Genomic DNA, 423716 nt, shown 5'->3' with positions numbered 1-423716 from the left:
ACGAGGTGTCTAGTCGAAACCCTATGCAGAAGAATTTTCAAACATTTTAGATTTCTGGTTTTTTTTGGGTTTCTGGATTCCGTATTTTTGGTCCTCAACTGTACTATATCCTCCCTTGGTGTTAGCTCATTGTAGTTCTCTTCCTTATTCCCATTCTCTTGTTCCCTCTGAAGATATGGTTTAGCATGAGAAGTATTCCTTCTATGAGGTTTCCCTTGATTATCATAAATGAACTCCGAATTTCCATTAGATTCTATAATGGTCACAGGATCTTGTCTAAAGGGAGTGGATAGTTTGTTTTCCCAAGCTTAATTGTTTCATTAACACCACATCCCCTGGTTCCACAAGACTAGGCTTTGCAAGACAGTTTAAATGAGCATACAATTTACCATCATCTTTCAACATTAACTCCCTGTCTCTAATTATTACAGCTAATATCAGGTTCACCTGCATACATAACTGTAAATCAGGAATTTTTTTACCAAATCTTGCATCCTAAAAACAACGCTGCTGGTGGGCAACCTGTTACCAAGTGGGGAGTGACTCAATATGAGGATAGGTATATCAGAAGTTCCTCTATCCAACTTATCTTTTATGCGCCAGCAATCCTTAATCTTTTCATAATGTTCCTGTTTTGGCATCCTACCGCTCCATTTGCCCGGGGCCAATATGGTGTAGAAAAATGATGGATAATATTTAAATCTTTCAGAAACCTCTGAAATCCTGCATCTTTAAATGGTGGTCCATTATCTGATGAAATAGATTTTAGCAAACCATACCGTGCAAACAAGCCTTTAGACAAATAAGGACTGTGCAAATCTAACACTATCAACAAATTGCCACCTGATGGTTAGGGGCCAAGGAAATACAAACTTACAATGGTTGACATGGCAATTCAGATCGTACTATTGGTTCTAGTGGGTCACTACTAGCCACTAACTGACATTCATGGCAGGATCTACACCACTGTTCAACATCTTTTTGCATACTTTTCCTCCAAACCTTGGTTCTTAAAATTTTCTTCATACTAACAACCTCCATATGACCTTTGTGAACGACGACTTGACTTACACTCCTGGAGAACTTTTGGTAATATGTACTATTCTTGCCCCTCTCATGTATTAGCAATTAATTAATTTCACCCAATTCATGTTGGATAAGCTCATAAAATCTTAACTCTTTAGGCCAATTGTCACTATGAAGACAATTTTTTATCACTTTTTATTCACTGTCCTGCTCAGAAGCCTTTTGAATTTATTGTTAAGCCATTCGGAATTGATGCCTCTACCAAGCACATCACTATCCACAGTTCATAGTAAAGTAACCATCAAAGTTCATAAATGTGAGCGTATACACTCTGAATATACAGTAGGGCACCACAGTTATTTGAAGCCGATGTCCAAGGGTCAAATTTGTATCAAAATTTGATACAACTGACGTTCACCCTATCACACGGTCAAAATTTCATCCAACTGGCTTTTGGTCCATTGGTTTGTACAAAACACGGTTTTGTCCAAATGGGTAGGACAGGTTCTAAATTTTCATCCAATTGGATGAAACCAACCAATCACTGGACTGGACAAAAGAGAAGCGCCAAACGCTGACACACAGGCCACATAGGTTATTTATCGTCTGCATGAGCATATTAATTAATAAATATATATAATGGACACAAAAATAAAATTTGTTGCATTCCATACAGTATGCATCAAAAACCCAACCGGTTTCTACCTTTTCAGGTCATGTTCATTATCGTTCACCTCTTGATAAGACCTGAAAAGGTCGAAACCGGTGGAGTATTTTTCATAAATACTGTATGGAATACGCGATGGAAACTCTCAACTAGGAAATCTGTAATGTGTAAATGAGTTCATGTTTAATGAGAAGGAACCTTCCTTTTAGACTCACAATACAAGGAGGGGGTGTTTTGGAAAGAATAAAAGATTTACTTTAGGTATTAAAGCACTATTAATTCATAACATTTCAATGACCATGTCCATCACTTATTAATAACATTTTCCTTGCGGGAATAAACTGCCTCACGTTTGTATCCTGGCATTTTATTCTGCCCTCAACCTTGCTTATAAGGGACATGAAAATATCCTCACTTATCGTCAATTAATATCAGTAATATACAGGAACATCAGTGAGCAACTCCTTCTCCAATATGTTAAGCACGCTTACTCCAACGCTTTCCAGCCAACGCCAAGTTCAGCATTCCTTCTGTTTTCTTTCTCTTTAATGTTCAAGAGGCCTGTTCAGATGATTTCAACTGCTAAAAAGACAGAATACTTCACTTCCACAAGCTTCCAAATTTGTATGCATAAACATTGTCTTTCGTTTGTTTTTGGTCCATCGTGGGGAACCCCTGTCCCATTGCATGCAAATTTTTGCAACAAAATTTTTATTCCAAACATATTGAGGCAAATATTTGGATGCAAATTTGACTGTGGGACACCGGCTTGATTTATTTAACCGAGTTTTCTGCACATTTGCCCCAGAGGAGGGCTTACCTTAGCATTGAATTGAGATGGGGCAATGTCCTTATGGGCCATGTTCTCATCTCTAGCAAATTCCAGGTTTTTAAAATGATCACTGGCAAATCTATTATATATTGGATCATGAGATACATTTCACCTGCATCTATCCTGCTTCTCAATTCCATTCTCACAGTCTAGAGAAGGACTCATTATTGTTCATATTTCCACATGATAAACTGGTATATGAAACCAGTGAACCATGAACTTGTGAAAATAATTTGATGTGATGTAGTTTTGGGAAATGTGTTCTAATAAAACTTGCGCTTTCAGTGGGATAGTGTTTACTGCTGATGGCTCAATTTTTTTAGCTCATGCTATGAATTTTACATTTTGACTTTTAGGAATTCATGGATGACTATTTAATTATTTATAAAATCATTAAGAAATCATTACTTTAAATGCCAAATTTGTGAACTAATTTTGTTTATTGATCATTATCTAATTGTAAGCCTGAATATTTATTTTTTTCCTATTCTTATTCAGTTTATTCAATAATTTACTCTCACTCACATTACTAATATTTGTGTTATTTGTGACTTAATATGTTTTAAATGCCTTGGTCTAATTTCTTAAATTTTGGACATTTTTTATTTTAAATTTCTTATCATGGTTTTGTTATTAGCCCTTATACTTGTACTAATACTTTTTTATTATTTGTTCTATCAGCTAATATGATGTCTGTGAAACTCCTTGAAGGCTGTTCCTTAAGATGATTCATCAGTGGACTTCAATATTCAAGACCTATGGTGGCTGTTTCCTACTAGAATTCAAATGAAGAACTTACAGTCAGCTTTTATTTAATCCGTTTTCAGGAGAATAATTGATGCTTTTTATGGCTGTCTGTTTCATGACATTGTAGAAAGATGTTGTTTGACGAATTGATGTGGAAATTTACTTCCTTTTGATAGAAATGTTTGCTTATCAATTTTTCTCGGAAATAAATGTTGGTAAGCTTCAAAAGGTGTTTTTTTTTCCTGATAGAGGTAATCCTAGTGATTATTTCCAAAAGATAAGAGAGAACTTTTTACTCTCTCAGATTTTTCCCAACACTGGAGAGTAGTGCATTGAAATGGTCTTGTATATTTTACAGCCGCTCTATATTTCTAATTCAATAAATGTTATAGGGTGCACTTCTAAAGAGACATTAAATAGCATAGGTTAATAATTAACTATATTTCCATTGTGATCTGGATATTGTGTCATTAATTTAGAGTAATAAGAAATTGATTAAGTACTGTCTTTAGGCCTCTGCACATTTTTTCCAGCGACTGTGCTGTGACTGAGTACATGCCCAAGGAGGTTTCTTCGGAGGCTTCTCGTAAGGTCTTTTTCATGGCTGTTTGTATCTCTTCTATGGATGAATAATGGGTTCATTTCAGGGCTGCCTTAATCCTAACTTGCACAAAAATATCTGATGGGGTGACCTCCGGACTACAGGTGAGGCAGCATACGAATCTGGTGTTTGGCCGGGAACCAGGGTGTGGATTCGTAGCATGTTGTGGCAAGGAGCCCTTCAATAGGTGGAAGAGGGGACTTCATAGTCTCAACCTCGCCTGAATAAAGGCATATTATTATTATTGTAAAGGCTTTTAACTCCCTCAAAACTTGTGAGTAGGGCAGAACAGAGTCGCTAGAAGCCTCACAACTTATTTCGTTTCCTAAAGATATTTAGCATAAAACTTAAACTTTGCTCGACTGTTGATTCCATTTTTTTTCCTTGACAAGGTCGGCCAAGGGGGGGGTTTATAATAACTTACGTCCTTCCATAGCTTAGAAAGCGATCAGATTGGTCTTGCAACAATGATTAGAGTCCATTCCTCCTACTCCAAGTAGTTTGATCCCACTCCAACCAATTGGGGTGGCACGGGTTATTCAATTGCATCACTTTCAGAATTCACCCTGTATGTTATGTAACTGCTTGCATAACATAACCCTATATAAGCATGTGTAAGGTGAACTGATCAATCATATCCTCACCATACGTTGGCATCTGGGAGACCGGACCCTAGGCGACGAGAGAGTGATTCTTTGTTGTGTTTTGTTAAAATGACCATTGGAAGTGTTGACTCACTCTGTAAAGAAGACTAGCAGTGGCCATCATGAGATCTTATTCTATCCCCATCTGGCGTGCAATTGCACGGATATTTCAATGAAATTAGAATAGGGGCTATTTCACCATCTTGCATGTATTCGTTCTAGCACTTTATCGCTTTGCACGATGTTATTTTGACAGCGCCTTAGTAAATTCATCAGTTTGTGCAATTATGTGCACGGTGTAAAATGGCTGTTAACGGGAGAAATGCCTTTTAATGTACCTATATGTTTTTTTCCAACTGCCGCCGCCTTCGATCAGAAAATTCCGAGAGTTAGGTAAAACCCTAATGCAGATAAATTTATTGTTACTTTGGCTTCACTAGGTCCTATTTACCCGCCGAAACTAAGGAACTAGTGATTTACAGCCCATAGCGCATTTCCATGGTGAAATTATTCAATGAATCTAATCGTTCCTCCTATAATTCGTCCACATCCGACTCTTATCACTCCATCTCGTCCCGATTTGCTTTCGAACCGCCGCCGAGACCGCAGTTAGTTCCATATTTCCCCTAGTGGTAGCGCCACTGCGCGCCAGAGTTTCTCTGGAGGGGTTTGAGGGGTGGGAGCGTCAGTCAAGGCAACAACATTGAGCCAAAGATTAGTAACCAGTATATAAGGGCCTTGGTCATGCGGTCGCTACTCCCCTCCTCTCCGCTCTCGTCACTTTCACTCCCCTCACTCCCCTCCTCACTCGCCACTCCGGTAGAGATCGCGGCGTTAATAATGTCCTCATCCGTCATATGACGGAATCCCGGTTCACTTTCGTCTCTCTCCAACCACTCGTTTAAGTTTTCTACATCAACATTTTCGAACCCTTTCAATTTTTACTAGTTCCCCCAAGTTGGGATCACTCACATCTGATTCTGAAAATCCCTCGAAATCACCTTCGAGGTCTAGCAAAAGTTTCATCCACGAACGAACTAGTGTGATAGCTTTCACCGAAAGCAAAGCCTGAGATACACCGTGAATTGCATCTAATATTGTCATTTTCTTCCAGAAGTTCATCAAATTTTCATCTTCAATGGATAGGGTTCGCAGAAGACCAACGCGATAATTTCTTTTCATTGATGCAATGACGCCTTGATCCATTGGCTGTATAATTGATGTGACGCTTGGGGGCAAAAACTTAGTAATTATTAATCCGTCGTCTGACGTTAAAATTTTCTAATTCGGATGGGAAGGGGCATTGTCTAAGAGTAGCACTGCTTTCGGAGGCAATCCCTTGTCTTTTAAAAACAAACGAACTTGGGGAACAAATTTTGAGTGGAACCAATACTCAAATATCTCTCGGTCCATCCACGCTCCCTTTTGATTGTAATCAACGGGAAGCTGACTTCCTTCAGTGCCCTTAAAGGATCGAGGCCTTTTCGATTTTCCAATGACTAACAATCTAAGTTTATGGCTCCCGGAAGCATTCCCACAGCACATCACTGTCAATCGTTCTTTGGAGGATTTGTGGCCGGGTGCATGCTTCTCTTGCACGAACGCTAGCGTTTTAGACGGCAGACATTTCCAGTATAGCCCCGTCTCGTCAGCATTGTAAATTTGGCTGGAGTCATACCGTTCTTCAGTCACAAACTGCTGAAATTCTTCCCGAAACGCTACTGCAGCCTCATTGTTAGCACTCAGTCGTTCTCCTTGAATACTTATTTCACGTATGCCGTGTCTATTTTTAAATCTTGTTAGCCACCCAGATGATGCGTTGAACTCGCCTTCGAAGCCCAGTTGCTTGTAGAAAAACTTTGCTTTATCTGTGACAACTGGACCAGAAAGAGGTGTGCCTTCCGCTCTCCTCTGGGTAAACCATTGAAGCATTGCGGCGTCCAACTCCTCGTATGATGCACTATTCATTGTCTTGCGATTTGATGGTCCTGCGCCACTGTCACAGTTCCTAGCGTATTCCATTAGCTTGGTCTTATTTTTTTAAATATCACGCACTGTTTGACATCCAATGCCATAATCTCTGGAAATCTTTATCACCGATTCCCCCTTCTCTAGTTTATTAATCACTTCCAGTTTCTGTTTTACAGTCAACACAATTTTCTTGCGTTTATCAGCCATGCTACTTCCTCCAGGTGGATGAATTGTTCACCGGACAACCTAATTAACGATGGCACATGCAACAGAGAACCACGAAGCATAAGCCGCGACTGCGGGAGACCCACAAAACTCAAGCCTTAATCGATATGTTGCTGCCGGCAGTTACTCACACGTGTCAGCAAAAAGTAATCACTAAGTTACGAAGTTTAGGACGACTTCATCCCTCCATTCTTCATCAGGCCTCAACCTACCCCTTTTACCCCATCCACCTTTCTAAGACCATCCAACAGGCCCAAGTCACCCCAGATTATGTTTCGCGCAGGGATCATATGTTACGTAGGTGATACATTATTGGCCTCAAAATAAAATATCATATTACTTTAAGTTCCCAGAAAGGTTCACTAGCCTTGAGCAAAAGCTTCAAGTTACCTGAGGGCAATAGGAAATGTATCTTTTGAAGTCTTTCCCCTCCTCTCCAGTAGAATTCTATTCACGCAACCTGACTTCCTTGACCCCAATATATGAACCAAGCTGCCAGCATGAGTCACCCACTGTGTTCTTCGCTGACAGTAAGCAACTTTCCATAATTACGGTTTTGCCTCCATATGACTTCGATAATAGTAGCGTGCACCAAGTATAAGAAAGAATGAGTCCAAACACGACGCATTTCTGACTTTTTAAAAAATTGTCAAGCATGGCACCATAACTTTCATTTATCGATTTATCCAAGAATCACCAGTTCCTGTATTTGGCTGCACGAAAAAACCGCTAAGATGTTTTCGCTACAAATGCATCTTTATATTTTGCTTTCTTGATTTCTTATGAGCGTCATAATTATTTTCACTTCCTGCACGAGTCATTTATTCAAGGATCACCTTCCTCTCTTTAACTCGAAGGGAGGAGTCAAGAGACGAACGTTTGTATAACCTCGTAGCAGTCGTAAGAAAACGCGCTCCTTCCCCTCCAAGCCCCCTCTTCCTCCAAGCCCCCTCCTCCTCCCCCCTCTCCTCGTGCTTCCGCTGCACAGCCTAGCCCCTTCCCTGCGGCCGGTCGTATTCTACCCCCATGTCGTCGCTTGTGACGCGTTCCGACTGTGCGTGTTCTTGTTATTCTAATTGTTCATTATATTAGTAAATCCATCCATTTCTGATGATTTCAAAACTTGCATTTGACTTTTAACGTAAGCTAGAATTCTTTCGTTCAATTAATTTTCGCAAAAACTGTAGCGAGAAGAAATTAGAGTTAAGGCTAAATAGTCGTCCCGGAACTGGACATTTTTCTCTTTAGACGAATTTATATTCACTACTCCTTACCACGGATGACACAATGAGCACCCATTTAATGTGAAACGGCTTTAAGTTTATCCTACTAAATACGGAACTCCGGCGATTTTTTTTTAAAGATCGCGAAAAATTTCAACGAAGAGTGAAAAATCATGCACGGATAATCCGCAGCACGGATAATCCGCACCCGGATAATCGGGAGTCTGCTGTAGTTGCTAACGCTCAAAATATCAAGATGGTAAGCTCATTTTTTCGTAAGGTTAACAGTAAACCCGTTTTGGTTTGGGTGATGTTATCATAGACGTTAGTTGACACTATTAAAGCGATAGAAAGACTTGATTTGAGTTATTTAGATTAGGGTTTTTAGCAGAATTTCATGCATGCTGATTTATTTTACAGATAACCTTGATTAATGTCACTTTAATTGGTCGATCTTTTTCAGGGAGACGGAATTCCATAATCTTTCGTATATTGTTCCTTATTTTGAGTTCAATTGAATTTAATTTACAGGGATGAACTGCGTGTTTTCCTGGATCAGTCGTTTTTCCGCCAAATCCTTAACTGTGTATTGCGCCTGCAATTGCAATTCATAGTGGTGAGTATTAATTATCCAGGATTGTGAATGAGTCAGATGGCAGTAAGTTATATGCATTTTAAAGTTCATTCGGGATGTTCCGACTTGAAATAGTAAGGTAATCGCTAGATTACACATCGTTAGTTGGTTTTTTGTTCACTTGTCCATATCCCAACCTTCTTCTTTTACTAGCATCTCGACGTCACCTCACCCGCATTCAGTATTATGTCCTATGTTTAGACATAGTGAAAGTAGTCATCCCTAGACCACCAAGACTAGGGGCTACCCTGGATCACAACTAGGGGAGGGGACAAGCCGTAGTCGTGCATTTTCTAAATATTTTGCTTGAAAAAATTATTTCTTTAAGTACACGTTTTATGCTCAAACCATTTTTATTCAAAATAAATTTTGTTCCAAACTTTCCTTTTGAATTACATTAATTTTCGATTCTGGGGAGGGGGGCAGTTGGCCCCTCCTGACCCCCCCAACTGAGTACACCCATACTGTGCGATTAACACACTCCTTTTACATCGCGGAATGACTCAACTGAACCATGCCATCGAGGCGATTGCCGGTGAGTGCGGTCTCTCTTTCAGTGATAGTCTTAGTAGCCCAGAGGATTAATGGCAACTTATCCTTTTTGAGAGTCAAAGACTGCAATTCCAGTTAGAATTTAGATCGTATTGTGGACGTGAAATATCGCTAGGGAGTTTTTCTGTTGTTCTGTTAATAACAGCTCTCAGAATGCGATGATTTTCATTCGTAAATAAAATATAACACCCTCTCCCCCCAGTCATTGTTACCTGAAATAATTCACCTTGTCATGGTCAATACGAGTACTTTATTAATAGCTTTATCCGCTGCTCTCGAATCTATTACGGGTATCGACAAGCGCTCTCTAAAGAGGCATTATGATTGGAAAAAATCTGGGTTTTAGTAATAAAAAGGCGTGATAGTTATAAGCCAGCTGGCGATAGTAAAAAGAAGTTATCATATCGTTTTTCCATATGATCCAGTGGTCTAATACTTATATTTACTGCTAATTTGCAAGTATTGTTCTTGTACGTCAATTTATGGATGCGAACTTCTTTTTTTAAATCAAAAGTGTTTTCATGATCCGTAAAAGTATTTGTTGTTAAGATTAAAACAAGAATGGATTGGTAAAATTACATAGAAAAGAATTTATATACTTTTCTCACTCTTAGTTTAAATATGCTTGCAATGGTTTATTACAAATAAGCAAAATCTCTCAAAAATTAAATAATATATGTATGACAGTATCTTTTATTCATTTTAAAAACCTCTCCGGTTAGTTAGACCCACCGCGACTTTCCAGATGTTAATCCTGCCTCAATATATAAGCCTATTACTTCCTCCTCTTGTCTAACAAGGAAAGTGGCGAAGTGAGGGTCTCAGATTTCGATCTAACTTAGTAGTGTCGTAGTCCATCGGGAGCTGACCACGAATCATCCCCCATATGGGGTTATATAACCGATAGTTTTAACAAAAACGAGGTTAGATATTTACAGGTTGGTTTTATTCCCTCAGAAATACGGTCTCAACAACTGGGAGCGGTGGTTACTGTACTTGACTCCTACCCGGAGATCCTATGTTTGATTCTTGGCCGCGGCATAATTTTTTTCTACCTTCCATTTTACAAAAGGCTGCTGTTCATCATTATTTCCATGATTTTCAATGAAAATTTTATTTTTATGAGTTGAAATCTCTTTCTGCAATGTGGTAGCATCAGATGTCACAAAATATGATTTGGCACTGATAATGTAGGGAGGAATGCGATGATAATAAAATAGAGGCTCTTGTTGATCACTCTTTTCCAAAATCATAATGAGCTTATTATTCATACTGTGTAAAAAATAAAACCATGGTCTATTGCGCAATTATCTAAAATACTGTATTGAAGCGTAATTTCTTCTAAATTCAAATCAAACTAGAACGCGGATTAATTTGTCAAAAATATGCTTTGGGATACCGGTGAGGCATGCCTATTGCATGTATTGTTATTTTGTGGTCGATTCGCGCCAATCATCTCCGGGCTATATGCAGATGTTGTGTAATACGCAAGAAGCAAGAACAAACTGGGGTATTTCTGCAGTGTCAGTCATTTGCAGACAATGCAGCAAACTGCGGAAGCGACTTTTCAGGAGCCCAAGGCCCTCTCAATAGATATCCTAACTGACAATAAACAAAAATTAAAATGATTCTGACGTCGCATCAGGTGTCCATTATCTCGATAGGGGACAATGAGGTTTGAGTGCAGCTTGTAAGCAGCATCGCGTAATAAATGACTGTCACTTGGAAATTTTGTTGCATCGCCAAGAAAGTCTTGCACTTCCGACAGACGGAAAACTCGTTGATCATGAGGTGAGCCTACATGCCCACCGTAGCAGTTTAGGAAACGGGCTTTATGGTCACATATTCCCTGTGAGAAATAATGAATGTTATATTGGTATCTTTGCATCATTCGAATTGAAATTTGACCAGGGTCACATTACTCAGTTAGTAATTACCTGCAACTGAATGGAATGATATTTTTTTCCGATTAATATAGGCTTCCGGATTATGTTTTGGAGCAGGAATATGATTGTGTGTCCCATTGATAGCTTCCAAAACTTTAGGAAAGGCACTGATGGCCTCAAAACCTCCCCAAACGACCTGCGCTCCATGGCGCCTAGGCCATCGAATTACGACAGGTGCTAGCGATATCAACGCCTTTGTCACTATCCGCACAGTCAGCAAGGCAGTTGCATGGCTGACGTCAAATTTTTCACGAATTGACCTGGGGCCGTATTCTGTAACTCCAAACCGATCGGTGCGGCACCGATTCGTCGGGTGCGACGTCACACCGACTCCTGGTAAGAAGTCGTGCGATTCTGTACGAACCCGATCGGTGCTGCACCGACGAGAGGACGGGAGATCGTCGGTAGCCGTACCGACAGCAAAAAGGTGTCGGTACGGCCACCGACCAGTGGGTTTCATGAACTCCGGGTGGGTGCGCATTGTACGTTTTATTCTGTTTTTACCTCATCACCGAGTAAATAATGAGGTTTTCTGCAATGTTATCTTTTTCTGCCCCTTCGAATACGCCTCTATAATTCACTGTGTCATCATCTATATTAATTACCTTGACAGAAATATAAGATAATGGTTAATAAAAATGAGGTTTGCTAACATATAATGACTTTCTCTCATTTATGTTACCACTTTCACTCGCTTGTAATAGGCTTTATTTCTCTCTATCATCATTTATTTGCTCCTTTGACATAAAAAATATATTTTTGATTAAATATGAGTTATGCCGCAATGTTATCACTTTATCTCACTCTGAATAGGCAACTATTATTTCACTCAATTTCGGATATATTCGGATTTTCCCTGTTTTAAAAGGAGGGGGAACCGTACCGTCTGGTTTGATACCGACGACCATACTGAATCGCTGAATTTGCCGTCGTCGGTATGGAAACCGTCGTCGGTACGGAATGATCTGCTGTAGGTGGGCTGGGAAGGGAAACCGACCGGTGCGGTACTGACGAAATACAGAATACGGCCCCTGAAAAGAGTACAATAAAATAGAACAATGATGTTCAGACAATCCCCGAGTTAAGCAGTAGTTATTTTCCCATAAATCTTGGGTTGTAATGACTAACGATATTATCAATTTACTAATGTCAAATGATTAAGCACTTACTATTCAATTCACTTACATCGAGAATTTTAGACACTTACTTGAGACATCTGAGACACTTGAGATTGAACGTTAGATATAAGAATATTTAGCTCATACGTTAGTTTTCTCAATTCTCTGTTGGTTCTAGAACGTCGACTTAAAAATCATTGTTTGCATCGCATTTCCGCCAATTCGTTCCTAATTCCCAAGATAGTCGCGAGCCGCGCTCAGCAGGCCTTTCTGCCACCGGTGTCCTCTCCTTGGGGTACATGAGGAAACTGAGCCAAAGTAGTCCCTACTCGGTGACCAGCGACTTCTTTTCTGGTCCATGATAAGGGAGGAATAATGAAGTGTGAGGTGCTAACTGACTAAAGTGAATCATTCCGAGCATGGGAAATCCTGATTCCACAAGCTTTTATCGTGCATGTAACCCTAATTGGCTCAAATTTATCCTACATGATACCCTGTAAGCCACCACTAGGGTGTTTGGCAGGGGATGATCATTTTTCAGCATGCAGCATGCAATTGGACTCCAGCATGCACACCACACGGTTATAGAAATATTACGAATTATAGCAAAATATAGGTGATCACTCATGCAAAGACAAAACTTTCCAGTGGTTTTTAGTTCCTGTAGCAAATCCATTGCAAGGTTAGAACTATGGAGAAAACATGCAATAAGTTGTCATAGCGAATAACGCCATTAATTCTATTAATTCATAGACACCGTTGCTATACGTAATAGTACGAGTAAAATGGCATTTCAAGTCTCTCCGTTGCAGTCTGTTCCTTTACTCTCTCCTCGTGATCACGTCTACCATAGTACGACGGTAAACGTCATCCTAACTTGACTTCGTTTAACACCATAATGTTAAGCCGGTCGATACGAATACATTCGAATAGTGATACGCCCTGCGCCAAAAATTTAGTGCTGCGAATGTTCTGAGATTCAGTTCTCACCACCTCTCCGTTTACTCGCATCAACATTGTTATTTTTTTAGTATAAGTAACAATGAAAACTTGATTTTCCTTCGCAACGAACACCTGTTGCAATCTAAACGATACCTCCGTGCCGTAAAGCTAGCACTCCGTGCAAAAAAGGGAGATTCAATATCTATAAAGGTAACCAACCTTAGCATCGCGATCCCTAAACAACGCAAAGGAAAAATACGATATAATTTGTTTGAATTTAAAACGAGGGACATGAAATAATTTCAAGTTGTAAATTTACGTATGATTTTTTTGTCAGCTTGATCATAAAATTCGCCTAGAAATTTTAAAATAGCCAGAGTGCATGTAATAGAACACATGGCAGCAAATTAATGTAGCGATAGCTCACCGTTAAAATTTAATTAATGGTGTTAGTGCATAGAGGGTGGCGCCCTGAGACACTTCCCCTCCCCCCCCTCGTCTCGCCGTCGCTCTATTACTACCTCCCCTTAGCCACCGACTCCCTCCCTGCCTTGCTAGCCCAATGACGCGTAAACCGAAACTCACCCGTCTGACTTCGTGGTGCACTGTGACTCAAAATCAGTTCAGTGCATTTTACTCTGCATTGGACTATTCTTGCCGAGGAGAACCCCATACATTTCTTAGCAATTTCTCATCCCCCAAGAGGTGTAAGTAAGAAGCAGTGCAACCGCTTTCGGTGTTTCCACTTAGTCCTCATTCTGTTATCGTGAAGTCGGAGTCTCACAGCTGTTTTATTGGTGGTGAGAGGCGGATGGTCTGTTGCTGAAGAATAGAGGTAGGTCTTTACTTGTAACTATTATTCCATGCTTTTTCTGCTTATTAAATCAATATGTTTTGATCGTTAGGTGCAAAGTAAAGATATACTCTTTGGCAATAAGGTAAAGTAAAAATTATTGTCGTTTATGCAACTTGCGTTTTTGGGGCTTGACTCTCTAGATCCTACCGGAAGGACTGGTTACGCCATAAAAACACATTTTATTATTATTATATTATTTTAATTATGGGAACCCTGTGCGGAACGAGGTCAGCGATTTATAAGTGCCGAAGAATGTGCTCCGCAAGCGGCAACAACTATATCTAGTCCAGATTATTGTTGATGAACTTATGAGCAACACCAATCTGGACTAGCTGTAGTTTATTACCGCTTGCGGAGCACCTTTTTCACATTTTAAAATCGCTATCCCGTTCCACCCTCGGTTCCCACTATCTTATTTGATACAACGTGCAATTTTATATAAGAATTTGCCATTTTATTATAGTTTAATGAATGAGCCAAAAATGTACGTGAAAATTTACCTCTTAACGAAGCCATGTTTCACGAATGCATTATCAGAATACTTAATCTCTTCAAATTTGTTTCTCTAATTTGGAAAAGTTTCCTTTCATTTAATCTGTTCAGAGTTATACATCAGCTTATTATAGGTTATTTTTATTCTTATCATGAAAACAGGTTCTAAAGAATGGCTTAAATACGCATGCATCAAATTAATTTTCGAGGTAACCATACCTTCTTTTCATAAAATGGATATACTATGTCCTCATTTCAGATTCATATTTGGACTCAACGTTTAAATGTGAGATAGATGTGGCTCCGTAGCTGAGTAGGATAATTTCAAGCGGATTAGTAGCGCTTGAGTTTTTGGCGGGTTCGAATTCGAAGTAATTATATTTTCTTCATTTTGTAAAAGAATCATTCTTAAAATCAGCATATTAGACACAGTAAACTCAATGCGTAAATAATACCGAATTTTTTTAACGACCAAATTTATTAAAATAATGACTATCTCGGTTAAAATACATTTACTTCGAGGCAGATTAATTCACTGAGAATAAATAAGCAGAGGAAGTGGCAGAGGTTGCATCTTCGTGTCCTTTCGGCTAACTACTGTCCAATCTAAGTTGAGAATAATTCTTACTCATATTAACTACATTTCTTAGTAAATAACCAGAGACATTCATATGTAAAATCATTTTGAATTCCGTATCCTAAGAAAATTAATTGTAATTCAATCGATAATTATAGTTTTCAAATGTCTAGTACTTAATTACGAAAACAAAATGTGTGAATTTACGTGAATTAAAGAACAAACGCTTTCCTAACTGTGTGAGACCACATTTTACTTACTTATTACAAATAACTGCTATTAGGCTTTTCTCTGGTGGCAGCATTAGATTTAAACAAATGAATGAACGTTTACCTATGAAATAACGAATTAAATTGTCAGAAAATACACAAATATTATTTAAAAAGACATTAATTCTACTATCAAATAACTAAAATGTGAACATTGACCAAAAATAAACCTATTCCAAACTCGCCATAATAAACCGCAATGTCATCAAACAAGAATCGATGAGCACTTATTCTTAAAATTGTTGTATTTACGGGGAATATCTTTAAAATATCTTCAGGGACGTTAATCCACTCCTTTATTCCTCTTTTTAGGGTTTTTTTTTACAAAATATCTGTTTTCCGCTTCTTGAACTTAATTTTGAATTTATGATCGTTCCTTCCTATTTCCGGCCAACTCCGCTCTTTTATAAAGGCTTTGAAGACACCACATAACCTATTAATGGCTCTCACCATTGAGGTTTCTATCCCAAAAACCCTGGCATAACTGTGACTCTGTTCCCACTTCTATGCTTCCTTACGGGACCCCTGATATTATCGCTATCTCCAAGGAATGTTCAACAATTACTCCTACCCTCCGGTATCTATCTTTCAAAAATTCTCTTATCCATGGTTAATCTATCTGTCTATCTGTATGTGTATCTGTCGATCCAATTTATTTTATATATCAATTGACCATCTGACACCTTATCATAAGCTTTTTTGAAATCAATGATCACTGCATCAATTTCACTGTCTTGATACAGGACTTTAGCAATGTCTTGCGATAACCCCAGTAACTGGGTAACTTAAAAAAGCCCTTCCTGAAACAATAGTGATACAAAAATAGCCTGACATTTTAATCCTAGAATTCGCACTAGTACCTAGCGATAACCTTTTCAATTGAATTCCACACTACTGACATTAGTCTTGATTGGTTTATAACATTCTAATTTAGTTTTATCGCCCCCTTGAAAATGGGTGTGACGGTAGCCATTTTCCTATCGCAGGGCAAGTACCCATTATTAGGGCGACGAAAAAAAGTATTCTAATATATTACCTCATCCCCTAGTTTCAATGTATAGATGGACATATTATCAGGGCCCATTGATTAATTTCTCAACTTTTTCCGCATTAGTTTTAATATTTCACGATCTGTTACGCTAATAGCTATAAGAGCCTTCTACACCGAAAAAATATATCACAGTAAAATCACGGACTAGCTTGAATAAACGGTTGGGAGACAAAGGTGATCATTATTTCGGTAATTAATGAATTATTATGAATAGTCGTTGGATTAAGTAGAGTAAAGAGTTCATTTACCAATTTATTTCTCCTTATTTCCACTGCTTGAATGAATCTGTGTAGAAATGAATATGGTAACGTAGATAGATTCATCAGTTTAATAATTAAGCCTTTTAGAAAATTCGATATTATCTTTTCGTTTAGCCATCTGCATAGAGTATGTTGGTGTTAAGGTGTCTTCTATTTAAAAATGCATAAATTATGATTACTTTGGACTCGAACCCTCCCAGTACTTTACAACATCTACCGCGCACAGAATAGAACTAATCGGCTGCATTGCTTCGTATCAGTGAGACATAAATGGTGAGCCCAAATATGAATCTAAAGAGAGGAAAAACTTCGCCACGGAGCCCGAAAGTATACAAACCTACGGCCCAACGCGTGCGTGGAGGGGAGTCGCCTCAGTGCATTCCATCCGCTTATATGAAATCCGATAGGCCTTTAGCTCGTGGAGTTTGACTACGGCTTCGGTAGCTCAGTCGCGTCCGTCCTCGTCGGCTGTTGGTTTCGTGAAGGCAAAGGAAAAAGTTCTTCATATGCCAACCTTCCAAGTCTATTCCTACCCGTCCCCATCAGTTAAGTGGGGCTCGTGGTCGTCTACATATTTTTGGAAACACGGATGTTAGAGAAGAGGACTGACGGATGGCATAGGCGGATTTAGGAGGGGGCATAGGGGGACATGCCACCCCGCCCCCAAACTCTTAAAAAAATATATATACAAGATTTTTAATACGGTCATCATTACGTTCGTTTTCTTTTGTGTATTGCGGAGACTCAATCATTTAATTTAATGTTAATAACATTCATATCAAAATTAAGAGAATTAATACTCTCTGCAGTAATTGTAGTATTTTGTTTTTTAATCTCAAATATGAGGAGACCTATTAGATACCCTTGCTGTCCTCCAGAAAAAAAATCCTGGACTTTCCCCTGATCTGAACCTCTTTCATAAAGCCTCAATATTTAATATTTTACATGGTTCCTCCATAGATTGCAATGATGAAAAAATACAGATTCGATACATATTTACTTGTAATTCGATGATTAACAACTCTCAGTCCAAATTTAAATTAGTATCAATAGAAATATACGAAGGGGAGTAGAAAGAGTAATCCATTATGTCACAAATTATGATTTAGCACTGATAATGTAGGGAGAAATATGATAATAGTAAAAAAGAGGCTCATCTTGATCACTTCATTCCAGAATCATAATGAACTCTATTCTTAATACTTTAAAAAATAAAAGCATGGACTATTGCTCAATCATCTAAAATACTATGTTGAAACATAATATGCTCTAAATTCAAATCGAACTGGAACGCGGATAAATTTTTCCAAAAATATGTTTGGGATGCCGGTGTGGTATGCGCGTTGCATATACTGTTTTTTACATGTCAATCCGGTTCCTTTGGGAAACAAAAAAATGCCATTAAATTGGCAGTATGTTTCGCTTGAATAAAACCAAAAGTTAAATTCATCGTTGGCAATTGGCCGACATTATGGAATATATCTGTATACCGTAAGAAGGAGGATCAGAGGGCGGTTGCCTATGGACTAGTGGTGATATTACGGACGAGTAGATGCTAGATGAAAAGTTTCTCTAGCGGCTCCTCTCCTCTCTTGAGAAATATGGGTTACGTCTCATCGAATATTAGAGCAACCCCGTAAAATACATATTTTCATTCTATGTTTAGTTTTTTACTACCTCACTAAGTTTTTTTTGAGTGCCCATCCTAGGTCAAGAAGAAGTAAGTTATTTAGGGGCACAGTGCAACGGGTAAAGCTTCATGAGTAATCGCTAGCATTTGCGCGTGCGGAAACAACAGCTGGTGCCCTGCCTGACTTACTTTACTGCCTTACTTACTTACGCGTTGCGTTGACGCCGCGGTTAGCGAGTCAATCAGAGCCTGTCTTTGAGAATTGATGACGTCATGTCTCCAGTTCGCTGCGTCCTCGCGGAAAAACTGAACCTGCCGTATTTTGTCTGCGTGAAGGCGGCAGTACGCCGACGATTTCGAATTGGTGTTTGTTTATGGGAAGCTTAGGTAGACAAATATGCAAGATTAGATCTAATGCAGGACCCCCATCCTCTCAGACAATACAACCACTTCCAGATTTTTCCCGCGATGCCCTTCCCTCGTCTTTAAAAGACCACCAAATCTGGCCAGCATTTTAAAAACAACAAAACCGCTGCCCAAGCAACAGTTCCTTATTAGTTTTTTTTAATTATTTGCTTGAAAAAATATTATTTTCTTTAAAGAAATCGGGGATTTTTGCTTCTAGGGGGGGCCGCTGCCCCCTCCTGCCCCTCTTTTTGATTTATTGCGGTCACTGGTAGTGTAACAAGAATTGCACGTCACTCGTTAAGGGTTAAATCTATGTTACTTAATTGGATTAATATTGCTTACAGAATAGTGTGATGATTAACAAAATATCCCTCAGAGGGCAGAAAAACTCAAACTTTTGAACCATTTACCTTAATTTTTTTCTGGCGGAAGGCCCCCGCACCTACCACTTACCCTAGCGGGTATAGCACACACTCAGGCAACCCAGTATTAGCTACGCCTGAAACCCCCCCTATCCTTAATTCCTAGCTGCGTCCCTGATCCCAGCTATCCACGATCGTTGAGGGATTTGAAAATATTTGGCACGACGCATCTAATAGCTAGGCACAAATGGCTCTTGTATTCTGACGTATTCTGGGGAAAAATGACTTATGCGGACGAAAGGATGGCCACGGAAAATTCCGTGACTCAACTACTCAACTCAACAGATTCCCTGTGTCACGGAGGCCTATACGCATGATCACCTCATTATCGCGAGTCAAAACGTCTTACTCTCCTCCCCACTTCCAGAAGCCACTTCTTTTCCTTTGCAGCACACAGGGCCGGCCCTAGCAGGTGCGGGGCTAGGGGCGATCCTTCAGTGCGGGGTCCGTCACTTAAAATATTAAACTCTATACCCCATCTACAAACTCGAGCATTTTGAATCCCTACCACTCTCTGGCTAAGTATGCGTTCCCCTCCCAAATTCGGACTTCGTAATAACGCCGTTATGATACCATCACGCAGTTGAGTTCAAAATAGTATGAGATACAAATAGAATTTATAATTATATTTATTCATAAATTTATAACGTAAAATAAACAAAAAACGCGCTTTTTCAATAGGTACATATTTTTATAAGTTAGATTATGAGTTTTCATTTTCATTTATTTATTAATTTTTTTGTCAAGCACGGACTTAACAATACAGTAATAGTTGAAATTTCATTTTCAAAACTATCGTATATTTTAATTTTTTTTCACGAACGCGTGGCCCCCCAAAGCGCGGGGCCGGGGGCTCTCGCCCCGGTCGTCCCGCCCTGAGACCGGCCCTGGCAGCACAGGATGGAATAGTTGTCTTTCGACTGATAAGCGAAGGGGCCGGTCACAATCTCATCCTGGGGCACACAGTCATGAAAATCGCCGATCAAAACGTCTTCCGCCGCCGTGGGCTTCCAAGACTCTTTTTGACCGATAGGGAGTAGGCCCTCACTCAACGCACGGATTCAGGGGCGTAGCCAGGACGATTGTTAGGTAGGGGGGGCAGAAAGACGGGGGGACGCTCCTCCCACCATTCTCTTCGATAGCTATCGCATCGGTTGACATTGGCGATTGAAATGATTGTAACCGGGGGCGGTAAGGCCAGATCGGCTGGTGGGCGATCGCCGAAGGCCCCGAGCTTCAGGGGCCCCCACAACGCCCGCGTCTATCGTGAAGCTTATATGAAAGGTGTAATTAATAAAAAGTTATTTTGTAATTGTAAAATTCCAAGTATTCATTAATTTGCTTTATTTATGACTTATCCACCGAAAATAGGTCGTATAAAAATAAATAAAATAAAGGAGTCAGAAGAATAAAGGCAACCTGATTCTTTTTTGAAAGGGTCACTCGAAAAGCTTATTTTAGAGGTTTATTTTTAGATTCGTATTCCTGAATCATCTCGCGTAATTCGAGGTAAACATTTTTCTTCTCTATAATGACAGTCTCCCCCTAAATAGCCTTTTAGTTAAACCATCTGGAAAAAACCCTTCCGGAAACATTTAAACTGATCGGTTATTTTTTTAATGCATGGCGACCGTTAGAAATTATTATGTTTAGTAAACTTATGCATATCGTAAAATATCCAGCCATAAAAATTCAGTGATGAAAAATAATAGGATAAAAAGATTTGTAAAAATATAAACAATGTGCTCTATATCGAGGGTTGATCTCACAATATGTTAGAAAAAAGCCAATGCAGTAAAGGCAACACTAGGTTACTTTAAACTAAGGCACTCGTATCCACAGCCAAAGGTTCTCGAAGTCATCGCGATTATAGGGTATATTTGAAATCCCTCAAAATATTAATTCCTCCCCCAAAAGTCACCGTCGTATATCTCCTGCGGACAGCCATGACTAAAAGATTGCTTTGATATCATGCACCGCACGTAAATATCTTACCACCAAGAAGCCGAAGTTTTTCAAGTCTCGATCTGAAGTCGAATTTGAAATGCCTCTTAACCTCACCCCCGATGCAAAGACTAACGAACACTCTGAGCGTGGAAAGTGGGTGTACCCCCTACCGGTCGAAAAGAGTTCGCGGAAACCCTCGGAGGAAGGCGATATGACAAGCGATATTTATACGGAGGCGCTCATGTGTCAACGTGCAGGAAGGAATCGTGCATTCAGCAATGAAATTTTCGGAGGCAATCCTTTCTTCCGCATACGAGGATCACGTTTGATTGACCGACCAAGTTATTTAGCTGTCAGCATCTTCAGAATCATAACTTGAGTAATAATTGGTTTTCCTCTGCTACTCAAGAGATGATGATTTGAGTATTATCATGGACATTAAAGCTGTCATGAGATTTTTATGTATTTCCACACATTAAAAATTTAATTGGAGGTATTTCTGAAGTGTTATTATTCTCGATCATGATGACTAATCATGTGATAAAATTCGTCATAGTACACCATTCATGCCAAGGGTCTCACCTACCACGTTATTACAAAATGACATCAATAAAAGAACCTGCAAAAAGTTTTCTTTCGTATCTACACAAGATATAGCTATTCGGTACCTTCGTATACTATCATGTATTCACCTAAGACAGTGGCGGATACATACGGGGGGCGCGTAAACCCCCCCCCCCCTCTTTGCGGGACCGTATAACATAAGATGCCATTGTCTTGAGTGTGTATAATCAGTTTAAATATAACTTTCTTATCCCGATCAATGATAATCATTTGTCGGTAAAGGTCGATTACCAAAAGCGTATTACTTGATTATTTCGTTACAATGAAATGAAAGGTAGCTCGAGATACCTTATGCGCCCCATCCCTCGAATTTTTTCTGCATCCGGCACTGTCTTAAGCTTTCGAAAGGAAACTGCAGTCACACCTCCTTCATATTTCAAAACTTAGGTTGAGTGATAACAATAGAAATACACTGAAGCGTCTGTGCTTTTAGTTGTAACAGCAACCGATTGCAACGTTAACATTAAAAATCAACGTTCAATGCTTCCCGAAGATGTCTTTTTCTCTTCACTTTTTCGCCTTTATTTTGTGGAAGAGAAGAGATACGTAGGAGAAGAAATACGTAAGAGTGAGATACGCAAGAGAAGAAATACGTAGATGGAATGAAAAGATAAGCTGATAGGAGAACTGAGTGGAGAGCTGCGTCAAACCAATCCTGGGATTGTTGACCAGTGATGATGATGATTTTGTGGAAACTTACGTTAAACGCCTAACTTCGTGATTTTTCAATCAGCCCAAATTTTTTCGAGTGGAAAATCTGTCCAATATGCACTGTTCGTCGGTTTTACTATCCTTTTGAACTGGGTACTATTATAGAACTGCTGCGACCATTTTGATAGAATGAAAATCAAATTTATCAATTAGGTTTGGCCATTGTTACCGAAACAGTTAATGTTCCACATAGACCGAAATGTTCGCTGAATTTCATTAGAATGTAATATTTCTAACTGAACTTTTTTCGGTGTACTTTATTGAAATTAATACATATGGTGAATGACATTTGAATTGTGTGTAAGGTTTTATCGTAGGCCATTGATACGGCACTCAATCCATACCGTGGAAGATAGACATTTTATCAGAGGAATTAAACAATAACTTTAGTCGATCATGGGTTGGTATTGCAAAACTTCTAGTTATGTCAAACCAGTCGAAAATAGATTACTTTGGCTGGAGTATTAGAAGTAAAAAATGATCAGTTCCAACAAAACCTAGTTAAAACCTAGTTAAAAACATAGTTAAAAATTTCGGGGTAGTAATTAAAAAATCTATAAAGTTGATAAAATTATATTTGAATGCTGTCACGGTAATTCTCCCAGAAAATTTACTTCCAAATAATAAAGCGTATGGGATGAAACGCATTTTCGTAGTAAACTTAGCTAATCTTACCATTGGCGAAGCTTAAGGAATATTCGACGGTAGTATTTCCCTTTAGCTGTACACAATGTCTATTCACGATGACTATGCAATAATTGGCCCATCACTACACTGAAAATGTATTTCTCGGAGTCCACTAATGAGTAAGCACAATCAATCACATAGCAGTGTGAAGGCAGTCAGACTTTAAAGCCTCCACTTACTCGAAGCAAGATTGAAATTCTAGAAAAATATCACTTCTCCTTGCTCTCTCGGAAACATGAAATTGATGATTAAGATGATATGATACAAATATTTTTACAATGTATTCAGTTTATGTACTAAGTCTGTCCGATTACCCAAAGCATCGTCACTTATTCATACGGATAATATATACGTGAGCTAAAACCAATAAGCGAGCCTGGGTTAAGAGTGCATTTCTCTTGAACTATTGGGCCAATAAAGGGTTAAAATTGCAGTGGTCGTTTAGCATAACGATGGGAGTTTTGCAACCTTTTTGACGTAGCTGAGAATTTCGGGTGTCCATCCGAGAAAAATGTTCTCAATACCTAATAATTATCTTTAATGAGCGAATAACGTTGGTGACAGTGGACTAATGTTATAACAGCAAGCAGGAGAAGTGATTAACTTGACTTTACGTGGCATGACTACGAACTGAAAACTCTACTCGAGGGTGGTTTACAGCAACGAAAAAAATTACTCAACTCGATTTATGATAATCATTAGTCGGTACAGGTCGATTACCAAAAGCAGAGATCAGCATCGGATCTGAAACCTCATTATTACGATTTGAAATGGGAAAATTTTACTGGGGAAATACTCAAAAATAAAATTTAATTAAGGATAAATTCACTCTCTTAGATTAACCCTCAGCGAGTACTATCGTGCCAAAGTCCCATATAACCCCGTCCTTACTTCCGTTTGGCTGGGTGAGCTGTGGTCAGTGGTGGATGCGAGAAAACTCAAGGGGGGGCGCAAAAATCCATTTTGTGAGGTTCCATCCCAAACCTACAACCGCCACCGACATCATGTAATATTGCGTGGTGTTCTATATACATATATATATTTATACTTGGGATGGACGGATCCAGGATTTTTTTCGGATCCAATCCTAGATTTTCGGAGCTGGATCTCTCGGATCGGTTATTTTCGGATCCAAATGCATTTTCATATTTCTGCTATTAAACGAAGTAGTTATTCAAGTATTTTCCTTCATAAAAGGAAAGAAAAATATCGAAAAATCATGAATTTACAATAGAATTCATGGAAAAATGAAGTTTTTTTTAGATTATGAAGGGTGTTAAAATTAGTTTGAAACCCTCTACTTTGTACCCTGTTATTTAAAAATTCTCCCCCCTGGTTTTGCACCCACCCCCGTAACGAAGACAATGATTTATGGTCCGTGAGATTTCGAAAAAAAACAACAGAGGCACGGGCTGATGGACGGCCGAGGGTGGTTTTCCGAAATCTGCGACGTAGTTACTTTTGACGTAGTTATTATCCTACGACGCTGAGATTCCCCCGACGATTGTTCAATCTATTGGGAGAGTCAGTCTTTGTGCCAGTCGTATTTTGCCTTTTTTTCTTTCCTCGGCTGAAATTCTGCTACGTAACTTCGGATCCAGATCCGATGTCTTCCGCGACTTTGGATCCGATGTATCCGATGAAGGGCAATACCCGAGGGTATTTGGACCCGAGGTATCCGATCCAACCATCCCTAATTTATACCGACAAACCGAATACAATAGCGGCTTTTTTCCCATGCATGAGGTAATGCGTTAAAGTGTTTAATTCTTTAAGTCTAAAACGTTATGTACTATCATTTCCAATAATGTGTAGACACCCACGATCCCCACTTCACTGTTGCGGTCGGGTCGGTAAGAGTTTGGAAGGTTGGCACATGGGGTAACAACATGCCTCAACCGCACGCCACCAAGAGCCGACGAGGACGGACGCGGGGGCGATCGGGCTAGCGATACAGGAGTCAAACTCCAAGCGCAATAGCCCAAGCGGATGACAGGCACTGATGAAACTCACGCTCATGTTTTGGCGGTCGGAATGTTTTCATTCGGGCTCCTTGGCGAGGTCGTTCCTCTCTTCAAATTCCTATTTGGACTCAACATTTACATGTTGGGTAAATGTGGCTCCATTGTAGAGTAGGTTTATTTCACGCGGATTCAGTGGCGCCGACTCTACGGGGCATGAGGGTGCCCGAGCCCCCTCAAAAATTCCTAATGGATGTGAGGAAAAAATGAGTCAGGCTAGTCGATTTTCCCCGGAGTGTCCAGATATCGATATTAGAGTTATCAGGGTTCTAATATCGATCATGTGATTCCTCTAAAATGCGTAAAAAACGTAAAACTTACTACTAATAAAATTTCCCGGGGCAAGAGCCCCGGTTCGGCCCCCCCAATATTTTTTGTAAGTTGGCATCCCTGCGTGAATTAGTTGCGCTTAGCTTTTTGGGATGGTTCGAATCCGAAGTAATATTATATTTACTTCATTTTGTAAACTAATCATTCTTCACAACAACATAATAGACACAGTTAACTAAATAAACGGTTAATACTGATTTTTTTCAAACGTCTAATTTAAAAAAAATAATGACTATCTACGTTATTAACACATTTATTTTCAAGCAGATTTATTCATTGAGAGGAAATAAGCAGAGGAAGTGGCAGGGGTCCGTGTCCTTTCGGCTGAATAATGTCCAATCTCAGTTGAGAAAAATTCTTTCTCATATCAACTACATTTCTCACTAAATAACCAAAGACATTCGTGGTTAGAATCATTATATGAATACCCTAAGGTAAGAGAAATTATTTAAAATTCGACCAATAATTATAATTTTCAAATTTATAGGACGAAAAAATATCGGAATTTACGTGAATGAGAGGACAAACGCATTCCTAACGGTATGTGTGCGAACCACAATTTATTTATTACAAACTATTGCAAGTAGTCTATTTTTTGGTGGTATATAAAGCATTAGATTTAAGAAAATGAATGACTAGTCTACTCACGTAATAACTTAGTATATTAACAGAAAATACAATTATATTATAAAAATACATTAATTATAAAATATGGCGAATGACCAAAAATATTCCCATTTCAAACTCTCCTTAATAAACTGCAATGTTAACAGCCAAGAATTGATGATTACTGCTTCTTAAAATTGCAGTATTAAAGAGGAAGATCTTAAAAATATCTTCAGATTGGTCGATCCACTCCTTTATTCCTCTATGTAGGAAAGATGTTAACAACATTTCTGTTTTCTGCTTCTTGAACTTAATTTTGAATTTATGATCTTTCCTTTCTATTCCGTAGGGTGAGTCCAGTTTTACACCTATTATCTTCCAGCCCCACTCTTTTGTAAATGCTTTGAAGACCCCACATAATATATTATAGTTCTTCTCACCTTCAGAGGTTTCCATTCCATAAACCCTATCATAACTGTGACACTGTCCCCCCTTATATACTTTCCTAGAGTATACTTGGCTGCTTTTATTTGAACTTTTTTAAGCTTTAAAGTATCATTTTCTCAAAACGGATGCCACACCGAAGCAGCATATTCTAATACAGGTCGATCCGTAGTAATATAGGCAAATTATTTGGTTTCTTTTGTACTCTCTTTTATTTTTCTTATGACCCAATGCAGAGTTTTTAATGATTTTCCTACCACCTGATCAATATGCATTCCCCAACCAAGTTTGGATGTGAAATTAACCCCCAATTTTTTAAATACCTTAAAGTTGGAAATATTTCCCCCGAAAAAAATATGACCGATTATCCTCATTTCTCCTTCTCGTGAATGTATTTTTTGCACTCTGGTATTAAAATCCATTTTGAAGGGTATCATACATGAAGATATTTTATCTAAGTCATTTCGAAATGTAGGTCCTACACCGGTCTTCTCTGATTTTAATCCTTCGGTAGATTGTGCAACCATCCGTAAAAAAAGAGTATTTTGGAGTCAACTCCCACATGCATGTCATTAATGTATATGAAAAACAATATTGGACCCAATACGCTTCCTTGGGCGACCCCTATTGTTACCGCTATCTCCTAGACATATCCTTCAACTACCTACTCTTATCCTCTGGGATCTATCTTTCAAAAATTCTCTTATCCATAGTTTAATCCTATCATTAGTCCCCAATATTAGTGTTACGAAAAAAGTATTCCGAAGTAAAGAAAAATAGCTTCATTCCCTAGTTTCGATTCATCCATGGACACATTATCAGGAGCCATTGATTGATTTATCTTCTGTTTGAGCGTTAGTTTTAATATTTCACAATCTGTTACGCTAATAGCCATAAGATCCAGGTGGTCATATTTCCATTCTACCCAGAAAAAATACATCACAGTTAAATCACGGATTAGTTTGAATAAAAGGTTGGAAGACAAAGGTGATAATTATTTCGGTATTAAATGAATTAGTATTAATAGTCATTGGATATAGTAGTGTAAAGAGGTCATTTACCAATTTATTTCTGCTCATTTCCACTCCCTAAATGAATCTGTATAGAAATGAATCTGGTAACATAGAGAGAATTATCATTTTTATAACTAAGCCGTTTAGAAAATTCGGAATTAAATATTTCTTTAGTCATCTGCAAGGAGTGTGTAGATGTTAAGAATTATTGTTTGAAAAAATGGATAAGTGATGATTACTTCCGACTTGAACTCTCCCAGAACTTCACCGCATCTATCGCGCACAGAATAGAACTAATCGGCTGCCACGCATCGTGTCAGTGAGACATAACTGGTGAGCCCAAATATGAATCTAAAGAGAGGAAAAACCTCGCCACGGAGCCAGAAAGTAAACAAACCTACGGCCCAACGCTTGCGTGGAGGGGAGTCGCCTCAGTGCATTCCATCCGCTAACATGAAATCCGATAGGCCTCTAGCTCGTGGAGTTTGACTACAGCTTCGGTAGCTCAGTCGCGTCCGCCCTCGTCAGCTGTTGGTGTCGTGAAGGCAATGGATGCAGGTTGCTTCATGTGCCAACCTTGCAAGTTATCACCGACCCGGCCCCGTGAGTAAAGTGGGGCTCGTGCGTGTCTACATATTACTGGAAAGATGGGTGTTATAGAAGACTGACGGATGGCATACGCGAATTCAGGAGGAATTTGAGGGAAATGTTTTTCGATATCTTCTCCAGTAATTTGAATGCTTTCATTGTTCCTGCCAAAGATTCGTGGATAGTGGGCTATTCGTTATTCTCTTTCACGATCGATTGCTATTGTGATACGGGATACATCTGAATTATTATTCATTGAGTACGATGCCTAGTAATCAAGTTTCAGTAATGTTGTCTACATTTCTTACGTATGAGACAATTTGAAATTGTCCATTGCAGCGATCCAGTGGCCATATTGTGATAATTTAGTCCCTAAGGTGTACTCTGTTTAATTTTATCTGTTTTGAGTGTTTGTGTGACGTTAACGAAGTGCTTGAAGGTAACCCGTACGTGGTTCTCGAGTGATTTCTTAAGGCTTCTGGGAACAGCTATAATATAGTGATTTGTCTCCCATCGTGGTTTAGAGGGTATTATAATAGTATTTTCATGACGTCTTGCCGCAAGGTATTTGTACTCGAATTTTCGGGACTTTGTCACCAAGATATTTGAATATTTGTAAGGCTGTGCCATTTCACCGCTGATTGCATAACCTTGCAGTTTATCAGTGGCATGATATTGTTCGGGGATCCTTCAAGATATATTCCTAAATATTTCGTTTTTAGAGTTGAAAAAGGACGCCTCTCCTTTGTTGAAGTCGTCAGGAGGTTGTAATTGCTTAAATTTATCGCAAATATATCGGAATTTCCTCGGAATTTAACCAGCTAATGCATAAGTTTTTTTCTTCTTTTTTCTCTTCGCGGCCGTTAACTTGCATGGCCTCAGCATTCACAAAAGGAAGGATTATCAAATAAATTAGTGTATTAACTATCATTATCATCAACTTCGTTTCTTACCTGAAATTTCCCGTCAACGTAATAGTCGGTTGGTGCATGATAAAAATTATATGTTAATGTGTGTCTCTTTTTCATTATTTTCAGTGTATCGATTCCATGTGAAAGTTGTGGTGTTTCTGTTATACGAGTGATATGTCTCGGAATTCTTTAACACTGGAGAGTGATCCTGAGGAATGAATGGTAAGTAAATTTCAATTTTCAATATTACACGACATTTTATTATGTTATATGCCAAATTGTTTCCATTTCTAATCCTTAGTCTTCACTTGGATTATAAGAATTTTTTCACGGGGTCATATACTTAAATCTGGGAATAAACAATTTTTATATTTGGCTTGTTCCGCCTTGAATGGAGTTTTTTTTTACTTTAAAAGTTCCATGGAAAATACCGGAAATGATTCGCAGTAATTTCTGCGTTTAGGTTTTCTGATGCAATTTTTAAGATACAGGCGACGGTTTTTCCTTTGCATAGTTAACTTGTTTCAAAAGTGGCTCCTATAATTTAACTGTTTTTTACTTACAGTAAAGCCACTAAATCCTCACTTCTCCGAAGACCACGCCAGCCATTTACAAACAGAGCATTGAGAGGGAGGTTGAGTAGCCCTCCGTCAAGAGCAATAGCTCAAGTCAAGTGGGGCAGCTTACAGGGATACCTTCTTTAATGTTATTCTCGCCGTGCAGGTACAATCCTAATATCTCTCAGATATTTGTCTCGTGGACGTCAGATTTGCTCTAAAAAGGATTTTTTTCGAACCAAGGTATTAGTGCCGTAAGTCATCCCAGGAGGTGTTCTTGTAATCGGTATCATTTGATTTTTTATCTTTTTCTAGCCTTCTATTGCTTTTGGGCGTCTTCACTGTCCATTGAAACACTCAGCTACCTTCTTATATGCCATTCTCGAAGTGGAGACACAACACTTAAAACTCGCAGATTTTGCATCTAGTACGTCAGATATGCTTTCAAAATTACTTTTTCGTCGCCATCTTTACGTGGTGCTTGTTAAGGGATGTGGATTGCTCGAAAATGGTACCCTTAGAATTTTTTTGTATTTTCGTCACCTTCTGGGCCTATTGACTGTCCATTGAACGGCAGGTTTGTCGTCCTCGCCTAAACGGCTGGCTAGTCTAAATGCACTCCCTTCGCTCTCCCTATTTTCACTGAGGACCACGCCAGCTAATTACAAACATAGCATTGGGAATAGGATGCGTATTCCTCCGCAAAATAAATGCCTCAAGTTAAGTGGGGCAACTAACAAGATCACTTTCTTATAATGTATGCTCACCCTGGAGATAGGAGACTCAAATCTAGCAGATGTTTACGTCTGTGACGTCAAAGTTGCTCTAAAAAGGAATTTTCACAGTCGGCTATTAGTGTCGTACGGTATTTCATGACGTATTCTCGTAGATAGTATCATTAGACTTTGTTTACGTTTTTGCGTCGATTTCCGCAGCTTTCGGGATTGTTGGCTGTCGATTGCGGCTGGCTTATCGCGTCTCCCCTTAACGGTTGTTTAGTCCTAATGCACCCCTGCGCTTATCCTCTTTTCGCTGATTCCATGCCAGCTAATTATAAAGAGAGCATTGTGAGGAAGGGTGAGTAGTCCTCCGCCAACAGGAACAGCTCAAATTAAGTGGTGAAACTTACAGGGATACATTTTTACATATCATTGTTGCCGAGGAGATACAAGCCGCAAATATAGCAGATTTTTGCCTCTATGACGTTAAATTTGCTATGAAAGGAAATTTTCACAGTCGATTATCAGTGTCGTATGTTATAGAGAAGGTATTCTCGTAAATTGTTTCATTTGATTTTGTTTACATGTTTTTGTCGACTTCTGCAGTTTTCGGGCTCTTAGATTGTTGACGTTATCTCCTTGGCTTCTCGCAATGCAACTCCCACGGTTGGTCTCACTCTGCTGTATGCTACGCCACCCAAGGTGAACACAACGGCTTGATTACTATATTGAGGAGAATGCACAAAGAAAAAGGACATGTGTACCATTGGATGATAATTCTGCTATCTTGAAAAATTCGCGAGCATCCTCTGACACCACTCCAAATCTAAGCTCGGTAATATCTACATCTTATTTCTCCCAGCACCTGCTTACTTCATTTTCTGCCAACATATGAAACCGTGGGGCTTACACCTACCACCCTTATCATGCATTAATTATTTAATACTCTCCCTTTTTGCCATTTTGATGAAAAATGTCCCCATGATCGACAGTGGTTTTTCTGCAGAGCCGAGTAGATTTGTCTCTATACATACCGTGAAAAATAATAATCCTATGCTTGTTTAAAAAAAAAAAGTTCGAACCGTTGCGCCTGCCACAAACAGCATTGACTAAGCTATGCAACCCGTGCAACACAACCCCGGTTTCCACCGGCTATCTGAATGGCAAGTGCTACCACCTTTCCTCACTCTATTTTTGGCACATACGCTGCACTTCTTTCTTCCTTTTCTTTACATTTCTTAAGAAGTGAATATTTTTAAAGGAACTCATTGAAGGCTTCCCCTCAGGTAGGACATTTAGCAATGATTTTATCATTTCATTGCAGTGTTCTAACAAATGTATGGGTGTTCCTTTAAATCTTGGGTGTAATGTGAAATAATTGTTCATTATTATCTGAATAAAGTATATTCTCAATGTTAGGCACCAACTTCTTCTTCGTTTCGCAAATATAATAAGCAACAATTCATCAACCTTGTCTATGCCTCCCATATGTTTATTGTGAGTGTCCATCATAGCGGGTTTAGTGGACTTCCCTCCCCTCTTGCCTGAAAAGTCCATACTTGGACGAAATCATCTTTGCATTCGTTTATCCCTCCATTTTAAAACGCCCATTCCCTTTCTATCGAAGCAAGCCACAAGATCACCCTTCTCCAATTTTTATTTCAATATATCGGGGTTATTTTTCCTCTTCATTTGCAGTGCACCTATAACGTATGTATCCTCTCTAAGCAAACAATTGCATGTGTTCAGGCTGTTGTAATAGTTGCCCATGTGCACTGATTGCACCGTATTTTAAAAATTTTCCAACAATTCATGAGTCACTTTCTCGACGTGACCTGAACTCTCTACTCCTTCATCCTCGCCGCCACAATATATCAAGCAATCAAAAACTAAACCGCATGGTTCAGTGATCATGTACAATTTTATTCCATATTTGTGACGTTTCTTAGGAATGAATTTTAACCAGTAACCGATTTCTACAAAGAACTATGGACTTTCGTCTGGGAATCTCTTCGTTTCATGGAAATTCGTCTAGACTCACTGCCCTTACTGGGTATTACCCTTCACTCGTAGCTGCACGTATTTGGTGCAATGGATCACTGGGTTCGTGTTCGCCTTCTGTCACATTTCTACCATAGTGCATAGCGCGCAATATTTGCAAAAACCTATCGCGTGACATGTAATTGGAAAAAAACAGGGAAATTATACATTTCAGTTTTTTTCAATAATATTTGTAATCTTCTAAGAGATATATTTCCATTAGAAATAGACAGCCAAAAAATGTTTCCAATTCTCATCGACTAAAGATTTTCCACTACGCTATTCCGGCATTTGGAGGAGTATTATTTCGAACCATATAATCACTATTGGCATTCGTTTTTTTCACAAGTAACTAAACAAATCATCATTGGAAATGAGTATAGTATAGTCGTAAGGATTCTCGTCGGGAAGATTTACTTTTAGTCCTGAGGGGCCAGAAAAAGGCGTATCCGTTACTTCGAGTTTAGCTGCGTACCATAAATCGTAAGTCGTTTAAGTGCCTTCGGAAGAATTTAGGTGAGGTGCATTGGCGTTTTCTTCATCCACTTCCTGACTCTCTTCGGACGAGTTCTTGAATTCCTGCATTATCTTCCTCGCTTTCCATCTCTTTATCAGGCTGAATGGTGACATCCATCAAGTCATAATCCGTCATTATCTTCACATCTAAGTTATTGCGATCGTCTTGGAAATCCCGGTATTACATTTCCGTCAATGTCGGCATTGAATTCCACTGCCAAGGTCAATACTAAAGATCCTGTGTGCAATATTTCATCTCAAAATGGTGTTCGATATCAGACTCGAGATAAACTGCGGCATCGAACCTTGGTCAATTGCGTGAATTACATTTTCAGGGGACTTATCATCGCTAAACATAAAATCTATTATTTTTAAAATAAGCAACTATGAAAATTGTCCAAACTAATTTATTCACATTTTTTTTGCTTCCTTGAGATGCATCTGCACATTTACAGTGCTAATGTACGAATAAAAGAAATGTAAAACTTATGTGATAGAATTATTATTCAGAGGAGTTTTGAATGCATACGTGACACATTAATCTTCGATTTCGAGACAATTAAGTTCAGAAAAATGAAAGTACCATAAACATTACGAAAAAATACAAAAAAGAAGGAAAAGTGGTGAGATAAAAATGAAAGATGATTCCTAGAAACGACGGCCAGTGCTGAATGGTACGGAATGTAATAGAGAAGCGAGAGGTAACTTGGAGCGCCTAGGCCGTTATCGGTTGATTGTGGGCGCATTTGAAAACTGGTGGGAGCAGGACTCGCGAGTTTTTCTCCGCTCAGGGCAATAGTTTACGCAGGAAGCACTGCCGCCGACGCGGAAGTATGTAAGGGTACTAACCATATATATTATAACTAAGGGTATATATACTAACGTGATGCAATGAACACTGCATTTACCCGACTGGATTCGATGAAACCATATAGTCCCTTGGTGCCTTCATAGTTACGAGAAGCCTTGAACCATTGCAAAGTTTATATCCTCTAATCCATGGGCGAACCCAGCGGGGGACAGGAGGGTGCAACTGCCCCCCATTAGGGCGGAAGTAAATAAATCCAAAACGAAATGTTTGAACAAAGTTTCTGTAAAAGTACGTGACAGATAACAAAAATAAAAAATCACACCTCCAAGAATATGATAAGAAAAACAAATAATTTGCTTTCGTAATTTTCTTAAAATTTTGGTTTCATTAACCTTTACAATGCTACGATGCTACAACTTGCACGACCACGCCTTGCTCCCCCCAGTTTTGGTCCTGGATACATCTACACAATACCCTGCGAGCCACCTCTAGGGTGTTTGGCAGGGGGTGATCAATCATCGACATGCATCATGCAATTGGACTCCCACATGCACAGCACACGATCCAAAAAATGTCATGTATAGTAACAAATTATGCTACCATATGCCGCTAGAAATAACAATAAAATTAAGGACATGCACTAAGTTTTACATGGGTTGGTAGGCTACACTACAAGTCATGAAATCTATTTATGAGTTCTATGGCTGCCGTTATAATCTCTTATTGATCGTGGAAAAAAGACATTCTGAACCTGTCTTAGTTTAGTCTATTTTTCAATCTACGGTCCAATAGAGATTCCTCTTCGAGTTTATCTAAGAGGTCAGTTGCACTAACAAGACTATCGTAACGACCTTTCACATACCTGGCGGCTCTTCTTTACTCGCGTTCAATAAGTTTTGACCAATAAGTTTTGCGCGTCTAGGTATTTCATTACCGAGCTGACTACGATGTGTTCAAGGACCTTGCATGAGATGGACGTTAAGGATATCGGCCTGTAATTAGATGGCTGTTCCTTGTCTCCACTTTTAAATATTGGCGTTACATTAGCGATTTTCCAGTCATTAGGTACTTCGTGGATGATTATTTGATTTTGATGGGTTTATTGAATATTAACTGCAAGTAGGGGGCAATTTCTTAGGCTAGTTCTCTATATACGCGAAAAGGGATTTCGTCTGGACTAAGTGATTTATTTGGACTGAACGATTTCAATATATTTTCTATTCCGAGCGTACTAATGTCAATAGCTGGCATCTTATGTATACAGGGATTGTCAATGGTCTCGGGTGAGTTCTCGGAAGGCTCCGTGAACACGCTCTTGAAGTAGGAATTTAATAAATTGGCTTTATCGCAACTGTTTGTCAACACATCTCCATTGTCGTGTCTCAGCGAACGCACGGTAGATCGTTTACCTTGAACTTCCCTAACATATGACCAAAATGCTTTTGGGTTATCCTGTAACTGCTCTACTAGTGTTTTTCTTTTAAAATTCGTAAACGCATTCCTGAACGCTTCCTTCGTGGCGGCTTTAGTCATCCTATATTTTTTAGTTATTAACTCGCGTTCATTAACGGATAAATCCGTGCTGACTTTTTTTCATTTTAGCATGACACGCTCTCTGCGTCAATGATTTTCACACTTTTGCGTCATACCATCTCGGCTCCCTGCCTTCTTTTACTGTTTTACTATGGATGTAGCTATTTATTCCCGAAGTTACGAGTGAAAGAAAACCTTTCCAAGTACCCTGTACATTAGGCCGATCCTTATTTTGCAGAATCGAGAAAAGTTATGTTTTCCTAGTCTCACAATGATCCAAACGAGGTTTCTATTCACGTGTTAAAATTTGGTTACTTTAAAATAACGGCAACCAGTGGCCCAAGGGTCCAAAGTACTGCGGACCCTCAATTGAGATTTGTGGGGCCGAAAAAGTGCTATTTCTATGTACAATGTATTCTTAAAGAACTTTAGAGCCGATATTCTGTTTATTTTGACCAATCTCTAAGCGTTTACGAGATATCGTCCGTCGTAATGCAATCCACCCCCCAGGGCACTATCCCGCACCGCGGCGCCGCTGAGTTACGGCCCGCACCACTTACATAGAGACTTCCCCTCCACTCCTTCCCCTCCCTCGGCAATGACTTTGCTCCTAGTGGTAAGATTTACATGTTAGTGGTACAGAATTGAAAAGGCTGTTCCTCTTGTGTCATGATTAATGTTTTTAAGCGTACAATGTCAATTTTAACCCTACAACGCCGTCCTATGTACTGTGCGCCAGCCCCGTTAAATCTTAGTTTATTGCCACCATACGACCGTGCATCATCACCGCATGCTTTGTTCAAAACTGCTCTTTACATACAAAATGTTATTACTATTTATTACGTGATAAAATTTTGTTAGCAAATTATAAAGAAATGAAGGAAATGAGCAGGGCTTCGAGGGCCATAGCAGTTGATATAAATATTCATGGAAGAAGAAACGAGGCAGTCAGTTTACATTTTTAAATCAATGTGGAGAGATAGTTAGTTCTTATGTATAGTGCGCAAAGGATAGGAAGTGCTAAGTTTTTTTTTTAGGATTTAAGGAGAAAAGTGGTGAATAAACTAGTTTGTCATGAATACATGTGACGTTCATTTTAAGAATAGGCCAACAAGAAAAAGTATTAAATCAAGGCTTAATTCAGAAATTGAACTGGTTGGAAAAGAAAGTGAAGAAATACTTGGCTCAAAGTTACTTAAAGTGAGAGAAGTACTGTGTGTTTTTCCTATAACCTGATGGGTTTGAAATGTATCCGACTTAGTGCGTGAAAAACAGAAGGAAATGCGTTTCAGCCATGGAACTAAACGAGAATTCCTGTTATTACGGAAAATAAGGCGACTGAAAAGTTAGAAAAATTACTTAACGAATGGATGAACGAGCGACGACATTAAGAGAGAGTGGAATCTATCTTTGATGTGCCCACGCAATAATGGTATGAACATCCTGATTACAAGAACATTTTGCAAATTATTCAGAGTCTTTAAGAGGTATGTGATTGTGCAGAGAGAGGGGTGAAACTAATTCAAGATTTTAAGACAGTCATGTAGAAGGAAGCAAACTTCCAAAATTAATTACTAACAATAAGTGTGAATTTTCATCGTATCACTACCCCTAACGTCCGCAAATACACTTCAAATGCCAAATACGGGTTGCCAGTGAAAGATTAGAAATACGAAAATGCATTTTATTTTGGTTAATTTGCACTGAAATTCATGGACAAGTGAAAATACGAGTAAATTGATTACTTTGATTGGAAGTATTGTCATGACAATTAAATTCTTTCTAGCGTTAGCACATTTCTTTAAAGACTACTTCTTGCCAGCAGGATCAAAGTCTTTGCCGAGGGAGGGGAGGGGGTGGAGGGGAAATCTCTAGTAACTGGTGCGGGCCGTACCTCAGCGGCGCCGCGGTGCGGGGTAGCGCCCTGTGGGGTGGATTGCATTACGACGGACGATATCTCGTAAACGCTTAGAGATAGGTCAAAACAAACAGAAAATAGGCCCTAAATTTCATTACTATGTATTACGTTCTACATAGTACTGGCACTTTTTCGGCCCCAAAAATCTCAATTTAGGGTCCCCAGTACTTAGGGCCCTTGGGGCACGGGTTGCCGTAATTTTAAAGTAAACAAATTTTAACACGTGAATATAAACCTCATTTGAATCATTTTGAGACGAGGAAAACATAACTTTTCTCAATTCTGCAAAATGAGGGCCGGCCCACTGTACATGTAACTTTAATATTGATTCTTGAATCACGGGGAAAGCATTTTTCAGATGACACTTAAACCCATAAAAATCAGCTCTTTTAAAAATGAAAACTTTACGCCCTTTTTTAAAGTTTACAGCGGTATTTAGAGATAACTTTGCAGTTATTACGCTATGGTCACTTATTCCTTCGACGGCGCTAACGTTTATTACCTGATGAGGTATATTTGTCGCTAATAAATCAAGAATGCTTTATTCTCTGTTTGGTGCGGGTGCTATTTGAAGCAATGAGTTAGATGTAAAAGAGTGTAATAAATCCTAGCAAATCATTTTATCCCTCCCACCCGGAATGATGCTATAAGTCTCCCAATCTATGTATAGAAGGTACGTTGAAATCTCCACTTACAATCAAGTTTCTTTCAGGATACCCGGATACTATCCTCTTTATTTGAGTTTGAAAATCCAACATTGACGTTATATCTGTGTTAGGTGGTATGTAACACGAACATAATAAAATAGTTTTGAATTTGAACATTTAATTAAACACCACACTGATTCAACGCTGGTCTCACTTACAGTTATCGCTTGGCTTACGATTGAATTCTTTACAACTATAAAAACTCCGCCCCCATCCATTTAATTCTACCTTTCCAAGAAACAGTGAACGATTTTTGGAAGATCTCATTGTCTGAATCATCATCTGTCAGCCAACTTTTTGTTTCATACGCCCTTGCTCTTATCTCCTTCTCTAACTCAAGATAAGAACAGATAGATTCCGAATGTCATTTTTTCCACGATCAATAAGAGATTATAACGGCAGCGATAGAACTGATAAATAGTTTGCATGACTCGTGGTGTAGCCAACTAACCTCTGTAAAACTTGATGCATGTTTCTTAATTTTGTTATTATTTCTAACAGCATATACATAGTAGTATAATTTGCTAGTATGCGTGACGTTTTTTGTACTCTGTGGTGTGCATGTTGGAGTCCAATTGCATGCTGATGATTGATCACCCCCTGCCAAACACCCTAGAGGTGGCTCGCAGGGCATTATGTAGATGTAAATAACTTAGTGAGTTCGGACTGCGACCGGACATTTCAATGCATCTATTTTTGCTACATAAGCTAAAAGAAACTACTTTGTAATTTCCACACAGCTTCTCATTTATCCCGGTAGAATTCAACAACCAAGGGAGGTCTGGTGATGTCAACTGCGGTCGGCGATCGCCGATGCCCCGACCCCAGGACACCCTCGAATAACTCAACCCTACCGTAGTTTAACTTAAGGGAAGGTGAACGGAGACTTCGTCTTGAGGTGAACGCAAGTCCATCCGTCTTAACATTACACAACGTGAACAGCTGAGTGGCCGATCCACCGGACCCCAGGGGAAGTGCAGAGTAGGACGTAAAGCGCTGTCGCCAAATTGCATGTTCCGGCCTGTATTAAAGGTGGCCATGATCCGGGCGTTTACGATTCGAGGTTGTAGTGGATAGTGAATTCCCGGAAATGAATCACCCCTCTTATCCCGCACCCCCCTCTCATCCCTGCCCCCGTGTCATGTGCTCCTGAGGACGTCCACTCAACGCCCGACACGCCAGGGGCCATGCGTAAATATTTCTGTTATGTCCCCTGGGCATAGCGTAAATAGAGATTGCGGCGTTCGCGCGCGCCCAGGGCGAAAAATGGCCTAATTCATCGTGCGGTGTCGCCCCCTCGAAAGTTTTTAGTTCGCCCGCCGGCACAGGTGGCGCGCCGGCGGCGGCTTCGCTTCCAACGCTGGGGAGTTGTTCCCCTCCACTCCCCATCCCCCAGTGCTAGTGACGGAGGGGAGGGAACGGCCGAATGCCAGGGCAAATGAGTGCGGCGAAAATGGGTGTGTCTCTTGCCGCGACCTTGGTCGGAATGTGAGGAATGTTCCGCCCCACCCTCCAGTGGTCCCTCCCCTCTTTCCCCTCCCCCCGCCCTCCCCGGCACCCCAAGCATGTCGACGACGTCAGCAGCCGGCGGCGCAGGAGTGAGGATGCGTCAGTGTCCACGGCGAAGACATGATAGAGCGTCCGCTCACGGGGTATACATCTACATAATACCGTGCGAGCCGCCTCTAGGGTGTTTGGCAGGGGGTGATCAACCACCGGCATGCATTTGGATTCCCACATGCACACCACACGGTCCAAAAAGCGTCATATATACTAAAGAATTATACTACCATATGCTGTTAGAAATAATAATAAAATTAAGAAACATGCATTAGGTTTTACATAGGTTAGTAGGCTACTCTACAATATGCAATTTATTGATGAGTTCTATCGCTGCCGTTATAATCTCTCATTGATCTTGGAAAAAAAGACATTCTTAATCTGTCTGTTCTACAGTCTATCTCTCTTATTTTATTTATATTATCTGATCTTCCGTAGTATGTTGGCATCCGTAAGATATGCTTTACTTCGTTAGAAAAGACACTGTTCTTGAGTTTATTTAAAAGGTTTAGTCAACTTTTCAATTTACGGTCCGACAGAGATTCCTATCCGAGTTTATCTAAGAGGTCAGTTACACTAACAAGACTATCGTAACGACCTTTCATATACCTGGCAGCTCTTCTTTGCACGCGTTCTAACTCTGTTATTTAAGTGGTTATTTCTTACATAATGGAAATGAGCTCCCATCAATACTGTTAACTCATGAAACTGAAATGAAAGAATCTTACGAGAATATGCAGTTACTTTTAGAAAAAAATCACTACCAAAAATATGAATATAAATTTTGGGCCATTTGAAGTAATTGCAATGCTACTAGGACTACAGCTTGGCTATACGAAATGTTGTTGCTCTATCTGCGAATGGGATATCAGAGACAGAAAAAAATTTTACTTGAAAAAATTTGTCCCTGGATCCAAAAATGTCTTTTGTCAGCCCTTGGTCGATCCAAAAAAATATTCTTTTTTCACCTCTTCGTATTAATAAGGACTTTTTTTAAATCTGATGAAGCCAAGGAAAAAATGGTGCTGGTTTTACTTATTCGGAACAAAAAGTCCTTCCATTAAGTGAGGTAAATATCAAATAAGGAATATGTATTAGGTCACAGATTGGGGACTGAAGGATTCAGAATTTCAGCAGCAAGTGAGGTCAACGGAGAAAAGCGCGTGGAACGCATTTAGACATGTATCTGAACATTTTTTTAGGAAAAATCATGGCTGAAAATTATCATGATCTTGCGGCTACATTAATATAATCAAATCGCACCAAAATATGGGCTGCAACATGAATTTAAAAATCTATTTTCTCGACTCAAACCCTGCCTTTTTCCACCAAACCTCAGCGCTGTTGGAGATGAACACAGTGAGCGTTTCGACCAAGATATTTTACATTTGGAAAAATATAACCAAGGAAATTTCACCAACATACTCACAAATTACTGGTTGACACTGAATAGGGACCTGCCAGATGCTAAATATAGGAGAATATCCTATGAAAGTACCTCTTTTTTCTCATTTTTAAAATCACGATTTATTTGCTTAAATATCCTTGAACCCTTATTTAGTTCGGTTGTCCTAAAGAAAGTAGACGTGATAAATAATATCTGAGCCTAGATTTGGAACCAGGGCAAAAAGCACATCAAGGATCACCCAACAACATCTCTAGGATAGAAAAAAGTTTTTTTTGTTGACCTGTGTATTTACAGTAATTCCTGCTGCTCAAAATCGTTCCTCACCAATGCTGCCTTGATTATTACGTCTAGGGAATTTTTATCCCGGAGTTTGTCAGAGACGAGAAAATGAGGCAGTGGAGATGGGCTTTTATTGAATTTTATTACGATTGCCAGAGTTGGTGCGAAGAAGGAACGGAAAAGAGTGTAGGAAGGAGAGGGTATAAGGAAGGCACAATTCATAAGGATAACGAATGCGCCAACATTCTAGTGAGGAGTACGAAGTACGTTCGAGCTTCGATTCGAGGCCGGTAAATTCACCGTCACGACCTTGGTGGCTGACAAAAGTCCGTATTTGAATATCCCTCGTCTCATTCCATGGATTACATGCCGTTAGAAAGGGAATACATTCTCCTCCGAAGCGATGGTAGCGGAGATGGTAGCACAAACTCTGACGCTGCTATCATATCCGCTAGCTTTTTCATAATAATGTGTTTATTCTATTTTACATTTATTATATTCTCATTTATTATATTTGCATTTATAATGCATTACAACCTGTCCTAAGCAACACTCCTGGAGCCGTCGTCCCTCGCCCTGCTTCCATTCCATTTGCCCTTCTGCGATTGTTTTCATCACGCATCATTATAGATCCGACTTATTTTCCCCGCTCTTCCCTTGCGTTTTAGAAGACTTTTATTTTATCCTAATCTTCTTGGTACTTATTCTACTTTCTAGGTTGATCCGTTTATCTTCATCATTATTTCTAATCAAAGGAAAGAGTATAACGGTTGAGTTTGAGTTTCACAATGACCTCTTGTTATAAGTAAGTTGTGTGATACCACGAAATCATTACAATGGTATGTAGACCTTGACTAAATACAGAACATGCAGAATTATGAGGACAAAGTTGCAGCAATTGGTACTAACGCGGTAACTTGATAATTTTGATTAAAAAAAACAAGAATATGCATCTACATTACTAAGGGTCAGGCTTTAAGTTCGGCAGATGTTTTACACTATAGAGTGTTCCGTAAACACAACGCGAGATGAACAACCATTCCATGCATACGAAGGTGTCGTGATCGACACGATCACGGAGGGAGACTCGAGTGGCTGCGTCTCCCGGAATCGGGTTTAGGGCAACAAAGAATTGAAATCCACGCGAATCAGATCACAGAGAAGTTTAATGACTGAGTTTGGTGATGAGTTTACAAATGTCTGCGACGGGCAGCACACCCCGTCGCTCTCGTGTCTACCCACAGACTGCCCCGAATTCCCGCGCTCGTGTCGTCAGGGCACAGGTCAACACCTCCAAGACCAGGGGAAGGGTGGCTTCACTCGACCCACCCTAGGAAATGAGCAACTCATCTTCGTCAGCAAGACAATGACCGTATGTCCAGAAAAAGTTTAGACGTTAATGACTGGTCGAGGAGACGCTGGCCCCAAAGGCCTCGACGACCGATGATCCAAATTCATGAGCGGGAACCCTGGTCTTCGACAAAAATGGTGACGAGACGACTCAAAAGGATTGTCTCGCAACCTTGGGACAAAAACATACAATGCACATTGAAAATATCTGACCCTTCGTGATACCCATTACAAAAAATAAATACACAATATGACACACAGTCATTACAAAGGATATTTCCGAAAAATAGGGTTATTTTGACATTTAATGGTGTTCTTATAATGCGATCGAGTATTTTCATGAATGAATATTCTTTATGCGCCAATTTTTTTCGAACATTATTGATTATTCAAAAGTTTGTGGAAATAACAAGTCTCCGTGTCTTTTGTTTTTCATAGTTGCTATCTCAGTGAAGTTCTAAGATTATATTTCTGCTTAAGATATTTAGATCAAAAAGATTACGACAGGTTTTTCACCTTCCCTCCTTACATACCCCACCTTTGGCGCAAAACGACCTTAGTATATCTCTTATGCCTTCCTCACTAGATATGTCGTCATCGGTCTTTGAATATATGGAGCACAATATGGAGCGCAGCGAGCGGGTCGAGGATTTTCAAATGGAGATACATAAGTATTGCCCACGCGCGGAAGGCCTTTAGTGGTGGTGGTGATGTTCGATCCCCGGAACCACCACTGGTCGCTGCGCCTCTGAAGACCACAGACAGCTTGACTCAAACGCCACCACTCCCACCCGTGCTGATGAGTCGACCGAAAAGGAATGTAGATGCCAGCATTCACCACGTTGCGCTCATTCGTATTGGATTACTGCTCACGCACTGGTCAGCGTCACCTTCACGCGCGCGTACGAAGCAGAGGATCTTGGAGGTCTCCCAATTGTCGATTGCGATCGCTACTTTATATTACATTTGCCATTCCCGGTAAATTTCCATTGGCTCTGGAACAATAGTGTCGTAAGGTCAAAATCTTCGTTTTTGGTGTTTATGTGCTGGTGAAGAGTAAGGATGAACGTTCAATTTTCCAAAAAGTTTTATTCTTTTGTTTTAACGCTTTGTCTAACGATGCAAGCGTGTTAAAAGCGCCACCACAAATGTGATTATTGCTGCTCAGAATTACCCTATGACTTAGCCATTGACGACTAGTTTGATAACAGAAAAATTGTCTCTTTTTACGTCTAATTGTAATCAATTTTTTTAATTATTTAATGAAATTCCGTTTAAGTAAATTGTGTGGGCGCCAGAGAGATTAGAGGGAGTTTCATCTAAATATTTTCAGCAACTCCGGGAATTCGAAGTTGGTTCCTGTCGAGATTGAAAGCAGACCCGTTGGCCTATTTTGATCGGAAGTAGACAGAACTCTTGCTTAGCGAGTGTAATTGGTTCCCACTGTTGGAATTGCTGGGAATTCCTATTGTGATTCTTTCTCCAACAACAAACATTTTCTACAATCGTCTCCTGTATCCTCATTTGAATCTTTAATGGCACTTACCATCTTGGGTCGGTTCTCTGCGATGGAAGTGATAAGTGCTTGTGTTTTGTTTTATTCGTGGTCATTCCGTGTAGTGGAAGTGTTAGTGCAGTGGTGAAACGGAGTGCGACGTGGGATGGGAAGCAGAGCTACATCCACCGTTGGACATCCTGGTGTGCTGGTAGGGAATCAGTCATTTCATTTCTCCTTGTATGCTTCTAGGGTCGTCGGTGGGCACACTCGAATCTAGGTTTTCCCGTAATCCATTCTCGCAAGGCCCTTTATGAGCTTCAAAGTTTTCTTTTTGCTTGTTTCTCAAAGCTTTAATTTTTGCAAATTCTTATATTTTCTCACACCTAGCCCAGATATCTTATACCTCTACTCTTGGGGAGACATTTTTCTCCTGGTGTTTTCTTGAGGTCTACGCCTCTATGTGTGAATTTCTGCTTGCATGCAAGCACGAATTCGCAGATGCATATTTTGTTCAGTTAGGTTTGGCAGGGCGCTTGGAGCCAGCATATCTGTGCATTTTTTTCAGGTGGTTTTTCCCATCTTCGGTGTAGTGCCATATCACGTCTGAGTTATCTTTTCCAAGGATCTTGCCTTGCCCTTAGGAAACAGCCGCGCTGGTGGAAAACGAGTAGGCACTTCATCAAGGGTTTATTTGACTGGGAATAACTATTGCAGTCCCACCCCAACGGAGGGTGTTCATGCAGACCGTTTCCCAACTGGATCTGCCGTCTCGTCAGCTTCCGCCGCCGTCGGCGACCGTCCTTCATCCCCGTTGCGGTGTCTAGTCTCCCCGGGTTTCTTTTTCTCGCTGAACAAATGAATTTATTGGAGCTCGTTCTCTTTGCCCGATACAATTCCTATCTTCACCTTTATAACCTAATATTAAACAGCTTAAAAACGTAACTTGGCGTAAACGCACTGAGGTTGATTTTTAATCCACTTTAATGTCGACTTTTTCATGTAATGATTGGGGTAGCACTTTAGCACGACGCAGAGCAAGAGATAGTTATTAATAAATAAAGCTTGGAAACATAATTGAATGAAAAATTGAAGTCGTTGAATGGTAAATATGGTAACTTTATGCATATGAATCTAATTTTTAGTAGTGAATTTCGAGGTGGTATTAATGTTGGAAGTATTTACTATTTCATGAAAAATATTTACAAACATTTTATTTTCAGATAATTTGAAGGTAGGGTTTCAAACATACCCAGTATGTAAATGGTATTAAAACCACTAAGGTACATGTATTTTTATTACCCCTGATGGATAATACTTCACGCAGAGACGGTCTTGGATAACACAACTGTAATTTAATGCTGAAATATCAAGTTTGGATGTACTATGGGGGAAAAAAGTATCCCGACAAAGTTTGCGCCGCCACTATCGCTCCGCGGGTTCGTGGGTTTCCTTTACAGTGGGTTGCTATTCTTTGGTCAGTGAGGGAAATTCAAACAAGGCAAACCATTTCCTATATTCGTCGTCCAAATACGCGACCGACTACTGAGTCTCCCGCAACCCAGAGCATGACTAGCGATGAACTCCTTAGAATAGAGACGCATTCGACGGCATTATGTGCGCACATTGGGAACGCTCCTCTGAATTTTCCTTCGCCTATCTCAACGAAACGACTTAAATCACTAAGGCCATAGCAAGCTTTCTCTTAACGTAAACAAGACAGTCAACGAGAATATTCAACGGGCCACGCATTTGAATGCAGTTGGTTTGAAAAGTTTAAGCTTTTCCGGAAGGACTACCGTGTACATTGCCAGAACGCGTTTTCCTTTCGATCGAGAAGGATATTTTCCTATCTTGATTGAAAATACCTTTGTCAGCAGGCGAAAGAGGGAAAATTAGTCAGCTTGTTGGGGGCAGGCTAAACAGTAGCGGAAACATAGCGAAGGGTGAATAAAAATTGAAGTACCGTACACTACTCGGAGAAACGCAACAGGGAGGGTAATGAGGCACTGTACAATCGGAGAAGTGACCGAATAGGACCTAAGTGTACAACCGGATATGTTGATGCTGACATATTATAATACATTGAAGTGCTGCTGAGATTTCGAATGTAATAAAAGGAGAGATATTGTCCCAAGTGAAGTGTGAATTCATTGGACTATATTTTTTTGTCTTTCATTTTTGCTACATTAATTTAGATATTTTATTTAACTCTTAAATATTTTCAAAAGTAGGTAATTTGGCAGCAAAATTTCATGCATTGTTTTAATTTAAAAAAATTGTTTTCAAATAAGTTGAAAAAAGTGAGGTATCAAACTGCAGAAAATATTTTTTTTGCCGCTGAATAGGAAAAAATAAAATGTTAGTTTTGTTTTACGATTTATGTAATTTGCCTCGAAAAAATATGTGTCGTCAATTAAATTTGTAGCAATCATGTGCATATCATTGAAGAAATTTTCAGTCGCAATTGACGCACTAAAACTTTTTAAAGTGATAATTGTTTAGGCATGACCGGTCAACATAGATTTTGTTCTAGAGACGCTGTTGAGTGATCTTAGACGTATTTTTCACGCTAATTCCGAATCTATGATTGGATTCTTTATATCACATCTACTTTCTTTAGGACAGCTTAGTGTTTGTTTATTTCATTTACGAAAGTAGTAAATTAATTCATTTATGTATCGTGATAGCATTAGAAAGTGAAAATAAAACTTTCCTGAAAAAACATGTTGTCCTACGATGTTATGCCTTCCTATTCTGTCAAAATGTGTTTAAAATCGTACTATCTTGCCGTTTTGTTCAAAGCAATACTGCCTTAGGTGCCACTTCACAACATCATTTGACCAGGTGTAGGAGCGTGAAGACGTTTGCTTTCTCTGAAGATAGTAGAAGATGGAGAATTTCGATGATCGCAGGAAATTACAGGGTATTACAATTTAATCGCTGACAAGTGGCTAGCTTTAATCAGGCTAGGCTATTTAGATAATGCGTGAACCATCCTGATGACTTTCGTTATGTATACGATGACTCAAAGGTGGAAAATTATTCCCTTTTCCAGACAGTGTTATAGGCTTTATTTTGACTGCCTGTAGGGTGGCCAAGATAAAGGATGGGCTCCCCATGTGTTGTGTGTCACCAGTGTAGGGCTTCTTACTGGTTGGACAAAAAAATGTCACAAGGAGTTTGCCGTCCCCATGATTTGGCAGATCATATTGCAATTTCAAAAATGAAAGGAATTACAACGAAGTCAAAACACTCAGTAAAATATCCAGACAAATTTGAATCAGCGATACTACCGTTCCCTCACTCCGAATATTTAAAAGTGCCGTAACCAATGGAGTATGTTAATCTTAGCAAAGATTCAGAAAGTAATCAAGAACGTGATAATGAAGGATTCGGAGACTCGAAGGACCCAAATTTTGGACCGAGTAAATCTGCTGGACCTCATTTCATAACGTAAGAGGATTTAAATTATCTAGTGCACGATTTATATGTTATCCAAAAAGCAGGGTGAAATCTTAGGAACACGATTAAAGGGTTGAAAATTGTTGCATCCAAACACGAAACTTTAGATGTCCCGCTCTCGCCATGACGAATTTAATTTGGTTTATTCTCCAAAAAACGATTTGCTATTTGCAATGGTGTTCTCTGTTTTATGGATACTCTTCATTTTGAATTAAATAAAGATAATTAGCGTTTGTTCATCCATTCCTCCTAGGTTATGTTAAAGGCTAATCTCATAAAGAATGGAAATGAGCTCCCATCAATACTATGTTTACTCGTGAAACTGAAATGAAAGAATCTTACGAGAATATGCAGTTACTTTTAGAAAATATCACTACCAAAAATATAAATGGAAACTTTTGACCACTTAAAGTAATTTCTATGTTACTTGGATTACAGCTTGGCTATACAGAAAAAATTGTTCGGAACATAAAGAACTCGTCCTTGGATCCAAAAACGTCCTTTGTCAGCCTTTGGTCGACCCAAAAAATATTCTATTTCCACCTCTGCATATTAAATAAGGACTTTTTAAAATTTTGATGAAGCTATGTGCAATAATGGTGCCGGTTTTACTAATTTGAAACAAAAGTCCTTTGATTAAGTGAGGATAAGATCAAATAAGGAATATGCAGATTAGGAATTGAAGGACTCGGAATTTCAACAGTGAGTTAGAATAACGGAGAAAAACGCGTGGAACGCATTTAGAAATGTATCTGAACATGTTTTATGAAATATCTTGGCTGAAAATTACCATGATCTGGTGGCTAGATTAATATAATTAAATCGTACCAAAATATGGGCTTCAATATGAATTTAAAAATTTATTATTTTGACTCAAACCCTGTCTTTTTCCACAAAACCTCTGCGCTGTTAGAGATGAACACAGTGAGCGTTTCGACCAACATATTTTACACTTGGAAAAATAGCACTTAGGAAATTTCAGCAACATGTTAGCAAATTACTGATTGACACTGAATAGGGACTTATCAGATGCTAAATATACGAGAAAATCCTATCAAAGTACTTTTTTCACATTTTTTTTAAATCACGATTTATTTGCTTAAATATCCTTGAACACTTATGTAGTACAGTCGTCCTAAAGAAAGTAGACTTGATAAAAAATATCTGAGCCCAGATTTGGAATCAGGACGAAAAGGATTACCCCAACAACATCTCTAGGATAGAAAAAAGTTTTTTGTTGACCATTGTATTTTGATTTATTCCTGATTCTCAAAATCGCTCATCACCATTGCTGCCTTGCAGATTACGTCTAGCGAATATTTATCCCGTAAATTTTCGAGAGAGAACTGGAGATCGGCTTTCAGTGAATAGTATTACGAGTGCCGCAGTAGGAGCGAAGAAGGAACGGGAAGGAGGGTTTGAGGGAGATAGCGGGTAAAAGAAAGGCACAATTCCTAAGGATATCGAATGCTCCAACTTTCTAGAGAGGAGTACGAAATGCATTTGAGCCTCGGTTCGAGGCAGGCAAATTCACCGTCACGACCTTGGTGGCTCAAATAAGACCGTATTTGAATTTCCCTCGTCTCATTCCAAGGATTATATACCGTTAGAAAGGGAATCTATTCTCCTGTGAAGCGATGGTGGCGGCACAAACTTTGTCGGGATACTTTTTTCCCCCATAGTACGTAAGATGACAAATTGATTGATGCAAGATAGACTAGATAGAAAGAGAAGAACGCACCACCTAACAACTCCCCCCCCCCCTAGCTCAACGGATAGACCTTCTCTTTGCACGGATTCGTCCTCCGGCCAAAACACGCCATCGCCTGGCAACTCGCCGGCGACAATTAGCCACGTGACGCTGTGCGTTGAACCGATGGCGGTAGTCGACATAAAAGGGCTTAACTCCTCTCCCCTTTCATCTCCTCCCGGCTTCCAATTTTGGAGAGAGCGCTCGCGATATTCGGTCACTGCGTCTTCGTGGCATAATTGATAGCCTTCCTCCCTTCTGAGGGAGATGTCCCTTGATATCTGCACCCTGCCGCTGCGGCAGAGAAATTTCTGGAGTTTGTCGAAGTGGATGATGGGGAGGATGGTGGGGTAGGAGGGGAAACGAGGGGTCGGAGTGAGGAGTATCACCACGGAGCATTCATTTGGCGTTTTGGGTTTGGAGTGGATTTTGGTGGGAATCCATAGCGGATATCAACTCGGCTTGAAACCATTTCCCGTCTTCCCAGTTTTACGCACTTTCTCGTGGCTCAATTTCTTTTATTACTTTTCGAAGCGTGCGGGGGTCTGAGAGGGAGCTTATTTTTTTCTTCAAGTTGCCTTATATTTCATAGGCAAAATACTATTGATCCAAGCATGCATTGCGATAGCATAATCAAGCATGATAGCATAATCGATGGCCATCCATAAACCGACAGAAAGAAGTCCAAATCAATTTCAATTCAGTTCACGCGAAAATTTTATTTCTCTTCTATCCCATTGCTCAATTTATATGTTTCGGGGAATTTTTTTTTGTAAATCAGAAACGGGTCGTACCGGTGGCTTCAATTGATAGCACAATTACCCACTTTTGCGTACATAACAATAGCAGTCGGCAAGGGACTATTTTTGTTACATTCCTTTTTTTCTCAATGCGTTTACGAATAATATGGTAAGCAGAATAATGAACGCACAAAATTGTTTACCATCGCTATTTTCTTGAGCTGAGGTGTGCGTGGCAGGTTGAATACTTACAGGAAAAGATTTGAAATAGTAATTACTGCCACTGTAACTTTTCGTAGAATATCCGATCAAACTTTGATTGGTTGTACTTGCAATTTGTTTCCATTTGTTAAGGAATTGAAATCCCCGTTTTCCACGTCTATTCACACTCCTCTCAATCTGGTGCGTTTGGCATGTTTGCTTGGGCGAGGTGTCCTTGTGCGCGTTTGGTAGATATCTTCTACTTCTTCGTCTTCATAATCTGACGTAGGCATGTAAACCTGTACCACTACAGTAACTACGGGTTTGGTATCTATCTTTACCATTACTATCCTTTCATTAAACTGCAGGTAGCTTTTAACAAGCATCCCGGCACTCTTTCTAAGCACTATGCCTACTCCAACATTACCATTTAGCGATCCCGTGTGTATTATTCCGTAGCTTCTACTCCAAAAGTCTCCTTCCTGGGGCCACTTCATTTCGCTGATGCCTAATACATCGAGGTTCATTCTTCGCATCTCCACCTTCAAGTTCTCTCGCTTACCGCAGGTACGAAGTGATCTGACGTTCCATGTTCCTATCCGTAACATTCTATCTCGTTTGACCGATGTACCCTCTCGAGTAGTCCCCGCCCGGAGATCCGAATGGGAGACTAGTTTATCTCCGGAATATTTTACCCGAGAGAATTCCATCATGTCATTATATAAATTGAGTGGAGTAGCTGTGACTGCTCGGGATTATAATGTGGTGGTTTCCCCTTGCCTTCCACATCGCAGTACTACAGCCGTTAAAGTAAATGTTACCACGCCCGTAGTGGAATGTGTGCCGCTGTACCGACCAGTATGGTCTCCACCTTCGCACATGTGAAGAAGAGCTGCTGCCCTCTCCTCCGGGTGATGAGAGGCATAATTGTTGTCTGCCCCCAGTCGCCAAGTCACGGTATCGTCACAGGTTTTGGTGTCTTTTAAATGGTCTACCTTACCCAAGGATAGCCCAATACCCCCTCAGAATACCGCCGCTTTTTGTCCACCACTGCTTATTCGACGAGAGAACTCGCTTATCTCGCAGCTAACCTCTATATCTAAAGGTCAACCCACCATCCGCAACCCGGTGGACGCACTCGGTGGCTTTAAGCTCAGCCGCGATGCACGTACAATTTTGAAATCTTTGGTTTTCAAAGATTGACGTATTTTATACGCCAGCGCGCCCAGTCCAGGATTATCAACTTTTATTTCATCCTATTTGTTAATTGAAATTATGTTTCGGAATGGTTCTTTTAGCACTGCTACTGAGGTAAACTGGTAGGTACTGAGTACGCTTTTTGCCTTACATTTGTTTTCGCAACGCAGAGCTGTGAAGGGCTCCAACTTGCTGCCAAGAGGTGCCAACTGTGTAATATATTTATGGCCTGGCCGATCTAGTACCTACTCCAAGGATAGATGGCGTTAGTTGTCACCGGGAAATTCAAACCGGGCTTCTTCCCAATTCTGTTTAAGTTTTCGATTTAATTTTTTTGCATGGATATTTCAGCCTATAACAATTCAAATTACCAACAATTAAATAAACTGGAGGCAATTTGAATTCTTATAGGCCAAAATATCCATAGCAAAACCACTTCATCATTATTAAGCAGCTAAAGATTACTTTCCATGAAGTATCTTCGGTGTTTGTTGAGAAGTACTTGTCACTTTACTAAGAACTTTAATTTAATGAGCATTAATTCATCAATCATAACAAAAGATGATGATAAATCATATTATCGATAAAAATACTGCTAAAGCAATGGAATAACTCTAAAGGCAATTATTGGCAAAGTTGAAAATAGCTTGCGCTGATTTAAAAAATTCAAATAATACAATATTGTCAACACAAAAATTTAATTAACTCAATAATGTGCAGCTACACAGTAACACAATTCATGATAAATAATGAAAAAAAGTACAAAAAAATGTAAAATATCAATTTTCCTCTTTACTCTTGCCAGAAATTATAGCTGTTCTTCACTTTTTCCACAATGATGATCCCTGATTGCTAATTCAACCAAATAACCTGAAAGAAATAAAGGACACTAATGAGACATGGCAATCACCACCATGCTCTCTAAGGTAAAAGTAATATTAAAATCCTAGGAGAAGGGAGAACCAAACTTTTTCTAAAATAACGCATTGGTCACCAACTTAGCAATGCCTTTACTCTATCATGTTTTTGGTTTAGGAACAATTGGAACAATTTAATTGGGCCTCACTTCATCATTAGGACCTAACATGATGTCTTGGGAGCCCTACTCCCACCTTTTTGGAATGATTTCGTAGGAATACAGAAAAATCAATTTAAGGTTGTCACGAAATTTATAGGTAGTTCGCCTAATACATTTGTGGTAAAAATGTAAAAAGCAGGTGATTTGGTAAAAATTAAAAAAAAATCAAAAGATACAGTAAATATGAACGTTTGCTAACACACACTCAGGAGTTAATACAAAGGAGCTGCAGATAACTCATCTGTCACCTTAAAGACTAGGCCGAATGTGACTGACTCTTAGTATGAGAAATTCAATCACTGTCATTCAAAGGAAAACTGAGTGTATAAATATTTTTTGTTGAGATAAATTATGTCACCATATGCTTAACAGATCCCTGATAAAAATAAACTCCTCCATTGTGGTGAGGTGTACCCTCCAATGAGGGTAAGGGAAGGATAGGTGTACCCTTCCTATACCCCTCAGCAAGGGCAGACGAAGGGTATTTTAGAAGATTGGTGGGTAGGCCCTCTCCTTCCTGGAGTGTACAGGAAGGGTAGAGGAAGGGTTGGGCCAGCCAGGGTAAAGGAAGGATAGGTGTACCCTTCCTATACCCTTAAGCAAGTGTAGACGAACGGTATTTAGAACATTGGTGGGTAGGCCCTCTCCTTCCTGGAGTGTACGGGAAGAATTGGGCCAACCTCAATAAAGGGTACAGGAAGGGTAGGACTAATATAAAAACTAAATTAAACGAATGGGGATGAGTTGTAACAGTGATTTCTAAAGTTATAAGACAGAAAAAAATTAGCCTTCACATGGTTTTGAACCCAGAACCTACATATTGGAGGATAATGAACTACGGCATTTACAACCTCAGCTATTGAGGTACTTGTCAGATGTCGCTTCTCAACGGAACTTATACTACAAAATCTTAAGATGAGATTCGCACCCAGGCCTATGTGGAAGAAAGCTTTGTCTTTTTTCTACCTATTTCGTTTCAGAAAATAAGATCGGCATTCAAGTACCGAACATTACTCTTGCGATGTCCCATTGTCAGCCACAGAAATATGTTACATCCGAGAAATGCGAATGAAAGAACTTCTAAATGAGCTTTTTTCACACAATTATAGAAACTATTGTGTACAGTGGCATAGCCAGGAATTTTTTTTGGGGGGGGGTTCAAAACCAGGTGGGGAAAGTTTTGAAAACAGGATACTAAGTAATGGGTTTTCAACTTATTCAAACACTATTCATAATCGAAAAAACTTCAATAGTTAAAGAAGTATTTTTTTAATTCATCATTTTTCAATATTTTGTTTTCTTTTATGAAGGAAAATGATTGTTTTTATATTTCGGGGGGTGGAGGGTCCAAACCCCCCGGGAACCCACCCCTCCCCTATGAAAAAATTGCATAAACCTGTTTCAAATTTTTATACATTCTTATACATTGCCATGGTAATGTATAAGAATGTATAAAATTTTGAAACAGGTTTATACAATTTTTTCATAGGGGCTGCAGCCATGGCTATACATATTCAGTGGCTTAGCCATGGCTAAGCCACTGAATATGTATATTATTGTTTTCCTCAAGGGAATTTTAAAGATTAGTTGTGTAGCCAGTCTATCTTTGCTTTCAAAGACTGCTTAAGTTCTTGTACAGAACTCAATACTCTTTAGCAGGTGAAAGTAGCTGAGGAGATACTTTCAGGATATGTTTTCCTCAGTTATAAATGCTAAGTCCCAAGGAAGGGTAAACAAAGGATTTTTCTACCCTTCCTTTACCCTTAATGGTTGGTAAAGGAAGGGTACACAGATGATAAGGGAAGGAGTTCCAAGGAAGGGTAGACGAAGGATTTTTCTATCCTTCCCTTACCCTTAATGGTGGGTAGGGCGTGGGTTGTGTAAGGGTAACTACCCACCATGAAGGCTACTACCCTTCCTTTACCCACCATGGTGGAGTTTATTTTTTTCAGGGATATTAGTCATTAGTATATCATAACCTAAAAGGCGTTAGCGTAAAGGCATTACTCATTTGGTGTCCACTTAATGAAAATGAAACAGGAAGCACTGAATGATAGAATGATTCATCAAAATTTAGGCACTCTCTTAGAGGAAATATCCTTATGAAATACTTCTGACTTCATGAAATTGTCATACTAAACTGAATCAAAAATTTAAACATATGAAACAGTTTGATCAGAAGATCTGAAGGCAGAGTGTCAGAATTAAAAATAACAGAGGACCAAATGTAGTTGTGAATTGATTTCTCAGCTGCTTACAACAATGAATATGTTACTGTATTCATGAAGTAACAAGTAATGGCAGAATACTTGAATTCATAGAATAGCTGAAGTCATCAATAAGTTTGGTTTAAAGCATCAAACTTGTCAAAAATTTATGAAAATTGCATGCAATATTACAAGAGAATGACAAAGAGTTTGAGAATCCACATTCATATAATAGTTGATAATCATTCTGGACAAAATTTTGTATGAAATGGAATATACATGCAAAAATACATGGTGACTTCATTTCAGGCCTTGGTCAATATACTTCCAAGACTTGATACTAAAAATCCATCAATGAATTCTTTAACTATTCGATACGTACTTTTTAAAATGTGAGCCTCAACATTCGATCAGAAAAGTGTGGAAGTAATGGAGGGATTTAGAAAATTATTACATTTCCTCTTGAATTACTTACCTTTAGCAAAACAGTAGATTCCTAGACCATATATACGGCATGCCATCAGAGGTAACTGGAATACATCAACCGGCTAGCTGCAAGTAATACAATGGATATATTTTAATTGGTGGCAATGATGACAATTGTTTCAGATCTAAAAGTTAATGTACATATATGGTTCAGTCCCTTTGTAATAACATACCTTTGTTTCAACAGCAACGGAATGATCATCCTCATATCTCTGTCATTCCATCTAGAGGTAGCCAGAATGCATCAAAGAGCTTGCTGAACATGAAAATGATTGAAGGCAATAATGAGAATATTTAAATGTCCAGCTGTTGAGTAGTCATTTATGAGCAATATAATTTCAATTCATACCATCATATCTTCATAAATGATGGTATGAATTGAAATTTATATATTTCATTCATACCATCCTATTGTATCATAAGAACCAATTAACTGCAACTACATTTGTCAAACAGCAACAACTCATTTGTTAAATTTTCAGTGGAAAACACTCTAATCCTATATCAAAGGATTATTTCACATCTGTTCAGTTATTTCTAAGCTAAAACTCAATTTACACTCCCAAAATTTACTGTACGAAGAATGACTGATGGAAAATAAGAATCACTTTATAAATGGACACTAATTCAATAACAACAGAAACCCTCCTTTTTCCGGGCTTGGGACCGGAAACACAGGCCCTGAGATATCAATACCTCCATTGCAAATAATAGGTCAACAATCATGACCCACTGAATCAAATCTTAATACAAAACAGGAGGTCCACAAATCACATGAACGAGTTCTTATAGTACAGCATATATTAATGGAAATACTTCCATGTATCTCCACCGATGGCTTAACAAGTTATCACTATGCCTCTCCTCCTTTTGTAGAGAAAATAATTGTGTTTGGTTGCTACATGCAATTGAAAAGGTACGTGGAAATTGCTGATGCAATGATCATGTTAACAAGTTACACTCTGAAACATTTCACCAATTTTGCAGAACGAATGTCGGACACATATAAATGACAATTTGTTAAAAATAACGAGGGTATCTTGAAAACGTTGCATCAACAACGTTCACCAACAGCATTTCCAACAACCCCATCAACTTAATAGACACATTGGAATGATTATCGAATGAAAATCAAAATTCCTTGAAGAAAGAATTACATTATTAGCTAATATGGCTTGAAAACTTAACAGATTATATCAAATAATTATATATATGACTGAATGAAGAAAACACTCACCTGGAAACAGTTCGCGGAAATCGAAAAAACTTGCAATCTTTCGATTGACAACCCCTAACTGCACATTTATCTTGCATTTGAGGCGTTATATGTCACTACACTTCCAGAAAATTGTCAATTAACAAACCTTTTCTGCGTTAAAAGCAAAAAAGAACACGGCCCACAACGAGTATGACGACAACAACAACACAGCTGATGGACGGAATGGAACGGTGCGCAATGTCCGTTGAAACGATTCAAAACATAAACACATGTGCGAATGAAAATATTACTTTGCGTTATGCAATAATGTCAAAAATATCAATAAAAATAAAAATACGAATATCTGAAAGTACTTCATCATTAAAATTGAAAAAATATATTTGAGTTATAGCTTACTCCAACTATAGGTGGAGTGGCGGTCGGTGGTACCTCTTCCCCCGGGCCTGATAAACGGCCTTGTTGCTGCGATGAGTCAGCTCCGCCCCTAGTACGCAACGCCGAGCGATGAAGGCACCATAAGGGGGGAGCGGAGGGTCCCCTCCTCCCCTCCGACCCCCCACCACACCTCCTACGATTGAACCTTGAGAGGGGAGGGTGCGGAGAGGAGTGAGAGGCGAGGAGTGGGGAGGGGAGAGAGGGGAGAATGGCGAAAGGGGGGGAGTAAGAGAAGAGAGGGGAGGGTCGGAGAGGAGAGAGTGGAGGGGGGGAGAGGAATCCCGCCCCCCTTTCGATGCGACGCGGCGCCCGAGTCCGCCAGGGTCCCCTATCCCCCCCCAAACCCCTTTCCAATGCCCCCTCTTTTTATCTCCCATCACACTCCGGGGCGCCGCATGGAGGGAGGGAAAGGAAAGGCCTTCTGTATCTGCCCCCCCTCTCTCTCCCTCCCCCGACTCCTCCTTAGGGTGGTCGATAGGGGGTGGGGGTGACAGGGTTCGTGGGTAGGGATGTGGGATGGGAGGGGGGGCCTAAGGAGTTTTGGAGGAAGAGAGGAGGGGGCCAAAAAAACCCGAGTGGCCGCTTTTAGTGGGTTGGAGAAATTTCTTGCTTTCTTAGAGTATCTCTTTTCTTGAGGGTGCGAGAGACAGAAAAGCAAAAATAAGATAGGAATGATTTATGAAAGGTCAGATTAAGGCGATTAAGGTATGAGCTCCACGGTACAAACCAGGAGTCATAACGTGCATAAAAATAAATACAATAAATATTATCATTAATAAAATGCGATATGTTTGCACACATAAAACTTTCCTTGCATAAAAAAGCTGCGTTGAAGTTGCTATAATGTATGCCTAGTTTGTGGATTTTGTGCATAAACGATGTGCTGAGTTATTAATAAATTTATCGAATAATATCTCTCAGAGGCAGTTAGAGATGACGAAAGCATCATAAAATATGATGGTTGGAAAAAAGGCCTAAATTGAAAAGAAATGTTGCATTTAGGTTCTAAGGAAAACTTTGCTGAAGGAGAAGGCAATGTTGAGGTGAAAAAAGGGAAACCATTTTATCTCTGAAAAATGTCTTCTATTTGCAGCATACACGAATTTACAGGTCGCCTCCTCCTCCTTCACTCCAACTGATCCTGAAATATTATTGTCCATGGATTACTGTCGTCGTGCAGCGATCTTAAGTACCATAATTTTCAACGCTGGGAATGATCTTCTGAGTGACTTTGATGCATGCAAATGTGTCGATGAGTGCCTTCAAAATTTCCGTGTTAGTAAAGTGAAATAAAAGGCGAAGAGCTTGAAGTGCAAGAGTGCAAGTGGCGAGGACGCGGAAATCTAAACAGACAGTTTCCCTCGTGGCCCCTCACGTTATGTATGCTGAAACATGCTTGCGCTTTTGGAGTAGCCAAGGGGTCACTAGGGAAATCCAGTCCCCCATAAGCCTCGCAGTCTCCTATAAAAATTCGGGGGATTGGAGGACTCCCTAACTATGACAATGCTTGAATGGAACGAAATCTGTGTCGAAAATATAGCGGAGGCCATACCACCACCGGATTTTTTGGGGGGCCGGGTCCGCTGCGACCCCCTATTTACTCGCAGACATAGTTACTTTAACATTACTAAATTTGTAACAGAGAGCTAAGGGGGTCCCGCCCCCCAGATTTTCTATCGCGACTACGAGCCTTCCGGGGGGAGTCAGGGCCCCCCAATAATGGCTGTACTTGAATATATCTAAGTCTAAAATAAAAACTTAGGGGGGACCGACCCTCCCCCAAAATTTTATTGGGCACTATGATCCTTTCGGGGGGGCCAGGATCCCTCCAGATACAGCCGTGCATGAAAATAACAAAATCTGCAACAAAATTAGGCCCCCCCGAATTTTTCTGGGGGGCTACGAGGTTATGGGGGCCGGGCCCCCCTAAACCTTACATCTACTCCAATGCCGTAGACATCCTTAATTCACATAACCTATATGTATTGTACAAATAGCCAAGGGTCCCGCCCCCCCCCCCCCCCCCCCGAATTTTTCAGGGAAGCAACGATCGTTCTGGGGACGCTGGGGCCCCTACCTGAGGAGGCCGGGACCCCTCTAGCTAGGGTCATGGAGAATACATGCTTTAAAATATCTAAATCCTTAAGAAAATGAAGTGTTTCAAGGATGCCCGGTCCCCCTTAGAAAACTCTTGAAGTGACAAATGTTTAAGACCCCTGTAAACTTGCAAAGTTGACCTTTATATTAACGAATTTGGTCACATGGTTTCACAAACTAATATAATATTTCCGGTACTTCATTTCCATTTCAATCCCGCGATAGCTAAACCAACGCCTTGGTTATTTTACTCAGGTTGTTTTGCAATAACAGGAGAATAACCGAGCACTCGTTACATTTTCCTAGTTGCGATGCATTGAAAAAAACCTATACCGCAGCGATGAGCTGCATGGTTTCCTCACGAGTGTTCTGGCGTGCGCTTTTTTCTGCTGGTTGTTTAGATATAACCCACATAACCAAAAATTAACCGAGTACTCGTTCCATTTCAACTTGAGACCCATTTTTAAATAAATCTTTCCGCAGCGATAACTTTCCCCCGCGAGTATTCACTCATCCGGTTATTTCTCTTCCGCTGGCCAAAGGTTATTTTTCGGTTATATCAGAAATAACCGGTTATAATGTGCTATGTGGCCGGTAGAGGCGCAGGAAAACCTCAGTGAGGGGGCAGCGGCAAATAGAGCTGGTAGTTCCGATGGTTCGCGAGAGAGTGCAGGAAGCGAGAGCCAGATAATTTTTCTTTGTCAGATTATTTTTCAGTTATGCCAAAAATAACCTAATACTCGGGTTAGTGGGCGCCGAAAAGAACCAGTTTTCAAACGGCTAATCTATTAAAATAACAAGCAAAACTCTAGGATCACCTTCTCATAACCACTCACAAAACTGATAAATACCTTTTTGTAAAGGTTTTTCCCCTCAACAGTGATAAGCGTCCTCCATTTTTTTTCAATGAAAACCTATGAATTACATACCCTCAGAGCAGAAATCTAATGAGTTCTCGCTTATATTCTGCAGATGAAATTAACTGGTGTACTCTTTCTGCACAGTCTGCAGGGCTTTCGATTATTTCGTTGGGCAACAGAAGAAAATCTTGCGAAATGACCGATTTAGGTTTTTCTCGTCGCTAGTGCTAGGTTATTTCATGGACGACAATGAAAAAACCGGGGGAAAAATAACAGGGTCAACAGGGCTCTCTGTCGGAGAATCTAGGTACTTCATGCTCCCGACCAGATTTTTGGATGAATGGTCTGCAAGAAGCAGGGCGAAGTTCAAAAATGAAATATATTTTTCTTAAGAACTGCTAAATAACTTCGAAGATATGAAATACGCAATGCTATAGGTTATATAACCTGAATGAAACCAGTTTTTTTCATCCTCTTTAAATACGCAAGAACTCCACTCACTCAGAATTATCGGTTAATCCAACACCGGTTTTTTTCTTATAACCGCCCATCTCTAGAAGAAACACATTATTACACGTTGGATATTCCGAGAAGTTTCAGGGGCTTTTCAGGCTTTTTTCTCAGTCTTATGAAAGTTTTTGCGCAGCTCTACCTCTGACACCCCTCACACATTATCCGCGATTTCTCGTTATGCGATGCATGGTGCCACTAAAGGTTTTATTCTCCTTGCCAAGACCTGTTGTCGGCGTTGGTGAGTGAAGCACATAACTCACGACTCTTCATAATGCCTTCGAATACGGAGAAAATATAAATTTTAAATTTAGAGTGATAGCATAGATGATAGAATTTCCCAGCAAGAGGATGCATATTTGAATTTAATTTAACTAAGGATATCGGCATTAAAAGAAAAAATATCGAAGGAATGGCTCTTTTAATGGACAGAGAGCATTAATTCTCTGAAATACACTCTGATTTTGAATGAATACTTTTTTCTAATATTTTTTGTTTCTTTGATATTTGTTGGAAAACGATGAAGAAGCAGCAGGCAGCATCTGTGGCAGCCTCCCATGACATGCATGTGCTTCCCTCCTCAATTCTCGATAAGGCCTATTCCTTTAATGGCATCTAAAAATACCATTCTCTACGTTACTATTACCTTCTGTTCTACTATCACCTTTCTCTCCCTCGTTTACCCGACACTCTACCCTCTAATTATGTTTCCTGCATCCCCTTCCCGCTCAGTACTCGTTCCATCCATAACTTCTGTCTCCTCCGAATCTCATCAAAAGGGGTGCCTCTCCTTGCCCACCATGTCCAGCACTTCTTCTTTCCTCTTTTCTTCTCCACACCTACATTTGCAGCGCCTTTTGTCTCCTCTCGTCCTCCTTCCTGAGTGGACATGTTTCCACACCGTTAAGCGCTTCAATCCAGATCCAAGCCTTCGCTAGTTTTCTTTTAATAACGCCTGCATAACGATCCCCTCATAAGCGCACGTAATAATCTACAAAAAGTACTACCTCATCACATGGCTGTGAGTTGGTGGCACTCTCGTGGTTTCACCGTCAAAGGATAAATTTGGTGCTTCCGAGGCGATCAGACGGTGAAAATTTAGTTTCAATGGTTTCACCCTTGGAGCTATTTCGTTATTCAACTGAAAGCATAAAAAGTATGGCTACCTTCAATCATCATTTTAATGTCAATTTAGTTTTGAAAACTGAATGGTGTTAAGTTAATAAATTTTGAGACTGCTTCTAAATCTTGCAGTATCAATTATTTTTTTGTAGGCGTTGAGCATGAATGGTTTTAATACTGACGCAGAATGCCTCGAGTTCTCGTTCACCATTTATCGATTTGGCGTTTAATTTTTTCTGTCATAGAAACGTGCTAACAAACATACCGTATTTGCACGAATCTAAGACGAGGTTTTTTTCCCTCCTAACTCATGCAGAAAAGAGGGTTCGTCTTACAATCGGATGCAAAATTCTCGACGTCAATCGGGTTGCATAATTCTCGACGTCAATCGGGTAGCATAATTCTTGACGTCAATCGGGTTGCATAATTTACGTCGGAAAAATCATGGTCACCTGAGTTTGCCACCTGATAGCTATACAACGAAAAATTAACGTCAAAATAGCTGAACAGTAATTTAGCATAATTAATTTTGCGTTCAAGTAAAAAAAATATTTCATTTTTGGGCAGCAGGCAAAGATTCGGTGTGTGCTTATCAGTCGCCGCGGCGCGCCGGGTTCACTTATGCCTTATTCGCGAGATTGCCTGCTTTACCTTTGGTTCGGCTCCATTCAAGTTATAGCTCGATCAACTCACAAAATGATCGCGTGATTGGTTACAATTTACCTAAATTGTAACGTTAAAGCCTCAATGTCGCGGAATAAACTGCTACAAAGTCGTTGCATTTTTCTTAGAGCAACGGTAAGAAGGCAACATTATTTGCCTTTGGTTAGAGAGATCGATTCAGCTTTTATTAACCGTGCCTTTCAGAGTATTACGATGGCAGAGAATATTCATTGCAATGCCGCTTTCAAAAGAAAAGTTATACCTCGGAATCCCGATCCATCGTTCCCGCATTGATCATTTCCCGTCGCGTACGCCGAACGCGATAGCATCAGTTCCGAACTTCACCTCGTACTAGTGGTTCCCTACTTTCCGGGGTGGCTTGACTTCAAACTACGAGGTGTTTTCCGTTTAATAAAGTCAGGTTTCATTTTCACCAGTTTAATTTTATTCGTCTTCGGACCATAGCCCCTGCGAAGAAATATTCCAGTAAGAAATATTACGCGCTAAAATCTAATCATAATTACGCGCCAAAAAGCCTTTGTTTCCTGGGACATAGGCAACCTAGCCAAACATTCCCGCACTCATAGCTTATTCGTATCGTTATTAGGGAAACTTTTTTTTCCCAAGCGTAGTACCAAAAAGGGGGGGTCGTCTTAGAATCGTGTTCGTCTTAGATTCGTGCAAATACGGTAAATACGAAAGTAAGAATCCATATGTTTTCCAGCTTCCGTCGCACGCAGTTTTTATTGGCGACGGTGCTGCCATTGATGCTACTGTCTTTGAGTTGGTTACCTTCTGCTTCAAGACGCAGATTGGATGACAAACAAAGCATTCGCCAATCAAATAATTTTTACTCCTTGGAAACCCAAATATATATCAATTACATCGCGAAATCCATTTAATATTTTTATTCTATTATCAACAGGTATGATGACCCCTTGGAGGACGGGAGATGTGGTAGCTAAGTAGTCCGAGATGTCTTGGGTTCCATGTCTGGTTGAAGCACTCATACTCCCTTAACCAATACCCTCAAATTGCGAGGGTTCGCAGGGAAATTAACTCCTTCCTCCCCTACCCACAACATGAAATTCACTCGCTTATAGCTCGCTTATTGTTAGTCTAGGATTGGCTTACCTACCTAAACCACCCTTCCGGTTGAATCACTGTGTGATTGACCCCTGGGACTTCTTTGACTCAATGGATTCCTTTTCGAATTAAACCCAGCTCTCATTACCCTCGTATACCTATCCTCTCAATGTTTCATACGCCATAATCCTCTTACTCTGAAATTTTTTTTATATAAATAACATCAGCAGTAAAATATTTTTCCGATCGAGGGTTAAAGGAAATAATTTTAGATAGGAATAGTTATCATGACTTTCATTTGGATTTTTTTCTTTTTTGATAAAATTTTGGGTGTTCCACTTCACAGTTCTTTTTCTCTATCATTCAACTAACTTTATTACATGCCTTTACATACTAAAACGAATTTTTTTAGGTTGATGAATGTATTTAGTATGTTCTTAATTTATATATCTTATGGTTATGTCTTATAGTCACTTTTAGGTCAACACTTAAAACTCCATGGCAATATCAAGCTATAAAAAATGATAAATAATCACAAAAATAAAACTATGCAAATATCAGACCTTTCTAAAATACTAAAATACTCTTTTCTGATTATGAAATGTTTCACACTGCAATTCGAATTTTTCAATTTGATTAGGCATCTTACAGTAATTACTAAATGATGGAATGCCTCGAATATCCACGAGGCATGGAATTGTAATGCCTCCAATGCGACGTTTCATTCGAACACTGTCCATGTCCCACCTCTGCCTCGCCACTTTAATTTGAATGATTTTGGTTGGAAATGTATTGAAACGGAGGAATATCGTCATATCCGCAAAGATGAATCATCATATCCTCATAGATAGAATAACTTTTGAGCTAGCATTAATTACGCATTTTGAAGGCGGTGCTTCAAAATGAACGACGGTCACGATTGATGGTGGGTTGTGTGTTAAAAAAAAATATGAACATATTTTATAGCTATGCCTGCGCAATATGGAGGAGATTGATGAATCTGATATTCTCCTATTATAGTGAATAATATTGATTTATCCAACAGTGCACGCTATTCGAGATCATATTTAAATTATCTTTGTGAATCTGTTGGATGTCTTATACAAATACTTTATCTCATTCCCGATTTAGCATGTTAACTTGTAAATATAAAATGATAGAATTTATAACTTTGGAAACTATATTAATCTGTCTTTCATTGTAGGCAAAGATATTTCTGCGGTTGAATAAGGATTTACAAGAATTTTCAAGTGTAATTGCGGACCATTAAAATATCCCAAAGCATCAACTTATATATTTTTTAATTAAGAGGATACGAATGAAAATTATTTTACAATCAAATTCTTTGAGAAAATGCCTTCGCCTCAATTTCCTCGTTATCTCATTATTGCGTCTAGAATCACGTAACTCGAGGACTCTGCACGCAGCTTTTCTCCGAGAGAGATAGGAAAGAGGCAGTTATCCCGTACCGTCCACAGGCGGGCGAATATTACACATCCATGGTATTTCCTTACCCAGGACCACCTCGTACTAGAAAATATCCTCAGGGTTGAAACATCCAAATGCTTTACCCGGGATATTTAACTCTGACCCTTTGGTAAGCAGTCAAGTGCTCTATCCACGAGGTTACCCCTTCTCCGAAATCACTCGTATATAATATATATTTTTTAATTTCAAATAAATACCCTTCTTTTCAATTTGTCGCCTCTTAAGCGCAGTGTATCTAATAAAGATAAGTCCGCTGGATCCGCGACCGAAGCTCCAAACCACTGTAACCAAATACTCGCGATTAGATGGATAGGTTACATGTGATTTTAAGGTAGGTATTGTACCCGACGCTCTTTTTCTTCTGCGAGCCACCTCTAGGGTTTTTGGCAGGGGGTGATCAATCAGCAGTATGTAGCAGAATTTCGGCATGCACACCACACGGTCATAAATAACCCCCATAGTATGAAAAACAATGTAAGCAGATTAATCCAGCACCCTGATTATGTAAATGTGACAGCGACGACGGCGAGCGATGGCGATGATGGTCTACTATCACGTTTTCAGTCAACGCCCGATCATGTAAGGGACCGTCATGAAGGCTATCACCGCTATCACTGTCGTGGTGTGACGTCACACGCATAGATGCGAATTCCCCTCTCATCGCTACTTTTTTGGATGTTGGTAGCAGTGGAAGATCTGAAGAGCCAATGAAAATCCTTGACACATTTCTACCCTTGTGTGGTAGCGGTATTTTGAACAGCACAATCACGAATAACATCGAAATGGATACACCGCAAGCGTAAGTACAATATTCATGTTTTTAATCTTATGAATTATATATTGTTTTCTCGGATGTGTTCACGTGCTTTTTATAATATTATCATGCCACCTGGGAGTTTCTGCGGGTGTGACATCCATTCGATCATTAAATAAAATTGTCTGATGTAACCTTTTACTACTGAGCGTCTCTAAAGAAATAGTACTATAAGTGGAATTTACATCGATCATGCATCGTTGATAGTATGTTAATTGGCGGTCAATGGTTGCTTGATATGTATGAAATAATTCAAAATAGAATATTACGGTGTAAATTTATCATTGAATCACTTGAACAGTTTTGAATAGAATCATGGAAGACTTCTTCCATGATTACACTTTTAAGGAGGAAGTTAATTACGTGTAAATCAGCTGCTACTAAATCAATAATTGCTTTAAACTTCTTTGGCGAAGATTAAGGTGCGATATATCTCGATGGTAACATGAGCTATGTTATTAAATGTGATTGATCCGATATGTAAATGATAGGTGAAATGTTCTTGGGATTTTTAGGATATTTAGCGTCTATTAACTAGTCAAAAATATTTATCGATAATATGTTAATTACTTAATTCAATGGGAAAGCACCAAGTCCTTCATATATGCTCGACCAGTAAACAATGCAGCAGCATATGATATTTAGATGCATTGGTTGTAGTTTTCTACCTTAATTTGCATTAAGAAAATGATCATGATTACTTTTTCTAGTTAATTTATTAACATTAGGTACCCTTTATTGCTATAATTAGGAAATCTTAAGGTAATTGTTTTCTTACTTAAGTTATAGTTTTGTCATGAGATGACATTTACGTTGTTATTATATTTGCAGGAAGAAAAATGTCCGAGTAGGGCGCGCTAACGAACGGCAATTGAAGCTGCTCGTTGATTATATGTCAACCCACAGCAGCTTTGCTGCTGGAAGGTTTACTGGACCTCTCGGGTTTGAAAAAACTCAGCGCCAGTGGCAGACCCTCTCAGCGATGCTGAATGCGCTGGGGGGTTTAAAGAAGTTGAGCAGTGGAAAAAGGTTAGTAATGCAAAGATATTAAAGATAACTTTTTTAAAAATAATTTACCTCTTAGACTAATTAGACAATGTCATAAGCAGACTTGGCGAGACCTAAAAAGAAATGTTAGAGCAAAAGCCGCAAGAGTCAATGCTGCCTGTCGAGAGACAGGCAACAAGCCTGTGGCAGAGATGCTAACAGAGATGGAGGAGAAGTGCCTCGCAGTCGTGGGCACAGAATCAGCAGTTGGCTTGCCAATTCCTGAGTTCTGTCAGAGTATTCCAGTGAGTATCAAATTATATATTATTAAGCTAAGTTACATGATGACAGCAGTAATATGTAAACATGCTATAGTCTTACTAATGCTCTCTTTCCTCCTGACCCTCCCCATTATTTCCTTTTTCACAGACTGCCTCTACATCTGCTGCTTCAACTTCAGCCCCATCCACCGCAGCCAATTTTTCTAGTTCATTTGCTGAGGAGTGGGAGACAACCAGGGTGGGTACGAAAGCAGTGTGAAACATTGCATATATATGTAAAATATTGCAGGCATGGAAATCAAGTAATGTATCGGTATTGCCTATTCTTAGAGGTGTTTTCTTCTCTCTTATTTCAGGAGCAAGATGATGAGGAGACTCCATCAAATCCCCCAGAAGCACTGCAGCATGTAACTATAATTTTTCATGTTCCCATAGATATCACATTAATACACTTTTTGTTCTCATATGCTTAGGCTTAGCTCTAATTTCTTTTTAATTAGATGGAAATAACAGTGGAAGATTTATTCCCGAAGGAGGATATGGGGAGTGGCAAACGTGAGTGCCATTTCATTTCTTATTTTATTATTTGCCTTTAAAAATTGGGACTGAATGTGACATATATTCAAGAATGTATACATTTAATCAATTCTTGCTTTTGTCAATTGAATGAGACAGCACTGCTTGGTAATTGTAAAATAAGAGGTCAAAAAATGGGGTAAAATAGTAAATTAAAATTTTATCTCCTCAGAAAAGAATGAAGGCGACTTTCACAGGGTTACAGCGATGATTTTGGACCACATGAAGGCATTTGAGGTAATGAGCCATTAACCTGTTCAATCAATCGAATTCTATTTCCTCAAATATGACACTCATAGATAATCATACTTTTTTTCCACTATACTTTGCCTCAGAAAAAGAAAGAGAGTCTAATGGTTCGGAAAGTTAATGCCCTGGAGCTCATTGCCCAATCCTTAGCACGCCAGGCAGTTGCTGCGGAGAGGAGGGCTGCAGCTGAAAGCAAGCAAGTGAGACAGCATGAATTTCCTTATTTAATAATATATATCATTTCTTTGTTTTTAGTTGTATTTATTTGTTTACTTCCATATCAAAGTTTGTATATGTGAAAGGGTTCTGATATATATGTATTTACATGTTAGCATTTTTTTAAATTGAAGATATATTTTTTTCTCTTGACTTCATGTCACTTCATTGGCAATTAAATTTTGCTGAAGATAATGTTTTTGTGGCCACCAAGGTGAGTATAAAATTTAGTTCATTTCTTTAATGCAAAGTCAAATTTTTCCAGCTGTAAATATTAATCACAGATTTATCCTAAGACATTGTTAGGAGATAAGAGGTCATATAAATTGTTTAACTGCTACTGTTAAAGTATCTTATGAGGTGGAGAACATCTAGCATGGGTTGCAGGCAATAAGTAGATATAAATAATTTAGTTTTTGGATTATGGAGCATTACATGTGGATTAACATGATCATAATTGTGGTGCAACATCCTTTGAGATATGTTCTTTAATATCAGCAATTTAAATAAGAAACTGCTGTCAGAGGTAAGGTAAAAAGCACATAAATAATGAAAGTTTCCTTGATGGCAAGAAAAAAACTAAAATCTAAGGCACGTTGACAAATTAAAAGGATTTCACATTATTGTAAGAACTAAACATTATGGTTGACTTTTTGTAGATGAGAAGCATTCATTTGTCAGCAATTCAAAATGTGAAGAATTGCTGGATCACCAATCTTCTGGCGTTTTCCCAAGCAAACTCATCCTCATTCACGATTGGTTGTCTTTCCTCTATGAATTCCATATCTTGATCCTCATGCGGAGGTAATTCTTGTCTGTGAGTTATCATAAGGTTATGAAGGACAGCACAAGAGATAATGATTCTCGCAGCCGCTTCTGGGGTGTAATGGAGCACTCTCTCCCTGTGTAAGCATCGCCACGTATTTTTTAATACCCCGAACAAACGCTCCACACAGTTCCGTTTTTGTCAGTGGCAGGTGGTGTACCGTTCTTCAGGGGAGTTAGGGGCAGCCTGCCTAATGGGCGTCAATAAATATGGCTGCAAGGCATAGGTACCCTGAATCACCTGAAATGAAAATTTATTTGTTTGTCCATTGTATTTTCAAGGTGATATTAATCTAGAGCTAAACATGAGTTAATGTAACTAATGCATTGGTAAGATTTAATATTCTCACCCAACAACCACGTATTTCTTATCCCTCCATCATACATCGCCTGCATTATTTCCCGGGTTGTGCTGGTATTCCATATGAATTGATCATGTACAGATCCCGGAAATCTTGCTGACAGGGACAAGATTCTCAGGTCATGGTCACATATCTGTTGATTACATATCACCATTATTAAAAACAGCAGTCATCATTGATCCATGGGTCAACAGGAAATATATTTTGCAGACAATTATGAAGGCATGGAACTTAATGCCTGTACATTAAGGGAATGGGAGCGATAGTGATGATTGTAATAGGCCTCTTCTCTTGCTGATGGTTTCACTATTCTAATGTGCGTACAATCTATGCACCCAATGACACCTGGAAATCCTCGAGCCTCCATGAATCTGAAATATATTTTGTTAAAATAATTAATTAACCTAAGTATTGAAGAGAACCATGTAATACAGTGAAGGATAGTGGTAATAGAGCCACCCTAGAGGATAAAGTCAATGCCTCCAAATGCAATTATTTCAATTAGTGTAATTATTTCGTGTTATACACACCACCAAGAGGAAAATCACTAACCTGTTCTTAATGGCCTGCCGCTCTTCAAATGTTCTGGGAAATATAAATGATGTAGGCGCGAGGATTTCAGTGATTGCTTCGCTTACTTTCCTGATGCAGTTACTCACGGATGCCTGTCCCATTGAAAGGTGGAAATCCTGAGCGGCACATCGTTGGTAAGAGCCAGTGGCAAAGAATCTCATTGCTGTCAGTACCTAACATATATTTTCCGAAAATTGTGATCAGTCAAATTCTATCAGAATTCAAATTTCCTCTGCTTGAAAGTGAAGCTTATAGGTTATTACCTGCACATGAACAGGTAAGCCACTGGACCGTCTTCTTAACAGCCGTGGACTGATTCCCACAATTAGCTCCTGTGCTATCTCCCGGGACACTCTGAAGAGGCGTTTAAAATGCCGCTCTTCCAACTCAAATGGATTATGGGCGACCCGAATCCTTCGTCGCTCTAAGCGTAATCTATTTCTCTCCCGTCTCCGTTGCCATTCGTGGAGCAGAAGAGGCAAAAAGTAAATCCCGTCCATTCTACTCTTTAAAATTAAACCATTAGTAGGCGAGACGGCGGAAGGGAACGAAATGCATTTATTCGCTTACGGAAATACTATCATTAGAGAATCCAAAAAGAAACTGAGAATTTGCTGAAGCGGTACTTACTGTCCAATTTGCTGCGTGAAAATAAAGCTGCACAATCGAATACACTGCCTCTTCGAATTCACCACCATGCGCATATAACAATTGAACAACGTGGATAACTAATTAAGTCAAGACAGCACTCCAGTAAAAATAATTATGAATTTTATTGGTTTTTGTTCGATTATAGGGCATTATTAAATTAAATAAACAATAATTTTTGGCAAATAATTGCATTTATTGTTCGATTTTATTTCGGCATATGCTTGTCACCATCGGTTTCGAGCGTGATAGGCCGATGACGCTCGCAGCGTGATAAAAAGTGCGACCACGGTTTCATAATCGCTGCTATCACCTTCCGTCGTGGGAATCGCGTTGCCCCTGGCAACGACTACGCTCTCACCCTTCTCACGGTTACATAATAAGGGCGCTGGTGGTTTGCTGGTCTTTTGCATCTCCACTACTGACGTGAATAACCAACCAATAGCTATATGCATATGATTTGGATGGGATGGCTGTCGCCAATTAAATCATCCGTGCCAATATATGCATTCTCCCCACTATCTCAGTGATTGCCATTACAGAGGACCAACTTCATCCCCTCCACGCCCCCTTCGGGACATCACCTCTCCGCTGCTCCCACCCTCCACATCCTCCTGTTACCATATCACCTCCGACTGACGCTTCCCTTCCTGGGGGGGTGTTTCAGAGTCTCGTAGGATTGGCGGCGTCGGAAACGGATTCATTCCGAGTCTATCGGGAACCTATCCTACGCTCGTCTTCCGTGCGTTTCACACATACTGTCGGGAAACGAGAATACGTCATAATTTTCAAGTAACAAGTGAGCAGCGAAAATAACTTCCCGCAAGATTTGATACTTGACAAGGGAGGCGAAAGGTTTGTACGGGCAAAAATAAGTGCTAATTGATACATTGTCACATAATTGACGTTGTTGCCGGGTAAAATTATCTTAGAATTGTTCGCCTGTAGTTTTTTTTAACGCAATACCCTGTCGTTTTGAGCAAATTACGGGAATGAAGGAAAATTTTGAACGAGTTTGTTCTTTCATTCTCGTGAGAGCATAGTTGATTGTTCTTGAGAACGAAACTACAGGTAGTTGCGAAATTAGGTAAACTACAGGTAGGCCTTTCCATCCCTCTCTCGCCGTGTGGCTTCACACCCTGAGGCTTATGGTTCGACCATTAGCATTGAAAGAGACAAACCACTTGGTTATCCGCAGGTATCCCCATTCAGATGCCCCAGTGTAAGTGACAAAATGAATTTCAAGAGATTTATTATCAGCACTTTATTCAAAATATCAAATACTATTGAGTGTGATGTATAAAAATGGGTTTTTGTTATCTAAATGTAGTCTGATAAATACGTCGTTTGCATTATGTTATGTCATGCCTCGCATTAAAAAAGATTCGCTTTACTCGATCCAACTGGTGAATACCGAAGTACCGAAACTATATCCTTCAAGGTCGTAAGCTAACGCACGAGCAATTATAATGCGGAATTCTGCATCAAAATATTACAAAAATCAGTAAGTACTTACCTCAATGGATCTGTTGATGTATTATATATATATATATTAATTACCCAACTACCCATCTCTAAGGTTTTGGGCTGAGGATAAGGTTTCAAGGTTAGAAGCGAGCGAAAGAATAATGATTTTAGGTTGTGCCCTGAATTTTCGCGCGTAGGTCAGCTCTCACGAAAGCACTAAAATCGAGTGTCACTTCCGCATATTTTGTGGCTTGATACATTTTTTAAATTAGTACACGTTTTCTCTATTCGTCCAAAAAAGTTACCCACTTTGCTAATTCATCAGTGCTATATGAATATATTTTGCCGACCAGCTGTTATAAGGTGGTTTCCTATTATTTTCTCATTGTCTATATTGAAAGATTATTACTCCTGGAGTCCACATTTCACGCTTTTAGATTTTCAAAAGACGATATCTATTTTTCGCGATAAAATGGAAAGTGATAATTTTTAAGCGAGAGAAAACGCAATGGCTAAGTGTGAATGCTGGGAAAAGCTCGTGAGACGTCAGTCTGGTTCCCGCTGCCGCATTGTGAGTGACCTTGGGGAAAGTATGTGTGCGCCGCGGCGATGCAGGCTGCTAGCAGGTAGCAGAGTACCCTGCTAGCAGGTAGCGCTTGGCTTAAATAAAGATTATCATTACCCTATCAAACGAAGGAAACTTTCCGAGCTTAGGTAATTTTAATGGGTGATTATTAAGAGATGTTTCCCTGAGCTCTGTGCCTCATGCATGCATTTGTAATCTCAGTCGGTGTAAAACTCCTATCTTCTCGTAAAAAAATAGGTCCCTGTGACGTCACGTGGAGTGGCATCGCGTTATCACCAATTTGGCCTTTTTTAAACGCAATCGCAATCAATGCATTTCGATTTCTTTGACAAAGGAAACTACCCTCTTGTATCTCTCTAGGCATCTCCTGTGCTCTCTCTTGCCAAGCCTCCTTTCTCTGTGACTTCTCACTCCGAGAATATTGGTTCGGTCTAGAGCGTTAGAAGTGACAAACCTCTGTCTTCCCATTGGGTTCGCCTAAAGTCAACGTTACATACAGTACACAGGCAGTGTGTTTCGAGTGATAGGGGCTAAAGTTGGCTGGCGAGCAGATGCGACGCAGGAATATTTCAAAATTTAGGTCATCTAACCCCGTTCTGCTCAGCGCCACCCTCTTTCGGCATTTACAACTCACTCTACTATCCATCCCTGCGATATTGGCAAAGTTTCCAGGCGACGAGCGCATTGACGTCATGGCGAAATTAGCAGTGCCCGAACGCAACTTCCTTAATTTTTTTAGGAGTAAAATATTACTCCGGGTGTTTTTTTTTATCACAAGTAATTATTGAAATTTTATCACATTTTTTTGTTAGCAATGCATGTATCAGATATTTTGTGGCAGCAAAATTGATGAAAATGTAATTTGCCTATTACGTATGTCTTTTGTTAAACAGTGCTGGGACGGAGTTCTTGCTCGTTTCGGCACCTTGACACCACTGCTGGTGAATGACGATACCAGATCAACAAGCGATTTTCCATGAAATGTTTTGCCTTGAATCAATTCTCTAGAGATCATATAAAGTGGATGGCATTGAATATCTTGCTCTCTTTTTCAGTGCTCTATTTTCTATTGCGAATTGATTTTTAAAAGTAGAGTATCCAAATGTGTTGCGATGAGTTGCTTACATGTTCATGTGCCAGTACCATGTTTCTTAAGTGCAGGACTAAAGGGAGGAAGGTGGAATTGATTTCCATTCGAAAATTATGCCGGTACCATATGGTGAAGGAAACTATTTGAGATCACATAGAAAATGTTGATATAATTTTAGGTGACTCAGTAACATTACTAGTGTGAACTGGGTTCTATCTAAAAATATGTAAAAAGTGTTTTCGTGAGACAGCTAACTGGATATTTATCATTTCCTCGCATTGATCCAACCTATATTACAAGTTTTGAGAAAACGAACGTTAGCTCTTGCTCTATTTTATTCAAAACAAGCTTAAAAAATGGGTTTTAACATTACCTTGTCTTTGATTTTTCTCCAAAATTCTAGTTTGAAACACTGAAACTCACTCACTCAAAACAACTGAAACTCACTCAAAAGTGTGGTATGAGGGTATGTTGCTAATTTAAGCAATCAGTGGACGTTAAAGAAAGTTTCATTTACCTTGATAACAGAGGGCAATAGTGCACATATTTTCGCTTGTTTTACCAAGTATATATTCAATCCCATCACATTGCTATCAGGAAAAAGCTAAATATTACGGGATTGTTTGTGTTTTAAGAATGCATTGCGTATTTTCTGCGAAATTATTTAAGTTGACGGCGAAATGTTAGCATATTTCTTTGGAAAATTTATTGTTCGTTTTTATTATCAACTATTAAATATTTTAATTGCATTCGTCTCTCGGTTTTCATTTTTGATGTTTTGTAAAGTCTGAAATATGAGTAGCTTTCGAAAGCTTTGAAAATGGTTTCTCGTCAAAAATGAAGTCGTTTGCGAAGTTATAAAACTTCCATTCATTCAGTATTAATGACTACCTTTTTGAGGAAATGATGATAGATATGTTATTTCATTTTAATAGCAATTTTACTTTTAGCTGCGGAGTCAAATGTCCTCTTTTTTTCAAGCCTGACAAAATGTGTGAAAACAAATTGAGTACGATGCATTTATGTTGCTCGTAAAACGAAACGACCGACAAGGGGATATTATAGAGAGAAGAATGGAGTCTTGGGTACACTTGGGGGGGTGGAAGCAGTCGCCAGGAGGGAGAGGGGGGGGGATAGTGCGCGTTTGGGAGACTTGAGGGTGGTGGGGAAGGAACGAGGGCGATTTCTGAAGAACCGGGGGTCGAAGAAATGCTGAAATATGGGGTTGATACGTTAGTGAATGGACCACAGGCTGCCGGCCTCGGTGGCGGCGGTGTAACGTCCTCGCCTGCCAAACAAGAGGTCGCGGGTTCGAGTCCCGCCTGGGTAGGTTTCCCCGGTCCAGGGCATGGTCGTTTGTGTACGTTTACTTGTTACACTTGTTGAACACCCCGGTGTAAAATGGCCAATAAGAGCTGTATCCGGTGGTTTGATGATAAAATAAAAAATAAAATAAATCTGTAAATCAACACAGGGAAGCGGAAGTCGATTTCTGTGTCTTCAGAAAATGTAATCCCTGCACGATTAATGAGGATCGAAGGAAAATGTCGCGCAGAATGCATATTGATGTTATTCTTAGACGTATTTCTCTCTTTGACGACACATCCGAATAAAGTCCACTTTCCCAGTAGGGAATGAATTCCGGGAAAGTGACTCCAGATTTACTGTGAATGGCTTTTTCCCCAAGCCATTCATTCCAATGGTAAATCAAATTGCCCCTTCCTGTCGAATTATCATAACGCGCGATTCTCGAAAATTGTGTACTATCACACGAACAGTAGCAAATAATGCGTTGTGTGTCTCAATTTCGGCCGCAGCGGGAAAGGAATTCGTGGATGTATTGCTAATCAGGTTACGGATTCGATAAATTGTTATCCATCGGTTGCGCTCTCCCTCTTCGTACTCCTTTCATCTTTCCCAATTGCGATTGTGTGATGGCATTACTGCCCCTGAGATGCGAACCGATTTCATACCATTTACTTTGAGGAAAGACGAACGATAGTGCGCAACTTGAAAGACATTCGTCCGTTGACAGGGAAGTCGACCTCGATTCGGATTTCCACTCTTTCCACCGCTGCATACGTCACCAGCTGCTGCTTCTTCCTCGGGGAGAGCAGACCTTCCCCTACCATCGTTCCGACCTTGGGAACTGCGTCACATTCCTATTCCCATGCGGAAGGGCGACCGGCAGTTGTTTTCGTGGAACGTATGTCGGAGGGATATATTCCCAACCCTGAAATATAACTTGCAACATCGAAAAACTTCATTGAACGTATTCACTGCACGTTATATGACAACTTCCTCGACGTAGTGATTGCGTGACAGTGTTGAAAGTGTACTGTTACCGAGGAAACAATATCAAATGAGCGTACCCTTCAAAGTATTACTCTTGCCACACCCTCCTTCAATTAGTGGCAGTCAATTAGGTATTCGCATTACTTAAGCCTGCTATCCTCTGAAAGTATGTGTTGTTGTCATTGAAGTCGTTATCCCCAAGTGCACGTCGTAATATGGGACAGGTATTGCGTTATGCTATGAATAGAAATTACTTATTCACTTTTTACGTCGACGGAAAACAAACGAAGGAGGCCAGTGCGTCTTTTGAAAAATTCGTCCGTTGGAACTCTTTTTTTTCTTCCCAGCGTCCCCTTCGCCACTCGCTGCGTTGTGGCTCGTGGTGGGGGAACCTTCCCCCACCACCCAGGTCCGACCGTGGGAAACTGCGCCACACACAGGTTCCCACGATGGTGGTCTACTTAGCAACCCCCCACCCCCTATTACTTTCGCCCAGGTGGGCCCTCGCAAGACAGTGTGTGTCTCAAGAAAATGTAGAAGGAAATGAACGTTAGCTATGTTTAATGTCTGCCGTTCGCATTTCCACTTAGTAGTGCATTCACTTTTCCTCCAAATTATCTCCTATGGTTAAACGGTACAGCATCATTAAGGTCTACAGAATGAAGATTACGTGAAAAATTAACCGTGATATTGCCCGGAAAGTAAATGTATTTATTGACAGCTTCTCCACACTCAACTTTCCGTTCATATGTGCACGAGTGAGGAATAGCCGTCCGTTTCAAGGATTTACAACCGTACATGGAATTTATCAAACACGAACTTTCAACGTAATCAATTTCGGGATACATTTCCCATTTCTTTACGAGTTCATGTCATTGGTCATCTGACGAATAAAACTTCAGTTTCAGTATGGAGGGAAATATTTGCATCGGACTGCATGATATACATTAGTCACACTGGATTTCCTGAAACTGTCTGCATTAATGAATGTGCGAATGAGGGATAGGAATATATCTTCCAGCAATTACGCAGAACGATCCGCCGGGAAGCTGAATAATCCGCTGGACCAAGCGTCACTTTCCAATGGCAACGAAAAGGAATGCTCGTGAATGCTCACACTTACCTTAGCCATTTGCGCTGCTTCTTCTTTTCTTTGTATCTATGCTCATTGATTGTATTTTTCGCTCCCTATCCTCGTTCCCACGGAATGAGTCGGTGACTTCAATGAACGAATAAACCGCTGATGTGGTCCACACAAATATTTTTATTTTGCACAAATATGATTTCACCGAAACGACGATCGGTGAGGAAATGATAGTATGTTTCGGAGGAGAAGTTCTTGATTGGAATAGACGTTGAAAGGAGACTCTAAGAAGATCCATTGACTGTTCTTTTTCCATGTAAAAATGCGATGACGTCTTCTGCTGACCTTCGGATTTGTTTGGAATATTATGGAATATTGTTACACGTATATCGTGACCGTTGGTTGTTTACGAAATATCGGACCATTTATTCAGCGCCACCTTTTCAACAAATCTTTTTTCCCTCGTAAAAAAATAATTTTCGTGGGATATATTTTTTTACAAATTTACAGGCTACCGCTGTTTATTAATCTATTTTATTGGATAAAATTTGAAATAATCTATCATATGCGATCTTCAGTGGTTTTAAAGGTTATCATTGGTTTCAAAGAAAACGGGTTTTGAATTTTCTTGACGTCACAGCTATTTGTCATTGGCTGAGTTTCAGAAGTGCCGCTCTCTGGACTTCACTTCGCGGCAAGCTGTCTTGGAGATAAGAGGTGAATACCTTACCTATTCTTTTGGTGATACGGTTCGTGCATCCACTATCCATTAATTTTCAATTCTCGCAAGCCGAGCATCAATCGCAAATACGATTTATTTATAATCACAAAGTAGTCGTTGTAAGAGTGACAATCGTTTTGAAAAACCAATTATTGTTACGGCTTTCGTCTTCATGTCCAACATATTATACCATGAAGGGAATACGCCCCTGTTAAAAATAGCCCAGTGTCTTCAAGAACACCTGTAATCGGGAAAAATTTTCTCGGTTTTAAATCCTCTTGTATTTTAATCAACACTGGAATTCGTGTCTAAATAATTTCTGCTCTCATGGCATTTCGGTGAAGGGCCAGGTTTCATTGCGTATTAGCTGCGTTAGATATTTAATGTGACCGTTAACTGGTTTGATACTCCTTTTTTATGTGCGTATGAGATAGATTTAATGAGCAAGAAGGGTTACTTTTGATTAGTTACATTTCCATCTAGTCTGTCTGCATTTGCAGATTATAGGTAAACTGTGATTAGCTTTATCACTTTTTTATCGTTTTTCAAACTACCAACTTTCGCACGATTGTGCATTGCGGGTGACTCCCGTAAAAGTTATCACCGCGGCTAGTCCCGGTATACTTTAAATTAGCATATGATGATTTTTTTATTCTCTCCTATGCTTCTATTCCTAGTGTGAAAAGATTATTGTTTTTGCAGTAAGCCTCCTTTTCCTCCACTATTTTCTGCTTATTTCTTCCTTGCTTCACCCATCGTTGTAATTCGGCTTTCTGGGTAGCAAAATTCTTTCACCGCTTCATGCTTTTCTTTCCTAGGTTAATCTTGGTCTTAGCCTCCTCTCTTTTGCTTCATACAAATATGTTGGTATCTTTTTATGACTTTCAGCTGACATTTGGCCATTGTCCATTCCAAATTTCTCAAAGTCTTCTTCATATCCTTGTCTTTCTCGGCTATGACTTCTATATTGTCAGCAAACGGCAGCATAACAGTTCCTTCTCATTGTATATTAACACACTTAAAAGCCCTCCGTTTTATTTCACTGATGGCTTTCTCTAAGTATGCATCAGAAATTACAGGGAACAGTTAAGCCCATGCCTCCTTTTCTTTTCCTATTCTTTTCTCTTTCCACCGATAGATCCAGAACTTATCACTGCTATTTGTTTTTTGTGCAATCTGTGCTGTATTCTGCGATAGTTGTTGAGCACTCCAACTTCCTTCTGAATTTTGAGCCTCGACTCCCATTCCACGTCATCAAAGGGCAAATGTCTCTAAGTCTGCAAATGATATGAAATTCGGATTTTTCTTCTCTACGAGCAGCTGAAGAGCCAAAATTGCTTCCTTTTGCCTTTGTTTTTCCTAAATCGGAATTTGTCCTCATCCAGGAGTTCTTCTTGTCTCCGTTGTATTCCCTTGTAGATGACTGTCGTCAGCATCTTTGACGTATGTGACCTCAGGCGTGTGGTCTAACATATTTACACTCCTCTGCACTCTCTTTTTTGGGAGTAGGATTGACGTTCTTCTCGAAGTCACCAGGTGAATCTCCTGTTGAGTACGTACCGCAGATAGTTTCATACAGTTAAGACCTTTTCTCCTGCAATTTTGTTTAGCTCTGCTGTAATGTCATCTATTCCTGGTGCCTTATCCTTTCGTAGGCTTCTAACTGCAGCGTCAAATTCCGATCTTAGGGTGCTCGCTCCCATGTCATCCTTTTCTACTTTACTTTCCTTTTCGATAAATTTAGGGTTGAGCTTGCATCCGTTGTAGAACTCTCCAAGTATTCCTTCAATCTCTTGGCTTTGTGTTTCTTTTTCAGTGAAAATATTTCCATACTTGTCTGTTATGGTATTACACATTTCACATCATTTCTTAAATGTTTTCTCACCATTCAATTGGCCGCTTCTACTTTCCTTGTAAGAGTTTATTGAGAGTATCCTCGCAAAAGTTGTGATGGCGATCGCATCTTACCAAAGATTTGATCGTTACAAGTGATTCCTTTACTTCTACTCCCTTGCATCAAATCACTGGTTTTACGCGGAGTGAAAATGAAGACAAGGATAAGTAAAAAATTCGACCGGTCGAAGGGAAGGGAGGGGGGGCTGCGTCTTCGTATCTACCCAGGATCTGGGATATCTGGGATCTATTGTCTTAGAGGGGTATCGGGTAGATGTGGACGCTGGAGTTTTGGCTTCCCACCTTTTAGGTCCGTGTTCAACTCCCGGTGGCGGAGAAATTCAGAGCCGGTTGGCCGATCCTAGAGAAGAGTGCTTTGTGGCGGGGGTTTCAAGTACAGCTTTGCGTCCGTCAGGTGGGGCGTAAAGCCTTTGGCACCTTTCCTAAAGAGCAGACTAATGCCAACGCTGGGTTTCTCTTTTTTTCTCTTCCTACCATTTATTTAAGTGTGGGGCAAATGACTTCTTTATCTTTCGTTCGCCTCCTCAACACCCCATACCATTCCTGCGGATGGTGAGCTATCGCCAGTTACGAGATTGCAGGGTGCATGTTGGGAGAGCCTTCGCCACCGCCAAGAGAACTTCCTCGCACTCGAGATATCCGTCAATGTCGTTTCATCGCGATAACATCGCCATTTGCTCTCTTCCACTTCGCTCTCTTGTCTGACGTGTTGAATGGAGGAGGAGTGCTGTGCTTCTTCTTCTTGCCTTCACTCTATTCCCCCCCCCCTCCACGCATGTCTCTCGGCTGCCAATATTAACGCCTCTTCCCTCCCACCCCCCACTTTCTTTCCTCCATCTATTGTGTTGGAAATCTTGTGTTGGTGCTATCGTGGAATATACATATTCGAGAAATAACCGGTCAAGCTAATCGTAAATTGGGTTTTGTTGAAAGAATATTAGGAAAGTGCGACGACAAAGTGAGAGAAATAAGCTACTTTTCCCTCGTTAGACCACACTTGGAATACGCTGCCAGTGTTTGGGACCCTCATGAAAAAGTCTTAATAACAGAGTTAGAACGCGTGCAAAGAAGAGCTGCCAGGTATGTGAAAGGTCGTTACGATAGTCTTGTTAGTGTAACTGGCCTCTTAGATAAACTCGGATGGGAATCTCTGTCGGACCGTAGATTGAAAAATAGACTAAACCTTTTAGATAAATTCAAGAGCAATATCTTTTCTGACGAAGTTTACCACCTCCGTAATTCTTCTCGCTCTGAAGTAATGTCTGCCCTATCATTGGTCCCACTATCCTCCCGTAGGGATTTCCGTAATATTTCCTTCATTTACAATGCCTTAAATGGCAAGTTCCGATCCTCAGATATGATGCCTTTCTTTTCACTCCACATTCCCTCCCGCTCCTTCCGTAATAACCACCTACTACACCAGCCTAAATTCCGTCTCTCTCTCTCTCTCTCTCAGAGATCACTTTTTTACAGACTCCCTACCTCTTTCAATGCCATTTCGAGTACTCACCCTTCCCTGGATCTTTCAATGCCCATCAGGTCATCCAAGAGGCAGCTTCGAAAAGCCATCTACTGAATCCATTTTTTCTTTTTGATATCCTTTGTATAGTTTTTTTTATAGTTTACATTTGTTAAAGCTGCAGATTTTATGTTTTGTATTCAATGTAAAGGCCATTTTGGCTGTGTTTGAATAATTTAATAAAAAAATAAAAAAATTAAAAATATCTTGCGGACGCCAACATACTACGGAAGATCAGATCATGCAGATAAAATAAGAGAGATAGATTGTAGAACGGTCAGATTCCGAGTGTCATTTTTTCCACGATCAATAAGAGATTATAACGGCAGCAATAGAACTCGTAAATAGATTGCATGACTTGTAGTGTAGCCTACTAACCTATGCAAAATTTAATGCATGTTTCTTAATTCAATTATTAATTCTAACAGCATAAGGTAGTATAATTTGTTATTATACGGGACGTTTTTTGGACGGTGTGATGTGCATGTGGGAGTCCAAATGCATGCTGGTGATTGATCACCCTCTGCCAAACACCCTAGAGGTGGCTCTCATTATGTAGATGTAGATGAAACGTCCAAGTATTGTTGTGAGGGAGTTTTGGCTCCCGCGCATGTTTAGTAAATACGATACACGTACTTATACGAAGCACAGAGCGCAGTAAAACAACATAAGTCTTCTGCATTTTGATGTGGAATGTAAGTAGCAAACTAGGGGCTTCCAAAACACTGGAGGTAGTTCAGTACATTTTTCTGAATTTAAGGGGTATTTTTGGCGTATTTTGCCCATTTCTCAGGAAACGTAACCGAATGTGGTAAGTTCACTGTATTTAAAGGCTACAAAGCTCATTTATGGGTGATCGATAAATAGATTCCTTCCGGATTTTAGAGCCTATTTGATACCGATAGTTTTCTTATACTCAACTGGAAAAAGAGTAATAATTGAGCCATTTGTCTTGTTATCATTCGTTATTTAACTAATGTCAGTTTAATATGTCCTGCATTTTTGCGGGGTGAGGGCCTTAAAACTTCCTCATACATCATAGGTTCATGGCCTTCGGAAATTGCATTTGAACCTCTATATATCTCTCAAAAATTAAAGTAAAATGTAATTGCTATTTTCCACAATAGTTCTTACGACGACTTTTGGCTCACAGAGTTGTCATTTGGTATGGGACATCACATTACATGAGCATATCACGTTTAATCATTCAGAGAAGAGGTGGAGCAGGATTTGACAAGTATTACGTAGGAGTAGAAAACAAGTAAGATAGTGAAAATAGGCAACCCAGGAGATATAGATAAACCATGGGTGAGAGCACGTCTCTAGCGGCAGGAGAACGGCACCCGGGAAAAAGACAGGTAGATGCGATGGCCAAGGGAGGGGGGAGGATATAGGAGGCAGAGGTGAAGAAAATATCTCCCATATTCTCCCTTGCAAGGGCGCAGCTAAGAATTAAGGCTAAGGGAGGTTTTATGCGCAAGTAATACTAAAAGAGTGTGGGGGTATTGTATACCCACCAGGGTAAGCAGGAGTTGCGGGGGGGGGGGGCCTCCTCCAGAAAAAATTGTAGAAAAATGGTTCAAAATGGCGAGTTTTACGGCTTTCTGAAGTTAGTCAATTCATATTCACCAGTCAACGAACCACGCAAGTTCCAAGTGGCTCCCAACCAATCCCTTTCCGTTCCATTTAAATTGCCTTTCTGCTTCGGATTCTCTGTATATTCCGAATTCGAAGTGCGGATAAGTAATTACGAAATAGCACCACGACTTAATCACTTACCTCCAAAACGCTCCATAAATTCTTAACTCTCGTGGCTTGCAGCGAATGACTCTTCTGTTCTATCATCAATGAATTCCAAGTGTTCAAGGATTTCCAAAACCTGACATTGGAAACAGATTCCTACATCTTTAAAGACTGTTATTTTTTCAAATATTGTTGGGCAATATTAAAAAGATTTTTTGTCATTATGCGTAAGTAATACATTTATGACTAAGTGGTGTGCATGTGGTGATTTTTTATCATGTTGGTGATTGGTCAACCACTGCCTATCCCTCCCTTGGGGTGGCTCGCAGGATATTATGTATATGTAATGTTACCCCTTCCCCCGAGTGAATTCAAAAGCCTGGTCACACGATACATTAAGACGAATAAGTGAATCTGTAATCACCTAATTAAAACAAATGTTAGAACAAAAGAAGCATCCTGTTCGCAGTTGCTTAAAATATTCTTACATGCCGCGTCATTCTGATTTCTAAGCCGTTTGTGCAATCGCATGTTATCCCTTTTGGGTTAATGTATTATTCATTGTCATCTATTCTCACCTTTGCCGGCTATCATCAGACGGCGTTGCCATTCACCTGAAATCCTGATCTACTGAATCAAGCGGTGTAGTTACCCTCATGTTCACATATGCTATCCTCAGAATGAACGCATTTTCTAATTGAGATTCTAATCTGGCTACATAAAAAATCGTAATTTAATGTGCATCAGCTGAAAGGCCGAAAATACTTTTATAAGGTATTTTGTATTTGCTGTGATAGAACACATCTCTCCTTAAGTAGGCGCTTACGCCAGTTATGTGAAAATCAATTCCTCGGAGGAGGGTGAAATTAATGTCAGAATATATTGTGTTAGCGTTTCTAGTATTGTAGTAAAAGCCGCGGATCGTTAGTACGAATGAAAGCAAGGACAAGGTTTGACCTAGAGAATTGAACCAAGAACTATTAATATTTAAACAAAGATATTAGGTTTTTCACGCTGCGACGCTTTATTATCTTATTTTATTGTGACCACTTAGCTAAATTGCACATAAATTGATAGATATGGGAATTCGTTTTTCCCCCGAACTATAAAGGACTTTAATAAATGGTGGTCGAAATTTTGTGTGAGAATTTTGCTTTTTATATTAAACGGCTTGTTTCCTGGCACCCTCTGCCACACGCCTATGTAGGTTAAAAAATGCTGTTTATTTTTCGATCAACGTGGTTATTATTTAAGAGTATAAATGTTAGTGAAGAGTTTGATCTGGAGTGTAGCTCTCTACGGTGCGGAAACGTGGAAACTGAGGGAAGAAGACGAGAGAAGATTGGAGGCATTCGAGAAGTGGGTATGGAGAAGAATGGAGAGGGTGAAATGGACGGAGAGGAAAAGGAACGACGAAGTGCTGGATATGGTTGGCGAGGAGAGGCAGCTTTTAGATGAGATACGGAGGAGACAGAAGGTATGGATGGAGTTAGTGTTTAGCGGTGAGGGGATGTTGAAAATGGGGTTAGAGGGTAGAATGTTAGGGAAACGAGGGAGGGGAAGGAAAAGAATAGGATTTTTAGACAGATTGAAAGAGAGTAGGCCTTACAGTGAATTAAAGAAGGTAGTGTTGGAAGGAAAGGGAGGCTCCCAGCTCACTTCTTGAATACTCCATGAAAACCTACCTTAATTGGTAGAATACTAATAATAATAATAAAGTCAGTCGGATGTGTCCCATTCTGTTTCGCTAGGTGACGTCAAAGAAGTGGAGAATCTCTCGACACGCAGCCGCTGTATTGGTGTAGGTAGTTTAAATGGTAGGGTGGAAGTGTCGGCTGGCTGGCCCATTCACCACCCCCTCGCTTTGCGGACTGTTTGTATTCGAGGGATTGGAAGAGGGGGCGGGGGAGTTGGAGGTGTGCCCACAGATATATTGCATATATCTGTGGGTGTGCCGACGGTGGCGTGCGAATGTTTCGTCGCAACGTTGTTTGGGGGGAAGGGAACGGAGAGGAGGGGAACGGAGGGATGGGGACGGAGGGGAGGGTGATGGAGGGGAAGGGGGGCTCGCTAAGGAAGTCCCTTTTTCAGTACCATTCAGTATGATTCAGTACGCCGGACAAACAGCTTCGAGTCGGGATCCGGTGCAGAGAGACCGAAGAACAGTTGACGGTGAACACGCGAAACACGCTCCTCGTCTTCGCTTGCGGTCGTCGTGGTTCGCACGCCCCCAGAGCCGATTCCTCTCCTTTATTGGGGGCGTAATCTCGCTCTATCCGGCTGACAGAAACACGGGTCCCCTCTGCAGCCTCCATGGAGTAGGAACGGCATGCCACCAGCGTTCTCCGATCGGGACATCGCATCCTCGCCGCTGGATACGGAGTTTGCGACACCGGCGTCCACCGCGGATCGCGGATATGCGTCCCGCGCCGATATTTGTCGACGCATCTGACCTGAAAAGTGGTGTTATTGCATCGTTTCGCTGTCATCGCAGAGACATCATTGTTCATCGAAGAAATGCTTTGGTTCCCCAGCGGCAAGGTGGAGAAATATCCTAGAATCACGAAGGAGTGGAGAAGGGATTGCATCGCTTCACTGTTATCAGGGAAAATGCACTGATTCGCGCTACCTCATGGGTAGCAATAAAGGAATAATTTGTTTCTCCGACATCGTGGGAGGTTATTCTGCATGTGCGAACTTCGGATGAACGTTTTTTTTTGTGTGTTCGGATTTTTTCGATAGTGATCAAAGAACCCGCATGAAAGAGTCCTTCGTGTCATTTTCATGCTTTAATCAAAAACCCCTTTTCAAACCCTCGAATTCACTTTGCCGTGGTAAATGAATCAAAGATTGAGGAAAGTGAGTCGCACTGTTCGGACTTCTCAGGAGTGCGTCCTTTTAAGATCGTTGGATCTCTGTTGCATTTCCGATTTTTTTGTCACTCACAGTCACTGTGTTCCAAAAGCTTTGAGGTAGAATTGATAAAAGAGTATGCGGAGTGGAGGGCCTGGACCGCAACCCTTTGACATCATCAATTTGCAGCGAGGCTTTCCACGGGAGGAGTGCGGAAGGATACGAGCGCCCCTCGAGGGATTTCTCCTGAAGAACAATCGGAAAACTCTCTCACGTTCGAGTGAAAGTGCTCCCCCTGAGGGTTACAGCAGTGAAAGGGTTAAAGAAGTACGAAGACGATCGCATATTCTTATCGGAGGTTGGAAAATAAAAATTGGTGGTAAATATCTTCCCCTAGGCAAGAAACAAATATTCATTGCAACCATCTTCCCACGTTGGAAATTCAATTCCGCGGTATATTATGAACATATTTTTTTTCAAAGCTCTTAGATGTATTTCATTCTCATCTTTGTCATCAAGCTTTGATTTTTTCTCGCCCCCTTAGTCAAAGTAAAGACTGGGAAACAAAGGTTATTTCAGAGACTTACATTTGCAAGTGTAAATCGTCCCTGCTCAAGTTAAATACTTCGTTATGTGCATATCTTTCCCCTCCGTAACCAGAAGTATGTCCAAAATTCTACATCGTTCACTGAACTTCGTATGAGTTTGTGGTGATATCCCGTTCATTTAGCGTTCTACATTTCATACTTAACGATGATGTTCTCCAGTGGATATGTGAGCAAGTGATCGTGAGCCATGCTCACGTGTGTCTTACTTTGAGTGCTTCGTTTTGTTCAAGAGGAATAACTGCTCCCCCGGACGGCGTCTTAGAAGCGTCGGATGGCGGCGGCCGTAGGCGTCTTATGCGGGGCGGTCGTCGAGACGGTGGGGCCCTTCTAGCGACGCTACACCTAATCTCGCTCCTCTGACAAAGGTGAGTGTCCCTTTTCCCAATTCGCATTTATGCTCCTCTGCTTTAGCTTTGGTTTTACGTATATGATCTTTGCCACCGTATATAAATGTGAGCTTAAGTGACGAAGGACAATGTGTGGAGAAGTCCGTGCTTTGAAACAGTTGAGGATTCGACAATGGTAGTTATTTATTATTTTTTGAGTGCCTAGGAAATCGGAATTACAGGAAGTTGTGCTACCTTAGCCCACAGTTTTTTCCCAAACATCTGAGTGCTGCCAACATTTAGCTTAAAACTAGTGTGACGGTATCAGTGTATAATATTTAACATTACTCACTTATGCGTCCATTAATATCGCTCGTTTTGAAAAAAAATGGTAGACAAGACATCGATACTTAGTACTATATACAGATATTCCGCGAATTGTCCCTTGTTTTCTAGATATAGAACCTACAATATTTAGTAATTTCTCGCCGCGAAGCTGTGATTCGCCTGAAGGTATGAGTATAATATCTAACATTACTCAGTTTTGCGTCCATTTATATCCCTGGTTTTTTTATTAATGGCATGTATGACATCAATACCTATTACCATATACAGATATTCCGCGAATTGTCCCTAATACTCAAGTTACAGGTCCTACAATACTTAGTATTTTCTCGCCGCGAAGCTGTGATTACCTGAAGGTATGAGTGTATGATATCTAACATTACTCAGTTATGCGTCCATTCATATGGCTGGTTTTTTATGGTAGACAAGACATCAATACCTAGTACTATATACAGATATTCCGCGTATTGTCCCTAATATTCAAGTTACATGGCCTGTAATACTTGGTAATTTCTCGCCGCGACGCTGTGGCTCGACTGACAGTATGAGTGTATAATATTTAACATTACTCAGTTATCCGTCCATTCATATCGCTGGTTTTTGAATATATGGACGTCAAGAGATTAATACTTATTACTGTATACAGATAATTCGCGAATTTTTCCTTATTTTCTACATATAGAACCTACAATGCTTAGTAATTTCTCGCCGCGAAACTGTGATTCGCCTGAAGGCATAAGTGTATATTATATATCATTACTCACTTATGTGTCCATTCATATCCGTGGTTTTTTTATATATGGCACACGAGACATCAATACTTATTACCATATACAGGTATTCCGCGAATTGTCCCTAATATTCAAGTTACATGACCTGTAATACTTGGTAATTTCTCGCCATAAATGAAGACAGAATACTTAGTACCATATACTAATATTCCGCGAATTGTTCCTTATTTTCTTGTTATAGGTCCTATATGGTATAGTGAAGTTCTACTTTTCTTGGGGATTGCCGTGATCGTTATGCTATCTTAGCCATGGGATTTTTTTCCTGAAAAGTGTATGTGATCTCAGGCATACATCGCCTTTCCCTAGTCTAGCCTTTCCAAAGCCTTTCCCTAGTCTTCCTTCCATGGGGGACAGTAAGCGTATTTATTTTCTAAACGCCCCGTGGTGACCCTACCGTGCTTCCGTGATGGGGCGTGTACGATGGGAATATGTTCCTTTAGTTCTTCTTGGTAAAGAAGTAGGCGGCGAATGACGCACAAAAAGCTCAGAGATGAAGCTTGGAAATTGACAATGACAGAAAATTCCTTGGGAATCCCCGCGTCGTTAGGCCGCTTCTCCCCCACCTATCCCATTCTTGAAGTGTCCTTGACCAGCATAGGAAGAAATACGTGAGGAACGGACGGGATAACGAGGGTGGGGTTCCATGAGGTGAAAGGGAGTATTGGCGAGTGCATGCGGGGCAACAGTTATTGGTTCTTCGTTCGTCCTGGCGTGGACGATTCGGGCGTGAGGTAATGAATTCCTGGAAATGAATCCCACTCTTTTAAAACCCCATAAGGGAGGATTTACGGTGATGTGTCTCAGTGACCATTAACCTGTGTGTGCATTAATATGTTCCTGGAATAGAGTGTTTGCAAGGGTTGCATTTTTTCAGATAAGAGAAATCGCGATCCATGGCAGTAATATTTTAACTTTAAACTTTTTTTACAAAGCTTTTCTTTACTTACTCTCATGTTGAATGCTCTGCAACATATAATCGCATTTCCTGGGAAAAGTTTATAAATATGATGTGTTACAAATTTTAGAGGAATGCTCGAAAAATTCATTCATAATGTAAAATATAAATCCATGCATTGATTCAAATAAAGCTTTGAAGTTGTATTATAGACAGGACTTGACTCATCTTTAACTTTGGCGAACCATTGCGTAGATTTTGTTCGAGGGTTGATATTATCTACAGAACTGCATTTACCTGCGTAAAACCTTCGCAGGTAAGGAATGGTGTAGGAGCAGTGTACGATCGCGTGCCGGAATGCAAGGAGAAATCGATTTCTGAAAAAAGGAAATGCCACTAATTGAAAGTAATTGGTTTGAAAAACCTCATTATTATTCTTCCGCAACACTTAAACAATATTCATCTACATCTACATAATTCGCGATTCCAGCCAAGGGAGACACCACCTGGCGGAGAACGCTCGAAACAGAGGAACGATGGTCATAACGCGGTAGTGCTATGAGGAATAGTGTATATGAGACCTCTACACTGTTTTATTGACTAGTTACGGGGTGATACCTACTTTTTGGTTTCAAAGCAATTATTACCGTTACTTGAGGTTAAATATTCTTTAATTCTACGACCCTGTAATGACTGCAGCAGAAGTGGAATTGTTTCAAAGCGAGGTGACGGCTGTTGTTCCCGCACATAGGTAAGAGCAGAAAGCTCTTGCTTAGGACTTAGGACGATTTTAATGGAGATACGTTGGTTTTACATGTTATAGCTATTAATATAGTGTTATTTCAATTGAAAATCGTTATGTATCTGGTTACGCAGAAAAAAGTAGAAAAATAGCTTATATCCAATGCATCAAAGTATCCGATATCCGTGATCGCGGTTTTCGAGATTTTCAGTATAACATACTCAATATTTACATTGCCATTATTATGAGCGGGATGGTATTTACCGGTGTTAGTCTGATAAATGTGTTTTTTTTTCTTCTGTGCGCGATGTGCTATTAAACAATTTACCTAAAGTTGCTGAGTATAGTAACTCAACATTGACGTTAAGTATCAATAGCAAGGAGGCTGAACCTACTGTACCATTGAAAGAACGATTTTTAACAGCGTCTCACGATGTAAATTAGTAATATGTGAACTATGGTAAACATTATTAGCTTATTTTGATTGATTCCAGATGTCAATTCAGTAGACAATTCGAAGTCATACATAGTCACAAAACATACTGCTTTCAGACAAGAAATGGACGACTTTCACCTATTCAAGGTAAGGCCAAGTTTCATTTCGACTTTGAAATGTAATAGTGGGCAAATAAACTTAGTCCCCAAATTCCTTTCCCCGTAGACAGTCACAATAACTCATTCAACGGATTATTATTTAACTGTGATACCCAATTTAAATTCAAAACCCAGCCAATTTCATGTGATGCTCTGTCGAATAAGCATAACCTGGTGTTAATAATATTGCTATAAATAGTATTGTTTCTACAGAATATTACAAAGATAATATTGCAATTCCTTTCTGAGGTAACTGAACGATTAAAACTAATAGTATTAAGACAAGTACAACTTATCATACTATGACATAATTCATGTAAAAATATCAGGCCATTCAGTTTCCTTCTAACCATCAGCGGTTGGATATCCAAAATATGCATTGTTTCTCTGTATGGGGTATGTTTAGTATTGAATCCACCGTAGTAGTTTAAAATTTTCTTTGTACCCTTTCAGTTGTAATCATTTACACTTTATAACAAGGATGCCATATAACACTGTTAAATTCGAGAATAGGGCATACCAGTTCTGAATGCAATACTTTGAGCAAATGAATGTGTTTTTGTAACTCAAAGCAGACGATTTTTAAAACCTAACATACATACGAGCCTTTTGCAAATTACCTATTAATTACACCAAATTGTATATTTTCATCTGAGGAAGTATTAATAAAATTGTTAAATGTAGCTAAATTAGTAGTAGTAGATATTATTTATCTGAAACCTTGCTGTTCAGTAACTAGTATGTACATGCTTCAACATGGGGATGAAGAACGAATAACTATCGTCTCCATGATTTTACCAAGAACAGGTAATCAACGAAGATGTGAATCAACAGTAAAGATCCTTAAGTCGTCCTTAAATTTCTAAATCATACCAAACAATTTCATTTCCCAATGGTAAATCACACTACATAACTATTTAGTTCATTTCTTATCCGGAAATATGATAATAATATAGGTGAACACAGCAATCCACATCAGTGAAGCAGACGGCTGTGGCGCCCAAATACAACGCGAAAACTGCCTGAAATGGATTATGGTCCCATGTATTGAAGCGGTAGATTGTGTATGAAATACTATTAAGTTCTTTTGTAGTGTATTCGATAGAAATGGCTAGGAAGAAACGCAATACGAGTCGGATGGATGCAAGTCGAGAATCAAACCTGACTGGTAATGATTAGGTACTTTTTAAACACCTTTAGTTACATCGTCAAGAAGTTTTCTTCAGTTCTAGATCTTCTTACGGACGAAAGAAGCCGAGAAATACACCATATTAAGGTTTTAAAAGAATATTTCTATCTTATTAGCTCTTGATATTATGGTTTATGTTCTCTCCGTACGCCAATGCTTTACGATTGTTTTGATTTTACCATCACTCTGGCGGCCATATTGGAAATTGACGTCACTGACAGCAGCGCCGCCATCGGTCATTTGAGTCTCGAATACCCTGCGAGCCACCTCTAGGGTGTTTGGCAGGGGGTGACCAATCACCAGCATGCAGCATGCATTTGGACTCCCACATGCACACCACACCGTCCAAAAAACGTCCCGTATAATTACAAACTATACTACTATATGCTGTTAGAAATAGAATATAGAATAGAAATTCAGAAACATGCTTTAAGTTTTACATAGGTTAGTAGGCTACACTACAAGTCATGCAATCTATTTACGAGGTCTATTGCTGCCGTTATAATCTCTTATTGATCGAGGAAAAAATGACATTCGGAATCTGTCTGTTCTGCAATCTATCTCTCTTATTTTATTTATATGATCTGATCTTCCGTAGTATGTTGGCGTCCGCAAGATATGGTTTACTTCGTCAGAAAAGACACTGCTCTTGAATTTATCTAAAAGGTTTAGTCTAATTTTCAATCTAAGGTCCGACAGAGATTCCCATCCGAGTTTATCTAAGAGGTCAGTTACACTAACAAGACTATCGTAACGACCTTTCACATACCTGGCAGCTCTCCTTTGCACGCGTTCTCACTCTGTTATTAAGCCTTTTTCATGAGGGTCCCAAACACTGGCAGCGTATTCCAAATGTGGTCTAACGAGGGAAAAGTAGCTAATTTCTGTCACTTTGTCGTCGCACTTTCCTAATATTCTTTAAACAAAACCCATTTTACGATTAGCTTGACCGGTTATTTCTCGAATATGTGTATTCCACGATAGATCATTATTGAGTCTAACTCTTAGATATTTCACGGATTCAACAGTCTCTAATTGGGTACCCCGAATTATATATATAGCCACGTTGTAGGGAGTTGTTCTTCTTCCAGAAATTCATTGCGACCCATGTTCTCAAATTTAATTCTAACTGCCAAGCACCGCACCAAGCTTGGATAGCAGCAAGGTCATTCCTTAGTTCATCCATATCTTTGCTGGAACGGATTTCTCGGTAAACTACAGCGTCGTCAGCAAATAATCGAAACTTACTGTGTACTACTTCCCCAATGTTGTTTATATAAAGAAGGAATAGAGTTTGGTGATTGATCACCCCCTGCCAAACACCCTAGAGGTGGCTCGCAGGAATAGGAGTTCATATAAAGAAGGAATAGGAGTGGGCCAATGACACTACCCTAAGGAACGCCAGAAGTCACTCTAACCTCATTGGAGAATGCACCGTCTAATACTACTCTTTGGACGCGGTCGCTCAAAAATTCTCTTATCCAGGAAATGACATCTTCGTCTAGTCCATAAGATTTCAGTTTTATTATTAACGTTTCGTGGGGTACTTCATCAAATGCCTTCTTGAAATCAAGAAAAATCGCGTCTACTGGAATGTTGTCTTCCCCGGAGACTAAAATATCGTGGGCAAAAAGCGCTGAGTTTCGCACGATCTGCTTTTCCTGAATCCATGTTGAGTTCCCATTAATAAGTTTTGCGCGTCTAGCTGTTTCATTACCGAGCTGACTACGATTTGTAAGATTGACCCTAATAAGAGTTCACTTTTAATTAATTAAAAGTACTATCAACGAATCAGCATCACTGGTCAACAATCCTAGGATTGGTTTGACGCAGCCCTCCACTCAGATCTCCTATTTCCTCAAAAATTCAAAATCATTAATTGCATTTAATTGCTTGGGGAACAAACATTGAATTTTTTCGTAAAAATTGCGCACTCTAGATTTCGTAAATTTTCATTGAGTTTTCGACACCTATTTAAATTTTTAAAAATTATTTTTAAATAATATTAACAACATTTTTACATGCCCTTTGACATTCTAAAATGAGCAACTCTCGGTGCGAGATAACAAAATAGATATTTTCATTTTTGGCCTGTTTTTTTTTAGATTTCAGCCCGATGCACTGTGCGCTGTCTGTAGGCCCCAAACAGTTTTTGACGAATCACACAGCCTTCCTTTTAGTCCAGGAAATGAAGCATTTTGGCTAGCAGTTTTTTCAAACTGAATCGATTTTCTTGAAATGTTTACAATAAGTAGGGAATATACCAAATATCAAAATCCTTATCATGCCGACGGGCGCTTTTACTCTGCGGGGTGGCTTCTACCCCATCTCGGAAGGGGAAAAATTTATTTATACGAGATTTTATTCTTATTACTCGTATTTCGACTACAGGAATCAATGGAAGAATGAATTGAACGACTAATGTTCATTTCATGTATTGCGTCCAATTAATATTTTTCTAGTTATTCACGGTTGAAGGTAACAGTTCTTTGACGATGAAATGTCGATTTTAATAGGTTATTGGCAAATAACTTGAAAAGTATTAGTGTTATCAGGAGATTTCCAATAGCATACCTGTAGCGGGTAAAAAAGTAAGTATAAAAATAAATAATAAAAGTGTATAACATGGATGTAGATGTAGGTACGCCAGGAAAGGCCAAGTTTGAAAGATAGTGACAAAAGAAACCGCAGCGCACCTTTGGCGCCGTTAAACCAGGCACGGGGGGTGGAGGAAAATGTTTACAACGTGATTGGTCGCAGCTTATACGTTCAGGCGAATCACAGTTTCGCGGCGAGAAATTACTAAGTATTGTAGGTCCTATATGTAGAAAATAAGGGAAAATTCGCGAAATATCTGTATACATTAATAAGTATTAATCTCTTGACGTCCATATATTAAAAAACCAGCGATATGAATGGACGGATAACTGAGTAATGTTAAATATTATACACTCATACCGTCAGTCGAGCCACAGCGTCGCGGCGAGAAATTACCAAGTATTACAGGCCATGTAACTTGAATATTAGGGACAATACGCGGAATATCTGTATATAGTACTAGGTATTGATGTCTTGTCTACCATAAAAAACCAGCCATATGAATGGACGCATAACTGAGTAATGTTAGATATCATACACTCATACCTTCAGGTAATCACAGCTTCGCGGCGGGAAAATACTAAGTATTGTAGGACCTGTAACTTGAGTATTAGGGACAATTCGCGGAATATCTGTATATGGTAATAGGTATTGATGTCATATATGCCATTAATAAAAAAAACCAGGGATATAAATGGACGCAAAACTGAGTAATGTTAGATATTATACACTCATACCTTCAGGCGAATCACAGCTTCGCGGCGAGAAAATACTACGTATTGTAGGTTTTGTAACTTGAGTATTAAGGACAATGCGTAGAATATCTGTATACAGTAATAAGTATTGATGTCTTGTGGGCCATTATAAAAAAACCAGCCATATGAATGGACGCATAACTGAGTAATGATAAATAATTAACACTTATACCTTCAGGCGAATCACAGTTTCGCGGCGAGAAAGTACTAAGTATTGTAGATCCTATATATAGAAAATAAGGGTTAATTCGCGAAATATCTGTATAAAGTAATAGATATTAATGTCTTTACTGCCTTATATTTAAAAACCAGCGATATGAATCGACGGATAACTGGGTAATGTTAAATATTATACACTATACCGTCAGTGTAGCCAAAACGTCGCGGCGAGAAATTACCAAGTTTTGCAGGTCATGTAACTTCCATATTAGGGACAATTCGCGGAATATATGTATATAGTATTAAGTGTTGATGTCTTGTCTACCATATATCAGAAAACCAGCGATATGAATGGACGCATAACTGAGTTATGTTAAATAGTATACACTCATACCTTCAGGCGAATCACAGTTTCGTGGCGAGAAAATACTACGTATTGTAGGTTCTGTAACTTGAGTATTAAGGACAATTCGGGGAATATCTGTATGTAGTACTAAGTATTGATGTTTGGTCTGCCATATAGTAAAAAATCAGCGATATGAATGGACGCATAACTGAGTAATGATAAATATTACATACACTCGAACCGTCAGTCAAGCCACAGCGCATACTTGAATGTCTGCGCCGTTTTGGGTTGGTGCGCTTGCTTGGATTGGGAAAACTGTTGGCCAAGGTAACACAACTATAACAGCATCATAATTGGTTCCTTGTCATCAGTACACGTAAGTTAACCTCACATAAATGTGAGGTTAAGTAACGAAGGAAAAAATGAGTGAAGAAAACAATCCCTGCTTTAAAACAGTTGAAGAGTCGCGTAATGTATTTAGTTATTATTTTTTGAGTGTATAGGTGATCGAAATTATGAGTTCGGAATTTTTTTTCTGGCACTTGGACACAAATATGCGATTATCGAGATATTTATTTCGACTCCACAGTGAATGCTAGGGTTTCAGGATTGAATGCCACAGTGAATGCTGCCATCACATACGAAGCTTGAAAATGCATTATCGGGAAAGTATATAACAGGTATGGTTAACGTGTTAGTTACGTCCATGTATTGTTTGGAGTAATCTTGCACTCAGGAATCCATTTGAGTAGCTACATACCGAGGGGATATTCATGCGTCTAAATATAAGATCTATCGTGCAAGCGACCACCAAGGTGTGTGGCACGGGTTGTTCTCTCACCAGGTAAATGGCTTTAATTAAAAACGCGCTCGCCTGCCGGAAAGGCAAAGCGCACAGGACAATGGCACGCGATTATACCAGAAAACAGGAGAGTTCTAAAAACACGAACTTGCTAACACCCAAAATAAAACTATCAGTTAGAAGTAGGAAACATAATGAAATACACTTTTGTATGTTCCACAAAAGTTTTTAATTCCGACCCAGGTTTCGGCAGTACACACTGTCATTATCAAGGTCACCCGAAACCTGGGTCGGAATTAAAAACTCTTGTGGAACATACAAAAGTGTATTTCATTATGTTTCCTGCGAACAAGTTCCACCAAATATCGCCATCCAATCTTAAGCTGATCAGTTAGAAGTATTCATGAAATATGGGGAAATTTATCACTCGTGTTGAATTCAAATTTATTGTGCAAATTGCCGTTTCTTTTTTGGTCATTTTGGTTGAAATTTAAAAGCCAAAGGTCCGGCAGTAAAATTTCCTCGCCCAGGGTAACTCGCGCGTGGGTGGATTGTTATGAAATAGGCGGGGGAGTTGTTGGGAGGCGGCTCACCCGTCGTGAGTCGAGGAAGGCAGTCCTTGTACCGCGGAGAATGGATTACCTCGGGGTCGTCGCAGTCTGCCTTCTAGGGAGCAGTGGATCCCATCGCCCGCTGCATGCTGTCAGCCGAGTCAGCGTATTTCGACGGCTCTTCCCTGCATGCACGCCCCAAAACAATACGTCCCTATGCGCCAGGCATGTCATTCCATGCGCTGCTTGCGCTCATGAATTCCCAGCGTCGCTATTACGCGGAATAATGGCATCATAGTACTCTACAAGGTTATTTTTTATTAACTGGTTCGCAGATTATGGGTGCTTTCTCACCGTAATTTCACCTATTTTTGAAGTTCTTTGTGATCCTAAACTAATGAATGCTCTGCTATCAAGGTAACCGAATTGCTTTGGCGATCTTCCAAAAAATATGTATTTTTACCGGGGGCAATTTGTTAATTGCAGGTTTTTAACCTTCTTAACAGTCTATATACTTGTCGGCTATATCTTGGATCTTTTTTTCAATACAATTCATGTAAGGCCGTCGTTTTTAACCTTAAGAGATTTTCAGTATGCTACGTTAGTAGATCTTCCTGGGTCGACCATCTCTAAATCTATTTTGTAGAAAACATTCATAATAAAAGCACTCTTTGTGAAGCTGATTTTTTTTACCTAAACTAGAAATTTATGATTGAATTGAAAGTCATCTTCCAAATATTAGCGTTCTTCCTAGCAAATTCGCACCTACCATGAATGTAACTCCTGGGTTAACATGGCTGTGGTGGCTACCTTCTCTACTTAACTACTGTCATCTTCTCCCGGGAGACTCAAATCTAACATTTTTTCCAAATAGTGCGGGTTTTATTAGCTTTTAAGAACCTCTTTATAACACAGAGTTCCCACTCAACCGTGAAAACCTTAAAACCGTGAATAAGCTGTGCATTTCGTCTACCGTGAGAAAACCTGGAAAAAGACGTGAATTTCGCCATGGCAACCTTAAAAATATCTCCATCTTGATTATGATACTACGATTTATGTCCTTCAATCGCTCCCTACGCTCCTCCGCTCTGTTCTGTCTACTCTCATGATTTTTTCCAGCACACGCACTGGATTAGACTACCTGGATATGCCTTCCGTTTCTGAAAAATAGTTTATATTTTTTGAGTCCTTTTTTTACATTAATGGAGTACTTTTTAATTTGTAAGATTTTTCACCATTACAAAAAAATTTAAGTGTGATATTTTCTTTTCTCTTCTGAATATTTGTACCAAATGTTGCCACATTTGATGGTTATTATTCTCGTTTTAGTCCTATTAAAATTTTGTAAACAATATTTAGTCATCTTACTTCCATGTCATCGACGAAATATATTTTCGTATTTCAAAATACGGCTACTATACACACGCTAAACACAGTTGAATAATCTGTTACTGTTTTCGTTAATGTTTAAACTAAATATTTACATAATGCCGTTATAACTCATAGCATTCTTCCATAATATATTTGCAACTCATTTTATGAACGATACTTTCAATAGGGATTTGATCATATTGGTTACGGAAAAAGAAATAGATTTTTTCGGCTTTTTCTCATTTATTTCATATGAGTTTGTTAAAGTTACTAGGTGGGATTAATTACGACCACCAATTCGTTATTCACGGGACATAATGAAGGTTCCAGGAAAAATTTTAAGTATATTTTTTTCATTTTGAATGGGAAATTAGAATTGGGGAAATTGTTGGGGAAAAATGATCGAATAAAAGTCTCAAAAGGGCTCAAATGAAAGAGTCGTTTTACGTCACCGTGGAATAGACTACAAGTCGCTGTGTCGCCTGTTATCTCTATTTTTAGAAGTATTTTTGCCATTCTTATTAGAAATGCATGCAAGTACATATTCTGTTGTGTGCATTTCGTGGAGAAGGTCAGCTCTTCCTTCTCAGTTTTTGCGACTCTCGCCATTAGTGCAGTCTCTACTTCGGACATCTTTCGATCGCGTGCATTTTCACTCCTCTATAGAGATTTTATTTTTTCTAATATTACCGCATGGCCTTTTTATTTTGGACATTTCAGTGTTTTACATATATTTAGCCACTTACGTGGAATATGGGAGAAACCTTTATTTTTAATTTTATTCTTATTTTCAAACCCCAAAGAACGGTTTATGCCTTTAGTGAACTAGGCTTAGAATATCTCCTCGCCATGAAACTACCTCTGGCACAATTTACTCAAGTGTACACATGGAACACTGCATTTGGTCTTCTCCGCTAAGGTTTTTTTTTAACTTTGATGCAATTTAAATATTTTACTTCGACCAAATAGAGCAATTATAATCAGAAAAGGAAGTCAGCAAAATTTCTATGCGCAAAGAAACAATTATTTTTGGATTATTATACGTTGTCGTTTTCCCTGGAACATACACGATTAGACATTTATTGTGCGTCGGTTCTAAATGTTAACACTTACATCTCTCTCCGACTGCAAAGGAGCAACCTCATCAGTCTTGTGTATTTTGTAGTTGTAATGTATTTTATTGTAGTATATTTTATAGGTGTTAACTGAGGTTTACATTGAGGATGCAAGTATGTGGGAGCTGGAGGAAATATTCTCGTCTGATTGCCAATGCGTCTCAACATTCAGTTCTTAAAGAATGACCGAGAATGGGAATCTTACTTCTGGGGAATGGGAGGCATTTTTGGTCAGATATACCAAATGTATTATTGTGTGAAGTATTGTAAGATGGCCATCCATTCCAGATTATTGGAAAAGGTAGGAAAATATGTTAGATTTTTCTTGCCTTCACAGCACTTTTTCCCGAGACCGATTTCAAATAATTTTCCGTTGCATGCATTTTGGCAGGAACCCTGGAATAGATGATGCGATACTAAGAGACCTCTTGCATAAAATTCGACCCCTTTTGAATTCATTCACTCAAAGAATGAAAGAAATTTACTATCCGGGTAAAGAACTCTGCTTCATGAGTCCATGTTGCTTAGGCGTCACAAACACGGCATAACATTATATGCGCTTTCTGAGCCTAATGGCCTCGTGCAAGATGCTATAATTTACACTGGGGCGAAGGATCCTGATGTTGGACGCAGGGGACACGCAAAAAAAATCGTGCGAAAATTAATCTATAGATTTCTCCTCTGTGGGCACAGTTAATACAGTCGCGTAGCTACGATTTTGAAATTGGGGGTTTTTGCCGGAGATTATGGGGCCCTTTCGGATGGTGCGGGGGCCATTTTACCCGTTTTTGGCGCCTCAACGAGGTTTTTAACCCATAACCCCCCCTCCCGTGGTTACCCTACTGAGTTTATACATGGAAAATTATAATTATCTTTTCAAATATCTATTGAGGTAATACTCAAAAAAAGACACACCACTGAAAATCTAAGGGCAAACAGATGAAATAATCCTCCTCACGTAAGAACGACTAAAAAGTAGCGAATCAGTATACCCCTGATGGTGTATGATGTGCAGAAGTTCCAGGGCTGTGTAGGAACCCTTTTTTCAAAGAATTTCACAATTATTAGTTAATTTTTGCAGCATTAACGCAAAAGAAAATGTCAAAAAGATAAAATAACTTTCATATGTTTGCATGCAAATCTAAGTTACTAGTAAATTTAGAAATGTGAAAATTCAAATTCGAAAACTTTTATTTACCCAAAATTTGATGTATGGATAGTGGATGACATCTGGAAAAATATTTATCTTATTTGAATTTTATAATGCAATTCCGGCATCATTTCAAAAATTATTTCAAGCTTCTTAGTTGCTACGTAAAAATATGTTATCCGTCGTTCCTAATTTTTGTGTAACGGGTTGCATAAAAATCCGGAGCACTTATCACATGGGTGCGGATGGCATTACTGTGATGCCATTAACAAATTGTTTAATAAATAGTCAAATGAATATAAAAATCCTTTTTTTATTGAAATTGTTTTCATATTTTCGAAAAACAAAGTGAATGCAGTGAAAAAAATTCTCCGCCAATGTGAAACAACTCTGAGAAAATGTTACGCAGTGAAAGGGATAATCATGTTCCATGGTCAGGCATGCGCAGACTCTTAGTCTACGCATTTCTCTACACACGAATATTCGAAGTGTAGTAATTGGTCCGTACTATATGACGACTCATTGGCCGATATTTTTCATTGTAATGGCGGAAGTTCGTTATTTTGTCTAAGCGTTTCAATTTCAGTGATAGATTGGGATGGACTTGTATTCTAAAAAGGACGAATGAAATAACTTGCATTTCTAATGGACCCAGAATGAACAATTTACGAAAATTATATGATTTGTAACTCGAAGTTCGGTTCCCACACGAAATTAGGGCACAGCCATGTCCTCAGAAATATGAGTTTGTCATTGGAATTTTCCTGAAGGAAAAATTTCCACGGCAAATAGGCTTTCAATTTATGGCAATAGCTCTCACTAGACTACGCTCACCTCGTTTGGATCGTTTGAAGATCGCGGTCCCGTCGTATAATTTTCCCGCATCCATCGTTTAACGAAAATGAGACGAATTGTTTACAAAATGTTGTTTGTGGCTAATAATGACAGACACCCCCAGGAGATTGAATTACAATGGAGGGGGAAGCTAAGTGCCGTGGGAGAGTACCATTAGCGCATTTCCCAAGATCCGCTATCCCCCTCCTCTCAGAACTCGCCCCCCACCTCTGAAGCTTTCCTCTTCTCCGAAATAAAAAAAAGCTCTCAGCTCGCGCGAGGATCGTATTACGAAGACCTCAGCTTCGAAAAAAATATCGAGTTACACGAGAACAATAGAAGCGCGTTTCGCGCTCCCCCCTTTTCTCACCCACTGACCTTTTTCAGCCTAACTGCTTTGAAGTTCCCAGTTTGTGGAAGTCAACTGCTGCATGAATCACGTATTAGCCCAAAAGATGTCTGACAATGAATTTCGGTAATTGGCATTACACTTTTATCAGATTGAAATATTTGTTAAGTGCACGTAATTCTAAAAAGAATGAGGCCAAACACGACGTCTTTTTAACGTTATTTAAGCATTTACGAGGCATTTTTGTGCGTATTAGGTAGAAACGCCAGAAAAAATATGAAAAAGTTTTTATGTTCCAATAAATTGCTATAAATTCTCTCACGATCGTGGTTCTTTCGGATGTATGACTTTTATGCTTCGTCATTCATAGAAGAGAGAATATGGGGAACAAAAGCAAATAGCCAATCCTGACATGCTGCATTTTACATCGGGCTTTTGTATTTCGGACATTCTTTAGTTGCTACTATCTCCTAAGAAGTATCACAAGTAATCCAACATTTTTCAGAATACTTTCATTGCGAAGAAGTTCAGGCCTGTTGTTGATACAAATTTAGGTTGGCTGGTTGCTGTTATTTAATTTTTCCTTACATGATTTCGTTAGAAATATCTATTAAACGCTTCTTAGAAGCAGCGTTTTTCCTAAAATTGTAGATACAAGATTTTTCGTGTCAGTTGTCAATGATACTCCGTGTATAGATTCATTGTTTGAATAAGCCTATGATCTGCAGTGACTTCAGCAATATAATTTGCTTTTCCACGTAGGAGCATGTTAGCAAACACGGTGTAGGTAATGCAAGGAGTGTGGCGAAGCACCCGTGGTTCACGGAAGCTTGGAGTACAGCGTCCGCTAAACAAGCCGTAGGGATCAACCACATTCTCCCAAATCCCACCTTCAGCCATTACATACTCCAACCATCATTAGGATCGTAATATACCTCCATTATAGTATATATTAAGGTACTTTTATCCTGAGTGAGATGTTATATAAACAAGTTACAAATAACTGTTTCACGAAAAGTTACAAATCAGTGTAACATGTAGCATTGCGTTATAGAATAAAAGTTCGTATCACGTAGCAAGTTTATGCATCGGTTTCCCGCTTCGATTGACCAAAAACTTGTTGCTTAAGACGAATTTTTGTTTTGTAACACAGTGTAACATGTAGCATATGTTACAGATATATTTACTTCTTCGTAAAACATGTTTCATGTAACTTGTTGATATAACACGTTAATTAGTGCAAACGCACCTTAAGCCTCCAACTGACCGAGGCCATCGCATCGAACGGTGTGAGTAATGAGGCGGTGGAAGGAAGGAGAAGAAGCGAATTACCTCCAAAGAAATAAATAGAGGTGGCCCCAGTTCATTCGGTAGAAGCTTCACTTTTTTGTTGGCTCTTCAGGCGCATTTTCTCAGTGCAACGGTGAGGTGAGAGGAATCCGTTCGTGCGCAATGTTAACAATGTAATGTTTGCAATCATGAGTAATAGCACTTGAAAGCTATGGATACAAAATATCACATCATATTAAGTCAACAAATATAAACAAGATACTTGAAAGAACGCAATTGGTAATTTTCACACTTTCAATTAAATTCTCATCAACCGACCATGGTTTCAACACATTGTGTTATTTTTATGGACAACATTTTTTTCCTTGAACATGACACAATTTGTTGAAACCATGGCCGGTTTTTTTAGCTATAAATTTATAGTGTAATCTTTGTTTTGAATTAAAACTGAAAGAACTTCCACAAAATCGAGCCTGAATCGGTTATATACATTAAACAATTCTAAGATTTATTACGGAGGCTTCCGCGGTTAGTTATTTGGTGATGGTTTTCCGGGTTTACACCGCGTTGATACATGTTTTGCGGACGACAGTTTCGGGCGCGTTCCAGCTCCCGTCTTCGGGTCCAAATGATTTGCAGATCTGTGATCCTTATTTATTTACAGCTAGTCAGACGGATGTTGATTTTTAATTCCATTGTTGGAAAAGCCGTTTGAAAGATGAGGATAAAGGATAGCCGTCTTCCCTATTGAAGTTCTTAGGGTGACTCGCTATTTCAATCGCCTCACTTATCAGCCTAGGGAAATATTTATTTTCCCTGGCGATGATTTTCGATTCCTTGAATAGTATGACGTGCCCAGGTTCCGACCATGCATGCTCTGCAACCGCAGAAAGACGAAAATTTTTCTTTTCGGTTGCCTTCAGATGTTCATTTATTCTGCATTTGAGGGATCTAGATGTTTGCCCGATGTATGATAAACCACAGGAACACGTTACTTCATACACTCCTTCATAGATATCTGATGGATGACGATCTTTTTCACTCCGGAGGAGGTCAGAGGTCTTCTTCAAACTTATAAATTGCGTCAGAACGTCATGTTTGGCGAGAACTCTAGCAATTCTTTCCGACGTTCCAGCCACGTATGGCAAGGGAGCATGTTCCTTTGCCTTTTGCTGGTCTTCCTTTGCAATGTCCAAGGCCACATCTCTTTTCTCTTCTTCCCTACGCGCGATTTTTTGAATCAGTACCCGATCGTAGCCGTTTTCTTGGAGCGTGGTAAGGAGGTGTTGTTTCTCTCCAGCGAGCGAATCTGTATCCGATATGGAATATGCCCTATGATATAGAGTTTTAATAACTGATGCTTTTTGCCTGGGATGATGGTGTGATTTGCCATTCAAATAGCGATCAGTATGCGTTTCCTTACGATAGACTGAATGTCCCAATGTGCCATCTGATTTCTTCTTGACGAGAACGTCCAAAAAGGGAAGTTGGTTATTTTCTTCCATTTCCATAGTGAACTGGATGGAATTATTTTGGCTATTAAGATGTTCAAGGAATCTTTTCAGTTTATCTGTCCCATGAGGCCATATGACGAAGGTGTCGTCAACATATCTCACGAAGAGTTTCCGCTTCATAGGGAAAGAATCCAGGGCTTTTCGTTCAAATTCTTCCATATAAAGATCTGCGACGACAGGTGATAAAGGAGAACCCATGGATGCCCCTTCCGTTTGTTCATATAATTTCCCTCCCCAAGAGAAATAGCAATTACGAAGGCAAAACTCCACCATTTTCGTAATGTCTTTCGGAAGGCCTTTTTCTGTCAGAGTCTTAATGACTTCGATGGCATCTTCTATAGGTATTTTGGTGAACAAAGATACCACGTCAAAACTAACAAGGAGATCCTCTTCCGTAATCTTATATTCCTTTATAATATTGATGAAATGGAAGGAGTTCTTTACATAGGTTGCAGTTAGGCCCGAGAATGTCCGAAGGCTATGGGCAAGATACGGGAAAAACTTAAAAACGAAACTTAAAAACGATACTTGTTAGTCAAAAATGGGATTTGCACTATACGGTGTCAGTCCTTGCGAAGCAAAAAATAACGCTTTGTCATCTTTTTGAAAATGACGCGACGATTACAGATTAATGAAAACCCAACAAGACGCGGGATAATAATGAAGGAATTAAATTTTTACGAATAATTAGTTAACAGAAATCTTCTTGAAAAGCACTCAAAATCGGTAAAAGCGAATGAATTTACTACAGTCTTAACGGTTCCTCTTGTTCTGACGTCATTTCCTGAGGCCTATGATTAGCGAAGGCTTTCGCTCTCAGTGATTGCGGTTCGATGTGGTGAGATAAATCCGAATGATAATCGAATGGAAGTCAATTCATTAAATTCATAACCCAAATGCATGTTATTGTGTATAAATGTAGAAACAGCAATGTTTTTTTATTCCTTCAACTCCTGCGGTAAAGGATTTCCGTCAGGCCCACTACTATTTGTCACTTTTTGTAAAAAACTTACCCTGGGAATAATCAAGCGTTATAAATATTTTTTACTAGAAAAAAACTTAATTCTTACAGTGCCAGATAAGGATCTTCGTTAAAGGGAATTTAACATTTGGAAAAAGATATGTTTTCTATGCAATTATTTTCATTAAGATAATGCAAATTCTTGTGATTATTTAAAAAATAAAACAAAATTAGTTTCAATCTTTATTCCGCATGAAATCCACTATTCCCTTACGTTCTTTTGGATGAAGGGATTTTGTCGCCGTTGCAAAAGTTTCGACCTGGAAGCACTTTCGCCCCAAGCTGATTTAGCAGGGGAAGGGTGGCTAGAGGTGGGAGTGTCGGTTCCGTCCGTTGCGGCGAAGAATATTCTTTATTCTGTCGTTGAAGCGGGCACCATTCCCCAAACCTCCTCCCGTCCATCCCATTAATAAAGACCTCCGAGTTTGTTTACCCGCGCACCCGTCCCGACCCCTTCAACTCCCTCCACCCACTTGTATCTCCACCGCTATTCCTCCCCTCCTTTCTCCCCCCCTCCTCTCTCCCCCCTCCCCTCTTCCCCCCTCCTCTCTTCCCCCCCTCCTCTATTCCTCCCCTCCTCTCTTCCCCCCCTCCTCTCTTCCCCCCCTCCTCTCTTCCCCCCCTCCCCTCTGCCCCCCCTCCTCCGCGCTATATCGCTTCATCTCCCAACGCTCCGTGCCAGGTTTAAGCCACCGATGCTGCTCTTTGCTGGAGATGGTCTTGGTCGGTGGGACACTTTTTTGTGCATTCAATCTGCTACGAAGTGGTAGGTGGCTCCGCGTAAACTCTTTGCATCTCATCGGTTTCAGCGTAACTAATGTAAGTATGGTTATAATAATAACATAAGTAGATAATAATTTACGCATGATGATGATGATTATTCTTCGAAACCCGAATCGCGTTATCAAAAAAATGGAGTGGTGTAATGAAAGTTTTTCATCCAAAAAAAACTTTGTATTGAAGTTGTTCTCCAAAATATTGCGAATTTCGTATAATTTTGAATTCTGTAAATCGATTGATTATTAGTAGTTCGTCGGAGACGCATCAAGGGAACGGGATGATGAATTAAGTAGGCAACAGTACATTCTACGACATGCTTTATTCACTATACCAAACCGACTGACGCCTCCTCCACGCGCGTCCCATCCGCGCAACCGTCGTCCGCCTCGTGTATGCTGACCCATCATCAGCACCTTTCCACCCCCCACCCCTTGAGGTGAGCATTCACTCCTACCGTGGGATTGCGAGTCAGCAACAGCGAGCGACGAACGGAAGTCGACGGGAGGCGGGGAAAATGCAGAGCAGTCATTACATTACTCCCCCCACAAAGAGAAAAATTGACACACTGGAAATTTTTCTACAAATCATAAATTGCATTGAAAAGTCCAGCCAGCAAAAGAATAAAATTTCTAAATGGTTAAAAGAGATACAGTGAGTACAATATCCACTGGCAGATAACGGAACTAAGGTTTGACACAAAATTAAAATATTGATGATCCTAATCACTAACTAATCAATAACTCGCCATTTCTTCAGGCGTATGTTTAATCAACCCACGAAATCCACAGACAAAATATTAAGAGACAAATCCCATAAACACCCATATCCAAAATTCACAAAATTACTCCCTCATCCTTCACCACAATTTCTCCTGCAATTAAAAACAAAAGAATACCCACAAAACACATATATGTTACTCAACCTACGAAATCCACAGACAAAATATTAAGAAACAAATCCCAGAAACACCCATATCCAAAATTCACAATATTACTCTCTCATCCTTCACCACAACTTCTTCTGCAACTAAAACAAAGAATACACACAAAAGGCATTTCAAATTAACACATTAGTTCAATGTTCTTCAAGAGCTGAAATAACCGTGACAATCAATTGCTTAACACCACTACCCCAACTCGATACCCCCGTCACATGCCCACCTTAAACCATAACGCCACAAGTATGCCGTGATGGCCCCCAGCCCGCAGGCTAATAGCACAAGTAACAGCGTAAAGCACACCATCTTCTTCTTCTCACACTACTTGCGGGGGCGTAAATTATAACCTTCTTCTATGGGGAAATCGCTCCTCTCTCCCTCCTCCTCTCCCTTTTCCTCGGTCGATTCGGAGGGAGAATTCGGCGGTCCTCGGGATCTCAATGCATACGGGGATCTGGGCGGGAGGGGCGGTGGCAAGGGGAAGGGTGTGCGCTCGCCGAGAGCGTCTTGTTCTTCAGGGGCGGTCACCACAAGGGGGTTTGGGAGGGCAGTGGGGCTAACTCTTCTCTCTTCTTCGCTATCAGCTGTACCGGCAGGCGACGTGCTGTCTGCGGAGCCCGGTGATGAGGGGGGGTCAGAGCGGGAACGGAAAGGGACGGCTGGGGTGGAGTCTCCGCCTTCGTCCGCTAAGAGTGAAGCGTTGGTGCGTCGGGGGCAAACTTCACTGTCGAAATCACTCCATTCCCCCGAGCTTTCCTCTTTATTTTCCGGCGCACTTTTCCGTGGCCTTCCCCTTTTTCTCTCCCCAGTGGGAGGGGGCGGAAGTGACAAGTGGGTGGGATGGGGCTTAACGCGATCACGGTGAACAACCACTGTGCGATGCTGCAGTTGCAATTTTAAATTAGCGGGTGGCAGAATTTCAATTACCTTATAAGGTCCTTTCCAAGGTTTGTGAAATTTCTTTACCCCCCCACTCCTCACCGTCGGGTCACTTAGGTACACGAGGTCATTCACCTGATAATGTTTTTGCTTGGTGACCTTCGCAGACCTCGCTTGTTTCCGATGAGCCTCCCCACTATTTTTATGACACTTTTCCCACATTGTAAGCAACCTTTCGTTTAAAGTGGCAACGTAAGTGTTGTCCAAAACAGGGTGATCCCGCACTGCACACTCAAACGGACCCCTCATTTTCCTCCCGAAAATTACCTCATATGGAGAGAACTTAATGCTAGAGTGCCAGCTACTATTATATGAACAGACAGCATAATCGACCCAGGAATCCCAATTGCTTGACTTGCAGTTCACGTAATGGGAAAGGATTTGGGCGATTGTTCGATGCACTCGTTCCACTCTCCCGTTGCATTGAGGGTGAAAAGGGGAAGTTCTCAACTTGGAAATTTTTAAAAGTTCGGCAACCCTTTTGAATAAGTCGGAAGTAAAATTACTTCCCTGATCAGTGAGGAGTCTACCTGGCACACCAAATTTAAGAATCCAATCCCTCACTAGAGCCACTGCCACCGTTTCAGCCATCTGATCCCGCAAGGGTATCATTACAAGGTATCGCGAAAAATGGTCGATTATCGATAAAACATACTTACTTCCTAAATCAGTCCGCGGCAAGGGCCCAACGATATCCAGCGCAATAAATTCAAATGGCCCATCAGCCATGGGCAGAGGGTGTAAAGGGGCTTTGCCTCTACCATACGGGCTCCTTTGCTGACACATCACGCAACCCTTAACGTACCCCTCGCAAGCCTTTTTCCAACCGGGCCACCAGTACTGATCTCCTACGCGTGCGCTCGTTGCCTTAAATCCCAAATGACCTGACATCGGATGGTCATGATTCTGTTTAAGAATTTGTACCCGCACCTCTCTCGGAACAACTATTTTGCACTCTCCTCGAACAATTTTACAAAGTAGGCCCTCACGCATCTCAAACCCTGGTTCACTCATCAGCCTAGAACACTCTTCATCTTTTGCCTGCGCAGCTCTCAAGTCAGGTTCTTCTAAAATCTCTACCCTTCTTACCTTCCTACTCAGAGCGTCTGCGTTCGAGTGCAACTTCCCTGGCTTGTATTCCACTGTATAGTCATACTCGGATAGCTTCAAGGTCCACCGCATAAGGCGTCCATTGGGGTCCTTTAGCCCAAACAACCATTTTAAGGCCGCGTGGTCCGTAATAATTTTGAATATTCGACCAAATATATAACACCGGAAGTGGGTCACAGCCCAGACCACAGATAGCAACTCCTTTTCGGTAGTGGAATAATTAATTTCGGCTGCGTGTAGCTGCCGGGATGCGTACGCGACAGGCCTCTCAACGCCTCCAATTGCCTGCGATAACACCGCCCCGATTGCAAAGTTAGAGGCGTCTGTCGAAATGATAAAAGGTTCATCAAAATTTGGATAAGCCAACACAGGGCTCGTGGTCAGGGCCTTCGTTAGCGCTCTCATCGCCTCGTCGCATTCCGGCGTCCACACGAAAGCAACCCCCTTTTTCATCATGCGCGTCAGCGGGCGCGCGATGACTGCATAATCGTTGACAAACCGCCGATAATAATTGGCCAAGCCAAGGAAGGATTGCACTTCCTTAACGCAAGTGGGAGTCGGGAAATTAATTACGGCTTCGATCTTGCTTGGATCAGGCTTCACACCCTCCTTACCAATAACGTGCCCCAGGTATTTGACTTCCTCTAAAGCGAAATTGCACTTTTCTAATTTCAAGGATAGTTTGGCCTTCCTCAATCTCGAAAATACCTCTCTTAACCGAGAAACGAGTTCCTCCATGTCCTTCCCAAAGATGATGACGTCATCTAAATACACAAGGCAGTGCGATGGCTTCAATCCACGCAACACACAGTCCATCAATCTTTGGAACGAACTAGGGGCATTCCTAAGCCCGAATGGCATCCTAGTGTATTCATAATGGCCGTTGTGTGTGTTAAATGCTGTCTTTTCTTGTGACTCCGGATGGATTGGAATCTGATAGTAGCCCGAAGTTAGATCTAATGTCGAAAAATATCTGCAATTGCCTAAATAGTCTAAGGTTTCCGTAATATTGGGGAGCGGGTAAACATCGGGCGTTGTTACCGCATTAAGGGCCCTGAAATCTACACAGAACCGAAATTTAGGGGCCCCGTCGGCAGATTTTTTTGGGACAATTACCACAGGAGAGGCCCATGGGCTTTCACTTGGTACTATCACTCCCGCCTTCAATTGATCCTCAATGAATTTCTCAACTAATGGCTTTTGATGATGTGGCAAACGATAGGGGCGCCGATAAATTGGGGTAGCGTTTCCCGTCGGTATTTGGTGGGAAATAATATCCGTCGCCGGCGGTAGGTCAGTTTCGCAAAAAATTCCCTCGAATTCTCGCAATAAAGCAAGTAATTCCTCCCTCTCCCGACCCTTCAAATGACTCAGCTTATTCTCGAAGTCTACCCTTTTGACGCCTTCTACGGTTCTCACTAGAACGGCCTCGTCATCAGCAACTTCCTGTATTTCTACTCTATCCACCCTACATAGTGTAGCCACCTTGGTCCCCTTTGTCAAAGTAAGCGCCCCTTCGCCGAAATTTGCCACTTGCAAAAATGTTTCCCCCTCCGCAGAAATCTTTCCAAGACTACGGGCGATGGCACAATTTTCTATCTCTAGGTCCCCGGTTTCTGTCATAAAGACATCGCCCTCCTTGACCCCTTCATCCTTCACTCTTATCCTCAACAACCTTTCGCACTTCGCGGGTATTACCTCGGATTGAGCTAACATCACTGGGATCTCTTCTACTGTGTCACGTGGCCTCTCGCTCGCTCGTGGAGCTCTCTCCCAAGACCTTTTTTGTCCCACATCACAACCCATCAAAGGAATTTGACGTTCACCTAAACTCAACGTCTTTCTTACAACATCTACAACACCGTGGAATTTACGTAAAAAGTCTAACCCTATTATACCCTGATATCCCCCAACCGAGTCCACCACCTGCATATTAGCAACATAGCAATCACCATTAAAATTAAAATTTATCGTCTTTTCCCCATAATTCCACACCTGTCTTCCCGTGATTCCCTTTATCCTACACGAGGGTTTCCTCAAGCCACTCAATCCGCACACATCGCGAGAAATAAGGGAAATTTGGGCCCCCGTGTCTATCAATATCCTCGAGGGAACCCCACACACCGTCACTTCCGCCACTAAGTCTTCCATTCCCGCCGCCGCCGAAGCGATTCGGGGAAGGGTCTTACTTACAGGGATCCACCGGGGACGGCGCCGCCGGATCCTCGGTCGTTTAAAGGCCCTCTGCGGCGCTGGCTCTCTCTTCCGCAGTCCCTGGCTAGATGGTTGGCGCCCCCGCACGAGTAGCAGCGGCGACCGCTCTCGCACTCGCGCGCGAAATGGCCGGGCCGCCCGCAGTTGAAGCAAGCGGCATCTCGCGGCGCCCGGAATACCCTCCTAGCCGGTGATGGCGGCCGCGGCGTCCTCTCCACCTCACGAATCCGGACAGCAGTCTCCACGGCGGCGTCCAAGGTCTCAGGCATGGCCAATCGACTTAGCCTCCCTAACTCCCCTGGAAGTCCCCTAAGGAACGCGTCCAGTCCTCTCTGGTAGGCCTCGTAGCGCATAGCTTCTCTCCGACTGGCGTCCCCCGTCGCATCGTACGTACGCGCATTAGCAACGCGTACCCGGTCGGCAAAGGCTTCTATGTCTTCATTATGCCCCATGCTGATCGTGGACAAGAGCTCCCGGTAGAAACGAGCGGTACGTTTCAATTTGTACCTCCCCACCAGGTGCTCCTTCAAGGCAGCAAACGTGTCTGCATCGCGGCACTCCTCCTTCGCCCGGCAGAACTCCGCTGCGTCTCCCGTCAGCCGAATCTTTGCCGCCTTGAGCGTCTCCTCCTCCGTCCACGCACTGAGATCGGCCACCTGCTCGAGGCGGTCGAAAAAGGCTTCCACGCATTCTCCAGGTCGCCCCGAGAAAGCGTCAACCGTGGAGAGGAGCGCGAAACTTCGTCTCGGAGACGACGCACCGTCATCCTCTGACAGTCTTTTCTTTAGCTTCGCGTTTTCCTCCGACAGGAGCCCCAGCCTTTCGCCAAACTCGTCGATCACCTGCTGCAGCTCTACCTCTCGGCCTCCCACACTCACGCGACCCGCCATGTCGTAACTTTTAATTCACCACCCGCGATATTGGTGCTCTCCGATCAATCGATATCATTCCACTTCTGACACCAATGTAAATCGATTGATTATTAGTAGTTCGTCGGAGACGCATCAAGGGAACGGGATGATGAATTAAGTAGGCAACAGTACATTCTACGACATGCTTTATTCACTATACCAAACCGACTGACGCCTCCTCCACGCGCGTCCCATCCGCGCAACCGTCGTCCGCCTCGTGTATGCTGACCCATCATCAGCACCTTTCCACCCCCCACCCCTTGAGGTGAGCATTCACTCCTACCGTGGGATTGCGAGTCAGCAACAGCGAGCGACGAACGGAAGTCGACGGGAGGCGGGGAAAATGCAGAGCAGTCATTACAATTCTTTCTTATTTGCCTTGTTAACTGCTCCATTAAAGGTACGTATTATTTCCTAAATGACCTTACTTTTCATCTATTATGTCACTGAAACAGGCTGCAACCTACCTTTTGCACTGGAATAGCTAACAAGGAATGTCAAGACATGAATGTAAAAGTAATGATATAATTTCAGACTTTTTTCGCTGTCCATTAGGTAGAAGTATATGACTTGAGGTACTACTTATTGGTTAGAGGGTTGAATTTGGAAGGTAATCTTTGAGACACTGGATTTTCTTTCAATATCCCCGCCTTTCAAGATCAAGCTGTCACATTCCAAACAACCGCTAAACTTTTTTCGATAATATATACGGATTTGCGTCATAATTTAGCCACGAAAGAGATATATTTCTCTCATTTTACCTCCTGCGATTGACACGTTATGATTTTATGAAATGTATACCGCATCGTGATAACCTTTTGGCCTGTCATCAATTTGAAACATTGGCGAGCAATTGCCGTAATTTTTCATGGATTTGGGAGGAAAATTCCTTACTTGTTTGATATTTTTTTGCCTTCTTTAGATATGTTTTAACACACGGTATGTTTTTAATTAAATTATTTAGGATATTTACGTTGCTATCCATTTACCACAAATAAGCATATCAGTGTTGTCCTTCTCTTCCAAATTTACTTCTCTCCTTGTGTAGATTCTTCAAAGTACGGATTTATGTCGGCTTGTATGCAACATTGACTTTGAACCAATTTTACATCAGTGCTTTACATCAGCTTCATTGTTTTTGGGGATGATGTTTGGGAATATCCAATTATTGACTGGTTATTTCGTTCAATATCTGCCTCTGAAATCGATGAGAACTGCTACACCGTTCGGAAAGCTGCTTCAAAGTTCAGATGAGCCATGGTTATGACCTCGTATGACGATGGGTCAGCAATGATGCAAAGGACATGCATATCTATAGACCCTCTATGAGCATGCATTACCTCATTTTGTTTACGGTTACAGCAAGCAAAATAATGCAGGTCGCACTGCTGATTTAAGAAACTAAGAACGCCGTTATTATTTCCGAAAAAGTTTTCCAATGCTTTCACTGAAATATCGAGAATTGACGTAAAAGAATAAAAATGTGAAACATCAATAATAATATCATTTGTGTGATGTTTCTACATAAGCAGTAATGAGACTTATCTCGTGTGCAAAAATAGTTATCCCTAGTAATTCTAAATCATTTAATTTTACTTTTGTGGCAGAATCAATGCCCACGGTCTTGTCTTGTTAGTCGCTTTAACAGATTTATTGAGGCGGGGTTCTTGTTTTTATGTATATTTTTATATTACTTTATTTCACTTCGAGGTAAAAGTTATGCCGATGTATATTAATTAGAATTCACGGAAAAAAACGCGTTGGACGAATCTTTGGGGAAATTACTTTTGCTTGAAAACAAATAAAGGGTTGCCATATTTGTCTTAAATTTATTTAAGGAGTATATAAATAATACTATTTAGGTTGGAATTTATACTTGATTCGAGAAGAATATTTTTTACATTAAAATTTATAATTTTGGAGTTTTAAATTTTGATGCCCATCTTATTGAAAGGCTATTCTTCCATAGGTGTCACTTTTACATAGTGGATAAAATAATCTTCATTTCGCAGGGTCACACTTCTCATGCTCATTGATACATTGGTACGATCCCATTCATACCATCATGGTAATACCCCTGTTTTTTTCCACTACCTAAGTCGTTTCTGTTTTACTATAAATCGTTCAAATTGTTTCACCGATCTGCTGCGTACAATCTGCGCTATTTTAAAAATCCAATTTTGTCTCTGGTTGGTATAATTAGTAGTACCGACACATGCGATAAAACATTCGTTGAATTGTAAAAATGTTCCTACCTTGAAGCTGGGAAAATCAAAGGGGAGCAGTCTGGGCAAATAGAAAATTTCATTATGTTTTCTAAAGGGTTGCTGAGAATTTCATCCGAATCCTCTTGAAAATTTAATGGCGCCTTCACCATCATCATTATTATTCAACAATCCTAATATTGGTTTCACGCAGCTCTCCATTCCTCTTTCCTATTCGCTTGCATTTTCGCTGTGGGATATTTCCTCTCTGAAGATATCTTAATGAAGGTATTTCATAACACTTGAATCACGTTGCAGTGCTCACATTAAAAACCTTTGTTGATGGCCATAGGAATTTCAGTAGTGATTTCGGAGACATTGAAATCCTTGGTGAATCGAATGAAAATTCTTCACGAATAATCTTCTAAGTATTTGCAAATCCTAGCTAATACGTTTCCATTAGGAACATCAGAAAACATCCACAGATTCTCTAGGTGATATCAAGAAAGCCCCTTCGTGTTGCAGTTAGTTCTTTGAAAGGGGCTTGAAGTCTTATAATTTTTGTTGGGATTTTATGGTTTTGACTGAGGATAAATGAAAACATCAAACCAAGAACATTTCGCCTTAAACCAGTTTCATTTTTACACGATTGTTTCTACTTCTTTCAGCCCATTATGTTTTGTCAGATGCACATTGTTGGGCTTGGAATAATTCCTTGCATCTTTTAAAGTCTATCATTTTTCTGTGCTTCCCAGTTATGGTGATATTTATTTCTCCGCAAATTCACGCATTCGCTCGAGTGAATATCGAGATAATCTGGCGTGATACAGCTCAGTATAAACGCTGAAATCTTTTCTTCCTGTCCCGCCTATTACGACGACTACAAGCTCCAGCCCCATCCATTTTTTTACGCCCGTATTCGGCGAATTGATCACTCATCGTAGCGTGGAAGGAGGCGAAATAGAAATAATTCACTCTCACATTATAAATCTGTTACAGTGAATGCGAGGCTGGTCGCTTATAATCTCGTTGTTGGTTATAATACTCTGGGCTGGTGCGGCCTAGTAGGTAGTCTTTTTTCGTGCCCCGTGAAATATGGCGTCCATTTTTCAGGAAGACAACGCTAGTCCGCTGGATTCTTTACTCGCGCCTAATCTTATCTGCTCATAGTGTTATGGAAGGGAAAACAGCGCTTTGGGCTATGAGTTGCTCATCCTCATTCTAGGGGCTGCTGCGTTTAATGCGGTGATGTATTGTGGGTATCCGTCCCCTTGGGTGGATACCAAATGCATCGTTCCTTTTATCTCCTCACAAGGAGGAAGACGGTTAGGGTTGAGGTGAGACTGAGGGACTTGTTCTGCAGTGCTCGAATGTGCAGCTCGCAAGGGATATGCTCTTCTACGTGTGAGGTGACTTCGGTGTGTCTGATGAAGATGCAGTCAGTCCCGTGAATGACGTTTTAATGTCGGACTGCAAATGAAGTAGAAAGCGTTCGACTCTGTTCACACATATCCGCGATCCGGAAGCATTCAACATTTGGGTCACAATGTGCATTGGGTCATCGCGTTCTCTCCTACATCGTAACAGTTATTTCGAATATATACGGTGTGGTTCATTTTGGCAATTAAATGTCTCAGTTTCTGGAATTGCAGTCAAATTCGTCCCTATGATTAATGCTGGGAGAAATAGGGCAATTCATTGCAAATACGTACGTGGATTCACTTTTGAGTTTATGACTTTTCGGTTATTACTGCAGTGGATTCTCATGCCACTCCTGGATTAAAAAAAACTTGTTGCACCACTCCTGCCTTAAACGTTAAAAGGGAGAGGAGGATATGCAATTACCACTTTCACGTTTTAGCCAAATTTGTGAATTCTTGAATTCATTGCATAGAATGTGCAACAAAAAATATTTATTGTGAATTGAACCGAATGCAATCGTCGGTGGTGGCGTGGATAAGTCCTCGCCTACCACACCGAAGGTCGCGGGATCGAGTCCCGCCTACCTGCCAGGATATGGGTTTGTGCGATAGTCTGTTGTTGATTGTTACAATACAACAACAACAATTAAATTCCTTATGTAAAGGCCTAATTGTGATGTTTTCGGGGGGTAATTGTGATAAATTAATGTAGCCCGCACATCTGGGCTTCAAATACTTTTAATCAAATTAATATCATTAGATGCTATTTTGAATCATTTATTGAATCGGAAAATGTCATTTTTATTTATCTTCCTACATTTGATCGCTGTGTAGTGATGCACATTTCATAAATCTGCGAGCAGTAATTGTATCCCGTGGCAGTATTTTGCGTCCCCTAACACTTAAATCGATAAACATCAGCTCTACTATGTTAAACCGTCTCCTTTAACGCTGGCGGCTCTTTTGTCAATCATTTGCGGTCGGTAGATTCAGCTCTCTATTGTACGGCGCCTTTCATCAGTTGTTCGTCGCTCTGTGAGAGTGTTTGGGAGTGTGTGAGGGAGCGTGATGTGTTCGAGTGAGGAAGGCTTCGGAGTGGAAAGCGAGGACGCGTAGAGAGGGAGGGAACAGAGAGTTGGGCTGTTAAGCGGAAGGTGTCGGTTCCGTGTGAAAACCGACCATGCGTGTGTCCACAAATATTACAAAAGAGAATCCTCAAAGAGTAGGCCGCGAAATTTTCGTCACCCATCGCGACTTTGAAGAAATAGTTTTACAGATGGAGGCACTCATGTCGCCGACGGAATTGCGGCTTGCGTTGGATTACCAAAAAAACAATTGGTTTTATTATTTTTATTTTCACCCCAGTTTTCTCGCAACTTTACTCAATATCTTGCAGAAAAATTACGTGATACTTTCCAGGACCTCTCCCCCGAGTGAGATTGGCTGAGAATGACCCACCCCAAAATGATTCAACTAGTTAATGGTTGCCCCCTTATCGATATTCTATTAATTTTCTTTTTATCGATTCGGTCGATATCTGGTCATGTGACGCGGGTTGGTCAGATGCTTGCTCGAGTTGCGTGTCCAGAATCAACGTCCGTGGTTCTCTCTATCAGCTTTCTTCTATCCTCGAACGTTACGGATGTGACACTCAACCACGAATATTTATATGGAGGACCCTCAAGTCGTCCTCTAAATGTGTTGTCAACCACCGCGTTGCATTTAAATGGGTTTTTACCAAATTCACCGCTCGCGTCGCAGACGGACAAATCGATCCAGTTTTCAGAGGGAAATGAGGTGTAATCTGCCGTTTTAACCGAAATTTATATAGATGATGATGATGTTATCTATCAAATTCATAAAAGCGCAATGACATTCCTCGCAATCACAAAAAGATACTGCAAATAATTGGGAAAAAATTGATACAGCTGCACTCATAACTGCATCGCGGACTATTTTGAAAACCAAATGAAATGCAACCGAAGTGGCAACAGAAATCACCATTTTACGGGTTGAAATGGGGCCTCCTCTATGCAGTCCTCTTGCAAGACACTTTTAAATGACGAAGGTGAACAAAATCTATCATAAAATGGATTGCTGTATTGAGAGATATACCAGAAATGTAGATTTTTTTATTGAAACAAAGAAAAGTTTTTATGTAAATGATGGCACTCTGTCGTTGAGATTTTTCGCTAGTATCCTTTGCTTTAGGGAAAGGTTACAAAATTTCTAGGGAGTGCTTATGCTTCCATAGCATAAGCACTCCCTAATTCCTCCTTGGCTACATGTTATCGTTCGGGTCTACATAATAGTGTCTAGTGGATCGGGCTGAGGAGGAGGAGGCTGGAGAGGTAGGGAGCAAGATCAGAAAAAGTATCCAAATTGAGGAATTTGTTTGGGGATGCCATCACTTCGAAGACGAATGATAGGTTACAAGCGTTTTCGGATACTAGAATAAGTGGTGCATGCAAAGAGAAATTAAAATTCGTAATATTCGGAGGTTTAACATCCGTTTATGTCATTTTCCCATTAAAATCATATTCCTGAGACCGAAGATCGCTGCGGTATTTCCACGGCCGGAAGTTGATCGGATAGTATAAATCACCTTATCTAGAAAGGTGAAAAATGAATTCGAGAAAGGGATTTAATAATGAAAAACACATTGTTACTTCCACAAAATTCACATTTTCTATTTTATTACCGGTTTCGGTTATTTCACCATTTTCAAATACATACAATATATAGTGGTTGTGTATGTGTAAGTGGGGGAAAAGGTTTGGATTCGAGCTGGGATTGGTAATTCGTGGCAAAAAATATGGGGGGGACACTGTTTGTCAGGTGGGTTGTTGGGGTGGAGGATTTGGGAGGGTGATGAGTAATAAGGGGGATGGGTTGGGAAAGGTTATGTCGTTAACAAGGTTTCCATTTATGACTATTTCTCGAATTTCCAAGGTATCCTTCTTCCATTACAAATAAATTGGAGTATATCGGGGTCGAAATTACTTCCGTGCCCCATTTCCAGGAGGTGCCGGGCGAAAGCTGACGTATCGTCCTAGTTTTTCCAACATGCCCTGTGTTCCTTTACCCTGGTGTTGAAGTCTCGTCCCGTTTGGCCGATGTAGCATGAATCACAATCATTACATTTTGATTTGTAAATGCGAGATTTTAATTTTGGTTCAATAACATCTTAAGCATTATTTAACAGTCTACCCAAGGTGTTATTATTATAAAAAAGCAACTTTGTATTTGTTTATGGGGATAGCTTGGGATACAGCAGTGTACAAAGGGCCTATAAAAGGTATTTTACACCATTTAGTTGAAGTTTTCGATTTTACGGGCAGCAAGGAACTTGACTTGGTGTGAGCAATATGTATTAATTTCCTATTTAAAATTCTTGTAATCAAAGATGGTTCATATCCGTTATTATGAGCAATTTGTCGTATGGTATTTTAAAATCAGTTTCCCGAAGGGGAATGTTAAGTGGGCGATGAGCCATGGCGTGAAAGGATGCGTGTTTATGGGAGTGAGGATGGCAGGAACTGTTGGGTATTATGGCATCGGTATGGGTGGGTTTTCTATGAATGGAAAACCTGTGCCTATTATTCTCAATGGAGATGGTCAAATCTAGAAAATTTAAAGTTTTGCTCACCAACTTCTGTGGTTAGTGTGATTTTCTGGTGGAGACCATTTATTAGGGATGAAAATCGGTCAAGTTGTCGCTTGCTGCCCGTCCACAAACAAATTATATCATCAACACATCTATACCAATGAAAAACAATCTTAAGTAAAACGTCCTTAGATTTAAAAAGTTTTCTTTCCCTGCTGTCCATAAATATGTCGGCAAGAAGAGGTGAAAGCGGACAGCCCATGGCAAATCCTTCATTCATACGATATAATTTATGGTTAAATGAAAAATAATTTTGGCTTGTGAAGAGTTGCATTAGGCTCAAGAGTTCGGTGGCGGCTTACGAATTATCTAGGAATTTTTTTCGCCTCTGTGAGAGCTTCGTTTACGGGAACACATGTAAAAAGGTTAGACACATCAAAAGAAACCATTATTGAATAGGGTGGTTTCCTATTTTTTTTTATTGCCTTAATCGAAAGATTATTACTCCTGGAGTACGTATTTCGCGCTTTTAGATTTAAAAGTGACGATATCTATTTTTCGCGATTAAATGAAAAGTGAAAATTTTCAAGCGCGCGAAAACGCGACGCTTAAGTATGAATGTCCGTAATTCTCTCCGCGTGACGGATTTCTGGTTCCCCCTCCCGCCCTGCGAGGTGACCTTGAGGCGAGGCTTAGCGCTGATACGACGCAGGCTGCTAGCGGCTAGCCTAGTACCCTGCTGGCTGGTAGCGCTTGGCTTAAATAAGGATTATTAATAACTTATCAAACGAGGAAAACTTTCCGACCTTAGCCAGTTTTAATAAGTGATTGTTAAGACATGTTTCCCTGAGCTCTGCGCCTCATGCATGCAATGGTAACCTCAGACGACGTATAACTCCTATCTTCTTGTATAGAAACTAGGTCCCTGTGACGTCACGTGGAGTGGCATCGCATGGGCGCCAATCTGGCCCTTTTCAAATGAGGATAAAAATGGACCATTGCCATTCGTCTAACCCGGTATTTCTAAAACAAAATAATTTGTATATTATGAATACACTAATGGTGGGTAACGAATCGCAATCAATGCCTTTCGTTTTCTTTGATGAAGGAAACCACCCTATTGCTCGGAAGAATCATGGAGTCTAAAGTTCGTGAAAGCTCAAATGAGTTTTTAATTCCGAATTTCGGGATGTATGATGACATGCTGCGGACAAGGGACTGTTCAACATGTATGCCAGTTTGTGCGTTGGCGATGAGACGTTATACCTGCCCCCACCATATATTGTACATATCTGAAAATGGCGTAATAGCCGAAACCGGTAATAGAATATAAACTGTGAATTTTGTGGAAGTAACAAAGTGTTTTTCATCATTAATATGGAGCCCTTTACCACGTAAATGCTTCAAGTTTCGATTTAATTTCGAGAAAGGGAATTTGATTTAAAAGCGGGAGTTCCAAACGGATGAAAGTTTGAGATTCTTAATTTTTGGACTGCGCTAATAGAAAATTTTATTCTCCATGAAAATCAAGCTCTATACAATGTCCTCATCAAGTCAGCTCAAGGGCTGAATTTTTAAAATAGTCCTACTTTATCTAATAATTATTTCCTAGAAAGAGAAATCGTCCTATAATTCTCCAAGCGGCTTGGCGATTTACCAGTCTTAACTGTGCAAATGACGCGTGCGCGCTTCCATTGAGATGGCAGGTATCCTATAGAGACGCACGCGTTCATTATGCCCAGCAGAATGAATGCCATTGAGCGCGGCATGGCTCGGATGGCGGCGCCGGTGATGCCGTCAGGTCCTGGTGCTTTCTTTGCCGTGGTGTTTTTCACTGCTTGGAGAAGATGAGGTGCCGAAATATCGGGCGCTTTCTCTCCTCCGTCTCGAAATCGCCTCTTCCTCTTCGTAGATGGGATGCTGGTCACCGGGTGTATGGCAGGTTGTGCATAGCGGCGAGAACAGTCGGTATTGTTCGCCGCGTTGGAAATTTTAGCTGCTTCGATGCTCTTGGCTTCCCACGCGTGCACGTGCGGGCCGTGATGTTGTCCTCTGCTTTGGGGGGCGGGTGGTGGGAGGCGGGATGAGTGAAACGGTGAGAACCAAGTGCATGGGTCGTCGCCGCTTCTCTGCCTGTGGTGGTCCCACGCATGCAGGTGCATGGGAGTCGCGTGGCCGTTTGTGTGAGTGGTTCGTAGCTGAGGGGGGAGAGGGAGGATTGTGGGAGGTGATCGGAGACCCGGCCGAGTACAGGCAAAGGCCCGGGCGCGCGTGGCGTTGTGCTGTTGTTGTCTGCTGTGGGTGAACGGCCGATTGGCCGCCAGCAGCCGTCTGGGAAGGGAAGAGGGAGCTTCTGTGGCTTGTATTCTCCCCTCCTCACCCTCCTATTCCTCACCCTCCTGCCTTTCATGAGCCTTTTGAATCTTACATTGCATTTCATAAGTACTAAATTGTGGTCTGAATCCGCATCTGCTGCTGGGAAGCTGCGCGAGTTTTTCACACTATTCCTAAACCTCTGTCTTACCATAATGTAGTCTATTTGATATCTGCCTACATCCCCTGGACTTTTCCACGTGTACCTTCGCCCTTTATGATGTTTTATTCACATGATTGTCTGAAAAATATTTCACGTCTTCTAGAAAAAATTTCCACAGCACTCATCTATCAATTCAAGAGATCCATCAAGTAAGGCAATGGACAGCCATTATCAGTTTGTTATTATACGGGACGTTTTTTGGACAGTGTGGTGTGCATGTGGGAGTCCAAATGCATGCTGCATGCTGGTGATTGATCACCCCCTACCAAACACCCTAGAGGTGGCTCGCAGGGTATTATGTAGATGTATCATTAGCCGATAGTTTTTAATATTAGTGCTTTCTGCCGCACATAGCGTCAAACATTTAAGGAGAGTACAGAATCGCCCCATATCTCCGCTTAAAGTATGGCGGGTAGCATATTTCATGCAAAATCTGTTTCCTGAATCAAAGGCATTACATTCCTTAATACCTTTTTTTATTTCATATCTATCATGTCTGAGCATTGGTCAGTTGCACTTTCATCATCGGTTACGATTCCAGTTCAATTCCTGTCTCCATATCTCGGACACAGTTCACTGGGGGGGAGGGGCGGTGGAGTAGGAGGACGAACAATGCATTGTGGAAGAGGAAGGCCAGAGAATTATATTATATTTTTTATGGAAGAAGTCACCCGAAGATGGTCAGAAATATATTGAAGCCGTGTCTGCAATGAATTTAAAGTATTTGTGGAAAATGGCCAAAAACTTTTGATTTACTAGTAGTTTTGTAACCTCCTGTAAATGCCGCCATTTCTTCAACACCGGAGGAGAGCAATTAAACCGTTAGAAAAATTAGTAGGTGTATTATTCCACGCAAAATCATGTAATGATGACACGAAGTAAGTTAGTGGGTGGCGATTTATTGGGTGCACAGACGGCGGTCGACTCGGCAGGACGGAGGGGAGGGACGTATCTCATGTGGGGGTGGGGGGAATTCCGATTCGGAGGGGGGTGGGGCGGTGAAGAGGGGGAGGGAGGGGGCGTGGTAATATCCGCTGCGCATGCCCACCTGCTCGTCCTCCCCGATTTGAATGTGGGAGAGTGGGGCGGGGAGCGAGTGAAAAGAGTGGGCCGAAAGAACACCCACCCGCACGCCCAACCGCCCCTATATCTCGATGGAGGGAAAGGGGTCGGGAGGCACGTGCACACAAGAATAAGAAGGAGAAAAGAGGGCCCACGCATTAATCACGCGCCACGCCCCCTGCACACGGCCAACCTCCCCAACAACAACGCTCGAACACCCAAATTGAACTTACATTGATAAAAAAGAACATAATATTTGAGTTTGGGTTCCGGTTGGTACAGAAAATTAGTGGTTATAATTGTGAACATGTTTGTAATAAGTTCAATAATTTAAATCAAAATGGTATTGTGCACCTAAATAATCAAAATCATTCATCCCATATATTTTTAAGTCATATTGTGTCCATCGAAATTGTGTTTATGTGTATCTATTGTGGATGAAATCAGGTCATTATCTATTGTAATTGTTTATCTTTGAAAGGTGAGGACTTATTATGCAAAGCAAGAGTTGTACGAAACGTACTTGATTTTGAAGAGTATTCTCTTGATCAATATATGGAGCATTTATGTCAATGTGACCTGCACGCGTTCAAGCGAAAATCGAACTTAGGTTCGCCTGCATGTATTGAGGTTTGGCCTCGTAATGCGATGTGTTGGAGGGACTGGGGTGTCGAGGGGGGGATGAGAAGTGAAAGGAGGGCCCCCTTAAGCCCTCCCCCCAAAGGGGGACTAAACTCCCCCCCTCGAAAATCCTCGCGTCCTCCGCTCCATTCCTCCGCCAAATCCTCGCTCCGCGACTTTCAATTCACGCTTCACGCTCCTCCAAATCTCCCTCGATGCACACAAGGAAGGAGGGAAGGCTGGAGCGGCTCATTTGAATGCGGGCCGCATTGCCGCGCCGGGTCCGCCGCCTCTCAGGGGAGGATTTGGGGAATACGCCCACCGCTCCCTCGGCCGTCTCTCACCCACTTCCACCCACCTGATCCACTGATATTCAGTAGAATAGCACAGACGAAGATGGCATTCCACCAAAATATAAATCTACATGCAGCGGGAATAGACGTGAGGAAACTATCTTTCGAAACTCACATTTACTTCTTTACGTAGGCGAGGCAAGGCTAATGACATCAGCGGAGAGATAGAGGATGGAGGCTTTCGAAATGTGAAGCTGCAGAACGATCATGAAGATGAAACGGATCGATCGAGTGGGTGACTAGAAAGTTCCAAGAACAATTGGAGAGAAGAGAAGCCTAGTTTAAACCCGGATATGAAGACGAAAAAACCTAATGGGCCATGTCTTGAGACATGATGGCCTGATGAAGACAATCGTGGAGGGACAAGGAGATGGCCAGACCGAAAAAGGAATGCAACACATAAAATATACGGAGCAGGTAAAGAGGGATTTGAAAGAGAAGGAATATGTGGGTGTGAAAAGATTAGATGGTGGGAAGTACAAGTGGAGATCTCGGCTGACGGGAGAATTGAGGGAGAGGTGGGTCAACGCAAGCCAAGGGCAGCATTCCACATCCTGACTCAATGTGAAGTCCTCACTCCGCCTCAGCGGTTCGCATCTCAAACTCAAGTGGAATTTGACTCCTGAAGAGTTCGTATTTTATAAACTAACCTCTTTCAACACTCTTGAGTTACCTTTATTTGTAATAAATTATAAAATAATGCATTTGCCTACCAATATTATTTCATTCATGGTATTCCGCACTTGAAACACTAGCATTATTAGAGTATAATATCACTTGCGGAAGTAGTGTTTGTGGAGATATTGAACATTTTGAAAACGTGAGTATATGACGGTGGATATCTTTGATCTGCGCGACTCAAATCGAGTTTTAGTCGGGATCAAGGCTTGAGTTGCGTCCTGAAATACGGCCCTCAGGATAGTCGACTAGAGATGACGATTACAACAGTGGTCCTTTATGGCGCGCATTGCAATGGATCGGACGGGCACACACCACCACCCCTCGCTGCTCGTCCCCCCCCCCCCCTCCCCTTGGAAGGGGCGCACGGGTGGCGAGAGCCCTCGAGCGGACGTGATTAAAGGCGACGCGAGTGAAGCCAGTGTCCCTTTGGGAGGAGGCGAGCGACGCTTGGTCCAATGTGAAGACCGAAAGGAGAATCATCTCAAGTCAGGACCACTCATTGGTACGGCTACCTACGGTTAAAGTCATTAGCACCACGCGCAATCAAAATGCGACATGAGTGTATCATCTTGAATCCTGATGGTCAATCATTAATCATAATTGGATTCAAGGATTGGATTCATATCAACGTGAATCCAGTTTTGGTTAATATTCTCAATTATTATGGTAGATTTCCCGGTAAAAAGAGTATCACGCCACCGTCAGCGCCACGAGGGACAATTTAAGTAAGCCCATTTGAATGCGCAGCGGAAGACAGCAAATCTAGAAGCTGGCACAAGGAGACTGCAACATAGAGGAAGCCCAATTCCATCCCATAAGAAGGCTGATCCCTGTTGCCACTTCGGTCGCATTTCAATCGGTTTTCAAAAATGTCCGCGGCGCGGTGATGTGTGCAATGCGATCCACTTTTGCCCAATATTTTGCAGAATAAGATTAGTCGTTGCGAGGAATACCTTTGAAAAGCATACTTATTCAGAGTCCGACTCGAGGATCCTCTTTTGAAATATTCGTGGGCCGACTGAAGATTCCTCTTTGCCAATATTCATGTTTTCGGGTGTGTGCTGGGCGTCTTCTGCGCATGCGTTCATAATTGAAACGGCGAATGTGCAATGAGAACTCGAGATGGTTGCGATGGATTCGCTTGGATTTCTACGACAGCAACTGCTGTATTAGCGAGGTTTATTTCGATTGGAAATTTTATATCCTTCAAATTCAATGTTCTCGACGTAGGAGTCGTGTCGGCATTTTGATAACTTCGATTGCTCAACCTTCAGCGTTGCGATTTGCGACTTTAGTGAACTAATTTAAAAGCGCGGCGGATGATACTACACCTGGAGGCAAAGTGTGGATGTAGAATCCCTTATTAGTTCAGTTCAAAATGCTTTTATTCACGAGCAAAACAGATACATAGAATTTGAAATAACAACAACAATAACAAAAGATCGTGAAGCTCGTCTAGGCTTGCGCCTCATCAGCGTTACTGTGAATGAATCACTGGTACGGGAGTTGCATTGGCCCGGCATTTGCTCTAAGGAGGTGGGAAACCCGTGAAACCATATTCGAGGTTATTATTCTCATGTATGCGGATAGAGCGAAGTTTTCGTGAGGACCGTACTCAAAAGAAAATAAGACGGGAAGATAGATCAAAAGAAATGGAATGAGAGAGCGTGGGATGGGACGGAGGTGGTTGCGTTGGTCAAGATCACGGCCCATGCAAGGAGAGAGAGAGGGAGAGAGAGCGCTGCTTGAATGGCGCAGTGCGTCGTAATGGAGCCGTAAAAACTCCCGTGGTTCGCACTGCGCGGCCCTTTGGGAGGATATGGGGAGGTGGATGGAGGCGGCGAGTGTCTGAGATTTGGGAGCGAGGGTAAACTCTCTCTTTCCCTCTCTCTCTCACCCACGAACGACATTCACACACACTCGCACTGTCAAGGAAGCTGCTTCTTTTTCTTCTTCACCCTCTTCTTCCTGCTTCATTTTTCTCTTGCTCCGTGTGGCCTTGAACGAGGGTGCGGGGAGAGCAATTGAGTGTTGGAGGGGGGAATTCCTGCTTCTGGTAAGTGAAGAGGCGTGCAGAGCGGCTTTCTGGCGCCCGACCGCACCGAGATGGGATGGACCAAGGGGGGGTAGGGGGGTGGGCGACACCCTTTGGCGGATTTAGTAACGGAAGGAAACCGTTTCGAAGACGAGGGGAGGAGGGGGGGTAAGGGGGGAAGGGTTTCTCAACCCCCGCGAGACATCACGGGAGGAGCGAATTCTCTAGTGGTGCCGAGACTAGGAAATGTATGTGGCTGTGTTAAAATAAACTCCTCAGGAACCAAAGCCACGCGAGATAATTCAAAAATGTTAACTAATCCTAAAATATTAGCCGATGGGGGATTTTAGAGCGAAACTTGTTGGAAGGAATGAAAATTCCACCGAGGGAGGCCAGGAGGGAAGTGAGTGCGAAAGACAATTAAAGGAAGTCATTAGGAAAAAGAGTATGAGACAAATTAAAGGATTCCATCGGGTAAAAAGAGAGAAATTAAATCAAATTCGAACCCGAAAATATTCCATGAGCTGAAAAACGTAACCCAATCGAACGCCACGCCCAAGTTCAAACAAACACAAATAATTATTTACTTGGCAACCATTCTTTCATGCTTATCTTCATACTTTTGCTTCTATGGTCAGTTTTTTCAAATCATTCGGTATTTTGTTTAATACTTTTGGGGAAATTACTTCATGAGCATCTATCGTTGCCTGATTTTGCGCATTAAATGAAAATACATTTAGATTAATTACATTTTAACGCTATTATTGTCCCTGGTATTAACTGTGTGGTAGCAACAGCCGAGCAGTAAGCAGGGCTCGTGTGAGATGGGGGATGTCTTCTCCTCCTTCTCTTCCCTCTCCCTCCCTTCTCCCCCCCCCCTAAAATAAGGCAAGGGGTCTTCCATTTCCTGCTCTCTCCCTTCCCCCCTCCAACTCATTTCATTTCGCCCCCCCCCCCCCCTTCCTCTTCCCCCCCTCCGATTTCTGCGCCTCATTAGCCGCCAGACCCCGTCTCTTTGTATGGTCTAATTTACGTTTTATACACGTATGAATGAAAGAGGATGAAACTGTCTCGAAATGAAGTGGCCTCATGTGTTTATGCTTGTGCTTGCATTGCTCTCGGATGAATGGGGAATGGGCACAGCGATTGTTTGTTTCAAACGTACCTTCGAGAGACTGCACAACACCACAATTCCACGGAGAGGAGGCCAAGTAGCCAATAGGGTGATTTGCACACACATACTCCCCTGAGAGCCGCTTCGAAAGGCGTGTGGGGTATTAGGACCGCAGCCGTCAACAAATAAAAAGAAAATGCGATTTTTCTAAATTTAGCATCGAAACAAATCCAAGCTTAGCGTTTAAGAAAGCCATTTATTGTTCGAGGGAAAAAGAAATAATTCCGTTCAACCTATCCGTTCGGCAAAATATCTCTCTTAATTTTATCGCTTCTCTCGGATCTGGAAATAAAGTTAGGCTCATCGACGGTCCTCTCCGTTTCGCTCTGAACTTTATCCATCCTTATATTAATAAGCAATCTAGTTGCAATCCAAGCACTTAGACTCCGATTCTGTAGCGCCTCCCAGCCTTAATTGTTCATTTTGTGAATAGCGGATGCACGAATGAATAATTATAGCACGTTAGGTAGCAGTCGTTATAATACTGGCTAAAACTTTTCAACTCCGTTAGAGCGTCATTTATGTCAAAATTTAGTAAATCAAGTGGTTCGTAACAATAAAACCATTTGGAGTATTTCGCCGAGTCCAAAATTAGTTGGTCTCAGCGTTTCCCGACCTGAGTCTTAGTCAACCCGACTTCTTAGTCATTTTACGTGAAAAAAAGACCACCGACGCGTGTGTCTGAAAATATTAAGATGAACTCAACGTGGACAGGGTAAAGCATAAAATTGTTCCTAACCATACTAAGCACACGCAAAAAAACGAGCAGTTAATATAATTAATAAAAATAGCCTCTTAAAATTTGAACTTTCGCATTGGTTTTTTACAACTAAAATCGAAACCCATTAATCGAAATCAAGTGTTTCCCCGAGAAATTATAATCAGGGTTGCGAATGACGAATCCATAACGGATAGCAATCTCAAACACTCACCCATTGATCTGAGACGCTGTTTCGGGGAGCAGATAGAGCAAGCATTGGTGAGCGATGGGTCGCAAAGAGGAGCGGAGCCCTTGAGAGTACACGAAAGATAGGACTGAAAGGAGGTCGCTGTTCGACCACCAGGCAGGGTCCATGCCCTCGGAAGGAACTCAAACTTCCTCAATGGGAAAAGCAATTGATCTACCGTGAGGAATATTATCATCATTATTATTTTTACAGTAAAACTGAAGAGGTGTACCTAACAAATATCACGAATTTTGGGTGTTGGTGATAAGAAACTATTGGATTGATTACGGAATTATTATTGTGATTACGTAATTTTCCTGGATACGTAGAAAAGATGGGGAGAAATGAGTAAAAAAGGAGCGAAAGAAAAAAGAGAGATCATAGCAAGCAGGATGACCAATATTACGGCGCCTAAGGGCAAAAAGGGAGTTCAAGGCATGCAGCAGATACTATCACCTCGCCACTCTCACGCCAGTTCCGTCAAGAAATATGTACCCTTAAAAACACACCGCTTCGGAAAGCTGGGAGCATTCAGATCCGTTGGAAGTACACGACAAAGTTTACTGTTGGAATCGAAATTCGTAATCAAGGCTGGCTCTATAATTCCACCATTGGCTCTATAATTCCACCCACGACAACCCGTTATTTTTGCAGAACATTTTTATACAATCTCAAAACAATCTAGTGCAAAACGCCGAACGCTGCAGCTAAGTCTGTTATTGTTAATGAAATCGCATTATTTAATAATAATATTAGCGGCAGAATCTCCTTAAAAAGCAGAATCACAACCAAGAGGACTAAATGGATGAGGGCTCAGTCTGTCCCATAGAAACTTGGTATATTTCTTAAGTATTGTATGCATTAGCTCTATGATTTATGAAATGGGGCATTTTCACCGATTTCCAAAAAAAAGTCCGCAATTAAGCAATAAGTGCAGTGCGAAAAATTTGTTCTCAATACTTACAATATCGATGGCTAAGTTCTAAGAGCACGTATCTCAAAAATAGCAACTTTTCAGGAGAGGAAAAAAACGATTAATTTCTTTTACTTGCACACTGAAATTAAAAGCCAAAAGTTCATAACACTGAAAAAAGGCATTCATTTGCAAATAAAGAATCGTTCTTTGCTTGTATTCTATTTTTTTTAAGTTATTGCACTTTGTTTCAGGTATCTGACTCAAACCGGCCGAATTTAAGATACGTGTACGTTGTTAGAAGTTAGCCATCGATATAGTGTTCGAAATTTCAGGGAATAGCATTTAAAAGTTATGAATTTGACGCATCACATAATCAAGAATAAAAATTTCGATAAATAGCCATATTTCTAAAAGGGATGGACGGATCCAGGATTTTTATCGGATCCGGATTCGGATGGGATCCTTGATTTTCGGAACCGGATCTTTCGGATCGGATATTTTCGGATCAAAATGCATTTTCAATTTCCTGACGCTGAGATTCCCCCGATGATTGTTTAATCTCTTGGGAAGAGTCACAATATGTGCCAGTCGTATTTTGCTATTTTTATTTTCCAAAGCTGAAATTTTGCTACGTAAACTATGTGAAAGCTTTCAAACAAAACAGTTCATGAGTTGGACTAGAATCGCCTGCGACGGCGCATTCGAAGAAAGAATCGGAACTCTTTCCACCATTATGGGGCGTTGCATTCACTCAAGCTATTATTTAAAATTTCGGATCCAGATCCAATGCCTTCCGCGACTTTGAATCCGATGTATCCGACGAGGGGCAATCACCGCGGATATTTGGATCCGAGGTATCCGATTCGACCATCCCTAATTTCTAGTTATTTCTAATAATAAATTCGGATAGGTCTGCAAATTAGCAACGCGAGTGACGATTTTCGCGAACCAAAATGCGCGGTGGCAGTGAACACATCAAGAGGGCGAGTAGAGATACCTCCGTCGTAATATTCGATGATATAAGATTCGCCTGACCCCTATCCCCCTGCCCTCCTCTTGCCCTCCACAAAAGCCTCGGCGTGGTCGGCAGCAGATGAGGAGCGGCAGATGAACAAATGGCGCCCTCGGACGGGAATGGATGGCATCCGGGTGGGGGGTGGAGGGGGTATAAGGGGGACACCCCCCTCCCCTACCACGCAACTCGATCGCACAATGGATGCCCCCTCCAAACGCAGTCCTCTGCTACCACGCAATGACTACCACCATTGTTACGCAAGGCGCTTTGTTGGCTGAGCTGCCATGTTTACGAGGGCGACCGCTTTGGCTCTGAGCGCAGGTGGATCAGAAAAAGGGGAAAGCTCTTCGAGCTTAGAACGAGAATGGAAGTCGAGCGGCTCTCGAATATAAAGAATGAAACCGAGGGCATTATATTGAGGTGACAATCGTGGAAGTGATACACATGTTGGTTGGAGACCAATCGATGGAGGCATAAGGAGTATACCAGACATTATCTGCAAGACATGCGAAAGTCCACGTTGGAGAAACGGAAGAACAATCAGAGTCAAGGAGCACAGCGCCGTCATCCGACTGTTTTTTTTATGGAAACAAGAACACACCGGCCGAGGACACGATGCGGACAAAAGGAACTTAAATATCATCGCAAGAGAAAAATGTTACAAAAACAAAAGTTTAAGAGAACCCCTTGAGATAAAGCAACATGCAATTTTAGTGAGGACAAAGGGACAGTGAAGGGCGGCTTCCAGAAGATACCAGAATAAGAAACACGGTCCAGAATATTCGAAATCCACTCCCAAAATCAGATATGATTCAATGTGCAACATAGGAAAAATTATTTACTATCCCTGACGAAGTTTTCGGCAGAGCAGAAGAAACGTGGGCTGTGCATAAAGGCCTGGTTACACGATACATTAACACGTACGGGTCAATGTCTAAATGTATGAACTCGAGAATGAACGCCAAAATGGAACGTGTAACCACCCAACTTGTGCGAATGCATGCACAGAATATAGAACCTGTTCTAATTTGGTTAATGCATTAGTACATGTTCCGTTCCGGTCAACCAAAATCATTCACGCAAAATTTTATTAACTTGTACGCGTTAATGTACTGTGTAACCAGGCCTTTACAACTGACGCGGGATCACCCAAAAAGCTTATTTACTTAAGAGCTTACTTCGTGGGATTTACTCATGGGTATATGTAATTCCTGTAGGAAATGACATAGAAGCGTCGAAAACGGTGGAGGTGTTCCAATTAATGAGCGGAAGAGACAAACTTTACAATAATTGTATTAAACCAGACAAACTTATGTTTTACAAGCAATGCATAATCGCGTGATTCTCCAAGCTAACCAGTTTGGACACTGGATTTTCGAAGTTGGACGATTAATGATTTCAAAGCCGTCTCCTAATAATGACATAACGTTGCATGCTGGAGGTGATTGGTCATCCCCTGCCAAGCACCTTAGAGATGGAATGCGAGGTAATATGTACATAGAGATTTACTTGCTATCACATGGAGATTTTTACGCTAACTCACTTAATCACTCACAATGTGTCTCAGCCTAAAGGCTGGTTGGAACAAGCAAAGGTACAGCTCATCCCAGACTAACAAGGAGATTTTGCCTAACTGATGTCAAGAAAGAAGATGAAACCCTTTTTATTTGAAAGTAGACACTTAGATGGGAATACATTTGAAGGGTTTTGTCCAAATACGCCCGGGTTTGAGAGAAAAAAGCATTTAAAAATTGAAAAATATGGTCGCGTTGAATTTAATTTAAAATATTTCGCCTATTGTTCAAATGAGATTTGGCCTAGTGGTAGCGTGCCGCGATTCTGATGAGACTCGGTGAGAGTAAATTTTTTCCAGTCTGCCACCTCCTCCATTTGTTTGTAATCCGTTCCATCCTCTTCTAATTTGTTCATTTAGGACGTTTTACATTTTTTTTACTTGACTGTTGTTTGAGAATAAGACCTTAACTGACATTTTTGTCACTAGCTAACCCTTACTTCGAATTATTCTTTCCGTGCCAAGATTCATCAAAGCAGGAGTGATAAAACTGTGGTGCTGGCTTCGAAGTGAAGGGAACTCATTTCCAAAGCAAAAGATTTTAAACATATTGTCTCCGGAGAGTCTCCCAGGTTCCTGCTGTAGTAGTATTTAGAATATACAACAATTTTCATTCGTCTATCTATATGATCAATTTGGAGTATTCCAAGAGCTAAACATCGCAATTGCTATTCTGCCTGTTGTTGCTCTCCTGTAGTCTATTTTTTACCTTGGTAATCGTCAGGAAATACACTTATAACTTAATTTATTTTGCTGAATAAATTTTGCCGCATGTGTTTTGCCCACAAACTTACTCTCCTCTCATTGTCAGAGTCCTTATTTCCGCGTATTTAGATGCCTAGAGATTTTAAACAAGCTGTATAAGCTGGGGAACTTTTAATTACCTGGAAATATACTACTCGGCCAACCCAACCTAAATTGGTTCATGGCCTGAACCTGTTGAGGTCGATGTCCATATGATAGTACTGTTTTTAGTTTGGCTTGTCGGTTCGTCCCTTCTCTTTTCTTTTTTCATGGCCTCGCCAGACTCCCATTTTCCTACACTTCTTTTGCTTTTTCCCGTAGCTCGATATTATTCGGTTTTCTCTTGCTTTCATTAGATCTTATGCCCACGAGAAATCTCTGTCGCGTAAAGGACCATGAATTGGAGGAAATACCTCCATAATATAAAGCACAAATATATAAAATTGAATAATCTGCCATTGCCACTGCCTTCTCCAATTTTTCATTATTTATTTATTACTTCGCCTCTTTACAGTAATTTGGATGATAATTGTAATAAAACAAGAAAAGCAATTAATTGAAAAGCACCATGCTCATTCTATAAAACTGCTACCCGAGCATTCGCCCTTGTGTTTCTTTATATCTTCAAGGAATCATATTTCCCTTAACTTTTTTAAACAATTCAATTCTATACTAACTTCGAGGCATATCATGCATACCTCAGCACATCATTGAACGCTGGTTAGGACAACTGATGATGCACGATTGAATGGATTTTTATTCCATCCTCACGTGAGGAAATCTCTCTTTTCCCCTGAAGGAAGAAGGTGCAGTTCTGGTTTCGAGCAATAAACTGCTTTACTTGCCTGTAAAAATGTACATCGCACAGTTGGCTTACGGATGTGCACTTCGGTGGTATAGTTTTTACGCTGCATATCGGTTCTCCTTCCTCGTCGATAAATAGTTCATCATAAATGTCACTATTTTTTTGTCCAACAAAAATCAATGAGCAATAAAAATGTATTTTTAACACATGGCCGGAGAACATTTATTAAAAATTTGAAATACAACCCAGTTGTAAGTTTTCCAGATTTAGAATCCACAACAGAAACATTTAAAAATTCACTCTCCAGTTTCTTCGCTCACTTGCGGACCAAAATCACCTCCAGGTTCTGATAAGCACAATAAAAACTTATGGAAGCAGCTTTCCTGCGCTGTATATGAGTGTATTACATTGATCACGCTCCCAAGAGCAACCTGAGCAATATTCTCCCTTTCTTGATCGCGTTCTCTTTATATCCACCTCTACGGACACCCGGTCTGATCTAAATTAATTACGAAATCTATTACATTTGGAGATTGGGCTTTTTGTTTGCTTCTGAACCGTCATTGCCGATTGCAATATTTCTTCAGCACACGTTTGCTCGCCCGCTGATACGTATTTTGTTAATTTACGTTGCACGGTTCGGTGTCTCTTCTTAAAAGATGCAACCCATGAAGCACTAGCAGGGAATTCAAATCCTGGAGATATGTGCTGAAATCACGCATAATTAGCATATTCTTGTAAAGTCCGAGTCATCACTGTCTCATTTCTGGGCCCGCCTTCGACAAAGTGATCGTATACCCATCTGTCGATCATTTCAAGCTTGTCGAGTTTCATTCCCCCTGATTTCATATCTTTCTCCCGTATGTAACCTGGGAGACTCTCCGGAGACAATATGTTTAAAATCTTTTGCTTTGGAAATGAGTTCCCTTCACTTCGAAGCCAGCACCACAGTTTTATCACTCCTGCTTTGATGAATCTTGGCACGGAAAGAATAATTCGAAGTAAGGGTTAGCTAGTGACAAAAATGTCAGTTAAGGTCTTATTCTCAAACAACAGTCAAGTAAAAAAAATGTAAAACGTCCTAAATGAACAAATTAGAAGAGGATGAAACGGATTACAAACAAATGGAGGAGGTGGCAGACTGGAAAAAATTTACTCTCACCGAGTCTCGAGCCGTGGACTTTCTCATCAGAATCGCGGCACGCTACCACTAGGCCAAATCTCATTTGAACAATAGGCGAAATATTTTAAATTAAATTCAACGCGACCATATTTTTCAATTTTTAAATGCTTTTTTTCTCAAACCCGGGCGTATTTGGACAAAACCCTTCAATTGTATTCCCATCTTAGTGTCTACTTTCAAATAAAAAGGGTTTCATCTTCTTTCTTGACATCCGTAAGGCAAATTCTCCCTGTAAGCCATAGGTGTCACTCTCATTTCCGAGGATTTTTGTTCGGGGCAGTCCGATGGCGAATCCCGCGAACTAAGGGTCAAAGGGAAGGGGCAGTTTCTTTCCCATTGCCACCTCGAATTACAAAGATCTTCCTAGAAATTGTCGATTAGTTTCCGGGTTAATACGGCGTCAAGTAATTTTTGGCGAACAAAATGAGTCAGCGCGGTATTAACCCGAAAATTAATCATCAATTTAATCACCGCGAAAGCCTCCATAATAATCTTCCTCGAAACTTCTGGCATGTATGGCAAACATGCGCATATGACATTAGCTGAGTTTTGTTTTTTAAGTAAAAGCTATCAAAGTTGGCGCTTTGTTGGACCACTCTAATAAAGGTAATTTATTCCTTGAAATAATGAAAAATATTAACGCAATTATTCATTTCCTAATAAAATTGATGAATGAAACCAGACGTCCTCATAATGGCGCCGAGAGATTCTTCACTCCCAACCCCCAATACTTTTCCTATTTTCTAATGGTTTTTCACGACTATTTTACATTTCTGGCTAAAGTTTATTTTCAAATTTCTTCACTTCACTATAATTTTTACTGGTACACTACTAGTGAAGTCTGGTATATATATTCTCGGAGCATTTTGCGAATGAACCAAGCATGTCATTCCCACCCTCCCATTCAATTGGCAATGAGGCCTAGTCTCCCTTTCATTCTGAAAAATGCGCGAATTCCGAGCAATAAATATGACGGCCAAGTGGTGACTTCTCTCTCTTCCGATGCGGTGATGGAGAGGACAGGGCCGAAATGGAGGGCGCTCGCTGGATACAACAGGTCCACCGGGATGCTGTGCGACCTCCCTCCCTCCCCACTTATCTCTCTCACTCTTTCCGTCACCATGAATACGAGGCCACCCCCCCCTCCCACCCACCCACCCGCTGGGGACCAACCCCCTCCCCACAGGGATATTGCGTGGGAGGGACAGCGCGCAACACCGCCTACCGCCAAACCCGACGACCTTCCTTCTCTGTTGCTGCCGCTGGTGGCCTACGACTAAAATCAGCCGTCTCCAAGCAACGGACCCCGCACCCGCCCCCTCTGCCCTCTCTCCGCGGGGAGCGGCACGGCACCTATAACTCCTTACCCCTCCCTCCGTACGACGAGAAACCCATAAAGAGAACGCGCTCTCGCGCCAAAGATCGTTCGCAACGATTTTCTTACGTGAATGCGAGGACATTAAACCTTAGGGACGCGGAAGCATGCACTGAATATGCATATTGCCTGCAGAATGTGATCAACAAGCGCAGTTAAAATAAAAAAATAGGAATGCACCATGGAGTGAACACAGAGTGCCACCCCGCTTCAACAACCAGGGTTCCCACTCAACCGTGAAAACCTTAAAACCGTGAATTAGCCGTGAATTTCGTCTACCGTGAAAAAACATGGAAAAAGCCGTGAATTTCGTCCTTAAACCTTAAAAATCTCTCAATCTTGATAATAATACCTTCCCAGAAATTTTCAACTTCGTTCGTTGCCAGCGCACGTCTATTCATTGTGGCGAGCATCGTCGCATGGGTCAGAAAAGCGTGGGAACGAATGTTGCCTGAAGAAAAAAAAACATCTTTCCCCAGGGCAGGCCTTTTCTCTCCCCCCCTCCTGAAATATGACACCACTTCTCATCAGCTTGTTTACTTTCCTCGACTGGCTTGGTTTCCCCTCCCTCGGTCACTCCTAAGTCCCCCTTCCATCCAATTAGGCTTCCCACTGGCTGCAGCGACCGCTTTCGAAACTAAATCTAGATGGCATTTGTGTCGAAAAATTTGAACGTATATTCAACACCCTCAATCCTCTGATTGGAAGACCGCTAACCTTGACAACCTGCTATTCGCTGTGGACATTAGTGATGGGCAAAGTCGATCATTTTGGTGATTCAATCATTTTGACTCGAGTCACATAAATGATTCAATCAATTGATTCAATCATTATGATCGAAAAGACTCAAATGAATCAAGATCGAAAAGACTCAAAAGAGTCATGATTGAAAAGACTCAAAGGAATCATGATCGAAAAGACTCAAAAGGAATCAAGATCGACAAGACTCAATCAATGGATGTAATAAATCACTTTGAATAATCGAATAAATACTGCCTCATCTGCGAAGATCATTGGTAACGCTGATTGCTATCCATATTATCATTTCATATACTATTTTGATTGTGATTTACTAGATCAGTAAATTACATTGCAAAAATGAAGGAAGTAGTGTCATGAAAATATTTGGGAAGGCAAAACTGCCACAGTTTCTTAACACTAATAGAAGAATTTCTAACTATATATCTCAAAATATAACACTAAGTACACCACACCCATGAATCTGATCTGCAGGATAATTTTATTAACGGCACAGTAAAATGTTAACAGCTTTAACTTCTACTTCTTAACGTTCTCCTACAATTTAAGAGTCATCTTAATATTTTCCTTTTACGTGTATTGGTTTTATTAATACTTATAACTGTTGGAAAACATATAAGAAAAAGATTACACAAGTATTCAGTTCTTTATAACATAGTATTTAATTTTCTCACAACTATTTCTGCCCTGTCGAAAAGAGATCAAGCACCGATCGTTCCAAATTTTGAAATAAACCGGAAACCGGGATGATTGATATGATACCGGAATTCGGAGTGATTGATGATTGATGATCGACTTGTTTAACGAAATGAATCATGAGTCATTTGATTCACCTAGTGATTCAATCTTTTTGATCGAATCGTTCATGATCGACCCATCACTAGTGGACATAACGCTCCCTGAGTTTGAACCGGGCGACAGCGAGCTTTCGGCGCGACGTAACTAATTCTCGCGCGTTGCGGCCTGAAAACGAGAGAAGATTTCCGCTTATGGCAACAGAGCATTACACGATTTTCGCATGCGTCGACCTGGGACTTGCCAGTTTTACGTCGCAACCGGAAAGTTTGTGTGGAAATATTTGACGAGTAATAAAGTAAAGTGAAAGTGAAAATAACATGTTTCAGCAGGTATTTTTTATGTCTTTATATATTTCAAACCAAGTGAATTATAATTTACCTAATTGCACCTATCTAAGACAAGGTATTTTTTCCTCCTAACTCCTGCAGAAAAGAGGGTTCGTCTTACAATCGAATGCAAAATTCTCGACGTCAATCGGGTTGCATAATTTTCGTCAGGAAAAATTATGAATACTAGAGTTTGTAACCTAATATATATAGCTATACAACGAAAAATCAACGTCAAAAATACCTAAACTGTAATTTAGCTTATTTAATTTTGTGTTTAAGTGAAAAACTATTGCCATTTTAGGCAGCAGGTAAAGCGTGCGTGCCAATCAATCGCCGGGTGCACTTCTGCCGTGTCCGCGAGATCGCCTGCTTTACCCTGGGTTCGGCTCCATTCAAGTTAGAGCTTGATCAACTTACAAAATGTTTGTGTGATTGATTACAATTTACCTAAATTTTAACCAGAGGCGGATCCAGGATTTCTTTCTGGGGAGTGGGGGAGCACAAGCAAAGCCGTATCCAGGATTTTGTTCCTGGGGGGGGGGGGCACAAGGATACCTCATGATACAAAACGAGCGCAATGATAATATGACCGTATTCAGAATAATGCATATTTGTTAAGTGTCTGGGGGGAATGTGCCCCCGTGCCCGCCGAGGATTGTAACGTTAAAGCCTCAATGCCGTCGCGATATAAACTGCTACAAAAGTCGTTCCATTTTTTCCAGAGCAAAAGTATGAAGGGAACATGAATTGCCTCTGATTAGAGAAATCGATTCAGTTTTGGTTTCAGAGTATTACGATAGCAGAGGAAAGAAGTCATTACACTGCCGCTTTCAAAAGAAAAGTTATACGGTGGAACCTCGATCTATCGTTCCCGCATTGATCGTTCGCCGTTTCTGGTCCCAAATAAAGTTCCTTATAGACAATGTAATTTTTTCCCGCATATATCGTTCCCCGAAGTATCGTTTCTCGCATTGATCGTTTGATAATTGCGGTTCCGACGCATAATTTTCCCGCATCCATCGTTTGACGAAAATGAGACGAAATAAATACAATGTGTCATTTATGCCTAATAACAACAAGCACATAGTTGTAATCTTCCCAAGGGATGGAACTACCATTGGGAGAAGCTCAGTGCCGTGGGAAAGTAACACAACACTACCTGAATTATATTTAAAATATATTCATTAGACAGGAACAATTCAAGTAATAGACTATTTTTGGCCTTCGTCATCTATCTCACAACCAGTCACTGCGCCGGCGAATGCGGTTGTTTTAGGCACATCATGCACATTGCTTTCGTGAATACATGTACTGGAAATGGTGTTTGATGGATATGAATTTTTATATCAGACTGAAATCCATAATAGCAGTGTAAATGCTGAGTGGAGAGCAAACTTTTTTTTAGTGAGGTGGCGTTTTCCTTCAGAATTTTGAAAGAGATATTGGTCGAATCCACAATATGACCTTTGTGTCTTGATAAAGTACTACTATTCCTGTTATTATCTAAAATATTGTTTGAAACCTTTGATGAATATCTTAATTACTCGCCAAAATCCTGCGTTTCCTGGGACATAGGCAACCTAGCAAAAAAATAAAGAATTGATCGTTTTTCCGCATTCATTTTATTATCGTTTCGTTATTAGGAAAAAAAAATTCCCCTAGTGGAGCTCCAAAAAAGGAGGGTAGTCTTAGAATCGTGTTCGTCTTAGAATTGAGCTAATACGGTGTATGAAATTGTTTTTCGATTTATTATGTTCTATAAACAATTTTCATAAAATATTTTCCGTTAAATAAGAAAGAATCAATTTATTATATTCTATAAACAATTTAAATAAAATATTTTCCGTTAAATCAGAAAGATTGGGGTGGGGGAAATTCGGCCACTGTGCAGTAATAACAACGTGCGCAAAAAACTATCTCTCGGCGAGGAATTAAAAAAGGACCTCGGGTGTCCGGACGGAAGAAGGTCCGAAGGGTATTCGGCGTCCAGGCAAGAGCGCGGTTGGGCTGGTCCTTTTGTCGGCCCTGAATTTTGCAAACGATAGATCACGTCATAACAGATATCACTTTTCATTGCGGCGTTAACGTTCACGGCGTTTGTCGCGTACGTTAATTTTCTGTTCATATACGGCCAGTGATTTTCTTATTGTTGGCTTATTAACGGACCGTGAAAACCTGAAAAAAACCGTGAAAAATCTGAAAAATAACCGTGAAAACCTGGAAAAAGCCGTGAATTTCATTATTCAAGTAGAGTGGGAACCCTGACAACTATAAATACAGAACTACTCCAGGGTTGTACTATTAAAGCAATATCAAAGAGACGAGTGAAACCAGAGGCCACTACAGTTCCAGGATATCCCGATATCAAATATAGAAGAAAGGAAATATCTTAAGGAACGGGTTGGAATAGGAATTTTTCTTTCCCACGCTCATTTATGGACTCATTAAGTCAACAAAGGAGAATACAATGTTGCTGCCATCCAATAAATCCAAAACGTCATTGTACGTTAAGAATATTCAATTTTTAGTTACACGCTTATTATTGTAAACACTACGCACCTCATGACTAATGAGGCTACTTGCGGAGCAGAAGTATGTAGGTGTTGATGTCGATTTAGAGAGCAATGGAGTACACTTTTGAGATGTTAGCGGTTGCCATATTTTATGAGCGCCTCATTTTACACAAATAATCCACTCTCTTTAGTAAAATGATTATTTTGAACTTAGATGCGACCCGCGATCTTTCTCGGCGTCAGCACTTTTCAGCCATTCCGTCAGTGAGTAAGCCTCTTCGCAATGAATTTCGCAGTTCGGGGTGAGTTTTGCACGCTGATCTGATTGTGAGACACGGTGGCGGCCAGCTTCAGATGCTAACACCCTCAAAACGCCAACGGACAGCGAAATAATCACTCGGGGTAAGCTTGTCGCGAAAGAGAGGGACTATCACGAGAAGAGCAAACGATTCCCAAATGCAATCTTCCTCAAACCAACGATAAAAACGTCTTCCGGGCAGCCTTCCACTCATCGCTCAGGATCAACACATCATCGGTATCTTCTAACAATCAGGTTCCAGAATCTAATATGGCGAATCAGCATTTTAGAACAAAAAGGAATTTTGACCTCTGCATTTCTTCCGGGTTTCCTTCCGCGTCAGCTTGTTAGTAGACAACAGTTTCGCTGGCTATCCTGCCAGCGTCTTCAGGTCGAAGGTATCGGCTGTCGGTTTCTGCCTCGCTTATATACCGTAGGCTGGATGGGAGCTGCACTGCGATTGGCTGTTTGACTGGTCGCTTCTATCTGATTGGCTCTCTCTTGGATTACTCTTTTCCACGCGCTGTGAAGGAAGTATCCATCTTCTCTATTGAAATTCAATGGTGTTTTTTGAATTTCTATTGCTTCCCTGATTTGCCTTGGGAAGTATCGGGACTCCTTAGCTAAAAGTTTCTTTTCTTCAAATTTTATGTCGTGGCCAGAAAAAAAATTTGAAGAAAAGAAACTTTTAGCTAAGGAGTCCCGATACTTCCCAAGGCAAATCAGGGAAGCAATAGAAATTCAAAAAACACCATTGAATTTCAATAGAGAAGATGGATACTTCCTTCACAGCGCGTGGAAAAGAGTAATCCAAGAGAGAGCCAATCAGATAGAAGCGACCAGTCAAACAGCCAATCGCAGTGCAGCTCCCATCCAGCCTACGGTATATAAGCGAGGCAGAAACCGACAGCCGATACCTTCGACCTGAAGACGCTGGCAGGATAGCCAGCGAAACTGTTGTCTACTAACAAGCTGACGCGGAAGGAAACCCGGAAGAAATGCAGAGGTCAAACCATCGCCGCGGAAACCTACGTTCTAACAAAAAGGAATTTTATTCAATTATATGCTTACCAAATAATAATTACTGACATACATTGACAAACTCAAACAACACGCCCAATTTGGGGACAAATCATGCTGTTTTTATATATTGCCAAAACGTTCGTTGCTATTTTTACTTCATAGAAATGAGTAATTTTTCAATTAATAATCGAAGCAGTAATTATTCGTGTTTAGAATTCAGGAAATTTGGGTACAATACGAATAAAAAATAATGAAGGGAGAGGCAAGTAACCTGAAGCATATTATTGGAGTCCATAGTTATACTTAATATTTGAAATACCCTACATTATTATCTACCTTTGAATCAATCATGCTGATATCTTTAAGTGATTAGTTGTTAAATATTTGATAAATTACTATCACTGATAATTTTTTCGTTGAAATTTAATTTAAATAAATACCACACAATAGAGAAAGCTGATAATAAGAACCATTCGAGGGCTCTTTAAATTCTACTGCCGGCAAATTCGAGGAGAGTAATGCAAAGTTAGTCGCTCTTCTGTAGAAACTGAGCTCTCTCTCTCTTTTCTGTAAATATTTCATTTCGGAATTAAAATCTTACGGGCTTTTATGAATGTCAAGGAGTGAACGTTCGTTGTGAGGTAGTGGCTACCAGAATTGCCGTGCATGCCCTATTTTCAGTAAGTTTAGTGCATTAAGATTTGCATTTGTTAATATTTTTTATGAATTCATGTAATGGATAAAATACACTATTTAAATCGATTTTTATCAATGTAAATTCAGGAAGAAGGCTTGAGCTATGGAAATAAAATGGCTCTTTGAATTCTTAAAAAAAATGCAAACCCATTGGCTCATCCGTATGAACAAAGCTGCTCTCTTCCTTCTTGTATTTAGACTCTCTCCTTTCGCAATCAATGGAGATGTACTGAGAGTTCTGGACTACCGCGGCGGCGGCAGCTGTGTTGGCTTCCACACGGACTGTGTCTTGTGTGCTGCTGCTCTTCAAGGCCCCTGGAGTGTTCGCTGCGTGCGTTGGAGGGGTCCTACAGTGAGCGTGCTGGACGCACCCGGAGGCGTCAACCGCCGATTGTTGGGCCTTTTCCTGAGAGGGCCTTCGGGGCCCCGACAAATATAACAGGATCTGCCTTTCGAATTTTCGCCTCTCCAGCGCGCCAATTCTTTGCCGATTCCATTTCGTTTCTTTTTTGTTTCGGCGATTGGGCGAGTGCCCCGTTGAAAGCGACTCTCGACGCCCCCCCCTCCCGATCGAGTGCGGAATAAATAGCAGCAGGTCCGCTTCGAATGATCGTTCGCCGTTCGGGAGGATTACATTGGAGCGGCGAAAATAAAAAAAAGACGCTTGAAGATCATTCTCTCGATGAAAAGGAAAGAGGAGAGTTTGTCCACGAAACACCGATGGTTGTTGTTTAGAATAACAACATCTATAGTTTCTGCAGAGTGTGGTTTTGTCTGCGATTGTACTGGGAAATGTGCGGAAGATAGATATAATTAACTGAACCAAATAACGATGAGATTTCTCGCTTGCTCGAGGTTGCGCTATGGATAGCCTCAATAGAATACAGAATAATATTCATAAGAATAAAAATTGAAAGTTATTACGAGTTGGAAATGCCTCCTATTTACAGTGAAGATAATTCTGCGATTACCAATGTTTATCAGAGTTGCATTTTTGATGGATCATTTAGTGAAGATTCAGGTCTTTCTTTCCATATGAATTTTACTATCGAGTCTCGTCGCCCCCCAAGTTATTTTCCACTTTATGTCAAAAATAGTCCAAAAACAATGCAATTTAAAATGTTTGATTATTGATTAAAAATTGATAAAAATAAATAAACTATCCCTTATTATTCTTAGGAAAGATTTATTCTTTTAGAAAATATGCGTTAAAATTTATGGAAAACCATATTAACGGCTCACTAGCGAAAGTAAATACTCGATTTTAGCAGAAATTCAGAATTGAAATTTTTTATATTTTTTTCTCGTCTTCAACAGCTTCTAATGATTTATTGGGTGAACCAAATATTTAAATAGCCATAGTTCCTTGATCCTTGGACGGATCTATCGGACTGTACTATTTTTGTTTGCCAAAATAAAAGTGAAAATTTAGGGTTTTGTCAAGCTTTTTTCGATTTCCGCCCACTATGCGTCGTTTTCAACACCCCCGCTAGATACTAGCCCCATCCATACCTTCTGTCTCCTCTTTTTTTGCCCTCGTCCGCTCTTCCCAAAATCTCAGCTCCGTCGCGAAAACCGATATCCCCGCAAGTAATAAATACCGTAATTAATTCTTCCAGAAAAATATCAGATAATATGTCTGGGTATGGTGACACATCTCACTCCTCTGGTTTTTTTAATAGGGGGTATCTATTACCGTGGGAATCAGCACAAAGTAGTTCTCCCAGGGCTGGAGGAAAGGAAGGAAGCGTTATGGGAGGGGGTAGGTTGCGCGCGCAGAGCAAAAAATATTCTTTTTTTTCCCGTCACGTAGATTGCGAAATCCGACTGAATCCTCAGTAGTTCAGTGAATGCCAACGGTGAAAGCTGGTTTGACAAGTGAGAAGGTTTCATGCTCAATTTAAGTGTTAATATGAAAAGTGTTCACAAAAGTGGTGCGCAGAAAAGAATTGAGAAGAAAAAAACTCTTTTATGTTAATTAGATTTCATAAACGTAAGTGCTTGAGCGAACAAGAACAGTGGTTCCTGCATCGGTTTACTGCACAATGAGAGTTTAAGTACAGATTCAGGTACGTTGGAAAATTCATATTTTCATTTTACTAGTTTAAAAAATACCGTCTTGTGACGCGTTTCGAGTGAACTTCCCGTGCGTTCTTTCTTCTCTTACTAATTGCGTTTATTATTTAGTTCGTTTTGGACGTGTATTTTAAGTATCTGTGCGCTTATTGTTAGTTTCTATTTTCAATAAGTATACGTAAGTCAAACAAGGTAAAGAAACGATCTACTACTGCAAAAAATCTGCCGTGATACACCTGTTACCAAAGGCGGATCTAAGTTTGGACCAAAGGTGGAGGGGGGGGGGGGAAATCGGGGGTCTTCCGAAGGGTTTTGTGGATATAGGATATTTGGGATTTTCAAGACTCAAAAACGACGGGTTTTTGCCTATTCTTTAATAAATAAAGACTGCTATGCACACGTAGTAAGCAGATTCATCAGTAAAAATTTTATGTTGGTCATCTACATCTACATACTACCCCGCAAGCTGCCTCAATAGGCGTGTGGCGGGGGATGTCAGGACACCCGCCGTATCCATTTATAAAGGAAATGTTCTGACGAAATTACGCCTTGCATTCATTAAAGTCCTTTGTCGCGCGTGGGAGATAACGAATTTCGCACCTATCCCTTCGCGTAAATATCTCTTATTTTATCGCTTTGGTCGTACCTGGAACTGTAGTGGGATTCTAATATGATGATATCCGTGTCGCTCTTACAATTAAAGATCTCCATTCTCAATATCTCATGCAATCTAAGCCTAGCGCGCACTCTCCGAGTCTCTAGCGGCTCGCAACTCAATTCGTTTAACAACCGTGTAACGCTTTCTGTACGACAGCCGCAGTTTTTAAAGTGTTCCGAATCTTGACTGTTTGGAGGGAATGAGGCATTCAAGAGGACGGACTCCACGGAAACCTCCGCCGTCTATTTCAAATCTATCTGTGAAATAAAATGATCAGAAAAAGTTAGGAAATTGATCTCCTGAACTATTCTTCTGGATTTTCGCGTTGCTTCCCGATTCTTTGACGCATGAATGTTCGCCGTGTTGATATTCCAAACCCTAACTCATCTGCCACTTGAAAGGAGTTCTCGGAAAGACTTATAAATTTAAGTTCGGTATCGAGTCAAATATCAGTCATATTTAAAGAATGTCAGTGGTGTTGAATTGACCTTAATTGATATTGTTTTATTTCTTACCTTATGTGTGTAGAATTGGTTGTATTACTACAGTAATTATTATCTATATTGTGAGTATATTTGCGAGTCTCTGGACACTTAGAAAGGAAAGCAGAAAAAATAATTAAATTATTGAATGGTTCCAATAATATTTGGCATTTACTGAGAAAATATATATTTAATAAATACAGCTTCTCTAATATAAAGATCAAAATAAATGAAAATTTCAAGAATGTATCCTAATGTTATTCCTGTTATTTTTTACTCCACCCAAGGTTTTAATTGGCTAGCTGATTTATATGGGCAAAACAAATTGTTACAAATTATTCTTAAAGAAAATAGTTTGAGATAGTTAATTCAGGCTGAAATTTTTGTGTTAAACGACGCAATTTTGATTGCGCCTTCACACGTACGTCAGACTGCGCAATTCCGTGTACCGTGTAAAACGGCCTTTACATTTACTTCTTCCGCAGGGCTTCCGGAGGGACCTCTTTGACTCTCGGAGACATTCTACCTCTGAGCATATTTCAAACACACCCCCCTCCCAACTGGTGATTCATTGCGTCTCGCCTTAAAACAGGTGTGTCCTTCCTTATCGAGTCGAGAGGGTGGTGCACTTCACACGCGTCATTCAGACCGTCGGCTTATGCCGGACGGCGAGTCCATCGCCTGAACGATCGCCGAGTGCTTTGTTCCTGTTATTATTATTATCGTTCGATAACTCGTGTCGGTGGTGAAATAAGTGAATCTTATTTTTTTATGATTAGTTAATGTAAACCCTTATCGAAGGAGCAACCAGAATTAACGCCCAGGATGTCTTCTACGCGTCGCGTGTATTCTATCCACTGTAAACGTCGTGTATGTGTCGTCTTCATGATAGTAGTGTTAGTGTCGCCCTTATTCTCAGTTGATCTGCATCCACGCCTTTAGTGTAATTCTTTATGTCGTGGTTGCGTGTTCCTAAGCGTGTTAACGTGTTCGCTGATTACTCTTTGAAGTGTCCCTCACGATGAAACCTTGTGTGACCCCTTCTGCCCCTGCCCGAGGATTATCTCCATCGGACATCTCCAGCCACCGGAGGAAGGAATGACCCTGATTAAGGCTTCAAGTTAATTAAGGTAGGACCTCAATATTATTCAGGGTATTTTTGTCATTTTGCTGCTATGAAGGATAGTTTATACCTAATATCACTAGCATCGTGTTCTTACCAACTTCTGCGCCCCGTTGAAACTTGAATTTATTCTTTCGCTTCGCTCGCATTTTAATTGGTTTATTATAACTTCCGTAGTGTTGCAATGCTTCTCAAAAACTTTTAGTGGCGCAACTCGACTTGGAATCGCGATTAGTTACAAGAAATGGAATGTCTCTTGGAAGTTTGCATTATTTAGGAAAATATAAATACATATAATCAGACATGCAAGGCTTTAAAATTTATGTTAAATCTATTTCTCGGTTGATGCACGGTCAGTAGTAATCACAGCCCAATTCCATTTCATTAAATAAGAATGCTTTCCTTTAGATTAACCAGTTTTATCAGAGAATGAAATGAATTAATTTGAATGTGAGGAAAAATTTCCTCAATCTCACTGAATAATGTCAAGTGAGCCTGCATTTTTGCCTTATTTCTACACAGAATTTTATTTTTTTCTATGCCTATTTCTGTAAGTCATTCTCAAGATGGCTGGATGCGTAATGTTATTGTAATGCGTGCGGGTTCTTGCCCTTGGTGTCGGGAAGCGAATAATCACACACAAGTATTTTAAGTTTTTACCCAAAGTTTATTTCCATTCAAAAACCCAGTTTCCAAATCAATTCAAGCAAAAGGCATGAGGTATTAATGAATTTGTGCGTCCAGAATAACCAACAGTTAAGATTTTACCAATGTCTCGGGAAGGAGAAGAGCTGCTGGTGATGACACGGGTAGATAGCGAGGCGCTTCGAAACATTTTTCAATATCTCTGCCGGTCTCTGGGACCCACACTAAGGAAACGCAGACATTCTGGACTAAGCGTGGAAAAACATAAATATCATTTAAGAATTTTCATTATATCACTATGGGCGTGTGTAATGTTGAATCTTCTTATTCTGCATCTGAGATATACTGCGTTTCCTTAGTGTGGGTCCCAGAGATCGGTAGAGATATTGAAAAATGTTTTTCGACACTCTGAAAAACATTCGAAAATAGTCTTCATCTAATTCGATCGGATTGTGGGAACCCCTTATTCGCCTCCTTTCTAATGCCAGATGCCTCCTTCTTCTTATATACTCCACAAACACCCTCATCATACTTCCCCAATATATGTTTATTGGTCCATCCATTGCCAAATCCTTCAGATTCCGACCTTCCGACGGCCGACATGGCAAATGACAGTTGAGAAGCGAAGGTAATCGGGCTGGAGTTGCCATAAGGCATTTTTATTTTCATTATTGGTATTAAATATATGTGTTGGTGTGTGTACAAATATCTTCGTACTGTGTAGGCATCTGTCAATCTCAGTAGCACATTTTTGTTAATTGTGGATAAAATATTAAGGTTTGTCACCCCACATTTTATTTATTGTTGCCTCCCCGTTTATCCCTTCCCTTATGAAAAAATTGTTTAAACCTGTTTCAAATTTTTATACATTGCCATGGCGATGTATAAGATTGTATAAAATTTTGAAACAGGTTTATACAATTTTTTCATAGGGGTTGGAATCTCAGAGTACTCTGAGGTTGGAATACGCCAGGGGCAAAGCTTCTGTGGTCACTCATAAAATTAGTGAGCACCGCGCACTGCTTCCTGCTCATTTTCTCTGACCTTTGCCGGTATCTAAAATTGTATTCACTGCCATAATAGCAACATGGGCAGAGAATAGGTTTGCATTCGACGATAAATGAATGACTGTATACAATGGATGACATATAACTGTATATGAATAAGCTTTATAGTATAAACATTCCAACAATGTAGTTTATATTAATTATTTCACGTTAACTTACGAAATACAAGTTTGGGACTCCATTCCGAAATTCACGTTAAATTCGTCGGCTCAGAAACATTTATTATCAGATACCTAGCTCCTATTGGTTGACTCATTTCTGGAGATTTGCTTTCCGAATTTTCCAGAGCCACTGTAGCTCCGCATTCTTTCCGAGACTTCCGTAACTCCTGCCGGTACGTAATAGAGTTGGAGCTACAAATCAAAACAAATCCGGGCGGAGTTACAGATAGCTCTAGCTCCGAGTCAAAGTTACGTAATAGGCCCCTATGACAGGTAGCACAAAATTGTTACATCAGTAAACATTTGTCGGGGGAAAATTGGTGATAGCAACTCGCGCAGTCATTTCAGTTTGAAAATACGCATGTCCTTACGCATGGAGGAATTGCCAACCCATGATCTGCATGGAAAAATGTCTAAGTTGAGCTCAGAGGAATGACCTGCAGAAGTGGATTTCGGAATCTCTCTGCGGTTTAGTTTGGTCGGGGGAAACATTTCGCTGGAACCTTTGAAGGCGGGATATGCTTCGGGGGTTGGAGTGGTCGTGTGTGCAGAGGGATGATGTTTTGAATGCTTCTCTCTTTATTTCTTTTCCCTCCGGTCCACTGTCTCTTCTCTCATCGGTCGGATTGCGGTGTGAGAAAGGGTCAGAGGTGCGAGAGTCCTTCGTCTCTTTGTTCGCGTGGGTTACATTGGGCTCAGACAAAACTACCCTCTTCCTTTCGAAAGGGAAAAGTTATGATAGCGGAAGGAAAAACATTCATGGAGAAGAAGAAAGATTTTTTCATGTGGAATTGTTTTGTGGTTGCGAAGGGATTTCGCTCTCAATAGTTCCCACGAACCAAACACACCTTTAAATGGATTGAGGTTTTTGGAGAGGGCGTAGGTGCATGAAAGGGGAGCCAAGTAAAAAAGCCTGTTTAATGATGCGGCCATCATAGTGGCCCAGCTTATTTATAGTGTGTGTCTCGTAATCGTGTGTTTGCAATAAATCTTCATTTTTTGTAATCCTGTAATTCTGAGGGTACGATGCATTAAAGCTTTCATCGATAAAGTGGGTGATTTATATCTTTGATCTAGGATTGATTAATAATATCTTGTTGATTAATAATATCTAGTTGTTTATACTACTCATCCAACTAAAGTTTTAGCAAATGTGGTGCAAAATGATTGTTTGAGTGCAATTATTTAAAATATTGAGTTTCCGAGGTCATATTTTTCGTCGTAGTCTCTGTAAATCAGATTCACTTGAGGTAAAAAAATATGGTAAATACATGCTATCGCCTGTTAAAGGCAAGAAGGTCAGTCACCTGACGATGTAACCAAGTTACGGGACCCAGGTCGTGCCCATTATTAATTAATAGTGAACCTAACACAGTTTTATTGATTTATTTCCAGTATGGAGAGGTTTCAAAAAGTAAAGCCCTAAGTTATCAGTTATACAATAAAATTATTTCAGGCGCCTTTAAATGCAGATCAAATTAAATAGCATGCAAGTCTAGTGAGTATTTTATTTTTATTTTGACTTAATTTCTGTTTTACTTTAATCGTTATCATGTACGTATTTGGTGAAGTAGTGTATTTTGTGATTTTTATAGTCATGTTACCTCAATTTGTTAAAACTGGCAAATAAAATAACGATAAGCATTGATTGTTTCACAATTTGATCACTTTTAGCTGAGGAATTACACATTTTAACCATACTATAACCGGTTAGCTTGTGGTGTGTTTTAAATCTGCAGGATAAATAATTGTGGTTATTTATGTGAGGCTAACTCTTTATTAGTGATATATACTTTTTAGTCTTGACAATCGAACCCGACTGAGTCTTTGAAACAGAAACATATCACCTCTTTCAACATATCTCCATTGAAAATTTGAGTTTCCATTCCATGAAAATTCCATTGCCCACCATTGTGTCCAAACTTTGCTATCGCCTTATGTAATTCTCTCCTTTTCAATTTATTTCCAGGTAAACGTCTGCACCTTGATGACAGGTAGACTCCTCCCTCGCAATGAAATATCTGCAGAGTGAGATAAGTAATGAAAAATAGTCCATTGTTTCCAACGCTTAATCGCAGTTTATTTTTGACACATGAAAGTTCTAACTAATGCATTGATAACAAATACCTTTCTTAATGGCTCAAAATCATCCTCCGAGTGATATATTCCGCTGGAATCGAACCGTGGGCGTTTGGATCTCCAAAAGATCAATGCGATTTTTTTCCGTGGCAGCTTATGTGTACTTCACTAATGTTTACGCGACAGAGTTATGCGTTCGTCCCTTATCGATCAAATCATCTCGACTCAAAGTCGGTCCCATTCCGATACGAGCAATTTTCCGCGCGGAACTGGTGACTGTGATTCCAACACTGGGGATGTTTTATATTCCAGGAACGGTCCCCGAATCTCACTGATTCCCTCCTGTTTATTTTTCTATCATTTGCCCTCAGGGTTTATTCCGGCCGCCGAACGGGCCGCTATTTTTTCATTCTTATTCAACGCGGAACGAATTCAAAGTGTTTTAGCTGTAGTAGGACTGAATCATCGCTGTGGAGAACACGAACTGGAATAACCATCGTGAAAGATTTGGATTCGACGTCGGTCAATATTAGCCTTGACCTCTAAAGATTTGTGGATTCTGCACGATTAGAGATCTGTGTATCACCTCATGTCTTTGAAATATGCAGATGCGGTGCTTATCAGTATATATACGGTATGCTCGTCCATAATGTTTTTTTCCGAAGGAGCGATTTGTACTGGTTATTATTAGTTCAATAATCCAGAGTATTCGATAATATTTTCATGAAAAGTGGTACTCACTTCGTCATTAGGAATGTGGTTACTACCCTACAACTATTTCCAGAAAGGCCACTGTGAAGTGAGTTCCTTTCCTCATCATTTTACCCTCCATTGTTTTCATGGAGGTAATACTACGTGATTCAGTAATTTCTATACTTATGCATTAGGAGTTTATTGGTTTACTCGCGTGGGGTAGGCTATTGCAAAGATATTCAGCAATTCGTTTATCTTCTTCAAAAGGCGGGCGTTACTTCGATAAATCTTCCTAAAAATGGTGATAAATATAGAGCATACGACTGCTTTTGTATTTTTATTTCCTCCAGAATTGTGAGGTCAAAGCTTTTCTCCAGCAAGGTTGTGGCGCTTTCCCCGATATAGAGGCTTAAACAAGCGGTGACCTTCCTGTCTAGGCAGCTATGATCTCAGCCGATCGATTCTCTCAGAATCAATGACACGTTAATCAGCCAAGTCTTTGTTAGCACAATCAGCACAATCTTTGCTGGGCGACACGAATCGGTGCCAATGTTGGGAGGTGGGGGTGGGAGGGCCAATATTTTCCGTGAGAGATTCAGGGGCGGGAGGGGGGTGTGGGGAGGGGGTGTTGGGGCGATAGGAAAATGGAGGGAATAATACATTTATCGATTCAATGCACACGGGGGGAGGAGGCGGGGAGGAGGTCGTGGGGGTGGGAGGGGTTGGAAGGAAAATAAAACAAGTCCTCCCGAAATGAATTGCGATCTCGAAGAATTTTAATTATTTCATGCCTCTCCACATTTCTTCGTCGACGCCGACGAGAATAAATTTCACCGACTAGGGTCGTGGAGTAAGCAAGGGAGCACATTGAATTATTCTATCCGTGCGTCACAATTACTCGTCAGAATATATCTCGGCGAATGTGAAAGATCTTGTGTTCGACGGCCACCCATGAAGAAAATCGGAATCGTGAAAGCTATCTCTTATTCCAGTGTGTGATTGTGTCTCTCCTCTCATTTCTTATATTGATGCGTCTACTCTAATCCATTTAATTAATGTTTCATCATCATTATCGTCACTCAGCAATTCAACGATTGGTTTGACCTAGCTCTTCAGGCATTTCTTCCATCAGCTTGACTTTCAGTACTTATCCATAAAATATTTATGCTATGAATCATTCGTCGCATGCTCTATGTTTCTTTCTCGAGGCCTTCTTCTGTCGTTCTTCCCTTTTACCGGATTTTTTTATTTTTTATTAATTTATAACGGACATAATTTTCATAAAAGCAGTATTCGGATCTGTAATTTGAGCCAGTAATCCTTTACATCGTAGCAGCTGAGGCAGAATACTTCTAGCGAGAAATTTCCCTCATAGTTCTTACCTATGCCTAAACTTCAGCTTTGGCTGAATTACAGAATCCTAAAGAATGTACTAAAAATGGGTACACTTCAATGCATTTCACTGCAATGTAAAAATTCTCTTGGGCTTCTATTGTAGCTCAATCATGTATCAAATATGTCATTTATATATGTAATTTTCGCACTTATCTGTTTTAATACCGCACTAAATATGGCAATGGAAGTGTTGGCAATTGATATTTAAGATACTGATTAACCTGAAGCGTTCTTTTTTGCCGGAATGAATAGCACTATGGAAGGATGTCAATTCGTTTTTTTTTTTTGGTTGCTGTGACCGTGGAGCACGTTGGCCATCAAATGTGGTGGATGTCAAAATATCTTAAATATTTCCATCCCTGCTCCGCAAGCAGATCGGTATTATTTCCATCCCTCTCGATGTATTTAGATTTCCTCCCCTTAGTTTATCTATACCGTCATTTCCTCTACGCCATATATGTTCCCATAATTGCCAGTTAAGTCTACACTTCCCTTCAAGTCTAAACCTATTGACACGCGGCTGAAAACGGTCCAGGTTCCTGGAAGGTGTTTTGGTGTTTTAACTTGAAGACAGCAGTAGCCATATTGATCAAACACGTTTGTTGAGTGCATGTAAATTAAGGAAATCGGTTATACTTGAATGCGAGTCTGCTGAAGTAATCTGAAGGCATTTTTAAGTTTTCTAGGGCATATTAATCATAAAAATATTCATCATAGGAATACAGACATAGAAGTAAGGTACACACATGCACATAAGAAGGTATACAACCCATCAGATACTACATATGGGGCATGATTTTTTTGTAAGAGCGAGCTAGGGCGTTGAAAGCAGCAGTGACGTCGAGAGTGGAATTCTCAAAATGCGGAGCAGCCGAATAATGATGAAGGTGGAATGGATCGATAAGTTAATAGTAATGATAAAGTGCGTGGAAGGGCAGGTGGACGGGAAGGAAGGCAAGGGACGATGAAAAGCACGGGACAGATTATAAAGGGAGGCACGAAATACGTCACCATTTAAGGTCTAGATAGCAGATTTTACAACGGAATGGAGAGTTTCGTCGAGCCAATCTCACGAGTGTTGACTTAGGATTATCTTAAGAGACTCAAGCCTGTGTTTCTTTGGCTTCGCCCGGGATACAGTCGCATGGTGGATGGGCTGAAATCCCACGACCCGTTGCTCCACCGTCCAACGGTAACAGGAACCTATTTGGTAAAAACATATTGGTCATACAGTTTAGGGTTCGATTTGACTCCCTGTGTTTTCAGTCTGAGCGAATCATGCTCGCAACCCCATAAGGTGTGCCTGTGACGAAGGGCATAGCCGGATAATGAGGGTGATAAGTCCCCCCTCCAGGATTTTCCCATACTTAAGTCATGCGATTTGGGATCAAATACAACAAACCTCCCCACATTTCCAGCCCGCTAGATGCATACCAGGGCCGGCTAGATAAAAAATACAAAATTCACTTTTTTTTATATCTCGGTCAAGAAGGCATATTTCTTAATGCGGTTTACCGCATTGGAAACCTTATTTAATGAAGCAGATTTCGAATTGTTTTCAAGAACTTTGAGCGAGACAAGAAGATATGGCGTCGATTTGATACTTTCTAAAGCATGTTTTTATAATATACGTTTGAGAGGGCCAAAAAGAAAAAAACGTTTTCTAAAGGTGTTATTTAATACCTTTCGGCTGGCGTGTTGAAGAAATAATGTTTAGCCGGTGGAACATCGCGAAAAATGCGATTAAAATATGCGATTTTGGCCATTTGGCTCTACGCTCTGGCCCTCCACAACACCCCTTTATATCTATTATAGTATTCTACCGACACAGGGACAGAAATGTATGGATACTAGTGCCGAAAATGGCTACTCTGCCCTTGAAAACGCCCGAGTATGCTTAAAAGAATTTCCCGGCCTCCAACCCCCTCCGTCACTCCTCTCAAACGTTAGAATTGGTTTGATTTTACAGTAATAAACGAACCATGAGAATTTATTGAACTTTTTCAATGTCCTTCTTATCAGATATAAATCAATTCAAATTACCTCACTTATGCTAAACCATTGGGATTTAATCATAAGTTATTGATAGCTGTTTGCTGAAATGAAAAAAATAATGAGTTTCAACTTTTTTTCCAGTTGGCATGCAAATAAAAAAAATCTGGTGATCAGTATCTAGCAAAACAGATACATTTTCGGTGAATTTTCACTATACAATTTTATTACGACTCCAGGATGTCAATGAAAATCGGTCTTGAAAGGTTATTCGTCTTCCGCTGAATATTCATTTATCCGTTAAAACAATTCTAGTTAAAATCACGGCCGGTCTTGTGATTTTATCTTGGTACTGTCCATTGGATAAATAATAAATTGTTGCTGCTATATGAGCGCAACACCGTATTCTTCTATTCCCATTACGACAATCACAGCGATATGTCAATATGCTGCCTCATGCACCATATGCCATTCGCTGTAAGTTAATTATAAATTAAAATTATAGTTTATTGTATTCCAATAATATTTTTCCTTGATATTACCATTCTCCTCTCTGCCATTAACTACCCGTCTTAATTTAGCCACGAATCAAAATTGATTCAATTCTTAAGTCGTTAACTGAGCTCGCTTGCCTCGTCGGCATCAGCACACTGAACTCTAAATTATCTTCTAAATATGACACAACATCCTGAAATTCTCCATCTAGAATCAAAATGTCACCCTTTTTCATGAAACTTTTCATTGGATATGCCGATTGGATATGCAAGATTGATTTCAGAGAATCGGCATCATTTTGATTGGCCAAAAAAGGTCCGGGCACATAAACCACAACCCATCAAGGGTAATAATAAGGAATGTTTACAAAGGGGAACTAGTACTCTTCATGTTTCCGGTTTGCAGCTTGATAAGAAAAACTATCAGCCCTTGAGTGACTCACCTAACATCCGAATTTCTCGTCGACGTTACTCAGTTACTTGGTCCCATGAAAAACCATTAAAGATTTGCGGACAATCAGTTCTCTGGAAAATGAAAGTCGGTAAGTTTCGCAGTCAAACTGCGGTTAGATAAATGTGCGACTTTGGAAATACATGTCATTATAATGCCACTGTGAAGTTAATAGGTTATTACAAGCTTGCCAAAGTTTGCAGATACAAACAAGTAATTTGATGTAATTTGGAGCCAAATATGTGTTTCCCACTACCATCAGTTGAGAACTCTTAATTAAGCGACGCAGGGTAAAATATAGATTAAACCAGTTAAAAGTAAATATCTGTACGACCAACCTAAGAAAAACATAAATAGTGGATACAATGTACACATTTTATATTGTCATCATATACTCTTTTTTAGTTATAGACTTAGTTTTTGGCGCCTACGATGAAATTTTTTAAGTGCGATGTGATGTGAAATGTGGATGCATCTCCAAAAATATTGTTTAAAACGCGATTCATGAACTTAAGAAACGATTAAACTCCTAGTTAGATGATGCACCTGAAAAAACTAAGTCCAAAGGCTTTAATTGTTTCTTAAGTTCATGAATCACGTTTTAAACAACATTTTTGGAGATGCATCCACATTGCACAATACAGCGCACTTAAAAAATTAAAATATCATCGTAGGCGCCAAAAACCAAGTCAAAAGATCATCTTGGTAAAGGGACCGAAAAAAATGTTCCACAATCATGAGTTCAATCGTTTCCTTAGTTCATGAATCGCGTTTTAAACAATATTTTTGGAGATGCATCCACAAATCCACAAATGTTCAAAATACGAAATCAAGATGAACGCGATATCCCAACTGAACGCCCCGAGGAAACTAATATTTGATATTATATTTAGAACGGTTCGAAAAAACTGATATTTTAAACATCAGTTAAAATATTAGTTATTTCGAACGGTTCGAAAGAACTAATATTTTAAATATCAGTTCAAATATTAGTTAGAACGAACCGTTCAGTGGCTATCCTGTTAGTTTTCGTCGACGGAGGGGAATAGTAGAGAAAGAAGGGGAGGGACTCGGTCGTCTACGACGCACTTCGGCGGCCTTGGATGGCCTCCCTCGTAACCGCCATCTGTTGTACCCACAACGCACTTGCTCGAGTAAGCTGCAGTTTAAAAATGCCTCTTGATGATCATACCTACTGTACCGAGTACGCCGCAATTGTGCAGTGCCGACATGAACAGTGAACAGGGTGTTTTAGAGAACGGTTCATTTTCGAACCGGTTCATTTCAGTGAACAGTTCGTTTTTGCAGTTCGGTTCTTTTTGACCCATCTCTAATCTATTAGCTTGCTGCGAAATGTCTCGTGCACTGCACGAATAGTAATGAAAATAAAGCCGTAAATTTTTTGGTCTTCAGAACACTGCCGGAGAACTTATTTTCCTTCAAGTTGCCTTACGTTAATTTTTGCTTGTGTTTTTACGTAATTCAATTTTAGCATAATATTATGGTTTAAAGTACGTATTAAGTTATTTTTTCATTAAATCAGTATCATATATGGTATGTTTAGGTCTACTACCGCATCTTGAACGAAACACCGCACGAACTGAACCGGATGCTATAATAGTCCTTATTTGTGAATAAGCTGCTTCCGAACGCATCGTTAAGGTGTAATCACGACGGATTGCAGGGTGATGAGGTTGTATACAAGTCTTTAGAATTGCCATGTTTAATAATCTGGGTCGATTTTTTGCTCAGCGCTGAATTACACTACAGTATCACTCAAGAGGTTCAATTTGAAATCCGCCTTTCTCAACACCTTGCTTTCCTTAATCACATTCATAATCGTATTTCTACTGCGCTTGTGCCATTTGCTGCATTCGCTCCATATTTCTGCAGGTATCAGCGCGAGCGTGTTATCGGGAAAGTGGACTTCGGGCAACTATACCTAGCTGCTAGTGGATCACAGTTGAGTAAACTGTATCTAGGTACAGTTTTAAAAACTTTGATTGAAATACGTAATCGAAGTTCGCTGCGTTGTGTATTTTTCCTAGTAGCTGCTTAATCGCCCTTCTGAATTCTCAAACAGATGTTCTCCAAGGAAATCGTCATGTTATTACTACCTTTGAAGAGGCTAAAAGTGGCTGCGAATATTTTAACCCATGATTTCAAACTGTTCGCTTTACTTCGGGACAGTAGAGAACGCTAATCTATAAAACCGCGTCTGACCTGAGAGGAAACTTTAATTTTTAGACGTAGCAATGAGGTTTACAGATTCTTTGATTAAAATTTCGCGGGTGGTACTAACTTCTTGTGTTTCACTGCGTCAGGGGTGAGACAGTCCTTACGATTCCCGGCCGATGCTGGTCGCTATGTTTTCAACAGCATCTCTTGGGAAAAGTTGGGACTAAACGGCAAAATAGCCGAAATTGTTTTCAGCGTCAGGTTTTAAGATTTCCCGCTGCCCTCAGCAACGATTATACCTTATACAACGGTAACATTTCCGCCTTAATTTTAATGACCTGACGCTCCATCTTCATTTCAGGATGTATATAGCTATGAGTGAAATTGGAAATGCTATTTCTCAATCTTTGCATTAACATGTTGTATCTGAGTATTGGTATTTACCGTGCAAGTGAAGGGAATAATTTTATATACCTCGCAGCTTTCAAGTACCTATTTCAAGTTAACATTTTATAATGCTGTTGAAATTTAATTGGCCGAATGGGTATCTGTTGCTAATTTTAAGGAATTTTAAGTCAAAAATTTTGTGCTTCTCTACGGTAAAAAATTAAGAATACCTACTTCCTTTCCTAGAGTCGAATCATTAGTTAGCAGTAAGATTTTAGGGCTCTATTTTCATTGGAAAACCACTCATAATTTTAATCTAGATGAGTTTAATTTCTAATTCGTGGCGATTCAAATTTTTAGTATGAATTAAGCCGTAAGAGGTCTTAAATGAACGTTCATCCATACTAAAAATCTAAAATTTACTTATTTAACTATTAATGAAAGGATTCTTGTAAAAGACGATTCCTGTAACTTGATTAGACTTTCTTCCTCTCATTTTTGAATGGCCAATATGATCTCATTACGCCCACTTGTGAAGTCAATGGCTTCCTTCTGGACATATTCAAGAATCCTGGAATTTGGATGCTAGAAGAAGCTTCTCGTTCCCATCAAAGGAATTTCGTGAGTGATTCAGAATGACGTCGTTATCATTGGAATCGTTTCGTTCACCTTCATGGCTGCATTCAGAAAATATGATATATATGTTTCTATAATATACCTGTTAATTATATTTCATGCCATTATTTTCTTGTGATTGACTTCACGAAATAGAGTTTTTCCTTCCTCTATGCATACGGATACAATTTACTCTACCACGCTTAGCTTTTCTTGTAATTTTCTCCCGGTCTACTTTACCTCCGTTTTTAGAGCTTTCGATGGGAAATATTGGGGCTTACTATTCGGAGTCCGTTGTTGAGCACGTTTCTTTGAGAACAGCACAAAATTTAAATATATTTCTTCATTTTTCTCATTCTTTAGTTTGCTTCCGAAATTCAATTATGATTTTTGAGAAAGGAGACGAAATATTGAGCAAGACCTATTTGTCATTCATTTGCGAGAATCGTTGTAGTTAAATCAATTTAAAGATAATGTAGGCGTGGGATATAAGATCTGTGGGATGCCCGTCAGTTCGACACCTTGAAAAGGATAAGTTATTTATTTCGCGGAGCCCGTGGTTGGCAGCGAGGGAAATCCATTTATCGGAGAATTCTGATAGCGACCGTTTGGACAAGATCAAGTATGTCTGTGTGCTATTTTAAGGAGGTTGGTGGGGGAACGAATTATATGCTATGATGATGAAATTTTCAAAATATGTCCTTATGATTCTCTCTCAGCGACTGACGGCCTTTATAAAAAAGGCATCAGCAGGAACATTTTCTGGCAATTGCGTTTAAATGCCCACTATTTGCCAGGACTCTTAGGACATTAGGTACTCGTCTAAGCACATGATAATTATTGATTGCATTACATATTCTGTAATATTACCATTTAATTTATGGCCTCACGACGCGTTGTGCAATTAAAGATGCTATTGTTACAACGAAACTCATCGTTTTTAACTAGTAGCACAGGAGTTAGTGCAAATATCGTACAATTTTTAGTGCAATCAAAGCTAAAATTTCCACCCACCGTACCTTAGGTTATGCATGAAATACGGACAATGTTGGCAACTGCCATATCTAAATACCATTTTAATAAATGCTTATATAATGTCATTTACACGATTAGACTCATGAAAAATTTATTATTCTACTCCGGCTAGTCTCTGGAAGAGTATTTAATATATTTTTAATAAATGCCACGGATTAAATGAAAGCATGTGAGTTTCATAAGTCGGTTCAGATAATTGGAATAAAATATAACCTAAAAATATAAGGATTGAAGTATCCTCATTACGTACGCCATCATTTTTCTTTCCGAATTCAATGAATTTCGTCTTTGATAACTAAACTTTTTCTAGCATATCGAATGCTAAAAGGGTTTCTTTCGAATCTCGCCGTCGCGAGCATTCAGTCTCCCGAAGTGCCCAGCTCTTCCTTCTCCAGGTCTCTTGGGGGTGAAAAAGTTCAGGTGGCGCAAAGTGCGTTGGCGCGCCACACTAAATGTTGTGTGGAGGCCTCAGAAAAGGAAGCGACTTGGGTCTTCCAATTTCCTCGCTCGTGCTCGTCTGGAGTGAACTTTAAATAATGCCCAATCCCTCTGCTCTGCGCGCGGAAAAAGCTTCTCCGCCTTCAATCAAACCATTCCACCCGTGATCGGCCCATTCGGAATTCGTGACATTTTCCGATCGGCGGAGCATCAGTGCCGCCGTCATGTCATCTGCTTCCGTCCCAACCCGTTAGCGCCGCCGCACAGTGGGCTAGAATAGAAAAAAGCTGGCCAAAAGTCGCTAGAGTCTAATTTATTAGTAAATTAACGAAAAATTTTACAAATTGTGTATTTTAAATGTGCAACTTAACTTATTTAGGATTATGCAGGCCAAAATGTTGTTTAAAAGGGCGATAACAATTAAAATAGGCGAATGTGATGCGGGAAGTAAACTCTACAGGGGCACGCCTATCTTCTGCTCAGGAAATATCAAGGGAAAAATTGAATTTTTTCTACTGCTAACAACGTTAAAGCTATCAAATAGTTTTGCATAAGTTAAATTTTGAGTCAAAAAGTCAACTTTTCCGGTATGTTTTACTCGATTTTTTCTAATCTTCTAATGTTCTAATCCTTGTGTCGGGCTTCCAATGCCTCTTCGGAATGCTGCCCAATAGGAAGAATTTCATATTTCACGATTCCCACTCCATGTATAAAAACTTTGTGAATAGTTCCCTCTCTATTTGCCAAGACGACACTATGTAAATCTTGACTAGTCACTGTCGTTGTATCCATAACTGAGCAACTACTCTGTGGACGTCCTTCGGCAATTCGACAAGGAATACTGAAAGGAAACTGACTCGGCTAGAAATGAACGAGCCAATCGCTTAGACGGCTTATTTTGGGAAAATTAAATTTCTAGATTGGAAAAATTTGCACGTGTTCAAAGTAAAAGAACAAATCTGGGGACACAAGTGGGCAGCCGCCGAGTGAAAAGGGCTAGGAAAGCGCGCGAACCGTTAGGTTTATTACCGTCCGCACGCGGCCTCCACGCGAAGACCCAAGGGTAAAACCGTCAGATAAGGGTACATACCATAAAGTCACCGCAAATAATAAGTAGTTGAGTGCAATGCAACATAAATGTAAACCAGTGGCAGAGACCATAATAATTAATAATTTTCATATTGAAGAAATATTAGCTAATAATTTCACTGTCAAAAACTTGAATCAAAAAGACATAAAAAAATATCAGGTAATCAGTTCCATCGAAAACCGAACTATCATCATTCTTACATGGGTATCAAAAAAAAAAAATTGCTGACTACAACTAGGAATCATTTAAAAAATTTTGCTTAACTTCGAACTGCTTCTCGCTACAATGGAAAGTAAAATCTTTTTCGATGGATGCGACGAACACTTATTGAAGTCACAACGAAACGGAGGCGGGCGCAAGGAGGCTTTGGTTCCCAGGAACAAGTAGGTAACTATATCCTCTTTTAAAGCGCTTCTGACGTTGAACAGATCAATCCAGTGTAATGGTGGATGTTCACTCGACACTCTCTAGGACAACTGATGGATGTGGTACGCAAAAACAACCGAAAAACCCTAACTAAGAATTCCATTTGTCGGAACAAGTGGCGGTAAGGGTCGGCAAAAAGAGACAAAAAAGTGTAAAAAGCATAACATGGGATAGCTACCGATGAATTAGGGGAAGTGGAAAAGAGTCATTACTGGTAAGGTTGTAAAACCAGCATTGTCGGGCCAGTAAGTACGGAGGGTCGCAAATCCTCAACCATTCGGCGTGGGCGCCTGTCGCTGCACGTGCATGACCTTCCTAAACCCCTCGAACGCAGCCTGCCCATGATGCTTTAGGGAAATCCGAAATTCTGAGAAAATCCTTTCAAATATATTTTAGCCATAACTCTGCCGAGGAACCTTCCAATGACCTAATAGTAGAATTGCCAGTCACCAATATAGCAAGTAATTGTTATTTACGACAAGATGTTCGTTGAATTTAGTCATTTATAGTATAATGTGCAAAAACAATATGACAATTATTCATAAAATATGTATTCAAGTGACAAATGTCATTGGACTTTTAGTATTCCGTAGTCTTTATGCACGGATATCATATCCTTTCTTCGCTTAGTCCCGCCGCCGTTTCGTGGCCGCCACAGTGGACCGTGCGGCCGGGGTGGATTCACAGAAATATGGTTGTTAAAATTAGGATCGCAAGTTATCGCAAAAACTGCATTCTGGACATTATTCTATATGCTTTTGTCTATCTCACAGTGCAAATAACTCCGTGTATTCTGATGTATAAACAAACGATAATTGCCGTTAAAAATGAAATTCAATGAAAAATCAACACAGTTTTTGAAAAATTATAAAAATATGAATTAACAAGTAAAATCAAACAAACACTGTCCATATTCATTTTATGAAGACCAATTTTATGGATAAAAACACATTGAAACCAATATTAGTAACAACGACACTGTAATGAAGCCACAAATTTAGCTATTTTCAACGGAAAAAATTTGGTCGCTAAAATCACTCCGACATGCTCTACTTTAAACAGCTGTAAAAATTATATTAACGTATTCCATACTCTGTATGGTATCCTATCTTATAGAGTACATGCTTAATAATGAATATCAACTGTTTTTGGTTGATTTGCGCTAACTTCATTTTTCGACTTTTGGCCAGCTTTTTTGGATTTTGGCCCACTGTGCGCCGTGACGCCACAATCGCACCTCCGGTCCCGCGAGCAGTAAAAAAACACTCCCGCATTTTCCTTGCGCCAAACACGCTTTACTACTAAGCACTCCCTCTCCAACCCCCCCCCCCCCCCCAAACTGCCAGAGCCGCTCTCTTTATTTACCGTCCTCAGACCTTTCCTTCCCTCGGTCGAGTCGTTGGGTTTACCGGAACATCTAGCGGAAAACCGAGATTCCTTCCTGAAGGGGGAGGGATACATTCGTGTGCTTCCGTCACGACCGTGTGCAAGGTCAGGTGTAAAAGACCTCGAGCCCTCCTGCCCTTGAGACCCCGGTCGCTCCTGACGGGTTTACATAGGAGAGTCATTCCCTCTCTTGCTTCTATTCGACCTACAGGCGCTGAAAAGTTGGCGAAAATGTAATAGTTCACCTATTCAGAATCAATGCTGTAAAAGTCGCTCATAACGATCACGAACGTTACCACGAGGTGAGTTCCCAGGCCCATAGATTTTTCGCCAATGTTAATTTCCCTGTGCGTCGTCAGCGTCGCCCGAGGCTGTGAAAAATATTTTTTACAAAAATGTTATAAATCTTAAAAATGATAATAAATTAACTAAACTCGCTGATTTATTAATCAAGTTAATAGTTTAATAAACTAATGTTGCATTATAAACATTCTTTAGCCTTCTTTCTACCATTTCAAAGTTTTTTATGCCCATGTACAAGAGAGTTCGCCTGATTGGGGCAGCCACTTAAGTGGGGCAAAGTGCACAAGTCCCGATATTTCCCAATTAACCGGAATCTACTGAAATTATTAATTTCTCATAGCGAGAAAATCGTGGCTATAGAAACGTCTGGCCTCGACGCGATGTGGGTCTTCAAAAACGCCTGCCACTCATACCGCCTCCGAATACGAAATGCCTTCCCGTGACACGTGACCGAAAACAATCGGGTTGCCATTGACTTGGTTGCGGAGAGGTAATGCCAGGGGTTGGGGTGTTGCACCGAAGGGGGAGGGGTGAATGTGGAGCAATGGAAAGCACGAAAGCTTTCAAAAGAGGGGAAAAAGGTCCCACTGACTGTGGGCGAACACACCCGATCTAGGGGTGGGAGGGACTTGGAAAACTCAAGGTCCATGCCTCGAAGCCTAGTCTGCTGAAAAGTAGATGGTGAATCTCTCAGAATATGAAAGTGATTATAGCGACAGATAGCTACTTGGAACGCCTTTATGTGACAACCGGAAACACTGTCAAAAACATAAAACACTGCCAACGCTAATCAATTTCCTGTGAGTCTTTTTTACGTATTTCCAGCCATAAAACCCCTCAGTTTTAATGCCATTGATTTCACAAATGAATAGAGTATGCTCGTCGGAGAAATAAATAATAAAAAAATAATAAAAGATTAAAAGAAAAGTAATTAAAACGCTCTTATTTTTCTCGTAATCGAAATGAGTTTTTAAACTCAATTAATCGATTGTGAAAATTGTATTTAGATGTTTTCTACCTCATATAAACACTTCACTGCACTGACAAAGGACCCGTATGCGCATTTTTTTATTCTTCATGTCAACTGGCACCTGGCATTACAAAAACTCAATTTGTCTCAATCCTGATAATACTGGAGTTCAGTGAAACATGCTAAATCAAAGAAAGTATAACTTTCCTGCTTTCCCTCTGTTGCGATGCATACCAGATATTTATTCTTAGTTTTGCAATTATTAATTCTTGAAATTAAATTTTTCAAAGTTAGCGATCAATTCACTCCGGAAAGAGCATTGGACGCCAGCGCGTTGTATGTATTCCGAAAGAACACTGGTCGGACGCCGCGGCACGCCGCTCATATCGAGTACATACTGACAGCGCGCGCACCTTTAAGCCCTTACTATTACAGCACGTTTTATCCCTGGGATGTTGAAAACCACGGACGTTTTAAGCATGGGGAACGGAAGAAAACGACTCTTGGCACACAACTCCTAGACAAGCGTATCCGACCAACAACTTTACACCCCCTCAATCTTTTACCATGGCCATTGGACGGTGCCTCCACAAAACAATTGCAATATCGGAGCTAGGAATGTTCGAATGGTGTGAATTTGTTTCGCTTTTCTGATTGGCGATTTCGGCTATCTTGTTTCAGCGCATGACATTGCTCACAATGACTATTTTCCACTGTTTGACCTCGATGGTCAACGAAATGATGGCTAATTGATTTCCAGACGTTTTCGTTGGCCAACAGTACATTATGTTTAATCTATAAGAGTTGATGATAATTCATTTTCACTGTCAAGGACAACATTAGTAGAAATCAGTGTTCTACATTACATAATAATAGGTATTTTTTTAACGTTGGACAAAATAGATAGAACATTAGTATTTTACTCGAGTCAACCGAAGAAAAAACTTTCAAAATAGAGATGTGATGGCTGTCAGCAAAATATTACGAAAATAAACAATAGGCATAGTACAATAGAGACACAATAGAGTAATAGGCGCGACGCGGGTTTATTTAGTTCATACGATTCGACCTAAGCTGGATACACATACGCGGGAGACAGAGCGAAACTACGTGACGTTAGGCGAGAGCTAATCAGACGCTTCCTTAAACGGTTGCGCGGATTCACGCGTCAGAGGCATGGCATCTGATTGGCTCTCGCGTTCCCGTCGCATAGTTGCGCTCAGTCTTGCATGCATTTGAATTTCTCAAAGCCATCTTAAGTGGCAACGATGGTTTGTTTTTGCGTTGTTGATTCGGAATGGATAAAACTTGCAAAGAAGGAGAGTTACGGCATGTCAGTTAAAATCTATATAAAAGACTAATTTTTCCACGTAAAAAAAACATAATTTAAAAACTTCATATGCATTTAGAAATACCCTCCGAGACGACTCTAGGATCTTTGGCAGGGGGTGATCAATTACCACAATTCAAGAGGAATCCCACATGAACTCAAATAAGGTCATGAAAATGTTTTGCAAAATAGCATGAAGTACGTGCAAAGGAAATACTTGTAAGCGGTTAGGAAAGCATAAAGCAAATCCCTGCAAGGTTAGAAAAATGGAAAACAAATTACAATGAGTTGTTCAATCGAGTCACGTTATTAATTTTATTAATCGAGTAAACTATCTTTAAAAGTACCTACGAGGAAGGAATAACATTTTGAACCTCTCTCTTTTGCAGTGCCTGCCCCTTATTTTCGTCGTCTGATATAAAATATTCTCCGAATTTACTTCTGTCTGGGTTTTAGTCTGGGTCATCACTGTTCTTAAGTCTGGGTTTCAACAAAAGTCTCAAGTTTCGGTTACCGCGTATCAACCTTGAGTGCTAACGCAAATATTTTATCTGAGGTGGTGAACTTTAAAATTTTCGTCCATTTTTTAGCGCCTATGGGTCAAATTCAAGCAAGATATGGACAAGAACATACACCCAACCTCTCAGTGACCTTCCCTACTATCCTATCATTCAATATCACGTGGAAGGAACGGTAAAAAAATGATGATGTTATTCAAGCTTTACCGCACACCTACCTTGAGCGCTATTCCATTTACAGTGAAACTCGCATGTAACGAATTTCAGGGGACCATCGTTGTATTTTGTTACAAACGGGATTTCTATTTTATTACATCATATAGATGGGATCAAGGAAGGATTGGGATAGAATTTACCGATAGAATGAAAGGGATTAGATTATCTTGCGAATTAAAGAGGGCGGTTGAACGGTCCGGCTTGATTCACATGATGTTCCAGGTGAACCCTCCCTCACTGGTAGAATAGTTGAATGACGGCCAAACAATAATAGACACACTGATATCTGCTGTATTTTATTCGTCATACTGAAGTGGAGATAATGGATGGTCCGGGGTTCAAATCTCTGATGACCCACTCTAAATGAAATTCTCTCCAAGTGCGAGGTGGCCCACGGAAAGAATACCCACCTCCTACGCCTTGAGCTTGAGAAATTAGCTCACCTGTGGGCTAGTCTGGGGTGATCTCTACCCTCAGCTGTCCAAACCAACCTTCGGGTTGTAATTGTAAGTGAGTAGCGGTTGTACCCAGCTTGAAACGACAGCGAATGACCCGGTAGAAAACCAGTATAGCCCTCGCAATAACATACAGCAGGGTGTCATAAGAACGTATTTTTCCTCGAGGTGATCAATTTACTGCTCACACATAGTAGACATGAATAAAAGATATAGCAACAAGTCACGGTAAGATGTATAAGCTTATTAAAAGAGGCCTACAACTTTATCACCAGTTCACTTGTGAGGTAGTACTGATGGGCCATCTTTGCATTTTGAATAGTGTTAGAGTGAGGGGGGAATATGCGCCAAGAGACAACAAAGCGTCTGAGCCTAGGGCGATGTTTGCATAATACACGGATGCATTTGATTTGCAAGGAGTGACAGCATGGTGCAACCTTGGAGCTCAAAAAGTCCACATGAACCTCCCTCCCAGTGAAAGGATTCATATCAGTATACACAAGGAAACTTAGAGACTGTATAGCTAGCAACCACCTTATCAAACACATTTTAAACAAAGGAAGAGACGAGATTTTTGTTGAAGTAATTATGTTAAAATCAAGTTGAATTCCTAAGTTTATTGTTTGATGCAGAGACGCTGCGACGCCGATTTTGTAGTTATGTACGTTACCAAGAGAGTTAACAAACAGAGAATCTAGAAAAAGAAAAAGATTAGTATCTGCAGCTAAAACAGGGTTATTGTAATGTTTCTTTAATAAGTTGACGTGTTCAAGTGTATTAAAAATACAACAATTTTCACGTAATGTGGATATAAATGAAGAAAATGACATTGATTGATAACGACTCGTTTGCCAAGGGGCGATGCGTGGCATTATAATAAATGCAATGTAACGCATTAGTATGCATGTTACACCTTGTTTGAAGTGCATTCGTTTCATTAAAAAAAATCGGAGGAAACATTTGGTTTTGAAATGATTGATTAAATTGAAAACGTTTCCAAACTGTAATTTGTTATTCATGAAATACAAATTATATTTCCATCCATCAAAAAAATTAAAAATATACAGGTAAAGTAATTTCTCGGGTTTCCAGCCGAGTAAGAAAATTCGTGGCTAAAGTTTCGATTAATTACATCCAACAAAGATTACTATATTGCAATGCAAATGGCCAATGATATGTTAAGCAGGGCTAGTGAATGGTTCTAATGCAATGAACTTTACTTAATTGAAAGTAAAACCTTAAAATTCACCCTCGCACTAAAAGAAACAAAAAATTTGCCGGCCTCGGTGGCGGCGGGGTAACGTTCTCGCCTGCCAAACAAGAGGTCGTGGGTTCGAGTCCCGCCTGGGTAGGTTTCCCCGATCCAGGGCATGGTCGTTTGTGTACGTTTAACTGTTACATTTGTTGAACACCCCGGTGTAAAATGGCCAATACGAGCTGTATCCGGTGGTTTGAGAATAAAATAAAATAAAAATAAAATAAACACACAATGAAATAGTCAGTCAATGTCCTGGAATTCGACCTAGACCAGAGGCTGTCTTGGGATACCCACATTGATAAATTATGTTATAAAATCAGTAGAGTTCTGTATCTTCTCATAAAACTAAAACCTATTGTATCAAAGGTGTTTGGTTGTGAATTTCCCAGAAAAAGTCGAGCCTCGCCACCTGTTGGCGATACCACGAATTGTCGGGTTTTCGTTTTGGTTTTGTTTTTGGTTTGTCACTCCGAGAATGGGAGTGAATAGGCAGTCGTCCAGTGAACTTCGCATGCATATGAGCAACCCCAGGAGAAGGAGCCATGTCGCGCCCCCGACGGGAACAGCAGCAGCGGTGAGTGGTATGCCATCGGCCCGGCTCGACTTTGATTTAAACAATATACAGTCCACTTTTATTATCACGATCGGAAGTGATCAAAAGGCAGTATTGATGAATGTGCATTATGCATTTTTTCAAAGTCACATCTGTTACGGTATTATACGGTATTGAAAGAATCAGTAATACAGTGTAAAATATTTTTTTGAAGTCTGAATTATCCGTGTGGTTGCACTCCTGATTTTCACGCATACAGTAACTTTCGGTGAAGAATGACGTTCGTTTCCAGCAGTGAAATTAATTCGTGATTAGTCAGTGAATCGTGAGCTGCATCACAAATATTCGGCTCACGAATCACGTCAACTAGTAAAAAAAAAGTCAACTTCATGAAAAAAATGATTCGAATCATGAATCACAAATCACAGTTTGTGATTCGCGAATCATGATTCGTGATTCATGAAGACGAATCATGCCCATCCCTGCTCCTGGAGTACGCATTTCACGCTTTTAAATTTTTAAATGACGATTTCTATTTTTCGCGATTAAATGAAGAGTGAACATTTTCAAGCACGCGAATACGCGACGGCTAAGTATGAATGATGGGAAAACGCCATGTGACGTCATTTTGGTTCCCGCTGTCGCCGTATGAAGTTACCTTGGGGTGAGGATATTGTGCGCCGCTGCGATGCTGGATGCTAGCAGGTAGCGCTTGGCTTAAATAAGTATTATCAAACGAAGTAAACTTTCCGACCGTAGGCAGTTTTAATAGGTGATTATTAAGAGATGTTTCCCTGAAGTCTGTGCCTGAGGCATGCATTGGTAACCTCAGACGATGTAAAACTCTATACTCGTATATAAACTAGATCCCTGTGACGTCACGTGGTGTGGCATCGCATGGGCGCCAATCTGGCCTTTTTCAAATGCGGTTAAAATTGACCATTGTCATTCGTCTTAACTGGGATTTCTACAACCAAATAATTTGTATGTTATAAATAAACTAATGGTGGGTAACGAATCGCAATGAATGCCTTTCGTTTTCTTTGATGAAGGAAATCACCCTATTATCCTATTAATTGTAGTATTCATTTTTTGTGAAATAATGTACACTTCCATCCAACACTATAGTCGCGTAATTAAAGAAAGAGGTGACGGAAAAAGACTGTCCGGAATTCAATGCACTTACTATGGCAGGAAAAAATGTCATAATAATGGATTGGAAAATGTGCTAAAAATTGATTGGAATTTGGTGTTTGTCGACGCCCTTTTCAGCTGTGCGTCCGTTTCCACTGTCTGCCCCTTGGAGGGTTCTCTTCCCCACACAGCAGCACCGCCTCTTCTCTTTGGGATGGGCTGGGAGGGCGACCTCCACTGCATGACTTACGGCCACCAAAGAGGGACTCTCCGAGGGCGACCCCCTTTTTCCTCCCTGACACTCGCAGCGGGGTGTTGAACACCGAGAATGGGGAGATGCCTGCAATCGGGAGGAGGGAGAGGTGAATCACTCGCTCGCTTCTTTTGCGTTTGGACGCCCACAGGGGGGGGGGGCATCGCTTGCACGTTCGACCGGTCGTGTTGTGAGGGGTTGCTTGGTCATCCAACCCTGCTGAAATGTGTACTTGAGCGAGTGAGCGTGGGGCATTTATTTATCTTTCTTTATCCCATCTTGTGTCGTGGGCTGATATATCGGCTTTCCCGGAATTAGTTATTGATCCAATTAATAATTATGCAGCGAATTAGCTTTTGATTAAATCGTAAACGTAAATAATCAAAAGATGACTGTTAATTTTATAATAATATAATAGAAAAAAGCGCATGTTTATTGTTGATGCTAAAAAATTAACATCACAGATTCTTTTTCAAAGGTGTTACATTTGATTTAAATAGTCTTGGCATATCTTGATAGTAGTACCACTCCAATTTGGTGCCTCTGAGACGGATAAATGCGTGCGTGATGCATACTACAATGGAGAAGAAAGAATATTCTAAAGAGCCAAAGATGTGGAGATTGGAAAAGGAACGGTGATCTGCCCCACCTCTCCACTTTCGCTCACTTCGACATTTAACGTGCCTCTGGTTTTATCATTATCATTAGACTTCTTCAGCAATGCGAAATTTTTGCTCACAATGTGCGCTTAAAGGTCGCTGCACACGGTGAATGATCATGCCGAATGATCACGTGATAATGCACAGGATCATGAGAGCAAATTAGAAAGTGTTCTAATTTTGGCTGAATGATCACGCGCATGGCGGTTCATTCGAGAATGTTTCCGCTATAAACGGCTTATGATTTCATTCGCATTCACCGTGTATAGCGGCCTTTAGAGATGAAATTGAAATCTTCCTAAATAAATCCCTCCATTCGTTACTTAATCTTTACAAATTATCCCGCATACCCTACGTCATTTCCGCCCATAAACTAACAAAGCTAGGTTGTCAATAATGTTAAGTTTAGGCTCGGGGAAACAAAAAAATACATTACTTACACAAATATGTAATCACTACGTCACAGTATCATCAGCACACTTACTTCCCGATCACGTTCTCTTATATGAGTCTCTTCTATGCCTTTCCACCTCTTCTAGTTTAAAAAATTTCCTTTTTAACCATTTTAATCGCATTTGACATAAAAAAGAAAATGATTAAATTTTCTAATTTTAACGAAAAATGAAATATTAAAAAAAGTTAATAAAGGAAGAATACTAAATGAGAATACATGTTGTCCCCACATTTTAAGTAAAGAATGTGTCTGTGAAAAATATAGTTTATGCGTAGCATAAAAAATGCATTCTGAATCATATTTTCAACGTTTAATTTTAAGTTTCTGCCAACGTAAGCAATCCAAGGTAAAAGCAACACATTTAAACGTGCCCAATTATAAATTTTTATGAATGAAATTTCAACTTAAATAGTAGAAAACTTGGCCACTCATAATTTTATAGCAGACTTTCCCTAAAATGTATTTACATTGTGGCAGCTGCGAAAGTATTTTTAGAGGAACACCGATTTTTGTCAATGCTTATGTCAAAGAAGTTTTGTTTATCAAACTCGTTTAATCCTTTTCTTTAAAATTCAAAATGTAATAAGCCCAGCTGGCTCTTTTATTGCCTTAAGGTCCTGTTTTTTTTATTTTGATAAGTAAATATTCTCACCAGAAATGCGCTTATAAATAAAACCCTGTCCAATTTATAGAAAAAAGAGTCGTAGGAAATTGCTTATATTATTCATTTAGTTTAATTTAAAGTGTATGGAAACCTAATGAAATAAAAGCCAACAGCTAAAAAGTGATCTACATAAATGCATAAATGCGAGAAGGATCTACGCGTTAGCCTCGAGAATCTGATAGGTCGAGTAAGAACTGGGAAATTGATTTTAAATCACTGACGACTTTTATGCCATGCCAACGTTGAGTGAAATATCTACCTAAAAAAACCATGAAATTCTACAATGTGGAATTCTTCCCGAAGAATCGTCCAAGGGATAAATGTCCATCCCTAATTTCAAGATACATACACCAGATTTGCATTTGTCCAAATCGGGTGCTCTGATATCTCTAATTTGTATTTTAAAATTGGTGGAACTTGAGAAGAATTTTTTATCGTATTTATAAGTCCCACGTGGCATTTTGAACTTCTTTCCATCCTTGGGAGACCCTCTATCCCCGTGACGTACTTTCACTTGGAAAGGGCCGCTGCTTTTTTATATCAATTTAATTTGCATTTTGTTTGGAAAATATATTCTTAGGATATTTTTTTTGTTGGAAGGGATATTTCAATGGAATCTATATGAGACCGTATATTGGACACGGTTACCAACAGCAATGTTGAAATTTTTAAAACGACACACAATCTTACCACGCACACTTGTGATCCTGAGGAATTAGCGTTCTAATGTAACCTTTTTGTAATATGCACTAGCGTCTTTCGAACATATTCCTTACCAAAGAGAAGAAGCTCAAAAGAGAAGGAAATTCACCACATTTTCACAAATACTTCAGTTAAGCTGAAGAGTCTTTTCTTAAATGAAATAGATTACTAAACGGATTTTTCTGAGAAATCAAATGAATAAGGATGCTTACTTTTGCTGTGAAATGCCTAAAGTCATGTGAACGGACTTCAATTGCCTATATTTGTACCCTCCACGTGTTTCAAGTATCGTTGATTTGCATGGAATTGCGAATTTTTTACCCAAATCTCCTCTCGGTAAAAATCGTATTAGCCTTGAGAGTACAATCAGTCTGAAGGCGTATTATAAGACTATCATTTTTAGCACCATTAAGAAAACTATTTGTTAATGTAGTAATAGTAAAATGAATTATGTTAGTTTAACCTTCAAATAGTTTTATGATTTTGCTCTTTGACTTTGTCTACTACACATTAATAGAAGAATAAAACCAGGAATTCAAATTGATTAATATTTTGGAAATACTGTCTCAGCACTTAGCAATACTGGCGCACCGTGCGGACCAACGAAACTAAAATTGGAATTTCCCATTTCTCTGTGCGATTTCTATTTTCATCCATCTTCTCAACTTTAATGGAGTTATTTGCTTATCAATCTCAGAATGACCAATACTTGAATGTATTATCTAAAATGACCTTGCCACACAATGGCAGCTAGTAATAATTTCAATTTCTCGAAATTTATAATTCTTCCATAAACCCATTATGCTAAGAATATTTTGTATAATTTATAAAATAAATGAATGTATTTTGGAGAAATATTCCTCCGGAAAGTGTTAAGATTTTTGTGTTTGACTGTAGGGTCTTCATTTCGTTGAATTTGCGTGCGATTTACGGTGCCCTCGGGCCACCAGTCCACATGTAGATCCGAAACATTTTTACGGGCATGGATATTAAAATTCCGCTTGGCGTATGTTTTGAAAATGAGATTGCTCAAGGCAGTTTATTTCCTCGGTTAATGCGTCTAGTAAGTCTTTGCTTTCATCCATGAATTCACTCTTTCACTTTCCCATATTTTTGAAGCGCCAAATCCCTCGAATTCCCATTTTGTTTTCCACAATCGTAACGACATGAGGCTCCTTTGGAGTACTTTTCTACGATTCATTGAATCAGAATAAACAAACCCTTCCTGCGCCAAACCACCCTGGCCGTCCACAAGGAAAAAACAGCAGTCATGTGAAATAACAAAGCAGAAGCAATCGATTTACTATTAGTGATTACATCCTGGGTGATGCTTGTTAGCGATAAATAAAAATGTAATTTTTACCGGTAGGGTCAACTTCAAAGCTCCTGTGAATAACCCTTTTGTTTCAGTAATCGTTACAATTTACTAGTCAAAAGTGAAATTTGGAATTCCACGCGCGCTGATCGAAAGGCAATTGCAGCTACATTGAACTGATGCACGTGCGTAAGTTGTTGATGGAGCGTATTTATTATTGCCTGAAGTGCCGAAATAAAACATTGCCATGAAATTACGTAAAATATTAATTGAATTCCATGTTAGAACTTCCGTTTGAGGAAATATTGGCAAATATTGCATCTCATGCAGGATAAAAATTAAAAGTAATCGTTGTTGCATATAACATTGCAATTAAAATGATACAGATTACGTTTTAAGATTAATTTTTCCTTGCAAATTTGACTGTCTACTTTGAAGTTGGCCCGATTACATTTTTTAAATGCTTTTTCCGTCAGTAGAAAAACTCTCTCAGCATACGAGGTGTGGACTTTTTGGGAATCAATGAAGAGGTGGATTGGGATTGACTGGGGAGAGCACCCACTTAGGGAAAGCGACGGCGTGTTTCCTAGCCCACCTCCCTCTGTTAGTTTCCTAGCGATGATTATTGCAAACAAGAAGAGAGAGAATGGGAAGAAGAATGAAGGATGGAGATGGCAGAGCAAGGTGCTTTTCGTGGGAGTGTATCGCGAATTCTGATGATATATGATTGCTATGATGCAGTGCATGTATATCTTTATTGCGGTACGAATACCCTTCTAATATACATTTAGCCACGGATTAAACAATATTTTGACTTATAAATCCTACTACCTACAATAGATGTGACTCCTATTTTATCCAAATTGACAATGGCGGGAAACAAAATTTATTTGCGTCAAATATTTGAAGCAGGTATTCTTCTGCCTATGTCTACCTTGCTGTGAGTAGCTAAGTAAAAATGTGACGGGAATCAATATTCATACATAATTAACTATTCAAGAGTTTCTTGGAAGGCCACTCAGTTATCCCACCGGGTAACTGTTGACATTGCTGCCGACGTTTCGGGAGCCGAATCGGACCCATCACGAGAGAATAATTGTTATCCAGATGTGAAGGCTCGATAAATATTTTTAATATGAAAGACCCCGACAGGCTAGAAGATCATTAGGGTCAGATTACAGTTGAAAAGACATGTGTTTTTATTTTATTTTTGGAAACGGGATGAGAGGATAACGTAGTGGACTTGCCCGCCTAGAAGGTGCGCCATCATCCAGTTTCCTGTACTGCCTCGTTGTTGTCCCTCCCCCGTTGGTCTCCTAGCGACACTAGAGGATAGAGAATAGAAGGGAAGGAAAGAAAGAGTTATGAGTAAGGTGGATTTGCCGCGGCAGTGTCTCTTGGCAAGCGAGGTCCCCGTCTCCATTCGCTTTCGCATTACGGATTCGGCGTGGTTCAATCGAATAGAAAAGTAGCTGGATGCGATTCAATAAAATGGAACAATCTTTGCTGGGCGACACGAATCGGTGCCAATGTTGGGAGGTGGGGGGGGAGGGCCAATATTTTCCGTGAGAGATTCAGGGGCGGGAGGGGGGGAAGTGGGGTGGGGGTGTTGGGGCGATAGGGAAATGGAGGGAATAATACATGTATCGATACAATGCGCGCGGGGGGAGTAGGGGGGGGGAGGGCGGGGGTGGGAGGGGTTGGACGGAAAATAAAACAAGACCTCCCGAAATGAATTGCAATCTCGAAGAATTTAATTATTTCATGTCTCTCCACATCTCTTCGTCGACGCCGACGAGAATAAATTTCACCGACTAGGGTCGTGGAGTAAGCAAGGGAGCACATTGAATTATTCTATCCGTGCGTCACAATTACTCGTCAGAATACATCTCGGCGAATGTGAAAGATCTTGTGTTCGACGGCCACCCATGAAGAAAATCGGAATCGTGAAAGCTATCTCTTATTCCAGTGTGTGATTGTGTCTCTCCTCTCATTTCTTATATTGATGCGTCAACTCTAATTCATTTAATTAATGTTTCATCATCATTATCGTCACTCAGCAATTCAACGATTGGTTTGACCTAGCTCTTCAGGCATTTCTTCCATCAGCTTGACTTTCAGTACTTATCCATAAAATATTTATGCTATGAATCATTCGTCGCATGCTCTATGTTTCTTTCTCGAGGCCTTCTTCTGTCGTTCTTCCCTTTTACCGGATTTTTTTATTTTTTATTAATTTATAACGGACATAATTTTCATAAAAGCAGTATTCGGATCTGTAATTTGAGCCAGTAATCCTTTACATCGTAGCAGCTGAGGCAGAATACTTCTAGCGAGAAATTTCCCTCATAGTTCTTACCTATGCCTAAACTTCAGCTTTGGCTGAATTACAGAATCCTAAAGAATGTACTAAAAATGGGGTACACTTCAATGCATTTCTCTGCAATGTAAAAATTCTCTTGGGCTTCTATTATTGCCCAATCATTTATCAAATATGTCATTTATATATGTAATTGTCGCACTTATCTGTTTTAATACCTCACCAAATTTGGCTATGGAAGTGTTGGCAATTGATATTTAAGATACTGATTAACCTGAAGCGTTCTTTTTTGCCGGAATGAATAGCACTATGGAAGGATGTCAATTCTTTTTTCTTCCGTCGCTGTGACCGTGGAGCGCGTTGGTCATCAAGTGTGGTGGATGTCAAAATATCTTAAATATTTCCATCCCTACTCCGCAAGTAGATCGGTATTATTTCCATCCCTCTCGATGTATTTAGATTCCCTCCCCTTAGTTTATCTATACCGTCATTTCCTCTACGCCATATATGTTCCCTTAATTGCCAGTTAAGTCTACACTTCCCTTCAAGTCTAAACCCATTGACACGCGGCTGAAAACGGTCCAGGTTCCTGGAAAGAGGTTTGGTGTTTTAACTTGAAGACAGCAGTAGCCATATTGACCAAACACGTTCGTTGAGTGCATATAAATTGAGCAAATCGGTTGTACTTGAATGCGAGTCTGCTGAAGTAATCTGAAGGCAATTTTGAGTTTTCTAGGGCATATTAATCATAAAAATATTCATCATAGGAATACAGACATAGAAGTAAGGTACACACATGCACATAAGAAGGTATACAACCCATCAGATACTACATATGGGGCATGATTGTTTTATGTAAGAGCGAGCTAGGGTGTTGAAAGCAGCAGTGACGTCGAGAGTGGAATTCTCAAAATGCGGAGCAGCCGAATAATGATGAAGGTGGAATGGATCGATAAGTTAATAGTAATGATAAAGTGCGTGGAAGGGCAGGTGGACGGGAAGGAAGGCAAGGGACGATGAATAGCACGGGACAGATTATAAAGGGAGGCACGAAATACGTCACCATTTAAGGTCTAGATAGCAGATTTTAGAATGGAATGGAGAGTTTCGTCGAGCCAATCTCACGAGTGTTGACTTAGGATTATCTTAAGAGACTCAAGCCTGTGTTTCTTTGGCTTCGCCCGGGATACTCTCGCATGGTGGATGGGCTGAAATCCCACGACCCGTTGCTCCACCGTCCAACGGTAACAGGAACCTATTTGGTAAAAACATATTGGTCATACAATTTAGGGTTCGATTTAACTCACTGTGCGTTCACTCTGAGCGAATCAGGCTCACATCGCCATGAGGTGTGCCCGTGCCAAATTTTCTATCAATCGTAGGGGTGAGCCCAGAGGAATAAATAGGAATGTGGAGTGTATCGTTGACTATGTCACTTTCTTCGTGGATATTGCCCGACTTATCACAGATCGTGCTATAGCAGTTCCCCGCGGCGGGAAAGACTCAGGAAAGGGATTTTGTTTGGCGTGACAAAAGTTGATGTTCACGTTGGTGTAATTTACATGAGAGAATTGGCGGGGTCATTCATTTATATTTGCATGAGCAAGTTCTCTCCGGCGAATGAAATTCATTCATCGAAATTTGACCTTGTATATCAAAATCAACTTTTGGGGCAAAATGCTTAAAAGTACCATTATAATAGATGGCCAAAATTTTCGGCGGAGAAGGTTATGATTCACACCTTTGACCGGTAGTATTAAATGTCGCCCATGAAAAATCATGTCACATTTGAACGTATCACCATATCCCGGTTTTTAAATATCTATATTCTATTTTAAATTTAAGAGGTATATTTAGTTCTTAAATCTTACGAGTCCTTCTGATTGTTTTTAATATTTCTCATCAGCTAATAGACCTGAAGTTATTTCGATACTCTTGGTGTCCATAATACAGACACCATATCTTAATACGAAGGCCACCAAGAGCAGGTATGCCCTCCTTTCATCTGAAAGAAAAGACAGTAGTCATATGTGTGGAGTTGATGTTCATATTTAATACTTAAATCACTCCTCGAAGCAGCCTGAAGTAAAGGCTTTGAGAAGGCGGATGAAAATCACTGTGTGGCTAATGCATCCTTCTGGCAAACTCTAAACAATTAATTAGGAAATACCGATACCGCATTCAGAATCTGACTAGATCTAACGTTCTTTATATAACTACATATTAAATTCGGTGAATTATCGTAGGTCACCATTTTTGAACTTTGGTTATTACTGAAATAGTTTATTTTGCAGTCTTTTCAATTTCAGCGGCAATTTTAACCAAGGGAAATGAGGTTATGAGAATGATATCATAAAAGTTCATAACATTCAATCGCAAAAAGGTTATCTATTTCTTCATTATTTTTTTACTTGTCTTAAAAAAATAACGAGTGAGACTCACCCCGCATTCGTTTGTCAGTTTTAGAAATGTGCTTCGTGAGGAAGTTGTTAATCCGGCAAAAACATCAATCCCACTTCATTTCGCCGTCCGAAATTTTGAAACCTCAAGAGGTTTATTGATTTGAAGGTAGTGTTTCATGGTTGAAATTTGTATCAATGTTTTCCAGAGGAGCGTTTTTCTTCTTTGATAAATAAACTTTTCTTCAAGCTCTTTGGAGGAATAATAATGAATTCTCTTGCATGAATGTTGAAGTGGTTTTTTGTGTGTTTTAATGCTGATCGGCCTTTATCGGTTTTAGAATTCACTTTGATAGAATAGAATAGAATAGATATTTATTATGCTCTGGGAAAAAACCCTTGGAGCAAAAAACACAATTTACAAAAATAATGGCTCATCAAAGCAAAAAGTTCATGAAAAATGTCAAGTAAAGTTGTTTGATACGCACCTATAAAAAAGAAATAACACGTAACAAGGATTGAAATTTGACACCATAGGCAGACGGAATATAGTACATAATACATAATAATGATACATAATAGGCTGTATTTTCGTGGGAGTTTATTTTAGCTCTCCACTGAGTAAATCCATGTACAATTTAATTTTAAAAGCATGGATGGAGCCCCTCTGTCTAAGATCCTCAGGGAGAGAATTCCAGAATTTTGATCCCGTTATCAGAAATGATTTCTGGTAGATATTAGTACGTGGAGTAGGATAACATAAATAGTCATTTTTGCGAGATGACATATGGGTGGTTACTGATCTGTTCATAAAGATTTCCCGGAGATAATTAGGGATTCTCTCTCTGAAAATCTTAAAAAGAAGAGCACCGAGTAGATATTTCCTTCGATTACAAAGATTTAGCCAACCAAGGCTGATTCTGTACTGTGATACATGAACATCCTTTCTTAAATTGAATACATATCTTACACATGAATTAAGTAGCCTTTGTAACTTTTTATCCAGCTCTTTAGGCATGTCATTATAAACAAGACTACAATAGTCAAAGGAAGGGAATACCAGGGTAGAAATTAACATTTTTCGGGTGGATATAGGAAGTAAGTGCTTGTGCAGTTTTAGTTGATACAGTGTGATATTGACTTTATTACAGATTTCGTTCACATGTTGGTTCCAAGACAAATTTTTTGTGAGGGTTAGTCCAAGAGTGCGAACAGAGTCGCTGAACGGTATTTGATGGTCACCAACTACAACTGGAGGAAGGTGATTATAATCTATTTTGTTTAGGATCCTTGAGCTACCGATGATTATTGCTTTCGTCTTCAAACAGTTCAGTATGAGGTGGTTTTTACCCACCCATTTTGTGATTTCTCTCACGTCATGATTCACTAGATTAATACTATCAGCTATGTTTTTAATCGAAGTATGGATGTATATTTGAAGGTCATCTGCATATATCATATATTTACAATTTTTAATCGCAATTGAAATGTCATTGACAAATATAGAAAATAGCAGAGGTCCCAGGACAGATCCTTGAGGAACTCCGAAAGATACTGGAGCCCATGCGGATAAGTTATTTTCAGGTCCTAAGACTGCTTGAAATCTATTGCCTAGGTAGGAGCAGAACCAGTTTAAAGCTGAACAAGAGAAACCAAGCTTCACCATCTTATGGATTAGTAGATTATGATCAACTCGATCGAATGCTTTACTGAAATCAAAAAGAACTAGTATTGTAACCATACGCTTATCAATATGAAGTCGAATGTCATCGGTTATCTTTAGTAGTGCCGTCTGCGTACTATATCCATGCCGAAAACCTGATTGCATAGCGTCAAGTTTGTTATTGTTATTTAGGTACTCTGTAACTTGCTTGAAAACAATTCTCTCCAACATTTTCGACAGGGCGCACAGAATAGAGATTGGCCGGAAGTCAGAAGGTAATTTTGCATTTTTTGTCTTCTTTATTGGACGAATAAGTGCTTTTTTCCACTCCGATGGAAATACTGAATTATCGAGAGAATGGTTGAAAATTTTAAGGATGTAAGGTAATAGGGCATATTTGGCAAGTTGAATAATCTTTACTGGAATGTCGTCAACTCCAGTGGCATTTGACTTGGAGAACTCCAATACTTCGATCAGAGTCTCAGGAGTTACGTGCTTAAAGTAAAAGTTGTTATCACTGAATGGTATAACTCGCTCAAGTCTGGAGTTAGCTGGGGCATCATTATGACTAATCGTAGTTGACAAAAAGTAGGAGTTTAGCTGATCGAGAGTTATATTTGGGGGTAGAGAAGAGTCCCGTCTTCGAACCAGCCCAAGATTTCGAAGCTCACGCCAAACCAATTTCGGGTCTCTCTGCGAGGAAAGCTTCGAGGAATAAAACTGGCGTTTACTGTCATTGATGGCTGATTTAACGCGATTTCTAAGTTCCTTGTATTTTTGTCGCAGAGTGGAACAACCAATACGTCGAAAGGCACATCGCGCTTGGTTGCATTCTTTAATCATGAGTTTTATCGTCTCATTCAGCCAAGGAGGTATTCGGCGTTTAGGCCGACATACCCGTAAGGGAAAAAAAGTGTCAGAGCAACTAGCTATGTTTGACGTGAAACAACCAAGTTTTGCATCGATAGAACTAGAGTTAAAAACACCATTCCAATCCATCGCTAGAAGCGCATCATGAAGGCACCGGGAATCAATGTTTTGAAAGTCACGGAATCTGAAAGAGGTGGGTGTGACAGACATAGATAAACTGAAGTTGTAGGTAATTTCAATCAAGTCATGAGACGACAGGAAGGGGACAGAAGTCTGAGAGTATTTTGAAACTTTTTCCAGATCGTCGACGATACAGAGATCTAACAGGGTAAGACTTTTTCCTGTGTGATGCGTTGCAGCATATGGTACAAGATGGAGATTGTTGCAATGCACAAAGTTATGCATGTATTTACCATCATAATTATTTCGTATGAGGTCAGCATTGAAATCACCAAATATAACCACCACCAAATATGATAGAGCATGATAATGGGGAATTCAACCTGGAGCATTGATATCCCGAGTGTTAACACGCAAAAAACACGAGTACTCGTCGATTTTGATCCTAAATTATAAGTTCGGTGATTAGGAATTTGCTGCACTAGAATCCATTGATTATTCAGAGCTTTAGAGCAGTGAAGGTAAAAATTCGTTTTCTTTGCTTTCTTTCCGTCTAAAGCACAGGGGGACTCAAAGACAAGAATCATATTTAATAGCAGAGTTAGAACGCGTGCAAAGAAGAGCTGCCAGTTATGTGAAAGGTCGTTACGATTGTCTTGTTAGTGTAACTGACCTCTTGGATAAACTCGGATGGGAATCTCTGTCGGACCTTACATCGAAAAATAGACTAAACCTTTTAGCTAAATTCAAAAGCAGTATCTTTTCTGATGAAGTTGACTATATCTTACGGACGCCAACATACTACGGAAGATCTCATCCTATAAATAAAATAAGAGAGATAGATTGTAGAACAGACAGATTCAGAATGTCAATTTTTCCCCGATCGATAAGAGATTATAACGGCAGCAATAGAACTCATAAATGGATTGCATGACTTGTGGTGTAGCCAACTAAGCTATGTAAAACTTAATGCATGTTTCTTAATTTCATTATTATTTCTAACAGCGTATAGTAGTATAATTTGTTAGTATGCGTGACGTTTTGTGGACCGTGTGGTGTGCATGTTGGAGTCCAATTGCATGCTGGTGATTGATCACCCCCTGCCAAACACCCTGGAAGTGGCTCGCAGGGTATTATGTACATGCAGATGCATGAATATACACTTTTCGCTATTCCATATGATCATATTTTTTCATGAGACCTAACATTTCCGTGACACTTGCGGTGTGCATGTGGCGAGGACGTGTGTGGTGGGACATATAATAATTTATAAACCGACAAGCCCTCCAAAATATGAGAATTGCATTTTTAAATTGTAGGCTATTGGGCCCCAGAGGTTCCCAAGGGTTGAAGAATGGAAAACTAGGAATTTCCCAGACGTCCAGTGGCGTGGGCTTCCCCGATCACGATCCCTTTCACTCAGTTCCCAACCCATCGCCCAACCGCACTGCGACCGTCAGAGACCTTCACCCGAACGAAGGAAGGGTCAACACCAGGGGCGCTTCTCTGCTTACAAAAAAGACCCGCCCCTATAGCCATGCACACCCCTTACCCCCCAAATGGGTACACTTTCCATTTATTTGCATTCTCGGAAAATGGTAGACGACGTCCCATGGGGGCAGTAAACAAAAACGCCCTCTCGTATTCTTCATTCTGCATTTCTTAGAAGATTAAAACGCCATCAGCGGTTTATCCCAAACTGTAACAACAGTATTGATGTGGAGGGGGGAGTCGCAAAAATATTTCCCAATACATGAAGGAATTCGCATTCCCACGTTCTGAGAATAAGAGTAAAGAGCGTTCATCAAAATCCGTTGCAATGAAAGTTCCCAACGCTCATTAAAAATAAAAAGCACTAAAGTACTCCATTCAATTCAATATAATAATATGTGTACAACAATTTCCATGGATATAGGAACAGCTCAAAATGTCCTATAAGCGAAGTGGTGTGATTAAAGTAATGGTATGTACCCTACCTTCATAACATGGTATGTTTTCACATTGATATTCCCCTTGTGATATTCGAACTTTCAACTTAATGATACATAACCGAAGATATCATAATCGTACTTATGTTCATATACAACTATATCATTCTTCTTATGCACTTACATTGTCGTTTTTTATTTTCATCCCTCGGTTGAACATGTTTTCTTCCTAAATAATGCGTTATCACAGCTGTAAGTCGGGCTCAGTCTTCGGGAAAAAATATTTTCAAATAGGGTGGTTTCCTATTATTTTTTATTGCCTGAATCGAAAGATTATTACTCCTGGGGTACGTATTTCACGCTTTTAGATTTTTAAATGACGATATCTATTTTTCGCGATTAAATGAAAAGTGAAAATTTTCAAGCGCGCGAAAACGCGACGCGTAAGTAAGACTGATGGGAAAAAGTCCGTGTGACGCATTTCTGGTTCCCCCTCCCGCCTTGTGAGGTGACCATGGGCGAGGCTCTGAGCGCAGATACGACGCAGAATGCTAGCGGGTATCTGAGTACCATGCTAGCTGGTAGCGCTTGGCTTAAAAAAGGATTATTAATACCTTATCAAACGAAGAAAACTTTCCAACCTTAGCCAGTTTTAATAAGTGATTATTAAGACTTGTTTCCCTGAGCTCTGTGCCTCATGCATGCATTGGTAACCTCAGACGATGTATAACTCTATCCTCTCGTGTAGAAACTAGGTCCTTGTGGCGTCACGTGGAGTGGCATCGTATGGGCGCCAATCTGGCCTTTTTCAAATGAGGATAAAATTTGACCCTTGCCAGTCGTCTAAACAGGTATTTGTAAAACCAAATAATTTGTATATTACGAATACACTAATGGTGGGTAACGAATCGCAATCAATGCCTTTCGTTTTCTCCGATGAAGGAAACTACCCTATTCATGTCACTTCCCTGCCGTGCGGGTGATTTGGGGAGGGCGACCTAGTATTTGACGGCTCGTGGTATCCCTATGTAATGTAAAGCGGTATGGGCTACGGGTGTTACATAATGTTTGATATCTTACCTCGTATTGTAAATGAGTTTCGATGTGAAATTCACAAAGAGTGCTTTGAACATGACAAATTTAAATATTCACTTCGATTTTTTTGAGGGTCAGTTATTTCCCGGTTGGTTCGTATATGTTTCAGTTAAATTTTAAAGTGTTTATTTCTTTTATGACTGTAGAAAATTTCTTTTAATCAATAGCGAAAATAAAGAATTTAAAAAAAATTCACTTTTCCGGAATGCAGTTGGTTTCCGCAGGTTGTGGGTCGGGCCATCCCAGGCCTTGGTTACAAATAGAAATAGTAAATAGATGACGTTTTTACTCTTTCATCCCTTGGTTGAACATGTTTTTCTACAATCAAGGTGTTATCCAGCTGAAGACCCGGCACAGTCTTCGGAAAAAATATTTTCCCATTCATGTCACTTACCTTCCGTCGGGGTGGTTTGGGGTGGGTGACCTAGTATTTGTCGACTCGTGGTATCCCTATGTAATGTAAATCGGTATGGGCTATGGGTGTACGTAATCTTTGATGTGTTACCTCGTAATGTAGATTAGTTTCGTTGTGAAATTCTAATAGAGTATTTTGATAATGACACATTTAAAACTTTACTTTGATTTTATTGTCTTTAAATTCTTTTTCTTCCGTGTCGCGCATGAGTTAAATCTAATTTAAAAAATTGCGGTCCTTTTCTTCATTATTAATAAGTTTGTGGAAAATTTTAAATGGAATTCTATACTCATTTTTAGATGTTTTGTTCTAATTGTGGTCTAATATGCGCTTACTTTGGTCACGTAATGATGATAGCGCCTTAGTTTTTGAATTACCGTCGTTTTTGTTATGTTTATTTCTGGGTTTTAGGAATGATACGTCACCATAATTTTGCTCTATCGTCTTTTATTTAAAAATTCTAGTTGTGGATATGTCGCATAGGTTAAACCGTAAATGACCCAGTGACATATACGCTGCAGTCCCCTATCACGATTCTCCTATATCTCGATTGCGCCTAAGTATTTCATCATGAAAGGTTCTTCAACGGATACATTTAAGTCCTTTATTAATGTCCTATTTAGTGATACAACGTTTATTATTAATTTAAGGATGGATTCAGTTGGCTCTGTGCTGTAAAGGCTCCCAGATCACTTCTTTAGTACTCCATGCAAACCTACATTAATCGGTAGAATACTCTAATAATAATAGTGTCGAGAGTTGCTTTTACTTGCGCTCTCCACGGGACTGATATCAGGATAGCGCCCTAGCATTGAACATGTTTTTTATGCATATTTATCCTTTTTGCAGGTTTAAATGTTCTGTTACATAAATTTTGTTTATTTATCTATACTTTAAGCTCATTTGTTAACCATGTTTGGTTTTTTTTGTCTTATTAAATGACCGAGTGAAAATTTGCCTGCATTTATATGTTAGAGGGTTTTTCCTGCCTATTTGTAAGAAAAATGAATAACTTTCTTACTTAAAAGAAGAAATTAACCGATTTTAAGGTGAAATACTAAGTTTCATTAACAAAGCCGTTTGTATACCAGTATAATAAAGCATTATGTATTAGCATAATTTTGTCGTTATTCCCTGGGGCGTGGGATGACCTTACATGGGTCAGGATAATGCACCTACTCCTTTCCACTTATCAATTCTTATATTTCGCTCCATCCTGCTTCTTCTGCTCAACTTTCTGATTCTCGTTCCACTTCACGTAAAGAGAAGGGATATCCAACACAATGGCAGGAAAGTTCGGATGTTTTTTCTTTCTTTCTGAGCGATTGGCACGTCTATATTTTAATCCACACGTGTGATCGGGAAATGATTGGCAAAGCTGAGGTGTTCATATGCATTAAGGTGCACTGTTTATTTTTCTCGACTTTTTTTCACTTTTCCAAATATTTCGCTCCGCTTATCTCCTTTATGTGTACTTACACTGGGGAATTATCAGTTTATATCCAGTTTTAAGAGTCTTTTCTTACCAACACTAGCTTTAAACCCGATATTTTATCTCTCACTCTCTTCAATTGTACAGACTAAAATCGCTGGTACAGCAATGGCTTTTTTCTGGTTTCGCTAGGATGTTAGGACCATAGAGGAGGAACCTCTATGGTTAGGACCCGCCCGCCATTGCGACGGTGCGGGATCCCATCTCTTCCTTCCCTATCCTTTCCCTGGAGGTGTCATCGGGTTCCTATCGCGGCGCCGCCTCCTTCCTTTCTCCTTCCTTGTCCTCCTCCCCCTTCTGCGGTGTAGAGGTGAAAAGCTAGCGCTTGCCCCAGGAGTGCATCCTTGTGAGCCCGCCTTGGAGTCTCGTTCCATTTGTGTACAGACTACCTCTTTCTCTTTCTGAGTAGTGGCGCTTTTCTACTTCCTATGCCGATGATCAACTGTTCTGTTTTCCCGAATACGTGGTCAATTCTAGCAAAATGAATATCTATATTCCCGAATGAGTGGTAGCCACCTATGGTAATTTGGTATATCAGTCGTGTATCTAGCTATATCAGGCAGTTCAAGTGCACTATGGCTTTCCGCAAGTGAGATATAAAATTAAATTTGAGATGTGAAGAAAGTTTTTGACGATGCCAAAATAAAATATTTTGCTAACAACCAAATCGATCAGAGATTCCGTCACTAAGCAGTTTTGTACTGCCTGTAATTTATGAAATATCATCAATTATTTGAATATCCTGCTTAAAAATCAGTGAGAGCCAGGGCAAGAAATCTTATGAATGGGCACATAACATTACGTGGCATAGCATAAATCTATCTTGAAAATTGAATTTAGGCGCGGTTTCAGACGAAAAATCAGTTATTTCAATTGAATTTTTGTGTATATCTGTGCAACATGCTCAAAAATTCAAAAAGAGCAAAATTATTTTTTATACATGTTAATATGTAGCCCCCTATGACTTTGATGAAACCCTGAAGGATTATCAAAGAAAGTCAAATAAACATTTAGCTATCTCCTTTTAAGTAATTTCAGGTAATATTCAAAATCGTCATCTATGTAATAATATAGCTGTAGCGGTCAATAACTTTCATCGGGGATGAATTTATTTTCACCGGCTAGCACTCCCAGCGTCTGCTAAGAGACTTGCAGTTTTTTTTATTTTTGAAGTTTTTTTATTTTTGAAGTTTTCATTATTAAAAAAAATATTTTATACTAAGTCATACTGAAAGCATATGTATCTTAAAAGTTCCAATTTATGCCCAGTATCAATACTAATAAATAGTAGATCTGTGGTACACCAATTTAGGCAGCGCTATGAGGGTAAAAGTAGTGATTCTCGTGAAAATTAGAAAATTGAAGCATTATTTCTTTGGTCCGATAGTTGCCGAAATTATTTATAACTTTCCATAAATTATGTATTTTTAATAGCATATTGTCGTGACCTCTCGTGGACGGCTCTACCAGGGGCGACTCAGACTCGGGATCTTGACTGACGCTGAGGGCTTCCGGACTGCGAAGGTAGTGGACCTCTCGGAGGGACAGTTAAAGGAGAGAAATGAAAGGTATGGAGTTTGCCGAACAAGAGTGATCTCCTGCCTCGAATACTCCCGGTCAATCGTAGAGCTTCAGGGAACCTCAAGAGGACCATAAAGAGCAATTCTTTGTGGTCCTCTTTTGAGGTTCCCGTTGGTCCTTTTTACCACCATCTCCACTTTTCTCAACGAATTAGGTCAGTTCAATTCTCTCATCAAAATATTTAGCTTAAATCACGGTATCACCATAAAAAGCATGCCTAAAAATCGATTTGTCTTTCTCACCTCACTTTATTTTTGCCAAAAATTGCAAAATGTGAAGTTTGTGTTCATATCCCTCGATAATGCTGAAGCCCCTAAATTGTAGACCCTTGAAGTGAATTGGAGACCCCTGCTCTGAACCATTCCTGAGAATATACTTGTTCGTTTTTCTTTATGTGAATAGCCGGGGGTTCCTTTTCACAACCACGGAAATTGCGTCAATGCGGGGAACATTGCGGATCAATGCTTTCCCATGTGATAATTGCTTGAAGTACTTCACCGGACCCTTTGCCGAATGGATTGTCAATAATATGTGTTGGCAGTCGCGATAAGAAATTTTCTACTAAAATTAAGGTATGAGGAGTCACGAGCAAGCCCCGAAGGCTTGAGAAGGCTGAAGGCAGGAGCTCCAAAGCGGCAGTAATAAGAGTGAGGGAAACTATAGGGAATCCGAAATGGGGTGGGGGAAAATATATTAATTCAACTATTATTTCTAACAGCATATAGTAGTATAGTTTGATAGTATACGGTACGATAGCCCCGTATACTATCAAACTATACTACTATTTAATACAGCTGTTACCCACGGTGCATGTTCGTCTGATTTTGGGGAAGGACAATATTTTCTGATTTGTCAGCAGTTGAAATTCACCAGACCCATCCTCAATTTCTTAAGATAGTGTTGTTTTCATGGCAGTTTACTCGGCATTGTATGCGAAATCTCTTTCGATCTTGTCTCCTAGCTGATATTTTACTTTCCTAAAGCTCAAATTTTTCCTTTGATGAGGAAGCCCTTTCGATTTAATGGCCATGAGGTTATTAGCAGTAGTTTCGGAAATGATTTACACTAAGTAACTTTTAGATATTGAAGTTACATATCCGTAAAAATGCCTGGTGATAAGAATCGAAGCTTGACTTCTACAATTTTCTACTACAATTTTCTCGTCAATACTTTTTTTTTGTAGAGCGTTGATAAGTAATGGTATGCATGGTTCCCGATGTTATTGTTGTTATTATGTCTTGCTAAACCATATCTCCTTGAATCACGATCATGTATATTTTTGACGGATAATTAGCCAAATAAAATCTGTGATGAACGCAATAGCAATTAAACGTAATTATTATCGTAGCATTCAGTATCCTCTAATTCTTCTCTAGTCCATTTATTCTTTTTTATTTACTTTCATAATTGAATTTGGTTTAACAAATTCTGCTGTGAATATCAAATTTTATATACTTTGTGTTTCACATGAACTCATTAGTTATTTTTCAGCCTACAGCCGATAATTAGTTGCAACTGTGGCAAAGTGACTTTTTGTGCGTCATATTTTTAATTTGCCGCACCGTGGTTGAATCGTATATTTCATCCAAAATATACATTTTTTTCCGGTTTTATATTCAACGAATAATCTTCGCTCATCGGTGGGAAGGGCTTTTTCCGGCTGTCAGTAGGGAAAATATTGAGTTTCCTTTGACGAATTTCCCCTAAGGAGCCTTGTATTTCTGCTACACAGGAATATGGCAGATGGGCTAAAGTGCCACGCCCCTTCGGCTTCACTTTTCTACCGTGGGATGGGTAGCTAACGCCCTCCCCAGAAGATCTATGGTATAAGCAAACGGCTTCAACAATAGGCATGGGCAAAAAATACCGGTATTCGGTAGTACCGAGTACTATTTTTTTTTCTACTTCGGTAGTACCGGCCAGTATTTTTTTAGCGGTACCTCCAGGGTACCGGTACTAGAAATAGCGGTACTTCGACGGCGCTGCCAACTTTTGTGTTATCAATCAACTACCTACCCAGCTACTTAAACAATTGAATGTTGATAATATATCAAGCTTGTATTTAAGCGTACTAAAAATAATACCATCTATTTATTTTAATTTTAACTGATAATGTAAGCAGTAATACAGTTGGTCAACGTAAGAAGAGACTGAAGAATAGCGATGTTCTAATGATATAGGCATTTCTGTCAAGCTTAAGCTTGTTTACACTGGTTATCAACTTTTTTAATATATTAGCAATGTACATCCGTTTCTCGTTTTTGTACATACAACCAGTCAAGTGAACCACCAAAAGAAGGGCAAATTAATTTTGCCTCTTAATTATTAACACTTCTTCCTTAGTTTATTTCTTGTTTTCTTATAATTTAACGGTACTTCTACAAAAACTGAGTTCGACACTAATATTATAATTATTGATATAGACGATATTTATTTACTCAAATAAGGCAAGAAAAGTCAAAGTTATGGAAGTCCACACATGTATTTCTTCCTTGACATAAATGGAACAGCGACCTGCACGTCAAATTTTATTCGATCGCAGTATTTTAGCCATAACTAACACCGATTCTTGTCGTGTAAAGTCATAAAATTAAATGTCTTAACATTAGAGGAGCTTTTTCTAGGTAATCTCAGGCTGCAAACGTAAGCTCTGTGAATGAGAAGACTTTTCAACATAAGTTCTCGGCAGAAGACGTTTCTAATGTTGGTCTCGAGTCCGAAAAAAACCGGTGGCTGTAGGAAAACAAGTCATCTGATAGAGTTCCCGAGAGAACGTCACACTTCATGTACGCAAGGAAAACACCAAATTTAATGGTATGCACCAAAATCATCACCATTAAAAACTTCATCGCTATCACCCTTCTCTCTATTAGAGATCTAGCCTCCATGTATTTTTCCGACAAATTTTCGTAAAAAACCCAGGTAAGGATTTTTTTCGGTGTATTCTTTCTCTACGTTACGCTAATTTACCGAAATCCCGAACAATTAGGGTAAATCAAACGTTAAATCTCAACTTATTTACATATTTTATCAATTATGAAAGTAACGGTATACCGGTATTTTTTCGCCGGTACTATCGGGACAGTACTATCACAGAGTATTCTGTGGTACTATTATTGTTTTTTAAAACTCATCACAAAAATACCGGTACTTTTTCTTGCCTATACAACAAGGGTAAAGGCCAGCGGTGGGGACCGGAGGGGATGAGGGTGCTTTCCTCCTCACGGGTGGTAGTGTGGTGGTATAGGGCGGGCAGCGCGGGGGGCGGGAACGAGTTGGGCCGTTGAGAGGACGGGGAAGCACGTGAGGGTTGGGGGGGGGGGGCTAAGGGCGGGGAGGGGTGGGTTTTTCGCCGCGTGGTTACGCAGGTGCAGATATAGGGAGGTAGGCGGAGCACTCGGAGGGAAGGGCGGTGGAGGGGGGTGGATAAGCGCGGGAGGGGAGGGCGGACGATAGGTTCTCGGAGGAGAAGGCTTTGACTGCGGAGGGAAGATGAGAATCTATCCCATGGGGACGGCTTCGCTGTCCCACTATAATCGCATCAGTCTGTGCCGGCGGCCGCGAGTAAGAACAAGCATGCGACGTCCGCGGAGGCTTCACGAACGTCACGTGCCGTGGTGTTGTTGATGTTTTTGTTCTCGCGGCGTGGTTCTTTTTTTTTCGTTCAGTCCCCGTGTCGGGCACGGAAGTGTTGCCGGCTACTGTGCCGATTGGGAGGAGAGCACCACTACGATGTGTTTCGAGTGCTGTTGTGTGATTCAGTGACAAGGACCCCCCACTAGCCTGAGCGGACGGAGTATCGGAGTGGTGTTCTCGTGCTGTCATTAGCCCCTTGGTTGCGGGCAGAAATTTTCTAATCTTTCACCTGGTGGGGAGCAAATCCACCGATTTTTGGAGATGCCGTTTTCGAAAAAAAATTTATAGAAAAGCTATCGCACAATAATGGCAATGTACTTAAAATATATTGGTATAGAGCCTCTGACAAAGCAAAAAATATGCAATGATGCAGAAAGAATGAATATTCACGACTTCTCCGCATAACATTGCGACGCGACGGCACGCGCGACTATAGTCGCGCTCCCCGCACGGGGAGCGCAGTCCGCTTGTGACTATAGTCGCTCTCCCCAGTTAAGGGGTTAACTGTGATTTTCCTCCTAGACCCACTGATGGAAGATTGCAGTCTAAACGACGGGAAGAGATAGGAAACTAGTGGTTTGCGAACTTCCTATCAGACATTTTTCTTCGTGGAAGTGAGATAAGAAAAAATAGATCTTTTGTCCCATTTCGATATCGTTGGGGTAAACACGGGCAGTTTTTGCTGTCAGCTTTGTTTGATGTCGGCGACGGATTAATAAGGTACTTGATGTCGGCCTTATCCTGTTGTGTCTGTCCCTCGCCTCTCTGAACCTAGGCGTGGCCGCTTTGTGATTCAGCCGTATTCCTGTGACACCTCTTTGTGTTTGGTGAAATTCAAGCTCTCGAAGACGTCAAGAACGGGATAAACCATATCTATGTGACCGCTGCGTATGAATCCTCCGTAAGATTGAAGACTTCCCTCCCGCCAGACAGTTCCCGATCGCCCGTTGCGCCTAGGGCAGCTCGTCAGGAGCGCCCATACTCCAGGGTTTAACTTCTAAATTCAGGTAAATTCATCATGTAGCCATTTCATCACCATCACAAGTTTAGCTAAAGTATTTCTAATTTTATGATTGAGCACATTGAATTCTTTAGAAATTTAACTATGTTTCTTTTTGCGTATATATGTTACCTTTGTCTTTTTCATAAATTTATCTTGGAATTAAATAATGCCGACAAGACTCGTACTCTGCAGTGTGCGCATACAGTCTGACAAATTTTCTACGGAACGAGTAATTTTATGACGTACTTTTTATCTAAATTTCCGCATTTTCATATTTTTAAATGTGGTAAGAGACAAAATCATTAGATGGCGTATTTTTACATTTGGTACTTAGGTCCTCTTTCATAAACCGTAACACAATGTTTTTTTAAATTCAATATTACCAAAGATTTTATAACAGCATGACTTGTCTTACTTTGTACCTATTTTATGCAAAGTAAATCAGATTGCACCAGTGTGATAGAAAGGTCGGTTATTATCGGAAGCCTTACAATAGATTTCTTCTCCAGCACAATGCTAGATAATCGTAGGTGGATATTTTCTAAACGCTTCCGGTCTAAATTCTTTCTGCTCGACTGTGTTTTTTTTCAATTCTCACTCTCCGTCACTCGCCAGAAACCCCTTCTGGTACACCCGGTTGTATTATCTTTCAAGTGATCATGCCTCGGAGACGATCTTGAGGGGAGACAAAACGTTCCCTTAATCGAAGCCGCTTTCGCGAGAGGGCGTTTTTTTGGTTTATTTGCCCCGCGAGAATTGCGTTATAAAGTGATCTTTTGTCAACCATTGACTCATGCTCAACATTTTTGAGAGGGGCAGTCCTCGTTAAGAGGGGAGAAGAGTTTTACTGAGGATTGTTATCGGAGTAGAGGGGGAATCGGGAGAGTGTCACGTCGCCCAAAGGAATATTATTTGTACCCATTTTTCCTTCTGGTTAGCAGGTAGCAAAGGGAACATGGAGAAATTCTTCCCACTAATCCGATGGAAATGTTTTGTCTCGCTTCCAAATTGAATACCATTCATTTTTAGCTTCTAATGCATTTAGTGAATAATATTGAACGTCTATATTCACTCGTTTTATTAATATATTCATGCGTTTTTTAAATTAATCCATTGCCAACCTTGACTTGACTTGTTTTTTATTTTACCCGGTCCTGGTGAAGCCACTATACGGCCTCTCTTCCCCTGACCCAGGGCTCTTGTACAGAGTTTTACAGAGTAATTTCATTCAAAAAATGTTTTCATGCAAAAAGTTTAGCACGCATGCCGCATATTTTCCTTTATGAGACAATTGCAGTCAAAAGCGAAGGGCTGAGGAAATTTTTCTTCGAAAGAATTTGTCTGTATGGCTGGTTGAAATTAGGCACTCAGATGTATAATGATCGCGATGAATCTAGATCAAATATATTAACAATGATCTAATTTTACTCTTAAAGAATTTGAAAAAGATTTAATGGTATTTGTTTGTAACTTTTCATATTCTTCTTTCCAGGTAAGGAAACACCTTTCTTCAGTCTATCATGGAGGACCACTTTTATTATGGTAACGTATGAATTACCCGGTATATCGCTAAGAAGTAACCGTTATAAAAGAAAGAATAACTGCTCTCATAAATTCCTCATTCGAATGTTTGTTCGCTGCTAACAATGTTCAGGATAGGTACTTATTTTTTGTCTGCATATCCTCAGAGCTTTCGAAGGTGGAGCGTTTATATTTTTCTCTGCAATGACGCTATAGCAGCAATAGAAATGATGAGGGTGATTTGGATGGCTAGCAATAAAATGTCTAATAGCACTCGAGAGGATAGTGTGTTCAATTGGACGCTAAATTGTAATCAGGAGCAATAATGCGTGGAGGATGAATTAGTATTTTTTCTTGCCTGAGTAAATGTGGGTGGCTTTCAGTATCTAAAGATTCGAGGGAGTGATATTAATGGATAATATAGCTTTGAACGGGTGCTTTGCATTTCAAACCAATTTTTTGCATGTAAATATAAATATACCGATTCTATCTAACACGAATCGTATACCACGACTCGATGTATATCTTGACATTTTTCCGGAAGGCAATGTATGAGCAATTTTTTATATCTTTTAAATGATCTCTTAACCCATGTAAATACGCCCAAAAAATTTATACGCCCTTTGTACGCCCAAAAAATTTATATCCTGTACTTCGCTACATTTTCATTGGGCACATCTTTCCAACTTGATAAATAATTTCTTCTGAGACTTTTCCTCGACACATTTGCAATCCATCTTACTGCATTCCTCTTATTCCTTGTGTCAAGGAATACATGTGGCTGATTCCAAGTAATTTTCAACACTGCATTGTCGTGATCTTGATCATTTTGTTAATCTGTCATAAAAATAATTTTGTACGTTCCCCTGCGCACAAGTTGAAGAAAGTTTTCCCGTAACTTTTCCTTCTAAGGTCCCGTCAGTCATACTTAATGGCAACCCCATAGAATCACTAATTTGCTTACTGTTAGGTTTCGTTGGTAAATTCCAAATATTACCATTTATTTCTCAATAATCCCTGAAGTATTTGCATATGTGTGACCATTTTTTCTTCAATTAATGAAAAACTAATCGCGTCAAACTTAAGGTTAGTATTAGCCCTTTCTTTCAATTCATAGTTTGTTAAGACCGTCTATAGAATCAAAATTCAGCTTAGGGGTAGTGCTGTTAGACGTAAAATATTCTTAACATTGATGACTCAACTATTTTTGTATCTTTGTATATCTGAGCTGTTTATTTGTAACTTTTCATATTCATGAAAATTTTTTCGTGTTTTCGTAAAAATACATTCGTTTGCCGAATTAACTATTTAATTTTTTGCAGTAAGGGACTTTAGGAAGTACCCTGTTCTCTTTGGTAAGAAAAGGTCATAAAGCAGTTTGATATCATCACTCTCGCATCTACTTGGTCGCTTCCTCAGATAGAGATGATGATACATTCAATGCAGAAGTACAACAGGGACGATGTTCACGTCTTTGATGAGGCTTACAACCAGCGCTCAGAACGTTTGGATTAAGGCTTTACGCAATTAATGTATCACTCACCTTAGTCACTCGCCTAGACTCGGCATCCGCTACACCACAGAACCCCTCCCCTCTCCCATCGACATTAAATCATCTCCGCGATCATGAAATTGGAGCGGCACAGATATCCGTTGACCGCGTTCACTGTTCCGAACTTTCAAGTTCAATTCTTCCCACTTGCCCCGGTTCTCTCTCTATTTTATCCCTCCCGCCCCTCTGTCTTTTGGTTAATGTCCACGACGTTCATTGCCCCACACGTGACGGGGGCTCGTTCTTGCCCTCTTGGCTGGCTCCGCTTTAGCGACTCGCGGGTCATCGCGGCTAGGGCCACTCTGGTTGACCGGACAGCGGGATTGCGTTCTCTTTCCAAAGGGAAACGTCGCACAATGGGCTAGAATCGAAAAAAGCTGGCCAAATCCTCAAAATCGATTTTTTTGAGCTAGGAAGGTGAAAATTCGCATACATATTCCCAAATAAAGTGTGCATAACTCTCCAGATTATTTCTCTCCTGTGCTTCACGTTAACGATATATGTGAGGTCAAAGTTGAACAAATTTAGCGAAAAACGACCACCCTCGATTTTTTCGGAAAATTGCCAGCTTTATCGTCCTTCACTGGTTTCATGAATAGTTTTATCGACAAAACTGTCATACCGTCTTAATTGACACTGCTTTTTATTTAATTGGAAGGGTTTTTAAAGAGTTTGTTTCATCAATGACCATAGACATATCTTGGACGGTGTGGTGTGCATGTGGGAGTCCAAATGCATGCTGCATGCTGGTGATTGATCACCCCCTGCCAAACACCCTAGAGATGGCTCGCAGGGTAATTTAGATGTAGATGAGACATATAACAAAATGATGGAGCCTGTTTTTAGCCCTTTTTACATAAACGTAGAGAAAAAGTATACATTACCCCGGACTTCCGCCAAGTGACTGATACTTTGAAGTTTCTATATTGTGCATCTAAAGTTAAACCTTGCACCAACTTGCAACCCCGAATTTTAAATCGTTTTTTCGACTCCGGATCTGGCCGGCGGCGGCGGAGAGTACGGCGACGCGGCAAGCGTGTGGACGCAATATGGTCTTATTCACTTTTATATGTGAAAAACAGATATAATGGCAATGGAAAATAATCACCAGAAACTAAAATTAATAAATATTGCTACGAATGACTCTTATTATGCAATCGCTGGGCACTGCAATAAGTGCACTGAAAGGTTTCTTTCTTTGAATGCATTCCATATACTACTGCGGAGAATGCACTTAAATCGTGCGCTTTAAGTAGGGAAACGGACACTATTATCAACAAACAAACTGTATAACAATAACAAATAATGCATTCATTAAAGGCGATGGAAAATGGCCCAAGACAGTACTTGATTTTGCCGAAAATTCAAGCACTGTCTTGGTGCTTGAGGAGTGCATTATTTTTATCCAGTAGGTTTATTTAGTTTATATCCGTGATTTAAAGCAATATATAATGTATACGCAGCACTCTTATGCAGCGCAATGTACGAGTTGCTTTAGTTTAGCCAGTTTCGTTCTATTCTAATATCTAGTTTGAATGCTATAATGTCATAAATGGATGCGGTTTTCTCTCGATTCCTTTTTTATTTTTATGTAAAGATCAGAGATGGATGGTTTAAAGCTAAACAAGACGGGCGTATAGCGTGCATCTTCGCCAGCAGGACACAGGCCAAGTACACCGGACAGCAATATGCGGTCAGGCCAGAAACTAGGAGAGTTCTGAGGACACGAACAAGCTGGCATGCAAATAAAACTATTAATTAGTAATAGAAGACGAAAAGTAAACGTGGTAACTGATTCGTGCATTTGTTATAAAATGCCAATAAATTCATGCAGATGGCTAGTATTGGAACTTAAAGTAACATATCAACTATACGTGTAGAGTCTATTCAGAGTCAAGCTTTCCTGGAGCTACATTATCGCAGGTGTTATGGTCCCTATTTGTACGCGGAAAAGATCAAAATCTTAAATCACATGATATCGTTTGCTTGCCGGAGGATTGGTGGGAGGGACGTTTCAAGGGTATGAACTTGGGGAGAAGAAATTTGGAGAGAGACCTGGTGTCAGCATTACGAATTTGAGTATAGGGAGTGAAAATTTTAAGGAGAGGAAGTAGCGAGGGATTTGGTATCAAGATAAGAGTCCAAAGCACGTTTTGAGGTGCCAGTGTTATATTTAGTTTCATCTTAACAATGTTTTGGTTCGGCCATCAAAATAATACAAGTATTTTTAATAAAGATAGCAAACTTTGAAGTCATTCCATCACTCATCTCGTGCAAGGTGAATATTAAAAATTATTCCGAGCCATAATCAGCCATTAACTATATCGGAATGGGTGCTCGATAGTGGAATTTTGCTATTCATTTTTATCGAAGCATAGCTCAATCCATTTCATCGCATTCAATTTTGCGTAGCATTATTTTCCGAAATAAGTTGGAGGCAGTTTTCTCTGGTGAAATTTTTATAGTGTTCTATCAATACGACTTCTTTACCAGCTGTTTTCTTTGGAAAACATAGGACAGGGCCCTCGGTTCTGATTACAAATTCTAGGGAAGATCGTTCGTATTTCCGCTTGAGTAATGGTGCAGAGTCGCTTGATAACAGTCATTTTTTGATGTTCATACAGTTCGGTGCGTTTCCGTAAGGGCTTCTGTGGGATGGCAATCACTTTCCGTTCGAAGGACATGCTTCTCTCCCGCGTGGCAGGACGCCATCCATTCTCCACTCCATTGTCTGGTTCCCACTTGTGCCCGCCCCATCCCCTTCCAACCCCATCCATCGCATTTCACAGCAACTCCCTTCCTATCGTACTCTCACCTTCTCCAGGTGCACATTACTTCGGCTGAAAGAGTAACGCTCGATGAGTAATCGCAGCAATCATTCCCCCCTGTCTTTTTGTGAAAATTCTATGCTTCTGTCATAATTTTACATCATGGAATATCAATGATTCAATCCGTAGGTTGGTATGGACAGACGAGGTTAGAAATCACCTCAGAATAAGCCACACAAGTAAGTGAAGGTCGCACATTCAATATGATAGAAAAAGCTGTAGTAATTTTCCATCATTTTTCATTAAATATTTAAATATTCATTAAATAAAATAATGAGTAAATTAATAAGTGCAGAAAATTACTACGGCTGTGACTACGTAGGTTTCCGCGGTGTCGAGGTTCCAATGTCTGTATTCTTCCGGTGCCACTGTGTCGGTTGTGGTTTAACCTCGACCGTAAGAATGGAGACATTACTACGGCTGTTTGTATCTTATCATAATGAATTTCCGTAAAGTAAACTCGTCGAAATCTAATCTGATTCACACATTCAAGGTTTGAGGCTAGTCTCTTTCCTGTGCCGGCTCATTCAGCTAGAATGTTTGTGTCGGGATGAGCAAAGGCTTCACTATGGATTTGAAATCGGGACCCCGCGTACGGCCGCATAATTCTCTACTCCCTAGTTTATCATTCTCCCGTATGAGCGCATATTTCAAGGCTATTACTAATGCCCTCGAAGTGTCAGCGAAAAAATCCACAAGCTGCATGATTCCATCCAATAGCTATTTTATTCATTATTGAAACAATGGATATTAAATGCGTACAAAAATAAAGAACAAAACTTCACAGCTATTTCGTGACATTTTTGGGGGGGTTGTATATTGTATTGAATCATGTAGGGTTACGAAAAGATTTTATTTTATTCTATTTATTTCTCAAAATAAATCTTGAAAAGAACGATGCCACTTTATCACGATTTTATCTTTTTCTCAGTAAATAGGGATACATTTAAATGTTTTTTGGTCAATATTAATGAGTTATGAAAAGGTAAATCGAGATGGACTACATCATCGCTTACTGGCGAGAGAGTGCGTATCCTGTCGATCCTCCAATTCTAGTTCCCACAGCTTCCTTTACGACCCCACCGGATTCCCTCCCCTTCTCTACCCCCCTCTCAGCCTTCATCGTCATCGCCATCAACATTGAAGCCGCCACCTCCGTCTCCGGTCAATTATTTTTTTGGTCCCCCGGTAGTTCATCTCTCTCCATCCCATTCCCCTTGCCAAGCTCTACTCTGCCCCCGGATGCCACTTCCCAGGAGGCCATCGGAATATCTCGATTGCGGGGGAAGTTTTGAGAGCCAGGTTAATGGGACATTGCTAAAAGTGGGGGAATGTCACCGACCTAGAGGCCGTTTGCCTTAGGATATTTTTGCTGGCGATACCTTTAGAATAAGTTTAATATAGGGTAGTTTTGGTCATGTAATACGTTAAGGGGAAGAAATATTTTCAGAATATTTATGAAATTATAGTTGGTTCGAATTTTAAATTTAACTGCACTCAAAATCCATACGAATGTGGAAATTAGCGATTTAAGTAAATTTTAGAAGAAATATTCGATAGTTTTCTCCTTATTTTGATTTTTACTATGAATTATTTAATAATTATATTGTAATATACTATAATTTTCATCTCCTTCAGAACTCGCTTCTCCCTTTCACCTATTCCAAACTCATCCAATTTTCCCTCGCATATTTCTCACTCACTCCATGATTCAATCCGAAGGTTGGTTTGGATAGGTAAGGGTAGAACTTATCATCAGGCGTGCGACTATCACACATTAAGGCTAGGAGGGACAGTTCCTTCCCTGGTTCACCTCGCACTTCCAGTATTTTTTTGGGGGTGGTCCGAAGGCTTCACCCTGGATTTGAACGTAGGACCCCTCTGTCAGCCTCCAAGCACTCTACTCACTAGGCCACCATGCTCCCCTTGAAATTTAGAAAAGTCTTCGAGGCCAGTTAAGAATTTAGTGACCTAACACCTCACATCACTCGCCTATTGAAGCGCTTTGCAGGTAAGTGCATGAATGTAATTGAAGCAATGGTAAAAATTTGGGGGCCAGCAAACTCGCGATATTATTATTCATGCGCTGAGTTCACCTTTTGCAATGACGGCTTCCTCTATCTCCCAATTTGTTCTTACGACGACGCATGGTCCATGAGGTAGCCGTCCTCCGCCCGCCCTCGACTTGTTCACCTTTTGACCTTTTGTTCATGCGCCGCAATCTTCCTCCCCATGCCGGCGAATTTCCCCTCCCGCTCATTCATTGATTGCGATTCATTCTTTTGCCGCTGCATTCCACGTCGCGTCCCGTTGCGCACGTGGAGGTCCATATTATGCTCCCGGCATCATATGATACGGCCACGTTTGTCACAACTTCCGACCGTCCCAAACGATCATCGGACGCTCCGAGGATTTTTATTATCGTTTGAAATTCCTTCGCTTAATTTCGCCAAAGGAACTCCAGTTCATTAATTTGATCGCTTTAATTTAGTTATTTATTTATTTCCATATGAGGCGAGTTGATGATTCCAGGTCCCACGCTTAGCGATTTCATGTTTATGCTTTTCTCTGCTGAGTAATCTTAATTAGAGGAAATCGCTGACCTAAATTGAGGTACGTGGATTTTCAATCCGTGCTAACAATGAGACTATTCATAATAATTACAAGTCAATGTTCTAAGCCTTAATATTCGTGGTCATGAAAACAGAAATTGCTGTTTACAAGATAGCAGGTAGCACTTCTTAAATATAATGCAAAAGATCCTTCCTCTGCTTTTAAAAAGTGACCAAAAGGAAGACAAATTTTATACACATCAGAAGACGTCATATCGCGGTGTTCTGTTTCTCTATTCAAGCAATAATATATTATATTGCCTGTTCTCTACCCTCAATTTTAATTTTTCTGAAAATTGGTTTGATGACTTCCTCTATCTCCTATCGTACCTTATATAAATTCCGACATTTTATTCAAAGCTCATAAGTATCGTTCCCTTTACTTCCATTATTGGCCTTTTTTATTTTATAAACATTCATTTTTATTCATTATTTCTTAAAATGCCACTATTTTGCGCGAAATATCTTGGCTCTTCCCATTACTTTCCGAGAACAAATTTATCGCGTAGAATTTTTCATAGAATTATTTAATAAAAACATAATTCAATAATCATGTTTCTTTAAAAAAAATATGGCAAGAGTGTGGTACATGTTTGACGTGTGCTGTACTGTTTGGTGGCGACCGACAGCTGATATCATTTGCGCCTTCGGAGTGGAGAAAATTGAAGGGTGGAGAAAAGCACGGGGTCAGGGTAAGGTTTCTGTAAAGGAAAGGCTAAAAGTTGGTCCGACACCAACGGCACCACAATTTAAGGTGACATCTGACCGACTGAGTGGTGTGCAAGAGTAACGCTCCACACCACACTCGAACAGGGATTATTTATTATTCTCAGAAAATCACCACCGGCTGGATTCAAATCTTTGCCCACGGGGTGGTAAGTCACACCAACCCGATTCCTCTTTCTAACTCTTTCTGGCCATGGCTATTTTGTAAAGCACTTGGCTTTTAACTAAACGATCTTCTTGAGTATCGTCAAGGTTTTTATCCGTGGACTCGGGCACTTGCGGTCGCAGGACGTTCCTCTCGGCCCGAAAACTCGATTCTAGCAGTGAAAGTTATTTGTCCGTGTCCTCGCTTAAATTACCGCACTGGTTAAAAAACTTTTTAAAGAAAAGAAAATAGATTTTAAGACAAAATATAAATTAACAAAAAACAACGGTACTCCTCCAAAATTGTATGGCTTAGTTAAAGACCATAAACCTAACATACCCCTAAGACCGGTGGTAAGTTTCATAAATAGTCCTACTTATGAATGTGCCAAATTCCTTGCATGCATTCTTAAGAATCTATCCTCAGATAAATATAACTTAAAAGATTCATTTCATTTTTATAATAAAATAAAACAACTAGCAATTCCCTTAAATCATAAACTGTGCTCTCTAGATGTTAAATCTCTTTTTACAAACATCCCACTAGACCTATTAAACAATATTATTATAGAAAATTGGCTTTTAATATCTGATCATACAGTATTAAACAAGGAAGAATTCTTTGAATTGTATGATATTACTGTCAATCAAGGATATTTACAATATAAGGACCGTCAATATCAAAGATGAACCATCTCTTAGACAATGTAATCACTAGTTTGCCTTTCAAAATTCCTTTCATTTACAAGTTTGTTGATGACTTATATTTAGCACTTCCCAATGACATCAAGGAAGACACCATTTTAAATTATTTTAATAGTTTCCACCCTAAATTGCAATTTACAATGGAATATGAAAAAAAATAATACCCAACCATTTCTTGATGTACTAACAATTAGAAATCACGATGGATCCATTCAAGTAGACTGGTGGAAGAAACCACACAAATCGGACAGATTTCTAAATTTCCAATCACATCACCCTCTTATACTTAAAGTAAATGTAGCACTTGCGCTAAAATTTAGAGCTCTGAATTTGAGCGATAATATATTTCACGGAAAAAACCTTAAAATAATTGAGGATATTCTAAAGAAAAACCATTTTCCAAAGAAACTTGTTCATTCTATACTTCACAAAAACAACACTAGTTTTTCTCGTACTCAAAATTCACTAAACAAAAATGATTCAGCGAATACAACATCCCCATACCGTGGAATCATCTATATTGGTAAATTATCTGAACAAATTACGAAGGTATTCAAAAAAATAAATTATGAAATTGCACACAAAAATCATAACACTCTAAACAAGCTCCTATACACAAAAATAAAATCTGAAACCCCTAAAAATCTAAACAGTAATATAATATATAAAATGTCTTGCCTCGATTGTGACACTTGTTATATAGGACAAACATCACAATATTTAAAAAATAGAATTTCACAACATAAATCAACAGTAAAAGGTGGTATAACTCTGTGTGCTCTTGCTAGCCATAGCATAAGCAATGGCCATAGTTTTGATTATGAGAACGCCGAAATTTTAGATCATGAAGTTATATTGAAAAAAAGACTTTTCAAGGAAATGGTTTATATTTCAAAAACGAAAAATTGTTGCAATAAAAAAACAGACATCGATAACCTCAGCAAAATTTATTTTTATTTAATACATCAAAATTAATGGTAACCTAGGTTGTGGCAATACCTTAGGAACAAAACATAAATAAATATGTTCAAAGTTAAGAGGTATGTCAAAATTTTTTGTATATTACATTCTGTTCTTATATATATGTTTATATATACATATTTCTTTAAATTATATTGTGTTATATATAAAAAACCCAATTGTTCCTTCTTTATGTATAAATATTGTGCATCGTCTTATTCTCTGTATTTTATATTGTTTCACGCTTTTTCTAACATAGCCCTGAAGATGATTTAAGAAAATAAATCGAAACGTTGGCTGCTAACTTTTGTTTAAATGACCTATACTCCAGGAAATACCATATTATATATAAAATAAGGTCAAGAGAAGAAAAAAAAATAATAATTAAATTACCGCTCCATTTCCTGGCTTGCCTTTCATCATTCACGAGGAGTTGCCGTGCTGCGCTTCAACTAAAACCATCTTCTCAACCAACCCGCTCCTTCCTGTCCCGTTTCCCTCGCTGCATGTTCACCTGCCTTATCTGCTTCCCGCTCCCTTTCGCCCTTCGCTCTTTAGCTTCATTATCCCTGCTTGGTTGCATTGCAAATAGGGAGTTCTAATCAGGTCTCAAGTATAATGCTCGCATTTCTGCCGTACTTTAGCATTGCTGCTGGCCCAGTGAAATTTCATTGGTGGCCGCAGTAACTCGGGTGTATCAATTTCATTTTGAAAAATGGGCTCTTTCTGGTTATACCAGGACTGATCATTCCGATTATAATTGAGGGATGTTTTTCCACGGGGTTTGAACAGCCTTGGAACTGCTCTCCTTAAGCTGGCCATTCTTCACATGTCTTACTTACATTCTTCACATGTCAGAAAGTGGAGTATTTTATTCCCATATTTTATATTATCCAATATATATCCTTGTCCATCAGTAAATTTCATCATTTTCCAATGAGGTTAGAGTCACTTCTGGCGTTTCTCAGGGTAGTGTCATTGGCCCACTCCTATTCCTTCTTTATATAAACGACATTGGCGAAGTAGTGCAGAGTAAGTTACGATTATTTGCAGACGACGCTGTGGTTTACAGAGAAATCCGTTCCAGCAAAGATATAGATGAACTAACGAATGACCTTGCTGCTATCCAAGCTTGGTGCGATGCTTGGTAGTTAGAATTAAATTTGAAAAAATGCGTCGTAATGCATTTCTGGAAGAAGAACAACACCCTACGACGTAGCTATATGATTCGGGGTACCCAATTAGAGACTGTTGAATCCGTGAAATAACTAGGAGTTAGACTCAATAATGATCTATCGTGGAATAAACATATTCGAGAAATAACCGGTCAAGCTAATCATAAAATGGGTTTTGTTAAAATAATATTAGGAAAGTGCGACGACAAGGTGAGAGAAATTAGCTACTTTTCCCTCGTTAGACCACATTTGGAATACGCTGCCAGTGTTTGGGTCTCTCATGAAAAAGGCTTAATAACAGAGTTAGAACGCGTTCAAAGAAGAGCTGCCAGGTATGTGAAAGGTCGTTACGATAGTCTTGTTAGTGTAACTGACCTCTTAGATAAACTCGGATGGGAATCTCTGTCGGACCGTAGATTGAAAAATAGACTAAACCTTTTAGATAAATTCAAGAGCAGTGTCTTTTCTGACGAAGTTAACCATATCTTGCGGACGCCAACGTACTACGGAAGATCAGATCATATAAATAAAATAAGAGAGATAGATTGCAGAACAGACAGATTCCGAATGTCATTTTTTCCACGATCAATAAGAGATTATAACGGCAGCAATAGAACGCGTAAATAGATTGCATGACTTGTAGTGTAGCCTACTAACCCATGTTAAACTTACTGCATGTTTCTGAATTTCTATTTTTTTTTTTTCTATTCTATATTCTATTTCTAACAGCATATAGTAGTATAGTTTGTTATTATACGGGACGTTTCTTGGACGGTGTGGTGTGCATGTGGGAGTCCAAATGCATGCTGCATGTTGGTGATTGATCACCCCCTGCCAAACACCCTAGAGGTGGCTCGCAGGGTAATTTGTAGATGTAGATGTAAAACCACCAGCTTGCTCTTACACCTTTTATAAAGCTTAGGTAGAGCGTGGATAGTTTTACTGATATGTATTTACACGTAAGCTACACGAGATATACAATTACACCTGCGTGTGTAGGCACGCATAAATTATAGCCGTGAAGCCCTCTAATGTGTTGTATTTTAGGCTATTTATGTCGAAAAGATGTCATTTTTCTCCTAAAAATTGCTTTAATTAAGAAATTTAAGTACATTATTACATATGCATAATTTAGTTGAAACCTATCAGGAGTTTATCACGGCTCGGTAATCGTATGATCATGTTACATATGCACTTATTGTGAAAGAGAATGACTATCATCTGATCTAATATATTTTTCTTGAGAGTAGTAAATCAATGCCGATATTGCGATTATGCCTCATCGTTATTTCCTCTTAGGAATTTTGATGTGTTGGCATACATCCCTCATTTGTCTTTTTCCTTAATATCATTCGCGCAGCATACACCCATAGGTATATGGCTTCATTTTCCTGGAAATTGAATATGAAATATTGCATCGCTTCGCCTAGAATTTTGTCTTAGAAAGCAATAGCATCCATTTTATGTTATAAATATTGGATATGAAGCTCCACGGAGTTCATTATTGCCGTCTCGTGTGCATGCACAATTAATTGTACTTGCCCTTGAAGTCCTCAGATATGATGTGTTTGGTAAAAAGATATAATTTCTCTCCAAAAAATTACTTTCATTACTAAATCTACGTACATAAAGCAGTAGCAGTTGAAACCATTGCGGAAATTTACAGTTTTCATCTCAGCAGATCATTCATGCTCATTGTATACGAAACTTTTTATCGCTTAGAATTATTTTCAGATTCAGTGTGTACGAAATATTGTATCACTCACGATTTTTCTTAGAAAGCAATAGCATTCTTAAGAATGGCACAGAGCTTGAATAGGCAAACAGGATTTTTCACTGCCTTTAATTTTTGAATGGAGCGCCTCTGTTCCTCGTGTCGTCTTCATCCGTCCCGCATACTTCATCATTCTGACTAATGTGCTCCGGCGAGAGAGCTATTCCAGCCTGTGTTCGTGGAGTCGTTCCGAATGGAGGGAGAGATAACCTCACAGGCATACCTACGTCACAGAAAATGGCGGCGGGCGCCAAATATATTCAAATGGAATTGCTGTACAGTATGAAGCCGTATAAGACAGAAAGGAATGATTAAAAGCTGTGGAACGTATATGTTTTTAATTTTGTAAAAGAAAATATGGATTTACCATACAAAGTTTTTTGGTTCTATTCATTGGGAGCCGAAAAATAGGAAGGATAACCTTCAAGGAACACCGCACCCTTTAATGCATACGGGTAATACAATCCTAAGAATGGACAATTTAAGTAAAATTATAATTATTGTAGTACGAATAACCTTCAGGCATACTTCAGTCTCTAGTCTGAACATGAAAATCATTTCATATATTGCAAAATGTATTACGATCTTTCATGCTGAAGACAGGATAACCCTCGGGCATACCTCTGTCTCTAATGTAAACATGACAAATTGTGGACAATTTATATAACAATTCTTGCTTATGACTGATAGATAACATTTTGGAATACCTTAGCCTTTAATAAAATATGCAAAACTATCATAAGAATGGACGATTCATGTAAAATTATAGTTATTCGAGTAGGGATAACCCTCAGGCATACCTCTGTCTCTAATGTAAACATGACAAATTATGGACGATTTATATCATAATTCTAGCTTATGGCTGATAGATAACTTTCTGGAATACCTTACCCTTTAATAAAATATGCAAAACTATCATAAGAATGGACAATTCATGTAAAATTATAGTTATTCGAGTAGGGATAACCCTCCGGCATACCTCTGTCTCTAATGTAAACATGACAAATTGTGGACAATTTATATAAAAATTCTTGCTTATGACTGATAGATAACATTTTGGAATACCTTAGCCTTTAATAAAATATGCAAAACTATCATAAGAATGGACAATTCATGTAAAATTATAGTTATTCGAGTAGGCATAACCCTCAGGCATACCTCTGTCTCTAATGTAAACATGACAACTGTGGACGATTTATATCATAATTCTAGCTTATGACTGATAGATAACTTTCTGGAATACCTTAGCCTTTAATAAAATATGCAAAACTATATTAAGAATGGACAATTCATGTAAAATTATAGTTATTCGAGTAGGGATAACCCTCCGGCATACCTCTGTCTCTAATGTAATCATGACAAATTGTGGACAATTTATATAAAATTTCTTGCTTATGACTGATAGATAACTTTTTGGAATACCTTAGCCTTTAATAAAATATGCAAAACTATCATAAGAATGGACAATTCATGTAAAATTATAGTTATTCGAGTAGGGATAACCCTCAGGCATACCTCTGTCTCTAATGTAAACATGAAAAATTATGGACGATTTATATCATAAATCTAGCTTATGGCTGATAGATAACTTTCTGGAATACCTTAGCCTTTAATAAAATATGCAAAACTATCATAAGAATCGACAATTCATGTAACATTATAGTTATTCGAGTAGGGATAACCCTCCGGCATACCTCTGTCTCTAATGTAAACATGACAAATTGTGGAAAATTTATATAAAAATTCTTGCTTATGACTGATAGATAACATTTTGGAATACCTTAGCCTTTAATAAAATATGCAAAACTATCATAAGAATGGACAATTCATGTAAAATTATAGTTATTCGAGTAGGGATAACCCTCAGGCATACCTCTGTCTCTAATGTAAACATGACAAATTATGGACGATTTATATCATAATTCTAGCTTATGGCTGATAGATAACTTTCTGGAATACCTTAGCCTTTAATAAAATATGCAAAACAATCATAAGAATGGACAATTCATGTAAAATTATAGTTATTCGAGTAGGGATAACCCTCCGGCATACCTCTGTCTCTAATGTAAACATGACAAATTGTGGACAATTTATATAAAAATTCTTGCTTATGACTGATAGATAACATTTTGGAATACCTTAGCCTTTAATAAAATATGCAAAACTGTCATAAGAATGGACAATTCATGTAAAATTATAGTTATTCGAGTAGGGATAACCCTCAGGCATACCTCTGTCTCTAATGTAAACATGAAAAATTATGGACGATTTATATCATAAATCTAGCTTATGGCTGATAGATAACTTTCTGGAATACCTTAGCCTTTAATAAAATATGCAAAACTATCATAAGAATGGACAATCCATGTAAAATTATGGTTATTCGAGTAGGGATAACCCTTAGACATACCTCTGTCTCTAATGTAAACATGACAAATTGTGGAAAATTTATATAAAAATTCTTGCTTATGACTGATAGATAACATTTTGGAATACCTTAGCCTTTAATAAAACATGCAAAACTATCATAAGAATGGACAATTCATGTAACATTATAGTTATTCGAGTAGGGATAACCCTCCGGCATACCTCTGTCTCTAATGTAAACATGACAAATTGTGGAAAATTTATATAAAAATTCTTGCTTATGACTGATAGATAACATTTTGGAATACCTTAGCCTTTAATAAAATATGCAAAACTATCATAAGAATGGACAATTCATGTACAATTATAGTTATTCGAGTAGGGATAACCCTCAGGCATACCTCTGTCTCTAATGTAAACATGACAAATTATGGACGATTTATATCATAATTCTAGCTTGTGGCTGATAGATAACTTTCTGGAATACCTTAGCCTTTAATAAAATATGCAAAACTATCATAAGAATGGACAATTCATGTAAAATTATAGTTATTCGAGTAGGGATAACCCTCAGGCATACCTCTGTCTCAAATGTAAACATGACAAATTATGGACAATTTATATCAAAATTCTAGCTTACGGCTGATAGATAACACTCTGGAATACCTTAGTCTTTAATAAAATGTGCAAAACTATCATAAGAATGGACAATTCATATTAAATTATAGTTATTCGAGTAGGGATAACCCTCAGGCATACCTCTGTCTCTAATGTAAACATGACAAATTATGAACAATTTATGTCAAAATTCTAGCTTATGGCTGATAAATAACACTCTGGAATACCTTAGCCTTTAATAAAATGTGCAAAACTATCATAAGAATGGACAATTCATGTAAAATTATAGTTATTCGAGTGGGGATAACCCTCAGGCATACCTCTGTCCCTAATGTAAACATGACAAATTATGGACAAGTTATATCAAAATTCTAGCTTATGGCTGATAGATAACACTCTGGAATACCTTAGCCTTTAATAAAATGTGCAAAACTATCATAGGAATGGACAATTCATGTAAAATTATAGTTATTCGAGTAGGGATAACCCTCAGGCATACCTCTGTCTCAAATGTAAACATGACAAATTATGGACAATTTATATCAAAATTCTAGCTTACGGCTGATAGATAACACTCTGGAATACCTTAGTCTTTAATAAAATGTGCAAAACTATCATAGGAATGGACAATTCATGTAAAATGATAGTTATTCGAGTAGGGATAACCCTCAGGCATACCTCTGTCTCAAATGTAAACATGACAAATTATGGACAATTTATACCAAAATTCTAGCTTACGGCTGATAGATAACACTCTGGAATACCTTAGCCTTTAATAAAATGTGCAAAACTATCATAAGAATGGACAATTCATGTAAAAATATAGTTATTGGAGTAGGGATAACCATCAGGCATATCCTGATAAAAATAAACTCCCCCATTATTGGTAAAGGAAAGGTAAAGGAATGGTAGTAGCCATCATATGGTGGGTAGTTACCCTTGTGAAACCACGCCCTTCCCTCCGAGGAGGGTAAGGGAAGGAAAGAACAAACCTTCTTCTACTCCTCCTGAAAACTCCTTCGCTTACCACCCGTCTACACTGCATTAAGGGTAAGGTAAGGGATAGGCTTATACTTCATCCTCCCTTCCTTGGCACTCCTTCGCTTTCCATTCCTTTATCCTTTGTCCAACATGTATTATGGGTTAGGGAAGGGTAGGACTATACTTCGTCTACCCTTCCTTGGAACTCCTTCCCTTACCATCCATCTACCCTTCCTCTTACATGCCATTAAGGGTAAGGGAAGTGTAGTGTTATCCTTTGTCTACCTTTCCTTGGGACTTGGCATTTATTGCTGAGGAAAATATATCCTGAAAATGTCTCCTCAGCTACGTTCACAAGCTAAAGAGTATTGAGTTCTGTACAAGAGCATAAGCAGTCTTTGAAAGCAAAGATAGATGGGCTGCACAACTTATATCTTTAAAAGTCTCCTAAGGAGAGCAATAATATATACACAACAATTTCTATAAGTGAGTGAAAAAAGCTCATTCAGAAGATCTTTCATTCACATTTTTAGGATGTAACCTATTTGTGTGGCTGACAATGTGACATCGTGAGAGTGATGTTCGGTATTTGAATGCCGATATTATTTTCTGAAAAGAAATAGGTATGGTGGAAAAAAGCCACTGATTTCTTCCACATAGGCCCAGGTGCAAAAGATATTCTCATCTAAAGATTTTGTACTATAAGTCCCGTTGAGAAACTCCAGCACACAAGTACCTCGAAAGCCAAGGTGTTAAGGCGCTACTTCACCATCCCCCAATATATGAGTCCTGGGTTTTAATACGCACATGAAGGCTAACTTTTTTCTGTCTTATAATTTTAGAAATCACTGTTACAACTCATCCCCATTCATTTAATTCAGTTGCTTAGCGATTTTTTAAAATTTCATATTAATATATGGATTTTTATTTTTTATATTAGTCCTACCCTTCCTCTACTCTCCAGGAAGGATAATACCTACCCACCAATGTTCTAAAATATGCTCTGTCTCCCCTTGCTGAAGGGTATAGGAAGGGTAGGCCTATCCTTCCTCTACCCTTCATTGAGACTGGCCCAACCCTTCCTCTACCTTTCTCCTACACTTCAGGAAGGATAATGCCTATCCGCTAATGTTCTAAAATACGCTCCGTCTACCCTTGCTGAAGGGTATAGGAAGGATAGTCCGACCCTTCCATTACTCTCATTAGATCTAAGGGTAGACCTACCCACAATGGAGGAGTTTATTATTATCAGGGTACCTCTGTCTTTAATGTAAACATGGGAATTATAGACAACTAGTAACAAAATTCTAGTCATTGGTTGATAGATAACTTTCTGGAATACCTGACGTCTTTAATGTAAACATTAAAATCATTTCAAAGATGGCAAAATTTATTCAGAACTTTGGTAAATGTAGACAGAATAACCTACAGGAATACCTTAGCCTTTCTTTAAAACCAAATATTACATTGTGTTGTAAATCAGGAAATCTGAGTTTCTGTAATGGAGACAACTCCTTATTAATTCCAACTGTGTATGAATATTAATTATGACACACAAATCAGCCTCCTTGGCATAACAATCCGGTATATAGCAACCACAAACAAAACAGTTGCCAATAAGCAAGTTACCTGAGATACCTAGCAATATACAGTGCAACCTAGATAAAACGAGACCCAAAGGTGCTCCAATAAATACTCGTTATAGCGAATTTTCGCTTTACCGGAAGTGGAGCAAATAATAGCCAATATACCTGTTGCGAACAGTTATACAGGAACAGGAGTGCTACGGCGACAGATAAATGATATCCGATAAACGTAAGCATAAATCCAGACGAAAGGCGATGTTTTTTGCATCACTAAATTCCCTTACTCAAATAACGACTAACTATTCAAACAATTTATAAGCGCCGCACTGAATAAAGATCATGCAAAGCATTGTTTGGTCAATCATTATGCCAATGCATGACCGACGAAGCCATTTTTCTATGTACTTAATTAGTGCATTTACGTAATCATTCCATTATTTTGGTATTTTCCACTGAAAATTCAAAAATTAACTTATAAAACTCTATCGCGGTAATTTAATGCCTCAAATGTTTCCATTGGTGTATGTTTATTGTTCCTGTACGTTAAGCGGCAGTTAAGTGAAATAACGTATTGCATTTATAGTTTCTGCAGTCGAAAACGGTGGAAGGTTATATAACGTCCCTGCCTTGGAAGACTTTTTCTATCATATATATCAATATTTTCACCGAAATGAACTACTTATTTATTAAACGACAGTTACTACAGGAATTTGAGACTGAGCACTCCATGTTAACTTCATTTCTAACAGATCGCAAGAAATTACAGAGATAAAGGACTCTTGGTGAAGGTTTTCCGGCAATCTCTCCTAGGAAACCCTCGATATAGCGAGTACCGACACAAAAAAGGGCCTCGTAAAAACGAATTTTTATATGCTTATTATAGGGTCCATTGACGGTGCATCGGCTCTCTCGTAATGGCGGGGGTCTCGAAATAGCCCGTACTCGCTTTAACGAGGTTCCACTGTAAATGAAAATAGATATATAACACTCCCACATCAAGTTCCAATTAAATTTCAATTTACACCTTTAAATCACAATTACATATGTATTACATGACAATACAGTTATGCGTTGCAAATTTAACCTATCAGGTGGTTTTATTATTCTTTTTGGTCTACTTGTTGCTGTTATCTCTTCATTATTTTTACACCCAATATTTTAATCAATCCTGCGATCCAAATCTTTACTTGGACGTCATTACCCTTACCATCAACAGGTTTCATTAATATTCTACCACTTTCACTCTCAATTAGGCTCATCACTTTTTCATTACTTTCACAATCAGTTGGACTTGAATAAGGTTCAACTCTACCATAAAAAGACTTATTGTACATTGGACATTTTTAGTGTCAAGCTCTTCGAAATCACTATTTATAACATGCCCTTGCTCCAAACCTTAATTGAACTCGCGCGTTTTAATCATCAGATCAGCATGTCTGCACCAAATTAAATCTTCATTTTCAAGTTTAACAAAATAAATTCTGCAGCTCAACACTTCTTCCACCCAACATTTTTGCCGAACTCTTCTGTTAGCATTCCGATAATCTCTAGCATAAACAATTTCTCCCACATCAAAGTATACCTCCCTACCACTTGGTTTCCGAGAAGGTTTGCAATCTAATGTAGTTTCTTTCAGATAATCAAATCTAATTCTAACTTTCCTATTGAACATCCTATTACAAGGACTTTCATCGGTTATCCAGTGTGGGTTATTTCTATAGCTAAACAAAAAAATCTATTTATCAGCATATTTAATGAACAAAATTTGTGTTTATCATCACTTAACAGTTTATATAAAGAATATTTGAAAGCCATTTGCATTGCAAGAAGTGCATTTTCAGCAGCACCATTGGTTGCTGGATGAAATGGAGCTGAAGTAACATATGTTTAACTTTATTCACAGCACAAAGGTTTACAAATTCTTGCGATACAAACTGCCTTCCATTGTCACTCACTAGCAATTCTGGAATTCCTAACCTGGCAAATATGTCTCACAACTTTTCAATAGTCGATCTGAATCTAGCTTTGCCATTTCATATACCTCAGGCCATTTTGAAAAGCTGTCTGTTAAAATGATATACTGCTTACCTTTAATTGGACCCAGGAAATCTGCATGAATTCGATTAAATACCTCTTTAGTTTATGGCCAATTGATAACTTCACATTTCTAAGGATTTATGCTATTTGTCGTACAAAAATTACTACTTTTACAAAATTTTTCAATTTCATCATCTAAATTTGGCCACCAAAAATAACCTCTGGCTAAATTTTTCATCTTTGACATTCCCATATGAGAAGAATGCAGCTCAGTAAATAATTGAATTTTAAACTTCTCTGGAATGACTATTCTATAACCCCACATGATTGCTCCATGTTCAATACACAATTCATTTTTCCTTACAAAATAAGGCTTCAATTCCAATGAATCGCAAGTATCTAACCATCCTGACTTAATGTAATACAAAACCTTACTAATGTAAGAACCTTGTCTTTTTTGTAGCAATTCTTATTAGATCATTATCAATAGGTACACAATTACTTACTAAGTTCATATTATCATTCACTAAATTCTCAGTTTCATCCTTAATGTCATTTTCATCAACTGGTAGTCGAGAAAATGCATCTGCCAAATTACTGCTGCCTTTAACGTATTTTATTGTATCGTCATATCCAGATAGAAACAATGCCCACCTCTGCAACCCATTAGCTCCCATTTGTAGAATACCTTTATGTTCACCAAATTTTGTTAACAAAGGCCTGTGATCCGTCTCCAAAATGAATTTTCTTCCCAACAAGTATTGAGAAAAATTTTTTATTGACCAATAAATTTCTAAGGCTTCTTTGTGAATTACAGAATAATTCATTTCAGCAGGCGATAGAACTCTTGACACAAAGCTCATAGGTTTTTCCTCACCATTCTCGAAAGTATGCACCAACACCCCAGTAATTCCCTTACTGCCTGGCATCGCAAATCATTTTACTGGTAAATCAAGATTATAATGCACTAATATCACATCTGATGACATAATTCTTTTAACTTGAATGAAAGCTCTCTCACAATCATCATTCCATTCATATTTTACTCCTTTTCACAACAATTTATACAAAGGACCTAATACTTTCAACATATTAGGAACAAATTTCCCATAGTGATTGCAGGTACCAACGAAAGATCTAACCTTAGACACATCAGTAGGCCTGGTGGCCTTAACTATAGCTTTCAATTTGCAAGGATCCTTCCTAATTCCTGCAGCATCAATAATATGACCTAAATATGAAATTTCTGTTTCAAAAAATTTACTTTGAAACTTTAAGAGGAAGAGATATATCCTCAGGTTATAGTGATTTATCCCCATATATAGGTATACATCCTCACATTGTAATCTTTAGGCATACCTCATTCAATAATTTAATCATGAATACTTCTCCTGATAATGCAAAAATAATTGACGGCTCTTGATATTGGAATTAGGGATAACTTTCCAGGCATACCTCACTCCTTCATGTAAACATGAAAAACTATTTCACGTACATAAGCTTACAATGAAAATTTATTAAAAACTCTTGATATAGGAGTCATTGAAATCCTTCCATTTGCAACTCTGTCATCCTTGTCCTGCGCCTATGGTGTGTAAATATTAACCATAAAATTTTATGGTTTATAGGAAATAACTCTAATGTACATCTAGGTAGGTACCCAATAGGTGTACTTATTTATATCTGTAGCACACTTTAAATAAGGGAATGAACTATTCAACCATAAATGCATATATTATTTGGAGAGATAACTTTCTAGGAACACATACACATAACAGGTCATATATTAATCTCTGTAGCAAGCTTAATACTATGGGTGTGAAAAATCAAACATAAAATATTTTTGGAGGAAGAAATAACTTTTTAGATAATCATCCAAATAATGGTTGCATATATTAATCTCTGAAGCATACCTGTATTAAGGGAGTGAACGAATTGACCATTAAAGGTTATAGTAGTATGAGATAACTTTTTAGGCATGCATCTACATAATGGGTGTATATCAATTTCTGTATGGCATACTTGTAGGTACTAAGGGAGTGATATTATCCACCATAAAAGTTATTTTCAAAAGAGAACTTATTAGGCATACTACATACACATAAAAGGTGTATACCTATATATTAATCTCTGTAGGATACATGTCCTAAGGGAGGGAACAAATGAACCATAAAACATATCTAGTAATATATTATCGGATGATAGAAATAATAATTATTAATGAAACTATAATATTAATGGAGGAAGAGAGAGAGAGTAAATTTGGCTTACGCCTACCTATAAAGGGTGTATATTTTACCTCTGAATCAAGAAGAATTAGGATATCATATAGGTTTCAATGTTTTTATCAAGGGCTCATGAGTAGCAAATCACTTCAGTGGTTTGCTGGTGGTTTTGCTTAGTGGTTTATCTTAGCCTCAATTAACGATAATGTGATTAAATTTTCCATTCTAAGATTATATAGTACTATAGGCAGGTTATCCTTTTTTACATGAAGTACTCATGTATACCTGAAGGTTATCCCTGTCTCCAGTATTAAGAGTGTTAGTTATATATTGAATTCTAGAATGAGGAATTTGAAAAAAGATTTTACATTTTCATAAAGGAATGAGGTATGCCTGGTAGGTTATCACCCAAGCCTTCAATAACAACAGTTTTTACTGAATCATTTCACTTTAAACTAAATTATTTTCATTCTAGAATAGATAATAATGACAATTATTATTTCATAGTTGCATGACAAACTGATATGCCTGAAGGTTTTCCCAACCTCTCAAAATCAAGACATTTCAATATTTTTGTATTCAATACATAGGTATGTAATTCTTTTCAAGTTTAAATGAAGGACTGAGGAAAGCCAGGATGATTATTCCAACCTAAAATATAAAGAGCATTAAAAAAACTTATGCATTCTATGGTTAAGTGTATGAAATAGGTTTTCATATTAACATGAGGGTCTGAGGTATGCCTATAAGGTTATCTCTACCATGAATATAAAGAAATTTCAATAAATTTTGCAAAAATGGGATAGGTCATCATATTTACATGAAAGACTGACGCATTGTACTGAAGTTAATCCTATCTCCAATACCAAAAGTTCCATATATTTTGCATTCTAAGGATAGATATTCATGTTTACATTGAGAACTGAGGTATGTTTGAAGGTTATCCTCTCTCCAATAGCAAAAGTTCCCACTATATTTTCATTTAAAGGATAGATTTTCATGTTTACATTGAGAAATGAGGTATGCCTATAAGTTATCCTCTCTCGTACAACTATAAAGTTCTCCGTATACTTTGCATGCGAGGAATAGATTTTCATGTTTATATTGAGAACTGAGGTATGCCTGAAGGTTATCTTATCTCCAATAACAAAAGTTCTCAGTATATTTTGCATTCTAAGGATATATTTTCATGTTTACAATGAAAAGTGAGGTATGCCTGAAGGTAATCCTCTTTCCAATATCTTAAGTTCTCAGTATATTTTGCATTCTAAGGATAGATTTTCATGTGTACATGACTTACTGAGGTATGCCTGAAGGTTATCCTTGATCCCATATCCATAATTCTTAATATGTTACGCATTCTATGGATAGATTTAAATGTTTACATGCCCGATCTTTGTGTCGCTTTTTTGCATTTATTGGAATTTATCGCTATAATTAGTATTAACTTGCACTTTATTTACCTGTAATAATTTATAAATATACAGTAAACCTATATTATGGCTTTTACTTCATTTATATCGCCTTTTACCGCTGGATTCCATTGAGTAAAAACAGTTGAGGGTGTATTTAGAATAGTAGTTTGACGTTGGCCGTATTCGTCACAGTGGCGCTGGTGTCAGGTATGCCAAAAAGGTTATCCCTCCCTCCGATCTCTAAAACTCGTGTTCGTGGCTAATGCACGTATGCTCTCGCGAGCGCGCGCGGGTACATTTCAGCTGTCCATCGCCGCTTCGCAGCCGCGACTCCGCCTCTCATCTTGCATCCCAATAACGGCGACACCCATCCTCAAATTCACGACGCGCGACTCGCTTTAAGGTCTTGAATAATGCTTCTTCTTCCGAATGCGGGGGAGCGGTCACGTCCTTTGTGTGTCTACACTCCCCTTGGGTGCGGCCGGGGAAACGAGCATCTGTCCGCACCCAATCTGAAGGTGGAGACATACCAAACAAAAATAGTCATTGGGAATTCTCATGCTAACACTAGAGCAAACAAAAGTCTTAAAGGCCATTCTCGTGATGTGGCGTTTAGGATAGTTAGCATTTTCGAGGATAAGGTTTTCTGTGCCAGCGAGGATAAGTTCACTGTCGTAGGAAGTGTTCTTATGTCATTTTTCCATCTAATGTAAGAACAGCATGTCTGTATGTAGCTCTGAGAATAATTTTCTCACTTCTAGTAAAAATGAAAATACGCTCTCAAAATGTCTTTGAGAAGAGAATTCCAGCCTCGGTGGTGGCGGAGTAATATCCTCACCTTCCAGACAAGAGGTCGCAGATTCGATTCCCGCCAGGATAGTTTTGTTCTTATCCAGGGTATGGTTTTTCATACACATGTAATTGTTAAATTTGTTGAAACCCTCTGTATAAAGTCAGTATGTGCTATTATTGGTGGTGTGGGAATAAATAAAAAGTTGATATCGTTGGCACTTAAAGTTTTCCCATTCTACGATATTTATAAAATGAATTTTCCTCATCTTATGCCTCATTCGATGTGTTTTTTTTTTCAAAATCGCTAAAGTTACTTATATCTTACTTTTCTTCTCGGTGTTATTTACATTTAATTTCACATTTACTTTTCGGTGTTAGTTATTGGATTTTCGAACATTTCCTTTGGCCTTACTCGTGCCTGAGATGATTTTTCATTATGGTGGTAAGAAATTGCTCTTGATACAACCCGCGGTACATTAAAAAACACATCGAATGAGAATAAGGTGAGGCCAAAGGAAAATTAATTTTATAAATATCGTAGAAGGAAAAATGTTACAATTATAGGTGAGTCATATGCATGATTTCTTAGCCTGAAGGTTTCACCCTGGCATTCACAATAACACTGCCTATTTATCTAAAAAATTCGCTTGTTATTGTTCACTAAAAATGCAAAATGCTAAACTGGATTTTTATCACGTAAAATCACTTCAGCAACGTGAATAAATGGCTGAAATACGAATTTTGTTCGGTCGGTATCGCCATTGTCTACTCTTAATTATTCTGTTCTGGTGACCCTCGCCTAATGTAGCAGTTTATTCCTAAAATGTTTCCCTTTACGTTAGGTGCCAATATTAAACTTTAATATGGAGCCCTACTTCTCTTGTAATTGAAGGAAGTCACACGAAAAAAAAAACAAATGCTTTTCTTTTCATCGTTGCTCCACGACTTCCTTTGCTCACGAAAGTCATTCTATGTTTGGGTAACCTTCATGTCCTTCTCGCCTCTTGCCCTAATTATAAATACGAGAACGTCGAGTAAATGCTACTTTTTATTAGTGAGCCGTGCGAAACGGATTATAAAAATATCCCTGCTGCATACCAATGTCGAGAAAGAACCCACGAATCCGTTTTCATGCCCACGTAATCGCATTTCAGTTTTCGGCCATGGGCTTTAGTTCCCCTTATTTCGCCAGGGGGTGCTCGGGGCGTGGCATCAGATTCGGGTTGCCAAGGAGCGACAGTAAAGGAGGGCATATCATAACAATGGGGTGCTTTCCTATCATTTTTTTATTGCCTAAATCGAAAATTATTACTACTGGAGTATTTATTTCACGCTTTTAGATTTTTTAATGACGATATCTATTTTTCACGATTAAATGAAGAGTGAAAATTTTCAAGCGCACGAAAACGCGACTGGCAAGTATGAATGCCGGGAAAAACTCCGTGTAACATCGTTCTGGTTCCCGCTGCCGCAAGTGAGGTGACCTTGGGGCGAGGCTCTGAGCGCTGATACGACGCAGGCTGCTAGCGGGTCGCGGTTGGCTTAAATAAGGGTTATTAATACCTTACGAAGAAAACTTTCCGACCTTAGCCAGTTTTAATAGGTGATTTTTAAGAGGTGATTCCCTGAGCCCTGTGCCTCATGCATGCATTGGTAATCTCAGACGATGTAAAACTCCTATCTACTCGTATAGAAACTAGGTCCCTGTGACGTCACGTGGAGTGGCATCGTATGGGCGCCAATCTGGCCTTTTTCAAATGAGGATAAAATTGACCCTAGCGATTCGTCTAAACCGGTATTTCTAAAACTAAATAATTTTTATAATAAGAATACACTAATTGTGGGTAACGAATCGCAATCAATGCCTTTCGTTTTCTTTGTTAAAGGAAGCTACCCTATTACAATGGGCAGGGAAAGCTATAAAAATCTACTTCAGTCCCATACGATTGTATCACCTGCCAGACATCCTTTGCTGCTACTTTTCCCTCCTTTGGTCTGTCCCTCACCTTCACCTCATCCACCCCCACCACGTTTCCACTAAAACCTCGTATCATTAATACCTCGTTCCCATCACCAGCATTTTACGATGGTAAACCAATTCTAAGTTTGGAAACTCTGGTGGAAACCGATTCTCTGATTCGATTGTTTTAGTAGGTATCTCCTAAACTGGCAGAGGTTCGTGAGTACTAGCCACTTTTGTATTCGGTACGTAGGGATGGCCGAATTCTGGTAAGATGGAGTTAATCTCATTTCATGTGTACATATTTCTCAGTTCTTTTATGCACTTTACGATTGATGTGGTAACTAGTTTCCATCACCACCCCGGTATACCGACGACATACCGTTTCTATTGTACTCGAAGAAGCTCATTCATGGCATGATTTTGAGCAAGTTTATTCGACTAATAAACACGTAAATTGAATCTATTTGTCCAGGGTGAGGTTGGATAGGTCTGGAGTGAGATACTAATGGTCCCTAGTAAGCTCCTCGTGAAAGAATTTCTCATGTTGAACCTAATATATTTAGCACTACAAACGCATCTACTGTTTACGTCTTTATAGGAATAGCGGGTACAGTTGTGTCATGATATGCGGTTACGGTAAAATGAATCGCGTTTACTGAAAGATGAGGGGACGGATCATAAAGACTATTTCGAAGTCTCAGGAAGGTAGCTATGCATTAATATTGATATTTGTTAAAATAGCTGAGTAATTTCCATAATATGTTATTGATTTAAGATAAAGAAGGATTTGGTTCTTTCCCGGCGAATGCTGTTGATGAAATCTTCTCGGGAAATCAGCCGGGTGATGATGGCCATTGCTGCCAACGTTTCGATGGCATTCTCTGCCATCGTCTTCAGGGCGAATGATGGACGACGACGACGATTTAAGATAGATTCATACAGTCTAAATGATCCCTTTTTATGGATGACACCATCTTGAATTGAGTCCGAATTTTTTAGCCGTCGATATGGTTGATACGGTTCAGTATACTCCCCTTAGCTAAAATATTCACCAATTTGCAATTTCTGCAGCGGATTTGAGTGTTTTCTTTTCTCAGATTATCTCTAGTAGCAACATGGTGAATATAATGAAACTTTTTGTACTCATTATATTCTTATTTTACGGAGGATTTTTTCCCTTTTTTTCTCCGCTCGTTACGGCCTTGTGCGCGTATGTAGGATTGGGATTGTCTTTGGGACGCATGGAATGACGGAATTATGGTAAGATGGAAATACTCCTAATAAGATGGAATTATACTCCTTTCATATGCGTAAAAAGATGAGTCCCTTTACACAAATTACCATTGAGGTAGAAGATCCTATACATGCAGTTTATATTTTGCATACATACCTACTGTTAATATTTAAAGTCAATTCATGACATGATTTTGAATGAGTTTCCCCGTGGCGTGAGATATTAGTGGTCCAGGTTTACGGCTTTGTGCGCGTAAATAGCATAGTGAATAGGATTTTTCCCCGTAATGAGAACTGTAGATGCGGAAGCTTTAATCTTAACTTCGTCTCAGTCAGATGCGAAACACGAGCCTCTGCCCAGATCAAACCCTTAATTTTCTACTTGTTACGGGAACGGAAATTATGCTGCTGGGCGCCTTGAATTGTGTGGAGGTCCACAGTGTTATATTATTTCTTTCATTTCTTCTTCATTTTCGCATCCATGAGTTGGGCTCAATCTTTATATCCAATGTAGCCGTCCTTGTTACCTAGGAGACTGTTAACAATTAATATTTTATCATCATGGTGTACATTTTATTTTTCAGCTGTAATTTAGAGTCACTTGTGTCCAATAATCTTTTGTAATGGTGTTCCCTCGTAAAATTCGAAATCACTCAAAGGGAAACTTACAAACATATTACATAGTGTATTGATCATCAATATACAAAAGTGGTAAATTGGTGTTTGGTTCATAAACACCGGGATAGCATAACATAAAAAAAACGGATTATCTAAAGTTGTGATTTTCTGAGAAATTTAAATCTCGGGTGTCCTAATATCCTTGAACGGCTCTTTGATGAATTGAATTATTTCTATGGTAACAAGATACTTTTTTCCTTCTTGTTTTGCCACGAAATCCTTTTTAAAACTTCACACCCTTTGATCATGCATTCCATATTCTCGGGGCTGCTCAGAGCATCCTAATATTTACCGTCACCTTCATAAATTAATGCAAATCAGTAATATTTGTGGGAAAATTTTGTCCTTGGTTGTACATTTTATTCTTTTTCCCACTCCAGCTATCTGATACCTAAGATAGGGAGTATTGAATATTTGCTATAAATCCCGAAATTCATTCCAATCCTGCTTCCCACATTGACTCACACCCCTAAAATAAAACCATCTCCAACGTTGGAATCCTTTGCCTTATAACGAAAAATATGTCCCTAGGAGCTTTTCTAAATCTCAATTCATGTATAAAAATACCACAACGAGCAATATTCATGCTCAGGCTAATTTTTTCTGAGCTTCCCCGTTTTTCCATCCGGCGGCGACAAAAACTGACATTAAGCGAGGACATTTTCGCGGGGAAAATAAACGTGCCAACTCGGAAATATGAGATGATGAGACGATTCGTTCATTTTTTTAGTCGGAGCATTCTTGGTGACCCTTGGAAGAAAGGGGAAATTGATTTATCTGCCTCTGAGTTAGTCACTTGATGCCTTTTCAAAAAGTGTTCAGACGACTTTTGTATCTATTTATATCGTGTAGAAATCCATCCTGGTACAAAAGCGTAGGTTTCCGCGGCGATGATCATGGTGCGTATGGGTTTCCGGGCGCTCCAGCCGCGTTCGTCGGTATTGGGTGACGACGGTTTCGAGAGCCATCCTGCTCCCGTCTTCAGGTCGAAGTGGAGAAGCTTAATTTTCCGCCGAGTTACATAGCGTGGCCCCTGGGCGCTGATTACGTATTTAAAACCGCATAAAACCGTTTCAGGGTTGACTTGGTGGACATTCGATATATCCAAGGTAAAAACTACAAATGGCAATTTCCACACTTAAATACAGAACTCAACTACTGATCATGGTATCTCACATCGTCACTTCGTCTTTCCAGCTGCTGACCATTACGAGCTATGCTTAAAAAACTTATTCATTCACCCCTACCCCTATCTTCCCCTTCACGCCCTTCTCTTTCGCAGCTCAACCGAGGCTCTTTGACTCCTAAAGTCCCGACTGTCCACATAAAATAGCTAGCAATAGCTATTGGTGTTTTATATTTTACTTGAAGGATTTTTGTTCGTGTTTCGTAATTAGATGTTTCCTTTGTCAAGTCAGAGAATTGCTTGGAGAAAAAGAAAGGTTTTTTCTTTGACTGATATCTTTACTCAGTTGGATTTACTGCTATTAGGCGAATTGGGGTTTACATATATTTTTCTTGGAAAGTTAGCTTCCGGTACATATTAATTTTATGTGAAGTGCTTTTCTGGCGTATCGATGACTTTCTAGTACTTGCATCTTTTCCAGCCAGGGTGGCATGAGTTGGCGTACACTTCCCTTATTTGTTAATGATCGGTCTGGAAAATTGCTCTTTTCACATCCCGACAAACACCAAGACCCTATTTTCATCACTCATTTCGTCAATTAGGTTATTTGCGAACAAAGATTTAGTATTTTTATGGAATATTTATACTTGTGGTAATAATGCTAATGTGTATTGATTACTTCATCTTTATACTGTCTTATCTGCCATCGTTTTTTAATACAGCAGAACAAATCATTTTTGTGCCATTTTTGTTTTTCATTCATTTGAATCTTATGCCAGGATTAAGACAGAACGTAGAATGCTATGGGAAGTATGAATGCAATATTTTCACCAATTCTATTTATCTAGGTGACGAATTCATGATCATTCGATGGCACAATCTATCGGAAACCATGATAGCATTAATGAAATAAAGAAATAAAAACTTTGTAAGGTTCGCTGTTATTTAATTATGGGCAAGACCCGGGTTTCGTAACTTGGTTACATCGTGAGGTGACTGGTAATGCATGCAACTTATATTAATACACAAAGTACACAAATAAGTCAGTGAGGACATTAATCAGAAAGGAAAAGGGCTGGTTGAGAGGGAGGGGGTGAGGGTAAAGCACGGAATGGGGGGGGAGGGGGAATTGGGGAAGGGGCAGCCTTGATTTGGGACAAGGGTTTTTCCTGTGAGGATAGGTATCTGAGCGGCGAGGGGAGAGCGGGGTTAAAGTGGGTGAGGAGACGAGAGCTAAGGAAGGTAGCGGTGTTGGGGAAGAAAAAGAGAATTAGCGGGGTACATTGGGTTTTTCTAAACCATAATAGTCTATGATAGGTCGTTGAGTCCGGCTGCGGATGGTGCTGGTATGGGTTAATGACTTCCTGGAAGGACATGGGTCACTGGGGGAATTTTGGTAGAAGCACTGCGTAGTATTCGTTCTTGAAAATTTTTAACGGCACACAGGTGGATAGGCACTTGAAAATTTAAAGGTTGTCACTGTAGGAGTTCACTGATGGGGATGGAAAAGGAACAGGAGTGGGAGGGGAGCACTTGTTCGTCGGCAAGGGGGGTGTTGTCCTTTAAATGTTGCATTGTCTCCAACGTTTCCAGGGCATCGAGTCTCCTCCTGTTTTCTTCTGAGTGGAGGATGTCCGGCTTGAAATCACTTTTGTGTTTGCCATCTAGTAAATGATTGGCGAAGTTGGATTGCTCTTTTTTCTTCTTGAAACAGTTATGATGCTCACTTACTCTGATCTTAACACTTTTCTCCGATCTGCTGATGTATTTCATACCACATTCGTCCCACTATAGGCAGTAAATTCCACTTCTTTTCTCTGGTGGGAAACGATCTTTGCAGTTGGGTAACAATGTTTTGAGAGTTGAGGGGGTGTTATATGCAATTCTGTATTTTTCTTTCGGGAAGCAGGAGGTAACAGAATGAGAAATATTTCCTATGAAGGGAATCCTGCACCAATTTTTTGGAGTGTTGATAAGGGAGAGCGAGGACACCATTGATAAGGCCTGTTTCTTCCGCACATTATTGAGGATGTTATCTATTATTGCACCTTCAATACCACGCCGCAGTCTGCATTTCCCGCCCTCCCCTGATTTATAAACCGCCTCCCGATTCAGGTCCCTTCGGAGCAGCGGGGTCGTGCGCTTGTCTCGCCCCGCTGCCGTGCGGGTGGCAGCACGCATCGCGAATGGACTGTTGATGCTTCCTACACCTCCTCGTAACTCCCTCTAAGCCATCTCGCGGCCTCTGCTTTGGTCTGGATGATGATGGGTAATCCGCCCAGCATTCTGAGTAATGCGAAGTAAACCCGCGTAACGGAAAGGTATTTTTCATTGAATCATTGCTGGAATGGACTGAAATGTCAAAATCTTTGAGAAATAAACAGGGTGCCTAAGGTGACAGTGTAGTTGAAGTGGCTGAATCCAAGTTTAACTGCAGGAAATTTCGACGTTATTATCAAAACAAGAAATAACAAATCTATATCTACAAGATGCCTCAATAGGCGTCCAGTGGGAGGTTCTGGGACACTGAAAGTCAACTAGTCAGAGAATTGCATATTTATATTATATTAATGTCTGAATTCTACCATGCATTTATTTAATCCCTTCGTTACTCGGGAGAAAAACAAAGTCCCTTGCTTGTCCTTCCGGATAAGTATTTTTTATTTATTTTATCGCTTTTTATAATCTGGAAATATGTAGTGCTAATTTTAATGAAGCCTATCAATGAAGAGTGTCAAGTCATAGCCTGACATTTCTACGTAAGCCCTAAATGAAGTGAAAATTTATTTATTCGACATTAACTTACCGCCACGAATAAAAAATCATAGATCCTTATTGTCGAAGAACGATTGAGGATAGATCAATAGTTTTTCTCGAGTATTTCAGATGTACCCCTTGCCAATAAGCCAATTATTAGTAATATCTGTAGCATTTGCTTGAAGTGCATGGTGAACCTTGTTAATTGTCTATGTATGTGCCACGTGCAGCAGGTGGACTCCTGTGCGGCAGTTTACAGGTTAATTGCTACTTAATACTTATCAGTGCTAAAATTATATTATTCTATGTTGGATTTTGTCATGAGCGATAATGCTTATCATAATGAAGTAAGAAATTTAAAAAAATATCTGTTCGTTTTTGGAACTCTTTTCATCTCTGCCTACCTTCGCTGGTGAACATTTTGGTGTATTGACATAATGGTAAAAAAGGTACCAATTCGCTGTGCAAGTTGTGAGATGTGAGTGAATACTGTGCATCATTGAACACTTAGTGTTCAGATATTAGGTCTATTTAGAGCGGAGATACGCATGGCACTCTAAGGCACCAAAATTCGACGTCTGTTAAAAACATAACATATGTTCAGGTGGTTCTCAACCAAGCATTGGCAAATTTATTTTGGTTTCCACAAATTGTGGAAATAAGATCTAAAATGCAAAATTAATAAGTTATTATACTGGCCTTACAATTGCGTCTCATGTTTTGATAGGAATGCCAGGCAATATTACAATTATCGACCGAAAAGTTATTATGATCATTAGCGATGACCAGTAGCATCACTTACTCAGCAGCAAAAGAGCATGAAATTCAGGCAGGTACTGGCCTTCCACATCCAAATCTCGGTAAAGAATTAAGGGGCATTCCTAAATTCAATCCCTGCGTGTAATGTGGATTACACTAGTTGTGCAGTACACCGTCCGTCGGATGGGACGTTAATCCGTGGTCCCCTTGGCTCCTTTCGTTAAGAGCAGGCTAATGCCGACGCCGGGTTTCTATCCACCCTTCATCCTCAGTTCCTGATCCCAAGCTGATCCATTCCTGATTTAAATATTAAAAAAAAAACTTTTAAAAATATATTCCATAGTAGTAACGAAGATAAGAAAACGAACCTTAAAAATTTAAACAATAAAATTCTTAAAAATTAACACAAAAAAAGTTCTCACCCTCACCTTCACAGTTGGACACCGTATCCACTGGGCTGTCACCCAATTGTTTAACAAAGGCGTTCAAAACAGTTTATATTGCGTACCTTCATTTTTTACGATTTTTAATTGCTTTTTTTTCGGAATTTTACGAGAAGTGCGTCGTCTCGCTTCGGCATATTACATTTGTACCCATAAACTACCGAATCGCAAAATTTGAGCTCGATCGGCGATGCGAAGGTCGTGTATTCCCCTTGTAAGCTGAATCATAATTACCTGGCTTTCATCTCCTTGAAGGGTGTCTGTAACTGGAGGCTGACCTAATGATATCTACATGAAGTCTAAAATGAACTGTATTCTGGATTCGAAACGACTTCTTTTTAATTGATGGCATTCTTTTCCTATCGGTAAGGTAATTTTTATTTACATAATATTCACAGCCATTTTTCGTGTTGTGTTCAAGAGTTACTTACTTTTCAGGAATGTTTTTGGAGTCCATTCTACTTGGTGTAATGCTATGTTGGATTTTGTACCTGAGGAATGTTTATGGCACGCTCCACACCGATGTGAAACATGAGATATAAACTCTATTCTGGATTTGAGATCACTTCTTAAGAAATGGGGGTGTCACTTCCTATTGGTAAGTTTTCCATTTGCTTTGATAATATTCACAGAAATTCCGAGTTCCAGTTTAAAAGTTACATACTTTTCAGAAATGTGATCGTCTTCAACGTGCTTGGAGTGATGCTGTGTTAAATTAAGTTCCTTAAGAATTTCTATGTTTACGAGAATATGTATGACATATTCCGCTTGGATGTTGAGTATGAAATATGAAATGATGGGGGTCACTAAGTGGGGGAATGACATTATGCTGTACTTGAACTGTAGTCTGGATTTGAAATCACGTCTAAAAAATTGATGGCATCTCTTTCTGGTGGTAAGTGTTTCATTTTGTTTAGATAATATTCACAGCCATTGTTAGAGTACTGTTCAAGAGTTACTTACTTTTCAGGAATGTTTTTGAGTCCATTCTACTTGGTGTAATGCTATGTTGGATTTTTTACCTGAGGAATGGTTATGGCACGTTCCACGCTGATGTGGAACATTAGATATAAACTGTATTCTGGATTTGAGATCACTTCTTAAGAAATGGGAGTGTCACTTCCTATTGGTAAGTTTTCCATTTGTTTTGATAATATTCTCAGCCATTTTTCAGCTGATATTCTTCTTCAAAATGTACTGCCTTTTCATAAATGGCTGGAAGTCATCCTGCTGCTTGTAATGCTGTGTTGGATATTGTACGTGAGGAACATTTATCATGTGTTCCATAACGGTCTTGTGTCAGATATATGAATGATTTGTCATCGTATTGAAAAATATGTAAAGGATAATAGCCAGATATCACCTGAAGATCAATAAAAACAAGACTAAGAAGCTAGTATGCAGTGGAGCAGAGGAGACTAAGACGAACATTAACCCATAAAAGCATAACCTAGAATGGGTGAAAGAGTTTCCTTACCTGGGAAACCCAATTATCAAGGATGGACAATGCAGGATGTAAATAGTCAGTAGATTAGCTCATTGAAAGAAGGCTTTCTGCAAAAAGGAAGGTCAGATGGGAGGGAAGAAGGGCAGAGGAAGGTCCCGAATTAATGAGGGAAATGTGACAGGTTATAAGGGATGTGAAAGAGAAGAAATCCATTGCTGTGAAAAGGTTAGCGGACAGGAGAGAGGAATGGAGAGCTGTGTTAAACCAATCTTAGCATTGGTGGCTAATGATGATGATGAATGAGTGATTAAGATTGACTTGAGGTCTTTGCTGAATTGCAATATTTGTTCGAAATATCCTATTCATGGTGAAAATGTTTTTTTTCCAATAGGTTAGGTTTTTTACCAGCATAAATTCACTGCCTATATTAAATGACTCTAAATTTTCTTTGTTTTCCAGAAATGTTACTGTTTTATGCTACCTTGAAAGTTAAGATTGTTTGATGAGTGATGGAAGTGCATCTACAAAACATTCCATGAAAGTACTTTGTATGTATGTTAGGTTTCCTTTTCCTAATGGTGAGAAGCATTAATATGGAGGACATGATTGGAAATGCCTATTTTATATGAAATTCAATCACCAATCCTGCTCTTTGGTAAGTGGTTAATTTTAAGACGTGAGTTAGCTTGAATAGTCAGAAAGCATACTATAGTGGTCATTAAACAATGGAATATTTTATTATTATTGTAGTTATTTAATGAAATTATAAATGCAGATATTTTGGTAAATGATGAAATGTATTTGTCAAGGAGTGATAGTGTTGTGGAATGGTGATTTCATATTGTTCTGTTTTATAGTTTCCCTGTGGACCTTTAACTTTTTAACGGAATTCTTGAATTACTGCATTTCAGCTCCTTAGCAGAGGAGGGGGGGGGGAAGTCCAGCAGAAAGACAGTGCTAGTAGGAAGATCACCCTCTCGACATAAGAATTATTTTGCAGAAAGTTGTATGCAAATTGTAATTGATCATTCATTGTTCTACTGATGAAATAGAAACTTAAGTGATAGCATTTTTCATAAACATCCAGAGGTTTACCTTATTGGTGATACTAAGAATTTGATATATCACACAGACTCTGTCCATAGAAATTGTCAAATATATCCTATTTAGGTGTAATACAGCTGAATTGTTTTTACATATTTTTCATTGCAGGTTCAGCTAATCCAGTAGCCAATGTAATTGAGGGTGTATGAACATACAGAAATTGGAAATAATCCTGGGTGTGTGGCAGCCTCATCGTGTATTCATAGTTCTCTTGTTAATCTGAATACATTATAATGGAATGTTACATCATGTCTGCCTAAGATTTATTGTTAATTTGGTTACTTTGTATGAATTGTATAAGTAATCAGTTTGAATAACATTGTTAAGTCATTCTGGAAATCTGAAAATGTAACATTTAATGGGTGTGTACATTATATAAGTTGGAAAATGGCAATAGTTTTCTTTTTTTAATACCTCCTTCAAAGATATCATTTAATACAGCTGTCATCCACGGTGCATGTTCGTCTGATTTTGGGGAAGGAAAATAATTTCTGATTTGTCAGCACTTGAAATTCACCAGACCCATCCTCAATTTCTTCAAATACTACTGTTTTGATAGCAGTTTACTCGGAATTGTAAGCAAAAACTCTTTCGATATTGTCTCTTAGCCGATATTTTACTTACCTAATGCGCAAATTTGTCCTTTGTTGAGGAAGCCCTTTCCATTTAATGGCCATGAGGTTTTTAACAGGAGTTTCGGAAATGATTTACACCGTGAAACACTTGGATATTGAAGTTACATATCCGAAAAAAAGTCCGGTGATAAGAATGGAAGGTTGACCTCTGTGTGTACAAAGTTTTTCCATCAATACTTTAGTACAGCATTGATAAGTAATTGTAGGCATGATTTCCGTTGTGATTATTGTTTGATGAAAATCAGATAGAGCCAAGCCCTCAATGCAGAAATTTTTAACCGACTATCTTTTCGATGCACTTGTTGAGAAAGATCATCGATTGACTCTCGTATCCTTCCCAGGCCAACAGCATCATGAACGCGTCTACTTCCCACGTCAAAGTTCCTAAGTCTTACTAAATCATTTCTTTCCTTGAATCACGATTTATGCACCTATATTTTTGACGGATTATAAGCCAAATAAAATCTTGTAGTGCACGCAATAGCAATTAAACGTCGTTATTATCGTAGCATTCAGTGTCCTCCCATTCCTCTCTCGTCCATTTATCCTTTTTTATTTACTTTCATAACTGAATTTTGTTTAAAAAGTTCTACTGTGATCATCTCAAGTTATAACGTAGTGGTTTCACATGAATTCATCAGTTATTTTTCACCTTACGGCTGAAAATTAGTTGCTAATGTCGCAAATGACTTGTCGTGCGTCATATTTTTAATTTGCTACACCGTGGTTGAATCGTTTATTTCATCCAAAAGATGCATTTTTTCCTGTTTTATATTCAACAGATAACCTTCCCTCATCGGTGGGAACGGCTTTTTCCGGCTGTCAATAGGTAAAATATTGAGTTTCCTTTGACGAATTCCCCATAAGGAACCATGTATTTCTGCTCCACCCGGGGTAATGGAATATGGCGGACCGGCTAAAGTGCCACGCCACCCTGGCTTCACTTTCCTACCGTAGGAGGGGTAGCTAACGCCCTCTCCAGATGCTCTATGGTTGTCACCTCCGTTCTCGCTTCAAAATATTACCGTCGTGGGGGCTTACCAGTCTATGATGAGCGTGTTGGGAGCGGGCCACATCTCCCCGCCCTGGCTGTCCGACCTCTATGTCCCATCGCTCTCTCGCGGTGGCATTCGGAAGAGTAATGTGCGCGAATGGAACACGAGGGGGGTCGTGCCTCTCGGTTGAGGTCAGGCGTAGTTTAGGGATGCAGATCGGAATGATGAGCTCCCGAGTTATTTAAAACGAGCTCTCTCCGACTGGATCCTTCGGCTGGGCCGCGCCAACTTTCTCCTGCTGTGAAGCGATAACGCCAAGGGCACGGTCCAGCGGCCTCCCAGCTGCGGTGGATACAGGGGACTTGGTCGTTCTCGCCCTTGTAGCATGGGAAGGTGAGATTCAGTAGCTTGCTTTCTGCTGATGTTCACGGAAAATTATATATGGAGTCCTAAAGCCTCCATTTATCGTAGACAAAATCATAGTCCATGTCCATGAAGTTGTAATAAATATTCCAATGAGGCTAAGTTACGAATCTATGTCTTCACGGCGTTAATCCAGTGTTTCTTCGGTCTGGAGTTTGCTGATTACGAAAATCAATGCAATGGACATAAATGAGTTGGAATAGGTTTGGGAGGGAAAGGCTAGAGATCCCTTGTAAAACAGAATTTGCGGTTAATGTCGCTCTCGCGTGGACTACCGACGGTCAGTCCCTCTAATGAGGGTTCGTCCTCGACTCCGAGCCTAATCCGACCCTTTCCCGGGGTCCGAGCTCGCGACGGATGGACCCAAAACACCGGGAGGGCCCCCACCCAAGTGGGCCACGTGTAGTACAATTTTGATTTTACAGTTCCTCTCGTGCTATCAACAATTTATTGCCTTTATCGTCTTCTTGATGACACCAGAAATACGGTCCTTTTTTGATCGTCTTTCTACGATGATTTTCAAGAATTTTATCCAATCTGCGCTAGAAGTCCCGTTTTGACTTGGCAACGCTGCAGCCATTAACTTTGGGGTGGGATAGGCTAGCCCTCTCACTCGACGCTCAACAATGGCAAACCCTGTTATGACCTGGGAATTGGAAAGTTGCAAAGAATTGAAAATTGCATACTAACAAATACGTCCACATTCATGCAAAGGAAAAACTTGCCAACTGCTCAAACAGACAAGATGAGAAGGCATAAAGGCCGCTTTATACGGCGAATTTTCATTCGAAAGATCATTCGAATTAAATTCATTCGTCTTTCGGTGGGGTATGACGTACTAAGTGGAGATTCGAACGGTACGAATTGATAGCGGAAAACCATTTTAGTAAATCGTGCGTTTTGTGATCTCGTAACGAAGTACATAATAAGTTGTTTTCGCTGCAGGGCAACGATGATTATGCTTCAAGATAGTGCGCTCTGATCACAAGGAAACTTACTCTTCAAATGACCATATCATTTATATTATTCACGGAATCATTCAAGCAAATTAGGCCATGCTTGAAATTTAATTCTTATGTGTTCCTTCAATGATGAGAGATAGGCAATACTGTGATTTCATAGGGGAGCCAAGATAACGTAACGGCTCATTTTCGTTCTACTGTGTTCATCGACTAAACAGAGATTTTGTCATTAATTGGGGCTCTCAACCCAAACTTAAGCGCTCATCTCATGTAATACATTTTAGTAATAGGAAATTATACAAAATATTGAAGCAATCGAGGAGAAAAAGGGCGTTTTTATTCATTGAATATCCCGAATGTCATTTCCGAATTACCCATTGTAGACAATTGATGTTTGTGAATTTATGTTCTCTCAAAGTACATATTATTATTCGAGCTTTGTATGGTTACTTTGCTTCTAAAATTTTAAATATGATCTTAAAATTCCGAGGTGCATGCCAATGGCAAGATGGACGCCGTGCGCTCATATCATTCACGGAAATCGTTGAATCGCGTTGAATTTGTGTGGTGTTTAATTAAATGTCCAAAATTCAAAACTATTTTATTATGTTCGTATTACAGACCACCTAACTCAGATATAACGTCAATGTTGGATTTTCAAAATCAAATAAACAGCGTAGCATCCAAGTATCCTGAAAGAAACTTGATTGTGGGTGGAGATTTCAACGTACCTTCTATAGATTGGGAGACTTATAGCTTCATTCCTGGTGGGAGGGATAAAGTGATCTGCGAGGCCTTATTACACACTTTTACATCTAATTCATTGCTTCAAATAGCATCCGCACCAAACAGAGGAGAAAGTATTCTTGATTTATTAGCGACAAATATACCACATCAGGTAATAAACATTGGCACTGTTGAAGAAATAAGTGACCATAGGGTAGTAACTGCAAAGCTTTCTCTAAATACCGCTGTAAACTTTAAAAAGAGCGTAAAATTTTCATTTTTAAAAGAGCTAATTTTGATGGGTTTAAGAGTCATCTGAAAATTGCTTTCCCAGCGTTTCAAGAATCAACAATAAAGTTAAATGTTGAGGGTACTTGGAAAGCTTTTCTTTCGCTCGTAATCTCGGTAATAAATAGCTGCATCCCTAGTAAAACAAAAAAGAAGGCAGCGAGCCGAGATGGTATGACGCGGAAGTGAGAAATTCATTTAGGCGAAAAAGAGCGTGTCATGCTAAAATGAAAAAAGTCAGCTCGGATTTATCCACAAATGAACGCGAGCTAATAATTAAAAAATATAGGATGACTAAAGCCACCACGCGGGAAGCGTTCAGCAATGCGTTCACGAATTTTAAAAGAAAAACACTAGTAGAGCAGTTACAGGATAACCCAAAAGCGTTTTGGTCATATGTTAGGGAAGTTCAAGGTAAACGATCTACCGTATGTTCGCTGAGAAACGACAATGGAGATGTGTTGACAAGCAGTTACGATAAAGCCAATTTATTAAATTCCTACTTCAAGAGCGTGTTCACCGAGCCTTCCGAGAACTCACCCGAGACCGATGACAATCCCTGTATACATAAGATGCCAGCTATTGACATTAGTACGCTCGGAATAGAAAATATATTGAAATCGCCCATTACTTGCAGTTAATATTCAGTAAATCCAGTAAAGCAACACGAAGTACCTAATGACTGGAAAATCGCTAATGTAACGCCAATATTTAAAAGTGGAGACAAGGAAGAGCCATCTAATTACAGGTCGATATCTTTAACGTCCATCTCATGCAAAGTCCTTGAACACATCGTAGTCAGCTCGGTAATGAAACATCTAGACGCGCAAAACTTATTAATGGGAACTCAACATGGATTCAGGAAAAGCAGATCGTGCGAAACTCAGTTAGCGCTTTTTTTTCTCCCACGATATTTTAGTCTCCGGGGAAGACAACATTCCAGTAGACGCGATTTTTCTTGATTTCAAAAAGACATTTGATAAAGTACCCCACGGAAAGTTAATAATAAAACTTAAATCTTATGGTCTAGACGAAGATGTCATTTCCTGGATTAGAGAAATTTTGAGCAACCGTGTCCAAAGAGTAGTATTAGACGGTGCAGTCTCCAATGAGGTTAGAGTCACTTCTGGCGTTCCTCAGGGTAGTGTCATTGGCCCACTCCTATTCCTTCTTTATATAAACGACACTGGCGAAGTAGGACACAGTAAGTTACGATTACTTGCAGACGAAGCTGTAGTTTACAGAGAAATCCGTTTCAGCAAAAATATAGATGAACTAACGAATGACCTTGCTGCTATCCAAGCTTGGTGCGATGCTTGGTAGTTAGAATTAAATTTGAAAAAATGCGTCGTAATGCATTTCTGGAAGAAGAACAACACCCTACGACGTAGCTATATGATTCGGGGTACCCAATTAGAGACTGTTGAATCCGTGAAATAACTAGGAGTTAGACTCAATAATGATTTATCGTGGAATAAACATATTCGAGAAATAACCGGTCAAGCTAATCTTAAAATGGGTTTTGTTAAAATAATATTAGGAAAGTGCGACGACAAGGTGAGAGAAATTAGCTAGTTTTCCCTCGTTAGACCACATTTGGAATACGCTGCCAGTGTTTGGGTCTCTCATGAAAAAGGCTTAATAACAGAGTTAGAACGCGTGCAAAGAAGAGCTGCCAGGTGTTTCATAGGTCGTTACGATAGTCTTGTTAGTGTAACTGACCTCTTAGATAAACTCGGATGGGAATCTCTGTCGGACCGTAGATTGATAAATAGACTAAACCTTTTAGATAAATTCAAGAGTCTTTTCTGACGAAGTTAACCATATCTTACGGACGCCAACATACTACGAAGATCAGATCATATAAATAAAATAAGAGAGATAGATTGTAGAACAGACAGATTCCGAATGTCATTTTATTCCACGATCAATAAGAGATTATAACGACAGCAAGAGAACTTGTAAATATATTGCATGACTTGTAGTGTAGCCTACTAACATATGTAAAAATTAATGCATGTTTCTTAATTCAATTATTATTTCTAACAGCATATAGTAGTATAGTATGTTAGTATACGGGACGTTTTTTGGACGGTGTGGTATGCATGTGGGAGTCCAAATGCATGCTGCATGCTGGTGATTGATCACCCCCTGCCAAACACCCTAGAGGTGGCACGCAGGGTATTATGTAGATGTAGATGAAATCATTCAAGCAAATTAGAACATGCCGTAAATTTTATTCAAATTATCATTCGAACGCAGGAAATTTCTGTTATACACGGTTAATGATGGTCATTCGAAAGATCATTAGAATGATCTTGCGAATGAAAATTCACTGTGTAAAGCGGCCTTAAAAAAGCAAAATTTCGGAAACATGAATTAAGGAAGACATAAGTTAGTAGGATACACAACAAGTCAACAAACCTATTGGTAAATTCTACATCTACACCTAACACCATGGTGTTTGGCAGGGGGCGACCAATCTTCAACATGCAGCATTGAAGACGAAACTCCATGCAAGTGTAGAACTAAAAAGAAATACAAAACATGCAGAGAGTCGTCCGAGGGAGTGACGCGAATAATTCTAGTAATTGAGACACCATTGCTATTGTTAATAATACGAGGGAAGAATAACGATTTAAATATCTCTGATTTGCAGTCTATTAATACAGAGTCTTCCGAAAATAATCGTAGCTTACTGTGTACTACTTCGCCAGAGTCGTTATATGTAAAGAAGCAATATGAGTGGGCCAATGACACCACCCTGGGGGACGCCAGAAATGACCTCAACCTTATTGGAGACTACACCATCTAATACCACTCTTTGGACGCGGTCGTTCAAAAGCTCTCTTACCCAGGAAATGACATCATCATCTAGGCCATAAGATTTCAGTTTTATTATTAACTTCCCGAGAATTATTATTCTGCGTATGACAGTGGTTTTTTGGACCTCCAATATGTCTAATTAATCATTTTTTCAATGCGTCCCGGATGAAAAGGATTCTTCCGTTCGTCCCACCCGTATCTGCTTCCGCTCTCCTCCGCTTCTCCACCCGTATAAGTTCACCCCCGCGCACACAACTTGCTGTTACCGCTCGCCCTCCTCCCCCAAAGTGCTTTATGCCCTCCATGCGTCTTCAATCCTCATTACGCTTCGTGTTTGTTTTTTCGCCGCCTCCCACACCCAGCCCCCCGTCCCTCTCCATCTCTTTCTCTAACCTTTTCGACTCCTTATCTCGGACTCGCTAACTTCACTGCCAACGTCCGTACACACCTCTTCTTCCCCTCCTTCACTTCTCCCACTAACCCATTCCACTCTCCGCAGCTAACTTCGCATACGAACAGCACTTTATCTGCTCGATACATTTCCCTCACTGCGAGGACCATCTCGATACGGTAACGAGGCCCGCAGAGCTCGTAAAGCTGTCGGCGGGAAAGGATTCCGACCCCCATCCGATCTCCGACTCTTTCAACTCCGCTCCGCAGCCTCTGTCCCCTCTGTCCCTTCTACTCGTGGTACAGCAAGTGTTGAGGAGAATTTTCGTACTTCTCAGCGGTGGAATATTTGATTTTTACCCTCACGCCTAGGAGTAATGATAATAGTAATGTCTGACCAATGATCACAGGTTCCCCCAATTACGATCAATACATGAAACTATCTATATAATAAATAAACGGATTCATCTCAAGTGATCGTAGAGCTCAATGAACTTTATTGAGATACGATAATTGTAATGAAGTCGGGCAACACATTCAATAAAATCATATGTAGGCGGGAGTCGAAATCGCGATCGTTGTTGTGGCAGGGGAGGACTTAATCTGCCGGCACCGAGACCGGCGAAGTCATTAACTCTTTTACTGACACAGAGTTTTCGTTCTATTTTTCCTGTGAATCGCATCGTTCGACGTCGACCAGTGATGTTCGTCGTGGATGACACAAATGCACAGCAGTCATTAGTATGTTACGATGTTGGTTGGTTCATCAAGTTATCGTTCGTTATTTTTCTTACGAAATTGTCACCTACCGCGAAATGAGTGAAGACCTTGACGTTGACATCGTCTGTTCAAGCAACGATCATGCGTGGAACCAGGCGTGAGGACAAGAACTGAGCCCTATCCATTGCAGCGGCATTCATTACGTAACTTCCGTAGGATGTCTGCCTATCGCCTAATATGGAAAGTCAACATGAAGGAGTCACATATCTTGGAGTTACGATAACTTCAAATCTATCGTGGGGATCTCCTATGAGTAATAAATAATTGTAGCATAGATCTGAAGGAGCAAGGATTCGTCAAGAGTTTTGGCTCTATGGGAAGGTTTTCGGACCAAAAAATGGAAGAGTTATTACTTCGCATGCGTCTAGTCTCTTCCCGAATGTACTGCACGCTTATGAGATACACCGCATAAATATTTAACCCACGAACCAAATTAACAGCAAAGAAAAAATGCGCGAGGCGTCAAAAACTGCTTTGGGTCAAACGGGGAGTGGGAGTCTCAAGAGACTCATTAGTCACGTATTTACGCATATTAAATTTTTGCAATGACCGTGGAGAACTGGATTCTAGGGAACAGTTAGAAATTTTAAAAATTATTGACAATCAAGATAGTACCCTTATAAATGAATACCTCTACCCATCCTTTTCACCTATTCTGGCGTCTGTTTTAAAATTCATCAAGTAACTAGGTAACAACAAGATTAACAACAAGATAAACAAATTATAATTAGCGCCTGATGATGATGATTACTCATTGAAACCCGGGTCGCGCTCTTATAAAATAAGTGGTGTAAGTAACTGTCTATATCCAGGAAATAATGGAATACCACATAGTTAACCAAGAGTTAGTGAATTTTGTTCGTGAAGCAAGTACGGCTACTCAAGTAAAGTTATACCGAAAGTTATCCATCAAGAAACGGATCGCCTCTCTCAATATTTATTTCAACAGCATGTGTCTCCGGCAGAATCTTACCCCATCTTACGTGAACATCACAACATCTTCACGGTCGCCAGCTGCTATCCATGCCGTTAGGAAGGCTTCAAGTGAATGGATTCGGAGAGAATTGAGAAAATGGTACGGAATCCGAGATAGCATCTCTTACTATCTATTCGTTTTGCATGTTGAACTTACGCATTCCTTGCACACTGTGGAATGGTCAGCTATAGATGATTATGTTCGTCAACTCAGCAGTGTTGCAGCTTTTAAGAAACGTGAGATACTAAATCGTAAAATACTGCGGTTGAAAGGACGGACGACGGCAGCGATCGACGACGTCAATGGAGCACCACAATGCCATAAATTCCACCAGAGAGTATTAAATCTATCTCATCACAAATTTGAAGTGGAAGAAATGGATGTCCTTTCTAAAGGGCTAAAGTACGCCCCTCCGATTCCTATAACCCGTAGTGACCTGGAAACGTTAGCGATTGAGTTCGATGTTGCCCTTAAACGAGCGGATACAAGCCTGAAACATGTTGTTGCCCACGAGATATGTAAGATTTATCCAGCTATTTGTGACTCACGACCTTCTAGAGATGCAGTGCAAGTGCTGAAAACAGTTCGATCAATTCAAAGACAGCTAGTGACTGAAGATTTGGTGATTCAGAAAGCTGATAAAGGAAATTGCCTGGTGATTTTGAAGCGGGAGGATTATATTAAGAAGTGCTATGAATTTATTCAAAAATCAAATTTGTCACTGTTGGAGAAAGACCCTACGCAGAAGTACCAAAAATCTATCAGAGATGTCATACGAAGCTCAAAAGAACTTTTCCAACCCAAAGATAGGCATTTTTTGTTATCTAAAAACCCTATTCCTCCTAGACTTTATGGGCTCATTAAAATTCACAAACCGGACGCACCAATCAGACCAGTGGTGTCGAGTATAAGCGCTCCAGCGCACAAACTTGCCCATACCTTGACTCAACTGATCTCGCAGCACTCTGCATTTATGTCTAAGCGTGGTATCAAAAATTCGATTGATCTTGTGGACAAAATTAAAGACATCATACCTCCGAAGAACTCAAGACTAGTATCTTTTGATATCGTCAACCTTTTCACTTGTGTGCCACCAGAGGAAGCAACCGGCCTAGCAATAGATCTCCTGGGGGCAGCCAATATTGCAAAGAAAATTTAGGACGAATTATCCACCCTTCTCAAAATATGTGTGGCACAAAATTATTTCAAGTTCGATGGTAAATTTTACAAACAAAGTCGTGGCCTCGCTATGGGCTCACCACTTTCTCCGTTGCTGGCAGATGTTTTTGTTGATAGTTTGGAAAGGAAAATTTTTAGCTCAGGGCATAGCCTACTAAATTCTGTGGTATACTGGTACCGGTACGTTGACGATATTATTGTGCTTTGGATTGGAACTGATCGGCAACTGGATGTGTTCTTGAGTTTTTTGAATGACATCCATCCCACAATTTCATTTACCTGTGAAAGATACTCCAACCATTGTTTAAATTATCTGGATCTTACAATCAAACTCGATAAATGCCGGCATTCCTTCTCCATTTTTCGGAAACCCTGTTATACCGATCATGTCATCCCAGCAAGTTCAAGACACCATTACTCTCACAAACTTATGGCTTTTCATTCCATGATTCATCGCCTGTTAAGCATACCACTTTCCAAAGAAGACTTTAAGAAAGAAATCATCACCATTAAACAAATTGCTTCTGCCAACGGTTATTCTCAAAATTTAATAGATAAACTGATTTTAAAAAAACAGAGAAGATTGGCTATCGACCAAATGTTTTCGGCGGACGAGGATAAAAAGAAGCAGTGGTGCACAGTGACGTACCTCGATGCACTTTCTCTGAAAATGGCTCATCATTTACCCAAGGACAAATTCCGCTTGGCTTTTAAACCTTATTCCACCTTAAGGAGACTGATCGTTAAATGCAAGGACCATATAGACCGATTGGATAGATGTGGAGTATATTCTTTGAAATGCAGCGATTGCAATGGTGTGTACGTGGGACAGACAGGAAGAAGTTTTGAAATTAGGAAAAAAGAACATTTAAGTGCTTACAAACATAATAAAGATGAAAAGAGTAATTTTGCTAAGCACTTAATATGTAACTGCCACAGAAGCGACTTTAAAATGAATATTTTAAATTTTTGCAATGACCGTGGAGAACTGGATTCTAGGGAACAGTTAGAAATTTTAAAAATTATTGACAATCAAGATAGTACCCTTATAAATGAATACCTCTACCCATCCTTTTCACCTATTCTGGCGTCTGTTTTAAAATTCATCAAGTAACTAGGTAACAACAAGATTAACAACAAGATTAAAATTACAAATTATAATTAGCGCCTGATGATGATGATTACTCATTGAAACCCGGGTCGCGCTCTTATAAAATAAGTGGTATAAGTAACTGTCTATATCCAGGAAATAATGGAATACCACATAGTTAACCAAGAGTTAGTGAATTTTGTAGTATATTGAACGTTCAGCCCCCAATTCAAGTCTTTAGACAGGTGGACACCTAAATATTTACAGTTGTCACACCTAGGAATAGGGTTACCTAAGAACTGATAGTCCCTTTTGGTAGACTTTATCTTGTTGCCGAAGGATATAAGCTTACATTTACTAACGTTTATATCCGTCCCGTTCTGAGTCACCCAATCTGCCATTTTATTAATGTCCACTTGCAGAGTTTCATGATCGCTCTCTCCTCCTATCTGTTTATAAATAATGCAATCGTCGGCAAAAAGTCTAAAATGCGAGTTAATTTTGTTTGGGTGGTCATTTATATAAATTAAAAACAAGATTGGCCCAAGAACACTACCTTGAGGCACCCCCGATGTAACCATTGTTTCATCGGAACTCGTATCCCCAACTTGTACTCTTTGAGTTCGACCTTTCAGAAAGTCCTCAACCCACAGGATCACCCGTTTGTCTATTTGCTGGGGTAATTGTCTCATCTTTAGTATGAGTCGATTGTGTTCGACTTTATCGAAGGCTTTAGACAGGTCTACTACAACGGCGTCCACTTCCAAACCCGCATCCATGGAGTCGGCCATTTCTTGACAGAGCCCTAAGAGTTGGGTTTGACATGAGTGTCCTTTTCTAAAACCGTGTTGTCGTTCGAATAGCCAATTTTCACTTTCCCACAAATCCCAGAGGTACTCAGCAATTATCTTTTCAACTAATTTACAAACCACTGCTTAAGCTTACTGGCCTATAATTCTCAACAAGTTTTTCGTCACCACCTTTATATATGGGCTTTATGTTAGCCTTCTTCCCGTCCTTGGGTAGGGTATTGTTGTTCATAGTTACATTGAATAAATGAAGAATATAACCTGTCACAGCACTCCCTCCCAGTTTCAATCGATTGAAATTCCATCTGGTCCTATTGATTTATTTGGCCTCATTTTTTTGATTTTGTTATATATTTCTGAGTTGGTAGTGGAAATATTTATAGGGTTCTGTGTGTTCGTCATCCCCGACCGTTCCCAAGAAACCAGTGAAATATCTGAATTATCTATTCTATTCATTGCTCTCGCAAAAAACATTAGAATACCAGTCGCTGAACTCATTAGCCTTCTCTTTATCATCTGTAACTAAGGCCCCTTTTTGTTTAATAAAACTGCGATGTTGTCCCTGCTCCCCTTCCTCCTTCTCAAATATTTATAAAATTTATTACCGTTGTCTTTAGAGATAACATTCCGCAAAAACGTTTCTTTGGCTAATTTCTTTTCATTATTTAATAAGCGGATTAACATTTTATACATGGTAGATAACTCTGGACTCCGATCCCGTTTTTTGTGAATCACTCTTATTTTTCTCTTCAGTGATCTAATTGTATGGTTGTAGTGTTCTGGGTCGGTATTTTCTTTGATTCTCTTATTCGGAACGAAGGTACTTAGGCCTTCATTCATTATCTGCTTAAATGTCTCCCAAATTTCCTCAACACTCTGTCCCTTGTTTATCCATTCAGAGAATCTCTCTTAAAAATAACTGGAATCCTTCTCAATCCCCTCTCCCAAAGTGCCATATTATCTTTTCCTTGTCTGGTTCTTTAAACTGAGCCTTGGCCCAGTTGAGTTGTATGCACACCGCCGAATGGTCGCTTATTCCCGGAGAGACAATTGCTTCACCCGCCAACCCTCCTGGTCTCACCAGCATGACGTCAAGTATGTTTGCCCCACGGGTGGGTTTTTCCACCACCTGCACAAAGCCCTCTTCATTTACAAGGCGACTAGCAAATTCCTGGGCCTTACCGCCCCCTACCGCGACAGCGTCGCCAGCCCAGTGAATTCCCGGAAGGTTTAAATCCCCTGCTATTATTGTATGACCCTCCGGACTTTCCGAGCATGCGTCCGCTAAAACCTCCACTGCACGCATCCCTTCGTTTGGGCTTCTATAGATAGCAATAATTTTTAGGGTTTTCTGACCTTTAAAACTTACAGACATCATCTCACAATCATCTCTTATCCATTCTAGAGTGCTCACTAGTTTGTTTATTACGCAGATAAATATTCCTCCCCCTCTCCCATCCCTATCTCTCCTTTGGGTTCAAAATTATGTGGGAAAACCTCATTGGAATCAACATGATCACTAAGCCACGATTCAGTACCAATCACAATATCGGGATTGCAGGCTTCAATCGATGACCCGAACTCTTCAACTGATACCGAATGATAAAATAATGATAAAATACCGAATGATAAAATAATCTTTTCTTCCTCAAAATTAAGTTTTATCCTTATGACGCTTGAATCTTCCTCCAACTCGACTGCGTTACGTGTAAATTAAAAAGTGGATGCTCGTATAACTGTAAAACCCTTTGGTTTCCACTTTGTACTTGTCAGGCAAGGAAAAATTAACATCCTATTAATACTAGAGGAAATATAACGTCAGTGATAAATTTTATCAATCGAGCTAAGAAGAATAAGGATAAATTGCTGCGTTTGACTGAGTGAGGTATGTAAGGAGTGCATGTACTATGCGGTAGATTGAAATGCATCGTCGGAAAGAGGTGCTTCAAGGTAGAGATTGCGAGAGGGTAGAAGTGTGCCCCATATGACCTGTATGCCCTGAGCTGTAGAACATCATTCACAATTGAGATTTGAGGCTGCTCCGACGTGAGCCTCTCACATGCCTTCATTACTTCGCTTCACCCTCTGGCCTCCTTCCATATGGCCTCTCTCCCATTTCACTCCCTGTCCACCCACCCACCCTCCCTTCTCTCCGCGTTTCTTACGCCCCCAAACGTCCGGCTTCCCAGCAACACACGGCCCTCCCCATTACTCCACCTTCCCACACCGTTGGCCTCCCTAAACCCCCACTCATCCCTCCCCCCTCAAACCCTCCCACCCGCCCCCCACCCCCTGGTACGCACGAACGGATGAACCCATTTGCACCGAGCACAAGCTTCCTGTGTATGCACTTTGTATCGTGTACTGTGCGATAATGCAGATGCAATTACGGCGTGCTTTGTGGGATTGGGTAGTTCCCTTTATTTGTACGCCGGAGTGGAGTCCAAGTTAGGCCGTTTGGTGCTCCTCCGCCTCCTCTTCCTCTTGGTGGAGCCCCACCCCCATCTCCTCCCAGGCATCGCTCTTTCTTCGGCCAACCTTCCGCGGTTCCCTCCCCCGCAGCACCTTCCCTCCCGGTAGACGTACGGTGGTCGGAAAGGTAGATCTGGCTGCACAAAAAAGTGTCTCAAGAGTAGTACATATATCGCTCGCCAGTGAACCAATATTTCGAAGAAAATAAAAATGACGTCTATTTGGTAACACTCATGCGATTAGGGAGGCGTTGACTGGGTAGCTTTTCGCGCCCTCTGAAGGTATACCTTTTCCTAACATGGATGATGTGGAGAAGAACTGATATTTTTATCGTATTCATCGAGGATGTATCTGAAAGTGTTTGCTCCTCCAGAGCTAGATATAGGTACCAACTCAGATTTTATTGATATTGCTGCCTACAGGAGTTATCAAGATCTTAATCCTATTTCTAATATTAGTGTTATGCCCAGTGGCTTAGTTGAAAGGGCAAAGTTACTATAGGGCTTGTACTATTTTGACCAATTTTTAATTAAAATATAATGTCACTTGATGTCAGACATTTAAGTTTTTTAACACTGGCGTTCGTCAAAATCTAGGAGTGTAATTTAATAATATGATTTCAAACTTCGGGAAATTGTAGTTTTATTCACTGCGACGCTCCGCGATGGTCCTTACCCAGGGTCCTTGTACTTTTCCTTCCTCCAAGCAAATCCTATCTACATCTACATAATACCCTGCGAGCCACCTCTAGGGTGTTTGGCGGGGGGTGATCAATCACCAGCATGCAGCATGCATTTGGACTCCCACATGCACACCACACCATCCAAAAACGTCCCGTATAATAACAAACTATACTACTATATGCTGTTAGAAATAGAATATAGAATAGAAATTCAGAAACATGCATTAAGTTTTACATAGGTTAGTAGGCTACACTACAAGTCATGCAATCTATTTACGAGTTCTATTGCTGCCGTTACAATCTCTTATCGATCGTGGAAAAAATGACATTCGGAATCTGTCCGTTCTGCAATCTATCTCTCTTATTTTATTTATATGATCTGATCTTCCGTAAGACGTTGGCGTCCGCAAGATATGGTTAACTTCGTCAGAAAAGACACTGCTCTTGAATTTATCTAAAAGGTTTAGTCTATTTTTCAATCTACGGTCCGACAGAGATTCCCATCCGAGTTTATCTAAGAGGTCAGTTACACTAACAAGACAATCGTAACGACCTTTCACATACCTGGCAGCTCTTCTTTGCACGCGTTCTAACTCTGTTATTAAGCCTTTTTCATGAGGGTCCCAAACACTGGCAGCGTATTCCAAATGTGGTCTAACGAGGGAAAAGTAGCTAATTTCTCTCACTTTGTCGTCGCACTTTCCTAATATTCTTTTAACAAAACCCATTGTACGATTAGCTTGACCGGTTATTACTCGAATATGTTTATTCCACGATAGATCATTATTGAGTCTAACCCCTAGATATTTCACGGATTCAACTCCCTTTAACTGGGTTCCCCGAATGATATAGTTACGCTGTAGGGAGTTATTCTTCTTCCAGAAATTCATTAAGACGCATTTTTCCAAATTTAATTCTAACTGCCAAGCATCGCACCAAGCTTGGATAGCAGCAAGGTCATTCGTTAGTTCGTCTATATCTTTGCTGGAACGGATTTCTCTGTAAACTACAGCGTCGTCTGCAAATAATCGTAACTTACTGTGTACTACTTCGCCAATGTCGTTTATATAAAGAAGGAATAGGAGTGGGCCTATGGCACTACCCTAGGAACGCCAGAAGTGACTCTAACCTCATTGGAGACTGCACCGTCTAATACTACTCTTTGGACGCGGTCGCTCAAAAATTCACTTATCCAGGAAATGACATCTTCGTCTAGTTCATAAGATTTCAGTTTTATTATTAACTTTCCGTGGGGTACTTTATCATATGCCTTTTTGAAATCAAGAAAAATCGCGTCTACTGGAATGTTGTCTTCTTCGGAGACTAAAATATCGTGGGCGAAAAGCGCTAACTGAGTTTCGCACGACCTGTTTTTCCTGAATCCATGTTGATTTCCCATTAATAAGTTTTGCGCGTCTAGATGTTTCATTACCGAGCTGACTACGATCTACGACCTATCGCCCCTCGAGACCCGCTCTTCCCTTGTTCTCCCGGAAAGGCGGTCGCCCGTCCTCCCGCGCTGCGATGGGCCCATTCCCCCATCCTTTTATCATTATAATCACTCTTTAATCCTTACCAGAGACGGCTTACAATTAGGTTTTCCCCTCCTTCTCCACCCCCTCCCTCCCTACACCCCCACCCAACTTTTACCCTCCCTCTCCGGCAAAACCCTGTCCATTGCGATCCTCGCACCGTTTCAACCCATCCCACCATTTTCCCCGCACTTAAACCTTATCGATCACTCGGTCGCTTCTATAGTTTTTCGCTCGTTATATGTGGAAGGAGGAGGGAGAGTTGGTTATGTGGTCGTCAGTGGTGGATGGGAAAAGTTTGAGGGATGTTACCTACGTACGTGGTAGGCATCTGTGTGTACTTTCCGTTCTTCTTTTTTTGTATTTTCCCTGTTCGAATCTCTGTACTCTCTTTCTCTTAATTTTTTTTTCGCCGTAATCCCATCCTTTCGCATGTGCCCGAGCTGTTTCATAAACGCGTATCTTTAGTTTTCATGTTTGACGATGTAAGGAAGGCAGAAAAAAATGGGAGGGTTTGTTGGGACCGAAGGTGGGGTGAGGTGGAAGGAAGATCGCGAACGCTTATCATGGTTTTCTGCTGCGGACTGCTTTGTTTTCCATATGTCATAGATATTTTTTTCTTCGAATATATATCCGATGATTGGCTGTAATTATGCCATATTTATTTGTTGTGATGCATTGGGGTAGGAACATGATTGTGGAATATGGTAGCAACTCGATATGGCACCTACCATTCTTTTATTATTTATGGTATTCATGTGGGAAAGGTTAGAAAAAAATTGGTGTAAGCTATGACCGGAGTCATGGGAAGTGTAACCGTGTGGTCACAGTGTGGCGTTACCATTGCTTTCACCTTGCCATGTCTTATTTGTTGGGATTTGGAGCAAGAACATGATTGTTGACTATATTAGCAACGCACCTACCATTGATATAATAATAATGGTAGTAATAAAGTCAAAACAGGAAAATATAATGTTGGTGTCTAAACAGAGACTGGGGTATTGGGCGGTGTACCCTCTTAGTCACTCTGTGACTTTACCTAACAGTGAGATAAAATATATCGGACCAGAAAAATGCTCTGGTGAAAGAGGAAGATGCCAGGATGAGAGTTACTTTGCAGGAAGTTTACTGTTTATTTCGGGTGCAATCCTAACCAGTAATAGCATAGATAAGTCAAAATCTTTGCATGGTGGGAAGGAGAAATCGTGTTCTTGTAAATATTCGCTGAATTATGCCTATTAAACATTTTTGCGTTGACATTTTCGGGGCATACACAACTGTTTGGTTTACAACTCGGAGATTTTTTTACCTCAGGAAGAGAGAATCAAATTTTCGTAGGTATCAATCTTTTGGTCCTTATTAGTCTTCAAAAGTAAACCAGAGAATTAGATCTAAAACTGTTTCAACTATGATGAAGCTTACATACTGCATTTTTCGTTATGTGGCCCATGCGCTCTCCTTCATGTTAGTTTCTGTTCCACATTTCGGTAGCGTTTACTCACTCTTTCTTCAGCTGCGCTGCCGCCTAAACTATTGCGGTGGGAATGCACACTTGGAAGGATGCGTGTATTTCGTTTTGTTTCCTGATGAGAATAGTTCTATTGGTTGAGGTGCGGTCAAGCTTGGATATATATTCCATCATTTCCATTGCATTCGTCTTTATTTGCTCGCTCGTAATGACCTTTTCTCGATATTTGACGTGCACGCGGCGCCCAAAAATTTCGGCCGTGAACCATCCTGTGCCGTAGGGATCGAACCCGCTGCATTTCTCTCTCTCTCGCCCTGTGAGCTCATCGGCGCGTGAGAAACGCCAATTATTTCGCGAGCTCCTTCTTCGCATAAATCCACACTCGCTCAGCAAAGGACCTTTCTTTGTTTTTCCGCCATAATAAAGCTTCGATTCCGTCCATCGCGTCACATATTTTTGCTTCGCCGCTCGATTAGCGCTTACACACGTTTACCTCCCCCACCCTCGGGGCAGGACGCGAATTTCCACGTCTAATTAAAACTCTTCTTTTCTCGCGTCCGATTTCGAGAGAGCGAAGTAAACTCGTGATGAGACGAATCGTCATTACCGCCGCCCTTCACCCCCCCATTTTTGCTCCGATACAATCAATCTGTTGGGGTGTTCGGGCAACGGGGGAGGTGGAATAGTTTTAGGGGGATTAGGAGGGGGGGGTGCAGCGATCGGGGAGGCGTTGAGCTCTGGTCACAGGCCGCGGGGTCCTTTTGTTTGGCATGAATCAACGTTTAAGTGGAGTGGTAATTCAAAGTCCTTAATTGGCATTTCAATTGTAGAGTCGTTATACATTCCATACGATAAACATTTTCTCAAGCCCGACGTGATCCCTGGGTTCGCGGACCCTGCCGACTTCACCTTTCGCATTTGGCGGACGCTTTTCGGGCGAAATGTTTTGAGCTGAGGGAAACGGAGGCTGGCTATAGGCTATCGCTCCGCGAGTCTGCAGGCCACGCACATGCGGGGAAAAAAAGTGCGGAACCGAACAAATCATTCTCCGACAGTATATGCATACATATTTGTGCCGGAAAAATGTACCGTTGTTTCCCCAAAGCAGGGCCTATTCTATAATGCATGGCGCATGTCGATTGTATTGGTGAGGCAGCAATCCCCTCCCATGCATACGGCGATGAGGAGAAACGCACGGGCCGGCATCTGTAAGTCATTTGTTTGAGTGTTGCTCCATTGTGTTACTATGAGGAAGGATACGGTTATTTTTTTTATTATTCCCGGCCTCCGAAAAAGAAAAGAATAACTCATTTGCGTGCGTATGTTATGTGCATTGCACCCTTTTCATCGACGCCGATGATGTCGCTGGGGCGAGAGGAAGCAGGCGGGGATCTGATGTGAAATGTATATCTTTTTATTTTTATCGCGCTCACCGTAGTCGCACGTTTTGCCCTCGCGTGTGTGTAGACATTACGAGGCTCGCGTATTGTGAGTAGAGAAAGAGAGGTGGAGGAAAGGAGAGAAAAAAGAGACAATCGCAAAGCGTGCAAATAAAGCAAACGCTGGAGCCGCACCGCACGCACACAGTGGTGCGGTCTGGGGACGCCCAGCGGCTGATTTTCCCGCGATATGCCGCTCCCGCTTGGGGGTTTGTCGTCATCGGATGCGGCGGCGGCGTCGGCCGGCGAACACCTCTGGGACGGCTCCCCGATGGCGGTCGGTCGCGGAACAAATACGCGCGGGCCCGCTTGGGGAAACGGAACTGATTCCAGCGGCGGAGGGAAACATTTCCCGTGCTGCTTGTTTGCCCCTCCCCCGTTCCCTCCGCGTGTGTTGGTGACCCTTTCTTTCTTTCGTCCGCGAGGTCTCCACTGTGTGTCTCATGCGCCAACGGACTCGACAAACCCAGGTGACCGGTGTCGCCCTCCCGTGTCTGATCTCAGGACTATCGCTCCACCCTCTCCTTCCCCCTCAGGTACCCCCAATCAGTCCATCATATAGCCAATGCCATCGTTCGGATTTTACTGGTTGGAATGAAGTTGCAGGGAATCTATTGCAACATACTCCATACGAGAGACAATATCTGGAATAATATACCTCATGCATACCTAAACCTAAGGTAATGCTTGCAATCCCGAGATTGATATAGTGCAGCCCTCCATTCCTCACTGGTTCTTGTAGCTAGGTTTTTTTTACCTCCCTGGAGCTTTTCTTTCCTATATCTATGGATAAGTTCTTACAACACGTATCTAAAAAATTGCAACTTTTCGGGATAGTAAAGGAACGGTTAATTTTTTCTACTTGCACCCTAAAATTAAAAACAAAAAATTCATAAAACGGAAAAAAGAAGCATATACTTGCCAACAAAGAGTTGTTTTTTGCGTGAATTTTATTTTTTATGTTATCGCACTTTGTTTAGGATACCTGTGTCAAACCGGCTAAAATTTTGAGATACATGTTGTTAGAACTTAGCCATCGATATCCTTCTTTATCTGGCTTTGGTGCTTGTCCCTTGGCCTTCCTCTGAGGACTTTTCAATTATTTTTCTCTTTTGTCACGTCTCCATCATTACATCTGTCTCATTATGTGGCCATCCACCTTGTTCCTCTTTGATGCACTGTGAACTATAACAATAATAATAAATTCGTGTATTTCGTGGGTCTTGTGGCCCATGAGAAAATTATTGTACAACTTTTACAAGTTCAGCATGACATTACATTCACAAAATAAAAGAAAAAATGAAAAGAAATATAAAAGATTCACTCGTTGCAAACCGAGTCGTTATGGTGTCCTTTCTTCTCCCATTCTTTAGCATCCTCCTCCTTCCACCCCTTCTCCCCTCCCATCTCTTATTCCCTCTTTGGTCCAGCGGACCACGCCAAATGCATCGCCAAAAAAGAGCCGGCCCTGCCTGCGCCTCCTCTCCACTCATCTCTCTCTCTCTCTGTCCGTCCGTCCGCCCCTGCTCATACCTTTTACCTCCTCTTTCTATCGCACCTTCTCTCTCTCCTCATTCTCTGTCCCGAATCACGCGATAGTTTTTCAAGCTCACATTTTCAAGAATAATATGAGCTGCCATTCAGTGTTTTGAGCATACTAGATTCATCATCTTCACAAGTCAACAATCCTATGATTGAATACGAAAGTGAGATGGTAATTTTCCACGAATTTATTTAATAATGTAGGGTGCGTCTCGACCATCTGGTTATTCTCAAGTACCGTACGAAAAAAAGTAAAAAATACAAAGTACAAGTACCAAATGTTTTTCACACTGTACTTAAGAATGACCTGTCGGTCGTAACGCGTCGTTCATTGTTACATAAATTTGTGAAATATTGCCATCTCTATTTTCCATAAAATCAGGAAGACATTCTACTTCATCTCGCCTGCCTCAGATAGTTTCAATCCTAAGATTATTTATACGCAGCCCTCCTTCCCGCTCTCCTATCTGCTAGCCTTTTCTTAGTCACGTATTTCCTCTCTTTTAGATCGTTTGTAAATTGTCCTATGTAGCTCGTTCGGGACCGTCCCCTGCCCGTCTTCAAGTCCACCTGTCCTTGTATGATTGTTTTCGTCGGGCCATCATACCTCGTAATGTAGCCCGTTAGGTTGTCCCATCTCCTGAGAGTTTTGAAAGACACTTGTTAGATTTAACCTTTTTTTGCATAATATTTTACCACACGGTTGGTTTTGTCCTGATTGAGTTCATCATTATCCGAAAGCTCTTCGTACGCACAAGAGTGGGTTTATTTGAGTTTTTCCTTTCAATAATTGAGTGAATGAAAGTTAAAATGACGATAGGATAGATGCATAAATGTTCTGTAGTTATGTTACATGTCTTGCGACTAAATGCGTAGGCTGTTATTAATTATTAATTAATTAAACTGGCATATTTTAAAAATCATCCAAATTTGTTATTATTATTGTATGTTATTTGTTGTATCAAATATTGCAAACATCGGGGAAATGCTGAATTGGAAAAAAAATAAAAAAATAGAAACAAGTTTACTCAAGAGTGAGGCGTCTCGGACACTGTTTATTGTGGTGTGTTTTTCATACTTTTTGGACATTGCGTTTGCACTAGTGAATTCTCTCTTCCTCCAACTTTTATACGTACACCCTCCCTCCATTTATCCACCCTCACCATTCGCTTTGACTGCACCAACGGATCTCTTCTCGCCCTACGCTTTTGTCCATATCTCTTTGCCCTCTCTCTCTCTCTCTCTCTCCCTTCTCATAAGCCACCTCTCTCATCTTTCTCCTCCCCATCCTCCCACCCCATCGGGCCCGGTCCGGCCGTAAGTGGAGAGAGGAAGGGAATTAAGGCGAGGGTAGGGCTCTGGAGCGGGCACTTCAAACCAAATAGTCTGGGTGGTGGGGGGCATCGGGAGTCTGGGATATTGAAAAAATCTGAATGCCTACTACCAGACGTGGAGGATCGAGAATAGAACAACTAAGTCGCGCATGATGATGGCATGGCGAGGAGGATGAGGGGGGAATGGGGCGAGGTTTTGTAATGTAGTGTGTACGTAGGGAGAAAGAGTACTGGGAGTGATGATACGGTTGGGCTGGGGGAATAGCCGGGGTCAAGAGGGCGGGGAAGAAAGGGTTTTGGGCCGGACGATGTGCACAACCGCGGGGAAGTGTGGCTCAGGTAGCGGTTAAGTTTGCAAATTGAGGTGCAGGGTCGGATCTTCTCCGTTGCGTGAGCATCTGCAATCCGAAATGCAAGCGTTATCTTTCTGTCATTCTTTCCCGTACTCATCGCACTGCCCGCTTGAACAATGTTCATTTCCATTGGTTTTATGCAGAAAAAATCTTCAGACCTCGTAAAAATGTTTCTGTAGTCTGTTTTACAATCACCGGCAGAAAAGTATGTGAACTGGGATAACGCTGCCAGTTGAAATAAAAAATATTAATTTCTATAGATATAATACCCACTGCTAACTATGTTTACAGGCTAATCAAAACATTTTCGTTTACTTAATTCTAAATGTATAAAATTTAATATTCCTCTAGAAGTATTCTCTCCTAGCAATATTTTTCCTACTCATATTATTGTACATATCTTCCTTTATGCTCCGATGTAATGGCTATCGAGATTATTAATTATTAAATAAATTGTGGGAGTACCTACGTGTAATCAATTATGAAGTATATTTTATTTTATTCGGTGAAATTTAATTTAAGGGAAATTAGATTTCAAATTGCAAGAAAGGTTGTTGTATTGGGCTCTTGAGAATTTACTGAATGCACGAAATTCACCTATGGTGCACATTGACGACCTAGATTTGTTGGTTGTTGCAACTTTTTCAGGTTTATTTTGTGGCAACTACTCTAGTTAAACTGCGAACTAAAAAATGCATTATCAAAGAACTACAAGAAAACCTCTGTTATGCGTTTGCCGGAACATTTCGCTACAAAATCACTTGCGGTGTATGATTTAGCTCGAAAATGCCCGAGATATTGAATTGTAATGTATAAGAGGCGTAAATTATGACTTTTTTTATGTCTGAAGCCTAGAGATCCTTTTTGTAACACTTAGTTTTCTTATACTACTTATAATACTACTATAAGAAAAGTAAGTGTTATTAAATTATATTTTTCTTGATGGGAAGCGTAGTGGCTTCAGGTCGAAGGTTTACGCAGTGGTTAGCAGTAGAATGGAGAGCGTTTTCCCGGGATGATGCGGTAATCTGCGTATCCATGGAGCGATGCCGCTCCGAGAAGCTCGTCTCCGCTAGGCGCGTTAAGTGCTTACCTTGCCAGCGTGAAGTCCGCGTCATCCCCGCTTGTATCTGCTATGAATCGGCGATTGGGTGCGATCAAGTGTGCCTCGCGGCAATAGCCGCTCGACCTGTGTGTGCATCGGTTGTCGCCTCTTCTGTCGCTGCTTGCTCCCTCTATCTCTCGCCAGGCATCCTCTTAGCGGCATTGATTCTCCTAGTTGCGTTTTCGAAATATTGCAATCCTTGCTCTCATTTTGTTCAATATTGTGTTCTCCTAAAACTACCCCTTTCGAGAAATCCCTTGGCTAGATTTCCTGAAATGATAGATGAAGATAATCTTGTTTATCTTCTTTTTGTTTAATTATGTATCATGTTAAATGTTATAAAAAGAGATACGCAAAACGTTAAGCGGATTTAAAACCAATAAATGAAGTTTGTTTATTACGCCAATGTGATGATGTCTTGATCGGTCTGTGAACTTCCATGAAAACTTTAGTAGTTTTTATACCCACCTGGGTGATTTTATGAATTGAATTGAATGTACATGTTGCTTTTATTTATCGTGTGGGAGCCAACATGTCATTGTTGCTTTGTTTGTCTCGCATAAATTAATACCACATTTTGCCTAGCTATATAACCTGTCTAACTCTAGTAAAAAGAAATCGATCTCACACTAGATAAATTTTATGCGATGACTCGGTATGCTGCTCGTCGAATGTGCTCAATGCATTGCCAATGTGCGCAAAATATTTTTCCATATGTGTGGGTGCTTTGCCGTTGTCCCTTTTTTTTGAGCCACGGCCCCATCATACCTTTCATCCGCCGAGCTGCATGGCGACTGCACATCGGTGCGGGGAATTCTCTCACTGTTGATGCAGCGAGCAGGACCACGGCGGTGTTTGAGGAGTGCTTTCACTCGCGATTGAGTCCGGCAGTGGCTGCGCGTCGTCTCTCAAGAATAAGGAGCCCCTTTGTGCTCTGTGATCCGTCGTGTCTGGCGCTCCGCCCGGACAGACTGGCCGAGTACTTTGCAATGCGGCTGAATGTGCGGGCTGGTCTGCACTGCGATGTGGAGATGCTTATTGCAGCCGTCCGGATGACCTTCCGTCCTCTATAATTTTTCCTCTTGCATTTCCTCCCCCGGCTTTGTGTCGCCCATTCGCTTCAGTATCCGTCTCCCACCAAACCACTCCGCTCTCCGATTAGTCCAGATCGCGATCCCGCTGCGTATTTTTTTTAATCTTTCCCATTCCAAGCGAACAGCAATCGGGCGGTCTTCCTTGCAATGCAATTGGAGAAAAATGCTTTCCTATCGTTTCCTCCTACCTCACCCCGCCCCAAGATTTCGTGAAGAGTGTGGCAGGATGTGATGGGGGGAAGGGGACCGACAGGACCCGGTGCAATCGCTTCCGTTATTCGTTTATTTCGCCTCTGCAATTTGGCTTGACTGCATTTGGGGTGCCACCAGTTGGCGATGTTGTTTTTTTTCCTGTTTTCCTTCCGCTCTGGACAGGGTGCCTACTTGTGCGTAGCTCTCACGATGAAGTCCTTAAGTCGTATACCACCAGCAGCAGCAACAGAGGGGGAAGGTCTTCGGGTTGGGCGGTAGGCGGTGTTGCGCGCTGTCCCTCCCACGCAATATCCCTGTGGGGAGGGGGTTGGTCCCCAGCGGGTGGGTGGGTGGGAGTGGCCTCGTATCCATGGTGACGGAGAGAGTGAGAGAGATAAGTGGGGAGGGAGGGAGGTCGCACAACATCCCGGGGTGTATCCAGCGAGCGCCCTCCATTTTGGCCCCCCGGAGCCTCAGAGAAAGAAAAAAATATTAAAACTATTGTCTATTTTTGACGCATAATAACTGCATCTGCTTCAAGTTAAATTTTAACAGCCAAAATTACGTAAAATGTATTTCCAAGCATTTCGTTTATCAAAAAATTTCCCGGAACACCCATTGCCAGGGGCGTCTCCCTGCGAAGGCCCTTTAATTTAATTATTTTTAAATTTATTGGTTTTTATTGTGTTCCCAACAACATAATTGCAGGAAAAATACAACTGATAGAAAGTATATAAACATAATACTAAAATACAATCCCAGTTTTTTTTTTAGAATATAACACATCAAATGTAGTCCCTCCCTTCATCCCCCCCAAAGAATATTCCTAGTTACGCCACTGATTGAAGATAACTTAGTAACCCCTACTATTTATTAAGGGTTAAGGAACAAATGGTTTTGGCTACCAAGCCTCCTTCATGAGTACTCGTACATTATACACATACCAAAAAATGGCTTAAAAACCGTTCGGTATTGCAACTCTAATAAACATTGGTAATTGCAGAGTTATCTTCACTGTAAATAGGAAGCATTTCCAACTCGTAATAACTTCCAATTATTATTCTTTTTAATATTCTTCTGTATTCTTTTGAGGCTATCCATTGCTCAACCTCGAGCAAGCGAGAAATCTCATCGTTATTCGACTCAGTTAATTATATTTATTTTCGGCACATTTCTCTGTGCAATCGCAGACAAAACAACACTCTGCCAAAACTCTCGATGTTTTTGTTCTAAACCAAGAACCATCGGTGTTTCGTGGACAAACTCTCCTCTTTCCTTTTCACCGAGTGAGTGCTATTCAAGCGTCTTTTTTTATTTCCGCCGCTCCAGTGTAATCCTCCCGAACGGCGAACGATCATTCCAAGCGGATGCTATTCATTTCCCACTCGATCGGGAGGGGGGGCGTCAAGAGTCGCTTTCAACGGGGCACTCGCCGAATCAAACCAGTGCAACTTCCTATGCCCGCCGTACAATTTTGGTGGCAGGTTTTTGAGGCTGCGGAATTTTAACGAACTACGAGCGCTACTTGTCGTGTACCCATGCTTTGTATGTAGCTCGGTAAGTTCACGTGTGTTTGAGCGAGTTATTTGCACTTGAAAAACTATTTAATTGAGTTCTTCAGCGTTTTTTTTGTAATTCTAAACGCTAAAGTAATTCACTGTGTGGATTTCACGGGTGAGGGAGGAGCTAGTTCGCTTTATTTTCGGCGATATTTGAAATGCCACAAAGCTGTGTCGCACCAGGGTGTACTGAGGGGTATGGCTCTAAAAAGTCTACCTTCTCATTTTTCTCTGCTCCCAAAGATCCTGTTAAGAGGAGTAAATGGCAAGCTGCAATACCAAGGGTAAACTTTGAGTTGAAGGCAGGGCAGAGACTGTGTGAAAGGCATTTCATGCCCCACGACAATCATCCAGTGAGTACCTTGTACCATAAGTATTGATTATCTATATTTATTCTCGACATTTCGATGGCTAATGTAATATTTTCTTTTCACAGTTATGATGATCTCGTAAGGATGAGATACGGTACTCAACTTAGAATTATTGCAATTCATCTTTTACTCTCATCACATTTGAATGTTAAATGTCAATGTAAGTGCTACCCATGTTAACAGATACTTTGTGAATTTTTGAAGTGAACTTTGCCTTCTCCATCAATGTGAATGCTAAGGTCCTGAGTTTATGCCAGGCTCTTCATTCAGTAAGTAAAGATTAAAATGAACATTCATGATTAGCTGCGTATGGAGCCCTGTTTACTTTGTTGTCTTTGTTTTTTTAGATGCCGAGATTGCCTGAGAATGCTCAATGTCTTTTCCATTTGTCTTTTCTATTTGGATTACAAATATACCATTGCCACGTGTGTTGAGTGACTTCAGGCTTCTGTGCCAATGCTTTTACTATATATCTCAGTTCAGATGGTAATCATTGTTGTTCATCAAGTAAGTTACAATTAATATGAATGGAGATTTCCTTAGCTACGTAGAATCTTTTAAATTTGTTAGTCCTGAGTGATTGGCTGTACTAAGTCTTCATTGCAAAATGGAGTGACACTTGCGGTGTGCCTAATGCTATGCTAATTCTTCACTTTACATTGTAATACTGGTTCTGAATGCAATAATGCAAGTGATGATGAGAATTTAGTATTTAATTATTGTACTTATTGTTACAGCCATCAGGATATTGATTTGTTATAATGTTGACTGATGACAATATTTTTTCCTAGTCTAGAATTAATTAATGTGTGATATTTGATGCCAGATGGTCAACAACTTTGATCATATAGATATGTGAATTCCCTACATTCACCAATGTCATTCATAGTTTAATTCTTAATGCCCATAATGCATAATGGCATGTATTCCCGTAGTAAGTATAATTGAATGATGGATTAGAAGAATTGGAAGGTAATTATTTTTATCATTGAATTTTTCGTCTTTTCAGTTAAATTGCTAAAGAAAACTGAAGATGTAAGTATTTCTGTAACATGTAATTTATTGCCTTGTGATTGACTGATGTTAGAATGTTTCCTATTTACAGATTCATCTGTTTATCAGCAATATCTGTTAAGAAAATGACTTCAGTATGTTTTTGGTGCCAAAGTGGTGTTACGTTAACACGGTTCTTATATGGAGAAAATTATTGGATATAATTTTTCGTGTGGCAGTGATGTTCTTTGATAGGTGCCACTAATGACTCGGATTGGAAGATTTTTGTGTCGTGAATTGGAAACTAAGCCACAATGAATGTGCAGATAAACTTTTAAGGGACGAGGTCATCGCAATACATACATAGTTAACCCTTTTATGGAGTTTACCACTTCCCAGTATTGAGAAGGTCACATTGTTCTTTTTATTTGTTCAATCCATATCAACACATGTTTCAAAGGTATCTCCAAACCTGAATAAATTACTTAAATGCAGAGGGTATTTACTTTTCATTTTGAACCAAACCTTTCATAAGATAGATATAATGAATTTATTTTTAGGATAACTCTCTTCCATTACCTAATTGAGAAATTTGTACTATTCCTCTGTTGTGACAAATATTTATCGCGTCATTTACGTAAACATCACCTTACCGTGATGAGAATCCGCTCGCTAATGTCGTAGATAATCTCCAGTATTTATTCCATTGCTTCAAGGCGTACTTTGCAGTTACAAGTTCGTAGCCGAAGGGAGAGACATACCGGCATATAATTCGCAATATTAATGTACAGGAGTGTTAGAATCCCTGCGTAAGCTCGTACAGTTTACAATAAAGAATGGCTATTTAATTTAAAATAATAAGATTTAGCCTTATATCTCCGGAATCCAACATATTCTCCACAAATTTTTCCTTAATTTACACGGGTTTCAATGCCCTAACGACGTCTGCCAGGGTCCAAGACAGGTGCTGCCATTAGTTCCGACTTTCACCGCGGCCTCAAAAACATGCCACTTTTTTTTCGTTTGAGTAACAGCGGGTTGCGCCGAATCAACCCGCTGTTACTCCCGAGAAAAAAGTGGCATGTTTTTGAGGCCGCGGTGAAAGTCGGAACTAATGGCAGCACCTGTCTTGGACCCTGGCAGACGTCGTTAGGGCATTGAAACCCGTGTAAATTAAGGAAAATTTTGTGGAGAATATGTTGGATTCCGGAGATATAAGACTAAATCTTATTATTTTGAATTAAATAACCATTCTTTATTGTAAACTGTACGAGCTTACGCAGGGATTCTAACACTCCTGTACATTAATATTGCGAATTATATGCCGGTATGTCTCTCCCTTCGGCTACGAACTTGTAACTGCTAAGTACGCCTTGAAGCGATGGAATAAATACAGGAGATTATCTACGACATTAGCGAACGGATTCTCATCACGGTAAGGTGATGTTTACGTAAATGACGCGATACATTACCTAAATATTTGTCACAACAGAGGAATAGTACAAATTTCTCAATTTGGTAATGGAAGAGAGTTATACCAAAAATAAATTCATTATATCTATCTTATGAAAGGTTTGGTTCAAAATGAAAAGAAGTAAATACCCTCTGCATTTAAGTAATTTATTCAGGTTTGGAGATACCTTTGAAACATGTGTAGATATGGATTGAACAAATAAAAAGAACAATGTGACCTTCTCAATACTGGGAAGTGGTAAACTCCATAAAAGGGTTAACTATGTACGTATTGCGATGACCTCGTCCCTTAAAAGTTTATCTGCACATTCATTGTGGCTTAGTTTCCAATTCACGACACAAAAATCTTCCAATCCGAGTCATTAGTGGCACCTATCAAAGAACATCACTGCCACACGAAAAATTATATCCAATAATTTTCTCCATATATGAACCGTGTTAACGTAATACCACTTTGGCACCAAAAACATACTGAAGTCATTTTCTTAACAGATATTGCTGATAAACAGATGAATCTGTAAATAGGAAACATTCTAACATCAGTCAATCACAAGGCAATAAATTACATGTTACAGAAATACTTACATCTTCACAGTTTTCTTTAGCAATTTAACTGAAAATACGAAAAATTCAATGATAAAAATAATTACCTTCCAATTCTTCTAATCCATCATTCAATTATACTTACTGCGGGAATACATGCCATTATGCATTATGGGCATTAAGAATTAAACTATGAATGACATTGGTGAATGTAGAGAATTCACATATCTATGATCAAAGTTGTTGACCATCTGGCGTCAAATATCACACATTAATTAATTCTAGACTAGGAAAAAATATTGTCATCAGTCAACATTATAACAAATCAATATCCTGATGGCTGTAACAATAAGTACAATAATTAAATACTAAATTCTCATCATCACTTGCATTCAGAACCAGTATTACAATGTAAAGTGAAGAATTAGCATCGCATTAGGCACACCGCAAGTCTCACTCCATTTTGCAATGAAGACTTAGTACAGCCCATCACTCAGGACTAACAAATTTAAAAGATTCTACGTAGCTAAGGAAATCTCCATTCATATTAATTCTAACTTACTTGATGAACAACAATGATTACCATCTGAACTGAGATATATAGTAAAAGCATTGGCACAGAAGCCTCAAGTCACTCAACACACGTGGCAATGGTATATTTGTAATCCAAATAGAAAAGACAAATGGAAAAGACATCGAGCATTCTCAGGCAATCTCGGCATCTAAAAAAACAAAGACAACAAAGTAAACAGGGCTCCATACACAGCTAATCATGAATGTTCATTTTAATCCTTACTTACTGGATGAAGAGCCTGGCATAAACTCAGGACCTTAGCATTCACATTGATGGAGAAGCCAAAGTTCACTTCAAAAATTCACAAAGTATCTGTTAACAAGGGTAGCACTTACATTGACATTTAACATTCAAATATGATGAGATTAAAAGATTAAATGCAATAATTCTAACTTGAGTAAGGTATCTCATCCTCACGAGATCATCATATCTGTGAAAATAAAATATTATATTAGCCATCAATATGTCGATAATAAATATATATAATCAATATTTATAGTACAAGGTACTCACTGGATGATTGTCCTGAGATATTCTCCAAAGGGTAACCTTTACATTCTCATATTAATTTTCAAAATGAATAGTTTCAAAAAGAAGGCATTGTTCAACTCAACGCATTGCTAAGATGATTTGCAATAATTCTATGTTGAGTACCGTATCTCATCCTTACAAGATCATCATAACTGTGAAAAGAAAATATTACATTAGCCATCGAAAAGTCGAGAATAAAAATAGATAATCAATACTTATGGTACAAGGTACTCATGGATGATTGTCCTGAGATATTCTCCAAAGGGTAACCTTTACATTCTCATATTAATTTTCAAAATGATTAGTTTCAAAAAGAAGGCATTGTTCAACTCAACGCATTGCTAAGATGATTTGCAATAATTCTATGTTGAGTACCGTATCTCATCCTTACAAGATCATCATAACTGTGAAAATAAAATATTACATTAGCCATCGAAAAGTCGAGAAAAAAAATAGATAATCAATACTACTAATGAAATTATTTTATTTAAGCTGGGCCTTTACTTACCTCCTGGATGACTTGGCCATTGCCATCTTTCAACTGCTTCTTCCTGACGATGTCGTGGGGCATGAAATGCCTCTCACACAGTTTCTGCCCTGCCTTCAACTCAAAGTTTACCCTTGGTATTGCAGCTTGCCATTTACTCCTCTTAACAGGATCTTTGGGAGCAGAGAAAAATGAGAAGGTAGACTTTTTAGAGCCATACCCCTCAGTACACCCTGGTGCGACACAGCTTCGTGGCATTTCAAACATCGCCGAAAATAAAGCGAACTAGCTCTTCCCTCACCCGTGAAATCCACACAGTGAATTACTTTAGCGTTTAGAATTACAAAAAAACGCTGAAGAACTCAATTAAATAGTTTTTCAAGTGCAAATAACTCGCTTAAACACACGTGAACTTACCGAGCTACATACAAAGCATGGGTACACGACAAGTAGCGCTCGTAGTTCGCTAAAATTCCGCAGCCTCAAAAACCTGCCACCAAAATTGTACGGCGGGCATAGGAAGTTGCACTGGTGTGCGCCGAATCGCCGAAACAAAAAAGAAACGAAATGTAATCGGCAAAGGATTGGCGCGCTAGGGGGTTGTGTTTGAATCGCTCGTAATAATTCCACTCACTCACCATCACGAGCGGTCCATTACGAGTGCTCACCAACACGAAGGGTAATTGGTGTGTTTGAAATTTTCGTCTCGAAGCCGTATTGGAGCCTTCGTAACAAAGATTATATACTCTAGAAAGATGTGTATCTACGTGTTAAAAATGACGTAGCAAGTTTTGGTCGCCTACTGTAGCGCCATCCTACTTTTGCAGCGGCCAAAAAAGTAACTTCGGCTATGCTAGAGCGCGAAATTCAAATTGAATAGCCTTTTTCCCCGCCCCCCTTTCCTAGGGATTACCAATATTACTACTTATTAACAACTCGGGCCAATGACCCGTTATCATAGTTGATATCCATTACGGTTCGCTAGGGTGAAAACACAAAAAAAAATTATTGAGTAATACAAAGCACATTTATTAAGATTTCTTGCATATTACATTGTGATCACACTGCAGTAGCCTTTGACACAGAACAATAAAATGATGCAAAACAATTATACAAAAAGATGGGATTATATCCACAAATGTGAAGTAACAATCAAATGTGCAAGAGAAAATTTTGAGACCTGCACCTCAACATTAATAATGAAATGAATCCCTAAGGGTGCTATTCGTAGATGGCACTTTAAGCTAAAGTATACATTAGGCTAAAGTCTGCTTTCTCTGTTTCATAAACACCACTTTAGAAGAAAAATGGCAGAATTGTCACTTTACCGTAAAGTGCCCAACCGAAGCTCACTTAGGGTAAAATATTCTTTACGGATGAATAAATATGGCTGCTTTTGAAGTTGAAATATGAATATATTTGGGTTACGGAAATTAATAGGAATTAATTCTTTGGTGAGACTCAGCAGAAGACAGGCATATTTCAAGAAATAACAAGACACGTAATGTGTCTCTCTTTCCGGAAAATATATCGAGTCAGTATTGCTGGAGATGACCCATTACTTCTGCAATTGAACTCTATTAGTCGTTATACTACGTAGGACATTTTTACCATTATGTGATAATTACAGCACAGTAAGTGGTTGAATAGGTTGGCATAATTTGTGTTGATTTTGAAAACAAGCTAATTATGTTCTTAGATTATGCATGTGTTTATATTCTAGAATTTCCCCCCTAGAAATGATAGCAAATTTCTGTTTATATTGGAGCCAATGGTCCTCGTAAGCAGACTTGATTTTCATATCGTTTGGCAAACCAAATGCTATTTTCTAAACGTTTCATTGTATTTTAAGCCTTTTCATTCCATAATTGCTTTATGTACTCTTTCCACATGCCTCCATATTATGTTTAACATTTTCCTGTCTGTCATTTTGAAACTAGAGAGTTTTTGTTTCGTTTTTCGATTAGTCATTTGAATGTTTACAATGATGAAATAGTATCTTGCCATGAAAGGCAGCAATAAATAAGTAAAACATACTTTCCTTCGTAGTCATATTATCTGCAGCTAAGCAATATTTTATCGAGGATGTACATACATACAGCCGCATACATCAACATCCCAAGAATTAAAATACTGGTAAGAACAAAAAAATTCAATAAACACCAATACCTACTTCAAAATATGCGTCCACTTGAGACAACCACTGATTGGAAAATCTTCAAATTGATTACTACAGTTTCAAGTTAACGTGAGAGAATTTCACTATTTCACCCACCTTCAATGAACTTATACCATCAAACTTCGACTAACATGTAGTCCAAACAACCGTGTGCAGTTAAACAGGCAAGATTATCATAAAATGATGTGAAAATATCAGCATTTGTATCTTTACTTTGTTGAAAACATCGAAGTGCATTTCCAATGCAGGAAGCTAATTAAAAGTGAGCTTTTATTCACCTAACTCAGTCATTATCATACAAAAAAGTTAGTGGGGAAAAGCTTCGGACAACGCAGTATTAATTTATATCTGCACACAAAATGAGAGAACGAGAAAATGTAGCTTAATAAAATCTTTGCACAATACAAAATGGAAACCTAGTCCCCAAAAACCTGTAAACAACTTAGCAATTCATATCCTGAGTCAACTTTTTGTTAACCTTTACGAAGCGTTCATTGCCAACACTCAAAATTTCAATGCCTGATCGAGACTTTAGCAGCTAAAGTTCCACTTTATAAAGTGAGATCTTGGGGATGCCTTTGAAGTGAACTTTAGCTAAACTCTCACTTTACCGTAAAGAGACTTTGTAAAGTGAGCAATTTTAGTGTCTCTATGAATCGCACCCTTAAATGCTTTTTTACCCCAAAAAAACTTTGTATGGCACTGCATAACATAATAAATAAAAATGTAAATGAAATACAAAGATTTCTTAAAAATCTAATGGCACAATTAAGTGGTCATAATCCCAATTGGTTATGCATCATTGTAATTCCAAATACATACAGCTACACCATTGATATAAAAACACTGACTATAAGATGGCCTGTAGGCAAAGATAAGGAATACCTTAGATGTACACCATGGCAATGTCAAAAATTTTACTTCTGCATATTTTCCTATCAAGGTTATTAATTTGGTTTAGAGCAAAGCTTCATTTCCATGTCCATTACCGCGGGAGAAATCCACAGGTTGAACCACTTCAGCAACTTCAGTTTCAAGATACTGTCAGAGCAAACAAAAAATATATAAAAATATGTCACCCAATAAAAAGCAGGTACTCATAAAGATGAATGCGAAAGTACATTAGCAATCCCATCAAGTTGATTACATACCTCTAAGCTCCATGCCTTGGAATGTTAGAAATCCGATGGAATTTTTCAATATTCAATCCCATTCATCAGTTTAACTGCTCCATTATCCTGATCTAAGGTTTCACATTGTACTTGGGTGATGAATGGCATCAATTCAGATACTGTCAAGGTAAAAAAAAAGATAAATGACAATATGTTACCTGGTAAAAGAGAGATGGCCATAGATATGAATATCAAAGTACATAGTCAATTCCATCAAGTTCAACACGAGCCATTCCATATCAATGCAACACACTTAAAATAAAGTGTTTACCTCACCATTTTAGATTTTGTGGAAATTTGTTACGATGATTGCAAGTGCTGGAGCATTAATTACCAAATTTTCAATTTTTTATCTGAAGCAGTTACAGAAATATGGCTAAGTAATATTTTCATAAACTGACAAAAAAGGGAGAACAAATATTTTTCATCACTCTTTGTGCTGTCTTAATTGAGCTGCAGAGATGGGAAAGGTGTCATATACCAACATTTTGTACGCTATTTCCAGTGAGATACAAGTATTAGATAGAAGGTTTTGCAGAAGGGTTATGCAACATTCTTTCAAGTTCTCTGCTGCATTTATCCATCTGAAGATGGCATGTATAGCAGGTGTTCCAGTCTGCTTCTTCAGGCTGGAAGTCAAGGTTCAAATGAAAAAAAATGTCAACTGAATTAAAAAATCAGCTTGAGTTGACATAAATAAAATAGACAAGTGCCTATTGAGAAACACCTAAAGTGGGGGAACTTGAAAATTTGGAGAGTGAGATGTTTCAAATTTGATGACTCTCGACATTTAAACAATATTCTTTTGACAGGTGGAACATCTAAATTAAGTCATAATTTAGGAGTTTGAGGCATAATGACATAGAACCTCTGATGATAAAATAGATGCACATGACTATGGGCCTATCTGAGGCTTTCTGAGTCGGTACTTCACAAGACTTAATCTAAAACCAGATAATGAACGACAATCTTGTTTCTCTGTTGGTGAGACTTTTTCCTTACATTTTTATTGAAGATAAAATTAAGTACCACATGGCTAAGCTATTACATTATGTCATGATGATGATCAAATCTGTTGAGTGATTCATTTATTAGCTTAATTATTAGCTGGACTGAGTGGCCACACCCCACTTGTGAATATTCAACTCAACAAATCATAAAATGAATGAGTGACAATGCCAAGCAAAATGTGGCATAGAAAATAACTTAAGTAATAACAAGCAATGCAGTGCAAAATAGCATTTCAACTGATCACCAATTGATTGAAACATACGTACATAATTCTGAATATTGCCCTTGAGAAACTGTTACACCTAAAACTTTGCAAGACTCCCTTGAAGTAAATTTAAATTTAACATGTTCCACTCTGACTGTAAAATTCAGTTCATTCCTGTAACCTTACTCAGACTAGATCATTTAATGTGATCTGTAAAACTGGAATTAGCATAAAATAACCTGCAACATGGCCTCCTTTAGGCCACCAGCTCTCTAGCTCCATTAGGACTGCCACAAGTATAGCTGAAACAACACCATTAATTTATGAGCCAGTTTTTCCAAACATAAGAATTCTTATTCCATAAAGAAACTTATATCAATTTTAAAATTTGGTAGATATTTAGTATCAGAACCAGCTATGGGTGTACCACTTTTGAACAATATTAAAATTACGATTTTTCAACAGTAAAGGGCACCCAACAGTTCAGAACCTCAATCATACAAATCCAATGTCTCACGATAGAAGAGGATAATGAATGAAACCATTGACTACACAGCGAAGAAAAAAAGTTCTACTAGAGAAAGACTCCAGTTCAGATCAAAGGGGATGTAATCGTAAAATTAAATTTCAAAGATCATTACCTATTCCATTGCGTTGAAATTTATCCAAAAATCACACCCCAACATGATAGAAATCCATGAGCATTTTACAACAGATCTTGCCAATATTCACTTAACCATGTCCAGCATACAAAGTCAATGTCTCATGCTATACGCGACTGATGAATTATAGCATAAATTTCACTGTGAAGAAAAAAATAAGATAGGTTCCCATTCGAAGAGGTCATATTCATAGAATGTAATTAGAGTTCTTACCTATTTCATTGAGTTGATCTTTATCCAACATTCACACCTCAACGTGATAGAAATTGAAGAGCTTTTTTTCAATAGAATACGCCAATTTTCGCTGAATACACCATACACATCCAATGTCTCATGCTATATGTGATTGATGAATAATAGCATATATGTATTACACTATGAAGAAAAAAGCAAATGGGATAAGGTGCACAATCAAAGAGGTTCTAGTCATAGAATTTAATTAAAATAATTACCTATTCCATTGAGTTGACCACGTCCAACATTCACACCTCAACATGATAGAAATTCAATTCAAGGGCACATCCTTCCTTACTCAAATATCGAACATCCCTAATTATTTCCACTTATTTTCATGTTTTAATTGTCCAGATAACGAGATAACTGAGTAATACTGGTAATACCTCGAGCAAAACGAATGTTTCTGTCAACAACAACACAGGCAGGTGAAGCAACTGCACAATGTTCGCATAGTACAGTGGCGTAGGTTACTTTTGCACAATATGCATTAATCCGTGTAAAATATCGTTCATATATATCCGCAGATAACATTTCACAATTTTAAAATATGTTTCTTCCGCTGCACTGCTCTTTATTTTGCCAATGAAAAGTAATTCACACTAAAAGGATTATGTTGGTAATAGCATGAAGGATATCGAATAGGATGCTGAACTTGATGAATTTTCACTAGCGCCCCAGGTCTTCACGCGGTGTCTTATCCACAACATTAGGTAAGCCGGCGGCCTATACTTCTTTCACGGCCTTGCTTCGTAATGAGATGGATCACGAGTGGTGGTTGTGGCAACGTTGTAATTTCCTTCATTTGTTTACGGATTCCTCAGTAGCATGGCGTAAATTAAAGTAAACAAGGGCGTAAATATGAAGTTATCGCTGAGCAGAAATATATGCTTCTGTAATTCATTGAAGGTACACTATATAAAATGAAACGTATTGCGACATGAATGATTTATTTTTTCTATTAATAAACCATTAAGCGTATTAGTTCTTTCTATTTACGTTACATTAGCCTCTTATTCTTCCATATCTGATCCATATTTTTCGGTAAATGATCGTTTTCTTATATATTAATTATTTTTACAGAGTGATTAGCTTAAATGAAACGTAAAAATAACTGCTTACTCAATAATGGAAAATTTTGTAGCATCGTATATGTTGCTGAGAAACTATGTTTCCATAAATTGCCATTTAAGAATCTCATAACATTTGTTGTGATTAATTAATTTTCCCTCGGCGTTGGCAAGATTTGAAATCTGCCTCTAAAGTAGCGTGCTACAATCGTGAGGGCACCCAGACTGGGAGTGGAGCCCTTAAATTTAGTGAGCTTAATCATATTAAAAAATGTATGATAGCACTGATACGGAAGAATGCGACACACGGGCATGAAGGCTTGCAGGAAATACTAATCATTTTTGATATTGAGGTAATACTAGCATTAGCGTAGCGGACCCCAAGTGTAGCTAAGTTGAGTATGTCACAAAATAGAATCATTGGTTATTTCAGCAACAGAATTCACCAGAAAGCCAGGTAGATAAAGAAAAAAATAGTGAATACGTAGACTCAAGTGATCTTTCTTCCTTTGACCCGACCCCGTAAACCTCAAAATCTCTTTCCACATCTACTAAGAGTGTTTCAACACTTATTTCCACTTCTAATCCACTTTCCATAATTATTCAGATCCTCTTAATTTCTAATCCCCACTCAAGCTCACTCACTTCCTCCTCAAATCAAACTACCACACCAAGCACCATTGTTTCAATTCTCAAGACGAGGCGGGCGACTCTAAAGCAAGTCTTGCATAATATCCCAAGAGGAATAGCTTATACACCTTGTATGTGCTACTACATAGTATGTGCAACAAAATGGCCCAACTTATGTGGCCATTTCCTCTTGGGGTTTTAGATTTTAGCCTGAAATTAGCTCTGAGCTCTAATTTAGTGTTTGTGTGAACTTTCCAGCCTATTGTTTTTCATTGAAAGTTATTCTGTGCCATAAGAATTACTACTTCTGTGCTGAATCCACTTTCCATAACCTAACACTCATACATGTTTCTAACCCCCTGCACATTTTAATCAACTTAAATTATGCCTAGGACAAAAATTAATGCTGGAAGATAGGAGCAATGAGAGAAATGCCCATTTTTTCAAAGTTCAAGATAAAAAAATTCCAGTAATGAAAAGAAAAGTAGAAGGTGAATAGGAATGGAGGGAGGTTTAAGATGTGAAAAAGATAAAATAGAGTTTGATCTACATAGGGGTTTAGTATGCAATTAGACCTGCAAGAATATTCTTAATGCAGTGCATATATAATTCATGCCCAATTCTAATTTCTTGTAATTAAATAGGGTAAGAAACACAATATATGTAATTGTTACAAAAAATTTACTCTCCTATTCAAAAATATTCTAATTAGCCTCTCACTTAATCCTATTGGCTCAATCTACGACTCATCTTGGTTTCTAAAAGATACTGTTATAAAATTAATGCTATTCTAATCCATTAGGTTTGTCACTATTATAGGTGAACATTTAAATTTATCTTTTACAAGGTCAAGGTTATATAAAAAATAGCATCATTAACATACATCTTGGCTTTGAATTGTCTTTATTTTCAAAGAAAAGAATAACACATAGTATCGTTGATGTACTGCAATAGAAATAACGTTATATAAGGTGTTGGTATACATCACATTCATGGATCACATTAATGTGAAGTTGAGAAAGTACAGCATATCATAGAAATATAAAATTTTGTAGGCCATAATGGATTTATTATTGAATATTGAGTATCAACAACCATTATGGATGGAAAACCTATGATCCTCATTAATCACTTTCATAAAAGACAAATAATGCAAGCAATCATCAAATTAATGAGTAATTCCATTCTCATTGGCAGAAAGTAATCTCCGCTGCATACCATTGTGGACATACCTACACCTAAGGAGGGAAACCAAATAGAAAATGAAGCAGAAATGGTATAAGCTGAGGAATAGTAAGAAAGGTAGCAGTTGAAGGAGTAAAAACATTGCTTTTATCACATGGTGATTAATTGTCTACCATGGTCTCATTGCAGCTTACCATTTTAAAGGTCTCACCTTGAACATGTTACACTGTAACAAAACCATGGTCAGACACAATCATCATGTGGAATCAGTAAAGTTTTTATTCCTTCATATCTTATGATAAAGCATTTCCACCGAGTTACACCCACTAATATTAACTATAGTAAGAATAAACCTTGACCACACATGAAAGACTGTCATTCAGACTCCTGCTTATTGTACAGTGAGTGTGCCTTGGGAGGCTCAGTATGAAGAGGGCAAAAAAAATGTTTCAGCACATTTGAAGAGAAAAAGTGGCTTGGACATCTAAACTGTTGGTATTGAATACCAATGTTTGTTGGAGAACCCTAAAAATTGATTCAACTATTTGGATTAGTTTTAGATGTTGAAAGATTTGATGATGGGTCAAGTGAAACAAGGTACACACCAAGCTTGTTGTGATAAAAAGTCACCAAGGAGTCAAGCGGTTTATCCTGCAATCTGAAGGCCTGGTTACACAGTACATAAACACTTAGTTAATGCGTGAAATCATGAACGATTTTGGTGGACTGGAACAGGACATAAACAAATGCATGAACCACATTACAACAGGTTCTATTTTCTGTTCCTGCGTTCACACAAGTTTGGTGCTTATGCAGTGCATTTTCATGTTCATTCGCGCATTCAATCATTTAAGCATTAACTTGTGCATGTTAATGTATCATGTAACCAGGCCTTTACTGATGGTAGACTTCCTGGTAGATCTAAGAATTATTATTTATACAAAGATTGGTATTCTGAGAAAAATGCACACCAGAGTATTTCCATTGAAATAATTCGTCAACCAAACAACCACTAAACAGCGTCCTTTGGATTAGTATTTTAAATGTTACGATTTAGTAGGGGTTCTCCATAAGCCTCACCCAAATTTGAACCTGGGAGAATCTGGTTGAGTTAATCTGAAAAATTAAAAATACAACAGTAACAGAAAAGCAACATATCAAATCCTTAAGATTAAAAAATTGAACAGAAACCATTAAAATCAAAGCAAGGTAAGATGAGTCAAAATAATCTTATCCTAACATGCCTCCCATTCCTAAGGCTATTCATAGCTATTTGAGGATCTATTGCTATAGATCTTAGCAGATATGCATGGTTTCAATTTGTATAATCATGGATATATAATAATTATATTCTATTTCGGAAAACCAGTTGGGTAAGTCAATGTAAGAAGCTCATTAGGCACTTAAAATATCATTCAGCAGGTAATGAGTTACAATGTAAATTTCTAAAAAGTAATTGCCCCTAGTTGCTTCAAAATAAAATATTATTAAATCACATGAACTCACCACTTGCATACTAATCAAATGATATATGTTATAATTTAAATAATCCCTTTCCTTTAACACTACATGATTTTTTTAGAGATGCCACCATGGCAATGTGAGTTCCATCTATTACTCTGATTTTCAAAGGGAAAACATACATCACATATAACCAGTAAAAACCAACCACTTAATGCATGACGCATACATACTTGCCTAAGAAATATAGCATTCAGTCTACTGCGTTCACTATTCACGGACGTTCATAAATTTTTAAACCAAGTTAGAATATACCTACGCCAGCGCTATGATATTGAATTTTGGCTATGGTCCACGGTCACCCATTGTTAAAGAGATAGTCATTTATAGTTTTTGTCACCTCTTCCACACCCCGGCACAAAAAGCTTCTCTCCATGTTCATATATGCATCATAAGCTATGTATGGCACTTATTGTCCAACAGCATTGAAGGTAAGAGTAGCCAATACCTGTAATGAAATGAATGTTTATCTTGAGGCAAAGTTGAACAGTTATCGATACACACGGTTACATGCGCGAGTGAGAAACAACCTTAATGTATTTTCATGGTTATATATTCAGCTATTTTAAGTTAGATATAAGCTAATATGTAATGACGCCCATATTGCACAATTAAATACAAGATACCAATGCTCGGAATTAGTAACACAATAAAACTATAGTAATCAACGTCCGGTCAAAAGAAACTAATGACCGAGGATACTTTTCGCAAAACTACCGTTCTCATACGGAAGTTCAAAGCCTAACTTGAAGAACAATGAATAAACTTATCCTAGAATAGCGAAATACGGTAACGGAAGGACATTAGCACTGTTAAAACACTTTTAAACGAATTATTTAGGATGAGCGGTAAAACAATTCAATTGCACTTATCGAGTTTGAGTAAATAATCATTCCAGCAAGGCATAATTTGCTTCTCAACAACCAGAAGTTGACTCTCCACCACATAACCCTCCCTGCAGAAATGAAAATGTTGAGAAAACAACGAGTGAACGTATTTACATTGTACGCGCTTTGCGCGCATCGGTGTATTTGTTTTGGGGGCAAATTCAAATACACCGATTTAAAATTAATGTCATGATCAGCGGTAATAAAGTTAGACTTCTTCGCGTTTCAAATCTTATTTAACGTTGGATCACCAGCAGAAATCGCTGTAAAATTTCTATGAATAAAAAAATAAATATTCATACATGAAACATGTGTACTTACTTTGTTTACATAACTTAAGCCCGTATGACACTTGCCAATTTATTGGCCAATAAATTGGCCCAATATTGGTAAAAATATTGGGCTTTACGCATCGTATGACACGTACCAATATTTACACCAATATTGGCCGTTATAGTGTTCTAATACCCCACTAGAGAACGCCACATAACACAAAATGACAAAAAAGCATCTCAAGACGCAGGTTAATTGCCAATGAGCTACAGAATGGGAGGTGGCATAATAATTGTAAATTTAATAACTATTTCGAGGGGCTGCAAAGATATTCTCGAATTGCTCGAAATTTCATTCGGGTGAGTTCCTTGAATGATGAGAGATAGGCAATATGGTGATCTCATAGGTGAGCCAAGATAACGTAGCGGCTCGTTTTGGCTGGAATATGTTCATCGAATAAACAGAGATTGTGTCATCAATTGGGACTTTCACCCGAAACTTTAGCGCTCAAATCATGAAAAATAGTTTAATAATTGTAAAATAAACAAAATATAGACGCTATCGAGGAGAAACACGACGTTTTTATTCATTAAATATCCGAAATGTTATTTCCGAATTACCCACTTTAGACAGTTGATGTTTGTGAATTTATATTCTCTCAAAGTACACATTAATTATTTGAGCTATTTCATGGGTTGCTATGCTTGTAAAGTTTTTATATATGATATTAAAATTCCGAGGTGAAATGTTTTGCAAAGAGCTTCTAGTTTTGGCCACTAGGAGTCGACAAGACTGAGTTCTGATTGGAGATTGGCCTCGAGAAAATAGAACCTGTTCTAAATTGTAGATTGGCCAAGAAATTGTGCCCAATATTGTGAAACTGAGATTGGGCTAGAAATTGGCGTGTGTCAGTGGGTACACAATCCAATATCCAATGGATTGGCCAATAAATTGGCAAGTGTCATACGGGCTTTACAGCTGATGTCCGTGAAGCTTCGGAGATGTATGGCGTCAATCAGATTTTGCGTTCAGCGTTCATTGAGGCGAAAAAGGCTTCTGTATTCCTTTTCACTCAGTTCAAAGGCGACTCCTCTTCTCCTGAAATTACGCTGTGTTCTCTCATCAATTAAATCCTCGGCATCAAAATTCTCATGTGCGTACATTAACATCATGAAGTCCGCCATATTGTTTACTTGGTATCCATCGTAGTCAATCCTTCGTAATCATCTCGACCGATGGCTACCGAGTCAGATAATTACGAAGGGTTTTTACGAGTGAAATTTTTACGAGTGATTCAAACACACCAAAATTCCGAATCGCTCGTAATTGTACCCGTAAGCTTTTTAATCCTAAATGAAATATTTACAGAAAAGAGAGAGAGAGAGCTCCGTTTATATAGAAGAGCGACTAACTTTGCATTACTTTCCTCGATTTTGCCTGCAGCAGAATTTGAAGAGCCCTCGAATAGTTCATATTATCAGCTTTCTCTATTGTGTGGTATTTTTTAAAATTAAATTTCAATGAAAAAATTATCTGTGACAGCATTTTATCAAAATATTTAACAACTAATCACTTAAAGATATCAGATTGATTGATTCAAATGTAGTTAATGATGTATGGTATTTCAATTATTAAGTATAACTATGGACTGCAATAATATGCTTCCGGTTACTTACCTCTCCTTTCATTATTTTTCATTCGTATTGTACCAAAATTTCCAGAGTTCTCAACACGATTAATTACTGCTACGATTAAAAATTGATTTAAAATTACTCATATCTATAAAGTTATAATTGCAAGGAATGCTTTTGCGATACATAAAAGCAGCATTATTTGTCTCAAAATTGGGCGTGTTGTTTGAGTTTGTCATTGTATGTGGGGAATCATTATTTGGTAAGCATACACTGAAAGAAAAAATTGGCTGTTGTATCCAATAGTTGGATCCCACATCCAATTTAAATGGTTGCTATGGCCCCATCCAGTTAGTTGGATGAGGGAGCCATTTTAAATGGCTGGGTGAGAAATGGTTGTGACAACCAAATCGTTATTTCTCGAATATGTTTATTCTACGATAGATCATTATTGAGTCTAACCCCTAGATATTTCACGGATTCAACTGCCTTTAACTGCGTGTTCTATGTAAAACTTACTGCATGTTTCTGAATTTCTATTCTATATTCTATTTCTAACAGCATATAGTAGTATAGTTTGTTATTATACGGGACGTTTCTTGGACGGTGTGGTGTGCATGTGGGAGTCCAAATGCATGCTGCATGCTGGTGATTGATCACCCCCTGCCAAACACCCTAGAGGTGGCTCGCAGGGTAATTTGTAGATAGATAGATGTAGATAGTTGGATACCACAGTCAGCGTCGTTGGGTCTTACGTCCATCTATATTGGATGCCTCAACCTTGCGAAATTGTTACCGAAGCGTTTAATGAATGGGTAATATTTCATATTATTAATAGTGCCACCATTTGAAAGTAACATTATAATATCCTTTCGTGGTACTAATTCCGCCACTTCCGACGAACATTAGAGTCAGAAAATGCACTTTTTAAAAATAAAATGTTTACTTAGAGTAAATTTTGGGGTTCATAATTTTTACTGCAACTTGTTACCTTGAAGACTTACTCACCTCGGATCACTATCATGAGGAATTGAATGCCATAAATAATGCAAATAGGTTAAATGATATAAGAAAGCAGTGGTCTTTAATAAAACGTATATATTAAAAAATAAGGCAACTTTTTAAAAAGAATCAAATTTTCAGGTGAAACATTTTGTTACACAATATCTGAAGGCTGCATACAATTCTGCTGCAATAGTCCGGCATTCTCACATAAATTACAGGCTGAAAAGATATTAAGTTTTCAACATTGATGTAGTTTACTATGCTGGTTTCAAGAACTTCGTAAACATAAAAAAATTGTCGAAATCCAAGGTGTGCAGAGCTTTGTAGACGAAACACTCAATCATTTTCGTTGGAAATTATTCTGTCCACTTTTCCAAATTCAGGAAGGCTGAAATCGTCGAAACCAACTGCAACACATTTTCCACTTCGGTAACGAGTGAACTTCCTTTTCACCCAAGGCACCTCAAGGCAAACTGACACAAACTCACAAGGAATTTTCCTATAAGTTCACAGTGTCCATCAACACCTCACAATCTTCCACTAAGGAACTGAAATAAATATATAAAATATTTACATAATTAAACTAGCCTTTATGTTTATTGGTTATACTCTTTTGCAATTAGTTACCAACGTTTTAAATGAAAAGGAAGCTACTTTCTACTCATAACTTAAGCTATTTATACAGTACATAAATCAGCCGTAACTTCTTGACATGTAAACATCAAGAATAGCTAGATCAGGAGAAAAATTATTTAAAAATTCTGTGGTATGTTACACCTTGTAATATGGATACCATAGTATATAGGTCTATATATCCTCGATTTGAGTTCTAAATTTCGTGATACACAGCTCTATATTGCAGTTCATACGCATTGTAACGTTTGATATTATGTTTATGTTTTGATTCCTATTATTTATTTGATGTTTATATTTGGATTGTTGCCAATAGAGTATGTGCACATTTTTGGGAAGTGATCTTAAAAAAGAATTTACACCTCAATTAGGCTAAATTCCGAGAATAGAGAGGTACTTTTTAAGCGAGATATTAATTATTAAAATTTGCAAAATTAATGATGCGCTGAAACACCAGTCGGCCATATTCTCAAGGCTGTGACGTCATTTTGTTCGACGTGTTCTCAGACATTCCTTGTTCTTTAGGGTGAGCCCCTCTACAGCGTATACTGAGTTTGGAAAGAAGCCATGGAATGCCTTATGAACTAGATTTAAAGTGTGTACATGCCATCATCTACATCTTTTAATTCATTTGTTTCTCGGTTACGCTGACGACAAGACTATCAACTTTTCTACCTCGAACTACCTAATCGTATTTCTTACTCCTCGGTTCTCGCATTTGCGTTCGTTTGCAGATTTATAGTGACATTAAAATTAAGAGACACTTAAACAGTGATGATCCTTGAAAATAGTACGACTTAATTCGTGAAAACTAAGTCACTAATTAGTAACTAACTTAGTAACTGTACCCGTACTACTAACTAAAAAACGGAAAATTAATTTTCGATAAAAAGTGATAGTTTGGGTATTCAAAATGTTTGTCATTTAATTCCAAACACAGTGATGCTAATATTTTCTAAATCGAATGTGAAATAAGCTCATTATTACGTATCACAAGTCGGGACTACTTTTTGGAAATGCACCGCGCGCAGGGATTCCTCGCTTAATGGATAGCACAACCGGTCATAAGAAGACACTTGTACCTTGAAAACCAATAAACTTATGCTGTGAAGAAATATAAAATGAACCAATTATTAAATTGTGCTAACAAATGCTTCGAGAAGCATATTGAAACCGAATGAATGAAAAGTAATCGTCTGATCTAACTATCAAACATTTGATTTCCAGCCCGAGAGATTTCCGTCATTCATCCGGACCAAGTTTTCAATAACCAATTTTTAGACATACCTCACAAATGCTATTCATACACCTCAACCAAGAAAATGTACATCTGACTGACATATCTATGTTAGCGAACTGAAAATAACTTGTAGAAACATTGAGATAATCAGAACTCTGCTTTTGAATACATTAATTCCACGAAAGAACAAATACGTCGACTGAAAGTGCTTTTTTTTAGAAATTAAGATCAGATTACTGCTTAAACTGGACCAAAATGTAACTTCAGTTATTTGTGCTTACGTTTAAAACCTTAAATAGCCCAGAAGAAGAAGAACCCAGCTCAGTAACGGCAGTTTAATAATTAACCATGGATATTCATCCAGTCACCACGGGCCATAACTGAACATGAAAAATTATTTTTCGCGGGTCAGTAGGTTAAATAATAATAGAATAGAAAATAGTTAAATAGGTAAATTAAATTATGATCGGTATTTGAAATGACAATAATACAAATATCGATAGTTATCTACCTACCGGCACTTTTCCTTCCGTAAACCCTCGAATCGTGCTAACAAACTTTTGGCCAATTACCTAGTGTAAACAATCTTACTTAATTCACTTATGTTAGACCTAATTTCCGATGAGGTTTTTCGTCCATTTCTCTTTATTATGAATGAGACAAGACAACAAAAAAGCTCCAGTTCAACATTAAAACTTCGAGCCGAGGCATGTAGGTATAGTCCAACATAATCAGCACGGTCAATCATTGAAGCATCCACCTTCGGGATATTATTTGAAGAAACCCTCACGAAACCTGATTCCACGATAAGCACTTAAACGTATTTCCCATTACACAGATCAGATCCACCAACTTTTTCCAATGCACACGTAGTTTATTGAATCATAAACACGATCATAACACGATAAACACCTTGCACGCTGATGAGATAGACCAGAATGACGTCACATACCGAGGAGCCAATAGATGAGCGTTTTCGTCTGCCTAATATCGTTGCGAAAACAATGCATATTAAATAGTAATTATTAAACCAACTAAGCAACAATTAATGCTGTTAATCGAAAGTAATGATATTTACGATACACTTTATCGAATAAACTGCATTTCAGTCGTATTCCTCCCGAGTGCACATACTCTTTGGAGTTGTTGAAACGAGAGAGGGAATTGTTGAGAGGGAAGCCATTTACATATGAGCTGGAAGGAAGGAGAGGAGAATAAGAAATTGTGATATGAAATGAATAAAGAGGTCTCTGGAAGAAGCTAGTGTCTGATATTACACTTTGATATTATATACATTTAGGGTAGAGTCGTTCGCATAATTAGTGCATAAGTATCTGCATTTCTCTTTGTACAGTGGAACTCAGGTTATCCGGTGTGCATGAACTTGCAATTCAATCCAATTGAAATTGAAATCTAATGGAAAACTACTTGAAACTTTTCATCAATGGATTAAATGAGAATACAAACATTTCATTCAGAACTAATGATACTGTGGTACACATTAATTAAGTTAAAATGCATTCGTTTTATTAGAAACGAAATGCGTAATTCATACGGGTAGTCATCGAAAATTGACCGGAGTTATTTTCGAGGAAACGTAAGGTTTAAAAAATACAATATCCTACCTAAGGATAACATCAACCCAAAAGATAAAATCTTGAACGGTGAAATAATATAAGAGTTCCGCATAAAAACGAAACACGATAGCCAAACTCACCGGTAAATTTTTCCACGAGACAGTTCAGGCCCCAAGCATCAAGAAAATCCTTAGCTCGGTTATCCATATCGGTTATCATCTCGTCTTTAAGTGCTCTAAGAGTATAAAAAGAAGTATTAAAATTGGAAATGGCAATATTTTCTCACTTGCAAGAGGAAACTTAAAACCCATTTACTTACCTCCAAGCGCGCCAAACGTGTGCACTTACGAGTTGTTTATAATAAGAACTGTTTGGGAGTCCGTCGCTATGGCGATGATTGACGCAGAAGCGATATTAGTCGCCCTTTCCATCGAGTTGGCTGTGGGATCCAACTGTTGGACGAGGGATCTCTTCGAGATGGGTGTGGGGACCAACACTTGGACGGGATGAAAGCTTCTCGGGTTTCCAACCGGGTCAGGGTCTGCATGGTGTAGGCCGACGTTTCGTTGGGAGACTTTCCCAACATCCTCAGGGCTAATGATGCCGACCGCAAGTGAGGATGTGCCCGTTCTCTCTTGGAACGGGTTTCAGCTTTCCGCCCTTCGGGCTCTCAGCCGTTGCTGCTGGTTTGTACGCGGCTTGCCGCGCTGGTGATTAATTTCTTTGGAAAATTAATCTCTCGTAGGGGGCTGGTGTTCGGCCAGGTTCGTTGCCGAAATTGGCCGCCTGTAGGTGTCCCACCATTGTGGGACGTCGTTTGATAAGCTTTTTATAATTGGGACTGTGCTGTGGGCTGCTTTCTCGTAGAACTTGAGTGCCTCTTCTCTCATCCTTGAGGTCAGGGTTGGCTCCTCAGCAATCTCGTGCAGGTAGTCGTTTCCTAAACGGGGCGGGATCTTCAGGATGGTTCTTAATATTTTGCGGATGCGAATTTCTAGCTGGAGTTTGTCTCTCTTTGTTATGGAGCCGGACCATATGGGTGAGGCGTAGAGTAGGCGGGGTATGAATATTGCCCTATATATTCTGAGGCGGTCTTTTAGGTAGATGTCCTCCGAAGTCAGTAGGGTTCTGAGTGTGATTTGTGCTGCGCGTATCTTCTGCAGGATGTTTGCGACGTGGCGGTGGTATCTGAGCTTTTCCTCGAGCTCGACACCTAGGTATGAGGCGTGTGTCTTCCACGGGATAGTTTGTTTCAGGAGGCGTAGCTCGGGGACTTTGGCGGGCCGTTTTCTTCCGCGAAATAGGACTGTTTGAGTTTTTGTCGCGTTTAGTGCAGTGCGCCACTTGTTGCACCAATTTTCAGCCGTTTTGAGTGCAGTCTGGAGACGTTTAGCAGCGCCTGTCATGGAATATGATTTGCTTAGGATGGCGGTGTCGTCAGCGTATAAGCTGACGGTGGTGTTCCATCCATGATCTCGGGGGAAGTCGGATGTGTAGACGGAGTACAGATGAGGGGCCAGGACGGAGCCCTGTGGGACACCGGCTCCTATTGTGCGTTCAGATGATGGCTCTCCTCTCCAGGAGACTCTGAAGGATCGGGATTCCAGAAAGCTGCGAAGGAGTTGTTGCTGCCATTCAGGGAAGCCGAGGTTTTGAAGCTTCCAGATGAGTCCGTTGTGCCAAACCTTGTCAAACGCTTTTGACACATCTAAAAATGCTGCCGCACACACCTGTTTGGAATTTAGGGCGCTGGAAATGAAGCTCGTCGCGTGGAGTAGAGCATGGAGCGTTGAGTGATCCCTCCTGAACCCAAATTGGAATGATGGCAAGATGTTTTTGTCTGCTAAGAATTTTAGCAAGTGTGGCAGCATTAATTTCTCTAGGAGTTTTCCCAAATTGTCTAGGAGAGAAATTGGTCTATAGCTGTCGACTTTCGAGGGCGGCTTTCCTGGTTTTGGTAGGCATATGATTTTAGCCTTCTTCCATGCTGCTGGGAAGTAGCCAAGTCTGATGCAGGCGGAGAATATGATTGCTAGGAAAGATGCAGCTCCGATGGGAAGTTGCTTCAGGTGCTCGTGTCGAATGGCGTCCGGTCCTGGCGACTTCTTTGAAGGCAGTGATTTTATTACCGCAATTACTTCCTGAGTGGAGATGTTTGGCGGATTTTCTTCTGTTGCTGGCGGATGTGGAGTCTGCTCCGTGAGGAGTTGGAGATCCGCTGTGTCGGGTGTTTGGGGGTTTGGCTTGAAGGCGTTCTCCAGATAGTCTGCCGCTGCTTCGGCTTTTTCCGCATCGCTGCAGGCCTGGCCGTTTGGTGTTTTTATAAGTGGAGTCCGGACATGTTTGCTCTGCAGGGAGCGGGCCATTTTCCAGATGCTGCCATCTTCTTGGTTCAGGGACGCAAGTTTATTGTTCCAGGCTTTCTGGCGGAATTCGCGAACTTCTGCCGCAACGTTTCTTTTGAGGGTTTGGTAGAGGCGTTTGGTATCGGGGTTTTGGTGCTTTTGGAAACGTCTCCGGGCTGCGTTTTTCTTGTGGATGACTTTTGTTATGCTGGTGGGCAGGGAGAGGTAGTCAGGGACTTGATGTCTGGTGAGAGGAATGCAGGCATTTGCGGCAGAAGTTATTGCGGTTGTTATCAGGGAGACTGCTTCGTCTACTTGATCGGGTTCGCCCAGGTCTGGTTTTGATGGTGGTAGCAGGTCGATAATGCGTTGCCGGTAGGCTGGCCAGTCCGCTCTACAGAAGCTTCTGTGCAGTGGTGGTGGCATCCGGGTAGGTCTCAGCCCGATATAGAGGAGGACCGGGAGATGGTCGCTTTCTAGAGCTGTTGTGGTGTGACAGGAGAGGGACATGTTGGTTTCCGTAAGTAGAAATATGTCCAGGACATCTGATGTTCCATTTGTGTGGAAGTGCGTCGGCTGCCTTGGTCCAAGCGCCCGAAGTTTCTTTACATTTAGCCATTTTCGGAGTTTGTCTCCTCTTGGGTTTGGAGAAACAGAATGCCAGGAGCCGTGTTTTGCGTTAAAGTCACCTCCTATCAGTGCCGGCATGTTGTCTGGGAATAATGCTGCGTAGCTTTCTGCAGGGAAGGTTTTTCCAGGTTTGTGGTAAACCGCTGCAATTTGGAAGGGGCCGGACGGCGTGTCAAGTTTTACAGCCGTGACTTCAAGTGGGGCAGTGTCTTGGAGACTGATTTCGTTGCCTTTAAGGCCATCTTTAAGGAGAACGGCCGTTCCCCCTGCTGCGTTATATTCTGGTGGTTTGGGTTCTCTGTCGTTCCTGATGATGGTGTATCCTGGAAGGCGCCAGTGTTTCCATGGATGTAGTTTTGTTTCTGTGACGAGGACTACGTCTACTGCGTGAGTTTTCAGAAATGTTAGCAGCTCTGCAGATTTCCATTGCAAACCTCCATTTGCGTTCCACAGAGCTACTATGAGGCGGGGCAGCGTTGCTCTCCGTTCAGGGAACGGAAGGGGCCGCCAGTTTTTCGAGCATCTTCGTGAGGAGACTCGTCTGAAGCTGTAATTGTTGCTGCGTCTGTAAGGAGATCGCCAGCAGTTGTTTTAAGATGGAGCCAAGATCCAGGTTGTCCAGATCAGGAGTATAGTTCGTTGGAGGCGGAGGAATTGCAGAGGCAGATGGCTGTTGGGCTGGGTCCTGGTTCGGAATATTTACGTCCAGTCGTTGGCGCTGGGCGTTTCTAGGGCGAGATGTTGGATTTTGTAATCCCGTTCCCCATGGGTTTTGACGGCCAAGGCTGGGGAATTGTGCTGCTGTCTTTTGTGGCGGGGCCGTTGGAGCGATTTCAGTGGGTTGAGGAGCTTTGGGTTGTTCCTGGGTGGTTTGTTGTGGGCCTCGTTGCTTGCGCATGCGCTCGAGGTGCTTCTTAAACACGGGACATTTCCGTGACATGGCCGGGTGGTTTCCCTTGCAGTTACAGCATGTTGCTGGCTCCTCTTTGGCGGGGGTGCATTTTGTGCCATAATGATCTCCGGCGCATTTCCAGCATCGTGGAGTCGCTGTGCAGTAAGTGCTTGAGTGCCCGAACCTGTTACAGTTGAAACACATCTGTGGTCTGTCGTGTTGGTATGGCTTAAGATAGAATTTTACGAAGCCAACCTTCTTGAGTTTGCCAATGCGCTTCGCCGGCCACTCTTCAGTGGGACGGACGGTGAGCTGATGTAGATCTTTCTTTTCTCCGTTTCGTGCACGGATGGTTCTGAGGGATGTGACTGGGACCCCTTCTGCCTCGAAGAGTTCCCGTAGGTACTCAATGTCGAAGTCTGCTTCTAGATTCCTGATGAGGAAGGAAGTTAGCTTGTCTTCCCTCAACGGCCAGCTGCTTGATTCAGCTTCCTCTTTTTTGAGCAAGGCCATTACGGCGGCGTGGTCCTCTGGGGTGTCCACTAGGATTCTGGTGAAATTCTTTCTGATATCTGCCGTGAATTCACCTTTGCAGACCGACTTAATGAGGGCCATGGATTCTCTGTAGTTAGATATGCTATATATCATAATCGCCGGCGGGCGGCGCCGGGCAGGTGCCCGTTGTGGTTTTCCGTTCGCTTCTGGGGCGGTATCTGGGATGATTGGAGCTGTCCTATCATCTTCCTGCGGCTGAATTGGCGTGAACCTGTTTGAGGTTGACACCGGGTGCTTAAGGGGGTTTCACACTGTCAAATTCTCGTCAAATTACGTTCGAGACTCGTTGAACAATCTTTATCGAATCTATATGACGTCATGTCAATCGTCATGACTGCGGACATTTGGTCTTGAATGCTCTTGAATCACTTCGTTTCCATCAAATACGTCTTGTCTTGAACGGTTCTAATTTCTATTGAATCTCGAATGGTATTGAAGCGTTTCGACCAATCAGTGAACGATACATAACTTTCCGAGCCTTGCCAACGCGACCTTGGAGATAACTATTGACATCATGGCCGTTTGGGAGAGGAACGCTGTGGAAGCCCTCATTAGTTTTTACGAGGAAAAAAGGTGTTTGTACGAAGTAAGCTCCCCAGATTACCACTTGAAGCAGAAGAGAAGTTCGGCGCTGCAAGACATAGCCACTAATTTGTTGCCTGTAAGTAAAATTATAATTATAATTGTTTTGGTTAACCTTGACCTATACCTACCTCGTGAAGATATTAACTAATGCAATATTTATATAAATATATATTACGTATATATTATATGTGATATCGGAATGCTTCGATAATTGTCGTGATAATATTTTGTACGTTTATTTCCTTAAAATTATAATTTCATTCACAAATATACATTTCTGGAGCTAGGGCTTGTTTCGTTCAAATGGTGTTGGATATGTTTTTATTTAGATAAGTGGTGGTCCCCTAGTGGCCTTTATATTGAGTTTTTTGTAATACGAGGTTTCAATGAATCCACAAAGAATTATTTTGTGGTTACCGCCGATATGGTCTTTTAAAATATATGTGTACTCGATACTCCCAACAGTTTCGACCTGGTACCACATCGGAGGAAGTGAAAACGAAGATAAATGGCCTCCGCACACAATACATGGCTGAAAAAAACAAATTAATCAGGTCGAAGAAGAGTGGAGCAGGAGTGGAAGAGGTTGTAAGGCCAAAATTGTGGTGCTACAACAATTTAAGTTTCCTTGAAAGGCATACGGCACCCAGGAAGAGCGTATCAAACTTGGATCCCGTGGAGCTTAACAAGGTATGCCGATGACACTTGCAAATAAATTCGTCTTTATTACGTATAATTTGTTTTGCTGGAATGTGCATTGTTTGCTTCTGGCATGAAGTAATAACATGAAAAGTCAAATTCAAGGGGCATGTTTGGAACGAGTCTATTGTTTGAGATCGTCCATTGACTCCGTTATTTACCATTGTTGATCATCTATTTTGGTTTACTGTTTACGGAAATTTGTGATCTTACGTTGGGTGCCCACTTCAACGCAGTTACTTCTGCGATATTTATGTTTTAGCTACACTTGAATTCACGAAGGGACTTCTTTGCACTTCTGAACATTACATTAATTTTTTTGTCTGTAGGAAACGCCCATTGAAATACAATCAGGAGAGTTATCAGATGTCACGGCAGAAGAGCAGCATGAAATTGGTACCATCCCAGTCCCCTTACTCAGTGAAGAGTCCACCTCTGCCAGCGCTGACCACTGCAACATCTCCTCAAGAAGCGGGTCATCAAGAGGAGTACCGACCCCCAAGAGGAGAAGGACTGGGGAAGCAGACATAACTACCTTCCTCTCAAAGGCTTCGTCAGCCCTTGAGCAAGGGACACTGCGGAAAAACACAAAATTTGAAAAATTCGGCCTGTTTGTAGGGCAAGAAATTGCCGATATTAGTGACGAAAAAAAACAGAAAGCTGCAATGCAGAAAATTTTTGATATAGTAATGAGAGCTAAAGATGATGAGAATGAAAGTTAACTATTTTTGTATGTTTTTTATTTTATAATTTTAATTTACATTTTGTTACATTGAATTTTATTGTAAAATTGTTGTTAATTATATAATTTGCTTGGTGGAATCACTGTTGTTTGGTCATTTCTTCAACCCTCAATGGCCATTAGTTAAAAAATCTTGAGTATATTGCATGATTTAAGAATTTGTTTCTACTATCATACCAAATAATCGTATAACATCAGGTAGTACGTAAGCTATATTAGTTGTTCAATTATTATTATTATTCAATTTCTGACAAGGTTGCAAACTAACTTAATTTGAAGAAGTTCTGGAATAAACTTTGGTTTCTGAATCTTAACTTATAGAATTTTAGCCAATCCTCGTGGAGTACTGTAGACTTTTGTAAGACCCCAGTCCCCAGTGGCTAAAAATCTCAGAGTCACCGCCAACCTATGTTTTGCCGAGATACATTCCCGTAAAATTGTGTCTCTTTTAGATATGAGAGGCGACACCAACTCCTGTAACTCTCTAAAATTGTTGTTATCCATCCGGAGGAAGTTGGTGAAAGATTCCGGATCCTCCGTTTCCAATTCCCGGTACAGCAAGCTCATGCTACCAGCGGCATACCTCCGGCTTAGCCATTCTCTTGACCAAAGCCTTCGACGATTTCTCCTCCGACCTTGCAGTACTGCTGCCACTACTCCTACGCAAAATGCCACTCTTGCTATATTTGCGTTGTCATTATCCATCGTCGGACGCAAAACCAGATTTAATAATTGTAATGATGTATCAAATGATGATATCAAAACGTTGTTATGAGTACGGGTTTCTACGCGCTTTATCAGAGAATAGAACGCTATACGTTTTTCCTTTGTCGATCATGTTGACTATCGGTATTCAAGTCAATTCAAGCTTTCTGGAACAGTCTGAAAGAACGTTCAACTCGATTCAATGTGTGTTGAACAATCACTCTTGAAAGACCGTCTCGAATGGTCTTGAATCTTCATTTAGCGTTCAAGACGACTTGTTCAACGTTCCTTGTTCATGACATCTCTAATAGTGTGAAAGAGGCTTTAGAAAGCACGGTTGGAGGCGAGTTTGCCCCCCTTTTGCGGGTTTTTTTCATGATAAATGCTCCTGATGGAGTTGACGAGGGCCTTAAGAGGGCCGTTGATGACCCGGATGATGCGTGGGACTCATCGTGGTCCATTTCTTCCACCTGGGAAGCGTTTGCCGCGTTTGAGGCCCTAAAGAGGGCCGATGATAAGGACCTTAAGAGGGCCGTTGAGGTTTCCCCCGTTTCTACGGAGCCTCGTGAGTCGGAGGGTTTGTGCGATGGTGGCATCTGGTTGCCCTGTCCATGGGGCAGGTCCTGGGCTGCCATCCGGGCGCTGTAGAGCGTCGAATGTCCGCCAAATGGTGCCTTGGTGTTAGAGCCGGTTGGCCGAGGTGCTGCTGGTGTGGAGCCGGAGGTTGCATGGGCCGCCATGGATTCCATGGCGGCCAGATGGCTCGTTGGGGAGGACAGGGAGGGCTTGTTTGGGGCCTAACACCCTAACGAGGGGACCCGACCGTGTCCCCCAGGCGTGCAATGAGTTAGACTCTAGTGCCTGGGGTAGCGGCCGAGACAACCTGGGCGTGTCGCTTTGGGCAAAGGCACCACCCGGAGGTGATAACCACAGTGACCGGGTTCGAAAGGTAGGTACGAGCCCAGTCAGCTGCGGCCCCCCGGGCGCCCCTTTAGCGACGGGACTGTGACGCGATGTCTCTGCTCCCGATGGAAGCGAGGTGTTGTGGCGTGGTGTGGTCCGTGAGGCGAAATCGTTGTCCAAGAAGGCAGGGTCAAGTCGGTGGCGAAGGTCCAGACGGGCAGGGTCGTAAGCGGTGGCGGAGTCCGTAGAGATCTGATGCGTAGAGTGGATTAAGCTTCCAGTCTCTAAACCGGCAATGATGCCGTTGTCGCGGTGTTTCGATATATATACCCTCCTCCTTCACCTAGGTGGTCTCTGATTGGTCCGGGATTTTTCCTCCTTCCTCGTCCTATTTAATGCCAGGTTCCAAGCGCTACTTAGCTGCAGTCCTCGATCTCTATTGATATTGTTGGGGTGAAGACGGATCTCCACGGCTTCTTTAGTTATACGGTCCCAATAGCCCCGTGTTCTTCGAGTTGGGCAGTTTCTTCCCAGTGGATATTGTGATTTTCCTGGACACAGTGTTCAGCAATGGCCGATTTTTCAAACTGTCCGAGTCGGAGGTGGCGTCGATGCCCCTTCACCAATGGTCCTCTCCAATATACACTTTACCACATTCGCATGGAATGCGGTAAATGCCGGCTGTCTTGAGACCAATAGGGTCCTTAGCTCGTACTAACTGATCCTGGAGTTTGCCAGGAGGAAGGTGAATGCTACGAATATTGTGTTTAGCAAGAATCCTTGCTATCTTCCCCGAGACCGTAGAGACGTAAGGCAGGATGGCTTTTGATGCTGGAGGCCGTTCTTCGTTTTGTTTGTCTCCTTTGTCTTGTCTAAAGGCCCTTTTAAGGGCCCTATGGACTTGGAATTGGCTGTATCCGTTGTCAATTCTTGCTAAACACAATATTCGTAGCATTCACCTTCCTCCTGGCAAACTCCAGGATCAGTTAGTACGAGCTAAGGACCCTATTGGTCTCAAGACAGCCGGCATTTACCGCATTCCATGCGAATGTGGTAAAGTGTATATTGGAGAGGACCATTGGTGAAGGGGCATCGACGCCACCTCCGACTCGGACAGTTTGAAAAATCGGCCATTGCTGAACACTGTGTCCAGGAAAATCACAATATCCACTGGGAAGAAACTGCCCAACTCGAAGAACACGGGGCTATTGGGACCGTATAACTAAAGAAGCCGTGGAGATCCGTCTTCACCCCAACAATATCAATAGAGATCGAGGACTGCAGCTAAGTAGCGCTTGGAACCTGGCATTAAATAGGACGAGGAAGGAGGAAAAATCCCGGACCAATCAGAGACCACCTAGGTGAAGGAGGAGGGTATATATATCGAAACACCGCGATTAAAATTCCTTTTTGCTCTAAAATTTTGATTGCCATATTAGATCTTGGAACCTGATTTTTAGAATATACCGATGATGTGCTGATCCTGAGCGATGTCGGCAAGGCTGCCCGGAAGACGACGTTTTTATCGTTGGTTTGAGGAAGATCGCATTTGGGAATCGTTTGCTCTTCTCGCGATCGCCCTCCTCTTTCAAGACAAGCTTAACCCGAGTGAATATTTCGCTAGGCGTTATGACCGCCACCGAGGCTCACAATCAGATCTGCGTGCAAAACTCACCCCGAACAGCGAAATTTATTGTGAAGAGGCTTAGTCACTGACGGAATGGCTGAAAAGTGCCGAAGCCGAGAAAGATCGCGGGTCCCATCTAAGCTCAAAATAATCATTTTACTCAAGAGAGTGGATTATTTGTGTAAAATATGGCGCTCATAAAATATGGCAACCGCTTTTATCTCAAAAGTGTACTCCATTGCTCTCTAAATCGACATCAACACCTACATACTTCTGCTCCGCAAGTAGCCTCATTATTCATGAGGTGCGTAGTGTTTACAATAATAAATGTGTAACTAAAAATTGGATAATCTTAACGTAAAATGACGCTTTGGATTTATAGGATGGCAGCAACATTGTATTCTACTTTGTTGACTTAATGAGTCCATAAATGACCGTGGGAAAGAATAATTCCTATTCCAACCCGTTCCTTAAAGGCCTGGTTACACGGTGCATTAACCCGAACGGGTTAATGTCTAAATGTTTGAACGCGAGAATGAACGGAAAAATTCACCGTGTAACCACCCCAAAATGTACAAATGCATGAACGCGTGAACGGAAAATGGAACCTGTTCTAATTTCGTTCATGCAATCGCAAAGTTGATAACAGAGCCACCTGTTGGGAAACAAAGGAAGCGACACAAATAGTTGTTATCTGCAGGGCTGCAGGGTTATTCAGTAACTCTTAACGCGTATTTATACTGTATCGTTGAGTGCTTGAATCCTACCACAAACTCACCATTAGTGTCTACACTAATAATCATATAGATTATCCCTGCATGTATGCCGGACATACCAAGTTTATGCCTATGGTATCTTATTGGTTGTATTATGCCGGAACAAAACAATCGATGAGGTTATAACATAGGTTTCAACACGGCATTTGTGAAATACAACGGCTATCATACGACTAATAGAATACATTTAAACATAATTTACATCATACGAATTAACGGCAATTCTACCTTTTATACGTCCGAGGTGGGAATGCACTGGCCCACCACTAAAAGACGACTCACATTAGCAAATTCATAAATCGACCAGACCTCTAAACCAACATCTTTTCCATCAACAGCAAATATCTTCTTAACTTTATTAACCGTCCCGGACAAAAGTAGAACAAAGTATTAAAAATATCTACTCTCATACATCACCTACACTCGTCAGTGAAACAGATGACAGAAAAATGTCTAGTAAACACGGCTAAAAAACAAGATGCGTCTACAATTTTTCAGCCTAAGTATTAACTTTGATAACGGTTTGAAACAAACAGAGTACTATTGAGATATAACAATAAGCGAGAGATAACGAAAAATATTAAATATAAATAAATATTACTGGCACGAAATGAAACAACTTCGGCAACTACAATAAACACCACTGTTTACACGTCAGCGCAAATATATTACCAGTATGTGAAATTTCCCGGTCCTACAGGAAACAACGAAAAGGGAATTCTTTTCTGGTAGGTATCGTCTGCTTCCTACCTAATGATACTGTTTACAAATTTAAGTTTTGCGCACTGTAAAGGGAATGAACAAAAACTAAACGCCTCGCGATAAGAGAAAATGTGTGAAAACTTGTGCGAACGCATGTACCGTGTAACCGCTCATTCATGCTCCTCGTTCACGCAAACGTCCATGAATTCAGACATGCAAACAGACACGCATTCATACATTAACCCGTACGGGTTAATGCACCGTGTAACCAGGACTTAAGATATTTCTTTTCTTTTATAGTTGATATCGGGATATCCTGGAATTGTAGTGGCCTCTGGTTTCACTCGTCTCTTTGATAATGCTTTAAAATTACAACCCTGGAGTAGTTCTAAAAACTTGCCGTTGTTGAAGCGGTGTGGCACTCTGTGTTCACTCCAAGGTGTATTCCTATTTTATTTATTTTAACTGCGCTTGTTGATCCCAGTCTGCAGACGATATACATATGTATTGCATGCTTCCGCGTCCCTAAGGTTTAATGTCCTCGCATCCACGTAAGAAAAACGTTCTTTGGCGCGATTCTTTATGGTTTTCTCGTCGTACGGAGGCAGGGGGAAGGAGTTACAGGTGCCGTGCCGCTCCCCGCGGAGAGAGGGCAGGGGGGGCGGGTGCGGGGTCCGTTGCAAGGAGACGGCTGATTGTAGTCGTAGGCCACCAGCGGCAGCAACAGAGGGGGAAGGTCTTCGGGTTGGGCGGTAGGCGGTGTTGCGCGCTGTCCCTCCCACGCAATATCCCTGTGGGGAGGGGTTTGGTTCCCAGCGGGTGGGGGGGCGGGAGGGGGGAGTGGCCTCGTATCCATGGTGACGGAGAGAGTGAGAGAGATAAGTGGGGAGGGAGGGAGGGAGGTGGCAAAGCATCCCGGGGTGTATCCAGCGAGCGCCCTCCATTTTGGCCCTGTCCTCTCCATCACCGCATTGGAAGAGAGAAAAGTCACACCACTTCATGGCCGTCATATTTATTGCTCGGAATTCGCGCATTTATCAGAATGAAAGGGGAACTAGGCCTTATTGCCAATTGAATGGGAGGGTGGGAATGACATGCTTGGTTCATTCGCAAAATGATTATACCTGACTTCACCAGTAGTGTACCTGTAAAAATTATAGTGAAGTGAAGAAATTGGAAAATAAACTTTAGCCAGAAATATAAAATGGTCGTGAAAAACCTCTAGAAAATAGGAAAAGTATTGGGGGTTGGGAGTGAAGAATCTCTCGGCGCCATTATGAGGAAATCTGGTTTTATTCATTAATTTTATTATGAAATGAATAAATGCGTGAATATTTTTCATTATTTCAACGAATAAAGTGCCTTTATTAGAGTGGTCCAACTTTGATAGCTTGTACTTAAAAAACAAAACTCAGCTAATTTCATTTGCGCATGTTTGCCATCCATGCTTTTAAGTTTCTAGGAAGATTATTATGGAGGCTTCCGCAATGATTAAATTGATGATTAGTTTTCGGGTTAGTACCGCGTCGACTCATTTTTTTCGCCGAAAATTATTCGACGCGGTATCAACCCGGAAACTAACCAACAATTTCTTGGAAGATCTTTGTAATTCGAGGTGGCATTGGGAAAGAAACTGCCCTTTCCCCTTGTCCCTTAGTTTGTGGAATTCGCTGTCCTGTGGCTTAAACTGGGTTGATACTCCACCCTAAGTCACTGAAACCATCTTTTGGCTCGAATCACTAAAGAGAATAAATTTACCTTGCAAATCTCCTTCGATCCGCATGCAGCAATTTTAAATGGACAGCCTGAAATTTGCTGGAATCTGACGTGAGTGCTAAATCCTTGAAGACTTCATTATCATTGAGGAGGCTTCAGTTCTTCACGGAGAATTTTCATTAATGTCCTCAATGAGGGCGCGTTTAACCAACCAATGGAATAGAGTTGGAAAACCATTGGAAGTGGTCTGCAGGCGGTTGCTGAGGAAGTTCTTGGTAAAAGAAGAGTCGCTACTAAAAAACCATGGATCATGCAGGACGTATTAGATCTCATTGAAGAAAGAAGAAAATACAAGGCTGCGAAATCAGAGGAAGGACAGAATCATTACAGGAGAATAAGCAACGAAATATGTCGTAAAGCGCGGAAGGCTAGAGAAACGTGGATGAAAAGCATTTGTGAAGACGTGCAAAACAATCTTAAGCATGGAAAAGTAGAGGCCGCTTATAGGATAGTGAGGAACCACTTTAAGGAAAGGGGCGTAAGATGTGATTACCTTAGGGACAAAAACGGAGAACTATTGATTGAAAACGAAGAAAAAGGGAAGAGATGGAAGGAATATCTGGAAGATTTGTACAAAGGAAGTCGCCTCAGAACGAATGCTGTCGAAAACGAGAGGGAAGTGGATGCCGATGACATGGGAGCCCTAATTTTAAGATCGGAATTTGATGCGGCTGTAAGAGACCTCAGGATAAATAAAGCGTCTGGCATTGATGACATTCCTGCAGAACTAATCAAAAATTCAGGAGAGAAGACGTTGAACCAGCTATACAAAATCATTAGTGAAATGTATACGACAGGTGAGATACCAAAGGATTTCGAGAGGAACATTATAATCCCTATTCCTAAGAAGAAAAGAGCGAATATGTGCGAAGATTTTAGGACCATAAGCCTTACTACACATGCATCAAAGATACTGACAAGGATCATCTATAGAAGAATAGAACGAAAAGCAGAAGAGTACTTGGATGAGGACCAATTTGGATTCAGAAAAAACAAAGGCACAAGGGAAGCAATATTGGCCCTAAGACTGCTCATAGAAAAGAGAATGGAAAAGAACAAGCCAACATTCGTTGCGTTTGTGGACTTAGAGAAAGCAAATGACAACGTGGATTGGAGCACAATGCTTGGAATCCTAAAGGAAATTGGGGTTCTTTGTAATGACAGAAGAATCATCCACAGTTTATACAAAAACCAAGTAGCCGTGATAAAATCAGCGCCCAGCTGTGAAGAAGCAAGAATTAGGAAAGGAGTGTGACAAGGCTGTACATTGTCACCCGTAATTTTCAACGTTTACATTGAAAAAGCCATTAATGAAATCAAAGAAAAGGAATTGGGAGTGAATATCCATGAAGAAAAAATTAGCATGCTAAGATTTGCGGATGACATAGCCGTTATAGCAGAAACAGAGAAGGATTTGAAAAATATTCTGGTTAATATGGGTAAGGTAATGAGTAGATATCAACTGAAAATAAGCACGAAGAAAACCAAGATCTTAGTATGCAGCAGAAGAGAAGAAGTCAAGACCAGCATTAAAATAGGGAGGCAAAAACTGATAGAGGTGGATGAATTCTGTCATTTGGGAAGCAAGATAACTAGTGACGGGAGAAGCAAGAAATAAATTATCAGCAGAATAGCCCAGGCGAAGAGAGCATTCCACCAAAAGAGAGACCTGCTTACAGCGGGAAACTTAAATATGGAAGTAAATAAACAATTTATGAGAACCTACATCTTGAGTATGCTCCTATACGGAAGTGAGGCATGGACAATGACCGCAGCGGAGAAAGCAAGGATAGAGGCCTTTGAAATGTGGTGCTACAGAAGAATGATGAAAATCAAATGGATCGACCGAGTTAGTAAGGAGGAAGTCCTAAGAATGGTAGGAGAGAAGAGAAGCCTCATGAAAACCTTAATAGGAAGACGAACAACCTTATAGGCCATATCTTGAGACATGATGGCCTGATGAAGACAATCGTCGAAGGACAAGTGGAAGGCAAGAATGGAAAAGGAAGACCCCGAACAAAATATATTGAACAAGTAAAGAGAGATGTGAAAGAGAAGAAATACGTAGGTGTGAAAAGATTAGCTGATAAGAGAATTGAGTGGAGAGCTGCGTCAAACCAATCCTAGGATTGTAGACCAGTGATGATGATGAGGGCGCGTTTTCATCGGTTTTTCAAATATGTCCGCAGGGCGGCGATGAATGCTGATCGATCCATTATTCTCAATACTTGAAATTCTCCTCGCGAGGAATTGGCTTAAAAAGTTTCGAATTCGACGGATCACATTATCACGAATACTAGTTCCGGCTAGCAGCCCCGAATACTACTTGCATTATTTCTTCATCAAATTCGGATCTCTCTGTCGTCTACGACGCCAGCGGTGACTCTTGTAAAAACAATTTAGACGTGCGGTGGGCAACTACTCATTCATTGACCGACTAAAGAATCCTCGATGCATCAATTGATGATTTTTTTCCCTTTCTGGTCTACGTCATTATGACTATAGTTATGCTCAGGTGTGATCGGGGTTTCCTTCCGTTCACTTTGCAGGCAGTTCCTCGATTTGATATCGTCACGCCGCCGTGGGATTCGAAGAGAAGTAATAATAATAATAATAATAATTCGTCTTTATTGGGCGAGATTGGGACTAGAAAGTCCCATCTTCCATCCAACCCCTCGTCAAACATTAAATATATGCAGTTAAATACATTGTCAAGTTGCTCATGAAATTACATGCAGAGAAATCACATAAAAATAAGTGGAAGTTCCATTTTCAATCAACAATTAGCAATATAATTTAACAAAGTTACTATTGACCAAATGTAAAAAGATGTTAGTGAACGTGGGAAAACCTAAGGATATTGACTGTCGTCCTTGTTGGAAAAAACCCACTGCAGGAAAACGCCCACACAAGAAGGGGGACGTGAAAAACCTGCGAAAACCTACTGAGAACGCCTATGTAAACCTGAGTATAGAAATACAATAAATTACATGGAAAATGTCACCCAGTACCTGTAATGAAAAGGAAAATTAGATGAAGCCGGATGAGATAATTGATGAATCTTTCGTACTGTTCCCGTGATGTTACATGTCTCGCTGTTGTTCTCGAAGAAGTGTAGTGCCTTTTTGAAGGAGGCGAGTGATGATGATTTACGTAGTGGTAGGTCAATATTGTTCCATCCGCGGCATGCAGTAACAATGAATGATTTATTGAATCTGACTGTCCGGTGGTGAGGTTAGATTGGGCCTCCTTTGCTTCCATAGCACTGGAGTGTTTTATCCCTCTTCCCTCCCTTCCAACCCTTTCCTTTCCCTGGAGGCGCCGGCGGGCTCCGATCGCGGCGGCGTCTCTATCCTTTTTCCTTCCTCTCCAGCCCCCTCCCCGGGATTCCTGGCGTATAAGCCCCTGGCTTGGTTCCGGGCCCCGGTGCGTTGTACCCTTAGCAGGGTTCGCCTTGAACCCTGAAAGCCTTTGTCCGGTGGTGAGGTATAACGAGTTTTTCATTTCCCCTCGTATTTGAGTCGTGTATTCTACTAAGTGTTTGAAATTCGTCTCTGAGGTACGCTGGTGTATTTGTCTGTAAGATTTGATAGAGAAGACAAAGGATATGCATCCGGCGTTGAGAACTAGTCTTTAACCATTTGAGATCGTTAATATGATTGGTGGTATGATCTGATATTTGTAAATTAAATATGAACCTAATGCAGGCGTTGAAGGAGCGGTGAAGTTTATTCGACAGCACCTGAGATATGTCTTGAAAGGCAACATCGGCATAATCAAAATGGGGAAGTATTAATGTTGAAATTAATTGCTTCTTTAAGGAGAGAGGAATAATGTTTCTGAAACGTATTAATGGAAATAATGACTTATTCACTGCTTTACATATCTTAGTTATATGAGATGACCAAGACAGACTTTCATCAATGATGAATCCTAGATTAATAACTTCGTCGCAGTACTTTATGGGAGAATCGGACATGTGTAGTTGCGGTAATTGATCTCTGTTGATTGACTTGAGTATTTTAGGATATCCAATTATAATAGCTTGGGACTTACTAGGGTTTATGCTTAGAAAGTTGGATTTGCTCCAATTGTTGATATTTTCTAGGTCATTATTTAGATTACATATTCCATTGAACAGGCTTTTAACATTTGAATTTTGGTACACTTGGAGATCGTCAGCATTAAGATGATATTTAGAATGATTTATCACTGAAGGGCAATCATTAATGTACTGAGAGAATAGCAGAGGTCCTAGAATAGAGCCTTGGGGCGCACCTCTTGTGGTTTCGATCCACCTTGAGCAGAAATCATTTGTAATCACTCGCTGATGCCGGCCTGTTAAGTATGATGTTATCCAATGGACTACCGTGGGAGAAAAACCCATGCCTCTCATTTTTGCTGCTAGGATATCTTTGTCTAAGGAATCAAAAGCTTTCGAAAAATCAAGTCGAAGTGTGTTATGTCTTGTGATCGTTCCGCTAGAATTCACCCATGTTCAGCACAAATTTTGATTTTTTCGTTTCGATCGCTAAATTATGCAAATGACTACCAGCGCAGTGCAGTTGGAGGATCAAAAATACAATTATGCATCGAAGGCAACAATCATATTCGCGTTTAAATCAATTTGTGAGTGAGTGTGTGACAGGGTTCCCACTCTACCTGGATGATGAAATTCACGGTTTTTTCCAGGTTTTCACGTTTTTTTCAGGTTTTCACGACTTTTTTCAGGTTTTCACGGTCTCAATTTCGTAAAATTCACGGCCCGTTAATAAGCCAACAGTCAGAAAATCCCTTGTCGTATATCAACAGAAAATTAACGCACGCGACAAACGGCCGTGAATGTTAACGCCGCAATGAAAAGTGATATCTGTTATGACGTGATCTATCGTTTGCAAAATTCAGGGCCGACTAAAGGACCAGCCCAGCCGCGCTCTTGCCCGGGCGCCGGATACCCTTCGGACCTTCTTCCGTCCGGGCACCGGAAGTCCTTTTTTAATTCCTCGCCGAGAGATTGCTTTTTGCACTCGTTGTTATTACTGCAGAGTAACAAAATTTACCTTACCCAATCTTTCTTATATAACGGAAAATATTTTATAACATTTTTTTATAGAATATAATAAACCGAAACAGAATTACGTTCACCGTATTAGCGCGAATCTAAGACGAACACGATTCTAAGACTACCCTCGTTTTTTGAAACTCCACCACGGAAAAAAAATCCTAATAAAGATAAGATTATAAAATGAATGCGGTAGAACGATCAATGCTTTATTTTATTGCTAGGTTGCCTATGTCCCAGGAAACGCATGATTTTGGCGAGCAATTATGATATTCCTTAAAGACTTCAAACTATATTTTAGATAATGACAGGAATAATAGTTCTTTATCAAGACACTTAAGTCATATTGTTGATTCGACTCATATCTCTTTCAAAATCCTGAAGGAAAACGCCACCCTTCTAAAAAAATGTTTGCTCTCCACTCGGCATTCACACTGCTATTATGGATTTCTGTCTGATGTAAAGAATATGACTGCCTCATGAAATTTTTTATCATAAAGACACCCATTCTTTTCTAATTTGCGTAGCGCCAGATGAGCAGATGATTTCGGATTGTTAGTAGGAAGAAACCAAATATCTAGAGAAGATATCTATCCAAAGTAACCCTTTCAACTGAGACTCATAGTATAACTCGTAAATTGATAACTGATAATAACCTGATATCTTGATTTGGGAAAAATGCCACATTAACTGCCGAGAAGCTCAGCTGCGAGGATATCGAGTTTCGCCAGAAATCATCATTGTATTTTTCCAACTATTATCATGCTTTAAATGCTTAAATAACGTTAGAAATGCGTCGTGTTTGGTCTCATTCTTTTTTGAATTACGTGCACTTTACAAATATTTTAATCTAATAAAAGTATAATGCCAATTTCCGAAATTCATTGTTAGACACCTTTTGGGCTAATAGGTGATTCACGCAGCAGTTGACCTCCAGAAACTGGGAACTTCGAAGCAAATAGGCTGAAAAAGGTCAGTGGGTGAGAAAAGGGGGGAACCGCGAAACACGTTTCTATTGTTCTCGTGTAACTCGATATTTTTTTCGAAGGTAAGGTCTTCGTAATACGATCCTCGCGCGAGCTGAGACCGTTTTTTTTATTTCGGAGAAGAGGAAAGCTTCAGAGGGGAGGAGGCGAGTTCTGAGTGGAGGGGGATAGAGGATCTTGAGAAATGGGCTAATGTAACTATCCCACGGTACTCAGCTTCTCCCTATAGAAATTCAATCTCCTGGGGGTGGTCTGTCGTTTTAAGCCACAAGCAACACGTTGTAAACACATCATCTCATTTTCGTCAAACGATGGATGTGGGAAAATAACATTGCCTTTATGAAACTTAATTTGGGACCAGGTACTGCAAACGATAAATGCGGGAAAATGATCAATGCCGGAACGATAGATCGGGGCTCCACTGTATAATGCACTTGATTTCAAATATATAAAGACAAAATAAATACCTGCTGAAACACATTATTTTCACTTTTACTCTATTATTCATAAATGCATAATATTTAATTCATAATAAATTCAAAATATATAAATTCAAGCATGGTGAGCGCAGTCTATTGAGAGCTATTGTCATAAATTGAAAGCCTACTTGCCGTAGAAATATTTCCTTAAATAAAATTCATATGGCAAAATCATATTTCGAAGCATATGGCATGTGCCCTAATTTTGTGTGGGAACCAAACTTCGAGTTACAAATCAGATAATTTTCGTAAATGGTTCATTCTGGGTCCAATGGAAATGCAAATTATTTCATTCGTCCTTTTTCGAATACAAGGCCATCCCTAGCTATTACTGAAATTGAAACGCTTAGACAATATAACAAACTTCCGCCATTAAAATGGAAAATATCGGTCAATATGCCGTCATATAGTACGGACCAATGACTACACTTCGAATATTCGTGTGTAGAGACATGCGTAGACTAAGAGTCTACGCGTGCCTGACCATGAAACATGATTAACATATCGAATTTGATCAGTCAATCGTAGTATTGTTACCAAGACAGATATTTTTAAGGTTTCTTAGCAAAATCAGGGCTTTTTCAGGTTTTTTCACGGTAGACGAAATTCACGGCTTATTCACGGGTTTAAGGTTTTCACGGTTGAGTGGGAACCCTGAGTGCCTTTTTCCAAATTCACATCCAAAAAACGGAACCGTTTCAGAAACTAGTGCAATCTATTAACGGATCATGAAAAACTACATAAAAAAGCAAATATTAATTTCCCTTCGGTTTCATAAAGTGCATACCGCTGAAATTATCCTTAAACCAAAGTTCCACTCTTTCTGTACAGGCAAAATGTCATCAATCAGCACACCTATGTTGTTAGCGTCAGAGCTTAATCTGCAGCATGTCGATTTGATAAATATGTAACCCCAGTTGATTAAGAATCCACTAAAATAAAACGTAACAAAAGATTTAACCAAGAGATAAATCAATACTTAATCAATAAACATCAACAAATAGGAGATCAAAATTTCAATATGCAGTTAAAATAAATGTAATTTTGAAAGGAAAGTTAAACTATAAATTATTGCCAACTCTCTGAAACTATAAATTATGTATTACAAACTGAATATGTAGGCTAGTTCTAATGCATCACTTTAATTGACTTTTAATTCTATAATTTCCACCTATTTTATACGTGTTTTATATTATCCATTACGTGAGAAATATAAAATTTCAGTACCCTATATTTTGGGAGGGAATGCAAACCTTACTGGTGGATTTCCTCCATAAATTGCAATGTATCTTAACCCAGTTCCAAAGTTTTGGTTCTAGAATAAATTCCATTATGCAATTATACAATGTAGAACAATGCAAGTTTTTAAGTAACTCCTCCTCCTTTCCGCCGACACTCGTATTTAGGGAAGGCGCGAGGGGGGAGTAAGGTAATGAGGGGCGCAGGACTTATCAGCGAATGCGGCCAGCGAGCAACCATTAGGGGTGTGGCGTGCGGCTGTAGCTCGCGGAAAAGTATTTTATTCCTGCAAAACTGATTATTTGACGTAAAATTTGAGCAACTTTCAGATCAAAAGGGTTCTAAAATTGTACGTTACCTCTAAAATTGATGCTTTTTTCTCAAATTGGGAAAATTGAATGTTATTACATTTATGCTCCTTGAACGACCTCTAAATGTTAAACAATCGGGCTGAAATTTTTAGGGTATCCATTCTGCACCCCATAGCATATGTTAAGGGGTAGAAATAAAAAATCCGAGAAAAATTAAAAAATAGGAAACACCCTACCCGACTTCCTCTCATCTCGGCGTCATAACAAGTAAAAATAACTTCGCAAGCCGCCTTCACAAATCCCTTAATCGAATTCCCGGACGTTGGAAATGTTCACATTCTGCCACGTCGAGTATCCAGCTATCGCGTCCTTCGGTTTCAATTTGAGGCAGGCATTTACTTTTCTATCTTCCTGATATTACTTTCGAGAACAATGCCGTAATGCTTGTCACGCCGTAGCCAGATTTTTTATAATTTGCCCCCTTCACCTAGTTCAGCAAAAGTACATTAAAGTCGTGATCAAGAAATCAATTTCAGGAGGTTGAATGACTTATTTCAGATTGCAGTATTTCGCGTGTTTTGCGAATTATTTGCATATAATGAGGATAAAAAAAGCACTTGAATAGAATTATCAGGATCCTGAAAGAAGAGTGATTTGGGATGATGACAAGTACAGCTCACATTTTAAATAATTTTTTTTCGAAATAGGGCCAGGTTCACGAAATGTATTGGAGTACTACTCCAACAAACATAAACCACTATTGACTGTGTCTCCTATAATAGCTGTCATTAATTAAATTGTTAATTAGTATTTCTTTTCCGAATCCTGGAGCCTCTCTGGAGCCAACACTTGGTAGGCCTACGGTAAAAAATGCCTTCAAAGTAATTTCGATCAACTCAGATTTCCTCGCGAACGTTTCCTCATAATTTCATCGTCATTTATCGAAATCTGTGGAAATTAAAAGAAAAGTAATGAGTGGCCATGGCACTTGTGGTCGTCGAAAGGGATTTCATCGAAAACAGACGTCACTTGTGTCACACAAAAAAAACTTCAGATGATGAAGAAGGGATGGCCCTGAGGCATGCAAGGGGCCTTTCTCGGAGGCGGCGATAAACAGGAGGGAGGGGGCCATCTCCATTGCATTGTCGCCTCCGGGATGTGTTTCTCTCCCGACCGGAGGCCTGCGCGCCAGCCGAGGTAATATCGGGTGTTATCCCCCAATCGGTCCCTTTATCACGTGCGTCTCTTTACTCTCGTAGCGAAGGAAGGATGACGAATGCTGATGAGGAGCGCTGGGGAAGGAGTGAGGGAGACGAGGCATGTGGTGGCGATGTGTTTATGCGTGTGGGCATCTACATCTACATCTACATAATACCCTGCAAGCCGCCTAAAAGGCGTGTGGCAGGGGGTGTTAGGACACCAGCCGTTTACAGCTATAAAAAAAAAGAAGTGCTCTAACGAGGTTGGGACAAGCGTTTATTAAAGTCCTTTATTGTTCGGGGGAAAAACGAATTCCCATATCTATCCGTTCGGCAAAAAATCTCTCTTAATTTATCGCTTCTGTCGGACCTGGAAATATAGTGTGGCTCTAAGATTATGTTCTCTGTGTCGCTCTTAAAGATATCCATTCTTAATTGTTCAAGCAATCGAAGCCTAGCGCGCAGCCTCCGAGTCTCCAACGGCTCCCAGCCTAATTCGCTTAACATCTGGGTAACACTGTCTGTACGCCCGTAGCGGTTTTTGACGAAACGCGCAGACTTCCTTTGTATCTTATTCAGTTCGCGGATTAAGTCTTTCTGCACTGGATCCCATACACTCGCTGCATATTCAAGGTGCGGTCGGACAAGAGCGAAATAGCACCTTTCTTTTACTTTCTCATCCGAAAATCTTCCAACAATACGCTTGACGAATCCTAATTTCTTCAGGGCTATGCCGCAAATATTCTTTATATGTGTTCCCCACGTGAGGTTCGAGGTTATCGTAACTCCCAGGTACTTCACTTCGTCTGTTGCCTTTATGTTAATGGAATCCACTGCATAAACATTGTTAGTGTTGGATGAATTCCGCAAGAAATGTACCGCCATGCATTTGCTCAGATTGAGTTCGAGTCCCCACTCTTGACTCCACAAATGAACGTTGTTTAAGTCCGATGATAGAATTTCAGAGTCAGAGTGATCACTAATTTCGCGATAGATGACAGCGTCGTCAGCAAATAAACGTATTTTACTGCTAATGCGGGAGCAGAGATCATTAATGTATATAATGAACAACAGGGGGCCGATTACGCTTCCTTGTGGAACACCTGATGTAACTTTTACAACATCAGAGGTAATTCCGTCAAGAACTACTCTTTGTTTACGATCTCTGAGGAAGTCGCGTATCCAGTTTACAACTGTTTCGTTTAATCCGCATGACTGTAATTTGTATAAAAGTTTGTTGTGAGGTACAGTGTCGAAAGCTTTCTTAAAATCTAGAAATAGTGCGTCAACTTGTCTTTTCGATTCACCAGATTTTATAACGTCGTGAAGAAAGAGCGCGAGCTGTGTTTCGCAGGATCTATTTTTTCGGAATCCGTGCTGACAGTCATGGAGGAAGTTACGTCTGTCCAAGAAAGTCATGATATTACTAACAACGATATGTTCAAGTATCTTGCCTATAATTGATGTTAGTGAAATTGGCCGGTAGTTGCCTGGGTCATTTCTGTTTCCCTTTTTGAAAATGGGTGTAACGCTTGCAATTTTCCAGTCGGGCGGTAACTTCCCTTCAGAGAGTGACTTCTTGAATATGATCTCTAAGTAATGCGCGATTTGTGGAGCTAACTCTTTGAGGACACGCGCGGGTATTCCCTCCGGACCCGGAGATTTACTATTCTTAATCGATTGTAGTTGTTTAGTTATCCCATCACGTTTTATAGATATTTCTTCCATCAAATCCTCAGTATATGGGATGTCTACATTGAATTGAGTATCGTCAGTAGTGTATACACTTTCGAAGTGGGCATTTAAAGTGTTAGCTTTGCCAATATTTTCGGTGACAAGTTTACCATCTTTATCAAATAACGAATCTACGGTTGAATGTTTTCCCTGAAGCTCTCTCGCGTACGACCAAAAGGATTTCGGATTTTCTTCGAGTAATTCACCAAGTACTTTTTTCTTAAACTTTCGCATTGCAGTTCGCATTGATTTCTTGGTTATTGAGCGTTGAGCAGCGTAACTTTCTTTAGCTTCAAGTTCCTTCGATTTATTACGAGACGTGATGGACTTTCTGTACAAGTTGTATAGTTTTCTCTGTTTCCTAAGTTCTCTTCTGACATCGTTATTGTACCAGCGAGGTTCCTTATTATCACATTTCAGTTTTTGCGGAATATGTTCGTTGATTCCTTGGCGCAGAATTTCTAAGAAACGTGTCCATATTACATCTGTGCTTTGGTCCTTTGATGTAACAACGAATTTTTTATAGGAGTCATTAAGCATCTCGCCAAATTTAGTGAAGTTACATTTATCGAATAGGTAAATATTGCGTTTTGGTTTTACGGCTGACACCACATCAACTTTTAACGTCGCAAAGATTACTCTGTGGTCGCTTATACCGTCAATAATATCGACTTGTTTTATCAACTTCGGATGGCTTACTGCTAAAAGGTCTAATAGCTTGTTTCCTCTCGTAGGTTTGTCAACTACTTGGGCGAGAGAGTGATTTGCAAGTATGTTGAGTAATACCTCGCTGATTTCTTTATTCCTTGAATTCGGTTTTACAGTGTAAGTATCCCAGTTTATGGATGGAAGATTAAAATCTCCCCCGATTACTATTACACCTTTACTGTCTCTCTGAGTAAATGCGGATATTTGATTTTCTAGAAGGTACATAATATCGACTTCGGAGTTCGGCGGTCTATAAAAAGAGCAAACATGAATACTCCTTTTGTTTCGTTGTTTAATTGTACACCATACGCTTTCAATTTCGTCGTCAATTATTTCGTGGGCGGCGCTTTGTAAATGGGGTTTAACTGCAATAAAAACTCCGCCACCTGTTCTATTGCGTCGATCGCATCTGTAAATTTTATATTCTGGAGGAAACACTTCGCTGTCGCTTATATCTTCTGTAAGCCAGCTCTCTGTCCCCATGACCACGTCTGCGTCCTGAAAAATATGCTCGATTTCGGCGCGCTTGTTTTTTACACTACGGCAATTAACTACAACAAGGTTAATGTCATATTTTGTAGTTAGAGTTTCGGTTGGTTCTTTTCTAGGCTTTTGTATACTCAGCGGGAGAATTTTATTGGCAGTACTAATAATATTTGATATTTTTTCTTTCTCTGGAGCACGCGTTTTGGGAATTATGACGCTATTGTCCGGCGTTAACGCTTCTAAGCTTACTTTCTTGTATATTTCGCATTGCGGATTTCCTCGGAGGCTACGTTCAATTAAATCTTTGATAACCCCGCTAGATGACCTACCCTCTAGTCTAAAAAATACCTACAGTGCTCAAAAATCCTACGAGCCACCCGTTCCGACGCCTCTTTGGAATAATGCACCCCAGACGAATTGAGGGGAGCCCGGCACGATCTAATCACCGGCCGAAGATCCACGAACTCTGCCCCAATGCTCACACAGAGTTCCCACAGCCTCTTGTTGATCCAGGAAATCTTGTCCCAAACTCGAGGGCCGCAGTCCGTCCGTGGAACAATGCTACAGATGGACAGTCGCATATCGACACCAGTGCCCCTCCGAACGCGTTCCACTTCCGAGCTTAGATCCCTGAAGGAATTTAAGATCTCATCAGCTCTGCGTTCGGAGGCATCATTAGTGCCGACATGGGCCACCACCCGCAGTCTAGAACAGCCCGTGTCCTTCACCGCTGCTTTTACCGCCGCCGTAGTGTGGGATACAAGACCTCCTGGTATACACCAGGAAGAGACCCGTTGGTCCGCTCCGTCTCTCCTTGCCCTCTTCTCCAACTGGGGGAAAATCCGCCGGACGTTGGAACTCCCTAACAGAACAATCCCCGCCCTCCCTCCCCGGCTGCCTCTCGAAGCTGCATCCTTCGCGACAGGGGGTTCCTTCACGACCTCGCCAATTAGCTCCCCGGAATTGTCCTCCGACAAGACCGCGAAGCTGTTGTGAACGGGGATGGGGTTAGCCTTCGCTTCCCCCACTCCCCGACTTGGCCGTGCCACCGCCCCCCGCCCTTGGGGTACAGCCACCCACTCGGGCCTCAGGCTATGAGTAATCCCCCGACCCGAAGACTGCACCGTCCTCTCCAAGGTCTCCGCGCAGGCTACCGCCCCCGAGCTTGCTCGAGACTCCACCTTGGAATTGCTCGGACCCGTAGAGGGGACGCTACGATCCCCGGACCGTGGGATTTCCACAAAACCCGTTACCCGGGCGTGTATTTCTGCCACCAATTTCTCGAGTTCGGTGACGCGTGCCTCAAGAAGGTCGCTTTTCGCCTTACTCTTGATCTTGGTGACGGAAGATCGGCCAGCCATACTACTCTAGGGGCTTTATCGGCTTAAAAAAAAACGCTATGAAATTACAGAAATCGATAATAATGATACAAATATTGCGTAAGAGGAAGTTAGTTTTCTAAACGAGTTAGTTAAGACAGGTAATAATGATGAAGAACAAGGGTGAATGATAGAGCTCGCACACAAATGAAGGATCAAGTAACTTTTAGGAATTAACACTAATACCTTAAATCCATCAATAAGTCCTAATAGTATTATAACAAGGCAATCTTTACAAACAATTAAGGCAACTTGAAATAAGGAAGAGAGAAGAGAAATTAAAAGCAAGTAAGTTGGTCAGCGACTACTTATCCGTTTCCCCGTCGCGTGGCAGGCACAGCAGCAGCTACAGGGCCAGGCGGCTTCACAACACTACTTCACTATTACACTTTTACTACTCTTACTACTTCGCAAAATATGATTAGCAAAAGTACACACTAAAATCACTACACTAAGAAAAACGGAAGTAACGGCGTGAAAGCCCAAAGTGATCGCTGTCGGTCAGTGAAGAACCGGTTTCAGGAGCGCACGGCAAACACAACCTCACTCTACGAGAGCTGGTCAGGCATGTGGCAGCAGCAGAAGCCTGGTATGGTGTTTGCAGGAGAAGACTGAAAGCATTAGCAGCGAATACGTAGGATTAAGTTTTCTAGGGTTCCAAGTCGGCTGAGAGTGTCAATTTTCCCCTAAGTTTCGAGGGGCGACACGTTTATTGTCATTTATTTTAATGAAGCGGAAATACTCAGCCGAACATCTCATTATTGGGATAGAATATTTAAATGGGCAATTGAAATTTGGTTGGAAAACTGGCATTCCAATAGAGACACTGAGTACGCGCTGATCAACACTTGGGAGCCAGTGCTGAAAACCATTAGGTCATTGGAGGACGATAATCAGCGCCAACCAATGGAAAGAGAACTCAACTGCGTTAAGGCCGTTTTACACGGGGCACGCAATTGCGCAGGTTGAAGCTGCATTAATTTCTAAAATGGCGTGAAATTTTGCGAATGCATGAACGAAATTAAAACAGGGGCTGTTCGTACGCAGGTTTCCGCGGTGATTACTTGAGTTCAGCATTCTTTCGGGCTGCATCCGCGTCCGTTGTCGAAGAACCACAACAGTTTCGCCAAGGATTTACAATTATTTTGGTTACACAAGGATTTTGACATTAAAACATATAAAAAATATATTTTTAATGTCAAAATTCTTGTGCATTCCTTTCTCATTTTTATTGTTTTATTGTAAAACAACTGTTTTGTAACCTTCATGTATGTATCAATATTGTATATTATTGTCGTCTCATTTTTTCATTCATAGCCCTGATGAAGGTTTTAAAATAAAACAACACGTTGGCAAACAACTTTTTGCATTAAAATACCTATACCCCAGGAATTATTTAATCATTAATTGGAAGAGGTCAAGACAAGAGAAAAGGAGAATCCAATTATGTAAACCAACATCATAAAACCTGAGATGGATTAAAAATATTCGTTTATATAAAAATTCATTATTCTGCAGCATATCAAACTATTAAGCACTTTTAGATGACGCAAACATACTAGCTTACCCCGTCCGCTAACTAATTTTAACGAGAATATCATGAGAGTTTATCATGCACGCTTAAAATATATTAATAAACCAAAACTCTATCATATAAATGCCAAATTACTACTCTAATCAATGATTTTAGAACATACCATCCCTTCACAAGACAAAATTTCAGCACACACGATCACGAAATAAAAACATTACCTACTGTGCTCGGTGAACATGTTTACATTAGCTCAAATCAGTTTTCCCAGGCAATATATTACTGATCTGATACTTAAAAAATCTCGTAAAATCGTTTGAAAATATTATGATTATCATTTCCTCCGACGAGGTTCGCAAAACATTTTAAGACTCAGGAAGACCACACAAGAGGGAGTATCACATAACACTAAAAATGATTCGTGACGTACGTAAATAACCTCTGCTTAGTTTTTTTCATGTAAATAACTGTCGAGTACGAGGTACGAAGTGACATGTTATAAGGTAAACAAAACCTTTTTCATCTACGCCCAACCAGGTGTACACAATCAGCTGTTATTTTAGATGCCAATGATGCCGTCTCTGGACAGCGAATGTTACCAGCGGGCAGTCTTCAAAATGCACGATTTGAATTATTAACAATATTATTCGCACCACAGTTTTAAAAGAAATATTTATGACCACATATCACCTACTTTGATTATCTCAGACACTGGGGATTGCTTCATCTGGGATAATTCAGTGCATACTATCTGTAAACGACGAAATCGTAAAATTCATACTGGCATTCTTGGAAATCAGAAACAGGCTAAACTTAGATAGATATTTCACATAATACACTATCTGGTGTCACAAAAACAGAAATAAATAATAACGTAATGACATTCGTGTTTTCTAAGTAACTTAAAGACTATTCCACATCATGCATAAGGTTGTTATTGTTGGCCCGTGTCAACATTGGTAGGAGTACATCTGTCACTGTCTCCTTGGAAAAACTGTACCTTGGCATAAATTCCCTTTCCGAATAAAATTCCACTGGAATTGGCGATTCCTCAAGTATTGCCGAGATAAGTAATCGTACGCGGAAAAAAAGTTTAGTTAGAACTATCGAATTCTGATGAAATTTATCAAACTTTTTGGCCGTCATATGACTCATTGAAAACTTTAGTAACAACTACCAAACCAGTTTGATAAATTATTTCAAACTGGTTTGGTAATTGATACCGAAATGGCCACAGCAGTTCGATAAAAACTATCAAAATCAAAGGATAATAAAACCGACGCAGCGTGCACATGTGAAAGATTTTCAATCCAGAAAACACTATTTTGATTGAAAATCAGAAAATTAATACTTTAACGTAAGTTTCTGCTAAAGAAATCGGTTGTTATAACATTTCCTCACACAAACGCAGTAATATCTTATTATTGTAAATAATCAACCTTTGTGTTGAAATGTGAATTAGATGTGACTAAACTTTCCCTTTGTAAGCTTAAGAGGAATACTTGATGCACACAATTGCATTACGTAGTTACTCCATATCAATATCCAGTGCAGATGCGCATGAAAACTTTATTTGTAGGCTTTTTACATCGATGTAGAGATGATTTTAACGTGCTGGGTGATATCCGTGGCATGGATTGGGTCTAGTATGACGACGAATAATGCCTCAGGAATACCTCTAATTAAAGTTTTAATGTGTCGAAATACACGAACATCTCCTTACAGCTTTAATATCCATGATAATACGCTGTTCAATCATTGCTTTTGATGCACCGGATTACGGATAACATTGCAATTTAAAGCAGAAATAAACAGAAAAATGTAACGTAAACAAAATTAAAACGTTAACGCCATCACAAATAATAGAAACAAAATCATTTCTACCAACCTATCTTTTATGTAAGGCCTGTTTAAAAAATCTTTAAAGTGATGAAATGGTTGTGAAGGCTGGACCAGACCAACCTACGCTGACGAGGTGTCCTTCGCCAGCAAAGTGCGCTGAAGAAGACCTTCGGACGTCTCTCGAACTGAAATCTATCCTTCAGGAGCTGAGGAAGATGAAGGATGGCTATAGAAGCGACTGACGATACCGGCCTAGATTTTGCTAGAATTGACTACTTATTTAGAAGACGGTGTTTCAAAATGAATGACGGACACGCTTTATGTTGGAGTTGTAAGGACAAAAGAGTATTAAAAGAATATTCAATTGTTTGCCTGATTTGGAGGAGATTTATAAATATGATATTCTTTTATAATGACGAATAATTTAAAATAGTACACAAAATTTGAGATCTTACCGTTGTAAGTTTAGTGGAATTTTTTACAAATTACGAATCACACCCATGATTTGTTTTTTAGTTTTAAATACAATATAATAGAATTTATAGCAGTTGAAGCAAAATATATTTATCTTTCATTAAAAGTTTAAAAAACTTTTTACAGTTTACTGGGGATCTACAGGAATTTCGATTTTAATTGCGGTCTATTTTAACAGTCATAATCATCAATTCATATTTTTCATTTAAAGGATATGAATGAATAATTCTTTGACGGTCAAATCCTTTACGAAAAGGCCTTCGCCTCAACTCCCTCTTTTATTTCATTTCACATCGACTCGCGTAATTCGAGGACTCTGCGCTCAGCTTGGACTATGACCGTGCTTTTCCTCAATAGAGATGTGAAAGAATCAGGCATCCTATACCATTCAGGGGCGTGCGAATATTACATATTCATGCTAGTTACTTTTCTTGGACCACCTAGTACTTCGAAAACTTTTTCCTCCGGATTGGGACGTCCTAATGCTTTGCCCAGGATATTTACCTGTCACCCTTTTTTAAGTAGTCAAGCAGCTTATCCACTGGACTAATACCCACTCAAAATCTCTTCCATAGTATTAATTTAGCAAATTTTTAGGACAGGTATCATCCTTCGGGATCTCTTAAACTCAATATATCTGAGATTGGTAGATCCGCTGGATGCGTGATTGCAGCTCCAAGCCGCTGCAACCAAATAGTAGCTATTGGATAGCTATGAATGTGATTTGAAGGTACACTACCAGATGATATTCTACTTCGGCTAGTTACTTCTAAGCTGTTTGGAAGGGTATGATCACAAACACGTAGTAGAATTCCCGCATGCACACCACACGGTCATAAACAACACTCACAGTCACAAAAACAATATGAGCAGATTAATGCAGGTGGTTTGCTGTTCCGTTACAGCTCCACTAGTGAGTGACCATTAGATCTCTACGCATGCGATTAGGTTGGATGGCTATCTCCCATGAAATCATCCGTACCAATTTGCATTCTCCCATTTATCTCAGTGGTTGCCATCCCATTTCCCGATGTCCCTCTTCATCCCCTCAACCGCACCACGCCCCCTTTGGACCATCAGCGTCACCTCTCCTAATGCATCTCCGCTGCTCCCGCCCTCTATCCGTCACCGCAACCTCCTGTTATTATATCACCTCTGACTCAAGCGTCCCTTCCTGGAACTGAGGGATTCCCCACCCTACCTCCAGCCATGTGGCTTCACACCCTGAGGCTTTCGGTACGGTCTTTAGCATTAGAAGTGACAAACCGAAGGCTTATCCTCTGGTATCCCCATTTAGGTGCTTTAATGTAAAGTACAAAATGAATTTCAAGTGATTAACTGCTTACACGCACTTTAGTATTTGACATAATAAATGTTGAAGAGAGTGCAATGTGTCAAAATGGGATTTGTTATATAGATGAAGTGCGATTAATAATTCGTTTAAATTATATTTTAACATACCTCTTATTGAAAGTTAATCACTATACTCTATCCTATTCATCCTAATGTAAATGACAAAGTACGGACACTACCTTTATCCTTCAAGGCCGAAAGCAAACTTGCGAGCAAATATGAGGCGAAAGTGTTGCAATAAAATATCGCAAAATTAATGTCATCAATAAGAACTAAGCTCAGTAGCTCTCTCAACGTTTGCATATATTAAGGCTCTCGGATACCTAGTCCAAAAACTACGCTGCAGACGTCTGGGCAGATTCGTCTGACGCCTCTGTTATTCTATGCACATAACATTTGAATGCATATTTACAAAGAAGAAAGATCGATATTTGAAAAGATCATCGTAATTTTTCATTTCTCGTTTTTCACGCTGCAATATTGACCACGGAAAAACACGAAATTCGGTAAAATTGGCTACCTGCTACGGCGTGTATAATGACGGAACCCAAAATTTTTTACAGTCTTTATAAACTTTAATCCTTTATCTTCATATTAATCCATACCATTTTAATGCAGTCCTCATAGAAGCGGCAATAAATCAATCTATGCGAACCTTTGCACGCTATTTTTGCGCTCTCCACGGCGGCGACATTCTCCCGTTCACATCGCCCTCAGCCACTGAGCGAGTCTCATCGTGGCAGTGGAAGGGTACAACGCTTGCATGGAGTCTCTTGCCTTCAGTTCGCCGGCAGCCGCCGAGCTGCCGGGTATGGCGGGAGAGAATGCTGTGTCATTTCTCTTTGCCGCGTGAGGGTCGCTCTTGTATGTGTGATGCGTGCTTCGGAGCCGAATTTTAATCTTGTCCAACAACACGCTCAAGGACATGAATTGTTTCACGGTAGGAGCGCAGAACGCCACGTACTATTTAACAGTACATGACCTTATTGCCAAAATACTGTCTTACCATGATGATTTTTCCCTGAATCTTTTGTTCCGATGTAATTACAAAAAAAAACATATCAATACAACCAAGATGCATTTCCCACATTGCATGCGAGGAGATATACTTCGTACATTTGCTATCGGTAATGCCGGTTTATTCTCAGCGAGGAGGATTGCTACAAATGACCCTGGTCAGTTTATATCCGCTTCAGTACTGCATTTTACCCTGATACATCAGTTCATTTCGAGATTAAAAGTTTCCTCTCATCGGTGCAATCTTCCTTGCCATAATTTTATACGAAAAATAAGATCAATTACATTAATTCTGCTAAAAATGAAAGATTAGCTTTATATTTATGAGTCTCGAATGTTTATTTTTAAGAAATTCATTAGTTTAAATGCCTAAAATTATGTAACAAATATAATTCTTGATAGCTCGAGTCACGTCATAGATTACGCATCGTGTACCAGCGTGCAGATTTACATCCGTGTGTTCTATCACCGAAATTTTCAATTTTTTGTAATTGAAGTTTTTTATAACGTGCAAGTCAAGAACTCATGGACAACTTGTACTATGCATGATGCATGGAAACATGTTTGCTTAATTCATAACTTGCTAATTCTAAATTGGTAATTGTAATAAAAAATGCTAATTCTGCGGTGCATGCATTTGTCAATTGCCAGGAAAATATGTAAGACATCGGTCTCTTACAACCCACGCTTGCACTCTACGGTCCCTAAAATAGAATTTTTCTTGGCTTCTTTTTTGTCTATTTGATCAATTGAGACGGAAACTTAGATGAGTAAGTTATAATGCAAAAGATATGGCAGCATTTTCGAATTCGTAATTCCTACATACAGGGTAATGGTCTAATTTTTCTGTGGAATGAGTGTCGTTTTTTGGAAACTTAAAAATAGATAAAATATTTTAGGACTAGTTTTGGGTCTCTCATTATTTTAAACTTAAACAGAATATCATACCGCACACTATTTAATTGATTCAGGGATCCATAATTTTTTAAAGAGGTAACAGGATGCACGAATGAGGAAAGGATTCCGCACTCGCGTCATCGCAATCCACGCAACACCGCATATTTTGATATTTTGCAGCATAAAAATGAGATAATTTGATTCTCATCTTCTCACTGTCCTATTCGTCTCTCGTCAATCCTTAGACCCTTGGTTATTACTACTATTGGAAACTATTGAACCGCTCGTTCACATCACTGGGCCTTAGGTCGTAGGCGGCGGAAGACTGACTTGATGTTTGTGTGTTCATTGATGTTGCCACTTGGTCTTCCACCTCTGGCAGCCCTTCCTTACTCTAGAATTTTATTTATACGCTATTATTATTAATAAAACATGTGCACCTTCCCATACACAATTTCGTCGATTTACCTGCGAAGCCAATATTTGCAGTAAATACGCCGCAAAAAGCATCTTTTTTAACGCTATATTTTTTTTACTCACGTCTCGAACTGAAAGCTTTGGTTGAATAAGTAATCGTCTCCAGAATCTCCCGAAGAACAAAGGAACATATTCACCAATAAAATAACTTTTTAACAATTTTATCAATTTACTTTTCATGCGTGAATATCTTATGTGAACATTCACGCCCATTCTAACATTGGCAACAACGTCCTCCAACGATACACCGCCTGAAAATAGCCAAAATGATTGAGTCCGTCGTGCATCGATACTTATTAGTCAATTTATCTGTAGCATTTTATAAAAGTAAAATAGTAAAAAAAATTATAAAATTAATTTTTTGCGATAGATATGTTATGCTTCGTTAGTTTTTACCAGAAAGACTTCTGCCGGGAATTGCATTTGAAAAGGGATTTAAAAGTTTTCTTTACAGAGTAGCGCCATGCAAATTGCATTAACATATGAAAAAATATGATATAAAAGTGAAAAGCAAAGAAAAGAAAGCATATTTTTTTCATGAAGAAAGCATTGGTGAAGTGGTATAGCACCCTTGTCCGAAACTTATTTTATTGCTGGCACTGATAACTCAACATTTTTATATATCTCACAGCGAGCATCATTGTAATATATGGTAATGAACAAATTGATAATATTAACAGTGACTCCAGAGATGCTACAAATGCAGATCTAGAAGATACTCCGCAAACCAACAAAACAAAATCTGACGCAGAAATTGCCCATATGGTGCTGGTAGAATTTATGCCACCTCCCATCCAACATAAATATTGTGGTGGATATATGTTATGGTAGAGAGAAAATTTAACTTCAAAAGTAGCTTCAGTATTAATTGGGAAGCTGAGTAAGACAACGGTAAATCCGGTAAGCGGTATGGATTCTGGTTGTAGAGTTTGAGGAACGACCCACCGACTTAGTAGCAGTTCAAGTCTACAAGTCCGCTATCATTCGTATGGAGATAGAAGTAGACGAGGTAATAATAAGTGAAATGCCTGGTTTAAAAAAACCAAGTAATGATGGGGAAGTATAACGCCTCAGTCGGGGAGGGAGGAAGGGCTGGGAAATAGGAGATTTTGGGTTAGGAAACGCGAAACGAGCGGGAAGAGAAATCAAAAAAATATTGTAGGAGAAACAAGTTATTCGTCACAAAGACCTAGTCCAATTATCCTAAAGTGCAAAAGTCCACCAGGAAGAGTCCAAGGGATACGGAGATACATCAGAAAGACCACATAATAGTAAAACAGATGTAAAGGAATGGCGAAAAATATATCGCATTCTCCCTAAGGTGAACGAAACGAAACCTAATACAGGCATCCCCCGACTTACGTATGTCTCGACTTACGTAAATCCGTACTTACGTAAGCGATAACCGTATTTCAAAGGATTACGTTAATTTTCGAATGCGAGCGCGAATAAGTAGATAATCGCTCGTACAACCCATAGTAGAAAAAATATCGAATAGTTATCGAGTTTTTTACGTGCTAAAAATAACAAAGTGGCCCATTTTTGTCATTCCTCGAAGGAATTTTCATTAATTTCTGCATAAAAATCGCTTAAAAATCCCCAGTCAGCAATCAACGTGAAAATTTGCAGTTGGATGTGGTTGCGCTCATTCCGGTATGATACAACTTGTTATACAGCATGCACACCCGAACTCCGACTTTCAACTATTTAAAAATTGTATCCTTAAGTTTAGACATTTCCATCTGTGGAATTAAAAGAAAATGAAGTTCAAGCTGAAATCTTTATTGCGGAAAAGAATTGATTAGTACCCACGTAACGGAATTGAAATTTTGAGTGTTGGCAATGTACGCCGCGAAAAGGTTTAGAAAAAGTTGACACACGATATTAATTGCGTAATTGTTTACATGTTTCTGGCGGATAATTTTATTAAGCTGCATTTTCTCGTTCTCTCATATTGTGTGCAACTGTAAATGAATATTGCGTCATTGAAAGCTTTTCACCACTAACGTTGTTGCACGTTAATGACGGAGTTGGCTGAATAAAAGCTCACTTTTAATTAGCTTCGTGCTTTGGAAATGCTCTTCGATGTTTTCAGCGAAGTAAATATTCAAATGACGATATTTTCACGTTGTTTTATTGAGATATGAGAGAATGAAAGTATGTTTCCGTGCGTGAAAGAATGAGTGTATGTACGTGTGAATGCATCTACGAATATAGTAATTTACTGTTGTATTTTTGTGTGTTATTTGCTCGTAATCCTAGACACTCCTCCTACGTGTATTAACTGTGACAGTGAAACCACCAGATTCATCGATCAACGTAATATATAAAAGGCAGAAGATATAATGATTATAGGTAGGTAGACGATGCATTCATTGGGCCCTTAGATCGCAGTATAACATAATGAATCAATTTAAGTATTCAGTTTAGTAATGTAGCGTTGAGATGCCGGACTTTCCCGAATCCACCCGATCGGTCAACTCTGGCAATAATATTACGCATTTTTGATTGGCAATGCTCGAGATGCAACTCTCAGACTATATTAATGTTTATCGATGTTGTATCTAATAACGTAAGAATACGCGGTAGAGTTCATGAATATCGCAGTGAATTGAATGAAACTTCACCGAGAATTTACCGCGCATTTCTCCGCTGATTATTTCACCGCGCCGATCGCAATCTCTGAAGCACTAACGCAAAGGTTCGACTTACGTAAATTTCGACTTACGCAGAGTCTGCCGGAACGCATCTCTTACGTAACTCGGGGGATGCCTGTATTCAAAAGACTCGTAAAATAATAAAGGTGAGGAAATAGAACGTTGAAACTTTAATGGGAATGTGAGGGTAGATTACTAGAAATCTCTGGAGATTCGTATGACAAAGAAAACTTGGATAACGAAGGAAATTAAAAAAGAAATGGTGGTGATAAGGAAGTGGAAGAACGTAGACACAGTACAGGGAAAATTCTAAGTAAAAATAATCATCTATTACGGTGAGAAACTAAGAAGGGAGAAAGAATTGGTGGAAAACAAGGAGAGACACTGCGAGGAAATGGAAAAGATTCAGAAGTAACGAGAGGTAAACGCGTTGTACGTCAAGGTGAAGTCGCTATCTGGCGGCAAAAGAGGACAAGCCATGTCAAAAATTAATGCTAAAAATGGAAGAATGCTAACTGAGCAAATCGAAGTTCTGAGTAGATGGATGGGGAAGGAGGAGGATCTGCATGGCATCGGAAACAGGCAGGAAAGATTTAACATGTAGAAGAAGCAGTGGTGTGGCATAATCTTGAGCCAAGGAAGAGGCCGCTTCTAAGACATGGAAATCAAGGGAGCTCTCCCTGATATGACCTTCGTCTCCCTGATTTCGCGACAATGGAAAATAAGGCAAAGTGGTAATGAGAATATTAAAGAGAAGAATAGAGAAAAGGATATCGATTACTTGGGCGAAGATCAGTTTGTATGCAGAAAAGGTAAGTAAAGATGTTGTTGAAGTTTATTCGGGATTGCCACCGGATAAGGTTCTCCATCTCTGCCGACGTTTCGATGGCCGGGTCGTCCATCGTCATCAAGCCCTGATGACGATGGACGACTCGGCCATCGAAACGTCGGCAGAGATGGAGAACCTTATCCGGTGGCAATCCCGAATAAACTTCAACAACATCATACGCCGGGAAAACCTCAGATCTTTCTTCGGTATGTAAAGATGCTATTGCGGTTATGAGATCGCTCGTGAAGAGGAACCTATGCTATAATCAGGTTGTGTTTGCCTTATTCGTGGATTTTGAAAAAGCATTTCATAGAGTGGACTGGACAAAATTATGGATATTCTCAAGAAAATAGGCGTCAATTGGAGGGATAGGCGACTCATTTGTAATCTTCATTTGGCCAATACTGCGCAAGTGAAGATAGCGGACGGAGAAACTAGGAGGGCAAGCTTTGCCCGAGTAGCCTTGTAGGTAGTGAACAGTCTTGCCTTACTAGGCAAGACTGTTCACTATCTCCATTGTTTTCTGGAGTATATGCTGAGGTGGTGGCAAGAGAAGCGTGGGATGAGGTGGGAACTGAAGTAAAAGTGGGAGGAATGATGTAAAATCAGTAAGGTTCACGGACGATCAGGCGTTGATTAGCCAGTCAGCGAGAGGGCTGAAGAGTATAGTGGATGCATTACTCAAGAAATGCGATGAATATGGCATGAGGACTACTCACAAGAAGACTAAAGTCATAATTAAGTTAACCAAATTTCCAGGAAATATAAAATTATCCACGCAACGCTTTACTCCCTCCGAAGTAAATGTTACCATAGAGTAAGAATATATACTTACTCTATGATGTTACCCAAAATTTATTAAAACAATTAATAATGTGTTAGTACAATCATAATTAAACTACTTGATAACCTTCTGGGGAGGGGTATTAAAGTTCGAGCAATTGGTTGCTGATTCTCCAAAAAGCAATAGATTGATTGCTATAAAATATAATTTGAACCGTCCTTCCCTATATTTGTAGATTTACAGTTCTCCCTTTACGTCATCATTACCTTTTCTAAGTATTCAAAATTTTCTACCCCATTCGAGGATATAAACCTAAAGAAGAAGCTGAAACCAATGCATTAAATTTAAATCTACAAAAATTTATATTTTGCCGACGCGTAATTTTTCCGTTCAAACGCTCATTTATCTATGTAAGACGAAATTGTTTTCTTGATGGTCAGAAATTATAAGAGGATCAAATAGTTTAACATATTTTTTAAAGATTAAATAAGTGGTAACTTATTGTAGAAAATCCAAATAAATTAATTTGTTGATAGTGCGTTTAATGCTCAATATATTTTTTTTTTGCACGGCAGGCTGAGATTTAACAAAAATTGCTATTTTTTCGAGCATTTATTATGTTTCGTATCTGGTCTCAGCTTACTAATTTTTTCAATTCGTATTGTCATTTGTCTTGAGGTATCCTACAGGCAAGACCTAAATGGGATTCCTACTTCATCCTAATTTATTTGAAATGTGCTTTTAATGATGATTCCACGGATAAATAAAAATAAATTGGTCAATTTATTATTTATGCGGTTCGTAAAGATTCACGAGCTACGATTGAAACACAAGATAAAAGTAAATGGACAAGAACGGAGAAAGTGAAGCGGACGGAGACGAAGAAGAACGACGAAGTGTAGGACATAGCAAGGGAGGCGAGAAAACTGTGTTACAGGAAAGAATGTTGGGTAAGTGAGAGATAGAAAGGAAATAAGAGATTTGATGGAAAGGAATTTCATAGTGAATTGAAGAGGAAATCCATGATAGGAGGAAGTACAGCCAGAATGTTTAGTAAATACTCATTACAAACCTACCTTAATCGGTAGGTTACTTTAGTAATTATATATAAATTTGGACACATTTTTGTACGGATTATATTTATGAAATTTTTATAAGTGCCTAAAATACCATAGCATGCGCCTTCGTCATCCCTAACGTCCAGTTGCAGCCTTCAGGAAGAAGAAATTTCCTCCCGAGATTCTACACTTGATGATTACTGTGAAATCCGATAAGGAAATATTTATCTGAAGCGAAGATCAAAAGTTTCTTTGAAATCCAGGGGAAACAGAATACTCCACGAAATATACGAAATAATATATAAACGCATTGTATATTTTTCTTTTGTACTCCACGTGGATTTAAGAAAAAAATTAGATGGACAAGGCTTTATGGGAAAACCTCATGGACGAGAAGTTAAAAACATTTTACCGTCTTCCAGAAATACTTTAATTGGAAAAACTAAGAAATTAATATTTTTATGTATCGGGAGTTACGTTTTTCATTGCAAACGAAATCTCTAAAACATTTTGACGGGTTGAAACACCATGAAGAACAAATGATATTCTCAAAAAATGTCAAGGAATAATAAAACTGTACCTTTCAATTCTTACTTGCCGGATTTTCTCGCTACTACATGAGATTGCTTTAATTAGTAACCAAATCAATTATTAAAAAATTTTTGAATACTTCCGGGTTTTTGGAGACGAAATCTCACCAATCTCTGTGCTCTACACTTCCGTAAATAATATCCATTTCCCAATCTCGAAGACCACCGTGTTGCCTTGAGATTCGTCTACTTCCATGCGGCGCAGAGGCTGAGCACGGTGACACTCGGCTGTTCAACAGTCGCAAACCCGAGCGAGAAGGTTCCCAAAATTTCAGTCATCTAAACCCCATCCCCTCCACATCGCCTCCCCTCCCTTCCCTAAGCACTGCCCCCCTATGTTCCCTGCCTCGAGACCAAGGTCACTTGCTAGTCGGCTAGGCTCGCTAGCCACTAGGCCGAGTTTTTGAGGGGTGGGGGGAAAGATCCACAACTCGAAAGTGGCCGATGTACCCGGGAGCCTTAAGTACCCGACTACCAATATCTGTGGCGTTGAACATGGGATTTCAAAGATCGAAACGAGCGAAAGAGTGATGATTCCAGTGGCGGCTCGTGAGTCAAATGCTGGGAGGGGCACACTCCACCGGGGGGTCAAAGTTTATTAATATTTTGTGTATTTTAATGAGGATTTTTAAGGCAATCTAGTGGCCATTATGACTTACTAAAGCACTACAACTCACTGAATCGATTAAATCAACTACAACTAGGCCTTTTTATATGAAAAAAATTACACGTAATAAGTCAACAAAACAAGGTATTCTGCAACACTGCAACACCAAGATTATTCGACCGAGGCGCGGCGATGTCAATCAACTCACTAGATACGTCACTCTGCCCATGCTCGGCCGGCGCGGCGTCCCAAAACTCCCTTGAGGCAAGGTGCGTATAACAGGATACGCACGTACGCCTATTATACGCACCTAGCCCATGAGGCACAAGCTTAGACGCGTCATAGCACCAGCAGCCCCCACCACTACCACTCTTCATATAACTGCATGGTGATGGATTGGAACAAGGCCCTGAAAGAAGTATAGGCCGCCGGCTTACCTAATGTTGTAAATAAGAAACGCGTGAAGACCTGGGGCGCTAGTGAAAAGTCATCAAGTTCAGCATCCTATTCGATATCCTTCTTGCTATTACCAACATAATTCTTTTAGTGTGAATTACTTTTCATTGGCAAAATAAAGAGCATTGCAGCGGAAGAAACATATTTAAAAATTGTGTAATGTTATCTGCGGATATATATGAACGATGTTTTATACGGATTAATGCATATTGTGCTAAAGTAACCTACGCCACTGTACTATGCGAACATTGTGCTGTTGCTTCACTTGTCCGTGTAGTTGTTGACAGAAACATTCGTTTTGCTCGAGTTATCTTGTTGTCTGGATAATTAAAACATGAAGATAAGTGGAATTAATTACGGATGTTCGACATTTGAGAAAGAAAATATGTGCCCTTGAATTGAATTGAATTTCTATCAGGTTGAGGTGTGAATGTTGGACTTGGTCAACTCTATGGAATAGGTAATTATTTTAATTAAATTCTAGGAATAGAACCTCGTTGATTGGGCACTTATGTCATTTGCTTTTTTTCTTCAGAGTGTAATATATTCTATTATTCATCAGTCACATACAGCATGAGACATTGGACGTGTATGGTGTATTTTGTTAAGTGAATATTGGCGTAATCTATTGAAAAATGCTCTTCAATTTCTATCACTTTGAGGTGTGACTGTTGGATAAAAATCATCTCAATGGAATAGGTAAGAATTCTAATTACATTCTATGAATATGACCTCTTCGAATGGGAACCTATCTTATTTTATTTTTTTCTTCACAGTGTGATTTATCCTATAATTCATCAGTCGCGTATAGCATGAGACATTGGCTTTGTATGCTGGGCATGGTTATGTGAATATTGGCAAGATCTGCTGTAAAATGCTCTTGGATTTCTATCATGTTAAGGTGTGAATTTTGGATCAATTTCAACGCAATGGAATAGGTAATGATCTTTGAAATTTAATTTGACGATTACATCCCCTTAGATCTGTAACTGGAGTCTTTCTCTAGTAGTACTTTTTTCTTCTTGTGTAGTGTAGTCAATGGTGTCATTCATTATCCTCTTCTATCGTGAGACATTGGATTTGTATGATGGAGGTTCTGAACTGTTGGGTGCCCTTTACTGTTGAAAAATCGTAATTTTCCTATTGTTCAAAAGTGGTACACTCATAGCTGGTTCTGATACTAAATATCTACCAAATTTTAAAATTTATATCAGTTTCTTTATAGAATAAGGATTCTTATGTTTGGAACAACTGGCTCATAAATGTGATTCAGTTATACTTGTGGCAATCCTAATGGAGCTGGCCATGTTGCAGGGTTTTTATGCTAATTCCAGTTTTACTGATCACTTTGTATGATCTAGTCTGAGTAAGGTTACAGTAATGAACTGAATTTTACGGTCTGAGTGGAACATGTTAAATTTACATTTACTTCAAGGGAGTCTTGCAAAGTTTTAGGTGTAACAGTTTCTCGAGGGCAATATTCAGAATTATGTACGTATGTTTCAATCAATTGGCAATCCGTTGAAATGCTATTTTGCACTGCATTGCTTCTTATTACTTAAGTTATTTTTATCTGGTTGTAGATTAAGTCTTGTGAAGTACGTAATAATAACGCTACTCTCCTCAGATAGGCCCACAGTCATGTGCATCTATTTTATCATCAGAGGTTCTATTGCATTATGTCTCAAACTCCTAAATTATGACTTAATTTAGATATTCCACCTGTCAAAAGAATATTGTTTAAATGTTGAGAGTCATCAAATTTGAAACATCTCACTCTCCAAATTTTCAAGTTCCCCCACTTTAGGTGTTTCTGAATAGGCACTTGTCTATTTTATTTATGTCAACTCAAGCTGATTTTTTAATTCAGTTGACATTTTTTTTTCATTTGAACCTTGACTTCCAGCCTGAAGTAGCAGACTGGAATGCCTGTTATACATGCCATATTCAGATGGATAAATACAGCAGAGAACTTGAAAGAATGTTGCAAAACCCTTCTGCCAAACCTATGTAATACTTGTACGAGGTGTGTAAATAAAGTAGTGAGACTGGCAACATCGCTTTCGATCTGGCAACGCTGGAGACGCGTGGCCGTGAGTAGCGTCAGGTGCACGTGTGATGCGCCTCCAGTATGAATCTGAACTCGCCACAGTCATTTGTTTGTCCGTAGCGTTGGTTTTCGTGAAACGGTTTTTTCTTGTGCGTTTTAAAAATGAGTGACCTCAAAGTTGAGCAACGGTGTGCAATCAAATTTTGCTTCAGACTTGGGCACAATGCAACCGAAACTTTTGAAAAACTTCGGGAGGCCTATGGAGAACGTGTTTTATCAAGGGCACAGGTTTTTCGGTGGTTTAAGGAATTGTCAGAAGGAAGAGAGTCGATTGAAGATGAACCACGAAGCGGAAGGCCTTCAAGTGCAAACACCGATGAAAATGTCAACAGAGTACGGAATCTTGTGCGTTCAGATCGACGGTTGACAGTCAGAATGATCGGGGAACAGTTGAATTTGAATCACACCTCCGTTCATCACATTTTGACCAATGAATTGGAGATGAGAAAAATTTGTGCGAAAATGGTTCCGAAAAACCTTTCCCAAGACCAAAAGGATCTCAGAAAGGGAAGGAGTCTTGACTTTTTGGGTTCAATTGAAAATGATCCCCGTTTTCTTGAACGTGTCATTACTGGTGACGAGTCATGGGTGTTTGAGTACGACCCAGAAACGAAACGTCAGAGCATGGAGTGGCACACTGCGACTTCTCCAAGGCCCAAGAAAGCACGCATGAGCAAGTCGAAAATCAAATGCATGCTGATTTGTTTTTTTGATAGCCACGGAATCGTCCACAAAGAGTTTGTGCCACAAGGCCAAACGGTTAATCAGCACTTCTACCGTGAGGTCCTTGAAAGACTTCGAAAAAGAGTCCTTCGTGTGCGACCAAACATCAAAGACAAGTGGGTGTTGCATCACGACAACGCGCCCTGTCACACTGCCATCTCAATAAACGAGTTTTTGGCCAGTAAAAACATTCCTGTTGCTCCTCAGCCTCCTTATTCACCAGACTTGAGTCCTTGTGACTTTTTCCTCTTCCCGAGATTGAAAAATCACCTCAAGGGAACTCATTTCGGGACACTACAAAACATACAAACTGCTGTAACCGACCAGCTGATGGCCATTCCAGAATCCGAGTTCCAGCAATGCTACAATGATTGGAAGGACCGTCTCCAGCGCTGTGTGGCTTCCGAAGGGAACTATTTTGAAGGTGACAATATCACATTGTAATTATATTTGAATAGAAAATTTAAAAAAAATCAGTCTCACTACTTTATTTACACACCTCGTATCTCACTGGAAATAGCATACAAAATGTTGGTATATGACACCTTTCCCATCTCTGCAGCTCAATTAAGACAGCACAAAGAGTGATTAAAAATATTTGTTCTCCCTTTTTTGTCGGTTTTATGAAAATATTACTTAGCCATATTTCTGTAACTGCTTCAGATACAAAATTGAAAATTTGCTAATTTTTGCTCCAGCACTTGCGATCATCGTACCAAATTTCTACAAAATCTAAAATGGTGAGGTAAACACTTTATTTTAAGTGTGTTGCATTGATATGGAATGGCTTGTGTTGAACTTGATGGAATTGACTATGTACTTTGATATTCATCTCTATGGCCATCTCTCTTTTACCTGGTAACATATTGTCATTTATCTTCTTTTTTTTACCTTGACAGTATCTGAATTGATGTCATTCATCACCCAAGTACAATGTGAAACCCTAGATCAGGATGATGGAACAGGAAAACTGATGAATGGGATTGAATATTGAAAAATTCCATTGGATTTCTAACATTCCAAGGGATGGAGCTTAGAGGTATGTAATCAACTTGATGGGATTGCTAATGTACTTAGCATTCATATTTATGAGTACCTGCTTTTTATTGGGTGACATATTTTTATATATTTTTTGTTTGCTCTGACAGTATCTTGAAACTGAAGTTGCTGAAGTGGTTCAACCTGTGGATTTCTCCTGCGGTAATGGACATGGAAATGAAGCTTTGCTCTAAACCAAATTAATAACCTCAATAGGAAAATATGCAAAAGTAAAATTTTTGACTTTGCCATGGTGTACATCTAAGGTATTCCTTTTCTTTGCCTTCAGGCCATCTTATAGTCAGTGTTTTTATATCAATGGTGTAGCTATGTGTAATTGGAATTACAATGATGCATAACCAATTGTGATTATTACCACTTAATTGTGCCATTAGATTTTTAAGAAATCTTTGTATTTCATTAACATTTTTATTTATCATGTTATGCAGTGCCATTCAAAGTGTTTTTAAGGTAAAAAAGCATTTAAGGGTGTGATTCATAGAGGCACTGAAATTGCTCACTTTACGAAATCTCTTTATGGTAAAGTAAGAGTTTAGCTAAAGTTCATTTCAAAGGCATCCCCAGGATCTCACTTTATAAAGTGGAACTTTAGCTACTAAAGTCTCGATCAGGCATTGAAATTTTGAGTGTTGGCAATGAACGCTTTGTAAAGGTTAGCAAAAAGTTGACAGGATATGAATTGCTAAGTTGTTTACAGGTTTTTGGTGACTAGGTTTCCTTGTTGTATTGTGCAAAGATTTCATTAAGCTGCATTTTCTCGTTCTCTCATTTTGTGTGCAGATGTAAATTAATACTGTGTTGTCGGAAGCTTTTCCCCACTAACTTTTTTGTATGCTAATGACAGTTAGGTGAATAAAAGCTCACTTTAAATTAGCTTCCTGCATTGGAAATGCACTTCCATGTTTCCAGCAAAGTAAAGATACAAATGCTGATATTTTCACATCATTTTATGATAATCTTGCATGTTTAACTGCACACGGTTGTTTGGACTACATGTTAGTCGAAGTTTGATGGTATAAGTTCATTGAAGGTGGGTGAAATAGTGAAATTCTCTCACGTTAACTTGAAACTGACGCAATCAATATAAAGATTTTCCAATCAGTGGTTTTCTCAGGTGGACGCATATTTTGAAGTAGGTATGGGTGTTGATTGAATTTTTTTGTACTTACTATTATTTTAATTCTTGGGATGTTGATTTATGCGGCTGTATATACATCCTCGATAAAATATTGCTTAGCTGCAGATATTATGACTATGAAGGAAAGTATGTTTTACTTTTTTATTGATGCCTTTCATGGCAAGATACTATTTCATCACTTTAAATATTCAAATGCCTAATCGAAAAACGAAACAAAAACTCTCTAGTTTCAAAATGACAGAAACAGGAAAATGTTAAACATAATATGGAGGCATGTGGAAGGAGTACATACATAAAGCAATTATGGAGTGAAAACGCTTAAAATACAATGAAACGTTTTGGAAACTAGCACTTGGTTGACCAAGCCACATGAAAATCAAGTCTACTTACGAGGACCATTGGCTCCAATATAAACAGAAATTTGCTATAATTTCAAGGAGGGAAATTCTAGAATATAAACACATGCATAACCTAAGAACACAATTAGCTTGTTTTCAAAATCAACATAAATTATGCCAACCTATTCAACCACTTACTGTGCTATAATTATAACATAATTTTAAAAATGTCCTAGGTAGTATAACGACCAATAGAGTTCAACTGCAGAAGTAATGGGTCATCTCCATCAATACTGACTCGATATATTTTCCGGAAAGAGAGACACATTACGTGTCTGGTTATTTCTTGAAATATGCCTGTCTTCTGCTGTTTTCTCACCAAAGAATTAATTCCTATTAATTTCCATAACCCAAATACCTTCGTATTTCAACTTCAAAAGCAGTCATATTTATTCATCCGTAAAGGACACTACCCTAAAGTGAGCTCCGGTTGGGCAATTTCCGGTGAAGTGACAATTCTGCCATTTTTCTTCTAAAGTGGTGTTTATGAAACAGAGAAAGCAGAATTTGGCCTGGCTAAAGTAGACTTTAGCCCAGCTAATGTATTCTTTAGCTTTAAGTGCCGTCTACGAATGGCACCCTTACGGATTCATTTCATTATTAATGTTGAGGTGCAGTTCTCAAAATTTTCTCTTGCACATTTGATTGTTACTTCACATTTGTGGATATAATCCCATCTTTTTGTATAATTGTTTTGCATCATTTTATTGTTCTGTGTCAAAGGCTACTGCAGTGTGATCACAATGTAATATGCAAGAAATCTTAATAAATATGCTTTGTATTACTCAATTATTTTTTTTTAGTGTTTTCACCCTAGTGAACCTTAATGGATATCAACTATGATAGCGAGTCATTGGGCCGAGTTGTTAATAAGTAGTAATGTTAGTAATCCCTGGAAAAGGGGGGCGGGGAAAAAAGCTATTCAATTTGAATTTCGCGCTCTAGCATAGCCGAAGTTACTTTTTTGGCCGCTGCAAAAGTAGGATGGCGCTACAGTAGGCGGCCAAAACTTGCTACGTCATTTTTAACACGTAGATACACATCTTTCTAGAGTATATAATCTTTGGATTGGAACGTTCTGGCCAGCGCCCTGCGGCCACAAATGTGAACTTCTCGGGCTATTTTTGAGTGTTTTTCCTGCATTTTCGATGTATGCAATTGGAAAAAAATACTTTGGTTAATTAGATGTGTAGTTATAATTGAATGGGTATTTAATTTATTTTCATTTTTCAAATCTTTGGGAGGGGCGGCGACCGAGAGTCCTTATGAGCAAGCCGCCACTGGATGATTCTAGATTATCCCAAGATTTGGCGTGCGTAGGTTAGTGTTCTCGCGAATGCATGCGAATCGACTATATTGATCACTTTTGTATATTTTGTTTCTTGATACATTTTTTTAATTAATTACATACATTTTCTCCTTTTGTGCCCAAAAAAATGCCCAATATATTAATCCGTCAGTGCTATGGTCATTTCTTGCAGACTATCTGTGATTGTATCTCTCTGGGCCGTATAGCCATTCCTGTGTTCTCTTTTTCCAAGTCTCCCTTTGTGGCTTCACACCCTGAGGTTTCGATTCGGTCTATTGCCTTAGACCTGACAAACCTCTGGCTTCCCCTGAAGATTTCTCTATCAGTTTGCCTAATATCAACGTTACATATAGCACAGGAAATGCAAAAGAAATATCTTGCAAGTTCAAAGGGCGAAAGCTAGCAAGCAAGCACAAGCGATACGAAAATAGAGCAAAATTTAGATCATTTATTCACATTCTGCTCAGCGTAACCCTCAATCAACCTTTATCTACCACTCAACTATCTATCCCTACGATGTTGGGCAAGGAGCGAAGTTTCCAGGTGACGTACCTAGTTGGTGAGTGATGATGCTAGACTAACACGCAATTTTGCATCTTGATTTAGTTCTCTAGCGGGCATGTAAAGCGAATGATGTAGAATACATTGGTCACTTTTTTCCATGTATTAGTCTATAACGAAGTTTTTTATGAGTAGCCTTTCCAAATGTATGCTGACAAGTGGCTTACATGGTGATGTGTTAGCACCATGACCCTTATTGCAGGCCGTACAGGCCTAAAGGAAGATGGCGGTAAATAATTTTCATTCAAAATATATATAATTACCATGTAGTGAAGGCAACTATTTGAGATCAGTGAGAAATTTTCAATGCTCTAATTTTAGGTGAATCACTGTAACAATACCAGTGTGCCCAATGTTATATCAAATGAATAAGAAAAGTTTTTTCGTGAGCCAGAGAACTGGATATTTACGATTACATTGCATAGATTCAACAAAGTTTTAACTTTAATCACTAGTTTTGTGAAAATGGATCTTAACACTTATTATTGTTTTATTCAAAAGCAAACTTAGCTAACGGGTTGTATTAGATTACCTTTTCGTTAGGTTTTCTCCAAAATGTCAGTTTTAAACACTCTACCTCTGAAGTGCAGCAATTGGTGGTCATTCAAAAGTGTGATGCGTAGTTATATTTAGAATTTCAGTAGGCGACGGGTGTCAAAGAAATGTTCTTCTCGTGGTAATAGAGGTGAGAAATATACAAGTTTGAACATGTTTTTCCATATAAATCTTCAATTTGATCGCAGTGTCATCAGAGAAAGGCAGAAAATTGCCTGAGTATATGTTCATGAAAAGTGCATTGTGAATTATCTATGTAACTCAACGGCCAAATGCTAGCATATTTTTATGGAAACATTTATGGTGATTTATTCTAAAAACTTTTGAACATTTTCATTGCGTTCGTCTCTCGGTTATCATCGTTGATGTTTTGAAAACAACCTGAAATATATATGTCGCTTGTCAAAGCTTTGAAAATGGTTTCTCGTTAAAGATGAATATGCAGGTTTTATTTCACATCGTTCGCAAAAAAGAAATCTTCCATTCATTCGGTCTTCATGACTATGTTTTACGGAGATGATGATAGATGTTTTTGTTTTTCATTTTAAGAGCGATTTTACTTTTAGCTGTGGAATATATTGCCGACTTTTACAAACCAGTGAAAATGTGTGAAAATATGATGAACTATGTTGTATTTATGGTGCTCGTAAAAAGAAACGACCGAGGGGATATTATAGAGAGAAGGGAGCTGTGGGTATACAACACTTTGGGGCTGGAAATAGTTGCGAGAAGGGAAAGGGGATGGATGATGTGTGCTTGGGAGAGTGAGGGCTAGGAAGGAGGACGGTTAAGTGGGGAGGAAGTTGTGTCCAAAGGGACACTTCCTTACCATGGAACTTTAATAGCGAGAGGTGGAAATAAACTTCCTCAATTTCTAATTTCTCCGTATTCCTAATAATCTTAAAGCTTACGCTGCCTTATCAACACATTAAGAAAGCCACAAATATGGATATTTTTAATAATGTAAACGCTCTCGTTTCTTTTATTTTCAAGGGCTGGTAATTACTGCTTAAAGTTGTATCCATTTCGGCTGTATAAAATAAATTTGATAAAGATCATGACACGAGGAATATAGTTTCTCCTGTGTTGACTACGCTAACAAGGAAGTTACTCGTACAGCTGAGAGTTTTCAAAGGAGATGACTATGTTTAAATATACTCAACTATTTTCAGAGTTTATACTTACTCGTTAGCTACAAAATATTTCCTTCCTAACGGGGGAAAGGAATGTAAATTTTACCATTCACGGCCTAAAAAAATCATTATTCGAATCGTTATCATTGCTTTCACAAGAAATTGTACTGCATTTTCCCGCAGTATAACTATGTATGTTCAGTAGGGCGACCCTTATTTTTCAGATTTGAGAAAAGTTATGTTTTCCTGATCTCAAAATGATCCAAATGAGGTTTATATTCACGTGCTAAAGTCTGGTTACTTTAAAATAACGGGAACCCGTGCCCCAAGGGCCCTAAGTTCTGTTTCTATGTAAAACGTAAAAGTAAAGGTCCTAAGAACTGATTTTCTGTTTGTTTTGACCTCTCTCTAAGCGTTTACGAGATATCGTCCGTCGTAATGCAATCCACCCCCCAGGGCGCTACCCCGCACCGCAGCGCCACTGAGGTACGGCCCGCACCACTTACTAGAGACTTCGCCTCCACCCCCTCCCCTACCTCGGCAAATTCTTTCCTCCCACTGGCAAGATCTAGCCCCTGAACAAATGTACTTACGTTAGAAAGAATTTAATTGCCATGACAATATTTCCAATCCAAGTGATCAATTTATTTTCACTCTGTCCATGAATATCAGTACATATTGACCAAAATAAAACGCATTTTCGGTGTGTTTCTAATCTTTAATTGACATCCCATATTCGGCAATTAGCCGTGGCGCCGCGGTGCGGGGTATCGCCCAGGGAGGTGGATTGCATTACGACGGACGATATCTCGTAAACGCTGAGAGATGGGTCAAAACAAACAGAAAATCGGGCCTGATGGCCTTTACTTTTACGTTTTACATAGAAACAGCACTTTTTCGACCCCATAAAAACTCGATTGAGGGTCCCAAGTACTTAGGGCCCTTGTGGCACGGGTTCCCGTTATTTTAAAGTAACCAGACTTTAGCACGTGAATATAAACCTCAATTGGATCATCATCTTCGACCTGAAGACGCTGGCAGCAATGCCAGCGAAACTGTTGACATCACCAACAAACCCACGTGGTTGCACCGGAAACATGGAGAAATTGGAACAGGAAAACAAAATTTTTCTCAATTCTGAAAAATAAGGGCCGGCCTAATGTTCAGTGTTAAGGCCATACCAGCTATGCTTTGCCTTCCTTGAATTCTACCAAGCATTTATCCTCAATAATTTCAAGTTATCATTAATGCCAAAGATTGTACCACAAATACAAACGGTAAAATGTGAAAAATATGGATATAATATTAGTTCAAATCCCTGTTCACTAATTTTCCGCAAAGTCAATACTGGATCAATTGATTATGCAATATGGATGGCATTTATTCACAATCTATGTTTTTAATACTCCCTAAAGGTTATTTCATTCATCATTTGAATAGGGCTAACATTCTGCCTTAATTCAGTTGCTCACCCCTCAGTGATTGATAAAAGTACCCACCTTTACTTAATTATATGTCATCAAATGTTTAAACCAATAGTATTTAAACGAAAGGAAATTATCGCATCCAATAATCCCGGTATCTTCTCATCTAATGAAGTATCCTCATTTAAACGGCAACAAATTATGTAGGTTTAGATCCCTGAGTAATTAATCTCTGTTGCATAGGACGCTAAGAATATTTAATACGGGTGGTTTGAGCAGTTGTTTGGTGTCCAACTAACGAGTGACCGTTTGGTTTTCTTAGAGAGAATATGGTGGTATTAAAAAAATAAGTAAGTACGAGTATAATGAGGCCCAAATAGTTCAGTGACAATAAAAGTCTCTTTTCATTGAAAATAGAATTTGACGTTAACTACTAATCCTTGCTAATGCGTGAAGCACTCACCAATATATCAGTGCGGGTTACTCGTCGAACTTTTTCCTTCAATTCAATCCATTTACAAATCTTGTTCTCACCTCTTTTATATGAAATTCGTAATAGTTATATGATCATTCATGGACCTATCTTTTAATTACTTAATCCTATCTTAAGATCTGATGACAAAAACACAAATGTTAATATCCACACTTTTTAATTCAACACTGAGGGACCGACCATGGTTTCAACACATTCTGTCATTTTCAAGGAAATGTCATTTATGCATCGTTTTCAACCTTGAAAACGACACATTGTGTTGATACCATGGTTGGTCGCTCAGTGTTTAATTAAAAAGTGTAGAAATTACCATTTATGTTTTTATCATGGATTTAGCGAACTTACACAAAATCAAGCCTGAAATGACTTTATACGAGGGTTGTTTTTTAAGTAAGGGCTGTTTTTTAGTATATAATAAAAAAAAAATTTCAAAATTATTTTATATTTATAATTATCATACTTTTATTTATATTTCCACATAGTTACCTTGTTTTTTTTTGGGCACTTAACTAAGTTTTGAAACTACTCTTTAAAGAAGTTGGCCGCCTGCCCTCACAACCAGGAGTTCACGCGAGATTCAGCCGCGTCTTTTGCTCTGAATGGCGCGTCGGAGCCTGGCCAGGGTTACACAGTAGGCTTCTGAGTTGATCGCCATTCCTCGTGTCAATAAGTCCACAAGCAAAACACCGCGCCTTTCCCAGAACACCATTGCCTTGATATTGCAGCGCGACAACGTTTGTTTGCGTTCTCGTACGCTAAGATCTGATGCTTTCCCGGAGAATATATTCGAAAAAGGGTATTCGGGCTTCCAGCCGGGTGATCTCTCTCCATTGCTTAATGGAGAGAGACAACCCGGCTGGAAGCCCGAATACCCTTTTCAATCTTATCTTCTTTATATGTTTATATTTCTAACTTAACCTTAACCCATCCAGTAGCTTCTTAAAAATTTTTCTAATCTTAATGAATCTCCCATAAAAACCCTCATTTTTCATCTTTTCAAATGCATTTTGTGAACATCCACGTGTAAAATGTTCGCTAATGCTCTCCAAGTAATAGTTTAATTTTCTTCAAAGAATACAATAATATTCTTCCTCTAACATTAATAATCTTCTGTTATTTCAAGTTTTAGTCTTATTAAATGAAAAATGTATCCACTGCCAAAACATCAGCAGCCATACATCAAGGATTGGTGTAACGCACCTCTCCAAACTATTATCCTAGTAAATTTACTATATTTTGGCATATGACAATTTTTTGTTCAGCATTATATTTAAAAACTTTAATCTACTATTATTTTACTGTATATTGATTTCTATTTTAAATAATTGACATTTTTATCATTCACGTATCTTTTTATTTTGCCATGGCGATGGAAAAATATAAATCTTTAACGTGGAGAGTTGAAAAGATTTGTCAATCAATAAGATCGAAAATCAAAATAACTGAAGTGATAATCATTTATTCCTATTTTTTACCCTTATCGACCATTTAGATATTAGCACCATATTTTTATGTATTTTCGTTTTGTTCATTCTGAATGATTACTTTTTTTAGAAGGAAATTGATTTCAGTTGCTAATAATAGAGAACCGCGCAACGATCGAGTTATTGTTTTACCTGTAACGTGCACTCGAGCGGCTTAAAAACATTTGGTAGAAAGTGCACTTTACCAATGTCACTCTCTAACTGACCTATTGGCAATACGTAACGCTGTGGGTTGATTGATGGTGGCATGGCAGTAAAAGAGAGATAGAATGTCTCACCTCTAATTGTAAGTGACTTTCAAATGTGCCTTAATGCCTGCTTGACGTTAGCTCTTTTGGCCATTTATCAAAGGAAATCTCGGATCTGCAACGAGGTGCGTCTGGATACATGACTCCAATGTGGATGTCCTACGGAAATGAGCAGACAGCCGTTCCCGTAGGGAGACCAATTTCCAAGGGGCAACCAATTATTTCACCTAATCTTGTGTTTATGACCGCTAAGGGATAGTGGACTCTTCAGAAGGGAAAGCTAGTAAGCGCTGCTGTTCAAATGTATGGGAAGCATGCACTTGATGATGTGATGTTAGCTTTTTGCTTACGTACTAATGTCAGCAGAGTATTATTATTTATTTAAACACGGTTAAGAAGTGTGGTAACTTGTAGTTGTGGAGTTGGATGGCACTTCTCGAAGAAATACAACGAACATTGGCTTGAAGAAGGCTGCTGAAGGCTGCAGCTTCTCCGTAGATAGAATTCCCTCTGTTACTTGTTAGAGAGATTCCCTATCCTGCGCTTAGAGGGAGGTTATTTCATGCTGCAACTACGTCATCTCTCCCGCCGTTCTTAACTTTTGCCCTCTCAGTCTGCCTCACTTACTTCCTCGTCTATAGTCTATTTCCATGTAGGCACTAATTGGCGCAGGGTTAACGTGCCTGACTGCCAACCCGAAGGTCGCGGATTCGAATCCCGCCTGGGTGGATTTAGCACCATCCAGTGCATGTATGTGTGAGATGTCAAACAAGTAAATTCTAACACGTTTGTATATTCATGGAAATATTATAAATTATTATCTTAATATTTGAACAAAAAATTTCATATCATATCACGAAAAATGAATGAGAATGTTAAATTGTGCACTTGAATTTTATGTTTTCTTGTTGACGGAAATTATCGTCACTTTTTGTCAGGGGATAGTTTCTAGAACTGTTTTGGTTTTCGCTTTATTTATTCCTTTTGTACGAGCATTACGAAATTTATGTACTATCGTTTTCAAAAGTATGTAGACACCCACGAGCCCCACTTAACTGATGTGGTAGGGTCGGTAAAAACTTGTAAGGTTGGCACATGAGGTAGCCTGCATCACTCACCAGTACGCCTGCAATAGCCGACGAGGACGGACGCGGGGGCGACCGGGCTAGCGAGACAGGAGTCAAAATACAGGCTCAAATGCCCTAGCGGATAGAATGCTCTGAGGAAACTCACGTCCACGCACAGGTTGGGCCGTCGGAGTTTTCTTGTGTGCTCCTTGGCGAGGATTTCCTCTCTTCAGATTCATATTTGGACTCACGGTGAACACGGAATGTGTATGTGGCCCCGTAGCTGAGTAGGATTACTTCAAGCGCGTTTGATGCACTGAAGTTATGGGGGGGGGGGACTCGAATCTAAGCCAATTGTATCTTTTTTTTTGAAAGGTCAATTGATAACATCAACATAATAGATATAGTTTACTTGATAAAAAAATTAACACAGAATTTTTTCAGCGACTAATTTTTTAACATAAACGACTCAATCTGCCTTAACACATTTATTTCAAAGCAAGAGTGGAAATAAGCAGGGAAAGTGGCATAGGTTGTATTTTATCCTTGCTGCTGTCAAATTTCCGTGGAAGAAATGGATGATATCCATTCGGTCGTAAATTTATAATTATTTATTGTTGTCCGATCGGTGCGGTCTGGTCAGGTTGGTTGGTCGGCTATCTCCGAGGCCCCCGAGGTTATAGGGCCCCCACAACGCTCGCGTCTATCTCGAAGTGTATATGAAAGGTGTAATAAAAAAACTCAGATTACTTGAAAGAAATTATTTTTAACAATTATAAAATTCTAAGCTCTGATTATTTGATTTATTTACAGCTTAATCAGCACACAAAGTTTGTAAAAAAATTAATGAAATAAAAGTTTTAGAAGATAAAAGAGAACCTTATGCTTTTTGAAAGGGTTATTCGAAAGGTATTTTGGAGGGTTTTTAGATTTCAGTGCGGTTTTAAGGTACAAATTCACTAAAAAGATAATAGAGCCATCATACCTATCTAAAATTTTTATCTACTTATGTGATTTTCATTTTTCTTAGTATTTTTATTTACGAAATTGCTACCCTTAATTAACTTTAATTTACATTTTTAAGAGCCAGAATAGCGTCAAAATCCATTTCTGGGCATGCGACTTCCCAAAAATTTCCAAAGGGCCCCAGCCGAGGTCACACAATCACCCTAGGCCGCCCCTTCGTCCGTTTTTAAGGGTGAAAGATTTCATGTACCAATTTATTTCCACTTAATCCTTGGAGATATTTGTATTTCGCACTCCTATTGGAAGCAAAGAGTTGGTGCTTTTACTTACATAAATTCCTACACTGGTGAACAAAGATTTTGTCCTGGAGACGTCGTTGGATGATGTTAGACGTATTTTTTGGCTGAATCGGAATCTGGGCTTAAATTATTTCCATCACGTCTAGTTTCATTGGGACAGCTGAATGTATGTTTTTACTTTTACAAAAGTAGTAATTTATTTCATTAATATATCATAATAGCATGAACAGGTAAAAATAATAATTTACTCTCATAACATGTTGTCCTACGATGGCATGCCTTCCTATCCCAACAAAATATATAATTAAACTTGCTGTAACTTATCGTTTTTTTCGATGCAATTCATAATCAGCTTCCACTCCAAATAAGTATGTGACTGTAGGCGCGTAAAGACGTGTGTTTTTCATCTGCAGGTGGTTTGAGAATTTTGTTGCTCGCAAGAAAATGTCAGCTTATTACATTGTAATCGTTGTGAAGTTTCTTAGCTTTCATCGTGGGGGTCAATCCATTTCAAATTACCGAGGTAATGTTGCTCAGTATTTTAAATTTTCCTGAATATTTTATCGTTTGTTCCCTTCAAGTAGAAAATCACAGAACACCATTTGAAAAACATTACATCAATTCATCCCATTCAATTTTTATCTCTTCGAGCTGTTAAAGATGAAAGAATGGATGCGTATCACATTGAGATACTCATACAAATACCGGCAACCCACCATTTATCTGGTCCTTGACGGTTACACTTGAGGAGTTGAAACCTGGATCGTAGGAATTAAGACTGGAAATAAAGTGTTCCGTGGTAAAGGCAGTGGAAATTGCATGCTGTTATTCCCGAGAAACCTTCCAGGAGATTAAAAAAACATTGATTTTGAGATAAACATAGAATTTAAATTTTAGGGCTCGGGTGATGATGGTATTATACGTAATACGATTTTTAAAAATATTCGGGTATCTGATATCAGTGAAGTTCTTTTCCGCGAAGTGAAAATTTTATCCCGGGAAAAGGTATTTTTTGGCCCCTTGCGGAGTGTAGTACCCACCTCCACTAAGTGCCTCGCTACACTTCCTATCTTCGCCTGTTCCTCCATTCGTTCTCGTGTCTTGCGAAGGGGTCAGCCGTTGCATTAAACACCCGCGCGAATCAAATATACTGCTCTCTCTCTCTCCCCGGGAACACCATTGGAATCATGTTGATTTGGTGGCTGGCGAACTTGCTCCCATTTCAGTTGGTCAGACCTAAGAGGTTTGCCTCCATTTTATTTTGTCAGACTTGCTTAACACGGCCACTAATTAGTGTTAAGTTCGTTGGGGATTTGGCGGTGAAGCTCTGTTCCTCCGTATTGAAACATGGTTGCTACTCTGTTGATAGGAAGTCCTCAGAAAAATGTCAAGTAGGGCAGGATTTTATTGTCAAAAATCTGTGCATTGGAGCATTTAATTAGTCACGTGACATTATTTTATGGAAATTTAAATAATGACGGGTAGCTAACGTTCCCAGAATACTTTTACCGGACGGGATGTTCGAAGAGTCGCCTTGGTTACGTCTACCTCGCTTGGGGGTCATGGAGACATCTACTACGATTGGGGGTCAATAAAAAATGGTCCCTTGCTGAGGTTAGAAGTAAGGCAATGGTGATCCGTATCCCTGACCATAATGATGCTTTGTATGTTGCTGAGCCACTGCATTGTTGAATTGAAAAGGTGATTTGCCCTGTAATTATTCAAGCTACTTTATCTTCATTTATCCTGATAAAGTAGCTGCTAGTTATACAATTAAAATGCCTGCGAATTAAGTGCCATGAGTAATTCATATATTTCTTTTTAGGTCTGGTTGGTTCATTGCAGAATTCATGGAGGAAAATTCTGCTGTTTTCAATGTTGTGCCAATATGTTGGTTTGAGTATGAAGAGGGCCATGAGTTTGTTTTGTGGCCAAACGAAAGCACATCTGTAGGGGAAGAGATAAAGAGATGTGTCTCACCTTCTGATGACTGGAGGCAGTGTCCCGTCATCAGGAAAACTCCATTGATTGGTAACTTAGAGAAAAATATGGTCATTACATTTTCCTAAACCAACTCTTGTTTATTCTTCCATTCCATTTTTCATTTCCAGATGACTACAATTTAGCAAAAGAATTCGAGGCTGTCATTATCAGAGTGGTGGAAAAGGGCTACAAAACTAAATCCATAGCTATCGCCAGGAATAAGAGGGTGGTGATGAAAACCTCCACTAAGTTACCTGGGGAATCATCTTCCTCTGATGAGGCTGCAGAGATAATTATGTCATCATGTTTCAACATTCCTCAGAGAGGAAATGTGGCTCATGAAGGGAAGAGAGCAAAAACCTCTCTCTCTGAAAATGAAAATGCAGTAGCTCACTTATGAAACTTTCAGCGGAAAACCAAAAAAAGTTTCATAAGTGAGGAAGTTTCATAGGTGAGGTTTTTCAGTTTTTAGCATGAAATCCTTTCCTATAGGGGCTGGTTTGTTTTCAGGATGCAATTACTCATTTGGAGGCAAGAAATTGAAGCCTAATAATCTTATTTTCTCACAAGCAGCACCACTGATGATGTGTTACTTTAAGAGAAACATAATTTTGCATTCCTGAACAACATTACCCACGGTTGAATGTCTAGCATTTCTGGTACTAAGCTCAGTGGCGGCGCGTGCGTATACGCATGTTAGCAAGTGCACACCCAAAGATGAATGAATTATAAAAGAAAAATATTCCTTTGCAACGAGAAGGTTAAAAATCCTGTCTGCATGTGCAAGAAAAATGAAACTCCGAACGCTACAGCTATCTCCTTTTCGAATTCACCGCTCTACAAGTGTACGATCCCGTGGCATCGCGCCGGGCGCATTTTCGGTCTATGCGATCGCTTGAGGGTGCTCTGGCGGGACGAAGTAAGCGGGGTATGCACAGTTCCAATGGGTGATGGGAGCAGGCTCAAAACGATGCGAGTGCGCACGCGCATATTTTTGGTGAGTGACTCGCAGGTAGTGTAGTGGTGTAGCCGCCACCTACACTACCTGCGCCCAGGATCCTATTCCGTCTACAGAGTCATCTCTATGGCCGTTTTCTACACTACTTCCTCGTAGGGTGTAAGGAAAGGAGAATGAATTTCACCTACCGTCACTTGTAAAGGTGTGTTTAGAATAATTATTTTCATGAATGCTAATATTATTTCTGTTCATGCAATTTTAAGGGTAGAATATACCAGTGATATGTTTTGCTTGCTATGTATTCTATTACGACGAAATATGATGCTCATGGATTAGTATTAACATAATATAATTAAATCATCCTATATCTGCTCTAATGCACACCCTAGATAAATTACCACCAGCCGCCACTGACTTAGCTGCAAGGCTTTCATACTCGAGAGATTTCGGAATGATGACATTAAATGTTCACAGAGAAGCCAATTTTTGAAAAAAAGTTGTCTCATTAACAGCAGTTTTCAGGAAATTCATTTTACCACCTATAGGCAAACCCAAGATTGGAGATTGAAGAAATGAAATACGTGAGGAAAGTCATCCAAAATAACCCCGTAATTAGGGAGCAAAATTTCACTAATGCATCACGAAGGCTTCACACCCTATGGACCCGGGTTAATATCCTGGCAGAGGCAGAAAGCTTTCAGAGATGGCTGTATCCCTGCTTGAGAGTAGTGTAGACGGAACTTCCAGTGCAACACACTGTCTGGCAGATGGCACGTTAAGCCTTGGTTAAGCCTATTTTTACAACCTGGCTAATTCCAACACAAAGTTTCTATACTCCCTCCCTTACCTCCTGGCGAAAATGACCCCAGCTCTCCGTTTCCTCCCTCTAAATACCATGCCATAGATAATATGAAGCACCCGGTAGTGGCGTAAATATGGTTGGGGGATGAGGGGATAGATCCCTCTCCAAAGCCTCAGAGAAATTAAAAAAAAATGAAACAAAAGTCTAGCTTTGATGAACAGCAACTGCATCTTCTTAAAGCTAAATTTTAGGTTCCAAAATGATGCAAAACGTATTTACAGGCATGCCTGTTTTTTTAATTTCATGGGATACCCCGTTGCCTCTGGGGGGTGGGGGGTGAAGCCGCCCCCCCAGGTACTACCATCACCCCCAAAGCATATTCCTAGTTACGCCTCCGGTACCCGGGATATTTCGTGACTAAGACTTTTCCGGTGCTTAGATCACTTCTTTTAATTGAGCATTTGAAATAATCGCGCAACTGCTGTCAGTGATGAATGAACAAAAATAGATTATGAGCCCGGAAAAAACTCTCCTCACAATAATGTTTACGCACTAAAAAAGAATTTTCCCATGAAATTTTAACAATAGTAGATTGAATCTACCGGGTATAGCTTCTCTGTCGGCATTCTTCCGCGAATTCAGCGCCGGGAATTTCGTCTCACAAGCCGTGTGGCTAATCTTCACGAAATATTTTGCTTCCCCGTATCTGATAACAACACCGGACACTTTTTGTTATTCGATATAATGGTTATAAGTCATTCCTGAGTCGAAAAGAAATGCCTTCTTTTTCGCGTGTTGAATTTGACTAAAATGATTACGTTACTACTGACGACGCGAGTTATTCTCCGAGGGCATTCGTACTAACTCTCGTTCAGTTAAAAAACAAACGCTTGCCACCAGGCAGACTCAAGCTAATAGCCACTCAAGGTCAAACTATATTTCATTATAACCCTCAGATACAAGTTGGTCAGTTTTGATTTGCGCGCCGCGTAAGCAACTTTCCCCGGCTCAATTCGTCCCGCGGATGAGGGATTACCCCCGCGGAATGAGACCACGCACGCTGTTTTTACCATCGTGTTGAATCGCCATCGACTTACAAACGCCCATTCTGCAAATACGATAGTCTTTTTTGGATGACCTTGGAAGCTAAAATTTTGGTACGCGAGGATTTTTAACGGCTCATTCTGGTGTTATTTCGCTGGGGCGACGTAAAACATAACCTTGGAAAATTCTTGACAATCTTCCGTTAGAGATAGATATTCCGGATTAACGATCATCTACTGCAGTTATTAGTTAGTCAGTTAACTAGTATCTAATAAACAGCCTCGCCCATTATTAAAACTTATTATTCTTCGTTGACATATCTATGTGATGAGCACGTACTACCCCCGCTCCTGTGACTAAAAGCGGCGCGCGTACCGCAATTTTCTCGTAGAGCAGTTATCGGAAAATTCGTATAAGTGAGGTATTTTATCTCATTGGCTGGGAAAAATCTGAGGTTGGAAATACATGGGTTCATATGGGGTTATTCACCGGACCAAAAAAATGGGCGTATAAGTGAGGGCATCGTATAACTGAGGGTCGTATAACCGAGGTTCTACTGTATGTCATTGCCAAGAGGTGCAGATGATCGAGAAGAGGAATGTTTCAGCATCTTACATAGTAAGTTTCTTGCAGATTGCGTGTCTTTAAGGCATTATAGTTATCTACTTATTGCATATATAAATGTGATGTTACATTATCCAGCAGGCCTAACATCTGATGCTGGGGTGGTGGGCATAGGCGGATCCAGACCCTAAAAAATATGCTAGATTTTTAATATGGTCCCATTATCATTTCGTTCGTTTTGTATGACGAGGTATCCTTGTGCCCCCCCCTCAACAAAATCCTGGATACGGCCTTGCTTGTGCCCCTCCCAGAAAGAAATCCTGGATCCGCCCCTGGTGGTGGGTGCAGAAAGTGTAGAAGCTGCATTGCAGCAGCTACATGCAGATGGTACGGGTCATCAATGTTTGGAATACGTGTGGAAGGAAGACTTCGATGCCTTTGTAGTTGAGCACTGTGACAATCAAAGTAAATTATTTGCTTTCTGCCGTGAAATTATATCTAATCAAACAGACATTAAGGCGGAGTTAAGGAAACAAGGGACACAATAAGGGCACAGAAAATTTAATGTTTCATTGTCCTATAGCTCTACCAGTACAGTCCTACGAATCTCTGGTGGAGGTGGAATTGTTGCTTGAAGCAGACAAGAGCTTCAGGTCATACATGGTAAGCCATTATTGTGTAAAAAGAAGTTTTAGTAGGCTTTACCTACTACTACAGAGGTACTTCCTTTTGATGTGCAATGCTTCTTCTTTCAAATTTAACCTTATCTTTTCAGTTCAGAGAGTTAAGTGGATGCTTGGCATAGAACCAAGGAGTTTTTGTAAGACACAATTTATCGAAAGTCATGAGCAATTATGTAGGCTCATTACTTAACTGGAGTGGAGTGAGAAACAAGAGAGCAATGGCAACACTCAAAAATTTGTTATCAGTTCTTAAAGGCAACCTGGACTTTCTTATGGTTTCAGTAGTAGAAACAATTGATAGTTCAATATGTACTGAGTTGCACTGTAATATATTGTTTGTGATTACATGTTTCAGATGCTGCATGCCAGGTCAGTATGGAAGCCTTGATGATGCCAACTTCAAAAGAGAAATTTGCCAATGGCTTAGCCAGGCATATAGGATAAAGGATGGCAGGAAGACCAATGAAGCAGAGCCGGAAGAACATGAGGGAGCTTATGCTGACCTCACTGAGGTAAGACTTTAGGGAATTTACTTTTAAATTAAATTCATGTGTGAAAATATAACGTCACAGGTTTGATTATGTCATTTCTGTGGGAAAAAATTGCATTACAATAAACATGCCATTAAAATACCTTTTCTTTAAATTCCTATGGCTGAATTAACCAAAAAAAAGCATGTCAAAACATGCATTTTAAAATTATTGTTGTTTGGCTGTATTTTAGTTATCATCGTACCGTTTCTAAAAGCTACCCTGTATCATCCCTAACATTAACTTGGCATATTATATGGAAAAAATTTAAATCTTAGTGTCTTGAAACTAGCAGAGTAGCCAAACTTTCATTTGTAATTAGAATAAAGACTTTAATTGACTGCATGTATGACTTCTGATCAAATTGAAACACCTATAGTGTTCCAATTCAGATCATAAAAAGGAATGCATTTTTGTATGAATTTTAAACTCATTCTTTTCTCCTCTCAGGAAGTGGCAGAAGATACAGTCTTCCCAAGGAGGAATGAAAAGTCATTATGCCATCATCTTGATGTCATTTTCAAGTCATGGCTTGGTAGTCACGGTGACCTCAAAATGGTCCCTTGAAATGACATCCTTCTTGACTCATGATGATGTCAATATGACCTTAAATGACTACCTATCATTTTGACCTCACTTTGACCTCACCTTGACTACTTATTATGACCAAACCTAGTTTTTTTTACATCTGAATGTTAATACTTTAATTTATATTGTCATTTTTAGGGATAAATCAAACATCTCAGGTGTAATGGCCATATAATGATTTATTTTAATAAAAAATAGATTTTACAGAAAAAAGGTAAGGAAATGTGTAACTTTTCCTAATCTTCTTGCTCCTTGTCTCCCTCATCAATTACACATGGAGAAATACAATCCTCATTGCCCATTTCAGAATGTTCTGCTTTGCTTCTTCTCCCTTCTAATTGTCTCTGATTGCTGGTGTTAAACCACCGCTGAATTTTTGTCTTTGTTTTGATTAATTTTCCTTGAGGGAAATTCTTCAATTGGGAGACTAAAAACAAAGGAGAAAATAATGCCATAAAGCTGAAAGTTTCAAATTTGGATAAAAAAGGTAGAAGAATTCATACTTACTGCAAATAGCCTTATTTATGTAAGTTTTGCTAAATGTAATTTTTCCGTGTCCTCCATCCCAATTAATACAACGAGCGAATTTATTTGTGAACATTTTTCTTAGTATATGGGCTGCTGACTCCTTTTCATCAGTTTGATCAATCGTCATTTGCCTAACATATGAAACCTGTCAGAAAGGAAACCAAAATAAATTAATCGTAACTTTAACACTGAACAGAAAAAAGAAAAATAGAAGGTGTGAAGTTGATGGATGATGAAGAGTTAGGGTAACAGACAAGTTACTTACAAATGATTTGAAGTTGGATGGAGTTTTGAGGAACTCCTCAAAGTTGCTCAGGTCCTTCTCATTATCCAAAAGTATATTTGGCATATTTGCGGGCTCAAACATTTTATCTTCTGGAGCAATATATGCTAGAATTTTTCCTTGGTTTAGTAGTACGGTGTTCATTTTAATCTCAAGGCTTTTCAGAGATTCTGCAACTAACATTTCATGTTCTGCAATGAATTAAGAGTTACAAATGAGATTGGACAAGACAAATTTTCTCTGAAAATTCGGGAGCAATAATTATGCCAACTTACTCTTATTACAAGCTTGAATATTTGTAATCATTTTTTCACATACCAAGAGCCTGTTTGTTAACTCAACACCTGTGAAAGATATGAAGGAAAAGTTGGTAATTAATAAACTATACTAGTGAAGATAAGAGACATCAGTTTCTTTTACAAAACAGGAAACTGATGATCTGAGTATACCAAAGAACAGTTCAAAATTATCAACATTAAAAAATTAAAAGAGAAGGACAACTTTTATCATATAAACTTCCTATCACCAAGAAAATTACTTTGAGACTCCTGGTTGCCTTCTCCAGATCCTCCTGCATTCTCATCCCTTGACTGTGCTGCATCCATTTCATTATTTATCATGTTACTTGGGTGTTGTTGGATAATGCTTTCAGTATCTTTATTCTTATACTTCTTGGCATCACCCACGTTTCCTATAATAGCCTGTTGTTTTGGTCCATCTTTGGAAATCCCTTTGGCATCCAATTTTCCCTTTTCCAGCTCCATGTCCATCTGCTCAAGACCATTACTCTCACTAGAGCTTTCTTTCTCCTGCATCTGTTGATTAGTATCCATCTTAACCTCAGATGGATATTTCTTCTCATTCACTATATTAACATCAAGAAAGTATGAGATTCAGAACTGTCTACAGCATTTAGAGATTGAGGTTTAACAATGAAAAGCAGAGCCCTATTGAAAATTTCTTATAAGTCTTACAGAAATTCTTATAAGAATTCTGTAAGACTTGTAGGATTCTATAAGTCTTACAGAATTCTTATAGGATTCTATAAGTCTTATAGAAATTCTTTTAGGATTCTATAAGTCTTACATATTTCTTATAGGAGTCTATAAGTCTTATAGAAATTCTTATAGGATTCTATAAGTCTTACAAAAATTCTTATAAGAAATCTGCATTTCTTATAGAATTCTACAATAATGCTGCGCAGGTCGCATACCTTTTATGTTTTCATCCAGCAGGCGTGTCACCATAACTTATGTTGGCAATTGATAATTATTTAAGGAATTCTACATATGATAATTTTTGGAAATTATGTATAACTCTTTTTAAGTAATGTTCTGCTAATTTCCTGGTTTTTTTCAGCATGGTATTTGACATAAATGGTTCCAAGAAGCGGAGGCTTCTTTAATGCTACTTGTTAGGTATAGCTGAGGGCACATGAAAAATTTTAGACTTATAAGATCTGTCTCTTTCGAGTCTACAGATTACTTGACCGATGGAAGTTCGATATGGGCCATGAATAACCACGATGTATACTACGATTGCATACGTTGCAGGATACTGTTCACATGGTTCCCTAGCAACCTAACAACCAAAACTTGTTTGGTTGTTAGGTTGCTAGGGATTGCTTTTATATGTTAATCATTCACTATGTCTTTGTGATAGCAGTTTAATAAAATAAGTCGTGTGCTTCTAACCAAAATAAGGCATTGACCTCATTCGGTAAGTATTAAAAAACTGGCATTCCTAGTATTATGTTACCTTAAACAGATAGTTTCGTTGAATTTTAAACTTTTCATCATTAATTTAGATAGAAATGTATATTTTTCAGATTGTGGCATATCTAACATAAGAGGAAGTTTTAATGAAAACCGTGTTTTAATGGACAAAGAGAGTGATTTAGTCGTCTCTTAAGAGAATGAGAATGAATTTGTATGAGTATGCCAACATCTGCACAGTTATTATTTTATGGAAAATATATCAACTATTATTATCAATCAGTGTTTCTGTGATTCCTATTAATTTCCCTAAATCTTGCACTTATTGTTAGCCATATTCTACGTATCCTTTTCTCTAAAATGGCATCAAATTCCATTTTGCTTTGCTTATTTCTTTCATTATCTATCCAAATCTGCATGTAGAGGTCTCATTCTCTCTGGTATCTTAAATAAACATTGTTCATATGAATTTTATTTATCAAATTTTACTCTTCCTTCCCATATAATTTCTTGAAGTACCTATCCCCAGTGGAAATTGAATTTTATTTCATTTGCTTCTTCAATTTTCAAGGTTAAATCATATTCCATATTGCAATTCCTGTATCTTTCATTGCGTAATGATTGCCAAAGTTGTATTCAATTATCAGTCCATCATTCTAGGCTATGGTTGGTTTCATTGATTTTAGTTTCTTTTAGCATGTGGGGACATTAACCCTATACAGAACCCATGCCTTGAAAGACCTCTATGGTATCTCGCCTTTTCTGGCCAGCCAGGTGAACTTTACAGAGCTTCAATGTCCTTTTTGATGTACACTGATGATAGACATCTACATTTGGTTCATGGGAAATCATTAGGTTTGCTGTATACCAGATATAGGCGTCTACATTTGGATTGAATTAGGTATAATGCTAACTTTGTACTCTCAGTAGGGATGTAAATCTTATGTAGCTTTTTATAGAAGTTTGTGCAAGTGTTTTAAGCATGTTGATATGATATTTATAATAAATATTTCCATCAGAAAATTTGTGATAAATAACATTTTGTAACTGATAGTTAGAAGAAATTTTCTTATTGAAAAATTCTTATAAGAAATATGCCCATTTTCTGATAAGAAATTTTCTTATAGAAAAGTTCTTATAAAAAATTTTCTTATAAGAAATATGCCCAATTTCTGATAAGCAATTTTCTTATAGAAAAATTCTTATAAGAAATTTTCTTATAAGAAATATGCCCAATTTCTGATAAGAAATTTTCTTTTAGAAAAATTCTTATAAGAAATATTCTTATAAGAAATATGTCCAATTTCTGATAAGAAATTTTCTTATAAGAAATTTCCAATAGGGTTTGTCACTGCCAGAAAAGTATTACTTAAAACTACCTTCTTGTACATTCTACCATCCATGATCTCATCTGCATCTTCGTGCTGGTGGTATAAAGTTACTTGGTTGGGTTGTTTCTCTGATTGAGGTTCCATCAAGTATCCACCCCGTTCAACATCTCTGTTGACAAGCTGTTCTAATGGCTTGTAACCTGACCTGAGCAGTTTCTTAATGACACCAATATAGTTTTCAAATGGAAAAGCACTAAGCTCATCTAGTGTACATTCATTTTCCCTGCATTCCTCTACAAGATGTGACAGTGCATGTACATTATATGATACAAAAGTTTCACTAATATATCTCTGGGAATGTTCAATAAATCGCCTCAGTAACAATTGGGCCACATCAAGCATATTCTCCTTCTTCACTAAAGTGGGGCTGCAAAGAATGTACAATGGAACCTGAAGAAGCTTGAAGCTCTTCCACAGACTTTCATTTAAATCCTTGAACAACCATAAACCATCATACAAAAGAATACGCCTGTATTCTGTGGCATGAAATTTGGCCCTGAACTCAAACTGTCTTGGCCTACGATTGAAATCTCTGGGGACACACTGAGCAAGTTCAGAAATTTTATTGTTTATGTCATTGACCTGTTGCTCATTCAATAACCCTCTCCTCTTCTTGCTTCCCATGAGAAACTTCATCCACCGCTTCATTACTCCTTGATATACCAAATGCATTGCATCAAGTCGGAAACTCGAAATCATTTTTGTCATGGGAATGCTCTCAAGAGGGGAGTCACCTGTATGATGCTGTACATTACATCTGTTTTGGAAGGTGATATCTGTTCGCATTGGGGCATCCAAATCATTGAAAGTCATAACACCATTAACCCAAACTCCCTCAACTTCACACTTTTCACATGAAAAATATCCATTATGGCCAATGATGCACTTGACAAGGGCCCTGGCTGGAGCATCAAGAATGTAATGTCTGATTTCAAATTGGTAATTTTGACTGAACATAAATATGCCATTTGCTGTCAATGCCCGGGCTTCCCTCACAAAATCCGCCAAATATTCAATGATGTCACTTGGCTTTCCCTTACCCAGGTAAGTAGCTATAACAAAGGGCTCCTTTTGATTCCTAAGTCTACCCAAAATTGGCCGAATGCTATCGTGAGTGCTTTTAAAGGGTTCAAAACCATCAATGTTGATATCAATAACAACTCTTTTGAATTCGTTTAAGTATTTCTCTGTCAGCCTTTGCTCAAGATTTTTTTTCAGCCCTTTATACCAAAATTTTCCCATTCCCATTCTGGGAAGTTCATCAACACAATGAGGAGTTCCAAGCAAGGCACTATGAGTTAGAGGTAAGTAAGGATGAATAGGATTAAGTATACTAAGCAGGGTATCGATTTTTTTGAGTGAAACACCTCTATGAGCCCATTCTTTGAGTGCCCTTAACAGATAGGCCTCTCTGTCCTCATCATCCTGAAGTTGAGGATTATTGGCAACAATTACTTCTTCAAATATGAAAAGGTCTTCATCACTTTCCTCTGATGTGCCACTTGCAGTAGAATCACTTTGAACTAAGTTATCACCTACATCCATGGGATCTTCAATAATATGCTCTTCATTATTATTAGAGTTCAATTGTTCATCTTGATCTGTGGATTCATCATCTGCATTACAGCTGTCATCACTCATATATTGTGATAGTGTCCGAGCTCTTTCTACCTCTGCTCTAGCACGGCGTTTAAGTTTGCGTTGAGCCTAAAAGAATACAGATGAATTTATGTGCAATAAATAATAATGGAGATCTGTTCAGAAACTAAACGTTACAGTGGTATCAATCAGAGGCGGACTGGCCAGCGTGGGCAGGAGGAAATTAATGCAGGGGCACCTGACCCCAGGACTGAAGGCCCCTAACTAAGGACTGAAGGGAAGCCCAAGGGGTTTTTTCTGCACACGGCGTTTTCCTAGGACCAGACAAGCCTATGATGTACTAAAATGAAAGGACACACTAAGACCCCTGAAGCGGTGCGACCTGTCCACCTTCTTTTTCCTTTTGCCAGTGTTCTAAAATTGTAATTATCAAGAAACATAAGAACTGAATTACCCATGCGGTGGTGCCCTGTAGTACCAATTCCGACCCTAATAGCATCAATTGCCCAGTGAATCAGTGGCGCAGCAAGTGGGGGAATTTGGGGGATAAACCCCCCCCCAGAGCTCAGAGAAATTTTTAAGTTTAATCCATTTTACTTAATGGATTAGTATTACTTATTGAAAAGTGTTAGGATTAATCAAATATCCCTCAGAAAGCCGTAAAACTCACCGTTTTGAACTATTATTCTTCAAATGTTTCTGGAGGGCCCCCGCAATTCCTACTTACCCTGGTGGGTATGCAATACCCCCAAACACCTAAGTATTAGTTGCTCCTAAACCCCCCCCCCCCCAGCCTTAATTCTTAGTTGCGCCCCTGCAGTGGATAACACGATTGTAACAAGTATGGAGTGATGTGAATGATGGAATGGGAAACAACATTTCTCAAACTGACATTTTAAACAAAGTCAACCATCACGAATTATAAATGCGACTGTGAAGAATGCAAGCATTGCAGAATATTTGTGATAGGATAAACAAAAAATCCTTTAAAAGTTTACTTAACACTTATTAAATAATACTTACTGATTTATTCTGTTGAGACATGACTCTCAAATGCTTCTCTCAAATCTCACTGGCTTCTTCTTCTCCTCAATGGCTGCAACCTAGAGCTCTTCCTTCGAAGGAAGGCCTCACGAACGATCGTTTGTGAAAATGAGCGTTAACAGCCACAGAAAAGGCTTATTGTAGTGAAACAAACACTAAATTCCAGCAGAACCAGTTGCTTTAAACTTATACGAATTATTGTTCTTGCATTAGTTACGTTATAACTACAATATCAACAGTAAATTGTTGATTTTAATTGAAGACCGCTATGTATTTGTAGCGTTACTGACAATGAGTATTATTCCCATAGCGACGCACGTATGCACATCCGCGCCGATGCAAGTGAATATTATTGAAAGCAGGTGGAAGCTTTATTTATTACGTAAATGCGACAATTGGCGACGAGTTGCATTTTTCTTGAAAAACCGCGGTGCGTTACAGTTGGTCGAGTTTATACGAAATTCGAAACGTTTTGGGCGCGTGGCGGGTTTCTTTCGGAATATTTTCGACGCAATAGGTTTACTCCCGCGCCTTCTCTTTCGGTAGTAATGAAGAAAAGACCATTTTTAAGGAACAATTATCATATCAAGTCATTGCATCGCGTACGAAAATCGCCCAACAGCTAAATTATTTACGTGCTGACCTGAAAATCGCCTTCCGTTAAAATACCACGATGTATCTAAAAAAAAAACGATCTTCGCCATGTTAAAATATCACGAAATATCATCCGATAAAAATTTTCTTAAGATAAAATATCACGATGCACTGATGAAAAAATATATTAGATGAAAAAATGCCTCCGAGTTTGATTTGAAATTGACGACAGATATAAAATATCACGATATGTAATTCGTTCAAATTATGATAAAACTCACGAACTCCATCCATATATAGTATCTTTGAATTATTGACGCATTAATGACAGGTTCATTTTATGATCAATTGATTATACATGTATGCAATGAACGCATCAATTATCCTAAACCGATTAAAATATCGGGCCCGATAAAAATCACCTTCATAAAAAATAACCCGATCATTCCATAAAAAATCTCAAACCAAATAAAATATCGCGACATATAATACGATAAAAAATTGCCTTTAGATAAAATATCACGGATATGCAATTAGATGACAAAATACCTCCTAATGAATATCACGATATACTATCGGATAAAAAAATCGCCTCCTTCATCCCAAAACTTCCATCATTTGTTACGTAATTTCTTAGTGGAGAATTCATATTCAATATAAAATAAGTAATTTTTTAAATACATCGATATAATGTCTAGCTTAAACGAAGGCCAACCCTACAGCTGTCTTCTCCCAACATAATTTTCCGTCGCCAAAGCATGACAATATATCGGGCGCGATGACGCAATTTTTTTACGGGCAATAAATCACGATGTTTTATCCGAGCGGCAATTTTTATTGGACGATATTTAGTGATATTTTAGCATTGGCGATTTTTTATAGGATGGTATAACGTTGTATTTCATTAGAAGGCGATTTTTATCAGGTTCGATATTTTTTATTGGATTAAAAATCGTTATCTTATCGAAAGTCCACTTTCTACCTTATGATACATCGTAATATTTTGTAGGAAGGCTATTTTTAACGCTACCAATATATTTAAAAGGCTCCGTTAATTTATCCCACCCATATTTTCATTGTATGATGTATCGTGATATTTTTTTCCGTTACGATATTTTATCAGTCCCGATACTTTTATTGCGCTCCACCATTAATCGATTATTTTCAAATATCAATTTCATATTACGAATTTAATTAAATATGACGATACTTCACAATATATCGCCCGGGACTAGTGGCGCAGTCGCGTCTTGGGGAGACACTGGGGGTGAGGGCAGAAGGGGGAATTTTAGGGGACGCCGCCTAGTAAATTGAGACCTAAAACCTAATGGATGTAGAAACTGGCTATTAGCCAAAGGGTCCCAGGTTCAAACGGGGGGTGAAGCTTTGGACTCCCCGAAATTAATATTCATCTGTAGATCTAGAGCACTTAGTGCAGGAAGGCGGGTATTGGAACTACTCCACCAGTCATTCATAAAAAATATAGGGTGTCATTTAAAAAAGACATACCACTCTTCAAATCTTTGTAGAAACAAAGATACAAGGAAGGCAGTCATGCTGATTAATGTCCCCCTGAGGGCTTATGAACATTTGCTTGACACATTTTTGAACTTCCATCTGAACAAAAAGTTATTTCGGGTGGTCAAGATAAATGGGATACCCTGCATAATTGGAATCAAGATCAAACAGTCTGCTTGCTTAGAAGAAAACAATATTAGGGAGCCAACGCATCTCAAAGTCTTTGATCACTCTATTGAAAAGTGCTTCAAGCAAACATAAAGGAAGATGAATCTAAACCATTTCCTATACTGGGCTGGGTATTAATAATATTACCACAGATAAACTGATATTCACTTTATCATTATGGCCCAATGGTTTTATCCCTGAGTAATGTGCACAAATAGACTTGCATCCAACAAATCAAATCCCATTACTTATCCCCTCTTTAACAAAATCACAGTGACATCTTTAACTACAAAAAATTATCAAAAATGAGACACAAAATTGATTGAAATGTTTTCTTTTAATAACAATTACCTGATTGGAACTTTGATCCAAAACTTTTTACATCATCATGAAGATGTTTTTGACATGAAGCTACACTTAAACCCACTACACCTAAATGAAAAATAAACACTATAAAAAATGTAAATAACTTTAAATGACTCAATAAGTAGTAAAGCCGAGAAGTTTTTCTTCATAATCCTCCCACACTACGGTGATGCAATGCGTCAAGCATTAAAATAAATTTAAGTTTATGCATATGCAATGTTTTTCAATCCACAGAAGATGGATTGACTGAGCTGTCTCAGGAAGTGTGAGAAGGTTGAAAATATTAAGAATATGCTTCATTTAAAATAAAAAATGTTGCAATAGGCAACACTTCTACTTACCCAGATTCTGATGAAGGAAGCAAAAGTAGAACTTCAGCGGTTGATAAACTTTTGTTGGAGAAGTTTCGCAAACATAACACTACAAAATTACGTAGTAACAGTAGATGATTGCCTAGGTGCTGGTGAAACAAGTAAAAGAAGAACTTAAGAGGCTGTTATGCTTCGGCAGGATCAATTCCGCTCACGAAGAACACAACACAGTTCACGTAACATTATTAATGTGCACATGAATACGACAACGGCCAACAAACGGCCATGGCCGTTGGCATGTTGTTTTTCTCTCAATGGAAATCGACTATTGGTGGAATCGACCATCGATGGTATCCACAATGGATAGCTTGACATCGCGGGCGGGAGTCTAAATCTTGGTAGGCGAAAAATTAAGTTTCGCCTTATGACTTGAGGAATAAATCCCACTGGGAAATATATCTTTTTTGTATCATCGCCTTAGTAGATTAAAAAGCACGAGTGAAATCACATTTCGAAGAACATTCTTCTTTATGAAACGAGGAAAACTTATCATGGCAGGATTTTTTTTACATCTCAAGGGAATTGATTGATTTTTTAATTAATCTGCATGTCGTAGCACCCCAGGTGGACGGCGTTCTTGGGTGTTCCGAAAAGAAATGATGAAACACACTGTAACAACTGTGACTCAGTTATTACATACACAAAAGCCTACTGTCAAAATATATACCGCGAATATCCCACAATGGTTCGCAATGTCTCTGGGACGAAATAGGAATATAAGGGATCAAAATAGGATATTCCAGGAATATCCTCTGCTGTGTGGGTACCTATTCTTTTAGCTCAATATTTTCATATTTTAATGAATGAGGGAAAATTGTTGTAAGGACGTTGCAAAGCAACCTCTCTGCAACGTTGCAAAGAGACCTAAGTAGCTCTGCAACCTCGTGCAACCTGTCTGCAACGTTGCCAGGACGTTGCAAAGAGACCTCAACAGCCCTGCAACCTCTGCAACCTCGTGCAACCTGACTGCAACGTTGCTGCAACTCATTGTGTTTACAGGGCTAGCCCAGGGAAAGAAACAAGCCCCCCTCCGTTTATGTGTGATATTTGTGTGCCTGGTTGTGTGAAGTGCCTGGGTTGAGCTCTACCCTCACCTTTCCAAACCAACCTTCAGGTTGAAATGCTGAGGGAGTGAGTAGTGTTGAAATCAATTTTATAATCAGGAATTTTGTGTGGGATGGGGGATCCAAAACCAGGGGGGAAAAAGGTCCGGGGTGTCCGGACCCCCTGGATCTCCCTTATACTATGCCACTGGTTGGCAATATTTGACCTGATTAAATTTTCAATAGGTTCTTCATACTTTCATGTGACAAATGAATTCAAAGTCAAAATGACATCACTTTGACCTCAGAATGACCCTCAAAAAGTTAGCTTTTGCAGTCATGACTGAGTAGTGACTTTTTGTAGGTCATTTTGAGGTCAAAGTGATATCATTTTGACTTTCCTTCCTCCTTGGGTTGGTTCCCTGAATTGAAGTTTCATCATTCTTGCATCCCATCAGGGGAGGAGGGATGAATGGCCCTTTCACGTTTGTTAGCAATTATTTTGTGTCAGTATTTGGTCCAAAGGCATTTCAAGGAATGTATGTATAGAACATATAATATGTTCCAAAACTGTATGAGAACAATGAAAAATACGTTTACATTGGAACCTCAGCTTTGTAATAGTTCTCTAAAGAGACATTTCTCACAAAGAAAGTTATGTAATTGTCTTTTCAAAGCCATTCAAAGTTGTCTCTTTTTCACATGGCATGGAAATGCATCATATAGTTTTATCCCTATGTATTATGGACCCCAAGGACACAATTTTAAATTTTGTTGCTTAGTATGAAAAGCCTCAGATCTCCTTGTGGTAGTTATAGTGGTTGTGGAGGTCAACTAGAGACATATAGGATCTCACATATAGCACAACATTACATATTTGTTGCATACAGTTGTTTTTTTTATTTTAAACAATTGAGGTGTTGGGAATTTACACCCTAAATAATAGTGCCGGAAGAGATGTGGGAGTAATATATGTATGTATTAGGAAAAGTACACAAAACTTTGTACATCAGTACTAACAGCATGGGTAGCATATAGTACAGTCCGGCCGCGGAGAGTTGTCCGTTGACAGCTAGAAGGGGTAGGGGGCAATGTTGCCAGGTCAGAAAGGGAAACGCCCACACCACACGTAAACCAAAGGGTTCCGTGAAGAAAGGAGCCGGAAGGGACGACGGGCATGAAGGGCCAACGGAAGAGTCGCGGTCAGCATTACCTTTTTATCCTTTACTTTCCTACTACTCTGCCCTCACTGAGAAAAATAGCGGTCGCGCAAATATCACGTATTGCCCTCAAACGAACCGGTAATTGAAGTAAAATATAGAAAAATGCTGCTAATTTAAATGCCGGAGTGTAAATGATAACTCTAGGAAAAAAAACAATCATAGAAAGGACTCCAGTGAACCAAATGCAGTTTCTGATTTGACATTAAATAAAGAAAGTAATTTTCCTTCTATTCGTTTTATCCTATGCTTTTAAAACGCAACATAATTGAGAAATTGAAATACTTCCGCCGAAAGCGCTGAGAAGTTTTCGTGAAAAGCATTGGAAAAAGCACAAGTAACTATCCAGAATACCACCACAGCAATGCCTACAGCACAGTGAACTAAGAACGCACGCAAGAGCAAAGAGACAATCTATGGAAAGTTTTGTTTTGGTGATTCAGGCTTATTTCAGTACTTCATACACATGTGACAACGTTGCTTGACTAGGCGAGGGTGTGAGGTGCGTTTGGGGGACAGCGATTGGCTGCAAACCGTTTTGGCAAAGGGTTCCCCACCCCTTCTTCTGAGCTGTCATCGGACAACTCTCGGCGGCCGGACTGTAGATAGCTTAACTTTTTACAATAATTTTAAATGCTATAGTTGACCATTGTAATAGTCGACCAAGGTGAACACGATGAAATTTTGCTTACCCTAGAGCACACTAACAGAACGGTCAAAATGGGATCTCATTCCATGGAAAACCTTGTGAGATGCTGAGAATAACGTGAATTATTATTTCAATACATTTAGAGTTAATTTATTGGTTGGTAACCCAATACAGAGTTATCCCAGCTGATGCAAGTCGAATATCTGAGATGAAGTATTTGCAATCTTTCTGGACTTCCCCAACTTGTAATCCATTTGTCATATAAGATTTTACCAAATATGAAAATAACTCTAATTCCTATTTATTCACATTTGCAGAGGGATATCTGCTGGTAGACAGAATTTACGGTGTTTGTCAATTCAAAGTATACACTTAAGTTACGATTTATGTTGTTGTTGGTAAAATTACTGGCAGAGTAAAGTGCATGGGTATAATAGGTTTTTGTTTCAGAAGCCAAATTGAGAACTATATAGGATGTTATATCTGTGCAAAAACTTGATCAGACTTGCACAGCAAACATTCTATTTCTTAGAAAACAGGTAATACGGCAGTAAGTCGGTAATTGGTGATAGCATTCCTTCAACCCTTGTTTTTGAACACAAATTACTTTTTAGGTTTTAGGACGTTATAGATGGAAAAAGGAAGTCAAGATGCCATGATTACATTCTTTAAAAACAATTCCTCTAATGCCATCCAGACCAGGAGAGTTTTCAGTTTTTCTTTTCATACCTTGATGTTCCATAATGCCGACGTTTTGTATTTACACCTATCCTTTGTGTGGATGATATTTTATACGTATTAATCTGTTAAAATAAATGTTTTGCTACCAGTATATTCTGATTTTCATATCTTTTTTCCTCCATAAATGGTCAATGCTATTGAGTATCTCCTTTCTGTAAGTTTTCATACAATGCTTTCTTTCCGTAGCTCTTTTTATTATTCTCTGCCATTTTTGATCAGCTAAAGGCTTTTGAGCAAATAGAATACACTTCATATAGATTTTCTATGCATTCTTTCAGATGCTTACTAAGGGCGTATAACATGCCCTATAATATTACATGCCTATTTCTGAGGTGCATAAAAATTGAGGAAAATTTGAACACTAAATTCCTTTTGAAATTAAAAAATAAATGCTGTAACTTTAAATTTTGCATAGGTTCACCTTATTATGAATATTAATATTAAGTGGATTTTGGCCAGAAAATGAATATGTATAATTATTGCACGACGGCCTGTAGATACATATGTATATTACATGTATGGGTATTCAGATTTCCAATTTGTGATACGTATGTATAAATACATCCTAAGGGACTTCTGAAGGTCTTTAATGTGAAATTTACAGACATAATATGATCATATTCCATCGTATACATAGGTATATTTCATGTATGGGTATTCAGAATTCAAATTTGTAATATGCAAGTATACATACATCCTAATGGACTTCTGAAGCACTTTTACGTGAAATATACAGATGTAATAGGATCGTATACATATGTATATTTCATGTATGGGTATTCAGATTTCCAATTTGTAATACGCAGGTATGCATACATCCATAGGGACTTTTGAACCACTTTTACGTGAAATATACAGATTTAGTATGATCGTATTCCATCTTATACATATGTAATTGGTCACATATTTTTTGTGTATTATTGATGTAATACAAATGCCGTGTTATCTGGGTATTTTAACGTAAACGAAAAAAAAATTAAAAGTAATTACTATTTGTCAAAATGTTGGGTAAGAAGCGTCCATTAATTACGTGAAGGGATTTTGGTGATTTGATCAGTGATATATCTTGAGATTCGGCTCGACCCCCTCACTCCCTCTCCCTATAGTCTCACGAAAGATTGTTCAAAATGCGTATTTTCAGTGTAAATACGTTAATGTATGCTTCATTTTGTTGGATTTATTTAGAGGGCAAGTTTGATTGCTTGTTTCTGAAGTAGGTATTCAATGGACCGTCTCCTTTCTTTTCTTGTCTAGCTCTGTTTCTGGGGGCTAGTGGTCTGCGCGATGTTCGCATCGAAGTGCCAGAGGCGGTGCGTCACAGCGACCGGGCGAAGCTCGGCTGCCACTACGACCTCGAGTGCTCGCCCCTCTACTCCATCAAGTGATACTGCGGCGACGAGGAGTTCTACAGATACGTGCCCAAGGAGTCCCCATCCTCAAAGGTCTTCCCGCAGCATCAACAGGGATGTGAGTCTCATCCCCTCTCTAATGTTACGTCAACTATTCTCAACACTGTAAGAAGTTTGATAAAGTTTAGATTGAGTTCACTGTGGTTAAAGGCGAAAGGAAATTCATATGAATTTAATCACTTTGAGGGCTAATGACGTAATGTTACATTGTCGCGAAACTTCGTAAACTGCGGGCAATGTAAAAGTTCGTTGGTTTCAATTTGATTGTTTTTTATGTTGCCGCCGTAATATTAAGTTCGGACATCTACGAAGAAATGCTCCTTGGAGGATTTAGTGGAAGATATTTCAACTTTCGATGCAATGTGGTAAAATTATTAAAAATATCTAAAATTTCGGAAAAGTGACCTGCGTTGGAGTAAGGATTGCACATAATGAGCTAGCATGCTAAAAAAAAGTAATTTTGAACTGTCATGTAACCTTATGACTAATAACTCTAACTACATCAGTTTCTTATGACTATCGTGGGTCAGAATTTAATCTAAAATGGACTTGGTGTGATTAAATCCCCATCATTTCTTTTGTAAAAACTTGAAACAAATTTTTTCTCATTTTAGTTCAGTAATTTTTTGTTTGGATAAAAATCGTCACTCAAACTTCTTGCGGAAGTTTTGTCATAGATAAAATATTTATTCATGTTTTGCAGCTGTTTTGGACGTATTTTATTCGCACTTCCTCAATTATTCTAGTATTTTTTGTTGATAAAATTGCCTTGAAGTATAATTGGTAAAACCAATGGCACTGTAAACCATTGGCATTTCAATTAATTTTCTCATCCTATTTTCAAACGAATTCCTTGGGTATTTTTGCCCTGTGGGAAGAGATGTAATAAAAGCTGAGTCTTTGAAACAATTGCAGAAATTTGCTGTCAAACGTTTGAGGTCTGTGAGACTCTCTGGCCCTTTATTCCGAGTTATGTGATTACTTTCACTTCCTCGCGAGTCTATTGCTCCTCCACCTCTCTCCTTTTCTCTCTTTGCTCGGTAAACAAGGTCGAGGATCCATTCTCGCTGTGTGAGGAAATTCCTTTGACATAAGTCCAATATGTCCTTCTGTCATCAGCTGCAACCAAGTTCACACTTCGAGTTGCCATGCGAAAAATAAATTCATCGCAGGAACATACCCTAAGAGACCACAATTAAACAATGTTGAAAGATGTTTAGCTGAATATTCTATCGGTTTCATTGATGTAACTATCCTTATTACTCAGTTTACAGAATCCTGGGGTATCCAACTATACAACATAATCTTTTCTTACCTTTTTTGCCATCATTTTTGTGTATTTTTTTCGAAAATGAACTGGTATTACAAGAGTAACTTGTGACTTTAAATTGAAACTTACTCCTTTGGTACCGTGGCAAACATTTCCAAGTTGTGTCCTAATTATAAAAACTGAAGGTAAAATGTTATTTTATTGGGATAAATAAATATTTAACTGCCTTTTTATGCCTTTAATTACATGTAGGTATATTAGCAAACTACTTGTTACTCACAAATACGCTCTGGTTTATTTAGTTTTTCCTGTATGAAAGATAATACAATTTTTCAAACAAGACACCCTAACAGAACGAGCGTCTCAGAGTGGAAAAAAGCATTCATACCTCACGAATTCCCAGAAAGTTGCAATTTTATAAATGGTCCACTAAACTTCCATGTCCTCTTACGAGGAAAGAGTCCAAAACTTTGCCTGATGGGGACTAATAACAACGTGCCATCAAAGTTTTTGTCTCACGAAAGAATAGAAATGACACTTAAAATTCTCTCCACGGCAGTTCACTCTGAGAAATGACCCGGAAGCGGTGAAGTCATGAATATATTCTGTCTAGCTTACTTAGTGCTCCATCTGCACGATGGGAAGGAAGTAATTTATTTTATGTAGCGCACGCATTCGTTGAAAATCCCGATGGGGAGCAGCTAGGGCGAGGCGATCCACTCGTTTTGCGTGGCATATGATCATCATTAATGAACGACTTCCCAATAACTTGAGCGCCGATTTCGTCATTATATCTTACATTTTAAATCCTTTTCTTCGTTCCCTGTGTTTTTTATCTTTGGCCGACACCCTCTTTTGATGACAAATTTATAGGAGCATAAAATATAGTTCACACCTGATGAGTCAAAACTAAATACTGTCAAACATTTAGCAATGAATAAAACACTCGTAGACAATACTTCGCTGATTCACCTGCTCTGTTATCCTGAAATATTTTAAAAATATGTATTTTCCTTCCATCTTTAATTTGCCTGTGGATTTCCTGTAATAGGTCGTATTGCATAAAATACACGGGAATGAGACCACTGAGACTAGGATGTAGTAGGTCAAATCAAAAAATATTTATCGTATTATTTAAAAGCCATCTCTATAACCCTGCAATGTATTTACCTGTTTTGATACAGCATAGCCATTGAAAAACCTATCCTACTAAGGATAGAATTCCTGCGTATTTGGATATAATACCTGACTTCTCCAAAGATAGCCACTCTCCAGTACAGATGAAAAGATTTTCTCAAAAGCACTTTCATAACAACTATATGCTCTGCATAGCTGTTGATCATATTGCATGAAATACACCCATGTCTCGTATAGCGCAAGGAATGCGTTCCTTGGGGTCTTTGCGCTATACAAATTTGCGTTATACAAGAGCGTTTTAACATTGGGAAGATAGGGATGCGTTCCTGGTAGCATAGGTCTTGGGTATTGAATTTCCTCTAAAACATATTATTATTATTATAGTATTCTACCGATTAAGGTAGGTTTCCATGGAGTACGCAAGAAGTGATCTGGGAGCCTCCCTTTCCTTCCAGCACTGCCTTCTTTAACTCACAGTAAGGCCTACTCTCTTTCAATCTATCTAAAAATCCTATTCTTCTCCTTCCCTTCCCTCGTTTCCCTAACATTCTAGCCTCTAGCACCATTTTCAACATCCCCTCACCACTAAGCACTAACTCCATCCATACCTTCTGTCTCCTGCGTATCTCATCTGAAAGCTGCCTCTCCTCGCCAACCATATCCAGCACTTCGTCGTTCCTTTTCCTCTCCGTCCATTTCACCCTCTCCATTCTTCTCCATGCCCACATCTCGAATGCCTCCAATCTTCTCTCGTCTTCTTTCCTCAGTGTCCACGTTTCCGCACCGTAGAGAGCTACACTCCAGATCAAACTCTTCACTTACCTTTTCTTTAAACTCTTACATAACGATCCTCTTAGAAGCTCCTTCCGGTTCATGAATGCCTCCTTCGCTAATGCAATTCTCTTCCTAATGTCCTTACTACTGTATCCGTTTTCCTCTAACGTACTGCCTAAATAGTTGAATTGCTCAACCTGCTCAAGTTTTTCACCACCCATCTTTATCTTAAGTCTCACATTCCTCCCTCGTGATGCTTTACAAAACCGCATTACCTTAGTTTTCTTGTGATTAATCCTCATCCCATATTCCTCGCAACGCTCGTATAACGCATCCACTAGAGCCTGAAGCCCCCTTGCTGACTGGCTAATCAGCGCCTGATCATCCGCGAATCTCACTGATTTGAACATCATTCCTCCCACTTTTATCCCAACTTCTAACTCATCCCATGCTTCCCTTACCATCTCTTCAGCGTACACGTTAAAGAGCAGCGGCGATAGAGGACAGCCTTGCCTCACACCTCGGCCAATGCTTGCCCACCCGGATTCTCCGTCCGCTACCCTCACTTGTGCAGTCTGGGCCATATACAGATTACGAATCAGTCGTCTATCCCTCCAATCTACACCTATTCTCTTGAGAATATCCATTATCTTTACCCAGTTCACTCTATCAAACGCTTTTTCAAAATCCACGAAACACGCATATACGTCCTGGTCGTATTCTAGGTTCCTCTCCACGAGGGACCTCATTATTGCTATTGCATCACGAGTTGACTTCCCCTTTCTGAAACCAAATTGATCTTCGCCCAAATACTCGTTTGCCCTCGCCTCCATTCGTCTGTTCAATATCCTCAGCACCACTTTCGCCGCATGCGATATTAAGCTGATAGTCCTATAATCTCCGCATTCCACAGATTTCTTCTTTTTCGGAAGCGGAATTAAAACCGTCTTCACGAAATCTTCCGGCCAGCATCCCTCCTCATAGATCCTGCGCACTAGTTCGAAAAACCTATTCTTACCTTCCTTCCCTAGATTCTTCAGAAGCTCACACGGGATATTGTCCACGCCTACTGCTTTCCTAGCCTTCATATCACGGAGTGATCTCTCTATTTCCGAATCTAATATCCCCGGCCCAAGATTATCCTCCTCCACTGCACTTTCCTCCTCTAGAGTCAATCTCTCTGGTCTGTTCAGTCCGTCATACAGGTCCTCCACGTATTCCTTCCATCTACTCTGTACCTCTTCTCGCTCGGTTAGCATCCTCCCATCTTTAGCCTTAATTTTAGACATGGCTTGTCCTCTTTTGCCGCCCGATAGCGACTTAACTTTGGCGTACAACGCGCCTATTTCTCCATCCTTCTGGAACTTTTCCATTTCCTCACACTGTCTTTTCCACCAAGCCTCCCTTGCCCTCTTAGTTTCACGTCCTAATCGATTATTCAGTTCCCTATAGATTCTTTTTCCCAGTTCCGTGTCCACGTTCTTCCACTTCCTCCTCTCCTCCATTTCCCTTATCATGTTCTCCGTTACCCACGGCTTCTTTATCCTTCTACTGTCAACGTAACCAATTGACTTCTCCACCGCTTTGACTATTCCCGTTTTAATATTATCCCATCTTTCCTCAACAGTCTTAGTACTTTCAATCTCCCATATACTAATGTCCACTAGTTCCTGATATTCTCTCCTCATACTCCCCTTCAGGGCTTCTACGTTCCATTTCTTCGCCTTCCTAACTTTCATAAGTCTTTTGAATCTTACATTGCATTTCATGAGTACTAGATTGTGGTCCGAATCCGCATCCCCTGCGGGGAAGCTGCGCGAGTTTTTCACACTATTCCTAAACCTCTGTCTTACCATAATGTAGTCTATTTGATATCTCCACACATCCCCTGGACTTTTCCACGTGTACCTTCGCCCTTTATGATGATTGAACCACGTGTTAGTGAGGAATAATTTGTTTCTCCTACAAAATTCTGCTGCTTTCTCTCCCCTGCCGTTTCGTATTCCTAGACCAAAATCTCCTATTTCGTGCCCATCCCTCCCTTCCCCCACTGAGGCATTCCATTCCCCCATCACTACCAGATTTTTCTTACCCGGTGTGTCTCTAATTATTTCCTCGAGCTGTTCATACACCTCATCTACTTCTTCCTCCCTATGATTGCTAGTGGGCATGTAAACCTGGACCACCACAAGGTTGGTGGGCCGTGCATCAATTTCTACCACCAGAATCCTATCGCTTACCTGGTCTATACCTACCACACGCTTACCCATCTTCCCGTTTAACACGTTCCGTGCTGATGACGTAGCGTCTACGTCATGGCAGCCACTACCCAGTGACTGATGACGTAGACGCTACGTCATGATTCCCTTTTGCGTTATATTCCGCCCTGAGCGCCAGCCACCGCATTTAGGGTATGGGAGAGGGTCAGTCACCACTCTTCGCCTGTTTGCCGTGCGGAGAGCTCCGAAAAATTTTTTTTTTTCGATTTTTTCTGTGTTTTTCTATTTTACCCGGTTTTGCTCTGCAAGGACGTCTTTGGGGGTGACTTTTTACAATGTATTTTTTTATTACTTTCATTTTATAATGCAAAAAACAGTTATATATTCTCATAATTGTTCTTATACCTTAAAAAAAAACTTTTACAAATATTCAAAGCGAAATAACAAAAAGATACTTTTGCATTAACGAGGATAGGTAATTACTTTATTACAAGATATTTTATCTTTCCTTATGACTTTTAACGCAATGATTAGATTGTGTTTATTTAATTGGTTTTTACAAGAAGGAATACAAATATTTTTCCATTGTTGTTATTTTTATTTTTAACGTCAATTAACGCTATCGTGGTAAATTGCTTAGCTGGTTGCCTAATTTAGGACATTCTCTAGGTATGTGTATTTTTATCCTTACGATAACAATAAATGCTTCCGTTCTTATACTTTTAAAGTTTCCGAGTGAATTTTATTTGCTCTGATTTCATCATGGCAAAATTTGTTGTTATCCCTATGTTTATTTGCTGCTATGCATGAAATAATATATTTGCATAAATTTAACAATAACTTCAGTAAAGTCCTGGTTCCACATTGCGATTTATTTTTACTATTTACATTTCATGCACAATAGCTAGACTTCCCCATACTTATGTTCACTAGCATTTTAATTAGATACTCATTACTTGATTTTTTCCATAATATCCGAAATACTTACAAGCATTCTATTTGGCATCCTCCCCAACAAAAAAATGCCTTAGAGAACAATTTCCACTAACCCAGTCACATACCGCCAAACTCGGAGAAACTGATCCGGCCCGATGATATATACATCCGAAGATATGAAATGGGCAATACGTGTCCTGAAGGAAATTTACTAGATGGAAATATTTAACCATAGAAGAATTTCCCCACTTTTTGGCCTTATTTTTCGTGCTAGAATTATCCAAATCTCCTGTATCTCCAATAATTGAAAAGCTTGATCTTTATATGACTTGCATTGCTTCAGGAGAGAGAAGTCGCTTGATCAATTCATGTCAATTCTCCAAGCCCTTCAAATCAACAAGAACCTATCTACGTTCTCTGACTCTAACTCTCCTCTGGCCCACTGATTATTCAAAATTAGCCCCATATAGACGCATTCAAGGAATCAATGGAAAAAGTAGTGACCCGCTCACGTGACCTAAGTTTGGAAGAGTCTATGGTTTCATGGAGAGCTAGGCTGGGATATAGTGAATATATGAGGGGAAAGCGCCACAGGTACGCAATAAAGTTGTATATGTTGACGGAAGCAAAGGGTTTGGCGCTGCAGGTCCTCCAACTCAGAAAGGAACTGGACTGTCTGGAAAAGGGCATTCGGAGAAGATGGTAAACAAATGATGGAGGATCATTTAGACTGAGGCTAATCCTTTTATATTGATAACTTTTATAACAGTGTAGCCAGTTCTAGATTCCATCCAAATGGGAAACCTAACTTGACGGGGACACTGAGGAGAGGCAAGAAAGTTATTCCTCTTTTGGTGCTCTGCTACGAATTAAAGAACGGTGAGGTGGTGGAGGCCTTTCATGAGTATAAAATTGGTATCCTAAGGTGGACGGATAAGAGGGAAGAGCGGATGATCATCGCTGAATTCAGTGCAAAAAATCAACGAATCTACGAAAAAGCGAGGGTGCACGCTGTGAAAGCCACATGCGGTGGTTGAACATAGCAATTCCAATTGTGGCCTCGATCATTGGGATCAAATAATGTCTGACTTTTCCATTGAAAGAAAATTGATGAATCAAATGATACTAAAAATTGGGAATCCACCTACTGAAATCACTGTTGCAGAAACGTAATTTTTATTCAAAGAAATTTTTTTAAAAATTCCTCTCATCGACTTTCTAATTCCAGTTATAGAATCTTATGACAATATCTGTACCTTCGATCCCTTTGAGGAGATAGTCATCCTAGCCTACCTCAACCAAAACCAAGGGCTTATTAGGACATTTCCCCGATTATATGAAAAACACGATAGACAGAAAAGACGAAAACAGAAGAGATGTAGGCAGTGCTTCAAGAAGAATGTCCACCAGGATACATCATATTATAGAGCCCCACCTGCCTATCTGATCCTCGATGGTGTCTTGACTGTTTCCAGAAGTATCACAAGAATTTGTGGTGCAGAAAATTATTTACCCAGCGGGAAAAAATTATTTTTTTAATGTTTACCTGTTATATTTTCTATTTCAATATTTATTTAAAAAGATATTATTTTATGCGATGTATTTAGTAACTGAAAAATTATTCTAAAAATGCTGGTCAATTTTTGATTTGTAAAAAAATGTTTCATTGCAACAATTCTTCATTTATACAAATTTTCCCTTTCATTTATAAACCAATGTATATCATTATAAAATCTTATCCGGAGGATATCATATCGTTTATAATAATTTTTCCTCCATAGGGAGCAACACTTTTGCTGGAAATATTGGTAATACTCGCAATATTTTCTTTTGAGCAATAAAACATTTAAAATCGTATTTGAATCTATCATTTCCAGATTATAAAAATAATGTTTGCTGCATTACTATTTCCTTTAGTTTTTTCCAGAAAGTGATAAAGTCTGAACGGGTTTTCGCTACAGTACTGACAAAGAGCAAAGAAATGTGGGAAACATGTAGGTGTGTTGCGGGAAGGTATCAAAAGTTTGACAGGATACTTAGAAAATTTAAATTTTAAATTTTTAACAAATGAAGGGTTATCTATAAAAAAAGTGCGAAAACATGTAGAAGGCATCACAAATCATAAGATCACGTCGTTAAAATAATAATAAAAAAATACAAATTTTTGCCAAAAAGTCAGCCACAGGGCATTTTCTTCAAAAAACGGTCAGCACGGAATGTGTTAACACTAAAGCTACCCCTTGCTGGCTCTCTTCCCCTCCACTATATATAACCCTATACCCCTCACTCCAATAGTCCCCGCCATCCCTCCACCTCACCTCGCATAATCCTAAGATATCTATCCTCCCTTTATCCATTTCCCTTTTGATATTTTCTAACTTTCCCGCCCTCATCATAGTCCTCACATTCCACGTCCCCACATTTATAGCCGACTTCTTCTTCTCCATCTTCTTGGTCTTCTTTTCTTCCTTCTCCATTGCTGCTGCAGCTGATGATGATGATGATGATAAGTCTCTGCAAGGATTTCACATGTTGGCGACCCCGAGGACCTTGCCGACCTCGTTGCCGTGCCCGACACCCGCCCTTTGCGGACGGGTCCCGGGCGATGAGATTCCGAGGCTCATTTGGTTGTACTCCATGTTTACAGGGAAGAGATAGTTGGTAGGGTTTCCCACTTCCATTCCAACAGTGTTTTTTACGTGACACCATCACGTGGACTACCTTTCGTCAGGCTCCTACCCTTCGACCTATCTGGCATGGGTGGCCCTACCGGGAATAATTTAGAATTAATCCCGCCAGTGCAGCTCTAGGGGTCATAGGGACGCGCAAGCCTTTCCACCGCGACAAGGTTGTAGCCCAAGGGAAAGGCTAAAACATATATATTCCCATAAATATCCTTAGAAAACATTATTTATATAATTTTTTATAGTTTAAAACGTCTTTAAAGATAGTATGCATGCATTTGAAGACTTAAATTCATGTTTAAAAAAATTCTTACGTGCTTTTGAAATTCCCTCCTGTCGTGCGGGTGGGCTAACATCTGCTATCTCAGGGGATCGTAATGAGTTGCCGGCAGTTGACGATTTTTCAAACTAGTCTAAAAACAACTATTGTGTCATCCAGGCCCTTTAGTCGCTCATCGAAATGACAGGAAAATGCTATTTTGAATTCAATTTCATAGCTAGCGGAGTTTATGAATGATAAATCATTTTAATTTGAAGTCCGCCGAGTCATTAACAGCTACGTGAAACAGTCTTTAAATGCCTTGAAACCTGTCCCAAGTTTTCCTTCCCTGAAAATGAATGAACGAGATTGCATTCTTTTCCAAAAGAATATCGTCTCGTCAACACTAAAATCTGGTTGAGGGGGAAAGGAGCCACTTTCAATCACAGCTTGGAGTTCATCAGAAAATGTTGCGGTGACTGCGCTATCAACACTTGCAGATTCACCTGATATCGCCGCACTGAAAATACCTGCTTGCCGTTTACATTCTGAAACCAACCGGAGCTTTCACTAAATGTCTCGGAGCGATTACCACTCTCGTCTTTTTGTACTGATTCACTATGAACTTTACGTATGTGTAGACCGCTTGGTTGAAGTTGGTGCGGCTGAGTCACTGATGTTTTAACTTCGTCTTTATTCAGAATAAGGCATCGTGCATTTAAACTTCCGCTCAATATCGCTTTGACGCTCTCCATTTTCAAAGCAATTGACCTCTTTCAATTCCTCTTCTAGGTTTATAGTTTTTCTTGATAAATTCTTGATTTTTTTAAACCCATTCCTATTTTTTGCCATATTCTCTTGGTTTTTTCTCTGTATGGCTCTATCTAAATCACCTTCCACTGCTGAACTGTATTCCTGAGACGCAGAAGGCCTGCGACTGCGGGGAGGGAACGAAGCCATTGTGTTTGAGACTCTATAGCGGACCCTTTTATGTGTTGATGCTATTCATGCGCAACTCGGCCACCACTGAATACCAATGACCTTGAAGGCTTTAGCGTAAACCCTCTACCTGGAAGTCAATCACCCGATAACCTATGACGGCAAAAATACGTCTCAAACCGTATTGCTGAAAAAAAAATCATTTCCACTAGCCCCACGCTTAATTAACGATATAAATTATTTATTATCATTCTGTTAAGGAGACAAGATAAATTACTTCGGCAGGCCGGCTATCCGGACCCAATGACAAGTAATACTTTTGGCCATTGCAATGCAATGGGTTTCGATTAATATATAAACAAAAAAGAAGATTTGAGGCAATAATATTAATATACGTAAAATGATAGAAATTTTGTGTGTACTTAGCGCAAGTTCACGTTTTATCACGAGAGCGTTTAAGATTTTTGATTAGGCTACTCTGCGTTGCAATGTTTCCCCGAGGAACGAATTTGCGCTGTATCGAAATTGCGCTAATCGAAATTGCGCTATACGAGACATGGGTGTATTAGATTACCAAGCCTAATATGATTAAGGACTATGATGTTTTTTGATGTATGGCGACACAAATGCCCAAAATTTGTTTCAACTGGAAAGATTAATAACTAAAGGTGCAGAGAAGTGAAGGTTGAATAACGAGGCGGAGATAAAAAAGAGTAGGAGTTGAGAGACATATTCTGTAACCTCTGAGGAGAAGACAAGCCAGTTTAATCGATTTAATTAATTTTATTTTATAATTTTATTAATTCATAAAAGCATTTAACGAGCCCACGAATAATAATGATTGATGATAATGTTGATGAGCCTGTGAACTTCTGTGGCAGAAAATTTGACGAAATAACAGGCAAAACTACAACTAAACTTTACTAAAACTAAATAATCCAACAAATAGTTAAGTGTTACATGACACGACAAATTAATACTGAAATGTGCTGGATGACTGTTTCTGCCGCATTTGAATAGGAAAAGAATCATTGTTACGAGTTTGAGACAACGATTGGAATGCGAACGAGAGATTCCCTGAAGTTAAAGTTATGGACCTACAAAAAATTAGAAATGCAGAAGTATGCACAAGCAATGCTGATACTTTATTTGATGATATTACGAATAAAATAGTGTAACGATTAATAAAATATCCCTCAGAAAGCCGCAAAACTCACCATTTTGAACCATTTATCTAAAAATTCCGCAATTTATTAATCTCGCACCTATCTCTTATCCTGGTGGGTATACCGTACCCCCACACCCCAGTATTAGTTGCCACCTATCTCTTTTCCTGGTGGGTATTCCACACCTCCAAACACCCCGGTATTAGTTGCACCTAAACCCCCCCAGCCTTAATTCCTAAGGGCAGGTGCCATTTAGCCTTCGGAAGAAAGTTTCCGAATGTTTGCTGCGACTTAGGCCTGCTGTGACTTCAGCGATCCAGTACAGGGGCTAGGGAGGACAAGGTACGTCTGCAGAGGCGATCAAGCTTTTGGAGAGCGACATTAGATACGGCCCTTATCAGGTATTTGGAGAGCACGAAAATTGCAAGGAGTACTTTTGCAAGGGTCCTAAGTCGGGCGAGCTAAACTTGGTTCCCCAACTCATAGGAAGTGGTATTTGGGAGGATTTGTCCTATGCAAATACTCTTCTTGCTCGCCACGTGCCAAGTTTAATATTTAATGCTAACAATAACTAGGCAGAGATGTACAATTCCTACGTAGCGAAATACATAGGTGGCAAAAGGGTGAATTTTTCCCTTCGAGGATCATATGCTGCAAGATGTGAGGTTGCAGCAATTGCCCATAATGTGGGACCGAAATTACAAACCATTATTCACAAGAAGTTGGCCACAAAGAGCCCAGGAAAATTCACCAATAAGTACGCTGCTCAAAAAATAAGGGAGGCAGAGAGTAGATCGAAAAGAAAACTTGACATGCCCCATCCAGGGCGTAAAAGGACTCGTATGGATGGCCCTGACGAGCACTATGGGCTGATTGAAACCCAGTCAGTGGAAATTGATGCTGAAGCCGCAAAGGCTTTTATTGAAGAAATCACCCTCAGTGCCGATGAGAGGACAGCCCTCGAGGAGAAGACTAGGGACCAGCGGCACTCCAAATTGTGGATGGCCGAGAGGCTAAAAAGGCTGACTGGCTCTGCGTTCGGCCGCGTTTGTAAACTTCGGGCGACAACCGCTCGGGGTAATACAGTCCGGTCCATTCTTCGCCCAAGATATGCCAAAAATAAGGCCATTGAATACGGCCAAACGATGGAGAGAATCGCCTTGGAGGAATATGTAAAAAAGACTGGTCAAAAAGTGTTTCCAGCTGGACTATACGTGGACGAGGAGTTTCCATTTTTGGCTGCCTCCCCTGATGGTCAACTGGAGGATGGAGAAGGAATTGTGGAAGTGAAGTGCCCTTATTCATGCAAAGATATCACTGCTATTGAGGGTATTAAAAACAAAACAATTAAATACTGCGACATTCGGGAGGGTAATATAAGTCTGAAGAGAAATTCAGGTTATTTTTACCAAATCCAGGGGCAACTGAATATTTCAAAGAAAACGTATTGCATATTTTTAATTTGGACCCCACAAGGTTTTATATCAGAAAAAATTCTCAGGGACAAAGCTTTTTGGGAATGCCACATGGTGGAGAAGTTAAAATCATTTTACCTCGATCACCTTCTCCCAGCAATTTTGAAATTGGAAAAAAATACGAAATAAATTTTTATTAACAGCGAGAGTAACGTTTTTCAATGACAACCAACTCCTTTAACATTTTGAGGGTTTGAAACACCGCAAAAACCAAGGAAATTCTGAAACAAATGCGTATATTAATAAAATTATACCGTGCCATTCTTTTTCACCGTATTTGTCCGATACTACATGAGATTGCATTAACTGTCAAATCATTTTTTTAAATAAACTACGAGTACTCTCGTATGTCGACGAGACGAAACACCTATGTCCGTATAAGTCTCCTCCATAAATAATATATATTTCCCAAACCCAAAGACTGCATTGTGATCTCTTTAATTCCATGTGGCGGAGAGACAATCGCGTCGGCTGGACGACCTGGACAGCAGCCTCAAACTCAAGCCGAGAGAGAGAAGTCGGCTCGTCAATTTTCAGGCCTCTGAAACATCTATTTCCCCTTCGTCTCACTCCACATCGCTTCCCCTACCTTCCCTAAACACTTCCCCCACCGCCAAATTCCCACTCCCTCGGGTCCAAGGCCTCTCGCTAGGCTCGCCAGCCATAATGCTGAGTTTTTTGGTGGAGGGGGGAAGAAGCTGCGTTTCGAAATCGGTCGAGGTATCCGGGCCCCTTAAGGGCGTGTTGAAAGAAGCTTCCTGCACCCTTATTCCAGAACTCGGGTGGACGCGAGCCACTTAAAGCGCGAAGGGTTTACAGCTAACGGCAGTCACTTTGCCATCGTATTCTGGTGACCGGGCGGTTAAGTGAAAGTCCGTGGATCCGTCTCTCTAATGGCCTGTAATGGCCTAGCCATAGACGTCACTGATGTTGGTGGCGTAGATCGTTGCGACCAATAGGAACATAAGAAGAAAACAAGTGAAGGGTGAAATACGCAAGATCCAGAAAAAATAAGCGCTAAAAAGGCGCTAATGTAACTGTTGTTATAGTTATCATACTTTTATTTTGAAAACTATTACTTGTTCGTACTAACGTTATCTTAAATTAAAATATCGATTTAAATATTCTGAAATGTGAGACCTGCATGTGTCCATCTTTAATATATGTTATTATTATGACTAATGATAACTAGACCATGAAATATATTTACCTAAGGAGTAATAACTTATATCATGTGATGGAAGGTAAAATTTTCAATTACTTTTACAGATACGGAAGAAATAGGTGACAAATTATTTAGTTTATCTGGCATGTATTGGCGACTTCTTTGTTTACGCATGGCTCCGATAGTTATTTTGATTTTGACGTCTTGCTTGTCTTGGATTTTTCACTGGATATGGGTAGCGAAAGGATGAAACAGAAGAAAAGGGGATGGGTAAATGGAAGGATTAGATGGAAAGGCGCAGAATGCATGAAGCGCGAGAATCGTCCAAGATTGAGATCCAAATTATTGTTAAAAAGAAATAAAAAAGCATTTGATATACAAAGAAATAAGTTTCAAATACTATTTACGCTGTATTTACCCTAGCTCCTGTTTTTGAACCGAGACCGACAGCAAAAACGAGTTGAAATTTTAGGTTCTGCTTTGACATGCAGCGAACGCTTTGGGCATCGCAGTAATAAATATTGAATTTACCTTGCCAAAAGCCTCATATTTCTCGTGTATTCCTGTAGCGTGTGCCGATTCACAGGGGATGGATGGAGAGAAATCACGACACACTCGCTTTCAGGTCTAAGACTCAACTGCCTTTATTATATCCTGTTTATTATGTCACAAGGCTTATGGGAACGAGAAATTTTGAAAATGTGCTTTTATTATGGAACACTACTACCCTACAAAATTTGAACGATATCGGTGAAAGACACTTTGTGAATGTTCCTTGTTAGGGGCTCCTTGCGACGAGAGGTCGGCCACCCGTTACATTCCTTATTTTTCCGCGTGGTTTAATCATAATCAGTATTTGTTCTCGTAATAAGCCACTCTCCGTATAATTTGATCCTATAATAGACAGAATAATAGGTATATTTATAGGGTTGTCTACAAAATGAAATAAGTGATTCATCCAAAATTTGGTGGTCATCCGAGAAAAACTGGCGACTCGATAAAACCCTACGGTAACCCTTATTTAAAGGTGTACTTACGTTGAGAATATCCCATTGACAATATAGATAATGTATTTAACTCCATTCTGTGGATCATCGACCACTTATTCCTCTTATTTTTGTTCTTTGGAACACAAGCAATTCTCCAGCGAGTAAACAGAGGTACTAGACGACGGGGCACTTTATATGGTTTTGTAGGATTTATAAGGTTTTCACACGTTTTTCTATTGAATATCATGCCACTTACTGCATTCAGCAAATGATGTAGGTGTGTAACGTAGATCACAATCTGCAATCTACTTATATCAATGTAATATTTCCAAATCTCCCAAAACAATCTCCTTTATTTATTTCAACAATGCCTTGGCAACCCAATATATTCACAATCGAAGTTTGACGTTAAAACAGCAATTATATTCGCCAAATTTGCGTTTGAGCCCCTACATTGACAGTTTTTCTATCCACTTCCTCAGTCTGTCATCAGTGGATACCGTGCCGTGATATAACGCGCCCATGCTCCGTCACGTGTTTTCAAGCAGTCGATGAAGATTATTTTGTATAGACTCAAAACTCAGCTTAAAACATAATTCATCCGCAAAAATTTCGGCGAGCACATTTGAGGTAGGAATCTTCTTATTCTAGTACTTTTAAAAAGCTTGCATGTTCCCCATTGGTTTATAGGCCTTTAGCCTATCTAAGGCTCATGGCCCCCCAAATTATCTACAACCTGAGCCTTTAGGTTATACACTTTATTACCGACAACTAGCGGTACTACCACTTCTCCGAAGTTCCAAATAAGCCCTCCATTCAGTCCTTTTATCCTGAACTGAGACCTCTTCGGTGTTCGGTCCCCACAGCACTTTTTAGTTAACACGTTCGCTGCCGGGCCCGAATTCTACTGTCATTCCGCGTGTGCCAGGCGAATATTTTCGAACCTATTACCAAACGGCAATAATGATATTGAGCCTATCTCCGGGTTTTACTAATATTTCTCGGTATATTTACACTCATTACGTGATGCGCTATCGCTTGTAACTTAAGTCACGTGGGACGCCATAGGGCGTCTCCCCACTTTTGACAATGCCTAAAATTTGACGAGACACCATTTGGCGGCTCAGGCAATTGGATCTGCGTTCCAACTTTTTAGTGTACACTGAAAAGCTATGATTGAAAATAATGTCAAAACAAATTTTAATTGTTGATTATGCTTTTAATAATATTTGCTACCGTATCCGGAGATGATTAGTGCAATGATTTAAATTTGGGAGACTTAGGTACGGCTGATCCGGACAGATCATAAATTTTGTAGAAACACGTTTGGCTTTAGTGAGGGCAACTTTGCGGCTCATTGTCTGCAAGAATTCTTTGTAACATCCGCGACAGCCAACACGGGCTTTTCTAAAATGAAGATACAGCGCTAAAAATAGTGCAAAAAATACTGATACTAATTTTATGTGATGATAATTTTATCCTCTAAATTACCAGACTTCGAAGACTTCCTTCAGTGTTATTTGTATTTACCAGGTAGTGCATCGATTTTTTAGACCCTATCAACGGAATCCCGAAGAATATGCATCCATTCTTCTATAATTTATCGTCTTAACTGCAGGAGAGAGATCATGTGGGCACCTGGATTCTGTGTTTCATTCCACAGTATTAAAGCATTAACAATGCAGGTCCCAAAAAGAGCATCATCGGCCACCTTGTGGTACCACCTTACTATTTTTCGATGGGTGCAGTGATACAACGTAAGGGTATCAGCAAGGTCAATTCCTCCCTTTATTTTATTGTATGTACTCAATCACCATCTTTGGCTTAGTAACCACTTCCCCTCTTTGATTTCTTTCCCCGTTGGGATTATCTCCTATCTGATGGTGGTGGAGATCATGAATACGTCGCGCTGATCTTTCCATTTCTTTACCGTTGCTCCACAAGTTTTTCATAGCACTGAAATGCCTTTCTTTAATTTAGCAGTCGTTATTTCTCTCAACAGCCCTTTCCTATTGTTCCTAATGATTCCCACAAAATGAGACTTATCTCCCAAGATTTCTTTCTATAAGCGCGGGATGAATCACCTCACTAGAAGTATCTAAACATTACAGCAGGAGCAGGGGTGCCGACTTAAAAAATATTGGTAGGGCCCAAACTGGGGACCTTGTCTCTGTAAATTTTATAAGTAGTGAATTTTAAGTTTTTTAAGCATTTTAGAAGAGTCATATGATCGACGTTAGAATCCTGATCACTGGAATCTCGATATCTGGACACTCCGGGGAAAATTGACAAGCATGACACATTTTTTCCTCACATCTGTAACGAATTTTAGGGTGGACTCGGGCCCCCTCAGGCCCCGTGGAGTCGGTGCCACGGAGAAGGAGTTATTAGAATGTGAATAAAAAATTGAAATAAGCAATCATACCTGTATTAGAAGAAGAAAGATTACCTGACTATGAGGATTCATACGACTCCTCAGACACCGTGAATAAGCGGTGTCTCCTTCAGAAAATCCTTCAAGGTCATTAGTGGAAGCCGAATGGACAGAATACAACATATGCTTGATTTCTTCTTCGTTAAAACGTTTCTTTCCCCCAATAATGCGTGACGGAGTACACATGATATATTCACTAAACTGGTTATCACTTCCGTATGGAAGGCACAGGCACAGAGAATAAATTTGGTATACTGATACGCTCCTCACTCGGTTAGGCATGAGCGACAACTGAGGGAAGGAAATAAATGAAAAAAAGCTCAGCAAATGTAATTTGAAACATTGTGTTGAGATATAATACCTCAAGCTCCACTTGAGACATAGAATGATAGAGCCATTGAAAAATGGCACTCTCGAAAAAAACATGAGAAACCGAAGGCGAAAAAAAAATTATATTCGAGCTGAAATGTGTTACCAATACCCTCCCTTCACAGAAGATAACATTGTCTCATCAGTGCATAAGAAAATGTAGCTTAAATTTCAAGTTCTATTCATCGCTTGATGATTCAATGAAAACGCTACTTTGACGCCCATTGGCGTCTCACTAGTTGCGTCCAGCAGCAATGCGAGACGCCATATGGCGTCTCACTAACTCTGATTTGAAGTTATGTGAGACGCCCTATGGCGGCGCGTGGCAGGGAACGTGTTAAAAGGCTCACTTGCGCCCCTGTATCAACCAACATTTGTCGCCGCATGCCTCCACACGTCACAGTCACCACCAAGTCTTTCACATTCCCCTCGCGGTGCACACATGGGAGTACGATCCTTAATTGGGGCCGTTGCGGGCGACTTGCTCGGCCCCGGAGCCGTTTAACGGCATCTCAGAACGCTGGCTGAAACTACTTCGCCTTCGTGCCCAACAGCTTTTAGCCCAGTGTCCTTCCTTCCCGCAATTAAAACACTGCATTCTGCCCCGCTGTTTACAGTCCCTTGCAAAATGCCCGAGGCGGCCACACGTGTGACAAGCTCCATCACGGACCGTGAAAACGCTCCTCTCCTCTCGCCCCTCCTTCACCGGTCGGATCCTCCGCTTAGCTTCCCGCACGCGCATGGCTGCGGATATAGCAGCGTCGAAAGTCTCTGGCATAGAGAGGCGCGTGTGCTCCCCCACCCTACCAGGAAGGCCATTTAGGAAGGCGTCTAAAGCTCTCTCATCAGCCTCCGTACGCCGAGCTGCCGCTGCGGCGGAATCTTCCTCTTCCTTCCATGTATGACTATTTATTTCGCGGATACGATCCGCGAACTCCTCTATCTGCTCCGCTGGGCCCATTTGTATGTTCGCCAACATCTCCCTGTAGAATCCTAATCCGTCATGGTTCATTCCCCAGCCTTTTTCGTTTGTAGCAGAGGACTGGCCGAGATGGAGTCGTCGATTCGAGCGATACCGTAGGGCCTCGGGATTTTCGAAGCAGCCGGACGACGAGCAGGTTGATGCATTAATTTACACGATGGGTGACGATGCAGACGACATCTTGCTGTCATTTAACCTCACCGCCACAGAAGAAAGGACTTATAAGGTCGTTTTCGAGAAATTCAACGAACATTTCGTCCCAAAAGTCAACATAATTTACGAACGGGCTCACTTTAATTAGCGATTACAAGGAGAAAGCGAGACGGTAGAGGAATTTGTACGGGATTTGCACATTCCCGCGAAAAATTGTAGGTACGGCGCCTTGAAAGAGGAATTAGTGAGGGATAGATTAGTGGTTGGTCTACAAAACGCCAAGCTGTCGGAAGCACTACAGTTGGACCCGGACCTCACGCTGGAGAGAGCGGTAACGAAAGCAAGGCAAGCTGAAGTGGTACATCGACAACAGACGCTCTTATGGAGCACGGTAGAAATAGGTAAATCCTCCTTGTCACTGGTCCGAGCACCAGAGGTGGACGCCGTGCGAAGGAAAGTCCCAGCGCACGCCAAATCACGGACAACGACAAACGCTAATCAAAGTAGGGAAGGTGGTCGAAATTGTCAAAGGTGCGGCAAGAAACCGTCGCACGTGTTCGTGCAGTGTCCAGCGCATCAGTCTGCGTGCGCCATACGTAAGAAAAAGGGACATTGGGCGGCCGTATGCAGAAAAAAAATGGTGGCAGACATCAACACTCAACGCCAAAGTGAGGGTGACTATTTTTTTCTAGGGAGCATATCGATGGGAGGGTGGAGAGTCCCAATCGTCATCAATAAGTAGAAAATCTCTTTTAAAGTCGACACGGGTGCTGACGTCACAGTGATCGAGACCGAATTATTTGAAAAATTTCATGGAATACGTTTGGAAAACGCAAATTCGTTCCTGAGTGGTCCTACCCGCAGCAGATTGCCAGCCAAAGGCAAATTCAAAATAACATTACGCTGGAAGAATCGAGAATACGAGGATGAGATCTACGTGGTTCCGGGAGTCGATGACGCTCTCCTGGGACTACTTGCTATCTCTGGCCTCGGAATTTCATCCTGGTTGCGGGAAATAAAGGCTGGCCACCCGGAAGAAAACTACAACGAACTTTTCCAGGGTCTCAGAAGAATGACTGAGCCATACGTCCTTCGCATAAAAGAGGGAGCAGCGCCATATGCCGTGTCCACGGCAAGAAGAGTACCCCTGCCACTAAGAGATAAGGTAGAAGCTGAAATCAAGAAAATGGAAGCAGAAGGGATTATAACACCCGTAGAGGAGCCTACGGATTGGTGTGCCCCCATGGTGGTCGTCCCGAAAGCCGATGGATCAGTCCGAATATGCGTAGACTTCACGCAATTAAACAAAAATATTCGGAGAGAACGGCATGAGCTGCCGTCAGTTGACGAATACCTAAGCCTGCTAAGAGCGGCAGAGTCAAAATTCTTCTCGAAATTGGACGCTAGTAGAGGCTATTACCAGATCCCACTAAGAAGAGAGTGCCTTTTGCTGACCACTTTTATAACGCCCTTCGGAAGATATTGTTTCAACTGTATGCCTATGGGACTGTCATCGGCAGGAGAGCACTTTCAACGGCGAATGTCAGAGGCATTGGCAGGTCTAAAGGGAGTAATAAACGTCATGGACGACATCCTTGTGTTTGGGGCGACAGAAAAGGAGCACAATGAGCGGTTGCAGGCAGTCCCTCAATGACTCAGAGAGAGGGGAATTACATTGAACAGCGACAAATGCAAGATCCGCGTGAGGGAAACTAAATTTCTGGGTCATATTATATTGGCATCGGAGGAGATTAAACCAGACCCGGATAAGATCACTGCCACAGAAAGAATGTCGCAGCCAGAAACAGTCACCGAAATACGTCACTTCTTGGGGATGGTGCATTATCATTTAAAATTCCTACCACGTTTGGCAGACATCACCCAACCTCTGAGAGAGTTGATAAAGGAAAAAGAACCTCTCTCATGGACGCAGGTACACACCGACGCATGGAAAGAAATTAAGCGAAGGTTGACAAGCGCCCCAGCGTTAGCATTGTACGAAACGAACCGCCCGACGCGAATACTAGCCGACTCATCGCCGCACGGCCTGGGAGCAGTGATAGAACAGCTGCAGCCTGATAATGAATAGAGGGCAACCAGTTTTGCGTCGTGCGCTTTGAAGGAAACCGAGCGACGCTATGCACAATTAGAAAAGGAAGTTTTAGCACTCACGTGGGCGTGTGAAAAATTTTCTAGTTACTTACTGGGGAAGGAATTTATTCTCGGTATGGATCACAAACCTTTAGTGGCGCTTTTGGGATCAAAACCCATTAGTGAACTCTCAGCTCGAGTGCGGCGTTTTCGCATGCGCCTCATGCGCTTTGATTATGATGTCGTGTACGTTCCAGGGAAAAAGTTGTTTACACCGGATGCGCTCTCAAGATCTCCGATCCCCGAAACGCCGAGAGAGAGCGACATTCTGAGTGACGAAGAGGTGGAGCTCTATGTCCAGGAAATATGCGCGGAAACACCCATGACTGACAAAGTACTCAAGGCGGTATGGGAAGCGCAGCAGCGAGACGAAAAAATGCGCCGATTGATAAAGTATGTTGAAGAAGGTTGGCCACATAAGGATAAATTAAGCCTAGAGGAAACTAATTTCTACAGTGAACGTGCAAACCTCTTCCTCCTTAACGGTCTTCTAGTCCGGGGGACAAGAATCTGGAATTCTGGAATCATTAAGGAGAGATATGCTGAGTCGACTTCATGCAGGGCACCTGGGAATCACCAAGTGTAGGAACAGGATCCAAGAGTCCGTGTGGTGGCCAGGCGTAGGCAAAGAAATTCAAGATTTAATTAGTATATGTCCTGAATGTCTTGAACGCAGGCCAGGGAGAGTGGAGCCGCTAAAGCCGAGTGAGACACCAGCGCGACCCTGGCAGGTCGTTGGGATTGACATTTTCCACAGCCGCGGTCGAGAATATCTAGTTGCAGTTGACTATTTTTCAAAATATCCTGAGGTCGCTAGATTGGAGAACACTAGGGCACCTTTATTGGTTGGGAAACTGAAAGCCATTTTCGCGCGGCATGGTATTCCCGAAATCGTCTGGGCGGATAATGGGCAATGGATAATCTTTTAGTTGAAATGACTTCCGAAATTTTGCGAGAGAATACGGTTTTGAACTTCTAACGAGCAGTCCATATCATCCAAAAAGCAATGGCCAGGCGGAAGCAGCAGTCAAAATTGTAAAAAATATATTCGCCTAAGAAACAGATCCATGTTTGGGCCTTCTCGCATATCGATCTTCAAGGTTGGAATCGGGGTATTCTCCGTCAGAGTTACTAATGGGTCGAAAGCTCAGAACAAACGTCCCAATGGGTCACATGCGGTTAGCTCCTAAGTGGCCCGACCTCGAAGCCCTCCGGCACAAGAACCACTTCATCACAGAGAGGGCTAAGCGGAATTACAACCGACGGCATCGCGCCTGAGAACTGCCTTCACTGACAGCGGGGGACAGAGTATGGGTGAAAGACCGCCGGGAGTATGGGACAATCATTGTAGAGGCAGGTCGTCCTCGATCATATCTTCGCCATGGAGACCGGCCATGAAGTCGTGAGAAGAAATCGAGCAGCGCTGACTCTGACTCGGGCACCAGCAGAATTGGAGGGGGGACCCGATCCTGAGTTCGTGGGGTCATTCCCAGACCCTCGTGAAAAAGAGGTTCAGCCGGAGAGAGCAGACGGAGCAGTACAAGAGTACCGAACTGGACGAAGAGGAGTGATCGTTCGTCCTCCACAAAGACTGCAGATGCAGTAACGGCATTTTTGCCGCCACATATTTTATTCGTTTTTTTCAGAAGGAGAGATGTGGCGGGTTCGAGCTCTGGCGGTCGAACAGGGCGACCTTCATCCCGGGGTGTCTGCCGGCGTGTATGATTACGGTGGGCTGATGTAGGAGCGGTGGGTCGGCCGATGAGTATAAATACGGCAGGCTGACGGCGGAGCGGGGAGTTTGTCATGTTGCACAGTACGAGATTGTTACGCTGTTTTCCGCTCTCTGAAATAAACGAGTTATCCCACAGAATTCTTCTTAATTATTACGCCCGTCAGCACAGGAATGACGAAAGAAGTTTTCAAGAAGAAGAATAGAACCTTCTGTAATAAAGCGCAGGAATTAAAATATAGTAAGAGATTGGTGAAATCTGTGTGGAGAGTGTTTGTGTATGGATGTGAGACTTGGGCGATGGGGAAGAGAGATAGGGACATGATTCGGGCATTTGATATGTGGGTTTGGAGGAAGATAGAGGGAATATGGTGGACAGATCGAGTTAGGAATGAGCAAGTGCTTAATAGGATAGATGAGAACAGAACTTTGATGGGTATAAATCAAAGGAAGGGTAACTGGCTGGGACATTTGATGAGAGGGAATGGAATTTTGAAAGCAGCTTTGGAGGGAATAGTGGAAGGGGTCAGAAGAAGGAGAAGGCTGAAGATTATCGACAACGTTAAAATTGGAAAATATGGAGACTTGAGGGAGATGGCCGGAGACAGGAGAGAATGGAGACAGCGTTGGCACGGGGGACCTGCCGATGGGCAGAACACCACAAGATGATGATGAAGCTGAACTCCTTGATGATTTTAATTTCGTGCGGGAACGAAACTAAACCTAGGCCTCGTATTATCGTTTCCCTCCAGGTCGAAACGAAACATCAGTTTCGTTTCACTTGCTAACCCTGCCATCAGTATCGTCACTGTGGCGATCAAAGAGTGTCAATGCGCTTCACAATGGCAAAGGCTGAAAGACAAAAGAGGTCACGATTGCAATGGAGGAATATTTTCATAGAACCTGCTGTTTGAGAAAATTAAATTAAATTTTGGCTAATCTTTGATATCACATGACTAATGAGTTTAAAAAATGCTAATTATATTCGTTGTTTGCGTAGTTAACACAATCAGCGCGGCGCACATCAATTTACGTGAACTGCCGGTCTGGCCGGGAGGCCTTTCTCCGCCTCCCTACGTAACTAATATCCACTTCCGAGTCTTTCGATAGTGTGTGTGGTCATCAGCCAGCTTCCTTCTTCCAACTTGTGTGCACTGTTTGAAAACAGCAGTATTTGAACGGAAGTTTTGGCACGAAAACCTCTCTCTATTTTTCTTTCTTATTTTAAAGGCCGATTTTGACGACTTCAATGAAAACCTCGCCCGTATTGGATGTGAATCAGAATTTGCCGCTTTGCGATTTATCCATTGCCATCGATTGCTACTGCGTTCATGGTTGACCTGCTTCTGCGACTGTTAAAACCGTGAGATATTTTTTCCACCAAACGTAGGATTTGGTGTGGGGCAGACATTTTTATTCGAAACCCAAGCAGGTCTGGTCGGATAATGATGTGTTCTGATGAAAAGGATTCTAGGCGTTGAAGAACGATAATTTCGAGAATTTTGGAGAGGTTAGAAAGTAAAGAAATGGGACGACTGTTGCCTGGAATTTTAGGATCTTTGCCCGGTTTTGGAAGAAGGATAACTTTTGCCTGTTTCCATGCAGGTGGGATGAAAGGGAAAGAATAGAAATGGTTGAAGAGATCAGAAAGAAGGAATAGAAAGTTTGGGGAACGGCTGGCATATTTCAACTGAGTGTTTGAAATATTGTCTAGCCCGGGTGCTTTTTTAGTTGAGAGGGAGTTTAGAATTTTTTGGACTATTGAGGGGTTAGCAATGGGAGTGAACACGGATGAAGAATGGAGAGTTCTTAGGAATGAATTGATTGTAGGTTCTAAAGGGGAAAGTGATTGGTCAGGGGCCATGGTTTTCTGAAGGTGGTCTGCTTGGATTTCGACTTTTTCAGCTGGGTCGAATATGAGGTTGGAGTCGGAGATAATTGGGTGGAATAGATTTTTGTCTGCCCTTTTTAGGGATCGTAGGGTTCTCCAGATCGGTTTTTGGTGGCTTTCTGTGGGATTTTCTAGCGTGAGGTTATTGATGTGGTTTTCCCAGAGCGCAGTACTGTATTTCTTGACCTCGGCTTTGACGGTGTTGCGTGACGGTGTTGGCAAGTTTGTTGTACTTGATCTTGTTGGCAGGAATGTGTTATCTTTGCCAGATATGTCGGGCCGAGTTGCGGAGTTTGATCAGGGAGACTAAGTATTTGGGGAATCTGTCAGGTCTGGTGTTGCGGGGAACAAAAGTGCGTGAGACGCTGTCTTTTGCGGAGTGAAGGGCTGTTTTAAGTGCTTCTGCCTGTTTCTCTATTGATTGTGGGGTGGGATTTGAGATTGGGAGGAGAGAGGAGAGAGAATCATTTAACAGGAGAGGGAATTTTTCCCAATCTGTTACCGTGAATTTGGAAGGTATTAGTTGCTTATTGGATATGGGGATGGAGAATTTTAAGGGCATATGGTCGGGGGTGAAGGAGTAAACAACGGAGGGAGTGAATTTAATGGGAAGGTTTAGAGAGAATCCAAAATCAATAATGTCGCATGATCGTGGGGCATAATGCGTTGACTGGAGTGGGGAAAGTGGGAGGATGTTTTTGTTTTTAATAAAGTTGTAGAGGATTCTGCCGTTTTTGTTGGTCCGGTTGCTGTTCCAAAATGAATGCTTAGCATTCCAGTCGCCGAAGAAGATACCGCTTGGTACAGAAAACAGGCGTTCTAGGTTGTCCACTGTCATGTGTTTGGAAGGGATTCTGCATACTGTGTATATATTTAAGGGACCGGCTTTCGTGTGGATCGATACACCAAGAGCTTCGAACACGTCGGGAATGGGAGAGTTGAGGAGGGAGTGAGGAATGTTCTTACGGACCAGAATTGCTACTCCTCTGCCACGTGTTGTGTTGCGGTCCAGTCTGTAGGTTTTGTAGTGTGGAGAGAAAAAGGAGAGTGTGGGTTTTAGGTGTGTTTCCTGTAAGAGTATGATGTCTATGTTGGTGTCGATGGCGTACTGGAGGAGTTCATGTTTTTTAGTCCGTACGCCGTTGCAGTTCCAAGAGATAACATGTAGAGAGTTAACGTCTGTAGTGTGTATGTTCATGGTGAGTCTTGGAGGAGTAGCATTTGAGACAGAAGGAAGTGTTTCCTTGCTGAAACGGATTGAAGGGAGGAAAGTTGGGAGCTGTTGGATTGGAACCAGGAGGTAAGGTCGTTGGGATCTGAAGGTTGGTCTGCGGGAAGGTCATTGGTGAGGGAAGGAAATTGTTGTGGGTTTGCGGCTGCGGCGAATGAGCGAAGCAGGGGAGTGGGTTCTGGAGTGGGAAGTGAGTTAGTAGCTGGCGTGCTGCGGCGGGCAGTCATGGCAGCTTTCGCTGTGCGGTGCTTTTCGCAGCCGCTGTAGGTAGCTGTGTGGGCCTTGCCGCAAAGTGCACATGTGGCAGGAGTTTCAGTTGTCTTTTTCCACTCTGCGCTAATATGGCCTTCTCCTCAACGCACGCATTTTGGAGGGAGGTTGCAGAAGTTCTTAGTATGCCCAATTGCTTGGCAGCGGTGGCATTGTACTGGTTGTGCAGGTTATTTGAAGATTGTGATGGTAATTTTGAGGTAATTTTAATAATTAATATTGAAAGAGGAAAGTTCGATAACTGTCGAAATTCCCGGCGCACGTCTGCAACACCGCGCGGTAGTATAAAAAAAAATGCCGTAAAATTTTTTTTCTTTATAGCTCTGATGCTCAAAATAGGGGTGCGCCTCTTACACGTGTGCGCCTCTTACACAAGCTTATACGGTACTTCCTGTATCAGGGGAAGTTCTACAAGCAGAAAGAAGGAGTACCCATGGGTTCCCCGCTGTCACCGGCCATCGCCAATCTATTCATGGAGGACTTTGAGGAACGAGCACTTGAGTCGGCCCCTCTCCACCGGAAGCACTTTTTTGGATATGTGGATGACGCCTTCATAGTCTGGCCACACGGATCTGAGTCGCTGACGGACTTCCTAGCGCATATGAACAGCGTCCATCCCAACATCAAGTTCACCACGGAGACCGAAAAGGACAACCGGCTACCCTTCCTAGACATCCTGATTGAACAAAGGGTTGACGGCAGCCGAGGACACAGCATGTATCGGAAACCCACGCACAAGGACCTGTACCTCAATGGAAGGAGCCACCACCACCCAGCGCAGAAAAATGGAGTGTTGAGAACTCTCATCCACCGAGCCAAAGCTGTCTCTGACGCCGAACACCTAAAGTCGGAAATTGATCACCTGAGGACTACCTTCCGCTCAAACGGATTTACAGAGGGAGACATCAAAATGACCCTTAAAAAGTCCTTAAGGAAAAAAGCAGAAGCTGATAAACCTGACGTAAAACCAACAGGGAGAGCCTGCCTGCCATATGTCTCAACAATATCCAACAAAATTTCTAGGATATTAAGAAGGCATAATGTGGAGACAATCCACAAACCACTGGGAAAACTCAAGGCCCTTCTCGGAACCACAAAGGATAAATTTGGATTGAAGACATCAGGAGTCTATCGCATACCGTGTGAGTGCGGCCAAGTGTACATCGGGGAGACCGGACGCACCATTGAAAAACGCTTGAAGGAGCACGAAAGATGCATCAGACTGTACTATCCCAATAAGTCTGCAGTGGCCGAGCACAGCCTAGAAAACGGTCACCGAATAAATTTTCAAGATACAAAACTAATATGCCAGGCCAAAAATTACTGGGACCGTGTCCTGAAGGAGTCAGTAGAAATCAGGTTTGAGGGGAAAAACATGAACCGAGACTCCGGCTTCCACCTGAGCAATGCGTGGAAACCAGCTCTGAAAAAGCTGAAGGGGGAGAGGACACGCATTGGCCCGACCGTCGACCAATCAGAGCCCACCTGAAACCAACGCGACGGTATATAGGAAGGACACAACTTGGCTAATCCATTCACCCTGAAGACGATGGCAGACTTAGCCTTCGAAACGTCGGGGCTGACAAACCCTTGGACCCGGCCGGAAACCCGAGAACTCTTCCTCCAGTCTATTCGCCGGGAAAACCTTAGATCCTTCAATAAGACCATATTTTACTTTGTAATTAACAATAGCTTCTGGGAGGTTTGCTATGTAAGAATTTAAAGAAAAGGCTAGTGAAGTGTCTGATCTGGAGTGTAGCGCTTTACGGTGCAGAAACGTGGACACTTAGGAAGGAGGACGAGAGAAGGCTCAAGGCATTCGAGATGTGGGTGTAGCAAAGAATGGAGGAGGTGAAGTGGAGGGAGAGGAGGAGGAACGACAAAGGAGGCTGGACATGGTGGGTGAGCAGAGGCAGCTTTTAGATGAGATACGGAGGAGACAGAAGGTATGGATGGAACGAGTACTTAGAGGGGATGGGATGTTGAAAACAGTGTTAGAGGGAAGAATGTTAGGTAAGCAAGGGAGGGGAAGGAAAAGAATAGGATTTCTGGATAGAATGGAAGGTATTAGGTCATATGGATCACTGAAGAGGGATGTGCAGATGTGATGGGGGGCTCCAGGAGTCCTTAAGCTCTCCATGGAAACTTACCTTAATCGGTAGGATACTTAATAATGATAATCAACTATAACATGTTTCCTTGAAACATATTGCAATACTGAAAACAGCAATCTTGACAATGATAATGAATCGAAGCGTGAGTTTGACATGTATCACGGTCATATCCATTCGGATTGCGTCACTAGTTTGAGAGAGTGCTTGCACGATTATTCAATAATTTTTCTGAGCATATACATTAAGGTAAAAGAATATACAGAATGGCATGGTGACGTTTGCTATTTTACTCATTTAACTATGTTGTCTCTTTTATTCCGATGCTCCATTTTTATGCTAGCCTTGGAACTTTTGGACAGTTTGTCATTTTTTGCCCCGGAATACAACGCTGTACCGTAGTTGGTTTTTCCAGTGAAAAATTTTAAGGATTAAATTTGGCTCCCTGCTATTTTAAAATGACAGAGTGACAGCATTCGGGAATGAGAGCATGCGCCGCCAAAGTATTTTTAAACTTGGCACTTTTTTTCCTTTGTCACATGTAGTTTGAAAAGAGTGTTTATGCTTCGTGTCACGTTTTCAAGTGCTGATAAAGGGCTCTAAAGGCAAGGTAAGGTCGTAGAATTACTCGAATTACTTATCCGAGGGCATAATTGCATGAATTTGATACAATGAGTGTGTTTACGTGAGGCCTAATTGCTGGGAAATCCACCGTGTGGCTGCACCCTTGCCATCTCGCTGATGGAATTTTAAAAGCTCATAAATTAACTCCCGTATTCTCCTTTTTCAGGTAAGTTCCGCTGGTGATCCAGGTGAATGTTTATCCCCTCATGCGGCGGCCATTTCTCAGTGAGTACGAAATATTTATCCCTGTTTGCATCGCTTTCTGGGGCCCTATTTCGATGCATCACAATTTTTAATTCAAGCCATCAACTCCATTTGCCTATGGCAGGCACTGTGCAATAAGCTATCCCTTGAGAGGGCGGCATTTAAGTCTAGAAAAATACGAGGCCCTTAAAAAGAAGTTTTTTTCCAGAGCCCTTATCCGCCCCTCGCTATTATGACTCCAATTAATATTCCGAATGAGTTAATGATGGGCTTGCCTCCTTGAAATTATGCACCATTCTCATCATCCGTCTTTCGCCGCAATCAGCCTCTCCACGCCGCCGAGAGATGACTCTGAATCAGGGACCTCCTCACCCGACATCATTTCTCCACGCTACTCCATTAGTGCCATTGTTTCAATAATCGAATAGCAAAGTATATAATTAATCTAATGTTGTTTGGGAAATAAAACTGGAAGGACAGTGGGAGATAAATGGTATAAATGTGTGATTAGGGATGATATACCGTTGACCGAGGAGGTAGCGGGTGCTGGAAAATATTAGTTAGTCTGTAACTGGAAGTGACTAAGATAAGTGGAGGGGTAGTGGTAAGAGGAAGCTGATTGCAGGGACGGAAGACGATGAAATATTAAAAGAGGTCGTTACCTGAAGAATGTAAACATGGAATATGTATTTTGCGCAACAATGGTATCACGGAATTGATTAGAATAGATTAATACACAAAGATTTGGTAAAATGAAGGTAGTTTTTTCAAGGAATTGAATGAAATCACAAAAAGCCTTCTCAAAAAACAATTTTTGAATGAGGGTTAAGCTCTCTGAAAACATGACCATTGAATGGATGAACTCGTAGGTAGTCGTAGGTGCATATTCTAGCTTGCATGCATTCCGGATTGGCCCAATTAATCCGCCCAATAGCCTGACCTGTTCAGGATTTGAGATTATTAATGCGTGAGATGCCGTGGGGCGGGGTGCATTGTGTGAATTCCTGATTTCGCTTTTTAGGCCGTTTCCGTTGCAAATGTTACTCTGCGGAGTGATTATCTCTGGCCTCTGCTCTAACGCAACTAATAAACTCCAAACGATCTAGTAGCTGCGGATATCCAGGCGTGTGAAGGAGTCCGTTTTTGAAATCTCTTAATAGGGTAGTTTCCTTCATCAATGAAAACGAAAGGCATTGATTATTATTCGTTACTCACCATTAGCAAAGCGGAATATTGAAACTATACACAAACCACCGCAAAAACTGCGTGGGGATTTAGTGCGTGTGAAGGACAACTTGGGACTCAGAACACCTGGAGTTTACCGTATCCCATGTCAGTGTGGGAAAGTGTACATCGGAGAGACTGGGCGCACGGTAGAGACACGAATTAAAGAGCACAAGAGGTGTATAAGACTGTTCCATCCGGAGAAATCGGCCCTCGCTGAACACAGCCTAACGGAAGATCATATAATATCTTTCGATGAGGCTCGAGTGATCTCTAAGGCACCTTTGTTTTGGGATCGTCTCCTTAAAGAAGCCATTGAGATCCGGCTGGAGAGGAATAAAGTAAATCGCGATTCTGGGTACACGATAAGCACGGAATGGAAACCGTTAATCAAAAAGATAACGGACAGAAGACGACAACAATGCCCCCCGGTTTGAACGGCTATATAAGCGCAGGAAGGCAGGCCTGCAGCACATTCATTCTCTGAGGACGATGGAAGAGTGTTCCGTCGAAACGTTAGACCAAAAAAGTCTCACTGGGCTAGAAACCCGAGAAATATTTATAAGAAATATTCGCCGAGAAAAAACAAGATCATATATCACCATTAGTGAGTTCATAATATACTCCGTCAACACCACTCCGCCACCACTGCGGGAAAGGCGGTGCGTGTCCACCATTGTTAGGCTAAACGCTCCTTAAGATATCTAGTTTTTTTTTTAAGTTCATTGAAAGAATTGTCGGGCATTCAAGAAGAGTTGGGATGTTTTACGATGGCTGTATGAACCAGACTACGAAGCGTTGCAGCTGTGGGAACGTTGGAAATTAAGTGAAACTCATTTATGGAGTTATTAAAAATATTTTTTGCTAAACTATCACGCACACAACATTGCATGATAGCAAACAATGCTCGACGGCTGTTTCCACACTATCCGTATTTAGTGATGTCCCTAAAATGGTGGATTGCGACGAACCTGCTTCGTAGTAATTATGATGCTATCTGCTCACCAATTACCTAGGTACGAAGAGAGAGAAAAAAGCAGAATATGGCTTGCGTGCCGCATTCTGGGAAGGTCTTTGATTTGCCTCGCTCGTACTTGCACAATCTGACGTGTGTACGAAGGTGCAGTCAAAATTGCGCCATGTAAAGCGGTGAATTACTAGAACATATGCGAGAATGCGTGGCCGTGAGATGGCAAAATAGCCCCTGTCCTAATTTCGTTCATTCATTTGCACAATTCCACGACATTTAGAAATTGATGCTGCTCTAACCTGCACAATTCCGTGCCCCATGTAAAACGGCCTTTAGAGAGCCTTGGTCTCGCCTAGAACCCTAGGGGTAAGACCAAGTGGGAGTGTAATTGATGCCGAGAAGTGGCTCTCATAATTAGCCATGCTTCACAATAAGATTCCATAGCTTTGCGAAGGAATGGTAAATTGACTATTGCTTAGGTGTCTAAGACTAATCGAAAATGTCCCAATGAAATTGCTCAACGAACAGTTGGGCTGCATCAGCGCTGAGATGACGGTCCTCGTCATGGATAATAGCATTCCCAGGAGTCAGCATGTCTCTTCTTTTGTTTTTAATGAGATTGGACGTGATTTTTTATAATCTTTCTCACCTAAGCCACAGTGCATCAAAAAAATTCTCTTCGATTGGCATGAAGGTCAAGACATATCATTGCTGCAGCCATTCCTCGAGTTTTCTGTCTGTCGCTCCGCAGTGCACAGTTGGCGGGAGAATCAATTGAGGCAGAGTAGTTAATGAGATTGCATGAACTAATCTTAAACTAACAACTTATGCTAAGAAATGTATGTGAAGACATATGTACCTGGCAAATGAGGAGGATCACTAATCCAACAATTATCTTCGTCTACACTCGTATTAGTGATGAGCTCACTTGGGTAACAGATTTTTTTAGCTTTCCTTTTCCGCTTCCTCTCCTCACCAGCCATGCTCTCCAGTACCACTTCAAGGTGAGTGTCACTACACTCAGCAGCCTTGCGCTCTACACTCACTGCTTCCAAATAAGAATCTGTGGAAAGTTTTTAATTAAAAGAGTTATGGTCCAAGCAGAAATCTATGCACATAATGAAAACTAAGCACTACACACATATACATACCAAAGTTGGGGGAAACAAACTTCACCCCCAGTATTTCCCAGTTATCCTTGGGAGCAACCTCTTTATGGATTAGTCGGCTCATTGCAACCCAGGAGTACCCAGGGGGTGGGTACCTGGTTACATTCTCACCAACTATCCAGCAGGCTGGAATTGTCTGGACGGTGACGTCCTTGAATTCCCGGTGAGGTAAAAACTCAGCCACCACAAATGGCATTCTGAAAGAAAATATTGTATGTAAAAAATATAGAAAATTAAAAAAAAAAAACACAGGCAAGACAACCTACAGTTTCAGTTACCAAAAATGCAAAGGGCAATGCTGACGATCATCCTGCGAAGGTTTCTCCAGCAATGTCCGTGAGTGCAGTTTTCCGAAAATTTGACTAAGGTATTGGTGATGGTGAGAAGCTAACGTCCAAGGAAGATTACAGAAAATAGAAACCATGTCCACTAGGATGGGCCGAAAAAAGGTTTTTTTTCCTGATCAAATTTGCCCTATGCGAGAAAGTTGCGAAATGATATAGGGATCTCGCACACAAAATTTTTTTCAGATCGGATAATATTAACCACTGCCGCCCGAGCTCTAAAGTTTAAAATTTTGCGAAAAATCAGGCTGATTTCAGAATCAAACGGCTATGAAGACGAATTTAATGAAAATATGGTATAATGGATAATAAAAAAGAGTGGATACATGTTTATAGTTTATGAAAATGAAATTTGAAGTTTTTTTTGACAAAATCTATGGTTAAAAAAATGTCTATGAATTAACAACAAAATTAGAGTATAGACCACCCGCACCACACAACTCATTTTTGCCTACATTTCTAAAACTCCATTTTGGGGGCTAAATTGCTGGTAAAAAAATATTTATTTCGATTAAATTTCATTTCTTATCATATAAGTCATCATATGGTAGTAAATAATCCCACAAAAAGTAGTAATAAGGTAAATTATTTGAAATTAACATCAATCATAATGACGAATAACTTACCTGCGCAGCTATTTTCAACAAGAAATTCAACTTAGGCTTAGAAAAAACAGAACCTGAAAACTAAGCATTTCACTAAGTAGCTCTCTGCAAGTTTCGTAAAGAAACTACCCAGAACTCACCACGAGGAAGAGGCTGCCATCGAGTTCCACCCGTGTCCCCCCCAGCCAACCTTCCGAAGGACACAATTGTGAAAGCACATCAATTACTCTGAGAAAATTATTCTATTCCATTATTATTATTAGTATCCATCTCTTATGCACGATAATGCCCATCCATGCCTGCGTTCTATACTGCACACGGATTTTGATGCTAACATTATCATTTGTACCATCCTTTCAACTGCTTGTGTATGGCAGGGAAAAGGATCTGATACAGATCTTTCCGTAACAAGGTCTTCCAAGTTTTTGTTTGTCATCCCAGCTACTATTGGTGGTTGATTTACCTCAATTGGTTCACAGTCAACCAAGTCAATATAATTTTGAGCATCGAAGTTTAGAAAGATTTTGTGCTTTCCCGGCGAATGGACTGAGTGAAGAGTTCTCGGGATCGCCACCGGGTCAGGAACTCCATGTCTGCAGATGTTTTGATGACCGAGTCGGACATTGAAACGTCGGCAGATATGGAGTTCCTGACCCGGTGGCGATCCCGAAAACTCTTCACTCCGTAGAAGGTTAGCTTTGGAAAATTCGAATTTCCTCAATTCCTCCTGCTGAGTTTCTCTCGATTTCAATGTATTTGTGATGGCCATTGCACGAATTTGTCTGCGTTCATCGGCTAACATTGCAAGCGGAATATTCTCTCGGTGAGCAAAATTACATTTCCCTGAATCATAGAGTAGCGGCATAATTAGATGTCTCTATTTCTATATTTCATAAGAAGAATCATAATATGCTTCGGGACTTCTGTTCGATATTTTCTCAATTTTATTGAAAACCGCATTGGAGCGTAAACTTCGATAACAAAGTTTTCCAGGGTCATCAGTTCTTTTGACGGTTCTGAACGATAGTTCATTGAAATGAAGCAGGCGAACAAACCAATGCAAGGGTCTTCTTAGGGCCATTTCCATTCTCCTGATTAGTCCAGCATGGCTTCCGGTGTTAACCTCAGTTCCATCGCACACAATTGCTTGGAGTCCATCGATAATGATCATTTCCTCTCCTAGAAAATTCGTTATGAAATCTTAGAGGCCAATAGCTTTACTGACACATGGGGTGACATGCCATAAGTAGCGTGAACCGGGCTCTTGAACGAGAGTTACATCGAAGTAAAGAGCTTGCAGTTTAACAGTTCCCATATTCCTCCGAAGAGACGTGTGCAATCTTTCTCTTTCCCTTCTAACATTGTTCTTGTCAACAAAAAGTACATTGACTCTTTGAGTAACTAACCTGATATCTATTAGGTGCGCAGATGCAAGTGCTGCAGAGGTATGGTTTGACATGCAGAATTATTCACAGGATGATGCAAATCTTGGCAATTTCAAATCGCTTACACTAACCTTTTTCCATGAAATACTCTCCTTCACTTGCATCACATAACTCTCCGTTCAATGTCATTTCATCACCTGAGTCTTCCGAACAGAAGTGTTATGACAAAATAGGGTGGAACATTCGGGTGTTCCTTTGTTCCTTCTAACCTGCAAAGCCTCGTCTTCCTATTTTGGTCTCCTGCACATAGATGGCGCCTATCTTCATTTTCCTACTAATTCTCTGTCCTTAGGGAATTCCCATTCTAAACAAGGCATTTTCGAATGAATATCACAAACAGAATCAGTCTCACTAAAGCAATTTACATGCCGCAACATCAAAAAGCTGACGTGCGTGACGAAGAAAGTCTTGCTTTAGATCAATGAAAGCATTCTTGTTGACAGATCGAAGAATATTGCGATTATTTCCATGATATTGAATAATTTGTCAAGCAATTTGCCTATATCCAGCAACTGGGATAGAGGATCTATGCCAAATGCCTTCAATGGCATAAGCCACTGTCTCCGCGATTCCCGGCACAGAAATAATGGTATTTTAAATTTCTTCTTCAATGTACCGAGAGTACAAAAACATTTTCATCATAAGTGGGCAAATCATTAACCATGAAATTTTCGGGTGCAACAAATATCACGCACTTCACTCCACACCTGGTTTGCTTTCCCTCTATTCTAACCATTGCGTCAATCCTTCCGTAATGCTTTAGAAGGTTGGTTGGGGGACACGGGTGGAACTCGATGGTAGCCTCTTCCTCGTGGTGAATTCTGGGTAGTTTCTTTACGAAACTTGCAGAGAGCTACTTAGTGAAATGCTTGGTGTTCAGGTTCTGTTTTTTCTAAGCCTTACAAGGAGACTTTGCCTAACTGATGTCAAGAAAGAAGATGAAACCTTTTTTATTTGAAAGTAGACACTTAGATAGGAATACAGTTGAAGGGTTTTGTCCAAATACGCCTGGGTTTAAGAGAAAAAATCATTTAAAAATTGAAAAATATGGTCATGTTGAATTTAATTTTAAAAATTTCTCTTATTGTTTAAAAGTGATTTGGCCGAGTGGTATCGTACTGCGCTTCTGATGTGAAAGTCCAGGGTTCGAGACTCGGTGAGAGTAAATTTTTTCCAGTCTACCACCTCCTCCATTTTTTGTAATCCGTTCCATCCTCTTCTAATTTGTTCATTTAGGACGTTTTACATTTTTTTACTTGACTGTTGTTTGAGAATAAGCCCTAAACTGACATTTTTGTCGCTAGCTAACCCTTACTTCGAATTATTCTTTCCGTGCCAAGATTCATGAAAGCAGGAGTGGTAAAACTGTGGTGCTGGCTTCGAAGTGAAGGGAACTCATTTCCAAAGCAAAAGAGTTTAAACATATTTCCCCGGTTCCTGCTGTTGTAGTATTTAGAATATACAACAATTTTCGCTCGTCTACCTGTATGATCAATTTGGAGTATTCCAAGTGCTAAACGTCGCTATTGCTCTTCTGACTGTTGTTGCTCTCCTGTAATATATTTTTTTACCTTGGTAATCGTCAGGAAATGCCCTTATAACTTAATTTATTTTGCTGAATAACTTTTGCCGCATGTGTTTTGTTGCCAAGAACCTATTCAAGCGAATTCGATTTACCGGAGATATTGAGTTCAAAGTTAAAAGGCTAAAATGTTTGTGTATAATAGGATTTTGGAAAGGAAGAAAGAAATTTTGTCCTCAACACCTGAATAGTTGAAGGGCTAGACGATTAGAACGAAGTTTTTTCAACACATAGTAACCTGGATAGGAGGTTGAAGTACCATCTATATTTTTCGTTGGAATAGTAAGTCTCCATAAAGCCATTTTTTGGCACCCTGCCGACCATTATTCCCTACTCCTCTTGCCCTAACCGATCGATGTGCGAGGTATGCTTTCCTCCCACAAACTTACTCTCCTCTCATTGTCAGAGTCCTTATTACCGCGTATTTAGATGCCTAGAGATTTTAAACAAGCTGTGTAAGCAGGGGAACGAATTGTCGTTACTTGTGAACTTTTAATTACCTGGAATATACTACTTGGCCAACTTAAAATTGGTTCATGGCCAGAACCCTTTGAGGTCGATGTCCATATGATCGTACTGTTTTTAGTTTGGCTTGTCGGCTCGTCCCTTCCCTTTTCTTTTTCCATGGCCTCGCCAGACTCCCATTTTCCTACACTTCTTTTGCTTTTTCCCGTAGCACGATATTATTCGGTTTTCTCTTGCTTTCATTAGATCTTATGCCCACGAGAAATCTCTGTCGCGTAAAGGACCATGAATTGGAGGAAATACCTCCATAATATAAAGCACAAATATATAAAATTGAATAATCTGCAATTGCCACTGCCTTCTCCAATTTTTCATTATTTATTTATTACTTCGCCTCTTTACAGTAATTTGGATGATAATTGTAATAAAACAAGAAAAGCAATTAAATGAAAAGCACCATGCTCTTTCTATAAAACTGCTACCTGAGCATTCGCCATTGTGTTTCTTTATATCTTCAAGGAAACATATTCCCCTTAACTTTTTTAAACAATTCAATTCTCTACTAACTTCGAGGCATATCATGCATACCTAAGCATATCATTGAATGCTGGTTAGGACAACAGATGATGCACGATTGAATGGATTTTTATTCCATCCTCATGAGAGAATATCTCTTTTTTCCCTTGAAGGAGTAAGGTGCAGTTCTGGTTTCGTGCAATAAACTGCTTTACTTGCCTGTAAAAATGTACATCGCACAGTTGGCTTACGGATGTGCACTTCGGTGGTATAGTTTTTACGCTGTATATCGGTTCTCCTTCCTCGTCGATAAATAGTTCATCATAAATGGCACTATTTTTTTGTCCCCCACAAATCAATAAGCAATAAAAATGTATTGTTTTTAACACATGGCCAGAGAACATTATTTAAAAAATTTGAAATACAACCCAGTCGTAAGTTTTCCAGATTTACAATACACAACAGAAATATTTAAAAATTCACTCTCCAGTTTCTTCGCTCACTTGCGGACCAAAATCACCTCCAGGTTCTGATAAGCACAATGAAAACTTTAGGAAGCAGCTTTCCTGCGCTGTATATGAATGTATTACATTGATCACGCTCCCAAGAGCAACCTGAACAATATTCTCCCTTTCTTGATCGCGTTCTCTTTATATCCACCTCTACAGACACCCGGTCTGATCTGAATTAATTACGAAATCTATTACATTTGGAGATTGAGCTTTTTGTTTTCTTCTGAAACGTCATTGCCGATTGCAATATTTCTTCAGCACACGCTTGCTCGCCCGCTGATACGTATTTTGTTAATTTACGTTGCACGATTCGGTGTCTCTTCTTAAAAGATGCAACCCATGAAGCACCAGCAGGGAATTCAAATCCTGGAGATATGTGCTGAAATCACGCATAAATAGCATATTCTTGTAAAGTCCGAGTCATCAGCGGCTCATTGCTGTTCCTGGGTTCGACAAAGTGATCGTATACCCATCTGTCGATCATTTCAAGCTTGTCGAGTTTCATTCCCCCTTATTTTATATCTTTCTCCCGTATGTAACCGGGGAAACTATCCGGCGACAATATGCTTAAAATCTTTTGCTTTGGAAATGAGTTCCCTTCACTTCGAAGCCAGCACCACAGTTTTATAACTCCTGCTTTCATGAATCTTGGCACGGAAAGAATAATTCGAAGTAAGGGTTAGGTAGCGACAAAAATGTCAGTTTAGGGCTTATTCTCAAACAACAGTCAAGTAAAAAAAATGTAAAACGTCCTAAATGAACAAATAAGAAGGGGATGGAACGGATTACAAAAAATGGAGGAGGTGGTAGACTGGAAAAAATTTACTCTCACCGAGTCTCGAACCCTGAACTTTCACATCAGAAGCGCGGTACGATACCACTCGGCCAAATCGCTTTTGAACAATAGGCGAAATTTTCAAAATTAAATTCAACGTGACCATATTTTCCAATTTTTAAATGCTTTTTTCTCTCAAACCCGGGCGTATTTGGACAAAACCCTTCAACTGTATTCCTATCTAAGTGTCTACTTTCAAATAAAAAAGGTTTCATCTTCTTTCTTGACATCAGTTAGGCAAAGTCTCCTTGTTAGCTGAATTTCTTGTTGAAATTAGCTCCACAGGTACGTTATTCGTCATTATGATTGATGTTAATTTCAAATAATTTACCTTATTACTACTTTTTGTGGGATTATTTACTACCATATGATGACTTATATGATAAGAAATGAAATTTAATCGAAATAAATATTTTTTTACTGGCAATTTAGCCTTCAAAATGGAGTTTTAGAAATGTAGGCAAAAATGAGTTGTGTGGTGCGGGTGGTCTATACTCTAATTTTGTTGTTAATTCATAGACATTTTTTTAACCATAGATTTTGTCAAAAAAAACTTCAAATTTCATTTTCATAAACTATAAACATGCATCCACTCTTTTTTATTATCCACTATACCATATTTTCATAAAATTCGTCTTCATAGCCGTTTGATTCTGAAATCAGCCTGATTTTTCGCAAAATTTTAAACTTTAGAGCTCGGGCGGCAGTGGTTAATATTATCCGATCTGAAAAAATTTTGTGTGCGAGATCCTTACATCATTTCGTAACTTTCTCGCTCAGGGCAAATTTGATCAGGAAAAAAAACCTTTTTTTGGCCCACCCTAATGTCCACCCCATCAGTATTCTGCAGAACAATGGAAAGTGCTGTGTAGGGTGGAGGCAGGATGTCGAAACTGTCTTCGCTCACTAAAGATGAACACCTGTAGTTGCCAGAAAACTGCATTCAACACTGATGATCATTATGCATCAATGATGGAGGAGCTCACTAACATAAAAAGATTGGCCATCAGATTCATCATGTAAGGGCATACACATTGCCTTCCTTTTGATACTCTGCACTGGCCACAAACGTGATGCTGTCCATCTCCAAGCTACATATATTCCCACATTCTTTGATGAAGAAGGTACTTCATAAAAGCAAGTCACATCACTGAAAGCTTTTCCAACAATTTGCACTTCAGTTCCTTGTGTAGCAATTAAAGTGATAATAAAAATTTCACTGCTATCAGTAACCACACAGTTATTTGGCTGTTGGTCTGAAAATAGTAATGAGTTTAAGTCATATTTGCTGTAACAAGGAGGCTGCAAACCAAAAGGGAGAACTCTTGGGATCCGCCAGCCTGCATGAGGCCTTGTCTTTGACTCCCTTATACAGTGATTAAACAAAGATGCCTCTTCAATGTGTCGCACAATCTGAGGAAGAGGAAGGCTTGGCTTCCGCACCAGTCTCTTTATTTTGCCTAGTGCATTCTCAAATTTGAATGCACTAAATTTATCAACAGGCCCATGTAATTTTACATCATCTGCCAGATGGAGTAGTCCATGCACATTATAAGATAGATGCTGCTGGCCGTACAATACTCCAAACTTCTTCACAAAGTATTCAAGGAGGGATTTTGAATAATCTAAATTAACAAGGCAATCATTCCTGGCCAACAGTCTGGGGGCATAATGGAGAGCCAAAAAATGTTTGTAAACATTAGTGTTTACAATATCTTTCATTAGCAAGAGCCCAGTCTACAGTAGAAAGGTACGAAATTCAGTAGCTTTCCACCGCTGCAAATGAACCAAAGATCTTGGTTTCCGTGAGAAATCCACAGGTACACCTTGAGAGATGACAGCTACCCTCTCATTCAAAGACACCACGTTTGCAGCTGGTAGTCTAACAAGGAGACTCCCTTTTACCCAAGCTAGAATTAGCATCTTGCGCATAACCCCTAGGCACACCAAATGCATATATTCGAACGGGAACTGTGAAACCATCTTTACATCTGGAATGTCTAACAGTGGGGAATGCTCAATGTGATGGTCTTCATCTAACCTTAGGCGGAAGCTAGTGTAAGACCTTAGAGGGGAACTAAGTTCATCGAACACCACTCTATTGTCAAAATATTCCCCCTGTGAAGTGCACTTGCCACAACCAGAGTATCCCGTATGTGATTTTATTTGGGCAACAAATGCACGAGCAGGGGCATCACAAACATACCATGTGACATCAACACAAAAATCTTCACCATCACAATTGATGCCACTTGTTTTAAGTTCCCTCATCTCCTGGACATAGTCATCAGAAACTCAGAGCATGAAGTGGGTTTACCATAGCCATGGTAAATGCCCACAGGAAAAGGTGGGATTACCGGAAAGTCTTCCAAGCACATCAAAATAACCCTCACCTGACTGCTGGAGCTCTTTGCAACAATTGTTGTTTGGTCCACTCAACTTTACATTTCTTTCCCCACAATGCCAAATCATCTACATATACTCCTATTATGAGTTTCTTCCCCTCATCACAATACACACATGGATCACTTGTAAGTCTCTTAAGTTTTAGGTCACAAAGTACTTTATCAATATGTTCATACCACTCTCTCCCACTTTGTTTAAGACCATATATATCCTTATTTAGTTTACACACACAATTTTGACCTCCCTCCTCAAAGTATTTCGGTTGTTTCATGTATACTTCCTCATGCAATGGACTGCTCAGATATGCTGAGAGAACGTCCACATGCTCTTGAACCCACCCATTTTCCACTGCTAAAGCCATTAACAACCTAATGCTTTTACGTTTAATCACAGGGGAATAAGTCTCTTTGAAATCTATACCAGGTATTTGGGAGAAACCTTGAGCTACTAATCGAGCTTTATATCGTTCAACAGTACCGTCAGGCTTTTGCTTAACCTTCAAAACCCATTTACAACCCAGAACATTCTTACCTGCGAGTTTCTTCACAATTTCATAGGTACCCTTCCTCTTGAGATTTTCTAGCTCTTCTATCATAGCAGCTCGCCAGTGTTCAGCTTCCCCTCCACTCAATGCCTCTTCCACGCTGCTAGGCTCCATGCAGCTGGGCTCACAGCACGGCAGGGTGTGGCTGAATATTGTCATTTTGCAACAGGGACAATGCACTGGTTTTGGGATTCTGCTGCTACACCTGAGAGTCACTTCAGGTTGCAGTACGTCCACTTGTTCTATCTCATCATTCTCCCATTCTATTAACTCACCATGTTCCCTTTCTACTCCCACCAGATTCACTTCCTTAGACTCATTCTCTTCTAAATCTTCTTCTTCCCACTCAAAGTCCTCATCATTCAGACCAGGTATCTTATCAATTGCTGCCTCATGAAGGTGCCCAAGACGTTGGTGCCACATTTTCGCAGTCCTCAATGCAATAGCTTCCACATCTTCACCAGGATCTTGTGATGTGGTCTCGCTCTCACTTACCGCCACTGCCCCTCTTGATTCCTCTTTGCAGGCTAGTAAATACAGTCCACCTGACTCACGAGCAGTAAATAGAGGTACGCCATCGTCGGAGCCAATAGCGCTGTTCTTATCAAACGTACGTCTAATTCCATTGTCAGCTAGGCGCTTCACAGAGATCAGGGGGTCTATTCTCTTACTCGAAGCGCGGTAGCTTTCTGACGGAGAGATGCTTAATTAAGCTACTTGCTCCCACTTGTATTCTCTAACGCTGAAGCTCCGGCGAAGGGAGCTTGCAGAAGCTACAGGTAGCTTATTAGGCTCCAACCCTTATTCTATATGGGATTTGAAGCTACTTCCGTAGCTTCAAACTAGCTACCACGGTAGCTTCGCGAAGCACGCCCTCGAACCCCGCGCTTCAGCTAGCTACCATCAAAATACACGGGGAATTCCTATGAGCCGCCGTGAACCAACAGGTGCATGTCGCTATTCTTTTGTTCTATCCCATAAGCATCTTTCTTGGCACGGCCAGCGATGGAGTGGTAAACAAGAAAAGTGTTGACTATTTTTGTTGTTTTCCGTAATTATTATCTTTAATGAGGTCGGGAATGCTGCGTAAAATATTTGAAGCATTCAATTATTGTATTCTTAACAAAGTAGTGGGCATGAGAGACAAATTTCGTGACTATATATGTATGTTTCGGAGTGAACTATCGATCGCATTAACTAGTTGATTTCATTATTTGGAGAAGAAAAATGTTGCTTTCAATCATTTTATTTCACGTGAGATCTTATTTTGCATGTAGTCATTACTAGTGAGAAGAAAACCCCCGAAAACAGTGATCATTATTGATGTTGCGAGAGACTGTGTTGTAGTGACGGTACAAATTAATGCGTTGAAATCATTACCAATGCCAATGTATCCACTGCACAGAGATGGATGTCTTATTTTTGCAAGTGTCTATACATTAATGATTAACTTTACTGTGCATTATCAGCAACGATCTTTGTTGTGAAGTGATTGTGTGAAGAGAGTTTAGTGTTACATAGATGCAGACCGTGGAGATGTGGATATTATTGTGTTATAATGAAATGTAAGGTGTTTCCTGATAGTTATTAATAAATTTTTTGCTCTTCCAATGAATAAATATGTTCATGATATCATTCTGCTTTCATTTGTGTGTCTTTGGCCGTATATACGCAATTAATTTCAGTGCCGGTAGTTAAGTTGGTGTATTTGTTTTGAATTTTGAGAAAGTGTAGCCATGGATATTCCAGAAGCCCACGGAGGAAGTCATCACAAAAACAATAATATAATATGACTTTAATATTAAGAGAAGGAACTACGTTTAATAGGTTGTTTTTTCATAATGATGGTCAAGTTCTTATGAATCGCTCTCGCTTGCAATAGTGCAAGGTTGGCGGTTGGCATATAATACTGATTCATAAAACCATTTAAATATTAATTTAGCCGTCGTGAGAACGGCACGACTGTAGAGTTTTGTGTAAATATTGTTTGAAGCATATTGTGAGCCTAAAATGATTGCTTAGGCCAATCTGAGTGAAATGACGTAACTTTCAATCATAATTTTCTCCACCTTCCCATTAACTTTGTTGAAGATATTCCCGAAATAATATACACTTATCGTATGCACATGTTATTGCGATATTCTCTCGCAGTGCAAGAAGGAACAATCTTTGCACAGAAACAGTTGGTCATCAAAATTTTTGCATCAAACAAGCAAAAGCATAAGGAGCGATGAGTGAAAAGTTCTCGGGAATTAGAACGACAATGTGATAGCATTGGTTTAATGTGTTGGTAGTTTACTAACATTTTCTCTTCATTATATTTACATGGCCTACATGATTAGCAATCGTGACATAAACTGCTGCATCGATCGAAACTATTGAATTGATCTAAGCCGCTTAGCCAAATATAATTATTTCTACGTATTTCTATTATTATGAAAGCTAAAGGCACTCAGCATTTCGTAATTTACAAAGCACATTAATTTCAACTAGAAGAAAAAGTCAGCCGAGAACGACTACATTATGATTTTCCCGCAGGTTACGAAATGAAACGAGCGATTTCATTGGTTCTAAAAGTAAAAACTGAGTTCGCACGAAATATTTCTCATACCCCATATCCGGTCTGAGAAAGCTACCAGAAATTCTCGGTATGAATTAGCTACTCCCAGTTAGGGAATAGGGTTGGTAGCCAATTCTGGTAGCTAGTTCGAAGCTACCACGACGGGAGCTTCGAGTTAGAGAATAGACCCCCAGGTTGCACTCCAGTTCAGGTACATAGAGCACTCTGGTCAATCCCAATGTCCAACCTCCACATGCTTCTGTCAATTTGACGTTAACAGTTCCAACTCCTTTAACGTCCGCTCTCCCCTTGCCCAAAGCTACAGACCCACGCAGTTCCTTGAAGGTGTTGAAAAATTCACGATGCGGAGTCATGTAATCTGAAGCTCCCGAGTCCACGACCCACGAAGATTTGCCGTAGTTAGAAGTAGGAGTCCTTAGAATACATGCTCTGAAGCGGTCTGTGGCCACTTCACTCTTGTTTTCATTTTCTCCTCGGTTCCTGTTTATTTCAGCCCTCTTTTGATCGCACTCTCTCACTACATGACCACGGTTGCCACAAGCATAGCATCTAGGATTGTCACAGTTTCTGGCAAAGTGTCCCCATTTTCCGCACTCAAAGCACTTAGACTCACTTGCGTTTATCGTCTTACTTCCGTTTATGCCACTTCCTCGCATCTTACTGTTTCCTCCGTAATGGTTTTTCTTCTCGCCCCTGTTATTAGGCTGATTTCTGCGGAATGGATGGCCTTTCGTCGATGTCAATGCTGTCGGTCGTTCCTCTCTCTCTTTCTGATCATTTTCTCTCTGAACCCTCTTCTCTTCCACAAGTAATCTTGCTTTCACAGCTCTAGTTGTAAGGTTCCCCTCCTGCTCCATCGAACGGATTAGCCCTTCGTATTTACTCAGAGGCAATCCCATTAGGAAGATCATATCAATTTGCTTATCGGTAAAAGTTATTCCGCCTTTGCTCACCTTTCAATAAATATCCTGAATTCTCGACATATACGCCTGCATACTTATATTTTCAGTCTTCTCCACGTTCACCATCTCTTTCATTAGCATGACAGTGTGAAGTAGGGTAAATGTTGCATGGATTTCCTCAAGGGTCTTCCAAGCCTCTCTTGCTCGTTCACAATCACCTATGTCTTGCAGATATTCATCATTAACATGTCTGAAAATATGTGCCAAGGCTCTCGTGTTTGTTCGCGCTTGCTCTGCATTCAGCTCTACCACATCGTCAAATCTGGGGTCAACCACATTCCAACAGTTCTTCTCCACTAGTCCCGCTTGTGTACGAATAGCCCACACATAGTAATTATGTTGGTTTAACCTCATGTAATTATCGTCTTCGCGCACTTTCGCTTCGTCCGCCATTTTCACTCGCTTAATGCCGGCAGCACGAGTTCTTCTTCTCAACACATAAGTTGGGAGCGAATAACTTTTATAACCGTCACCTTCTTACATCACTTGAGCGACTGCGCGACCAGTACCAACTGGTACAACATAAAAAAATGAGCGGCGCCTTCTCACGCCTGCCAACCTTGCTGGCTGATATACGAAACACAAGCATGAAAACCCCAACATGTTTCGGCATCGTTGACGCAACAGCAGTGAAGTAGTGTAGTCAAGATATCAGAGGAAAGAGGCAACTGCTGAATCAACCGCTTAAGGCGAACCTGCCGATACAAAAAAATATACTGTCATTCTACCCGACTACTAGCTACGTACCACATTTACCCAAATAATAACAAAAGACTGCAAATTATTCATTACGGTGACTGTGAGGAAAAATACGCTAATCCATAGCCATCAGAAAGCTACTTTCTGAGATTCATTTCTACAATGTGTGATTACAATTATTGGTGAAGCACGTAGGTAACTTAAAGGACATGTTCATGGTTAAGGACTTAATGGACATGGTTCAAGGACATGTATGGTTATATGGAAAGGCATATTCAGCGAGCTACGAAACAATCCCGTTCAAGCAAAATTACGCTGCAACTGTGAATGTCGGTGACAGTAAATCTTAATCAAATAACCTATTTCGTCTGGATCTTCACAAATCTTACAATTGTGTATTTAGATTAATATTTGTTTTGTCTCTTCAAAATATCTATAGATCACTTTGGGAAGTATACTGTCCTCTGGAAACTCATAGCATTCGAGACAAACAAATAGATAAAAGACAGTATCATCTGGAAGATGCATTTGGTGTGTTTTTGGGACTCAATTTAGGTGATACAACTTCTTGCAACTGCTGCATTCAATTCCTACCTTCTTTTGCCTCACAGTGGAGTTACACATACCATTGGTAAATTCCTTCCACTGACAGGTGTGAGTACGACTTTTCTTCCAATGCCAGTGAACGATGAGATTCAATGGCGGAAGACTTTAGACATTATTTTTATGATAGATGATAGTTGGTGAACGGGGAAAATGAGCTCTACAGCCTCTATAATATATAAAGGATTCAAAAGGGGGTTCTCAAATGTCCGTAAAATTTGACACCACTCGTCAGAGGAATAAGCAAAAAACACTTCACCAGAATGCCCTCCTGTTGCAGTTTACAGGAATTACTTCCACGAGACTACCACAGACACAAGCACACACCCCCGAATTGACACCTTCGCAAGGCTGTCGGACCTCGCTTAGGTAACCTGGGACCCCTCGCAGAGCTGGATGGACTCTTTTACTCCTTTAGAATCGCTTATTGTTTTTGTGGTAAAGCTGTACTAAAAATACTTTGGGATGGTAGCTATTCCTGCTCATTTCCTAATATCAATGTTTTAGCTGCCTTTAACATTCTCTTTGGCTCTCTTTTGAATGGTCATTTAATTGCCTTTTCTTCTTCTTAAGTCTTTTTTTGTTGCTTGCTTCTGCAGTTTTTTCTCTTCCCTTTCCTCCTTTCTTAGTTCCTTTTCTGTTTGAGTTTCTTATTTTATTCTTGTCATGGCATTATTTCCATTTTTCTGGGGTCAATTTACGTCTTGTACAAATGTTACCGTTTCGGTACTTCTTTTTTCCTTTATTTTTCGTGTTTCAGGCCATAAAAGAGTGATATTATCGTGGCGTGGACCCTCTGTTAGGTGTGACCTGTGTATGTGTGGCACACCAGGAATTTCAGATAATGCTGCCTCAGTCTCTACATAAATCTATGGGTAGTCGTTTCTTCTGTGTTATGCTGGTTATGTACAAGTACAATTACTTTCTCACACGTTCCTTCTTCCTCATTCTCCATCAATTTGCATTGTAATTTGATAGCGCTCCCACAATCTACATAGAACTCTGAATTCCTCTCCTTTTCCCAAATTTTTGTTGAATACTTTAAAAATTTTCACTTTGCTCTTCCCCAACCATCAAAGAAAAATCATCTTATGAAAGTGGATTCATCTTACAAACTGAGGTATTCACACTGACTTTGGATGAACGCTTTCCTAGGCACTTAGAATAATCTATTGCCTTGGCATTCCATGGATATAGGCCTAATGCCCTGAAACCATTCTTAACTATTCTAGACAAGTCAATGTTGTTCAATATGGCTGAAAGAATGGGAACATAATTTTTTTTATCGGTGTTAGGGTTTTTAGTCTATTCAAGTACGGCATTCTTCCACTTAGTCTTTATTGGCCTAAAGGCAGCCACATGAGCGGGTTGCAATATTTTTGTGGAGTTTTGGTACAGAGCAATTAGAATAATTTGAAATTCTTTGCATAGCAAACTTCGGTGGCATAGCAGATGGATTTTGTGGCCATTTACAAACAACACTACTGGTAATGGGATTTTATTTTCCAAAAGATAAAGATGAAAAACATTCCCAATAGATTTAAAAAACATTTCTGACCTCATCCACCCATTGTCACTGCGCCCTATCCCCCATTTTTTGGAACCTTTTGCACTATTTTATTAGGGATCCTCTGTAGAAGGTAGATGATCATCGGAGGACACGTATTTCCTGAGGATGAAAAGTTCTTATGACGGTCAGCGTTGCCTTCACGTGACGGTGGGGGTAACTTCATATACATTTTTTGATCCAGAGGGGCAAGCGCTACTCAAGTAAAAATTTCTCCTTTGCAACTTGACTGAAACTGGGCTGGAACAACCTTGAAACTCACTGCCTTGCTTCTATGCTGAAACTGCATTGAAATTGAAACAAACCAGTGGAGTTTGGGAGAGGGATGGCAGTGCAATTAAGAACTCAAGCTACTCCAATGAAACTCCCTTGGCTGACTAAACTGAAACTCCCTTGGCTAGCTACACTGAAACTCCCTTGGCCACTAACTAGACTGAAACTCCCTTGGCTACCATCTAGACTGAAACTCCATTGGATAGCTAGGCTGAAACTCCCTTGTATGCCAGGCTGAAACTCCCTTGTTTGGCTGAATACATTTCCCCTACCCAATCCATTAAAATTCCCTTGTCAAATCATATGAAATACAGTCAATTAACAACTTGCGCAACCCAGCCAACAGTGGATGATCACATAACAGATGTCTCCCACAATTTTGCATGGATGATAGGAGATAAAGGGTACCCTGGATAGGTGATTGTGATCAACAATAGTTATTATAACTGCAATGATCACAACATTTTTCAAGACACAATTTATTAAAACGTGAACATACATCAATAAATTAATAACTGTTGAAGCACATACAAAAATATTCCAAATGAAAGAAGTCATGGAAGTTAGATGCTCCTGAAAAAGAGAAGAAACATGACTGATGAGAGTCACAAACGACTTAACTCAAAATCAAATTAGCAAAATCCCTGTTAAAAATTCCCCATTGAAAATACCCATTAAAATTCCTTATAGGGAATTTGCAATGGGGACTACCATTCCCTATAGGGACAGTTATTCCCTATAGGGACTGTAATTCCCCATTGAAAATACCCATTAAAATTCCTTATAGGGAATTGGCAATGGGGACTACCATTCCCTATAGAGACACCCATTCCCTATAGGGACACCTATTCCCTATAGGGATAGATATTCCCTATAGGGACTGTAATTCCCTAATAAAACAGAATGAATAAAAACAATTGTTCCATTGATATGAATTTAATGCTAAATTAAACATTTTTACGTTGTATAACATAAATATGTTGACAGGCTTGCTACTCTTTAACAATACAAAAGGTTAAAAAGGGCAAGATTTGGGGTAAAACTGCACAAATTATGCAATTCCAGCTATGGTTATACACATAACTTTAAAATGTATGTTGGAAATGATGAAGTAAACAATATTCCTGTTAATACAAAGGTAGTATTGGATTTGATGGCCGCGTATAATCTTCTAAACAAAGGATATTAATTGTATGTTGATAATTGGTATAATTCGCCAGATTTGTTTCACAAGTTACACACCTTAGGAACTAATGTACTGTACTTAGTGATCTAAATGCAAAAATATGCCTAAAGATAGAGACGAATTAAAACTCCAAAAAGGTGAAGCCATATCATATTGCAGTAATAACATTACTGCAAATGGAAGGACAAGAAGGATATGTTACAATAATGAACACCAGGCATTCCTTGGAGTGTACAGATACCAAAAAAGTAAAGGTAAAAGGATGGCAAAACGTGTAGTGTGCTTGGAGAAAAAGATAAGAAGAGAATCCACATGGTAGTATGATGTGTGCAAAAAGCCACTATGTTTGGAACATTTCAAGCCCTAAAGAATTATCTCCAATTATGTAAAGTATTTAATTTAATTTTGAATGCTTTTATTTTTGCACACAGTAAACCATAGTTGGTAGCATATACTTCAAGCAAATGAAAGAGCAAGTAACTATTAACAAAATATCAAAATTTGGACCGAATTGGTTAACAAATACCACTTCAAATGTCTCATACAAACCAATATTACAATTGTGTTCAAATTCTTTCAAAGTTCGTGGTGTTTGGGGTCGATCAGGGGATTGATGTGAATGGTATGCGAGTATTACAAAGGCTGACAGGGAATGAACAATCAATATCTTAGCTGGTAGCATTTGCATCCATCATCAGTCTGGATAGACATGTGAAGTATTATTTGCTACTTTTCAGTAGCTTCTTCCTTTGGTATTTAACCATGTCACAACTTTTGGTGGCAAATGCCTTTGTGATAACTTGCTTTAGTCTAGTTGGTATATCCCTTTTCAGGTTGTCATCCTGACTCCAGACTCTCTCCATTGTCCCTGCAAATAAATATAGAATATTAGTAATAAAAACAAGGTTATATCATTTGCTATGAACCTATCCTGCAGGAAATCTACCTATTTATTACATTTACACATGGCATCTTGCAAGCATATTTATGCACTCCCACTCTAACGCATTCATATTTATGTGCATGCATCAACGTGGCGAACAAAATGCTAGGCTCAACTTCCTAACAAGTATCTATTCTGTGCTCAACAAACAGGTTATTTTTTTATAAATATTTATGTATACCCGTTAACTGCGTAAGGAACACCGGGGTAAGTGGAACCCCTAACATAAATAGTTGACATTTCAATAGAATTGCATTGACATTCAATTTTAGTAACATTCTATAGCAATTGATAACAATATAATTGCACATGAAAAACTCTCCTTTACTTGGCTTATTATTTATATGGTGCATTAATGTGAACCATTCAAATTATAGAAAGCAAAACTTAAATTATCACTGAGGAGGCATGCGCTTCTCATCATAGTTAAATGAAAAACGAAGCGATGACTCGTTACTAAGGCTATGTGTGAGCTCCAAACGAAAACCACGTAAGATTCCAAAACATTCAGCAGTAACTAGTAAGTATAAGCAGTAAATATACATTGCACTATAGCGAAACATACTCGCATTCCTTATTTCTTCGAAAGCCCGCTCGAGCTCACTGAGTCCGGTCCTCCGCAGGATGACTAACGGACGGCGCGGCATTGATGACCGGTCGGTGTATTAAGGCTCCCACACACCTGAGCGGCCGCGGTACGCGGCCAACTATCAATGTAGGGTCAATCCATTTCAAATCACCCAATATAAATAAAATTTGTTGCTCAACATTTTTAATTTTCTTGATTTTTTAATCATGAGTTCCCTATGGGTAGACAGTCACAAAACACTATTTGAAAAAAAAATTTAGAAGCCATATTTTTTTTTGGCAGCCATTTTTAAAAGGGCGGCTGGGCAAATTTTGATGAAAAACGTGGTTTGCGTAAAGTTAAATTTCGAAGCTATTTTAAAAGATATCAGAATAATTCAAAAACCAGTGAGTTTAGCATGAAATGAGCTATAGGAATTCATTGTTTTAATTGCTCTATCATGAAAGAGAGTCAGTCAAACTCTTTCTGCAAAAACTCGGGAAAAATTTGTCAATATTAACTTTTTAAGACCTAAAATTTTTATGAAGGAAATGAGACTCACTAATCAAATTTTATTTCTGTGTTAAATACTTAAATAACTATTTGCAGCATAAGTTTTAGTTCTGAGAATGCACTCCTTTTTTTAATACGGGTTATCAAAAATAGCTGAAAACCTTTTAACGTCAATTTTCGCAGGTCAATATCTAAAAAGGGACTGAGTGAAAACAAGCGAAAATTTTACAAAATGTTATTTAGACACATAAGAACATCTCCAAAAAATATTATGACTGAGACTCTACTACATTTAGAGTAGTGGAGCAGTGAATTTCAGAAAAAAACGCTACCGTTCCATGCGCTCGTGCAGTGCAAGTTAGCAAACAAGGGCTTGATTAAATAATTAAATTAGCAATAATTTTTATCTAAAACAATTACTTTACACATAAAATTTTATTTATTTATGTAGGTCTGCCTTACATTAATAATAAAAATTGATTTTATAACTAGAAATATTTTGTATCAGCAAAAAAATACTGAATTATAACATAGAAAGAAGTTAATGCACTTATGTTTACAAAAAGTATTTATTTCATCTATTGTACTAAAAACCATGCATATCAATGTGTAGAATATAAAAATATGCAAGAATGCATTTGCAAGTGAATAACCTTTCTCAATTGACATATTTGAAATGGATTGACCCTGTAGCGTTCAATGCGTTCACACACACCAGAGCGGCCTGGCGGGCGCGGCCGCGGCCTGTGCAGCGGTTGGCCGCCGCGGTGGCGGCCGAACGCGACCTGTCGAGTTTGGCCGCAGGCCGCGTTTTGCTCACGCCTACAAAGTTTCAGTTTTCCAATGGATTGCCTTAACGAAATAGGGCTACGCAAACACGAAACGGTCTAAATATGTGTCTGTTAACATTTGCATGACTTAGCCTTTGCTTATGAGTTTTTTAGTAATCATCAGAAGACAATTACCTGAGGAAAATTTTTAGTGTATTTCGACCCATTGTAGCGCTAAAAATTGGTTGTCCTGGTACCTTCTCCGATGGTGATTCATAATTGAAATAATTCAATTTTCGGTTTATAAAATATCAAAGAACGCATGCATTACTTTCCAATTGAAGTCTTTTTTGTCTTTTGGAAATCGCTCGCGAGCCTGAGCCATTTCAATATCTTAGTTACCTGAAATTAACAATGTGTACGAAGCAAATGCTCAAATATGCTCAATATATAGAAAAAATATAGGATTGAAACATCAGAGGCCAATTAGCCGTAAAAATACAACGCTTTTGTATAGACTATTGGAACCATGGAGTACCTACGTATTTATTTACTATGTAGGTACCTTTATTTACGAAAAAATTCATAAACCAGAAGAGGTTTATATTGAGGCTAATGTTTAAAAATAATGAGCCATAAAATGTATCCATATCTCGGTTTTCTCTTATTAAAACGTAAGTCCGCAAATACAAGCGCATTAGGTCTAGGAAGTTACTGCAAATCGTAAATGTATTGCTCATTAAACGATTAACCATTTAAACGAATAAAATTCTTTAAAGTTAAATATTCCGGTATTTGTTTACAGTAATTCATTTAGGAACCAATTCCCCAGTTCCACCAATTTAACAAAGTGATGGAATTTTGAAAGGTATTTTTGACAAAAGTAAATGTTAGCCTAATACTTTAACCAAGTAAAAGTTTGCTTGTTATTACGCTCAAAATATTGGTATATAAATTATATCTGTATTGGTATGTACAAATAATCCATCAGAAGAAAATAATGCTTTCAAAAGCCATAATTTTGTGCACGATTTCAATAACATTATTTTATTTAGCGTAGCTAACGAGTAAAGTACATAAATAGACTGATATTTTAATTCTTCCACTATTTTTTCGATAGCATACCTTAGTGCAACTGCTAGACGCTCTGTTGGTCCTATAGGTCTTCGGTACTTACTGTTGGCGTCAAAATGATGTGCCGAGGTACTTTGCAAATTTATATCTGGACTTCAGTGCATGCCATAATTATATATATTACGTCATTTTACAGGAAATTTTATTCTCAATTCTTATTTATTTTAAGTGTTATGAAAAATTCAAAAATGTAGACGCGTCAGTGCAATAAATGACTCCGCACACCATATAATTAGCCGTTCTGTCAACTTCATGAACTTTGTAACTCAACGTAGGGAAAACTACTACGTCAACAACATTCATCTTCTACAAAAAGTTGCAACCATTAATGTATATTAATAAAATGGCTTTTGCGTATTTTTAAAAAGCATATTTTGTAGCAAAATAACGAAAATGTTTAAATACTATCTAGTCCTACAGTTTACCCCGAAAGAAAAAAAAAATTGATAGAAACACTTCTTAATTTATTTGAAATTTTTCTATGATCCACAATCTATAACAATATTTATATTTGTGTATTTCAATAACTTCTATTAATGTCATGTTGCCAAACGGGGCCGCGCCAGGCCTGTGCTGGTTACCAGGAAGTAAAGTTTAGCGAGCAAGACGTGGCAACGCAGCTTTCGCTCGCTCCGGCGTATTGTTTAAATGCCATTACATAATCTAAACTACATAAAAATCATGTATTTTCGGATCATAGAAAAGTTGGGAATAAAGTCAGACGTGTTTCTATCAATTTTATTTTTTATTCTGGATAAACTGTAGGACTAGATAATGTTTAAACATTTTCCCTATTTACTATAAACGCATATTTTATTACAACAAAATATGCGTTTTAAAACTTCCCAAAGGCCACTTTATTAATCTATAAAATGTTTGCAACATATTGTGGAAGATGAATGTTGTATACGTTTTAGTTTTCCCTAGGTTGAGTTACAAAGTTCATGAAGTTGACAAAACGGCTCATTTTATGGTGAGTCATTTATTGCACTCGCGTGTCTACATTTTTAATTTTTCATAAAATAAAAAATAAATTAGAATTGAGAATAAAATTTTCTTTAAAGTGACATATTATTCATTATTATGGCATGCACTGAAGTCCAGATATAAATTTGCTAAGTACAGCGGCATATCATTTTGACGCCGACAGTAGTGAAGTCCTTCGTGATATCGTGCCTCACAGCATGCAGAAGCTGGTCAAAGCATTCTAAATCCATTCTAAAATATAAATAAAATCGCTCATCAGGCTCCCTCAGCTTCTTGTAGAGGGAGTGAAATTCTCCTTCCTCCTCTCGAGAATGGTTTATTTCATGAAACCATATCCGACGCTTCTTTTTATAATAGATATCGCAATTTTGTAAACTGCTCATTAAAGTATGACCGAAGCTTGTAAGAATCAAAAAGCAATTACCTGTGCCTTCGCTATTCTTCGATTAACGTGGCTGGTAGTATTGCTTCCTCTTCAATATCAGAACTATTATTCACCTCCATTGTACATGAGACTTGCTGGATAAATATCTACCGCTTCAATGGTCGGAGTTCGTCGGTTTTTCGCTCTCGGTATAAGTGCAACATTTCCATAGTCGTGGCCGCTTAGGTGTGTGCACAGCGGTGCCCGCGCAGCGGGCGTATCTACCGCGCGGCCTAGTCCGCCACCGCGGCCGCTTAGGTGTGTGGGAGCCTTTATCCTCCTCGTCCGGGGTGCCCATGAGGCAGGAAAAGTGGACGGCAGTCGCCAACGCGTTGAAAGAAGAATTTGTTATTGGCTGCATGACCCCCGAAAAAGGAGCTTGAAATCCTTAAACGTGCCTGGATTAAAACACGAATTCAAAATCAACGTTCTCATGGCTAAACATGGAAGGAATAAACATGCCATCAGAGAGGTTAAAACGCTTACCTCCAATAATGACTGCAGTCACCACCACCGACTTGTTCTCCCCTTCACCTTAATTTCGATTAATTCTTGCCGTTAACAAACGTCGAAGTACCGGGAAAATATGTATGCCATCAATCTTTTCATGCTAAAACCCACGCTCACCTCGCTCCTAGCAACATGAGAGAAATAACGGCAACCGACAGCTTGACGCGCGGGAAAAGGTATACGTGTTGCCAAAAGCTAGTGATGGGGAAAAACTTTCCGTAATCGATTAATCGTATCATATGATAAAATTCATAGAGCTCTCTGATAAAATTCAAGCATAATCGATTCAGGGAAAAAGTCGGGCAGAAATAATCGATTACGCAGAGAATCGGTGAATAATCGAATACATGGCCAGCGCACGATTCTTGAGACGATTATGCACCGATTATCATGATACATCATCATATGGGGCGATTCTTTGGGCAAAATAATCGTGTGCTGAAGGTTAAGCGCTCCCGATTCTTTTGTCCATTATCGTCAACAATAACGCTGCGATTCTGCGGGTGCGTGGGTTCTCCTCACCCACAGAATCGCAGCGTCATTGTTGACGATAATGGACAAAAGAATCAGGAGCGCTTAACCTTCAGCACACGATTATTTTGCCCAAAGAATCGCCCCATAATCGTATGATGATAATCGGTGCATAATCGTCTCAAGAATCGTGCGCTGGCTTTCGATTATTCACCGATTCTCTGCGTAAGCTAGGAATATTGTTATTCTGTCCTGAATCGCTACCGTGCGCTACCGATTATTTGAGTGTGAAGCGATTCTTTTTGTGGCGTGGTAGAATAATCGTCTCGTAGGAACGCTAAAGTCCTAAAGATATCGGTGCGCACCGTCTCATTTGTATTGAGTGAAAAATAAAATGCAAAGAATCGGTTTTATTGTCGTATTTTGAGATTGTGCGGATGCTGTAATGGTGGTATTTTGAAGGTGGGTGTCATGATGCGTGTCAAATAATTTAGTTCGTTTTTGAACATGTAATATTAAGTTATTTTATCCCTGACAATCTTAGATCCGGATGATGAGTGGTAGCAATGCCTTCTTAAGCTTACGAAGGCATTAAGCTGAAGAACTTCTTAAGCTTAAGAAGGCATTGGTGGTAGTAATAAAGTAGCTAAGTTTTTGTCTTGTTCTTGACAGTGATATCGTCAATAGGTTTTTCATGCCATTAGTACATGACTAGGAGATTGTTTTTCTTTACCCTCACTCAAATTTTTGTGGAAGTACTTCCACAAGTGACTCTTTACTGGTGCCATATCACTTTCGTTTCTGAGCTTACACCGAACAAAGGATTTTAGTGACTTATGGGTGAATCGGCTTCAGATGAGGTGTCTGGGCTCTTCCACTTACGAGGTGTTATACATTTATTTACGATTGATTATTAGGTAAGAGTTGCCCAATTAGCTTTATTACTTATTGGCGGTGAAAAGAAATTGTTCGTCCTTGACCAATTAGGCCCTATATTCCATATGATCATGTAGTTACTCAACGCGGCCATAATTTTTTTCGCTAATTTTTCATGATTTCTTCCTTCAACAATAGATATTTTCTCCCATCAAAAATTTAGAATTTGTTTCATTGCTTATGATTTTTTTCAAAATTTTCAATCACCAATTACGATATAAGGATAGATTGTCATGAAAAGTATATGCTCGCTCTCGTTTCTCGCAAGTGAGCACGCTTCTTGTTCCCGCCGATTATATTCAAATAATCGATTATGCAAAATAATCGGATGTCCATAATCGATTCAATAATCGCAATAATCGAAAGAAAATAATCGATTATTACGTATAATCGATTATTTTTGCCCATCTCTACCAAAAGCTAAATTTAAAAAATACATTGCCGCTGGAAACAGGGGTCGCGTATATGTCCGGTAGAAGGGTTCCGTATGTTGGCAAATCTTACGGTGGGTAGCACACGCGCAGCAAGGGAGAAGCAGTTCAAATACATGAGGGAGAGGGGATACCCAAATGCTGCAGCAGCTCTGTGGCAGGGCAGTTAAGACATTCGGCAAGAGAGATTCAGTGGAGTTATTAAGTTGGCCTGGCCTTTGAGCCTACTGTCCAGCTCAGTGCCAGTAGAGCTCATGTGCAGCAAGGGAGAAGCAGTTCAAATCCATGAGGGAGAGGGGATACCCAATGCTGCCGCAGCTCTGTGGCAAGGCAGTAAAGACATGCGGCAAGAGAGACGCAGTGGTGTCATAAATTCGGCCTGGCCTGAGCCTATTGTCCAGTTCAGTATCAGTGGGGCACATATGCAACAAGGGAGAAGCAGTTCAAATTCAATGGACTTGCAAGGGAGAATGGCATCAGAGTTTCAGTTGAGTGCTCTTTTTCTTGTTGAGGACAGGGCAGTGCAGTGCAGTGACAAGGTTGTTTCAAGGCAGTTTGAGCGCATTCAGTGGAGTTTCAGACCAGAATCAGCTCTGTTTCAAAGGAGAAATTTTTACTTGAGTAAGTTCTTTTCAGGGCATCACATGAAATTAGTTTAGTCGCCAATTAACAAGCTATTCAGATCAGAGAGGGTATCACAAACTTGTTTTGTTGTTTAAGAATGTCCTCCACAGGTTTAAACCAGCCTCTGACATATAGAGGATATCGCTCACGCATGCACTTGCATCAATTACTCCTTCAAATGAACGGTAAGAAATTTCAGGATATCTGCGTAAAAACCACTTATTCTCGGGAGTATTGCCCTTAAAAGGATTTCCGCGATTATTTTGCTCGAATTCTTTGACATTATCACTTATCAATTGTTTTGCTTGGAATTATTTGAAATTATTAGTTTGACTATATCCAATTATTGGCATCCATGCCAAGTACTGGTTGCACTCATTTCTATGAGCCAAAATATAAAATACGCATTTATACTAGCAGTACAATGCATTTGGCGTACAAAATAAATATATAGCTGTAGTTGATGAAATTTCCAATACTTGGCACCCAATGCCAATCACTGGAAATTAACAATATTTACATACCAGTGATTGGCACCCCATAAAAATCAATTTTAATTTCGATAACAGGCTCTAAGTAAAAAACAACCTCATTGAGGTATTACTATCATTACAAATATCTAAGTTTCATACTATTCAATGGGTTGATATTAATAAAAAACGCATCCAGATGAAGTTATATTCTTAAAATTCCGCTAAGGAAATCTCCAATTTCTCCAAAGAAAATGCAGCACTTGGTTATATGGTCCGCAGTCACTTCTCAAATGGTGTAAGGTGGATGGAACTGCTGATATATATTAAGTAAAACTCCTTTGCTTCTAAATACAGAAACATCAAAAATGCAATGCATCTCTGTCTCTTAATATCACACAGTTAATTACAGAGTGCCAACAACTGGGGGTTGCCAACAATAGGGCATTCTACCCTACTTGTACAATGTACATGCTCATATACCAACTGGCTTGCGTGATACCTTCTGGTAAATTAGCAATTATTTTACAAATTCCACGAAATAGACGTGTTTTTTTAGTGTTCTAAAAGTGTTTCAACTGTAACATGGCTTGCACCAGAGAGGGGCGTTTTCAAAGATAGTTAAAAATAGAAACCTAGATGTATAGATTAATAAACCTTTTTTTCTAAAATCATATAGATGTTTGGCTTTGTTTACGTTTTACGTCTAGAAGGATCAGTTTCCTTGTTTTCGGTCTCTGAGTAGCATTATGCCAAATATTACTAAAATGTGGACCCATCTGTGCGGAAACAAGAAAAGGCAAAGTGGTGAGACAAGGGTGTGCAATTTCCCCAATAATTTTTAGAGCTCACATCGAGTAAGGTATCAATGGAATCAAAGAGAATGCTTTGGGTGTCAATATCCACGGAGGAAAAATTAGCATGTTGCGATTTGCTGACGACATAGCACTCATAGCCGAGACAGAAAAGGATTTGAAGAATACTTTGACAAATATGGAAAGGATAATGGCCAGATATAAGCTGAATATCAATAAATAGAAGACTACGGTATTATTGTGCAGTAAAAGCGAGGAGGCTAAGACAAATATTGACCTATGGAGGTATAAGCTGGGAGACGAAAAAGAGTTTTCTAACCTGGGAAGCTGAGTTACCAACGATGAACGAAGCAAGAAAGAAATAGTATAGTAGCGTAGACGAAGAGAGCTTTCTACTAAGAATAATCTTCTTACAGCTGAGAATACAAGCATAGAAGTAAGGGATCAATTCATCAGATGCTACATATAGGGAATGTTTCTCTATGGAAGTGACGCTTGGACGTTGGCAGCTGCAGAGAGGTCAAGAGTGGAAGCATTCGAAATGTGGTGCTACCGAAGAATGATGAAGATAAAATGGATCGACCGTGTAGGTAACGAGGAAGTGCTAAGAAGAGTGGGAGAAAAGAGAAGCCTCCTAAAAACCTTACGCAGAGGACGGGAAAACTAGGTTGGCCACATCGTCATGGGAGACAATGAAACAAATCGTAGAAGGAGGAAGAGAAGAAGGGCAAGGGACGGCCCCAAACGAGTTACATAGGACAAAGGGTTATCAAGGATGTAAAAGAGAAGAAATACGTGGGTATGAAAAAGCCAGGACAGGATAGGACAGAGGAATGAAGAGCTGCGCCAAAGAAATCTTAGGATTATTATGGAGGCTTCAGCGGTGATTAAATTGATGATTGGTTTCCGGGTTAATGATTGGTTCCAAGTTAACGCGGAATTAACCCGGAAACAAATTATTATGGGAATCAGTATAGGATTGTTGACTAATGATAATGACCTTTTCTTCAGGACTAACCTTTTGTCTTATGAGTAATAATATTGGTAAAGATAAGCTGGATGTTCAAGAAGAAAATGTAGAAAAATATTCAAAGTGTTGACTTTAAATAAATAAATTCCCTAGCAACTTTAAGGGCCGATTTCACCAACCTCTCTTTGATCGGCGATCAGTTGATCGGCATCAATTCCCTGATCCGAGATCAAATCTCGCATCCGTTTCACCAATCTGATCCTTGATCAACAATCAAAATCACTTGATCGGCAATCGCGTAGCATTATTATTCTCATAGATTTGTAAGTAGCTTTCCTATTGGCTGTCTACAGCGCATTACAACGGCATTTGTTATTACCTACGTGAAAACCGCAACTTTCAAGTTTAAAAAAAAGCAAAAGCGAATAATTTCTCAGAGTTGGAGGAATCTCATCTCGTAGAAACTCATTTAAATATAATATGAAACAAAAGAACAGATGCTAATACATGCAATGAGGAGAAGAAAGCATGGAAAGCATAAGCGTAATATAATGAACTGAAAAATAGTGTACTAGCTTTGGGAAATAGAAAAATAGAAATTGAGATAAAATAGGCTACCCTAGCCAAAGTGATGGAAAATAAATAATATTTCTCAAATCCTAGGTTTTTTTATCCTAAATAATGTCATCAAATCTAAATTCCAAGTAATACTATCCGTGAATTGAGGTAAAAAATTATTTCTGTAATTCATCTGCAGGTTTAAAATGCTATTGACTGTTTAAAATAGATGGCATTTACCATTTAATTTTTTATGCTCAGGTAAAATGTAAAAATGAGAGAAAACCATTTACCATGAGGAACCATGAAATGGTTATCATGAAAAAAGAATTTATTTTTAAGAAAACTCATAAAAGTATGCCATTAATTAAGGCTAGTCAAACAGCTGCTCCTGTAGATCCCTCTCTCGAGGGTTAATGAAGATTCACATCGGCATCTTGAATGAGTACCTTCTCTTTGAATATAATTGAAATTTTGTGTAAAACCCCAGTAGTCACAATGATGTATTTTTTTCATTCTTAGTCCAATGGAGAGGGAAGGAAACCTCTGTTTCTACACCCCAAAACTATGGGCATACCCAGCGAGGGCATACAGCTGCCCCACCTTAGAAGCAAAAATCAAAAATGTCTTTTTGGAAAATAATATTTTTTCAAGCTAATAATTTTAAAAATTAATAAAGATTGTTACAGTTTCCTTAAAATGTTAATTTCATTCACCTTTTCCATGCTTAAATCTTACCTACAACTTGAACAACCATGACTTCCCCTCCCCCCCCATAGTTTTGATACTGGGTACGTCCACGGGTCCTTTCTCACTTTGTAAACAGTGGACTTCGAGCACCCAGTAGCCTTCCTAGCTTCTCGGCAGGCCTCACTAATGCTGAGTGATTTTCTGAAGTACGAGAAGACTTTGAGCACCGTCTTTCGCGGCTTATGAGCTTCTCATCTTTTCTCCTCTTCTTTGTATCGGACATATTGGTTGGGCGTGTTACAGCAGAGATAAGTGTAAAAAACACTTCACAATTCTCAAATTCAGCAGGCTACACAACGCTTGTTCACTCCAAAAAATGCAATGACAAACTGAACGCCTTCGTAAATTCTTCCCACGGCCCCTTCGGATTGGGTCGCTTCTGGTGCAGACGTTTTATGAAACCGTATGAAAGGAACTTCAGGAAAAACCCAAGCCCCTTTTTGTAAAAGGCGTGCACTGGATGGGGTAGTGTTTCGCACAGATTATGAGATATTCTCTTTCTTGGTTTCCGCGGTGGGACCGAAACACCCAAGGCGAAAGCATCTTATTTCCAAGCCGCTTGCTTACTTTCGTGTATCAATCCATTGAGATTAAAACACTGCTGTTACGACGTATTAGTATTCTCTGTTTAGGATATCAAACGAATAGATTTATACATTTCATAGAATGCATTGACAAAAAAACTCCTTTTCCTCCCGAGAATTTTCCCTCTACGCGCAAGATTAAGCAAGAAGCCCGGCCCAGCGGCGCCGTAATATTTTTTCTTAAGATCAAAACCTTGTAACTCGCTTCAGAATTGATGTAAGTTATTTATTTTTTCACCAAAAATAACTTTGCAGTTTTGTCCCCATTTGTTACGCAGAGTATGGGGACCTACGACGTAAGAATCATAAGTTAGTAAGCGACTACTTTTTACCTTGCACAAATCAAAATTTTCTTGTCCTAATGAGTGTTACGTCGGCATAACAACATTTAACTCAATATTTGTACAATTGATGAAAACTTTCTATGAGAGAATAGTGTGAAGAATTTTGTGCAGAAGATTCAATTGAATACAGACAACGGTCAGGCAGAAATTGCGAGAAGAAGATAAAGTAAAAAAATACACGTTCCTGACGGAAATTTAAGGAAATGTTTTTTATAGCTTTTTATGTAATTTTTATCGGAAAACTATTGGCACCAATGAATTCAGCATCTATTTCTACATTAGAATGCAATTTTTAATCAGTGCATAACGTAACATTAATTTTTGTGTTGTTATTGACAACACCGGGCTCCTGGCCTTACGGAGATTAACATGGGAAACGATTCTTGATAAGAGCCCATACTGTCAACTAAATGTGGAACGCTCTATAACTAAGTGGCTAAAAACCTCTAATGTAATTATATAAATTTTACAATAAAAGATGATTAAGTTTTTGTAAGCACCCTCTTAAGGCCGTTTTACACGGGGCACGGAATTGCGCAGGTTAGAGCTGCATTAATTTCTAAAATGAAGCGGAATTGCGCGAATGTATGAACGAAATTAGAACAGGGGCTATTTTTCCATCTCTCGTGCACGCATTGTTCTATCAATTTACCGCTTTACGCGACGCAATTTTGACTGCCCCTTAGTACACACGTTAGATTGCACAAGTACGTTCCCCGTGTCAAACGGCCTTTAGAGTGAAATATAATCATTATTCATGTGAAATTCAAATATTACCATATATTTTTTAAAAAATAACTACACGTTAAAACACATAAAAATGGTCAGTAACATTTTTTTAGACGTTTTAATCGGGTGGCCCAGTCTCTCAATCAGATAGACTGTTGCAGGCCTCTGTTGCCGCATTCTTCGTCGAGGTAGGGGGGTGTGCGAGGGTTTTTCAACTTGGTTCGACAGCAGTGGCGTAGCTGTTGGTAATATGAGAAGGAAAAAAAGATCCAGGATTCGCCTAGCACACTCGTTTCACCTTTTATGATATTTAGCTTTCAGTCTGGCCACAAAATGAGAGAGTTGCATTTTTTCTGTAGAAAAATATTAATTTAACAATGCACTTCTAAAATGTAATTAAGTTATGTAGCAAAATGTTGTGTATTATTTCCTATAGTGTGGTGTGCTATTCAATCTGGAAGACCCCCACATCCCACAGCCCAGTGCAATGTACCGCCGCTCCGCGGGTGAAAACATCTTATCAATGCTTCCCTCAACATTTGAAACTATTTTACGCGGTGGATCCCCGTCATTCCGCAGAGATGCTTACTGAACTTCAGTTATTTGCTCGCTGTGGAATGCTCGGGCCGCGAATATGGTTATGGAGGATTCTTCCGAGGAAGGACGACAATATGTGCTGTCACACACCACGATTTCAAATAGGTTTGCAAAAGGCGCCACTGGTATCGCTTGCGAGCAGAGCGATACGGATTTCCCGGAGATAAGAGCTGTGAATAGGAATGTTTACCGAAATATGTATTCGTGATGATATAATCAATCCTATTCTTAACTTCCGAACTGACTCCATGGGTTAAAAGTCTAATTTCCAAATAAATTGGAAGTTGAAGAAACATTTCTCGGGATTCCCACCGGGTCACAGTGGTCCCAATCGCTAATCTAGCGGGACAAAAGTCAATTTTGCAACTTTTAAAAATAAAGTCACCGTAGGTGTAGCGATATCCGAAATTAAATGCTTCATCATAATTGGTAACTTTTACAACGTTTATATAAGCAATAACAATGTTATGCAGCTGCAAAGTCAAGCGTTGAGATTGCCTACCCTCCGCCTACACCCAGGCGGTGGCTGACTCGCTAGCATTAATACGTGCCTGCTAGATAGCAATAACGCAAAGAACGACAATTTCTAACGGGATCTTATAGCCATTGGTATATAGCATTATTTAGAGTGATTTTTCTTCAAATATAATTGCTTCCAAATACTAGATTTTAAATGGCAATCTCTCAGTCTTTAAAACCTCGTTTTTTATCACCTTCAATTGTTTAAATAGACTTATAAAAAATATGAGGTATAATGAAAATAACGAGGTAGGATTGCGAAACCTTCAAAGACATGTGGAAACGTCCTTATAGTTATAGATATTTTTATCACATTTTGCGCCTACTTGCGCTTTTTGACAATAATGCCCTTTTTGTTCCATGAAGTTAACAAACGAGAGCCGTTGAGACGCGGGCCTGGGGGCATTTCCTCGGATGACGTCTGGAATATCGGAATAAATTACGCTAGAGAAGAAATATTTTTAATTTTTACTATTTTAGTTTTGTACGGTATACATTTTTATTAATATTTATGGCATACTTATTACATGGCTTACAATTTTTTACATTTTTATATCGATAGGGAAATCATGTCGCATTCAGAGAGATTCAAGGTACCGGCGGTGAATCGCATGATTTTGTTATAATTGCTGCGGAAGAAAAGACTATAGATGATTTATTAAATGCGTAAAACATAAATTAGGATTTGAAAGTTGTAATGAAGATACCTCAAAGGACATCAGGAAAATTGTGATTCTATTTAAAAGTAATTTTGATAAAAAGTGGAAACGGTGCTCCGGAAAATACGACAGATTTTGCTAGATGTGCCCAGTCTCTTTTGAAGGATGTATCGATAGTAGAACCTTGTTTTGCAAGCCAGATTTCATTGCCAAGCTCTGGGAAAAAAGATGCGGCTGCAATTATAAAAGACAACTGAAAACATACCAAAGAGAGCTACCAACAATAAGAAGGCTTAATATTCTTCACCTCTGATTCCAATACCATATTCATCATTAAAAGCTTTGTACTTTTCCATGGAAAATACCTACTGAGCAAAAGTGCGTAAACATCCGAAGAGAGGCCAACCATAGACGGTGCGATATTTATCCCTCATACAAGATAAATTTGAACTCAAAGTTGTCTTGCTATCCCCCATCACAAGAACTGACCATTACTGATACTTCGGCCGAGGTCAAATTACTGGCTCTAGTGAATACCACTATTTTGGCTCAGAAAGATGTCGTCGCCGCTTTCCTTCGGTCTGGTAATGAATTCAAACTAACGATGATATTTAAGTGGGGTTAAGATGGGAGTAGTGGGCACAAGCAACATAAGCAAAGATTTGTATTTCGGAAGGAATCAGGTCCAGTGGACGATTCCTATATGTTTTCCATGTCTATTTTGCCTCTTCAGCTAAAATCAAATGATAAAAACAACATCTTATGGCAGAATGCCTGGCCATCTTCGATCAGGTATTGTAGACCCATTAAATTATTTCTGGAAGATGAAAGTTAGGAGATAACTGTGAAAGAAGTGCAAAAGATAGAGGCGCAGATGTCTCTACTGATGCCCTTGGTCATCGAAATAAACGGGAAGAAATTGTACATTATATCAGAATTTTGACGTTAAAAGAATCCTGACATTTCATCAGGCATTACTGGAGTAGAGGTGGAATTATTTCAATGGTTTGGAGCAATTCTTAGCGCACTTTCCTGTGGTTTCTCCATAAGTACAAGTGAATTTGAGAAGTATGCTAAAAAACAGAAAAAATATACATGCGTCATACTCATGGTAGTATATGCCTTTCACGGTACATGAAATCTAATTCATGAGACAAAAGTGATTGATTGCCCCCATTGAATTGCATTTAGTTCCCATTGGAATGCATTCCAAAGAGGCCCAAGAAGCAAGGAATAAGCATATTCGGAAATTCAAAGAAAATCACGCGCTAAAATACTCAAGAAAGGACACAATGAGAGATGTTTTTAACCTACTATTAGTCACATCTGATCCTTATTGTTCCAGTATTAATTCGTTGCACCCAAGGCATTGTTATTCCCTCTTGATGTATGTCAGACAGTTTCTCAGGGAACCAATATTACCTGTACCTAATGAAATGAGTAATGTTAAAGAGATGGAGGATATGGAGTCGGTAAATTTCGGAGATGAAGGGAATTGGGAGAGTAATAATGATGAAGGTGACTAATATTACGCAGTTCACATTCTATGAAAAACTATTTTATGTGTAAATCCTGTGTTTAGGAGTATATTTTTGGCGTAATTAGTTCATTAAATTAAGAAAAGCGCATTACTATAGATTTTTAATGATTTTCTGCATATTTTTCTGAGTGTTGATTAAGACGAATTTATTTTGTAAATTTAATTTTAATTTTTTTAAATTTAATTATAAAAACCACCTTGAAAAGACCTATGACAGTGTTATTTTGTGTTTTTGTCTATGATTTGGCAATTCGGAATGTTTTCACGACAAAAGCTCTAAGTTTTTTGGGAAAAATAATTTTGTCCCGCTAGATTCGCAATTGGGACCACTGTGCGGGTGTGGCACTGGATTAATTCTCCCAACGTTTCAATGGCTATGTCTGCCATCGTCTTCGGGGGCTAACTTGTAATGGTACTTTTTACGGTACTTATTTATTTATTGATATCCCTGGTTGCCGTTATTGTTGAGTGCGGATGTAGCGATAACGGCAACCAGGGATATCAATAAATAAATAAGTACCGTAAAAAGTACCATTACAAGTTAA

At 39.7% G+C, this 423716-nt stretch overlaps 6 protein-coding genes and 4 long non-coding RNA genes across 26 annotated transcripts; 3 read left to right on the top strand and 7 right to left on the bottom strand.

Annotated features, from left to right (window-relative positions):
• Window positions 1–5798: 5798 nt before the first annotated feature.
• LOC124164502 (jerky protein homolog-like) lies at window positions 5799–6539 on the bottom strand. Its single transcript, XM_046541831.1, has one exon. The coding sequence runs from the start codon at window positions 6537–6539 to the stop codon at window positions 5799–5801; it is 741 nt and encodes a 246-aa protein (XP_046397787.1).
• A 45478-nt stretch (window positions 6540–52017) lies between these two features.
• On the bottom strand, window positions 52018–56502 carry LOC124164285. Of its 2 annotated transcripts, none has more exons than XR_006866015.1 (4): window positions 56230–56502; window positions 55166–56132; window positions 54982–55058; window positions 52018–52091 (listed from the first exon to the last, which is right to left on the bottom strand). It is a non-coding gene; the product is annotated as an uncharacterized LOC124164285 (long non-coding RNA). The 2 variants fall into 2 exon arrangements; XR_006866014.1 differs by having other exon boundaries at window positions 55166–55248; window positions 56230–56500.
• Window positions 56503–146063: 89561 nt separating this feature from the next.
• LOC124164351 lies at window positions 146064–386054 on the top strand. Of its 13 annotated transcripts, none has more exons than XR_006866031.1 (5): window positions 146064–146525; window positions 227772–227931; window positions 228005–228228; window positions 228304–228462; window positions 229240–229424. XR_006866031.1 is itself a non-coding variant. In XM_046541638.1 (5 exons), exons 3-5 carry the CDS (start codon window positions 341278–341280, stop codon window positions 385860–385862), a joined length of 426 nt encoding a protein of 141 aa, XP_046397594.1. In that variant the 5' UTR covers window positions 146064–146265; window positions 146406–146525; window positions 341271–341277; the 3' UTR covers window positions 385863–386054. The 13 variants fall into 13 exon arrangements, 3 of the variants coding, with proteins under 3 accessions (XP_046397594.1, XP_046397593.1, XP_046397595.1); XM_046541638.1 differs by lacking the exons at window positions 227772–227931; window positions 228005–228228; window positions 228304–228462; window positions 229240–229424 and adding exons at window positions 341271–341427; window positions 356518–356730; window positions 385800–386054 and having other exon boundaries at window positions 146064–146265; window positions 146406–146525; XM_046541637.1 differs by lacking the exons at window positions 227772–227931; window positions 228005–228228; window positions 228304–228462; window positions 229240–229424 and adding exons at window positions 341271–341427; window positions 356518–356730; window positions 385800–386054 and having other exon boundaries at window positions 146064–146291; window positions 146406–146525.
• On the bottom strand, window positions 259736–262228 carry LOC124164352. Of its 3 annotated transcripts, XR_006866043.1 has the most exons (6): window positions 262009–262228; window positions 261729–261880; window positions 261203–261624; window positions 260916–261119; window positions 260678–260837; window positions 259736–260087 (listed from the first exon to the last, which is right to left on the bottom strand). It is a non-coding gene; the product is annotated as an uncharacterized LOC124164352 (long non-coding RNA). The 3 variants fall into 3 exon arrangements; XR_006866041.1 differs by lacking the exon at window positions 262009–262228 and having other exon boundaries at window positions 261729–261965; XR_006866042.1 differs by lacking the exons at window positions 259736–260087; window positions 262009–262228 and adding an exon at window positions 260315–260401 and having other exon boundaries at window positions 261729–261965.
• LOC124164353 lies at window positions 275566–279357 on the bottom strand. Its single transcript, XR_006866044.1, has 3 exons — window positions 279142–279357; window positions 278963–279057; window positions 275566–275920 (listed from the first exon to the last, which is right to left on the bottom strand). It is a non-coding gene; the product is annotated as an uncharacterized LOC124164353 (long non-coding RNA).
• On the top strand, window positions 283485–285606 carry LOC124164349. Its single transcript, XM_046541635.1, has 3 exons — window positions 283485–283905; window positions 284295–284519; window positions 284858–285606. The coding sequence occupies exons 1-3, from the start codon at window positions 283759–283761 to the stop codon at window positions 285248–285250; spliced, it is 765 nt and encodes a 254-aa protein (XP_046397591.1). The 5' UTR covers window positions 283485–283758; the 3' UTR covers window positions 285251–285606.
• On the top strand, window positions 336640–337305 carry LOC124164350. The gene is made up of 2 exons (XM_046541636.1): window positions 336640–336912; window positions 336993–337305. The coding sequence occupies exons 1-2, from the start codon at window positions 336732–336734 to the stop codon at window positions 337262–337264; spliced, it is 453 nt and encodes a 150-aa protein (XP_046397592.1). The 5' UTR covers window positions 336640–336731; the 3' UTR covers window positions 337265–337305.
• On the bottom strand, window positions 342195–347041 carry LOC124164348. 2 transcript variants are annotated; one of them, XM_046541634.1, is made up of 6 exons: window positions 345939–347041; window positions 343383–343709; window positions 343120–343188; window positions 342827–343035; window positions 342541–342706; window positions 342195–342460 (listed from the first exon to the last, which is right to left on the bottom strand). In XM_046541634.1, exons 2-6 carry the CDS (start codon window positions 343675–343677, stop codon window positions 342270–342272), a joined length of 930 nt encoding a protein of 309 aa, XP_046397590.1. In that variant the 5' UTR covers window positions 343678–343709; window positions 345939–347041; the 3' UTR covers window positions 342195–342269. The 2 variants fall into 2 exon arrangements, with proteins under 2 accessions (XP_046397590.1, XP_046397589.1); XM_046541633.1 differs by lacking the exon at window positions 345939–347041 and having other exon boundaries at window positions 343383–343864.
• A 2454-nt stretch (window positions 386055–388508) lies between the features above and the next one.
• On the bottom strand, window positions 388509–389420 carry LOC124164295. The gene is made up of 2 exons (XM_046541543.1): window positions 389183–389420; window positions 388509–389094 (listed from the first exon to the last, which is right to left on the bottom strand). The coding sequence occupies exons 1-2, from the start codon at window positions 389394–389396 to the stop codon at window positions 388862–388864; spliced, it is 447 nt and encodes a 148-aa protein (XP_046397499.1). The 5' UTR covers window positions 389397–389420; the 3' UTR covers window positions 388509–388861.
• A 17465-nt stretch (window positions 389421–406885) lies between these two features.
• Window positions 406886–407873, bottom strand: LOC124163890. The gene is made up of 2 exons (XR_006865863.1): window positions 407834–407873; window positions 406886–407193 (listed from the first exon to the last, which is right to left on the bottom strand). It is a non-coding gene; the product is annotated as an uncharacterized LOC124163890 (long non-coding RNA).
• Between the last annotated feature and the right edge of the window lie 15843 nt (window positions 407874–423716).

The sequence above is a fragment of the Ischnura elegans genome, chromosome 8, assembly GCF_921293095.1.
Source record: "Ischnura elegans chromosome 8, ioIscEleg1.1, whole genome shotgun sequence".
Classification (NCBI taxonomy): Eukaryota; Metazoa; Arthropoda; class Insecta; order Odonata; family Coenagrionidae; genus Ischnura; species Ischnura elegans.
Note: the sequence above shows the minus strand (reverse complement) of the source record. Positions and strands in the feature narration are given on the sequence as shown.

Bases quoted from the DNA above. Each gene is read 5' to 3' on its own strand.
- LOC124164502 (XM_046541831.1), bottom strand. From the start codon at position 6,539: ATGGAATACGCTAGGAACTGTGACAGTGGCGCAGGACCATCAAATCGC.
- LOC124164349 (XM_046541635.1), top strand. From the start codon at position 283,759: ATGGCCGTTTGGGAGAGGAACGCTGTGGAAGCCCTCATTAGTTTTTAC. The intron at 283,906-284,294 runs GTAAGTAAAATT...TACTCCCAACAG, and splicing joins TAGCCACTAATTTGTTGCCT to TTTCGACCTGGTACCACATC. The intron at 284,520-284,857 runs GTATGCCGATGA...TTTTGTCTGTAG, and splicing joins ATCCCGTGGAGCTTAACAAG to GAAACGCCCATTGAAATACA.
- LOC124164350 (XM_046541636.1), top strand. From the start codon at position 336,732: ATGGAGGAAAATTCTGCTGTTTTCAATGTTGTGCCAATATGTTGGTTT. The intron at 336,913-336,992 runs GTAACTTAGAGA...TTTCATTTCCAG, and splicing joins CAGGAAAACTCCATTGATTG to ATGACTACAATTTAGCAAAA.
- LOC124164351 (XM_046541638.1), top strand. From the start codon at position 341,278: ATGCCAGGTCAGTATGGAAGCCTTGATGATGCCAACTTCAAAAGAGAA. The intron at 341,428-356,517 runs GTAAGACTTTAG...TTTCTTGTCTAG, and splicing joins CTTATGCTGACCTCACTGAG to CTCTGTTTCTGGGGGCTAGT. The intron at 356,731-385,799 runs GTGAGTCTCATC...CTCCTTTTTCAG, and splicing joins CCCGCAGCATCAACAGGGAT to GTAAGTTCCGCTGGTGATCC.
- LOC124164348 (XM_046541634.1), bottom strand. From the start codon at position 343,677: ATGGATACTAATCAACAGATGCAGGAGAAAGAAAGCTCTAGTGAGAGT. The intron at 343,036-343,119 runs GTAAGTTGGCAT...AATTCATTGCAG, and splicing joins TATTCAAGCTTGTAATAAGA to AACATGAAATGTTAGTTGCA. The intron at 342,707-342,826 runs GTAAGTAACTTG...CCTTTCTGACAG, and splicing joins CATCCAACTTCAAATCATTT to GTTTCATATGTTAGGCAAAT.
- LOC124164295 (XM_046541543.1), bottom strand. From the start codon at position 389,396: ATGCCATTTGTGGTGGCTGAGTTTTTACCTCACCGGGAATTCAAGGAC. The intron at 389,095-389,182 runs GTATGTATATGT...AACTTTCCACAG, and splicing joins GTTTGTTTCCCCCAACTTTG to ATTCTTATTTGGAAGCAGTG.